At 44.0% G+C, this 576,716-nt stretch overlaps 2 protein-coding genes, 1 long non-coding RNA gene and 1 other non-coding gene across 50 annotated transcripts; 1 reads left to right on the forward strand and 3 right to left on the reverse strand.

Moving 5' to 3' along the window:
• The first annotated feature begins 22,141 nt into the window (after positions 1-22,141).
• Positions 22,142-413,194, forward strand: LOC142929607 (uncharacterized). 44 transcript variants are annotated; one of them, XR_012945767.1, is made up of 18 exons: positions 22,142-22,465; positions 34,169-34,279; positions 36,658-36,707; positions 37,789-37,848; positions 38,806-38,940; positions 51,804-51,923; positions 88,449-88,580; positions 145,773-145,924; positions 146,467-146,598; positions 187,203-187,299; positions 206,733-206,880; positions 226,480-226,565; positions 260,669-260,801; positions 264,349-264,466; positions 267,367-267,482; positions 281,418-281,684; positions 283,771-332,929; positions 386,241-413,194. XR_012945767.1 is itself a non-coding variant. In XM_076071191.1 (5 exons), the coding sequence occupies exons 1-5, from the start codon at positions 263,633-263,635 to the stop codon at positions 408,128-408,130; spliced, it is 423 nt and encodes a 140-aa protein (XP_075927306.1). In that variant the 5' UTR covers positions 260,828-263,632; the 3' UTR covers positions 408,131-413,194. The 44 variants fall into 44 exon arrangements, 1 of the variants encoding a protein (XP_075927306.1); XR_012945764.1 differs by having other exon boundaries at positions 37,789-37,832; XR_012945770.1 differs by having other exon boundaries at positions 37,789-37,832; positions 51,808-51,923.
• LOC116948143 (uncharacterized) lies at positions 172,891-179,364 on the reverse strand. The gene is made up of 2 exons (XR_004403758.2): positions 178,637-179,364; positions 172,891-176,369 (listed from the first exon to the last, which is right to left on the reverse strand). It is a non-coding gene; the product is annotated as an uncharacterized LOC116948143 (long non-coding RNA).
• A 74,790-nt stretch (positions 413,195-487,984) lies between the features above and the next one.
• SORL1 (sortilin related receptor 1) lies at positions 487,985-571,818 on the reverse strand. Of its 4 annotated transcripts, none has more exons than XM_076071267.1 (48): positions 571,476-571,818; positions 562,642-562,758; positions 556,322-556,444; positions 555,178-555,339; positions 551,092-551,159; positions 548,497-548,677; positions 545,879-545,965; positions 545,276-545,377; positions 544,039-544,208; positions 540,092-540,287; positions 539,778-539,895; positions 539,200-539,273; positions 538,680-538,768; positions 537,745-537,923; positions 535,735-535,921; positions 534,747-534,869; positions 534,384-534,469; positions 533,395-533,567; positions 531,883-532,014; positions 530,194-530,285; positions 529,603-529,852; positions 528,283-528,421; positions 527,742-527,879; positions 526,300-526,413; positions 524,748-524,870; positions 523,254-523,382; positions 522,053-522,172; positions 521,179-521,307; positions 520,682-520,831; positions 518,745-518,882; positions 517,626-517,793; positions 516,117-516,248; positions 514,400-514,522; positions 511,843-511,960; positions 510,304-510,473; positions 508,558-508,670; positions 508,178-508,282; positions 506,259-506,322; positions 505,281-505,369; positions 504,337-504,433; positions 503,294-503,490; positions 502,176-502,295; positions 500,947-501,111; positions 498,469-498,649; positions 496,385-496,494; positions 495,928-496,129; positions 494,929-495,129; positions 487,985-490,726 (listed from the first exon to the last, which is right to left on the reverse strand). In XM_076071267.1, the coding sequence occupies exons 1-48, from the start codon at positions 571,776-571,778 to the stop codon at positions 490,659-490,661; spliced, it is 6,615 nt and encodes a 2,204-aa protein (XP_075927382.1). In that variant the 5' UTR covers positions 571,779-571,818; the 3' UTR covers positions 487,985-490,658. The 4 variants fall into 4 exon arrangements, with proteins under 4 accessions (XP_075927382.1, XP_075927381.1, XP_032820441.1 ...); XM_076071266.1 differs by having other exon boundaries at positions 516,117-516,251; XM_032964550.2 differs by lacking the exon at positions 545,879-545,965 and having other exon boundaries at positions 516,117-516,251.
• Positions 571,819-574,464: 2,646 nt separating this feature from the next.
• TRNAE-CUC (transfer RNA glutamic acid (anticodon CUC)) lies at positions 574,465-574,536 on the reverse strand. The gene has a single exon. It is a non-coding gene; the product is annotated as a tRNA-Glu (tRNA).
• Between the last annotated feature and the right edge of the window lie 2,180 nt (positions 574,537-576,716).

Here is a 576,716-nt window from a genome sequence, read left to right on the forward strand (position 1 = left end):
GGACTAGAGACAGGGCAGGGTACGGAGCTGTGGGTGGGGTTAGGGGAGGCTTGGGACAGAGAGCAAAGAGCAGGGGGACAGTGGCAGATGGAGGAGGTGGGAAGCAATGTGTTGAGTTCACAGGAATTCACCTGCTCAGTTGTGCATAAATAAAGAGCGAGTGGAATCACAATAAGAGAAAACGATTCGAGCACTTTCTGCACTCCATTTTTGTTGAATTTCCTCATCAATTTAAGGATAATGGTAGATTAATGTTAATATAAGTTAGCCATTGTCTGCTTTCATTTATTTCGTTAATTTGATAAGATTGAATTATACGCATTATTTGACTTTGGCCTTAATCTATAATTCGCGACACTTTGGTTATTATCAAAGTCTACCACTGCATAATACGTGTTTTTGTATATGATAAGTAGAGTAAATGTCTTCTGACAATGAACACAGTCCTTTGCGAGTCAATGCTACATGAGCAGAGGAACCACGTCATACTGTGATAAAAAAATAGGTGCATTCTGGTACAGAACATCACTGCAGTGAAACTCAAAGAAAACAGTAGCGTGTGGCACTGATGCTTTTTAAACGTTAAACAAATGAGCGTAACGACAGCACGCACAAACGCGATATTACAGTACACATCAATGCTCGTGAGCTATATCATAATCATATTCGTGTTGTCGTTCTTTTTTTACAGGATTATCATTGTGTGAGAGAGGTCGGCATCGGAGGGGGGTGGTGGTGGGGGGGGGGGCGGCGCACCCCCAGAGAGAGTCCGGTGCTCTACACTCCGCCGCGTGGAGAGAATGGCTCCAAAGCCGCTTGGGCGAAGGCGAGTGGGGGTTTTGCACCAGGGAGCAACCCTTCATTATTATGTGGCTTAGGTCCCTGCCGAAGCTGCCTCTCGCCACACATTTCAGTGCCTTTTTTGGACTTTTTTCCCTCCAAACACCACCCCACGCAGGCCCTCATGCTTCTGTTTGCATTTCCATATGGCATTAATTATTGTGCAGCCGAGCTGGAAATATATATTTTTTTAGCCTGGTGTTTAAGGAAATATATACACATAGGACGTGGACATAATTTTAGAAATACATCGTAAGCGCCCATACGTTTTATGACACACGTCTTTTAAGTTGATGTTCTTAAACAAAAGTCAGATTTTCATTGCATTGTTTTTGGTTATATACGTAGTTTGTTGGTTGCCACGGTGAAATAATGCATTTAAATTATTCTCCTTTTTTTCCCGGTGCACTGAAGTGTCTTTTGTTTAAGTAAATTTCCATGTGAAAACTGCCTTGATTGATTTGATACAGACAGCACTGGATGGATGGAGCTTTTAGGGGTTACAAAAGTAAACACGCAATGCTGCCCCTGTGTAATGGAAAGGATTTTAAATGACCCATTGCTTAAAAGTTTCTCTGTGAGTGATGGGGTCTTTCTCAGCCTTAAAACTGGTTTGCATATCACCTTTATATATATAAAAATATATATTTAATGGATAATAGCAAACAATGATAAATATTACTAATGACCTTTTCACTGGCAACTTTGCATAATTTCCATGAACACCCGGATGACCCTGATAGTGAATGAGTATTATTTTTGCGTGTTCTATTTTAGTAACAGTCATTCACGGTCTAATGATTGGCTGTCGAAACTTTCAGCGAGGAAATGAGTCCAGTTGGAGAAGCATCTCCTTGATGGGATATTCATCTTAGGTACCTACAATTGTTTAGATATTAAGCGTTATGTCCCATTGCATCTTGACTATTGTATGAGGACTTGTTACTTGCATATATTATTCAATATTATATGCACTTTGTAACTAGAAATCCCCTAATATTGTTTGCAGAATTTTGACACCATAAATTACGAAAGAATATATGTATTGGTCTCTCCCACAGGGGTGTTACAGTATATACCCGCCAGATCATATATACACTATGTATTATAATTTCCGCACATTATTTACAAATGAAAGGTTTATACCAAATGCATGCTTTTGGCCGCAAAATTAACGAGGTTCTGCCGGTTAAAGTCTGCGCGCAAAAGGGCATTGAGCGTGGCAGCACAAGACGACACATCCAACAGAAACGCCGAGGCGAAGTACAGTTTTCAACGAAGCCACGAGAACGGGAATAAAACTACCACTGCTACGCATGATAATGTATCCATAATTAGGAAAAAACAAAGAAATAAATGCATTCGCAACCCAGCTTATTTAAGAACTGTGCATCGCAGAAAGTTTCCCTAAGGCACGCAAGGTTACGTTGTGATTTAGTGTTAATGGGAAGGGCTTTTAAGAAGCCAAACTAAAGTAACATCCCAGAGCCGGGCCTGTATGTTTGCCGTGCCCTTAAAGAACATCGCGAACATGTGTGCTGCTCATGAGGCCTGCAGTGTGCTTGATTTGTGTTTCAACTCTCGTAAAAAATAAAAAGGACCAGCCGCTAATGCGACATGGGCCACACATTTGACGTGTGCGGAAACCGCTGACTCATGTACAAGGTTTCACATTTAAACTGAGTGTGACTTTCCAGCCAGAGTGACTTTATACAGCGTATTCTTTCCCCCATTTGTAAACAGTGCACGGTAACTAAGTCTGCGAAGGGAAAAATGCACTGCTGTGTTATAACCCTTGTCATGTGCAGTTGCATTGGATAAGTAGCATGGGGGGTTCGCATGCTCGGACGACTGATTGGTTTACAGGCAAGCCGGTTAACATCTACCGTATAAGCCTGACACACAGGCCTAGCCACAAACCGATTATTATCATAGCTAAGGGGCCCAGCCACCGTGTAAGAGTGTGCTTTGCTTAATCCCTGGTGTATAATTCAGCTGCAAAATCATAATTTATCCTCAGTCGCCAGTGCACCAAGATGAATTTGTAACCAATGCTCGGGGGTTCTTTTTGAAAATTAAACTCGCCAGAGTTGCATGTATTGTTTGTATTTGTTATTATATGTGGTGATGGCTTCAGGTGATCCCTGCAACCACTAGTCGCTACTACCTACATTCACCACACCGTTTAAACCAGAAAAAAAAGAATCCATTGTTGAATCGAATTGCAACCCTAAATCGCGATGATCCATCAAATAACCGTGAAGGTAAAGCATTTACGCCTCTAGTTTGCTCCCACTGTGGGGATGCATTTTCACTGGGAACCCGAGTTCAACTCCCACGTATGAAACGCACTCAAAAAGGGATTGGCCAAACATAATAAAGACAAATCCATTCTGAAAAAAAGGTTTTACATTGCTGTTAATGCTGCTCTCAGGTTGCATAAACTGCTTTTAGAATACCTTAACAGTGGGTATCTTCAAATTTAAAGGAATTTGCTTTTTACCAACTTAATTCTCTCTATTTTAGATTTATTTTTGAAATGTTACATCCATCTTAATGTAGTCATCTTTCACCCACCACTATTTAGAAAAAAAAACCTCTCCTGTTTGACACTCGTCTGATTAATGTCCCATATTATGTTGCTAGATACGTATAAATGGCCTCTTGTGTTGAAACAAAATTGGAACTGCTGTTAGCAGTTGAGCATTTTTTTTACTTCACGCTATATACCATTATTGTATTGTAATTACGAGGTGTTGGCATCATTTACTAATATATTAAGTTCGATATTAATTTCACAATTAGCATCAGCTGTGTTGTTACAGCCAGGGCCTATTATTGTTACAGGCGAACCCCACGTGGCGTGTCGCCTTAATGATGTGACTATGACGTAAAGGGCACATTAGGGGCCTCCATTGAGCACGGTGACAGGGGTGACTGTAGCCGAAGCATGTTAAATGCTATAATTTGACAGGCCAGATTAAATTATTTAATATCGCCAAAATAAGGGCCTTGTCAAAAGAAAATGCATGGCTTTGGAGATCAAAGGATTTATTTTTTGTAAAGCACCGTTTCACGTGACCTAACACCAAGGAATGATTATGTTGGCGGGTAATAACGTTATCTTTTTAATTATGGCTTCTCTGAGCAGCGTGTTAACCAGGTACAATAATTACCATGACTCCAAAAATCCCTCCATATGTATTTTTTTTAGTTGATAAAAGTTGTATTTATTATGCAATATGAAATAGTTTGTATTGTTCTAAAGTAGTTTAACGTTTTTATCCAACTACCTACGTAAGTATGTATGTTTAACTTTGGCACCGTATGTAGCCAACCATGCTAATCAGAGGTGCGAGCAAGCTTGATGTCTTGCCATGGCTAACATCGGTGATCTCTAAACTTGCGCCTCATCCTGTACTGCAACCTACGCTGCTGACAACTGTGTTGAACTATGGTCAAACATACCTGACATGGTGTGGGGGGGAGGCCTTCATCCAGCAGTGGATTTACAAAGGGCCTCAAATTATCATTATTATTGTGACTGGACTGTAAAGATGCACGGTAAAGGGTGCAGCCCTGAAATTGCGAGTGCGTGCCACTGCTGGTGTAAGGGCCTCTGCGGAGGGAGCTCTTGAGGGCCACTCTAAAGGTGACGTGTGGCTTCCTCCACATTGGCTAGACATCCAGGAAGAGGTGGGCGTTACCCACACTTCACCCCCACCACGTGTGACCTGCTGTTGGACTGACTGCGGTTGTATCCATTGATACTGCTGGGTGGAGCGGAGGGGTGACTGTGGAACTATTGTTTTAATTGCCGTGATGGCAGATGGAGCCGCAGGCCTCGGGAGACCACTGCTCCATGCATGGCACCATCACGCGATGCGCTTCACAGCGGTTTTCTTCATTGCAAGGCCCCGCGGGCCACTGGCAGCCCCTGGTCGCCTTCATTGCAGCCCCTGATGTGCGGCCCCCGATAATAGACAAATGGTGAAAACACACCCCATCATCATCATCATCGTGCTGCTGTCAAACCCCAATGGTTTACAATTCCCTTCGCCCTAAGATTTGTTATTGGTGAAAGTGGCCCCTCTCTGAAAATGAGTGAAGCACACTGCTTTGTGGTATGCAAAAATTGGTCGCTTGTATGAATAGTATGTGTCTGTGCTTTGCCTGTCATAAGTGGCGATCATGAGGATGTGTTTTCCATGTTTTAATCGATCCTCTTAAATATGTACATGACCTTCTCAAGTGTATTTTTATATTTTGAAGGTAAAATAGATCTCAGAATTCTCCTTGTAATAAAAGCAAATCGATATCATGCATCTTTCTCGCTCTGTGCTCGTGTTGAGTTGGTCAACATGGTCACTTGAGATGTGTGAGAGGCATGTTCCTGGGGAAAATTATTCTCAAGGTCTTGAAATCCCCCATCAGAGTAGTCATTCGGGATTGACCAGACATGCTGAGCTCAAGTTGTGTAGCTATTTTCTCCATTGTTCCATTTGTTTTGCGTAAAAAAAATGTTTAGACCCATTCCACATTTCGCAGATTCAACCGTGTGGCTCATTCAGCACATCGCACACCGATTCCGTCACTATGTACGCCAAAACTGCTAGAGTGGCCTAAAGGATCTAAAAGCCTACGTGTGGCCTAAATGCGCTGGTTGGGTTTAGGATGGGGTCAGGGCAGAGCCAATGATGGCAAAGAGTTTCCATCATCATTATCTGACATCGTCATCATCAGTGATTTTTAAGCAGTACTCAGCTTTGTTTGGTAGCGGGAATGCTGGAGTTTTGGTACTTTGGCGGAGCAGAGCAAATCTCCCGTGCACGCGGTCATGCCGCACATGTCCATGTGAGATGGGCGGAGCATGTTACCTTCTGTGGCAGAATGACGTGCAAAATTCCGTGAACATTTCCAGATTTTTTTTTTGTGGGGAAGCGGGAGTGTACTGTCGTCGTTCGCGCACTGCGTTACGAACCTGGAAAAAAACCTCTAGTTACATTTCTGCTCAGTGACGCATATTTGAGCTGGACTCGGGCCTTCCCCTAGGTCAACTTTTGTCTTAAATGAGTACCAGGTGCACAGTATGTAAACAGCAGCACTGGAGAGACAAAGGCGGTTGGGTAAAGCGTTGACCACACCTCCTTTGTGTGCCCTACATAGGTGCATACTAACAACACTTTTCCACAATGGGCATGTGTAGTATATATGTGGGAATTTTTTTTTATTTGACAGCCGAATTCTGATTGGTCGGCTCTGTCTGTCAGTGAGGCGAGTGAGGCACCTATTGAGGCCAGAAACTCCTATTGAGGCCAGCACCATCCACAAGCCAGGTGGAATGGACTCTGGAACATGTTTTAAAAGTAGGGAATGCCCATGCTGGATTTGTGGCAGGTTCGGCTCCAGCTATGGAGTGTGTGATGCTTTAGCTTATGTTACTCAACTCACAAGTTCAATCCACACATTCCAACCAGGGGTCAAGTTTATCCATTGTATTCCCTCCAGATTTCACGTAAAGCACCGGTACCACTTTATGTGAAGTTAACTATGGTTATATTTCATAAGGGAAGGTTCTGATGAGTGAGACAATGGGCTGTATATCCTCACCACTTGCTACTGGACATCTGTGAAAAAGAGCTTTAAAGCTCATTGGATTCCTCCAGTATAAATATATCCCTATTCTACGACTAAAGAAGAACGAAAGAAGTTCTAGAGCCTTATGGAGGAGACTCGGAGCAGACTGTGGTTGTCAGCTGTGCAACATGTGCAACACTGCCACGGTGGCGAGATGTTAACTACCTCGCCCTGGTATGCAGAAGGTCATAGGCTTGATCTCGAGCCTGACGACTGTACATTTGAAGTTTGCATGTCTCTCTCCCTGTGGTCGCATGGATTTTTATCTGGTTTTACGTTTTAGAGTATTTGGTTGCGTCTACATTTCCACACGACATGCCACTTCGTTGGGCTATCATTTGTGTGGCCTGATCGCTTATGAAAAAAAGAGCTCATTAGCCCAGCGGGCCTTATCTGTTAAAATAAAAAAGTATTTGTTTTAGTTTTAACATATATGGGAGTCGGGTTTCTGGCAGCAGTGTGTGCCAGGGGCGCGGTACTGGTTATGCAAGAGCCCTGGGACCTCCCAGAAGTAATTAAACAATGGCCACAAAGTGTGGCGGCATTAATGGTAGAAGCGTAGACGGCCTCTCGATCTCGACCCCTCAAATGTGGGCAGATACACATTTCTCCGAGGGCTTGGTAATGCGCGCAGCCATTTTTGCCGTGTGGCATATCTCCGCGCTTTCAAGCTCACTCTGTCCTTCGTCTCCGTGGGTTCAGTTCTTAGGGGACCCGTTCGATTAGGTGCCAAGACAAAGATCCCTCGTATAGCCTGTTTTAGACTGTTGGGGCAAGTGCTGTTAGCGATGGCCAGCGTCACACCCAGCCGCCTTTGTCTCCCTAGTGGCGAAGTTTACACACCATACCAGGTACTCATTTGAGGCTGAGTCGACCTCGGAAAGGCCCAGGACCGGTTCACATTACAGCGAGGGAAAAAAGTATTTGATCCCCTGCTGATTTTGTACGTTTGCCCACTGACAAAGAAATTATCAGTCTATAATTTTAATGGTAGGTTTATTTGAACAGTGAGAGACAGAATAACAACAACAAAAATCCAGATAAACGCATGTCAAAAGTGTTATAAATTGATTTGCATTTTAATGAGGGAAATAAGTATTTGACCCCTCTGCAAAAAATGACTTAGTACTTGGTGACAAAAGCCTTGGTGGCAATCACAGAGGTCAGACGTTTCTTGTAGTTGGCCACCAGGTTTGCACACATCTCAGGAGGGATTTTGTCCCACTCCTCTTTGCAGATCTTCTCCAAGTCATTAAGGTTTCGAGGCTGACGTTTGGCAACTCGAACCTTCAGCTCCCTCCACAGATTTTCTATGGGATTAAGATCTGGAGACTGGCTAGGCCACTCCAGGACCTTAATGTGCTTCTTCTTGAGCCAATCCTTTGTTGCCTTGGCCGTGTATTTTAGGTCTTTGTCATGCTGGAATACCCATCCACGACCCATTTTCAATGCCCTGGCTGAGGGAAGGAGGTTCTCACCCAAGATTTGACGGTACATGGCCCCGTCCATCGTCCCTTTGATGCGGTGAAGTTGTCCTGTCCCCTCAGCAGAAAAACACCCCTAAAGCATAATGTTTCCACCTCCATGTTTGATGGTGGGGATGGTGTTCTTTGGGTTATAGGCAGCATTCCTCCTCCTCCAAACACGACGAGTTGAGTTGATGCCAAAGAGATCCATTTTGGTCTCATCTGACCACAACACTTTCACCCAGTTGTCCTCTGAATCATTCAGATGTTCATTAGCAAACTTCAGACGGGCATGTATATGTGCTTTCTTGAGCAGGGGGACCTTGCGGGCGCTGCAGGATTTCAGTCCTTCACGGCGTAATGTGTTACCAATTGTTTTCTTGGTGACTATGGTCCCAGCTGCCTTGAGATCATTGACAATATCCTCCCGTGTAGTTCTGGGCTGATTCCTCACCGTTCTCATGATCATTGCAACTCCACGAGGTGAGATCTTGCATGGAGCCCCAGGCCGAGGGAGATTGACAGTTATTTTGTGTTTCTTCCATTTGCGAATAATCGCACCAACTGTTGTCACCTTCTCACCAAGCTGTTTGGCAATGGTCTTGTAGCCCATTCCAGCCTTGTGTAGGTCTACAATCTTGTCCCTGACATTCTTGGAGAGCTCTTTGGTCTTGGCCATGGTGGAGAGTTTAGAATCTGATTGATTGATTGCTTCTGTGGACAGGTGTCTTTTATACAGGTAACAAGCTGAGATTAGGAGCACCCCCTTTAAGAGTGTGCTCCTAATCTCAGCTTGTTACCTGTATAAAAGACACCTGGGAGCCAGAAATCTTTCTGATTGAGAGGGGGTCAAATACTTATTTCCCTCATTAAAATGCCAATCAATTTATAAAATTTTTGACATGCGTTTTTCTGGATTTTCTTGTTATTCTGTCTCTCACTGTTCAAATAAACCTACCATTAAAATTATCGTCTGATCATTTCTTTGTCAGTGGGCAAACGTGCAAAACCAGCAGGGGATCAAATACTTTCTTCCCTCACTGCATCGTTATTGGTGTTAGCTGTGAGTGGGAATCAAACTCAGGTCACCCAAGTTAGTAGCATAGCGTGCTAACCGCTACACCACCACCGCTCCACATCTATTAGGTGGGCACACACATGGATAAATTTGAAACGCACACATTAACGCGCACATGTGTACGTGCGCGTTTGCGTGTTTCGGATACATTGGAAGATGATTGGTGGGCTCCCTCCTTGATTGAGCGAGAGATGGCACCACGATGTTGTGACACTGTGGCAGAATTCCCCCGTGCTCTGCCGCGAACTTGGGATTGGTTTGCGTGTGTGGCCAGCACCGTGCCCGTTGCCAACACAAGGTGAAATGGCTTTCCAGTTGGCTCGTGAAAAGTAAGAAATAATTAAATTGGTATGGCGGGAAGTTTCCCCACGTCGGCTGGAAATTTCTGCCACAGCAAAATTTGCCTCATGCATAATTTGTGTCCCTGAATGAGTGAATAGTCAGCTCAATAGCAGTGTCTCATAATGGTAGAAGGCAGTATTTTTTACAGGGTCACTGCGTGCATGTTGGGTGTGATTTTTTTCTCTCACACCCAGTTTACCATCTATCACGCAATGATATCCAAGGATTAGAAATCGCATTGTATTTCTTGCGAATGTTGAGATGGCGTAACATTTATGTACATTATAAATTACAGACTTTTGTCAATATACGCTGTTTGGATTAACACCTACCCCACACCGTGTGTTGGTCATGGCAGTTGTTTGGTCATACTTCACCACGCTGGTCAGTGTGGGGAGCTCAGGACCAGGTTCAGATTGCACTCATCACTGATGTTAAGCCCTGTTGTAGAATCAAACTCAAGTTGTTGGGTTCATAGTGCAGTGCACTAGCCACTACCACCAATGCTTCACCCCTGTTTTTCAATGCTTTTCAACTAATATTGAATTCAAAGCATTAATGCATTCGCTCTGTCCGTCTGTGCCAATCCATCTCTGTAGCGGGGAGTCAGGATGTCTCTCATAAAGTTGCTGTAATGTAAAGAAGGGGTAATTATGAATTATTTTCGTATTACCCTTTAGACAAGCAGGCACACGTATCAGAAGATTGGCCAAGCCTTGGTGAAGATTAACCTTATCACTCATTTACATCTCTCCCGTGATTTTACAATGCACTGCTGCATGAAGATCAAAATTACGTCACTACCTTGCGTATGTTTCCCCGATCGGCGTTTTCCTTTTATCTCCACGTCACATCGAGCATGCTTTGCACACTTTTCAGCTCTTCCTGTTAGTTTGTTATGGACCGTGTTACAGCACGTAGTACGCGTTGATTGTGAACCGTTCTTTCAGCGCATGGTATGTTGGTTTTGATCAAGTTCTGCTTTTCAAAAGCATCCCAACCTGCTTTCATCCATTTGTAGTGAGTCCAACTGAGTCGCAGACATTCTTTAGAGGCAACACATTTATTGTAACATCAACCCGCTAACACAAAGGGGTAACTGTCTCTTCACCAGATACAGCCTAGGGTGGTGACCACCCAGCTAACTACTCCATACAGAGGAGTTACTGCTACGAAGGGTCAGACCCTCACTCGGGTCCCCGACCAGGTGTTGATGCTTTGTAGGACGTAGAGCTTCCAGCTTGTAGACGTGGAGCTTCAGCTTGTAGAATGCAGCGACCCCAGTCCCTCTCAGGGACCCGCCTTATATCCCCCCCCACGGGTCGGGGCCGCTCTGCCCTTGGCCCCGCCCGCCTTCTGGAGCCTTCTAGCTCCCCCTCGATCCCTCTCGAGAGCTCCCGCCTCTGTGTGGACACTCCGGATCACGTGTCTGCAGGGTCAACCAGAGTGCCATGGCCTGGGGCAACCCTGCCCCTTGGGCTGACGCTCTCCCGCTCCCCCTTGTGGGAGCCCGCACTGCACGCTATGCATGGTGCCCTCGCTATCGCAGCGCTCACCAAGCCCCGCTAGGGCTGGTACTACACCCGCCTACGGGGTGTACGCGATGACGGTGCATCGCACGCCGTGCTGTGCTAGAGCCGGCCTCACACAGCAACACACCCGGTGCTGTCCGCGATGTAGGGACATCGCACGCCACGGCCCTCTCAGGCCGGCACCATACAGTGACATCCCTGATGTCACTACACATTTATTAATGAATTATCATTGTCGATTCCGGTCCGCCTTCAACAATTGTTCCTGGTATACAGACACCTGTTATATTTTTTTGTTTCCCTTCAACAATGATTTTTTTGTGTTCGTGGAACTTGTCTGGGAATTTAGTTTTTTACTCATGTCTAGATTGAAAACTCATTGCTTCTCGATTGAAAACTACATTCTTTCCAACTGCTTCTAATGTTTAGTTTGTTAGCACGGTTGGCTACGTATGGTGCAAATGAAGTACAATACAGTAAAACCTTGGATTGCGAGCATAATTCGTTCCAGAAACGTGTTTGTAATCCAAAGTAATCGTATATCAAAGCACTCGTACATCAGTTGTGATCACGTGAGGCTCGGCAGACAAAGCGTATACGTACATTACTCGTATTGCAAGACCTCGCTCGTTTATCAAATTAACATTTATTTAAAAGTTTTGCTCATCTTGCAAAACACTCGCAGACCAAGTTACTCGCAGTCCAAGGTTTTACTGTATATATACGTACATGTCCAGTGTATGCAACATTATTTAAATATAAGGATGGCCTAATGCATGAATTCATTCTAAATGAATATACTTATCTTGACAAACACATGTTGGGAAGCTTTACAGAATCCATGCGTATATGTGCGATTTTTTTTCTTGTTATTTAAGGTGGTGGAATTTTTGAACATCTTTAAAGTTCACAAAAAAGAATATACCCCTAATTTTGTTAAAATGCAATGATTAATACAGATGGTTATTTTATCATTTTGAAGCAACGTAATTTTTAAACGCCGATCCATTCATTCTTGTCGGCGCTTTTTGTTTTATATATGACAAGCTAAATTAATATTGGAAGAATAGTTTTTGGCACATGTTTCTCTTGTTTTATGTTCCAGTTTTTTTATTATTAGTGATGTTCAGGTGGCAGGTGCAAAAGCAAGGTCGTTTCAAACCATGCCAAGGTCAACCGAAAGTTTTGCCAGCGAAAATGAGTGATTTCTAGACTGCCACGTCCTTTCACTGAGAGCCAAAAACAGCAGCCGTGCACAATGAGGTCACTCAGTGCATGAAACATTTCGTCCGGGAGCTTATCTTGAAATGGCAAACTTAACGCTACGGGAAATGTTTTTTTTCCCTAAAAAGCTCCAGGGTTTTCATTTTAAAGCCACCTGCTCAACTTTTTTCCAAGCTTCATTTTCAAAAGATTGTTTGCCAGGTTAATGTAATGTATTTATATTATCCCCCCCCCAAACTCCCTCTTGCTTCCAGTTCCATGGGCAACCAGATAGGCAGAAGTATCCATCGTTAATGCCACTGCATGCAGTCTCAACTCAAATCTACTCGCTCAATAATTATTGTGCTCTAAAGGGAGATTTGAAGATGTGAAATACCAGATAGTCTGCGATGATGTTTGATTCATTTGGGAACAATGTAAATTGTAACCAAAGATCATGGAGAACTAATTACTGGGCGATTTAGAGGCCACTCAACCATGACAGCAACCTGGATTGAGAAAAGTTTATTTTTTAATCCCAAAAAAAGACAAATTTATTTTAAATGCCATTGTGGCTGGCTTTTGTGGATGAGGAAAAGGCATAGGAATGAGTAGAAACCGGAATGGTTATGCAAGATTTCACACACCGAGGCCTTAGCAAAGTAATATTTAGCAGGAGACTGGAGGTTGTTTTACAATACGCAAAGACCAAACATTCACAAAAGATGGAACAGCTGCATTCAGATGTCATGAAGAAAGGAGCAACTTCAGCAGAATTTTTTTTTTATTTGCTCAAAGGAACAAAGGCAGTATTATGAATGGACTAAACATAATTCATCTGCTGTCTTCTGATGACACAGGCATTATAACAACCAATGGAAATGAAGTGCTGAAAATATTTAAGAACTAAACAAAGAGGGCTGCATAGTTGGATTCAAAATAAATCTGAGCAAAACAAATATATAATTGTAATCTACAACAATAGCTGGAGGGATAAAACTGGAGGGAGTGCAGCAGAATATGTATACCTAGGCTGGCTACCGAAGGCTGATCGGGATTAAAGTAATGAAATAAAGAGGTTTTAGAGAGCACGATGGAGTATTTTGCTAAACTGAAATCGATCATTAAAAGCAACGTACCCACATTCCTTAATGGGAAAGTTTTTAATCTCCACATGTGAACCAGAACCATGGACACGGCAAATAAAATGTGTTTTAAAAAATCTGCAGAGAAGCATGGAAGAGATCTCCATTATTGGAATTACACTCAAGGACAAAGAAAAACCAAACAGATCAGGGAACAGATAGAGACTGTAGGCATCATAGTGACTGTTGGGGAATGTCATTGGGTTTGATGGGATGAGGGGCGATGGGAGAGGCTTGTGGCAATAGCAGTCACTTTGAGAATGTGAGAGGGTGACCACCACGGAGATTGAGAGTTAAGATCGGCTTAATGGTGCTGCAGTGAGGTGGATTGTGGCACCGTGGGACAGTATGGGATGGCGGTAACGTGCTGAGGTCTTCATCCAGCAGTGGATTGACCATGGTCGATGTTGATGGCTTCACGATGTATGTACGGGGAGAGTGTGCGATGTAAATTAAAACATGCGTGAACTGCGCTCGCCATACGTGTCAAAACGTACGCCTCTGGGTTGTGATACCACATGTCAATGGCCACGTGCATGCCAATGCAGCACATGTGACGTAATGAAATACATCTTGCATCCTAAACATCTTACCAGAGCCAATGGAACTAACGATACCCAGGGCGTTCAATTTGTAAAAAAAAAAAACTCACGGCTGCATTGTTCACACTGGTAGTTCAGATAGGCCCAAAAATGGGGGTCAGTGTAATTATTTATTTCCTAAATAGACCAGACAGAAACCAAAGTGGCTAAACCATTAAGATCCACAAACAGTGTAAGTCTCCAACCTGCACAAAGCAATAAAACAGAAAGGATGGCAATTGGGTATCTTTAATCCTGTGGCTGATTTATGGGTGCCCATTAGCAGTATTCTCGCCTGACAAATGGGGCTGGTACTATGTTTGGCATGAAGTGTGACCACATCTGTCAGTGCCAGTAGTTTTTTAAGCGCTGTTTGCTGAGTTGAGCTCAACTCGCAGTTGCAGTCTCCCTCTGGTTATTTGAACGTTCAGCAAAGTGTTTAAACATGGATTTCTATCTAATATAAAATAGTCTTATTTATCAGAACTTTTATGTTAAATGATTGTTTCCCCCCCCCCCCCCCCATCATTATAAAAGCTTTACTGCTATGAAAATGTCTTTAAAGAAAGGTCAATAATATATATAGAATTGCTACAATGTTTAAAATGGCTTTAAAAATTAAATAACAAAGAACATGCCCTGCATTTTCGAATTGCTTTTGTTTCATAGTTTGATGAAGGATGTAAGTGTGCATATATTTATTTTTCATTTCAATTGCTTGGTAAATCATTGTCTTGTTTTGAAGTTGAAAACACAAATGTTTGCTTTATTAATGATGGGCAATGCAGTACAATACTAGGGAACTTTTCATATATGCGTAGCACTGCCACGCCAACTTTAAATGCAGTCAAAGAACCACGCGCCAATGATTAAACTCAAGTACATCTGTTGTGATGAAGTAACACACAATATAATTTTTGTATGTTTTTGCTTTTATAGCAAGCGCTGAAAAACGGTCAGAGCCGTCGTCAATTTAACATGCAGTCTTTCGCGACCAATATCCATAATCGAGGATTTTGGGTTACATCGCGTAGATATAAACGTGCCGTTTAACCCGCCACCACCCGATCGTGCCAATTGGTAATGTTTGCCACGTGAACAAAACATGCCACCCACAACATTTAGCGGTAGTGCAACCAGCAGCGCGTGCGTTTGTGCACGTATTCGCGAGCAATCAGGAGCCATGCCCTTGCACGTCGCATCTGCCGTGAAGTCGGAAGCAATACATTGATTTGCGCGGCTTTCACTGTTCTCGGGAATGCGCGTGTGCGATTTGAAGAAGAGGCATCTTATTGTACGCTGCTGATATATGGTTTTACTTCCATCAACAGGCACCGATCAGACGTTCATCCATTAGTCTGGCCCAGGGACTCCCCTCCCCGACCATTACCCTCGATTCTCTGGAGGATGAATTGGGGGGAGGCGGGGGGGGGGGCATTGGGGTTGGGCAGCAGGGGAGGAGTCGAGTGTGCTGGAGGAAAAGCTGAGGTTTTCGGTTTTTTTTTCCTGCTCGTCGATCGCATTAGCGGCGAGTGTGTTTTAGCGACCTGCTGCGCTTCGTTCGATCATGGGGGGGGTGGGGGGGGGCGTCCGCTTGGTCGACAATAAAGTGGGCCGTTAAGTGTTACCACCGGCCACGGCACATTCACCTTCTCCGGGGCTGACTTTGAACTCACACTTGGCAGCGTCTGGTTCACTTTGTACGTCCGTGGTCTCCGGACGTTTTTTTGATGCCTTTGCGAAGCCGTTTTTGTGTCTGGTGTAGCCACTTTGTTTACACTTTAAACGGATCTTTTAAAACCCTCCCCCTCCCGTAACCTTGAATTTATATTATTATAGTGCAGGTATTTTGTGTGTAGTCTGGCCTGGTTATTAGTCTGTAAACTTTGAGAGTTATGGACAACGGCGTTATTGAATGGACAATATCTCAATTCTGACAACACTGATTATAGATCACATTCTTGTGTTTGTCAGTGCTGTGACTAAATTAAATATAAGCTACCAGAATTTACAAATTGCAAAAGAATAGCATTACAAAAGTCTGCTCAAAAACATTTCTCAATTTGTTACCATTCAGCCAGTTTTTATTTCTCCAATTTTTCTTATTGCGTTAATGTTAGATTATTCCACCAGGGCGGGTAGATGTAAGAACGTTTATAATGCACATTTTTAAGATATGCGACTCTACAATGTGCACGATTACAATTTTCTGACGAAAAATATATATTCGCGGTAAGTGTCGAACAAAACAGGTCGTTAAATAAAATACTACTGTACTGTGAAGACAGGCCTATAGTTTTTTTTTAGTAAGACATTTTTGTTAGATACTCTAGCCTTGAAACAACAACACCTACAGCTTGACTTTGCAAATGAAGGAAGAGTTGTTAATAATGAAGATAATTCAAATTTGTCGTACGCATTCCTTCCTAGGATCCCAATACGCAATGCATGAAACGCAAGAAGCAAAAACAGAACCAGGGGCAACCAACTGAACTAAAGAGGAAGGCCACTTTACAGAGATGGGTGTTCAAAGCAGACTTAAATATATCTACTGACTCTGATTGCCTGATTTCAAGTTGCAAGGTGTTCCATAGTTTGGGTGCCACGCTGACAAAAGCCCGATCAGCGCAGCCTAGACCTGGGAGTGCTGAGCAGTCGGAGATCAGAATATCGCAAGTACCTTGATGACATATTTATACGTATTAGTTCCTGCAAGTAACGTTGAACTCGTGAGTGTCAAACTCTCTGAAACAGGATAGCCACCGAATGCTTCAAGCTCTCGCTTCACACATCTTTGCGGCATTTCGAAAGCCCCTCCACGGTTGCAGACTGTAATGCGGAACGACATTGAAAAGTCTTTTGGGAGCGAGCGGGGATGTTTATATATAAATGTCTCGATGTAAAAGTGGGCGATGATTTATCAGCCGTGGGCAACCAGACGTGTTCCAACTTTTCACGTACAACTTTAATTTTAATGGCAATAAAAAAATATATAAAAAATCCACGGATGCTGTAGACGGCTCTTTTCGATGGTGAAACTTATCATGAGACTATGCAATTGACCAACAAGAGTGGAAGTGAATACCATTTTGGTTTCTCTTGAAATTTTGGTGCAGGATGCGCCACTTTTATTGATTAAAAAGAAAAGCCAACTATCTTAACGAACCTAATCAGGCAAATCGCTTTTGCAGCCCTACCTCTTAAGTAAATTTCCAATTGATTGTTAATTATTTGTGATTGATTTACTCGATGAAACATGCCCAAAAAGCCATCCATCGGACAATCGATGCGCGTCCACGTTTTGTCATCCTGTCCCAGAGCTAAACTCGCCCAATGCTATGAGCAGCTATGTTTTTTGTCTGTAATGCATATGCAAATCATCGTCTTATAATAGTGCAACTATATACATACCTGTATTCTTGTTCAGAAAAAATTGAGACGTCAGGTTCATACTGCGTACAACCGTTTCAATACGGGCAAACATTTTTTTGTCTATTTCTTTGTGATTCTCCCTTGTGATGGGACTTTGTAGGATGAACGTTGAGATTTATAAGGGGCACGGGGTGACCAATGAGGTTGACAGGTATGTATATATACGAGAAGAATACATAAACCTTAAAATAAGCGATTGAGAGTAATTTTGAAGGTTGTAATCCTAATGTTTGTAAACTTAATTGGGGACTGGTCATTGTTATTTTGCATGCACTGTGTATACACTAGCATTCCGCAGAGTACATACGATTTCAAAATACAGTTTGAGATCTCAATGTTTGCTCTCTGTGAGCTAGCATTGATGTCGGTTTCATTAATATAAAGCAATGATTTGACCTGTTGAAAACATGGGAATGTTATAAAAACAACTTATTTCAAAAACGCCATGTTGATCGTAAGCAGTTCGAGAATGAATCTCTGAATGTTACTTAAACAGTTCTTTGAACTTTGTTACCGTATTTTGTTTGACTGGCAAACCACATCAAAATCTTGCGCAGAAACAGAGCATATTTGCTTTCATATGTCTTTTTTTTGTCTATGCATATGTTCAATGCGCTTGAGTAGACATAAATCCAAATCCCAAATAAGCTTAACAGACTAATTTATCTTGTCGAATTGATTGCGTACACACGGTCAGATGTTGGGCTGGGCTCTGGCTGTCGCAGCGGGCTGAGATTTAGCGTTTGGCCTGTCCGGGATGATTTCAATTGACAGCAGCCACTGGACAAGGAGAAGAAGACTGATGTGGCGGTGCTCACAGGCCGGTCTGCAAGTACGTGTGTCGAACTCCTTTCGCACCGTACGTAGCCAACCGTGCTAAATGGAGGTGCGGGGGGGGGGAAGTATGTATGTAGAACTTCTTTTGCACCGTATGTAGCACCGTATGTAGCCATTCTTGGAGGTGCGGGGAAAGTAATGACGTATGTACGTGTGTATGTTGACCTTTCGCGCCGTACGTAGCCAACCGTGCTCATCGGAGGTGCGCAGGGGAGGAGGAGGGGGGGGGCACAGCAAACTAAACACAACAAGCATTTCTAAAGAAATTAGTTTTCAATCTAGCTTTAAAAGTGCATAGCCTCCAGTGGCTTTCTAATATCGGAAAGAGGAGGAGGAGGGCCCGCCTCTCTGCATTGCCACTTAAATTCCTGGCGCATGTGGGGTGGGACCCGGTGGTGGGGGGGGGGGCTCTTTCGACTGGGTCACCGCGATTGCAAGCAGTCTATTGACGGGGAGGGAAGTTACTCGGCCTCAAATCAATTGGCTTTTTTTTTTAAACTCCCGATCCGAAGATGGGAAATCTATACGTCGCAGCTTTTTAGCTGTCCGAGAGGAGGCTAAAAAGGGGTATAAATGTGTCCAGGCCTCGGCGTGCACGTGCACTAAGTACTTTGTGGTGTACACGAGGTGGAGGAGGAGGTGGTGGAGGAGGTATATACCCCTGCCTTGTGCTGCTGAGCCTTTAAATTGAATGGTGTAACGCAACATCGTAACTTTAATGAAGTCCTGGCACTGGTTTATCAGCACAACGTTGTTGTTTAACGTTCATAAGACAATTCTTGGATGAAACATGATTTTGGAGAGAGAACAAAAATCTATTTTGGTTAAGGTAAAACACTTTCTCTTTCCACGTTGGAAAATAATATTTTTAAAAGTGCATTTTTAAATCACATTTTCGTAAAAACGTGGACTTTAAAATGTAACTGTAAAGTCTGAACATTAATCATGTAGAGTACTGTAGTGCTCAATATAATGTGTAAATGTGGATAAAAAATAATTTTCATAAGAACAGTTGCTGCTATATATCACCTTTTTACTGTTGTTTCGCTATACCGTGCCAAGATGTCCAATTACAAACTTTGCATATTTTTTCACAACTTGTGATCAACCAATTGTTTTGCGTTTTATGTGAACATTTTGTCTAAGCCCTTCATTGCTTATGCTACGAACTATAGAGTAACTGTGATTTAAAAAAAAACATTGCATTCAAAATATGTCCTTTAATAAGGCATTGTAAGTCCACACTGGGATAAAAAAAATAGTTTTATTGTCCATTCACAATCACCTTGGAGATTCCATAATGGGTGCCCTGCCATTAGCAAAAGAGACAACATTGTCACAGTCGCTGGACAATGCCGCCACAAAAAATCTTGCAAATGATCAGTTGAAATGTATCTCTGGAAAATTGCATCTTTGACAGAAACTTAACGCTATAGCTCATCCACTACAAACTCTACGTATAATTGCATCAAGTTTGGTTATTCAGGTTGCTATAGTTGGGCAACTGGACTCGCATAAAAACGAAAAACCCACAATATTAACCGACAGAAATAAAGTATATTTATGATTTTTTTTTAAAGTTGTGTGTGATCATTCGGACCACTACTACGACATAAAGGTTACATTTGTGCAAAAAAATAATATCCCACGGATAAAATAAGAATTTGTTTCGAATTTCGTGGTTTAAATTGTAGAGTAAAAGTTTTCAGTAACAAAAAATAATGCTTTTTTTTTCTACAACGCCTCTGGTTGAAACCCTTTTTACGCTGGAACCAACTGTCCCCTGGCTCTTTAAACGTAGCATTCACAACAAGCGGTGCACGTCGCTCACGCGGACGCGCGCACGACTACTCTGCCTGCAATGGAACGCAGCGTAAATCGCCCCGGCGTTGCTTCTCTGAGCGGCGCATTCTCGGACAGCTGCTAAAAGTCGCGTAAGGGAAAGAAAAAAAGTTCCTCCACACGATGACCACTTGTCGACACTGACCGCCGATTTCAGAAACAAAGAAAGTTACCTTATTTGAACCCCGCCGCGTTCGCCCGCGCTCGTGTGTGTGTGTGTGTATATAGAAACCACCTGCTTATAAAGAACACTTGACGAAATGGGAACTTGTCAGAGGTCTGTTACGTGCACATTGCACCGCATTTCAACAAGAAAATCACGCTCCTGCTTTTTTTTTATTTAAGCACGTTGAACGTCTCTCGCGCCGTACGTAGCCAACCGCGCTAATCGGAGGTGCGGGGGAAAGGACAACAAACTTAAACACAACAACAAGCAGTTCTAAAGAAATTAGTTTTCAATTGAGATTTAAAAGTGCATAGCTCCAGTGGCTTCCTCGTATCGGAAGGAAGAACGTTCCAGACGGCCGCGGAAGTGCATCTGAAAGCACGCGATGAGGTGACCGTCTTTGTTCGAGGGGTAGCCCACAGCCGCTGCTGCGAGGATGACCAAAGTTTGTGTGATGGTTTATGCTGCTTGACAAGCTCGACAAGGTATTGTGGTTAATTTGTCTGCGAGGAAGACGGTTTAAAGAAACAATCCTCCCACTGCAGGTTGGTTTTAACAAGCTCACAGAGGTCACAGGCCATCGTGTTAATAGTTCCCAGTACAATACATTAATCAAGTAAAATTAATGCACGTGTATGTGTTAAGCCACTGTTACCAGAGCGCTGAGCTGCAGGTTAGAAGGTCAGCTGTCTGGGCCAAGGGTCATTGCTCCCACAGTCCCAAACCCTGGGTCAAAAGGCAGCAATCCCTCCCAAGTGCTCCTTTTTCTTTCATCAAACTCACGTGACGTCGGGATTTTGTGTGCACACTACCGTTTGTTTGACCGACTTCTGTGATCAAAAAGCCCTCTTAGTATGTTTAGCCAGAAGCCGCCAGACCGTATATTGAGTCCAGATTTTTGTAGGGTGAAAAATCAAACATTATTTTACTGTGAACCCCTATAAAAGGCCCTGTGTATGGATAACACATGCTTATCAGACATTCGTGGGGGGTTTTTTGGACCTTGTATTTTTCTTCATTTACAGCTCTTTGCCAATCCACCACCGTATCAAGGACTCCCCAATGCCATGTAAGTCATGTTGGTTGTTTGACCATACTTCACCACGCTGGTCACTAAGTGTGGGTTGGTGAAGGGGGGAGCTCAGGACTGGTTCAGATATAACTCTCACGTTAGCCGTGGCCGAGAATTGAACTTAGGTTGTCAGTTTCACAGCGCATGGCACTGACCACTGCACCACCATTGCGCCACTCATATCCTTAAGTGATTTTGAATATCCATAAGCATGAAGGACATATAACGAAGCAAGGCCCGATCCACAAATACTAAGGAGATAGTTACAGTGATACACTCGCGCTGGCACTGATCTTAGCCATGGCTGGGAATTGAACTCGGATCACCAGGTACAAAGCATCGTGTGCTAACCACTGTGCCACCCATTCTCCCCAGCAAAAATTGGTGTAGATTCAACACATTCTTGCATAATTCTTGCTTGAAGGAATTCTACATTTTACAACAGAATATTCGTCCCTTGAAAGGGCCTTCTTGCATCCAGACATGTTTTTATATATCTAGAACTTTGAGATCCATTGAAAGGAGTAAAATATTACAGGAGCAACAGGGGTTAGGTATGCAATTGTACGTATTGTGTATTTTAACAAAAAACTGTCTGACTGACCTACAAAAATAAACTTGTTTCGTAGTTGAGAAAAAAAACGCAATTAGAAAAAAAAACCCCTTCAATTGTTTACCGCACAAAATGAAACCTCTGCTACCATAAGCCACAACGGGAGGACGGAAAAAAATGAGAGTGGGAGCAGATAAGTTGTGTGCCCACGGCTCCGTGTAATACTTCGAGACTTTGTTGGAGGAGGAGGAGGAGGAGTTGGTTGAGTCTGGGGGAAGGGGATGGATAGAGGAGGAGGTTGGAGGGCGGGGGGGGGGCGGATTATCCTCCACCAACCCCACTCTTTCACCCCAACCCCACTCCCCCCTGGCCATCCCCCCCCCCCCCCTGCACCCCCCCCCCCGCACCCCCCCCTTGTCATGTGCATTCCCTCTTTGGATAGAGGCAGCGATGCCTGCATACACATAACCCCCGGTAGCATTGTGCTCGCTCGCTCAGCGGAGTGGCACAGGGATCGCGTGCACGCGCAAACGGTGCGCCGGCGACAGCAAAACAAAAATGCAGGAGGCAGAGAGGGGGGGGGGGGAGGCTAGCCCCCAACGAGTGCCCCGACTCGGAAGAGTAGCGGGACCGGGCTACTGGTTGCCGCACTGCGGAGTTACACCGGGGGAGGATTGCTTGTCTCCTGAGCAAAGGAGAGACGGGGAGATTGCTCGCTCTTCCCCGAATTGCAGCGTGGGTAAGCTCCAAATGTATTTAACCGTTTGTTTGTGGGTGTGGGGGGGGGGTAAAAAAAGATATCTGTGTGTGGGAGTAACTCGATTTTGTTGCGCGCCGACTCGAGGGCTCGCTTTTGTCGCTCGCTCGCTCGCTCGTCGTCGTCGTCGTCGTCGTCCTCCTCATCGCACGATCCGTTTTCGAACATCGTTAATGTTTCTCCGTTGTGTTTTAAAGCGCGTGCGTGGGGGGGGGGCGATGCGTTTTTTAGCACGGCGATAACGGAAATCCATCGGCTTTTAAACATTTATGGGAAGTGTTTCGCGCGCTTGTGCACCCACGCACGCTCTTAGGCGGCGGGGGTTATCAAACTTGGCGGGTCTTCGTCAAGCATTTATTCGCGTTCTCTCGCGCGCAGCCTTGGCAAACGATGTGCGCCCCCCCCCCCTCTTTGCAGCGAGCAGGTTATGCATATTTTGAAGCACATCGCTTCTGCTATGTAATAAGATTGTGAATTATTCAGGCAAGTGTTCGTGAAGGTTTCATGGCAATCTGCTGCTTTTGCCAAACGGCTAATTGCCCGTCGGGGTTTATGCATCTAGAAATGGCTTTATATTGAGCAATAGAGCGATTTTATTCCAACTTCGGCTGTGCACATTAGCAGACCTCATGGGTCCCTTACTACTGCCAGAGGTTTGAGGCCTAGAAGTTGCTCAGCCTCTCACTCTCGTACAATTCTCTGAATGCGTTATTGGCTTAATGAGGCAGCTTGCCATTGATTTTTGCCAAAAGCCTCATTGTAAATTGTGGCTGTAAAGTCTGCCACCGTATAGAATAATGCAAGCTAATACTGTGTTCCATAAAAAAAACTAACTGTTTGTAATTATGTAAATGTATCTCCTCTCCACTAGATAACCAATTATTGTGCGGTAGTGCACCATAAACATCTCGTGCCGCTACAACCTGCCCTTGTAATAAATAGTACAACGTTTAAAGAGAGTTAAAAGCAAGTAATTGGGAGGTATGAACTGGCAGCTCAAGTACGCTTTTGATGTTCTTGTGAAGTGCGATTGGTTGAAGCGTTGACTTATTTTTTAATCCTCCAGCTTTTGTGTTATACGAGGTATGACGATTAAAAGAAAAACATAATCCAGGGCAAGTTAAAGTTAAGTTTATTCCCTGCTACTCCCATGTCAAATTCCAGCTGGGTTTTCCCACATTGCACACGTGGAATATTGGCCACAGCATTTATATGTACAGAGTACAAGAAAGAGAGAAAAAAATTACCAGATGTTTACACGTTTAGCATTTCGTGCGTATAGGCAATACGTTGATCTGTTAAAATGTTTTAATGCAGAGGTAATTTACGGTCGGGATGGAAGTGGTGGCCCAATCTTGCGTGGTAGTCACTGCGCTGTGAACCCAGCAAGCCGAGTTCGATTCCCAACCGTGGCTCCCCATCCGTGGCAAATGAGATCCGAACCAGTCCTGGGTGCCTCCATTGCCACCCTACACTGGCCAATGTGGTGAAATATGGTCGAACAACCCCCATGACCAACAGCATGGGAGACGTCTTCATCCAGCAGTGTTGACGAAGGGCTGCAAGTTATACTTTTCTGTAAATGTACAATCATACGTTTACATGTTTTCCACTTAATTGTGTTGCTTCAATAGCTGTTTACGTTTTTATTTCACGTTATTCTCTCTTCTTATTTATAGTCCTATCATTTTCACCAGTAGCAAGCGGAATATTTTCAAGGGCACGCTTTTGTGTTAGCAAGAGATAACGCGCGTAATTGCGGGTTGCATTTTTGCAGTGACACCGGCATGCAGTGACCTTCGTGTATAGAAAGCAGCATGAATCGCTATAAACATTCATAATCATTTACAACCCTATCCACCGCTCCATGAAGGGTTGTTTGACAAACTTTACTCCCAATGATCAGTACGGGTTTGGCGAAGGGGGCAGGCCTAGGGCTGGTTCAGATATCACTAGCACGTTAGCCGTGGCCGAGAATCCAACTTAGGTTGGTCGGGTTCGCAGCGCATGGCACTGACCACTGGCCCCACCGTGGTGGCACTCATATCCCTAAGTGATTGTGAATATCAGTAATCATGCAGGATCTGTAACGAAGCGAGGCCCGATCCACAAATACGAAGGAGATACATTTCGATTTGAAGCTTTCGTGACTGCAGGGATTCATCTTCTTGGTTTTTTCGGTAAAGTCATTCTCTTATTTTGTTATGTTTTATTTTTATTCTTCCCTTCTACGTGACTTTACCGAAAGAACCAAAGAAGACGAAGGAGATAGTTACAGCGATACACTGACGCTGCTCTCCTGACGCGGCCGCCTGGCTTGACCACCTGAATGTGAAATTGTAGTCGTTGCTCTGCATCTACCGCAGCCGTACAACAAGAAGAAGGAGGAGACGCATGAAGGAGTACAACTTCAGATGTTTTATGTGAAATCCCCACACTCTTGGGATCCGGGGAAGGTATTCGATCTGATAGGTGTAAGACTTAGTGTGCGAGGGGATCGAGTCTCCAGACTACCACACACACACACACACACCACCCCAGCCTTACTTTCTTCCAACCGTGATAGCTTTCGGAATAGAGATGTTCTTAATTGCTGCAAAGTGCAGGAATGCTTTTCTTGAGTGTGATCGGTATAGATGATCGATATCACTTAAAGACGCTTTCATTGGTTGTAAAAGTTTAAAGGTGTGTTTTGCGAGCGGCTATTCATAAACTTTCTAGCCCTTTGTTGATCACGGTACTCAATACCATAGTTTGTGTGTGAAGTATGGGGTGAGTTTCCACGTAAGTGCTATAGATTAGCAAATTTGTTTATAGTGTAAGTTCAATATTACTGATAGTTTCCCCTTTGAAATCAGCTTTACCTGAAAAGTAATGTCTCTTATTGTTTCCTATGAAAAAGAGAACGTGTATACACAACTGATATATATACAACACACCAAGGTGTACCATGCAAGATGCGTAATATCCGTTTAACACGTACACATTTTACTATTGCCTGTTAGCAGCAGTATCACAGTTGGGCAGCGAACCGAGCTGATGAACCTAGACACCTGAGTTCGATTCTCAGTGGCGAGAAATATCTGAACCGGTCCTGGCCCCCTACACTTCACCAACCTGCACCGACCAGCGTGGTGAAGTATGGTCGAGCAGCCCCCTCCCATGGCTGGGACAACCTTCATCCAGCAGTGGATTGACAAACTCGAGAAGCTATAAAGTACGGAGCATTAAATGCAGACAAAGTCCAAGGCATGCCATGAATTGTGAAGGTGTCATGTTAATAAAATCACGTTAGAGCACAACAGACTTTCTGCCATTGAGAGTGTACAAATGCTTACAGAGGATAGAGCAATCATTGCTGAGAATGTGTCTCAGCTTCCACATTGTGATACGCAATATTTATTGTGAATACATGTTAGGGTAACATTCATTCAAGGACTTTGTATACCTGTGCTGCACAAGACAACTGTACCTGCTTCATCTAGCAACCACTGCGATGTTTCCGCCTGATTAAGCGAGCAAGTAATGCTTTTATGCGGGCCATTATATAATTGGCAATTCCTCAATGTCTAGATTTTTTTTTCTACAATTTTGATTCCCCCAAAAGTCCATCGCGGACTTGTAGAGTTTCCGAGCATTGCCGATGGCTGGCGAGCGCATCAAGCCTTGCGTCAAGCGCTTCTGCAAGATGCGCCGTCTCCGTAGTAATAATAATTCCAAAGCAGTGGTTCTTAAACCTGGCGAGCACGCACTCCCTGGGGGTGCAAGATGCCCTTTCTGGGGGTGCGAGAAATGCGGCAATTTTTGAGAAGGTAAATCGTCGAAACAAAATTAAGCATGTGCACGTGAGTACGGCTACTTTGTCTCATCAAACCGATGTATTTGTTATCGTAAGTTTTTTTTTTAACGATTGAAAGCCAAAGAGGTGCAAGGCTGCAGTAAAAGGTTAAGAACCACTGCTCTAAATAGTCGACGCCAATCTTTGCATATGGTGCCCACTCATCGGCGTGACCTTAAAATATCGCAGTGGGCATGTAAGAGCATCGCAACAACTGCCCGTTTTTCGAACCGTACAACAGAAAATACGACTACAGACGGTGACTTCTTCGTAGTTGACACATTGGGCTTTTTAATTCACCTATATAATCAAAGTAACAAAAATAAGGTAACGTTACAGCAGCCCTGCCAATTCCCTCCTCGTGCCACTTGCTGGCAGAAGGGCCTTCCACTAGAGGCAGTGCTAGAGTGCCCCTCTTGGGGAGTATTTCTCCCCTCCTCTTCCACGCTGGTCAAACCTTCTCGGAAGAGATGGTAGCACCTACACTTTACGTCACCGCGTGCGACCTGCGGTGTACAAGATTCCGTCGTCGTTCACGAGGGACACGTTCCGAAGATGCTCGTGAAGAGCAATACATAAATAAGCTGTTAAATACATTAAATGTATCTCATCACTTTATGTCATCACTTTATGTCATCACTTTCTCTCTCATCTCTTTATCTCTCATCTCTTTTATCTCTCATCACTTTAGCTCATCACTTTCTCTCTCAATGCAATCGTGTATAGTTCCAGATGCGATTCGCGGAGAGCCAAAATTGCGGATGACAAGTTCGGGAATAACGAGGGAATATTGTAACTCGTTTTTACTTCTGGCAGCACAAGAGACGACGAGATTCAAGAAACTTGGAACCATCGTTTAAATTTCCACACCGGGAGATCAAAACGATAACCTCTGAACTGTAAGAACAGTTTGCTAACATCCCTTTCATCAAAGTTATCTCGATCAAAAAAATAAAATGGGAATACATTCTCAGCAATCCTTAAAATGTGAAATGCCTTTGTTTGGAAAAATTTGGGGCGAAATATTGGGGTACAAGGAATGTAAGAGTAGGATGTTGGTGGAGGGGGGAGGTGGGCTGAGGCATAATTTGCCGGTTCCAGTCCCCACTGCAGTCTTTAGTGCCCAAACTCAGTGTGCGTGATAGAGTTAATGTGGAGTCTGCTGGTATGCCGCCAATTATTCAATGAACGTTATCGGTTGCATATGGCGAGTGTGGACTCTGCAGATGCCATGTGTGGATAATTGTCTGCATGCTCCCCAACTGCCACGCTCTGGCCATGTACCTTGCTAACCGTGGGCAGAGCCTGTTTGTCGCGGTGCAACAGTAACGTCAACGGCGTTTTAATTAGTCGCGAAGCTAATTTCGAAGCGCGTGTGCTGATGCAGAAACGCTGCAACTGTGCGTGCGTGCATGAGCAAATGACCGCAAAGAAAACACATTAGTACGTCGACGAGCATGGCACGTGTGCTTGCTCCCTTCCGTGCGTGACGTTACCCTGAGTAGATTTAAAAATAAATTCATTCGAATGTGTAACGTTCCTTTTCCATACGCCGAACATACCTTGAGCGGTGCAGCGATTCACGCGCTGTAACTTTGAACCCCAGAGAGCTGAGTTTGATCTCCAGCCACGGCTAACATACATCAGTGGCGAGCGACAACAGGAACCAGACCTGCTTCTCTCCTTGTCTTTGTTGAACTTATTTCACACCGTACGTAGCCAACCGCGCTAAACGGAGGTGCGGGGGGGGGAAGGACAACAAACTAAACACAAAAAGCAGTTCTAAAGGAAGTATTTTCAATCTAGATAATTTAAAAGTGCATAGCTCAAGTGGCTTCCAAATATCGGAAGGAAGAGCGCTCCAGACGGTCGCAAGGACCTCCCCAGCAACCACCACTGAGTCGAATGTCCCTTCTGAGCATCTTAACTCTCAGGGTGTTTGGGTAGCGACTGGATCAGATGAGTTGTGTGGTTTGGCAGCACAGTTGAAGCGGATGTCATCGCGTTTTGGCCTGAAGTGATTCTTCGTCCCTCCACTATTTGGAGTTGTGATTCGATTCAAGAATAAGTTTTCTTTTTACCCAGTCCATGTTAGCGCCTCTGGCTGCTTTGCTTGGCTGCAAGGGTCACGTGACCTGCTTGTTTACAATATGCGTGAATCTACCGTTGCTGATTCTCGGCTCGCACGATTCAAACTGCACGCGTCGTCGGCTTAAGAATCTAATTTAATGGGTTCATCGATGCGTCGTTCGAGCCGTTATCGTGAGCAGGGATAGCCCCCTGGTAAGGATTGCTTACACGTGGCGGTGCAACAGTGCATCGATTATTTTTATTGATTCGTAGGTTCACGATACAAGTGTCTCACATTGTATGTGAGAGAATAGTTTCCATATATGTTGCATGCAGTGGACTTAAGAGCCGTTATTTGGGCATTGCATTTACAATGATGTTACAAAAGAAGCGATTTGTTGAGAGAATCACAGCCCTGAATCGCGATAATTTATCGAATCACAAGGATGATCCTTATTAACATCTCGTCAACGTGGGGGCACCACGGTGGTGAGATGTTAACTACTTCGCCTGGTATATAGGAGGTCGTGGGTTCGATCCTGACCCTGACACATGTATATTTGGAGTTTGCATGTTCTCCCTGTGGTCGCCTGGATTTTTCCTCCAGGTCCTCCGGTTTTTCCCCCTCCACATTTAGAAACGTGCGTTTAAGAGTCCCTCCACTATTTGCTTCACTTCAGCTGCTATAAATGTCCACACGGTAAGCCACTTTGTTGAGCTATCATTTGTGATGACCAGGTCACTTCCGGAGAAAACGAATCTCATAAAGCTCAGCGGGCCTTTCCTTGTCAAATAAAGTGTAGTTTTAGTTTAATTATATATTTTCGTGAGCTGCCCGCAATGGCGTGAAGTCGTGGCCTGTTGGGTTAACACGGCGCATTGCGCAATGGACCCTGGCCAGGGATAACGTCACAGTGGAGGGAGCGGGTCCACTCATACTTGACCAGAATGGTCAATTCTTGGGCAAACGACTGCCCCATGACTCGCATGGCATGGGGAATCCCTTATCCAGCAGTGGATTTGGCGAAGTTGCTGTAAATTATTATTTATTGCAATATGCTTCACTTCAGATGTATTTATCTTGGGTCCGGTGTGTTGGCACAATGTGCTGTATATTAATAGCAACAACAACAATAATGTTGGTAAAGAAATTCAATAGAGGGTTGAGCTATTGGGATGGTGAAAGAGCAAATTGTATGACTAAGGTTGTGTCTGTTCGATTCAATATGTACACAATACCAACACATGATTACTGTTATTCTAAGGATATTGGATATGTGCTATAGACTCAGCTCAAACCACACGTTAGGGTGACATTGCTTTGCTTTCTCAACACGAGGGTAAAATGCAGTGTTGATGGGTAAAGTTTGAGGTTCGTGTTTGCAGCAACTTGGTATGAATTATCACAAAATACGAGCGAAGAGCAAACTTCTAAAATTTCAGAAGAACACTTTACGTGCTTTGGCTGTAAGGTGTTTACACAGCATCTCATTCCTTATATTTTCAAATCTCTCTTCTATTTTTAAAGGAACAAAACCCCATCCTGTGGGAGTGATGTCATAACAAGACTGTGTAGGAAGCATCGTGAAATGAGTATAATCGATTCTGAGCATTCCAAACACGATTTGTTTCTTTTATTCCCATTCTACTAAGATGCGACTTAATTGCAACCGGGCTTCTGAGCTAGTTATTAAGGGGTCACTGATAATTATCATAATCTCCACCAGTTAACAAAAGGTACGTATTTTATTCATTCCCCCATCCCCCGTCCCAACACCCTCCCTCCCTTCTCTCGTCTCATCTCAACTGTTTGCTGCAACAACAAGAAGCCCCGTTCTAATTAAATTTCTCCCCTGTAAAATATATATATTTGATGCACTTCACTCTCTCAGCTATACTTGGGCCACTGCCTCATTACAGCCCAAAAAATGCCACCTCAGATTAAAAAAAACTTTCACAAAACTAAAAAAGCCAAACTTTGCCAGATTGTATTTTTTTCGAGTTTTGAAGGCCTTGCAAACAAAACATAATTCCCATAAATAAAGGGGCAGCCCTGCAACGTCTTGATCATAGCATTGCTGGCATAAAGGCCTCCATTAGAGGGGGCTCTGGAAAACCCCTCCAGAGGGCACTTGGCTTACTCTCCCATGCTGGCCTGTTACGTTGGAAGAGGTGGATTTACCCACACTTTACCCCACCACACGTGACTTGCCCGATCGACGAACTGGTGTGGCAATTTGTACTGCTGGGTAGGCTCATATATATAGCGTTGCCATATATACACTCTGCTTTTATATTGATCATTATCCCTTTGGTTTGCTCAGCAGCGTGTACTGTGGAAACTTGATCGTGACATTAAAATTATGATTTGGTTTTTTTGTATGGCTTGTAACATGCAGTGGTTTCCTACTGAGTAGTGAGACAACCTTTTTGTAAAATGAATCTCAGGCTGGTATGTGAACTTTCAATTCCACTTTAAGAACTTTTACAGTGTAGGCACATACTGATGGGGGCTCAATGGCTGAGCATATTTTGATTGTCATACTTTGAAGCGTGTATATCCCAAATACCCTGTAATACAGTACATCGTTATTATATTCTTGGTTCTTTCGGTAAAGTCACGTCTTGCTGTGGTTTTCACACCTGATGATGATTGCTTGTGTTGCAGTCGAAACGTCGTGAGAATTTTATTGTTTTATATTTTTATTATTTTATTGTTTCCCTTCTACGTGACTTTACCGAAAGAACCAAGAATATGAATCCCTGCAGTCACGAAAGCTTTCAATCAAACTTTTACATCGTAATTGTTTACATGCATAGCAGTCATCGCCACCAACTGGCAGACTAACGCTAACTCGCAGGCCAGTGCCAAGCCGCCGTGTGACCACACACACACGGATGGGCAAGCTGCCGTGAGGAGGTCCCCTCGGCGAACAAAAAAAAACTGCACTCTGTGAGACGCTTTGTTACGTTATGGGTGCGATATTCCGTACGTGTAAATGCAAATGTTATTAATTATATTGTTATTTTTGCTAAGTGGCTAAGATTTAAAAAACAATGTGGCACGGACAAAAAAAATTGGATGAAACATTGCAATTAAAACGCAAATATAATAATAGGACTTAGTGCTTCTTATTTAATTATGATTGAATATTTAGGCAAAAATTATACCACGCGTTTTCGTTATGCTTTTATTAACTATATTAATTCGACCTACTTAAAGCTTACGCTCACTCGGGTCTGATACGATGGAGCAGTGGCACAGTGGTTAGGACTCTGTGCTGCGGACCCGGTGACATCTAAGTTAGATTCCCAGCCACGGCTAACATCAGCGGTGAGCTATAATTTGAAGCGGGCCCTGGCTTTCCCCCTCTCATCAACCCGCACCGACCAGCATGGTCCGCAAACAACTCCCGATGATCACGGTTGGCTACGCTACCGGTGCGAAAGAAGTTCAGCATACATACATAGACTCACATGGAGACGCATAGACTCACACAAAGACACACAGACTCAGAGACACATAGTTTGTTGTTTTTCCCCCGCACCTCCGATTAGCACGTTTGGCTGCGTACAGTGCGAAAGAAGTTCAAAATACATACGTAGACTGCATGGTGCAGATCGGTCAAACGTCCCCGATGACTGACACGGCGTGTGTCGGCCTTCATCCGGTGGTGGTTTAACACATGGACATTGTTATGGTGATGATAATAATAGTTAGATTTTGTTTTGTACAGCGTCATTTATGCAAATTGCATCTTAAAAATTCTGAACGTTGCAGTCCAGATTAACATAAAAAAAAGGGACTGGAACACTGGAGATAAACCAAACGAACAAGATCAATGGAGGTTAATATAACACGACCTTGGGCAGGGAGACCAGTTAACACTGAATGCTTTTGTGACAATTATTAATAATTGTACTAAATGTGTGCGAGTTGCATTTTAACGCTGGAGCGTTTGGTGTGTGTTTAGAGGCAAGTTCAACATTGCTACCTTGGCGAGCACGCCTGTAAATCTTACCTACGGTGGTCAAAGGTCTGGTATCGTACACAGTAATGAAGAATTCCTGCCCTCTCGTAGACATTGGCCATGATACTGGGGCAACCTCTGACAAACGCAACATTGGTGTGGTTACACCGAGCCACACGGCAACGCACCATGGAGCGCCGCGGTGGCGAAGATGTTAACTACCTCGCCTGGTATGCAGGAGGTCATGGGTTCAATCCCAATACTGATGCCTGGATATTTGTAATTTCCATGCTAACGCCATGGTGGGCGCGTGGATTTTTCTCCAGGCCCTCCGGTTTTTCCCTCCACAGTTAGAAACGTGCGTTGAGTGTATTTGGCAGCTATACATTTCCACGTGATCATCTGTGGCCAAGCACACTTAATGAAAAAAAGAGCTATATCGCTCAGTGGGGCCTTACCTGGTAAAATAAATGTGAAAAATAACACTGCTCGGAGATACTCTTACCAAGGTGGCGCTTACGACGGGTGTTGGCTAGCAATGGAATTTCATGAAAAAAAAGAGGTTGGGAAAGAGGGCTTTTAGTCCCCAGTGGTCCATTGGCATTCTAAATGTAAATATGAAGATAACCATTCACTGAACTGTCATATATACACAAGCCAGTACCAGCCCATCCGGCAGATGGGTGTTTTTTTGGTCTCTCGACTCGGGTCTTTAATGAAACTACGTTGAATGAGAGATATGTGAAGCCTCATTTGGCTTTGCTCTCCCATCCTCCCAACACCTGGTTACTTTTAGCATGATCAAGTTTACCCGTGTCGTGAAAGCTACATTGCGAATGCATGGTCTGAAGCTTTCAATGGAAAGAAACATTTTTTTTTAAATAGGGATTCTGTGCATCTCTAAAACCCCCCATGAGATTTAAACGAATGAGAGTAGTCATCAGGAATGATCTGGCCACTGCTGGATTCAAGCTGTCATCATCTGTCACATTTCTGCATTATAACAATTCACCTAGCCACCTGCACACGAGCTGGTTTCATCGCTCCATCTCCTTGGTTAATGCCCTCTCAGATGTATTCCATTCTTGGCTGCCACTCTTATTACTTTTCTTGACCATCGGTCATCATCCCTTCGAGTGACATATCCTGCCCGAGCCCACTTTCTTAAGTCGTTATGATATCTCTAACTTAATCCACGTGTTCTTTTTCTTCCTTACACACTGAGAAACGAAGAGAAATAAGAGGTATGTGAGGGTTATTACAACGGTAGCAGTAAGGCATCAAGCACAATAGTAACATAAAATGAGTTTTCACTTTTTGTGGTACTAAGGAGAGACATTTTCATAGGCGCAGTCTTGTGCTCCGCACACGATAAATTCTACATAGCAGAATTCAGGGCCATCTCGAGGCCACTAACTTCATAAACTGGCCATATTCAAACATACTTTGGGCAAATCGTTTTTAAAAAAATATTTCAGTCCCTTCACAAAAAATCCAGCATACCAGAAAAATTACTGCTGTGGGTTTCATTTGAGCATTTTAAAGCACTCGGATGGGGCAGCATGATTTATGTTTGCCTAAAGGATTGCAGTTGGAGAACAACAAAACACAATGCACTCATTATGGCAGTGAAGGACGGGACTAGAGTGTGGAACTTGTACACCTCACATTGTAGAAACTCCATCTCGGCAATATCCTGTTTGGAATCCAAACCACAGTGCAATCCACTGCCATATGAAGGTTTCCCTGCACCTTGTAGACTGTGGGGGTCGTTTGTTCCAAACTTTACCATTCTCGTCAGTGCAGGTTGTTGAGGTGGTGCCCAGGACCGATTCAAATACCACTCCCTACTGGTGTCAACCTTGGACGGGAATCTCTTTCAGGTCGCTGGGTTCGTGGTGGATAGAGTGGAGAGAGGTGGGTACGCTGGTTCGTGCGCTGCGATGCGAACATGGCTGGGAATCGAACTCTAGATTCTCAGCCCACGGCTGTAGCAATTGGATGGCTACCATACGTAGCTAACCGATCAGCGCGGTTGGTAACGTACGGTGCTAAGGAAGTTCAATATACTTCTGAACACGGCTCCCCTCTGCCCCTCTTTACCAAACCGTACTGCGCAGTGTCAGGAAGGATGGTCAAGCAGTCTCCTTGACTTGCATGACATGGGGATGCCTCCATGAAAGGCATCAATTATTGAACGTGATGACATGTATATTTCCGCAGAAATACATCATGGCAGGTGCTTCGCGGCAACGTTGGTGAACATTTTCGGAACCATTTGCGTGATATTAATGTGCGCTCAGTTACAACGCAATGTAAAGCGCGGACGGGTGCATTAAATATATATATAAAAAATTGTGCACATGAAAATGATTCCATCCCACGCTTTTGCACGTGTTTGCGTTTGAGCTAATCAAAACAGAGCCGGTTGCTGTAAAGATGAGAGAGGGAGAGGGGAGGGTGGAGAGAGAAGAGAAAAAAAAAATCAAATGCAGACGGACAAGAGTGATTTTGCTCCATTGGAATGTGCCGTGAAGCGTAAAAATGTTGTCTAGCCGTAGCCACACATGCCCTGTTCCTTTTGTGTTGCACAGTAAAAGCCTTGCGCGCACACACAGAGGCCTCGTGCTGCAAAGTGCTGCGAGTTCAACCGCTGCCATGCTTCGTCTCCCCACCCACCCCCCCCAAAAACACTCGACCCCCCCCCATCCGCCACCCCCCCAAACCACACGCCCCCCCCACCCCCCCAAAACACCCGCCCCCCCCCCCCCCCCAAAGCACATGCCCCCACCCCCCCAAAACACTCGCCCCCCCCCCATCCGCCACCCCCCCAAACCACACGTCCCCCTCCCCCAAAACACACTTCCCCCCCAACCCTCGCCCAATACCCGCCCCCCCCCTCCAAAGCACATGCCCCCACCACCCCCCCAAAGCACATGCCCCCCACCCCCCCCAAAACACTCACCCCCCCACCCGCCACCCCCCCAAACCACACGCCTCCCCCAAAACACCCCCCCCCATCAGCCACCCCCCCAAAACACCCACCCCTAACTGCCACAAGTTGCACAGATATGGCCTATGAGTTTTGCACAGTCAAATAAATAATCGTCATGGCGGTACTCTGGGGTACCAAATAATACAACATGGGCGAGGCTATTAAAATATTTTATTATTGGGACACTATTTTTCCCCCAGGAGTGTTAACTTCACTCCGCTACCGGGGTACCACTCAATCCGAAATCGGTGCCACACTCCGCGATGTCGAAACGCAACGAGGACGACGATTGTGCCGAAACCCTGAACGCTCTGGGTACACACCGTGGTGGTGGTGGTGGTGCATCGTGAGTACAGCTCGTCCAGATGAGTCGATTGCAGCATCGCCGACCATCAACAGACTAAAAACAACTGCATCACGGACATCGTGCCAGAGCCGGGGTGCTATGACACCCCGGGGTACCGCCAATGAGGTTCAAATGTCCCATCATGCACGCTTTGGCCCACTGGGCGCGTTCGATATATTGTGTAAGCAGATAAGGCCCTCAAAAATCGACTCGGGTGCCATGGCAAAAGGGGGGGGGGGGGGTGTGGGGGTGCGCACGGATGAGAGGAGGGGAAAAATAAATAAAAAGGACTGCTGCGCGAGACTGAAGTAATAAAACAAACCCCAGAACAAACACCACAGGAGGCAATACTGTCGATGAGGAGGGCACAGATATGTCGACCGGATTAGACTGCAGAAACAAGCACTCCCATTGCTGCTGCCAGCGCAATAACGCAATGCTATAAGGCAATATTAGCTCAAGCATTGACACAGGCAAAGATACCCCCGTGCCCCGTATAGCCTTAACAGACTGTTGGGGCAAGTGCTGTGTACGAGTAGCACCTGTGAAGGCCGGCACAGCGCATGAGGAGGTGGGTGGCCAACACCACGCACGGACGCCTTTGTCGTCCTGAGTGGCGATGTTTACACATCGAGCCGGGTTTAGGCTGAGTCGACCTCGGGGAGGCCCAGGAGTGGTTCAGATAACAGTCACTGGTGTTGATGGCTGAGAGAGCGAAGCGTTGCACTATCGCTCCCCCCCCCACGCACAAAGACAGATCCCCCTTAAAGACTTAACAGACACACACGCACTCTGAGACAAACACAAGTACACACTTTACTGGCCCGCTTACAACGCTCCTCTTTACACGCAGCACCAAGACACGCCGTGAAATCTTCGGTTGTGAAAATGCGTTCACAAAGACAGGCTTTTTAATTCGCCTTTTGTGTTGTTTTTTTTCTCTCTTTCCTATAGCTGGGGTTACTGCTCTTAGATTTCTCGGGAGTCCATCGTTCTCCAACAAGGTGTGTGCTGGAGTTGTGTTCTCCCCCCAGCTGTAATCGGTTATCACTATGGTGATTAAACTTTGCCCCCCAGACGGGATAATTGATATGGCAGGCTCTTGAGAAGGGGCTGGGTGGCAGTACAATTTCCGTCTGTGGCCTTTCAGGTTTCAGGTTAATGGTAACTTTGAAATGTACTGTCCATTTTTGTTGTTGTTGTTCCAAAGTAAAATGCCGTTGTTATACTTGTTAGTTTAATACAGTTGCTATTTATTTAATAATTGTAAAAAGCCTTTCTAAGCGATGGTAAGGTGGTGGAAAGAGGCGAACTACTTCGATGTGTTTTTATGGTTGTACCGCCTGCCGTTTGGCACGCTGTTTGACGTTTCGCTCCACGGACTCAGCTTCGGGAAGTTTATACTGTGGCAGTATGTTAACCATTATTTGGACGTAGGAATGGTGTGATATGGTGAAGCCGAATGCAAATAAACTAGATAGTGAACACAATAGCCCGTCTGAATCACCAAGCACTTTGTGAAAACCTACCTACCCTCTATGAAGCAACAGGTCTTTTGGCTGGAAGTCGCATCTGCAAAAATCTTGTTGGTACTGAGAATAAAACCGTCTGAGAGATGATGGACATTACAGGTGAATGGGTAACAAACGGGGCAAACCGTGTGCCGATTTGGTTGTGGATCATTGGGGAGAATAGATGAAGAATGTGTATTTGGCAGAGGCGAGGCGCACATAACAATATACAACCGGGTCCGGCTTTGTGTATTAGTGGCTTGCAGTCAGAGGGCTACTCTTGTGAATTATGTCACGGGATCTTTAACATCCACTGTGAAGTCCGCTATGAAGCAGACAGGCGGGTGGCATTTTAATGGTTAAATAATAATGTTTTTAAACATTTATTTTAGTTTAGATCACGTAAAAATAAATGTATCATTAAACCCGCCACCACCCAACACAGCCGATTATTAAGGTTTTTCACGTGAACAAAACATACCAGTTAGTTACCAGTTCAGCACATCGCTGTGTTGGCGAATAAACCCACAAAATGTACAATTCAAGTGCTGGGACATTTTTTTTATGGTTACAGGGACTCCTCTACTTATGAACAAGTTGGATGCCGGAGGTCTATTCGTAAGTCAATTTGTTTGTAAGTCCAACATTACTCGTTTCGATTCCAAACACGTTGTACGGCATGCACACTAAACACGGGAAATGGCTTTTAAAGTTGCATAATCTCCTGTAGATGGTTCTTCATGTTCTGCAGATGTAGCTACCACCACCACCATCTATTGTGTGGCGGTTGAAACTTATGACTCTCGGTCCGAACAGGCAACTGGACATACTGTACAGACAGGTTTGTTCGTATCTCTGGAATATTCGTAACTCGAATGTTCGTAAGTCGAGCAGTCCCTGTGTTACACCCAGAAGTAATAGTAATCGGGGCGACCACCCGAAATCGAACCTTGAACTTCTGCAACAAGCGGTAAAAGCACGACCCAGCTAAGGCCTTGTCACTAACTCACCCGTCGTGTATACCCTCATTGATATTCCATATCGAGTGTCAATTGTTTTCCACACACGACACTGTATATGCGTGAATGTCGGTTAATGCGTTTACATTCCAAAAGCCTTTTGTCACCTCCATAAAGAATCAAATATGTGCCAAGAGCAAAGCCAGCACTTTTGTAGCTATTCATCGGGGCCCAAATTCTGATTCGGATGTAACATTTGTTCCCCGATTTATTCGTAGCTCTACTTATTAATTTCTGCAGTGATTCAACACGCGATGGCGAATTCAGCAAAAAAACTTACGTTACATTTGTTTTCACAGACGTAACATTGTACATGACATTACAAGTTGGGACAAATAAAGCATGCCTGTGTTGTGCACGACGAATTGTTCATTATCTGAGCCTACGCGCGCGCACGCACACACACACAGACAAAATCCCGCAACAACAACAAAAAAAAACGTGCGCTTTTAACTTTCAGGGAACCAACACAACTGGCCACTGACTGCAGTCATAGTCTTGTTACAGTGCTTCTTTTAATTATTCTATTTTTTTCTTCTTCTTCGTCCTCCTTTCTTCCCCCACTCGTCCAGGCCCCTGGCTTGTGTGGGCTTACAGTTACACTGAGAAGTTTCGCGGCTGGCAAATTGCCACAGCATTCCTGCCGGCGTGACCTCCACCCCCCTTCTTCTCCTCTCTACACCTCCACTCAGAGGCAGAGAATGTAGGTCAGGAGCATAGCCCCCCCCACCGTCCCGGGCGCACAGCCAATCGCAGGACAGCGGTCGTCGTCGTCTGCTGCTGACCCCCCCCCACACACACACACACAAAGAGCCGGGCACTCATCTCGCGATGATGAATAACGGGGGGGGTGGGGGGCAATGGGAAGGTGGATATGGGACAAGGTGGGTTGGGTTGATGATGGGCTGTGTGTGTGTGCCGGGGGTGGGGGGGGGAGATTTTTGTAGAGACTTTGGGGAGAGACTTATGTGGTTGTTGGGGGTTGGACGAGGGGGAGGGGGGAGGGGGAGGGAGGGGCCCCGGTTGGAAGGAAGAGAGTCTGCTGTTGAGATGGGCCTGTCCTGGGGGGGGGGGGGGCGGTGGCCACAGCATTGCGAGCCAGCTCTTAACGAGTACAAACGTTGCTGCTAACCGTATGAATACGATTGAGAGAAGCCAAAATAATAATAATAATCGTCGTCGCGGTTAAGTTACTTTTAAGCGTCAACTTGCACGGTTTACATTTTACATTTGGGGTAAAAAAAAAATATATTGTCGAGTTGAGAACATCGTTGGAACTTTACGACTGAATCGTTCAGCATATGCTTAGTTAAGGTAGGATATACCTTTTTTTGTTGTTGTAAATATACATTCTCACTTCTTTGCATGCTTCTTGGATAATATTGTTAAATATTGATTGTGTCACAGGTGGCAGATGCAGCAGCACTTGTGTTTCCAACTAATGCATACGCTCTTCTTACCATTTGCATTTAGTGTTTTTTTTAATTAAGTAAACAGTACTTTTATGATGTGTAAATTTACATGTGGGCATAAAATAACGTCCTTCACGGACGTGTTTTAGCTGCCTTTTAATTTATTGGGGGGGGGGGGGGGTTGGCCCCACAAAGTGGAAAATTCAACTGAAAAACCTAGAAGTATAATCGTAAAAAAGCGAATCAAATTCGTTCAATGTGTATTTTACATAAATATCGTGAATTTATGACTTCTAAGTGGTATTGCACCAAAAAAAAACCCTTGGCAAACATTCTTCCAATGTTAATTTAATTGTCTTGTTATTAAAGATAAGCATGGTGCAGGATTGTGGACACTTAAATGACTAGTTAAAGGAACTAAATTATTTTTAAAAAAACAGTATCCCACATGGTAATGTTTCTCTGTTGGGCTCTTAAATTTACGCTGCTGTTGCTGTGCCAGGCTGCTGATTTCTAGGAAACAGGCAATAAAATTGTGGATGTTGAAATGTGTTTTTTTAGAATACAGTCTGCAATACATAATGGACTTATTATCAGTCATATACTCGCCTGTCTTGCTAAGCCAGAAAAAATATCTACCGTTTATAAATAAGCAATGTGAGGGTTTTTTTCTCTCCAAAAGAGCCAAAATATATTTAGACATGTGATTTATAATCTAGTACATTATGTCTTCTTTAAAGCGCACTTACTGAATGTTTGACCTTAAACTTGCATGTGTAACTTTGTATATGTGCAAATCCAGCAAACTGTACTTTGCCAAATAACTAAAAATTAAAAGAAGGGAGAGTGTGAGTTAATCAATATATAAAGTTGACAAGTCCCATCAGCATACTTGGAACAAATAGCAAATCTGGATTTTTATTAAGCTTTGTGATGATGTTTTGCCAGGGCCAGGGTGGTGGCGGCTATCAATGTCTGTAAGCCAGCGCTGGAGGCAGGCAGCGAGAGGTTGCTGGATCACCGCACCAATATTGTGAAACTCTTTTCCCATGGGCACGTCGAGGAGGAGCTGTAATACCCTGGCTCGCCAGGAGGCGGTAGTAACAGCAAACATGTGGACTCCACCTGTTCGATCTGTATGGGATAGAGTGTTTCTCCCTCGCATGCGTCGGTTTTCTCCGGGTGATCCGCTTTTCTCCCACATATAAACCCTCGTTCATTGGTTAAAAACACCTTGACATATATGTGTAGGAACTGCAGAGCTTGAGCAATGTTTGTGCTGGCTCATCACGTGGCTGCTTTTCCTGCTTGCTTGATTCATTGTGCCTCTTAGTTGTTCTCTCTCTGCGAGGTTGAGCGAATACTGTGTGTTACAAGTTTAAATTATTATGCCTTTTTCAAAACTTTCCCACACTTGTATTTTTTCTTTGTATTAACCAATTAGTTGCAGTATAACGACATTGTGGTAGAGACAGTAGCACATTGTTTTATATAATGCGCAATGAACCGGGAAACCTGAGTTCAATCCCTGGCCACTGTTAACATCAGTGGCTGGGGCGCCATGGTGGTGAGATGTTAATTCTCTCGCCTAGTATGCGTGAGGTCGTGGGTTCGATCCCGACCCTGACGCCTGTGTCTTTTGAGTTTGCATGTTCTCCCCGTGGTCGCTTGGATTTTCCTCCGGGGTCCTCTGGTTTGTCCCTCCACATTTAGAATCGGCATGCGTTTAGAGTATTTGTCTGCTATACATTTCCACAGTTGAGCTGTCGTTTGTGGCTAGGTTGCTTCTGAAAAAACGCTCCGTAGTTCAGTGGGCCTTATCTGCTAAAAAAATTTTTTAAATAGTTTTAGAGTGACACCTGCAACTTTGCTATGCCGCTTCCCTTTACCAACCTATATGCAAATAATGTGGTGGGGTTTTGCCGAACAACCCCGATGAATGACACTGCGCGGGAAAGCCTCGATTTTTCACTGGATTGGCATAGAGTTGCAAATTATAAATTGGTTGTAAATGACACATTTTATATATTATTGCCATCATTAAGCCATTTGCAATGAGCTTCTGCAATATCCGTCCTAAACCGCAGCGACGCCAGTAGTTATGTTGGCAGCGTCGTATTCCCCCACCGTCGCGGTACAGTGGAGCTACTGTGGAAAAAGATGGAAGTTGGGTAATAGATCTGTCTTGGCAGTCACCGTTAACTAGAGCCGTGTGAAGTTTGGACGTTGGCTGCGGCGGCGAGGGCCTCGTGAGCAACGGCTATTGTTAAGGTGCCAAAATGCAAGACCCGCTCGCGAGTAAATGTATGGCCGAATAGCTGTTTCTTCGTACTGCCTGTGCCACGACACAGGCTTTGCTTGAGCCGTCTCCCGCCCCACACCATCGAAAAAGTTTGTAGGTCACCTCTGCCTGAAACGAGGGAAGCTGTGCCTGCGTCTCGCGCACTCGACCAAGAAGCACTTGCGAACTCTTGTCGATCAGGTGTTAGTCTTGACGTTTATCAGGAGGTATGAAGCACGTATATTTTTTATCTCGTTAATTTCTCTTCGAGTGCAGGACAATCGTGAATGCAGTCGACACTCGTGCACTCAACTAAACTATAAAACTCAACTTTTTCTTTTATTTGACCAGGTAAGGCCCACAGAGCTACGTAGCTCTTTTTCAGAAGTGACCATGCGATCGCAGATTATAGCTTAACGACGTGGGCATTTATAGTAGCCAAATACTCTAAACGCTTGTTTCTAATTGTGGAGGGAAAAACCGGAGGACCCCGGAGAAAAATCCACACGATCACGGGGAGATCATGTAAACTTCAAATATACAGGCGTCGGGGTTGGGATAGAGCCCACGGCGTCCTGTATACCTGGCGAGGTAGTTCACAACTCGCCCACCGTGTGCTTGTTTTTAAGGCTGGCGTTGATGTTGCAATCGCAGTCGGTTACAGAGCGTCGCTCACCCAGCTGGAGTGCTAGGTTGCCAGGCTTTTTTTGTATTAGTAAGTGGTAAGTTGGGGAATTTGTAGTGTAATATTTTTTGACTTATCTGAAGAATCTGAAAATTTGGCCGAAATGCACACTTTTTGGATCTGATTTTGTTGTGTTTAGGATTAATTCTAAACTGTTATGCCACTTCCATGGAGCGTCACTTCCGTGATTTTCCCGCCAAGAGTGCAGTCACGTGACAACACTTTTGCATACATTTTTAAGATGTTCTTCACTTTTTTACGTTAAAATTACTGTTTTACTGATGGAACTTCATGTAAAAAAATTCAAGTTCAGTTATGAATATGTTGAATTCCAAAAATTATTACATTTAGTGCATTAAAAGGTTTTTTACGTACTAATTTTAAATATGAAATACAATCGGAAATTTGGCTTAAATATCCCAAAAAATTTCCAATGTCTGAAAATTGTAATCTCAAACTAAGTGGGCAGTATCTCCTTCACATATCTATCTTTCCACCTTAAAAAAATAAACATTTTCTTTCAGTGACCCAGCCTAACTTGTGTACCTGTCTGACAGCACTTATTTTATGTCTGTTTTGATTACAACCAACGTTTATTTCTCATATTCAACCCTTAATACACACTCGTATGCGACAAACTATATGTAGCGCCATTTTCTATGTTTAAAAATATATAGGAGATGCATCCCATTTTCTCTTGTTTGCCGTTGGTAAACAGTGATATTTTTGCAGTAGAATATAGGAACCTCAATAAGATGGATTTATGGCAGCCTTTCATGGAGTATATGAGCTGGGCTGGATACATCTTATGAATCATATGCTAACATTTATACGAAGCACACAGGGTGCTTGACATTCACAAGTAATGCTGTGATCTGCAGATTATAAGATGCTTCGGAAAGTAAGATGCATCCCAGACTTGAGGCAGGTGACAATAAAGTTGTACTAATCTGGTGTAATACACACATGCACATCTACCAGATTATAAGGCGCACCCCGAACTGTTGCTTTAAAATACAGCGGGGGAAAGTGTCTTAAAATCCGGATAATATGGTAGTTCATGGGATAGGCACGTTCTGCCAAAAGGTACTCGACAAATCAACTACCGTATTGAAATACATTGAAAAGACTTTGTCAATATATTTTTTTTAGTTTTGTTCTGTATTGTTTAAGATTCATATTTATGTATCTCAGTGATAGGACATGTCTGTACAATGTGCCTTGAATTGCCTATTTCAGCAACCCAATATTGTTTTTAAGTTTTGGGATGGGATGCCGGTGGTGCGATTAGCTCACTGCACAATCAACCCAGTGACCTGGGGAATTCTCATTCATGGCTAACATCAGTGACAAGTGATATCCCAACAGGTACTGGGCCCCATTTTACCAACCAGTACTGACCAGCGTAGGGAATTCAGGTCAAACAGACCCCATAACTCATACCGTGTGGACAGGCCTTCATCCAGCAGTGGAGTGACAGGACTGGCAATTATATATCTACGTATTTAGCAGTATACATATATAACATCTGATATCAATGTTAAATTGCATAGCTGTATTTGTTTATCTCTAGGTGCCATTGTTATACTACACATTGGCATATTTTCTAGGTTCAGAATCATTGTACATTGTAAGCGATAAATCCTTCTTTGCGACTTTTTTTTTCAAGCAAAGTTCTGTTGATGGCCCGCATGAACACATGAATTGCTGTATTATGTATATAATTTTGAGGCATATGATAAAAAAGATATAACGTGTCCTTTGTCAGATGCGGTAGCTTCTAAGGATTATTTATATAATATAAAAGTAATAATATAATGAGCAACCATCTTTGGTTCACTTTTCCAACTTTTTTTTAGTATATTAAAGGAAAAGGGTAAAAATCCGACGCTGCACTTTTCAGAAATTTTATAAAAGCACAAAAATCCTTTTGAACCGTGAACTTGGCTGAGCTGATGGTTTCAGTCTAAATCCTTTAAGCCAGTTATCGGCAGAAGTCTTTTCCATAGAGTACACTGTGCCTTCTAAAGTGCTTTTTTGTATGGATTCTAGACCAAAAGGTCGCTTGCTGTGGTACCAAACTTGCATTTAGCTCAAAGGTTATATGCATTTTAAATAATGTTCCCAAACTTTATGATCCAGGTTTTATGTTCTCTTTGAGGAAAGTTGTTTTCCTTTTCATACCCTTGACGTAATTACGAACGACTGCATCTGTTATGCCAATCTTTACTACATCTTCAATAACGATGTAAAAATGTACGCGGGAATTGTGATTCTTTTTTTTGTTGCCTGGCCACGACGACGCTTGTCTATGGCCAGGCAAAAAAAATGTTTCACTGCGTTCGTGAAAAAGGTTAAAAAAAAACAGGAAGAGTTCCCTCATTAGACCAAGCATGATAATTTACAACCATGAACACGACCGTGTGTGTGTGTGTTGCACGCGCTGTTAATTAACAATACCCGACAAGATCGAGGGAGGGTCCGAGGGGATAGCGCCGCCGTACGTGTGCTCGCCTCGAAACAAAAAAAGCCCTTCCATTAGCATGAACTAAGACGGGTCACCGCATCGCGCGCTTTAAGATGCGCTTCTGCCGCCGTCTGGAACACTCTTCCTTCCGATATTACGAAGTCACTGGAGATGTGCAATTTAAAACCCAAGGTTTAAAACTGATTTCTTTAGAAGCGCTTCTTTGTGTTTAGTTTGTCGTCTTTACCCCGTGCCTCCCGTTAGCACGGGTCGGCTCCGTACGGTGCGAAAGAAGTTCCAACGTGTGTAGACGCGCGCACGCGCGCGTACATACACGTGCACGCTTGGCTGCAGCGGCTGCCAGGAAGGCAAATCGCCCCAACAAAAGCGGCCTTTCAAAATGGCCATGCGGCGGTCCACAGTCGCCCCTTCGGCCACCTCCTCACACGTGCTTGCGTGACCCCTGAACTCTGGCGAGGCCGCGTGGAGGGGGGAGGGAGTGGGCAAGCGCGCGTGTACACGTCGAGATGCGGCGGAGGGCTCGCGAATTGCGGACCGAGGTGGGGGGGGAAAAAAATAAATTGGCGTGGGAAAAAAAAGATGGGTTTGTAAATTTGTGGGGGACGTTCTCGCGCCTTTTCTCAATTCTGGCACGCTGGAAACGTCTTGCCGACGCGCTCCTTGCCGCGGTCTTCCAAGGTACCGAGCGTCACGTGCACGCGGTGTATTTTTAAGGGCCGATGGTTTGCTGTGCACTTTGCATGGCTGCTTCGGAAAGTTTTGACGAAGTGCGAATTGTTTGTGCTATTTTTTTTGTGGCGTGTCGCAGCATTTGTCTGCAAACCGAGGTGTGTGCATGTTTGATGGCAAATTAGAAAAGTGATACTGATATACTTCTGATAACCTCGAGTTAGCACGGTGGGCTACGTACGGCGTGAAAGAAAAGTGTCACGTTGACAAAAGACAAATAATTCACTACTTCAGCCCACCGGTGTGTTGAAGAGTTAATCCACATTTACAGTTTGGCGAATTGCCCGATGATGCTGGAAGTATTTACCAGCGAAACGTCGTACTCAAACTGTAAATGTGGATTAACTCTTCAACACACCGGTGGGCTGAAGTAGTGAATTATTTGTCTTTTGTCAACGTGACACTTTTCTTTGCTGATTGGCCGTGTCGGGTGGTGGAGGGTTACGACACATTTATAAATAAACGCGATCTAACCCAAAAACCTTTATTATGAATAATATTGGTCGCGAAAGCCTACGTGTTAAACTGGCGTGAAAGAAGTTCAACATACGTACACACCAAGTCATTACCAAGTTCAGCTTTCCAGAAGTGTGCATCCTGCTCACGTCCACCTACATTTTGACCCTGGTCCGCCTTGAATAATTGACTCCAGTTGTATCCACTATACAGCAATACACTATCACCATAAAGATAGATACTCTTTGGGTCTTTCGGTAAAGTCACGTAGATAGAAAAATAAAAAAAAATCACCACTTTTCAATCGCAACACAAGTAATCGTCGTCAAGTGAACAAATACAGCAGGCGGACTGCTCAGGCAGGAAGAAATACAGCGAGAGAGCTACTGCAGCCAAAGGTTATATAGGTTTGAGATGGGTACAACCCAAGGGTAAGTGGGCGGGGCTAGAAATGGAATTTGAATGTAAATGTAAGATCACAGAGCTAGGTATACCTCGGCCATTGTGCTGCTAGAGATTAGCATGTCAATCTGTTAATGTTACCCCACGGTTACGGTGCTGAAGAAACCATTGTATTGTAAGATGGAGTAATGTGTGCACGAATAATTAACTTAGCCACTTATGCAAGTGGTACTCGTTCATTATTTTTTTCAGCACTTTGGAGGATTGCGTTACAGAATCCTTGAGTATGCATGATTTTTCTTCCTTGTGTCAGCAACTATTAATGATGTATGACACAGTGTAAGTTTAATACATTCTTAAATACATTACATAATTATCATCATCGGCATTGGTATTACGAGCATCATCACCCATACCAAATATTGGCAAAACATTTTAAAGTTATGCGGTTGCATTGACGGTGGCTGGTGGCTGCACGACTTATATACAAGTTAATACTTTGGAACCGCGACTAGTTTTTTCACGTCATGCCCCTGGAGCTTTCATTCATGGGGTATTGCCTGAGAACAGCGTGGGCTCATAAGCTTCACGTGATGTCACTTAGCTCCCCCCCCCCTGTAACACTCATTAAGGTGGCCCGATCTGCTCATTTAACTTAACTTGTGATCGCGGGGTAACTAAAATTATCTCGGCCCCCGGGGGAAAGGATGGTACCGTCCGCAAAATAGTGCTCGAAAGCTTGGGTCGTGGTAACATTGTTGAGACATTTGAAGCTCAGATTCCTCTCGCCACAAAGTACGCTCACAACTAGGTCACACGTTCTGTCCCTTGCACGTTTCAAGGGGCGTAACCCCGAGGCGTCTCTTTACTCTGTGCCCGGCCAATTTCGCGAGGAGCTGAGCAGAAATTGTTGCAGGTTTGTGAGGCTCTTGTTTGTTATCTCATCTTACCCGTACACTCCTTACCCAGCAACTATCACCACCTCCTACAACTCGGCAGTCCAGACAGCAGTGCGTGCGCCAAGGGATCATTGGTGCTCTCTCTGCGACGACTAATGGATGCAGCATTCGAGTTACACTTTCACCTTTCTATTTAACGAGCACACGGAATGTGCAGTCGGTGAAAGAATTCTAAACTTTACTTTGAATTCCGCACGAAACGACGGGGCACCCGGGGGGGGGGGGGGGGGGGGGATGCACTCGGCCAAAGCTGAGTGACTGTCTGGGGTTTTCGTGTCACGTGGTCACAATTATGCCGCAATAATCGGCCCATCTGGCTAAGATTAACATAATGAAGGGGGCTCGTCCATGAAAGGAGACCGGATGAAGCGGCACCAGTGCGGAGGTTGGTGTGGATGAGTGTGGCCCTGTGGAGGGTGATATGCGTAGATCCAGTCACCGTTTCACCACGAGGGGCGTGTACTACCTTTGCCCCGCCCCCCCCCTTGTCTCCGTCATTAAAAGAAAGAGTGGAGAACTTGCACTACTATGAGGTACTTGATTTTTCTTCCATACGGTGACTGACAACTGAGGCGCAGGAGGTCACGGATGGAGCTGGAAGGCGGAGAGGTAGGGGGGATGTGTCGAGTGTGGGAGTAAGGAAAAGAGCATTTTCTACACGGGAAGGTTAATTTGTATTTTGGATATGACTCGTGGAAAAAGTGCAAACGTCCAACATTTATTTTCAGGATTGAGAAAGGTGAACTAGTAAACTATCAAAAAATTGTATTTGTACTGCAGTACAGCACTGAAATTAAGGTATGGGAATGACTCCTTACCATCCATGTGGAGCAGAGATGTCTGGCAGTGTGTTCACCCTCTCCATCTTTCTACAGCGCCTGTCTTCATCATCATCGTCATCATCAGCCATGTTTTACCCACTGCTGGTCGAAGGTCTCCCCATGCCACAGTCGTCCCTCGTGGTCCTCCAATGTCACGTATCTGTGTCACTCCTGCGACGTGAGCGATTCTCATAACTGCGTTTCTGCAGTGGGGGTCACCCTTTCGGGTGCGTTCTCTCCTCTGTCACCAGTCTTGTTCATTGGCCATCCTTCCTGCTAGCTATGTGTCCTGCCCCAAGGCCCACTCGCTTTCCGTAACAGTCAACACGATGCCTTGAGTTTGTGTGCGTTTTCAGAATCATGGAATTCTGTGTCTCTCGGTGTAATTCTCGGCATGCATGTTATTCGTGCTTCTATGTATATACTTTAAAATATATTTATTTGTTATCCATATTTGTCTAATCGGTATGTTATAGCAGATAATGTGAAGTTATTCAAACCATTCTTCTTGAGGTACATTGGTATTTATTTTTCACGATCACATTCTGTTTTCCAAAATCACACCAATCTGCTGTTGGTTACTTCTTTATTTCATTATGTTGATCTGCCTCGAATCATCTCTAGACATGCATAGTCTGTTGAGTTTTCCAGTTATATCCTGTGAACAATTTGTTTATTTGTTAAGCGCATTTTTACTTATTTATTTTGAACACAACTTTGGAGCCTACTTTGTTCGATTCTTGAAACCCTTCCTGCAGTGAAATTCCATTGGTTGTTATTGGGATGGCTGTTACTACGATGTATTGTACGAAATAGTGTCCATCATAATTGTACCGCTCATTTTGCAAACGGTCGTTATACCGTGATCATTGCTGTTAGTTTTTTTCCCCGTATTTTACTTGCAGGCAAATGTATTTATGAATCGACAAAGGCAGATTAATCAAAGTTGTAAATATATGGCAATTATCAGTTGAATTATTTCTTGAAAAAATATGTTGTAGAATGATCGAAGACATGGCAGTTGCACGACTTAATCTTTGGAGTTAAATCATAGCTTCTTGCACAAATAACTATATCTTTTTTATTTTACCAGGTAAGGCCCACTGAGCTACGTAGCTCTTTTTCAGAAGCGACATGGCCACAAATGATAGCTCAATGAAGTAGCTTATCATGTGGATATTTATAGCAGACAAATACTTGATGTGGAGGGAAAAACCTGAGGACCCGGAAAAAAATCCACGCGACCACAGGGAAAATATACAAACTCCAAATATGTAGGCGTCAGGGTTGTGATCGAACCCGCGGCCTCCTGTATACCGGGCGAGGTCGTTAACATCTCGCCACCGTGGTTCCCCATGGGCCTTATAAGCGTTATTAGTTGTAAATTAGCAAAGATTAAACTACGTTATGGGGCCTCCCTTGCCAGTATCAAATCTAAGAATATGTTTTCCCCTTTCTGGCAATAAAACAGTTTGTGTTAAGATGTTAAAACATCAAACAGAAACCTTTTGCAAGGAATCGTGTCTGCATTAGCCACACGTAGTACTTGTGGTGAGCATGCAAACACAAAAAACATGCTCTGGTAGTATATGCATTGCACGCCAGTGTGGACCAATCAACCTATTCTTACATTAAAATACCTGTCACGCATGCGTTAGGTGAACTACAGTTGCAGTCTAACAACCTTGAAATAGTATTTATTTGTAACAGGAAGAGGGCAAAGAACAAATGCTCTTGGTTAAATTGTGACATACAAAGTCACGGGTAACTCATGGCGTGTAAATGATATATTGTTTTTTCAAAATTGTTTTGTGGCAACCCTCGTTATAATGAGTACAATATGTCATAAAATCTGTCATATTCTTTGGGTCTTTCGGTAAAGTCTCATAGATAGGTTCAAATGAATAAAAATAAAATAAATAAATAAACTACGACCTTTCGATCACAACCCTAGCGATTTCCTCCTGATGACGTTGTGACCAAAATGTCGTAGTTTTTTGTTTATTTTATTCTTATTAATTTGCACCTATCTACTTGACTTTACCGAAAGACCCAAAGAATATGAATTCCTGCAGTCACGAAAACTTGAAGTCAATATTTACTATATGTCAGTTTAAGTTTGCTCCTTTACTTCCCTGACCCAGATTCTTGGAACATATAGATTATAATCTCAAAGTAAAAAACGTAGTGAGAGCCTGACTCTTATTCTGATTTGTATTTTGTTTCTTCTTGCACTCTTAGTGTAGCTACTAGCCTTTTGCCCGTCCAAGGACGGGTGTATTTCAGTAAATCTGAAACTTGCAAGCGAAAAGCAGACAGCGACGTGATATTCATTGCATCAATTCGTGTGAAATTTGTAAGGCCGCGGTTATAATCCTTTGTTCATCATGACGTCCTTTTTACTTCTATGTCTCAATAGCTTTATGGGGGTCGCGTGATGTGAGGGTTCTGCCTTTGTAGTGAGGGTTGTAAGTTGACGCTGAGGAGGGGGGAGGAGGCGCCCCCCCCATGTTGAGTGACGTCACCCGCTAATTAATATTATTGGAGGGGGTGTCCATTTGGGAGACTTCACCTCTTCATGATTATTAATGTGGGGGGCTCTTCGATGTGGAGTGACATCACCTGCTTATGATTATTAATGAGCAGGGGGTGCTACATGTGGAGTGACGTCACCCGCTCATTATTAATGAAGGGGGCGTCCATGTGGAGGACATCACCTGTTCATGAGTATTAATGAGGGGATGGCCGACGTGGAGTGACGTCACGCGCGGGACACACAGACATTCTTGGCTCATTATAGTAGTAAATTCCATAATTATAAATGCTGTTGATAATTTATAGAAAATATCTCTGTATAATACTCTCTATATTTGTTTTCAGCATGAGGGTTGGATAACTGAGTGCTTGGATGATAAACGACAACTTTCTCAGTTTCCACTCCAATCAAATGCCTTTTTGTAGCCTTTAAAAGTCTGGCAATCATTTATTTACTATCCATATATACCTTTTGCATAAATCTGGATCATAATGTATACAGTAAATAATTCTGCCTTGCTCACGGTGGTTGGTTGGCCACTAAATTGTCCACATACTAGCAGACCTCGCTTAGCACTCAAGAATCAGCGCTAAGAGGGGTCATTATACCATTGTGTTTATGGGGATGCGTTCCCGACAGCGCAATTTATTTCCTATAAGCAATATGAGCCTCAACGGAGTATCGGTGATAGCGCTAATAATAATACAGGCGGTAAACATTATTTCAAGAATGAAAAATAAATAAAAATTTGTCAGTATTATGTACTGTACTCAGGAGTGTATTCTGCTGTACTCCTACAAGGCAGCGGTGGGAGACGAGTTTGGAGGAGCGGCTGCTGCACTCCCAAGTCCGCGTCATTCTCAGGGAAGAGCTCCAAGGACCTCGGTGATCTTAGCGATGCCCTCCGTCAACATTTCTGTGGTGAGCTTTTGTTGTTGTTTTGTTTTGGTGGCGTCTGCGAGACTCTTATCCTTGTCTCTCCTGGCAACAACAAAAAAAAATCTGTAATTTATTTTTGTAAATGTTAATCGTGACCTCGAATCGTGATCATTAAATCGTCCTTGGGGGTGGGGGGTGGGGGGGGGTCTGGTCAGCTGAGAGCGTTCGTCGCTCTCATTGGCTGAGCGAATGACGGGGGGGGGGCGGGGTTCGCTTCCTTGGCCAGCGCTTCCTGGCACTTGGAGATTGATATTTTATTTTCAACCAAAAAAATTATAAATAAAAATTCTCCAGGATAAAGAGCGCGTTCGCGAATTCAGTGCTCTACGGGGTCACGTGAAGTGAGGTCTGCCTTGTACCTTCGTTAGGATGGTCATGAGTCCTGTAATTCTTCGACTCTGTTTTTGTCTCCTATTTCTGAATGAAACAATGATTGTTGAGGCATCATTCCACAATTGCATTCTTTCATTTCTGTTTCAACATTTAGAGTTTTATCAGTTGGCTAATTTTACTCTATGGCTGGTCCAACTTTTTTGATGCACACAGTTATTCCATATGGTCATGGAGATTTTTTTTTAATTCTGTGAAGAGAAGCTAACCTTTACAAGTATTACATCTGGTACCTTCATTTAAAAAAAAAATATTTCTTGTATGTGTTTTTTTTTTCTAACGAGCCCTGCATATAATTTTTCCACTAGTTTTAATTTTGTGTTTATTGTGTTGCAAATCTGTGTTGCTCCCTTTAAAGGCTACTACCCTTTGGGATTTAACAATCATCGACTTCCTTTTCACCGGTTTCACACTATATATACACACACACACAAGTACTACACATTTATCCAAGTAAGATAACCTTCAGAAATGCACCGTGCTTTATGGACGCTGTAAGCCGAGATGGTGTGTATCTTTCATAGAGCTCAGAAGCAACACAACACATCGCTCGGTGCTGTTTCTTTGCATTGATGCACAAGCTCTTAAAAAGTCCATGCTGGCTGTAAATGAACGCGAGGCGTACGTTACTTTGCTAAAATGTTAATGCAGGCTTTCGGAAAAGACTTCAGGGTTACAGTGGATGTGTCAAGGGGGCATTGTTTTTGGTGCCCTTAGTTGCAGTTTGGAGTTAAGTTCGTGTCTCAAATAGAAAGCTCATCTGTTTACAACTTTTGCGGTCACCTGGTCCCGTCACTTAGATTGAACTGGAACCTGCTATGTTTCTGTTGGGAGTGAAATACGATCTTTTGAGTGCTTTGAAACTCTTAGGGCTTGCCAAACATGTCTGTCGGAGATCCACAGGCCCTTCATTTAACTCCACGTTTTCAAATCGCTTAAAAGGACATGCAGAAATACACGTGTTTTATTTTATGCGAAAGACAGAATCTTCAGAAATTCAAGTTGCTCCAATTGATTTAATGAATGGGCTTCAATCAGGACTTGTGGTAAGCTCTTTTTTTTGCATGAATTAAAACGTGACTAAATAAAAATTAATTTACGCTTGAAGTTAAGTTAAACAATTAAACTGTGATCATCTTGACAAGACTGGGTATCTTTTATTCACCGCATTGGAATGTCTCAAAGTTTAACATGTGCACATATGCATACACAATACACAGATAGATCTATGTTTTTATTAATCCCACTAGGAAGTCGCCTAACAAGGAAATTAAGAGTAATTGGTATTTTAACGAAATATTAAATGAAGGTAAAAGCAGAACAATATTTGAATTACTACATTGGTTTTCATTCCTTGCCTTACATTCACAATATATACAATGTAAATGGTTTGATATAAAAATTTGAGTGGTATATTTTTTACAGTATTGTTAATTTGAATATTTCACGAAATATAACAGAACATTTTTATCAGTAAAAAAAAAGTACTCTTCTACTGCTTCGATTCCGCTTAAGTGGTGCCCTGTAACTAACCTTGGTACGATATATCTTTGCGTCATTTAGATGCCCAAAGTCACGTCGTTTTTATGTTCTCCTATTAAAGGGTCCATGAGATTGAAATGAACCGAGGTGGTGCATGTGCGCGTTTCTTCGTTGCATCTGTTGAACAGAAAGTTATTGTATTCATATTGGATGTGATAATGGAGTACAAAGTGCTTCTTGCAAGCCTTGAGTTATTTTGTGGCATCCACCCTGGCTGTTTATCCATGCTCCCCCTACAAGGTTCTTACTCAGAGCTCGTCTAACTAAGCAACACGAGTCTGTGCTCGTTTCAGCGCCATAGCGCGTGGCTTAAAAAAAGAAAATAAAAATTATTGCAAATCCAGCGTAATTTAAAACACGCATTTTGGCGTCATCTGGTCCAACACCAGTGGGGAGACTAGGCTCTAAGAAAAGCCGTCTCGGGTGTGGACCAACCAATTGCAAGGACAGTGCCAATATTATTATCAGAGTTGTCTTTTTTTGTTTGCATTTTGACTGCTTGTGTTGTGGTTGTTGCAAACATGATCCCTTGTATAAAAGGTGTCAGTTTTGGTGCCAGATAAAAGGGTAAAAACCTATTACTATTAAAACATGCCATTCACTTTTATTATTTAATGACCCATTTGTTGCGACGGGGGTGGGGTGGAGGGGGCGGTGAATGCTGCATGGGAAATGTAGTTTAAAAGACAATAAATAATGGCAGCTGTTGGTTCAGTGTGAGAGGTGAATCTGCTGTGTGGAGAGAGAGAGAGTAAATACTTGGGAACAGGCACAGTGGGGCAGCCTTGTACTGTGTAAAGCGTCCCCTCTTTATTTGTGCGGCTCATGTAGGGCGGATACAAAGACGAAGATCCCCCGTGTAGCCTGAACAAACTGTTGGGGCAAATGCTGTTAGCGAGCACCTTTCAAGGCCAGAACGGCACACGAGGGGGTGGGTGGCCAGCACCAGGCCCGGCCGTCTTTGTCTCCCCAGTGGCGATGTTTTTACGCACCCCACCAGGTACTTCATTTGAGGCTTAGTCGACCTAGCGGAGGCCCAAGACCGGTTCAGATAATCGTCACCGGTGTTGGCCGTGAGCGGGAATCGAAACTCGGGTCGCCAGGTTCGTAGCGCAGCGTAGCGCTAACCGCTTCATCACACACTCAAGCACACCAACAAGGGCCTGGTATGCAGTAGGTCGTGGGTTTGATGTTTACCCTGACGATGCCTGCTGTATATGTGGAGTTTGCGTGTCTGTCTCCCCGTGGTCATGTGGATTTTCTTTCCGGGTCCTCCGGCTTTCCCTCCACATTTATAAACGTGCGTTTAGAGTATGTGGCTGCTGTAAATTTCCACGTGATAAGCGACTTCGTTGAGCTATCGTTTGTGGCCAGGTCGCTTCTGAAGAATAGCTATAGAGCTCATTGGGCCTTACCTGGTCAAATTAAAAATAGTTTAGTTTAGTTTAACTGCTGCGTTTTATCACAATTAAAATAATAATTTTAGACCCAAGTAGTTTTAAGTGGATTGACAATTAATATTACTGTGTTCAGTTATAATGATGATAAAATAATGCAATATCTTTATCCCTCTTTATTCCTCCAACATTCGGTTAATTTATATAGCAAAGGTTAGTTGCAAATTCGATTCATCGCAATGACCGTCACATAATGTCATGTGTTTTAAGGTCTGAGTAGTGTGGATATTAATTGAGCGTTTTAACTGGCTTAATTTTCAGTCGCTGTAATTAGGGACGGGGACAGGAGACACGGGGACAGGAGACACGGGGACAGGAGACACGGGGACAGGAGACACGGGGGCAGGGTGACACGGGGACAGGGGACACAGGGACAAGAGACACGGGGACAGGAGACACGTGGACAGGATACACGGGGACAGGAGACACGGGGACAGGATACACGGTGATACAGGGACACGGGGACAGGGGGACAGGAGACACGGGGACAGGAGACACGGGGACAGGAGACACGGGGACAGGAGACACGGGGACAGGATACACGGGGACAGGATACACGGGGACAGGAGACACGGGGACAGGATACACGGTGATACAGGGACACGGGGACAGGGGGACAGGAGACACGGGGACAAGACACGGGGACAGGAGACACGGGGACAGGAGACACGGGGACAGGAGACACGGGGACAGGAGACACGGGGACAGGAGACACGGGGACAGGATACACGGGGACAGGATACACGGTGACACGGGGGCAGGGTGACACAGGGACAGGAGGACAGGAGACACGGGGACAGGGTGACACGGGGACAGGGTTACACGGGGACAGGAGACCACGGGGACAGTTACCTCCATAAACTGACAGAGAAAATCACTGAAACCCTTAATTTTATGTCGGCAAAGACATTTTAATGAATTGGTATGGTACAACTCATAAGTTATTGTTTTGGCCATATGAACTGTCAATCATTAAAACATTTCAAATGCAAAAAATGTTAATTGTATAGTTGAAGAAACCTGGCACAATCTGAAAACACACCTCACTCTGTTTGTGGCACGTGGAGTTAAAAACTTACAAATTACTGGAGCAGCAGCACAGCAGTTAGCGCATCGAGCTTTGGACTTGACAATCTGAGTTCGATTCCTGGACATGGGGAACATCAGTGGCGAGCGATATTGTAAAATAATCTGGCTGCTCCTGACCAAAGCTGTAACGAACGGTCAAACAACTCCCATGACCGACATTGCATGGGTAGAACTTTATCCGGCCGTTGATTGACAAAGGGCCATAAATTATTATTTTAGTTCCTGTACAGTTCGATGACCTACGTTCATCAAGACAATGCAGTTACTTAGCGTCTGTGTGACGAGACATTCTTAAAACATACGTTTTAGTGTATTTACATTTGTAAAAAAAAAAACTAATGCACTGGTTTTAGACTCGGTTCAGACTGCAATCTGTACTGCAATGGTTGTTGGGCCGAATATAACCACTATTACAGTGGTTTGCAAGCTGTGGTCTAAGGACTATTGGTCATGCGCAAGGCTGTGGGAAGTTTTCCGTGGGAGTGTGACTGCGGATATGATCTTTTCCCACCAAACACTGTTTTTTTTCTGCATTGTGGTCCACAAAATATATTTGAAGGCTGACACTTGGGTCAGCTGGTCCCATCAAGGTTAAGGGGAACCTCTGCTCTGTTGTTTCAAGGCGTTACATTGTGGTCGATATTATAAACTTTTTAGTAATCCATTTTATAAAGTGTTTTCTGGTAATTTTTTACTGTATTTTATATAATAATAGGGGTTTTACCATTTTTTCTGGCAACAAAACTGAAACCTTTTTTTACGAGGATTCATGTCTGCATTAACCACAATACTTGCAGTCAAAATGCAAACAAAAAAACACACTGATAATATATGCATTGTCCTTGAATCTGATTGGTCCACGCCAGAGACAGCTTTCTTTAGAGCCTCGTCTCAATTGGTGCTCGACCAGATGACGCCAAAAGGCGTACAGCTCAAAGACAACGCCACTATCAAAGTAATGAGGGCTCGGGGTAAGCCGTTGAAGGCGATGATATTCATGCGTGAAATTTGCTGCGTTATAATTTTTATATTTTAGTTGAGAAGACGCTTGTGTTGCGCCCGAAATGCCGTGATTTAATTTATTTCATTTTATACCTACGTGACTTTACCGAAAGAACCAAAAGAGTATGAGAAGAACCCTCCGCAATGTCAATTCCAAATGCAATGCTGGCCGAAAACTTGAGCAGATTTTGAGTCTTGTGTAGGCCTCTAAGCACGAGGATAGCTCTTGCAATCTTTTCCTTTTGCCTCATGCCATTTTAATGGTTATGTTCCTTGTAGGCATGTTTTGTAAACTTAAAAAAGCAGCAATTCTGATGGTGTGATGTGGAGTGTTTCAAAGGAAAAAAAGGGACAGAGAATAGAAATTATATTCGTTATTTATATTGCACGCCAAAGGTTAAGGTAAAGATGCAGGATTGCAATTACTTGCTAACGTCACTTGTTGAGGTAGTTAACATGATTCGTGAGTTTGATCCAGAACCTGACACCTGCATATTTTGAGTTTGCATGTTCTCTCTGTGATCGCGCGTGGATTTTACTGCAGGTCCTCCGGTTTTTCCCTCCGCTTTCAGAAACATGCGTTTAGAGTATTTGGTTGCCATGAATTTCCACATGATGAGCCACTTTAGAGTCGCTTTTTGTGTTTATTTTGTTGTCCTTCCCCCTCACTTCCGATTAGCACGGTTGGCTATGTACGCTGCAAAAGAAGTTCAACATACATACATGCACTTCGTTGAGCTATCATGTGTGATAACCAGGGCGCTTCTAAAAAAAGATCTATATGTCTCAGTTGGCCTTAGCTGGTAAAATTTTTTAAAATGTTTACTTTAGTGTAGCATCGTTTAGGATGAAACTCCATATATATTTTTTTAAATGGAGCACACCACGAAGTCTGGTAGCACGGACTGCACCGTCACCCAACCCCCAACCCCCACAATTCACCGCGCGAGACAGCTGCCGGCCAAGTGGCGTGTACAAGTTACACACGATGTTGTCCGACCGCGCGGGTGAATTAAAACCACACGTCGCGAAATTTGGGTCGATATAGGTTAGCCGCATATATACGCGCAATATTGCAAAAACGCAAAGCGCGTAGAGCGAGGGCAAACCTGTATCATTTCCCACACACACAAAATTGCATGGGAGTGCGAGCACGGAAGCGTTTGAATGCATTTTACAAACAGTCTATTGACTATGGCTTGCGTGATAATCATGTCACTCTGCAGAATGTATACATCACGGCGAGCGTTAGAATAGTTGTTATTTTATTTTAAAAGATACACGAGCCATGTTTTTCTCTCCACTGTGCAGCAACGGTCTGGAAAGCTTTTTCATTTTTTTTGTCTTTTTCTTATATCAGGGTCATGGCCATACGTCAGTCCATCAAACCACAAGCACCTGGGGGTTTTGGAATGTAGAGGGGGACGGGTCAAGGCCTGAAGCTTGTCTGACACTTTGCATCAGTCCAGTGCATTGGTGCAAACGATGCTGCTGCTGAGAGCTTTTCGTGCAAGTCTTAGACTGTATCAAAGATTCCAGAGGTGTAGAATCTAAACAGTCTAATGTGTCTTTGCCATCTGCCGTGACAACATCGTATAGGCGGCGTCTGTTGATTTTCTCCAATGCACGCAAACCACTCGTAATTTTTTTTTTTACATTTTGATGAGCAACACATTACAGGGGGCCCTTTTCAATTAGACCTGAGATACGTTGAGTCCTTGCTGGATAAACGGAGGTCGCATTTTAGGAAAATAGCCCTACAAGGTTACATTTGTCGGTCGTCATAGGTCACGTTTTAATACGTCGATTAAATCTAAATGGAACAGTGTCGTACATATGTTTTTGTTAAACGAACACGGGAAATTATCCGTTAATATTGGTTGTACGTCGGTTCTATTGTCACAATTTAAAAAACATAATCATAAAAATATTTACAAAGTTTTTGTTTATATAATCTCCCAAAACAATGTAATTGTCAAATTTTGATTTAAAGCTTCCGTGACTGCAGGGATGCATGTTCTTGGTTCTTTCGGTAAAGTCACGTAGAAGGGAAACAATAAACTAATACAAATATATATTTATTATCGGTAAAGTTACGTAGAAGGGAAACAAAATAATAAAAATACAAACTACTGGCTTCTGATAAAATATGACTTGTAGATGCAGTATTTGGTGGTAATGTCATCTCTGGATAAACTAATTGCAAGTATATTCACATACGTGACTGATGGTTGTAGTGAATAATGCACAGGCCTGGGTTCATTATGCATGGTCAGCAGGTTTTTATTAATGTCCGTGGGTGGATGTCTGTAAAGTTTAGCTTCTGAATCTTTGCACAATACTAGTGCTAAGATGACCTGATCATATAATAACTCAATTAGTGACATGTCCGTGGGATGTCATCCTGGGATTGCAACACGTTGGGCAACGTTAAACGTGGCAATTAAGAGTCAAAAACATACATTTGTGTAATATGGTTGTTTACTATTATTGCCGTATTCTCTGGATTATAATTCGAATGAATAAATCACGAAGATAAGAAAACAGAACTTTTTAAACAAAACTGAAAGTAGAAAAAGTATACAGTTCACAGTATTACAATAGTGATATTTCTACTACCTCATGGCAATATGTGCTTATCACATGGCTATCATACCTATTTCCCCCCCACCTCCCCCGTATTTTAAAGGAAAAGACAAGAGTTGCGTTTTTGCATCTAATAGGTGTGTGTGTGTGAGCCATATTTGTGTTACTTTGTTGACACCAGGCAAGAGAATGCAGTCACCCAGACACAGTGACCTCTATTGATATTCTTGGGTCTTTCAGTAAAGTCACGTAGATAGGTTCAAATAACATAACAAAAAATAACTGACTTTACCGAAAGACCCAATAATATGAATTCCTGCAGTCACGAAAGCTTTAAGTCAAGATTTAACCTGTATTGACTTTAAAATATAAATGCAGCAGTACACACGCATGCCAACAGAGGGCATGCAAGGTATTGTGCATTCTATCCCCCTGAGGTTGCATTGCATCATGGGAAAATTTCACAAGGGTTTTTTTTCTCCCCCCCCCCCTCCAACCCTCGAGAAATGTAATTACAAAGTTGATTTTGTTGATCAGAATAGTTTTTTGTAACTCCAGTATTTAACTAGAATTCTGTAATCGGTGTACTTTAAATCCTGTACAGTAAAAGGCAAGCCACATTGGCAAAGGTTGATCAAACAATCCCCATGGCCTGTGGAGGGGCCTGCATACAGTATTGGATTGATTAATGACTGCTAATTATTCTAGGATTATATTGCATGGATAATGTGCACTATTTATTGTGTAGCAGTTGCCACCAAAATAAATATGTACACTCCTATGAAAAGTCACACAAGTACAATGTTTCTGCATATACATGTTAAATGTGTCACCTACATTTATTATTTATATATGTATAGTCACCATGCTATTTAACTTGTCTTGTTTTTTTTCCTAGGGAGCCCTTTAATGCCCAACGTTAGATAGGTTGGGCTGATGAGAGCCTCGTACCAAGCCTTGCGTATTTTACATTCCAAATGAAAATTGCTTTGGCTGCAGAACCCTCGTTCCGTAGGTGGAGATAAATTGGCAAGCATTCCTCCCTTTTGCTGCTAATGTTTATAAGAGACTAATTTGCCAGAAGGACCAACACGAGGTTGGGAAGGAAGCCTTCATCCAGCAATCGATTTACAAACGGTTAGAGGCTGTGGATAAACCGTTTTGGGTAAAGAAAGTATCATTCAGATTGACTGCCTTTGCGTTTTTTTTTGTCATTGAATAAACCAATATGAATCGCTTGGGGTTTTTAATACACTGTAAAAACTGTGCCAAACATGCAAACTTTGCTCGAGTTGGAACAATGGGCATGTAACTCGCTGACCCCGCGCCCCGACTGGAAGTCTGTGAAAAAGAGCTTCGTAGCTCATCGGATTCCTCTAGTATTACACATATTCTGATTCTAATGAGACCAGCTCACGTGCGGTGCTACTTGAATGGTTACATCGCCAGACTGTGAGACATGGCAACGTCCTGCATCCAGCAGTAGATTGACCATGGCTGATGATGATGATACTGATTGTTGGTAAAATTCTGTAAAATATGTGAACAAAATGCAATGTTTATAAGTAGGACCTTGTCAAGTTTTGCGCATTTAACACAGCACGCAGGCATTCTTCACGGGTTTCCTGCTCTCACCAATGATGGGGAGTGCTTAATCCAGGAGTTGTATGTTGTTCACGCATTTGTGGCGCGTGGAAATTGGTGCTTATTAAACGGCGAGCACAGCAATTTCCACCAGCGGAAGATCCACAACGTGAGAATGCATCAAGCCGCAGTAGCTTGAGCCACGCCTCCCTCTCCTACCCATTGGCGACTGATTTATCGAGTGTCATGCGGAGACCAGGACCAACCCCCCCCCCTTCCCCACCTCTTCTTCCATCCGTTCAACGGATTCTCACTCGGTGACTTACCAACCTCACGCCCCCAGCTGGACAGTTGCGTGCATTTGCTCTCTCACACTTTTGAGAGCTCAGCTATGGTTGAATGCACTTCAGTACTGTACCGATGTGAAATAGGACATGCACAATGTAAATTTGGGCGGAGTGGTGGTGCAGTGGCTAGCAGGTGCACATTTGCACAACCAGCTGGATCCGTTAAATGTTCCCAAGTGATGTTTAACTTTCCTGGTGGTCGGCGTTGGCGCGCAGTTGTTTGCGGGCTGCCGCGATGAACCCGACCTACCCCGGTTCGATTCCCAGCCGCGGCTAACATCGTGGGCCCACCCTTAGCTAACCTAGCACTGACCATTGTGATAAAGTACTGTATGGTCAAAGCAGCCTGCCATGACCGACAGCCTTCGGAGGCCTTCATCAAGCAGTGTGATTGACAAAGGGCTATAAATCGTTAATTAATATAATCATAACAGTGGCTGCTACATCATGTCTTTTTTTCTCTAGAATTACCCAGTATATCGGTTGCAAAGATTGGTAACGATCCATGTTGGAATGTTTAGAGTTTCAAGAGTGCATTACCTGCATCTCGAATGCAGGCAGAATCTGTTGTTGGTCAGGATTTAAATTGTATCTTATCCAACCTATAGGGTGCTTGTTACTTCAATCCCAGTCTCCAGGTTTGATACAGACATACACGGTTAATATAAATATTCAACACATTTTTAGTACTAGCTTTACCACCCGGCTTCGCCCGAGACTTGGATTCTTGTCTTGGATTACCGTAATACACGGCCTACGCGGAGGGTGGGGGGGGGGGATGCGTGACGTCAGCAGGTACACTGCATGACGCTGCCGCTTGCGGGTGACATCACAGATGTGACGTCACCGCTCACTTGCCGTGCAAAATATATCCATTATTGCGCCTCCCCCGCCCCCCAAAATATAAAAGTATCTTTTTAGACGTTTTGCATGGTGTACAGTCTGGAAGCTACCCACATGCCATATTTCAAGTTTGTTGCATGTTGGGAAGTATGCTAAACATTTCGAACAGACACACATATTCACAAATTTCCCTTTTATAGATATAGAGTATATACGTCAGTGTTATTATGTACCTTGGAAAATGTTATCCTAATTAATTATTGGGATGCCGTGATGGCAATGAGATGTTATCTCCCTCGCCTGGTACACAGGAGTCCATGGGTTTGATCCCAGACCCTGACCATGTCTGTTGCATGCTTGCAGTCCGCGTGTTCATTCTCTCCGTGGTGGTCACGTGGATTTCCTTCTGGGCCCTCCGGTGTTTTCCCTCCACATTTTGAGACATGCGTTTAGATTGCTTGGCTGCTACCATAAAGTCACACGTGTTGATTTAAGCCACTGAATAATAACTAAGAGATCATTGGGCTTTATCTGGACAATAAGATAGGTTTTTTTTTGCTTATGAATGTTTTTCATGGAATAATGTGTATTCTCAATTTATACATCCACAAATTACTAATGATCCACAACATTAAATTAATCGGGTGCTGACCCAATCTGTAGCAATCAACACTGCCACCACACGCAGTTGCCAACCTGACTTCTTGTTGACACAGCCATTTACTATTCCCTTGTTATTCACGAACTTGGCTATACGCGAATCATATCTGGAACTCTACACGACTACATTGAGGGAGATAGTGATGATATAAAGTGATGAGATAAAGTTATGAGATAAGTGATGATGCTCATCATCATAATTCAAGGTAAGTTAATTGTGTTTTGATAATGCTTCTTTATTTAATAGCTTAGTTTTGTTCACATGAATAATATTGGTCGCGAAAGCCTACGTGTTAAACCAGCTTAGTTTTGTATTTGTTTAAAGTAATTCATTAAAAAATAAGTTTTCTTAGGCCAATACCATTATCCGCAAAATTTGCTATTCAAGAGCACCTCCGGAACGTATCCCTCACGAATAACGGAGGGAATACCGCACATGCTTAAGGCACGCGTGTGCACGCAAAACAACACAGACACCAATGCATGCGACAGATTCCTTGCACCGTGACGTATCGCGCATATGCGCTTGCACATATGCACTCATTTATCATCGACACACACAGTCCATTGTTTACTATAGCAGATGTCAGACGTTCAGATATTTTAAAATTCATGGCATGCCGTCTGGCTAGTCTAGACTGACATTGAGTCCCAAACACGTGTGCTGCAGTATAATATTTTGGAAAAGTTCTCACTTTTCCCCATGCCTTTCATGTATAGTGTATTGCATTGACCCAGAATGCAATTGGACATTTTTTTAATAAAATAATTTCTAATTGTACGTTAAATATATTCACTTTGATTACATAACAACATCATACGCAGTGCAAACAAAAACATAAATGGCAAAACATTATTTGTTTTTAATAGAGCGCCCTTATGCTGGGGCATTGAATAATTTGTTTTGTAAAGGCCACCCGCAGTGGCAGATGTCCCTATGCAGCACAAGATGACTCCAGTACCTGGCCTAAGAGTGAGCATTAGTATTTCAATAGGGGGCGATTATTACTACGTGTAATTGCAATTGAGGAGTAAATAATAATAATGATTCACAGCGCTTTGTCAATCCACTGCTGGATGAAGGTCCTCCCGATACTAAACACAGGCCCGTGCCCAGTTCAGACATCGCCACTGAGGATAAGCATGGCTGAGAATCAAATTCAGGCAGGCAAGTTCTTCGTGCTGTGTATGACCCACTGCGCCACCACTCCACCCCATGAATATCAAGAATCGTACAAAATGAAGTGGCTTGCTGTATAAAAAAAAAATGCTAAGAAAAGTTCACGTTAATTTTGAGACATTAAACGTGCGTTCAAGGAGAGGTCATGAAATGGTTAGCTTAAAACATTGGATACGTTTTGAAAAAATACAAGGGATAGTGATCATTGGCAGAGCCTGTGGCTCTTGTCAACCACTCCATGTGAGTCGTGTCCCCTGGTGATGCATATTGATTGGGACCATGAATATGAAGCTGGTACGGCAAGTCCTCGCTTAACGTGCGGTGTTCACACTATAACTCGTTTTAGCTGCAACGCTGTTCTTCCATGAGTGAACACTGTTCGCATAACTCACCCCGTGCCCCCCCCGTTGTAACGTGGAACGTGCCCCATTATAACGTGGTTTCTGAGCGGTCGATGACCAACTACTTTCTTGAGCTGCACGGCTGAGCGGTGGTGGGATTTCTGGGATGATACACGGTACGCGACGGCGTTACCCTCAACTCGGTTCTCTGTCAGCGGCATGTCGCATTGTGCGTGTACATCGTATCTTGCCAAACTTTATCGTTACGATTTTTTTCTTACGGGGAGATTGTTTTCGCTCAATGCGTTTTTCGCTTAAAGCGGAACTTTTCAGGAATGCATCTTCCGTGTTACATGAGGAATTACTGTACACCCAATGAGTAACAATAATGTTACATTCTAGGAAGAACAGTCAATGCCTTTGCATGGATTCTGTAACGTTCCAACGTACTTTTGTGCTCGGAAGTACAGTATTTAGGTAAAAAAACCATGATGAATACATGTTACCTGTTATGACTTACGAGTCAGAAAAAAATACATTTACAATGAGAATGGAAAGTGTGCAAAGACTGGAAAGTATTCAATGAAGCACGGAGAGTTTCTACTTTTGGAACTACATCGAGGGACAGAAGGAAACAACGAACGGATTACAATACACATGCAAGTTAATGACGTAATTCTCATCTTCACGCAGCAGCAACAGTGGCTATTGCAAATTGAAGGCTATAAAAGCAATGTAGAGATACCCACTTGGAAATACAGGCGAGAAACAGAAAGGGACACACGGGGTCAATGAACAAACAAATGGCAGACACTGAATTGGTCTTCATCCAGCAGTGGCTCGACCATGGCTGATGATGATGACGGGAGTAACTGTGACGTTTCCAGCTCAGACAGCGAATGCATTAATCTCGTTCAACCTCAGTTGGAGAGCATGCAAATGTCGCACTGTTCAAACGCACCACTGTCTATTTTTGTGTAAACGTGTGGCATGTAATTAAACACACGACCAATGTGTTGCGCTGGTTTAAACTGCTGAATATTATCCTATTCACATGTTGAACAGTTTTTCGTTTTCACACTACAAGGTGGTGGGGGGGGGGGGGAATTTTCTCTGGCCATGACAATGAGGAAAGGTCACACTGTACTCTATCCTGAAACATGGATTATTTTTGTTCGTGAAACTATGCTTTGGCTGATTAAAGACAGCATTGTTTCAGTACTGTGATGCGGATTTTGAATATTTTGTAATGAGAAAAACCATTACCTTGCAATGTGTCGTGAGTACGGTGGTGTGATTAGCGAGCTTATACAGGATTTGTTACGCAGAAAAAAACTATTCACATCTCTTGCGTGTACCATATCTCCGGACTATAACATTCACCGGAAAGGAAGATCCATGCCAAAACTTATGCACAATGTCAATAAAGTTTTACAAATCTGGTAAGGGGCCATCCATTTAGTACGTACGCATGGAGGGGGGATGGGAGTTAACCCAAATGCGTATGCTTGCGTATGGGGGGGTCTACTGACAATGTGCGAACGCATAGGGAACGGGGGGGGGGGGGTGAAGCCTCGATAATAATTTGTCCTACATTGGCCTTCAAATGAAGTTCGATAGTCCGGCGGTGGACTATCTGTTTGCTTAAACACGTTAATATTATTAATCCTTGATCGTTTCTGCGTGGATTAAATATCGGCCGTTCTATAGGATTCGGGGGGGGGGGAGGGGGTGCGTCAGGCTGTACGTACGCAGGTGGGGGGGGGGGTGTAAAAAGTCCGCGTGCCTACAGAAAGGGGGGGAGGGGTCACGTTTTGACAGATTTTTGCGTACGTTCTAAATGGATTGCCCCTAAAAGACAAAGATTCCCCCATATAACCTTGAACAAACTGTTTGGGCACGTGCTGTTAGCGAGCACCTATGAACGCGTATATTTACACACCGTATCAAATACAAATTAAAGGCTGAGTCGACCTAGGGGAGGGCCCAGGACCGGTTCAGATTATTGCCACTGCTGTTGGCCGTGAGCGGGAATTTAGCTTGGGTTTTCTGACTTAATAGCACAGTGTGCTTACCACTAAACGATCACTCTTCAGATCTGGTCACACACCCACAGACCTACCAGATGATTATGTGCAGTCCCAATGTTTGCTTTAAATTTTGAGAAAAAAACCCCATATCTTATAATCCGGAGAATAATACACGTGCTATACATGTCACAAATTCACCCCCAAGTGATTAAATTAATTCCCCTGATTCAGGGTCGCGATTCAAGAATTATTGTCTGTTGTACTTTTTAACGACTACTTCTAAGAGTAATACTTTCAATCTATAGAGTGTTTACATAGCCACTGAGATGCGTCCGTTTGTACTGTTTGTACTGATTCTAATGTTTGCCATGTGTTTTACGTCTCATCTGTACAGTTTTTTTGGTTCCTCTTTTACCATATTGTAAGACTCTCCAGAAAGTAAAACGCACCCTAAATTAGTGCCCGGTGTCAATAAAGTTATACAAATCCAGGCACACAAACACACATCTCCTGGATGATAAGATACAGGGGAAATTACACTATGTAATCTGGAGAATACAGTAGTCTATATGTAACGTTAGCATATATTTCTCCGTAGATTTTTTCATGAGGCATAACATTATCGATTCTTACATACACAGCTCGATGCGTGTGTCGTTAGCACGTGAAATTGTATTTAATTTGTGAATCAATGCTATGTAACGTGCCTTGTACATACTGGCTTCAAGGATATATATATACTGCATATACTGTACAACATTAACTGTTGTGTAAAGGGTTAACTGGCAGCCAGTTACCGCAAGGGCCCAAAACCACCCTCCTAAGACCAGCACAGATTGAAGTGTGGTTTGAGTGTTACGATTTTAATTAAAACTAACGATTATTTTCAGTCCTTTGTCAATCCACTGCTGTTTGAAGGCCCCCCCCCCCATCCTCCCCTCCCCCATCTCCCCCCTCATGGTGTTTGTCAAGGAGGTTTTTTTGACCATACCTTTCCATAATTTACCATGCTTTACCATGCTGATCACTGGATTGATGTGAAGCTAGGGGAGCGGGTTGTGCCCAGAACCAGGTTCAGGTTCCAGCAGCCACTGATGCTAACCATGGCTGGGAATTAAACTCGGGGGGACGGGGCGGGTTCATAGTGCAGCGCGCTAAACCACTGCACCACTGCCCTTCCCCAATATTTTAATTGCAACGCAAAGCAGTGGATTGATCTTTCAGCAAAGCTCGCTGAACACGGTGCTACATGGAGTGCCATGTCCGTACGTGTCGCGCGATTAACCGCGCTGCTCAACCATTGCTGCGTTCCGCCAAACCCGTCGCTTAACATTGCCGAGAACATTTGAATTTGTTTTAAGGAGGCGGCCTGATAATAAAACAAACAGCACTCAATAACATTTTCCAGACCTGCCTGGTGTTTACATTATTTGAGATGACCCGCCATCACCAACAACTATAACAATACATCCAGTAATAACATTTGGAGGGTATTATGGAAACAAAGAAGCTCATAGGGTGAAAGCTTTTCGGGCGACTCTCTTCAACAAAGGGGAAATGTTTTTGCAACGGGAAGAACTTTACAATTGAGTTATGAAATGGCAGCATGCGCTTTTGGTTCTCGAATTTGTATTTTTTTGTTTGTTGCCAGCTCGTCGTGCTGAAAGAAGTGCATAATACCTATTATGTAATCATTCACGTGTATTTAAGTTAAATACTCAAAGCAGCAATCCAGCGGTTACGCACCCTTTGCCCTGATACAGTACCGACGCCGTGCATCTCACTGGCTGGTAAAGTCGGATATTTGAAAGCGTTGGATATCGAATGAAAATGAGCAGTTTGCACCGCTGGACCAGTAGGTTGGCTCGACAAAAATGAAATGCCAGCTGCTTTGGCGGCTAAAAGGAAGGGGCACTTCCGCACATCAGGACGCATTCGTAGAAGTCCACTGCGCCGTATTGAGATAAGACGTCTGTACTACAGCAGTTTGTCCGTGTCGCTCAAATGAATGGGCGCAGAATATATTTTTTTATAATATACATATCTATAGCGCGAAAGTGATGACCAATCGTGCGATTCGTTCAAAACCCACCTTTGTTAACACAATATTTATATGACGTCCACTGTGTCATTCACACCGAAGACTAACGTGTTATCACCTCAGTAGTATCATCCCGGCTCCGAGTCGTACTTGACGAACTCGTTCCTCTGCGGCAACACAGAATCCAGACGCTCGCTAATATTTGTTAATCTCGTGAAAATTTCGGAGCTTCTCCCCCCATGTATGGGCAGGGCGATCAGGGTGAAGTCACTCTTCTCGGGGCAGAGTGGGCGGTCCCGCACACCCCCCAAACTTAGACTTCCTGCCCATCCTCAGTTACGTTTCTGACTTCTCGTGGGAGTCTAGGGCCCAGTTTGAGCTCCTGCGTACACATTGTATACATTTTAAAAAGTGAGTCTTTACCATCGGAGTGGTATCTTCAATCCTTCAAATCTACATTGTTGTCTTGGTGATAATAATAATTTACACTTATAAAGCACGTTTCACCCAGAGGTCGCAAGGCGCTGCACAGAGCTAAAAGCAAGCAAGTAAAATACTGACACAATTCTAAAACCTAATATAAGCACGCAGGCTCATGATTTTACCACAGATACAAATACCCCCTCCCCAACACTCCCAAAACACAACCATATTAATCAGGAGAAAAGGCCTTGAAGTAAAACAAAATGTCTTAAGGCGCGATTTAAATAAACCGAGGGACTCGGCCAGGGGCGGAGCCAGGTAGGGTGACAGGGGTGACATTCTGCGTGTAAGTGTACGACACTCGGTCTGGCGGACTCCGTGCAACTGCATTGTCAGAGTGTGTCGCCAACCGATGGCGTCTAGTTCAACAGCCTGACTCTCTCTAAATAATTCTTGAAATTAACATTTGTTGAATGTCACCCCGGGCTGAAAATCCTGGCTCCGCCCCTGGACTCGGCAGACCGAATATTTGATGGAACACGGGAAAAGGCCCGGCCACCCATCGAACGGAGGTTTTCTTTCACTTGTCTTTTCACGGCATAGCCGCGTAGTTTTCTTTTGGTGCGCGGTCAAAGAGTCTCAAGGTTTAGCGGTTGCAAGAGCTGGCGTCCCCAAAAAGTATGTCCGCTCGAACCAGGTGTTCACAGCTGTGGTTCAACCCCGCGAGCAGGAGACCGCCATGAACAAGTTGTTTTCACTGCCTTGGCGCGGCGCACGACGCAGACGATGGCACTGCGTGCAAGATCTGGCCGTCCAGCCAGCGCGAGAGGAACGCACCAAGAGGCTGCGCGTTCGGCGCGAGATCGCCTTCGGTGAAAAGCAGTAGCCACAAATATCTCGCTTTGAGATCGGGGCAGGGCCCCCCCCCCCCCCTCTCGGGCTGTTCAGCCTAACCCTGAGGGGGAGAGGGGCCCTTCATGCATATGCGGGTAAACTCAACATGCGAACAGTGGCCATGGAAAGTCCACGGTGAGCTCGTCGGCTTTACGAAGTGCATATGACGACCAAAAGTTTTGCTGGGGCTTTCGTCACGGACGCAGGGTTAGACCTGGGGTTGTGGGATGCTAAGGCTGTGGCATTGTCTGTCCTGAGTAGGCAAGGCGCATGTTTTGTGGCATTGGGTCTTTCGAGTAGCGTCAGCCAGGAAGGCCTCCTTGACGTCTCTGCCATTTGAAGGAAATCTACCTTTTGGCGGAGCCGCCAAGGAGGCGTTGGCGGAGCACGATAAAGAATTCAAAGAGAGACCGGATAGAGGTCCACGGCGTTCATTCCCTTTCGTGACCAAGGAAAGCGCCGGGTCTTGCTCCGGCGGTACATTTTACTCGTTCGAGTTTTGGCCAACAAGTGACAAGCGCTCGTCGATCACGGCGCACCGGCCGGCACGAGGCGGCCGCCGGCGTCAATCGCCCTCCGCAAAAAGTGAGCTTGCCCAAGTGGCCAGCCGTCTCCCTGCAAGGGGGATGCCAGCGGCCGCTGAGGTCACCTCAGGCGTTTCTCAGACGAGTGGTGCAGATCATCGAGGGACAGGTGGGTGCACCATACGATAAGAAGGGGATACGAGTTCAGATACCACCCCTCCCCGCAATATACCTTTGTGGAGTCCGCAATAAGGAGGCCCTCAAGACCGAAGTGGCACGGCTTTCAGAAGTAGACGGCGATAGAGGCGGTTCCGACCCCTCAGTGGGGCTGTGGGTTTTTCTCGCAATTCTTTATGGTTCCGTAGTCCTCAGGGGGCTTCTGGGCTCTAATGGACTTCCAAAAGCCTCAACAAATTCTTAAAGAACAATCGTTTCAAGATGCAGTCAACAGTATCCATCGCTCGGGCGACAGGCCGCGACGATTGGCTCGACGCGTGCCTGCGTAGACCTCAGGGATGCATGCCTGCATGTAGCAGTGCATTCCAAGGACCACAGGTTCCTCAGCTTCGCTGTACTGGGGGAACCTTCGTCAATTGAAGGCGTTGCCATTCGGCCTCGCCGCATCGCCAAGACTCATTTACCAGAAAGGGTAAAACCTATTCTTATTTTTCATACTTTGATCCGGGCAAAAAGGTCCCATGATATAGCTGTCCTCCCCGAGCTATAAGTGCTCTGTTAGGGCATTGTCTTTGTTACTGTTCGCCTTTTGGCATTCTCTGGGCTGACACTGGTGAGACAAGGCCCTATAGAAGGCTGTCACTGGTGTAGGCCAATCAGGTTCAAAGACAATGCGTATATTATCAGATCATGTTTGTTTGCATGTTTTACCACAAGTACGCGTGGTTAACGCAGACTTGATGCCTTGCAAAAGGTTTCTATTCGGTGTTTGAACAGCTTAACACTTGTTTTATTGCCAGAAAGGGTAAATACAACTCTTTTTTTTTCGTAGTCTTTTACCAAGCTGCTGGACTTTACACGGCCGCTGGAGTGCCTTCCCCGGGCCAGGGGGGGGGGGGGAAGTCTGCACTCGGTGCTGAATGAATGCACTGTGCGACCCTCCTTTCGAACCGCTCTCATTGCGCGCGTAAAATTTCCTTACCTGGAAGACGGTGCTGCTCCTGGTCGCTGCCACAACCCATGCTTAGGGTACGTGAGGTTCATGCCGTTAACGCTCGCCCACCTACGATGGTGGTGCCGAAGTGGAAGGCGGCCTTGCGGACCTCTCCGAAGATTCTTCCCAAAGTGGTGTCTCCTTTCCATACGTCGCGGGAAGATGGGTCTCCCACCGTCGTTCTGCCCACGTCCTTGTCTGTCGGCAAAGGAGGTGAGAATGCAGTTGCTACATTCTCACCCGTTGCAGTTTTAACTGAAGCTGACCCGGCCTTGGCGTGCGTCCGAACAGCTGTTCGTGTTGGTACGGCCTTCAGAAGAGGGACCAGCTGACCTCCAAGCAAAGAATAGCTGCCTGAATAAAAGAGTTGATTAAGGAGGTATACGGACCAGGGCAGTGATGAGCAGGAAACCGGCACTACATATGTGGGTTGGACAACAGGAAAATAAAAAATGGAAGGAACCGGAAAGAGAGGAAGACCTAACAGAGAATGGCTTGACAACGACACCAGATATTGCTGCCAGAAAGATGTGGCACAAGACGGAGGAAAGTGGAAACAAATGACGAAATGTGGAGTGGACACCTACGTGCTATCTGCCCATGGATTGTGATGATGATGACGACAGGCCTGTGAGGGGCAGCTGTTACCAAATGCTGTTAAGCCACGCTCGACCAGGGCTGTGGCAGCGTCCTGGGCCAGCAGGGCGAGAGTGTCTCTGGATGAGATCTGCAGAGTAGTGATGTGGCGCGCACATCGCGAGCGTTTGCGCGGAATTACCGCCTTCACTTGCGGCCATCTCGGGACGAACGTTTCGATCGGGCGGTACTGTCAGCTGCGGGTCTAGGAATGTATTTCTGGTAAGGGTGGGTGCTCTTGAACTCGCCTACCTCCAGTGTCCGACGGCTCTGGTACTGGTTCACTTAAAGAGCCAGGATGATACTACTGAGGTAGTAAACTCGGATTTGAGTCAATATTACCTTAATCCTGGTTTGATCAAGTAGTATCATCCCGACTCCCACACCCACCAACCTAACCTGCTAGTTCTACATCATGTCCTGTCGACCACTCAGTTTAACGTAGGCTTTCGCGACCAATATCCATAATACAGTTTTTTTGGGTTTGATCGCGTAAAACAGGCAAAATCCTTAGTTGGGCTTTGATAGCAGTCATTGAGCTGAGGGGGATGGGCAGGAAGTCACGTGTGGGGTTGTGCGGGGACCGCCCACTGCACCCCAAGGGGAGTGGCTTCTCCCCCTGCCCGTTACATGGAGGGGAATACCTCTGAAAGTGTTAAATATTAACTAATATTAATGCAGTTGTTTGGGTTCTGTGCTACTGCAGAACCAAGAGTTCACTCAGTACGGATTCGGAGCCGGGATGTTGTCCTTCCCCGCACCTCCCATTAGCACGGTTGGCTATGTACTGTGCGAAAGAAATTCAACATACTATCCTAGTTTTCTTCCCGATGTCTTTGTGAAACTCTACATTTTCACATCACCAACCAAGTGCTAACCACCTGTTCTGACCACTGAGTCCATCATTGTCACATGATACCGCGTTACTTTTAAACATTCCGCACAGGGTGATCATAATAGTCCTGCTCTAGTTTTTGGCATCCTATACAGTATCTTGGAAACAGATAGACGTGTGTGTGTGTGTATACAGTGAGGGAAAAAAGTATTTGATCCCCTGCTGATTTTGTACGTTTGCCCACTGACAAATAAATGATCAGTCTATAATTTTAATGGTAGGTTTATTTGAACAGTGAGAGACAGAATAACACAATCCAGAAAAACGCATGTCAAAAATGTTATAAATTGATTTGCATTTTAATGAGGGAAATAAGTATTTGACCCCTCTGGAAAGCATGACTTAGTACTTGGTGGCAAAACCCTTGTTGGCAATCACAGAGGTCAGACGTTTCTTGTAGTTGGCCACCAGGTTTGCACACATCTCAGGAGGGATTTTGTCCCACTCTTTGCAGATCTTCTCCAAGTCATTAAGGTTTCGAGGCTGACGTTTGGCAACTCGAACCTTCAGCTCCCTCCACAGATTTTCTATGGGATTAAGGTCTGGAGACTGGCTAGGCCACTCCAGGACCTTAATGTGCTTCTTCTTGAGCCACTCCTTTGTTGCCTTGGCCGTGTGTTTTGGGTCATTGTCATGCTGGAATACCCACCCACGACCCATTTCCAATACCCTGGCTGAGGGAAAGAGGTTTTCACCCAAGATTTGACGGTACATGGCCCCGTCTATCGTCCCTTTGATGCGGTGAAGTTGTCCTGTCCCCTTAGCAGAAAAACACCCCCAAAGCATAATGTTTCCACCTCCATGTTTGACGGTGGGGATGGTGTTCTTGGGGGCATAGGCAGCATTCCTCCTCCTCCAAACACGGCGAGTTGCGTTGATGCCAAAGAGCTCCATTTTGGTCTCATCTGACCACAACACTTTCACCCCGTTGTCCCCTGAATCATTCAGATGTTCATTGGCAAACTTCAGACGGGCATGTATATGTGCTTTCTTGAGCAGGGGGACCTTGCGGGCGCTGCAGGCTTTCAGTCCTTCACGGCGTAGTGTGTTACCAATTGTTTTCTTGGTGACTATGGTCCCAGCTGCCTTGAGATCATTGACAAGATCCTCCCGTGTAGTTCTGGGCTGATTCCTCACCGTTTTCATGATCATTGCAACTCCACGAGGTGAGGTCTTGCATGGAGCCCCAGGCCGAGTGAGATTGACAGTTCTTTTGTGTTTCTTCCATTTGCGAATAATCGTGCCAACTGTTGTCACCTTCTCACCAAGCTGCTTGGCAATGGTCTTGTAGCCCATTCCAGCCTTCAATATTGTCCCTGACATCCTTGAAGAGCTCTTTGGTCTTGGCCATGGTGGAGAGTTTGGAATCTGATTGTTTGATTGCTTCTGTGGACAGGTGTCTTTTATACAGGTAACAGGCTGAGATTAGGAGCACTCCCTTTAAGAGTGTGCTCGTAATCTCAGCTCGTTACCTGTATAAAAGACACCTGGGAGCCAGAAATCTTTCTGATTGAGAGGGGGTCAAATACTTATTTCCCTAATTAAAATGCATATCAATTTCTAACTTTTTTGACATGCGTTTTCCACATTTTGTTGTTATTCTGTCTCTCACTGTTCAAATAAACCTACCATTAAAATTATAGACTGATCATTTCTTCGTCAGTGAGCAAACGTACAAAATCAGCAGGGGATCAAATACTTTTTTCCCTCACTGTATGCTCTGTGGGGAGTGATAGAGCTACAAGCGCTGGGACCTGAGTTCAATTCCCACCCATAGAGAACAGTGGCGAATATCTGAACTGGTCCTGTGCCTCATCAAGGTACACTTAGTCATAAATGAGTACTTGGTGCGGTATGTAACTGTTAGCAATGGGGAGACAAAGGCGACTGGTCTTCATGTTGGTCACACCAACTCCTTCTTGCACCTTGCCGGCCTTCATACGTTGCCACTAACAGCACTTGCCTCCAAAAGCATGAATCTACTGTATGGGGGATCTCTGTCATAGGAAATGTTCAATGCAAGGAGTAGCAGATAATAGGTCCGTAGATAAGAGGTAATCTCCTGCACAGTCGTCACCTGATGAGGCATTACAAGAATGGAACACTTAAGTTTAAAGAAGCTGGTTATGTTTGTGACGTAAACACTCGTAGGCTTTCAGTGTTGCAAGACGGATGACAGAAATGTAAAGCTGGGACAATTAGTAGACTAAGTTGATTCATCATCACCAAAATGAGCCATGGTCAATCCATGGCTCGATGAAGGCTTATCCAAGTTGGCGCCATGTTCTTAATTGTCATAAAAACATAACCGTACGTTTGAAACAACTCACAAAGTACGGTAATTGTTTGTCATCATTTAACACTTGGCCTGTAGCCACTAGAGGCGCTACAATACGCCACATTTATTTTTTAAAAGATCCGTGATTCTTTTTTTAATTGTGTCAGGGTTGGGAGAAGACTCCGTTACACGCTGAGTAAATGATTGTTGCGATAACCATTATTACGATTAATTATAAACCAATACCACAAAACATCGTGGTGAATCTTTCACACACATTCCAAAAACTGGCCTTTGAAAGTTGGATGTTCCTTTGGCTTGATGTGCCCATAATAATTAGTCGAATATGCTCTTGTGGGACACTTGACACGGAATGTCAGTCAGTGTCAGGTGTGATCACCTTCAACTCCTCCTTGAGAACCCCAGACAGTCAGGGCGCCATGATGGTGTGATGTTAACTACCTCGCCTGGTATTCAGGAGGTCGTGGGTTCGATCCCGACCCTGACGCCTGTAAATTTGGAGTGTGCATGTCTCTCCCCGTGGTCATGTGGATTTTTCTTCGGGTCCTCTGGTTTTTCCCTCGACAATTAGAAATAAGCGTTTAGAGTATTTGGCTGCTATAAATTTACACGTGCTAAGCCACTTCGTTGAGCTATCATTTGTGATCGCCAGGTTGCTTCTGAAAAAGAGCCATATATAGCTCAGTGGTAAAATTAAACTATTTTAAATAGTTTTCTGATTATTTCTAATGGAGCCCACGAGGCAACTTATTGTCATGTCCATTAAAGTATTTTGACCTCTCCGTCTGAAGAGCGTTAACATGTTTTCCCGACAAACGACAACTTCCTGAACCAGTCATTACTAAACCCTCCAAGCACACGGCCTCCCTAAGTCTTTATAATTTGGGGGGAGATTTTAGCAACAAATTTCTGTAAATCGGAGTGTTAATGCCTTGAGTTGTGGATCGAACATTGCGTCCGATTTGTGAAATGCGTGCGTGTTATTTATCGTGCATTTAAAATAATTACATAAATGATCAAATGAAAATGTACGCTGCTTACCAACACAATTATCGCGCGTATGCTTGGGTGTAAGGTCAAGCACCGAGCGTGTGCGTCTGTGTGTGCATTTGCGTTGTTTCCATGGGTATGTATTCCTTAGCGTGGTCGATTCCCCACGTGGCTTAAAGGTGTGGGCAGCAGAGCCAGATATGGCGTCCCAAACTGTGCGGGAGGGGGGCTGAATTGGGTCAAGGTCAGGGGCTTTTTGGTTGGCCGCTCCAGATTATAGTCAGGGTCTCTCTCACCATCCACAAATGCTGTTTGTTAAGGAGCTGTACACGTGTTAGCTGATCGAGGAGCTGCATGGCAGCCCGCGCAGGTAGACTGCTGGGTTATGACATCACGTTTTACACAACACGAATACAGAGCGGGGGTCCCAAGTCTTACTACCAGCCAGAAGGTGGCTCAGAATAGGACAGGCGAGTTCGCCTCTGTTGGAATTCGCACATCTGAGAATGTATTTTCACAGGCGGATACCTCGCTCGAACATGCCCGCCACGTTTGAAAATGGTTTGAGCACGAATCATAATCGTTTGTCCTCCTGCCTCCTGGGCAGGTTTGAATATGGCTCTTGAGAATAAAGCCTGACCCCTCCGATGTGTCCCGGGACCTTCGCAGAGCCATGTCCATTGCCACCGTTTGATGCGGAGAGGCAAGAGGAACACCGGTGCATTTTATACCGACTCTTATGACGCACGAAATGATCATTCTTCCGTGCGAGTCACTTGTTATTATATGCATCCAAATGGACCTAAGTGGTTGTCGTCGGGAAAACAATCGCAATCTGTACTCGAGCTCTTTGATTGCGAAAGTAGTCGCCACATCTCCTCAGGGGTATGAACTTCAACGCGTACCATACCTTTGCTTTTCCTATGTGTATCGAGTTATCAAGCAACAGTAGGCCGCCTTAGTGGCCGAGCGAGTTAAAGGCTCTCGTTATCGATCGGTCTTGCAAAAAAAGATTTGTTCAATAAATGTGCACCTTCGTGGAATTTCCACTCCTATTTGCCCAGAACCGCCAGGCCACCCTGTGGGGAGTATGATATATGTTGAAAAGAATGTTGCATGCAGTGCGTTCAAGCAAATCACCCACGAGGAAGTAACCCTGAGTGTGCCCAAACTCATCAGGTCTCGGAAGGTGAGCTGGATTTCATCCCGGTTAGTACTTGGATGGGTGACCTTCAGAGCTTGCCATGTGTCACATGCTTGGGGCTACGAGGTGGCAAATAGATGGCAGTGCTGAGTGTTGCACCCTCGCGTGCGGTGTACTTTTCGAGGCGCTCCCTCCTGAAAATAATAGGCTTGAGCGAGGCTTTTCTAGTGAATGAATACGTGGATTTATTATTGACGCAGCAAGAACAAGTGGGTTTAATATTAATTGAGCCAATTTAACTTCAAGAATGAATCGTAATGCATTTTTTTAACACGTGACCACAAAAGCTATCAACTAACTTCAAAAGCTGGTAATTACATGAACAGGTTTTTTTTTATTCCCAGTTGCTTCCAGTTTAAATGATCATATTTTGACATTTACAATATTTTACTTGAATGAAACGTTTCTCGGGCTTTGTCTTGTCGGTAATATGGCCATTAGGTCAGATGAGCAAATGTTTGTGGCAGTATGCGTGGCACATTGCACAACCAGATAAATATATCTTGGCTCTGCAGCAACCAAGCAATCTTAGGCTCATTTGAATGTATTTATATATGTGTAATTAGTGTTTTATTCTGTTTATGTAGTTCTCAACATACTTAACACTTAGAACATGTTATTTAAGCAATGTTTAATTGATGAACCTGAAAGCAATGTGTACTTAATTCTTAACAGTAATTATAAAAGTGGCTTGTTGAGACCTTCATGCAGCCGTGGATCGACCATGGCTGGATGATGATGACGTAACATTTGCTTTCGTTTAATTTAAGAGTGATGCAATAACGTTGAGTTGTATTTACCTGCCGTTATAATTATTTAATTGAACGCCCGCAAGTTGAACTGGTTGGCAAGCATTAGCTTGTTAGAAAGGCATTTCACAGTAGCGCTCTGATCTGAAATACAGTGTGTATAGTGGAGAACATGACACACGGCATAATAAACATGGCATGAAACCGCAAACAAAAACCACATTCATTTAAGGTTCATGCTCAACGCCATCAATTGAAATTTATTCGAATTTGAGGATTAGTACAAACTGCTCAAAAGGTAAATGGTGTATGGCTTTCATTCAGTGTTGCGAAGTCAAGGTCAAATGGTAAACAATAACAACGTTATATTCTTAGTTCTTTCGGTAAAGTCACGTTGAAGGGAAGCAATAAAATAATAAAATATATATTTTAAAATAATAAAAAAATATTTTAAAATAATAAAATACATATTTTATTATTTTATTGTTTCCCTTCAACGTGACTTTACCGAAAGAACTAAGAATATGAATTACTGCAGTCACGAAAGCTTTAAATCAAAATAACAACGTTCAGCATTGTAGTAATACAGATTGCACTGGGTAACGGTTTTGGATATTATATCTCAGCTGTGTGAACAGTGTGAAATGCAACTTTTACATGCAGCCTTAATTTGTAAAAAATTACAATTTTCAATGCATTGTAAGGACCGCGTTTTAAGTCGGCATAAAAGAGGAAAATGCAAACAAGCAAACAAACACATATATCCACACCGATTGCTCGCTTAACCTCCTTGTGCCAGCAGAGTGAAATGTTTGTTGTAATAACTTAGCAAAACGCTAAGGCATGGAGACTTATGAAAACATACAGCGGCACGGAGAAAATTACGCCGGTTATTGGCTAAAGGAAAAGGCATGTTTCCGTTGCCAGTGCTTATTCACGGTACCCACATGCTTGAAGAATAGGGTCATTGTCCAATCCCCCAAAGCATTAGCCGAGCATTAGCTGATTTACAGTCACTCAGCGAGTCTGACAATCGAAGGGTTTAAAGTTACCTCCAGAGCTGGTCTCCTTTTCAGGGGCCTACAAAACCATTCAAAGCCCCCCCCGCCCCACCACCAAAAATACTAATGGACAAGAAGCCCTGCATATTTGTGGAATTGTACCTTAAAAAAAAACCCCCACGTCTGCTGTAATTGTACCTGTGCGGGAGGGAGGCACGGCAGCTGCTCATTAATTGCCGAAGTTTCCATAAAGTGAGCAGTTTAACACCGGGCGAAGAGACACCGTGCAGTGGCCGTGGTCAAGCCGTGAAGTGTGAAATTTTGGCCCAGAGGACCTTAGTTGTTATAGCATCGCCATGGCGATGGAACGTCGTCGCATGTGGTGCTGACTTCGTTTTAACGCCGAATACGCGCAGTTCATTCGGACACCCCCTGACTTGGGGAAAACGAGTCAACTGTTGCGTTGAGCATTACAACGCGAGCTTCATAGATCCGCAAACGAATGGGGGACAGCAACTTATAGCCTTTGTCCAAAGCGGGGTCGAGAGGGGGGCGGGGGCGACGGCACTACGTGTGATGCTGTTTCAACCGCGTGACACCGGAGCGAGCAAGCGGAGGTTTCAAGTTTCCAACGGGTGGACGCAGATCTCGGCAAGGGAGCGCCGCTTCTGAACCCCCCCCCCCCGCCCCCCCCCCCCCCGGCTTTAAAAGCGGCAAATTGATTTGGTTGCAGACGCGCGGTGCCGCGTCACGGGAGTCGAGATCACGGGGACGCATTTGGTGTTACCGCTGAGAAAAGGGTAGTTGCGTGAATTATTAATAGAGCAGGGGGAGGAGCGGGCATGATTAGTGAAAGCAGGCAACAAATAAGTTTGCACCTGTGGCAAGGACACAAAACACCCACTTTTATCGGGCGTAGCGTATCAATGCATTCATTTGTGTCGGGAGCTTAATGCACGCGGTGTGCATGAAGATTTCTTTCATTAAAACCAACTCGGGTGCTTGTAGTTGACGTTGCTCATTTTTTAATAGATTGTCCCAAAATAAAAAAAGACCCCACTGCCTATGTCACGTTTGCAGTGCAATGCAATTTGGATTTGCGTGGCGTCTAAATGGCGAGCGCATCTCGAACGGACGGCGTACAGGAACACGTGCGCGCCCCTCTTTGCATAACATTCAGATGCGCACGCGAGCGCCTACGGCGTACATTTTTTTTTGGTGCACATTATCGGCCGATTGGCCTCCCTTTTCACAGATCCTCTTACATTTTCATAGTGCGGCGCAGCAGGCGGGTTTTCATGATTCGGTTAAATTGAAATAACTTCCGATGGTCATGCGTATTATGAAGAATAAGAATAGATGTTTACCCTTTGTGGAAATCAAACAGGAGGTGTTAACATGTTCAAACACCAAATATAAAACTTTTGCAAGGAATCAAGTCTGCATTAACCACACGTGCTTGTGGTGAAAATGCTCTGATAATATATGCATTGTCTGTGAAACTGATTGGCCTACACTCTCCAATGCAACGGGACCTTCATTGAATGGTAATGCACGCACAACTACCAGGTCTTACATCTTGCAGAAACGGCCGATGGCATTATGCGTGTGCAACCATTGTATTTTCCATTTTCAGCCTTGAATTTTTCAGAGAGGGTAGTTTGCTATTGAGGGTAATAGAGGTGCGATGGGGATATTTTTTAATGCATTTTCTTTCCGAGGATTGCCGTTTAGATTCCCTTCTGATAGGGTGTTCTGGGACCATCACAAAGTGCGGTTTGGTTTAAGTTGGCACAGGTATAACCCAATTAGGCATTAAATGTCCATTCTTAATCGAGACTTGGTTATGCAATATTATCCAGTCGATCCACATTCGTGTACAAGGATTCTGATAATTGTATCATGACCACCACCCAACACTGTTTATTGGTAGGGACGTAATATTATCTACAAACTAACTCAGTCCACTCACTTGCTTAGTATGGTTGATGACTTCCTGCCCTTTTAATACATAACGGACAAACCCGCACCGGCTAAATGGAATAAGCATCTGTCGGCACTGCGATTGTTGTTTGAACTTAACCACGTGAAATGGGTTGTGAAACATCACTTTTTTTTTACATCGTGTTACAAATGTAGTTGTTCTAGATTTGAAGCTTTCGTGACTGCAAGGATTCATACTCTTTGGTTTTTTCGGTAAAGTCACGTAGGTAAAATAAATGAAAACAACTAAATTAAATCGGAGGCAACACAAGCGTCCGTCTTCAGGTGGAAACTGTCACAGCAAAATGATACAGCTGCAGCTCACTTGATACATAAATTTTGCTGTGACGGTTTCCACCTGAAGACGGAAGCTTGTGTTGCCTCCGAAACATCGTGATTTAATTTAATGTAAATTTAGATTTAGTATAAATGTAGTTGCATTTACCCACTTTTTGTGGGATTCGAGTTTTTGGGAGATATTTCATCAACGACGAGGGACTTGGCTGGGATAGGGGTGGCGGTGGTGGTGTTTTTTTTGTGTTAAAACTATAAAATCGGTTGATCCGAGTTCAATTCCGGGCCACGGATAACATCAGTGGTGAGTGACCTGTGAAGGAGTCCTGGGTAGACCGCCACCCCTTCAACAATCTGCACTGACCAGCATGGCAAAGTATGGGGAAACAACTCTGATAACTGACATGTTGTTGAAAGATCTTCTACCAGTTGATTGGCAAAAGCTAATGTCAGTAATATAACTATGCTAAAATGGCTTAAAGGCACCTTGCCTGAGCATGTGCATCGACTAACGAGGCAAAATGTTCGATGAGAAAGTTATAAATAATGGCGTTTTGTATAAATGCCTAGAGTACGGGAATTACGTTTGGTTAACCAACGCGTAAATGGCTGACTCCAAATCTTGTTTTACTGAGAGAATTTCTACACATTCACATCCCAACATTCCAGTTTTAAAACGCATACATACATATAATTAATCGTTTAGTTTCACAGCTATCGCACAGAACGACTGTATTTATTTAATGTGTCCATGCGAGATGTAATACTGCACACTTTCACTTTTGTGCTGTGTCCTTGATGAGAATGTGTGGAATTTCATGTTTAAATATTTTTTTAAAGCATTGCAGAGATTCCACATCGTTTTTGACTCGCTCAGTATCTCAAATCAGTATTTATTTTGCCAGATTGCAGGTTGCGCAATTCAAGTACATTTTAAATATGACAATTTTATATCCGCGATAATTGTGCAAAAATCAAAAGTCGAGTTATTTTGTTAAACTTTGGCCCAGGTTTAGAGTGTGTGACGAGTACCTGCACGTGTGCAAATAGTTGGGATGATATTTTGTTAAATAATGTGTACGTTAATTACACAATCCTGGATGGTGCCATCAGTTTAGGTCAAATTGGCAAATATATAGCATTAAATAAACACAAAATATTACCAACTTCTGAGAGAATTCCCATCCACACTGAAGAGGAACAGATTGTCTTTATTCACGAAAAGGGCTATTTCATAAAATGCTCATTGGTATTTTTAAAAATCAATTTCAATATTTTTTCTCGTCATGTTAACACATTAATAATATAGTTACATGTTATTATATACAGTACTGTGAAGATCTGTAACATCAATATGACATCACATTTTCAGTGCATTATGTATATACTTATTTTGCAGCATACCCTTCCGTGTTAACAAACCACAGTCTTTAAAGATATAACTGATGCCTTTTAAGTGTCCGTTATCTATTTGCATAACGGGCTTCTTTCGCACAATTGTCTTCACCATGGACTTTGGAGGGATAGACGTCATTCGATTCTTTTCCATTTTGCAACGCTCCCGAATTTCAAACCTTTAGTCACTGTATACAAGAGACATTTTAAAGTTTTTGCTTCAGGCATTTTACCAGGTGCGACTTGTCATTTGTGTAGGCCTTTCACCTCAAATGCATTCCGTCCATTTTACAGAAACCGTTTAGCACACTGCATATCATGGAAATGTCTCATTAAATTCCTGCTTTTTGCGAGAACAAACTACAAATTTCGTTTTTATACATTCTGCTTTATGGTGTGTGTATATATATAGAGTGCGTGCGTACCAGCATCGTCGCAGTGTATGTTCAAAGCGTTTCCTCTAAACAAGACAGCATTAGTAAAATTATCCGATTTCTCGTTAAATTTTCATTACATTGGATGGAAAAATCATTATTTATAATAAATCTAGAATTTGTGGGACGCGCGAGTACTTCAAAATATCCTTGCGTAAGGTTATACAGTTGGCATTTCCCTCAAATTGTTCAAACGGAATACGTTATACACTTCTAATTATGTGCGCTATAAACTTCTCATTAATTCAACATCAAGGAAATAATAATATACTATCAACTCATACCACCGTCTTAAATATGATATCACAGTCTAAATCGTAATGCGAGGTGAGGCCCTTTTAACGAGTAAAATATGTTTTTCTGTTCTACATTTCAGACGTGACAACATGTATATTAGCGATGCAGGGTGGTGACTTAGTAATAGCAATCATTTAGTAATAAGCAATAATAATGCACTCAATGTTTCCTTAATTGCTCCTTAAAACAAATTTTTGTCATTTAATGCTACGTATTGTGCTTGCATAAACAATGGGCTTTTTTATATACTGGGCATGTCTCCATTCAAGTTCGCCGCTTGTGTAAGTGTCCAGTATGAATCGCTTATGAAGCACAGCTGAGTACAACAATAAATACTATCGATGCTTTGTTTTTATTACATTTGGCAATTATATATATACGCAGATTAAAATAAACTTTTAAAAAGTAGTTCAGCAATGTTGGCGTATAACTTTTACGTACATATTTCTTTTCAAATATAGACTTTTTTTTTTAAACTTACTTTTCTGGTTTATATGCGATGTCGTATTTCCTCGAACGTACGTATTTATGATTTTGCCCTGATGTCGATATTAAACTATTGTTTTAAATATCCCACATTTCCATTCGAATACAGCTCCCGAAGTCTGCAAGTACAGTAAAACAATATTCGGCATAGCTCTGAACGATGTATTCTCCGTATTTGTTCGGCTCTTCGTTCTTTGTTTTTTCCGCGCTCGCAATTTCTGCGTTACCGTTCTTCTATCCAATTACACCAGCACCGCTAAGTCTCTTTTTCTTGTTAGCTTTTAGCTTCAGCCGTCGCACACGCCGCGGCCGTCCCTCGCTCGTGCTACCTCGTCCCGGTGTTTTCATTATCATGGGTAACAGACAGAGAGAGACAGTCAAAGGTTCTACTCAGCCGGCAGGACGGTGTGGGGCTGGGGGGGGGGCGGGAGTGGGGGGGGGGGGGTAGTGGAAGTCCCTCGGAGGGCCCCGGCAGCGTCGACGGCCGGTCCGCTTCGTCGTGCGGGACCCGGCGGGGACGCTGGCGGCTGGGGGGGGGGGGGGGGGGGGACGCCGGTGGCTCGCCGCCGCGGCGTGGCCCGGTGTGCCGGTGCTGCCTCCTCGTCGCCGCCGCCGCCGCTCCACGTCGCCTGCTCGGCCGCCCGGCACGCTCGCACGGAGGGGAGAGAGAGGCACACCACGCGCTCCCTTGCTTGCTCGCTTGCTCGCTGGAAATTCACTTCATTGTTGGGCTCGGAGAGAAGCGGGGCGCCGGACTGCGAGCACTGGAAGGGGGGGGGGGGGGCAGCTTGTGTGCTCCCTCGGCTCACTTCTTCTCCTCCTCCGCCACCACCACCACCGCCATCGCCACCGCTGTATTTTCATCGGGCCTACTGTATGCGACGACGCAAACTGTGGAAAAATCTATTTGTCAGCGAGCGGCGAAAACTTTCTTAATTCGAGGAGGTTAGCGATTTAAGGTAACGTAATTGCGGCTCTGGGGAGTGAGGTTGCCGATTTGGCTAATTAAGGAGTCATGTAATGTTGTCGCGGAAGTACAATTCTGCCTCGCAAACCTAATGATTTACAGTACGATGCATGATTTTCCTTAGCTTTTTTTTGTCGCTAATGGCGCCTACGGTTTTTTTCTTTCTTGCGCTTTGTGATTAATTTGTTGCGCGACTTTCCGCCGTGCCGGTTAATTAATCAAATAAGTGCGAGCGCTTGTGTGCATCCTCGCATACAAATGTTTGAAAAGTCGCGATCTTTAGTGACTTTGCGCGTTCAATTAGATGGCTCTCTCCGGTGGCCACTTCCAGTGCGGCCGCGGCCTCTCATGTAAATGTGCGCCTTGTCTTAATTATTAATTATACGAAGATTAATGCCACTTGGGTGATTAGACACCGCTTACATTTCTTTGAATAATAAATGAGGCCGAATTTCATTTATTTTATTTTTTTCTTTAAGGATGGCGGGCCGATACGCCTGGTGGCTTTAGCCGTTGTGTCATCGTGTTAACTTTGCACCCGTTCACGGATTGGCTACCTTGCCAGAGTGCATTACAGCCCCCTGTAACAAATGACTGGTGTGGAAGGACAGCTCTAGTCTGTGGCTGAGGTGTTTGGCAGAGCTGGTATCTTGCTCCAGTCTCGCCAAGAGGTGGAAGACCAGAAACCTGCAGCTCTGCACAACGAAAATACTTTTTTCCCCGTGTACATCCGGCGGCACGTTTTCGCGACTTTTCGACTCAACTTGGGCGATTGAGTATCGGTCCACCTTCGCTAAAAACTTAAAACACTGGAGCTATTGTAATTATTTAAAAAAAAAACAAGAAAAATAAAAAAAATCTGCATGACGCTGTACCTGCGTTCTGCATTATATAGCAAACAGTGACTAGAATATTTACGCGTTCGCTAAAACACTGAAATCGCTCCGCTTAACGCCCGCGAACAACAAAAATTTTGACGTTAAAAATGCGTTTAGCGATCCGACATGCAGATCGCACTAATTAACAGACGCCCTGATTGTCGCGTAGCTTTTTGTTCCCAGCGAAGCCCGACAAAAGGCCCCCCGCAGAAAAAAAATATACTGGGTTCCAACCTGGCTTGTCCTTTGTTTCGGACGGTGGGAAACGGACTTAACGCTGGGCAGCAAGCCAACGTCTCATCATGGGTAAGAACCGGCGCTTCTGCATGATTTAAGCTCTAGGCAAATGAGCCGCACTATGGCAACGGCGATATTAGCCACGAGTACTTTCCCCACTAACGCGAACGACCAAGTCAGCTCCGTCTGCTAGCGCGGCTCGTTACTGTGCGAATCTCATTAGCCAATGAAACATGCTTGTACTACAAAGTATGTGTCTATGCGATACTTTGGTGTCTCTCCTGCGGTCCAATCAGTGGCTGTTTTAGTAAGAGCCGTTAATTGGTGGCTTGATGGTAATGAACTTGGCCTTGGCTCAGACAGGATTAAGGGGTGGGGTGGGGAAGGGGGGGGCGGAGGGAAGGGGAGAGCGAGACAGACGTCCCTTTGTCTGTGTCTGGGAGCGCCTGCTGCTCCATTGTCTTGCCCGTCTGTACTAACAGCCAGGCAGCGGCAGTTTTATCCAATGGCATCTCAAGTCTGTAGCTAAATCAGGCGATACAATACAATGCGTTTCATTCTAACATTTTTTTTGCAGCGATAACAGTCCGTGAAGCAGCTCATTTTGTATTCAGCAACATTTGTCTTGCCTTTGTCGCGTCATTGTAAACTTTTTTGCACTTGTTTGCGGGGGGGGGGGGGGGGCCTTTTAAAAAATTAGCGACTAAAGCTGACTGCGCCGGCTTTGGTGTGTGCGCAACCGAGTCAAGCTCAAGTCCACGGACCCGTCTAATTATCTTGCACGGCGTGGCACGATGTGCAACGTCTTTTGTGTGTACGGCGGCAAAAACCCCGCAATGCGGCATTCAGCGCGGTGACAAATCCTCACCCCCCGGCACTCAGCCGCCAACCCCTAGCTCGGCGCAATGGCGCCCGCGCGTCTTTCGCCGGTCATCTTCTTCGCCCGCCGCAAACACGCGCTGGGATTTTCTGTTCATCGTTGTGCCGCTCCGCCATCGTTCATAGTCCGCCCGGCTCATTTACTTTTAATGCTCTGCTTTCCCCCCCCCCCCCCCCCCCCCCGTCTTATTCTTTTTTCGCGAGGGTAATTTCGGCCCGGGTTTGCATTTTTGAAACGTGCCAAAGCGGATGTAAAAAAATAATTTGGGGCGCAATCAGGGTTACTAATTGTGTGTCCGTTGGAAATGAATTAAAATATATCACAACGGAGCTGTGATTGCTTTGAATGGGGTTTTTTTTTAATTTCCATTTTACATTTTCAAGTGTCACCATTCTGTCAGCGATTATTCAAGATAACTGCAAATGGCATTTTACGCGCGATATAATTACAACAAACGGTCGTTACCGTATTCCAAAATTCCTCTTTGTTTTAAGCCGTTTTCAATAGGGCGGCGTGTACGAAATCTTCTTACCTCGGCATTTTTTTACGCGCTTGTTCATTAATTTATACATTTCAAAGTTGCATTGTTTCACTTGCGCGTATGCGCATAATTGTACGCAAGATTTGTGTGCGTCGTTCTTAAATTTAAATGCGTCGCCTGTGCCGGGCGAGGCCGTATGCGTCTCGCGTTGATGAAAAATATAATTGCCTTTTTTCGTAAAATTTGGATGTGCCCGATTTGAAGAAGGTATCCTTTGTTTTTGTTGTTGCCTTTCAGAGTTCGTCACCCATTGAGTTGTACGCACGGGCAAAGAAACGATATTCGTTCTTCAAAGAAGATTATGACAAGAATTCAGAAAACTCAGGGCCTGGTCCACAAACAGAGGCGTGCATACCCGAAGAATGGAAGGTATTTTATAAATACTGTGTAAATATGTATAGGATAAAGAGGCATTAAATCATGTTCCAAAAACATACATGTCCATACTATCAATTCGCCACACAAAAGTAACGTACACATTCTACATCCTTAAATTATTAGGACGAAGCTGTTTTGGTTTTAATGTTTGTTCTGTTTTAAGATTGATATAATTTTGCTTGAAGACCTCGGAGCCCTGTTACACTAGGTTCTGTATAAATATACAACAGAAGGCCTTTACCGTTACCTCAATTAATTTTACATTTGTGTTTGCGTCCTTACAATAAAATATAAATTAAATGTCACACCTCTTTAAATAACTACAAGGCGTTGGAGAGTGGTGGCCTCGTGGTTAGTGCACCGCGCTACGAACTCGGCAACCTGAGTTCAACTCGTGAATCTTCAGTGCTGGTGAGTAATATATGAACTAGTCTTTATCCCACCGTTACCAACCCACACTAAGCAACGCGGTGAGGTATGGCCACGTAACCGCTACCAACCGACAAGGCACAGAGGGGGAAGGCCTTCATCTGAGCAGTAGGTTGAGAAGCGCTATCAATTATTGCCGTGATAACCACGGTAAAGATTGTGTGGTACATTAATGACCCTGTACGGAAGCATTTAAATGTTTAATACGCCATCTTGAATTTACGTTGAAACTCCTCCACATGCAAGGGCTGGCTGTTAGACCGCTCGGATCTACAAACCGTGTGAAAGATTGAGCCCTCGCTTTCAGCAAACTGGTAACATTTTGGCGGAAGTGTGTGCTTTCCCTTGACTTTGTACAATGAACCACGAGCATGCATTATCATTAATAAAGCAATGCCATCCTCCTGTACTGATGTTTGAATGAATCTGCCTGCAGCTTCATAGCCGGGGGGGGGGGGGGGGGGTGCTATGCGATTGTAATGGTGTTTTTGTATTTGTCGCGTGCATTGTTACATTGGTTCGAGTGGAATGCTGAGAGTTTTGCAATCTCAAAGGGGGTTCGCTAACATTTCAATGTTTTTAAATTAAAATTAGTTTCCTCTACAGTTGTAAGGAGTTTTTTTTTTTTTTACAAAAGAGAACAAGACATGGCAGGGATCTGCAGGTAGAAAGTAGCACTGCTTACCATGCAGGAGGCTGTCGCGACCAATATCCATAATACGAGTTTTTTTCTTGGGTTAGATCACGTGAATATAAAAGTGTCGTTAAACCCACCACCAACACCCGACACAGACGATTAAAACGATTAAAAAAAAACGTGCCAATTTGCACACCGGTGTGTTGAAAAGTAAACCCGCAACATTCGAGTACGACGTTTCGCTGGTAATTAAAACCAGTCTCATCAGGTGAAGCCAGAGTTGTGGAGAAATCCTCCTGTTTCGCTCTTAAATTGAATTGGCATGTTTCGTTTACGTGACAAACCTTACTAATTGGCTGGCGGGTTTACGCGATGGAACCCCCGAAAAAAACTTCGGATGGATAAATCTAGCACCATCCCTTGAAGCTCTCAGACCTTGCTGAATTGCTGGGAAGGGCATAGTGAGAACTTTTATCAGCTGCAGCTTGATGAACACTACGAGGTGTTTTGTTTTTCTTCAGCCATAGCCCCTAGCACCTGACGTCCGTCCCAGTGACAGGGGGCTCCTATTGTATAGAAGCCGTGATACATCTGCAGCAGAAGTGGGCCTGTGACTATCACGTCTTGATACAAAAGCACTGAAGACTCCAACCCGGCCGTGTGTCTCCTTTGGGAGGTTGTCGTTGGTGCGCCCTCCATGCATTTCCGACGGAACGGAATCGCGGTAGGCTCATGACGTTTAGACGCGTTGCATTCGTAAAACCAGGCTCGCCTAGTTTGTGTCATTTTTGTGTGACCGCCAAACGCTTCCCCGCGACTACGGATGCACTTGCGAAAAAATGGAGTGCCCCTCCTACTGTGTGCAGCCACAACGACGGATCCTACCCAAGCGGTGCATGCATGGAACGTTTAATCTGGATGGCATCTATATGTTTCAGACGAGAGGTGTACATAATGAAAACCACTCTCAGAAACTATTAGTGAAAACTATTTATTTTACCAATTAAGGCCCCCACTTAGTAATTGTAGCTCTTTTTCAGAAGCGACCTGGCCACAAATGATAGCTCAAGGAAGTAGCTTATCTGGAAAATTTTAAATTAGCCTGATACTTTAAAACGCATGTTTCTAAATGTGGATAAAAAAACGGAGAACCCGGAGAAAAATCCACGCGACAGGCGTCAGGGTCGGGTTCGAAACAACGACCTCCTGTATACCAAGAAATGTAGTTAACATCTCGCCACCGCGGCAAATGCGTCTGGAGTTAACCAATGCGTTATGCCTCTCGGCAATGAGGATAGCAGACTTTACAAATCCTACATGCGTGGTCGCACAAAAAAATCACAGCGAGGGTCTGTTAAAGCTGTCACTTGGGGTATCATGACAGTGCAAGCTGTGTTGGTCAGGGCCTAACACAAAGGCAAGGGCCTGAAATTTATTTTACCCTAATACTGCCCTGAGAGGGGGGAGGAGGGTGGGGGTGGTGGGTGAGGGGGGGGTAAGGGGGGTGTTCATTGCTGCCTTTGACCAAAGCTGCAGTTAATTTCCTCATGGCTTTATTCACCCATTCACCAAGTTTCCTGCGAGCGATGTCACTTGACAAATTTGTTTCTCAGAGGACATGGCTGGGCATTCCGCATCAAGGTTAATCCGTCCCCAAGTTTTAGAATACCCTAATGGCTCCTGCATTCGGTGGGTATGCTCATGTCTCCGGGACTGTGATGATTGTGGTAACCGTTTGATCGTTAGTTTTTTTCACGCATCTTAGCAAACACTCACAAAAAAAACCTGCTGCCAGTAATGTTTTTCTATTTTCCACTGGCTAATTCATTTTTTTGTAAATAGTATTTTAATTGCTGGTGGGCTTTCTGTTTTTAATTCCTGCTGCGTTTTTAAAACGTTTAACCGCGATGAGTTCACGACTTTGTGCTCAGCTATGCAGCCAGTACGACAACATGTCATTTACACATTTGCAATACCCAGCACTGAGGTTCCATAATTAAGTGGCGGAAGAAAATAAATGACATAACCTGCTAGGTAACATGTGATAGGGAACAAAAAATGTATTTGTGGACATAGGCCATTTCACAAAATTGGGGTCGGATAGGGTCAGTTCATCCCCAAGTAGAATCATATGTGGGTGTGTGGACAGACTTGCTGAGAAATTAGCGTCCTTGCACGTAACCTGTGCGTAAACTTACACTACATCAGGCATGTGTTGCTTTGATCAAACGCACGTGCTGGTTTATTCCTTTTGCCTAAATTTGGATTTTTTTGTATCCTAAAAATTTCATGATTAACAAGCAAATAAAAAGCTTGATTTCAATACCGCGTCATACGTATTTTACCCTGGCAAGACTGTTGTCTAAACATGTTGAAATCTTATGTTGTACATGTTCTCAAACGAAAACCAATGCAAAACCAACACAATTGGCATTGGCTTATTTCGTCATTTTGTTCCGTTTCATTACTGTATAATGTATTTCAGTGTGTATATATAAACACACTGTATATTCAGATATATTTCCCGCAGACTTGGTGGGTGTGTGATTCAGCCAGGTTTTTCCATATGCCTCCCCGTGCCATTTCTTCAAATTCTTTTTAAACATTACCCTGAGAACACGTAAAACAATCACTGTAAAATTATTGCAGCAATACCGCAAGTGTTGAGATAGTCATTGATATCTCTATTTTTATGGTGAATGGAGCGGAGGGTTGGGCAAATTTTGCGAGTCCCTCCTCAGGCCATTTACCAGATGGTGTGGTCTTCTTACCCATATGGTGCATATGGGATCAACGGGTGAAATGTGCCCTTCGAATGTGAATTATTGTTAAATAAGGTATTCCCATTCTGCCTCAATTTCCCCTCACAATTTCACGACACCTTTGCCAAAATACTGAAAGCATTGAATGCCACAAATGGCTGAACTGGTTTGTGTTTTTAATGCATTTTTTTTTAAAATATGGCATTGGTTTATTTGGCTGCCCTGATAATTAATATTATTACTGCGGGTATAATAACCATAATGCTATGCTCGCAGTCTGCTTCGGAATCAGAATCCTTATTTATCCTGGAGGAATCCGATGAGCTATAAAGCTCTTTTTCACAGATGCCCATTAGGGGCGGGTAAGAACTTTACAAGTTCAAACAATCCAAAAACTTATAGTACAGTCAAACCTTGGATTGCGAGTAACTTGGTCTGCGAGTGTTTGGCAAGAAGAGCAAAACTTTTTAATAAATTTTTATTTGATAAACGAGCGAGGTCTTGCAATACGAGTAGTACGTATACGCTTTGTCTGCAGAGCGTCACGTGATCACAACCGATATGCGAGTGCTTGGATATACGAGTGCTTTGGATTACAAACACGTTTCCGAAACGAATTATGCTCGCAATCCAAGGTTTTACTGTAGTACAAAGCACAAGAAAAGGTAAACAAATCGCCCAAACACATACAAATACAACTAAACCATCCCCCATCTTACCAGGCAAAGCCCACTGAGGTATTAACTTATATTGCAGGAACGACCCTGGCAACAAATGATAGCTCAGCAAAGTGGCCCATCATTTGGACATTTATAGTAGCAAAATAGGCTAAATAACCACAATGCATGTTTCTAAACGTGCATGTCAAAAGATCCCCATGCGTCATTTTGCAAGGTTTGGGCCATTGTGTACTGGCGTCAGGGTTCAAAATTGAAAATGACCTCCAATCTTCCGTGCAGCTTTTTCAGTTGGGATTACATATTGGAATCATCGCTCCCTACTGGCAGATCAATTCCCGTTTGTAGGCCAAGTTCTGAGTTAATCCTGTGGCTATCGGGACAGTTATCACTGGTGGTGCCCTATCAAATGTGATGAGAGATGCGATTTAAAGTGCTCATTAATTAAGCGCCATTATTTTTCGAATTCAATACAGTCAGCTCAAATAAAATGTTATTCATGCATACGTTTATCATAATCATCATCGGTCATGTTCTATCCACTGTTGAATGAAGGCCTCCTGCACATTGCTTGATTCTTCGATGCCATCCCTCGTCGTCTTGCAATGCCATGACCCACCTCGCTCCTTGCCCATGAGCTACTCTCAGGCGTGCTCCGTCTTTTGGATGCCAGTCCTTCACCAGTCTAGGCCATTAGCCATCATCTATTCCGACAACGTGTCCTGCCCAAGTCGGTCCCGATATCTCTCAGTTGGCATTTGTTTTCCGCTCGGGTGTGTTCGTATTGCCATCGCTCAGCGTAATTTAGAGTATTTGGCGGCAACGAAAAATGTCCGCATGATATGCCGCTTCGCTGAGCTAGCATTTACAGCCAGATCGCTTCTGAAAAAAAGCTATATAGCTCAAATGCCAAGTGTTCGTACTCGAGACCAGATTCACAAAATGTTTACTTTTTTTGGGAGAATGTTCCTCTGTTTTCGGTAGGGTAGGGGAAAATCACCAGGGTGATATTGTCTTGGCTGTTTCATCAACATGCCAATCCCAGCCTCGTGGTGTTGCGTGGTCACCATTTGCACACTTGCATAGCGTATTTAAAGCACCAGGCCTCCCAAACATACATTCTTCCAGCTGGTCAAAATCCAACTAGTTTTAAATTTAAATGCAAGTTTTCTTACCCCTTCTAGAGAACATCATAAAAAAGCAACCTTACTTAATGGTCTTTTTAGTTTAACACGTAGGCTTTCGCGACCAATATCGATAATACATGTATTTTTTGGTTTAGATCTCGTAAATATATACATGTGTCGTTAAACCCGCCACCACCCGACAATTAGTAAGGTTTGTCACGCAAACAGAACATGCCAATTCGTTACTAGTACAGCACACTGGTGTGTTGGAGAGCAAAGCGACAACGTTTATAATCTGAGTACGACGTTTCGCCAGTAATTACAACTAGTTTATCAGGCGGACAGCCAGATTTGTGGAGAGATCATACCATTCTGGTACGAGCAATGTGTACTGTGTACTTTACATATGCATACTGTAGAGATGGTGACTTTGCCTATTGGAATAATTTCAAGAAAATCTTGAGCATGTTTGCAAAGTTTAATGGGGTAAATTTGAAGTAGCAGCAGGAACCTACAAAGTTACATTTAGTTGGCACTTCCATTATGTACGAAAGCCAATTGAGTTTCTACTTTAGCTACCGGGAAGCACTGAAGGAGTGAGAAGAGGTTTCCCCCTTTTTTCCCGGTAACAAAACAGGTGTTAAGATGATAAAATACCAAATTGAAACCTTTTACAAGGAATCATATGTGCATTAACCACAATACTTGTGGTCAGAATGCAAACAAAAAAACATACTCTGATAGCATATGCATTGTCTTTGAAACTGATTGGTCCACATCAGAGACAGCTTTCTTAAGAGCCTAGTCTCTATTCTCATATTTTGGCACTGCCAAAGGAGACCCCATGATGTCACTGAAGGAGTATTCGAGGTTTTAAGCTACGTTTTATACACAAAGAGTACTTGAACACCCAACGGTTATTCGCTCTGCGTTTCTTCTCATATGTTGTTAAAATGGACGGGGGAATTTAACCGAATAACCTCGTGGAATTCCACCCATCTCTAACAAAAAAACAATAAACTTCCCACATTGAAAGTCTTACAGATGGCACGAAATTAAAATCTGACAATAGATGGGTACAAATTATCTCTGTGCATGTGAAAGAGAGGAGCGTCTAGACGAGACTTTCCTTATTTTACCAGGTAAGGCCCACTGAGCTGTAAAGCTCTTTTAGAATCGACCTGGCTGCCAAAATGTGATATTTATATCAGCCAAATACTCTTAAACGCATGTTTATAAATGTGGAGGGGGAAAACCCAGAGGACTCGGAGAAAAATCCACGCGACCCATGGGGAGAGCATGCAAACTCCAAATATACAGCAGGGATCAAGATAAGGATCGAACCCACGACCACCTGTATACCTGGCGAGGTATTTAACATCTCGCCACCGTGATCTCATGAGGTAAGTGTGTTGGTTGCCAACAAATGGAACGTGCGGCTCTTCGTAGACATCAACACGAATACACGACCTTGTTTCTGAAGGGGAAACTCCTTGGGCACACATTCCAAGGGTAGGTCCCAGTCTATGCCGCTTTATTATTTGCTGGTGCGTTTTTTAAAATCCAAATTCCCAATGCATAAGGCTTTCCTAAGGTTGTCTGACATTCGGCAAATAAGAAAAGAATCCATTAATCGTGTGCCACGATGTAGTTATATATTTAAACTGATTGCCTTCCAAAGCACCAACGCAGCTTCATCCGCTCTCATTCGTACTTTTAAAACCGTTTTAAACGTTACCAGCGATGTGTATCGGTGTTTAAGTTTTGTAAAAAAAAGATGTCTGCACGAATTTCGCCCGGTGGAGTAAGCCCTCGGAACGGTTGAATAGTAGTCAATTACTTTGGCTAATCACTTAAAAGTTGTTTCTCTTAAGGGCCCTCTCCACTGCAAGGCAAGGCTAAATGTGAATAAATAACTTTGCGTAGCGTCATTAGGGGTAGCGTCATTAGGGCAAACCGAGGCTTAATTTTTTCTTTAGACTTCTCAGCGACTCCCCCCCCAACCTATGGCATGTGGTCAAAGGTTTGGTCGTTGGGATTGGGTTCGCAAAAACGTGTGGAGTTTGTGCAGCGAAAAGTTGAAATAGTTTTAAGTTGTGGGGAAGGAATTGGTGGCGGGGGGGGGGGTATTCCACTTCTTAAGAAGCGAGCTTCGCTGCAAGGATTGCACGTGGAAGGAAAAAAAAATCTGCACTCTTTGTACATTTGCCAGATGGTCTGCCTACATATTGATGCATTAACAAGCGAAAATATACATTTGCGGGTACTGGTGGAACGTACAAACATTGGCTATATACCACAGCTCCAATTTCTGAAAACAAATATACCTACGACTTGTGTTTATTTACAGGATATCTTTTTGCAGTTCATCGTGGGGCTCTATCGCTTTATCTTGCGTGAAAATACTCCGGCAAACACGCAATATTGTGGACATTGAGTCCAGTTGCATGAACTTTTAACAATTGTGAAATAATTCCGATGCGCATACTTCATCCACCAGATTCACACTTGCCAATCAGACATGGTTTTAAACCAAGGCGAGTTTTTTTAAATGTGTAAGTGATCACCAACTTCTCACCTCTGCAGTTGATGAGTTCCACTTATGTGGGAGGTCAACAGCAGTTGCCCTGTGGTTTGACTCCATCCCACAATACCAACCAAAGGAATGTGGAATTTTCACCACTGGCTTGGGCCTGTAAATGGAGATAATGACTGGCCACGCTTATTTGAGTGGGTGAAAAGTTACTCCCGTGACATTTTTATGACTAATTGGCTGTGGGGTTTTTTATGTCAAAGGGCAGCCGCAAATTACTCGTTGATAATGTATGATCTACTTTTAGAAAAAAAAAAGGTTGCCGTTTAAAATGAGGCAGTCCGCAGAGCAAGTTGACATTTTAGTTCGTGTGCACACTTGCTTTGCATATGCAGGTAACTCATTGCTTGAGAATGACATAGCCGTTTTCTCCGGGTGTCAAAGGAATACAAATCTGATCGTACACAAACACACCACCTACCACATCATAAGATGCACTCCCAACGATTTTTTTGTCTTATAATCGAGATAATCCAGAGAATATTATCTTCGTCACTCCAGCAGACACTGTTAATACACGATTCATATTTCAGCCCTCCCAATATCTTGAGAGAGAAAAAACACACAAATGCCATAATTAAAATGTATTTTTTTTGGGGATGGACCCCTTCCACCCTCATTTCTGACCCCTGGTAATAAACCTGCCAGATTTTTCTCGTGCTGCCAGTCATGGATATGCAGTGGCTTTTTTTCCAAGTCACCCAAAGACGAAAAAAACATGGTAAAAATGCAACACTCTGATATTCTCGACTTTATCGTACATCATTAATACACCAGTATAACAAGTTAATACTCCCTTTAACAATAAGATGCATCCGCGATTGTGTGGTACTACTGCTGTTATGGTAAATCCAGTTTGCAAGTGTTCAAAGAGGTGTCCGTAACACTGAGATAATTTAACACTTTTGTTTTGAAAAGAAGATATTTTTTTAGAGGTACATAATTCTCGGCTCAGCTTATATTTATTGGAACGTGTCCACAAATTTTCTCAATCTCACCGCCACCACCACGGAGATTTAATCTTTTGGTTTCCACCAAAAATAGTGTGTCTGATGAAGAGTGCGTGGCCTATTGATTAAGATGTGCACTGCATTCCGACTGAACATCGCACGTGAAAGAGTATGGAGCGGTGTGTGGGGGTCTTTAATTGCGTCGGGTTGCATGGGAGCCACACGAAGCAAATCACAAAACTCAGCTTCATTACGTTGAGACTTTAACCCCCCAGGGAATCTCGGCAGCGTTGTGCATCCCAAGACCGAATAAAGCACTTTGTGCTCGCGTGATTGTACTTGCGCTTGTACATGTGACAAGGCCAGAGCCACATTCTGGAATGCGTTTCAAGAATGAATACACCAAAATGTTTAGATTGTCGTGTAGTGGACAATGTCATTTTTTTAACTATAACCCTCCACTGCCCACAAAGGGCCGATGAAGTAAAGTTGTCACGTGGGCAAATTTTCCAAATGATTTGTTTTTTCAACAAACCGGAAATGTTAAAAAGGAAGCACGTTTTTTTATTACAAATTTGCATGTTTTGCTGGAGATTGATTACACCCATTAGCATTGGTGTTTAACTGTAGCTCAGGTGTAGCCAAGAGCTCGTTAATATTAGAATCAGATTCTTTATTTTAAAGAAGAGCCAATGAAAATAAGAAAATCAAATGAAAATACCTATTCATTAACCTGTGACTTTGTAAATCGAAAAAATTTTAACAATTAAAAAAATTGTTGTGCTACATTATCTCAGTTTGTTGGTGTTATTTTACTAGGCGGATAGAGCGTTGTTACAAGGTTGAGCAAATAAACGAATATTGTTCCACAATAAGTCAGTCTTGGCATGAACAGCAAACTTGTTGCATGCAAGTGTAGTGGCCTTATTGACATCGGAGACTGTTCATTGGCGGCAACACGTATTTATTACAGACGCTTCAATTACAGTGGCGAATCTGATACTTGAGGTAACGGCCTCTTCACCCGTACTCTATAGAGGGAACGTTCCCCGAGCTTTAGCCCACGCTAGCTCCCTGGTTCCCTCTATCCTGGTCCTCTCTCAGGAGGCTGTCTGACCTGGCCCAGCTTCGGCGCAGGTCTCAATCACCAGCCACACGAGTCCGGCCCTCAAAAGGACATCGGCCCTCGTGGCTCTGGTGTCGCACCCTGGCTTGCTTTGCCCGGCCCTCAAAAGGACAGCGGGCCAAAGGAGTTCCAGGGTCTGGCTAGTCAGTCTTCTTTCTTCACTGGCTCTTCATCTTGCTTGAGTCGAACTCCCCCTCAACTTTCCGGGTCTCACCTTTTATACTGTCCCTCTCTGAGGGGTGGGGCTGGGAGGGATCACAGCGTCCCCCACAGCCCCCCAGGGTGGTGGCCGTAGCGGACGTGTTTGTGGCCACCGCCTTACAACCGCGTGTCCCCCTCCCGTAACACCTCTACATCACCCCCCCCCCCCCCTGTACAGCCCGCAGCCGTCCCGGCTGCAACAACACGCAACAATAAAATAAAATAAAAATGCTTAACAAGAACCCGAATTTAGTGTGCCTCAATAACAAGAACAGAACAACAACAATAAATTACCCCAACCCACCTGTACAAATAGACTATGCATAATATATACAAAATATATATCCCCCCCCCCCCCGGCACTGGAGCTCGCGACGCAACACGACCGACCCGACGCGTAGTTCGTGAGGAGAAGAAGAACGCCCGGACAGTGAGCAACCATCCCACACGAAAACCGGCGTGATTTAGCACGAGTCCGACTGGCTGGCCCGTCGTACGGGGCAGGGAATGGTGGTCTGGGGGTTGAGGCAGGCAGCCCCTGAGGGCACGGTGTGGGCTGCCTGGTTCCATGTTCATTGTCCGGCTCCGGTGGCCGATGCGCTTGGTCAGCCGTCAATTCCGGTGTGCCTGGAAGTGGAACAGGCAGTGGCATGTGAGGATCAGGCGACGGTACCACATTCCCCGAGTCGACGGACACATCACATGCTCAGCCCCTAAGACATCCATGGTAGGTATGCGGTGAAATGAACAGTTTCAGTCGTGAGGGGTGAACATACCATAGCTGTTTCCCCCACTTAATCCGAACACATTGTGGTCGTGCGACCTGCACAACCTCAACCGGCCCTCGCGATGGCTTCAGTAGTTTAGGGGATATTGCCAGCAGTACCTGCGGACAGTGTAGCCAGGCTTTATCGCCAGGCTTCCACTCATGGGTGTGTGTGCGGTGTGCACGCAACCGCTCGTTCGCCACTTGGCAAGAGCTTGAATGCTGTGCCGCACCCTCCCGTGCCTCGGCCAATTTCAAAAGGTTGACTTTGACAAGATCGGCCAACTTGGATTTAGGGTGGGGCACCGAAATCCCCAACTAGGCATCCATCGGCGGATCAGCACCCCTGCCGTACATCAGGAAGAAGGGGGAATACCCAGTTGCCGCGTGGGGAGCCATCCTATAGGCGGCAAGAACACCCGGGATTTGGATGTCCCAATCCACTTAAGACTCGCACACCTGATGGCACAGCATGGACGTGAGCGTCCTGTGGAGCCGCTCCACCATCCCGTCCGTCTGCGGGTGGTACGGGGAGGTACGCACTTTCTTTGTACCCAACAGGTCGCACACCTCACGCAGTAGGGAGCTCGAGAATTTTTTTCCCTGATCGGTCAGCAGTCGTTCCGGTGCGCCTTTGTCCAGGACATAGCTCTGGACAAAGGCCTCGGCGACGGCCGCTGCCGACTGGTTAGCGAGTGGCCAGGCCATGGGCCATCGATTGAAATATTCGACGTCCACCAGCAGGTACTTATTACCCCTAGGCGTTGCCGGGAATGGCCCCAAAATGTCGAGCCCGACGAGCTCGTTGACGCGAGAGACTCGAATGGATTGTAACGGCGGACAGGCCGCTTTGGCTGGAGGTTTTCGCTGGGCGCACTGCACACATCCTTTGAGAACAATCGACACATCCTTATCCATGCCCGGCCAGAAGACGTCAAGGCGGAGCATGGCTAGGGTCTTGTGAAACCCTAAATGCAACAGCCGCTCGTGAGCGGCCAGAATGACCCTACCCCGTAAGGCGGACGGCACGACGATTCTGTAACGGAGGGCTTTTCCATCCCAATTCATAAGGAGACCCTCCCGCATTATCCAAGAATCGACCCCTCTCCGACCGTCCGTGGAGCCGCCAGCCTTACGACGTAGTGTGAGCAGGAACGCGTCCCCCATTTGGAGCCGACCCCAGTCAGCGAGGGTCAAATTAAGCAACGAATCCCCACCCGTTTGAGAGAGTGAGCTACCCAGAATCGGTGCGTCAGTGGCGACGGCCAAAACAGTGGATGGGACAACACATTTCAGTTTGCAACGTCCCGATCCAAGGAAACATGCACAATCCCCGCCGACGGGCAGTCGCGACAGGGCATCAGCATTTGTATGGCCAACACCCTTCCGGTAAGTGGTCGTGAATTGGTAGTCCTGCAGGACTTCCAACCATCGAGACAGTTGTCCCGATGGCTGGTCAACACGGAGTGCGTATTGTAATGCCGCGTGGTCAGTACGGACAGTGAATTGCCACCCGTAGAGATACGGCCGATACTGTTGGATAAAAAAACGATAGCCAATAGTTCGCGATGAGTAACGCAATATCGCTGTTCTGCCGGTGATAAAGCCCTGCTACCGTAGGCGACGACGCGCTCCACTCCTCCAACGACCTGCGAGAGCACTCCACCAATGCTGATGTTACTGGCATCCGTGTCGAGCAGAAAGGGTGCAGTGAAATCAGGGTAACACAGGGGCGGAGCACTCACGAGGGCGTCCCTGAGGGTGCGGAAGGCGGCCTCCTCCTCAGGACCCCAGCAAAATTTTACGCCCTTTGCCATCAGAGCGTGGAGGGGCTTGGCTATGGTGGCAAAGTGTACGACGAACCGCTGATAGTATGAGGCAAACCCTATGAAGTTACGGACCTCACTGACCGAAGTGGGCGTGGGCCAGGAGCTGACGCACTGAATTTTAGAGGGATCAGTGGAGATACCTCAACGACTCACTATGTGCCCCAAATACCGCACAGATTCCCGGAGGAAGTGGCACTTCTGTGGCTTAAACTTTAATTTAGCCGAAAGCATTTTCAGGAATACTGCCCGTAGACGTTTGAGGTGTTCCTCGAACGTCCGGCTGAACACAATGACATCGTCCAGGTAAATTAAACAGGTATCCCATTGGAGACCGGCCAAAACCAATTCCATTAAGCGTTGGAATGTCGCGGGAGCTGAGTGGAGTCCCATGGGCAACCGATTAAACTTGAATAGGCCCACGGGTGTTCTAAAAGCGGTCTTGGGTTTTGACTCCTCATCCAGGGGAAGTTGCCAAAATCCCGATAGCAGGTCTAACGTGGAGAAATATTGTGCCCCCGCTAAGGCGTCCAATGATTCGTCCATTCTGAGGAGTGGATATGCGTCGGCCACAGAGATCTTATTCAGGCGACGAAAATTTACGCAAAACCTCAGAGACCCATCGTGCTTTTTGACACCATGGACTGGTGGAAGGGGAAATGATGTCTGCCGACAGCATGTCATTAACAGCCGATTTGACATGCTCCTTCTCGGCGGGGCTTAGCCGGAAATGATTTTGCCGGATGGGGGCGGCGTCACCCGTGTCAATATGGTGACGTAGCAAGTCGGTGCAACCGATGTCATATTTGTGGTTGCTAAAAACGTTGGAAAATTCAAGCAACAGGGCGCGTAGTGCAGCAAGTTGCGAACCGGACAGGTCACTGGATCCAGAACAAAGTGAATCCAACCACCCCTGATCCCGGCTTAGTTCTGGATGTGGAGCGGGACCGGTATTCACATGCCCAATCACCGGCTCTCCCATTGTTGCCGACGTTGCGTGAGCGAGCACGGTCCCCTGTGGGACCACAGCCGTCCGAGAACCCGCATTTAGAACCATGACGAAGGGATCCTCGTCTGCTCGCACTATCGTCTGAGCCACCAACAACTCCAGCCCCTTCACTGCTCTGTTTGACGGAGCCAAGAGGACCCCATGCGGTGCGACCCCTATGCCGAGAGGTTTCGCCACCGCAGGGGGACCAACATTTGTGACCCAGGCGGTACGTGTACCGTCTGGGTGGCCATAGCTTGTACAGTCGCAGCGGCTGTGCGTATACCGCTGGGGGAAACCAAAAACGCAGTGCGGCGGCCCGAAGGAAGTTCAATACAGCCCTGATCAATGAGGATCTTAATCGGCATTTTAGCCAAAAAATCAGTTCCCAACAAACATGGGACTGCGAGAGAGGATGAAACCAAGACTGGCCCAGATAGTTTAATATCGCCAATACCAATTCTCACCCGGATTTGACCGATGATGCCCAAGGATCCTCCATTTGCCGCATAGCACAGAACGTCAACAGGCAGTAATGGTCGACATTGAACAGGGAGTATGTTATAGATCAGGTCGGAAATAATTGTTGCCGACGCCCGTGTCAACCAGTACCCGAACCTCGACCCCCTCAATAGAACCCGCAACCACAGACAATCTGGCCGAAGCAGCAACTACCCTATGAGCCAACTCGGACCACTGATCTGGTCCAAGCGCTCATCCAAACGCACCCCCTCACTGAACTGGCGCCCGTGGCGCGTGATGTGTCATGTGTGGCGCGGTGAGTCGTGTGTGTGGGGGGGCCGAGCATGTGTGGTGCCGCGACTCGCCGGAGATTGCTGGGATGACTTGGGAGCCTGGGCGTCGTCCGGCCGAGGTCCTGGTGCGCGCTGCCGTGGAGCCCGGCACCCCGGTGCAACATGGCCTCGGAGGCCACAGTTGTAGCAGGTGACGAGGGCTGACGATGGTCTCGGTTGCTCCAGCTCGCGCGCCGGATGCTGAGGCGGTCGCCACCCGACCTCCAATCCCCCGAACGAGTCGCAGCGACGACCTCCTCCGATGGCTGGGCGTCTTGGGGCTCGCCGCGCTCCGAGGTGGAGGCGGCGGCGATGAGAGGCCGGTTCCGCTTCAGGACCTCGTGGGCATGAATGTTTGTGGCGACTCGCAACGAGCATATATCCGCCTCATCTGCCACCAGGACGACGATGCCCAGCTTCTTGGCCAACGCTAGGAGCTTCTTCGTCACCATGGCATCGATGCCTTCGCAGTCCATCCGCGGAAATGCTGCCTTAGCGAGGGCCAGAAGAGTTGTGCGGTAGGCGAGAGGCATTTCCTTCGGGCCCTTCCGCTGGTCGTGGAAATGGTGGCGACTCACAGATGGCGGCCCGTAGACAGTGGCCATCAAATGAAGCGCTGCCTGCAGTGTAGAGCGACGCGATCTCGGAGCTGACACTCGGGTGGCCAGAGCGTCGTCCATAGTCGCCGGGAGGGCGCGCAGCGCCTCATCGTCGGACCAGCCCGACATCTCTTGGTGGGCGAGGAAGCGTCATTAGAAAGCTCCCCAGTCGCCTCCGTCAGCTGTGAACGCTGTTAAAACGGGCAGTCGCTGCTGGAACGTCTGCTCCGTCGCTTGCCGATGATGGTCTCGTACAGCACTGTTGTACAGTGCAATAGCGGCCCCCTTCGTAGGTCGCAGCGCTTCTGGCGCGGAGATTTCTGGTTGGCTAAGGCCGTGCCCATCGCTTGGGGATGACGTGGCGAGCGGTGGTTTGGTGTCGCCTCCCACGTGGTGCGCCCGGCTCCCGCCACCCCCGGAGTCCACCCCGGGAATGGCGGCAATTTCAATTTGCGGCACCGTGTTAATGGCGGGAACGGGCGTTTGGCGCCGATTCTCCCACCTCTCTCCCGCCCCCGCTCCTCCCGTTTGGGTAATTTCTTCCAGTATGGAGGCGGCGGCGAGCAGTAATTCGGCGAGGCGGGAGTGAGCATCCCGAAGCCCACCCCCCGACTGTGGCGGCGTGCCCGGCGGCTACGATGGCTGTTGAAGCGCCGGCATCGCCCCAGACTCCGTCTCCGACTCGTGCGGACCCGTCTCTGCAGGGTCGTCAACTTGGCCTGGTTCGTACGCACGAACTGTGTTCCTCGTGTCCATCTCGTGCAGGTAAAACCCACTTCTGTCGCCAGTTGTAGTGGCCTTATTGACATCGGAGACTCTTCATTGGAGGCAACACGTATTTATTACAGATGCTTCAATTACAGTGGCGAATCTGATACTTGAGGTAACGGCCTTTTCACCCGTACTCTATAGAGGGAACCGTTCCCCGAGCTTTAGCCCACGCTAGCTCCCTGGTTCCCTCTATCCTGGTCCTCTCTCAGGAGGCTGTCTGACCTGGCCCAGCTTCGGCGTAGGTCCCGATCACCAGCCACACGAGTCCGGCCCTCAGAAGGACATCGGCCCTCGTGGCTCTGGTGTCGCACCCTGGCTTGCTTTGCCCGGCCCTCAAAAGGACAGCGGGCGAAAGGAGTTCCAGGGTCTGGCTAGTCGCTCTTCTTTCTTCACTGGCTCTTCATCTTGCTTGAGTCGAACTGCCCCTCAGCTCTCCGGGTTTCACCTTTTATACTGTCCCTCACTGAGGGGTGGGGCTGGGAGGGATCACAGCGTCCCCCACAGCCCCCCAGGGTGGTGGCCGTAGCGGACGTGTTTGTGGCCACTGCCCTGCAACCGCGTGTCCCCCTCCCGCAACACCTCTACACAAGCATTCCGACACGTTTTAATACATGCCTCTTTGTGGAGCATATGAGCCCCAAAATATTTAAGGCAGTGCGCCACATTTTGCATATTTGTCTCCCCGCATACAAATGTAAAGTGTCGGCCATGCATCCCATCAGGCCTTCTGGGAGTGCATATATATTCAGCAGCATTGGTTTACTACAAGGAAACTCTGGATCGGTTTGGACATTCAGTGTCTCATCAGCAGAGTCGGGCTCACTTGCACCAGTGATGGGGCACGTTTTAATGGAAGAGTATTACATGGCACAAATGGTGAATGTTCAACCACTTTCGTTGTCCCAATATAACAAACGTTCAGACTCACGAGACAATAGCGCACCATAAAGCTCCGCACGTCATTACACGTACAATATTAGGGCAGTGTGCGATTTGATAGGATTAGAGAACGTAAGCCGGTTAAGGACATGATTCAAAGTGTTAAGAAGAGTTGGCGGGGCCTGGGCAGTACACGTCGCTGGAGGGGGGGCGATGGGTCAAGAAAAGTGACGGAGCGACAGCCACGGGATGGGAAGCGTCCGAGAGGATGTTAAATTGGAGATGGAGCGATGGAATCAGCGCTAGGCGGATCACTGCATCCCAGGGGTCGTGAGTGATGGCAACAGCTTGGGGAGACCTTCATCCAGCAGTGGATCGATCGTGGCTAGCGATGATGTATGATTGAAACAATGTTTTCCTCTCGTGATGTGTGATTATGAATGCATTTAGAAAAAAATAGGCCGAACTTTGTGATATTCAATCAAATGTAGGCTGAACGTTGTGATATTCATTGTCAAGAAATCATTCAGATTTCAGACAAAAACCTTTCAAAAATAGAACTGAAAAATGTCGAAAGTAATGATGCCTCTATTTTATTAAATATTTACAATTGCTTAGCAATTCCAAGTTGCAATCCACCTTTTATAAGTTTGAAGGCTGCAGTGAAACCCAGCATTTCATCCCGAGCGGGCCCTATCTCTTAGAATCACATCAATCATGCATTATTCTCATTAAAAACATTTCAAAGCCTGCAGCGTAATACAAGCACACACAGCATAAAGTATAAGCAATGCGGTACGTCAAGGTTTGTAATGTAACTCAGTGATTTATGCAGTATTACTGATGATTTGGTTGGAAATCGGCTTCTTTATTTCAAGAATGCCTTTCAAGTGGAATTCCTTACATCAGCCTCTGATGGTTTTGTTATCGCCCAAAGCTTATTGCTCATAGATGTATGTTTACATGCAGTAATGTGGATTAAAAATATAATAAAATAATGAACCATAAAATAACCACATTGTGGTTTCAGTGTGTATTATAACTAGTTTGGTCCTGCCCAGGGTTAATATTCAGGAATTTGATGTTCGGTTAAATATTCACACGTGATACACATCTGTAAGCAATGGACTCATTTCAATACATGTCATATGAATAGATAGCATGCGTACATTACATACAAACAATACAATACTATGGATTTATATAGCATCTAAATGTGACCGCTTGTCAAGACGCTGACCAGAAACATTGTGATTATTTATATTGACGAGGAAATCGGTCACAGGCCAAGGCGAAAAAGAGGCCTGAAGCCTGAGATTTGAACAGGGGCAGGGAATCAACAGCACAGATGGCTTGGGGAAGGCAATACCATCCAGACTGAAGGGGACGGCAGAGCAGAATGAGTGACCTGAAGTTAATAGATATCCCGATGTTATAAATTTTTATATTTCAAATTTGCTTGATTTTTCTAAATGCCAAAACTTTTGTCGGGTAGACAAAAGTCAAATGTATTGAGCACGTTAACTGGATGGGCTGCCTGAAGGTCGAAGCACCCAAAAATATACGGACACATTTCACGGGATATTTTTTTACACCAGCGTTCATTTCGTTTCGTGGAATTAGTGATGAAAATATTCGTCAACTTAGTGGGGTGTTTTTTCGTTAGTCGACGCTGACTCTGAGCAGATGATCATCTTTAAGCGTGACGACCCTAGACCAAAGTGCGGCTGACTGACGAGACGATGCTAATGAGTTAAAAACGAAGACGCAGTATTAAGAAGCAGTAGCTCACTTAGAGAGACCAAAGATGATGATTGGCTTTATATGTATGAATAGAAAAAAACATTGTCTACGTTCACTGATTGGCTGACCAAATAATATTTGAACGACTGGGAGACATTGCCTGCCCTACACACCAACATTTATTTTACAACTAGGGGCGGCCTTAATTTTTTTGATTGCATTACTCGACTGGGCTAGGAGAATGGCAACATAAAATCTGTAGTTTTCACTATAAATCCACAGGTTGTTAGCTGGACGATAAGATTATGACTAAAGTAACACATGTCGACTAAATTGCATGGTATATAATAAGGCCAATTAGCAGAGCCTCCACATGTGGACCGTAATATACAATTGCGTTTCCATGAGGCAGCCCAATCCCTGTAGCTCAGAATGACTGACAGCTCCAAATCTGACTCTGTCAGTGAGCGAACAGTCTGTAGACCCTACCATGGGGAGTGCGGTAAGAAAGAGCAAAGAGGAGGAACAGGTTTTCAGTGAGTAGGAACAGGGTACAAGTGAGAAAATGAGACTGAAACAACCACATGGCCAAATATTTTTTTAAAAAGTGCATCTTTTATTCTATTTAACACAATTTTTTTGACAGAGACAATGAGTTCATTTTTTACATTTCCAGTGGTAATCTATAAGTTGGAAACTTTTAATTGTATGAACATTCATGTTTTGACGTCCACCACAATTATCAAATATATATGTAGATATTTCTATTTGTAAAAAAACATCGCTCTTGTGTCATGTCGCAAAATATTCTCGAGAGAGAGAAATACGAACGTGAATATGAAGCGTGTTTGTTTTTTTTGGGCTCGGGTGATTCAAAAGGCCCGCTCAAAAATTGTTGAATTTCAGAAAGTGCTGCTTTGTGTAAGTGGTAGTATGAAGAACAAAGCACCGTGTTTAGCTGAAGCCAACACTATCCGCACTGTAATAGAGTAGGTGGATGCACCGTTCCCTGACCTTTTATCGCACAGTCTCTACATCATTAAATGACATATATCAGGCTCACGGCAGCCGAGGTAAAAATATCTGTTTGAAGCCAGAGCGGGCTCCGTTGGACGCTGCTGATAATGGAGCACATTTCAAAAGGCTGCCAATAACGGCGTTGTATTATTTTGAACGCTTGTCTAAAAAGGCAAAGAAAATGCTAAAATGTGATACTTATCTGCTTAAAAATAATGTGATCAAACTGGAGTTAATATAAATTCAGAGGCCATATTATCCATCGCAAATGCCCGTGTTATCTCAGATGTATGAGTGGAGCCAAATTAGCATTCATTCAAAATCCAGGCCCCTGCCTCTGGTTACAGTATGCATATTTAGATGGCAGACCATGCAGATTGTGGATGCTCGACTCGGTTTCACTTCACGCCTCATCCCTGCATCCAAAAGAAATACCCAGAATCGCTCTCCGCATCGGGATTACACATGGTTCATTTCCCTCTGGACATGAAGCATAGGGAGACGTGTTTTATGCATTTAAAATAATTAAAAGTTGCGTTTGTGTGTTGTTGTTTTTTTTTTACCAAGAATCGCGCGTCTTTTTACGAAGCAAGCGGCTAGCTATTGGATTTCTATCCGCACTGCTTTTTTTTTATATCCCCACACCCTTCCCTTGTCTCTCTCGCCCGCCTCTCTCTCTCTCTGCCCATTCCGCGTGCCTCCCACCGTCACTCAGCCTCTATTCACAGCTTGTCGCCCCCCACCCCCCCCCCCCCAACCTTTTTTCGCCACTTTTATTTCTGTTCCCCTGTTTTGTCGCTCGCGCTCCCTTTTCGGGTCGGCTTGTCCATCTCGTCTCTGATTTCCCCTCTCTTCCTCTTCCATTGCGCGTCTCTCCGCAGAGCGCGTGTGCTTCGGCCCAAACAAAAAAACACAAAAAAACCCGCTCCCCTTTTGCCGCACCCCGCATTTCTCCAGCTAGGCAGGCGGTGGCGTGATATTGCATGCTGTGCCTACAAGTGTATACAGCACAAGCACCGTTTTGTCTTGCTGCCATGGTTGTGTGCGGATGCCACGCCAACACGGCCGCCATTTGCCCCTCTTGCCTTGCTCGGAGCACGCGCCGGCCATTTTCTCGGTACCATTCAAAGTTTTGTTTCCGGCGTTTTCCGCACCGCGTTTTTTTTTGTTTCTTTGGAATAACAAAAAAAAAATTTGGGGGGGGGGGGGGCGTGAAAGCCGCAAGCGGTAAATATGCCAGGTCGTGAAAGTAATTCGGCGACCGTGGCCGTGAGCATTGAAATGAATAAAAAGTACGTTGTGCTTCTTTTCGTTTGAATAAAAAAATGGCGGTGATCCAAAATGTTATCGTTGCGAGCGTGCGCCGTTATCTTTAAACCAAAAAAGTGTGGTTGGCCTTGTGACAAATGTCGCAAACCTGTCACATTGACCACCTGTGAACATGTGGTGTTCTTCTGTACGGTTCCTTAATTCTACAAATGTAAACTTTCCACAGTAGAGACTAAAATTCGTCGAGCCTGTCGTGAGCGACTATAATTTGCAAGCCAGTCCATTAAAAGTGTAATACGTACATCCAAATAATGCTGTGCAACTTGACGCGAAGGCGATGGTAAATAAAAGCCATCTCTCTTCATTTGAAATGTCTGCTACCCAATGTATAGTTGTTTGACGTGTGACGTATTGGAAGTGTGAGGCGTGCTAAAACTGTGCAGCGAGAAGGAAGAAAAAAATCACTTGCAAAATTAACAAGAGTTGAAATATTTAAGAGCCATGAAATGCAGAATAAATAAATGCTTTAGTGTATACCATATATATTTCATAAAGCACGCAATGCACAGAGCGTGCAGCTCATATTTGTCCTTGTGCCTGGTAATGGTGTATTTATGCTTTTGCTTCTAAACATTTTGCAGTCTTCCTTCCCAGCCTCCTCTGCAATTTGCGAAATGCCGACAAGTTACCAGTCGACAGGGAGCACACGACAAGTTACCAGTCGACAGGGAGCACACGGCAGGGAGCACACGGCAGGGAGCACACGGCTGCAGAAATGTCAGCGTGGGTGCCCCCCCCAACCCCCCCCCCCAGCACAAGTGGCCGATGGCTGTCTCTTGCAGGTGGGGGCCCTGTGCCCCTGCTGGGAAAACTTGTGTCAGACCCCAGGACCACATTAATCCCCCCTCACCGCCAACCCCCACTCTCTCCTCCCAGCTGTTTCCAACACAACTCTCTGTGTCTGTGTACCCCCCCCGGGCCCCCCCCCCTAGCCCCTTGCCTGCTCCCTAACTCTTTACTCTCCCCCCCACCGCAACTCCCCCCATGGTCCAGAGCAACCCCCCCCCCCCGCACATCTCGACCTGCCCCCCTATTAACATCATGAAACATGGAAGGGGAAAAAACACAAGCTCAGTGGTAGCCCACCTCCCCTGCCCTCCCCCTCTGTGCCGCTGGGATGTTTTTATTTTATTTTTTTACAATGTTAAAAGTACATGCATGGCTTTTGCCATCACGGTAAAAATAATACAGCAGCGCGATTTGTAATGGAGTTTACGGCTCTCTTAAGTGCCACGAATGCCCCATCCGACATTAATTTGAGGCTTAATTTGAATCCTTGCATGTTAGCGGGGTATTCTCTCATTCAAGACTGGCAGAAAATTATTATTTTGGCAAGATCAATGTAAAGTAATTAAGTAATTGTGCACGTCTTACCGTACGCCAAGGTACGGTCTGAAGCATATTTCACTCATTATGCCGTGAAATAATTGGCGTGTCTAAATCATTAGCATGTGGACGTGCATTAATGGGAGGTAAATTTACTAAATTTAAATCAATGGTAACCAGGCAGGTGTTGTTTCAAACATAATTGTTGATAATTTCGAATTTGCGTCAACAATGCAGTGATGTAGATTGGCAACATTTTGCTTTTGGGGCTGCTCCGGTGCTGTTTCCGTCATCGTGCGAGTTTTTATACAAAAAATTGGCTTACTTTGCATTTAAACATTTTATAAAACTGCCATCAATGGGCTAAATTAGTGGCTAATGTGTATATTTTATATCAGAAATTTCAGTACATGTAAATACTATTAAGTACTAATAAAAAGCACTTTATAATTTATCCTGCGCAGAAAGAGTCCGTAAATATTTAATTTAATAATATTTAAACGCAAATCCTTTTACTTAATTAATTAATACCAGATCATACTCCGGCACTTTTTACACGCGTAACACTTCGTGCGCTGGCATGATTCCCAAGTTGGTAAAAGCGCCGGCGTATTACTTTCCATCGTTCAACAACAACAACAACGACAGCAGCAGCAACTCAACAGACATTGGGGCCCCACACTCCAAAACCTTGCCAATGGCAAGCGCCCTTCCCTCTTTCCCTCTGCGCTCTGCATCCTCGCACTTGCTCGTTCCCGCGTCTGCTGTTGGCGCCGGGAAACCCTGCGAGCGAGCGCTTGTGCCGGTGGGGGTGGGGTGGGGGGTGAGGGGTGTTCGTGGCAGAGTAGGCCGTTTGTCAGTACGGCAGGGTCCAGGTTTCCTTTCCACTAGGGTTTGCCTGCTGGTGCAAGCATAGACCCTAGAAATACACTAGAAGGCACTCTTAATCAACTCGCACAATAGCATTGGGCCTCGGGTTTACCAGACCCCCCGCCCCCCCCCACCAATGAAAGCCTATTGGCGAATGAGTTGTGCAGTCTAATAAGAATCGGAATAAATATTCATACTGAAGGAATCCGATGAGCTATAAAGCTCTTTTTCACGGATGTCCAGTAGGGGCGGGTCAGAACGTTACAACAACAACGCAAAAAAAACACGATAGGAGTGCACAGTATAGGAAAGGTAAACAAATAACTTTAAAAAAATATGCAAATGAAAATAAAATGTTCTCTTATTCGGTAAAGCCCACTGGGCTATTAGCTTATTTTTCAGAAGCGACCTGGTCACAAATGATAGCTCAACGAAGTGGCTTATCACGGGGAAATGTATAGCAGCCAAATACTAATAATGTAAATAGTCGACTAGCTTAAATGCCCAATGTTTGCATATCGTTGATGCTTGTACAGTAATATAACTAATGGTGTCCTTAATTAAACTATTATGTAAGCAGTATAACAACCCATTGAAAGAATAGATATGTTTTAATCGACGTGAGGTAAAATCCAAGGTGAAAATAAAGGTAACGAACACAAACGGCACGTTTGACTATTGAAAGTAAAAATTGAATGCGTTTTTTTTTAAACCTATTTGTTTAATTTTGCATGCTTGTGCTCATGTGTTGAACTGGAAAAAATTAGGAATATCGAAATACGTGTCATTTCGTTTATAATACTCGACTTAAGAAATTAATTTATGGAGCACATGAATTACATTTCGGTGATGTTAGAAAAAATATTTATTGGGATGCTGTTTTCGCGCAATGGTTGGCACAGTGGACTTGCAAGCCGGAGGGTTTAACCCCCTGGTGCAAGAGTTGAAACGATTTAGCAATTTATTAAATATTCTCTTCACCTCTGTCCACTCGACAGTAAAAAATGAGTACACCGCAGTTAATGAATAGGTCACCTGTGGTGGGATCAAGTGTGGTTAACTCTCACCCCTTCACAAATATCTGACCAGCGTGGAAGAGTAGGCCACAAAATCCTCTATAGAAGGGCCCTCTAGAACTTTCCCTAGTGAAGGGCCCTATCGCCAACAGTGGCTCCACCTTCTTTGGTTCTTTCGGTAAAGTCACGTAGAATGAGAATAAAATAATACATTGATAAAATAAAATAACACAATAATATTCTCACGACGTGGCTCCAACCGTGACCTTATTAGTTAGAGATATTCCTCTTCCTTTGACCCTTACCTTCTGGCAAATATTTTTGCGGATGAAGATAACGGTATGATACGTTCTTAATTGCCGTTAAATACTTATTGTCCATCGCAGTGCCATCACGATGTAAATGATTGTGTGAATGGTAAAATGTTCTTACTGGACCCCTCGGTAGGGCGTGTCGCAGGCCTCGAAGAACAGCCACCTCGTGTGATCGGTGAAGCCCCCCCCCCCCCCCCCCCCCGCTGTGTTGGGATGGACGTTGGTAATGGGATGCTGATGGCCAAGACCGTAAAACTTTCGCTGACCACAGGTATAATTGCACCGGTCTTGTCCAAAAGTTCTTAAAGTGTAACACTTAAGGAAATCAAAAGTGAGGTGATTAAGACAACCCTAAAACAGTGATAGCATCGCAACAAGCCATCACCCGCGCATCTCCAAGCGAATAACTAATTGATAAAAATGCAGATTATCTGGATGCTCTTTCTCACTGCGTATGTAATTGTTGTGCACGCGTACTGAACCACCAAATATCCTTAATTCACTCCCACAATGAGGAACATCTATTTGAATGAGATAGAAAACCTCGATTAGTTTCCCTCATTAAGATGTGTCTTAATGTTTAAAGCGAACACAGCGCAATTGTATTCCTGCTGCGAAGACGTGTGCACGTTTTGCACTGACTTAATCTCTGTACAATTAGAACAAAAATATATATATGTGAATGCGATTAACACTGAGATATGTTGGTGCCCGCATGGATTTGTGGCACTGCGATTAGCGCACTGTGCAACATTTGATCGCTTTGAATACAAATGAGTTTATTGCAGTTGAAAACATGTTCGATTATTGGAGAGTTTGTTACGCAATAGCTGTTAATACGTAACTTCACATTCCAATATTCCAATTTCGCAGTGCTTTCACATTCCAATTTTAGAAACTGTTCATTAGGAAAACATTTTTTTAATGTAATTCTCTTCATCATGCACCATGGTATGAAGTGCAGTCTCCAACCCCTATTATCCACTCTATCTCTGGCCGCTTTAAGTGCTTTGAAGAAGGGCCATTACCCAATACTATGTCCATTATATGCGTGTCCTGTTAAGGCCACAGCATTAATGACAGATGTGTTGGTTTTCGTCATTTGTGTTTGATGACTGACATGGCTTGAGAAGGCATGCATACAGCAGTGGATTTGACTGAGGACTGTAAAATATCACAGCGTACGTGGTCAAGCAAAAAAGCCATCCTTTTTCGGGAATGGCTTCTTACCGTCAGCATTTGTGAACGAATATTTTGAGCATGTTTTTGCATGTGAACATATTTCTCCATTTCCATTGTAAAACTCGATTGTAAAAAAAAAGTGTTTCGTTCATATTTATAATAACAATGATAAAAATGTATAATGCACATTCCATCCTGGAATCCCAATGTGCAATGCATGAAAAGCAGGAAACAAAAACAGAACCAGGGGTAACCGACCAAACTAGAGAGGGGGAAGGCCACTTTAAAGAGATGGGTGTTCAAAACAGACCTAAATATATGTAAAATTAGATAATCAAATGATGTGTCAATTGGATATGCTTCAACGATTGGCCCAAAATGTACGTAGGTACATTTCCAGTTGTTTAAATACCATTGATAAAGGTTGCTCGCTTATTTCGCACGCGTTAGATTGTTATGCAAAACACCCATGGGAATTTTGCCTGTGATTAAAGACAGTTAATCTTCCCCACAGTAACTATCATACAGTCTGAAAGTGAGAAAGTAGCTGAAGTCCATTTTTTTTTTACAAACACTAGATAATACAGCATCAGAATTGGATTATGATATTGAATTTCAGCATTGTTCAATTTAGATGTTTTAATGCATGTATGATTTTTTTTACAGCCCTTTGTCAATCCACTGTAGGAAGAAATTCCTTCCCCATGCTGTGTGGGTCTTTGTGGGGGGGGGGGTAGCTTGACCATACAGTGAGGGAAAAAAGTATTTGATCCCCTGCTGATTTTGTACCTTTGCCCACTGACAAAGAAATGATCAGTCTATAATTTTAATGGTAGGTTTATTTGAACAGTGAGAGACAGAATAACAAGAAAATCCAGAAAAACGCATGTCAAAAATGTTATAAATTGATTTGCATTTTAATGAGGGAAATAAGTATTTGACCCCCTCTCAATCAGAAGGATTTCTGGCTCCCAGGTGTCTTTTATACAGGTAACGAGCTGAGATTAGGAGCACACTCTTAAAGGGAGTGCTCCTAATCTCAGCTTGTTCCCTGTATAAAAGACACCTGTCCACAGAAGCAATCAATTAATCAGATCCCAAACTCTCCACCATGGCCAAGACCAAAGAGCTCTCCAAGGATGTCAGGGACAAGATTGTAGACCTACACAAGGCTGGAATGGGCTACAAGACCATTGTTTCCCTTCAACGTGACTTTACCGAAAGAACTAAGAATATGAATAAGGTGACAACAGTTGGTGCTATTATTCGCAAATGGAAGAAACACAAAAGAACTGTCAATCTCCCTCGGCCTGGGGCTCCATGCAAGATCTCACCTCGTGGAGTTGCAATGATCATGAGAATGGTGAGGAATCAGCCCAGAACTACACGGGAGGATCTTGTCAATGATCTCAAGGCAGCTGGGACCATAGTCACCAAGAAAACAATTGGTAACACACTACGCCGTGAAGGACTGAAATCCTGCAGCGCCCGCAAGGTCCCCTTGCTCAAGAAAGCACATATTCATGCCCGTCTGAAGTTTGCCAGTGAACATCTGAATGATTCAGAGGACAACTGGGTGAAAGTGTTGTGGTCAGATGAGACCAAAATGGAGCTCTTTGGCATCAACTCAACTCGCCGTGTTTGGAGGAGGAATGCTGCCTATGACCCCAAGAACACCATCCCCACCATCAAACATGGAGGTGGAAACATTATGCTTTGGGGGTGTTTTTCTGCTAAGGGGACAGGATAACTTCACCGCATCAAAGGGACGATGGATGGGGCCATGTACCGTCAAATCTTGAGTGAGAACCTCCTTCCCTCAGCCAGGGCATTGAAAATGGGTCGTGGATGGGTATTCCAGCATGACAATGACCCAAAACACACGGCCAAGGCAACAAAGGAGTGGCTCAAGAAGAAGCACATTAAGGTCCTGGAGTGGCCTAGCCAGTCTCCAGACCTTAATCCCATAGAAAATATGTGGAGGGAGCTGAAGGTTCGAGTTACGAAACGTCAGCCTCGAAACCTTAATGACTTGGAGAAGATCTGCAAAGAGGAGTGGGACAAAATCCCTCCTGAGATGTGTGCAAACCTGATGGCCAACTACAAGAAACGTCTGACCTCTGTGATTGCCAACAAGGGTTTTGCCACCAAGTACTAAGTCATGTTTTGCAGAGGGGTCAAATACATATTTCCCTCATTAAAATGCAAATCAATTTATAACTTTTTTGACATGCGTTTTTCTGGATTTGTTGTTATTCTCTCTCACTTCAAATAAACCTACCATTTAATTATAGACTGATCATTTCTTTGTCAGTGGGCAAACGTACAAAATCAGCAGGGGATCAAATACTTTTTTCCCTCACTGTACTTCACCACACTGATCATTGTGGTTTTGATAAAGCACTGCCAAAGGACCAGCTCAGATATCTATCTCTACTGATGTTAGCCGTGACCGGAAAATGGAATTCACGCCGCTGGGTTCAACGCACACTGCGCTGACAATCGTGCCACTGATCCTCCCAACACATGTATGAATATTCTGCATTTGACACTATTTTAGGAAAGGCAAAAACAAAGTTAAACTCATCACGTGGCCAAAACAGTCTTCTAAATCGGTGCTTATGGACGGTGCCAATTATTGGACGTGGAAGCAATTGGTGCGCTAAGCACCGTACCACCGATCCTCCAAACACACGTACGAATTATTCTGCATTTAACACGATACTGTGCAAGGAAACAGCTAAAACATCATGAAACCTGTCACGTGACCAAAACAGTCTTCTAAATCGGTGCCAGTGATTGGGACGTGCAAGCAAATTGGTGTAGTAATCACCGCTCCCTCCCTTGCTGAGTAGCTCATCCACACTGAGATTGAGGGTCAGTAAAAGCAAGGCAGAGGACTGAGTTGAAGTCGCCGCCCCCCTCCTCTCTGTGTTTGCTTTAAGCAGTTGTAAACCCATTAGGAAGCTTGTAATCCCCCACCAGTGCCTACTCCCACAAACTCAATGTGTGACAATAGGGGGGGAGGGTGGGGGAAGGATGAACCGGGTGTTGTGTCTTTATAGGGGGAGAACAATAGGAAGAGAGCAGTTAAAAAAAGGGAGACCCGGCCTTATTTGTTTCCACCGAGTGCCCCGCCGAAAAGAATTGGCAATCACAGGAGGTGGTCCTCCCTCCTCCTCGTGACAGCAACAACTTCATCGCACTATCTCATGTTTTTCTTCAAGGGGACGTTGCATCACAATGCATTCACTCGTATACAAGCGCGGGTGTTGCTGCCACGTAGTATTTATTCTGCGGCGCTTTTGCTTCCCTTATTAAGCGGGTCATTGTTCAAGGTTGTTGTTGTTGTTTTTGTTGCTGTTGTTGTACGTGTGCAAAAAAAAGGGAGTCGACCGGTTCTTTCAATGCGGCCGTTGCCTTTCAAACGTGAATGGCTGCTCACCCCGAGCTATAAGTCCTCTGTTAGCGGCATTGTCTTTGTTACTGTTCGCCTTTTGGCGTTCTATGGTCTGACACTGGTGAGACTAGGCCCTAAAAGAAAGCTGTCTCTGGTGTAGGCCAATCAGTTTCAAAGACAATGCCCATATATTAGAGCATGTTGTGTTTGCACGTTCACCACAAGTGCGTGCGGTTAATGCAGACGCGATTCCTTGCAGTATGTTTCTATTTGGTGCTTGAACATCTTTCCACTTCCTGTTTTATTGCCAGAAAAAGTAAAAAAAAAACTTTTTTTTCACGGCTGTTACATGTTGGCGCTGTCTCAACGTGCACGGTTTTACGTTAACCCACCTAACAACAACAAAAAGTTTACACGCGAAAGTTATTTTTACCACCTAATGTGCTTTTCTCTTTCAATTTCATCAAAGTCCCGTTGTATGATATTACCATTAAAATGATGCTGTAAGATAATTAATAAGCCTGCAATAAACAGGCAGACCTGATACTCCATTAAACAAAACTTCATCACCAGCCATGGTCAATCCACTGCTGGAGAATGGTCTCCCCCAAACCTCCGCTCATCTCTCACAATCCTAAAATGTAATAATCCATCTAGGCACCTGCACACGAGATGATTTCGTCACTCCATATCCTTGGTTGATGTCCTCTCCTCCCATTCCTTAGACGCCACTGTCAATATTCTTGACCATCAGATATCATCTCCTATGATGAGGTGGCCCTTCCCCAGCCCATATACTTCTATTAATAGTTTTAATGATGTCATTCATCTACAGATGTTATCTAATCCATCTGTACCTCTGTATGTCTATCAGTGTAATTCCTAGCATGCATCTTTTTATGCTTTTTCTTCGTGAATGTTTCAGTTTTTGTTCCATTTTTTTAAATTCGTAACTATGTTTCTGAACCATATCTACAGCAGGTAGTACATACACTGATTAAACGCCTCTTCCTGGAGGTACATTGGTATGTTAATTTCATCATCAAGCTCACCTTTTCAAAAGCACTCCAACTTGCTCTTATCTGCCTCTTGATTGCATCATTTTGATTCCAGTCTGCCAACAAATAGCCGTCCCCAGGTAGACTTTCAACTGCTTTTATTCCAGTTTGCATCCCTCTTGACAGATACATACATCTCTAATTGTTTATAAAGGTACTGCAGACACTGTCAAAATATATATTTACAGATTTAATCATTTATGTCGGTAGTACATAAGCGTGTCATTGCGATTACTTACTCCTCTACTGCAACATTAAATGTGGAACTTCCATCCCAACCCGCCCACGCTATCACCTCCCTGGCCTTCCGCAAGTCCAGGCCCCAGACCTTTCTCTCCTCTCCCCCTCTCCCTTGGGCCTAATTTCTCTTCACAGTTTCTATATATGCCACCTTTTCATCCATGATGCGTGCCAAGGTTTTTCGTGAGATGCAGTTGCATTTTAATTTTTAATGGGCGCCATGGTGGCAAGATGTTACCTCCCTCAGGAGGTCGGAGGTTTGACCCCGACCCTGACGCCTCTATATTTGCAGTTGGCGTGTTCTCGCCATGGTTTCGTGGATTTCTTTTCTCTGGGTCCTCCGGTTTTTCCTTCCAAATTTAGAAACGCGCATTAAGGGTATTTTGCTGCTATAAATTTCCACATGATAAACCACTTCGTTGAGCTTTTTGTGGCCAGGTCGCTTTAAAAAAAAATAAGCTAATAGCTCAGGAGGGCTTACCTGGTAAGATAAAAATAGTTTAGTTGTATTTGTTAGATTTTTTTTCAAGTTATTTACCTACCTTTCCTAAACTTAGCACTCTTGTGTCTTTGTATTGTTTGTTGTTGTAACGTTCTGACCTGCCCCGACTAGACATCTGTGAAAATGAGATTCTTAGCTTGTCGCATTCCTCCAGCACAGTATTCATAAATATTCTGACTGGACAAGCGGGGGTGGTGGTGGGGGTGGCAGCAATGGGGGTGCTGTGAAAATGAGCTTCATAGCTCATCAGATTCCTCCACTATAAGCAATTATTATGATTCTAATAGTCGCCGTTTAAATACAAAATAGCATTCGCATGAAGATTTATCTCCAGATGTTATTGTTTTGCAACAGCGGAAGTCTGAGCATCGCTGGTGGATCCAGCATGGCTGGTAATGTAATTTAATTTTGAGCTCACGTTTTGGAATTATGAACAAGTGGATTATACGAAGGAATAAGAGGCAACTACTGTGCTTGTGAGAGGTAAAGATAAGTTGAGTATTAAGCAGACTTGAGGAGAACGGGGCTGCATACGATTTGCCGCTATAAATAATTCATCATCGGTCTCTGACTTGAAGACAGCAGCATTGCTTCTGGTCTAGAGAGGTGTTGATTCATTTGCAGGGCACCAGGACAAAAGGAGATGATGCTGATTCCACAACACAAGGCAGTAAAATGCCACTAAATGAATTTGAACCCAAAGCCACCTGTTTTAGATGGTGTTCTTAGAATTCACAATTTATTTGAAGTGTTTACCGGTAGAGATGTCGCAGCGATTTTACGCCACGTGGAAATTCGATTAATTGTCGCAATATCATTTTTTTGGCATTGTTTCCGAGTGCAGCAGCCACTAGTGGTTGCAGTCGTCATGGCAACACATTGCATACGGAATTTACGAATCGTTACATATGGCATACATACGAAACATCGATTCTTACACGTGCAATTAGATGATGTGTTGCGACCTTCAGAATTGATATTAATTAAATCAATGCATCACTACACCTTTTCTTACCAGAGTACATCGCGAACATGAAATCTCACGGCATATTAGGATTTGGCTCAGATTGATCAATTAAAAAATAACATTTTCATTATATTCCATCAAAATGGCAATCATGTCTCAAAATACCACAAGTATGTTTTTATTATAAGCATTCACTTAAAGAGAACAGCGCTTAGATTACTAAGTCATCATTAAATCGAAAAAAAAATGGATTTGTACTGTTAAAAATGTGCTTATCCAAATGTGTATTTTCAGGTGAATGTTTTCACCATAATGATAGGATATTAATACGAGGAAAGCAAGGCATGAAAAAAACTGCTCGTATATTAAAATTACAAAAAGATGTTCTTTTAGTAGTGTTTTACTTAGACATAATTTGTTCAATACTATGGTTGTTGCTGTATTTGAATTGCTATTTCACAGGTATTTACTAATCAAATGCAGGTGGATTGTTGAAAAATCTCAGATTTCTTTAATAAGTTCTCTATACGTTTTTGGATAAATTCTGTCATTTGCAACCAACATGAACTGACATTTTAAAGCAAAAAGCAACAAACCTCTCAACTTAGTATATATTCAACGAACCATATTGTCACAGTTATGAATATATAATGTCTCATTCTCAAGAAAATCATATTTTCGTGACGTTTTGGAAAAGACAACTGAATCTTATTGTCCGCATCATCTGTTTCACGCATGGATACAAAGACAAAGATCCCCCGTATAGCCTTAACAGACTATTGAGGCAAGTGCTGTTGAGGAAACAGAGCCCCTATGAAGACTGGCATGGCACACGATTGGGGTGGGTGGTCAACACGACGCCCGGCCGCCTTTGTCTTTTTAGTGGCAATGTTTACCTAGGGGAGGCCCAGGACCGGTTCAGATAATTGTCACTGGTGTTGACCGTGAGCGTGAATCGAACCCGGGTCACCGGGCTCATCGCGCAGTACGCATGAATACACACACCTCCAATTAGCACGGTTGGCTATGTATGGTGTGAAAAAAGTTCAACAAACACGTTAAATAAATGCAGCATTGCATTCGCCATGTCTGTGAGCCAAACTAAGTTTCTTGCGCATGGAAAGGCAGCAGCAGCAGCACAATCTGCCAGCATCCACTAAAATGGCTATTGATGTACGTATGGAGTTAACCTTTTCTTATCCCAGCCTTTCTCTCCGCCTTGGAAGCTTTTGTCAGGAGGGACAGCCGTACGTATTCCAGAGCTCGTAATAAACGGCACCAACTTAGCAAAGAGCTCTCACGAGTACGCGCGAATGCTCGCACATCTCGTTTAGCGTTATGGGAAAGTGTAATTATTTCTCATATTGGGCGGCAAAATTAATTTGCAGCATAAGTGTGCGTTTATCACCAATTATTTCAATAAATAACATCACTGTAATTTTGATTAATACTCCTGATAATAATCTGGTGGGAAATCCTTATTCTTGTAAAACGAGGGGGTGTTGTTGCCTTGTTTGTATACGATAATCTACTCTTTGCTTGTTTTCATGTTAAACATTTCCACCCATGGTAAACACGGTGATAGAAATACATGTTCAGACCGTATATATAGAGGGTACACCATGACCTGACATAGGTAAGCACTGCTAAGGCCTCGGGCTGTTGCTGGCTTAGAATGTTTCTAGTTTATTTTGGGAGGAAGTGGTTAACTTTGTTACGTGGTGATGGTAATCGATTCCGACCCCATTCCCATCTAATAGGGTTTGGTGGGGATCTTTATTTCCTTTTGCTGTTTTTTTATAGTTTTGTTCATCCCGATATTTTTTTGGGAGGATGGAATACCGACTATGGGTATGAAATTGTAGACAATTTAGTGATTATAATATTTCTCGATTGTATTTATTGTTTATTGCTAATTTCCAAAATATAGCCACACATCCCTGATATCTAATTCACTCACGGAAGCCTTCGGTCATCATTAACGCATACTCAGTGTGTGTGTTTGCTTTGTGCCACTTGGTCTTCGTAATCATGTCACTTCGCAAAAACACCATAACAATGATGATTAGCATAAACTCATTTTTTCTCACATTGTGTTTTTGTTATTATAAATAAGAGCTGTAACAATTATAGTCTGAAGCTTTGTTTTTTTTTTACTACTTCTTCCGTGAATTGTATTGCTAAAAAGGAAAGGTACGTTGGCCAAACCTGGGAATTTTGTTTTTTTGGGTAGATCTTCAACGGGTGTCTGCATCGCACGCGTGAGCGCATAACGCTCGCCCCCCATTGCTTTGTTGAGTCGACCCCACGTGATCTGCACGAGGCATTGAGAGGAACATTAATGTCTTCATGACTAAGACGCTCGTGCCAAATTTTTAGGACACGGCAGTGGCATATCCAGGGAGTATGAAACACCGGTCGTACAGCAGGGAATACATTTATTTGGAAAGGGTTGCACTAAATCTTAAATGTGTGGTTTAACCACTCTTGAGTCAGGGGTGTGTCTTGCAGGTCACCCCAGCAAATTGTGTACACTGGGCCCAATGCATTGCTGTGCCGTATCCTCAACCGGTCTTGTTGTGAAGCAACCAATCAAAAATAATGTACCAGTAACCAAACATAGTGTGGGGCCATGTAACTGATTGGTTCTTTCCTAAAAGACAGGCAAGAGAGCAAAACAGTGCTTTGATGGATTAGAGGGTACAACACATGGCCGTGCCATGCCCTTTCGCATGGATATGATATGGATTTTTTGTTTAAATGTAACAGTTATTGTTTGGGGGGGATTTCGGATCAAATTTTAATGATAACAATACTGTGCCCTGCTGTAAGAAATATTTCACTGTATTTGTTATAAAATGATGAGTGTACTTGCTCAGGCAATCGGTACTGATTGAATCCCACGGGGCTCAACCCGAAGGATATTTAAGGCGCAGCCTCGGGGCCACAGATTTAGAGATGGGCCACGGCGATGTGCTGATGGCGTGACCTTTTTAGCGAGGAAACCTGGAGGCTTTCAGAATTCCCTTTAGTTAAGTGTGACCCAGAACCCAACTACATCAGCTTTGCTTGCTGAACTCTGTTGGAGCAACAATTTATAGAAAGGGGGACGGGGAATGATATCTTCATTATGTTTCGTATTGCTATGTTTTTCTTTGGTCATCGGAAAGAAAAGTACGCGGTTGATCGCCAACAGTAAAGTATAGATATAATCCTCAGATTTTTTTCGCATGTATTTCTCAATCAGAATAAACGGCCGAAGGCAATTAGCGTTAACGAAGCTTGTCTATCTGCAGACTGAAATATATGTGAACCAATGTGCATTGCTGTATTTACAGAGAGCTGTCTCATTGGCGTCCTCCATGGCATTTTGTTCACATCAGAACTTCTGTGCTTTTGTAAATAATTTCAATACAGCACCGATATTGAAAAATAATTGGAGTTATTTATCTTTCTAAAATAACGGTAGATTCCAAAACATGTGCACATTTTATTCCATCCTTATTCTCTGTATAGCAAAAAATATATAAGTTTTAAGTAAATGAGTGCAAACGTCGACCATGCATAGTACATTACAAATGATTTCGGGGAATGACTTCAAACTGCATTTGTTCATATGAATCAAAATGGAAGCCATAAAACACATTTAAGAATAAAACTGAAAAAAGCTTTAAAAAAATTGTCATCTTAAGAATTTCCATACACTTGCATTCTGCAAATTATTAGCGAATAGCAGGAAGGGCTGGTATTTGTGCCGTTTAATTAAAAACTGTTTAGAATTTAACCGAAAAAATATTGATTAAGATTAGAATGGGCAGATTACAAAACACAATTTTCCATTGTCTAGCGTTAACTATTTCACATTCACAGTACAAGGACGAGATAAACATTGACAAGCATGACTGCGACACATTTTAAAAGTTACACGGCCAAAGTTTGGCGATCTGGAACGTAACTTCGGCCTGGATTTTCACAAAGAACTGTTTGAGAGCACAATTCGACTAATAACCTTCAGCAACGTTATGCAGCTTCTTCCAAAATCTCTTTTTGATTAAAGTTGATAGTTTGGCACACAAACAAAATCCTGAATGCTGAAGGGTTAAAACTTGCGGCGTTTAATATGCAAGGAGCAGTGGAGTCTGTCAAACCTGATTCCTCTTGGCCGCTTGATTATCGCTCCCGAGTCTCGCTGCCTCATCAATATTTTGCAGTGCGATTGATTAGCCTTTCCTTGGCGGCGGGGGCCACTCAATGCACCCTTGGCAGAAGGTTATAATTTATTTATACAGGTATTGACCGTTCAGGCTAGGGAATGAGCTTAACTCTGGAGGGCCGGCGCTGTTAATTCCACCCGGCCTCTGCTGTTAATTTCATTTTGTCTTCGCCACCAAACCTGTCTTCTCTTCGTTACTCGCTGCGTCTGCCCCTTGGTGTTTCTGTACCTTAATGGCCAAATGACACTTCATTGTCGCTCGTCGGTAATATAGTTTGGCCTTTTGAGATTTTACATTTAGGATTTATTCTTCATCGCGCTCGCCATTTTTTTTGTTCACCCTTAGCTCTCTTGTCAGAATCTGAATATTTATACTGGAGGAATATTTATTCTGGAGGAATCCGATGAGCTATGAAGCTCTTTTTCACGATGTCCAGTTGGGACTGGTCAGAACGTTACAGCAATTTCATTTCAAATGCGATAAGCGTCCATTTTCTGATGTTTGTAATTATGTCACGGCGGTAAATGTGTGCACGCGTGAAAATGTTTGATAACCCACGCGGCTGGGATAGCCCACGTATCCCGAATTGAGCTTCGTCCCAAATGAACGAGGAGGCCTGTCAGCTCAGGCTGCTTATAAAATAATGTTGCCACTACTCATTCTGAAAAAAAGTTAAGTGATAAAAGTGACATCTGCAGTATATCAATATCAGCTGTGCTCTCAGGATGTGTTTTGTCAGGAACTTTGTAAGAGCCTGCCATGCGCCAGGACTGTTTTCAGCACCGCGAGCATGGCAGCTGTTGTCTATTCCGTGATCGTTACGAAACTGAAGTCGCACTCGGTAAACATAAGTCCAAATCCACTACAGAGCGGTGGTGCACGCTCATACTTTATGTTTGAGGCCTGCAGTACATTAACCAGATACACTTGTTGTTTTGCCTGTGTTTTGTGTATGGGTGGAGGGGGAGGGGTGGTAACGTCACTTGAATGTACCACTGATGAAACATCGCTGTGATTCATGCATTCCCAATAGCAGTGCATTTGTACAATTAGAATGCAGGGATGATTTCTGCGAGTCTGCATTCTATTTAATTACTTACTTTGGGGTGCTTTTTTAGTTCAATAAAAAATATAAGTGATATGCATTCCTATAGCAGACTTTTTTTTGCACACAAAACTAATTTGATTTATTCCCGTAGGATAGCCATTAATCCAATCTTGTGTTTACCAGATGCATGAGGCTTTAATTGATTGTGATATCTGAGATATCGGCCTGGTCTTTGGAGGGGGCGATGCAGTGGTGGTAAAAAAATAAGACATGCTCATAAATCATTATCGAATTCGAATCGACATTTCATAGCCGGTCCTCTCGACTCACCCTATACAAAAAAAGCCTTGCTGAGCTTATTAAAAACTGTGCATCCAGGCCATTGAGTTGTGCTTCAACATTTGGGTTTTCAAATTAATTCGGATGTCGTTTACAGTAGCTGCATGAGAAACACGCACACGATTTCAAGTTTGTTTTGATCTCTTTGCACGGAATTTTGCGTTGGAAATTTCGTTTCTATGCAGGACGATTTGCAGTATTTGAAAATGTCGATTGCTGAATTTTGCCGTTGAGATTTAAATATAAAATATCTTCTGACCATGATTCACAAGCAGCTTATTCAATTAAACAAGATTGACTTTGTTTGGTTTACAGTATGATCCTATTGTTAAATTGTGCTTAGATGTTGACATGCATTCAACCTAATTGTTAAAAGTGCTATCCCTGTGTCTCTGGATAATGAATTAATACGGCTCATCATAATGGGAGGTAAAGCCAAAGTGTCTGTTTATTTTAAATGTTTGACTACAGTTTAGTATAAATGCAATGACGACCATTAATATATTTGCGTCGTAATTTTAATGGCGCATTATGTAGCGCATGGTTGATTTATGCTGCTTTATTCATGTTTTATGTACTGTAAATGATAAAAGCATTAATAACAAGTTAATAATGCAGTAATAACTAGTAACCGTTGCTTTTATAATATTCTATAAACATTTCATTGGGGCCAATAAAATAAAGAGATTTCATTATTAACTGTTGCAGTGAAGTGCATTACCGTACCTAGGGCCAACCATGAAATGTTAATAAACACGAAACAGTGTGGCACATGCTCTTTGTAATGTATGCCCTCTGTGTTTAATTATTTTTAAAATTTGTGAACTTGTACACACATTCTGCAACATATTACTTTCATTTTCTTGGTTCTTTCGGTAAAGTCACGTAGAAGGGAAACAAAATATTTTAAATATAAAACAAAAAAATTCTCACGACGTTTCGACTGCAACACAAGCAATCATCATCACGTGTGGTTTTCACACCTGATGATGATTGCTTGTGTTGCAGTGGTTTTCACACCTGATGATGATTGCTTGTGTTGCAGTCGAAACGTTGTGAGAATTTTATTGTTTTATATTTTTATTATTTTATTGTTTCCCTTCTACGTGGCTTTACCGAAAGAACCAAGAATATGAATCCCTGCAGTCACGAAAGCTTTAAATCAAAATGTTACTTTCACTCATGCTTTTTTTTGGTCCAAGGGAAACAGCTTCAAAATGTTCATAAATGTCCATGTGGGATTTCTGCAGTTTGGGTGGGCCAAGGTTGACCGGTCTGCTAAGAGGATGGGAAAAAAACAAATCCAGTTGTACTTAAGTGTCTGGACTTTGACATTTACCACTTTAAAGCCACACTCGCTGTCTTGGAAAGATTTGTGTCTCTTTATCTCTACTCGGAGTTATAAAGCAACAAAGATGTGTCTGTGTGTGCGTGTCTGTGTGTGCGTGTATGTAAAAGGTTGTATAATTATTATCACCGAAATGTTTGGTTACTTTTCAGCATTGTCTTTGTTTTATTGTCGTGTCAAAAAAAGGCAATATCATTACTATAATGGAAGCCAATTAAAGCGGGAACAAAGGCAGGTAGGGGAATGCTGAGTGTTATCGACTGGCGCTGTAAGAACAATCATTACCGCATACGAGATGAATAACCAATGCAGTGTCTGATACGCTTGCTGGCCCATGTTTCCGGGCGTTATTTCTAACAGATCGCATACCAGGCTGTTTGGGAATATGTTCCGATATTATTTTGGTCAACATTATCAGCCATTAGCTCCGCTGCTGCCCTTCTTTATTGGGGGTTTTTTACTCCCCCCCCCCCCCGCCGATTATTTTTTATCAGGCACTTTGCTTTCTGGCCACTCCTCGCCTGGGGGCCTCAGGCTTTTCATTTCCTGGCCTAACCCTCAATGACCTCCTGTCTGGATCAGGACGTGACTGCCATGGCAACGGACCGTGATGCCATCTCGTGGGCCTGATATCGGTGGCAGCTTGGCGTGAGCGCGGCTACGCCCGTGGTCGGTGTTGCCACGTGGCACCAAGAGTCACGCGGCACCGTTCTCTCAGCGGCGAGGGGGATGCTGGCATCCTGCAGAATGTCTTGCCTTGAAATATCAGGAGAGAGAGCTGCGTATTAAAAATTAACAATTTATTCCCATTGAAATGATATTTGAAGATTTTTTTTTTTTATCATTGTGTAAATAGGGTTTTTTATTGTAGTTATACAGCCCGTGGATTTGTCAATTGAAAGAAAGCACGTATGAAGTTGTAAAAAAAAAGAGCATTTATTTTGTAACTAGAAATGATAAATTCCATAAATATTTGCTCTCAGATGGATATCCTGGGCCCAATTAAACTACTAAAAATCACTTATTCCCTCAACATTGACCTCAATTAGGCATTTTCAGCAGGCATGAAAGCGTTGTGTCTAACCGCTACTGCTATTCCTGAGCAAGTCTTTGAGAGATTGACATTACATTTAAGAAGCTAGTCTTAAGCAATAATTAGAGTCAAGATGCCATTGATTTGAGGTTAGCTGAGGGCAGACCACACCTGAGTGACCTCAACCTGGCATAGCAGTGCTTGTGGATAGCTTACAGGAAACGACTAAGCTAACTTTTACTGTATCAGATAACCGGGGCCGAATTCAAACTTATTTTTTTTCCTTTTGCGCATTATTTAGTTTTTATTTCAAAACACTAAGCGTTTGAGATATTCCAGGAGAAAATAAAAAAAATGGGCACATTTCAGCAGCTTATTGTTGCAAAATTTACCACCGGGGTCGCGTCTATAACGCAGCGAGGTTGCGTTGAAGATCGGTGGGGTACGAGCACAGCCCTTCTCTGCCGCCATGCATAACTCATGTACACACGTCGAGGGCACAGTGGAAATTGCACAACCGTGCCCAGCTAAAGTCACGTGTGAGGGAATTTACCCCTGGGTTAGCTTTACGGTGCGATAGGGAGAGAGTCTGGTAGACAAACATTACAGAACCGATTATCGTTTACTTTTTTCGCTGACCGAACCGGCTCTGTTAAATATTCCGAAACGAAATTTAACATTTGTTGGGGGGTGGGGGGGAGCAGCCGGTGGTGCGGCGGTTCGCATGCAGCTGCCATGAACCCCGCCACCTGAGTTTGATTCCCCACCGTGGTTCACGTCGGTGGCGGTGAGTGATATGCTGAACTGGCACCCACCTTCACTGTGACCCGCACTCACTAGCGTGGGGAAGTATGGTCAAACAACCCCCGCTTGGCTTGATGCGGTGTGACCTTCATCAAAAATAGTGGGTTGACAAACGGCTGTATTATTATTTAAAATTATATCACGTGTAATATCAAAGGTTTTATTTTTTTGTTTTGCATAATGTATATTTCGGTTGTTCAATTGATAAATATTTCAAACGAATCTGCCTACGACTTATTTATAATGTTATCATTTGTGGAAATGTAGTCAATGTTTATCTCTCGTAGTATGAAATGACCGACTGTACCTAAAGAGGCAATAATTTGACTTGGTACTTTTTAACTGCAATAATATATCATAGATACATACCCGTGCTTTTAGTAAAATATTGTTACCGTACACAATTTATGTTGAATGCGGCGTAATACTGGCCTCATGTCAGCAAGAGTATCATTTGATCATTTAAAGTACAGGGACTCCTTTACTTATGAACAAGTTAGGTTCCAGAGGTCTGTTCGTAAGTCGATTTGTTCGGAAGTCCAACTTTACTCCTTTCGATCCGAAACGTGTTGTACGGCATGTACACTAAACACGGGAGAAATGGCTTTAAAAGTTGTACAATCTCCTGTAAACGTAGATGCCACTGGTTCTTCGCGTTCTGCAGATGTAGACGCCACCACCGGCATCTATTGCACCGGCGGCTGAACTTTCGACTCTCGAGCCAAACAGGCACCTGGACATGCGGACGGGTTTGTTCGCGTCTCTGAAAGTCCGCGAGTCGAATGTTCGGAAGTAAAAAATGAAGCCGGGACAGGCGAGAGGACGAGAGTAAAATGCGTCCGCTTTGTTTACACGACTGCTCGTGAAACGGCGTGGCGTGAAGACGACAACAACAACAACAACAATGGTGGCTCGTCCCGCTCGTCCCGCTCGTCTGTTCGAAAACCCCAGGGGGATCGGGTTGGGTGTCAAACGAGGACGTCAGTCCACGGACACGTGCCCCCTCCCCCTCGCATTGTTAAGCCATTCGGTCGGTGGGTGGCGGCTCCGCGGATATTTAAACTTGGCAAGCACACAAGGGGGCATCGTTTCCTTTTTTTAGCGTGTGTGTGTGTGGTGTGTGTGTGGTGTGTGTGTAGTGTGTGTGTGTGGTGTGTGTGGTGTGCCTGTGGTGTGTGTGTGTGGTGTGTGTGGTGTGTGTGTGGTGTGTGTGTGTGTGGTGTTCCTGTGGTGTGTGTGTGTGGTGTGTGTGTGGTGTTTGTGTGGTGTGTGGTGTGTGTGTGGTGTGTGTGTGTGCTGGAACGGGAGTGTCGTGGTTATCGCGCGGCGCTACGAACCCGGTAACCCGAGTTTGATTCCCCCTCACGACCAACACTGATGACAATTATCTGAATCGGTTCTGGGCCTCCCCTAGGTCGACTCGGCCTCAATTGAGTACCTGGTGCGGTGTGTAAACATCGCCACTGGGGAGACAAAGGTAATCGGGCATGCTGCTGGCCATCCACTCCCTCGTGTGCCATGCCGGCCTCCATAGGTGCTGGCTAACAACACTTGCCCCAACAAACAGTCTGTTAAGGCTATACGGGGGATCTTTGTCTTTGTGTGCCGGAGGGTGGGCAGGGCTGGGCAAGTAGAGGTTGGGAGGTGGGAGGTGCCCCCCCCCCCCTTCCCCTAGAGTTGCTGCACCAGAAACTCTAGCCCCTGTTTTTTTTTTTTGCCCCCGGGGCTGGATTAGGGGTTATCTGGGGGCTCTAAAGGCACGGTGAGCCACTTGGGATAGGGCCGAGTGACTTGGAGAGACGTGGATTTTGGTGGTGCTGTGGGAACCTCAACTGTTCTTTCTTTTTCCTCTTCTTACAAAAAAAAGACCGCATTTTCTGGATTATATGATGCCCCACCACCCGCCCACACCCCCCCCCCCCTCAATATTTTGAAGAAAAAGTTGAAGATTGCGTCTCATAATCAGGTAGATGCGCGTGCGCGTGTGCGAGCATGCGAGCGTACACGTGAGACCACATTTGTGTCGCTTTATTGACGGCGGTCACAAGCTGGGGTGGTGCCGCGGCGTACTTTCCAGAGCATCTTGTAACCGGGAGGAGGATTACCGTATATGGCCGGAGCGTGTTATACCGTAGTCATTTTGGCAGTGAAAGTGCACGCGACATTCCGGCACTGCTGACTATTGCGTCGATGTGCACTCGTCGCAAGCGAATAAAAAAAAAATGCACCCCCATTAGCAGCGCGAAGTCACTTTGTTCGTGGTGTGGCAATGCCCCCCTTAATTTTGGAGGCAGCGCTTCTCAAGTAAACTTACCACCCCCGCCGGCCTCACCACTGCGCCCTTTACTTTCAACAACAAAAAGACCCCGTGGCTCTACGTAAACAAGTACTGTACCACTCGACCACTTGTCCACACACGAGCATGGAAAATAAACCACGTGCAGACACGCGGGGTGCAAGAAGGCACACCGGTGGTGTCGCGTGATGTGTCCACAGTGCACTGCGCTCCTAATCCCGGTGATCTTGGTTCATTTCCAGCAGTCTGAACCACAGATTAAATTCCCCATTGTGGGCCTCCCCTAGTTCAGCTCGGGCTACGACTGAGTACCCACCCTGGTGGTTTTCTTGCAGTGCTGCCAAGGGCCAAGAGGGCCTCTGGGTACCGGTGCTAAGCCCACGTTCCAATCTCGCGTGCACGGGGTAGAGAAACATGTGTTCTTGGCAGCTTTGGCCCCCGTGGCCTCTAAAGCCCCCATGCTCTTTTCACGCACGTCTTTGAACGGGTTGATGTACTCACGCGCAGGCACTAACAAAGACAAAGATCCTCCATGTAGCCTTAACAGACTGATGTGCCAAGTGCTGTTAGCGAACCGCTATGTGTCCCGACACGGCACACGAGGGAGGGGTGGTGTGGTTAGTACCACGCCTGACCCACCTTTGTCTCTCTAGTGCTGATGTTTGCACACCTCATCAGGTATGTATTTAAAGAGTTTGTTAGTCGACCTCGGGGAAGCCCAGGACCAGTTCTGATATTTCCCACTGATGTTGCGGGTGAGCGGGAATATAACTCGGTTGAACAGGTTCGTAGTGAGCTAACCACTCACTGCACCACCACACCCCACGTGTGCAGGCACGTCCACACATTCTCCCATAACATACACAACATATCTGCGCATGTACAGTACTGCATGTTCGTGGACAAAGGCTCAGGTCTACGCAAAAACATGTTTAATTGAACGAGTGCTTCCATGCATTTGCATGGATATGATTGCACATGATCATATTTTTGGATTTTCAAACAGGAATAAATCAATGCTCTCCGCTACAGTGTATCTTCTCCCATTATATTTCATGATTCAGTTTTCATTAGCAGGGCTTAATTGGCCAGTTTGTTAAGCATGCATACATTAAATAACGCAAATTGTGCATTAACTTCATGATTCAATGTTAGCCACGTATTTATAGTATTGTGTTATTATTTTTAACGGCCCAAATATTATGGTGCCCCTGCCTATCAACAAAACCAAGGCCCCCTTCCTGCACTGTGAACAGAGCAGTCCTGCTGAAATTGTACACGACCCATAACATTACTCTCACCTGCACACACTCTCTCTCCCCGAGCTGTGATAATCTTGAGTGCGCGTCTGGCCTGCAAGCAACAGTGAGAAAGTAATGGGGGGAGGAGGACACCTTCCCACCTTGCAGTAGCTGCCCCCCCCCTCCGCCCCAAAGAGGGTGTGTGTGCCACACTGTAATTGGGCCTCCCCCGATAAGCTGGAGGGGACAACCTTGTCCCCCCATACCCTGGGCCATTTGGAGAGTCCAGAGCATTGCATTAAAAAAACACAGATATGGCGGCACCTTCTCACCCCCCACCGACCTACCTGAAACGAGCGTTGAGCTTATTTTAGATTCGCTACACGGATGGTGCTGGATCCCATTGCATGTATGTATGTATGTTGAACTTCTTTCGCACCGTATGTACGTAGCCGACCGTGCTAATCGGAGGTGCGGGGGGAGAAAGGACAACAAACCAAACCAAATTGCCCGGCTATTTCACAAGTGAGATCCGTGGTTTTGGTAGAGCAGCGATGAATGGGATTGACAAATGTAAAAATGTGCGCATTTGATATGTTCATTCATCTTTGTGGGTGTCTATGTTGGCTGGGCCCTAGGTTGTATATAGTAAGAGGAGAGAAACCATTTATATATTTTTTTTGCTGATGTGCAGTGGCCTGGGGAGGTGGGGTGGGCGGGGGGTTTAGAAGGGACCGGGAACAACTTTGCCAGCATTCCTAAGTTTTGGGAGGGACAAGGGAAGTACACTTAAAGCTATCAGCAAAGTGACGGGGGCTCTAACCGTAATTCCTTTACACTGTCCCATGTTTTATGAAGTTATTGTTACCCTCGCACGCACGCACGCGGTCACGTTTGACCTGTCCGTTACGTTACGGTAGCATTATGAACGCACGCGCCTCTCTTTTATACTTCGGGGGGGGGGGAGGGGGCGTTATTTTTTTCCGTAAATCTTTCCTAAATACCCAACTTCTGTTGTCAATGCTGCTGTGCATTGTGTGTTGCTGACAGTTGTTGATGGTACATTTCAACATGTACCAGAGTCAGGCCTTTTGTAAAGGAAAGCTCGGCTCTTGACCAACCGCAAATAAGGTAAGTGCCGTTTACGTAAACGTGAAATACCGTATTTGATGTAAAGTCCTTGTCGTGCGTTCATAAAATATATTGTTAGTACTATACATATACTCTTGCTATTTTTTTTTTACAATTATACATAAGGGAAAGCTTGTATGTCTCTTACCGTTTCATTAACAGGAAATGTGAATAAAACACCGTTTTTCCGTACTTTTAAAATGGGATTACATATACGTGCTTTGCGTCATATTCTATTTCACCTCATAAAGGCGTTGAGTTATATATCCTTGCTAATTATAATGGGATTGGTAAAATGTTAAACGTACAGTAGTGCGGCTTAGGTTTCATGTAACTCCGCTTCATCCAATTGCCATGCAACAGTGCTAATGAGTACATCGCTCGGCATAAAATAGGATCCATCATGAAGCGTATGATGATCTGTTCAACAATAAAAAAAAGCCACTTGTACTCCACCAAAGAAGCCCGCTTTTATCGGAGTGCCACCATTTACATTCATCAGTGGTAGTCAACAGGCGAGATAAAATTGACGAGCAATAAGGAAAGACCCTTTCCAAAATGTAGAACGGGTGGCGAAGGCCAATTTCACTTTTCAACTGCCGCCTTTGTACGCGCGCGTGTATGCGTGTATACGCGTGCGCGTGAGCGCGTGTGTGGTCAAAAGATGTTAAAAATGGTTTAAAAAAAATAAGAGGTGCCACCTTGACATACGTCAACTTGAGCCCCATTGCAAAAGCATTGAACCCCCGCACTGCAGTGACCTCGTGACAAGCGTGGCAATTACTGTAAATTAATTGATGGTTTTCATTGTAATTCACATTAAACGTATTGTCCACGCCTCGTGTGTCGGCACATTCAAAAACCAGATAATTTTTGTTTCGCATATCAGCGGGGATGGAGTTAATCCGTGCTCTAATATATACTCTAATATATACATAGATATGCAATTATCTACCATGTAAACTGAACTATTACCGTTTTTTTTGCATTTCTTAAACATTCTCTGATCATATAACTGTTTGGCTATCATAATTAGAAAAGGTCTTGTAAAGACTTACCAATTTTTTATATGCATTACAATGCTAAATTCATATCTGGACAATTATTTGTGTGGATATATTTTGCAAGAATTGTTTTTATATGCCGTGTTGTCAGTTTTTATTTTTTTTCGAAAAGTAATCAAATGACCTCGGAAGAATCCATTTTTGTTAGAGAACGGGATTTTATTTAGTGTCTCGGCTTTTCCCTGTGGACCTGAATAAGACCACGAAGAGCATTTGTCAATGTTTTTATGTCTCCGCTTAAAATTTAATTGCAGCAGGGGTCCGCCAGTCTATTTCGATTCTGGGCCACACCGCATGTTGACGCACACACAACCCCAAAGACAAATAATCCCCCGTGACGCCTTTGACAGACTGTTGGGGCAAGTGCTCTTCGCGAGTAGCACCTGTGAAGGCCAGAACGGCACACGAGAGGGTGGGTGGCCAGCACCACACCTGCTTTTGTTTCCCCAGTGGCGATGTTTACACACCGCACCAGGTACCCATTTGAGGCTGAGTCGATCTAGGTGAGGCCCAGGACCGGTTCAGGTAATCATCACTGGTTGTTGGCCGTGAGCGCGAATCGAACTCGGGTCGCCGGGTTCATAGCGCAGCGTAGCGCTAACCGCTGCGCTAACCCTCCCCCCCGCCACACACACACACGCAAGCGTGGAGACACGCACATGCACACACACACACCCATGTGCAAATGCACCAACTTCAACCCCGCAGGCCCCCGAACCTCACCACTCAACCCCCCCCCCCATTTTTTTCTTCTGAGGCTCCTGCAGCAACTAACGCAGCGCTGGTCTGGTCTCCCAGCAGCCAATCGGATTTTGCCAGGAAATGTCAGAAGCCAAGGGTCGCGTTCCCTCAGTGAGGCTCAGCCAATCCACCTCCACGGTGGGGAATATGACAAAGGTGAAAGGTGTGAGCTCCCAACACAGCCAGTAATAACAGGGTTATTTGAAAAGCTTTGAGCCTAATGATACGTTTGAGGTTTTCTAAAGTCACTTTTTTTTCCTCGTTTTTTTTTTTTTGCGGGGGGTGGGGGCAATAATATTTTACTGTAGACGTGCGAGTCGTTTAATGGGTCACGTTCGAGAATTAGTGCTCCCTTGCCGACAGGACCTACTCACACCCTCTCGTACAGAAACGTTGTCTGACAATCAAGCCGTGTCTTGAGATGCACTGGCACAAGGGACCTCTGATTAACATGGTTGGCTGCGTATGGCGGGAAAGAAGTTCAACATACATAGAAGGCATTCATTTTTTTTCTGAAAGAGATCTCAACACTAACCTGTCGTACAAATAAACATATTTCGCTAATGTAAATATTCCACCAAAGTAACCATATTCTTGACTTTAAGCTTTCGTGACTGCAGGAATTCATATTCTTTGGGTCTTTCGGTAAAGTCACGTAGATAGGTTCAAAGAAAAAGCAATTTTTTGTTATTTTCTTTAAACCTATCTACATGACTTTACCGAAAGACCCAAAGAATATAACCATATTCTGCATGCTATCTTAATGGTTAGCTGAGAATTTAGTAAATCTCATTTTGAACATTCAGTAATGTTATATTTCGCACCTCCGATTAGCACGGTTGGCTACGTACAGTGCGAAATAAGTTTGACGTACACATTTGGTTTTGTAAGTAAATGCAAGCACTCAGGGTTTGTTAATGTTGTTACTCTCCAGATGTGCTATAGAGAAGGGTCATTGCCTCAAACGTCACCTATTATGTTTTTCAACGAAGGTTGCAGCGTTAAAGACGAATGTGTTGCGGTGTTTTTCGTTATTTGTGAACTTTGCATCATTATACGGTACAATTTAAGAGGCCTCAGACTATAACATGGATTTCAGGATAACAGATTATAAGACTCAGACTCTGTAATGTATGTTATAGACATGTAGTTTTAACCTTAGCCGAGGAGATGAATTGCAATTATCAACAGTTTTGTCTTTAATCCCAATTACATCAATTGATTTTTTTTTTCCCTCGTATAAATAGTTTCAGGTAAAATTAGCTATTTAAATGTTGATTGACCAGCAAGAGTCGTCAAAGAAACAAGCAAAACGTGTTTCCTCTTTTTATTATTTTCGTTCGTCTGTCAAAGGGTCTCAGTTGCCCTTGCGATTGACAGATCATTGTCAAATCATTGTCAAATCATTGTCAATCGCAAGGGCAACTGAGACCCTTGTAAATGCGAACGGTAAATACCGCGTCAATAAGAAAATGCATTTTAAATGCTTCATTTGTCTATTTTGAGTAGCTTAGCAGTGTCACGCCACCTTCTTGAAAAGTGCCAATAGCACTGTCAAGACATTATTCCCTGTAAAAGCATTTGCCCTAGATATATGCTTGCATTACAATGTGTCGTCGTCATCGTCCCCCCCCCCCCGCTACCCCTGTCATGTAACACACCCAGCATATTTTAGTCCACACTGCAAAGTATAAAACCTCAAAAGGCTCGCGCAGCAATGAACAGAGACGAAATCCAGGGGACAGTCATCTAGGCAAGCACTATCGATTATATTTTATTTACTCTATCGACCTGCGCGAGATAGGGGCTGGTTTCAGATGGGAATTGTGTTGGAGGGGACAATGCCGACCAAAATGTCATCGTGGGACAAAGTTTTGAGAATGGGATGCAATATAAAGATACTTTTTTTTTATTTTTACACCCAAAATCGCCGGACGGTAAAAAAAAAATGAAATAAACGCTGCGGCCCTTGGCGACATAAGCCTGTTAATGATCTTATACTTCCACGCTGCACTCCGTTAATTTACTGATTAGATGTTTGCAGTATCCAATTAAGGAAGAAGTTTGAACATAATCCAATTAACCACCTGGAAATCCATACATTGACTTTAGTAGAAAATGTACATTTCGGACAAATAAATGCTTTGTCTTCTGGTCCGCCTCAGCAGTCGCCAGCGATTTTTCACGTCACGTGCATCTCTTAGTGATTGTAGGTATTTACCACGTGTTCTAGGAACGAACGGGATTTCAATTTTGTTTTTGCAACGTGTATGTTAACATTTTTAAAATGCGCCGTCAATTTTTAGTGCCCTGTTGCTTTAGCTCCTTCGGAATGCACTCACATACGTACATGATAAGCACTGCAGAATATAAAATTGTTATACATGGCATGTGACTACCCGTGTACCTATGTGAGTGTCCACCATTAAGGCCGTTTCTCCTATTTTAAGTTGTCAAGCAGTACACATTGTATATATCCCTTATAGTTCCTGCTTCATCCACAGTGAGCTTTATCCGTTTTTACTAGCCCCTAAGAATTCTTGGAATATCTACAGCCTTCAGCCATGAAAGCCCATTATATCAACCGATGTTTTCCCTTGCACAGCGTTTCTTACATTTCCAAATGAAATGATGGGTAGTCTTTTTCGGTTACGTGCATTCTCCCGTCACAGCGCGGGGCCATAATTTACCTTGGGAGAGTGTTGTAAAGTGCACCCCATAATCTGTTTGCAGCATTTCCCCTGCATCAAGAACTGTGCCGATCCTCGGCGCCCCCTCATTGTTTATTTATAGTTGACTCCAGAATGAACCCTTTGCCTGTCACTTCTACTAAAAGTGCTCAGGCAGAATGTAGAAAAGTGTGACATTTTGCCTTCCCGGCTTGAAGTGGTTGATCATCCGAGAGGCGGTCGTTTTTTGTGGACTGTTAGGAGTGTTTTTTTCCTCTGGCAGTCAGACGTGGTGCAAAGGAGACACCTCCACCTGTCCCAACAGGTAGTTCTACACATTGTACCTATTCACCTTTTTTCTTATACACGTATATGTGTATTTATAAATATAAAGTTTTAACACGTAGGCTTTCGCGACCAATATCCATAATAGAGGGGTTTTTTTGGGTTAAATCGCGTAAATATAAATGTGTCGTTCAGCCCGCCACCACCTGACATTGTAGGTTCACTCTTCAACACACCAGTGTGCTGAACTAGTAACTAATTGGCATGTTTTGTTTACATGACAACCTCACTAATTGGTGGTGGCAGCTTTAACGACACATTTATATTTATGTGATCTAACCCAAACCACCCCCCACCCCTATTATGGATAAATATATCAACAAAAAACATTGCATCGTCTCTCAGAAGCGTACTCTTTCCAATTGAGAACATGTTACGCGCCATAGCTCATGTAATAAAAGAGGTTGGCCCTCATTATGCCATAGGTGTAAATGTCACAACACGTACGACCGACCCTTAACACCCTCGGCAACCTGAATGGGTTTTTTTTCCGCGCGACTTGTTGGGATATTTTTGTAAAGCGAAGGGGTGACGTTGCACCTCCAGTGGCTCTTATCAGAATTGTTTGCCAAATTAATTAAAGATTGGTGCGCGGGGCATGCCTTGACTTTAATTAAAGGCTGGTTGGACGAGGCCGCCGGCTAATGCACAGGAATAACTCTGTAACCCAGGAGGGATTTGCCAATACCAAGTCAACACGGTTAAGTTATAATCAACGCAGTGCATATAACCTTCAGCCAGGTTTTGTAATTCTGGCGAAATAACTTCGGTTGTAGGGTATTTCAAAACGTGTGGTTGTGACAAAAAATGCGAACCGTGTGCTGCACTACGGTGGAATTTGCAGTGACCTACTTGAACACAAACAGGCATTTGTCGAACATCCCTTTGTGTTACATATATACACGATGCAATTCGGTGCACTTTAACCAGATAAGAGCATGGCCTATATATGCTATCTCTTTTTACAAGTAGATACGTGGAAAATGTGTATTTGCTTGAGAATGTTTATTATTATTCTAATTTTCTGGAGTGTACTAGCAGGCAGGTTTTTGTTTTGTTTCCATGGCAAAAAATCAAGCAGCACTTGGCCATCGTTCGCAAATGATAACCATAATCTTTAACATAACCTCCACTGTACATTGTGGTGCCAGGGGAGTGTTGTGCAGATATTAGCAGGTAGCTGGGGCATCGAGCTACCCGACTTATTTAAACTCCTTGTGTAAAAAGTACTGAAACCTATACGTTGGTTCTGTCTTACGTGCAGTTTGACTTGTGTTAATTACACCTCGTTATTTAGACATTCGTGGAAATATAGTTTGGTGTTTTTGTATGAGTTGGCCTTTTTTGTTCCTTTTGTGAAATTGTTATGCTTCTAAACATCCGTAATACAGGTTTTTTTTGGGTTAAATCGCGTAAATATATAAATGTGTTATTAAACCCACCACCGCCCTTTACTATATATATACACGATTCACTTCTTAACGTCTCGTCTTAGTAGGTGTAAATATACTGCAGTACGAATATAATGAAATGAAATGTGTTTTTGCATTTCTCCCAAGCTGCGGATAATGGTCATGACTGATGATGGATTTCATTTTTACAAAATGTGCAAAAACTTAACAAACGTTTTGACAATCGAGAGTACATCTGCAGGCCAGTTGGATGGTGTAACACATCGTGTGTCAAAGTGAATAATATTACACGCCTAATTGGCCCCGATGAGCTATACATGCAACATCCTTCCGGTTCATTCCTCTCTCTCGAGTTCTTGTTCTTTCGCCATTTGTTTTGTCAGCATTATTGGAAGCCACGTGGGAACAATTTTAATGCAGTGACAAACAATATGGGCCACCTCTCTTGAGCAGACGCGATGCATTAGACACTGGCGTGCATGCGCGGTCCTCAGCGTCATAGAGAGATCAGGGTGCGCAGTGGAGGATGGAGAGTTTTGTTTCTTCGGAATGACGATGAGATCCTGAAGCATCGGCAACCAGTGACTGCTGCTTAAGACGAAAACAAACTCTGCCCCAGATGCATCACTGCCGGGTATTCCATCGACTATATCCAGGTTATCTAATGGCATGTTTTTTAAGTGCGTTCTGAATCAGAGTACAGTGAGGGAAAAAAGTATTTGATCCCCTGCTGATTTTGTACGTTTGTCCACTGACAGAAAAATGATCAGTCTATAATTTTAATGGTAGGTTTATTTGAACAGTGAGAGACAGAATAACAACACAAAAATCCAGAAAAACGCATGTCAAAATGTTATAAATTGATTTGCATTTTAATGAGGGAAATAAGTATTTGACCCCTCTGCAAAACATGACTTAGTACTTGGTGGCAAAACCTTTGTTGGCAATCACAGAGGTCAGACTTTTCTTGTAGTTGGCCACCAGGTTTGCACACATCTCAGGAGGGATTTTGTCCCATTCCTCTTTGCAGATCTTCCCCAAGTCATTAAGGTTTCGAGGCTGACGTTTGGCAACTCGAACCTTCAGCTCCCTCCAGATTTTCTATGGGATTAAGGTCTGGAGACTGGCTAGGCCACTCCAGGACCTTAATGTGCTTCTTCTTGAGCCACTCCTTTGTTGCCTTGGCCGTGTGTTTTGGATCATTGTCATGCTGGAATACCCATCCACGACCCATTTTCAATGCCCTGGCTGAGGGAAGGAGGTTCTTACCCAAAATTTGACGGTACATGGCCCTGTCCATCGTCCCTTTGATGCGATGAAGTTGTCCTGTCCCCTTAGCAGAAAAACACCCCCAAAGCATAATGTTTCCACCTCCATGTTTGACGGTGGGGATGGTGTTCTTGGGGTCATAGGCAGCATTCCTCCTCCTCCAAACACGGCGAGTTGAGTTGATGCCAAAGAGCTCCATTTTGGTCTCATCTGACCACAACACTTTCACCCAGTTATCCTCTGAAATATTCAGATGTTCATTGGCAAACTTCAGACGGGCATGAATATGTGCTTTCTTGAGCAGGGGGACCTTGTGGGCGCTGCAGGATTTCAGTCCTTCACGGCGTAGTGTGTTACCAATTGTTTTCTTGGTGACTATGGTCCCAGCTGCCTTTAGATCATTGACAAAATCCTCCCGTGTAGTTCTGGGCTGATTCCTCACCGTTCTCATGATCATTGCAACTCCACGAGGTGAGATCCTGCATGGAGCCCCAGGCCGAGGGAGATTGACAGTTCTTTTGTGTTTTTTCCATTTGCGAATAATCGCAGCAACTATTGTCACCTTCTCACCAAGCTGCTTGGCAATGGTCTTGTAGCCCATTCCAGCCTTGTGTAGGTCTACAATCTTGTCCCTGACATCTTTGGAGAGCTCTTTGGTATTGGCCATGGCGGAGAGTTTGGAATCTGATTGATTGATTGTTTATGTGGACAGGTGTCTTTTATACAGGTAACAGGCTGAGATTAGGAGCACTCCCTTTAAGAGTATGCTCCTAATCTCAGCTCGTTACCTGTATAAATGACACCTGGGAGCCAGAAATCTTTCTGATTGAGAGGGGGTCAAATACTTATTTCCCTCATTAAAATGCAAATCAATTTATAACATTGTTGACATGCGTTTTTCTGGATTTTCTTGTTGTTATTCTCTCACTGTTCAAATAAACCTACCATTAAAATTATAGACTGATCATTTCTTTGTCAGTGGGCAAACGTACAAAATCAGCAGGGGATCAAATGCTTTTTTCCCTCAATGTATGTATTTGTACGGGAGGAATTTTACGAGCGATAAAGCTCTTATTCACAGATGTCCAGTAGTTTCACAGATATCCAGTAGTTGGGTTGGATTGCGAACCATGCTGCTTCCTAGGTGAATGGGACATGATGGAAACTCAATTTTGGGTAAGCAGGGTTGAACCTGGTTAGTACTTGGATGCGAATTCACCTGGGAATACCAGATTTTATGTAGGTTTTAGCTGTAAGTCGACCAGATGTCAGTATAACGATACATTTGTGAATCTGTTCAGAGCCTTGAGTGTCACTCTTTTGAGGTTGTAGGTTTTTTTTTCTGGCCGCTTTGGTTTTATTCCACACAGGCCAAAGAACTCAAATAATCTGATTGAAATTATTATTGCACTGCCTAATTCAGATGGATAAATTAACCAATAACGACGAATATCTGAAACAGGAACATTTGGGTTGAGTTTGTTAATTGTTCAAGCTGAAGTAGTTTGCGATCCGATAATTTAACCAGCATTTTACATGTTGATCGATGAACGGTAGTCTTTAAGTTTAAAAACCAACACCACCAACATATTGCTTAGGTTTCATTTGAAATGCAATAGCTTACAGTGATAATATTATAACATCACAATGCATTAGCTGCTGCCGTTTGCTTTGTTTACAAATAGTGGAACTCACTTGTGTCAGTGCATATCTTTAATAGCTGGCTGTGCTGGCGCACACATGGATATCCATTGCTTTGGATGCAAGAGATGGTGGATCATGCAGAATTTCTGAACTGCAAAGTGGCCAGGCGATGGATGGTTTTACCACAAGTGTATTCTTGAATCCGTTACTCGCAGCCAATGCATGCTTTTGACGTCACCCACTCAAAGACCCACCCACTGATCCACCCACCAATCCACCCACCGATCTACCCACCCAATGATCCACCCACCCACCGATCCACCCACCCATCCACCCACATACCCACCCACCCATCCACCCACACACCAATCCACCCACACACCAATCCACCGATCCACCCACCCACCCAAGCACCCACCGATCCACCCACCCATATACCCACATACCCACCCACCGATCCACCCACCCACCGATCCACCCACCCATCTACTGATCCACCCACCGCCCCCCCCCCCACCACCAGCGTGCGCGAACAGAGCTCAATGCTGTGGGATGCGGGTGACGTCATCACGCGCATGTGCACGGTGATGACACACCACACGCATGCGCACTTGGCGACACGCCAGGAATCCTGCCAGGCATGCAGGAATCCAACAAGCAAAAACCTTTTTTCAAAATAAAGTATGATATCAGGAATGAGTTTGAAATGTAAACATTTCAGGTTCTGGTTATGAAGAGACAATTTTCAAGTCTTTTTTTTTGGATTTTCACATCTTTTTATGTCCTACGGTAATGTAAACTGTCTTTGTGTTAACAATAGTTACGTCACCTGATGCCATGAGACGCCACTTTTGGCAGGAATTAGTGACATCTTGTCCGTTTTCGGTTCAACCTGACAAACCAACAACAAGAACAACAATATTTGGATCATCTGAAATGTCATGTCTCAACTCAGTTTTCAGATTTATTTACTAATTAATCAAAAAAATCAGGAGCACATCTCAAAAATTTATATGGGTTTTCTCCAATATGCCAACTTCCTCCCACACGCTAAACACTTGGTCATGAGATGTAGTCAAACATCCTGCTGCACAATCCTCCTGATAACGAGTCTTGAGACCCACCAGGAATTTACTGGATGATCAAATTATGTTTAAAAAAATATATGTTATTATTTAATATCCTCCACTCAAAACATCTGTTTGCACGGTTCAGTTCCACTTTATTTAGTTTTTTTTATCTCGGATCCAGTGATGAGGTTTTATCAGTAAGGTGTCAGCGAAGAAATCTTTCACGCACTTACAAAAAAAAATCCATAGGTGTTTGTCAAAATAGTAGATGCGTTTGCTGTCTGTTTCCACAAACAACCATAATTCAAACCGTGTGTTAAGGCTGATGCACGGGGCTTTCGTAAGAGCAGCGTAATGTAATGGCACGCACTTTAACACTTGTGTGGTTTTTATAAGTTTTCTGTTTATATCCAGATGGAAAAAAAATTGTGCCCCCAAACTTTTGCTTCTATTAGGCGATGGCTTCGAAGGGGAGAAAATATACCACCGTCGTTTCCCCCGTCGTTCCCTAGGAGTCCTTCTTGAGGCAGAGGAAATATTGCTACAACTCATAAAATATGCGAGTAATTAGTCTGCGGATGGGAAAGTTGTAACGTTATGCTTGTATATTGTACTTCTATCGCACCGTACGTAGCCAATCCCAGCTAATAGGGTTGTCATGTTCCTAAAATTGTCATTAATCACGAGTGTTCTTTAAACATTGTGAAATAAGATGTTAGGTTTATATCGGTGTCAAACACTTGCATATTTTTGGTCATAATGTTCATGTTTTATTTTAAATACCAATTCACTATTATACCAAGCTCCTTTTTAGCTGCAGAAACTCTTTTTTTATGTTTATTGATGTTTCCTAGCATGGAATTAGAGTGTCCGCCTCTCTTATTGCAATTTTGGAAAAAAATCAATATCAGGCATTTTATATTACATGTTTTCAATAATCCTTGTTTGATTATATGTTGTGAACTTCAAAGGTAACCTTTATTTCCTCCATCCATAATGAAATGCAGCAACATTTTTGTCTAAGTAAATTACTTTAAATTAGTTTAATAGACATCGATTGGCCTCCGTTTTTTGTCTTTGGAAAAATAACTAAATTAATCGGCGCACAAATATATAAACAATACGGCGGTTTTGCGGGACTGCTTTCGTGCGTTGCATGTGTAAAGAATCCGTAATGAGTTGCACAAAGACATCAGGCTAAACATGCGTTTCTCTAAAATCCAGTCTTTAGCCCAGCAGGGGAGCTCTAATAAGGCTGCTTTGTTTTGACTGGTTGGACAATCAGCATGTGACCATTGCTTTGTCTGGGAGGCCCATTGCAAAGGTCTCTGTGGACCATAAAGTTGCCAAATATTTACCTTAATGGCCTGCCCATTTGATTTGAGCCTCCCTCCACCCCCACCTCCCCTTGTTTCTCTTTTAACAGGCCCGGTGGCGGAGGCTTTTTCCGCTGCAACCATCACCTCCACGGGAGAGCGAGGGAGAGAGAGAGAGAGAGAGGAGGGGATGTCGGTAAGGAGGATGGACAACCGCTGTCTTGAGGAAATATGCGGATCGCCATAAAAGCCAGGGGAAAATGTAAGAAGCATAGCAGCACGGCTCCCATCAGCTCCTCAGATCCTAGGCCCGCACGGCTAATTGGAGTTCGGCGGAAATTAGCCGTGTTTGTCACCGCACGTAAACTGCGGGCCACTTTTACGGAATGTAAGAAAAAAATAGAGCGCGTGAATATTGTTTTTTTTGCACGAAAATTGTTTGAGGCTCGCCAAGTATAAAATGTGAGGATTTATGACATCCATTCAAGTCTGAGCGGGCGTTATTGGGAGACACACACCAGTAGAGATTCAATTCAAATTATTTTGATGACTTTCGTTTCATTTGTTTGCCTTTTTTTGTGATACACCGGCTTCCACCTTCCCTCAAAATTGGGTTGCCTGTGATGCACGCACGCGGCGGCTGTGTAAAAAAAAAAAAGCGGGAAGAATAAAAATAAAGAAATAAAACTCTAAAAACGTAAAAATGCCCCCCACAAATGCATTCTCCACAAAACAAATCTTTTGCTCTCAGCGATACCCCCCCCCCCCCACCTTGCTCCTGATCTCCCGTGACACACGATGCAGGGCTGGGCAGGACTGGCTGCCCTCCGGCAAGCAATTATTGTCACGTCCGTATCACTCCATCTCCGCCTGACAACTGTCGCCCGGGCGTCGCCCTGGAAACCAGACGGCCACGACTGATCGATGGCGAGAGAGGTGAGGTAGCATCGCGGCCCCGCAGTGCACACAGCGCTGTCACATTTGTTCGTCTGCCGTGCCATCCACCACAGGCCCCCCCCCACCACCCCCCGGGCCCCCCCCCTCCCTCCCTGTGCCGCCCCCACATCCTCAGCCCCACCACGGAGCGCGTTATCTGCGGAGAGTGATGCCTTTGAAATGATTATATTAATGGAAGGCATTCGCTGCACATTAATTGACGATGTTTTCCTCTCTGAAAGAGAAAAATGTGCCACTTGCATTAGCAAATGTGATTTGAAAGGGACAGTTCTCCCCTAATTATCTTGTAAGTGAATGGGCTGATCACATTAATGTGGAATTTTTTTTGTTCCATAAAGTTACATACGTTGATGTAATTATTGCATTAATGCATTCATAAAACCACACACCCAACAAATCTATAGACAAACTGCCAGAATATTGCATCATCCATTCATCATTTATGTTATAATTACCGCCGGTGGCATCTTGTGTCTCTTCTGACCTTCACACGACTGATATTCCAGTGTGTGCTGAATTTTTTTCGTTTTCTTAAATCAACAGTAAGTTGAAATCACCAGGAAAGGCTTCACTCTGTGAAGGCTGTGAATGCGCAGAGTAATTAATTGTGTACGAGTGCAAACCAACGCAGCAAAGGCTGAAAACCATTCATTCCACTGTGCTGAGCCCCCAGCGTTCAAATAAGCATGAACGCACGTGCGCACAAGACACGCACGTCCGCACAGAGATGTGCATGTATGCATGCAGAGACAAAGATCCCCCATATAGTCTGAATAGACCGTGGGGGCAAGTGCTGTTAGTGAGCACCTATGAAGGCTAGCATGGCACACAAGGGGGGTGGTGACCAGCACCACGCCCGGCCGTCTTTGTCTCCCTAATGGCGATGTTTACACATCGCGCCAGGCTTCTAATTAACGACTGAGTCGACCAGTATGTGCATGCAAGAAAAACAATTATCCCCCCTAATGCCTCAATGGACTTTTGGGGCAAGTGCTGTTAGCGAGCACCTATAAAGGTCGGCACGGCACACGAGGGGGTGGGTGGCCAGCACAGCCGCCCGGCCGCGTGCATACACACGGCTCGCATACGCGCGCACAAAAGATGGTCCAGATGCTGATGGACTAAAGCCTCGTGCTGTTTGCACAAAACATGCAAACATTAGGTGCAGAGAGGGGATGCTATTTCAGGAATGCGGGCGACATTGTGAGGATGGTGGTACGATGCATCCATTTTTCTCGCTGCGATCAAAGGCAGCTGCATTGACCCGCAGGGTCAGAGCATTGGGAAATGCATTTGCAGAGCCCTTTGTAGGGCTGAGAAAAAAAGCTGCCACTACTGCCTTTCTCAAGCCCTTAGCAATATTCCGCTATATAAAATTAAAAACAGGCATTCAGCTCCGCTGGTATTAAACTGTTCCCCGTACTTAAGCAGAGTGGAGTGATATTGATTAATTACAATGAGACTGCATCATCTCGATTTATACCTGCAGCACTTACAGACCCCCTACAATGACTGCAACATGAATTTTAGATAATTGCCCTCGTGGTTAAACCGGGGGGGGGGGGGGGGGGGTAGGGGGGGGTGGGGGACTTCCTGCCGTTTTCAAAAATTCTGCGCGGCGGCTTTCAATCGGCGTTGATTTTGAGACGGTCCTCGCGCTACAGCAGCTCTAAGAGCCTATCGGTTGGATTTCATTTATTTCCCTTAATTGCACGCCTGATGATTCACCGCCGTGCGCGTGAAGGAACGGGCGACGACGCCAGCGCCCGTGCGACGTTGTCAAATCGTTGCGGCTCCCTCCGTGGACTCGCGTGACCTCGATGGCACGGACCGCGCGCAGGCCTAGGTGAGCCGCAATTAGTTTAGAGAATTCCACCAGGAGAGGGGGGTGATGCCTTCTGTATCAGGGCTGATACAAGGGGTCACGTCTTTATGGCAGATATTGCCAGTTAACCAAACAGCGCACTTTGTTTCCTAGAGCCAAGGAAGAGATTGATATATTCTGTGTTTATATATTTAAAAAATATCTTCACGTATTGCAGTGCACGTATATATTTTAAATAATGCGCATAATTTGTCAGATGGAATACATTTTTGCCAAATAATAAAAACGTCTTCTTTTGGTCTTTCGGTAAAGTCACGTAGATAGGTTGAAAGAAAATAACAAAAAACTACGACGTTTCGATCACAACACAAGCGGCCGTCATCAGGAGGAGTAAAAGATGAAAAAGTATTTTCGGTAGCGATAATAGTAATCATGGAAATAATAATGTTTATTTACCTAATATGAATACTAAATTATTTGTGATGGTTCTGGTATTATGGTACAAACGCGTAATCTACTTTAAATGTGATGATTATGTATGGTTAATAACAATAACTACATTTTACATTGTTGCAATTTTACATACTCGCTGTAAACCAAAACAGTGATAAATGACAGCATCGTTGCCCTCGTTATAATTATTAAAAGCGATTGTCAACGTTGTCATCCTAGAAGTAAGGATATCAGAAACACATTTTTCAACATTATTTGACGCGTAAAGGTTTTCCCAAGATATTTCCAGAACAGACAAAAAAATGGTCTCAATATCCACTCCTATTCCTGTTGTTTTGTTACCAAACATAAGCCCTGGCATCGCTGTAACTGCTCCTCCCGAGACTTAATCAGCCAAGGGAAATCAGTCCTAATGTATTACACCAATACTTTCTTTTCTGACTCGTAATAGAGCACGTGGTTATATTGTTTAAAAAAATCTGACAGCCATAAAAAGATGATTAGTACCTTTTTCCCCCCATTTACGTTTCTTCTGCCATTTATTCCAATCTTTTTTTTTGTAAAGACATCTTCAAAATAATACTGTGAATGGCCTTGGTGTGAGATTTGTGTCTTCTTGACTGACTCCTCTTCTGATTTGTAATTTTGAGGTAGTTAAAGTATTAATGGTAGTGTTTCTACCAAATGATTAAAATTAACTCTGGGGAAATTTTGTAATAACTTATAGATGAGTTGGGTTCAAACTATGTATGAGTTAAACAAAAGGTTGTGGACAATATGGTCACGAGACAAATTGTAATCATTTGTGGAGGGGAGACTACCAGACAACAACATAATATTAAAGCCAGGTCAGGATAAAAATCGTAAAATAAAGAGATAAGTGAGTGCAGGTCAAAAAGAGTTTGGACTTTTGGAAATTTGAATTTAATAATGAAATGCACCTTACCAATGTGTAGAACATTTTCAACCGGTGCACATTGGATTTTGTGACAAATGGCTCACAAACATGAACTCTCACAAGGGAAAATTAAAACCAAAATCTGAAAGTGCGTCAACGAATCGTCCAGAGATACATGCTGAGGGTTTACACTGAGTGACAGTGCAAGCAACGTGTGGAACAGAGCACAATACAATTAGACACATTACATTGACAGTAAAGATGAGTCGGCAAGTAGGCTTTGGCAGGACACATCGCTGCAGATGAGACTGGCCTGTGAATGGCAGCCAAAGAAGGGGAAACGTGGCAGAGAGGATGAAATCTGCTCCTGTGCAGGAGCGAGATGGATTGTTGTACGTGTGACTATTATGGTGAACTTCTGTCGCACCGTACGTAGCCAACCGTGCTTATGGGATGTGCGGTTTGCCCGTGAGAGATGGAATTGGCATCGGAAGGCCCTCATTCAGCATTTGATAGATTGGAGATGATGATGAAGACAGGCGGAATATGTTTACAAACCAAGAACACAATTATGTATTGAAAACATATTGAATCACTCATCGACTTCGTTGACATGTTGGCAAACGTCCTATTTTTTTGGGGTCTAATTTTTGGAAACAATTTGCAGCAACGGAGCACATCTCCCTGTGATGTGTTTCAGCTATTGCTTGATAAATATCTTGTGTATTATCGAAAGTACGATTTTTTTTCTCTTAAAGAATTCTAAACAATGAAAACTGACTACTCAATTATAGCTAAAACGATTGAACGTTAAACAACATTTTTTTTATGAAATGCAGTTCTCGCGTAAAATTATATGAATGCAGCCAATCGTACGCAAATTGTTGCTTCTTACCTAATGACGAGAATAAAACGAAACTTACAAAAACACTGCCATAAGTTCATCACCTGGAAATATTCGAGAGGTGGGCTATTGCATGCAATAAAAAAACATGAAGTTAACCAAATAAAAATCGGTAAAAGGAAAACATTTTTTTTTTTTTTTAATATGGGCCTCATAGTACTATGGGAGCCCTGAAACCATGCCTTGAGCTTTTTGCTTTTGTGAAAAGGAAGGGTATTTTTTTTTCTATTCGAAGAAACATTGCTCAGGCTGGCCACAGGGAGATATTGAGGAATGTTAAGAGGAAGGTTTAGGTGAAAATGTACCTCAGGCTTTTTGTTTGTATGCATGCACACACTACAAAATTTTACTATTTTTTTTTATTTTACCAGGTGAGGCCCACTGAGCTATATAGCTCTATTTCAGAAGCGACTGGGCCACAGATGATAGCTCAACAAGGTGGCTTATTTGGAAATGTATAGCAGCCAAATACTATTAAACGCATGTTTCTTAATGTGGAAGGAAACACCGGAGGACCCCGAGCAAATCCACACAACCACGGGGAGCACATGTCCAGGCGTCAGGTGTCTGAATTCAAACCCACGACCTCCTGTGTTACCAGGCGAGGTAGTTAACATCTCACCACTGTGGCACACACACATGTGCCCACTCTCCCGTTTCACCTGCAAAAGAAACGATATACCGTGTTTACGTAAAATTAAGCGGGTCGTTGTAAGTAAGATGTTTGAAATTCATGTCACCGCGATGCATTCGCCACGTCTTTCCTCTTTTGCTGATAAGTGTTTCCTAGAAAGCTATCATCTTGATGATCAGAAAGCCCATCCACAAATAAATACATCTGATACCAAATAAGCGTTGCATGTGGCGTTACGTTATTAAATGCAATCCAAAAAGCTCAATGCTTTCCGTAGTCGGGCAGGGTTGGTCTCGGATAGTTTTAAGATGCTCGACAGCACGCAAATCCCCGTCGCGATGTGCCCACCATTCCAAAGTATGATCTGCCACACCACTTGTCTCCAAACCATTTGCCGAAGAGGAGAGTAAGTGTTTACTCAGCGAGTTATTTGACGACAAACACACCGTGTCCACTGATACTACATCAGCCAACATGCTGACTGGCACGGGTGTTGCTCAACGTCAATGCGACATGGAAAAATCTTGCTGCCACATATTGATTTGTCCGTGTAAACAAATTACTTAACATATTTGAAAGTATTGTGGCCAAAGTCGTGTGACTGGTAAACTTACCAAGTCATCAGCTTATTAAAACTGCACATTGACAAATAAAGAGAATAAGGACATTCATTCAAATCAGGTATGAGTTTTAAAAATACAGCTAATTCTCACGTTGATGAATACCTACCTTTTAATGTGCTTAATGTGTCTCCAACAAGTATGTGTGCATAGTTAAGTGTTGAAAATGTTCTCCGAATGTAATGTTTACACACTGGACTGTAATAGGTTTTAGCCTGATGGGCCCCTATAATTCAAAATCTCTGCCCATCGATCCCCATTTCTCTCGAAGCCCCGCTGTGGCGGCTTAGTCGATAGGATTCATTTGGTAATGAGCGGGAGCTTAGCCAATGAAATTAACTTAAAGGTCTCGATCTCAAAGTGTGGCAAAGATATGCAATGTTGAGAGCAATGGGTTTTTTTTAGGGCATCTCAGCTTTGGCTTGACAAGACCATAAGAGATTGCCTAAGAGGGACTGCCACTTACTGCAGGTGAAGCACTTAAAGTGCCTGTCAGTGTTTTCTTGTTCACAAAGATTAGCCAAGCTGCAAGCTCTTATTTTTTTTGGCGTTTTGGCACGTCACGCTTGTATGCATGCATGCGCGTGACTAGAGGTGCCAAAGGTGTCTGGGAAATGTCCAGGGTTCGGGCGTTTGCTTTGGAACGCTTTGCTCGCTAATTTTCCCCAAGCACCCTTTTTATATGTGGAAAACGATGCATACCTCATTTCGGGTAAAGCAAATTTGGCCGTGACATTGGCACACAATGAACTGCCCTTTGAGAAAAAAAATAAGTGTCTTTAGTGATTTAAAGGCTGCAAGTTGGATGGGTTTGTTAGGCTTAAACATCCTCCACACTAAGCGTCCCAGCCATTCATTGGCTTTTGAAACCAAAGCAAAATATCTAAGACCACTGGTTTTGTTTTACCTGACAGGAATGAAAAGTACTCTGTTGTGTTTTTAAGTCTCTTTTATCTACTTATGAGACGTAGAATGTCAATTATTTTACAACTTAGAATTATGGTATGGTGCTTGAACAGTTTGGTTTGGAGCCTACAACAATATCTTAGATTTTGATTTAAAGCTTTCGTGACTGCAGGGATTCATATTCTTGGTTCTTTCGGTAAAGTCACGTGAGAATTTTATTGTTTTATATTTTTATTATTTTTTTATAATTTTATTGTTTCCCTTCTACGTGGCTTTACCGAAAGAACCAAGAATGTGATTGCTTGTGTTGCAGTCGAAACGTCGTGAGAATTTTATTGTTTTATATTTGTATTATTTTTTTATAATTTTATTGTTTCCCTTCTACGTGACTTTACCGAAAGAACCAAGAATATAATCTTAGATATTTGACTATATTCTTCTGTCCTCTTGCGCCGCGGATAAATAGAAGTCCTACATGAATGTGACCAACTCCCAAAAAGAATGACATCAGGTGAATTTTATTCTGCTTTATATTTATGTTTTTCTTAATCAAAATGACTCAATACTGTATGAACCTTGTCCTCCCTGTGTCACTGTAGTCAACTGTAGTACGTTAGTAATCTACAGATTGGAGAAGTTGCTCTACATTTCCTGTTACATTGTACTTTGCATAAAGGCAACGTTTTATGGCAGGTATGCAAAGTTAATCACCTGTGTAGTCTACACAAGCATACCAATGTGTTTGATGTCTTTACTGGATGGTTATATGAGACACATAGTCAAATACAAAGATCCCCCGTATAGCCTGTAACAGACTGTAGGGGCAAGTGCTATTAGCGAGCACCTATAAAGGCGTGGGTGACCAACACCACGCCTGGCCGCCTTTGTCTCCCTAATGGCGATGTTTACACATCGCACCAAGTACTCATTTGAGGCTAAGTCGACCTAGGGGAGGCCCAGGACCGGTCTGATAATCGAGACCACTGGTGTTGCCCGTGAGCGGGAATCGAACCCAGGTGGCCAGGTTCGTAGTGCAGCGCGCTAACCGCTACACCACCGCTCCACATGACGCAGTGCACTCACACACGTGTGCACGCACTCACCGGAATCAACAACAGACATTCACTGATGCTTTTATGTACAGTACATTTTATTCATCACTTATTAATCTGCACTGATGTTGATGAGTATTTGCTTATATCACAATCGATCTATTTGGCCACGTTTCATCATGTTTTTTTCGGAAATGACGTCATTTGTGCAAATATTATCAAGCATGTTTTTTTTTTGCATGTTCACCACAAGTACGTGTGGTCAATGCAGACTTGGTTCCTTGCAAAAGGTTTCTATCTGGTGTTTGAGTATCTTAACACAACTGTTTTATTGCCCGAAAGGGTCAAAACCTATTTTTTTTCATAAATATAGGTTCGTCGCTGATAGAAATTATAAAACGGGGCGGGTTGCACAAGGAATCGTCGCTCCCTCTGCACGATTCGCCGGTGCCAACCAATACCGTCCACGCCATTCCTACCTGTGAGCTAGCGTACAACACGGGCAGCGTTTTACGCTGCCACTTTAATTAATTGAGTAATTACGAGCGCTGTGTAGGCGAAGCGATTTGAAAAAAAAAAATTCGCTCAAACTACCGCGTTAAGAGTGCCTTGCTCCACAGTGGCATCTGCTGGCTCGATGCAGTGTGGTTGGCAAGGCGCAAGCAGCTGCCACCCCCCCCCACCCGCCACCCCATCGCTTGAGAGTGAGTGCTGCTCAAATGATTGAATTACGCCGTGAATGGCAACCTAATTGCAAATTAATTAATCACTTTGTCCTGGCTGTTTTGTTCATGATTGATTACTCTTTACATGTGTGTGTGCGTGCGCGTGCACGCGCACGCGAAGAGGTGTGTTCGTGGGCGCGCCTCGTTTGTATTTAGGAGAAGGCCCTCGCTGGATTGGATTAACTCAATTAAATCTCACGGATATGAATGCACGGCGGGGTTGTTGTGCTTCTTCAAAATGCATGTGGGCAACAGCCGCCACCCCCGTTGTACCCTGTTTGAATACTCAATTCCTGCTTCAGTGTCGTTAAACAAATTCCTTCCAAAAAAAATATCTTCACCATCAGCTCAAAATGTCATATAAATCTTCACTACAGTATGATTTAGCAGTGGCTGTGGTATAATCCAGCTTTCACGTACAGTATATCATCAGTGCGGAAAATCGAAAAATACCGAAGAGGTTGTGCCAATCAACAAGAACAAAAAATCTTTTAGATTTTTGGGAGCAAATTTTTGGAGACGAAGCCGTCACGAAGCTCCGTGCATTTTGTTCTTATTAAAAAGTGCCGAGGAGGGAAATAAAAAATGTGCATGATACAAAATTTGAGGCGCAAAAATTATGTTAAACAAATTTACGGCTTCTCTGGCGCTCTGTTGACCCTGATCATTACACGAAGTCTGATTTGTTGTTACTGTAGTGAGGGGAGCTGCCAAGAGGCCAGACAGTTAAATCTAATCCCCCTTCTCCCGTACAGACTCCATATTGGTATTAGAAAGGGTAAAACAGCCATTTGTGATGGGCCCATTTCTTTCACTCTTTGTTGTGATGTACAACGACGATGGCCTCCACATTGTGCACGAAACCCGGGGGGGCCATGTGGATTTTTGACTCGTGTTTGAATGTGTTTTGTGTGCTCGCATTTGTGAATCGGGGTTTTTCGGGGGCCGTACACGGTACATCGGTGCGTTCGCCTTGGCGTCAGAATACAAATTCGCCAAGTCGGCAAGGAGAAGCCCACTCGGACTGGGCACCAGCACGACACGATTGCGTCGATGTTCGAAAGACTCGTGTGGTTGCGTTACTGCTCATTGAACTTTTGTCTTGTGCTTAAATTCTTCGGACCAAATGTTGAGGGACTGTACTGTTGTTATTCTCTCCGCATTCGTCAGTATTCTACGGACTCTTATCAGAATGGTCGCACGTTTTTATTTAGAACTCCCAATGCGCGAGATCCATTGAGGTTATGCTGTGCAGATTTTTCAAGGCAGACTTTAGAAAATAGAATCTAAGTAGGGTTTTTTTAAAATTAAGAATGTACTTACATATTTCTGGACAATGTAAAATAGTATAACCATGCATTTTAAAATATAACAGTTGGAAATTAATTTCCCTACGCAATAAAACTCATGCAGGCCGGGGGTGGGTGGCACAGTGATGACACCCGTGCCTCACAGAAGGACTCACTGGGTTCGATTCCTGGGTCGGGCACCTTTCTGTTTGGAGTTTATATCTTCTCCCCCTTTTCTGCATGGTTTTCCTCGCAAGTTCTCTGGTTTTATTCCATAGCTTAAAAAAAACGATGTAACTGCTACCTTCCAAAACATGCCAATTTTTGGAAAAAAAATACATACACAAATTTACTCAATTGCGGTTACACATAGCCACATCGCCACCTAACTGTGAAAAATGTACAGGACCCTCCTTGAAACGACTCTTGAGACTCAAGTGTAAATAAATAGATACTAACATGAAATCGAGTTTGCTCAAAGGAACCAATTAATATTGCCAAGTCACTCGTAAGCACCATGATGGGGCTTATTAAGAGTCAAATGCCAGTGTTACTCCTGCAGGCGAGTAGGCTGGATATTAGGCTTCACAGCCCTGCTGAGAAACAAGGCCGTTTGTAACAACCAACTTACAAGCAAGCAGGGAGCTTATAGCAGTATGTGGGGAATTGATCCTGAAAACTTTGGCCTCACAGATGTAATTGAGGAGGTGGCTGTAATGGGAATAATTCCTTCTGTGCCACACCACCGTCCTAGTGGTGTGAACAAGGGGTCGCTATGTTCTGCGCTGTGAAACCGGCCACGGCTAATATCTGAACTGGTTATGGGCTAATCCCCTGCCCCCTCCATGCCCTCTAACCCTCATCAACCCTCACTGACCCTAGGGTGCATGGCGACTCTAAGGTAGAGTCGACTCAGGGGTGCATGGCGAATCGGGCCGACTGCCCCGGGCCCTGCGCTTTGGGGGGACCTCGCGCTTCGACGTCACGGTGTCAGATGTGATACTTCCGGTTTAGTTTGAAGGCGGCGGGGGGCCCAGAACAGTGGGCCCCGCACTCTCCTGTGGACGGCCCTGCCCATAGCCTTCAGCCTTCTGTAGGGTTCAATGTTAAAGGCTCCCACTGCCCTCAATGATAAAGGCTCCCACTGCCCTCAATGATAAAGGTTCCCACTGTCCTCAATGTTAAAGGCTCCCACTGTCCTCAATGATAAAGGCCACCACTGTCCTTAATGATAAAGGCTTCCATAGCCAGAGCCATCCCTAGGATACATGGTGGATCGGGGCGACCGCCCTGGGCCCCGCATTTTGGAGGGCCCCTCCGCGCTTCGACTTCCCGGTGTCAGACGTAATACTCCCGGTTTAGTTTGCAGGTGGGAGGGGGGGGGGGCACGCGGTGGGATTTGCCCCAGCTCCCTCCAACCCCCTCCCCACCCCCAATGGAAGGCCCTGCTGACCAGTGTGGTGAAGTATGAACCAAAGGAAGCATGCATGGGCAGGGCCATCATCCAGCGGTGGATTGGAAAAGGCTGTGAATTTGTATAAAAGTAGGGCATTTTTAAAGAAAAATAGCCACTGTGTCTTTTCGACCTCATTCCACACAATTGTGGCCATCCAAAGTTGTGATTTTTGCCACCACAAATGTGCTGTCAGTGGAAGGGTTAAAGTGAAACCCAAATCTGCCTTTCTCAGTGAACCATCTGTGTGTGACATAAGGGGGCAGCCTTTCAGAATAGGATGGGGTTAAGTGTGTTTTGCTACGGGCTATGATGGTGGTACGATGGCAGAGGCTTGGTTGGCTTGCCACGACCCAGCAGCTATCGAGTGTGCACTCTTGGATACGATCAGCGATCAGACGCCTGCAGATAAATGTTTTGGACAGGCAGGAGTGTGTGATTCTAAGTGCTGATAGCGCATTCTGGCAATTAATTGGCATTTCTAAACTGTTTACCAGAAAGTATGTTTTCCATAGGATGTTATTTCTGCTCCAAAATAGATTTAAATTTGTTTTAATTCATTTCTCAAACACAATCTAGGTTATTTACCTAAGCGTATGTTCGCTTAAGATTCAGAGGGTAAAGGCACAGCCGTGCAATGTCTTGATCCGGCACCTGCTATTAGCACGGTTGGCTACGTACGGTGCGAAAGAAGTTCAACATACATACATACAAGTCATGGCAGGTGGAAGGGCCTCCAGTAGAGGGAGCTCTATTAAGCCCCTCTTGAGGCTATTTTGGCCTACTCTTCCATGCTGGGTTGATAGAGGCGGGCGGAGGTGGCTTCAATAAACTTGTGACTTGGTTTCAGCTGCCGCTCCAGGGAGATTAAGTCGAAACGGACCAACGCTAGATTGCCAATCATTACACCGCAGTGGCTTTCCTTCAGTGATTTTCGATGACACTATAATAGCATTGTTAAATGATTCTTTCGGTAAAGTCACGTAGAATGAGAATAAAATAATAGAATAAAATAAGACAATAAAATTCTCACGACGTTTCGGCCACAACACAAGTAGCCTTCTTCAGGTGAAAGAACAGAACTGTTGGGACGACAGAGCCAATTGAAGCTCTTGTCGTCCTGACAGTTCTGTTCTTTCACCTGAAGAAGGCTACTTGTCTTTACCGAAAGAACCAAAGAAGATGAATCCTTGCAGTCACGAAAGCTTTAAATCGAAAAGGCTACTTGTGTTGTGGCCGAAACGTCGTGAGAATTTTATTGTCTTATTTTATTATTGTATTCTCATTCTAGGTGACTTTACCGAAAGAACCAAAGAAGATGAATCCTTGCAGTCACGAAAGCTTTAAATCGAAATATAATAGCATTGTTAAATGGTACCGGCATTGCTAAATAGAATTCCCCCTCGGCATACCTGCACGTATACGGAACGGCGCACGCATTTGACTCTTGTTGTCCGTCTTATCACTGAAATGTTTGCGTAAAAATCGGCAGCCAGTTGTTGTTGCTTGTCAATTGCCATGGTGGGGGACATCTTTTGTCTCAATTCAGCTGTGGCCCTCCATCATCGCTGCTAGTCCCGGCTTGCCGGCGCTTGCCTGTGACGTTCTCATCTCCCTCGCTTGTTTCGCAACCCCCCACCAACCTCCAACCATAGCCGCCAACGCCACGCTCATTGTCGTTTCACTTTTGTTTTATGTAGCCATTAAAACAACGCCTAATTGATGGAAGGCGGCCTCCACCTTCGGTAACTCACGGGGCGGATGACAGATTGGTCAATGCTGCTCTCTCTCCTCTCTGCCGGGCCCAGACGCATTCGATATTAATGGTCAGCAGTGACTCTCCCGTGGGCCGCTGCGTGGTCACGCCGGATGGTGGCGGTGGGGGGTGGTGGTTTAGTGGCTCTGGCGATCCCCCCCCCCCGATGCTGCCACGCAATGTCGGGCATCTTGGCACGCGGCCTTTCTGAGAATTTTCCCAGGGTGCTTGACATTTTTGGTTGTTGTTGTTGTTGTTCTTGCTGCTGCTGCTTCTGCTTAAACGATACCTCTCCAACCGTACTGAAAGGCGGAATGTCACGTCTGATTTAGGAGAATGCATAAACAGCCCATCTGCCCGGGAACCCTTCACATCTCAAGCACACCCCGCTCCCTTCTTGTCAGCAACTAAATATAGAATTTTTGTCTGGTGTTTCGTTTTTTTACGTGTGTGCTGTCGTGGCAAGTAATCTTTGCCTACAGATATTTCTTTTACATGTTCAGTTGTACGGACAGTTGGAGCAAGTGCTGTTTGGCGAGTTTCTGTTATGACCACCGTGCCACCACACCACTCGTAATTTCGTTTTCCCCCTTAAGGCACGCACCATACCCGGGTACCCATCTTAGGCTGAGTCTACCCCCGCGATACCCACCACAATAGTTTTTGCTCGGATTGTGCCGTGAGATCCGAATTGTGCGGTATTTGACATTTGCTGCCGTGTTGGCGATCCCCGTTTGGCTCTTGGTGTTATATTAATTTACTACTTGCAGTCATTTTTCAGTGATCTGCCAAACCGCTGACGAAGGAATTACATCACCGTAGTGCTTTTATGCATTCCCATTCATTGGCCCGTCCATCGGCGTGATGGGATGTTTTAACCACCGCATCTTGATCAGCTAAAGCAATGACCATGAAACTTTTAAAATCAACAAAGGCGTAGTGTGAGAAATGGATGTTATCGCGTACAGGTAATGCACTGTTTTGTGAAACAAAACAAACGCCCGAAAAAGCGTAGTGACTTTGAAATGTATTTGAAATTGCAAAGGTATGTCACCTCCAAACATATTATTGTGGGTTGCAGCGATGTCTGCATACGTTGAAAATAACCACAGTGCTTGCAGTCTCCTGACACATGCTGAATGATGATTACAAAGGAAGGATTATTGAAGAAAAACTGCATTGGAACAATGCGCATTTTCAACATCGCAGGCCTGTTGATTAATGTATATATTTTTTCTTCTCTGTTCTAAATGCGTGGCACAAACGCGCGCACAAAGTACATTTTGCGCACAACGTAGTTTTGGCGAAACTCCTCCGAAAAGTCACCGTCGCTGCAGCCTCATGAAACTGTGAAGATGTTTTTTTTTTTCTCCGCCACAATGGTGAATAAACACATTTTTATTACGTCAATTACAACACCTTGGTCTACTGGGCATTGTTTCATTCAGCACTAGTTTGTTATATGCCAGTTCACAGAGACTTGCTTGTTTCCTCAGAGTGATGTTGCGAGGGAGGGGGGCGGGGAGAAACAATTGACTGGTTAGATCGAGTCTGAAACACTTTTACAAAGTGAGGCCTAGCCCTTCAATAATTGTAACTTTTGGTTTATGAATGTAACTGGAATGCACGTTGTGGCTATGGAGAATGACCCGCTACACCGGAAACCAACAACAAATGGCGCACAACACACCACACGTTTCTTATCGCGTGGGCATTGGTGGTGGTGGCGATCGCGACGACAAAGTATCTATTGCTGCCTACTCTTTATTAAAGGTTCTCCCTTCAGTTGGCGGCCTTCCACTGCTGTTTCGGATCTTCGAAATGCGCCTGGATTAACGCACACGCGCGAAGTGGAGGGAACGATGTGTGGAGTTCTGACCCCCAAGGGTCGGGTCCCCCCATTGCCTTTGTTTGGCCTCCAGTAGTGCGAGCTTCGTGCTCACGCGTGCAGAGGTTTGTGATTGGATTTTCCCTAAATGCGGTGTGATGCTACGATGACCATTTGCCTAAAAAAAAAGGGTGAAGCACGTAAAGTAAAAAAAAAGTAAATAATGAACCTGAAACGAGATTCAGGCAGTCCAAAGAAGCTATCGTGTAAAGAGTTTGGCATGCTTACATGGCCACAAAATTCATTACACGGGGAACCAGTGATTATGGTTTTCCCATTAATTTTATTTTTGTGTTACACATCAGAAGGGAGACTCAAAAATTGTGGTTACATCAGTCAAGGTCAAAGTCGGAATTTAATCTTGGGAACGTTAAAAGGAAGCGTGGTGGTCTTGGCTCACGCAAGGCAGGGAGGGATTGGACCCTTCTCCACAAGCGAGAACCTTTCGATTTTGTTTGTGATCTCACAAACATAATCATTTATGATTAGCGTGAAACGTTACTATTAACATATATTCTAAGTTAATTACTGTCATGCAGCATACCTGTATACGATTCTGCTTTTGTGAAGCATGTGTTCGCTGATGTCCAAAGCAAATTAAACCTGAAAATTAATATCTTGGTTTACGTGATGGCACACTGTGAGGTGTTATGCCCATGTCATACAGCGCGTATGTCATTTACCAGCAGATACAACAGCATAAATATTAAATTTTGTCATCGTCAGGAATTTAACTTGTGTGAACTCATCAAGGTTAAATATTTGTGTTGGGTTTTTTTGTAACATTCACTGAAATATATTTTGTTCATTCATTAAAATCACTTTGTTATATGGGCTTGCAAGCTGAGAGCATATCGTTTGTAAAAGCCGCCAAGTGTCGCACAATATAAAATTGTCACCTCTTATGAGGAGGGCTGTGGGATCTTTAAATGCCCACAAGAAGGTGAATGGGATAGCACACTTAAAATTCCCACAAAGGACTCTACATTATCAATAATGTACCTGCAAACACATCCTCGGGGAGTGAGATTGGCACCAGAACTGCTCACATTCAGCCTCCAAGGAGAGCACATGCACAAGCCGCCTTTCAACCCCACCATCTGCAAGCTTGTCTGTCCTGAAGATGTGTTTGGGAGCGTTGAGCGACCTATCTTCGCACTCAGATCTTTGTCTTGGGATCGCCGCTCGCTCATTGCCACCGCCGCAGCGTTGCCAGAAATCTGGCTCGTGTTCTGTGCCTCAACTGAGCAAAACAAGCACGTGCACGATTTACTTCATTCAGTGTTGTGTGCGTTGATGAGAGTTCTCGCCCAACGACCACACGATCGCGAAAACGTGTTTGTGCACAATTCTACTGCGGGTGTGCAAACGCCTCGTGTGTACGGTATTCATTTTTATCAAAACATTTCATGTTTATCGCAGACGATCGTGAGAAAAATATGATTTTTTTGGGTAGGGAACGTCAGATAATAGGCCTTACATATAGATTTGAAGATGTGCAATGGAAGGTTAGTTTTATCTATAATAATTACATATCTAGGTTCACTTGAAGGTAACCCTCAGTGGTTGTGTCCTTATTTACAAGTTTACGTCTGTGACAGTGAGCTGATAATAAACACAGTACGTTGAAGATCATCAGTAAAAAAAAATGGTATCTAAACTTATTAGCGCTCAGTGTTGAAAGTATGATAAGGTTAAAGTAATGTTTTCACACATTATAATGGTGTTGTTTTATACAATACATACAATACGCTTTCAGAAAAGGGAAGTTTAAAATAATCAAGGAACAATATCTTCCCCTTTTTTAAAGACTCTTCTGGAGCTAGGAGATAAATTGTAAAGTGGCTACCCTTGTAAAGATTGCCCCGTCTGTTTGGGTTCAGCCAAATCTAAATTAACTTCACCTGACCTTGTGAATCTTAATGAAGAGCACATAGCTTAAGCATTGTATATAAGCCAGGTGCACTGATTTAATATTTGACTTATTCCCAATGGGAGAAGGATGATCTGATAAACAGTATTCCCCTTTTACAATTTAACCTCTTTAATGGCTATAATTAGCTGGGATTAAACTTGACCTTTGACCCGGAGAAAATGAGGCGTGGGTTGCCTGATCTTGCTAAATTATTGTTACTGCTTTTTCTTTTGGTTATCGAGGCAGTCCTATATTTGTCTCACACCGCGACTTTTCTATACGGTGTGCGCGTTATTGTCCAAGGATCTTGGAAAGGTTTAAGGAACACAACGTTAGACAGTTTCGATTTATTTTAATGCAACTTGTCTTAAACAAAAAACATTTCTTATTTTGCACGCGTCCAATATGCCGTCCACGAGAGGTGTAATGATGCCACACCCGTCCCCCCATTGGCGATTTTGTGCGTGGTCACGATTGAGGTGTCGCAGTTCAAGAGTCCATTCTGTTTTGTTCACATTGCGATGGATGTAGCGGCCGCTAGTGGACTGCAGGGGTCACGTGAGGCCATACCGTACAACATAAATAGAAAAAATGTGCACATGCAATTTTATGCATTCATTGCTGTGGCGATATGTTAACTACCTTGCCTGGTTTACAGGATGTCGTGGTTTCGAACCCGACCCTGATACCTGCTGTATATTTGGAGTTTGCACGTTCTCCCCGTGGTTGTGTGGATGTTTTTGTTTACTTTTTAGAATCGTTGTGGCTCGATTAGTCAAAACTTTGTTCCACCATTTACAGCATTATTGTTTCAGTTACCCAGTTACGAATATACAATGTACATTATAAAAATGTACATTTAAACTAACATGGAACAATCGTTTGTCTGGGCTTTTTTTTACATTTCCCTGCCACGTGACGGATCTTTCATTCATTAATAAATAACGGCCAGCCTGTGTTTGGACGCATCTTTGTAGGATATTCCCTCAACTACTTTTCCCCACCATGCCGCCACTTTGTTCGTGGAACATTGTTTCCACTTGTTTGGCTAACAAAACCTTAAATTACCATTTTTAAATATTAATAACCAAGTAAGAGGTTTCTGCCTATTATTCTTGAGAGAGAAAAAAAGTACCTGAGGTGAACATTACGATGTTTAATGAGTTCGCTATGTTGTGTTATAATTCGTTATTTAGTTTTACTTACATTTTCTGCAAATTGCCGCACTGTGCTTGACCTTATAATGCATAACCCCGTGACATTATTTAACAGTTTGGCCGGCCAGATATGAAAGCAGAGGATCAAACTGACCCATTGCAAGCAATCGATGGATACAATTTCTCTGGAATAATAGCTGAATTATGAATGTAATGAAGCAATTCATTCCTTACCATCTGGGCATTTTATATGAGCCACATTGTGAGGTTACCATTTTTTTGATAACTGCTCGATAACATCATCCTCTTTAAGTTGTTATAAAAAGCACCTTAGAGCAATGCCCATGGCAGCCTCTTGGCAGCTTTTATGATGGCCACCTGTCTGCAGTGGCGGTGTATTTTCAATTTTGCCGCTATTGAAACCTTTGATAACACTTGCTGTACAAGGTGACTGCTGCCCTTCCTGGTATTATGTTCTGACTGCACGCTGCCCAGTACAGAGCGGTGTGCAGTGCAGCAGAAAAGCGGCCAATTCAGGGTTCCCATTTTCCTGGGAAAATTGAAAAGAGACACTATACATATACAGCGGTATTGGGTGGGGAGAGGGAGGTGGGGTCGGTATCCAGTGTTGTAAATTGGCACATTACAGGCAGTAATTTGAAAGTGCTATTCAGTGAAATGGCAAACAATAGTGCTCCCGTGTACTCATGTCTTTTTATTTTGTGAGCTTTTTTTCCCTCTCTGGGCACTTGATTATTCAGTCCTTAAATAGCGAGCCTTGAACATGTTCTCATGCTGCTGTTAGAATCGCCAAACAAAGGTATAAGTGCCTTTTGGGTAAAAAGTGGATTTGTACTCGTGGATTTAATTGAAGTTCAAGCCACATGTACAGCCAAATCAGCCCATTGTCCATCTAGGAATCTTGAGCACGTTCTGTGATGATCGCGTGGAATGTGTTTCCATGGGTTATATTATCTTAGCATTTCTCAGCAGGAGCACAAATGTCCACACCTTTAGTGGACGGAAGCGCAGTGCTATTCTTTTTAAGACACTGACCATTCCGCGAGTGTGAAAATACGCCCCAATTTTGTTTCATATATAACGTTGTTGCTATTTTCAACGTATTCTGGCAAAAATACCCAATCACATTCTGCTGTAATGGATTGTGTAAGGCACATCGAATAGATTTCGTCCTGCCGCATGACCCGTGTTCACGTGGACATCCCGTTGTGCAAACCTCTGTGACATTTTGTGTAAAAAAGATGAACATTAAACAGAATGCTCTTGCCTGTTAAAGGCCACACACTAATTCGTGTAAAATAAAATAGCAGCTTTAAAGAGGCTTTTACATGCCCTGTGTGTCAGCTTTCAGACCCACAGAAACATGTGGTACTTATCGCATCAGCCTTCCTGTCAATACCATGCCATCAAAAGTTATTTGCAATTGCATTATTATTTTTTATTTGTCCTATTGTTACTGATTGGCAGAGGTAAAATTATTTGTTTCTCCTGATGACGATTGCTTGTGTTGCGATTGAAACATCGTGATATTTTTATTATTTTTTATTCACTTTATTTTCATTTTGACTATTTTATTATTATTTTTTCTATCTACGTGACTTTTCCAAAAGACCCACAGAATATGAATTCCTGCAGTCACGAAAGCTTTTTAAGTAAAGATTTAATTCCATGTCTTTCAAGGCCCCCTATGGTATTGTGTATTTTCTACTAAATCGGTTTGTTAATAGAACACAAATAATTGAATTTACTTCATTCGTTTTGGACTGCCACTCCAGGTCTGAGCACAATAATTTGTCGTAATTAATACTTATTCCACATGACTTCAAGTTTCCACAGCTCCCTCTGAATTGCCAGTGAGAGCCCTCTTTTCTTTAAATGTATTGGAGTGCACCCGAGATGTCATATTGAGATGTCAAAATTACACGTCGAATTTAGATGTCATCTCGAGATGTCAAATTGAGATGTGTCATTTGAGACGTGTCATATTGAGACGTGTCATATTGAGACGTGTCATATTGAGACGTATCATATAGAGATGTCAAATTGAGATGTCGAATTGAGATGTCATATTTGAGACGTGTCATATTGAGACGCGTCATATTGAGACGTGTCAATATAGAGATGTCAAATTGAGATGTCATCTTGAGATGTCAAATTGAGATGTCATGTGGAGATGTCAAATTGAGATGTCAAATTGAGATGTCATCTTGAGATATAAAATTGAGATGTCATCTTGTGATGTCAAATTGAGATGTCATGTGGAGATGTCAAATTGAGATGTCAAATTGAGATGTCATCTTGAGATATAAAATTGAGATGTCAAATTGAGATGTCATCTGGAGGTGTCAAATTGAGATGTCATCTGGAGGTGTCAAATTGAGATGTCATCTTTACAATCTCCTTCAAAACATTCCGCATGTTCTCTATAGTTATCAATGGGGAGACAGAGAAAGGTACCAACCTCGATGTTTCTGCCAAAGCTGGTAGAGCTGCAACTTAAATATATTTTTTCTAATTACAGGTTTTTGTCAATCCACTGCCAGACAATGGCCTTCCCATGTTGTGTCAGCCCATGGGAGTTGTTTGACTTTACTTCACTATTACGGGTTGGTGAAGGGGGTGGGGGGAACCCTGGACTTATTTGGTTAGCACACTGCACGAGGAACCCGGCGACCTTCGTTAGATTCCCAGCTCTGGCTACCATTTGTGACGAGTGATATGTGAACCAGTCCTGGGCAATCAACCCACATTTCGCAGCGTGTTGAAGTATAGTCCAGACCAATCCTCATTCCTGACATTAAAACAAAACTTTTTTTTCCAGGCAAGGCCCAAATGAGTGATGTAGTAATTTTTTTAGAAGCGACCTGGCCACAAATTATAGCATCAGGAGGTCTTCATCGGGTGCATAGGTGCTGAGATGTGAACTACCTCGCCTGGTATACAGGAGGTCGTGGGTTCGATCCCGACCCTAACGCCTGTATATTTGGAGTTTGCATGTTCTCCCTGTGGTCGAGTGGATTTTTCTCGTTTTTTTCCTCCACATTTCGAATCAACATGCACGTGTAGAGCATTTGGCTGCTATAAATTTCCACGCGATAATCCACTTAATTGAGCTATCATTTGTGGTAGCCAGGTCGCTTCTGAAAAAGAGCTATACAGCTCAGTGGTGTCTTGCCTGATAAAATATATATATATATTTTTTCACCCAGCGGTGGATTGAAAATTGCATGTAAATTATTATTTATACAGTAGAAACAAAAAGCTTGGCATTAATGTAATGGCTGTGGTGAGGTCGGGGCTGTCACACGACACTTGCACTAGACAGGCACTGGGTCTGCTGTGGTTTGGTCAAGATGGCCTTACGCTCATGCAACAACAAGAGGCCATTTACGTTCGTGGCGCCGGCCCTTGCTTTTGTCTGCGCAGCACGGCAACAGGTGCACTGCAGGATACGTTGCTGGTGGATTGTATGCGGTGGGGTAAAATGTGGGTACCCTCCCCACATTTCATGAACCCATATTAGCAGAATGAAGGGGTTGGTGACACTATTCATCCTTCAAAACAGCAAGGTTCCTTAGCATGCATTGACGTGTGCAAGGCAATACATCTACTGCCTGCAGGTTCCAGACTCTTTAAGTTTGGCTACTTAACATTTCTATTGCTTTTCCATGCTGCGATATTAAGTGCTTTCATAACATACAGGATGGCTATAAAACAATTCCAGTTTCGCTGAATACAAGAACCCAAGTCCGTTTGCTTCGTTGAATGGGTTTCAATCTTCTGTAATGGGGGGGGGGCGAGGGGGCTGAACCGGCTCAGATATCCCCCCCCCTTCCCCACTAATGATGTTGCTGATGATAACCATGGCCGGGAATCGAGCTCAGGTAACTTGAGTTCAGAGCGCAGTGTGACGACCGAGGTGCCTTGGCTCCGATTGGCACGGTTGGCTACGTACGGTACGGAAGAAGTTCAACGTACATATTTACCAACATTTAACTGAATCAGTGTTGTGGTACTCAAACAGGCCGTGTTATGATTGTTGTCATTGAAATTGCCAGTTCAGCGCACACAGGATGAGCCTGTGAGAAATGTAATTAACAAGCTTATAAGCCACATAGAGATTAAACAAACCGCACATTGTTTACTTAAAAAAAATTAAGCTGCTGTTCAAAATACAATTAAGTGTAATATCAGGGCCATAGAGGCTTGATGACTGCCATATCAGAGCGATGAATTATATTTAAACATACTCCTGGAGCTAAAACCTTTACTAACCTTCACTGACTATCATATTGAAGTGTGGTCCAACAAACCCCCATGACTGACACAGTTACGCCGTGGGGTGGGGGGGGTGTGCAGGGGACAGACCTTAATCCAGCATTGGTTGACAAAACACTGTAATATGTTAAATTGTTAATGAAACATTAGAGGGGAATCTGATCTGAGAATAGTGTACCACAGCGTACAAGTTCATCGCATTCAGGGGATATCAGAAAAAAATATTCTTTGTAGTCGTACGTGCATTTTAGTATCCATATACTGCAGTGAACTTAGCAGCACGGCCCTTCGTCAATGCGCTGCTTGATGAAGACATCGTCAGGGTTGTTCCTGTACGCCCACTTTGCTGGTCAGCTGTCTGGTTGTTGAAGGTGGAGAGCGTAGACATGGGAGCATCTAGATAGAGTACAACAATGGATTTTGCCGCAATTCCCTCTGCTGCTCACGATGAATCCTCACACCCTACAACACCACTTGTGGATGGTAGTTTCCCATCCGAGCACTTTCCAGGCCTAAGCCCTTGCTTAACTTCGAATATCTGACCAGATTGGCCGCATTATCAGAAATTTTACCATTGGCCAATGTGCTCTCTATATGCCTCGTTGTGCATGTATATACATATGTATCGGCCACCATACTGATACAGGTTGTACTCTAGTCAGATTTGTTTAGAAGTTCTACAATTATGTTTGAATGCGACTGCAGAATAAGCACGTCGAAGGTGAGACCAGTGTTACCATATCTAATTTTTTGTTTACATTTGTGAGTATTGACAACCGTTTGGATTTCTCGCGAAGAAATTATTTCCTTTCACCCCCCTTTTATGAATTCGTACGTACGCACACCGCAAACACGCTTGCTCTCGGAAAAGTGGAAAATTGCGAGATAAGCGATTTAATGGCACACAATGAAATTCCGTGGCTGCTCTCTGTCCTTTACTTTTCAATTGCTCACGAGGGCTTTTTGACAGTGCTCCTATTAATAATCACGAACAATTGAATGATATTTAAACATACTCTTGGCGCATTTCATCCAAGGATCCCAACGTGCCGTATTTACCTTCCTCAATTTTGCACTTGCTATTATTATTTTTCGTCATTCGTGTTTTTTTTTGTTTGCTACGTCATCTATCAGCGGAGAAAGTCATGTGTCCGGCATGGAGGCGCGGGGCTTTTTGCGTAGCCACACCTGGCAGATTTCTAGAGAGCCCCTCAGCACAGTCCCTCGTCCCCCCCCCCCTCCTTCCTTAGCACCCCCCCCCCCTTTCTCATGCTAATCCAGAGGTCAGGAGGGGAGAGGGTTCCCACGTAAACTTGAATGTCCGCCTTGAAAAGCCCTCCCATTGTCCGGCTTGCCCGGGGTGAGAGGGTGGGAGAGAGGTGTTGGGGTAGGGGGGTGGGCAGGCGGCATGGAGGGGGTGGGTGGTACGACCCGTGGCTGAAGTTAGAGACCCCCACTCACCCCCATCCCACCTCGGTTGGGCGTGGCGAGTTATAAAAGCTGCCAGGCCCCGCTGCGTGTGGTGCGCTGGGAGGACGACCGCGCCTCCCGCGTGTGTTATAAGTCACCCGGCTGTCCCATATGCCGCGGTGGGGATGAAGTAGATGGGGCACAGCTGATTGGCCGTTGCAACGGTGGTTGGCTGCCCATATGCTTTGGATGCATTTGTTCGTGGGGGGGGGGGGGGTTTCTTTATTCTTTTGTTAACGCGAAGCTGCTAATTCGAATTTGCGGTCCGCGTGTCTTTTTCTTTTTGGACTCTTTGTATTGTTTGTTCGCCCGGTCGTATAATTGTATTTCGCACTTGATGATCATGAGATGTACACCGTTGATAGTGGCATATAGTACGAGTGATTGAATGTGTGCGAGTTTGTGCGGTGTAGCGGGGAAGGGTGGCGCAGGGGTGAGCGTGCTACTCTACGAACCCAGCGACCCAAGTTCGCTTCCCGCTCACGACCAAGACCAGTGACGATTATCTGAACCGGTCCTGCACTTCCCCTAGGTTGACTCGGCCTCAAATGAGTACCTGGTACGGTGTGTAAACATTGCTACTGGGGAGACAAAGGTGGTCTAGCGTGGTGCTGGGTACCCATCCCCTCGTGTACTGTACCGGCCTTTGTAGGTGCTCGCTAACAGCATTTTCCCCAATAGTCTGTTAAGGCCATAGGGGTGATATTTGTCTTTGTATACAGTGTATGTTTAAGTAATTGGCTTTTTCATCGGTTAATACTGCTGAACAATACACTGTGATGTTAATGCACTCATCCTCATCCTGACAGGCACTCCCGTATGCCCCGTGTATTTTTTTTGTCCGCATTGGTTAAATTTGTCAAAAAATATAAATCTCTAATGCACAAATGGCCGTTGATGAAAATGCCATCACGACGCGCCGTTATATATTTATTTATTCCTACAAGATGCGGGGGCCAATGGCATTACAATTCAGGGAGGTCATAAAACAAAGTTGGGAGTGCCTTTTTCAGAGTGTATGTGCGCGTGTGTGTGTGCGTGCAATGGCCTCGCTTTTTTTTAGTTGCCTCGACTCCGATCCCAATCCTCAAAAAAAAAAAACGCGGCGTCTTATTTGCATGGCTTTCTTATACTTCCATTACCGAGACAGGCGAGTTAAAAAAAAAGACACGAGCCGCTGATTGCTTTGTGGCTGTGGGCCTGAAGGCTATCTGCTGCATAATAAAACAGTAAATTCAAGGTGAGGAGCAAAAGCGGTAGGGGTGTGGAGATGGATGTGATCTCGTGCGATATTGACCGTGCTGCGCACGCTGTTTTGGTTGCCCGTGTAATTGGATCTGAGCGCGAGCTGTCTTGATGTTTATGCACAAAATTGTGTGCGTGATATTACAACAAAAAAATTGCGATAAATAACGAATATCATTGTATCACGTGGCACGCTTTTGGTCAGGTCATTTAAAATAAAATGCACTTCTGTTTTTGTAATGCACATTTTTGCTTTCAAACCACAATTTATAATTTTAAAAAAACGTCCATTTTCAGTTTAAAACCTTTTCGGGCGGAATAAATTGTAACAGTTAAGTAAACGAAGCAATATAGTTTATTAATATTTGTTTTCACAAAAGGAGCGCATTAATCAAAATATTGTGAGGCAAAATGCTGCATGTACGTGCCTCATGTATTAAGACCTGGAATTGTACATTGAATCAAAGTGCTTTTAAAAGGGCTAGAGTAAACGTGCCAGTCTGTATTATCACAGCTGCGCTTAGTTTTTCCTAAAACCCATGCTACAGTGCCACTGAAGCCACCGCATTCAAAATCTCGCCTCTTCCAGACGTTATTGACTTTATTTTTGTTCTCCCCGCCGACTCCACCCCCCCCCCCCCCCCCCCATTTTCCTGTCGCTCGCTTAGCGCTGCCTGGTCACGTTCAGGGTCAGGGAATTAATACGCGCAGAAATGCAAAGCTTTTCTTATTACTGAGCATCGATCGCACTGCAGTGTCATTCATTGAGGATGGAGGCGTGATGGATGGATGAGCGAAGAACGACCCGCGCTTTCCCGCTCGCCACGCGATAGCGCGATCGATCGCAAATGCTCCGGCGACGCGCCGTGAATAATGTATTGCCAAGCGGCTGCCAAAACGTTCGATAGCCACTGTCGATTGCTGTCTTGCCCCCCCCCCACTCACCCGCCTGCCCACCAACCCCCAACGAAGCCAGCTCCTAGCGCTACCCTGTTCGACAACCAGGGTTGCTTTCGGTGGGGGGGGGGGGGGGCGGGTTTCCCTCTCGTTCGGATGCCACCCGCTCAAACTTGTCGATAACGGAGAGCGACGCTTACTTGCAGTACCTCAGTGAACCCACACAGCGATGAGCAATGTCTCGTGCTCTCAGGGCCATGGAGTGGAATTATGTTGCCGCTGCGATTTGATGAGGCAAGGTGTTGTTGGCATGGTTTATTTGGATAGTAAAACCGATTTTTTTTGGTGGTTGATAGTGTTTTTTTGGTTCTGCATCACTCTCCTTACTACCGTGGTTTACCGAATTAGTTGTACTCATTATAGTGTGTCTCTTTGTAAGTTTCCTTGATTGAATTGTAGTTATGGTGGCCAACTTGCGTTGGTTTCGTGTGAATACCTATTGAAAGAATTGCAATTATACGTATGTAAAACACACGGAAAAATCATGATAGTTATTGTTGAATTTGTAAGGCGCATTTCATAATCAGAATATTTATACTGGAGGAATCCGATGAGCTGTGAAGCTCTTTTTTTTAACAGATGTCCAGTAAATTTCGATTTAAATTTCGATGTAAAGCTTTCGTGACTGCAAGGATTCATCTTCTTTGGTTCTTGATTCTACGTGACTTTACCGAAAGAACCAAAGAAGATGTCCAGTAGTTAACAGATGTCCAATAGATCCCAATGTGCCATATATAGAAAGCAGGAAAGACAACAGAACCAGGGTAAAAGGCTCGAACTATTGGGCGACAGTTCAGTTCAAAAAGGTGAGTTTTCAAAGAGCAATTTAAATCAGAATCAGAGAGGGTTTTATTCACCATGAAAGTTCGCACAGACAAGGAATTTACTTTGGATGGAAGGTGCATACATTCAACATATCGGAATCTTAAATAAGAGTGGTATACAAGTCTAACTATACTAAAGGTACAAAGTCTAACTAACACTAATGGGCTAAAGTATGTAAAATTTTGAAGAAATATTGAATATAAAGTAGCTATAAGATACAATCTAAAAATAAAAATAATACAAATAGGGTAACATAGTGTAAATATGGCAAGGTGTCATTTTGTAGATAAAATGTTAAAGTCAGAGTAAGCCCTTGGCCTTGTTGAAGAGGCCAGCAGCGGATGGGAAGAAACTGTTTTTGTGGCGTGAGGTTTTGGTCCTGATGGACCGCAGCCTTCTGCCGGAGGGGAGTAGCTGGAACAGAGAGTGTCCAGGATGGGAGGAGTTACTCCAATTTTCTGATTTTACCAAAGGCGAAGTGTTCCGCGCTCTGTGAGCTACGCTGGCAAAAGGCCAATCACCCCAAGAACAGAGCCTCGACCTCGGAAGTCCTTAGAAGAAGGCGATCTGAGGATCTCGGGGACCTCGTTGGAGAGTTAACACGGACTCAGTTTAACACGTTGGCTTTTGCGACTAATGTTTATATTTACACAAACAGACCTCCATTATGGAAGACGACATGGAGTCAGTTCCTGCAGATATTGTGGAAGCAACCCCATTTAGAGCCTTGTAGGTCAGCAGCAGGATCTTAGGGTTGGCTTCCACACATTTTTCTTGTTTAAAGTATAAACGTGGTTTATTTTTTAAGTATAATCAAATTCGATGCATGATCTGCGCATTTATTTGCTTGGGAATTGTCATTTGTGAACCTCATTGGGATGTTATGGTATTATGCATCTTTTGCAAGATGTTAATATTGATAAGAATCACTCTCTTATATAAGCAACAGAAGAGTGAAGCGTGAGGTATTCATGGTTTAATGATTACAGTTGGGATTTATTTTACATTAATGTCTGGCCTTCGTGTTTAATGTTAACACATCTTCTCAATACAAGCAGTGTGGCTCCCTCTACCCAGCCTGAATGAGGCAGGCGCTGCACACCGAGGAATATTACAATTGTTTGAATTTTACTTGATTTTTATTTCTTTATTTGTGGTGGTGCTTGGAGACACTATATTACGGAAGGGTGTGTGTGTGCATCGCTTACATCGTTACGGAAACTCAGTGCTGCCACCCTCGTATATACTGTAGATTGATGTGCCCGATATTTCTCTGTCTGGATGTATATACGTATTAGTATCCAGTGATGGTACTGTATTCCTCCATGTCCCTGTGTGTGTGTGTGGAACATTCCTATGAATGAATACATTGTTTGTCATTTTAACCAAATATATTATTCGTTCCTGTTACAACTTATTTTAAGGCGTTTTATTTGCTCGAAAATGTTCAATATGCACCAAATATATATTCTGACTGTTGTCATTGAGTAAGACAGGATATCACTATGAATGTTAATCCCTGTACATATTTACAATACCATAGTAGTAGCTGTTAAAATATACAACTGAATTGTAACCATATAAGAAGTTTCAACGAATATCTGGAGGGGTTTTACATGAATGTATTAATAATGACGTTATAAAACGAACTATTTTTAAGTGAAAACAAATATTTCCAACGAAAGGTAATTGAGGTAACATGTAGATTTTGTACAGATATTCAATACCGTTAAAACTGTACGTTGCTTAAAGAGTGATGTATTGAAATAAAAATAGATACGGTGATCCAATTTGCTTTGTTCAATAAAGCCATGTATTCAAATGAAGCCTGTTAGTCATATTATGATCACTACTAATATCAGCGGTTATGTTGTTCTTTCACCACTCCACATATGCATTCATATTAAATTGTAAAAACAAACATGCAACGGTTAATTGATTAACAGAACATATTCATGATTTGAATTTAAAACATCACCATTAATAGTTACAACAGATTTTTTTATAAAATCGACCATTTAATAATTCAATGAGAATCTAAACGTACTTTGTTTACACGCTGATATTAACAGTGAGTTGTATCGTAAATTACAGCCAGAAAAGCAAGTACAGGGGTTAAAATGTAAAGCAAAACATTTCAACACGATCCTAATTAGCTGCGTAAACACAACAGAAGTGATATTAATTTTAAAAGTCGCCCTGTGAAACAAAGCCAATCGGAATGCGTAGACGACGTTGGTACGGTCCTTCCATCGCCTCCACCCGTCCAAGTAGTCTGGTCTTCGCGACAGACGAAGCTTCAGCTCCGAGCTAGGGACCTGGGGCAGGCACGCAGGGGATCTTGCAGCACCCCCTTAAGCCACCGTCCCTTTCTCCACGTGCCGCGCGGTGAACTTAGCCCAAAAGGAGCAGACAGCAGACCGATCGAAAATTGGACGGCACGCCGGGCAATCGGCCAAACCCGACCGTCCAGCCAGAGCAGACAGGCCAGGTAGGCGCGCAAGCAAGCGGGCAGGCAGGTGACTTTGCTCATCTGCCAAGGCTGCCAGTCACCTGGCCGGCCAGCCCAAAGGGCAGCCAGCGAAGCGGGGCGGGCAGGGCGGGCAGGCAGCGCCACTGCCTCGCAACCTCACGCGGCAAGAAATGCACTGCGTAAGGCAAACGACACAGCCAAGATCTCGCCCATCCGCCCCACCCTCCCTAGCCTCAGCATTCTCCTCCACCACTCTTAATACTCTGATGGTTCACACCGAACCGAATGACAGGAGGCTGTAGGCTGACTTTAGCACTTTCCAGTGTTTACACGGACGGATGCCACGGTAAATGTGGTCATCCATCTGCTTATGCACATTTTCAAACGAAAGGCTATATTTAATGCGGTCGTTATTGCGTTAACTCAAAGGTTGACAATTTTTTACACTCGTAAAATTACACGATCAAAATTCTACGGTAGTATTTAAGGATATACATGAAGTAAAGCGTGCGTTTTATTTAAATATTTAAAATGCAAAAATTACCTGCACCGTTACTCGAAGTCTCGAAGCCCTTTTTGCGATTATTTTTTTTTTGTCAACGAAATGCCTTTTCAACAACTTGATGAAATCACTCCTCTAAAAACAGCTTACGCGAACCGTCAATTCGTTGTCACGTCATCCCAAATGTCGCACGTGTATTAAAACCTCGTAACTATTTCGATGCGGCCGTTTCTTCGGCGTAGACCCGTTGTCGTTCTCAAGCGACGCTTCGGCGCGTTGATTTCGGCAACCCCCCCCCGCGTCGGCGCAAAGGGGGTGGGCGGGCGAGCCCGCTCTCGGTCGCTTCGGACTTTTGAGCCGCACGCGTGAGTCGGTCCGCAGGAGCCGGAGCAAGTTAACGCAGGCGAAGGGTTGGCGCGCACTGTACGGCAGCGAGCCAAGGACCGGGCTGAATGGCCGATCGTGCGGCCGCCACCGCCGCCGCGTCCCGTCCCGCATGCGTGGCTGGAACGTGACCCGACATGTTTATTATCTGAGCCGATCCCGACCAACAAGCCCCCACCCCCAAAACAACGCCCTCTATCTAACTCACACCCCCCCCCCCACTACCCCTTCCGCCCCCCCCCCCCCGCGACCGCCAACCATGCACAACCTGCGCCCACACGAGCCTACCCTTCTTCCGCCTCCCACCTCACTGGCCTGCCATCCCCCCCCCCCGGCCCCCCTCCCCTCTCTCCCGCACACCCCCATACTCCACCTTCTGTCCCCCCAGTCACTCTAAACTGCTGTTTGCAAAAGCTTACAGGTCCAGGGATGCTGGAAAGTCATAGCAGAGTTTCCGAGGGAGGTGGGGGAGACAGTGGGAGCACGAGGCCCATTGCGCCTGTCCACCACCACTTAGGCGCGGCGTAGGTGTGGCGTGCGTGAGTGTACGGCTTGGTGAAGCTTGCTGTAGAGCACTCGTGTGTATGTGTAGTGCAGGTGTTCTGCATTTGCCGGGCCGGGCAGTTTAGCGCAAGCGGCGCCCGGTAAGTTGCTTTTCTTCGCGAATTCGGCCCCTCCGAATGTTTTTTCCGGGGGGGCGCGCGCGTCCGGTTTACCCGTCTGCGGAGCAGCTGTCGCGAATCGGGCGAAGTTTTATTTATAAGGAAAAGAAGGTGAGAGCATTTCACATTTGGCGCCCCCAGTTCTCATCCTCCCCATCCCATTCACGCCTTCTCCGCGCGCGCGCGCCCATTGCACGCCAGCCGGGCCGCTCTGGCCTCTGAATGGAGTGTCTGCAGCTTAGTCCCCGTTTTCAGTGAAAGCCTGTCACAAGCAGGGTCAATGCCATGGCTACGCTTTTGTTCCGCGTGTCACTCACGGCTTTCGCTCACCACGCAACCACTTAAATCGAGCCTGGGAAAATACTTAGCTTTCCATGCAGAGCGGCGATAAATAGCATGATAATGCATTCCGCCATGTACAAAAGAGGAGCGCTGCATCTATTTCGCTCGTAGTTTGGTTTCCCATCTTCGTAAAGTGGCGTAAAAAAGATCGCATCGGAGCGTAATGTGATTATGTTGTTTTAAGTATTTTTTTTTTGTCGCACGCCGAAGTTTTTTCGCACGAACATTTAGCGGGTTCGGAAGTTGCTCGCGTTTAAAACTTCCGACGGAAACTTTGAAAGTTACCGTTTCCTTTTCGCAAGTTTCGGGAAAGTTGTTCGTATTTATACGCGCGCGCTAATCGTGGGCTTCTGCGCAAGGATGAGGATTGAAAGATAATCCGACAGCTGGGAAAATTTGCAGTAACAACTGAAACGATGCGTGAATGGATTAAATTTCTCCATTAGCTTTACGCGGTCCTTTTGGTTTGCTGTAACGGCATACGGCGTAATTTGGATGCATGTTGGTCGCCCGCTTTTTTAAAACGGTTACAGAAATATTAGCGAACGCTCTGCGACGGAGGGCGCTTTGTGTTTTTTCGCGCGTTTCGCCAACCACAGGAACGAACGTACACGATCGCCGAATGGCGAGCCTGCGATATTGTACGAATAGACAATGGTTTGGCGTAACTTACCTCCCCCCCCCCCCTTCGCAGTTGGAGTTAGCGAAAGGGGTAAAAAAAATTCCATTGTATATATTGTAAGCGGGCTTCATGATAACGTACGGCGGATTTCGATGCGGTCGCCAACGAAATCGCGAGCGCATCCGGGGGAAAAATATAAACCCGCAAATGGCCCGCATTGTTCGATCGCCCGCCGCCTGTTGTTTTTTGCCGCATACAGTCGCCAAATATTTTGCGCAAACTTTCCGCCGGACAGGAGTCTTTTCTGGCGGTACCGTAAAATTGCCCAAAAGCTTCGTAATTCGTATAACTTTATCGGGCGCAAGCACGTCACGCGACGCAGCGTCGCGTGCGCTCGTTTAGTCGGACATTTTGCGTTACGGTTCACATGTAAACAATTGCATCGTTTTATGAAATGACTGAGCGCGATGAATCTTGCACATTTTATTATAAACCATGCGATATTTGCTTGTCGCACCGTGTGGAAGACGATACGCATACCACGGGGGGGTGTGCGGGCTGTAGAAGCCTATATGGACACCATGTAGGCACACGAGATGTTTGACGTATTAATCTTATTTTATGACACGCGTTGGCTAAATGAGCGAATCGGTGCATTTTCCACAAGAGTCTCGAGGTATTTTGCACGTAGAATTCCAGTTTAATTTGAAAATCATATCAAATACAAAAAGACAGCTTGCTTGGCGTGCGTGCGTCCTTACCGTTGCAGTACAATAGCACTGGTGAAAAATTGCGAGGCCTCGTTGTCTTGAAAGGCATTTCTACGCGCTTCCGTTCTTGAATACAAATATGGAAAACAGTGCGGCAGAGGATACAGATGCTTGCTAAGCCATCTTCTTCCTCCTCATTCGAAAAAGGGCCGCTGAGTGTTCGATATTAGTCCGATCGATGAATGAATGGAACAAAAGCCAACGCGAACGAGACGGCCGCCTCTTGTTTTTTAGCCCCCCCCGCCATGCAGCGAGGAGGTATGACGTGTGCTTTCCCACCAGTCGCAGCATTTGTTATGAGTTTGAGGGGGTGCAGGAGGGAAGCGAAGAAGGGGGCGGCAGTTGGGTGATCACTGAAGCTTAAGTTCCTCCTGCTGCTTAACTAATGCTGGGAAAGTTCGCCGACTGAATGGGGCGGACGCAACCGAATTAGCCAGGAGAGCAGATTTAATTGAAATTCATCTCCACGGAAGACAAGTTCACTCACAAAAGAAAGGGGAGCCGAGGGCTTTTTGGAGCGAGACAGACGCTCTGTGTGGGGGCAAGCTGCCTCTGCAGCCCTCCCTGTGCGTCCCCTGCCCCACCCCTCCTGCTGGGCCTGCAACCAGACTAGCTGCGGGGCGCTGGGACACGGGACAGGGCAGGGGCCAAAGGTGGGAAAGGGGAGGGCAGCCGACCAGAGTGAGAAGAAAGGCCTGGCCTGTTTGTCTGCCTGTCTGTTGCCATGGCCACCCGGGCCGGGATTACAGACCTTGCCCTCGGCCCACTGTCTGCTCTCCACCAAGGTCCGCCCTCTCCCAAGGCCTTCACAAGCCATCCCTGTGAAAGGCTGCATTGTCCATTGGTAGGGCTGCATGTGCGCGATTCGCATGCTTGTGTGCATGTGCCTTGAGCAGAGCAAAAGTCTTCCTCTCTCTCTTTTTTTTTTCTTTTCTGGCCAAAGCATCTGTGGGCTTTTAATTTTACGTACGCGTGCGCGGCGTGAACGTGCGGAATTGTTGAGTGTGCGCCCGCGTGCGTGCATGCGCGCCCCATGTTTACGCGACGCTTTTGTGTTTCTGCTGTTCGTAGCCTTGCTCGGCCGTGTGTTGCCCACATCGCTGCCGGAGCAGAGGGCGAGGGAGCGGGTTAAAAGTGCCATTTCGGGCCTAACTCGGATGGATGGGTTTAGCGGCGTCCGCGCCCCTATGGGAAGCGGACGTCTTGGAAATTTCAGGAGCGCGTACGCGTGTCCCAACCTTAACAAATGTTTTAAAACCATTCACAGATCTTGATTCAGAGAGAGAATAACCAAACAAATGTTGGCCAAAAGCAATCATGGGGTCAGTTGCTTCATCCAGCGATGAGCTACAGTGAGCGTTGTAATGGAACCGTTTTATTATCTTGTTTAGACTTTAGAAACATAGGAGTTGATAGTTAATGGACTAAAATTTGAACAATAATATTGTGGTATTGTAATATATATTTTTATTAAAATAAGTAACTCAGATTTGGATGCAAATTTGTGTGATGTTCAAATATGTGATTCAATATAATATGTAATATACTTAATATGCCTTATAATACCACATTCAAAGATATTGTTATACAAAAGTGTGTTTGTGTAATAGACACGTTACCCAGTTGACTGAAACTGGTTCCACAGCTGAAATGTTCCTTCTTTTTTTGTGTAAGAAAATATTGAACGAAAAACATTGACCACTTTTAAATGCTCTCCACGATGTATTTTGCCAAATTAACTTAGAAAAACCATAGATGTGTAATTGCCTAATTTGAAATTCGATGCATGGAGATAGCCATGTCTTGGTTAGGTCACGGTGATGACGTTAACAGAACTAGATTTCAGATCATCTGAAGTGGACTGATTGCATGGGCCCTTTTGAAATGAAGTAGCTACCCCACGGCATTTTGTATACAATAAAACCTTGGATTGCGAGCATAATTCGTTCCGGAAACGTGTTTGTAATCCAAAGCGCTCGTATATCAAAGCACTCGTATATCAGTTGTGATCACGTGACGCTCGGCAGACAAAGCGTCTATACGTACACTACTCGTATTGCAAGACCTCGCTCGTTTATCAAATTAATATTTATTTAATATTTTTGCTCGTCTTGCAAAACACTCGCAGACCAAGTTACTCGCAATCCAAGGTTTTACTGTGCTACGTAAACTTTCCAGCAAGGAAGACGGACAGACTTACAATGTAACATTTGAAGGTCAGACTTTGAATGATGGAAAGATAGGGGGCAGCAAAAACTATACTTTTGGTGACTCGAGAGTGGTATGGAAATGCAGAGAGTCCGTGTGTGAATCGGAGTCTAATCAGAGTGACAAGTGACCGAACGCGGTAAACTTAAGGTACTTTATCCAGTGGCGGGAGGGATTATCGCTGTGTCTATGTAATAATGTGTGTAGGAGAGGCGGAAGGGAGCGACGCTCACAACAACGGGCAGAGTGGCAAGGTGGCTAAAGCACAGCGAGTTGGCATGGTGTGGTTTAGCGCAGGTGGCGCATCTGATAGTATACTTGAGTGAGTTAACCATAAAAACCTAAGCGTATCCCCCTGACCTTTTGCCTATGAGCCTTTTGCCACTTCAGGTAGCCTCAACATACACCTAGCCGGGCACAAGGATTATGGTGATACAACCACAGCTTAGTGGCAGAATTAAATTGTTCGTGTTGTATCCATTGTTATTGTTATAGCGTAACATGTTGTTGCATTTGAGTAATATATTGCCTATCATTGCCAGGTGTTAAGTAGTCTTATTTTTAAAAATCACTTTCTCTCCATGAGACATCAAAGAATAAGTGTGGCTCTATTTTCCAAACAACCTTAAGGCACCTTAACTTTGTTTAATCCATGGTGGATATGCTTACTTGTACTTCAGAAAATGGTCCTGGCTTAAAACATGAAGACACTCTCTGAAAATGTGCACGAACAAGCAAGTGTAGTTGTTGAATTGACTCATAAATACATTCCCCAAAGCTCTCTTAGTCAATTTTTTTTTTATCAACTTTTGAACACAATTATCTGATACACCTTGGGTTGGACAATATATTTTTAAAGGGCCCATTGTATATGATCCATACGTTTCATATTTTGGGGCCCATCGATTGTACTTTTGGGGTTTTTTAGGTATCGTTCTTATGTGACCCTCTAAAGTCACTCATTCGTTATGTGGTTCAGTATTTTGGTGCCAGTTTTCGTTTTCATATATATGTGTGACGTTTCTTCAAGCTGCGACTTAAAAAGTTCAATACCATCGAGGAAATTGGCAAAATTTTGGGCACTGTAGTTTCAATGTTATTATAATCGGATGTGCTATTATAGCCCCGTGGTAATTTCCTCCACATCCAATGGGAAAGTAAGACTAAACTGTACTTCTGTACATGTGGCCACTGAAATATTTACAAGGCCTCAATACTCTAAATATTTTGGAATTCGATGCAAAATAAACATTGCATACACAAAGCACATAGACGAGTTATTCTGAAGGGAACGAGCATGAATAATTGAACGTGATTGAAATTGGGCACTGCTGGAGTGTATCTAATAGTAACATAACGGGAAAGGTCATTACTATATTTTATATATATATTATTTTTCATATAAAGTAAGTTAAATTTTGATTTAAAGCTTTCGTGACTGCAGGGATTCATATTCTTGGTTCTTTCGGTAAAGTCACGTAGAAGGGAAACAATAAAATAATAAAAATAATTTAAAAAATAATTTTAAAAAACGCCGTGAGAATTTTATTGTTTTATATTTTTATTATTTTATTGTTTCGCTTCTACGTGACTTTACCGAAAGAACCAAGAATATAAAGTAAGTTTCCATATTTTGTGTGTATACAAGTATGTGTTTTATATAGATTGACTGTCCCCACCATCAGAATGAGGAATTTCCATTATTTCACGATTGAAAGTTAAGTTCTTCAGTGGGCAGTTTAAAGAAGCAGTCTGTATATATTCTAGGCCCTCTGTGTGTGGCTACCCTGAACGTAATGTATATTTCACTCAAATACAAATCACATTCTTATTTATTTTTAAATATAATTAACTAGAGTAATATTAATTTAAGAATACATCAAATGCTTATTTGTAAAAAAAATATATTTGTCAGAAGTCCATAATCCACTTGATATCTATTGATTAATTGGTGACTCAGAAACATCCAATTAACTTGTTTATTGTGTGAATTAGTCAAATAAAGTGTCTTGAGCACCCCTGTTGTATCCAGGATTGCTCTAAGGCGCACTTCATGTCACCGTCCCAGATCTCCAGAATTCATGACAGTAGTTAATGTAGGGTCTCAGGGAGGGCATGTACTTGTTCGATTTGAGTTTGGCACCTCCAGATACATTTCTTTTCAGCAGTTTCTTACATGGCATACACTTTATACCCACGGGTTTATTGAGCATCACACGGTGTGTCATTTTGCAACAAAAAAAACCATTTAGTCATTAACGGTTGCTTAAAAAAAATGTTCTGTATGCTCATGATTATAAAAACGACTCCCCCCCCCCCCCTTCCTATTAGCACGGTTGGCTATGTACGGTGCGAATTTAAACATGCATACGTACACCTATGTATATATATACCGTGTACGCCGTGTGTGTATGCGTATTCCTGGCCACGTACATTGGTCCAAATTAGTCTTAAAACTTAACTTGCATCTCCCGTAGGTTTTCTCAGAGCCTTAAATGAGCACCTGCTGTGAAGCAACAGCATTGGCACGGGTGAGGGGGGATACAGAAGGAGTTAGTTGAGCGTACTAATGCCCACACCATCAGCTTGTGTGCCATATTGGCCCTGCTTAATATGTGCTCGGGCACAACTTCAAAAGTCGAAATTACTCGAGCAAGGGTTCTGTGTGTGTGCGTTTTTATTGTTTGTGCTTAGATTTATTCATCTATTGCTTAAGATGAAAAGCTATGGCTGCACCTATGTAGCCATGTATTTAGCCCATGTTTACCAAATAATATGCATTACTTGTTCCCTGATTTTATGAAGCCAATCTGGTTCGATGCCAATCCTAGCTGAGCTTTTTTTTTTATTTGTTACAAGAATTGTAACCTCTCCCAGAGAGAATTCATGTATTTTACGGCTATAAATAATGCAATAACTTCAAAAAGTTAACACCAAATTGCTAAATGACACTTTGAAAGTTGCATTATTGCAGATTTTTTTTTCCCATAGGCTACAATAAACAAACACTGTCCTCTAACTTGCAAGATGGCAAGAGCCTGTATTCCTTCGTGATGCTGTGTAACACAAAAAATATGGCCCACTTATATATTGTAGCAGTTGTCAAGTCTTGAGCTCAGAATGTTTCCCAGCTCCCTTTGCAGTGTCACGCTTTCTCAGCGCAAGCAATTGCTGTCTGCCTGCCCCTGATTGGAGGTAGCAAGTGGGGGGTGTGGGAAGGGAGGGACTATCAGCACAGGTAAAGAGTCACCATCGTACGACAGGGTACATTTTGAGCCCCTTCTTAGCTTTCCCCATTTACTTTAAACACGCACTTTGTAACTTACTTTCGGCGTGCTGTTTGGGTTTCTTGAAAGCGTGACCTCGCCTTTCAGTAGTGGAGCGAGGTGCGGGGGGGGGGGGGCGGCGCGTGGCAGGGGGGGGCACCAGGGGGGGATTTCACAACGCGGAGAGCATTCGCAAGGCGGCACCACTGCCCAGAGCTCCGTCAGCGTTTTGTAGCCCCAAACGCAACCGGCCCATGTCGTGTGGTGACGGGCCAACTTAAAACCGGGGTGGGGGGCGCCTTCAAGGAAAGAAGGAAAGGGGGCAAGAGTGAATTAAGGGGAGTCGGCTCCCCTAGCTCCCCCCCCCCAAACCTCCCCTCCAACCCCCATGTGCCATAGCTGGGCCTGTCAAAGGTTGTAACGTACGTGGCGAGTCTGCCTTATCTATTACCCAAGAGGGGCCAAATAATGACAGTTATTCATATATTTTGCATTGGTCGGAAAGCCTGCAATTTCGCTGTGATAAAATTATAATGAAAAAAAGACATTCATGATTCAAAAGGTGCAGCGGTGTTCTAAAGCGTTCATGCACTATACATAGGCCCGTGGATCACCATGAGAATGGGAAACACTTACAAAATAGCGCTCGCCTGTGTATGTAATAGAACTGAACGTGTGTAATTAAAGCGGAGAAATACATTTTTATGCCAATTTAGTAAAGGTCAGATTTGTAATGATATGGAAAGATGTAGATTACAGGTCTTGAGTAATGATATATTACAAGTATTTTCACAAGTATTAGTAATTACACGATGATATCTTTGGTTTATGTACCATATTTACTCAATGCATATATTCATAATATGCATATCAATTGACTTAAGCTGATGTATACATTTGACAGGCTCTGCACTTGGCAAAACAAGTGGGTTTAAAATGTCATTGCCTTGTCTAATTTGGCATAAGTGTTTATTTTACTTAAGATATTGCAATTTTCTTTGGCCTTAAAATTGGTCAGAAATATTTAAAGAATAGTGGAATGTATATGAGTGAGTAGATTGCAGTGAAGAGCCCCATGAGAAGTGAAATTGCCGTGGTGTTAAGTGAGTGGGTAGAGGTACATAGCTTCCCTTTTCAAGATTAATAATTATTTGAGGCCATGTAGGTCAGAAGATGAAGTCTCCACCCTCCACCCCCCCCCAATATTTGTGTGTTTAGCTTTCAGTTTGGTGACTGCCTCGGTTATTGAGGGTTTCCCAGTTAAGTCGCGCTGTATTGCACGCATTTGAATTCCGTACGAATAAAATGCATGCGAGTGTGTACTTGATACGTGTACTTATGATAATGTTTCCGTGGACAAAGATGTTTATGAATACACTTGATGCTTCTAATTATTTCACCTTGAACGAACGAATTTGATTCTCTGGAGTTAAAATAATAAAATTAGTGTGAAAATGGCAATTAAACCCTTGTTTTCATGTTATAATCAGCTTTGGTCACCCTTTCCGAGATGTGACATATCAGCTTTGTACGGCATTGTCTCTCATTGTCTCACCCTTGCTCCTTGGCCTTTGGCACCCGTGAGCCACGATGCATTCTTTACCCAGCATGCCATGCACTGTAATGCTGTTGTGTCAGAAGCGCTGCAATATTCCTTATGATTCAACACAATTGGGTCCTCTCGATGTATACAACACACAACAACAAAAAACCACTGCAGTTTTTGCAACGCCATAAAATCTTAATTTAATTTTTTTGCAGAGAATATGTAAACTCTTAAGGAGCTCATGTTTGTGCCCCTATCATTTTACTCTTGCTAAGGTCATTATTTTGCAAAGGTCTGCCCCCATCTAATGTAACGGTCACATTTTGCAATACGTAACAATTTGTTAAAGAATGATTCCGTTTGTTTTGACAAAACCAGACTATTAATTGCACTCGGTGTAGATAAACATGTTTTGTATATAAAATTAAATCTGCAAGTGAAAATACTCATCTTAAGAAATTCACAATGTTACATCATCTTCCTAATATTTGTTGGGCTGATATTTGTTGAAAATACGTATTAAGTATTTGTTTTCTCTAAACGCATAAGTCATGATTGTGACAGCCTAGTAAATTACTCAAGGTCAAATTTAATAAATGTTTGCATAACTTGTGGTGTGAGTACAGTGTAAAATGGCTATGGTAAATACAGTACTTATCGTTTCATTGAGTGATAGCATACACTACATATTGCTTCAGTAAATAAAACTGAAACCACATTTTTAAAAAATATATTTAGTATCGTAGGTATGACATTTTTTTGGTAATATCAAAACACGAAAAAATATACTTTTTTGTAGATGTATAAATAATAATATTACCAACAACTCCCCCCTCCAATTGTTTCTCAACACATTCCCCCCTCTCTGCTAACACCTTTATTCAATATTAAAGGTAACTGTTCAAAACATGTGTTGGGCACATCAGGTGTGATTTGGGTGCCTCTGATTGGAATGAGAGACTTTTGGCTCCACTCCAGACAGCTCCTCATCCCATGATTGCAGTCACCGAATCGATGCCTATTTCCCCTGAACAATGACCAAACAAATATATTGTAAATTGATTGCGTGGTGCTCACTAGAAAATTGCTTTTACAAAAATCATTAAAGCCCGTGACATTGATAGCAACGGGAAAACTGCGGGCACTGTAAATTGTTTGCTTGCTTCTGAGCAGGCTTTGACACAAAATGTAAATCACTTTCTAAAGGGCCCTTTTAGCCAGTGGGGAAAAAAAAATGTGAAAAAGGGTGAAAGTCTTATTGAGAAGGTGGCTGTCATATATTTTATATTCTTAACTTAGCATTTCCCAGGATGACGGTGCTAATGATGTGCACACTTACAGCTGAGAAATGTTAACTTAAGCGCATTCGCGATTAGCTTTTTGTGTTTGAAGAAATTATGTTTTGCTTTTGTTGCTTAGTTTTATTTTTTGGCTTCGTCTCTGGGTTTTCATCCGGACAGATACCTGAGCGTGTGTTTCACACTGTAAGCTGTCATGGGTATCACTGACATGCAATTTTGATGTTGTTTATCCTCAGATCTCATAGGAGCCAGTTTGGGGAGTGGTGGAAAGACCTTGACTGAGTAGCGCATCAAGAATTCTTGGGAGAAACATTCATCCAAAATTATTACTGGGTAAGTGATACGAAATAAGTGCCACTTGAAAAAAATATCCCACTTTTATGAGCTCATTCATTGCTTTTTTGGAAGTATATTTTTTATTGCTGTTGCAGAATTTCCCATGTTTTTTTTTGTATTTCACATTTTTATGATGTGATATGGAGAGTTATTTTCGTGAAGATGAGTAGCCTGGTTACTATTTGCTAAAGTTACGTGAAATGTTTCCATCACTTTTATATTTAAACATCAATGATATTATTTCTGAGCATTGTATCCAATACATACACATGGGATTCAATTATACAGGTACAACTGCCAACACACACAATGATTACATGCGCCCCATTGTGATTTATAAAGTGGACAAAACTTCAGTATGCACTGCTAAACCCACAGGCTGCCATTTATCTTTAAGTTGATATAATTGAGTGTTGTTCGATGCGGCGCTGTGTACGAGCACACAAAACTGCCGTGGCACGATCATAGTCCAGTTGCAAGCTCCAGCCACGTTTTTCTTTTAATCCCCTTCTCGCTCTTCTCTCTGTCCGAAAAACAAGAGGCAGCCAAGTCAGTTTTTTTCAGAGGTGAAAGACAACGTGTAAAATGCAGCTAGACCGTCGGAACAGACTGTTGTAGAGTCACGTTGTGTGAGACGCTGGAGCAGCCAGTCGTCAAGGGCGGCAGGATTAGGCGGCGTTCCTGGAATCATTGTACGTTGCCGATGCAAATTGATCAAAACCCGAAGCAAACACGTTCCCCGTGATGCTGCGTTAGCAGTGTTGCAAAAGCACGAATAACAAAAATGCCACACATTCATCAATAACGCTGCACTAAAAGGAAAAAAAAAGATAGATATATTTAGGCAACGTTTATGGTAATGGCCCTTCTCTCTGCTACGAAGAAGGATCATATATATACGTACTTTTTAGGGCAGTGTTATTGATAGATGTGTTGAGTTCTGTTAAAAAATAAACAGTGATAATTTCACGCAGAGTTTTGGATCGTATGCAACGCAGCAGGATAGGTTTCTTTGAAAGGTCTTCTCATCTGGGCTTTATGCAGCTATCATGGGGATATTGGATGAAAGGGCAGTCTAAATCACCTCAGCAGAAGCTGTGCAGTCTTAATCATCCGTGAGACAGCCGTCCATGAACTGTGTAACCAATGATACTGTGGCACACTGGCCTTGGTTTACCATACAAGCCAATGCTGATTGGTGATTTGAATAATGTACTCCCAGAGTATAGGGCTTATCTATTAAGTTAGAGGTTTTTTTGCAGAGCATAGGTCCGCTAATGAGAATATCTCACCCGACCGGTGTTTTGTTTACCTGTCAGATGCACTTACATCGGAGTTGTTTCAACCAACATGGCAATCGTTTTAATCACACGTAATTATTTTCTAACCCGTCCTCCTAATGTTGCAGTTAATTGAAAGGTTACATGGGACTTCCCTAAGCATCAGCTGAAGAGGAGGCCTCATTTTGTTGATCGTTAAACAGGGGAGGGAAAGCGATGGAGGTAGCCCTCCCCGACTTGGAGGGTTGTGTTTAATTCCCCTTGACGTTGAGGTGTCTTTTGGTGGTCATATTCAAGAGAGCAATTTTTTTGCCTTTTTTTCTTTACAATTTCCATATGAGGAGAATGTCCAGGCCGATAGCCTGCCTGTGTAAATCTACATTCGCGATATATATTTTGTATCTATTTCACAAGCATTTTTTGTTATTTTCTTCCATACAAAATTGTCACGCGGATATTTGCTTCTGCTGATGAGCCTTTACTTGTCGTGCTTAAAGTACATTTTCGGTCAGGGCGTTTACATTATGGTAGACTTTGTTTGTTCCGCAGTGGTGCATGCCATTGTGTTAAATTGCTGTTGAGATATATGTGACTAGAGAATGGTATCTTCAAAGGGCCTTCCTTATACCTTGCGAGCACCAACCAAGAGATGCCGTGTTCCTGCTTGGACATATTTATAGTTACTTGTTTACCTTTTAAACTAAACTAAACTTTTTACTTTACCAGGTAAAGCCCACTGTGCTATTTAGCTCTTTTTCGGACGCAACCTGGCCACAAATGGAAGCTCAACGAAGTGGCTTATCATGTCTAAATTATATAGCAGCCAAATACTCTAAACGCACGTTGATTCTAAATGTGGAGGGAAAAACCGGAGGACCCGGAGAAAAATTCACGCGGCCACGGGGAGAACACGCAAACTCCACGTATACAGGTGTCAGGGTTGGGATCGAACCCACGACCTCCTGCCTATCCGGCGAGGAAGTTAACATCTCGCCACCGTGGTGCTCGTGAATAATGTTTGTATTTGTTGTTGTGACTTGCTCACCCGCCCGTACGGGTCAAAAAGAGCTTCATCGCTCATCGGATTCCTCTAGGATAAATACATAGTCTGATTCTGACATTAGGAGTTTTTTTGTTGCCAATCTCAGGTGATATGTTAAACGAAATTGGAGGTGTCAAAAGAGTTATTTTTTATTTTTTGTTCTAAACTATTAATGTTGTCCACGACTTGGGGTACATAGCAGAAGGTGTGGAGATTTAATTTAAGCAGATTTTTAAAGGTGGATATCGTTTCGAATTAATCTCAGTTACTAGATCTGTACAACAACAAAAACACTCTTGTCTATAATTGCTCTCATTCTTAATGTCAATAATATGCTGCCCTTCAATCCACTGCTAGATGAAAGCTTCCCGACAGCTTGTCAGTCATGGGGATTGTTTGACCGCATTGGTCAGTGCAGGTTGGTGAAGGTGAGCGCCCATGAGCGTTTCAGATACCATTCGCCACTAATGTTAGCCTTGGCTCCGAATAACTCACCTTGCCAAGGTCATAGGTTAGCTTGCTTACCACTGCACCATCTCTTCACACCATCGGAAATTTATAAATGAGTTGTACATACTTTACATGAATATTTATAGCACAGCTTATAATTAATTATGGCCAAATTTTAATTATCGTTTCAAATCATGTCATATAGCACGTTAAGAATCCCTTTTAGAATATATTGCTCTGAAATAAAATGCTTGTATAGATGGCAAACATGCAGATAACACTTGCATTTGTGTTGCTTTCTACGGCTAGAAAATACAAATCTCAACACCAGCTTAAGATGAATATTGTACTGCATGGTGTGTGTGGGGGGGGGGAATTGACAAACCAAAAAAATATATACTCAAAATGTCATCCAAGAAATGTTCATACAATTATTCCACATCCGTGTTTTCTGCTTTGCGGTTAGCATCTGAACAGCTTAGGTCTGACTTGCTGCGCTGGCTTTCATGTGTTAAAATTCAAGCATTCAAGCAACACAAAGGCAGCTTATTAAGCCACAACGGTGACTCAGGGCTGAACTCCAACTGATATGAATTGTTGTTTGTAGCCATGGCAATACGGCGATCGCATTATCACGAGTCGCACACTGCCTGCTCACATGTATGTATATTGCAGCGGAGACTAAATGTTAAGCGACAAAATATATGATACATCCATCAGTAAACTAACAAAATATGAAAGGTGAAAATCAAAGCTTTGATCAAAAGTCATGAATTTAATTTAACGTGAAATAAATAAAAATAATAACGCTTAATTTTCGTTTTATTGCAAATTATGGCTTAAAACGTGCAATGCATAGTAGACATTAACCTTGGACTTGATTCCTAATTGACACTAAACCAGTCCTACCACCGTGTGGGGTTTGCATGGTTCAAAAGAGTCCTCCTTTTCTAATGATCAACAAGGTTCTGCACAGCAGGGAGGCTCACGCAGTGCACACACACGCACACACACGCACACACACGCGCACACACACACGCGCGCACACACGCACGCACACACACACGCACACACACGCACGCACACACACACACACGCGCATACACACGCACACACACGCGCACACACACACACACGCACACACGCGCACACGCGCACACACACGCGCACACACACACGCGCATACACACGCGCACTCGCCACCCGACTCGCTACCATTCCCAGCCACCCTTCCTCCAAATCACAGCCCACACAAAACACTCCCAGCGTTCTCCCAATAGCCAAAACACCCCCCCCCACCACCTCCCTTCTCCGGCCCCTCCCTCCATACCCCGCTCCCCCCCCCCCTTATCCCCCGACCAGCCCTAGCTAGCCCCACTCTCCTCATTCACACCTGCCTGCCTTGGTAATGATGGTGGATCTGTAGATGGAGCAAGTGGTAGCCCGAGAGGGAGGTTGGGTGGTGGCGGTGGGTGCTCCGGAGTAGGGGAGGGCAGGCGTTGGTGATTGACGTGAAGGGCTCCTCCAGGATACCGTGAGCTCCCAACGCCCGCGCGGCATCCCGCACCTGTGGACACAGCGGAAGCTTTCACTGCGTTAATTGCAGCCCGAGCTTCTTCCTTCCAAAGCCCGTTTATCTCAGTCACCTGCTCTGCCATGTGCACGCACTATTCTATTATATCTGGAAGCAAATCATTATTATCATCATTATTTTCTCGGGTTGGACCGCTGCTCTTCAACTGACGGTCATTCAGCCAGATAGCGAAGCACGTTCTTACAAAAGTTTTAGTGTCGGGGGGGAAAAAGCAAGCAAAGAAATACATTTCGTAATTAAATTTGGCACGAGATACTAATGTGACCGTGTTATATTGTGTAGCTGTAGCATGATAGGGGACTGCTTCGTATATTTATTTTGTGGCCCCAACAGACCGTTACCTCCCCTTCTTCCGTGGACTGTAGCCAAAAATAAAAAAGCGTGTGTTGCAAAGGCCGTATTACTCCACACAAAGTTTGTGAGTTCTAATTACATTTTACGATTGGCAAAAGCGAAAGGTCCTGGTCTTGAAACCTCACAATTATTTACGGCAAGTTCCAGGGCTTTGGCCTACACGACTTTTTTTTTTTAAACCTGCTGGCTTGAAGTAATGAGAGAGGGCTTTTTTTACCAGACCAAACAGAGCGCCTTTCAGATGGGATCATTTGTATTGAACTGGTCGCCGGTGATGTAAGCGCCGATTACTCAAGACATACTGGAGAAGGTTGTTATGACTAATTGCCAGCTGAGGTCAAACAGTGGACAGCTGCAGGAGGACACAATCTGCTAACAACACGGAGGGGGAGAAAAACACGGAGCTGTTCTGGCTCTTAGAATAGGACCAAAAGAGGTCAGTACAGACATCTGTCTGTTGAGTCACTTGACGGCCCAAGGAGACTTTAACCCCGTTCAATAGCAACACATGGCAGTAATTTGAGCGAAGAATTTTTTAGTTTTCACGTTACAATAACATACTTTTTACAAGTGAAGGTATGTGTGCGAGTGAGCTGGGGTGGGGGGATTTGACTTTTGAATCGACTACAGTGCCCATTTTTTTTGTTCAGAAATTCAGCCATGCAATATATTTACAGTTGTCGAAAATTAAAGCATTGGCAATTAACCAGGAGCAGCCATTAATTAAATGCGTCAAGCCAATTACAAAAACAGAATTGGGATTATTTACAGTTGTCAATGCTTCTTTTCAACGTTTAATATTGTGCCATGCCAGGACAAGTGCAATGGATTTCATTCATTACACGTGTGTGCACCTACACGTATGCAACACAATTCTATATATATTTTAAAAAATGTTATACAATTTGAACCCATTAAAAATATTATATGTCCAGTGCAGCTGCTACCAATTTCAAAGTTTGCTGATTTATGACAAAAAAATTCCACTTCCCTGTCTCATTGCCACGGACGTCATTGTGCCGGGGAACACTGAAATTGTGCGTTGTCCTTCAGAGGTGGTTTTCTGTATCCTGACTCGTGGGTCCAAAAGGTCTGATGACACGACTGCATTTGCAAGAGCGGACACCATCGTATCCTACCGCCATGGCCATATGTATCTGGAAATTTACCTACACCCACTAAAATTACCCAGTCGTGAAATCATATGGCCTCCTTGTAAATCTCCTCTGCAGAGTTCATCGGTGGGTACCCTCTATTACAAAAAATGCAAGCAATTGTTACCAGATAACTCTGCAGCTATTGCGCGCACTGCTGGTCAAAATTAAGTAATGGTTTGTTAACATCAGCTCCAGGGTTAATAACGTTTATTTAATAGTTTTTACGTTACGTGACGCGTAACCAATGTAACCAAATGTTGTTTTGGCCACCACGTGCACTCATTATGAAAAATAAGAAAGAGGTTTTACCCTTTCTGACAATAAAACAGGTGTTAAGCTGTTCAAACACAAAATAGATACATTTTGTAAGGAATCAAGGCTGTATTAACCACACATACTTGTGGCAAACAAATATGCTCTGATAATACATTGAGGGAAAAAAGTATTTGATCCCCTGCTGATTTTGTACGTTTGCCCACTGACAAAGAAATGATCAGTCTATAATTTTAATGGTAGGTTTATTTGAATAGTGAGAGACAGAATAACAACAACAAAAATCCAGAAAAACGCATGTCAAAATTGTTATGAATTGATTTGCAGTTTAATGAGGGAAATAAGTATTTGAACCCTCTGCAAAACATGACTTAGTACTTGGTGGCAAAACCCGTGTTGGCAATCAAAGAGGTCAGACGTTTCTTGTAGTTGGCCACCAGGTTTGCACACATCTCAGGAGGGATTTTGTCCCACTCCTCTTTGCAGATCTTCTCCAAGTCATTAAGGTTTCGAGGCTGACGTTTGGCAACTCGAACCTTCAGCTCCCTCCACAGATTTTCTATGGGATTAAGGTCTGGAGACTAGCTAGGCCACTCCAGGATGGACCTTAATGTGCTTCTTCTTGAGCCACTCCTTTGTTGCATTGGTCGTGTGTTTTGGGTCATTGTCATGCTGGAATACCCATCCACGACCCATTTTCAATTCCCAGTGTGAGGGAAGGAGGTTCTCACCCAAGATTTGACGGTTCATGGCCCCGTCCATCGTCCCTTTGATGCGGTGAAGTTGTCCTGTCCGCTTAGCAGAAAAACACCCCCAAAGCATGTTTCCACCTCCATGTTTGACAGTGAGGATGGTGTTCTTGGGGTCATAGGCAGCATTCCTCCTCCTCCAAACACGGCGAGTTGAGTTGATGCCAAAGAGCTCCATTTTGGTCTCATCTGACCACAACACTTTCACCCAGTTGTCCTCTGAATCAGATGTTCATTGGCAAACTTCAGACGGGCATGTGTATGTGCTTTCTTGAGCAGGGGGACCTTGCGGGCGCTGCAAGATTTCAGTCCTTCACGGCGTAGTGTGTTACCAATTGTTTTCTTGGTGACTATGGTCCCAGCTGCCTTGAGATCATTGCCAAGATCCTCCCGTGTAGTTCTGGGCTGATTCCTCATTGTTCTCATGATCATTGCAACTCCACGAGGTGAGATCTCGCATGGAGCCCCAGGCCGAGGGAGATTGACAGTTCTTTTGTGTTTCTTCCATTTGCGAATAATCGCACCAACTGTTGTCACCTTCTCCCCAAGCTGCTTGGCAATGGTCTTGTAGCCCATTCCAGCTTTGTGTAGGTCTACAATCTTGTCCCTGACATCCTTGGAGAGCTCTTTGGTCTTGGCCATGGTGGAGAGTTTGGAATCTGATTGATTGATTGCTTCTATGGACAGGTGTCTTTTATACAGGTAACAAGCTGAGATTAGGAGCACTCCCTTTAAGAGTGTGCTCCTAATCTCAGCTCGTTACCTGTATAAAAGACACCTGGGAGCCAGAAATCTTTCTGATTGAGAGGGGGTCAAATACTTATTTCCCTCATTAAAATGCAAATCAATTTATAACATTTTTGACATGCGTTTTTCTGGATTTTTTTGTTATTCTGTCTCTCACTGTTCAAATAAACCTACCATTAACATTATAGACTGATCATTTTCTTTTGTCAGTGGACAAACGTACAAAATCATCAGGGGATCAAATACTTTTTTCTCTCACTGTATATGCATCGTCTTTGAAACTGATTGTCCTTGTACTGTTCGCCTTTTGGGGTTCTCTGGTCAGGCACTGGTGAGACCTGGTCATAAAGAAGGCTGTCTCCTGTAGGCCAATCCGTTTGAAAGACAATGCATATATTATATTTTTGGTTCTTTCTGTAAAGTCACGTAGAAGGTAAACAATGAAACCGGATTCCCACCACCATCCATCCCAGAAGAATTCCCGCATCAAGACTCTGCACCATAGAGCCCAATGCATATCTGACCAGGAACACATAGCCAGTGAACTCAAGCACTTACACCAATTAAGGCTAATGGTTACTCCGACTACACAATCCGCAAAGCTATCACTCCAACCATGAAGAAGGACCCTCTTGAGGAGCCATTCAAAACCATCACTTTACCCTACATTGCGGGGATCACAAAAAAGATCTCCAAAATCTTGAATAAACACAAGATTCAGGTCCGATTCAACACATTACATAAAATCCGTGATCTGGTTCCGTCTGTAAAAGATGTGATTCTGTCTACAAACTAAGTTGCCTCTGTGGTAGCAAAAAAAAAAACGCCACTTTTTTCAAAATTTCTTGCTGTGGTTTTCACACCTGATGATGATTGCTTGTGTTGCAGTTGAAACGTCGTGAGAATTTTATTGTTTTATATTTTTATTACTTTATTGTTTCCCTTCTACGTGGTGACTTTACCGAAAGAACCAAGAATATGAATCCCTGCAGTCACGGAAGCTTTAAATAAAAATGTAATGCATATATTATCAGACCATGTTTTCTTCCATGTTTACCACAAGAATGTATGGTTAATGCAGCCTTGATTCCTTGCAAAAAGGTATCTAATTGGTGTTTGAACATCTTAACAGCTGTTTTATATCCAGAAAAGGTAAAATTCTATTCTTATTTTCCATACTTTGAAACTGGCTTAAAGGTCCCATAGATAACGTATACTCGGGTTTGCTCAAATGTCCGGCGGTCTGCGTGCGCAGTTGTCAGCGTGAGTATTCTGATGTTGGGACTGTAATGCATTATGTATGCGTACTTAAAGCCGGCGTGTGGCAAATTGAATAGTTACGCGTCATTTCAGAACATGGGATTAAATGGGACACGCTGCTGTGTGTAGTAGGCCTTGTATATTCCGCGTATTGTTTGTCCCCCGTGTACAATTTTTTTCGTGACACACCCAATTGCGAAAAATAAAAAAAACCCCACGCATGCAGGAAACATCTGGCTGGGAGGGGGCGGGGGAAACTGACTTAAGACCATGAAAATCGTGTGCTTTTATAGATTAATCCAAACCACATATTCTCTCACTGGCATATGTCATGTGATACGTTGGCTTTTCATCAAGTTTACAATTTATTAACATGTTTAGATATTTTTAAAATTATGTGACTTTGACATTCAAAGATGGTTAACAGTTGTAATGATAGACAAACTCCCCCCCCCCACACACACCCACCACGCATTACCAGAACTGCCATATAAATCATTTTTTTTAAGTTTCATCAAACATTGTTGAAGTAAATGCAAGGTATTTGTTGTGTAATTTAGACGTAGACCACACAGCTACTGCTCTGCATCGCCGTGTTAAAACGTCATCACACATTAGCTCTTTGGTTTTCACGTGGCATGTGTAGAAAACCGATGGAGCATCTCTCTTGGTGTTACTGTCGCTTCATAATTTTAATAATACATTTTGAGATGTATTATTTACACAACGTGCGTAATTATTAGAATCCGAATATTTACACTGGAGGAATCCGATGAGCTATAAGGCTCTTTTGCTTAGATGCCCAGGAATTATCTGCTGGATGAAGGCCTCTCCGCACCAAATGAATGGATGAAGGCCTCCCCACAATGTATGACCGTGGGTTGCTTGACCATACTTCACCATGCTGGTCATTGCGGTTAGTTAAGGATGGGGGGATGGGGGGGTCCAAGGTCCGGTTTCAGATGTCACTCGTCACTTTTGTTAGCCTTGGTGAGGAATCAAACTCGGGTGCCCAGGCACATAATGCAGTCTGCTAAACACTGCATCCACTGCTCCATAAAAAGAATATGGCTATTCAATCAAACCCTGCAGTCATGAGTGCTATTATTATGTTTGGTAAATTGTTTACGCTTGCTTAATTACCCTAGGCTCTTTCCGAAACGGATTCATGTACACTCATTATACAGCTATATATCACTTTTAAATGTCTTGTAAGATTTTGTAATGCCACCTGATTAATCGCAAAAAAGTACAAATATGCGTCTACGCGTTTTTGTTGGCGTGCTCGTATATTATCGTGCTTGGACAGCGAGACACTTTATATGTTTTGGTAACTTTGTTACTCTTTTTGGAACGCTTTGACAAAGCACAGCTGTGAGGTTGTTGAACAAAAAAATAGATTCCACTGGGACAACAACAACAACAGCAACAAAAAACCACCCTTACACGTTCCAGCAATGTAACTCGAAAGCCTCATTAAAGCATGTTGTATAATAATCTGTCGCATAAACCAACCTTTACCTCTACCACTAGAAAATCACCGACCTTAGAGGATGCTTAAAATGTCATCGGTTATTCTAAACAATTATGTTACGTTTCCATAAAATGAAATGTGTAATTTTGGTTTGTCACAATATGTGCCTGCTTTGTGGGAGGAGCGGTCGCGTAGTCGTTAGCATACTGAACCTGGCAAATATTAATTCGATTCAACAACCACGGCTAATCATGAGTGACGTCTGAGATGGTCCTTGGCCCTCCACCTTCAACCTGCATCAACCGGCGTGGTGAAATATGGTCAATCAATGCCCATGATCCACATAGCATCGGAAGCTTTCATCCAGCAGTGGATTGACAAATGGCTGTATATTAGGATACATATTTAAAATGTACATGTACGCTGCACCAAACAGTTAGAATGGAGTGTCCTTTCTCATCGTGTGATCGCTGTGGTGGATGAGGACCACAAGAGGTATTTAAGTCGAAGGTTTGCTGTACAGATTTCACATATTGCTGGCACTGCTTTTGTGAGCAATGCCAGTAATATGTGAAATCTTCTGGCTTACCAATAGACTACAATAGCACATGTGTTATTTGATGCCTTTTTGCAAACAATTCTGGTACCGTTTGACCTACGTGCTAGCAACTCGATAAAACAGCAGATATATAGAACAATTTTAATTTGATGTATTCTCTTGAAGTCAGCAACAGCAAACACTCGGCACCATTAGTGTAATATTGCATTAAAGTGCACGACCTTAAAGTTCACCGCCACGTGTGTATGTTTCTACATTGAACTTCTTTTGCACCGTACGTAGCCCAACCGTGCTAATTGGAGGTGGGAGGGGGTGGGAGGGACAAACAAACTGATGATTTGACCATGACACCAGGTTACAGTGGCCAACACGGTTGGCGAAGCTGGGGTTGTTACTTGTCGGGGGCCCTCAAATCGCCATGAGCTTGCACTTTACAAAGCTGGAGACGGCATGGTTGTACAGCTTGTATTTGAATTGTACGCACGTGAACAACTCGGTTTTGTCAATCCAACCTTGGATGAGGGCTTCTTCCCCCCCACCACACCTTTGGACGCGCCGTGTGGGATATTTGACATACATCACCGCGCCGGTCAGTCAGTGCGGATTTGTTGTCAGGATTAAGGGGAGTGCACTGCCACACTGCCCTCTGCTGCCCACAGTGCCTATTACACCTGCCTTTTGCGCATGGTGATCACCCATCCAAGCGCTAACCAGGCACAAAACCCTGCTGAGCTTCCCCAGGTCTGACGAGATCGGCACTTTCTGGGCGACTTGGTAAGATCCCTAAGGCGGTTTAGGGCGCCGCGGTGGTGAGATGTTAACTGCCTTGCTTGGTATACAGGCAGTCCTGGGTTAATTCCCCACCCTGACGCCTGTATATTTTAAGTTCCCCTGTCTCTCCGCATAGTCGTGTGGATTTTTCTGTGAAATCCTCAGGTTTTCCCGTCCACATTTAGAAACATGTGTTTAGGGTATTTGGCTCCTTTAAATTTCCACATAAGCCAGTTTCTTGAACTCATGATTTGTGGCCATGCCGCTTATAAAAATGCACTATATAGCTTAGTGGGCCTTATCTGGTAGAATAATTGTTTAGTTTCATAAAAATTGTAAAAAAAAAACGTTTTTAATTTTAGCTGCGATTAATTTGTCTGCTACCGATTGCCAGTCGAGGTACTTTCCTTCAGATTGGCCACTTGTACAAAATGTCTAGTTCCTTTCATTTAGAAGTAAAGGCCATGAGAGAAAAAATGACCTTGCACACATGCCAATCAATGATGACGCTCTGGTTATGATTAATCTAATACCCATTGCAGCCAATAGAGGGTGCCCATAGTCTGTGTGTGCATGTGTATACGTGTGTGCGCGCGCGTGTGTGTGTGTGGTTACATGGCGAGCAGTAGCATCGTGGTTTTCACACTGTGCTTCGAACGTCGTCAACCTGAGTTCGAGTCCCGACCATGCATAACATCAACGGCAATTAATATCTAAGCCAGTCCTGGTCCTTTGCGAGGTCAACTCAGCTTTGATTTAGTCCCTAGTGTGGTGTGTAAATGCCGGTATTGGTGAGACAAAAGTGGCCCGGTTTGTGATCATCGCACCACCCCGTCGTTCGCTGTTCTGGCATAGGTGCTCGCTAACTGAACTTCCCCAAAAACGTCTGTGTAGGCTTCATTGGGGTGGGCGGTCATTTGTCTTTGTCGGGATGTGTGGTCCAGTGTCGGGCAATGCACATATGTGGCATATGGTTATCTGAACCTGGCATTGGTCTTGCATAAGTTGGTTGACACAGCCTTCTATAATTATCTGGTGCAGTGTGGTCTACATCAGCACTGGAGAGAGAGCAGCAGCAAGTCTGGCATGTAGTTACTGGCCACACTCATCCTTGTGTGCTCTATTAGCCATCATAACTCGAAGCATTATGTCCAAGCCAAATGGCACATTTTGCTACGCTTCCGAGCAAGCGCCTGTGTTCAGCTCTTAAGTTAACTAAAATTAATTAATGTAAAAAAATGTAGCTGTTCAACTATAGTAGTATGTATATATAAAACAATAATATATTTTATATATATTTTATTATTTTATTGTTTCCCTTCAACGTGACTTTACCGAAAGAGCTAAGAATATGAATTACTGCAGTCACGAAAGCTTTATATCAAAATATAGTAGTATGGGTTATTTATTGTTTAATTAACTTTTTAACGGTAAGTGTACATAAGTTTTGTTAAAACAATAAAGATAATTTCTACTTTAGTTCCATGAATAGGATTCGTCAAACTAAAGATAAGTCTGGAGAAGCAAGTGAAAGAGCAAGCACGTCCAAAGAATGACCCCAAAGCGAGGGCCTCTGCGAGATGTTAACTACCTCGCCTGATGTCCAGGAGGTCGTGGGTTCAATCCCGACCCTGGCGCCTACTGTATATTTGGAGTATGCACATTCTCCCCGTAGTTGCGTGGGTTTTGCGGTTTTTCCCCTCCACGTTTAGAATCAACGTGTGTTTCGAGAGTATTTGGCTGATAGACATTTCCACGTGATTAGCTCACTTCGTTCAGCTATTCTTTGTGGCGAAGTCACTTCTTGAAAAAGAGTTATATGTAGTTCAGTGAGCACTTACCTGGAAAAAAAATGTTTTAAATAGTAACAAAAAAAGAGTTAAAGCTTTGTCTGTTCACCAAGGGAGGATAATCTGGAGCACGCACAGAGACTCAGCAGTTTTTGGTAAGCTCCGTTACACTTGCATCGTCATTCTTTTAGCGGTTACTGCTTTCAAAACCGCCTAGTTTAGGGCTGGTTGTGTTCGTAATAGTACTTCATTATTTAAAGCAAATATCCACGGTTTTATTTTAACCTATTGTTGTTATCGATATGATTACAACTGTATTATTTTCACCTTCCGTTAATTATTTTTTTATTGATTCCCCACACCCCCACCCCCCCGAAGACAGACATTGTTTATTCAGTTTTAGGTTCCCATCATCTGACATTTAAATAAAAGATGCCACCGATTGATTCCATAGATTACAAGTGTTTCCGATACGTATACATCCCGTGAAACGGCCGCCGCCCTATCCTCTGCGCGAATTTCCACCGACCCCGCTTAGCAAGGATTAGTTGAGAAGAACTCTCGACCCCCCCACCCCCCTACCAAGTCACTTTTGCCACTGATCCAACCCCGCCCTCATTCACTCAACTCCCTTCCACTTCGCCAGCCTACCCCACTCCCCTTGCCATATACCAGCAGGAGGCTATCGATGAAGCTAAGCAAAGCATCCTGTTCATTCGTGCTGCCCCGTGTTTGTTTTTGCACAGCGGGAGATGGGGTGTTTACCTACACGGGTTGGAGGGGGAAGGAGGAGTGAAGAGTAATTCACTCCACATCTAATTGAATGGGAGGGGACAGTTTCATTAGCACAAGAAAAGGCAGATTACAAGCATTGTTTAACGCCCTTTCTTTGACGCGTGTGTCGCGTTTCTAAAGTCTGACCAGGGGTGTCAATTGGAGCACTTTCACAGTAGATAAAACGCTCGTTCTCTTTACGGTTGTGGAGAGAGAGGGAGGGGGTGGGGAGACCCTTATGTCCCAAACTCATTACATTGTAACTAAATTAGTGAGAATGCTACGATGAAAAATGAGATAATAAAATTCGTTGGATTTCTCAGAAGAATAAAAAAATCATTCTGCTTCTACGTTTCTTTTTTTTTTGCCTGACATTTCCCTAAGGGAATGATTCCTTCCAAGAAAATGTGAAATTAAACTAAAAATTCACTTTGTGCATTCCTTCTAGCAGGCTGTGATACGCCTAACTGTAATCCAATGATAATAATGTTATAAATATTGAAATGAATAGGTACACTTATAAATATAAGACAAAGGGGACATAATCTGAGACAGGTTACTTTATTTCTTTAAATTTGAAATAAGTTTAAATTTTATCCACGAGGCAGTCTGCCGCCTCAGCAGTTTACATTTCATGAGAGAAACACAGGCTCATCGGAAAAATCAGGCTGTGAAGTATTTTATTTTACGACTAACACGGGAAAAAAAATAACTAATGATAAAGTTGAGCTTCGAACAGCCATGTACAATTTTACTGTAAAAGATTCCGTTTCAAAATATCTGTTAAACCGGTTTATAAATCGTCCTCCAATTTTTTGCTTTTTAGCATAGAAGGAAGTCTATTTTGTCCTGTGGGAAAATTGCTTTAATAAGCAGGTGGTTAACTCAGCCATGAATGGTCTGTTCTTCTCAAGAGGCGAGGGATCTTTAACGTGTCTTAAGTGGGGGAAGATGGGGGTTCAATGAGCGGTGCAATTTGTGGCGATTTGCCTGCCGCATTATAATGGCAAAATTGGATTAGGTTTCAAATCAAAGCTTCAACCGTGGCAGGTTAAAAAAAGTGAGTTCACAAAGTTTGTATGCAATACTCTAGCCATTAAATATAGTGCGCAGCTTTCACATTTGTGAACAGGTTCACCCAATATACAAAACCGCTTCATTGCCATAGCGGCGATGACAAATATGTATGTCCCTTTTCCACGAAAACAGCATCTATTCTGATGTTCCCTCTTCAGGAAACAAGTAACGTCTCTGTGTGCCTCGCTTACTGTATACGGAATGTGAGTTAAAGGTTAAGGGTCACGTTATTCCCACACACACACAGATGCCATCTTCTGTCATTGCCCTGTTGCAAAAAAAAAACCTCAGTTGCTGGAATAATTTCCACATTCAGCTGTGGAAACATTACACCATCACCACCTCCTTCAAAACAGTCATATCCGGCATATGGAACTGTAAACGTGACACCGGGACATTTAAAATCCAAAAATCTATGAGTGTTACACATCTATTATGCAGTGGCAATGATACCGATTCAGGACAAGTGTAAACGCGGCACGAGCTTGAAGGAGTAATTGGAGATGGTCTACTTTCGATCACTGCACTGCCCGTGTACTTCAGTTTGTTAAAAAATGATGACATCGGCATAATCTTTTATCCCCATTAGCCACAGAGCGTAACTGTCTCGCCGTGTGTGCGTGTGTGCGTGCGCGCGTGTGTGTGTGTGTGCGTGCGTGCATGTGTGTGTGTGTGCGCGTGTGTGTGCGCGTGTGTGTGTGTGCGTGCGTGCATGTGTGTGTGTGTGTGCGCGTGTGTGTGTGTGTGCGTGTCTGCGCGTGTGTGTGTGTGCGTGCGTGCATGTGTGTGTGTGCGCGTGTGTGTGTGCGTGTGTGCACGTGTGTGCGTGTGTGTGCGTGCGTGTGTGCGCGTGCGTGTGTGTGTGCGCGCGTGTGTGTGTGCGCGTGTGTGTGTGCGTGTGTATGTGCGCGTGCGTGTGTGTGTGTGCGTGTGTATGTGCGCATGTGTGCGTATGTGTGTGTGTGCGTGCGCCGAGGCACGGTGTCCGTAGCGCTTTGTGTGCTTTGTGTTTCATGCCGTCACGTGATATTTTAAAAAGAAAGAAAATGCACATTTTTTTTAGGAATGTATTGTTATTCTGGAACAATTTCAATAACCTGAAAGTATTCCTGCAAAATGTAATGTTGGACCACGCTTTAGCTTGCAACGGTAATTTTTAATACTCGAGTGGTGTGCAGCTTACCGCACATGACGGTTGCATCTTGCACAAATGGACTGCGATGAAATGCGTGCAAAACACGTTTGCTATTTACATTCATAAAATTAGGTCATAATTGACGCATTAGGACTGTAACTAGGCAACAGTGATGGTCCCTCTCAGCAGCAGCCTACCACACGGCATCCCAGTCATCAGCATCAAATACATATTCCCATTAGTTGTGACTAATTCCCATTTATATAATAATTGGTAAGTAACAAAAAAATTGGCAACGTTTGAGACCTCATCCTACGTTTTAGTATTGGGTTTGTTGCAATGTTCATACCCGCCCCTACCTTGACATCTGTTTTTTTTTTTAAAGAGCTTCATAGCTCATCGGATTCCTCCAGTCATAAATAAATATTCTGATTCTTAAGTTTCCCTTGCGCCGGTCAAATTCACCCCCATCAAGGCCGCGGTACAGTGCTGCAAGTCTGCCCTCGGGTGCAGGGTCAGCGACGGTGGGGAGGACGGGAAAAAAAGGTTGATGATTGATGGTCGAATATTTTGCGGCGTGGAAGAGCTCTCCGGCTCGTGTACCGTATCCCCCCCCCGCCGCCGCCGCCACCACCCCTCGCCACTGGTGTGTGCCCCCCTTTTGCTCTGAGCTCCCCTCTGGAGAACTCATTCCGGGCTACGGCGCAGGGCGAGCACGTGCAAAGTGTTAAGTGAGACTCCGTCCCGGCAGAGGTGGGACCTGTGTGAATTACAGCGTGGTAGTGGTGGTGGTGGGGGAGTTAGAGGGGGTGGGGGGGGAATTTGTTTATCTTCCACAACTCCGTTTTTCTCACCAAATGCGTAGGAAACACTTGTAGGTGTAAAAGTGTGAAAGGACCGTGCCTGATCAATACGCTGCCTGCCCTTTGAGCCTGTGGATGTTGTGGCTGAGCAGTTGCGCGACGTGTACATTGTTCACGTGTTATAGGTGTCAGCGCGTGTGACTGTCTGCAATGCTTCATTGGCTGATTTGATTATTATTTGCTCGTCAGACTTCGGCGTAGATGTGCCACGTGTTGGTTTTGTGTTATGAAGGAAATTTTCAAAATAAGTACCTTGCATGTGTATATGTTTCCGTGAAATTTCCAAAAAGTAGGAATTTCATACTTAGGTCCGATAATATTTAGGCCATCGGTAAATGTTCAGAAATAACAGAGGTACTTTACTGACATTTAAAGCACTTACTTTAAAACGTTCTGGCGAACAGTATCACAAAGCGACGTTCTGGTAAATACAGGGCAGGGTTTAAAAAAAAAACTAAAGCAAACATGGCTTTGGAACATGAGGTCACTGCAGCCACAATGTAGTAAGATTGTACTTTTTTTTCTCAAGTGCTATGGATTTCACCCAAATACACCACCAAGTCTACATTTTGGAAGATAAATTCGTAAGCGGTGTTTCCTTCCTTTTTGTGTGTAGGGTTGGAATTTTTTTTGGTTTGGAATTATTCCAGTATGCGCAGTTAAACCCGTCAAGTAACAACACGGACAAATAACTGTGCAAAGCTAATGGTGAAGCTCTTTTCGCGTCCATTCGTACCATGAACACACCTGCAGACAGCGCGGGGGGGTGGAGGGAGGTCGAGGTCTTCATCCAGCAGTGGATTTACAAAGGTGCGAAGATTATTGAATGATGTTTATAGCCACAGTACAAAGGGTCGTGATCGTGACTCAGACGATTTGATGATCCAAGTGGTTCCAGTATGCTTTGATCATAATTGTGAGGCATATTCCAATGGGTTGGATTTATATGTGGTGTGTGGCAATCGTGGGGTGGGGTGGGGGATTAAACAGATTATTATTTTTTTTCAACCAAGGTTGTAAGATTTTTTTTTACATTGTCTCTTTCCGAGAACCCTCGAGCATGTAAATGTGTTTCAGAAAAGATTTCAGAAGCTCAAAACATCGTGAAAATTTCAACTGCTTTTGAGGCCTAGTTCATGTTCACGAACAATGGGCACCGTGAACTTGAGTTTTGGCACTGCTGTTTGAATCCACGTCCAGTATTAAAACAGCCCAGAGTTTATTTTTTTTGCTACTACACAGAATGTTGACACTGTAACCTTTCACCACTAAGCATTTTTTTTGTCCATGCCTGCATTAATATTTTAAAGGAAAGCATATGGACGCAGACCGAGACGGCCCGTTGTTGTGTCGTGATATATCAGAAAGATAGGCAGCGACAAGTCCATTAATTATTCCTTTTATTGCGCTCTAAATATTCAAAACAATTGGAAACGGAGAAAGAAACCAAACAACCCACCTCCTCCCCCCCCATAACATTAAATGTACATTGTTACTAAAGTGTCCCGGACGAGGGAGACACAACACGAGTAGGAGTGAAAGTTTAGGTTTTCACTGCGTGGCCCCGGCTGTGAAATACAGTAACTCTCCCCCCTCCCTTGAGCGACCCCTTTTCCAAGTTGACATGGGGGGGGGGGGGGGGGTGTGCGGAGTGGGGGGCGGTTGTCGGTGGGACGGGAAGAGGAGGAGGGCTGTTAGAGTTCGGGTGAAGGCGGGGGGGGGGGAACATTGTTGGCTGGTGGGGTTGGTGAATGAGTAAAGGGGGAGTGTGGGAGGTACACGGGTGGGGTGAGAGAATGGGGATTTTAATACACTTTGAAACGGGACAGCGGCCACACCTACCTGCTAAGAGAGGTGGGGTGGGGAGGGTAAAAGACTACTTGTGGTGGGGTTTTTTTATCATCATCATCACCATTGAACTACAGAGCCATATTGTTCTGCTTGCAACTGTACGCAGGGGTACAGTGCGCTGGCTATGGATAGACGCCGACCCGAGGGGTCTGCATGCCGTGCGTGCGAGTGAGTGAGTGAGCGAGCGAGCGAGCGTTTTTTGCGCGCTATGTTTTTTTTTGTTTGGCCAGAACTTCCAAAGGAAGCCAAGCCCCAAAACTCGCGAGGAGGCCCCTCGCTCAGGGTTCAACCGGGACTCGGCAACGCCAAGGTGCTTTGGCCACGCCGCACCAGCAGCAGCAGCAGCAGCAATCAACGGCAGCAGATGGCACACGCCAGGTAAAAACAAAAAGAACACTTTTTAGCTACACCGCGTTTGGAACGCGTCACACAGGTCCGAGAGACGGCGTGCCCACCTGAGTTTAAATCGATCCTGCCACGTGCAGGACTCCTGTGTGCGTTGATGTATGCAATGCATTGTAATGCTTTTAGCGGCTATTATGTTGGCAACATAGGAGCGGGTTTTGTTTGCCTTTAGTTGCTGATTGATTTGTCGGGTTTTTTTTCTCTAAAAAATTTAGACGTGGATTTCTTTAATTCAATCTCAATAATTTTTTTTATTTGTCGGCGTTAAACAATTTTGGCACCTGTCAGTCTTTTCGTATCACATTAATGCACAGGGACTCCTCTACTTACGAACATTCGACTTGCAAACTTTCAGAGATATACGAACAAACCTGTCCGTATGTCCAGTTGCCTGTTCAGACCGAGAGCCATAAGTTCAACCGCCGCGTAATAGATGGCGGCGGTGGCATCTACATTTACAGAACATGAGGAACCAGTGGCGACTACATCTGCAGGAGATTATACAACTTTTAAAACCATTCCCCGTGTTCAGTGTCACATGCCGTACAACGTGTTTGGAATGGACAGGAGTAAAGTTGGTCTTGCGATCAAATCGACTTACAAACAGACCTCTGGAACCTAACTCGTTCGTATATAGAGGAGTCCCTGTACTGTAGTGTAGTAGTATATAATGTATGTAGTAGTATGTCGTGTAGTGTAGTAGTGTATAATGTAGTATAGTTGTGTATAATGTATAGTAGTAGTGTACATACCGTACATTGTGTTTGGAATCGACAGGAGTAAAGTTGTACTTACGAACACTTCGACTTACAAACAGACCTCTGAGACCTAACTCGTTCACAAGTATAGAAGTCTCTGTACAGTATATGTAAAATATAAGTACCGTCCATAATAGAAGTTTTCGGGTTAGATCGCGTAAATATAAATGTGTTGTTAAACCCGCCACACCCGACACAGTCATTTAGTAAGATTTGTCACGTAAACAGAACGTGCCAATTCATCATTAGTACAGCACACCGGTGTGTTGGAGAGCAAATCCACAACATTTACAATCTGAGTACCGTGTTTCTCTGCCCTTATATTTCCACTGAAATTCCTCGGGCTCTTTTTGTTGGTGTAATTCTTCTCCCACGTTTGCTCTCCTTTCCCTGATTCAACCCTGTCGCATTCCAGTCTTAAAACCAGAGAAGTTAAATAATCACTGCGCTGTTTTGCTTATTATATTTCATAGCCTGGGGGTGGGGGGCCGTCACCTTACGGCTGGCGTGTGTTTACACAGAGAAGTTATACTTACAGTTGTCGAATTTAGATAAGACTCGAATGAACTAGGGGGGAAAATACGCTGGGGAAAAAAAAAGCATTCGCACCTTCAGGTTTTAAGTGCAAAATCAACTTGAATTACGAAGTACATGTTTTAATGAGATACATTGTTTTTCAAACAGGGCACCATTTATGACAGGCAAGGGCACCCATTTTGCTTTAAACAATGTGGTCAGGCTGAATCTGTAATGAGGCCCTTGGACATGAACCAGGCATTGATCCTGCAGTGACCTTTTCCTCTTGGGGGTTTCTTTGCAGAATGTATAATGGATTTTTGGCATCTACATCCAAAGAAGCGAGAGAAAAAAGTAAAATGTTTTGGCCATTAAAAATATATATTTTCAGAGGTCCCCCTGTGTACCTGATAATGCAGTAAAGTGTTTAGTTTGATTACATCGCATGTCTTCCGTTCTTTTTGTGTTTGTTGGGACTGCACATTTGTATTCACAAGCAATGTTCCCAAACACCGGGAAGAACCCACATTAAATTCTTTACCTTCATTGGCTTGACCTTAACTCTGCAGCCTGGCTTCTGTCGCCAGTTTGGGGTTGTTTATTTTATTTACTTTTATTTGCTGTCAGGCTCGCTCTGATGTTGCGGACAGTTTTTGGTCGAGGGTGTGCCAGCCCGGCGTGCGGTGGGGATGTGAACGGGAAGAAAAAGGTGGGCTGTAGAGACAGAATTTGGGGAGCTCAACTGGCAGACTCCAGGCGAATTCCTGAAGGCTAAATTTAATTGCGTCTTGATCGCCCGTGCACTCGGCAACGTTGGCAGGCTCACGTGCCCGCCCGTCTGTCTGACACACCGGTCCAGCATCATTGATAACGTGGTTAAAGGGATGTTATCGCAGGGGATCTTAACTCCGAATGAAACATTGCGAAACTCATTATTTGAACCTTGTTTAAATTTCACTCGAGGACATGCATATTTGCGTGTGTGCATTTCCTCTATGGGTATATATCCTTTTTCTGGTGCTTGAGTAATCATATAGAGTAGGAACATTTAGAAAGTAATAAGAGAATATCATAATTTTTTTGGGTCTTCCTTGAGAATATAAACGCCTCATATATGCGTTTTTGCTGGGCATGATTTTATATACTGTATACTATATGGGAATGAATGAACCGTCAATCAGATTCGCACTTTTGACGAAAGAGTTGAAAAATATCACCCCTAAAAATTTGCCCTGCAGTTGGAAATGGAAATATCAACATGCTTTCTAAAAAAAAATCACCAGACAAAAAACTTGTGCTACAGTGTGATTTGGTCCCAATGTGCTGAACGCTTTGTGTCCATGAGCACTGGGAACTGGGCTCCCATGACCCAGCAGCAACAGCCCAGTTCTTATCCAGAAGCAGTACCAGTGTGTCCAGACCTGGGTGCCCCATGCTCTGTGCTCCTCTCTATAAGCCACCTTCCTGATACTTTGGGGCAGGAAGGCAGATTTTTAGGCATTTTTATAGGCGTTTATTTGGTTAGGCCATGTTACATGGTCAGATGTTAACTGCCTTGCCTGATATACTGCAGTTCGTGGGTTCAATCCAAACCCTTGACGCCTGCTGTATATTTGGAGTTGGCATGTTCTCCCTGTGGTCATGTGGATTTTTCTTCCGTTCCTCCAGTTTTTCCGTCCACATTTAGAATCAACATGCGATAGCCAGGTCACTTCTGATAAAATAGCTAAATAGCTCAGTGGGCCTTACCGGGTTAAAATTAGAAAAAAAGTTTTAGATTATGTATTTTTAACAAAGACATGGCTGGGAATTTGACGAAGTGTTGTGACATCACAGCCAAGCGTGTCTTACTTCCACGTTGACCTTGTGACGTTACCCACTGGTGCCCACCGTACAAGTTGCTTGGGTCAAGTGGTGACCTCGGGGGTCCAGAGGTCAGCCAGGTTGAGCTCATGCGCAAATATAGATTCCTGGGGACTAGATCGGGTAGGAGAATTGAGTTCCCGCAGGTTGCGGAAATGGACCATAAGATAATTTAACATCGTCGATGTGTGTTTAATTTTCACCTGTTCCTATTGGTGCTCATATCTTAAATTTGAGCATTATAATAACATGTCCACTGCATTTTTGTTGCAACTTTCAAACACAGCCACTTAAACCAACTACGTGAATTAATTAATTGCTGCCGCAGTGGCGAAAGCCTACGCATTAAGCAGTGGTCCCTGCACTGTGCAATGAACCCAGGGTTCCATTCCTGGCCAAGGCTAACATCAGTGGCAATAAAATATCTGAACCAATCCTGATCTTTCCCCTCACCGACGTGCTCTGGCCAAGTTTGGTGAAGCATTGTCAAACGACCACACCACCGGCACAGCATGCAAATGCCTTTACGGAGCAGCATATTAGTCAAAGGGACGGAAAAGTGTTCTTTTTTTAATTTAAGGTTAATTAATGACAAATTTTCGAGTTCTGCAGACTGATGCATCAGAATGCCATGCTGCTTCATCCCCAGTGACTTGGAATGAGCAAGATAAAACTGGCGCACGATCAAACGATAACTCACATTATTATTTAACTCTGAATATAACGAAGGCTCATGAGTGGCATTTTACTATTTCAGAAACAATGGGAGTTTGCGGTGTTTAATTGGACAGTATGTGATTCATGGGAAAGTACCAAAGGAATCTAAAACAGCATTTACGTAAAAATGTATTTAGATCGCTAACTTTTAATGTCCACGCTGGCATCACAAACTCTCTTGTCGTGCCCAGAATATTTAGCAACGAATAAGAGTTAATGACAAGTGAAAAACAAATGTATGCACTCATTATTTAACTAATTTATGCATGTGCTAATTAATTCATTAATACCACGCGTTAATTATTCATGAATTTATCAGGCAGCTTCTTCATTTTACTTTTTTTTCACGCGAGCTCAGACGTATAAATTGCTGTCCTTAGCCAGTCTCATTTTAACTGCTGACACATTCTCCTTCGGATAATTAAGACATGGGGCTGCCCTTCCTCGGAATCTTATTTTACAGCCAGGCAGTAACTTTATACAAAATACATATGAATCGTGTTAAAGAGGAGATCTTTTTTTGCCTAATTTCATTTTCCGGATTATAAGATATTCCAGAAAGTAAGACTCACCTGAAACTTGTCAGTAGAGTTATACAAAACTGTTCACAGACACATGCACCTAACAGATTATAAGATGCACCCCCAACTTTTGCTTTAAAATATTGGAGAGAAAAGTGTATCTTATTACCCGGATGAACGCAGTGTATTTACTGCAAGATATAAGAACTGTATGCCGTTTTACATGCGAAGTTAGTTCTTAAACGTCGTTAATATGAGCTACATAGCCGAGCTGTCCCCCTTCAGACATATGCTCCAAGGACGTCACAATTTAATAAAGGCTGTTGGTATAACTGGGGTTGTAAGTTCGAAGTTAGTACAGTGATCACTTAGTTGGCATTGGGGCATCACACACGATCAGCTGCAATGGCTGAGTTTTATTTTGTTCTCTGCAGACATATGCTTCAGATATCTCCATATTTAAATGTGCACACATGTGCGGGTGCGTGGGGGGGGATAACAGCAATGTTAAAACAAGCCGTAAGGAAATGTTTCGGGACCTTGTCTTTTAACTCTTCTTACTTCTTCACTGCTAACTTGCGATGATGGAAAAAGCCCGTCGGTAAACAGGATGTATGGTCTTAGCTAAAGGTTGCTATCCCCCCCCCCCTCTACCACGTCGTGAAAGATTATGTTAAGGAATGGAGCCAACGAGTTTCCAAAAAAAAAATGATCTCTGATTTTGCCACGAGACAGTGCTGCCAGATGACTGCAGCTCTGTCAACGTTGCAGTGAGATTGCTGGGTTGGAGCGAACCGGGGCAGAAGAAGCCTCTGTGTTTGCATCAAAGAAGGATGCTCTCGGGGTTTGCTCGGCAGTCGAGCTCGTGGAGCAAATGGGACATTGTCCAACTTTAACGACATGCACAATGTTGAATTGCATGGCAGTGGGTTTTGACATTGAGACGTTGTATTTACACGGTACAATGTACATTTTAAGTGTAATATTCATTATTGGCTGGAAATTATAAACAGGGCGGTTTTGTGTCTGACACTTGAAAGTAAATGTAAGGTGAGCAAACTTGTACATGTTTTTTTCAAAACCTGTATGAATCCCCTTGTGCATATGTATACACACAGATGTACAAAATTATACCCAATGCAAAATAATATATTTACTGTGGTAGTTTATAAGTGAATGCCGAACTTGTCTCGTTCGTGGACATGTAGGGGCTTGAGTTAGAACATGTTTAAACGTTACTGAATTTACCACAAAATTCCCTGTCAGAAGTGCCTTACACACAGTTGTCCATCAAATGAAGAGACTATGTATCCTGCATTTGGGGGTTTGAACAGTGCTTAGCTCACCGTGCCACGAACCTCGTTACTTGAATTAAATTGCCGGCCGCGGCTACTGTCAATGTGCAATTGATATCCGAACCAGTGGAGTACAAGGGGGGACCTCCCATTTACAAACCCTCACCAGAACGGTGAAGTATGGTTAAACACCCCCCCCCACTACCCCCCACCGCCTTACAGCATCGGGATACCCTCATCCAACAGCGGATTGACACATGCCTTTGAATGTTTAAGAGGACGTCTGTTCGTGTGAAACAATACACAAACAAACCGTGAATGTTTATAATGGTAAATTACTTCTAATAATTGTTGTGGCAAAGAGAGGTGTGTTTGGCAATCTCATCTGACCTTGTCTACAAACTTATTATTTTCTTTCCCCATCAGCTTTGAAGTGACATTTGGGAGACCCCCTCCCCCGTGCCTGGCAGAGTGGTTAACTGTTTAGCACCACAGGTAGGCGTTTTAATGTAACATTAAAGTAGATCGAGTAGGAGCAGTGGCACAGTATTTGGCCTGCCGCCCAGTGATTCTGGCAACCTGAGGTGGATTGGCGCCACGGTGGCTAAGAGATGTTAACTAACTCACCTGGTATACAGGAGGTCATGGGTTCAATCCCGACCCTGACGCCTGCTGTATATTTAGAGTTTCCGTGTTTCATGGTCGCGTGGAGTTTTGTCTGGGTCCTCCGGTTTTTCCCTCCAAATTTCAAATAAAAATGCGTTCAGAGTATTTGGGCTGCTATATATTGCCACATGATAAGCCCAACTTGGTTGCGCTATCATTCGTGGCCAAGTCGCTTCTAAAAAGAAAAAGCTATGTAGCTCAGTGGGCCTTACGTGGTAAAATAAATAAAAGCTTTTTTTTTAGATTCCCAGCTATGGCTTTACATTAGTGGCTTGTAATGTCCGAACTGGTTCGACCCTCCACCCCACGACCCTGAAACGTTACCAACCCACAGTGGTCAGCGTGGTTGAAGTACGTGCACTGTATGGTCAAACAAACCACGTGACCAAAACACCGTGGAAGAATATATAATACCAAAAACAAGCACGCAAACATTAACTCACCATTAAGGTTAGGAGGACCTGCAATTTTATCCACATTTATTTTTATATTCTTTCTTAAGCGCAAGCGCGGTAACTGCTTGGCAATTATGTCTTGTAATTATCGTAAGAAGTAAATGCTGCAATGTTGGTCTTGCGTTGGAAGTTCTGTACGTGCAAAACTTGGGCCTCTTAAACATGCTGTGTTTGATGTAACATCCACGAAAGTGTCTCCTTCAAAAGTTACTTTCACAAAATGCGCCTTATTAAGCTGTCAAGTGGATGCTTACATGTTGCAAAATAACCGTGAATACGACCAACTAGTTTACGAGAAAAACACGAGACGCCAATTTCACGATCCGTTTTTGACGGCAGCCAAACATCCCACATGAATCCACATACAGTATGTATTGAGTGTAACCTGACTATATATATTTTTTTCAATTAACACCAGTTAAATGCGTGCTTTTACTGTACAGGGGACCACATATTACCAGACCTGCCTCAAAATCGTATCTCACTGTCCCGATCGCTTTTTGGGTTAATGTTCAATAGGGGAACGAATGCTGCCAATGAGCAACGTGCAGAGTAAATTATCGGCACTCGATACGCAAATATCGAGTGCTGGGGGGAGTGTTGAATGGCTCCTGTGCGGCAACATTCTCACCACCGAGTTCCTTCGCGCAAAATCGTCCCACACTCGCCCCGACCTTGCTGTCCTACGCGAGCCCTCAGCCAGGAGATATTTTTCTCACGCCGCCCGTCATTTGTCGCGCCTCTCATCGTTGTCACGCGCACTGCGCCGCTTGCACGTTGGACTTCTTTCGCGCCGCGCGTCGCCAACCGTGCACGTCACTCTGGAGGCTGCAAATGTAGCTGCCAAAAATGTAGTTTTATAAACACTGTTGCGAAGGGAAGAAAAAAAAAGGGGGGGGGGGGGTGGTGGTGGTGGTGGTCCAGAACTATCGTGCGTTCGTCTGTTGCAGCATAGCAAGATATCACGAGCTCATTTGGTGGGGTGCTTTGCATGAGCTGCCAGCAATGAAATTTGAGTGACGCGTATTTCCTGTGACGTGCTCTTGGTGGCCGTAGACCTGTCATATCTGCGGGTGGGTGGGGGGGGGGGCAAGTCCAGCTATGTAGCAATCACGTAATTTATTCTGGGGGAAAAAAATAAGGAATTATTTTCTTTTTCCCACATTAAGTGCCCTTACTATAATGCTGTGCCGTATCCGTGAATATATGTTGTGACATAATTATGTATTGGAGCCAGCTGAATACTTTTGTGTTTCGTTTCGCCTTCCGTTTTTCACCAATTAGTTCAGAATGCAAAGCTCAGTGTAGCAAACTGTGTCAACATAATAGATGAATGGAGTACACCAATACATCATCTTATCTTCATGCCTGCTCCGTGATTAAAGGGAACAAAATTAGATGGTTTGGTTTTTTTCCCCCATTGGTAAGGCATATTTATATAGCCCTTAATAACCACATGGGAAAAATCCGTGTAGGTGTTAGCATTAATATGTCAAATTGAATAATGACCAGAATATTTTTTTAGAAAAAAATAAAATTTTCTTTTTTTAAATCAAGAGCCAAAACTGCTTGAAGCACTGCAACACGTGTACGTATGAATTGGAACCCTTGAATAATACTGCACGTGCAAGAAAACATACAGTATTACAATCCTATGTAATGAATAGTTGACTTTACTTAGATTGTAGTGATTTTCCGAGCACATTTTGCAAAGGCTCTATCAAAGCAATCCTAAACTAGTTTAAATATGAACATACATTTAATAATGTTGCAACCACAAAGAGAAAATGTACGTGTGTATCTACGTTGACCTTTCACACATCACCCACCATGATAATCGGAGGTGCACACAACACTCAAAACATCTTTCATTCTTGTCGTCAAAATTAGAACATTTGATATGTATGTTGAACTTCTTTCGCATGGTACATGGCCAACCGTGGTCTGAAGATGTTTTGTCCAGAAAGATATTGCATTGGGATGTTTAGCCAGTTGCATTAAGTAATGTTTGGCATATGCGAGAAACTGTCTCCGTCGCTATGATCATAATCAAACAGCCATGATCTACCCATTCCTGGATGAAGGCCTTTGCTGCACCGTCGCTATTTTTCATGGTCTCCAAATACCACAATCTGTCTCGCTCATGCACATGAGCTGATGCAATCACTCCGTCTCCACCACGGTGGTCATACTCCTTGGATGCGTTCCCCCAACATTTCCTGCCACTCTATCATCCTTTCCACTGATGTGTCCTGCCGAGGCTCACACTTATGTTCCCTATGAATCAACGTTGTGTCTCTTAATTGTTTGCATTTTGATCTCGGTTCCATATGTTCACCTTTCTTGTCTCTCGGTGTAATTCCCAGCATTTATCTCCGTGTGCTTTGTGGTACACTTCACGGGTTGTGTTTCATGAGTCCATGATTTCAATCCATGCCATGACGGGTAATATGCACGGATTGAAAACGTTTCTCTTTGGGTACAGTAGTACTATATGTTTTCATCATCAAATTTTATTTTACCAAAGCATTTCAAACTGTTCTTGCTCCCCTCTTTATTTCGTCATTTTTTATCCTGGAATGCCTTCAATAATTTCCTGAGGTACGTGTAAATGACTGTTGTGCAGTTGCTTGCCTTCAACAGTTATTGCCTTATGGTTCAACAAAATGTGACTTTTATTCTGCTGATTTATCTTTAGCCCCACTTGGCAGCCTGCTTTGCTCAGTTTTTCACTCATTGCCTGTCGTTAATTTCCATTGGTTGTTAGACTGACATTGTTTTGAGTCAACCTAAAATGTCTCATCTCTTTATCACTTTTATTTACGCTCATCTCCCCCCCCCCCATATAATTTACAGAGAATAACTTTAAAAAAATATCTGCCAATTGCCATAGTAGGAGTGTTATTTCCTTGCCTGACTCGTCCGTCAATGTGTAATGCTTTTTCCTTATGCAAATCTCATTTAATTGTTACATATTTATAAAGGATTGTGACAATTCTATATTTTTCGTTTAAAATATCTTGTTTTGTGGGAGCTTAGACAACGGCATCAGTTTGCACCGCAAATATGCCCGACTGTGAGGGCGGGCACAAGCCGGCGTGAGTAGGTTAAACGTTGAGTTTTATAAGGGCACCACGGGGTGACCAGCCCCTCCCCACCCAGCCCCACCCCTCCCACTCCCCACCCAGCTCCACCCTCCCCACCCAGCCCCTCCCCACCCTCCCCATCCTCCCCTCCCCACCCTCCCCTCCCCACACTCCCCTCCCCACACTCCCCTCTCCACCCAGCCCCACCCCTCCCATTTTGGATGCACGACGGACGGACACAATAATCCCCTGTGGGCTGGTGTAACCAGAGGTTCCTACCAGTAATAATTGCCGTTCCCTCGGCTACAAAGGGGACACAACGGTATTTTGTAATCGCTTCATTGGGGTTGGTTGACTATACTTCACCGTGATGGGGTAATGAAGAGAGACTGCATTTTGTCTTGCTTGTGGATGCCCTGTCAATTAGAGATACCATACTCGGGTTCCAAAGGCTCTTTCCAGCCTCTTTGCCACCGTGAAATAAAACTGGAAAACCCAGAGGAAACCCGTACACAGGAGGGCATAACACCCAAAGCTCTGCAAGGATTTATTTAATAATCCATTGCTGTGCTGCCATCTCTTGGCCAGCTTTAACACGTAGTCTTTCGCGACCAATATTATCCATAAGAGGTTTTTTTTTGGGGTTAGATCATGTAAATATAAATGTGTCGTTAAACCCGCCACCACCCGACACAGCCAATTTGTGTCGGTGGTGGCGGGTTTATTTATGCGATCTAACCCAACAAACCCCTCTTATGGATCTCTTGCCCAACTCGCAGCTTCGCAGGCCAAGTTGACACTAGATTTAAAGCTTTCGTGACTACGAGGATCCAGACTGTCTGGAGGACAGCGCTGTCCTCCAGACAGTCTCGTCCCTTCACCTGATGAAGGCCGCTTGTGTTGTGGCCGAAACGTCGTGATTTTTGTTATTTTATTTTTTTACCTACGTGACTTTACCCAATAGAACCAAAGAGTAAGTTGACACTACTTGGCATTCTAAGTAAGTCTTATCGGGCAACTACTCACCAGGCTATCCATCTGCTTAGCTTATGAGACCTGACGAGATTGCGTGTGCATTCACGGTGATATGGTTGTAGGCAATTTAAAGCCCCCTGTGTTGTTAATCACACGGAATTATTTATTTTTCAGGATCATTCAGTATTAATTTTTAATGGGGGTTTTCTCCAATTTTATTGAGGGGTAATAGCTATATTTGTCTAAATTGATAAATAATTGTTTTTAATTGAAGTTATAATAATATGTAACATTTGTTAACGACTTACAAACTATGAAAATTATACTCGCAACATTTTGTATAACAGTTTTATTTACATATATGTGTACCCAAATACATGTTCTGTTTTTTTGGTAACAGGTGGAATGTGTAGCATTGATTTAAGAACATTTTACAAATGATAGTACCTGTGCCATTCATAGCTATGAAACCTAGAAAATAAATAACCCAAAATGTAAAAAAATATGTTTTTTCTTTTTAATGAGCTTAAGAGACGTAACACATTTATAATTTAATTCGGATTTGTCGATTTAATCAGCAAATTGCAGGAAACTGCACAGGGGTTTAGAATTATGTTTTGACGGCATAGTCTGATCTCTGTTCGGGAAAAAAATGCTCATTAAAAGCTTCTTGTAAGGTTAATGTCTATTTAACCGGGTACAGCTTGACTGGCATGGAATGTTTAAGTCTGACCACATTTCAGGGGCACTTTCAAACATGAACTGCACTCGCTTCCTTTTACGGGGGGGGGGGGGGGTGCTAGAGGGTGGGGGGAGTGGTTTGTTCGTGGCAAATAAAAAAAATGGCAGTCATTTTGATTTGGATTCTTACCTGTTTGTTTGAGGTACAGTTAGAGGGAAGGGTGGCGGGTCTAGTTCTGAGGGAGCTTTATTGATTCACGGTGGATGTAATTTGACATCTGTTAGCGTTTAGTCGTGCCGGGAGCAGGGAAGGGTGCTTGGAGAGCCTATTAGAGCCGGAATGGAGGGGCCTCCTTAGCAGTGGCCATTTATCAGCCTGTCATGAGTGATGGATGGCACAGGCTGGGAGGGGAAGCTTTGACTCTTATCTCTCTCTTTCCTGCGTCTCCTGATCTCTCTCGATTCCTCATGCTATCGCTTACCTTTTGTCTTGCTCTCATTCTCTCTCTCTCCTTCTATATTTATTGTGACCCTTTATATTCTGTCGCCTTTTTTGCGTATGCCTCCTTTCACGCGTACGCGGCGCAGTCCCTGCAGTGTCCCTCGCCGTTGTCTCTTTCTGTTGGGAATGCAGTCGTAATTATCGCTTGTTATTTCTTGGCTTGTCTTCGTCCTCGTTGATTTCGAAAGTTGCTTTGCTCGGTTCTTCTTCTGCTGCGAAGGGGCACATGGTGCGCATCTCTTGTCACAAAACATTATCCCAGGCACCTCGTTGTGAGTCGTCAAGTGCTTGTCTTTTCTTCCGTGAGCTAGAATTTGGAAGCCACGAATGAATTTTAATGCGATCATATTTTGCTTGTTTAATGTCGGCATCGGTAATAGCAGCATACAATAGATCATCGATTATCCGGCAGCCTCGGGCGGGTGGTCGTGCCGGATTTTCATAAACGCCGGATAATTACAAAATCGTAATTTAAAATAGCTTATTTTTGCACGTTCTTGTATGACATGTTTTTTAGGTGTTATCTATATTTTTTAGTCTTTTAAAATGTGTTTACGATGTGAAATAGGCATAAATAAATATCCTACTTTAAAAAGTGACTTATTTACTGTACCGTACTCAGCACTCCAATCTCGAAGACTCTGCATGGAGTGATATATGTACGTGCATTATTTTCCTTAAGCTGTATGTAGTGTATAATGTAATGTATATCATATTTGACACTAATTTTAACGACGAAGAATTGCAACAAATTAAACATTGCTTTGGCCCATTTATCAAAGTCGCTTGTGCATGAACTGGTTGGGACATTTTGTCGAAACTCCTATTACTGTACGACTATATTTGACCGTGCAACGAGGACTAAATCATGGGAATATATTTGCGAGAGGAGGGATGTTGGTCTACTGGTTAGCATGGCTAACATCGCTGACGAGATATATCCCAACGCGTTCTCCCCCACCACCTCAACCCCCCTTAACCGGCTTATAATGAGCATTTTGGTAAATTATCGACAATGAATGGCCAACATGGCCCAGAGAGACCTCCATCCAACAGTGGATTGACCAGAGGCTCTACATTTTGCACAATATAACTGTTGATTGGAATTAAAGATTGCCGAAACATTTGTGGTTTCCTCGCGGGGGATAACGTTACGTATCCATATCCATCTGGGAATAGTAATGCACATTAAAGGGGACGTGTCGCAACATTATTTTCCTTTTCGTCTTGAGTTATTTCATGTTTGTACAGTGAACCGTAACAACAATTGACCGGCCCATTAATTTCGACGTTATTATGCATTTTTATATATTTATACGGTGTATAGAGCAGGAAATGTCAATGACATCTTTACAGAGAGTCTTAGTGTTTACAAACTAAGCATATTAATTTCTCACTCACCAGCGGTAAATCGCCTCTTGTCACTCTTCTATCGTTACTACTTCCATGGTTAATTAGTGAACATCACTGAATGAGTGAACTTCACTAATTTTTGCACCTTAGCACAGTTGGCTGCGGGTACGGTGCGAGAGACGTTCTGCATACATACGTTTCTCAAAGTGAATTCATTTTAGGCAATGGCTTTACATGATTTCTAGAGTCATGGTTATTTCCTCCACACTTGTTGAAGACTCGGTCGATTACCAGACTGGCTGTATTGTCTCGTCCATGCTGTGTTCATATTGGACCTTTTTGCCAGTATCAAAATGATGAAAAAAAATTCTGTATTAGCCTTTTGCCCATCCAAGGACGGGTGTATTGCAGTAAATCTGAAACTTGCAAGCGGAAAGCAGACCGCAACGTGATATATTTATTGCATCAATTCGTGTGCAATTTGTAAGGCTGCGGTGACACAGACCTATTTCACTTAAAGGTTATAATCCCTTGTTCATCACGACGTCCTTTTTACTTCGATGTCTCAACAGCGTCACAGAGATCACGTGACGTGAGGGTTCTGCCTTTGTAGTGAGGGTTGTAAGTTGACGCTGAGGAGGGGGGAGGAGGCGCCTCGCCCCCCCCCCATGTGGAGTGACGTCAGCCGCTAATTATTATTAATGGGGGAGTGTGTCCATTTGTAAGACGTCATCTCTTCATGATTATTAATGAGGGGGGCTGTTCGATTTGGTGTGACGTCCACCTGCTCATGATTGTTAATGAGGGAGGGGGGTGCTACATGTGGCGTGCCGTCACCCGCTCATAATTATTAATGAGGGGGGGTAGCCATTTGGAAGACGTCACCTCTTCATGATTATTAATGAGGGGGCCTGTTCGATGTGGAGTGACGTCACCTGTTCATGATTATTAATTAGGGGGGCTGGCCGATGTGGAGTGACGGTACGCGTGGGACACACAGACATTCTTGGCTCATTATAGTAGTAAATCTGTTTGGTGTTTGAACATCTTAACACCTGTTTTATTTTTTGATTTAAAGCTTTTGTGACTGCCGGGATTCATATTCTTGGTTCTTTCGGTAAAGTTACGTAGAAGGGAAACAATAAAATAATAATATATATAAAACAATAAAATTCTCACGACGTTTCGACTGCAACACAAGCAGTCATCATCAGGTGTGAAAACCAACGGCAAGAACATTTGAAAGAAGTGGCGGTTTGTATTTATTTATTTTTAAAGCACCAATTGGGTCGAGGCTCAAAAGAAAACCGTCCCTTGGTGTGGACCAATCAGTTTCAAGGACAATGCATATATTATCATAGTATGTTTTTGGTTTGCATTTTGACTGCAGGTATTGTGGTTAATGCAGACATGAATCCTTGTAAAAAAAGGTTTCAGTTTTGTTGCCAGAAAAAAGGGGAAAAACCCTATTATTTAATGCATATTATCAGTGTGTTTTTTGTTTGCATTCTGACCACAAGCATTGTGGTTAATACAGACATGATTCCTTGTAAAAAGGTTTCAGTTTGGTGTTTTAACATCTTAACACAGCTGTTTTGTTGCCAGAAAAAAGGGGAAAAACCTGAGGGGACACAGATTGATAAACACAAGATTCAGGTCCGATTCAACACATTACATAAAATCCGTGATCTGGTTCCGTCTGTAAAAGATGTGATTCTGTCTACAAACTAAGTTGCCTCTGTGGTAGTAAAAAAAACGCCACTTTTTTCAAAATTTCTTGCTGTGCTTTTCACACCTGATGATGATTGCTTGTGTTGCAGTCGAAACGTCGTAATAATTTTATTGTTTTATATTTTTATTATTTTATTGTTTCCCTTCTACATGGTGACTTTACCTGTTTTATTGCCAAAGCCTGTTCTTATGTTTTCATCATTTTAATACTGGAAAAAGGTCCCATAGATATGACTGCTCAACCTGAGCTATTGATACTTTTATGCTTGCACTCCCTTTGTACTGTTCGCCTTTGGGCATTCTCTGATCTAACTGGTGAAACTAGGCCATAAAGAATGCTGTCTCTGGTGTAGGCCAATCAGTGTCAAAGACAATGCATATATTATCAGAGCATGTTTGTTTCCATATTTTGCCACAAGTATGTGTGGTTAATGCAGATTCGATGCCTTGCAACAAGTATCTATTTGATGTTTTACCATCTTAACACCTCAGCGAATGTGATTATAGTGAGATTAATTTCTATTGATCCTTTCGTCGCAGCAAAATATATATGTTTAAATGTTGTTCTTGATAGCTACTCGTCCTGTAAGAGATATAAAGCTGAAAGCATATTTGGAATTATGTTAAACTGCAATGAAAAAGAGTGTGAGTGTGTGTGCGCATGCCGTATTGTAGCAGTTGGCGCCTCTGTGCTATGAACCGAGCAACCCGAATTCGATTCCCGCTCATGGCTAACACCAGTGACGATTAATTGAATCGGTCCTGGGCCTCCCTAGGTTGATTCAACCTTAAATGAGTACCGGGTGCGATACGTAAACTTCGCCACCGTGGAGACAAAGGCGGCCGGGTGTGGCGCTGTGACCACCCACCCCCTCGTGTGCCGTGCCGACCTTCATAGAGGTGCTCGCTAACAGCACTTTCCCCAACAGTCTGTTGAGGCTATACGGGGGATCTTTGTTTTGTGTGCCTGTACGTGTCGTTCAGCACACTGAAAAAGGTTGCCCCAATATCAGGCCATTCCAGGGCATTTTGTAACTCTAAACATTGTTCACATTCCAGAAAATCTACTTCCAACTTGTCACCCCTCCCTCCTCAACGGGGGCCGTTCGCTTTTAGCGATGTGTTTTCACGAGTGTGTGGGAGCCAAGGAAAATGGAGACAAACTATTTTTAATCGTCATATCTTTGCAGCTCGAGATAATTGAGCATGCGTATGAATAGAGTATTGATGGGATTTTTTGTGTGCAGCCCTGTGTATGCTGGTATCACAGCCCAAATCCCAGATTTAACTAGGAGATGTAATAAACTAATTGGGATACGTGAAACATCGTTGCCGCTTTTATAAGGCCAACTTGGGGTTAAATATATATGTTTAAAGCACGTACACCAAGCTCTTAAGGCTAATGGTTACTCCGACTATACAATCCGCAAAGCTATCACTCAAACCATGAAGAAGGACCCTTTTGAGGAGCCTTTCAAAACCATCACTATACCCTACATTGCGGGGATCACAAAAAAGATCTCCAAAATCTTGAATAAACACAAGATCCAGGTCCGTTTCAACACATTACATAAAATCCGTGATCTGGGTCCGTCTGTAAAAGATGTGATTCCGGACATACAGTACCCTGGTGTCTACAAACTAAGTTGCCTCTGTGGTAGTAGTTACATTGGAGAAACCAAACGCCATGTCTCGGACCGCATTCGTGAACACAAAGCAGACCTTAAACACGGTAGGACCAACACCTCGGCCGTGGCAGATCATTGTTATAATTCAGTAGGCTCACATGACATTGACTTTTCCAAGACAGAGGTTCTTTGTAAGCCATCTGGCTACCATGAGAGATTCGTTCATGAGGCTATCCACATACAAGCACAGAGACAATTTCAACCGAGAAGATGGATTCTGGCTTAGCAATCATTGGGAAGATTTGATAAACCATTTCAGGTCTTAATTGATTGTTCACGCTTACGGTGGCTTTCAGACAGCATGCATTAATTTTTCGTCTCCCCCCTCTTTTCAGAACATAGATGGACTAGTCCTTCTAAATAAACTGCTAAATCGCTGCGCGTGGCGCTGACGTTTTATAAATAAATAAATACTCCGTTTAAAAATAAAATAATTGATGCAAACCGACACACCTGATGACGACCGTTTGTGTTATGGTCGAAACGTCGTGAGAATTTTTATTGTTTTATATATATTTTATTATTTTATTGTTTCCCTTCAACGTGACTTTACCGAAAGTGCTAAGAATATTAATTACTGCAGTCACGAAAGCTTTAAATCAAAAGTTAAATATGTCATTAAATACTCGTAATTCTAACAAAAGATATGCGACTAAATAAACATTCAAACTTCACTTTGCTAAAAACAGGTGATGAATCTTAAGTTTTTTCTATCTGTCTGATCCACTTTGTACACTCCAAAAAATGTGTATTCATAATGACAATTATTGGTCAATTATAATAATAATAGCAATGATGGCTCCCATATACTCAGTCACTTACATATTACCCATATTAGCCTTAACTAATTAATACCAGCATTTCACATTGGTGACAAATCAGCATCATCCCTGCAGATAACATAAAATACTAATGACGTTTTTAAAATATAACATAAAATTGTCGAATAACTTTAATAAATATCAGTTTTGAAGACAGCTGTGTGCGGTACACGTATTAATCACACTAATCAGCCTATTCCTACTCGTCCTTTATAAAGGTTGATCTTAGGTCACCATTTAAGTTCATTATTACACTTCCCTTACCTCCTAGATGTATAAGTTGTCTGAAATCAGCTAATCCGATGTATTGGCTTGTCCTATCATTCATTGGAAATAAACAATTACCCTCCACATTAAAGGGTTACCCGCATTGTTGCAAGCACATTGCAAGGACGAACGCAGCAGATAGGGAAGGACCTGAATTTAGTAGGAGTAATAATAACAACAATACGAATACAATGGCTATGTGGATGGCTGAGGCAGAGCGAGGAAGGAATCTGCCTTTGGCTGTGTGGAGGCGACAGGAGGTCAGCAGAGAGGGCCACCTCGTTGGGTTGGCGGGGGGGGGGGGCGGTTGGGGGGGGGGGGGCGAGTGGGGTGGTTAGCATTTCCGCCTGAAACACCGGAGCCACTTTCAGAAAAGTGGCTGAACTTTTGTCCTTGTCAAGTGCGAGAGCGCTAATTAATGCTCGTCGGCACAAATGGATGACGGCTCCCTTCACGGCAACACCGAGGGCCTTAAATAAAATAAAATCCGCTGCTGGGTGAAAGGATTGCTCGGTGTGGCTGTTTGCCTTTCATTCTCGTTTTTGTTGCATATGTACGGGTCTCCGAATGTGGGTGCGTTGCATGTTATCTACTCTGCCAGAGTAGACAAATTTTGAATATTATGATGAATGCCATTGTCACACAGCTGCTCACTTTGGGTTTTATTTTTCTGCGTGATGTAAACATTTAATTGTCCTCTACAGGCAAGTAGCCCCCCTTCTGCCTTTACAGATTCATAGCATGGACTCCCGTTACATTAATTAGATTGGGCGGTTGGGGAGGGTAGGCGTGGTGAGGGGAGGTGCAGGGGTCCTCACAGCTAGGGGTCTGGGGACCCCTTAGGGGGCCACAGCAACCATCTGGGGGGTACACAAATGATCAAGGGCTGCATATGGATTAGTTATCGGGAGCTGAGAACCGGCATGGAGTTTGTATTAGAGGATTTGTGTTGCCAATGGCATTGGGGCGCCGTGGTGGCGAGATGTTAACTCTCAGGGGGTCGTGGGTTCGATCCCGACCCTGAGGCCTGTATATTTGGGGTTTGCGTGTGTCTCTGCCCGTGGTCGCATGGATTTTTCTCCGGGTCCTCCAGTTTTTCCCTCCACAATTATAAACGTGCGTTTAGTGTACAATATTTGGCTGCTCTAAATTTTCTACGTGATAAGCCATTTAGTTCGGATATCCATTTATGGCCAGGTCACTTCTGAAAAGGAGCTATATAGCTCAGTGAGCCTTACCTGGTAAAAATAAAATAGTTTAGTTTTGTAGTGGTCAATATTTTAACACTTCCATATTGACAACCATGCACCAATGCATCAGTGGCAAAACTGAGTACCCATTATATTTTATGCCATGAGTTTGTGGTCCCTTATGCTTACAGTAAAAGATACGTTGTTAAAAAATGGTTCACATTTCAGCCGAATAAAAATGTTTATAGAAATTTGAATCTAGAAATGAAAATCGGATTTTGTTTCAAGAGGCTACAACTGTTTTAAAGTTGAAACATTTTTGAAAATGTGTGTGGGGGGGGGGGGTGGAACAAATATTTAAAATTATTGAGCAAATACTCCCCAACTCCAACCACAGCAGGTATGATTCTTTAACGTAAGAAATAAGAAAACAAATACCGAAAATCTCTCACCGTACACGTATAGCAAAGTATTTGTGCTTTTACAGAGTGGGCTGTTGTGGTGGACTGGGCGGGTTCTCGCAAGTGAAGGTCCTCTGTTGAATCGACGGATATCAGCGCTGGCATGACGTGGGTACGTTCTACCTCCTTTACGCGTTCACTCTAACCAGACAACGGTTTTAATAGTCTCGAGTAGACTTTACAAATCACAAATTTACTAAAAAAATTAAGAAAAAAACGTTCCCAAAAACCGTTCCACTGTATCGTGTAATTATTTTAAGGGGTTAAAATGTACAGGGTGTGTTGTAATTTTCGTAAAGCGCTCATTCCGTGCAGTTCTCTAATAAGGGATATCACCAGATTAATGGGGGTGACTGTAAAAATAAGTAATTGGGCAATTGACGCTTATAGAACTGTATTGATTAATGTGTGTGCATGATTTATTAGAGTGGCGTTTCGTGCGCAAAACTTTATTTTGAGCAATTTAACCGTCAAATATATAATCAACATTTCATCACACAGAGATAATTAGGCCAAACCTTTTGCATTTTTTAATTGTTAAATTATGAGTTCTGCTATTGATTTATATAAAGGATGCTATTTTTAAAAAGGCATTTTGCCTCTAATCGAGACCTCTTTAAACTTTAAACAATGATTGATTTGATCGATGTTGAATATTTGTAAAGGGCAAGTCATAACAGCTACAGTCGGTAAATAGTTTACCCAGCGCTTATGGCTAAAGCAGAGCAGTGCGGTTAGGTTTGAGATGCATCATTAAGCTTGTGTTTTTCCAACACAATTAACTGGGTGGCTGAATATGCTACACAAGATTACAAGCTTGTGCGAGTATTTTCAAACCATTAATATTGTTAAAAGGGGCCGGTGTTTGTTTGTAAAGTTATGGTGATGCATTGCCGGCAGAAATTGCACCCAGAGGATGATATCAAACCGTGGGGTCCAACGCCAACACTTTCCTGACAGAATTCCTCCTCCTCGTGGGTTCATTAAATTTTCATGCAACTTTCTTATGTATGTAAATAAAAAATAACAGTGACAGTCACAACGAAGGAACGCGCTTGCTTTGTGCAGTGTGTTTTGAAATGTGGCTTATTTAGAATCTTACATTTTTTTTTGCTATTTTATTTTGAGAGGATTTTGCTTTCATTTTAACAAACCCCCGCTTTAATTTTGCTTTCTAGAGACAATTTAGAGGTGACACATTTTTAGACAAGTTTCATTTTATTCCAGTTGACATTTGGTTGGATATTAGTCTGCAAAATCGAAACGTGCATTTCGTATAGTATTTAACCATCACTTGTAAAATCACTAAAATAATATGATAGTGATAGGCCAACAATATGACGTAGTTAACAGTTTATCTTAATACTATGCTGTATAATTGTATTAGAATACGGATGGCAGTAATGTGCATTGCTCCCACACCTGTGCTCCCCGCCTTCACTAACCGGCGTTAACCGGCGTGGTGAAGTATGGTCGCATAAATGCCACGGTCCTCACGCCACAGAGAGACCCTCATCTTGCATTGGATTGACAAAAGGGATGTACGTATATTTTTAGGATATTTGAGCTACAAACCTAACTTATATATTTGTTGTGCTGCCGTGGTGATTCCTGCACTGGTAGTAGTAGTGGTAACAGCGGTTGATTCGTGTTGTAATCGCTCCTGAGGCTACTTGCTCATCACAGCAGTTTGACCACGTGTTGCTTTGGTTTATGTTTTGTTGTGGATCCAGCGGTGGATCTTCGTATATTTAAATAATTAATTAGCTGCTGCTCATTCAATCATATGCTAATCACGATCAAGGCGCAGGGGGCTTGGAAGGGTGCTTCGTGTCGAGTAACATCACAGAAGCGGCTGAAATGCTCTCAGTGATCCGTTCAGTAAAAAAACGTGCGCTTTCAGCCATGTGCTGCGAGAGCTTGACTCGTTCAGGAGTGTTTGGGTTTTTTTTTTTTTAAACGTCCCGGCGTGAGTTAGAATCGAGCGTCTCTCAGCCAGGCGTCAAGTCCACCTTGCCCTCGCCGTTTACTCGTCTGAGCGTTAAAAAATTGGAAGTGTGCATCCTAATTGGTTGGCGAAACATTTTTGGAGGTGTTGGAGACTGACTTTGTTCGTAAGCCATGGGGCTAAGATTGTAAGCACAACGTGCAGCCAAACAAATGAAAAAACAAATACTTTGTGCGGAACACAAACCGTGTTAAGGGTGCCATGCTGTTTCATACATTTACTGCGAATCAAATCAATCACGCAATTTATGTTATTTAAAACCAGGCGATAACCAGCTGAGAAACAGGAGTAAACCCTGCTGGTGTGCAGTAATTGGGAGGCCACTCATCTGCATCAATACATCCTTGTAAACATCTTATTTGCATAGATCAACTGTTTTCAAATGTTCCACATCGGTAATAACCCCCCCTCCATTCCTTTTTTTCTCTCCCAATTATCTTCTTGGGCTCCTACTTCATTTCCCACTCTGTCTTCCTCGCTCCCCTTTCCCTTCAGCGTTCGTCTAATGTGAAGGTTATGCCTGCTTCTCCGCGCATAGCTTCTCAATTAAGCTCTCTGGAAAGACAAAAAAGAAATGTTCGCAACCTCCGTGTCCTCTCGTGACTCGCCGTAACATCAGGTCCTGCACCCTCCCAGGGGCGGGGGGGGGGGGGGCATGTCCCCCTCCGTTTGCAACCGCGGGTCTGGAAGGACACCCCATTAGTGCATGAGCACCGACCACAGATGCAAGGCCGCACATGCATTTCTAGTTTAAAAATATTTATATTTTACGATGTATAAGGCCCACTGAGCTATTAGCTGCTTTTTCAGAAGTGACCTGGCCACAAATGACAACTCAACGAAGTTGCTTATCGTGTGGAAATTTATAGCGTCCAATATACTCTAAACGCACGTTTCTTAATGTGAAGGGGAAAAACGGAGGACCTGGAGAAAAATCCACGCGACCACTGGAAGAACGTGCAAACTCCAAATATACAGGTGTCAGGGTCAGGATTAAACCCATGACCTCCTGCATACCAGGCGAGGTAGTCAACATTTCACCACTTGTGAACATTCTTTTTAAAGAGTTTAGCAAAACATGGACATTCTATAAATATATATCTTGATGTTTGTGTGCAGTACAGAGAAACAAGGCTGTCCGTGTTCAGGCTGGAAGCCCGTCTTTAATAAACAAAAAAAGTGACGTTTGACAGTTAAATATAATGGGTCTACTACATAATTTTAATAAGTAGCAAATAATAGTAATTTTGTAATAAATTTAAGGGCTTTTGTTGATACTTATTGTTCTCATATTTTAGTAATCCTAATTTTTTTAGTCCGAGAGATGGTAATGATGGATGACAGTGGCCTGATTTTTATTGTGTATGTTGTCACGGGAGGCCTTTTTTATACAATTTGCAGCCACTGGCATACTTTGATAATGCCCAACAGTGTTGCTGCCGAGTTGGGAGGTGAGGTTCTCATATGGGCTGATCTTCTGCATGCTTGCCTATGAAATATTAACACGTGCGATGACACGGACTCATAAATAGCTGAGCAGGATTGCGGTGCGCTTGGGGTGAGACCGATCGACTGTGCAAGTCATTAGAGCGGATGAGAGGTACGTTACAGGAGTTGAAAAGGAGTTGTGAGGTTTTTTTTTGTCTTTTTGAGGGTGGCTGAAGGGATTTAAAGGTCCCGAGACTGACAGACATGATAAATAGGAAAAAAGAAAAACAGCGAGCGTACAGACGTAAAGGGGAATGGGTTTTGACCATTTCTAACTTTGCACAAGGTAATGCTGTTTGAGCACGGATATGTTGGACCACGATTTTTTTTTTTTTGCTGAACCGGAATTTCGAACCTGCGACACACCGTCGCTCAGCATTCAGTGCCCATTCGTACAACGTGCAGTAAACCTCATTGACCGTGGTGCTTGGGACTGCGCGGAAGAGACGGTTCGTTTGTGGCATCGGCTCGTATGAATACTTGTGTTCCTAGCAGCATCATTTACAAGCATTTGTCGATCCGCTGCCTGATGAAGGCCTCCCCCACACCATGGCCGGTTGTTGACGTTGGTTGACCATACTTCAGCACAGCGGTCGGTGTGGGTTGGTGAAGGGCAAGGTATACAGGACCAGTTGAGATGTCACAAGCCACTGGTGCCAGCCGTGGCTGGGATTTGAACTCGGGTTGCCAGGTTTAGAGTACCGTACCCTATAACCAACTGTGCCACCACTGAACCTAGGCTACGAATATATACTTGCCTAAAAAAACATAAATAATGTAGCACACTATAAACTGCTTTAATTATTGTCATAATAGTAATGCTAATGGAACAAATATAACATATGTGGATATGTCAATTATTGTTTTTTACTTTAATAAAAAAAACCACAATTAGCCAATCACAACATAGATTAATAACATATTTAATAAATAAAAAAGCATTGCATTTACTGATTTATATTCTTGAAAGTTTCCTCAGGTGTTAATGAAGTTAATATGCATGCCTTATTAAATCATTACACTTGAAACAATGTATATTCACAGAGCGTGTGGCCATTGTAAAACACACACATTGTGATTATCTTCATACCATTGTATAAATTGGCTCGATATGCCACTAAAATGTACACATGAAAATTAAGTTACATTTGTATCACTCCACAGACTAAATGTACGGATGTCTCATATGAAAAAATATACTTTTTTATATTTTATAAACGTCGCAAGTGATATGTTCCTATAATAATCTTATAGGCATTCGACATTTCAGTAGAAAATGGGCATGGTCAGGACAGAATAAAAAAATAGACAACAATCAATATATATTAAAAAAACAATTTGTAGCAAAAAGAAGAATGATTTATTTGGAGCTAAAGTAATGAAATCACAGCACAAGTAATAACAGGCATAAGCTGTGCTAGACTACAGTGTCTCTGGCCAGATGGCTCCAAATTGGAGGTGTGAGTTCAACTTCTAGTAGGGGATCTGACGCAGCTCATCATCCATCCAGGGTCGACAAATTCATTACCACTTTTGTTTGTAAGTCGTATGGAGATTATTACTCTCCCCCCCCCCCATCACAGGAATGAGGAATTTCCACCACTGTGGTTCGGGAGACATAAAGAGGTGATGAGCAGGAAATCACTTGTATTAATCCCTCCTGTTCTATTATCATGAAAACTACGCTGTAAAGCGCACTTGGTAAAGGCGCTTTATAAATCTTGATGAGATAAGACAGACATTTTTGAAGTGCTTTAAGATTTTTAAGGGGACTTAAGTGTCCCAAAGATTCATTTTTGTTTCTTCCCATTTTGTTATTGATTTAATGGGGTTTTTTTCGATTGCGCAATTAGCGTTTTGTGATACTCGGTGGGAAAAAAATGCCATCTTAAAATCCACAGCTAGCATTGCGTTACCCCATATCGGAGACCAGATCCAGATTGTGACATCACGAAATGAATTCTGAAGTCACTACTAAACGCAATCCTCTGGTATTCACATTAGAGACACATCTGTTGAATGTTTTAAGTCCCAGGGATGGAGTTTAGCCACATCAAGTGAAAACCCACATTTATTTAACATGATGGGATATGTTGTGCAGTCATTGGTAACTAGGATGAGATAATTTGATGCAGTTGATCTTGTTTTGATTTCTATACATTTTATTGATTTTTACTTTTGTCATTTCGGTGGGCCAGGCCACGCTTACGAATGGTCTTTTTGAGTTCTCACCCTGGTTAAACAACATACTCTTACGCTGGAACAAACTTCCCCTACATGTCAAACAATCGGCCTCACTTAAGTGACCTCGTTTACCCCAATTCCCCCTCCATTCACCATCATTGATACCGTCCCTCTTCCCAACCTCCCTACCCATTCATCACACTTACTCAACATTAACCACTCTCTGTCACTTACAACATCGTTTATTTTACGCATTACCATCATATTCATCACGCACTGCCATCCTTCTCGCCAACTCATCTCATCACACCGTTTTACTCTCCAATTGATAATTCTCTGTTCAGCGCCTTAGTTAAGGTGTTATATGTAGATTAAAGTAAGATTTTAAACTTAAACTGTGAACTCGCTACACTTGAGAATCCTATTTAATCACAGGTGGCTGAAACCTGGAGTGACACTCAGGATCTCAGCAGTGCCAGGTCAGTGTCGCTGAACTCTTCAGTCCACCGACCAACCCATAGATTCACAATTAACAAACTGTAAGTAAATGCAATGTATCTTAAACTAAACTAAAAACAAAAACTTTTTATTTTACCAGGTAAGGCCCACTGAGCTATATGGCTCTTTTTCAGAAGCGACCTAGCCACAAATGACAGCTGAACGAAGTAGCTTATCACGTGGATATGTATAGCAGCCAAATTACTCTTAAACGCGTGACGTTGATTCTAAATGTGGAGGGGAAAACCAGAGGACCCGGAGAAAAATCCACTCGACCACGTGGAGAACATGCAAACTCCAAATACACAGCAGGCGTCAGAAACCCACGACCTCATGTATACCAGGCGAAGTAGTTAACATCTCACCACCGTGGTGCCCCATTACTGTGGTTGCCACTTGTCCTGGTTTTTCTAGGACGTTGATGTGGCTGTCGTGGGATGTCTAGAAGTTTTCCCGGGACATTAACAGTCCGACTTTACCGTCGGTTGCTAAATAATACTCCGCTCGGGAAAATGCATTTAGTTGTACTTCTCTCATCTTCTGTTATTGTGAGATATTCCTCTTCCATTGATATGTTCCATTGTGTTGTACCTCAGAGGCAGCAACTATATATCCCATTTATAAATACTACTTCGGTACTGTGCAAGCCTTTACCAGCTTGGCACAGAAACCTCAAAGTCTCATATGGAACCTACATAAAGCATAAATGAATAACTTTACAAATGTTTTTTTTTTTAAACCATAAGCATGGGCATAAACGGTTGATCCATGCCAGGGCTTGTAAAGGCACTTAAATGGAACAAGCCGCTCCGTCTTCGTAGGTAGGAATTACCTCTGAATTCAGGCCAGATATATATACATTTTTTCTCATTGGCGCATGCCTGGGCGTGTACTGCATGTCTTCAGGTGTTCTGCTGGCTGCTCCACTGTTTGGTTAGCAACCAACCCTGGCCTTCTTAATACGTACTTATAATAAAATGTGTTTACATTTGATATGGGAGCTTCTGGGGTGCTAAAGGGGAACCAATGTAATTCTTAATTCAATTTAATGCAACTCGGTTGACCACCTTGGCACGCACTTACAAACATGTCATTTATTGTTATTCTCATCATCATTGTCATCAGCCATGATCTATCCACCGTTGGATGAAGGCCTCGCCAAACCACCAGGCATCCCCCACGGTCTCGCGATGCCAAGATCCGTCAGTGTGCCGCTCACACGAGTGGATTCCATCTCTCCGTCTCCCGCTGTGGCTGCCCTCTTGGACGCGTTGCCCTCCTTTTTCGGTTGCCACCCCTTCGTTGAATCTTTGACCACCGGCCATTGTCGCTTCCAGCGACGTATAACCACCTCGCACAGACTCATGGTTTCTTCACAAATGTTATACGTCTTTAGTTTCCAGACAGCCTCTTGATTTTTGTCTCCTTGCCCGCATTTTTTTTACCTTAAGTTTCTCCCTTAAATTGGTCCATTCATTCACGAAGGGACTTGCCATCTAATCTGCGTTTTTCACCGAAGCTGAACTGAGGGAAATTAAAAGGCTGTTTGTTGAAAGCAATTAATTTTTTGATAGGGCAGAGGATGAACAGCCACTGTCGCATCATTATCATGATAAAGTAGACCTTTTGTTTGCAGCCGAACTCTGTCCTTTAGGTGCGAGTGATAGGTCTCTACATTGTGATGATATTTCTCCCCCCTTCCTCACCCTTCCATTTGGTGAATTGTCACAATTGAGGGTCGCAATTCTTACGCAAGATTGGGTTGTGTATTTTTACACCGAATGTGACTGTAGCACATTCTGTGGCTGCAGTGACCTCATTACGGTATGGACAACATTATATTAGGCTGTTTAAAACAACGCTTATTAGTGTATAGTCTGGAGGCTGGGGGGGGCGGCCCAACTGTGGTTTCAACTACGAGCCCAAAATCCCTTGGGCCACGCCAAGTGAAACTGCCAGCAGTGCTTCGCTGATACGCAGGTATTAGGTTGGTAGCGATTCACCGCCTTGCAATTCTGTGAATCTTTTTTTGCAATTCAAGGGTCACTATTCAAGATTCAAATGGTTTTTTTTTTTTGCCTAATGCAACGGGCCTCCGGTGGCTGGGCGGGTCGCGTAGAGCGCATTGGGAAAAAAAATAACGCGAGTCGAAAAATATCCACTCTCTTGCACACGCGCGGGATCCGATGGATGCGTGCATTGTAAGTTTAGGAACGGCTGAATTGGCGCATCGTTAAACCCCTACCGGGAATGGTATAGTCTTCCCGTCAAACACAAGAATGGAGTGGGCCAATGTTGTACCGTTGGTATGTGTACTGGTAACACCCTTGCTTTTGGGAATGAGATCTTTAAATCCCTAAGCCAGCCCGAATATGATACCCCACTGGGTGTATGGTATCAATATCTGCTCTGGCCTCTTGTGGGAGGCATTAGCCTCAACTGTATATGCCTTCTGCTCAAATAGAGCGGTTCTGCCTTTTCACAACGCATTTATTTGACAAGAGAATGCCTTTGCCGTGCCTGGTGTCATGGCCGAATTTCCCTAGCTTTAAAATTCCCACCCCCCACCCCACCGCTCATGTGAAGTTAACCACTAGAGGGCATGGCGAGGTGTAGTTTGGAAGATAAGTAAAATTATTTCTATAGTTTTAATCGTCTTCTTCTTTCGTATGGCATGGGGTGGCGGGGGGGGGTGCACACAAAGCAACAGTTTGTATTGATGATGTCATAACTGGATGTTAAGGTCCTTCAACTAATCCAAGGCTGCAGTAGACGCTGCAATGATTGTAGGGACACCGCCAGGGTGTGTTGCGCGTGGATGATGGCGCAAATCGTCGGCGATGCGTTTGACGGTTTGGGGCTTTACCACACAGTCGCAGGTTGGCGATTCCTTGATTTTTCCATTCATGGAACAACGCGCACGGTGCCGCACGTCCGCCAGTACTACGTCCGAGCGCGGTTTAGTGAGGTCCACAGCCGTCGTGAGAAGAGAGAGAATCTGCCGGCACTTCCATGGTCGTCGGGTCCTCAATGATGTTTTTGTTTGCCACGTTCGTAGGTTTAATTATATACGGATACAATCCATAGCAATTAGTGCGATGTTGTGGCGGCACAGGATGTGTGAGAATTCACGGTGTCCCGTGACCAATGAAGATGGTTCCTGTTCGAAAGCTATAATTAGATTAACGATCTCACATTCAAGGAATGTATTCTATGAGCTTCCTTTTGGGAAATAAAGATTATTGTCTTTCTGAAGGTATAATCAGTTTTTCATTACTGTGGACACTAAGGTCTTTAGCATATATATTCCAAAAAATTGCATTGTTTTTGCACCTTATTGCATATGGAGAGCTGTTATTATTTAAATATGAATACAACTAGAAACTAATCCAATCATGGAGTAATATCTTGCAAATCTTGATGAAATAGACGTGATCACGTGACACTCAGCATGTGCATGTGTATCCATTTACAGTGTGAATATTTGCACATATTAAACGTGGTATGATTCACATGTCCTCAGTTTTTGGAACCAGTCCGACCGTACGTACACTTAGGAGCAATGCGATAGAGCCAAGATTCCTCTCATGCCCATACAATGAGTAATTCATCCATTTACATTAAGTTCAACAAAAACGTTGAACTATATATACACATACACACAGTATAAAACATGTACAGACTCGCGTACTGGACCCACGATAGTGGAATTATGTTCAATTCCAAGTAAAAGTGACTGGAAACGTGTACATGTTCATTCAGTCAACATTGTTTATGTGCCACTCTGCCCAGTGAACCAGTTCACACTGGCAGGTCAGTAGATGATTCCTGTGTGGTAAGGTCAATTGTGGGAAATCCCCCTCTTGTTCATCGTCGTTTGTCCCAGTTTGAACAAATAACGTGGCTCAAGAGAGGGAATGTCCAGTCATGTACTGTGGCCTGCATAGGTTGGACAAGGCCAACCTTTAATCGTGTAATCAAAGACAAAGATCCCCCATATAGAATTTAACAGACTTTTGGGGCAGGTGCTGTTAGGGGGTGGCTAGCTAGCACCACGCCCAACCATTTTTGTCTCCCGAGTGGCAATGTTTACACACCCGACCAGGTACTTATTTGAGGCTGAGTCCACCTAGGGGAGCCCCAGGACCATATTCAGATAATCGTTACTGGTATTGGCCGTGAGCAGGAATGTAATCCAGGTCGCCGGGGTTGGTCGAGCAGCGTGCTAACCGCTACACTGCCTGCCTCTTCCCATGTCCACTTATATACATTGGCCTCTATCAAAAGGGGGGCAGCTGTGTCCCAGTGGTGAGTGCACTGTACTATAACTCGCTCATCTGAGTTTGATTCATGACCATGGCTAACAGCAACAGTGGTTTGTGATGTCTAAACCGATCCTGGATACACCGTTCTACAACCCCGACACCACCAGGCATGGTGAAGTATGGTCAGACAACCCTCGTCACCGCCTTGAAGTGATCACATTTACATGCTGTATAAATCCACGTTGTTATTGTGTGTCCTGGGGAGGTCTTCATCCAGCAGTGGCAAAATGTTATGATAATGATGATTGTATTAATTTGAGAAGATCTCCATGGTCGTTATATTCGGGGGATGTTCAACGTTAATCATCATCGCTATTTAACTGGATACTGAGGCTGAAACAACAACAAAAAACGACTTTCCAACTTTTCATCCATAGGTGTTTCTCCCAGCAGCACGGGTTACCCTTTCCTGTACCGATGAAGTGCATGCACGTCATCGGTTTTTCTTTCTGGTACGTCATACTGAGGCTCCCACAACACCATGCGGGATGGGCGTGTGGCATAGTTTGGCGCCAGCTATTGTAGATTAGTGCGGTCGTGTCACTCCAGTTCTCTGCAGTGAGCACAATGTCTTCAAAAACAATTACATTAACCCTAACTGCTTGCCCGCGTTCCAAGATTCAGGGGTGAACGTAACACCCACCCTGCAACTTGCAGGCGTCTCGGAGCAGGAAAGGGTTAATATGCCTTTAAATCAGATGAGTGCCCTCTGCTGGACTGACTACATTTTCTTTCACTACGACCATGCTTCACCGTTGCCTTTCTCAGTTCCACTGCAGCCGAGCACAATTGTAATCGAGTGCAAGTCTCTTTTGTGATTTAATGGGATTCTTACATTGAGAGCATTCGGCTTGACTTATAAAATGAAGGGGACCATTTTGAAAATTGGAGAACAGCGTTGTGGCGTGTGTGGTCACTATGCTCACCTTGCGGCATGGCCTAAGGAGGCACTGGTTGAATACATAGACAGGGAGTGATAGAACACGCACACACACACAGACATGTACATAGACAGGGAGTGATAGAACACACACACACAGACATGTACATAGACAGGGAGTGATATAACACACACACACAGACATGTACATAGACAGGAAGTGATAGAACACGCACACACACAGACATGTACATAGACAGGGAGTGATAGAACACGCACACACACAGACATGTACATAGACAGGGAGTTATAGAACACACACAGACATGTACATAGACAGGGAGTTATAGAACACACACAGACATGTGCGTAGGCAGGGAGCGTTAAAGCACACAGACAACGAAGCACCACATCAGCATTTTGAAACGTCGCACATGGCCCATGATAAACCGCAGCCTTCACTCGGCTGCCTCAATTTTCACAACACCCACTTTAATATTGAGTCTTGGTTTAATTTCACAATTTTTTTTTATCCCATTTCAAAAAAAAGTTTTAACGATAATATTTGAGCACTCATTATTTTACCCGCCTTACTTTGCCACTCATCCAAGTTACCGTGATAAGGGCAATACTGTGGAAATGAGCACGGCTTAACTTTTACTCCGACCAGCCGCTTAAGACGATAATTCTTAAACCGTAACGTTTTCGTGTTAGAGTAAGCTGCAATTTTGCCTGTGGAAACGGCTCGCGTTGTCGTCACTTTAACGACAGATTGCACGATTTCTCATCCGTGAGCGTAACGTGATGAGTTAGTTACCATATAAAATTATTTGCGTAAGAAAAGAAAACCCCTTGAAGTTGGTGCGCAGTGTCCCACCCCACCCTCCCTCCCTCCCTCGTGGGCACTTTCTCTGCAGAAGAAGGGAATTTCCTGCAAGGTATTCACAGGTTCCTCAATTGCTATGATTCAGCACTCTGCACCATTAATGCGGTGTAACCTCTGCCCACTGAGGGCCTTGTTATCTTGCATTTATGAAGATTTAATTATCACTTTTGGGATTATACCTTAGCCCACCGTTAAAGCAACTTTGTTGTGCCTAATACATTACGTTTGTGGCAATGGGCTGGCATTTACATTGAGGTTACTTTAAGGGTTATTGACTGAATAGATTATATACATATATTTTAAGGCAACATACTCAAGTACATATTGATTATGCTTTGTTCCTTTACCGAAGTGAGGTTTTCAGAAAAAAATGGATCTTGTTAAACCCAGCTGTTTGGAGAGGGCATGTATATTGATTTTATTGTTACTCAACTCATTATTGATGTTACTTTATATAAAATATATCACTGTTTGCATCTGTATTTTAAATGCAAAATAAGAATGAAGGCAATTTTACGAACTATGAATATTATTTCTCCTTTGCTTTTTTTAGCCTTAAAACTCCCGTTTGAGATACTGGCTTTTGACACAAGACGACCTGTGTGTTCAGCATGATTGCCCCCACTTCCGCCGATGGTTGTTACGTCCACCATAGGTGGGATGCATTTTTTTATGATCGTGTTATAATCAATCGGTCGCGCGATGCACATGGACTGTAGCTTGCGCGAGTCGGCAACAGCGGAGGTGGTTCATGTCTGGCAGAGGTGGCCGTAATGTCTTGCGGTAATTCCACTTTCATATTTCACCACTCCTTCACTATTAAGAAACCATCAGGCACGCATTGCTGAGAGCTGCAAAAACAATTAAGGGAGGGAGAAGAATGAAAACTCTTAAGCTCAAAAAATTGTATGTGTAGGATAACAAGAAATCGGGTAAGATGAGACGCGTACTCCTGTGTTATGGTCTGGTTAATATGACATAGTTTTTTGACGGGCATAATTATAGGGTTTTTAGCAGCCCTCTGTGCTACGAATGGCATTGGGCCAAAAGCGTATACGTTCGCTAATAAGACCTCCTCAAACCATTAATAACTGGCAGCAAAAAAACTAACTTTTTTATTTAATGATTTGCTCGGTAATTTTACACTTACATTTTGTTAAACATAAGAGGCATATAAACCTTGCAGCAATTGACATTGATTGCTCGGGCGTGTTAGTATAGGTTCGGCCGTCGGGCATACTCAGGTGAATGTTCACCTGTTGGTAAGTTTAAATTCTGCACACGTAACTTTCACTGTGTCAGTCTGGTTGCATGGGACTCATAGCAAAGCCGAGCGATGGTGGCTATGCACACCTGTAATCCAGCACTGTTGGATGGAGGCAGCTCGGGTTGGTGGATCGCACAAAGCGAAACTCTTTTTCCCGTGGGTGTCAAGTAAGTGCCATAACCCTGCCTCGCCAGGAGACGGCAGTAGAGCAACAAACGTGGACCCCCACCTGTTCGCTCTGTGCGGGATAGAGTGTTTCCCCCTCACACGTGTGGGTCCTCTCCGGGTGCTCCAGTTTCCTCTCGCATGTAAACGGTCATTAATTAGCCGATACATCTTAATATATAGAGGACCACAGTGCTTGGGCAATTTTGACACTTGCTCACCGCTTGGTCGTCTTCCTGCTTGTCTCGTTGCTCACACCCCTCTGTCTCTTTGAGAGTGAGCGAACACCGTTACAAGTTAACCATTATAATTTGTACGCGAAGGCTTGGGTGTTTGTGTGAATACTCAGCGTATCATTGTAGTCACGCATTTGTAATATTGAGAAATATGCACCAAAAATGCACTCGTCCAGGAAACTTGTAAACCCCATAGCTCATATTTCACATGCTTGGGATATATCCAGCTTTCTGCTGTGACACACAAAAAATTCCAGATTTTGTAAGCATCTTTAAATTCCTGTGGTAGCATTTATTTGACAGTCGAAATAACAGTGTTTCTTTGTCAAATGATTTTTGTACAACAATTTAAATTTTCACTGTATTTTTGACATATGTTGGGAGATATTTTTACCTCACCTACTTGAATACTGCACCATACTCTACGGTGTGTGATACTGTAAATTAATATTCTGTACTTTAGTTAGTGTGTGGCGTAGTGGTACACACACTGCACTATGAACCCAGATGCCCGAATTACTTTACCAGCCCTTGCCCCCCCCCCCCCCATTCACCCACCCGCGCTGAGCGGCGTGGTGCAGTCTGATCACATGACCCCTATTACCGACACAGAGTTGGGAGGCCTTCACCCCAGCATTGGATTGACAAAGCGGATTTTTTTTTCTAAATAATAATTATTCTGTCAAGTTTCTTACATGGGACTCATAGTTACTGGGCATGGCAAGTTACATTTCTATGTCTTTCATATAGAGTTAGACTAGTGAGGCAATAGCTGTTGGCAAGCGCCCACTGGCACACGATGGCGACATGTTAACTACCTCGCCTGGTATACAGGAGGTGGTGGGTTCAATCCCGACCCTGACAATGCCAGCTGTATATGCGGAGTTTGAATGCCCCTCTCCCCATGGTCGTGTGGATTTTTCTCCCGGCCCTCTGGCTTTTCCCTCCACATTTAGAAACATTCCGTTTCAGAGTATTTGGCTGCTATACATTTCCACGTGATAGCCATTTCATTAAGCTATCATTTGTGATGGCCAGGTCGCTTCTTAAAAAGAGCTTCGTAGTTCAGTGGACCTTACGTGTAGTTTAGTTTTTGCATGAGTTAAGCTTTTTTTGTGATGCAGTTAAGTTACATATGTCAAGTGGCACCTTACAGGTGGTATGGCCAGCACCAAACCAGACTTTAGTCTCCGAATTGCTAATGTTAATACTGTACAGGGTGGTTCAGATGTCTTGTGACTCCCAATTCATTGACCCTTAAAAAAAAATTCCCTTTGCATATTCGTTTGTGTTTTAAATAAACCTTTAAAACATGTATTAAGTTTTAGAGAATTAAATGGGGGGCGGAGGTCATAAGACATCTGAACCACCCTGTACACCACACTTCAGTGGGTTGTCCCATAACCCGTGTTTTTATAACGCAAATTGGATATAACGTGATGAATGTATAAGGGAACACTTTTTTGTTATACGTCGCGCGAGTAGGAATAAGCAGTCGTACGGCTGCTTTGACGTAGCGTCACACAAGGCGGGATGCTGCTGGATGCTCCTAGATGCTACCCACGCACCTCTCTTTTGTTCAGCCTGCGAATGCATCTCACTATGATAGTGCAATTTTTCCACAGTGCGGTGTTCTTCAGGAACGCAATCACCGCGTTACAGAAGAACAGAATATTTTTTTTTATTGCTAGAGGAATCCGATGAGCTATAAAGCTCTTTTTTACGGATGTCCAGTAGGGGCAGATCAGAGCGTTCCAAAAACAAACAATACAAAATACGATAGGAGTGCATATATTGTATACATAAGCTTGTCCCTATACACACACACACTGTATTAAACAGTTAAATAAATCATTGTGCCTTCAGAAACTATACATTGGAAAGAAAAATAAAAAAATGTGAGAGTCAGCAGAGTTGAGCCTGTTTGTTGGTATTAGCCAACAAAGGCCTTTCAGTCAAAGCATTCCCTGCATCAGAATTTGTTTCAAACTTTCACGTTTGCCTTGATACGCACGTGAAATAAAACCCATAGAAGCTACAGAATGTGCACAGTTAATAATGTAATGAATGCATAAATCATTTTAATCCCAGCTGTAATTGTGAACATTGCATACCAACGAAAAGAAATCAGTGCAGATGAATGTGAGTCACCGAGAGAGCCTTAAGTGTTTCCTTACAAAAATAGCAGCTGTTTAAAAAAAGGATCGGAATATAAATCCAAATAACCGTTAATACGGACATTCCTTAACATTATAAACGGTTTACAACTCAGGTTTACTTTTTTTATATATGCGTATATATTACTACTTGCCCTTCCAGAATTGTTTAGTTACCAAATTGAAGCGAGTGAATTATAATCGGGTGCGTTATGGGGTTGCCTGCCGCTTGACGTGTCTGAGGCTGTTTGCTCAGTGGAGGCAGGCAGGCAGGCTGGTGGCTGGCTGGCTGGTGGCTGGGTCACGCTGAGCGTGTGCCGTCATGCCCCGGTGCGGCTGGGTGGAGCCGACTGGGATGCGGCGGCGTGGTGGGGTGGGGGGAGGCGTTGGGAGGACGGGACAGTGATGGAGGAATTGCTGGGCGTAGACAGCGCACAAGTCTGGTCAGCACATGCTGGGCATTCCTGCGGAATTGGGCAGAGGAGAGAGTGCTGGGGGAAATGTGGCTGCCCTCGACGTCGTCATCGTCGTCCGCTCCTTGGGCCCTCCCTGGCCCTGCATGTCCCACCGCGGCGGAGATGATGATTAGCCACCCCCGGCGTTCGATTTCGAGACGAGCGGCGATTTTTATTGCACCCTTCAACTCTCTCCCGTGCACCCTCCGGCGAATCTAGCTCTCGCCCTCTGGCAGCAGTTCGGGCTGTCGGGAGAAATGCTTTCGACAAGATTCCATTGCGCGCAAACTTGGAGTTATTGGCTTAATGGTGCCCAGGATTGTTTGAGCGAGTACGAACGGTTCCCAGTGCTCATCACACTTGTACGGGAGTTGTTCCACGGGACCAGTCAAGGTGTGCTTTGTCTCCGAGTCCAAATACATTAACATCTCATTTCAAATTACATTTCATCTGCAATCTCCTCTTTCACCTGCCGTGTGTGCCGCGGCTACCCTGTTGTGTGTGCTCATTCATTTGTGTTTTTTTTATGAATGAAAAGAGTCCATAATGTTTCGTTTATTGAGCCGCTACAACAATGATCTCCAAAAAAAGTACTTTTGAATTCCCTCTCGCCCTTCCACCCTTCATCAACCCCTTCCTCCTCTTACCCCCCCTCCCCTTATGTCCAGGCCTACAATTAAAAATAAGATCTTTGCAGGACAACGCCTATTATGCTTTGCAATGCCAAACCACATTTATAATAACATGCGGAGTACTGTCCTGGTCAACCGCACACACAAAAGCCACCGGGAGGGAAAGGGGCCACGTGGCTGTGCCATCCGTTTACGGACAGTATGACTAACAGTCATGAGACTCCCCTTCACAATGTGACTCGGTTTTTTTATTTTCGTAATATGCATATTCTTTGTACAATTTGACCTAATTTATGGCAGATAATTAGTTGAATTTTAACCATACACACAAAAACCTGCGTAGAGGAACTACGTGCACGACTGGCAGCCGCAAATATAAAGTAATGTGCTTTATTGCACTTGATTTTAAATGTTACAAAGCATTGAAAAACTCCGGTCAACTGAAAACGTGGTTACAGTCACGTATTCCTCCTCTTTATAATAAGTCTACACAACGTATTAAATAATAACTTTCATGTGTTTCATCTCGGATTCTAAATTCTACAGTCCCTCAAGTTAGAAATCTGTTATGCAAGGATTGTGGAAATAATCTTTATCAACACTCTTTTTTTCCGTGACAAAAAAATTAAGTCTGCAATAACTTCTACGTTATGATACGAACAAAACATCTACATTAGCGACCTGCACAAATGTGCTTGATCTGACACATTACACCGCTGCATTTTTATAATTTTGCTTTTGTCCATTTCTGCAACGGGTATAGGTACACCATGAGAACGATTGTTGACCAAAATGGATTGACGTGGAAGGGTTAGAATATGTTTTAATGTGGCATGACTTATTTGAGTGGTGGTTGGCTTAAATTAATTATTTGTGGAGAGAACGACGCAGGCAATGTCATATCCCCACCTAGCGGCCATCCTGCCACACAGGCTCACCCCACACAATAAGACAAAGATCCCCCGTGTAGCCTTAACAGACTGTTGGGGCAAGTGCTGTTAGTGAGCACCTATGAAGGTTGGAACGGGATGCGATGGTGTGGGTGGCCAGCACCACGCCCGGCCGCCTTTGTCTCCCTAGTGGTGAAGTTTACACACCGTACTAGGTACTCATTTGAGGCTAAGTCGACATAGGGGAGGCCCAGGACCAGTGTAGATACTCGTGACTGGTGTTGGCCATGAGCGGGAATCGAACCCAGGTCACCGGGTTTGTAGCGCAGCGCACTAACCGCTACACTACCGCTCCCTACCCCACACAAACAAACTCTCAAACATTACATTTGCACACTGTACTGTGCCGTGGTTTGGCTGTGGAATCCTATAAGAGGTTTGTGCGACCACACACAGATTGTGTCTCTGTGTCTAGCGGTATTATAGCGGTTAGCGCGCTGCCCTATGAACCTGGCGACCGAGTTCGATTCCCGCTCACCGCCAATACCAGTGATGATTATATAAACCGATTCTGGGCCTCCCCTAGGTCGACTCAGCCTCAAATGAGTACCTGGTGTGCAAACATCGCCACTGGGGAGGCAGAAAGCCGGGCGTGGCGTTGGCCACCCACCCTCTCGTGTGCCGTGCCGGCCTTCATAGGTTCTCGCTAATAGCACTTGCCCAAACAGTCTGTGCAGGCTATATGGGGGATCTTTGTTTTTTTTTGCGTGCGGGTTTCCAATGTAAGAACAACAAAGATGACACCCGCAAAAAAAATATCGTGATAAAAGTAAAACCTATCCTGCTTGCACGTGGGGTAATAATTTGTGGGTCAGTTTTATACATTGATGCCGGTGTCTCATTTTAATGTGAAATACGTGAGCTGCTGTTTGGAGGGAAATTACATAATGCATGATGCTACGTCAAAAAAAATGTGCTCGTTAAATTTGAATGTTTGCAGCAACATAGTTCTGGATGAGCCATGATTGTAAAATCCAAACATACACCCACGTGGATTACGTTTGCTAATATTATTAAATCTGTTTTACTGTATCATCAAAACCCCATATACAAATGTCTTTTTTAAAAAATAACACTTATTTTTTTATCATAGTTTGACCAGAACCAGAGGGTGGAAAGGGTTATGCATTCACTAGTGCTCTGCACTGTGATCCTGGCGAACCTGAGTTGGATTATCAGTCACGTTTAACATCAGTGGCGTGCGATATTTGAACCAATCGCTGGGCATCCCCCGCACCTCCAACACCATGACCACCGTGATGGAAGTATGATCAAATGTGCATAGGGTAGCCTTCATCCAGCAGTAGATTGACAAAAGGTTTGAAAGATATATTTAATTCGATGTAGCAAATACCACAGGAAGCATATCTTTTGACTTAAAACTTTCGTGACTGCAGGGGATATAAAATTTTATAAATATAATAAAATATCTATTTTTTAAATTATAATTTCTTTTATTTTCTATCTCCGTGACTTTACCGAAAGAACCATGGAATAGGAAGCATATCGTCCGCGTAAGCCAGCGGTGGTCCACTTTGTGTTAGGTGACACCCTCAGAATATGTTCACTCGCACTGGTTGGATGCACCGCGCGTTCCGATTCCGTGCACGCTTTCCTGGGCTCGATATAGATTGTGATGAACTTTCCAGGGAACATTTTTACATTGCACGGTTGACATTGCTGCCATCACAGCTGTTTTCCATTTGGTTATCCCGTAAGAAAAAAAATAGGATGATGAAAATCTTTTATATATTTTAATAAATGAACCGAAGCAATTTTGTCAGCAACTTTGTCTCTTCAGTCAAGCTTTACGCCACGTGTACCTTGTTTAAATAAAAATGGCAGGCCGTTTCAAAATGATGTGTTATACTTTCACTTGTTTCTAATAACGTAAAGTGATTATACACAATGTCCCCTGACAAATATAGCAGACCGCTCGCATCATTTGTGCTAACCGTCACCACATTGCCTCTAAAGCTTGGCTTTGACGTCTCACCACATTCGCACACGAGGCCTCGCAGCAGAGCAATGGCCGAGGGTCAGTGTGGAAACGTGAACCGTCATCGCATTGTGATGGAACTTTCTTTTCCTAGTTGTGAATTTACGGGGATTGTGGGGGGGGGGGGGGCGCCTCCCCTACCTGGAGTAGGGTGGGTGCCTCCTATCTGGAGTAGGGGCACAACTTGACAGACCGACCAGATGACGCCAAGTGGCATTTTCAAGAGCGGACGTGTGGGCGTGGGGAGGAAAGTGGCGTTCGGTGGCTGGCGGTGGGAGTCGGGGGGTGACAGAGAACGATGACACTGAGACAGGAAGTCCTCCGTCGTCGTTGTCGCGAGCCTTCACGCGACTGCCGCAGCATAAGCCACGGGGGCAGATGCCTCCAGTGGTAAATCCTTCACCCTTCCATTGAGTCGGCGGCCCCGTGTGCAAACAGACCACACGCTGTCATGTCCGTTTTAAAGGACTGCTAGGGTAATAAAACTCAACCTTCACGCACGATGGCGTGGGCATTGTCAAGCCGGAGAGGGTCGGCGTAAGCGATCTTTTGTTCGCAGCGCTCACCAGATGCCCTCGCGGATCCTTGCCGTGCCCATTATTTGTAAAGGCTGGCAGTTACCGGATGGATATTGCTGCCATTACTCGTGGTGCCACTCTTTGTCCAGATTCTCTTATTACCAAACATTTTTACCAATGACCCTGAGAGCCTGCATCATGCACATCCGTCAGGAAAAGGAAAGTTTGGCACTCTAGATAGCTGGCCATTGTAAAATTAAATGTTTGTATTAATTCTTTGCTTGGTTCATTTCACATTAGGCTCAGTGCCCCTGTACTCGGTTAGGCAGCCTGGATTGATGAATTGACGGGCACATGGAAACTGCTTGATTATAATTATGCATAACTATTTACATTCCACAAGCATGCAGTATGGATAATTACTGAAACCAAACTACAAAAAATAAATAATTTTTTGTTTTAATCGGAACGCTTCAGTTTTAAATATGTTTAGTATGGTTCATTGTGTGGCTTTTCTGGGCCATGTTGAGCATCTCTTTTCTCCAGATTTTGCCGCACACTACCGCGGGCCTCTTCAGGAATTGAATTCCTGATGGAGTTGAACTTTTGAAGCCCCAGTAGGGCGTGGTAAAAAACCTTGAGAGATTTGACATTCAGCATTCAGCCCAACCCGGCCACACACGGGTAACCGGCGGCTGCGAAGATGTTCGCGTTGAATATATCATGGTACCTAACAATCAACGACTGTAACGTATAAGAACCCACATACGACTATACTATGAAAATCAACACTCGGCATTAAGAGTGGCTATTTGCTACTTGAGTTCACCGTACCTATCGGCCTATTGTCCTATTGCGTGACCCCTTCTCATCAAGGTTTATTTTCACCAGAACCCTGAAATAAAACGTGTTAGTTCAAATCCTTTATATGGCCAGGTGAGAACACATTGGGGTCAAACATCGTAGAAAAATGCCAAGAAAGATGCACGAGATATGTAAAGATGGTGATGGTTTGTACCTTGAGTTTGAGAAGGAAACATGGGTTCTTGGGTCTGCCCGTTTGACATTGCATGTGTTGCTTGTTAAATGCCATAGCGATGAATAATAATGAAACAGCACTGGGTTCCAACAAAACTTGTTTCCCCCCCCCCCTGGGAGGCTGATTGACTCCTAATTCAGCCACTCTGGGAAGCTTTTATGGAACCAGCAATTGGACTTAACGGTTTTTCAGTGAGCCTTTGGCATCTGTCACTTGCAGCTCCAAAAACCCAAGGCGGAATAAATCTACCAAATCAAGAGTCGTGGAGGTGGCCAGGTGACTCAGAGGGCTGAGCCTGCACAGATGAGACCCTGGGCGAATCCAGGCAGCTGCCCGTGATTACAATGGGTTCTCAAGTCTAGTAAGTTGACAGTCTGAGCTCAGTCATTAATAACTACATAATATATCCTCATAGGAATTTGGTCTTTACTTTATTGGGATAAATTCCAACTTCTTAGAATTAAATGTATTTCGGTTTGATTGTTACGCAATGAGCATCGGTGGCAGGGTAGATGGAAGAGTGCTGCCCCCTACTTCATGGAGCAGAGGTTACTGGAAGGAATCACGGTAGTAGTTATGTGATATCCACGTCCATGGGTAAATTCTTTAGCATGAAGGGTTTCCATGCTCTGCAAGAGATTCGAATGAATGATTCAACTCGAGACATGACACTAATACTACAATCAGAGTAAAATTATCAAAAGAGACAAAACAACCACTGTTGAAGACTTGAGCTGTTGTCCGAGTGAAGTCCTCATGACTTAATTGCAGGTCAGGAGTGAGATGATGCTTTGATCTGTATGGATTCTTAAGCTTTATGAAAAACATGCATCCATCCTGTGTACTAGAATGAATATATTTGCGATTTGTATATTATGTTGTGTGCAATGGGTTGACGTCACACCCTGCAGCCACGAAATGTTAAACAATAGTTTGAGAGTCTTAACGATGGCCAGGTGGTTCAGAGGTCAGAGCGTAGTAGAGCTGGCATTGCTGAGATCCAGGCAGTTGCCCACAATTAAATCCTGATTCTCAAGTGCAGTGAATTCATGGTCTCAACCCAGTCAATAATGACTGCACGTAAATATATTGCACAACATTTGGCTTAATTCCACTTCCGAGAATTAAAGATGTCGGATTTTCTGTCATGAGACGGGCATTGTTTCTGGAGCAGGGCGAGTGGGAAAGTGCTACCTCCTGGTAAGTATATGGATAAGAAGTCACTTAAAAGATATTTCAGAAGCAGTTTTTTTTTAATGTCTCCTTTCACCGAATGTTCTCTTCTGTGGGGCGATGCAGTACTCTGCGAGCATTCCGAATTGATTTTTCGTATCTAGACATGATGCCGAGAGCACAATTGTAATCATATTGGGGAAAAGACAAAAATATTTTGGGGAAAAATAAGAACCTCTGGACTGGAACTACAATCCTGAATTGTGACACTTCCTATAATTAGGGTGTGATTCGTTCTACCGTGAAAAACAATGCATTATTCTGAGTACTAACGTGGTTGTAATCATGATGGTCAGCTTTACAGATCTGGGGTCAGTTGCGTAAATAACTTCAGTAATGTCCCATAGTTTGCCATATTAATCAGTGTGACTGAAGGAGGCATTTCTGTTTAGGAATGTTATGCAACTGGGCCACAGGCCCCTCCCAAAACGCTCTCATGAGACATTAATTGTTGAATTATTTGGACTTGTTTGACAGTCAAATGCCATTTTAAGACCTCTTTTCCGAGTGTATTCATTTATTTGTTTGTTTTGAAGTGCACAAGCCCTCGGCTACAATGCGTTGATGTGGTTTCTGGGGAAAGGGACAGAAAAACTGCAGGGGGGGGGGGGGCTTGGGGGGAGGGCACTTTGAGCACTCAACCATGTTTAGGTGGGGCCTTGGTTTATTTTATGTTAATGTAGATGGTATAGACACTTGCCAGACACTTTTGAACCCCCACGGCCCCCTCTAAACCCTCCAATATTTGCTTTCTTCACACTCATGAAATTTGCAATAATTATGACAACCCGTAAGCAGTTTCAATACATTGCATTACACATTACCGGCAGCACGAGTCAAGGTGCTGATAGCTGCTGCGTGTTTTCCCAACGCATTGATCGGCTTCAAACGTATGTCTCTGTATGTTCAACTGAAAAGAAATCTTTGATTTGGAAGTTAGACTTTTTATTAATTTCCGTGTCTTTTTTGTTAATCAAGTAAAAAAATGACGTTTCTACATTTCACGCACCATTCGAGTTGAATGGCGAAATGGATGCTTTTACTGCCTTCCGGGGATATTGCCCCAAACATTGTGGAGACTCATGGAAGCAATTTACAGCGATTTATATTTGTTAAAATCGTATAGCATGTTTTCTTTAACCGGGGCATGCCATCGTGGAAACGAAATAGCTGCGTGGTATTCTAAATATTTCCACAGCCTGCTACAAATCAGCCTTTAACTCTCCCCATATAATTCATGGTTTTAATGCCGATCTCTTATATTTTTTCAGTATTGTCGTAACCAGAAAATAATATTAGAAATATACATGACTCTCTCACGTATTAATCTCGCTGCCAAAAAAGCACTTCCCTAAACGGTTCCTTAATTTTAGCGATTAAAAAAAATGCCCTTTCTGTTTTTTCTTATAGTGGTAAATGCCCGTTGTATATGTGACACTGGCTTCCTCGTGAATATTTTACCAAACCCATGTAGGCGAGTGATTCTGCAATGTGAGAAAGGTTTTAAATTATGTACAACGTAATTGTGTTGTAGTTTAGGTATAATGGTTGGAAACATATAAGCCTTGTTTAGCCTTGTTAATTAAGTTATCTATCTGTGTCCTGAAAGGACTGTGAGTAAAAGTAATATTTGTGGTATACTCACCAGATGCACGATTCTCAATCAAAGGGACCTGTAAAATGTACACTTTAAATTGTAACGTGAGGACACACATCATGGGACCTCCTTTGCCAGTACCAAAATATGATGATAGGTTTTTCCCCTTTTTTTTCTGGCAACAAAACAGGTGTTACGATTTTAAAACACCAAACTGAAACCTTTTTACAAGGAATCAATATCTGCATTAAACCACAATGCTTGTGATCAGAATGCAAACAAAAAAACATACTCTGATAATATATGCATTGTCTTTGAAACTGATTAGTCCACACCAGAGACAGTTTTCTTTTGAGCCTCGCCTTTCGGCGTCCTCTGGTCGAACACCGTTTGAGATGAGGCTCAAAAGAAAGCTGTCTCTGATGTGGACCAATCAGTTTCAAGGATAATGCATATATTTTTCATCATTAGACCTCCTTTGCCAGTACCAACATGTAATAATAGGGTTTTTCCCCTTTTTTCTGGCAACAAAACTGAAACCTTTTTTACAAGGATTCATGATTGCATTAACCACAATACCTGCAGTCAAATTGCAAACAAAAACATACAAAATTTTGATTTAAAGCTTTCGTGACTACAGTGATTCATATTCTTGGTTCTTTCGGTAAAGTCACATTGAAGGGAAACAATAAAATAATAAAATATATATATAAAACAATAAAATTCTCACGACGTTTCGACTGCAACACAAGCAGTCATCATCAGGTGTGAAAACCAACGGCAAGAACATTTGAAAGAAGTGGCGGTTTGTATTTATTTATTTTTAAAGTGCCAATTGGGTCGAGGCTCAAAAGAAAGCCGTCCCTTGGTGTGGACCAATCAGTTTCAAGAACAATGCATATATTATCATAGTATGTTTTTGGTTTGCATTTTGACTGCAGGTATTGTGGTTAATGCAGACATGAATCCTTGTAAAAAAAGGTTTCAGTTTTGTTGCCAGAAAAAAGGGGAAAAACCCTATTATTTAATGCATATTATCAGTGTGTTTTTTGTTTGCATTCTGACCACAAGCATTGTGGTTAATACAGACATGATTCCTTGTAAAAAGGTTTCAGTTTGGTGTTTTAACATCTTAACACAGCTGTTTTGTTGCCAGAAAAAAGGGGAAAAACCTGAGGGGACACAGATTGATACAATGAAAATACTGTAATACGGTAGGATATTGGATACATGCTGGACATTTCAAATGTCCTTCCTAATGAGTTAGTATATCCTGCAAGTACAGCTTATCTGGATAAATAATACTCGTAACCACTGACAAAACACATGTTTATAGATCGGGCGTGCACATAGATTAAAGGTTTGCGGATGGTATAGAATGTTAAAAACTTCATGTGTTTTTTTTCATATGATACATTATGTATATTTTACAACTCAGAATTTTTAAAATGCCCCAACAGCACCGTCATGCCTGGCTTTTGAACTATTTTTCAATAATTAAAAACAAGAATGTGCATTGCAAGGCACTGCTGTGGGTTGCTATTAAAAACAACCAATGGACTAAAAGCACTGTAACGGTTTTCAAACAATGTTTTTTTTAATATTTCTCATTGTTACTCACCACCTGCCCTTAAATATCCTGTTCACACACACACATCAATTCCTGGCACCCCCTCATAGTTTTCCCTACATCCCTGCCCCTGTCATAAATAATACCGGAAAGAGTTTGGTGTTGGCAAAAAAAAGCACATTGCAAATGATTTTCATACCAGTTAATCAACTTCATATTATTGACATAAAACAACGTAATAACTTCAGCTACAAGGGGAGCGCTCTTGGCTGTACTCCATTGGACGTAAATGCATCTCACCTGGCGCAAAGCTAAAGCACAGTGATGATGTAACACATTTCATCTTTTACCTTTAAATACAACGTCCATGGGTATCAGCGGTATTGCGTCCGTTCATCCCCTTGAAACAAACTCCCCCCCCCCCCCATCTCCTGTTCCTTACCGAAGCACAGGATTCGAACGCGTAATGCTCCCAACCCACAAGAGGTGGAGTTTGCATGTTCATGAGAGAGAGCAAAATTCTCCAGGACTATAGCTGTTGCCTGATGAAGTTGGTTGCTGTTATGACTGGGGGAAACGTCGTACTCGAATTATACATTTTGTGAGTTTACTATCCAACACACCGGTGTGCTTTGCTTTTAACGAATTGGCATGTTTTGTTTACGTGACAAACCTGACTAATTGTCGGGTGGTGGCGGGTTTAACGACACATATTTATGCGCTCTAACCCAAAAACCTCTCTTATGAGCAAAATCTTGTTTCACACCTGTCCAGATGTTGACTTCTCTGTCGTTAGGTATTGTTCTTCTCTGGGTCTGTATTCGTCTTCTTTTCTCCACTGAATTAATTGTCTGTGTTTACTGCTTTCCAAATATGATCACTCAAAAGTCTTCTCTACTCTTGCCATTCCATTTTTGTGCGTGGAAACACGCTCAGGCGCTAAATGTCATTGTCCAGGTCGGCTAGCCACGAAAGGGCTTCAGGAGAGCTTTTGTGTAGCTTTGCTGTTCCTCCTCTTCCGTTGAAGGAGCGCAGACTACAGTGGTGTTTACTGTACGGTCCATAATCTTACTACTGCCATTTGAGCTCGTGTACCAGCAACATCCTGGTGCTGAGATTATTAACTTTTTGGTAACTGCAATGTCATCCATAAGGGTTCATAGTGGCAACAAAAGTCACGCGACTATTTAACTATTTTTATTTTACCAGGTAAGGCACCACCGAGCTATATAGCTCTTTTCCAGAAGCGACCTGGCTACCACAAATGATAGCTCAACGAAGTGGCTTATCACATGGATATGTATCGCAGCCAAATACTCTAACACGGAGACAAACCCACACGACCACGGGGAGAGAGAACACGCAAACTCCAATTATACAGCAGGCGTCAGCGTCGGGACCGAACCCATGACCTCGTGCATACCGGGCGAGGCAGTTAACATCTCACCACCACGACACCTCAGGACCACATTCCTGAGTGACAATTATTACGTTTTTGGATAATTACCCGATGTACGACAAACGAAGCTGGCCTTGAAGTCTAATTGTTCTCGCGATTAGAACAAGCCTAGAACAATTAGTTAGCTGTGGCACACACATACTAGACTATCAGATCAACCCAGTGCTCTAAGCTCTCTTCCAGACAACTCGTCCAACTCCATACACATCTTGCAGCAATTGGCGCAGACTCTATTGAATTTCTCTATGCTCCATACTCACTGTGAAGCATCCCCTATACCGTAAGACAAACAAGTTATAAGTTGGTATTTAAGAGTGCTCAGTGAGGTGATATCTGTGACTGTCATCCTTGCCTCCCGTTACACGCAACCTGTTTTCCAATGAGTGATGTATCAATATTTTTGCCTCGGCTGTTACTGATATTATTCTAGTGGGCATGTCAACCTTTAACCCAATTTTCAACACGTTTTGGGGAAAGTTAACTCTCTGCCGTGGTTTAATCTGAACTGTCGAGCGGCAGCCTCTTCTAAACTCAACGGAGAACGTGTAAGCGATGGTGTCACTGTCAGTCTCTTTCATATCTTTACGTCATACGAAGTTAAAAGTAACAAATGCAAATGTGTCATCAAAAGCATGAAATACTTGACTTTGTGAATGGCAAATATACGGAACTGGTATCATATCCAGTTTGCTGTCATCTATGCTCGTCAGTTGCCAAAGCTATTGCAAACAATTTCCGTAAAACTGATTTTCTATTTGGCTAATTTTTCATCAAATTCTACTCCTGATAGCAAAAAAAAACAAATGAAGTGCCACGTTCCTACTTAATGGTCGGATAAAACAACTAAGATCCGCACCGTGCATGCTGTGACATGAGGCGCTGATCCAGACTCAATAGCTCTCACTCAGCAGTGTGTTCCTGAGACGACACCTGGCATCGTGCGGCTTAACGTATGTGTGCACCGGAACTTGCACCGGTTCTTTGTCAGCCCTTGAAGATCTCACGAAGTACCCACAATGCACCACTCAACACGAAGTGCCCACACTGCACCAGGCAACACGAAGTACCCACGCTGCACCACGCAGCACGAAGTACCCACGCTGCACCACGCAGCACGAAGTACCCACACTGCACCACACAACAGGAAGTACCCACACTGCATGACGCAACACGAAGTACCCACACTGCACCACGCAACACGAAGTACCCACACTGCACCACACAACAGGAAGTACCCCACACTGCATCACGCAACACGAAGTACCCACACTGCACCACACAACACGAAGTACCCACACTGCACCACGCAACATGAACTACCCACACTGCACCACACAACACGAAGTACCCACACTGCACCACGCAACATGAACTACCCACACTGCACCACACAACACGAAGTACCCACACTGCACCACACAACACGAAGTACCCACACTGCACCACGCAACACGAAGTACCCACACTGCACCACACAACAGGAAGTACCCACACTGCATCACGCAACACTAAGTACCCACACTGCACCACGCAACACGAAGTACCCACACTGCACCACACAACAGGAAGTACCCACACTGCATCACGCAACACGAAGTACCCACACTGCACCACGCAACACGAAGTACCCACACTGCACCACACAACAGGAAGTACCCACACTGCATCACGCAACACGAAGTACCCACACTGCACCACGCAACACGAAGTACCCACACTGCACCACACAACACGAAGTACCCAAACTGCACCACACAACACGAAGTACCCACACTGCAACATGAACTACCCACACTGCACCACGCAACATGAACTACCCACACTACACTACACCACACAACACGAAGCACCCACACTGCACCACGCAACAGGAACTACCCACACTACACCACACAACACGAAGTACCCACACTGCACCACACAACTTGGAACTGATCTCGCCAGTCCCGTAACAATGGTGGTGGTTCATCTTGTACGAATTTACAGTCATTAACGTCGCAGTCGAGAATGTACGGAACAAAATATATAAACGGACAATATGCCTACTTCCCATATTTGTCTCGTCACATAAAAAATAAGTACAGTTTGACACATCCCATCAGCAACATGATCTGGCAGTGAATGTATCCAGCGGCATTGGTTCAACACTCACAGACTGGACTGGTTTTGACATTTAGTGTCTCGTCAGCAGTCAGGCTTGTTGAGAACAATCCTGGTCGTATCTTTTATCAACAGCAATGTTCCTGATTATATTATTACATATAGTTTCATGTTGAACTAGGACCCATGTCTGAGAGAAGAGGGGTCCATTCCTATGAACATCTTGACATTTCCAAAGCATTTGATTACATCAAACATCATGCACTACTTGAAAATTTGCAGTCCATCATTTGCAGTCCACTCTAATCTGCATGCTTGGTTTTCTAGCCTTTTGACCGATGGATATGTTATATGCAGGAAGGTAACCAATCTTGAAATCTTCACCGTTAATTCTGGTGTTCCACAGGGCTGTGCTTTGTCTCTCAAACAGAATTTCTTATTATTTATGACTTATTATCAACCACGCAATATGATCCACTCCTTTGTAGATGACAATACACTTCATGCTTCATACTCTACGTGCAGATAATTCACTGTCAATCAGCACTGATTGAAAACAATTCATGTTTGAGGGTGACAAAAAACTGGCCACATTCAACAAACAAAAAACCCATTCAATGATAATATAATACAATACGCGGTTTGTCCCATCATATCAGACAATTTTATTCTTCACCGTAATGACATTTAATCTGTTTGGCACATTAATCTCATTGGATCTGTCATAGAATGGTTGTACTGTATTACTAATCTGGCTAAACGGGCATCAAACAAACCTGGATTTATTTTCTGTGCAAAAAGCCCTCTTTAACTCTGAACAATTGTTACTTCGCCAATGTAGCTAAAGTTGGAATACTGTTGTCATATTTGGGGTATAGTACCCAGTTCCTCCTGCACAGTGCATAATATAATTCAACTTGTGGCAACCGGATGGATTGATGATCCAGCACTCACTAGTTCATTCCAGTCACTCATCACCAGCGGCCAGTCGCCTTCTTGTCACTCTGCTATCACTGCTACAATGGTTATTGTTCCAGTAAATATCCACTTATTGATTCCTCCGCCATGTTAGGATGCGGACCACCAGACCTAACTGTTTGATTTCGTCTACACTGCACTCAATCACCACACTGCAGGTCAAAACACTCCTCGCTCTGCTTCTTTTCACGCACTTCTCCTTCGTCTCTTCATGTTCTTACAACCCCTGCTAAATTCTAAAACCCCGTTAACTCTTATTTACTATTTGGTAAAGTCACGTAGAAGGGAAACAATAAAATAATAAAAATATAAAACAATACAATTCTCACGACGTTTCGACTGCAACACAAGCAATCGTCATCAGGTGTGAAAACCACAGCAAGAACATTTGAAAAAGGTGGCGGTTTCTTAACGTTAGCACCACGGAGAGCGATTTGACAGTTTGTTCAGATGGACGAGTCCATCTATGTTCGGAAAAGAGGAGGGGGGAGACGAAAAATAATGGATGCGGTCTGAAAGCCACCTTAAGCGTGATCAATCAGTTAAGACCCGAAATTGTTTATCGAATCCTTCCAATGATTGCTAAGCCAGAATCCATCTTCTCGGTTGAAATTGTCTCTGTGTTTGTATATGTGGATAGCCTCATGAACGAATCTCTCATGGTAGCCAGATGGCTTGCAAAGAACTTCTGTCTTCGAGAAGTCAATGTCATGTGAGCCTACTGAATTATAACAGTGATCTGCCACGGCCGAGGTGTTGGTCCTACCGTGTTTCAGGTCTGCTTTGTGTTCACGAATGCGGTCCGAGACATGTCGTTTGGTTTCTCCAATGTAACTACTACCACAGAGGCAACTTAGTTTGTAGACGACAGTGTACTGTATGTCCGGAATCACATCTTTTACAGACGGAACCAGATCACGGATTCCATTCCAAGTGAAGTATGTATTGGTTAAGCAGTGTCTCACCAGGGGGGTACCTCAGTGTTTAGTCCTTGATGATCTTTCTACAAACAAACTGAGGGCACCCCAATGGGCTCCCCCCTATCTCCGGTTGTAGCCAACATTTCCATGGATAAATTTGAGACTGACGCCATCCAGACTGCCACTCTGTGCCCAACCTTATGGAAGAGGTACGTGGATGACACTTTTATCATCTGGCCACATGGCCGGCCTGCTCTAGACCAATTCTTCGACCACATCAATTCCATACACCCAGCCATCATATTTACCATGGAAGTCGAAAAAGATGGCAAGCTACCTTTTTTGGATGTCCTAATAAAAAAGAGACCTGATGGTTCAATGAGCCACTCTGTCTACAGGAAAGATACCCATACGGATGCTTACCTGAAACCGGATTCCCACCACCATCCATCCCAGAAGAATTCCCTCATCAAGACTCTGCACCATAGAGCCCAATGCATATCCGACCAGGAACACATAGCCAGTGAACTCAAGCACATACACCAAGCTCTTAAGGCTAATGGTTATTCCGACTACACAATCCGTAAGCTATCACTCCAACCATGAAGAAGGACCCTCTTGAGCCTTTCAAAACCATCACTTTACCCTACATTGCAGGGATCACAAAAAAGATCTCCAAAATCTTGAATAAACACAAGATCCAGGTCCGATTCAACACATTTCATAAAATCCGTGATCTGGTTCCATCTGTAAAAGATGTGATTCCAGACATACAGTACCCTGGCGTCTACAAACTAAGTTGCCTCTTTGGTAGTAGTTACATTGGAGAAACCAAACGACATGTCTCGGAGCGCATTCGTGAACACAAAGCAGACCTGAAACACCTCGGCCGTGGCAGATCACTGTTATAATTTAGTAGGCTCACATGACATTGACTTCTCCAAGACAGAGGTTCTTTGCAAGCCATCTGGCTACCATGAGAGATTCGTTCATGAGGCTATCCACATATACAAACACAGAGACAATTTCAACCGAAGAAGATGGATTCTGGCTTAGTAATCATTGGAAGGATTTGATCAACCATTTCGGGTCTTAATTGATTGATCACGCTTAAGGTGGCTTTCAGACCGCATCCATTATTTTTCGTCTCCCCCCTCCTCTTTTCCGAACATAGATGGACTCAATGCGTGATGTTGATTCTAAATGTGGAGGGAAAAGCCAGAGGACCCGGAGAAAAAAAAATCCACACGACTACGGGGAGGGAGAGAGACACGCAAACTCCAAATATACAGCATGGGTCAAGGTCGGGATCGAACTCAGGATCTCCTGCATACCAGGCGAGGTAGTTAACATCTTGCCACTGCGGCTGCCCATTATTATGCCTCTCAAAACTGCAGTTTCTTGCTGACTGCTTAGAAATGTATGCCATTGGACCTGGGCTCAGCAACCATAATTTAATAAAGGTACCTACAGTCTATTATTTTAACTCAGTTTCAATGCTTACTTGAGTGCTATAACTATGGATTAAAAACCTAGAATTTAGTTGAAATGAGTTTAACAAGAATTTGTATCCTTTTTACCTGGCTGTGGTTTATTTACGTGTATTTGCTTTATCAGTCGTTGAAAAAAAAAATGATGCCCTTTTCGTGAATTCATCAAAAATATCCTTTTAAATGGGAATAATAGTTGCAAGTGCAAATTGTAAAATGTTTATTTTTATTTTCAGCAGGTAAAATTGCAAGTGCTGAATTTAAAAGTTTCTGGCTGTTTAGATACATAGCGTCTTTGCTATTTCAGTACAGTGTTTGCAATATGTGGAAAAAAATTGCAGACCTGAGGGCTTTTTCAACTGCCCAATGACAGATATTTTGAGTATCTTTATATAAAAAGCAATGTTTTAATAAACAGTGGTTATAATGACTCGAGTAGTGAAGGCGTGTGTTTCAAAGCAACTTTAGGCCTCTCTACACTTTTCATTTTGTTTCATTCCATTTGAGTGTCAAAACAAAACATGTGCAACTTGATTTGTGCATGTGTGTGCCAATATTCAGTGCTTTTGGCTCTTTGCACATGAGCCCGGGCCAGGAGAAATCTGCAGAAGCTCCCAACTTCTTTTGACAGTGCATGGGTCATTTTAGTTTTACAATTGGTCGTTGCATTCATATTTTCTAGATTGTACATTTGATTTGATTGAAATACTCTCATGAGGTGGACTGTCCCTTGATGCAAAAAAAAAGTCGAATCATCTGAACAATCAAATATATGCCTCACACAAAGATTGATTGACCATAGCAGAGGGCCTTGGCATCATGGGCTGGTAGAATACATGTGTACGCTTGTTGATGCATAGGGCACGTTGGTATATAATGTCCACCTATATGTTGCCATCCACCTCAGCAATCTCTGCTCTCTCCCAAGATGTCCCTGCACCAAAATGCTCACGGGAATGATTTCCATTTTGTTCCATTTTTTTTCTGTCCTCCATTTTCGCTGCGCTGTCTCTTTGTCGTGGTGGTACAGTCCAAAGTGTGTGCGTCTAAAGACAAAGATCCTCCCGTATAGCCTGAACAGACTGTTGGGGCAAGTGCTGTTAGTGAGCACCTATGAAGGCCGGCACGGCACACGAGGGACTGGGTGACCAACACCACGCCCGACCGCCTTTGTCTCCCCAGTTGGCGATGTTTTTACACACCGGAGCAGGTACTCATTCGAGGCTGAGTCGACCTAGGGGATGCCCAGGACCGGTTCAGATAATCGCCACTGGTGTTTGCGGCCGTGAGCGGGAATCAAACTCGAGGCCTTCAGGTTCGTAGCGCAGCGCGCTCACCGCCACACCACCGCTCCCCCACGTACACCCTGGCAGGACGGCAGGGCGTGCTGTTGGCAGGCGAGTGGGCAGCAGCAGCGGTAACGTTGCCGAAGAGTGAATCACAGTGCGTTGCCGCTTTGTCGGCACATTTCTCAACAGACTCGGGCACTCGCTGATTCCACTGCACGTCAGTGTCGAATTTTTTGCACTGCTAATGAATCAAAGAACCGTTCTTTGAGGATTAATCATAAATGTGGCGGGGGTGTATTTACCGTGGAATACTTTATTAAAATTTAAGTTGGTTTAACGTAGGCTTTCGCGACCAATATCCAAAAAAATATCTTATGGAAAATGAATGTTATTAACTCATGTTTATAGAGATGTACAGTGTGGTTTGATGTTATGTATCCTTCGTTATTTGTATTGAATACTTGTTATTGCATTCTGGAAGTTATTCTTGGATTATTCCAGAATCTCGTGGATATGAACCTTTCACCGAATTATAATTTTTTTTATGTTTGTCTAATTAAAACATGGGGACTTTTACCGAAAACAAATATAATTATGATATCGAGCTAGGCTGTTGAAAACAATCACAGCAGTGCAAAGGCATGTCTTTGCATGTAACAGTACAACATGATGGTAATTAACAATTAAGGCATTCAAAAATAATTGCAACCAAGCCTCCTTTTGCTAGTTAACCACAGTTTTCACAGGCCACTGATGAATTATAATTTTGAAGAAAAATAACACAGTTCCCAAAATTTGTAAAAAAAACTATTAAATATTAAAAGCAGTGACAAACAATTAATTGGTGCATGACCGCTGCCTGACATTAATGATTTACAAAAAATGATTTCCATGGCAACGCTTCGTTGCTCCAGGTATCGAAGCGACTGCATAGGAATGGGAGATGCATCATGGGAAATGTTTGCTGCAGCAGGGTGAGACTTGGCGCATTGCCACAGTCAATTTCATCATTTTGTGCATAAAGCGCAAAAAAAATGGCTGCCTGCCAAACTCGGGGTGACCAGGCAATGGGGAGGCTTTCAGCTCCACCATAAGGAGAAGGGCGAGAGAGAGAGATGGAGCTATTTTTATTGCTCAGATTTCATTAAAAAACCTCAATAATCCTGCCAGCTATTAAGTCAGTAGCACCTTCACAGAGTGGACTTTCCCAGAATAGTTATGTGGAGGGTTACGTAAAACAAAATGGGGGCGGAGAGAAGCGTGTAATGTAAATGCACTACCTGATGCATTTCTATTTTTTTTGTTTATCTTCAACAAGATCTTAAAACATTCACCTTTTTCACATGTGTCTCTTGTGAAATAACATTTGAATAATTGGTGCGTTTTTTGTGTTCGTGGTGAAAAGGATTTTTTTTGTTCACAACGAAATTAATAAACATTTAGTTTTTAGTTTTTAAATGTTTCGTGGCAGCTGCTTTGCATCTCATATTTTGCCTCTGGCCCACGTTGGCCAACACACCATGACTGAACACACACAGACATGCACGCATATGTCCCCCGTATACAAAAAAAAGGAACACACAATTTTGCATGACCAAATAAAATAGAATCAAATTTCCAACAGTTGTCAGCAGCAGCAGCCTTCTAGGATGGGTTATGTTACTTTCCCATGCATGGCACTCGTAGTCTGATTGAGAATTTATTATATATTTATTTTAATGCATCAGCGCCCGTGCAACTTACTGCTCCTTTAAAATGTCACAGCCACATTGCCAAGTCACCTGACCTGTCTCCCCCCCGCCCATTTGCCATTCCCAGACAGCCAGTAGGATCTCGCTATCTCCAGTTGTTGGGGTAGTTTCGCTGCTTGGCCTATCTGGCACGCAGGACGCAGTGTTCTGGCTCTGTTCGTCCGACGAGCTTCCAACAGATCAGCCCCAATGCTTATTTGTGCTGCTTTGTCGCCGTGTTGGGGCCTTGGCGGCCCTCCAAGAAGGCTGCCCCCCTCTCACGCCCGATAAATCTTTTCATAAACAAAAAGCGTTATTTACAGCCCGAAAACGCATTTGGGTACGTTTTCCCTTTTTGGACACTCGTCGCTCTCTGCGTTAAAGCATTTTTACGCGCTGCAGTTTTCGAACAGAATTCTGATTCCCTGTTAATTTTATTTTTCGTGGTAGGGGAGGGCGGTGGGGAGTAAAAATGTTAAAAGGAAAAATGACGACGTGTGTTTGGGAAGTGTTGCGAAATGAAATCACGGGCAATAATTTAAAGAATGTTTTCCGTTTGTCGTGAAACCATCCTCATTTTGTCTTGCATCTTTCAAATAGGCATGCATTGGTTTTGGCATTTTGCCACATGCACCGTATTTACATTTAATATCCCTGAGCAGTGCCATCGCCCGTTGAAACATAATGCTTGGGTATATTTTAGCGAACACACGAGCCGTATTGGCTTGGCATTTCAACTGTAACTTATACATTTCTGCCAAGGCAGGCGAGGCAAGCATTATTTTATTTATTTAGTTACTTGGGGTTGTTTTATTTATTAATTTTACAACGCTTACCACCATTGGTTGCTTTTGCCGCTCAAATGTCTCGACGCGTGGGATTGGTAGAAAGAATCCGCAGTGCTTCGTGATCGGAATGTGTGTTTGCAAGTAAGGGCCCAGAGCCAAGAATGGCAGCTTGGGTCCGGAGCCCAGTTAGGTCTACCAGGGGTGTCCAATAAATATGCCTGATTTTTTTTATTTTTTTTAATTCATTGAGATTTTTACAGGAAACCGTAAAGCCCCTGTGCAAGCATGCGGCGAAGTGAAATCTTTAGGGGGAAAAAATAGATAGCTTAACAGTTCGCGATGTTAAAACGAGTACGTTTATTTACACGGACGCTGCGATTTTCAGTACGAAAAGTCTCAGCATGCGCAGTACTATTTTCTTTTCGCTCTGGCGTGCTCACTTTTGCGTTTGCTCACCCCCCTCTGCAGTCGGCATCGCTGTTGCCAACACGGGCGGCCCGCCATTGTTGCTCAGCGAAGGCAGAGCACTGGGCCAGATTTTTTTTTTTTTTACATGGGTCTTGGACGAGAACGCTGGTTAGAAAAGGGTGGCAGACTTCCCAGATTTTAATAGTTGGCTTTTTCGAAATAAAAAAAAATCTCCCTGGGAATAGGCAGCGCAGGCCGAAGCACGTCGAAAACTTCGGGCGCTAAGACCCGCACTCCGCCATCAGGCGCCACGTTCATATTGCCGCCAACGGAGGATCGCGGGCTCTCGTTTTTCTGTCGAAGCGAACTCGAAAACCCGCCGATAAATTTTCAGCGCTTTCTATTTAACGTTTCGCCGTATTCCGTTGCGCACGGCTTTTTAAATCGTGGACGATTTTTACTTCCCTTTTTTTTTATTTTTCTTCGTTACCGCCTCGCGGGCCCCGTTTGTGATGCGGCCGACGAATTTAGCGCACAAATTGAGTATCGTACTTTTGAAATGTACCTTGGCAGCGCTTGATTTTGTACCCGGTGGCGTTATTCCTTGAGTATTGCTCTTGACCGATACGTTGTGGTTTTTCTCGCAGGTCTGGTGGTCTGTGCGAGGTATTGGTGGACACCGAGCGACTCGGCGCTCCAGCTGCCGGTCACTGGCATCTTCGCCGCGCAAAGATCGGGATCGGAGGCAGTGTTTGTCAGATTTTGGTGGGTATTCAAGATTCGATCTCGGAGTAAATCTCTACCCGTCTCACATACGTTTGTGGAGAAAATAGTTTGTTCTTTTAAAATAACACGAGTGGGGACAAAATCGCGTGATTATATATTTTTTACGCGATTTTCGCTCGTTTGTAAGGCGTAACAAAATGGTGGCTTCGTTTTTTCCCTCCGCTTTACGTTTGTCAGACTTTCGATGCGATCAAGGAACCTTACACCTTCCTCGGAGAAATGTATTATCTATTCCGTGAAATTTAACGTAGGGCGTTTTAAAAACTCAATTGAAACTTTTGAACCCAGCGCAACTGTAACTCCGTTTTAGCGGAATCGTTGCATCGTCGCATTTCGTGAGGTCCAATTTTCATTCATGATTCTCAAAATCGGCTAACGCGTAGTGGAGGGACTTTGAAAATGAAACAATTCGTTCAATGTTTTTTAGGCCTGGGTTTGTTAAATGGTTAACTTTTGGTCTGACCTATTTTGTTTTATTTCTTTATTTTCGATCATGGAACTTGTCCCAAAATGTAGCGGAGACTTGGCGGTGCTTGGTACTCGAGCATTCTGCCTCGCGGCTTGTGTTCGCTGGCATGCACTCTATGCACACATCCGCGCTACGCTCTTCTGGCAGCGAGCAGACGGGCAATGCGACCCCACCAAGCTTTACAAAAAGAGCCTAAAAAAATCAAGCCCAGATTGGTCGTCCTGATATCCCATAGGATGGAAAATGATGTTCTAACGTGCCAAAAATATATAAGTGCGTGAGTTTGTTTTAATTGTGTCCTGTTACATATTCTTGAGTTGTATACGTGGAATTATTGTCACATGCATCGATCGTAACTTTATATTGCACTTTGTGGAGAAATTCGATTTTGCAGTTTAGAGCTTTGTTAAAATATTTCAAATGGGTGTCTTTAAAAGCAGTGGTTAGATGGCGTTTTTCTAATGGGACTTTACTCACACGTTTTACTTGTAGTTCCAGTTATCAAAACCGATTTTCGGATATTAACCATATATATAGTTCTGAACTGTTGGGAACCCAACAAACAAACCCATAACGATGTTTGCTGTGTCGCCAAGGTGGCCTCCTTTAATCAGGGACAGTCGAAAGTCCTTTGGTAGTTGTCCCCCTGGCCTGCTGCCCACAAGCGACAACATTCTACTTCAAAAGAACTTGGAGGTTATTTCCATTCCTATTGTACATTTGAGGCTTGAAATGCACAGATTTAAATAAACAAATGTTTTTAATCCAGTTAGTTCTTCATATCATTTGCCTTGTATAGATTCCAGTTTTTTGCTTTTCCATTGCACTTATGTCGAGCGTGATGTATAAAAAATAAAATTCCATCTGAACTAGGCCGAAACAGATAGTTCCGTAGGAAGCGTTGCAAAGCAGTCACGTTTTTTTTCATTCGGATTTCGCATTGTCCGATTTATGCAATTGATATAAAACAATGCACCATTGTAAAACATATAATTAATTGGCAATCGTTTGCCAAAACTGGAACCGTCGCAAAGTCTAACACGATGTAACCTTAGTCAGGACATATCTAAACAAGGCCGCAGATATTTACCAGATTGTATTTTTGCAAGCGTTTAAAAACGCTTTCCACTTTATTTGCTTATCTGTTTACAGAAGTTCGAGTTTTGAAGTATTTTCTGTGTGTACACGTCCCGTCTCTCAACGTATGCCGCCGTGTAGCAACTCGTCCTGGCGCCGCGTAATTATCAAGCAGCTCGGATAAAAACGCACAAGCGCTTTCGATTTAAAACGCGTGAACCAAGCAACGCGCCACAATCTTTTTGCGGATAAAAGTTCGAATGAAACGCCCAAATGGTGAGGCCAACTTGTGCTTTTTAAAAAAGGTGGACTCTGCGGCGCCAGCGAACGGGGGCGCAGTAAAGCAGGTCTTCGCCGCCAAGAGTCATTTCAGCTGGACACTTTATCTCGCTCCGACGACGCGGACGTTAAAAGAAGGGCCCCTTTCGGAGGGCAAAGCAAGCGGTGCGGTTCGGCTTGCGAGAACAACCCCACGGGTTTTTATTTTTTGGAGTCCGCCGTAAAACGGCGAATAAAAGTGTTTTCTATTCAAAATACAAAAACTTGGCCTCGATCGCATGGCAACAAGCAGGGTTTTCAGGCCAATTGCCAAAAGGTCCCTGCTGTGGAATCTGTTGAAGCTCGCTCAACTGTGGATGTGTTTATATATTTATTTATTGCTTTAATTTCCCCCTCATTAAATAGCTCTCGCCCCTACGAGTCCGCAGCTTTTTGCAGCTGCTGTAGACAAATTGGCGCGCTTAATAGATTGGGGTGTAAGACTTAATGTAACAAAAAAATTATTTTTTTTTAAATCTATCGGGTGCGCAATGCCTCGTGTGCAACCTTTTTAGCTTTTGCGTGATGTTTGCAGATAGCCACGGTGGCGGCGGCGTTTGCAACGGCTTTGAAATCTTCATAAATCCACAAAGAGATGGAAGACTATTTTTACAACAATTCATTGAATGTGGCTTTAAATAGCCCACTGTATGTTGAAACCATTGGGGAAATGGTGTATATTAGAGACTGTGTGTATATACGCAACGTTGCTTGTATGCTTTAGACAGAGCACCTGCGTAGAGTATAAATGCAAAGTGGATAATTTTGCAGCAAGGTACTTGCAGTTGTTTGCAACAGCAACAAAAATCTCAATGATTAAATCAGCATTTGCACACGACTCTTAATAACGATGCAAAAAAAAAAATCTATGAATTATTGACGGGAGATTGATGAACGAAAGTAAAAAAACGACGAGCGATTAAATTGTTGAATTTGCACGCACGAAAAAAATGAATTTGCAGACGGCGCACACAATGGTGCCGCTTCACTGGCGCTCGCGTGTTGTCTGCTACAGACGTGGCCAGGAGCATTGCCCGGGCTGAGAGGAGACGAGAGAGGCCCGTTCCTACACATGCGAGCGCAGACGTAATAAACGGGACGACCCAAGCCTCTGCCGCAATGCGGAAAATGGTAAGGGGTGGGGGGTGCTGGCTTGGAGGGATGACGGGTAGCTTGTGAGCGCGTGCGTACGCTCTCGCACGTCTGTCCGTGCGCTCGAGTCCGCGCGTGTGTCTCGTGCGGAGGTAGGGGGAGATGGCTGGTGGGGAGGGTGGTTGAAGGAGCGTCGTTGTTGGGCGTGGGGGGGGTGGTGGCTCTGCGTGGGCGGACGTGGTGGGCTCGTGGTAGGCAGCAGCGGTAGCGGCAATCATGGCAGAAGGTGGGGAGGAGTTAGGGCACAAAGGCATGCGAAGGTGGGCAGCTCCCCACCGCAAGGTATGCTGGGATAGGTGATGCGCGATTCGTCCGTAGTTTTCTGGCTGGCCTCGGCCAAATGGAGTTGAAACTGAAATTTCGAGAAAAATGGGTGCCGGCCAGGCTTGGTTGCACACGGGGGATTTGGTTCATACTGAATCGATCACAGACGGTCCCTTGGATGGACTTGATGATGTGTGCTACGAATTGAGTCCTCTGCCTGCCAGCAGAATGCCAGTAACGTTCTTGACGAAACAAAAATAAATTTAGGTTTCGTGCGATTGTCAAAAAAAATTAGCGGCGTGACGCATCCAGGATGAACACTCGTGTCAAAAGTTAACACACATTTAGCAGTGGAAATAATATATGTTAAATATTTGTAGATTGGTTGTTAAAATATTCACCATTGCAGCTGAACGTTTGAAACGGTGTCTGCATGTGTAATCAGCGCGTGCGTATGTTTTATTTTTTTTAATACATATTTATGTTTGTTACGACTGGGTTACAGTGTTAGAGAACATCACAAATAGACGATCTGTTCTGTTCTTTCTACATCCCCTTGTAGTCCATCGACCAAACCAATTTGGCTCACAAGCATGCGAGCACCCTCATATTTTGTTACGTTCCCCTACGTGTGCCGACGCTATGTGTGTCTCATCACTCTGTTGAGGGCAGCGGTTGTTTCAATCAGGTGATCGTTACCTGTGCCCCGGGCTCACATTTTTACTCTCCGAGCCAGTGTGCCATTTGTAGGCGCGAGTGTGACACCAAACATCGGTGCTTGTCGCCACGCGTAGAAGTTCTCGGCGACAGTGAGACGGGGCGCGCGGGACGGTAGTTGTCGCACAGACGGGCGCGCGGCGGGGCTGGATTCCGCCGGTCGCCACAAACCCGTAGATCCGAACTTGTGGTGGGAGTTTTGCACAAGCTCGTGTCTACGGGTCTGTGTCGGCAGGGCACGCACACGCAGCCACTCGCCAGCGCGACGGCCTAAAAGACAAAGACGACGATTCCGCCATTCACCGTCCGTGACATGTTGGGGGGGCAAGTGATTTTAGCAAGCACCTGTTATGCACTCTGCAACCATGCACACACGTACACACACACACAGACAAATCCTTGTATGGCAATTAACAGACTATTTGGGTATGTGCTGTTAGCAAGCACCTATTAAGGCCGGCACCGGTGTATAAGGGGGTGACGTGATCAGCACGATACTCAGCCACCTTGGTCTCCCCGGTGCCTACAACATGTTCTGATATCATGTGTTCCTGATATTATTAGCCATGGCAGGATCTCAAACTCAATTTGCCGGCTTCATTATGCAGTGCGCTAACGGCTGTGCCAATGCTCCCCAAAGACAAATATACCCCATATAGCCTTATCAGACTTTTGGGGCAAGTGCTATTTGTGAGCACCTATGAAGGCCGGCATGGTACACGAGGGCGTGGGTTGCCAGCACCACGCCCGGCTGCCTTTGTCTACACAGTGGCGATGTTTACACACCGCACCAGGTACTCATTTGAGGCTGAGTCTTCTTAGGGGAGGCCCACAACTGATTGAGATAATCGTCACTGCTGTTGGTGGCCCATGGTGGGAATCGAACTCGGGTCGCCGGGTTCGTAGCGCAGCATGCTAACCACTGTGCCAGTGCTCTACACACACACACGTTTACAACATTTCGTACCTTAGACAAATACACTCTTATGGTGGAGAAGTCAGGTTGTCTGCCGTAAGTGAACGTAACCTATGCTATGTGGTATTTTGAAAAAGTTGCCAAAAAAAAGTCAAATCATTTTTACACTTTGTCCATGCTGTATTTAAATTTCAAACTATATATTTGTTTTATCACATCTTGCAGCTCAACGTGCATCGGTTGCATATTGCTCGACATGCTGACTAAGCTTAACATTTATTGATGTTTTTTTGTTACTGTGGTTTTTTCTTTATGTTGCATGCTCGGATGAAATACTTTAGACTTAGATAAACTGGGCAACGTTAGTGCTCACCGTTTCCCGGTTAGCTTCGTCGCATGAAAATGTCGTTCGCGGCGTTTGTTCATACATGTACGTTATCTGGGGAGCGGTAGCACAGCGGTTAGTGCACTGCGCTATGACCCTGGCGACCCGAGTTCGATTCCCGCTCATGACCAACACCAGTGATGATTACTGAACCAATCCTGGGCCTCCCGTAGTTCGACTCAGGCTAAAATAAGTACCCGTGGAGATGTGTAATAATCACCACGAAGAAGACAAAGGCGAGCAGATTTGGTGTTGGTCACACGCCCCCATCGTGTGCTGTGCCGTCCTTCATAGGTGCTTGCGAATAGCACTTGCCCCAAAAGTCTATTGAAGGCTATATGGGGGGGGAGGAATCTTTGCCTTTATTATCTGACATCTTTTGATGCATCACACGAAGAAGATTTGCTTCTGAAATCATATTGTCTTGTACAATGAAAAGTATATATTTTTTTAAAACAAGGAGGCCCATTGTGAACTTAGGAAATTTTTATACAACTGTTTATATGCTTTGATTTATACTTCTCGTCACACAATTCAAATTAATCACTTGATTAAGGTATACGTGCATTTATTTGTGTTATTATTTATATTGAGATGCTCGCAAAATGAATGTTAGCAATTAGAGAACTTGTGGCATGCCACACTGGTTTTCATTGGTTAAATTTCAAGCGGGTGGTAGTGTTCCTGCCAAATAGAGGAGGAGGGTAAGCGTTGGTGCAACGTATTACGGTACGTGCAACATTCCACTTGGTTATTGGAAATCGCCCACCCTAAGGACGTAATTGGGTGCAGCTGCAATGGAAAAATTTGTCTGCGAGCAAAATCCCGTTGATTTCATATCTTTTATTTTCACTTGTGCTGTAACATGAGCCCTTGGAAGAGAACTCCCTATTTTTTTGGCATGATATTAAGAACCAAGAAGACAGAAAAAAGAGGCAGGATGAAGGTGGCCTTTGTATCGAAAAAAAAGTAAATATCACCCACGGTGAGAAGCATTTAAGCTACAATTTGCAGTATTAAACATATATGCTGCCTAACAGTATCACCATTTCGTTCAGCGCCCAGGTTTCCGTGTTATTTCAGGACCTATTCGATGCTTGGGTGCCGTCTAGTGAATGCGGCCATCGCAAGATGCGATTGCTTTTTTTTGGAGGGGGGGGGGGTTTTCAGCGTAAATATTGCGTCTCGGAAGTGGTGGCGTGCCTTAAAATTTGAAAAAAATACTAAAATGTAGGCAGCCGTTCGGCGATACATCGCCGTTCCAATTAATATTGTACAACACTCGCGAGCGGGTCTTTATCGGCAGAGAGTTAATAATGCAGCGCGCTACATGGCTCGCAAGCTTTTGTTGTGTAACCAGTATGTGCGGCGGCCCCTTTTTGTCCCAGGCAACACCGTGCATGCGGAAGCAAATAACGAAACTAACCTTTTTATTCGCGATATGTTATTTACCCGTGTTTTAACGCAGTCTGTCAAATATCATGCAGCTTTGCAGCAAAAGAATTAGCACTAAATGGGGGAGTTAGCTTTCTCGTCTGGAAAGGAAAAAACTAAATAAATTGCGTACCCTATCAATCGTATTCGAAGGAAAAAACACAATCGTGTTATATAAGAGAGTGATATTTAAAAAGTGGCTATCAGATTTTTATTGAAATGTTCTGGTTATCATTATCTTCTTGTAAATAATTGTAATGACCTATTTTAATTAATTTGGCGAAAGGCTAATATAAAACCCCTTACCGCTTCAAGTGTTAAACCGTTAATACACTTTCAGAATTAATACATTTTGAAGTAAAATGCACGTTAATGAACATTTGACGTTTTCATAAAAACATACTACCTTTCTTTCCCCCCAGTAAAAGAAGCTACAAAGTAAAACAAAATGTTTGGACCATAGGTTCATCAGGCATGGTGTTTTTTTTGCGGGTGATGTCACAGGTTTACTGTGGTTATGATACGAGCCCGAGCAAATAAATCGTTTAGCAGACCAGCACTAACCTCTCCAGAACCTCTAGAACAGGCAAAACTTACAATGTTCCTCTGCTAAAGATGTAAAGCTTTCGCGCGACCGAAGAGGTTTTGTTTTGGCTTCATTCTATAACCTTTACAAATCTTGCATCTGCTCAAAATCCCTTTCTTTGATTCTTGGGGATAGGCGGGAGGGTGAAAGAAATTAAACTTTTCAAAATTATAGGCCTGTTTTATTTTTTATTCGAGTTCTGTGTATTGAAAAACCTTTTTGAACCACCTGTTTTATATTTCCACTCTTGTCAAGCTACAGCACAATAGCTTTTTTTCTGTTACATTTAAATTATATGCAGTTTGTTTCAAGGCGGCTTTCATTTTTTCGAATATCAACTGAAAATGTGTCCAAGAGGTCTAATCCCGTATCTGAAAACTATAAATCTTTCCATGGATATAGTCTGGATAGTAAGCCAACACTCCATCATGGGAGTTGCCTCTTATTTTTTTGTCCACGCAGATATTTCTTGGAGGTCAGGAACTAGCTGCTTATCACTGCACAATTTTGGACAGCTTGTCTGCATAATCCAAACACTTGCATTATGGTATGTTATCTGTTAGAACATGAATTTAACAACTTCGCAGCAGAGTTGTCCTGCCGAGTAGACTATTGGTTTTCCGTATCTTCCAGCTGCACATAATCACTCAGCGTTGATGGGCATGTTTCTGAAATAGCAATAGGCAGACAGACTTTATATTATGTAAGCCCCGCTGAGCTAACTATCTCTGGACGACCATAGCCCAGCAGTGGCAGCAGTTGCTCAGATTGTTGTCCGGTTATACGCATTTAGAGGTTATACAATTACAGTTTATTTAACAAAATGAACTTGCTTTATTGATACCTAAAATAAAAGCCAGTCAGACATTTCAAGCGATCATTACATACCATGGCCATCGATGCCAACAAATATGAATGGCAATTAATGAAAATAAAGGAAACAAATTAGGAAAACACAAATAAATGTGGTTTAATTCAAGACATGTAGCACTAGAACATTTTCTACGTAGAGTTATACAAATTATTTTTTGTGTGCTGGTTCGTATTTTCATCAGTGTCGTGTAAAAGCGTATCTATTAGCTTTGAGTAAAACGGCCAGAGGGGAGACTCGTTTTATTTATTTTTTATTTTACCAGGTGTAAGGCCCACTGAACTACATGGCACTTTTTCAGAAGCGTCTTGCCTACACACGACAGCTCGACGAAGTGGCTTATCGTGTGGAAATGTCAGCCAACATACTCTAAGACGCACGTTTCTAAATGTGGAGAGAAAAACCAGAGGGCCCAGAAAAACATCCGCATGAATACGGGGTGAACATGCAAACACGAAATATACAGCAGGTGTCAGGGTCGGGATCAAACCCACGAAATCCTGTATACCAGGCGAGGTAGTTAACATCTCGCCACCGTGCTGTCCCCCCCGGCCCACCCCACCCCCAGAGGTCACATTGTGACTGTGCGCGTGGTCACTCCACACGCTGCTACTACAGTTGCCCCCCCCCCCCCCCCCTGCTTATCGCTGCGTAAAGGTGTCACACTGACCACTTAATCCCATGGCTGTCTAGATTACACAGCTCTACCTCACTGCTTTTTGCTGAAATGACAACACACCTTAGAGATTTGAAAGAGAGTGCAACAAGGGACTTATTTATTTTAATATATATCAAATCTACCAGACCAGAAATTGCAGAGTTTATCACTTGTTAACGGTCTTTATGAATTAAATTGTTACGCTGTGTTATTCCACGATGGTGGAAGTTACATAACAAACCGGCTGACCATTTTTTCAGTGCAGTTGGTCTGTGGGACGGTGTCCATTTACCGAGAAACGTTATAGGTTGTGGCAAACCGGGCATGGATTTTAGTTTTCCCAGAGATTCACATTTTAATGTGGTGACACATTTGTGAACTGGGCAGTTACTTTGCGCCAAACTTCTCAAAGTTAAGTATGCAATTAACAGCACAATAAAATGTCTTGATGCAACCGCATCGCTTTCACAATTTTAATAGCATGTACCCACATATAAACAAAAAATTATATAGTTGTAAAAAATAAGTTAAAGTGGTTTTCCCCACTCAAATTATTATCACGAGTCGGCTCTTCGTGCCCACTTCGGAGCCCCTGGGCCAGTGGTGGAATTTCCACATTTCCGATTGTGGGAGCCAGTTATTCCAGAGGAGAACCACTGTTGACTTTCCACGTAATTGTACTTGATCAACCCCCTGTCAAGGAATTCAAACACTTAACTTTTTGATTACCAGCCCGCACGCTATACAGCTGCACTACCCAACCAGCTAAGACTGTTGTAATCAGATAGATGACTTTAAAATGTCCACGGATACATATTTCTTTCTGCCATGGGGCATCACCATTGCACCACTTTTTCCAGCTATCTTTGCTTTTAAAACGACTCTACGTAGCCACACTGTTAGCATTTATCGCAGCATTTTGCTCCTGTTAGCGGGCGACCGCAGAATAAAAAATGAATCGCGACGGCACTTAAATGGAGACTCGGCTTATTTGTCTTAGCGATCACCAAGCTGATGTTCGTGCGTAACGCTGCCTGGATATAAAATATTTTGGGACGCCAAACTTGCGGCACGCCAGAGGCTGTCCCGTTAAGTCGGCGACTGGTTTGCGTGACTGCATCGTGTCACGTTTCCCAAAGGGTCACGGTCGGCTAGCGAAGAAGGCCTCGGGTGTAATTCAGCATCGGTTTCAGAGTCCCAGGATGCAAGGTGGACACTTGGCCCTCGCTGGCAGAAGCCTTCGATTGAACGCCTTCCTCGGGGGTTGTTTTCGTCCACCGTTATGCCGCTCCGGTCAAATTGAGACGCCAGTCGACAACATCAGCACAGCCTGTACGTGTCCCGCGCGGAAACTCGGTTAGGTGCTTGCTCGTTCCCATATCTCTTGTCACCTGATTGAATTATGACTGCATCACTGTCTACGCGGTGGGGGGAGAGGGGAGAGGGCGGGGGGGGAGCCTCTGATTATCAGACGCAACATGTGTGTTCGCCGTCTCATTTTAGAAGGTTTGGCTGGAGAGGGCGGTGGTGGGGGGGTTATCTCCGCTATCTTCTTGTCCAGGCCGTCGGTGATTCATAATGCTCATGGGGCTCACATCGTGGTTCCCCTTAAACATTTAATGCTGATTATGGAACCGCGGACAAGTATTAACTGCGTATATTTGCCATACGATGGGTGCCTACAGCCTTCATGGGAGAGGCTGTTGTATACAGGGTGGTCCCACAAGTCTTGTGACCCCCCCCCACTATATAACTCACAAAAATGTTTTTTTTTTAAGTGAGGTTTATTTAAAACAGAAATTATCATGCAAAGGAACAAAAACGTTTAGGGTCAATTCATTGGGGGGGGGGTGGGGGTGGGGGGGTGGTCACAAGACATCTGGACCACCGTTTACATTAAAGGGGATTTGTTTTGAGCCATGAAAATTGTCTTATTTAATATGCATGATGTATGCACCTTCGTACATGGCTGTGTATATATGTGTGTGCACGGTATTTAAAATTACATGTATATTAGGCAGCACTCGAATATACCTCACCGAATGGGTTTTAAATAATCCAAATGTCATGGCGGGCTCAATGCAGTCACTTAGGGGGCTTGCGTTGCTTGCGGTTTGCGTGATTTTATTTGTGATCAGCTACCCCTTTGTCGTTGCAATCCAAACGGTTAAGTGTGAGATACGCTACGAAGTGCATTAGCGTTTAAATCATGGCTGTACAAACAGCGTGGCACAACGGGAGGAAAAAAAAAAACCTGCGTGTAGAACTGGATTTTGTTATTTTGTTTTGCTCAACAGCAATAATGCAGGGAAGTGAAAAGCTAACAAAAAAAAATTCACACCGGATGGCCTGTCATGAGAACTTGGATACTGAGTGCAGGGTGGTCCAGATGTCTTGTGACCCGCCGCCCCCCCCCCCCCCCCCCCCCATTTAACTCTCTAAACGTAATATTTAAAAAGTAAGGTTAATGTAAAACAGAAATTTACATGCAAAGTGGAAAAACATGTTTGGCATCAATTTATTTGGGGGGGCGGTCACAAGACATCTGGACCACCCTGTATAACACAACCCTTGTTTTTTCCTCCACGTAAATTGGATTGCTACCCATTACGAAAATGCCGGCAGCAACTGTGTTCTGCTCCAGCATTGTGTGCGTGACGAGTCCTTCAATCGTAGCGGCTCTCTCTCTCTCACTCACTTTGATGGAGATTGTTAAAGAGTCGCAAATTTACCAGCCCCCCTCTCCACACATCGGGGTCTACACTTGAGCCTCCGCGCGTCTTCGGGGTGAGGTAGTAGGTTGTATAGTTTAGCATTACACCTACGGAGATAACTGTACAACCTTCTAGCTTTCCCCGCGGGCGCGCAACGCAGCCACCGCCGACGACGACGAGAGACGCCTGCCATCGGGGGGGGGGGGGGGGTGGTGGTGGGGGGCAGCCGTTGTTGTTGTTCCACCGCACGCCCGTCTTGATACACGCCATACCGTGGGATGGATGGAAGAATGGGTGGGAAGTATACCAAGTGTGTGGTCTATTCCACCCTTCGCGCGCAATATCACCGTGTTTTCCAGACAGCTCATTTTGGGCGTGGGTCTTTTGTGCTCAAATGAATTATCGGCGGTTTGTCCAGTGACTTGTGCTCATAAGAAAAAAACACGGACCGCGCCTGACCTCGTGTGAACTGTGAAATTTGGTTAGCCTCAAGAGAATGGGTGGATCGGACCAGAGGTCCTGCAATGCATCAAGTGGTTATTGAGGTTTGATGGTTTTGTAACACCGGAGTGGATTGTGCACATGTGCACAGTCATATATTGCATATATTGTTCCAAGTAAAAAATGTATCTTGTGTGGTTGTACTCAGTTTGTATGCTGCGTTGCAAAATAACAGTTTTATAGCCGTTTGTCAAAGCACTGCTAAATGAAGGGCCTCCGCATCGTTTTTTGGGGCGCGGGGATTACTTTACCATATTTGGCCACGGCAATATCGGTGCGGGCTGGTGAAGGGGACTGAAGCAAGACCGGTTCCGGATGTCAGTCGCCGCCGGTGTTAGCCGTGGCCGGTGCACGAAAGCCGGTTCATCGTGGCCACAGTGCGGCGGTGTGCGAGACATTGCGCCACGGGCCCCACTTTCCGATGCATTACGTTATTATTGACACATTTGCCGCGGATTCCATTTAAATTTGCCAGGGTGGGGGTTTTTGTCTTTTTTTTAAGTCGCCGTTCCGCTAATCGCACCTCTCGTTGCTTAAAGGGAAAAAAACGCCACAATGATGAACGCAGCACAACATATTGCTAGTTTTCATTTCCACGCCCCTGCCGTCATATCATAAATGTTGATTCGGACGGTGGAAGTTTATTGGTGCTCGCCGTCTCTCTCTTTCTGTGTCTAGTCAAGTCAAATTGCCGCAGATAGCATTTGGAGATTGGGGAGATTTGTTGGTGGACCGGAGTGGCCGGGGCACAGCGCTGGGGCGGATGGGGAGATTATGAGAAACGATGATAAGATGGAGCAGTGTTTGTTGAGGCAATGGGGGGCGGTTGGGGGGGGGGTGCCGGTGGTGGGGAGGGGGGCACGTCGGAACAGAGGGCATACGGCGGCTCAGCAGTCTCTAGGAGGGGCAGCAGATAGAATGTAACGGCGGCTCGCATTGGCACAGCAGCGAGTGGGGGCCGTTTGGTGGGTGGGTGGGAGGGTGGGGGGGGCGACGGGCTACGGGCTGGATCTCTGCAACGGGGAAGGAGGGTGGCGTGGGGGGCGTGTTGCACTTGGGGGTGCAGTTGAGCAGGAGTTGCCCATGTGACTTTGCAGCAGCTCGAGCATTGGTTGACATACAGCAGGCCATCGGATTCCGCCCGCTTGGTCGGCACGGCTATTCACGCAGGTTTGGCTGGCCCAGTTCTGCACGACTGTCTGGCCAAATCATCGCGGCGTTGTTAGTTTAGGTAATGCGAATCATCCTACTATGCATGCACGTTGCACGTCCTTAAGACAATGGTTAAAAATATGCTCTTTTTTCCCCCCGCTCTTTAAAATCAATGATATTGTTTCTGTGCAGCATTCATTTCGCAACTGCATATTTGTTTTAACAGTGGCAAAGTATTGCTTGCATACAGTACCATGAGAAAAAGGATTGTCGTTTTGATGTTGGCCGAGGGTAAACTCCAGATGGAAAGTACATTAAGTACGTTGTATATTTAAAGTGTTCGCTGCAGTGTTGGATAATGAGTGAGTGGGGGGAATAGAGAGATATATAACTATTTTTTACTCTTTGGCTGATGGGGTCTCACCATGCTCACCCATTGATGTGTTAAAGATCAGAGCAGCGCAGTGTGAACTGATCCAGAGAGCCATGATGGGCAAAACATCAAATGCCCGCACTGCGCTCCGCTGAAAGCGGCTTCGGTGGAGTTTGCCGGTGCCAACGACAACGGGTCCTGCTCACAATCAGGGAAGCATTTTAATCAACACACGCAAACAAACGAATAAGCAAACGCTTCACGATTAATTGAAATGTTCAAACAAATTACGCAATGTTTCACAGGTTTGAAGATCGGCATGCAAAGAATACAATTTTTATTTTTACGAGAACACAATGGTTAATGTACATGGAAGTCAATGACAGTGCATGCTGGATTTACTTATACACTATTTCAGGAAAATGTAACACAGTATATTTAGATGTAACCAAACTCATTTATTTTGTACATTCGCAAATGAGTATTATGAATTCATGCTCGGATATATAGTGAACATGACAATTGCCGGAGCTATCAATGCAACTGAATAGTTAACAACACTGATGGCCCTCAATAACATGAGAGACCATCCGATATCTTTATTAAAATTCAAAACAACCATTTGCAGGTGTCGTAAATAATTGAATACTACGCCCTGATTAATTGCCCCGCACACACCTTTTTACTTCAATTATTCAACAGTTTATTTTATTTTACGGACTCCTGTTCCTTGTTTGTGCATGGAGCACGGCGAGCTTACCTGTGCAGTAATCGGAAGCCTTCCCGTGCAGTATCCAAAATCAATCTGAAATCGTTCCCATCACCGATCGATAACCCGTATCTTTTATTACTTTACGCAAAAGGGCAAAAAAATCAATACCTGCGATCGGAGGGTGAACTTGCATCGGTAGCACGGGGGGGGTGAGTGGTTGGAGGGGGGGGCAGGGTGGACGTGGGTGTCGAGTGGTGGATGTTTTCTGTCGGTGGGTGATTGGAAATTAAATACGGCTGAGTATGTCGAGCATAACGCATAACTGGACAGGTTTGTGCATAAAAACCAAAAATATTGCTAAATAAGATGGTATCGCACGCAGGCTCTGGTCGGGCTTTATAGCTTTCCACCGCACGGGTGGTGGCGGTAAAATGGCGTTGCTGTGCGGCATTTAGTCGTTTGGCTGCAGCAGTGATCGCTTCAAAATGGATGCTGGCGCATTGATCTCTCTGTTGCTCTTGGACGGGAACTGGAATTTTTTTTAGCTCGCTCTCTCCCTCTCCGTCTCTTGATCTTGCCCTCGTTCTGGGACGAGGGCCCGACGTTCCCTTCGCCTTGCGAGCGCGGCAAGCCCCATCCCGATAGGGTCAAGAGTTCAATTACGAAGTGGACAGCGTTAATGCGAGCAAGGTACCCCCAATAAATAATCTGTCCATGAAGACGGGTCTACCTTCGGGTACCCTCTTTAATAATTCAGCATTGTCATTTTGAATTCTGAATCTGTGAGAAAATGGTGTGCGACTTAAAACATGTAATCGGTTGTTGGCTGGTTAAAATTAATAACCTATCTTAAAAATTTAAACAACAAAATTCAGTTTCATGAAATTCTAGTCTGTACGATTACCACTTGAGCCGCTTAATTAGACCGCCGGTGATGTTTTTATTTCTAATGTCATAGATAGCGTTTAAAGAAGAAAGGAAAACGGTGATGGTTAAGTAAAATTATTTATCTTCTTGGTTCTTTCGGTAAAGTCACATAGAATGAGAAAACAATAAAACTAAATAAGACAATAAAATTCTCACGACGTTTCGGCCACAACACAAGTAGCCTTCTTCAGGTGAAGGAACAGAACTGTCGGGACGACAGTGCTTTACCGAAAGAACCAAGAAGATGAATCCTTGCAGTCACGAAAGCTTTAAATCGAAATAAAATTATTTAGTTGTATTTTTTCTCAATTAATGTTTAAATATAAATTATTTTAATGTATTTTATTTAGCCAATGGTACTCACGGTGCAAAACTTGATATCGCGAAAGCTTTCCACCAATGCGGTATGCGAAACGGTTAATTCGCTTCTTTTGCGCACAAAAAGCCTATCGTTAATATTCCGTCGCTGTCGATGGTAATAGTACAGGTCGATCAATCGATTTGCGGACTGGCGTGACAAGAGGCGCTATTTGCTATGCGGTGGTCACCGCTGCCCACTGGGTCCTCCGGGATTTTGTCTAATTTTGTGTCGCTGACCCCTTCCCGATCCACTGCGGAATGTGCAGCTTCTGACTTCGATCGGAAATGGTTGCGGGTCGCGCTGGACGTGACCTCGTGAAATCGCGAAATGCTAAAATGTTAACTTTTTTACAATTAATTGTTACGGCCACCAAAATACAAATTGCTTCAGTCGATCCGAAAACAGCAACTGTGCTGCTTTGTCCGCCGATGTGGAATTTCACCGAAATAGGAAAGACCTTTTTTTTCCATCATATTCCATGAATGCGTCAAAATGGAGAGTTGAGTTTTACGGGGGGCGGGGGGGAGGCAATAGACGGGGAGTGGGGAGTGGGGGCTCGGGAGGAGAGGGGGCAAGACAGAAAAAGGGTTGGGTGCTCGGGATGTTATAATATTTTGGCCGAGGAAGCTGGGGCAAGCCACCGCCCGTTTAAAGTAATGGCACAGTGTGTCGCGCCGCTGATGATGTCACAAGCGGCTGGAGAATCGTGGGTAGAGAACAGAGGGTGGGCGACCAACAAGAGGACGGGGGGGGGTAGAGAAGAGGGGGGGAGTGAGAGAGGCGGGCAGCAGCATGCAAGGAGACGACGAGCGGGAGGCAAACTCGGAGCAGAAGCAAGCCGATATCGACCAGACAAAGCGTTTTTTCGTAACAGTGGCAGGGACTCTGTTTTTTCGCTTTTGCGAATTATATATATTTTTTAAAGCCATATTACGTGAAGATTTTTTTTTTTTACAAATTCGTAATGTCCAAAAATTACATATTTTAAGAAATGGCAGGGGGGAGGGAAAAAGAAGACTAAATTTTTGTAAACCTTTGTAAATTAAAGTGTTACTTGACAAGCATTTTTTTTTTACATTGGCAAAGTGGAATTTAAAAAAAAGAAGCCGCAACACTAGGAGAAAAGCGAAGTACAACATTTTTGCGTTCAGCGTTAGTCTGCATGTTACCGGGGTGAAGTGTTACTGGGTTGACTGTCACAGTATTGCTCGATACCTGTGCGCATTTTGGGCTGTTGCTGGGATGCTCGACCAGCGATCATTTAATACGTGACCTCTTCACGATCGACTTTAACCTCCCCATCGCTCCCTTCCCGATTTCTTTTTATTTGGTCTTATCAACAGACGGAGAGAGCGAGCGAGCGTGCGTGCGTGCGTGCGCGCGCGAGAGAAAGAGAGGGGAGTGCAGGAGAGAGAAAGCCGGGTGCTGGAACAGGACAAACTGAGCAAGCGAGCGAACGTGAGCGCAAGCGAACGATCATGCAGCAGTGCCAGTCAGAAGGTGCGACAGGATTGGCGGATAAAAATAGCGCAGTGTTGCTGACCGGTCTGTGGCCAAAGTCAGTGGCCGTTTAACGCGCACGGTGCGCGTTACCTGCCCGACTTTGACCGGTAAGGAGGGGCTTTACTTATCTCATTTCCATAATTCCTTCCACTGCTCGCCCGTTGTTACATCACTTACATATTTCAGTGTGCTTCTGTCAAATGCTTTGCGCCGAGTGTCTTTATCGGTGCCAGCTTCCCCTTCGCACACATTTTGACTTTGTGATGCGCGTGTTAATTTGTTTGTCCCCCCCCGCTCCCCCCCCCCCGACATATAGTGGTTTTCCTGAGTGAGGCCGTATGCCTGGGACGATTTTCGTTTGTGACACTTTGCTTTACTCTCTCTCTCTCTCTTTGCTTGAGAGGGTTCGAAAATTATGCGTACACTATTTCACCCAAAAAGTAAATTTTAAGGACACCTGTTCGTTCAGTTTTTGTACAAGTATTGGATTTAGGTATAGTATGCGCAGATGGATTTCCGACGTATAGATATTGCGTACAAATTCAGATGAAAGCTGCGTAGTTTAAACTCTTGGGAAACTTGGCTATGAGCGTAGAAAATGTGTAATAATGAGGAGACGAGCGGCAACAAAAAATTTTTTGGCAATGTCTTTGTGTTTACTCCGCTTGAACTTTTACATAACGTCGAAAAGAGCTGGGGGGGGGGGGTTTGTTGAAACGGCGAACATTTTTTTAAATTCAAAATCAGACTGCACATCGTTCCGTTCACTGTACGAAGGTTTTTTGACGGAGTTGCAATAACAACAAAATTCGCCTGTACGTTGTCTAAAACTGAAAGGTGTTACAAAGTTATTTGTTTCTATCTTAGGTCAAAATATTTTGGATTGTAGAACAAGTGCTTTTTGTTTTTAACCCTGCAAAATTCTTAGAATTCATCTGCCCCCCCCCCCCCCATCTGTCAACTTCTTTGCGACATTCTTGGCAGGATATGAGTGCGAACGCATTTTTTCAGAGCGACCAAAGTAATTTCTCTTGGATCTTTGCCGACAATTTCCAGCTCTAACCGAGGCACAGAAAACCCCATTGAGCGTCAAACCCATGAGTGCGGCTAGATAATATCCCAGCGTAAAAATCTTTATTATTGGACATTTTCTGCAGGCGAAGCCATTCCTGGGTTTTCGTGATGGTTTCAGCATGAGTTTGCCATGATAATAATGAGCTTGGTGTTAGAGAATGTTCGGTGCAACACGACGGCTATATACATTGGTGTGGACGCGCGCCGTACTTTTAACGCTTTATTTCGGCACGAGACAACATTTTTACGTCCGCGTTCGCTCCATATCCTTCTCGCTGAAAGAATGATTTGATTTGGATGCAAACCGATGGCGAGTCAACAGATATTCTCCCCTCGCACTTTTAACCGTCACAATCGTAACTGTTCTTAAAAAAGTAAAAGAATGTGTTTTTTATCGGGCACGGAAATAAATATATTAAAGACCGTAATTTAAAAGGTGCGCACACGCGCGCGCAGGCACGGCCATTCCGTGAAACAACGCATGCGCCGGAAGGCGGCAGGCAGCGGCGGTGGCGGCACGTGGCGCGCTCTCCCCGCTGCAGCCCCCCCATCGCATTGTGCACTGCGAGGCCGCTTGCAGCAGCGGCCGAGCCCGCGTGTGCATCGACGCTATCAATTGACTTGGACGGAGCGCGAGCCGCCGGCAACAGCGGTAGCCTTGAAAATCTCTCCCTCGCTCGCTCGCTCGCTCCCTCGCTCGCTCCCTCTCCCTCGCTCTCTCTCTCGTGCGCTCTCTCTCGCTCTCTCTCCCCTTCCTCAAACCCTCCCTTTGCTTCCCCTGATTCCTGCTTCCCCCCCCCCCGCCCGCCCGCCCTCTGTGTTACCGTGGCGTCCCTGCATCTTCTGACATGCTTCCCCGTCTTCCTCCTCATCTTCCTTCTCGTCGTCCTGCGATCCCTTGATGTTGAATAAATAAATTAACGTCGGCCTGCTCGTGATGCTGCGAAAACACCGGGGTTGCTCTCCCGTGCAGGCTAGCGAGCCCAAGGCACGGGCAACGGCAAGTTTTATTTTATTATTTTTAACATCGACGATTTTATTAAACTACAATACCATTCGCGCTTATTTTCGTATTCTTTATATCTTTTTATATTTCTTTCTCTACCCCCCCCCCCCCAGAGGCCAGAGGAAGCTGTGCGAGCGGCGTGGTTTAAAAAACGGCGATCTCGAATCTTAAGACGAAACTCGGCGGACGAGAAGGTGGTTGGGTGGGTGGGGGGGGGCGCAAGGTGTGGGGACTTTGGGAGTTAAGGGGAGGTCGGTAGGTGGCTGGCGGCAGGGTGGAGGGGGTGGCGGGCGGTGGCGGGGGGGGTCTGTGGAAACCCAATGTTGAAGGGAGACTTCGTGCCACCGCCGTACTGCAGCTACCGAACGTCGGTGCCTCCAGTGTGGAAGGCGACGGAGTGAGGCCGGTAAGCCTTTGCACCGTTTTCTTTTTTCCCCTCTTCACCTGCGCTTCATCACCCACTCGCGCTGACCATGTGCACGTCTATTACGTGAAATTTATGAATTTAAAATCACATTTCCTTGGCTGAGGTTGCGCGCAGAGAGTGCCCGTTGCAAATATCGAGGGTTGGAATTCTCTTTTTAGTCGATGTGTTTTTTGTCGCGGTATATATCATTACGATCGTCCGTTGGCTCTTTTTTTTAACATGTTCTGGAGATTTGGAAAATTCAGATTGTGTCTAGCCAAAATAAATATTGCAGCTTTTTTCAAAGCGGTCTACGTGAAACAAAATAACGACGGGTTCTTGTGCCGTCCCCGGTTCCCGAGACTGCCTTCCCGATGAAACGTTTTAAAACGATGCCGAAACTTACACACTGCGCCACACTGGCAGAATTGGTGCTCGAAGACCAAAGTCTGCGCTGCCTACCACAGACCTCCCTGCACTCGGCTCTGCTTCCACGAATCTAGCACATACATACCTATTCCTTTTTGCAGTCATCGCAGAAAATTCTCGCTTTAAGAGGCAGCGGCGTTTGTCTGCAGCTAGTTTATGGCAAGGCCTTGGGGGTGGGGGGGTGGCGGAGATGATGCATCATGCATATTTGAATATTTCACACGAGTGGGCTTTTAGGGAAAAGTTATCATCTAGCAACCTTTGGTATGCAATTAGCCGTGGTTATTTTTTCCCCCAGCTGACTGTTCTATATTGGAGCTGGCTGTTCATTTTGGCTTCTTGTTCCGAAAAGGAATGAGTAACACATTGAGGTTTGTTGTTACAATACGCCGCATTCAATGGTAGAGATTTCATCCGTGGATGTCCTATTTTTTTTTTGGGGGGGGGGGGTGGAGAGGAAGTAAATTCGAAGGAAATATCGAAATCGCTTGCGCAGCTTCAGATTTTCCAAGTTGTAAATAGCGTTCACTAATTTCAAAATCGAGCGGCCTCTTCGCGGGAACCTTAACGAGGTTCCCCGTGCAATCGTGCACCGAGGTTTTTTGAATGCGATGCAAATAATTACCTTGCCAGTGGGCCTCTTCTTGTACTCAACCCAGTTGCGGATTGCTCAGCAACTTGCAATGTTACATAACTGGGACAATGTAAATAAGCGAGCGGGCAACAAATAAATAATCAAATACTTTCCATCCATTGCACGCACGCATGCATGTATATATAGTGTGAGTGTACCTGATGCGTCAATTATAAGTTTTTATTTCAAATAAATGTTTGGCCAATTATTACTATGTATTTTAAACTGTCGAATGTTTTGCGTACATATGGTCGGGTAGTTTTAGGATGATTTTCCTCTTTATATATATTTATTTGGCTGAGACTGATGTAGACGGCCTCCATTTTCACCAATAACCAGTAGACGGGCTTTTAATCATTCACAATACTGTTTTGTAATGATTGGTCCATTTTATGAAATTATTTTATTGATTGCAATGCTGGTTGTGATTCCAAAATTGTGGTGACCTTATCCCGGACATAATTTGAAGCAGTGATGGCTCCTTGGCCTAGAAACCTGAAATGGCTTTTAAATAAATATTCCGTACTCTTGCTTTGAAGACGTTATTCAGTGAACAGCACACTGCGTATCCATCTGAAATATAACAAAAATATTCCATTTAAATGCAACATGCGATTGAAGAAAATGTGGGTGGATAAATCGTAAAATGTGCATAAATATAATGTCATTCACCTAAATCTGTGATTTTTTTTCCAAAAAAATTGTCAGTTTTTTATTTACAAAATTACTTGTAAACACACACATCGACACACCTGTTGATTTACAGATATTATCAGCAGGTGATGCCATTTATCTAAATACGACATTGTAAAAATAAGGATAAAATATAAATCCACAGTTATATCTTAAAATAAGCAATTATTAAGGCAAATTTCATCAAAACGGCAGTCGTTCATAGGTTACTGTGCCAGGCGTAAAAAAAATATGTACGTGCGATAAAATGTCTTTGATGTATGATTAATATGGCACAAAAGTGTACCTGGTTCGTATCACAGCCATTTAATCCTAACAGGCTACAAGTGTTACAAGTGGATAAATATCCTGGCTGATGACATGAACGACAGCGATTATGACATTGACGACGATACATAATGATTTTGTGCTTTTTTGTACCAAGCAAAATTGCACCAAAGTCGGGTGTTTTTTTTTAAAGATTGTTTTTATTGCACTTCACTGTGTGTAGCCTTGCTGGTACATAAGTGTTTCTTACGTAACACCGCATGTCCGTGTATTATACCACTCTCTCATTCTCACGTGTGTTTTTCCCTCGCGCGGTTCCAAGTAAAATATTGGGGGGGGGGTTTATAAAACAAATTGGCATTTGTACTTTGCTTAACATTCAAAATCGAATTCCGTATATGTTTGAGATATTTATCATTATTATTTTAAATAGGTCAAAATGGATGGTTATATAACGACTGCCCTCCGAATGCTTTTCAAGTGATGTTATCGTTTGAAACTGGGAATCCTTTTCTACGGAAAATATCACGTCCGTTTGGAAACTAAACTTAACTTTACCAATTCTTGCTATGTTACTGGTATTGCGTCTGTCTTTAAAGTATATATGTATATACCACAGCGATTGAAGGTCGGTAAGTCATTCATTTAAAATATACGTATTCATACAGGAAAGCCACACTGATTCGTATGATTCTTCCAGGCACATTGGGTTTTATTTTTACGATGTTTTCGGCCAACTATTGAGTGTTTTATACACGCGGGAGGAAACCGGAGCACCCGGAGAAAAAAACCCACGCACGCTAAGGGGGCAACACCCCAAATCCCCGTACGGATGGAAACAGATGGCGATTAGTCCAATTGCTCCACTGCCTTCTCCTGGCGAGCCAGGGTTATGGCACCTCAACGCCCACACAGGAAGGGAGTGTCCACAGCATTAGTGCGATCCACCAATCCTCGCTGCCTCGACAGCGCTGGGTCACAGGCATGCGCCAGCACCGGCCCGGCTAAAGTGGAGAGGTTGCACATTTCAAGCGATGCTTGCGTTGGTTCGCATTATACGCGTAAACTAGAGGGTTGCTTTGTTTTTGTTTCACTGCAGAGACTCGTAATCCGATTGCACCGCATTATTTTTCCTGCAAGTGTTCTTCAAATTAAGTGTAACATTTATCGTGTGACCTTTATTCCTACCTCGTTCATGAAAAAAAAAAAACGTTTAGTCCCCTCCTTGTCCTTCTCTAATCATTGACCGACGGATTGAATGAGACAATTCTGCGCGCAAAATTTTTAAATGTGTTAATGACGCGAGAAAGCAGTCTAAAATAAACTGGTGCTGTTTGCAAATGCGTGCAAGGGGGGGAATAATAATTAAATAACTTTCATTTAAAGGGAAAACCAAAGCTGGCTTTGCCTCACATTTTCCAATGTCGGCTTTAACAAAACCACACCCGTCCGCATTTGTAATTGAACGTGACATTTTCCACATTGACAGCAGTGATCACATTTTTGGAACTAATATGATTTTAGGAGTACGTGTTTGATGAAAAATAAGAATAGGTTTTACCCTTTCTGGCAATAAAACAGGTGTTAGCATGTTGAAATAGATACCTTTTTGCAAGGCATCAAGTCTGCATTAACCACACATACTTGTGGCAAAACATGCAAAAAAACATCCTCTGAAAGGGTAAAACCTATTCTTTAATTTACGTAATTTTGGATGCTGGCAAAAAGGTCCCATACTTACATGTTTATACGTAATCAAAGCCATTGAGAAAAACGGAACAACCACACTGAGGTTACATTAAGGAAGTACCACATTACATATTGAAAGGGGAGTCTGGCAAGGTGATGCACTTTTTCCAAAGTTATTCGATGTGGCATTTGGGGATATTTTCGTAAAATTGGACGAGAGAAGACATTAACCGTCCTCAGATTTTTGCGCAGTCATAGTCGTGATAGCGTTCAATGAGATTAAAATACGGGAAATGTTAGAAGGGGCAAATGTGCCTCAATAAATGGAAATTTTTAATCAAAGCGTACAACCCCAGCAGTGACGTGTGGATGAGAAACATGGATGTGAACAAAGAAAATGGAACAAAAACTGAAACGTGCATCATTGAAATCACGTTGAGAGACAGACAGGAAGACAGATCAGAGATCTGAAGCACGTTCAAGACAAAATTCAAACTGTGGGGCTTGGGAAAGATGCGTCGCTAGAGGGGACGATGACCCACGGTCAACAATAGTGAAGGAGTGGCAGCCAAGGGGATGGACCGCATCCGAGAGGAAATACATCAAGGAGATGGAGCAACGAAATCGGCTCGTGTGTGCGGATTCACCGAGCAATGTTACATCGGGGGATCATGAATGTTAGCAACAGGTTGGGGAGGCCTTCATCCAGCAGTGGGATGATCGTGGCTTATGATAATGATGATGATGGTGAAGAAGACGTTTTCGATACAACTGCTTTTTAAAAATAGATGTTATTTCCTTTAATTGGATGGGCTTGGTTGACCTTAATAGCAATAGATTTCAATCGAGAACTGGATTTCTTGGCTGTCCGAATACATTTTTGAACAGGGTAGGGAATGGTTTGCCACTCTTTATTCCCCAAAACAAATTCTACTCTTTTATAGCTGCAGGGATGGATGGCTAACAAAATTAATAATGAATATAAGCACGCCAAAGCTATATTTCATTTAAAGAAGTCTGTGATTTTTGTATGTTTTTTTGTAGTTGCTAAAACTAATGCAATAGTTGGCGCACATTTCTGGTGGTATCCTGACATGCAACGAAAGGCCTAAATATGGGCAACATATCAACTCTTGTCTAAAACGCAGTCGATCTAGGGACAAGCTCCAAGTGTCTTTTTTTAAAAGCCTCTCGTTATCAGCACATTTTTTTTTTAAATCATCTTTTTTTAAACGTGGGACGAGTGTAGGTCCTCAGAAATAATTAGCTTGGTTAACATTTATCATGGCATGTACATATATATCACATGTTAGTGTTTCTGCATTGGTTCTGGCACTGCGTAAAATACCGGTGATGTCCCATTGGCAACATTTATCTGAATCCGGCGTGGGCCGCCCTCTTGGTCAACCTTTAAATGAATGTCCGGTGTGATGCATCAGCATCTGTGCTGGAGAGCCAACGTCAAACAGGCTGTACATCACCCCCGCTCATAGGCCTTTGCCATTCTTAACACGTGACGCACAAACATCAGGCGTGGGAAATGGTGGTGCGGTGCTTCATACACTCTGGCTTGCTGGTTCTACTGCGGACTGAGAAAACCAGAATTCAGCTTCTGCCCACGTCCATAACGTCGGTGAGCGAGCGGTGTCTGAACCGGTCCCCGGCCCATGCCCTTCGCCAAACCCACAATGGTCCAGTGGGGTGAAGTGTTGTCCAAACACACACCCCCCCTTTGTCGAAATGGCAGAGTGTATTGACAAACGGCTCTAAATAAAAACTCCTTTATATTTTACTAAGCGCAGCACTTGGCGGAGCAGTCATTAAAGCTAAATGGGTGGGTCATCATTGTTATCTGTGTGTGCAGTCCGCGTGTGAGTTATGCGCTTAACGTTATGCAAATGTAGGAAAGTTACGTAATAGTACCTTTAGAGTGGCAAGAGTGAAAATGAACAATGGCTAGTCCGAGCTGGGTGGAGGGGCTTGCAGTGTGCTCACTGTGGAGACATTTGCCCTCCACAATATGTGCCATCAGCTCTTAATGCTGCAGGTGTGTAGCAGCGGCAGTAGCCCATGTCACCCACCACCTGTTCACGTTTTATCTAAACGCTGAAAAAATTGCGTAAGCGACCCTTTGCGAAAGACCACGTTTCATTACCGCTCTGCCCAACTCTTAGGAAAATATCTGTGCCCTGCTGCCACAAGTGCTCGCTTTGTGTGCCAGCCTTGCAGCCTGGAGGGTGGGGGGGAAGTGGTGTGGGGGGCAGTGGTGGGGAGGGGGGCAGTTGGTTTTCGGCCGCACTCAGCACTGGCAGACAGTCACGTCTGGCCGTCTGGTGGGCACCGGGATTTTCTAGAAATTTCCACTGCCCCGGCTGGCGTATCCATTCGTCGCCGCAGCACTGCCGCTTTTGCAAAAGAAGGAGCATCCTTCCACTGGGGTAAATAATCTCCGATAAAATTATCCTTTCACTGCCCGTTTTATTTTCGCAAAATTTTATTAATTTACATTCGTCATTTTCATATTTCCATAGCGTCCCTTTAAAATATATCATTTCTATAATGCTGTGCATCTTCCCTATGAAAGAAAATGTAAAACAAGTCAAGACTAAGAACAAAAGAAATAGATGCTCAATAATGTTAATTTACCCAAAACAATAATTCATACGTTCGGTCTTCAAAAATATATATACAGATTTGCTATGATGTCGAATTATGTAATAGTTTCCTGCTATGCCTGCGATGCTCTCCAAAAATAAATGCAATTATATTTGTTGTATATGACATTTAACGATAAGAGCCTTCGGATAGATTGGGTGGGACACGGAACACAGATTTGGGGTTGCTGAATTGGTGAGCCTGCTCCCATTATCTATGATCTTAAACTTGTGCTCCACAGACCATCAATTGTTCGACTAAAAGCCCTAATGGGCTCTCAATCAACTACCGTTATGAGATTACCAAGTCATGCACAGGGTACAGGATAATAATCTTCAATTCAGAATGTTTTGGTAATATTTTATTTGGGATTATCCTCTGGAGAAAAAAATGGTTCACTCCTCCCAAAAGGTCTTTTACATCCTTCCACTCCGCATTAAACACATTTTTGGGGATGGTGCTGGGTTGGCACAAATAACAAAATCCCACCACATTCGTCAATATCACTGTGGCCTTAAAAGGAACAAAATTATATCGTGGGTGACATTTCAGGCAATGGGCCCTGCTTCATAGCACATTGCTTCCACATTAGGTTTGCATTGTAGTCGCCATGGCTTTGAATATTTTACATTCTTGCTTGTGATGCCAAGCATATGTGTGTGTGTGTGTGCGCTCATAATACCCTGTCTTGTGTTTTAAAGCGTATTGAGAATAATCTTTGTGTGCCAAGTCTCTGGACCAAGACGTTGATTAAACGCCGATGTGAAATATCCTACGTTCGTTCAGAATCCAAGCCACAGGTAAAAATCAAGAAAGAAGGTGGATATCTAGATGTGTTTTTTTTGTCTCGTGTGAAAGTTATGTAACCTCCAGATCAGGCGTGAGTAGATTACCTAAGTCTTCAAAGAAAATTGCTGTCGCTCATTAGTATTGTTATTACTCCTTAGACAGTTTCATAGCCCTTCATCAGATTTCTGGTGTAATTGATGGCTGCTCTTAACGATCCATTTTGAAGTCTCATCGGCAGATAAAGTGTTCGGTTTCATATGCGTTGAGATGAAGCCCCAAATATGTACAATGTACATGAAGACCAAGTTGGCCGTTGAATAACAAATATTGAACGACTTGCCAAGGTGGCAATGGTGGTATACGAGCGGTCTTTAAAGAGCTAAATTGTGTGCGTGATGCCCGTGATGTGCGGAAATAAGCTAAATATTTTTTGTAACATGTTAAAATTGGGCAGACCCAATGAAAAGTATTCATACAGGTACCTTTGTTGTTCATGACCTTTATTTGGACTCTGTGAACGTATTGGCACCGCCTAATCTCCCCCTGTTTTATCACAGTACACCTGATTTGAAAATGGTGTCGAGAAATAAATTACAAATCTGTCTGCGTTACTACGGCTCTTCAACAAAATGCCGGGCACGTTTCAGATCCTGGAAGTAATTCATATTATTTCATTTATTCCCTTTAATATCTCTCTCTTAATGCTGATACCGTTTTCTGTCCATTAAAGGGGCCTGGTTCCTCATTGATTGATGTGGTTTATGCAGGGCTTACACGGAGAATGCGAAATACGTCCCAGCGAAGGCGCACGGTGGGTCGGGTGGCACATGGCACGGAGCAGTGCCTTTTTATGCCACCTCAGCCTTCCTTTCCTCCTCCCTTCCTTGGTGGTGGACCCCCTCGGGGGTGACCGGCTGTGACACGGCCATCATCACCGGTGCCTTCCCCTCTCAGCTCGGCGGGACTTTTCGTCAAATATCCCGGTACCGAACGCAAAGGACACACGAGACGTGGAGTGCGAACCCAGCGTCGACGACGCAGGCACGGAGCGATCGAGCCTTTTGCGCGATCCCTGAGACCCTAACTTGTGAGTTGGTTGCCCTGTCACTGGTTAGGCTCTTGGGAACCGTGCAGAATGGCAAATCTGAGATCGAAGGAGGAAACGCCGTCTTCGCCTTAGCTGTCCATCGTGAGCCGTGGTGCGAATGTTCTTGAAGCAGCGTGCGGGTTGACGTACGGGCAGAGCATCGGCACTTTATTCTGCCTTGTTGCGTTTTGTTGATAAAAGCCTAGAGATGTATTACAAAACACTGTGCAGGGCCTTGTAACAAAAAGGAATTTCCTTACGCGTGTGACCGTAAAAAGTAACAAAAAACAAAATGAATTGTAAACTCGGATACTCCAATGCTCTTAAGTGTCTTATTACATCTAAATTTCCTTCGGCTTCAATGTAGTTGAATTACGAGCGATAGATTTTGGGGGGCGGTGTCTGTACATGCATGGGGGGGGGGATGCTGCTGTCTTTCGGCACGGGAAGCAGCAGCGGTCAACGCCGAGACTTAGCATGGAACTGCGGGAACAAAGGGGTGGTCTCCATTGAAGCCGGTTGGTAGCATGTCAGGCAACCTCGCCCCTTTCAAAGGAAACACGAGTTAAAAGAGGGTAACCTGTTTGAACGTACGTTAATGCGTGCGTTTTTTTTATTTAGAGGCTTAAAAGGCGTGAACCCTTTATTATATTTGGGATGGAAAATATAGCGAGAACGCGACGGCGTTTTGTCTATTAATGCGTTGACGTTTCGCTCGAAAACGATGTGACGAATGTATTTCCGTGAGAGGAGGCTGCCGAGTTGGAAGCGCGCGGTTTGCCTGCCTGTTACATTTCGAACGCGCCGCACCAGCAGGTGCACAGACCGGCGGTTTCCATTCGGATCTTTTATTTTCTCAGCGATTTAATTTGTTGGGTTGGAAATCGCCGTCTCCCAGCCAAGGGATGGGGGGGGGGGGGCATAAAACTGAATGTTTCCAATATAACGAGCTGCGTGGAAACTAAAACTCGAGGCACGAGAGGTCCTCGCGTGACCACTAACATTTTACGAAGTCCGCCAATGCCTTGCGTAAATATACATGTAAATTCAAATACGTTTAAAGAGAACATTTTTGGACAGGTTTTAATATTCAGTTAACAGTGCGCAGTTTTATCAGTTGGTTACTGTTTATGGCGTTAAACTGAAAACGCGTATTTTCGACAACAGTTTGGTTTTCTCTTTTGAGTTCTACGGTCTTTTTTTTTTGTTATGACGGTGATGTGGGTTATTCAAGGAACGCCAAACAGCCACTTATAACCCCCGGGCGCTGGACGCAGGGATTCTGAATCCGCCGGCATAAAGCGATCGTCCAGTTACACGACGTTTCCAATCGCGATTTGCAGATCCAGATTAAATGTCCGATGCTCCGCCGTTGTGCCCACGTCTGTCGCGCGCGCGTGTCTTTTGCAGTTTATCGCAAAATGTGTCTGTAGTGATCAGTCGCTGGCCTGGGAATTCGGTACAGTCGGGCGGCTTGTCAACTATTGACTGATGCATGGTCACTCAAGAATATGAGCTCCGATGATCGAGAACGCACAAGGACGTGCGTGTTTCACCCTCCGATGATCAACAGAGTTAACAAAAAAAACAAGCCTTTTATACATTTCTTTTAGCACTGGTTGTTGTTGTGGTTTCAGTTCGTTGTCCTTCTCCTGCACCTCCGATTAGCACGGTTGGCTACGTACGGTGCAAAATAAGTTCAATATTTGTGCAAGTATTTTTGTTACGAAAAGAAAAGCCAAATTATTTTATAAAATAAAAGCCAAAAACATGTTTTCCACGCGGATAAATTATAACGTAAAGTAACCCCCTTGAGGAAAGCTTATCAGCTCGGGCTTCGAGTCTTTTCTGTTTTGAGAAAGTTGTTTTACCATTTTAATAGACCAAAAATCTAACTCCCAAGTCAAGGTTTATTGATGCAGAGAGTACAAGTAAACATGTAAAAAAAACTCTGGATATACCAACAAAGAAATAATGCAGCATCCTATATATGATCTACACATGTATAAACAAACGTTTTTTTTTTACATTCATTTCATTCCTAATATAACATTTTACGATGTTTAAATTGTGTTAGTTGCCCTGCTGTCACCTGTATTATATATTGCGTGTGTGTTTGAATGTACCGGTTGGATCCGAACTTTCCTTGGCAATATTAATTCTTCCACAATTGGACACTTTGCAAACTTGTGACCATTTAACTTTGCAAGTAGAAAATGAAGCATGGCATTGTTGATTTGAAACAGCAACGCTTTAAGACAAATATGAAATTCAGAAAATGGCTGTAGTATTGGCATGCATTCTTGCATTGTGTCCTGGGAAAGCTAAATGGCTGTAGCATATATATACACCTTTGGAAGGTACTGATCTTTTTCAATAGGAATATTCGTTTTTAAATGCCAATAGGTTATTGGGCTCAGGGGTTAATAAGAAGGGTTATTGTAACGGGTATTATTTAATAATCTTCATTTTTTTAAATGCCGTGCTGCAGATAATCTTTTGAACGTGTGTGTTTTAAAATGTGGCAAGTATAATTTTTGCTCTAAGCTTGCCTAGCTTTCCCTGCTGCCATTCCCTGTATAGTTATACTCGTAGACAACAGAATCTGGATGTATTGTGGGTAAATTATTTCAACTTGGTTTTTTTCCCCTAGGGGTTTTTCTTGCAATTGGAGCACACATTACATACGATGTCAGGCACATACATCAACCGTTTTTGCTTCTGCGGTAGTTGCGGTAAGTGACACTGTAGAGCAGGATGAGTTTAAAGGAAAGTAACGTGTTCATTTGTTTCCGCGCTGACAATACTTCGTACAAAGTGCTTTGATCGTCGTTTACAATACTGAAACGTTTAAAAAAAAGTGCAATTGTTTGCGGTTGCACGTTTAATTTTTGTGCACGAAAATTATTCCTGAAATGTTTTCGCAACGTTAAACAATATGCCATATGTTCAAGTTGTGAATTTATTTAAGGCACGTTGTGACTTTGTGTTACATAACTACCCTACGTGGATTAAAATATTTAGCAAAGGCTGAAATGCCTTCATTTGCTATGACTGGTCATGTGGAAAGTATCATATTCGGACATAATTTCCAATGAACGTCATCTTTAAACACCACTCGCCTCTCATCTCTCCAGCATGTCTCTCCCTTGGAGACCAAGTTTGTGAGCAATTTAATAAGGTCAGTCCCATTGAGAGCATTATCCGTATCATTTTTGTTAAAACCGTACAATGTGCACACAACTACATTATTTAAACCAAGTACTTGTTTATTTTTAAGCAACGAAAAAAAACCTCTTCCCTTTTAGAGGATGTTAACATTTATCAGTTTCATTCTGTCGTCTTGTTCAAGACCACACAACGGGTTTGGCGAACTTGCGTTGGCCATTGGTGCAGGTGGAGTGGCCAGATTAGCCTGCCCCCCCCCCCCCCCATGGTCAAAGCAAACCCCCTACCCCCCATTGAATTCCCATGAGGGCATTATTTTGGAAAGATGACTACTCATTATGTGACAATTAAAATAGACCATCAATGGGTTCAAGATGCTGTGAGCAGTGTAAGTAGGGCACGCGGTTTTTTAGGCCGGCCCAAATTCCCCACCTACTTGTCTGCTCTGCACCCCTTTCAAACAGCACTTGAGCAGTGACTCATTATAAGCTCTCTCTATTGTATTTCAAATGAGCAAATTAGGCAAATTATGCATTTTCTTTACGTGCCTCAATTACGTCATTGCAAAGACTGCGGCACAAGCCATTGTTAGGGTGGAGATCTTTGCCGACGGGGTGTTTTTGTGTGTGTGCGCACGCGCGTCTTAAAGCAAATATTGCAACACACACGGCCACGTGCGTTTGTGTGAATCAGAGGCTTGTGAAGGACACTACGGAGCAGTTAGAGGCAGTTACCCTCCAGCAACAATGGAGGACAGAGGAGCGATGCTCACAACTACGAGCAGAGTGCCAGGTGGCTAAAGCACAGTAAGTTGACACAGTAGGGGGGCATAGGTTGTGCATCGGCTAGTCATCTCAATCAGGCAACCCATGGCACCTCGGTCTGTCCCGTGAATTCCTGCCAATGGGCGTTCAACACTTCACGTGGCCTTAACGTCCACATAGCCTGGCACAAGCGCCGTGGTGACGTTACCAACACTTAGTGGAGAATGGTGGTTGTTGTTGTGAATCAATGCTTTACGAGAGGTTTCTGGAAACCGAAATGGGGCGCACTTCAATCTGGGTTGGGAACAAACTGCAGAGAAGCCATTAACCCCTTCTGGTGCTTTTCTCCACAACAGTGGGGGGGGGGGGAGGGGTTGCTTGTAGCATTTGCCACTGGTACATCATCATCACCATCACGATCCAAGGGCAAATAGCCCCCGTAGGTCACTGCACATTTCGTAATTTCTTTCCACTTTCCTCTATCTTGTAGTGCCAATATGCTCAAGTCGTGGGCCACATCTGTCTGGCACCGATCGTCGTCAAGCCCATCCTCGGTGAGGTCTTTAATCTCTTTCCGGTTCTTCCCATTTTTCCGGACAACATACTGTTAATTCTCATGTTGATGTCCATCCTACATATGTGTGCAAATAGTACCAGTTTAATTCTCATTACTGCCTGCATCATCAGGTCTTCTTGTATTTAAAACCTTTTTTCTTCTACGCTGGTCACTCTTTGGGTCCAGCTTCGATGTAGTATCCTTCTCTAGCAATACATTTCGAGTGCCAATATCTCACCTGCCACTGGTAAAACAGTGGAAACATTAGTGTAAGTAATGAGCAGCACTGTACAATATCTTCAATGTAAAAAACGTACATCTTCGGCATATTTTGCCCGTTATTAATGGATGTTCATTTTAATCCACCTAAATATCGCAAGATGTGCCGTTTGTTTCCCGTCACATGCCCAGTCCTCTTCCAAGTTTAACAAATGTAGCGATTATATATCAATGTATCTGTATAAGTACAATGCCAAACTTACTTTTGGTAGTTCGACCCAGGGAGACCCCCCACCCCGCCTCTGTAGCAACGCAGGGATGTGTGCTGCTTGTAGCGAATGTGTACATGTAACATCACATTTACAGTTTGATGGATGACTTACGACGTGTTTCCAATACGCCTCTGTCTTGGCCCGTGTGTCAAAGAGGACAGACAAATAATGTATCCCAAGTGTATAATCCATATTATTGGTTGCTTTATTGGTTTGGATTATATATGTATAGTTTTGCATTGTTTCCCATGGTTCTTAATGCACCGTTGGTGATCTGGATTTTTTAAATGTTCTTGCAAAAGAAAATCCTGTGGGAGTTTCCACATGTTTCAACGGAATCTTGCAGATATCTTCAAACTTAAAATTCATATTATACTTTCTTGTGTATCATTTTCTATTCGAATGCTCATTGTGGAAAGTCTGCTAATGCCATATTATTTTCAGGTAAGATGTATTTAAAGGGTCACGTGTCTACTTTGAAAGGGTAATGCAGCTGGGGCTGTTCTTTTTAAGACAATTTCTGTGTAACTGGAGATGGCTGTAATAGTGTTTAGATTGATCTTGAATTTGGCCGAGGATTTATTTCCTCTGCACTGGTAAAAGAAAACCTATGAACTAATAATTTACAAATATTGGATATACCAGTGGTTCTCAATTGTAGCCTTGTATCAAAATTAACAGACCCGTAATGGCATGATCACCATTAAGAGCAATGATTGAAAAGCCTTGCATTTGGCATGCATTTGTTACTTCCTGTTTGGTAAATGTATGCAGTCTGAATCCTGGAAACATGGAATGTGCGGTTAGACCCAATAGCAGTGATGTCATAGTCTAGCAGTGATGTCGTAGCCTAGCAGTGATGTCATATTCTAGCAGTGATCTCATAGTCTAGCAGTGATGTCATAGTCTAGCAGTGATGTCATAGTCTAGCAGTGATGTCATAGTCTAGCAGTGCTGTCGTAGTCTAGCAGTGATGTCATAGTCTAGCAGTGATGTCATAGTCTAGCAGTGCTGTCAGAGTCTAGCACTAGATGTCATAGTCTAGCAGTGCTGTCAAAGTCTAGCAGTGATGTCATAGTCGAGCAGTGCTGTCATAGTCTAGCAGTGATGTCATAGTCTAGCAGTGCTGTCATAGTCTAGCAGTGATGTCATAGTCTAGCAGTGCTGTCATAGTCTAGCAGTGATGTCATAGTCTAGCAGTGATGTCGTAGTCTAGCAGTGCTGTCGTAGTCTAGCAGTGATGTCATACTCTTTGGTTCTATTCGGTAAAGTCACGTAGGTAAAAAATAAAACAAAAATCACGACGTTTCGGCCACAACATAAGCGGCCTTCATCAGGTGAAGGGACCAGGCTGTCTCGAGGACAGCGCTGGAGTGAAACACAGCCACGCTCAGACCGCGACCTTTAAGCTGTGTGCGAGGAAACAAGGTGCCTTGTTAAAGGAATTAGCATAAAAATTAGCATTTGATTGGCCGACTTAGCATGATGAACGGTGTAAAGGTGGTGTACATGCGGGTGAACATGCCGGTTGGCGCGGGGGGGAGGGGGAGTTTACCTATTGACGGTGTGAAAAGGGAATTTTTAAGAGCTGCGAAAGTTTGGGGTACCACTACTTGAAAAATATACTGTACCATTGAAAATTAGTTTAATGTTTGGTTCGATTTAGAACATCTTTCCAATGGTTGCTTAATTTGAAACCATCTTCTCGGTTGAAATTGTGTCTTTGTTTGTAGATCTGAATTGCCTCGTGAACAAATATCTGATAAAAACCCGTGGGTTTGCAAAGAACCTTGGTATCGGAGAAAATTATATCGTGATCACCCACAGCGTTGTAACAGTGATCAGCTACGGCAGAATAATTCGTTCTGTCGTTTTTCAAATCTGATTTGTGCTCGCGAATTCGGTCAGAGACATGTCGCTTTGTCTCCCTGATATAGCAATCACCGCAGGTACAACTCAATTTGTAAACCCCGGGGTACTGTAAGTCAGGAATGACATCCTTCACGGATGGGATCAGATCACAAATTTGTGTACTGTATTGAACCGGACCCGGATCTTGTGTTTGTTTAGAATTTTGGAAATCTTTTTAGTAACGCCGGCTATATATGGTAGTGTGATGGTTTTGACCGGAGTATCAAGTAGTTGTTTCTGTATGGAGGGAGAAACAGCTTGGCGGATGGTACGGTCAGAGTATCCATTCCTTTTGAGGGCCAGGTGTACATGTTTTAATTCACTGGTCAGGTGGTGTTGGTCCGAAATGCAATGAGCCCTATGGTATACAGTTTTGATGAGAGAATTCTTTTGGGCTGGGTGGTGGTGGGAATCAGGTTTCAAGTAGGAATCTGTGTGGGTGGGTTTCCTGTAGACAGAATGCCCCAATGAGCCATCAGGTCTCCTCTCAAACAGAACATCCAAGAATGATAGTTTGCCATCTTTCTCCACTTCCATGGTGAATTTGATGGCGGGATGTCTGGAATTGATGTGGTGTAGGAAAAGGTTCAGAGCTGGGAGGCCATGTGGCCAAATGACGAAAGTGTCATCCACATATCTCTTCCACAGGGAAGGTCTGAGGGTGGAAGTCTGGATGGCGTCTGATTCAAATTTCTCCATGAAAATATTGGCTATCTCTGGTGACAAGGGGGATCCCATGGGGGTACCCTCATTTTGTTTGTAGAAGGAGCCATTCCAAGTAAAGTAGGTATTGTTGAGGCAGTGCCTAACCAGTGCAGGTGTATCAGGGTCTAGTCCATGTTGGACCAAATTTTCAATTATTTCAATGGTATCAGGTACTGGGACCTTGGTGAACAAAGAGACCACATCGAAGCTGACAAGGATATCGTCAGGGGACAGTACAACGTCTTTGACCATAGAGACCAATTGGGCTGAGTTAAGTACTGCTGAGGCGGTCTTGCCAGTGAAAGGCAGCAAGGTATCTGACAGAAAACGGGCTAGTCTATAGGTAGGGGAGTTGATCGTGGATACGATGGGTCGTAGTGGGGTGCCTTCTTTACGAATCTTGGGAAGACCATAGGGGGTCTTGCAGCAGAAGGTTTTAGGGAGGGACGTTTAGTTGGGTCGATTAGGGAGGTCGAACTTGTGATGATCTTGTTGGTTTTTATCGCTAGGCTATTGGTAGGGTCATTTTAAATTTTTGAGTAACTTCCATCGTTGAGCAGATTCTGTATTTTGTTGTTGTATGAATCTTTATCCATAATTACAGTAGCGTTGCCTTTATCGGCTGAGAGGATGACTATATCACTTCTGTTTTTTAAATTCGCGAGTTCAGAGCGTTCATTTTTGCTGATGTTACTAATAGGTTTCTTAGCATTCTTAAAAATAGTGGCTATTTCAGCTCTCGCAACGTCTGCTTGGATGTGTCCTACGCCATTGAGGGCTACATCGACCTGAGAGATGATATCCTGTGGTATGTGTTTTGGGGTGACAGCAAAATTCAGTCCCCTAGCCAGTACTGTTTTCAGATTATCCGAAATCGGGGTGCTACTCTGATTAATTACGATTTTGTTGACCTCTAGTTTTGTTATACGTGGAACTGGGTTCTTCTTTGATAGGTGGTTGAATTTAGAAATCAGGTTAGCTTTACATTTGACTGACAGTGAATCAGCAGAAGAAGCAGTCGTGTTCTCTACGTGATTCCAATCAGAAGGTGACATTTTTTGTGTTAACATTAAATGAGCTTGTAGGAGAGTCCTGTCTAAAGTATCGAGTTCAAATCGGAGTAGCCTTATCCTCTCTGAGATTAAAGGTAGGCTGGCCTTAAACAGAATCTGTTTAGAATTCGGAGAAGGTACAGCAGCAGAAGTGAGTGTGAAAGCGATGGGTATTACCTTGTGATCGCAGCATCTTTTGAGGAAGGTCAGCGTCTCGATGAGCTGTGACTTCTTGTCCCGTTGTCTGTTAAAAGCTCTAACAGATAGGTGAAAGCCCTCCTCGTAGAATTTATCAATTCTAGATTTAAAGCTTTCGTGACTGCAAGGATCCATACTCTTTGGTTCTATTCGGTAAAGTCACGTAGATAAAAAATAAAACAACAAAAATCACGACGTTTCGGCCACAACACAAGCGGCCTTCATCAGGTGAAGGGACCAGGCTGTCTCGAGGACAGCGCTGGAGTGAAACACAGCCACGCTCAGACCACGACCTTTAAGCTGTGTGCGAGCAAACAAGGTGCCTTGACAAAGGAATTAGCATAAAAATTAGCATTTGATTGGCCGACTTAGCATGATGAACGGTGTAGAGGTGGTGTACATGCGGGTGAACATGCCGGTTGGCGTGGGGGGGAGGGGGAGTTTACCTATTGATGGTGTGAAAAGGGAATTTTTAAGAGCTGCGAAAGTTTGGGGTACCACTACTTGAAAAATATACTGTACCATTGAAAATTTTTTAATGTTTGGTTCGATTTAGAACATCTTTCCAATGGTTGCTTAATTTGAAACCATCTTCTCGGTTGAAATTGTGTCTGTGTTTGTAGATCTGAATTGTTTCGTGAACAAATCTCTGATAAAAACCCGTGGGTTTGCAAAGAAACTTGGTATCGGAGAAAATTATATCTTGATCACCCACAGCGTTGTAACAGTGATCAGCTACGACAGAAGAATTCGTTCTGCCGTGTTTCAAATCTGATTTGTACTCGCGAATTCGGTCAGAGACATGTCGCTTTGTCTCCCCGATATAGCAATCACCGCAGGTACAACTCAATTTGTAAACCCCGGGGTACTGTAAGTCAGGAATGACACGGATGGGATCAGATCACGAATTTTGCGTACTGTATTGAACCGGACCCGGATCTTGTGTTTGTTTAGAATTTTGGAAATCTTTTTAGTAACGCCTGCTATATATGGTACAAATCAGATTTGAAACATGGCAGAACGAATTCTTCTGCCGTAGCTGATCACTGTTACAACGCTGTGGATGATCACGATATAATTTTCTCCGATACCAAGGTTCTTTGCAAACCCACGGGTTTTTATCAGAGATTTGTTCACGAGGCAATTCAGATCTACAAACACAGACACAATTTCAACCGAGAAGATGGTTTCAAATTAAGCAACCATTGGAAGGATGTTCTAAATCGAACCAAACATTAAACTAATTTTCAATGTTTCGATTTAAAGCTTTCGTGACTGCAATGATTCATCTTCTTTGGTTCTTTCGGTAAAGTCACGTAGAATGAGAATAAAATAATAAATTGATCAAATAAAATAACACAATAATATTCTCACGACGTTTCGGCCACAACACAAGCGGCCTTCATCAGGTGAAGGGACGAGACTGTCTGGTAGGACAGCGCTGGAGTGAAAGAGCCACGTTCAGATCACGGCCTTTAAGCTGTGTGAGAGGAACAAAGCGCCTTGACAAAGGAATTAGCATATCATTTAGCATTGAAATGGCTGAATGATTAGCTTGTGACTGGTCACAGAAATAGCTATGTTAAAAGTTAAAGCATACACATCCGCAGAGGCACCCCTTGATAAAGGAATTAGCATAGAATTTAGCATTGAAATAGCTAAGTTAAAGCATACATATCCGCAGAGGCACCCCTTGACAATGGAATTAGCATAGAATTTAGCATTGAAATAGCTGAGTGATTAGCTTGTAACTGCTCACAGAAATAGCTACGTTAAAGTCAGAGCATACACATTCACCGAGGCACTTAGTACAAATCAAACAGGAGAATTTAGCATTGAAATAACTAGGCGAATTTAGCATTGAAATAACTGAGTGATTAGCTAGTGACTGGTCACAGAAATGACTATGTTGAAGTCAAGGCCTACACATCTGAGCTATTCACAGTACTATATAGTGAACCAATAAAAAAAACTAAAATATAAATTACCTTAATGTTATCAATAAACTCTATATTCTCCAATCAGCTAAGCTACCAACAATAAGTCGTTATATATCACAATGCTATATGGCGAAAAAATGGGTGGATTCTTACCCTCAACTTTAGCACCACGGATAGCTACGGGCCCCGTTCAGACAGACGAGTTCGTCCATGGTCGGAACAGAGGAGGGGGAGAGAGACAGCTGCGAGGCGCTATTATACTCCATGTTGTAAAACCATGCCATTAACCGTGGTGTGAGAGGTATTAAGAGTCAATGCTGGCGAAGGAGCTGCGGTCTGAAGGTCATCGTAAAAATACAATTAATTTAGAACAGAAATGATTTAAAACTTCTTTCCAGTGGTTACTAAGCCAGAATCCATCTTCTCGGTTGAAATTGTCTCTGTGCTTGTATATGTGAATGGCCTCATGAACGGATCTCTCATGGTAGCCGGTTGGTTTGCAAAGAACCTCCGTCTTGGAGAAGTCAATGTCATGTGAGCCCACTGAATTATAACAGTGATCTGCCACGGCAGAGGAGTTCGTCCTACCGTGTTTCAAGTCTGCTTTATGTTCGCGGATGCGGTCCGACATATGTCTTTTGGTTTCTCCAATGTAGCTACTACCACAGAGGCACTTTAGTTTGTAAACGCCCGGGTACCGTATGTCTGGAACAGCATCTTTTACAGATGGAACTAAATCACGGATTTTATGTACTGTGTTGAATCGGACCTGGATCTTTTGTTTATTCAGGATTTTGGAGATCTTGTGATTTTACCGAAAGAACCAAAGAAGATAATCATGATATTCTATTGTGTTATTTTATTTTATCAATTGATTTTTTTATTCTCGTTCTACGTGACTTTACCGAAAGAACCAAAGAAGATGAATCCTTGCAGTCACGAAAGCTTTAAAGTGATGTCATAGTCTAGCAGTGCTGTCATAGTCTAGCAGTGATGTCAGAGTCTAGCAGTCCTGTCGTATTCTAGCAGTGATGTCATAGTCTAGCAGTGATGTCATATTCTAGCAGTCCTTTCGTATTCTAGCAGTGCTGTCATATTCTAGCATTGATGTCATAGTCTAGCAGTGATGTCGTAGTCTAGCAGTGATGTCGTAGTCTAGCAGTTATGTCATAGTCTAGCAGTGATGTCATAGTCTAGAAGTGATGTCATAGTCTAGCAGTGCTGTCATAGTCTAGCAGTGCTGTCATAGTCTAGCAGCGCTGTCATTGTTTAGCAGTGATGTCATAGTCTAGCAGTGATGTCGTAAGTCTCGCAGTGCTGTCATAGTCTAGCAGTGATGTCATAGTCTAGCAGTGCTGTCGTATTCTAGCAATGCTGTCATAGTCTAGCAGTGATGTCATCGTCTAGCAGTGATGTCGTAGTCTAGCAGTGATGTCATAGTCTAGCAGTGATGTCATAGTCTAGGAGTGATGTCATAGTCTAGCAGTGATGTCATAGTCTAGTCGTGATGTCATAGTCTAGCAGCGCTGTCATAGTCTAGCAGCGCTGTCATAGTCTAGCAATGATGTCATAGTCTAGCAGCGATGTCGTAAGTCTCGCAGTGCTGTCATAGTCTAGCACTGATTTCATAGTCTAGCAGTGATGTCATAGTCTTGCAGTGCTGTCATAGTCTAGCAGCGCTGTCGTAGTCTAGCTTTGATGTCGTATTGTAGCAGTGATGTCGTAGTCTAGCAGTGATGTCGTAGCAGTGATGTCGTAGTCTAGCAGTGATGTTGTAGTCTAGCTGTGATGTCGTAGTCTAGCAGTGATGTCGTAGTCTAACAGCGCTGTCATAGTCTAGCAGCGGTGTAATAGTCTAGCAGTGATGTCATAGTCTAGCAGTGATGTCGTAAGTCTCGCAGTGATGTCATAGTCTAGCAGTGATGTCATTGTCTAGCAGTGCTGTCATAGTCTCGCAGTGATGTCATAGTCTATCAGTGATGTCGTAGTCTAGCAGTGATGTCATATTCTAGCAGTGCTGTCATAGTCTAGCAGTGATGTCATAGTCTAGCAGTGATGTCGTAGTCTTGCAGTGATGTCGTACTCTAGAAGTGCTGTCATAGTCTAGCAGTGATGTCGTAGTCTAGCAGTGATGTCGTAGTCTAGCAGCGATGTTGTAGACTAGCAGCGCTGTCATAGTTTTGCAGTGATGTCATAGTCTAGCAGTGATGTCATAGTCTAGCAGTGATGTCATAGTCTAGGAGTGCTGTCATAGTCTAGCCGTAATGTCGTAGTCTAGCAGTGATGTCATAGTCTAGCAGCGATGTCGTAGTCTAGCAGTGATGTCATAGTCTACAGCGCTGTCATAGTCTAGCAGTGATGTCATAGTCTAGCAGTGATGTCATAGTCTAGCAGTGATGTTGTAGTCTAGCAGCGCTGTCATAGTCTAGCAGCGCTGTCATAGTCTAGCAGTGATTTCATAGCCTAGCCGTGATGTCGTAAGTCTCGCAGTGCTGTCATAGTCTAGCACTGATTTCATAGTCTAGCAATGATGTCATAGTCTAGCAGTGCTGTCATAGTCTAGCAGCGCTGTCGTAGTCTAGCGGTGATGTCGTATTGTAGCAGTGATGTCATAGTCTAGCAGTGATGTCGTAGTCTAGCAGTGATGTCATATTATAGCAGTGCTGTCATAGTCTAGCAGTGATGTCATAGTCTAGCAGTGATGTCGTAGTCTTACAGTCATGCCGTACTCTAGCAGTGCTGTCATAGTCTAGCAGTGATGTCGTAGTCTAGCAGTGATGTCGTAGTCTAGCAGCGATGTTGTAGACTAGCAGCGCTGTCATAGTTTTGCAGTGATGTCATAGTCTAGCAGTGATGTCATAGTCTAGCAGTGATGTCATAGTCTAGCAGTGATGTCATAGTCTAGCAGTGATGTCGTATTCTAGCAGTGCTGTCGTATTCTAGCAATGCTGTCATAGTCTAGCAGTGATGTCGTCGTCTAGCAGTGATGTCGTAGTCTAGCAGTTATGTCATAGTCTAGCAGTGATGTCATAGTCTAGGAGTGATGTCATAGTCTAGCAGTGCTGTCATAGTCTAGCCGTGATGTCATAGTCTAGCAGTGATGTCATAGTCTAGCAGTGATGTTATAGTCTAGCAGCGCTGTCATAGTCTAGCAGCGCTGTCATAGTCTAGCAATGATGTCATAGTCTAGCAGTGATGTCGTAAGTCTCGCAGTGCTGTCATAGTCTAGCACTGATTTCATAGTCTAGCAGTGATGTCATAGTCTTGCAGTGCTGTCATAGTCTAGCAGCGCTGTCGTAGTCTAGCTTTGATGTCGTATTGTAGCAGTGATGTCGTAGTCTAGCAGTGATGTTGTAGTCTAGCTGTGATGTCGTAGTCTAGCAGTGATGTCGTAGTCTAACAGCGCTGTCATAGTCTACCAGCGCTGTAATAGTCTAGCAGTGATGTCATAGTCTAGCAGTGATGTCGTAAGTCTCGCAGTGATGTCATAGTCTAGCAGTGATATCATTGTCTAGCAGTGCTGTCATAGTCTCGCAGTGATGTCATAGTCTAGCAGTGATGTCATAGTCTAGCAGTGCTGTCATAGTCTAGAAATGATGTCATAGTCTAGCAGTGATGTTGTAGTTAGCAGCGCTGTCATAGTCTAGCAGTGCTGTCATAGTCCAGCAGCGCTGTCATAGTCTAGCAGTGATGTCATAGTCTAGCAGTGATGTCGTAAGTCTCGCAGTGATGTCATAGTCTAGCAGTGCTGTCATAGTCCAGCAGCGCTGTCATAGTCTCGCAGTGATGTCATAGTCTAGCAGTGATGTCGTAAGTCTCGCAGTGCTGTCATAGTCTAGCAGCGCTGTCGTAGTCTACCAGTGATGTCATAGTCTAGCAGTGATGTCGTAGTCTAGCAGTGATGTCGTAGTCTAGCAGTGATGTCATAGTCTACCAGTGATGTCATAGTCTAGCAGTCCTGTCGTATTCTAGCAGTGCTGTCATAGTCTAGCAGTGATGTCATAGTCTAGCAGTGATGTCGTAGTCTAGCAATGATGTCGTAGTCTAGCAGTTATGTCATAGTCTAGCAGTGATGTCATAGTCTAGGAGTGATGGCATAGTCTAGCAGTGCTGTCATAGTCTAGCCGTGATGTCATAGTCTAGGAGTGATGTTGTAGTCTAGCAGCGCTGTCATAGTCTAGCAGCGCTGTCATAGTCTAGCAGTCATGTCTTAAGTCTCACAGTGCTGTCATAGTCTAGCAGTGATGTCATAGTCTAGCACTGATGTCATAGTCTAGCAGTTTTGTCGTATTCTAGCAGTGATGTCATAGTCTAGCAGTGATGTCATAGTCTAGCAGTGCTGTCATAGTCTAGCAGTGCTGTCATAGTCTAGCAGTAATGTCATAGCCTAGCAGTGATGTCGTAGTCTAGCAGTGATGTCGTAGTCTAGCAGTGATGTCGTAATCTAGCAGTGGTGTCGTAGTCTAGCTGTGATGTCATAGTCTAGCAGTGATGTCGTCGTCTGGCAGTGATGTCATAGTCTAGAAGTGACGTCGTAGTCTCGCAGTGATGTCGTAGTCTAGCAGCGCTGTCATAGTCTAGCAGTGATGTCATAGTCTAGCAGTCCTGTCGTATTCTAGCACTGATGTCATAGGTTAGCAGTGATGTCATAGTCTAGCAGTCCTTTCGTATTCTAGCAGTACTGTCATATTCTAGCAGTGATGTCGTAGTCTCGCAGTGATGTCGTAGTCTAGCAGTTATGTCATAGTCTAGCATTGATGTCATAGTTAAGGAGTGATGTCATAGTCTAGCAGTGCTGTCATAGTCTAGCAGCGCTGTCATAGTCTAGCAGCGCTAGCATAGTCTAGCAGTGATGTCATAGTCTAGCAGTGATGTCGTATGTCTCGCAGTGCTGTCATAGTCTAGCAGTCATGTCATAGTCTAGCAGTGCTGTCGTATTCTAGCAGTACTGTCATAGTCTAGCAGTGATGTAGTCGTCTAGCAGTGATGTCATAGTCTAGGAGTGATGTCATAGTCTAGCAGTGCTGTCATAGTCTAGCCGTGATGTCATAGTCTAGCAGTGATGTCATAGTCTAGCAGTGATGTTGTAGTCTAGCAGCGCTGTCATAGTCTAGCAGTGCTGTCAAAGTCTAGCAGTGATGTCGTAAGTCTTGCAGTGCTGTCATAGTCTAGCAGTGATGTCATAGTCTAGCAGTGCTGTCGTATTTGTAGCAGTACTGTCATAGTCTAGCAGTGATGTAGTCGTCTAGCAGTGATGTCGTAGTCTAGCAGTTATGTCATAGTCTTGCAGTGCTGTCATAGTCTAGCAGCGCTGTCGTAGTCTAGCGGTGATGTATTGTCGCAGTGATGTCGTAGTCTAGCAGTGATGTCGTAGTCTAGCAGTGCTTTCGTATTCTAGCAGTGATGTCGTAGCAGTGATGTCGTAGACTAGCAGTGATGTTGTAGTCTAGCTGTGATGTCGTAGTCTAGCAGTGATGTCGTAGTCTAACAGCGCTGTCATAGTCTAGCAGCGCTGTAATAGTCTAGCAGTGATGTCATAGTCTAGCAGTGATGTCATAAGTCTCGCAGTGATGTCATAGTCTAGCAGTTATATCATTGTCTAGCAGTGCTGTCATAGTCTCGCAGTGATGTCATAGTCTAGCAGTGATGTCATAGTGTAGCTGTGCTGTCATAGTCTAGAAATGATGTCATAGTCTAGCAGTGATGTTGTAGTTAGCAGCGCTGTCATAGTCTAGCAGCGCTGTCATAGTCTAGCAGCGCTGTCATAGTCTAGCAGTGATGTCATAGTCTAGCAGTGATGTCGTAAGTCTCGCAGTGATGTCATAGTCTAGCAGTGATGTCATTGTCTAGCAGTGCTGTCATAGTCTCGCAGTGATGTCATAGTCTAGCAGTGATGTCGTAAGTCTCGCAGTGCTGTCATAGTCTAGCACTGATGTCATAGTCTAGCAGTGATGTCATAGACTAGCAGTGCTGTCATAGTCTAGCAGCGCTGTCGTAGTCTACCAGTGATGTCGTAGTCTAGCAGTGATGTCATAGTCTAGCAGTGATGTCGTAGTCTAGCAGTCCTGTCGTATTCTAGCAGTGCTGTCATAGTCTAGCAGTGATGTCATAGTCTAGCAGTGATGTCGTAGTCTAGCAATGATGTCGTAGTCTAGCAGTTATGTCATAGTCTAGCAGTGATGTCATAGTCTAGGAGTGATGTCATAGTCTAGCAGTGCTGTCATAGTCTAGCCGTGATGTCATAGTCTAGCAGTGATGTTGTAGTCTAGCAGCGCTGTCATAGTCTAGCAGCGCTGTCATAGTCTAGCAGTCATGTCTTAAGTCTCACAGTGCTGTCATAGTCTAGCAGTGATGTTGTAGTTAGCAGCGCTGTCATAGTCTAGCAGTGCTGTCATAGTCCAGCAGCGCTGTCATAGTCTAGCAGTGATGTCATAGTCTAGCAGTGATGTCGTAAGTCTCGCAGTGATGTCATAGTCAAGCAGTGCTGTCATAGTCCAGCAGCGCTGTCATAGTCTCGCAGTGATGTCATAGTCTAGCAGTGATGTCGTAAGTCTCGCAGTGCTGTCATAGTCTAGCAGCGCTGTCGTAGTCTACCAGTGATGTCATAGTCTAGCAGTGATGTCGTAGTCTAGCAGTGATGTCGTAGTCTAGCAGTGATGTCATAGTCTACCAGTGATGTCATAGTCTAGCAGTCCTGTCGTATTCTAGCAGTGCTGTCATAGTCTAGCAGTGATGTCATAGTCTAGCAGTGATGTCGTAGTCTAGCAATGATGTCGTAGTCTAGCAGTTATGTCATAGTCTAGCAGTGATGTCATAGTCTAGGAGTGATGGCATAGTCTAGCAGTGCTGTCATAGTCTAGCCGTGATGTCATAGTCTAGCAGTGATGTTGTAGTCTAGCAGCGCTGTCATAGTCTAGCAGCGCTGTCATAGTCTAGCAGTCATGTCTTAAGTCTCACAGTGCTGTCATAGTCTAGCAGTGATGTCATCGTCTAGCACTGATGTCATAGTCTAGCAGTTTTGTCGTATTCTAGCAGTGATGTCATAGTCTAGCAGTGATGTCATAGTCTAGCAGTGCTGTCATAGTCTAGCAGTGCTGTCATAGTCTAGCAGTAATGTCATAGCCTAGCAGTGATGTCGTAGTCTAGCAGTGATGTCGTAGTCTAGCAGTGATGTCGTAATCTAGCAGTGGTGTCGTAGTCTAGCTGTGATGTCATAGTCTAGCAGTGATGTCGTCGTCTGGCAGTGATGTCATAGTCTAGAAGTGACGTTGTAGTCTGGCAGTGATGTCGTAGTCTAGCAGCGCTGTCATAGTCTAGCAGTGATGTCATAGTCTAGCAGTCCTTTCGTATTCTAGCAGTACTGTCATATTCTAGCAGTGATGTCGTAGTCTCGCAGTGATGTCGTAGTCTAGCAGTTATGTCATAGTCTAGCATTGATGTCATAGTTAAGGAGTGATGTCATAGTCTAGCAGTGCTGTCATAGTCTAGCAGCGCTGTCATAGTCTAGCAGCGCTAGCATAGTCTAGCAGTGATGTCATAGTCTAGCAGTGATGTCGTATGTCTCGCAGTGCTGTCATAGTCTAGCAGTCATGTCATAGTCTAGCAGTGCTGTCGTATTCTAGCAGTACTGTCATAGTCTAGCAGTGATGTAGTCGTCTAGCAGTGATGTCATAGTCTAGGATTGATGTCATAGTCTAGCAGTGCTGTCATAGTCTAGCCGTGATGTCATAGTCTAGCAGTGATGTCATAGTCTAGCAGTGATGTTGTAGTCTAGCAGCGCTGTCATAGTCTAGCAGCGCTGTCAAAGTCTAGCAATGATGTCGTAAGTCTTGCAGTGCTGTCATAGTCTAGCAGTGATGTCATAGTCTAGCAGTGCTGTCGTATTTGTAGCAGTACTGTCATAGTCTAGCAGTGATGTAGTCGTCTAGCAGTGATGTCGTAGTCTAGCAGTTATGTCATAGTCTTGCAGTGCTGTCATAGTCTAGCAGCGCTGTCGTAGTCTAGCGGTGATGTCGTATTGTCGCAGTGATGTCGTAGTCTAGCAGTGATGTCGTAGTCTAGCAGTGCTTTCGTATTCTAGCAGTGATGTCGTAGCAGTGATGTCGTAGACTAGCAGTGATGTTGTAGTCTAGCTGTGATGTCGTAGTCTAGCAGTGATGCCGTAGTCTAACAGCGCTGTCATAGTCTAGCAGCGCTGTAATAGTCTAGCAGTGATGTCATAGTCTAGCAGTGATGTCATAAGTCTCGCAGTGATGTCATAGTCTAGCAGTGATATCATTGTCTCGCAGTGCTGTCATAGTCTCGCAGTGATGTCATAGTCTAGCAGTGATGTCATAGTCTAGAAATGATGTCATAGTCTAGCAGTGATGTTGTAGTTAGCAGCGCTGTCATAGTCTAGCAGCGCTGTCATAGTCTAGCAGCGCTGTCATAGTCTAGCAGTGATGTCATAGTCTAGCAGTGATGTCGTAAGTCTCGCAGTGATGTCATAGTCTAGCAGTGATGTCATTGTCTAGCAGTGCTGTCATAGTCTCGCAGTGATGTCATAGTCTAGCAGTGATGTCGTAAGTCTCGCAGTGCTGTCATAGTCTAGCACTGATGTCATAGTCTAGCAGTGATGTCATAGACTAGCAGTGCTGTCATAGTCTAGCAGCGCTGTCGTAGTCTACCAGTGATGTCGTATTCTAGCAGTGATGTCATAGTCTAGCAGTGATGTCGTAGTCTAGCAGTGATGTCGTAGCAGTGATGTCGTAGTCTAGCAGTGATGTCATAGTCTACCAGTGATGTCATTCTAGCAGTCCTGTCGTATTCTAGCAGTGCTGTCATAGTCTAGCAGTGATGTCATAGTCTAGCAGTGATGTCGTAGTCTAGCAATGATGTCGTAGTCTAGCAGTTATGTCATAGTCTAGCAGTGATGTCATAGTCTAGGAGTGATGTCATAGTCTAGCAGTGCTGTCATAGTCTAGCCGTGATGTCATAGTCTAGCAGTGATGTTGTAGTCTAGCAGCGCTGTCATAGTCTAGCAGCGCTGTCATAGTCTAGCAGTCATGTCTTAAGTCTCACAGTGCTGTCATAGTCTAGCAGTGATGTCATAGTCTAGCACTGATGTCATAGTCTAGCAGTTTTGTCGTATTCTAGCAGTGATGTCATAGTCTAGCAGTGATGTCATAGTCTAGCAGTGCTTTCATAGTCTAGCAGTGCTGTCATAGTCTAGAAGTAATGTCATAGCCTAGCAGTGATGTCGTAGTCTAGCAGTGATGTCGTAGTCTAGCAGTGATGTCATAATCTAGCAGTGGTGTCATAGTCTAGCTGTGATGTCATAGTCTAGCAGTGATGTCGTCGTCTGGCAGTGATGTCATAGTCTAGAAGTGACGTCGTAGTCTGGCAGTGATGTCGTAGTCTAGCAGCGCTGTCATAGTCTAGCAGTGATGTCATAGTCTAGCAGTCCTGTCGTATTCTAGCACTGATGTCATAGGTTAGCAGTGATGTCATAGTCTAGCAGTCCTTTCGTATTCTAGCAGTACTTCATATTCTAGCAGTGATGTCGTAGTCTAGCAGTTATGTCATAGTCTAGCATTGATGTCATAGTTAAGGAGTGATGTCATAGTCTAGCAGTGCTGTCATAGTCTAGAGGGCTGTCATAGTCTAGCAGCGCTAGCATAGTCTAACAGTGATGTCATAGTCTAGCACTGATGTCGTAAGTCTCGCAGTGCTGTCATAGTCTAGCAGTGATGTCATAGTCTAGCAGTGCTGTCGTATTCTAGCAGTACTGTCATAGTCTAGCAGTGATGTAGTCGTCTAGCAGTGATGTCATATTCTAGGAGTGATGTCATAGTCTAGCAGTGCTGTCATAGTCTATCAGTGATGTTGTAGTCTAGCAGCGCTGTCATAGTCTAGCAGCGCTGTCAAAGTCTAGCAGTGATGTAAGTCTTGCAGTGCTGTCATAGTCTAGCAGTCCTGTCATAGTCTAGCAGTGCTGTCGTATTCTAGCAGTACTGTCATAGTCTAGCAGTGATGTAGTCGTCTAGCAGTGATGTCATAGTCTAGGATTGATGTCATAGTCTAGCAGTGCTGTCATAGTCTAGCCGTGATGTCATAGTCTAGCAGTGATGTCATAGTCTAGCAGTGATGTTGTAGTCTAGCAGCGCTGTCATAGTCTAGCAGCGCTGTCAAAGTCTAGCAATGATGTCGTAAGTCTTGCAGTGCTGTCATAGTCTAGCCGTGATGTCATAGTCTAGCAGTGATGTTGTATTCTAGCAGCGCTGTCATAGTCTAGCAGCGCTGTCATAGTCTAGCAGTCATGTCTTAAGTCTCACAGTGCTGTCATAGTCTAGCAGTGATGTCATAGTCTAGCACTGATGTCATAGTCTAGCCGTGATGTCATAGTCTAGCAGTGATGTTGTAGTCTAGCAGCGCTGTCATAGTCTAGCAGCGCTGTCATAGTCTAGCAGTCATGTCTTAAGTCTCACAGTGCTGTCATAGTCTAGCAGTGATGTCATAGTCTAGCACTGATGTCATAGTCTAGCAGTTTTGTCGTATTCTAGCAGTGATGTCATAGTCTAGCAGTGATGTCATAGTCTAGCAGTGCTTTCATAGTCTAGCAGTGCTGTCATAGTCTAGAAGTAATGTCATAGCCTAGCAGTGATGTCGTAGTCTAGCAGTGATGTCGTAGTCTAGCAGTGATGTCATAATCTAGCAGTGGTGTCATAGTCTAGCTGTGATGTCATAGTCTAGCAGTGATGTCGTCGTCTGGCAGTGATGTCATAGTCTAGAAGTGACGTCGTAGTCTGGCAGTGATGTCGTAGTCTAGCAGCGCTGTCATAGTCTAGCAGTGATGTCATAGTCTAGCAGTCCTGTCGTATTCTAGCACTGATGTCATAGGTTAGCAGTGATGTCATAGTCTAGCAGTCCTTTCGTATTCTAGCAGTACTTCATATTCTAGCAGTGATGTCGTAGTCTCGCAGTGATGTCGTAGTCTAGCAGTTATGTCATAGTCTAGCATTGATGTCATAGTTAAGGAGTGATGTCATAGTCTAGCAGTGCTGTCATAGTCTAGAGGGCTGTCATAGTCTAGCAGCGCTAGCATAGTCTAGCAGTGATGTCATAGTCTAGCACTGATGTCGTAAGTCTCGCAGTGCTGTCATAGTCTAGCAGTGATGTCATAGTCTAGCAGTGCTGTCGTATTCTAGCAGTACTGTCATAGTCTAGCAGTGATGTAGTCGTCTAGCAGTGATGTCATATTCTAGGAGTGATGTCATAGTCTAGCAGTGCTGTCATAGTCTATCAGTGATGTTGTAGTCTAGCAGCGCTGTCATAGTCTAGCAGCGCTGTCAAAGTCTAGCAGTGATGTAAGTCTTGCAGTGCTGTCATAGTCTAGCAGTCCTGTCATAGTCTAGCAGTGCTGTCGTATTCTAGCAGTACTGTCATAGTCTAGCAGTGATGTAGTCGTCTAGCAGTGATGTCATAGTCTAGGATTGATGTCATAGTCTAGCAGTGCTGTCATAGTCTAGCCGTGATGTCATAGTCTAGCAGTGATGTCATAGTCTAGCAGTGATGTTGTAGTCTAGCAGCGCTGTCATAGTCTAGCAGCGCTGTCAAATTCTAGCAGTGATGTCGTAAGTCTTGCAGTGCTGTCGTAGTCTAGCAGTTATGTCATAGTCTAGCATTGATGTCATAGTTAAGGAGTGATGTCATAGTCTAGCAGTGCTGTCATAGTCTAGAGGGCTGTCATAGTCTAGCAGCGCTAGCATAGTCTAGCAGTGATGTCATAGTCTAGCACTGATGTCGTAAGTCTCGCAGTGCTGTCATAGTCTAGCAGTAATGTCATAGTCTAGCAGTGCTGTCGTATTCTAGCAGTACTGTCATAGTCTAGCAGTGATGTAGTCGTCTAGCAGTGATGTCATATTCTATGAGTGATGTCATAGTCTAGCAGTGCTGTCATAGTCTATCAGTGATGTTGTAGTCTAGCAGCGCTGTCATAGTCTAGCAGCGCTGTCAAAGTCTAGCAGTGATGTAAGTCTTGCAGTGCTGTCATAGTCTAGCAGTCCTGTCATAGTCTAGCAGTGCTGTCGTATTCTAGCAGTACTGTCATAGTCTAGCAGTGATGTAGTCGTCTAGCAGTGATGTCATAGTCTAGGATTGATGTCATAGTCTAGCAGTGCTGTCATAGTCTAGCCGTGATGTCATAGTCTAGCAGTGATGTCATAGTCTAGCAGTGATGTTGTAGTCTAGCAGCGCTGTCATAGTCTAGCAGCGCTGTCAAAGTCTAGCAATGATGTCGTAAGTCTTGCAGTGCTGTCATAGTCTAGCAGTGATGTCATAGTCTAGCAGTGCTGTCGTATTTGTAGCAGTACTGTCATAGTCTAGCAGTGATGTAGTCGTCTAGCAGTGATGTCGTAGTCTAGCAGTTATGTCATAGTCTTGCAGTGCTGTCATAGTCTAGCAGCGCTGTCGTAGTCTAGCGGTGATGTCGTATTGTCGCAGTGATGTCGTAGTCTAGCGGTGATGTCGTAGTCTAGCAGTGCTTTCGTATTCTAGCAGTGATGTCGTAGCAGTGATGTCGTAGACTAGCAGTGATGTTGTAGTCTAGCTGTGATGTCGTAGTCTAGCACTGATGTCATAGTCTAGCAGTTTTGTCGTATTCTAGCAGTGATGTCATAGTCTAGCAGTGATGTCATAGTCTAGCAGTGCTGTCATAGTCTAGCAGTGCTGTCATAGTCTAGCAGTAATGTCATAGCCTAGCAGTGATGTCGTAGTCTAGCAGTGATGTCGTAGTCTAGCAGTGATGTCGTAATCTAGCAGTGGTGTCGTAGTCTAGCTGTGATGTCATAGTCTAGCAGTGATGTCGTCGTCTGGCAGTGATGTCATAGTCTAGAAGTGACGTTGTAGTCTGGCAGTGATGTCGTAGTCTAGCAGCGCTGTCATAGTCTAGCAGTGATGTCATAGTCTAGCAGTCCTTTCGTATTCTAGCAGTACTGTCATATTCTAGCAGTGATGTCGTAGTCTCGCAGTGATGTCGTAGTCTAGCAGTTATGTCATAGTCTAGCATTGATGTCATAGTTAAGGAGTGATGTCATAGTCTAGCAGTGCTGTCATAGTCTAGCAGCGCTGTCATAGTCTAGCAGCGCTAGCATAGTCTAGCAGTGATGTCATAGTCTAGCAGTGATGTCGTATGTCTCGCAGTGCTGTCATAGTCTAGCAGTCATGTCATAGTCTAGCAGTGCTGTCGTATTCTAGCAGTACTGTCATAGTCTAGCAGTGATGTAGTCGTCTAGCAGTGATGTCATAGTCTAGGATTGATGTCATAGTCTAGCAGTGCTGTCATAGTCTAGCCGTGATGTCATAGTCTAGCAGTGATGTCATAGTCTAGCAGTGATGTTGTAGTCTAGCAGCGCTGTCATAGTCTAGCAGCGCTGTCAAAGTCTAGCAATGATGTCGTAAGTCTTGCAGTGCTGTCATAGTCTAGCAGTGATGTCATAGTCTAGCAGTGCTGTCGTATTTGTAGCAGTACTGTCATAGTCTAGCAGTGATGTAGTCGTCTAGCAGTGATGTCGTAGTCTAGCAGTTATGTCATAGTCTTGCAGTGCTGTCATAGTCTAGCAGCGCTGTCGTAGTCTAGCGGTGATGTCGTATTGTCGCAGTGATGTCGTAGTCTAGCAGTGATGTCGTAGTCTAGCAGTGCTTTCGTATTCTAGCAGTGATGTCGTAGCAGTGATGTCGTAGACTAGCAGTGATGTTGTAGTCTAGCTGTGATGTCGTAGTCTAGCAGTGATGCCGTAGTCTAACAGCGCTGTCATAGTCTAGCAGCGCTGTAATAGTCTAGCAGTGATGTCATAGTCTAGCAGTGATGTCATAAGTCTCGCAGTGATGTCATAGTCTAGCAGTGATATCATTGTCTCGCAGTGCTGTCATAGTCTCGCAGTGATGTCATAGTCTAGCAGTGATGTCATAGTCTAGCAGTGCTGTCATAGTCTAGAAATGATGTCATAGTCTAGCAGTGATGTTGTAGTTAGCAGCGCTGTCATAGTCTAGCAGCGCTGTCATAGTCTAGCAGCGCTGTCATAGTCTAGCAGTGATGTCATAGTCTAGCAGTGATGTCGTAAGTCTCGCAGTGATGTCATAGTCTAGCAGTGATGTCATTGTCTAGCAGTGCTGTCATAGTCTCGCAGTGATGTCATAGTCTAGCAGTGATGTCGTAAGTCTCGCAGTGCTGTCATAGTCTAGCACTGATGTCATAGTCTAGCAGTGATGTCATAGACTAGCAGTGCTGTCATAGTCTAGCAGCGCTGTCGTAGTCTACCAGTGATGTCGTATTCTAGCAGTGATGTCATAGTCTAGCAGTGATGTCGTAGTCTAGCAGTGATGTCGTAGCAGTGATGTCGTAGTCTAGCAGTGATGTCATAGTCTACCAGTGATGTCATTCTAGCAGTCCTGTCGTATTCTAGCAGTGCTGTCATAGTCTAGCAGTGATGTCATAGTCTAGCAGTGATGTCGTAGTCTAGCAATGATGTCGTAGTCTAGCAGTTATGTCATAGTCTAGCAGTGATGTCATAGTCTAGGAGTGATGTCATAGTCTAGCAGTGCTGTCATAGTCTAGCCGTGATGTCATAGTCTAGCAGTGATGTTGTAGTCTAGCAGCGCTGTCATAGTCTAGCAGCGCTGTCATAGTCTAGCAGTCATGTCTTAAGTCTCACAGTGCTGTCATAGTCTAGCAGTGATGTCATAGTCTAGCACTGATGTCATAGTCTAGCAGTTTTGTCGTATTCTAGCAGTGATGTCATAGTCTAGCAGTGATGTCATAGTCTAGCAGTGCTTTCATAGTCTAGCAGTGCTGTCATAGTCTAGAAGTAATGTCATAGCCTAGCAGTGATGTCGTAGTCTAGCAGTGATGTCGTAGTCTAGCAGTGATGTCATAATCTAGCAGTGGTGTCATAGTCTAGCTGTGATGTCATAGTCTAGCAGTGATGTCGTCGTCTGGCAGTGATGTCATAGTCTAGAAGTGACGTCGTAGTCTGGCAGTGATGTCGTAGTCTAGCAGCGCTGTCATAGTCTAGCAGTGATGTCATAGTCTAGCAGTCCTGTCGTATTCTAGCACTGATGTCATAGGTTAGCAGTGATGTCATAGTCTAGCAGTCCTTTCGTATTCTAGCAGTACTTCATATTCTAGCAGTGATGTCGTAGTCTAGCAGTTATGTCATAGTCTAGCATTGATGTCATAGTTAAGGAGTGATGTCATAGTCTAGCAGTGCTGTCATAGTCTAGAGGGCTGTCATAGTCTAGCAGCGCTAGCATAGTCTAACAGTGATGTCATAGTCTAGCACTGATGTCGTAAGTCTCGCAGTGCTGTCATAGTCTAGCAGTGATGTCATAGTCTAGCAGTGCTGTCGTATTCTAGCAGTACTGTCATAGTCTAGCAGTGATGTAGTCGTCTAGCAGTGATGTCATATTCTAGGAGTGATGTCATAGTCTAGCAGTGCTGTCATAGTCTATCAGTGATGTTGTAGTCTAGCAGCGCTGTCATAGTCTAGCAGCGCTGTCAAAGTCTAGCAGTGATGTAAGTCTTGCAGTGCTGTCATAGTCTAGCAGTCCTGTCATAGTCTAGCAGTGCTGTCGTATTCTAGCAGTACTGTCATAGTCTAGCAGTGATGTAGTCGTCTAGCAGTGATGTCATAGTCTAGGATTGATGTCATAGTCTAGCAGTGCTGTCATAGTCTAGCCGTGATGTCATAGTCTAGCAGTGATGTCATAGTCTAGCAGTGATGTTGTAGTCTAGCAGCGCTGTCATAGTCTAGCAGCGCTGTCAAAGTCTAGCAATGATGTCGTAAGTCTTGCAGTGCTGTCATAGTCTAGCCGTGATGTCATAGTCTAGCAGTGATGTTGTATTCTAGCAGCGCTGTCATAGTCTAGCAGCGCTGTCATAGTCTAGCAGTCATGTCTTAAGTCTCACAGTGCTGTCATAGTCTAGCAGTGATGTCATAGTCTAGCACTGATGTCATAGTCTAGCCGTGATGTCATAGTCTAGCAGTGATGTTGTAGTCTAGCAGCGCTGTCATAGTCTAGCAGCGCTGTCATAGTCTAGCAGTCATGTCTTAAGTCTCACAGTGCTGTCATAGTCTAGCAGTGATGTCATAGTCTAGCACTGATGTCATAGTCTAGCAGTTTTGTCGTATTCTAGCAGTGATGTCATAGTCTAGCAGTGATGTCATAGTCTAGCAGTGCTTTCATAGTCTAGCAGTGCTGTCATAGTCTAGAAGTAATGTCATAGCCTAGCAGTGATGTCGTAGTCTAGCAGTGATGTCGTAGTCTAGCAGTGATGTCATAATCTAGCAGTGGTGTCATAGTCTAGCTGTGATGTCATAGTCTAGCAGTGATGTCGTCGTCTGGCAGTGATGTCATAGTCTAGAAGTGACGTCGTAGTCTGGCAGTGATGTCGTAGTCTAGCAGCGCTGTCATAGTCTAGCAGTGATGTCATAGTCTAGCAGTCCTGTCGTATTCTAGCACTGATGTCATAGGTTAGCAGTGATGTCATAGTCTAGCAGTCCTTTCGTATTCTAGCAGTACTTCATATTCTAGCAGTGATGTCGTAGTCTCGCAGTGATGTCGTAGTCTAGCAGTTATGTCATAGTCTAGCATTGATGTCATAGTTAAGGAGTGATGTCATAGTCTAGCAGTGCTGTCATAGTCTAGAGGGCTGTCATAGTCTAGCAGCGCTAGCATAGTCTAGCAGTGATGTCATAGTCTAGCACTGATGTCGTAAGTCTCGCAGTGCTGTCATAGTCTAGCAGTGATGTCATAGTCTAGCAGTGCTGTCGTATTCTAGCAGTACTGTCATAGTCTAGCAGTGATGTAGTCGTCTAGCAGTGATGTCATATTCTAGGAGTGATGTCATAGTCTAGCAGTGCTGTCATAGTCTATCAGTGATGTTGTAGTCTAGCAGCGCTGTCATAGTCTAGCAGCGCTGTCAAAGTCTAGCAGTGATGTAAGTCTTGCAGTGCTGTCATAGTCTAGCAGTCCTGTCATAGTCTAGCAGTGCTGTCGTATTCTAGCAGTACTGTCATAGTCTAGCAGTGATGTAGTCGTCTAGCAGTGATGTCATAGTCTAGGATTGATGTCATAGTCTAGCAGTGCTGTCATAGTCTAGCCGTGATGTCATAGTCTAGCAGTGATGTCATAGTCTAGCAGTGATGTTGTAGTCTAGCAGCGCTGTCATAGTCTAGCAGCGCTGTCAAATTCTAGCAGTGATGTCGTAAGTCTTGCAGTGCTGTCGTAGTCTAGCAGTTATGTCATAGTCTAGCATTGATGTCATAGTTAAGGAGTGATGTCATAGTCTAGCAGTGCTGTCATAGTCTAGAGGGCTGTCATAGTCTAGCAGCGCTAGCATAGTCTAGCAGTGATGTCATAGTCTAGCACTGATGTCGTAAGTCTCGCAGTGCTGTCATAGTCTAGCAGTAATGTCATAGTCTAGCAGTGCTGTCGTATTCTAGCAGTACTGTCATAGTCTAGCAGTGATGTAGTCGTCTAGCAGTGATGTCATATTCTAGGAGTGATGTCATAGTCTAGCAGTGCTGTCATAGTCTATCAGTGATGTTGTAGTCTAGCAGCGCTGTCATAGTCTAGCAGCGCTGTCAAAGTCTAGCAGTGATGTAAGTCTTGCAGTGCTGTCATAGTCTAGCAGTCCTGTCATAGTCTAGCAGTGCTGTCGTATTCTAGCAGTACTGTCATAGTCTAGCAGTGATGTAGTCGTCTAGCAGTGATGTCATAGTCTAGGATTGATGTCATAGTCTAGCAGTGCTGTCATAGTCTAGCCGTGATGTCATAGTCTAGCAGTGATGTCATAGTCTAGCAGTGATGTTGTAGTCTAGCAGCGCTGTCATAGTCTAGCAGCGCTGTCAAAGTCTAGCAATGATGTCGTAAGTCTTGCAGTGCTGTCATAGTCTAGCAGTGATGTCATAGTCTAGCAGTGCTGTCGTATTTGTAGCAGTACTGTCATAGTCTAGCAGTGATGTAGTCGTCTAGCAGTGATGTCGTAGTCTAGCAGTTATGTCATAGTCTTGCAGTGCTGTCATAGTCTAGCAGCGCTGTCGTAGTCTAGCGGTGATGTCGTATTGTCGCAGTGATGTCGTAGTCTAGCGGTGATGTCGTAGTCTAGCAGTGCTTTCGTATTCTAGCAGTGATGTCGTAGCAGTGATGTCGTAGACTAGCAGTGATGTTGTAGTCTAGCTGTGATGTCGTAGTCTAGCAGTGATGTCGTAGTCTAACAGCGCTGTCATAGTCTAGCAGCGCTGTAATAGTCTAGCAGTGATGTCATAGTCTAGCAGTGATGTCATAAGTCTCGCAGTGATGTCATAGTCTAGCAGTGATATCATTGTCTAGCAGTGCTGTCATAGTCTCGCAGTGATGTCATAGTCTAGCAGTGATGTCATAGTCTAGCAGTGCTGTCATAGTCTAGAAATGATGTCATAGTCTAGCAGTGATGTTGTAGTTAGCAGCGCTGTCATAGTCTAGCAGCGCTGTCATAGTCTAGCAGCGCTGTCATAGTCTAGCAGTGATGTCATAGTCTAGCAGTGATGTCGTAAGTCTCGCAGTGATGTCATAGTCTAGCAGTGATGTCATTGTCTAGCAGTGCTGTCATAGTCTCGCAGTGATGTCATAGTCTAGCAGTGATGTCGTAAGTCTCGCAGTGCTGTCATAGTCTAGCACTGATGTCATAGTCTAGCAGTGATGTCATAGACTAGCAGTGCTGTCATAGTCTAGCAGCGCTGTCGTAGTCTACCAGTGATGTCGTATTCTAGCAGTGATGTCATAGTCTAGCAGTGATGTCGTAGTCTAGCAGTGATGTCGTAGCAGTGATGTCGTAGTCTAGCAGTGATGTCATAGTCTACCAGTGATGTCATTCTAGCAGTCCTGTCGTATTCTAGCAGTGCTGTCATAGTCTAGCAGTGATGTCATAGTCTAGCAGTGATGTCGTAGTCTAGCAATGATGTCGTAGTCTAGCAGTTATGTCATAGTCTAGCAGTGATGTCATAGTCTAGGAGTGATGTCATAGTCTAGCAGTGCTGTCATAGTCTAGCCGTGATGTCATAGTCTAGCAGTGATGTTGTAGTCTAGCAGCGCTGTCATAGTCTAGCAGCGCTGTCATAGTCTAGCAGTCATGTCTTAAGTCTCACAGTGCTGTCATAGTCTAGCAGTGATGTCATAGTCTAGCACTGATGTCATAGTCTAGCAGTTTTGTCGTATTCTAGCAGTGATGTCATAGTCTAGCAGTGATGTCATAGTCTAGCAGTGCTTTCATAGTCTAGCAGTGCTGTCATAGTCTAGAAGTAATGTCATAGCCTAGCAGTGATGTCGTAGTCTAGCAGTGATGTCGTAGTCTAGCAGTGATGTCATAATCTAGCAGTGGTGTCATAGTCTAGCTGTGATGTCATAGTCTAGCAGTGATGTCGTCGTCTGGCAGTGATGTCATAGTCTAGAAGTGACGTCGTAGTCTGGCAGTGATGTCGTAGTCTAGCAGCGCTGTCATAGTCTAGCAGTGATGTCATAGTCTAGCAGTCCTGTCGTATTCTAGCACTGATGTCATAGGTTAGCAGTGATGTCATAGTCTAGCAGTCCTTTCGTATTCTAGCAGTACTGTCATATTCTAGCAGTGATGTCGTAGTCTCGCAGTGATGTCGTAGTCTAGCAGTTATGTCATAGTCTAGCATTGATGTCATAGTTAAGGAGTGATGTCATAGTCTAGCAGTGCTGTCATAGTCTAGAGGGCTGTCATAGTCTAGCAGCGCTAGCATAGTCTAGCAGTGATGTCATAGTCTAGCACTGATGTCGTAAGTCTCGCAGTGCTGTCATAGTCTAGCAGTGATGTCATAGTCTAGCAGTGCTGTCGTATTCTAGCAGTACTGTCATAGTCTAGCAGTGATGTAGTCGTCTAGCAGTGATGTCATAGTCTAGGAGTGATGTCATAGTCTAGCAGTGCTGTCATAGTCTATCAGTGATGTTGTAGTCTAGCAGCGCTGTCATAGTCTAGCAGCGCTGTCAAAGTCTAGCAGTGATGTAAGTCTTGCAGTGCTGTCATAGTCTAGCAGTGATGTCATAGTCTAGCAGTGCTGTCGTATTTGTAGCAGTACTGTCATAGTCTAGCAGTGATGTAGTCGTCTAGCAGTGATGTCGTAGTCTAGCAGTTATGTCATAGTCTTGCAGTGCTGTCATAGTCTAGCAGCGCTGTCGTAGTCTAGCGGTGATGTCGTATTCTAGCAGTGATGTCGTAGTCTAGCAGTGATGTCGTAAGTCTCGCAGTGATGTCATAGTCAAGCAGTGCTGTCATAGTCCAGCAGCGCTGTCATAGTCTCGCAGTGATGTCATAGTCTAGCAGTGATGTCGTAAGTCTCGCAGTGCTGTCATAGTCTAGCAGCGCTGTCGTAGTCTACCAGTGATGTCATAGTCTAGCAGTGATGTCGTAGTCTAGCAGTGATGTCGTAGTCTAGCAGTGATGTCATAGTCTACCAGTGATGTCATAGTCTAGCAGTCCTGTCGTATTCTAGCAGTGCTGTCATAGTCTAGCAGTGATGTCATAGTCTAGCAGTGATGTCGTAGTCTAGCAATGATGTCGTAGTCTAGCAGTTATGTCATAGTCTAGCAGTGATGTCATAGTCTAGGAGTGATGGCATAGTCTAGCAGTGCTGTCATAGTCTAGCCGTGATGTCATAGTCTAGCAGTGATGTTGTAGTCTAGCAGCGCTGTCATAGTCTAGCAGCGCTGTCATAGTCTGGCAGTCATGTCTTAAGTCTCACAGTGCTGTCATAGTCTAGCAGTGATGTCATCGTCTAGCACTGATGTCATAGTCTAGCAGTTTTGTCGTATTCTAGCAGTGATGTCATAGTCTAGCAGTGATGTCATAGTCTAGCAGTGCTGTCATAGTCTAGCAGTGCTGTCATAGTCTAGCAGTAATGTCATAGCCTAGCAGTGATGTCGTAGTCTAGCAGTGATGTCGTAGTCTAGCAGTGATGTCGTAATCTAGCAGTGGTGTCGTAGTCTAGCTGTGATGTCATAGTCTAGCAGTGATGTCGTCGTCTGGCAGTGATGTCATAGTCTAGAAGTGACGTCGTAGTCTGGCAGTGATGTCGTAGTCTAGCAGCGCTGTCATAGTCTAGCAGTGATGTCATAGTCTAGCAGTCCTTTCGTATTCTAGCAGTACTGTCATATTCTAGCAGTGATGTCGTAGTCTCGCAGTGATGTCGTAGTCTAGGAGTTATGTCATAGTCTAGCATTGATGTCATAGTTAAGGAGTGATGTCATAGTCTAGCAGTGCTGTCATAGTCTAGCAGCGCTGTCATAGTCTAGCAGCGCTAGCATAGTCTAGCAGTGATGTCATAGTCTAGCAGTGATGTCGTATGTCTCGCAGTGCTGTCATAGTCTAGCAGTCATGTCATAGTCTAGCAGTGCTGTCGTATTCTAGCAGTACTGTCATAGTCTAGCAGTGATGTAGTCGTCTAGCAGTGATGTCATAGTCTAGGATTGATGTCATAGTCTAGCAGTGCTGTCATAGTCTAGCCGTGATGTCATAGTCTAGCAGTGATGTCATAGTCTAGCAGTGATGTTGTAGTCTAGCAGCGCTGTCATAGTCTAGCAGCGCTGTCAAAGTCTAGCAATGATGTCGTAAGTCTTGCAGTGCTGTCATAGTCTAGCAGTGATGTCATAGTCTAGCAGTGCTGTCGTATTTGTAGCAGTACTGTCATAGTCTAGCAGTGATGTAGTCGTCTAGCAGTGATGTCGTAGTCTAGCAGTTATGTCATAGTCTTGCAGTGCTGTCATAGTCTAGCAGCGCTGTCGTAGTCTAGCGGTGATGTCGTATTGTCGCAGTGATGTCGTAGTCTAGCGGTGATGTCGTAGTCTAGCAGTGCTTTCGTATTCTAGCAGTGATGTCGTAGCAGTGATGTCGTAGACTAGCAGTGATGTTGTAGTCTAGCTGTGATGTCGTAGTCTAGCAGTGATGTCGTAGTCTAACAGCGCTGTCATAGTCTAGCAGCGCTGTAATAGTCTAGCAGTGATGTCATAGTCTAGCAGTGATGTCATAAGTCTCGCAGTGATGTCATAGTCTAGCAGTGATATCATTGTCTAGCAGTGCTGTCATAGTCTCGCAGTGATGTCATAGTCTAGCAGTGATGTCATAGTCTAGCAGTGCTGTCATAGTCTAGAAATGATGTCATAGTCTAGCAGTGATGTTGTAGTTAGCAGCGCTGTCATAGTCTAGCAGCGCTGTCATAGTCTAGCAGCGCTGTCATAGTCTAGCAGTGATGTCATAGTCTAGCAGTGATGTCGTAAGTCTCGCAGTGATGTCATAGTCTAGCAGTGATGTCATTGTCTAGCAGTGCTGTCATAGTCTCGCAGTGATGTCATAGTCTAGCAGTGATGTCGTAAGTCTCGCAGTGCTGTCATAGTCTAGCACTGATGTCATAGTCTAGCAGTGATGTCATAGACTAGCAGTGCTGTCATAGTCTAGCAGCGCTGTCGTAGTCTACCAGTGATGTCGTATTCTAGCAGTGATGTCATAGTCTAGCAGTGATGTCGTAGTCTAGCAGTGATGTCGTAGCAGTGATGTCGTAGTCTAGCAGTGATGTCATAGTCTACCAGTGATGTCATTCTAGCAGTCCTGTCGTATTCTAGCAGTGCTGTCATAGTCTAGCAGTGATGTCATAGTCTAGCAGTGATGTCGTAGTCTAGCAATGATGTCGTAGTCTAGCAGTTATGTCATAGTCTAGCAGTGATGTCATAGTCTAGGAGTGATGTCATAGTCTAGCAGTGCTGTCATAGTCTAGCCGTGATGTCATAGTCTAGCAGTGATGTTGTAGTCTAGCAGCGCTGTCATAGTCTAGCAGCGCTGTCATAGTCTAGCAGTCATGTCTTAAGTCTCACAGTGCTGTCATAGTCTAGCAGTGATGTCATAGTCTAGCACTGATGTCATAGTCTAGCAGTTTTGTCGTATTCTAGCAGTGATGTCATAGTCTAGCAGTGATGTCATAGTCTAGCAGTGCTTTCATAGTCTAGCAGTGCTGTCATAGTCTAGAAGTAATGTCATAGCCTAGCAGTGATGTCGTAGTCTAGCAGTGATGTCGTAGTCTAGCAGTGATGTCATAATCTAGCAGTGGTGTCATAGTCTAGCTGTGATGTCATAGTCTAGCAGTGATGTCGTCGTCTGGCAGTGATGTCATAATCTAGAAGTGACGTCGTAGTCTGGCAGTGATGTCGTAGTCTAGCAGCGCTGTCATAGTCTAGCAGTGATGTCATAGTCTAGCAGTCCTGTCGTATTCTAGCACTGATGTCATAGGTTAGCAGTGATGTCATAGTCTAGCAGTCCTTTCGTATTCTAGCAGTACTGTCATATTCTAGCAGTGATGTCGTAGTCTCGCAGTGATGTCGTAGTCTAGCAGTTATGTCATAGTCTAGCATTGATGTCATAGTTAAGGAGTGATGTCATAGTCTAGCAGTGCTGTCATAGTCTAGAGGGCTGTCATAGTCTAGCAGCGCTAGCATAGTTTAGCAGTGATGTCATAGTCTAGCACTGATGTCGTAAGTCTCGCAGTGCTGTCATAGTCTAGCAGTGATGTCATAGTCTAGCAGTGCTGTCGTATTCTAGCAGTACTGTCATAGTCTAGCAGTGATGTAGTCGTCTAGCAGTGATGTCATAGTCTAGGAGTGATGTCATAGTCTAGCAGTGCTGTCATAGTCTATCAGTGATGTTGTAGTCTAGCAGCGCTGTCATAGTCTAGCAGCGCTGTCAAAGTCTAGCAGTGATGTAAGTCTTGCAGTGCTGTCATAGTCTAGCAGTCATGTCATAGTCTAGCAGTGGTGTCGTATTCTAGCAGTACTGTCATAGTCTAGCAGTGATGTAGTCGTCTAGCAGTGATGTCATAGTCTAGGATTGATGTCATAGTCTAGCAGTGCTGTCATAGTCTAGCCGTGATGTCATAGTCTAGCAGTGATGTCATAGTCTAGCAGTGATGTTGTAGTCTAGCAGCGCTGTCATAGTCTAGCAGCGCTGTCAAAGTCTAGCAATGATGTCGTAAGTCTTGCAGTGCTGTCATAGTCTAGCAGTGATGTCATAGTCTAGCAGTGCTGTCGTATTTGTAGCAGTACTGTCATAGTCTAGCAGTGATGTAGTCGTCTAGCAGTGATGTCGTAGTCTAGCAGTGATGTCGTAGTCTAGCAGTGCTTTCGTATTCTAGCAGTGATGTCGTAGCAGTGATGTCGTAGACTAGCAGTGATGTTGTAGTCTAGCTGTGATGTCGTAGTCTAGCAGTGATGTCGTAGTCTAACAGCGCTGTCATAGTCTAGCAGCGCTGTAATAGTCTAGCAGTGATGTCATACTCTAGCAGTGATGTCATAAGTCTCACAGTGATGTCATAGTCTCGCAGTGATATCATTGTCTAGCAGTGCTGTCATAGTCTCGCAGTGATGTCATAGTCTAGCAGTGATGTCATAGTCTAGCAGTGCTGTCATAGTCTAGAAATGATGTCATAGTCTAGCAGTGATGTTGTAGTTATCAGCGCTGTCATAGTCTAGCAGCGCTGTCATAGTCTAGCAGCGCTGTCATAGTCTAGCAGTGATGTCATAGTCTAGCAGTGATGTCGTAAGTCTCGCAGTGATGTCATAGTCTAGCAGTGATGTCATTGTCTAGCAGTGCTGTCATAGTCTCGCACTGATGTCATAGTCTAGCAGTGATGTCGTAAGTCTCGCAGTGCTGTCATAGTCTAGCACTGATGTCATAGTCTAGCAGTGATGTCATAGACTAGCAGTGCTGTCATAGTCTAGCAGCGCTGTCGTAGTCTACCAGTGATGTCGTATTCTAGCAGTGATGTCATAGTCTAGCAGTGATGTCGTAGTCTAGCAGTGATGTCGTAGCAGTGATGTCGTAGTCTAGCAGTGATGTCATAGTCTACCAGTGATGTCATTCTAGCAGTCCTGTCGTATTCTAGCAGTGCTGTCATAGTCTAGCAGTGATGTCATAGTCTAGCAGTGATGTCATAGTCTAGCAGTGATGTCGTAGTCTAGCAATGATGTCGTAGTCTAGCAGTTATGTCATAGTCTAGCAGTGATGTCATAGTCTAGGAGTGATGTCATAGTCTAGCAGTGCTGTCATAGTCTAGCCGTGATGTCATAGTCTAGCAGTGATGTTGTAGTCTAGCAGCGCTGTCATAGTCTAGCAGCGCTGTCATAGTCTAGCAGTCATGTCTTAAGTCTCACAGTGCTGTCATAGTCTAGCAGTGATGTCATAGTCTAGCACTGATGTCATAGTCTAGCAGTTTTGTCGTATTCTAGCAGTGATGTCATAGTCTAGCAGTGATGTCATAGTCTAGCAGTGCTTTCATAGTCTAGCAGTGCTGTCATAGTCTAGAAGTAATGTCATAGCCTAGCAGTGATGTCGTAGTCTAGCAGTGATGTCGTAGTCTAGCAGTGATGTCATAATCTAGCAGTGGTGTCATAGTCTAGCTGTGATGTCATAGTCTAGCAGTGATGTCGTCGTCTGGCAGTGATGTCATAGTCTAGAAGTGACGTCGTAGTCTGGCAGTGATGTCGTAGTCTAGCAGCGCTGTCATAGTCTAGCAGTGATGTCATAGTCTAGCAGTCCTGTCGTATTCTAGCACTGATGTCATAGGTTAGCAGTGATGTCATAGTCTAGCAGTCCTTTCGTATTCTAGCAGTACTGTCATATTCTAGCAGTGATGTCGTAGTCTCGCAGTGATGTCGTAGTCTAGCAGTTATGTCATAGTCTAGCATTGATGTCATAGTTAAGGAGTGATGTCATAGTCTAGCAGTGCTGTCATAGTCTAGAGGGCTGTCATAGTCTAGCAGCGCTAGCATAGTCTAGCAGTGATGTCATAGTCTAGCAGTGATGTCATAGTCTAGCAGTGCTGTCATAGTCTAGAAATGATGTCATAGTCTAGCAGTGATGTTGTAGTTAGCAGCGCTGTCATAGTCTAGCAGCGCTGTCATAGTCTAGCAGCGCTGTCATAGTCTAGCAGTGATGTCATAGTCTAGCAGTGATGTCGTAAGTCTCGCAGTGATGTCATAGTCTAGCAGTGATGTCATTGTCTAGCAGTGCTGTCATAGTCTCGCAGTGATGTCATAGTCTAGCAGTGATGTCGTAAGTCTCGCAGTGCTGTCATAGTCTAGCACTGATGTCATAGTCTAGCAGTGATGTCATAGACTAGCAGTGCTGTCATAGTCTAGCAGCGCTGTCGTAGTCTACCAGTGATGTCGTATTCTAGCAGTGATGTCATAGTCTAGCAGTGATGTCGTAGTCTAGCAGTGATGTCGTAGCAGTGATGTCGTAGTCTAGCAGTGATCTCATAGTCTACCAGTGATGTAATTCTAGCAGTCCTGTCGTATTCTAGCAGTGCTGTCATAGTCTAGCAGTGATGTCATAGTCTAGCAGTGATGTCGTAGTCTAGCAATGATGTCGTAGTCTATCAGTTATGTCATAGTCTAGCAGTGATGTCATAGTCTAGGAGTGATGTCATAGTCTAGCAGTGCTGTCATAGTCTAGCCGTGATGTCATAGTCTAGCAGTGATGTTGTAGTCTAGCAGCGCTGTCATAGTCTAGCAGCGCTGTCATAGTCTAGCAGTCATGTCTTAAGTCTCACAGTGCTGTCATAGTCTAGCAGTGATGTCATAGTCTAGCACTGATGTCATAGTCTAGCAGTTTTGTCGTATTCTAGCAGTGATGTCATAGTCTAGCAGTGATGTCGTAGTCTAGCAGTGATGTCGTAGTCTAGCAGTGATGTCATAATCTAGCAGTGGTGTCATAGTCTAGCTGTGATGTCATAGTCTAGCAGTGATGTCGTCGTCTGGCAGTGATGTCATAGTCTAGAAGTGACGTCGTAGTCTGGCAGTGATGTCGTAGTCTAGCAGCGCTGTCATAGTCTAGCAGTGATGTCATAGTCTAGCAGTCCTGTCGTATTCTAGCACTGATGTCATAGGTTAGCAGTGATGTCATAGTCTAGCAGTCCTTTCGTATTCTAGCAGTACTGTCATATTCTAGCAGTGATGTCGTAGTCTCGCAGTGATGTCGTAGTCTAGCAGTTATGTCATAGTCTTGCATTGATGTCATAGTTAAGGAGTGATGTCATAGTCTAGCAGTGCTGTCATAGTCTAGAGGGCTGTCATAGTCTAGCAGCGCTAGCATAGTCTAGCAGTGATGTCATAGTCTAGCACTGATGTCGTAAGTCTCGCAGTGCTGTCATAGTCTAGCAGTGATGTCATAGTCTAGCAGTGCTGTCGTATTCTAGCAGTACTGTCATAGTCTAGCAGTGATGTAGTCGTCTAGCAGTGATGTCATAGTCTAGGAGTGATGTCATAGTCTAGCAGTGCTGTCATAGTCTATCAGTGATGTAGTAGTCTAGCAGCGCTGTCATAGTCTAGCAGCGCTGTCAAAGTCTAGCAGTGATGTCGTAAGTCTTGCAGTGCTGTCATAGTCTAGCAGTGATGTCATAGTCTAGCAGTGCTGTCGTATTTGTAGCAGTACTGTCATAGTCTAGCAGTGATGTAGTCGTCTAGCAGTGATGTCGTAGTCTAGCAGTTATGTCATAGTCTTGCAGTGCTGTCATAGTCTAGCAGCGCTGTCGTAGTCTAGCGGTGATGTCGTATTCTAGCAGTGATGTCGTAGTCTAGCAGTGATGTCGTAGTCTAGCAGTGCTGTCGTATTCTAGCATTGATGTCATAGTTAAGGAGTGATGTCATAGTCTAGCAGTGCTGTCATAGTCTAGCAGTGCTGTCATAGTCTAGCCGTGATGTCATAGTCTAGCAGTGATGTTGTAGTCTAGCAGCGCTGTCATAGTCTAGCAGCGCTGTCATAGTCTAGCAGTCATGTCTTAAGTCTCACAGTGCTGTCATAGTCTAGCAGTGATGTTGTAGTTAGCAGCGCTGTCATAGTCTAGCAGTGCTGTCATAGTCCAGCAGCGCTGTCATAGTCTAGCAGTGATGTCATAGTCTAGCAGTGATGTCGTAAGTCTCGCAGTGATGTCATAGTCAAGCAGTGCTGTCATAGTCCAGCAGCGCTGTCATAGTCTCGCAGTGATGTCATAGTCTAGCAGTGATGTCGTAAGTCTCGCAGTGCTGTCATAGTCTAGCAGCGCTGTCGTAGTCTACCAGTGATGTCATAGTCTAGCAGTGATGTCGTAGTCTAGCAGTGATGTCGTAGTCTAGCAGTGATGTCATAGTCTACCAGTGATGTCATAGTCTAGCAGTCCTGTCGTATTCTAGCAGTGCTGTCATAGTCTAGCAGTGATGTCATAGTGTAGCAGTGATGTCGTAGTCTAGAAATGATGTCGTAGTCTAGCAGTTATGTCATAGTCTAGCAGTGATGTCATAGTCTAGGAGTGATGGCATAGTCTAGCAGTGCTGTCATAGTCTAGCTGTGATGTCATAGTCTAGCAGTGATGTTGTAGTCTAGCAGCGCTGTCATAGTCTAGCAGCGCTGTCATAGTCTAGCAGTCATGTCTTAAGTCTCACAGTGCTGTCATAGTCTAGCAGTGATGTCATCGTCTAGCACTGATGTCATAGTCTAGCAGTTTTGTCGTATTCTAGCAGTGATGTCATAGTCTAGCAGTGATGTCATAGTCTAGCAGTGCTGTCATAGTCTAGCAGTGCTGTCATAGTCTAGCAGTAATGTCATAGCCTAGCAGTGATGTCGTAGTCTAGCAGTGATGTCGTAGTCTAGCAGTGATGTCGTAATCTAGCAGTGGTGTCGTAGTCTAGCTGTGATGTCATAGTCTAGCAGTGATGTCGTCGTCTGGCAGTGATGTCATAGTCTAGAAGTGACGTCGTAGTCTGGCAGTGATGTCGTAGTCTAGCAGCGCTGTCATAGTCTAGCAGTGATGTCATAGTCTAGCAGTCCTGTCGTATTCTAGCACTGATGTCATAGGTTAGCAGTGATGTCATAGTCTAGCAGTCCTTTCGTATTCTAGCAGTACTGTCATATTCTAGCAGTGATGTCGTAGTCTCGCAGTGATGTCGTAGTCTAGCAGTTATGTCATAGTCTAGCATTGATGTCATAGTTAAGGAGTGATGTCATAGTCTAGCAGTGCTGTCATAGTCTAGCAGCGCTGTCATAGTCTAGCAGCGCTAGCATAGTCTAGCAGTGATGTCATAGTCTAGCAGTGATGTCGTATGTCTCGCAGTGCTGTCATAGTCTAGCAGTCATGTCATAGTCTAGCAGTGCTGTCGTATTCTAGCAGTACTGTCATAGTCTAGCAGTGATGTAGTCGTCTAGCAGTGATGTCATAGTCTAGGATTGATGTCATAGTCTAGCAGTGCTGTCATAGTCTAGCCGTGATGTCATAGTCTAGCAGTGATGTCATAGTCTAGCAGTGATGTTGTAGTCTAGCAGCGCTGTCATAGTCTAGCAGCGCTGTCAAAGTCTAGCAATGATGTCGTAAGTCTTGCAGTGCTGTCATAGTCTAGCAGTGATGTCATAGTCTAGCAGTGCTGTCGTATTTGTAGCAGTACTGTCATAGTCTAGCAGTGATGTAGTCGTCTAGCAGTGATGTCGTAGTCTAGCAGTTATGTCATAGTCTTGCAGTGCTGTCATAGTCTAGCAGCGCTGTCGTAGTCTAGCGGTGATGTCGTATTGTCGCAGTGATGTCGTAGTCTAGCAGTGATGTCGTAGTCTAGCAGTGCTTTCGTATTCTAGCAGTGATGTCGTAGCAGTGATGTCGTAGACTAGCAGTGATGTTGTAGTCTAGCTGTGATGTCGTAGTCTAGCAGTGATGTCGTAGTCTAACAGCGCTGTCATAGTCTATCAGCGCTGTAATAGTCTAGCAGTGATGTCATAGTCTAGCAGTGATGTCATAAGTCTCGCAGTGATGTCATAGTCTAGCAGTGATATCATTGTCTAGCAGTGCTGTCATAGTCTCGCAGTGATGTCATAGTCTAGCAGTGATGTCATAGTCTAGCAGTGCTGTCATAGTCTAGAAATGATGTCATAGTCTAGCAGTGATGTTGTAGTTAGCAGCGCTGTCATAGTCTAGCAGCGCTGTCATAGTCTAGCAGCGCTGTCATAGTCTAGCAGTGATGTCATAGTCTAGCAGTGATGTCGTAAGTCTCGCAGTGATGTCATAGTCTAGCAGTGATGTCATTGTCTAGCAGTGCTGTCATAGTCTCGCAGTGATGTCATAGTCTAGCAGTGATGTCGTAAGTCTCGCAGTGCTGTCATAGTCTAGCACTGATGTCATAGTCTAGCAGTGATGTCATAGACTAGCAGTGCTGTCATAGTCTAGCAGCGCTGTCGTAGTCTACCAGTGATGTCGTATTCTAGCAGTGATGTCATAGTCTAGCAGTGATGTCGTAGTCTAGCAGTGATGTCGTAGCAGTGATGTCGTAGTCTAGCAGTGATGTCATAGTCTACCAGTGATGTCATTCTAGCAGTCCTGTCGTATTCTAGCAGTGCTGTCATAGTCTAGCAGTGATGTCATAGTCTAGCAGTGATGTCGTAGTCTAGCAATGATGTCGTAGTCTAGCAGTTATGTCATAGTCTAGCAGTGATGTCATAGTCTAGGAGTGATGTCATAGTCTAGCAGTGCTGTCATAGTCTAGCCGTGATGTCATAGTCTAGCAGTGATGTTGTAGTCTAGCAGCGCTGTCATAGTCTAGCAGCGCTGTCATAGTCTAGCAGTCATGTCTTAAGTCTCACAGTGCTGTCATAGTCTAGCAGTGATGTCATAGTCTAGCACTGATGTCATAGTCTAGCAGTTTTGTCGTATTCTAGCAGTGATGTCATAGTCTAGCAGTGATGTCATAGTCTAGCAGTGCTGTCATAGTCTAGCAGTGCTGTCATAGTCTAGAAGTAATGTCATAGCCTAGCAGTGATGTCGTAGTCTAGCAGTGATGTCGTAGTCTAGCAGTGATGTCATAATCTAGCAGTGGTGTCATAGTCTAGCTGTGATGTCATAGTCTAGCAGTGATGTCGTCGTCTGGCAGTGATGTCATAGTCTAGAAGTGACGTCGTAGTCTGGCAGTGATGTCGTAGTCTAGCAGCGCTGTCATAGTCTAGCAGTGATGTCATAGTCTAGCAGTCCTGTCGTATTCTAGCACTGATGTCATAGGTTAGCAGTGATGTCATAGTCTAGCAGTCCTTTCATATTCTAGCAGTACTGTTATATTCTAGCAGTGATGTCGTAGTCTCGCAGTGATGTCGTAGTCTAGCAGTTATGTCATAGTCTAGCATTGATGTCATAGTTAAGGAGTGATGTCATAGTCTAGCAGTGCTGTCATAGTCTAGAGGGCTGTCATAGTCTAGCAGCGCTAGCATAGTCTAGCAGTGATGTCATAGTCTAGCACTGATGTCGTAAGTCTCGCAGTGCTGTCATAGTCTAGCAGTGATGTCATAGTCTAGCAGTGCTGTCGTATTCTAGCAGTACTGTCATAGTCTAGCAGTGATGTAGTCGTCTAGCAGTGATGTCATAGTCTAGCAGTGATGTAGTCGTCTAGCAGTGATGTCATAGTCTAGGAGTGATGTCATAGTCTAGCAGTGCTGTCATAGTCTATCAGTGATGTTGTAGTCTAGCAGCGCTGTCATAGTCTAGCAGCGCTGTCAAAGTCTAGCAGTGATGTCGTAAGTCTTGCAGTGCTGTCATAGTCTAGCAGTGATGTCATAGTCTAGCAGTGCTGTCGTATTTGTAGCAGTACTGTCATAGTCTAGCAGTGATGTAGTCGTCTAGCAGTGATGTCGTAGTCTAGCAGTTATGTCATAGTCTTGCAGTGCTGTCATAGTCTAGCAGCGCTGTCGTAGTCTAGCGGTGATGTCGTATTCTAGCAGTGATGTCGTAGTCTAGCAGTGATGTCGTAGTCTAGCAGTGCTGTCGTATTCTAGCATTGATGTCATAGTTAAGGAGTGATGTCATAGTCTAGCAGTGCTGTCATAGTCTAGAGGGCTGTCATAGTCTTGATGTCATAGTCTAGCACTGATGTCGTAAGTCTCGCAGTGCTGTCATAGTCTAGCAGTGATGTCATAGTCTAGCAGTGCTGTCGTATTCTAGCAGTACTGTCATAGTCTAGCAGTGATGTAGTCGTCTAGCAGTGATGTCATAGTCTAGGAGTGATGTCATAGTCTAGCAGTGCTGTCATAGTCTATCAGTGATGTTGTAGTCTAGCAGCGCTGTCATAGTCTAGCAGCGCTGTCAAAGTCTAGCAGTGATGTCGTAAGTCTTGCAGTGCTGTCATAGTCTAGCAGTGATGTCATAGTCTAGCAGTGCTGTCGTATTTGTAGCAGTACTGTCATAGTCTAGCAGTGATGTAGTCGTCTAGCAGTGATGTCGTAGTCTAGCAGTTATGTCATAGTCTTGCAGTGCTGTCATAGTCTAGCAGCGCTGTCGTAGTCTAGCGGTGATGTCGTGTTCTAGCAGTGATGTCGTAGTCTAGCAGTGATGTCGTAGTCTAGCAGTGATGTTGTAGTCTAGCTGTGATGTCGTAGTCTAGCAGTGATGTCGTAGTCTAACAGCGCTGTCATATTCTAGCAGCGCTGTCATAGTCTAGCAGTCATGTCATAGTCTAGCAGTGATGTCGTAAGTCTCGCAGTGATGTCATAGTCTAGCAGTGATGTCATTGTCTAGCAGTCCGGTCATAGTCTCGCAGTGATGTCATAGTCTAGCAGTGATGTCGTAGTCTAGCAGTGATGTCATATTCTAGCAGTGCTGTCATAGTCTAGCAGTGATGTCATAGTCTAGCAGTGATGTCGTAGTCTAGCAGTGATGTCGTCGTCTAGCAGTGCTGTCATAGTCGAGCAGTGATGTCGTAGTCTAGCAGTGATATCGTTGTCTAGCCGCGATGTTGTAGTCTAGCAGCGCTGGCATAGTCTTGCAGTGATGTCATAGTCTAGCAGTGATGTCATAGTATAGCAGTGATGTCATAGTCTAGGAGTGCTGTCATAGTCTAGCCGTAATGTCGTAGTCTAGCAGTGATGTCATAGTCTAGCAGCGATGTCGTAGTCTAGCAGTGATGTCATAGTCTAGCAGCGTTGTCATAGTCTAGCAGTAATGTCATAGTCTTGCAGTGATGTCATAGTCTAGCAGTGATGTCGTATTCTATCAGTGTTGTCTTAGTCCAGCAGTTATGTCATAGTCTAGCAGTGATGTCATAGTCTAGGAGTACTGTCATAGTCTAGCAGTGATGTCATAGTCTAGCAGTGATGTCATAGTCTAGGAGTGCTGTCATAGTCTAGCCATAATGTCGTAGTCTGGCAGTGATGTCATAGTCTAGCAGCGATGTCGTAGTCTAGCAGTGATGTCATAGTCTAGCAGCGCTGTCATAGTCTAGCAGTGATGTCATAGTCTAGCAGTGATGTCATAGTCTAGCATTGATGTCATAGTCTAGCAGTGATGTCGTATTCTAGCAGTGATGTCATAGTCTAGCAGTGATGTCATAGTCTAGCAGTGATGTCATAGTCTAGGAGTGCTGTCATAGTCTAGCCGTAATGTCGTAGTCTAGCAGTGATGTCATAGTCTAGCAGCGATGTCGTAGTCTAGCAGTGATGTCATAGTCTAGGAGTGATGTCATAGTCTAGCAGTGCTGTCATAGTCTAGCCGTGATGTCATAGTCTAGCAGTGATGTCATAGTCTAGCAGTGTTGTTGTAGTCTAGCAGCTCTGTCATAGTCTAGCAGTGATGTCGTAGTCTAGCAGTGATGTAGTAGCCTAGCTGTGATGTCGTAGTCTAGCAGTGATGTCGTAGTCTAACAGCGCTGTCCTAGTCTAGCAGCGCTGTAATAGTCTAGCAGTGATGTCGTAGTCTAGCAGTGATGTCATAGTATAGCAGTGATGTCATAGTCTAGGAGTGCTGTCATAGTCTAGCCGTAATGTTGTAGTCTAGCAGTGATGTCATAGTCTAGCAGCGAAGTCGTAGTCTAGCAGTGATGTCATAGTCTAGCAGCGCTGTCATAGTTTAGCAGTGATGTCATAGTCTAGCAGTGATGTCATAGTCTAGCAGTGATGTCATAGTCTAGCAGTGATGTCGTATTCTAGCAGTGATGTCGTAGTCTAGCAGTTATGTCATAGTCTAGTAGTGATGTCATAGTCTAGGAGTGCTGTCATAGACTAGCAGTGATGTCATAGTCTAGCAGTGATGTCGTATTCTAGCAGTGATGTCGTAGTCTAGCAGTTATGTCATAGTCTAGTAGTGATGTCATAGTCTAGGAGTGCTGTCATAGACTAGCAGTGATGTCATAGTCTAGCAGTGATGTCATAGTCTAGGAGTGCTGTCATAGTCTAGCCGTAATGTCGTAGTCTGGTAGTGATGTCATAGTCTAGCAGTGATGTCATAGTCTAGCAGTGATGTCATAGTCTAGCAGTGATGTCATAGTCTAGCAGTGATGTCGTATTCTAGCAGTGCTGTCATATTCTAGCAGTGATGTTGTAGTCTAGCAGTGATGTCGTAGTCTAGCAGTTATGTCATAGTCTAGCAGTGATGTCATAGTTAAGGAGTGATGTCATAGCCTAGCAGTGCTGTCATAGTCTAGCAGCGCTGTCATAGTCTAGCAGCGCTAGCATATTCTAGCAGTGATGTCATAGTCTAGCAGTGATGTCGTAAGTCTCGCAGTGCTGTCATAGTCTAGCAGTGATGTCATAGTCTAGCAGTGCTGTCGTATTCTAGCAGTACTGTCATAGTCTAGCAATGATGTAGTCGTCTAGCAGTGATGTCGTAGTCTAGCAGTTATGTCATAGTCCAGCAGTGATGTCATAGTCTAGGAGTGATGTCATAGTCTAGCAGTGCTGTCATAGTCTAGCCGTGATGTCATAGTCTAGCAGTGATGTCATAGTCTAGCAGTGATGTTGTAGTCTAGCAGCGCTGTCATAGTCTAGCAGTGCTGTCATAGTCTAGCAGTGATGTCATAGTCTAGCAGTGCTGTCATAGTCTAGCAGCGCTGTCGTAGTCTAGCAGTGATGTCGTAGTCTAGCAGTGATGTTGTAGTCTAGCAGTGATGTCATAGTCTAGCAGTGATGTAGCAGTGATGTCGTAGTCTAGTAGTAATGTCGTCTAGCAGTCCTGTCGTATTCTAGCACTGATGTCATAGTTTAGCAGTGATGTCATAGTCTAGCAGTCCTTTCGTATTCTACCATCGCTGTCATAGTCTAGCAGTGATGTCATAGTCTAGGAGTGCTGTCATAGTCTAGCCGTAATGTCGTAGTCTAGCAGTGATGTCATAGTCTAGCAGTGATGTCATAGTCTAGCAGTGATGTCATAGTCTAGGAGTGCTGTCATAGTCTAGCCGTAATGTCGTAGTCTAGCAGTGATGTCATAGTCTAGCAGCGATGTCGTAGTCTAGCAGTGATGTCATAGTCTAGCAGCGCTGTCATAGTCTAGCAGTGATGTCATAGTCTAGCAGTGATGTCATAGTCTAGCAGTGCTGTCGTATTCTAGCAGTACTGTCATAGTCTAGCAGTGATGTAATCGTCTAGCAGTGATGTCGTAGTCTAGCAGTTATGTCATAGTCTAGCAGTGATGTCATAGTCTAGCAGTGATGTCGTATTCTAGCAGTGCTGTCATATTCTAGCAGTGATGTCGTAGTCTAGCAGTGATGTCGTAGTCTAGCAGTTATGTCATAGTCTAGCAGTGATGTCATAGTTACGGAGTGATGTCATAGTCTAGCAGTGCTGTCATAGTCTAGCAGCGCTGTCATAGTCTAGCAGCGCTAGCATATTCTAGCAGTGATGTCATAGTCTAGCAGTGATGTCGTAAGTCTCACAGTGCTGTCATAGTCTAGCAGTGATGTCATAGTCTAGCAGTGCTGTCGTATTCTAGCAGTACTGTCATAGTCTAGCAGTGATGTAATCGTCTAGCAGTGATGTCGTAGTCTAGCAGTTATGTCATAGTCTAGCAGTGATGTCATAGTCTAGGAGTGATGTCATAGTCTAGCAGTGCTGTCATAGTCTAGCCGTGATGTCATAGTCTAGCAGTGATGTCATAGTCTAGCAGTGATGTTGTAGTCTCGCAGCTCTCTGTCATAGTCTAGCAGAGATGTCGTAGTCTAGCAGTGATGTAGTAGTCTAGCTGTGATGTCGTAGTCTAGCAGTGATGTCGTAGTCTAACAGCGCTGTCCTAGTCTAGCAGCGCTGTAATAGTCTAGCAGTGATGTCGTAGTCTAGCAGTGATGTCATAGTATAGCAGTGATGTCATAGTCTAGGAGTGCTGTCATAGTCTAGCCGTAATGTCGTAGTCTAGCAGTGATGTCATAGTCTAGCAGCGAAGTCGTAGTCTAGCAGTGATGTCATAGTCTAGCAGCGCTGTCATAGTTTAGCAGTGATGTCATAGTCTAGCAGTGATGTCATAGTCTAGCAGTGATGTCGTATTCTAGCAGTGATGTCGTAGTCTAGCAGATATGTCATAGTCTAGTAGTGATGTCATAGTCTAGGAGTGCTGTCATAGACTAGCAGTGATGTCATAGTCTAGCAGTGATGTCATAGTCTAGGAGTGCTGTCATAGTCTAGCCGTAATGTCGTAGTCTGGTAGTGATGTCATAGTCTAGCAGCGATGTCATAGTCTAGCAGTGATGTCATAGTCTAGCAGCGCTGTCATAGTCTAGCAGTGATGTCATAGTCTAGCAGTGATGTCATAGTCTAGCAGTGATGTCATAGTCTAGCAGTGATGTCGTATTCTAGCAGTGATGTCATAGTCTAACAGTGATGTCATAGTCTAGCAGTGATGTCATAGTCTAGGAATGCTGTCATAGTCTAGCCGTAATGTCGTAGTCTAGCAGTAATGTCATAGTCTAGCAGCGATGTCGTAGTCTAGCAGTGATGTCATAGTCTAGCAGCGCTGTCATAGTCTAGCAGTGATGTCATAGTCTAGCAGTGATGTCATAGTCTAGCAGTGATGTCGTATTCTAGCACTGATATCATAGTCTAGCAGTGATGTCATAGTCTAGCAGTGAGGTCATAGTCTAGGAGTGCTGTCATAGTCTAGCCGTAATGTCGTAGTCTAGCAGTGATGTCATAGTCTAGCAGCGATGTCGTAGTCTAGCAGTGATGTCATAGTCTAGCAGTGATGTCATAGTCTAGCAGTGATGTCATAGTCTAGCGCTGATGTCGTATTCTAGCAGTGCTGTCATAGTCTAGCAGCGCTGTCATAGTCTAGCAGTGATGTCATAGTCTAGCAGTGATGTCATAGTCTAGCAGTGATGTCATAGTCTAGCGCTGATGTCGTATTCTAGCAGTGCTGTCATATTCTAGCAGTGATGTCGTAGTCTAGCAGTGATTTCGTAGTCTAGCAGTTATGTCATAGTCTAGCAGTGATGTCATAGTTAAGGAGTGATGTCATAGTCTAGCAGTGCTGTCATAGTCTAGCGGCGCTGTCATAGTCTAGCAGCGCTAGCATATTCTAGCAGTGATGTCATAGTCTAGCAGTGATGTCGTAAGTCTCACAGTGCTGTCATAGTCTAGCAGTGATGTCATAGTCTAGCAGTGCTGTCGTATTCTAGCAGTACTGTCATAGTCTAGCAGTGATGTAGTCGTCTAGCAGTGATGTCGTAGTCTAGCAGTTATATCATAGTCTAGCAGTGATGTCATAGTCAAGGAGTGATGTCATAGTCTAGCAGTGCTGTCATAGTCTAGCCGTGATGTCATAGTCTAGCAGTGATGTCATAGTCTAGCAGTGATGTTGTAGTCTAGCAGCGCTGTCATAGTCTAGCAGTGCTGTCATAGTCTAGCAGTGATGTCATAGTCTAGCAGTGCTGTCATAGTCTAGCAGCGCTGTCGTAGTCTACCAGTGATGTCGTATTCTAGCAGTGATGTCATAGTCTAGCAGTGATATCGTAGTCTAGCAGTGATGTCGTAGCAGTGATGTCGTAGTCTAGCAGTGATGTCGTAGTCTAGCAGTGATGTTATAGTCTAGCAGTGATGTCATAGTCTAGCAGTGATGTCGTAGCAGTGATGTCGTAGTCTAGTAGTAATGTCGTCTAGCAGTCCTGTCGTATTCTAGCACTGATGTCATAGTTTAGCAGTGATGTCATAGTCTAGCAGTCCTTTCGTATTCTAGCAGCGCTGTCATAGTCTAGCAGTGATGTCATAGTCTAGCAGTGATGTCATAGTCTAGCAGTGATGTCATAGTCTAGCAGTGATGTCGTATTCTAGCAGTGCTGTCATGTTCTAGCAGTGATGTCGTAGTCTAGCAATGATGTCGTAGTCTAGCAGTTATGTCATAGTCTAGCAGTTATGTCATAGTTAAGGAGTGATGTCATAGTCTAGCAGTGCTGTCATAGTCTAGCAGTGCTGTCATAGTCTAGCAGCGCTGTCATAGTCTAGCAGTGATGTCATAGTCTAGCAGTGATGTCATAGTCTAGCAGTGATGTCGTATTCTAGCAGTGCTGTCATATTCTAGCAGTGATGTCGTAGTCTAGCAGTGATGTCGTAGTCTAGCAGTAATGTCATAGTCCAGCAGTGATGTCATAGTTAAGGAGTGATGTCCTAGTCTAGCAGTGCTATCATAGTCTAGCAGCGCTGTCATAGTCTAGCAGCGCTAGCATATTCTAGCAGTGATGTCATAGTCTAGCAGTGATGTCGTAAGTCTCACAGTGCTGTCATAGTCTAGCAGTGCTGTCGTATTCTAGCAGTACTCTCATAGTCTAGCAGTGATGTAGTCGTCTAGCAGTGATGTCATAGTCTAGCAGTGATGTCATAGTCTAGGAGTGATGTCATAGTCTAGCAGTGCTGTCATAGTCTAGCCGTGATGTCATAGTCTAGCAGTGATGTCATAGTCTAGCAGTGATGTTGTAGTCTAGCAGCTCTGTCATAGTCTAGCAGTGATGTCGTAGTCTAGCAGTGATGTAGTAGTCTAGCTGTGATGTCGTAGTCTAGCAGTGATGTCGTAGTCTAACAGCGCTGTCCTAGTCTAGCAGCGCTGTAATAGTCTAGCAGTGATGTCGTAGTCTAGCAGTGATGTCATAGTATAGCAGTGATGTCATAGTCTAGGAGTGCTGTCATAGTCTAGCCGTAATGTCGTAGTCTAGCAGCGCTGTCATAGTCTAGCAGCGCTGTCATAGTCTAGCAGTGATGTCATAGTCTAGCAGTGATGTAAGTCTCGCAGTGATGTCATAGTCTAGCAGTGATGTCATTGTCTAGCAGTGCTGTCATAGTCTCGCAGTGATGTCATAGTCTAGCAGTGATGTCATAGTCTAGCAGTGCTGTCGGATTCTAGCAGTGATGTCATAGTCTAGCAGTGATGTCATAGTCTAGCAGTGCTGTCGTATTCTAGCAGTGCTGTCATAGTCTAGCAGTGATGTCGTATTCTAGCAGGGATGTCGTAGTCTAGCAGTTATGTCATAGTCTAGTAGTGATGTCATAGTCTAGGAGTGCTGTCATAGACTAGCAGTGATGTCATAGTCTAGCAGTGATGTCATAGTCTAGGAGTGCTGTCATAGTCTAGCCGTAATGTCGTAGTCTGGTAGTGATGTCATAGTCTAGCAGCGATGTCATAGTCTAGCAGTGATGTCATAGTCTAGCAGCGCTGTCATAGTCTAGCAGTGATGTCATAGTCTAGCAGTGATGTCATAGTCTAGCAGTGATGTCATAGTCTAGCAGTGATGTCGTATTCTAGCAGTGATGTCATAGTCTAGCAGTGATGTCATAGTCTAGCAGTGATGTCATAGTCTAGGAATGCTGTCATAGTCTAGCCGTAATGTCGTAGTCTAGCAGTAATGTCATAGTCTAGCAGCGATGTCGTAGTCTAGCAGTGATGTCATAGTCTAGCAGCGCTGTCATAGTCTAGCAGTGATGTCATAGTCTAGCAGTGATGTCATAGTCTAGCAGTGATGTCGTATTCTAGCAGTGATATCATAGTCTAGCAGTGATGTCATAGTCTAGCAGTGATGTCATAGTCTAGGAGTGCTGTCATAGTCTAGCCTTAATGTCGTAGTCTAGCAGTGATGTCATAGTCTAGCAGCGATGTCGTAGTCTAGCAGTGATGTCATAGTCTAGCAGCGCTGTCATAGTCTAGCAGTGATGTCATAGTCTAGCAGTGATGTCATAGTCTAGCAGTGATGTCATAGTCTAGCGGTGATGTCGTATTCTAGCAGTGCTGTCATATTCTAGCAGTGATGTCGTAGTCTAGCAGTGATGTCGTAGTCTAACAGTTATGTCATAGTCTAGCAGTGATGTCATAGTTAAGGAGTGATGTCATAGTCTAGCAGTGCTATCATAGTCTAGCAGCGCTGTCATAGTCTAGCAGCGCTAGCATATTCTAGCAGTGATGTCATAGTCTAGCAGTGATGTCGTAAGTCTCACAGTGCTGTCATAGTCTAGCAGTGATGTCATAGTCTAGCAGTGCTGTCGTATTCTAGCAGTACTCTCATAGTCTAGCAGTGATGTAGTCGTCTAGCAGTGATGTCGTAGTCTAGCAGTGATGTCGTAGTCTAGCAGTTATGTCATAGTCTAGCAGTTATGTCATAGTTAAGGAGTGATGTCATAGTCTAGCAGTGCTGTCATAGTCTAGCAGTGATGTCATAGTCTAGCAGCGCTGTCATAGTCTAGCAGTGATGTCATAGTCTAGCAGTGATGTCATAGTCTAGCAGTGATGTCGTATTCTAGCAGTGCTGTCATATTCTAGCAGTGATGTCGTAGTCTAGCAGTGATGTCGTAGTCTAGCAGTTATGTCATAGTCCAGCAGTGATGTCATAGTTAAGGAGTGATGTCATAGTCTAGCAGTGCTATCATAGTCTAGCAGCGCTGTCATAGTCTAGCAGCGCTAGCATATTCTAGCAGTGATGTCATAGTCTAGCAGTGATGTCGTAAGTCTCACAGTGCTGTCATAGTCTAGCAGTGATGTCATAGTCTAGCAGTGCTGTCGTATTCTAGCAGTACTCTCATAGTCTAGCAGTGATGTAGTCGTCTAGCAGTGATGTCATAGTCTAGCAGTGATGTCATAGTCTAGGAGTGATGTCATAGTCTAGCAGTGCTGTCATAGTCTAGCCGTGATGTCATAGTCTAGCAGTGATGTCATAGTCTAGCAGTGATGTTGTAGTCTAGCAGCTCTGTCATAGTCTAGCAGTGATGTCGTAGTCTAGCAGTGATGTAGTAGTCTAGCTGTGATGTCGTAGTCTAGCAGTGATGTCGTAGTCTAACAGCGCTGTCCTAGTCTAGCAGCGCTGTAATAGTCTAGCAGTGATGTCGTAGTCTAGCAGTGATGTCATAGTATAGCAGTGATGTCATAGTCTAGGAGTGCTGTCATAGTCTAGCCGTAATGTCGTAGTCTAGCAGTGATGTCATAGTCTAGCAGCGAAGTCGTAGTCTAGCAGTGATGTCATAGTCTAGCAGCGCTGTCATAGTTTTGCAGTGATGTCATAGTCTAGCAGTGATGTCATAGTCTTGCAGTGATGTCATAGTCTAGCAGTGATGTCGTATTCTAGCAGTGATGTCGTAGTCTAGCAGTTATGTCATAGTCTAGTAGTGATGTCATAGTCTAGGAGTGCTGTCATAGACTAGCAGTGATGTCATAGTCTAGCAGTGATGTCATAGTCTAGGAGTGCTGTCATAGTCTAGCCGTAATGTCGTAGTCTGATAGTGATGTCATAGTCTAGCAGCGATGTCATAGTCTAGCAGTGATGTCATAGTCTAGCAGCGCTTTCATAGTCTAGCAGTGATGTCATAGTCTAGCAGTGATGTCATAGTCTAGCAGTGATGTCATAGTCTAGCAGTGATGTCGTATTCTAGCAGTGATGTCATAGTCTAGCAGTGATGTCATAGTCAAGCAGTGATGTCATAGTCTAGGAATGCTGTCATAGTCTAGCCCTAATGTCGTAGTCTAGCAGTAATGTCATAGTCTAGCAGCGATGTCGTAGTCTAGCAGTGATGTCATAGTCTAGCAGCGCTGTCATAGTCTAGCAGTGATGTCATAGTCTAGCAGTGATGTCATAGTCTTGCAGTGATGTCGTATTCTAGCAGTGATATCATAGTCTAGCAGTGATGTCATAGTCTAGCAGTGATGTCATAGTCTAGGAGTGCTGTCATAGTCTAGCCGTAATGTCGTAGTCTAGCAGTGATGTCATAGTCTAGCAGCGATGTCGTAGTCTTGCAGTGATGTCATAGTCTAGCAGCGCTGTCATAGTCTAGCAGTGATGTCATAGTCTAGCAGTGATGTCATAGTCTAGCAGTGATGTCATAGTCTAGCGGTGATGTCGTATTCTAGCAGAGCTGTCATATTCTAGCAGTGATGTCGTAGTCTAGCAGTGATGTCGTAGTCTAACAGTTATGTCATAGTCTAGCAGTGATGTCATAGTTAAGGAGTGATGTCATAGTCTAGCAGTGCAATCATAGTCTAGCAGCGCTGTCATAGTCTAGCAGCGCTAGCATATTCTAGCAGTGATGTCATAGTCTAGCAGTGATGTTGTAAGTCTCACAGTGCTGTCATAGTCTAGCAGTCATGTCATAGTCTAGCAGTGCTGTCGTATTCTAGCAGTACTCTCATAGTCTAGCAGTGATGTAGTCGTCTAGCAGTGATGTCATAGTCTAGCAGTGATGTCATAGTCTAGGAGTGATGTCATAGTCTAGCAGTGCTGTCATAGTCTAGCCGTGATGTCATAGTCTAGCAGTGATGTCATAGTCTAGCAGTGATGTTGTAGTCTAGCAGCTCTGTCATAGTCTAGCAGTGATGTCGTAGTCTAGCAGTGATGTAGTAGTCTAGCTGTGATGTCGTAGTCTAGCAGTGATGTCGTAGTCTAACAGCGCTGTCCTAGTCTAGCAGCGCTGTAATAGTCTAGCAGTGATGTCGTAGTCTAGCAGTGATGTCATAGTATAGCAGTGATGTCATAGTCTAGGAGTGCTGTCATAGTCTAGCCGTAATGTCGTAGTCTAGCAGTGATGTCATAGTCTAGCAGCGAAGTCGTAGTCTAGCAGTGATGTCATAGTCTAGCAGCGCTGTCATAGTTTTGCAGTGATGTCATAGTCTAGCAGTGATGTCATAGTCTAGCAGTGATGTCATAGTCTAGCAGTGATGTCGTATTCTAGCAGTGATGTCGTAGTCTAGCAGTTACGTCATAGTCTAGTAGTGATGTCATAGTCTAGGAGTGCTGTCATAGACTAGCAGTGATGTCATAGTCTAGCAGTGATGTCATAGTCTAGGAGTGCTGTCATAGTCTAGCCGTAATGTCGTAGTCTGGTAGTGATGTCATAGTCTAGCAGCGATGTCATAGTCTAGCAGTGATGTCATAGTCTAGCAGCGCTGTCATAGTCTAGCAGTGATGTCATAGTCTAGCAGTGATTTCATAGTCTAGCAGTGATGTCGTATTCTAGCAGTGATGTCATAGTCTAGCAGTGATGTCATAGTCTAGCAGTGATGTCATAGTCTAGGAATGCTGTCATAGTCTAGCCGTAATGTCGTAGTCTAGCAGTAATGTCATAGTCTAGCAGCGATGTCGTAGTCTAGCAGTGATGTCATAGTCTAGCAGCGCTGTCATAGTCTAGCAGTGATGTCGTATTCTAGCAGTGATATCATAGTCTAGCAGTGATGTCATAGTCTAGCAGTGATGTCATAGTCTAGGAGTGCTGTCATAGTCTAGCCGTAATGTCGTAGTCTAGCAGTGATGTCATAGTCTAGCAGCAATGTCGTAGTCTAGCAGTGATGTCATAGTCTAGCAGCGCTGTCATAGTCTAGCAGGATGTCATAGTCTAGCAGTGATGTCATAGTCTAGCAGTGATGTCATAGTCTAGCGGTGATGTCGTATTCTAGCAGTGCTGTCATATTCTAGCAGTGATGTCGTAGTCTAGCAGTGATGTCGTAGTCTAACAGTTATGTCATAGTCTAGCAGTGATGTCATAGTTAAGGAGAGATGTCATAGTCTAGCAGTGCTGTCATAGTCTAGCAGCGCTGTCATAGTCTAGCAGCGCTAGCATATTCTAGCAGTGATGTCATAGTCTAGCAGTGATGTCGTAAGTCTCACAGTGCTGTCATAGTCTAGCAGTGATGTCATAGTCTAGCAGTGCTGTCGTATTCTAGCAGTACTGTCATAGTCTAGCAGTGATGTAGTCGTCTAGCAGTGATGTCGTAGTCTAGCAGTTATGTCATAGTCTAGCAGTGATGTCATAGTCTAGGAGTGATGTCATAGTCTAGCAGTGCTGTCATAGTCTAGCCGTGATGTCATAGTCTAGCAGTGATGGCATAGTCTAGCAGTGATGTTGTAGTCTAGCAGCGCTGTCATAGTCTAGCAGTGCTGTCATAGTCTAGCAGTGATGTCATAGTCTAGCAGTGCTGTCATAGTCTAGCAGCGCTGTCGTAGTCTACCAGTGATGTCGTATTCTAGCAGTGATGTCATAGTCTAGCAGTGATATCGTAGTCTACCAGTGATGTCGTAGCAGTGATGTCATAGTCTAGCAGTGATGTCATAGTCTAGCAGTGATGTTATAGTCTAGCAGTGATGTCATAGTCTAGCAGTGATGTCGTAGCAGTGATGTCGTAGTCTAGTAGTAATGTCGTCTAGCAGTCCTGTCGTATTCTAGCACTGATGTCATAGTTTAGCAGTGATGTCATAGTCTAGCAGTCCTTTCGTATTCTAGCAGCGCTGTCATAGTCTAGCAGTGATGTCATAGTCTAGCAGTGATGTCATAGTCTAGCAGTGATGTCATAGTCTAGCAGTGATGTCGTATTCTAGCAGTGCTGTCATATTCTAGCAGGATGTCGTAGTCTAGCAGTGATGTCGTAGTCTAGCAGTTATGTCATAGTCTAGCAGTTATGTCATAGTTAAGGAGTGATGTCATAGTCTAGCAGTGCTGTCATAGTCTAGCAGTGATGTCATAGTCTAGCAGCGCTGTCATAATCTAGCAGTGATGTCATAGTCTAGCAGTGATGTCATAGTCTAGCAGTGATGTCATAGTCTAGCAGTGATGTCGTATTCTAGCAGTGCTGTCATATTCTAGCAGCGATGTCGTAGTCTAGCAGTGATGTCGTAGTCTAGCAGTTATGTCATAGTCTAGCAGTGATGTCATAGTTAAGGAGTGATGTCATAGTCTAGCAGTGCTGTCATAGTCTAGCAGCGCTGTCATAGTCTAGCAGCTCTAGCATATTCTAGCAGTGATGTCATAGTCTAGCAGTGATGTCGTAAGTCTCACAGTGCTGTCATAGTCTAGCAGTGATGTCATAGTCTAGCAGTGCTGTCGTATTCTAGCAGTACTGTCATAGTCTAGCAGTAATGTAGTCGTCTAGCAGTGATGTCGTAGTCTAGCAGTTATGTCATAGTCTAGCAGTGATGTCATAGTCTAGGAGTGATGTCATAGTCTAGCAGTGCTGTCATAGTCTAGCCGTGATGTCATAGTCTAGCAGTGATGTCATAGTCTAGCAGTGATGTTGTAGTCTAGCAGCGCTGTCATAGTCTAGCAGTGCTGTCATAGTCTAGCAGTGATGTCATAGTCTAGCAGTGCTGTCATAGTCTAGCAGCGCTGTCGTAGTCTACCAGTGATGTCGTATTCTAGCAGTGATGTCATAGTCTAGCAGTGATATCGTAGTCTAGCAGTGATGTCGTAGCAGTGATGTCGTAGTCTATCAGTGATGTCGTAGTCTAGCAGTGATGTTATAGTCTAGCAGTGATGTCATAGTCTAGCAGTGATGTCGTAGCAGTGATGTTGTAGTCTAGTAGTAATGTCGTCTAGCAGTCCTGTCGTATTCTAGCACTGATGTCATAGTTTAGCAGTGATGTCATAGTCTAGCAGTCCTTTCGTATTCTAGCAGCGCTGTCATAGTCTAGCAGTGATGTCATAGTCTAGCAGTGATGTCATAGTCTAGCAGTGATGTCATAGTCTAGCAGTGATGTCGTATTCTAGCAGTGCTGTCATATTCTAGCAGTGATGTCGTAGTCTAGCAGTGATGTCGTAGTCTAGCAGTTATGTCATAGTCTAGCCGTTATGTCATAGTTAAGGAGTGATGTCATAGTTTAGCAGTGCTGTCATAGTCTAGCAGCGCTGTCATAGTCTAGCAGCGCTAGCATATTCTAGCAGTGATGTCATAGTCTAGCAGTGATGTCGTAAGTTTTGCAGTGCTGTCATAGTCTAGCAGTGATGTCATAGTCTAGCAGTGCTGTCGTATTCTAGCAGTACTGTCATAGTCTAGCAGTGATGTAGTCGTCTAGCAGTGTTGTCGTAGTCTAGCAGTTATGTCATAGTCTAGCAGTGATGTCATAGTCTAGAAGTGATGTCATAGTCTAGCAGTGCTGTCATAGTCTAGCCGTGATGTCATAGTCTAGCAGTGATGTCATAGTCTAGCAGTGATGTTTTAGTCTAGCAGCGCTGTCATAGTCTAGCAGTGATGTCGTAGTCTAGCAGTGATGTTGTAGTCTAGCTGTGATGTCGTAGTCTAGCAGTGATGTCGTAGTCTAACAGGGCTGTCATAGTCTAGCAGTGCTGTCATAGTTTAGCAGCGCTGTCGTAGTCTACCAGTGATGTCGTATTCTAGCAGTGATGTCATAGTCTAGCAGTGATATCGTAGTCTAGCAGTGATGTCGTAGCAGTGATGTCGTAGTCTAGCAGTGATGTCGTAGTCTAGCAGTGATGTTATAGTCTAGCAGTGATGTCATAGTCTAGCAGTGATGTCGTAGCAGTGATGTCGTAGTCTAGTAGTAATGTCGTCTAGCAGTCCTGTCGTATTCTAGCACTGATGTCATAGTTTAGCAGTGATGTCATAGTCTAGCAGTCCTTTCGTATTCTAGCAGCGCTGTCATAGTCTAGCAGTGATGTCATAGTCTAGCAGTGATGTCATAGTCTAGCAGTGATGTCATAGTCTAGCAGTGATGTCGTATTCTAGCAGTGCTATCATATTCTAGCAGGATGTCGTAGTCTAGCAGTGATGTCGTAGTCTAGCAGTTATGTCATAGTCTAGCAGTTATGTCATAGTTAAGGAGTGATGTCATAGTCTAGCAGTGCTGTCATAGTCTAGCAGTGATGTCATAGTCTAGCAGCGCTGTCATAATCTAGCAGTGATGTCATAGTCTAGCAGTGATGTCATAGTCTAGCAGTGATGTCATAGTCTAGCAGTGATGTCGTATTCTAGCAGTGCTGTCATATTCTAGCAGCGATGTCGTAGTCTAGCAGTGATGTCGTAGTCTAGCAGTTATGTTATAGTCTAGCAGTGATGTCATAGTTAAGGAGTGATGTCATAGTCTAGCAGTGCTGTCATAGTCTAGCAGCGCTGTCATAGTCTAGCAGCTCTAGCATATTCTAGCAGTGATGTCATAGTCTAGCAGTGATGTCGTAAGTCTCACAGTGCTGTCATAGTCTAGCAGTGATGTCATAGTCTAGCAGTGCTGTCGTATTCTAGCAGTACTGTCATAGTCTAGCAGTAATGTAGTCGTCTAGCAGTGATGTCGTAGTCTAGCAGTTATGTCATAGTCTAGCAGTGATGTCATAGTCTAGGAGTGATGTCATAGTCTAGCAGTGCTGTCATAGTCTAGCCGTGATGTCATAGTCTAGCAGTGATGGCATAGTCTAGCAGTGATGTTGTAGTCTAGCAGCGCTGTCATAGTCTAGCAGTGCTGTCATAGTCTAGCAGTGATGTCATAGTCTAGCAGTGCTGTCATAGTCTAGCAGCGCTGTCGTAGTCTACCAGTGATGTCGTATTCTAGCAGTGATGTCATAGTCTAGCAGTGATATCGTAGTCTAGCAGTGATGTCGTAGCAGTGATGTCGTAGTCTATCAGTGATGTCGTAGTCTAGCAGTGATGTTATAGTCTAGCAGTGATGTCATAATCTAGCAGTGATGTCGTAGCAGTGATGTCGTAGTCTAGTAGTAATGTCGTCTAGCAGTCCTGTCGTATTCTAGCACTGATGTCATAGTTTAGCAGTGATGTCATAGTCTAGCAGTCCTTTCGTATTCTAGCAGCGCTGTCATAGTCTAGCAGTGCTGTCATAGTCTAGCAGTGATGTCATAGTCTAGCAGTGCTGTCATAGTCTAGCAGCGCTGTCGTAGTCTACCAGTGATGTCGTATTCTAGCAGTGATGTCATAGTCTAGCAGTGATATCGTAGTCTAGCAGTGATGTCGTAGCAGTGATGTCGTAGTCTATCAGTGATGTCGTAGTCTAGCAGTGATGTTATAGTCTAGCAGTGATGTCATAATCTAGCAGTGATGTCGTAGCAGTGATGTCGTAGTCTAGTAGTAATGTCGTCTAGCAGTCCTGTCGTATTCTAGCACTGATGTCATAGTTTAGCAGTGATGTCATAGTCTAGCAGTCCTTTCGTATTCTAGCAGCGCTGTCATAGTCTAGCAGTGATGTCATAGTCTAGCAGTGATGTCATAGTCTAGCAGTGATGTCATAGTCTAGCAGTTATGTCATAGTTAAGGAGTGATGTCATAGTCTAGCAGTGCTGTCATAGTCTAGCAGCGCTGTCATAGTCTAGCAGCGCTAGCATATTCTAGCAGTGATGTCATAGTCTAGCAGTGATGTCGTAAGTCTCGCAGTGCTGTCATAGTCTAGCAGTGATGTCATAGTCTAGCAGTGCTGTCGTATTCTAGCAGTACTGTCATAGTCTAGCAGTGATGTAGTCGTCTAGCAGTGTTGTCGTAGTCTAGCAGTTATGTCATAGTCTAGCAGTGATGTCATAGTCTAGGAGTGATGTCATAGTCTAGCAGTGCTGTCATAGTCTAGCCGTGATGTCATAGTCTAGCAGTGATGTCATAGTCTAGCAGTGATGTTGTAGTCTAGCAGCGCTGTCATAGTCTAGCATTGATGTCGTAGTCTAGCAGTGATGTTGTAGTCTAGCTGTGATGTCGTAGTCTAGCAGTGATGTTGTAGTCTAGCAGCGCTGTCATAGTCTAGCAGTGATGTCGTAGTCTAGCAGTGATGTTGTAGTCTAGCTGTGATGTCGTAGTCTAGCAGTGATGTCGTAGTCTAACAGGGCTGTCATAGTCTAGCAGCGCTGTAATAGTCTAGCAGTGATGTCGTAGTCTATCAGTGATGTCATAGTATAGCAGTGATGTCGTAGTCTAGCAGTGATGTCATAGTCTAGCAGCGCTGTCATAGTTTAGCAGTGATGTCATAGTCTAGCAGTGATGTCATAGTCTAGCAGTGATGTCATAGTCTAGCAGTGATGTCGCATTCTAGCAGTGATGTCGTAGTCTAGCAGTTATGTCATAGTCTAGCAGTGATGACATAGTCTAGGAGTGCTGTCATAGTCTAGCAGTGATGTCATAGTCTAGCAGTGATGTCAGAGTCTAGGAGTGCTGTCATAGTCTAGCCATAATGTCGTAGTCTGGCAGTGATGTCATAGTCTAGCAGCGATGTCATAGTCTAGCAGTGATGTCATAGTCTAGCAGCGCTGTCATAGTCTAGCAGTGATGTCATAGTCTCGCAGTGATGTCATAGTCTAGCAGTGATGTCATAGTCTAGCAGTGATGTCGTATTCTAGCAGTGATGTCATAGTCTAGCAGTGATGTCATAGTCTAGCATTGATGTCATAGTCTAGGAGTGCTGTCATAGTCTAGCCATAATGTCGTAGTCTAGCAGTGATGTCATAGTCTTGCAGCGATGTCGTAGTCTAGCAGTGATGTCATAGTCTAGCAGCGCTGTCATAATCTAGCAGTGATGTCATAGTCTAGCAGTGATGTCATAATCTAGCAGTGATGTCATAGTCTAGCAGTGATGTCGTATTCTAGCAGTGCTGTCATATTCTAGCAGTGATGTCGTAGTCTAGCAGTGATGTCGTAGTCTAGCAGTTATGTCATAGTCTAGCAGTGATGTCATAGTTACGGAGTGATGTCATAGTTTAGCAGTGCTGTCATAGTCTAGCAGCGCTGTCATAGTCTAGCAGCGCTAGCATATTCTAGCAGTGATGTCATAGTCTAGTAGTGATGTCGTAAGTCTCGCAGTGATGTCATAGTCTAGCAGTGATGTCGTAAGTCCCGCAGTGCTGTCGTATTCTAGCAGTACTGTCATAGTCTAGCAGTGATGTAGTGGTCTAGCAGTGATGTCGTAGTCTAGCAGTTATGTCATAGTCTAGCAGTGATGTCGTAGCAGTGATGTCGTAGTCTAGCAGTGATGTTGTAGTCTAGCTGTGATGTCGTAGTCTAGCAGTGATGTTGTAGTCTAGCTGTGATGTCGTAGTCTAGCAGTGATGTCATAGTCTAACAGCGCTGTCATAGTCTAGCAGCACTGTAATAGTCTAGCAGTGATGTCATAGTCTAGCAGTGATGTTGTAAGTCTCGCAGTGATGTCATAGTCTAGCAGTGATGTCATTGTCTAGCAGTCCTGTCATAGTCTCGCAGTGATGTCATAGTCTAGCAGTGATGTCGTAGTCTAGCAGTGATGTCATATTCTAGCAGTGCTGTCATAGTCTAGCAGTGATGTCATAGTCTAGCTGTGATGTCATAGTCTAGCAGTGATGCCGTATTCTAGCAGTGATGTCGTAGTCTAGCAGTTATGTCATAGTCTAGCAGTGATGTCATAGTCTAGGAGTGCTGTCATAGTCTAGCAGTGATGTCATAGTCTAGCAGTGATGTCATAGTCTAGGAGTGCTGTCATAGTCTAGCCATAATGTCGTAGTCTGGCAGTGATGTCATAGTCTAGCAGCGATGTCATAGTCTAGCAGTGATGTCATAGTCTAGCAGCGCTGTCATAGTCTAGCAGTGATGTCATAGTCTAGCAGTGATGTCATAGTCTAGCAGTGATGTCGTATTCTAGCAGTGATGTCATAGTCTAGCAGTGATGTCATAGTCTAGCAGTGATGTCATAGTCTAGGAGTGCTGTCATAGTCTAGCCGTAATGTCGTAGTCTAGCAGTGATGTCATAGTCTAGCAGCGATGTCGTAGTCTAGCAGTGATGTCATAGTCTAGCAGCGCTGTCATAGTCTAGCAGTGATGTCATAGTCTGGCAGTGATGTCATAGTCTAGCAGTGATGTCATAGTCTAGCAGTGATGTCGTATTCTAGCAGTGCTGTCATATTCTAGCATTGATGTCGTAGTCTAGCAGTGATGTCGTAGTCTAGCAGTTATGTCATAGTCTAGCAGTGATGTCATAGTTAAGGAGTGATGTCATAGTCTAGCAGTGCTGTCATAGTCTAGCAGCGCTGTCATAGTCTAGGAGCGCTAGCATATTCTAGCAGTGATGTCATAGTCTAGCAGTGATGTCGTAAGTCTCGCAGTGCTGTCATTGTCTAGCAGTGATGTCATAGTCTAGCAGTGCTGTCGTATTCTAGCAGTACTGTCATAGTCTAGCAGTGATGTAGTCGTCTAGCAGTGATGTCGTAGTCTAGCAGTTATGTCATAGTCTAGCAGTGATGTCATAGTCTAGGAGTGATGTCATAGTCTAGCAGTGCTGTCATAGTCTAGCCGTGATGTCATAGTCTAGCAGTGATGTCATAGTCTAGCAGTGATGTTGTAGTCTAGCAGCGCTGTCATAGTCTATTAGTGCTGTCATAGTCTAGCAATGATGTCATAGTCTAGCAGTGATGTTGTAGTCTAGCAGCGCTGTCATAGTCTAGCAGCGCTGTCATAGTCTAGCAGCGCTGTCATAGTCTAGCAGTGATGTCATAGTCTAGCAGTGATGTCGTAAGTCTCGCAGTGATGTCATAGTCTAGCAGTGATGACATTGTCTAGCAGTGCTGTCATAGTCTCGCAGTGATGTCATAGTATAGCAGTGATGTCGTAAGTCTCGCAGTGCTGTCATAGTCTAGCACTGATGTCATAGTCTAGCAGTGATGTCATAGTCTAGCAGTGCTGTCATAGTCTAGCAGCGCTGTCATAGTCTACCAGTGATGTCGTATTCTAGCAGTGATATCATAGTCTAGCAGTGATATCGTAGTCTAGCAGTGATGTCGTAGCAGTGATGTCGTAGTCTAGCAGTGATGTCGTAGTCTAGCAGTGATGTTATAGTCTAGCAGTGATGTCATAGTCTAGCAGTGATGTCATAGCAGTGATGTCGTAGTCTAGTAGTAATGTCGTCTAGCAGTGATGTCGTAGTCTAGCAGCGCTTTCATAGTCTAGCAGTGATGTCGTAAGTCTCGCAGTGATGTCATAGTCTAGCAGTGATGTCATTGTCTAGCAGTGCTGTCATAATCTCGCAGTGATGTCATAGTCTAGCAGTGATGTCATAGTCTAGCAGTCCTGTCGTATACTAGCAGTGATGTCATAGTCTACCAGTGATGTCATAGTCTAGCAGTCCTGTCATATTCTAGCAGTGCTGTCATAGTCTAGCAGTGATGTCATAGTCTGCAGTGATGTCGTAGTCTAGCAATGATGTCGTAGTCTAGCAGTTATGTCATAGTCTAGCAGTGATGTCATAGTCTAGGAGTGATGTCATAGTCTAGCAGTGCAGTCATAGTCTAGTCGTGATGTCATAGTATAGCAGTGATGATGTAGTCTAGCAGCGCTGTCATAGTCTAGCAGCGCTGTCATAGTCTAGCAGTCATGTCTTAAGTCTCGCAGTGCTGTCATAGTCTAGCAGTGATGTCATAGTCTACCACTGATGTCATAGTCTAGCAGTTTTGTCGTATTCTAGCAGTGATGTCATAGTCTAGCAGTGATGTCATAGTCTAGCAGTGCTGTCATAGTCTAGCAGTGCTGTCATAGTCTAGCAGTAATGTCATAGCCTAGCAGTGATGTCGTAGTCTAGCAGTGATGTCGTAGTCTAGCAGTGATGTCGTAATCTAGCAGTGGTGTCGTAGTCTAGCTGTGATGTCATAGTCTAGCAGTGATGTCGTCGTCTGGCAGTTATGTCATAGTCTAGAAGTGACGTCGTAGTCTGGCAGTGGTGTCGTAGTCTAGCAGCGCTGTCATAGTCTAGCAGTGATGTTGTATTCTAGCACTGATGTCATAGTTTAGCAGTGATGTCATAGTCTAGCAGTCCTTTCGTATTCTAGCAGTGCTGTCATATTCTAGCAGTGATGTCGTAGTCTAGCAGTGATGTCGTAGTCTCGCAGTTATGTCATAGTCTAGCATTGATGCCATAGTTAAGGAGTGATGTCATAGTCTAGCAGTGCTGTCATAGTCTAGCAGCACTGTCATAGTCTAGCAGCACTAGCATAGTCTAGCAGTGATGTCATAGTCTAGCAGTGATGTCGTAAGTCTCGCAGTGCTGTCATAGTCTCGCAGTGATGTCATAGTCTAGCAGTGCTGTCGTATTCTAGCAGTACTGTCATAGTCTAGCAGTGATGTAGTCGTCTAGCAGTGATGTCGTAGTCTAGCAGTTATGTCATAGTCTAGCAGTGATGTCATAGTCTAGGAGTGATGTCATAGTCTAGCAGTGCTGTCATAGTCTAGCCGTGATGTCATAGTCTAGCAGTGATGTCATAGTCTAGCAGTGATGTTGTAGTCTAGCAGCGCTGTCATAGTCTAGCAGCGCTGTAATAGTCTAGCAGTGATGTCATAGTCTAGCAGTGATGTCGTAAGTCTCGCAGTGCTGTCATAGTCTAGCACTGATTTCATAGTCTAGCAGTGATGTCATAGTCTAGCAGTGCTGTCATAGTCTAGCAGCGATGTCATAGTCTAGCGGTGATGTCGTATTGTAGCTGTGATGTCGTAGTCTAGCAGTGATGTCGTAGTCTAGCAGTAATGTCGTATTATAGCAGTGATGTCGTAGCAGTGATGTCGTAGTCTAGCAGTGATGTCGTAGTCTAGCTGTGATGTCATAGTCTAGCAGCGCTGTCGTAGTCTACCAGTGATGTCGTATTCTAGCAGTGATATCATAGTCTAGCAGTGATATCGTAGTCTAGCAGTGATGTCGTAGCAGTGATGTCGTAGTCTAGCAGTGATGTCGTAGTCTAGCAGTGATGTTATAGTCTAGCAGTGATGTCATAGTCTAGCAGTGATGTCATAGTCTACCACTGATGTCATAGTCTAGCAGTTTTGTCGTATTCTAGCAGTGATGTCATAGTCTAGCAGTGATGTCATAGTCTAGCAGTGCTGTCATAGTCTATCAGTGCTGTCATAGTCTAGCAGTAATGTCATAGCCTAGCAGTGATGTCGTAGTCTAGCAGTGATGTCGTAGTCTAGCAGTGATGTCGTAATCTAGCAGTGGTGTCGTAGTCTAGCTGTGATGTCATAGTCTAGCAGTGATGTCGTCGTCTGGCAGTTATGTCATAGTCTAGAAGTGACGTCGTAGTCTGGCAGTGGTGTCGTAGTCTAGCAGCGCTGTCATAGTCTAGCAGTGATGTTGTATTCTAGCACTGATGTCATAGTTTAGCAGTGATGTCATAGTCTAGCAGTCCTTTCGTATTCTAGCAGTGCTGTCATATTCTAGCAGTGATGTCGTAGTCTAGCAGTGATGTCGTAGTCTCGCAGTTATGTCATAGTCTAGCATTGATGCCATAGTTAAGGAGTGATGTCATAGTCTAGCAGTGCTGTCATAGTCTAGCAGCACTGTCATAGTCTAGCAGCACTAGCATAGTCTAGCAGTGATGTCATAGTCTAGCAGTGATGTCGTAAGTCTCGCAGTGCTGTCATAGTCTCGCAGTGATGTCATAGTCTAGCAGTGCTGTCGTATTCTAGCAGTACTGTCATAGTCTAGCAGTGATGTAGTCGTCTAGCAGTGATGTCGTAGTCTAGCAGTTATGTCATAGTCTAGCAGTGATGTCATAGTCTAGGAGTGATGTCATAGTCTAGCAGTGCTGTCATAGTCTAGCCGTGATGTCATAGTCTAGCAGTGATGTCATAGTCTAGCAGTGATGTTGTAGTCTAGCAGCGCTGTCATAGTCTAGCAGCGCTGTAATAGTCTAGCAGTGATGTCATAGTCTAGCAGTGATGTCGTAAGTCTCGCAGTGCTGTCATAGTCTAGCACTGATTTCATAGTCTAGCAGTGATGTCATAGTCTAGCAGTGCTGTCATAGTCTAGCAGCGATGTCATAGTCTAGCGGTGATGTCGTATTGTAGCTGTGATGTCGTAGTCTAGCAGTGATGTCGTAGTCTAGCAGTGATGTCGTATTATAGCAGTGATGTCGTAGCAGTGATGTCGTAGTCTAGCAGTGATGTCGTAGTCTAGCTGTGATGTCATAGTCTAGCAGCGCTGTCGTAGTCTACCAGTGATGTCGTATTCTAGCAGTGATATCATAGTCTAGCAGTGATATCGTAGTCTAGCAGTGATGTCGTAGCAGTGATGTCGTAGTCTAGCAGTGATGTCGTAGTCTAGCAGTGATGTTATAGTCTAGCAGTGATGTCATAGTCTAGCAGTGATGTCGTAGCAGTGATGTCGTAGTCTAGTAGTAATGTCGTCTAGCAGTGATGTCGTAGTCTAGCAGCGCTTTCATAGTCTAGCAGTGATGTCGTAAGTCTCGCAGTGATGTCATAGTCTAGCAGTGATGTCATTGTCTAGCAGTGCTGTCATAATCTCGCAGTGATGTCATAGTCTAGCAGTGATGTCATAGTCTAGCAGTCCTGTCGTATTCTAGCAGTGATGTCATAGTCTACCAGTGATGTCATAGTCTAGCAGTCCTGTCGTATTCTAGCAGTGCTGTCATAGTCTAGCAGTGATGTCATAGTCTGCAGTGATGTCGTAGTCTAGCAATGATGTCGTAGTCTAGCAGTTATGTCATAGTCTAGCAGTGATGTCATAGTCTAGGAGTGATGTCATAGTCTAGCAGTGCAGTCATAGTCTAGTCGTGATGTCATAGTCTAGCAGTGATGATGTAGTCTAGCAGCGCTGTCATAGTCTAGCAGCGCTGTCATAGTCTAGCAGTCATGTCTTAAGTCTCGCAGTGCTGTCATATTCTAGCAGTGATGTCATAGTCTACCACTGATGTCATAGTCTAGCAGTTTTGTCGTATTCTAGCAGTGATGTCATAGTCTAGCAGTGATGTCATAATCTAGCAGTGCTGTCATAGTCTAGCAGTGCTGTCATAGTCTAGCAGTAATGTCATAGCCTAGCAGTGATGTCGTAGTCTAGCAGTGATGTCGTAGTCTAGCAGTGATGTCGTAATCTAGCAGTGGTGTCGTAGTCTAGCTGTGATGTCATAGTCTAGCAGTGATGTCGTCGTCTGGCAGTGATGTCATAGTGTAGAAGTGACGTCATAGTCTGGCAGTGGTGTCGTAGTCTAGCAGCGCTGTCATAGTCTAGCAGTGATGTCATAGTCTAGCAGTCCTGTCGTATTCTAGCACTGATGTCATAGTTTAGCAGTGATGTCATAGTCTAGCAGTCCTTTCGTATTCTAGCAGTGCTGTCATATTCTAGCAGTGATGTCGTAGTCTAGCAGTGATGTCGTAGTCTAGCAGTTATGTCATAGTCTAGCATTGATGCCATAGTTAAGGAGTGATGTCATAGTCTAGCAGTGCTGTCATAGTCTAGCAGCACTGTCATAGTCTAGCAGCACTAGCATAGCATAGCAGTGATGTCATAGTCTAGGAGTGATGTCATAGTCTAGCAGTGCTGTCATAGTCTAGCCGTGATGTCATAGTCTAGCAGTGATGTCATAGTCTAGCAGTGATGTTGTAGTCTAGCAGCGCTGTCATAGTCTAGCAGCGCTGTCATAGTCTAGCAGTGATGTCATAGTCTAGCAGTGATGTCGTAAGTCTCGCAGTGCTGTCATAGTCTAGCACTGATTTCATAGTCTAGCAGTGATGTCATAGTCTAGCAGTGCTGTCATAGTCTAGCAGCGATGTCATAGTCTAGCGGTGATGTCGTATTGTAGCAGTGATGTTGTAGTCTAGCAGTGATGTTGTAGTCTAGCAGTGATGTCGTATTATAGCAGTGATGTCGTAGCTGTGATGTCGTAGTCTAACAGCGCTGTCATAGTCTAGTAGTGCTGTAATAGTCTAGCAGTGATGTCATAGTCTAGCAGTGATGTCGTAAGTCTCGCAGTGATCTCATAGTCTAGCAGTGATGTCATTGTCTAGCAGTCCTGTCATAGTCTCGCAGTGATGTCATAGTCTAGCAGTGATGTCGTAGTCTAGCAGTGATGTCATATTCTAGCAGTGCTGTGATAGTCTAGCAGTGATGTCATAGTCTAGCAGTGATGTCGTAGTCTAGCAGTGATGTCGTCGTCTAGCAGTGCTGTCATAGTCTAGCAGTGATGTCGTAGTCTAGCAGTGATGTCGTAGTCTAGCTGTGATGTCATAGTCTAGCAGCGCTGTCGTAGTCTACCAGTGATGTCGTATTCTAGCAGTGATATCATAGTCTAGCAGTGATATCGTAGTCTAGCAGTGATGTCGTAGCAGTGATGTCGTAGTCTAGCAGTGATGTCGTAGTCTAGCAGTGATGTTATAGTCTAGCAGTGATGTCATAGTCTAGCAGTGATGTCGTAGCAGTGATGTCGTAGTCTAGTAGTAATGTCGTCTAGCAGTGATGTCGTAGTCTAGCAGCGCTTTCATAGTCTAGCCGTGATGTCGTAAGTCTCGCAGTGATGTCATAGTCTAGCAGTGATGTCATTGTCTAGCAGTGCTGTCATAATCTCGCAGTGATGTCATAGTCTAGCAGTGATGTCATAGTCTAGCAGTCCTGTCGTATTCTAGCAGTGATGTCATAGTCTACCAGTGATGTCATAGTCTAGCAGTCCTGTCGTATTCTAGCAGTGCTGTCATAGTCTAGCAGTGATGTCATAGTCTGCAGTGATGTCGTAGTCTAGCAATGATGTCGTAGTCTAGCAGTTATGTCATAGTCTAGCAGTGCAGTCATAGTCTAGTCGTGATGTCATAGTCTAGCAGTGATGATGTAGTCTAGCAGCGCTGTCATAGTCTAGCAGCGCTGTCATAGTCTAGCAGTCATGTCTTAAGTCTCGCAGTGCTGTCATAGTCTAGCAGTGATGTCATAGTCTACCACTGATGTCATAGTCTAGCAGTTTTGTCGTATTCTAGCAGTGATGTCATAATCTAGCAGTGATGTCATAGTCTAGCAGTGCTGTCATAGTCTAGCAGTGCTGTCATAGTCTAGCAGTAATGTCATAGCCTAGCAGTGATGTCGTAGTCTAGCAGTGATGTCGTAGTCTAGCAGTGATATCGTAATCTAGCAGTGGTGTCGTAGTCTAGCTGTGATGTCATAGTCTAGCAGTGATGTCGTCGTCTGGCAGTGTTGTCATAGTCTAGAAGTGACGTCGTAGTCTGGCAGTGGTGTCGTAGTCTAGCAGCGCTGTCATAGTCTAGCAGTGATGTCATAGTCTAGCAGTCCTGTCGTATTCTAGCACTGATGTCATAGTTTAGCAGTGATGTCATAGTCTAGCAGTCCTTTCGTATTCTAGCAGTGCTGTCATATTCTAGCAGTGATGTCGTAGTCTAGCAGTGATGTCGTAGTCTAGCAGTTATGTCATAGTCTAGCATTGATGCCATAGTTAAGGAGTGATGTCATAGTCTAGCAGTGCTGTCATAGTCTAGCAGCACTGTCATAGTCTAGCAGCACTAGCATAGTCTAGCAGTGATGTCATAGTCTAGCAGTGATGTCGTAAGTCTCGCAGTGCTGTCATAGTCTCGCAGTGATGTCATAGTCTAGCAGTGCTGTCGTATTCTAGCAGTACTGTCATAGTCTAGCAGTGATGTAGTCGTCTAGCAGTGATGTCATAGTCTAGCAGTTATGTCATAGTCTAGCAGTGATGTCATAGTCTAGGAGTGATGTCATAGTCTAGCAGTGCTGTCATAGTCTAGCCGTGATGTCATAGTCTAGCAGTGATGTCATAGTCTAGCAGTGATGTTGTAGTCTAGCAGCGCTGTCATAGTCTAGCAGCGCTGTCATAGTCTAGCAGTGATGTCATAGTCTAGCAGTGATGTCGTAAGTCTCGCAGTGCTGTCATAGTCTAGCACTGATTTCATAGTCTAGCAGTGATGTCATAGTCTAGCAGTGCTGTCATAGTCTAGCAGCGATGTCATAGTCTAGCGGTGATGTCGTATTGTAGCAGTGATGTCGTAGTCTTGCAGTGATGTCGTAGTCTAGCAGTGATGTCGTATTATAGCAGTGATGTCGTAGCAGTGATGTCGTAGTCTAGCAGTGATGTAGTCTAGCTGTGATGTCGTAGTCTAACAGCGCTGTCATAGTCTAGCAGTGCTGTAATAGTCTAGCAGTGATGTCATAGTCTAGCAGTGATGTCGTAAGTCTCGCAGTGATCTCGTAGTCTAGCAGTGATGTCATTGTCTAGCAGTCCTGTCATAGTCTCGCAGTGATGTCATAGTCTAGCAGTGATGTCGTAGTCTAGCAGTGATGTCATATTCTAGGAGTGCTGTCATAGTCTAGCAGTGATGTCATAGTCTAGCAGTGATGTCGTAGTCTAGCAGTGATGTCGTCGTCTAGCAGTGCTGTCATAGTCTAGCAGTGATGTCGTAGTCTAGCAGTGATGTCGTAGTCTAGCAGCGATGTTGTAGTCTAGCAGCGCTGGCATAGTCTTGCAGTGATGTCATAGTCTAGCAGTGATATCATAGTATAGCAGTGATGTCATTGTCTAGGAGTGCTGTCATAGTCTAGCCGTAATGTCGTAGTCTCGCAGTGATATCATTGTCTCGCAGCGATGTCGTAGTCTAGCAGTGATGTCATAGTCTAGCAGCGCTGTCATAGTCTAGCAGTGATGTCATAGTCTAGCAGTGATGTCATAGTCTAGCAGTGATGTCGTATTCTAGCAGTAATGTCGTAGTCTAGCAGTTATGTCATAGTCTAGCAGTGATGTCATAGTCTAGGAGTGCTGTCATAGTCTAGCAGTGATGTCATAGTCTAGCAGTGATGTCATAGTCTAGGAGTGCTGTCATAGTCTAGCCGTAATGTCGTAGTCTAGCAGTGATGTCATAGTCTAGCAGCGATGTCGTAGTCTAGCAGTGATGTCATAGGCTAGCAGCGCTGTCATAGTCTAGCAGTGATGTCATAGTCTAGCAGTGATGTTATAGTCTAGCAGTGATGTCATAGTCTAGCAGTGATGTCGTATTCAAGCAGTGATGTCATAGTCTAGCAGTGATGTCATAGTCTAGCAGTGATGTCATAGTCTAGGAGTGCTGTCATAGTCTAGCCGTAATGTCGTAGTCTAGCAGTGATGTCATAGTCTAGCAGCGATGTCGTAGTCTAGCAGTGATGTCATAGTCTAGCAGCGCTGTCATAGTCTAGCAGTGATGTCATAGTCTAGCAGTGATGTCATAGTCTAGCAGTGATGTCATAGTCTAGCAGTGATGTCGTATTCTAGCAGTGCTGTCATATTCTAGCTGATATCGTAGTCTAGCAGTGATGTCGTAGTCTAGCAGTTATGTCATAGTCTAGCAGTGATGTCATAGTTAAGGAGTGATGTCATAGTCTAGCAGTGCTGTCATAGTCTAGCAGCGCTGTCATAGTCTAGCAGCGCTAGCATATTCTAGGAGTGATGTGATAGTCTAGCAGTAATGTCGTAAGTCTCGCAGTGCTGTCATAGTCTAGCAGTGATGTCATAGTCTAGCAGTGCTGTCGTATTCTAGAAGTACTGTCATAGTCTAGCAGTGATGTAGTCGTCTAGCAGTGATGTCGTAGTCTAGCAGTTATGTCATAGTCTAGCAGTGATGTCATAGTCTAGGAGTGATGTCATAGTCTAGCAGTGCTGTCATAGTCTAGCCGTGATGTCGTAGTCTAGCAGTTATGTCATAGTCTAGCAGTGATGTCATAGTCTAGGAGTGATGTCATAGTCTAGCAGTGCTGTCATAGTCTAGCCGTGATGTCATAGTCTAGCAGTGATGTCATAGTCTAGCAGTGATGTAGTCTAGCAGCGCTGTCATAGTCTAGCAGCGCTGACATAGTCTAGCAGTAATGTCATAGTCTAGCAGTGATGTCGTAAGTCTCGCAGTGCTGTCATAGTCTAGCACTGATTTCATAGTCTAGCAGTGATGTCATAGTCTAGGAGTGCTGTCATAGTCTAGCAGCGATGTCATAGTCTAGCGGTGATGTCGTATTGTAGCAGTGATGTCGTAGTCTAGCAGTGATGTCGTAGTCTAGCAGTGATGTCGTATTCTAGCAGTGATGTCGTAGCAGTGATGTCGTAGTCTAGCAGTGATGTTGTAGTCTAGCTGTGATGTCGTAGTCTAGCAGTGATGTCGTAGTCTAACAGCGCTGTCATAGTCTAGCAGCGCTGTAATAGTCTATCAGTGATGTCATAGTCTAGCAGTGATGTCGTAAGTCTCGCAGTGATGTCATAGTCTAGCAGTGATGTCATTGTCTAGCAGTCCTGTCATAGTCTCGCAGTGATGTCTTGGTATAGCAGTGATGTCGTAGTCTAGCAGTAATGTCATATTCTAGCAGTGCTGTCATAGTCTAGCAGTGATGTCATAGTCTAGCAGTGATGTCGTAGTCTAGCAGTGATGTCGTAGTCTAGCAGCGATGTTGTAGTCTAGCAGCGCTGGCATAGTCTTGCAGTGATGTCATAGTCTAGCAGTGATGTCATAGTCTAGCAGTGATGTCATAGTCTAGGAGTGCTGTCATAGTCTAGCCGTAATGTCGTAGTCTAGCAGTGATGTCATAGTCTAGCAGCGATGTCGTCGTCTAGCAGTGATGTCATAGTCTACCAGCGCTGTCATAGTCTAGCAGTGATGTCATAGTCTAGCAGTGATGTCATAGTCTAGCATTGATGTCATAGTCTAGCAGTGATGTCGTATTCTAGCAGTGATGTCGTAGTCTAGCAGTTATGTCATAGTCTAGCAGTTATGTCATAGTCTAGCAGTGATGTCATAGTCTAGGAGTGATGTCATAGTCTAGCAGTGCTGTCATAGTCTAGCCGTGATGTCATAGTCTAGCAGTGATGTCATAGTCTAGCAGTGATGTTGTAGTCTAGCAGCGCTGTCATAGTCTAGCAGCGCTGTCATAGTCTAGCAGTGATGTCGTAAGTCTCGCAGTGCTGTCATATTCTAGCAGTGATGTCATAGTCTAGCAGTTTTGTCGTATTCTGGCAGTGCTGTCATAGTCTAGCAGTAATGTCATAGTCTAGCAGTGATGTCGTAGTCTAGCAGTGATGTCGTAGTCTAGCAGTGATGTCGTGATCTAGCAGTGTTGTCGTAGTCTAGCTGTGATGTCATAGTCTAGCAGTGATGTCGTCGTCTGGCAGTGATGTCATAGTCTAGCAGTCCTTTCGTATTCTAGCATTGCTGTCATATTCTAGCAGTGATGTCGTTGTCTAGCAGTGATGTCGTAGTCTAGCAGTTATGTCATAGTCTAGCAGTGATGTCATAGTTAAGGAGCGATGTCATAGTCTAGCAGTGCTGTCATAGTCTAGCAGCGCTGTCATAGTCTAGCAGCGCTAGCATAGTCTAGCAGTGATGTCATAGTCTAGCAGTGATGTCGTAAGTCTAGCAGTGATGTCATAGTCTAGGAGTGATGTCATAGTCTAGCAGTGCTGTCATAGTCTAGCCGTGATGTCATAGTCTAGCAGTGATGTCATAGTCTAGCAGTGATGTTGTAGTCTAGCAGCGCTGTCATAGTCTAGCAGCGCTGTCATAGTCTAGCAGTGATGTCATAGTCTAGCAGTGATGTCGTAAGTCTCGCAGTGCTGTCATAGTCTAGCACTGATTTCATAGTCTAGCAGTGATGTCATAGTCTAGCAGTGCTGTCATAGTCTAGCAGCGATGTCATAGTCTAGCGGTGATGTAGTATTGTAGCAGTGATGTCGTAGTCTAGCAGTGATGTCGTAGTCTAGCAGTGATGTCGTAGTCTAGCAGTGATTTCGTATTCTAGCAGTGATGTCATAGCAGTGATATCGTAGTCTAGCAGTGATTTTGTAGTCTAGCTGTGATGTCGTAGTCTAGCAGTGATGTCGTAGTCTAACAGCGCTGTCATAGTCTAGCAGCGCTGTAATAGTCTAGCAGTGATGTCATAGTCTAGCAGTGATGTCGTAAGTCTCGCAGTGATGTCATAGTCTAGCAGTGATGTCATTGTCTAGCAGTCCTGTCATAGTCTCGCAGTGATGTCATAGTCTAGCAGTGATGTCGTAGTCTAGCAGTGATGTCATTTTCTAGCAGTGCTGTCATAGTCTTGCAGTGATGTCATAGTCTAGCAGTGATGTCATAGTCTAGCAGTGAAGTCATAGTCTAGGAGTGCTGTCATAGTCTAGCCGTAATGTCGTAGTCTAGCAGTGATGTCATAGTCTAGCAGCGATGTCGTAGTCTAGCAGTGATGTCATAGTCTAGCAGCGCTGTCATAGTCTAGCAGTGATGTCATAGTCTAGCAGTGATGTCATAGTCTAGCAGTGATGTCGTAGTCTAGCAGTGATGTCGTCGTCTAGCAGTGCTGTCATAGTCTAGCAGTGATGTCGTAGTCTAGCAGTGATGTCGTAGTCTAGCAGCGATGTTGTAGTCTAGCAGCGCTGGCATAGTCTTGCAGTGATGTCATAGTCTAGCAGTGATATCATAGAATAGCAGTGATGTCATAGTCTAGGAGTGCTGTCATAGTCTAGCCGTAATGTCGTAGTCTCGCAGTGATGTCATTGTCTCGCAGCGATGTCGTAGTCTAGCAGTGATGTCATAGTCTAGCAGCGCTGTCATAGTCTAGCAGTGATGTCATAGTCTAGCAGTGATGTCATAGTCTAGCAGTGATGTCATAGTCTAGCAGTGATGTCGTATTCTAGCAGTAATGTCGTAGTCTAGCAGTTATGTCATAGTCTAGCAGTGATGTCATAGTCTAGGAGTGCTGTCATAGTCTAGCAGTGATGTCATAGTCTAGCAGTGATGTCATAGTCTAGGAGTGCTGTCATAGTCTAGCCGTAATGTCGTAGTCTAGCAGTGATGTCATAGTCTAGCAGCGATGTCGTAGTCTAGCAGTGATGTCATAGTCTAGCAGCGCTGTCATAGTCTAGCAGTGATGTCATAGTCTAGCAGTGATTTCATAGTCTAGCAGTGATGTCATAGTCTAGCAGTGATGTCGTATTCTAGCAGTGATGTCATAGTCTAGCAGTGATGTCATAGTCTAGCAGTGATGTCATAGTCTAGGAGTGCTGTCATAGTCTAGCCGTAATGTCGTAGTCTAGCAGTGATGTCATAGTCTAGCAGCGATGTCGTAGTCTAGCAGTGATATCATAGTCTAGCAGTGATGTCATAGTCTAGCAGTGATGTCATAGTCTAGCAGTGATGTCATAGTCTAGCAGTGATGTCGTATTCTAGCAGTGCTGTCATATTCTAGCAGTGATATCGTAGTCTAGCAGTGATGTCGTAGTCTAGCAGTGATGTCTTAGTCTAGCAGTGATGTCATAGTTAAGGAGTGATGTCATAGTCTAGCAGTGCTGTCATAGTCTAGCAGCGCTGTCATAGTCTAGCAGCGCTAGCATATTCTAGGAGTGATGTCATAGTCTAGCAGTAATGTCGTAAGTCTCGCAGTGCTGTCATAGTCTAGCAGTGATGTCATAGTCTAGCAGTGCTGTCGTATTCTAGAAGTACTGTCATAGTCTAGCAGTGATGTAGTCGTCTAGCAGTGATGTCGTAGTCTAGCAGTTATGTCATAGTCTAGCAGTGATGTCATAGTCTAGCAGTGCTGTCATAGTCTAGCCGTGATGTCATAGTCTAGCAGTGATGTCATAGTCTAGCAGTGATGTAGTCTAGCAGCGCTGTCATAGTCTAGCAGCGCTGACATAGTCTAGCAGTGATGTCGTAAGTCTCGCAGTGCTGTCATAGTCTAGCAGTGATGTCATAGTCTAGCACTGATGTCATAGTCTAGCAGTTTTGTCGTATTATAGCAGTGATGTCATAGTCTAGCAGTGATGTCATAGTCTAGCAGTGCTGTCATATTCTAGCAGTGCTGTCAAAGTCTAGCAGTAATGCCATAGTCTAGCAGTGATGTCGTAGTCTAGCAGTGATGTCGTAGTCTAGCAGTGATGTCGTATTCTAGCAGTGGTGTCATAGTCTAGCTGTGATGTCATAGTCTAGCAGTCCTGTCGTATTCTAGCACTGATGTCATAGTCTAGCAGTGATGTCATAGTCTAGCAGTCCTTTCGTATTCTAGCAGTGCTGTCATATTCTAGCAGTGATGTCGTAGTCTAGCAGTGATGTCGTAGTCTAGCAGTTATGTCATAGTCTAGCAGTGATGTCATAGTTTAGGAGTGATGTCATAGTCTAGCAGTGCTGTCATAGTCTTGCAGCGCTGTCATAGTCTAGCAGCGCTGTCATAGTCTAGCAGTGATGTCATAGTCTAGCAGTGCTGTCGTATTCTAGCAGTACTGTCATAGTCTATCAGTGATGTAGTCGTCTTGCAGTGATGTCGTAGTCTAGCAGTTATGTCATAGTCTAGCCGTGATGTCATAGTCTAGGAGTGATGTCATAGTCTAGCAGTGCTGTCATAGTCTAGCCGTGATGTCATAGTCTAGCAGTGATGTCATAGTCTAGCAGTGATGTTGTAGTCTAGTAGCGCTGTCATAGTCTAGCAGCGCTGTCATAGTCTAGCAGTGATGTCATAGTCTAGCAGTGATGTCATAGTCTAGCAGTGATGTCGTAAGTCTCGCAGTGCTGTCATAGTCTAGCACTGATTTCATAGTCTAGCAGTGATGTCATAGTCTAGCAGTGCTGTCATAGTCTAGCAGCGATGTCATAGTCTAGCGGTGATGTCGTATTGTCGCAGTGATGTCGTAGTCTAGCAGTGATGTCGTAGTCTAGCAGTGATGTCGTATTCTAGCAGTGATGTCGTAGCAGTGATGTCGTAGTCTAGCAGTGATGTTGTAGTCTAGCTGTGATGTCGTAGTCTAGCAGTGATGTCATAGTCTAGCAGCGCTGTCATAGTCTAGCAGTGATGTCATAGTCTAGCAGTGATGTCATAGTCTAGCAGTCCTGTCGTATTCTAGCAGTGCTGTCATATTATAGCAGTGATGTCATAGTCTAGCGGTGATGTCGTATTCTAGCAGTGATGTCGTAGTCTAGCAGTTATGTCATAGTCTAGCAGTGATGTCATAGTCTGGGAGTGATGTCATAGTCTAGTAGTGCTGTCATAGTCTAGCCGTGATGTCATAGTCTAGCAGTGATGTCATAGTCTAGCAGTGATGTTGTAGTCTAGCAGCGCTGTCATAGTCTAGCAGCGCTGTCATAGTCTAGCAGTGATGTCGTAAGTCTCGCAGTGCTGTCATAGTCTAGCAGTGATGTCATAGTCTAGCACTGATGTCATAGTCTAGCAGTTTTGTCGTATTCTAGCAGTGATGTCATAGTCTAGCAGTGATGTCATAGTCTAGCAGTGCTGTCATAGTCTAGCAGTGCTGTCATAGTCTAGCAGTAATGGCATAGTCTAGCAGTGATGTCGTCGTCTAGCAGTGATGTCGTAGTCTAGCAGTGATGTCGTAATCTAGCAGTGGTGTCGTAGTCTAGCTGTGATGTCATAGTCTAGCAGTGATGTCGTCGTCTGGCAGTGATGTCATAGTCTAGAAGTGACGTCGTAGTCTGCAGTGATGTCGTAGTCTAGCAGCGATGTTGTAGTCTAGCAGCGATGTCGTAGTCTAGCAGTGCTGTCATAGTCTAGCAGTCATGTCATAGTCTAGCAGTCCTGTCGTATTCTAGCACTGATGTCATAGTCTAGCAGTGATGTCATAGTCTAGCAGTCCTTTCGTATTCTAGCAGTGCTGTCATATTCTAGCAGTGATGTCGTAGTCTAGCAGTGATGTCGTAGTCTAGCAGTTATGTCATAGTCTAGCAGTGATGTCATAGTCTAGCAGCGCTGTCATAGTCTAGCAGCGCTGTCATAGTCTAGCAGCGCTGTCATAGTCTAGCAGTGATGTCATAGTCTAGCAGTGATGTCGTAAATCTCGCAGTGCTGTCATAGTCTAGCAGTGATGTCATAGTCTAGCAGTGCTGTCGTATTCTAGCAGTACTGTCATAGTCTAGCAGTGATGTAGTCGTCTAGCAGTGATGTCGTAGTCTAGCAGTTATGTCATAGTCTTGCAGTGATGTCATAGTCTAGGAGTGATGTCATAGTCTAGCAGTGATGTTGTAGTCTAGCAGCGCTGTCATAGTCTAGCAGTGATGTCATAGTCTAGCAGTGATGTCGTAAGTCTCGCAGTGCTATCATAGTCTAGCACTGATTTCTTAGTCTAGCAGTGATGGCATAGTCTAGCAGTGCTGTCATAGTCTAGCAGCGATGCCATAGTCTAGCGGTGATGTCGTATTGTAGCTGTGATGTCGTAGTCTAGCAGTGATGTCGTATTCTAGCAGTGATGTCGTAGCAGTGATGTCGTAGCAGTGATGTTGTAGTCTAGCAGTGATGTCGTAGTCTAGCAGTGATGTTGTAGTCTTGCAGTGATGTCCTAGTCTAGCAGTTATGTCATAGTGTAGCAGTGATGTCATAGTTTTGGAGTGATGTCATAGTCTAGCAGTGCTGTCATAGTCTAGCAGTGATGTCATAGTCTAGCAGTAATGTCATATTCTAGCAGTGCTGTCATAGTCTAGCAGTGATGTCATAGTCTAGCAGTGATGTCGTAGTCTTGCAGTGAAGTCATAGTCTAGCAGTTATGTCATAGTCTAGCAGTGATGTCATAGTTTAGGAGTGATGTCATAGTCTAGCAGTGCTGTCATAGTCTAGCAGCACTGTCATAGTCTAGCAGCGCTGTCATAGTCTAGCAGTGATGTCATAGTCTAGCAGTGCTGTCGTATTCTAGCAGTGATGTCGTAGCAGTGATGTCGTAGTCTAGCAGTGATGTCATAGTCTAGCAGCGCTGTCATAGTCTAGCAGTGATGTCATAGTCTAGCAGTGATGTCATAGTCTAGCAGTCCTGTCGTATTCTAGCAGCGCTGTCATAGTCTAGCAGTGATGTCATAGTCTAGCAGTGATGTCGTAAATCTCGCAGTGCTGTCATAGTCTAGCAGTGATGTCATAGTCTAGCAGTGCTGTCGTATTCTAGCAGTACTGTCATAGTCTAGCAGTGATGTAGTCGTCTAGCAGTGATGTCGTAGTCTAGCAGTTATGTCATAGTCTTGCAATGATGTCATAGTCTAGGAGTGATGTCATAGTCTAGCAGTGATGTTGTAGTCTAGCAGCGCTGTCATAGTCTAGCAGTGATGTCATAGTCTAGCAGTGATGTCGTAAGTCTCGCAGTGCTGTCATAGTCTAGCACTGATTTCATAGTCTAGCAGTGATGGCATAGTCTAGCAGTGCTGTCATAGTCTAGCAGCGATGTCATAGTCTAGCGGTGATGTCGTATTGTAGCAGTGATGTCGTAGTCTAGCAGTGATGTCGTATTCTAGCAGTGATGTCGTAGCAGTGATGTCGTAGCAGTGATGTTGTAGTCTAGCAGTGATGTCGTAGTCTAGCAGTGATGTCGTAGTCTTGCAGTGATGTCCTAGTCTAGCAGTTATGTCATAGTGTAGCAGTGATGTCATAGTTTTGGAGTGATGTCATAGTCTAGCAGTGCTGTCATAGTCTAGCAGTGATGTCGTAGTCTAGCAGTAATGTCATATTCTAGCAGTGCTGTCATAGTCTAGCAGTGATGTCATAGTCTAGCAGTGATGTCGTAGTCTTGCAGTGAAGTCATAGTCTAGCAGTTATGTCATAGTCTAGCAGTGATGTCATAGTTTAGGAGTGATGTCATAGTCTAGCAGTGCTGTCATAGTCTAGCAGCACTGTCATAGTCTAGCAGCGCTGTCATAGTCTAGCAGTGATGTCATAGTCTAGCAGTGCTGTCGTATTCTAGCAGTGATGTCGTAGCAGTGATGTCGTAGTCTAGCAGTGATGTCATAGTCTAGCAGCGCTGTCATAGTCTAGCAGTGATGTCATAGTCTAGCAGTGATGTCATAGTCTAGCAGTCCTGTCGTATTCTAGCAGTGCTGTCATATTATAGCAGTGATGTCATAGTCTAGCGGTGATGTCGTATTCTAGCAGTGATGTCGTAGTCTAGCAGTTATGTCATAGTCTAGCAGTGATGTCATAGTCTGGGAGTGATGTCATAGTCTAGTAGTGCTGTCATAGTCTAGCCGTGATGTCATAGTCTAGCAGTGATGTCATAGTCTAGCAGTGATGTTGTAGTCTAGCAGCGCTGTCATAGTCTAGCAGCGCTGTCATAGTCTAGCAGTGATGTCGTAAGTCTCGCAGTGCTGTCATAGTCTAGCAGTGATGTCATAGTCTAACACTGATGTCATAGTCTAGCAGTTTTGTCGTATTCTAGCAGTGATGTCATAGTCTAGCAGTGATGTCATAGTCTAGCAGTGCTGTCATAGTCTAGCAGTGCTGTCATAGTCTAGCAGTAATGGCATAGTCTAGCAGTGATGTCGTCGTCTAGCAGTGATGTCGTAGTCTAGCAGTGATGTCGTAATCTAGCAGTGGTGTCGTAGTCTAGCTGTGATGTCATAGTCTAGCAGTGATGTCGTCGTCTGGCAGTGATGTCATAGTCTAGAAGTGACGTCGTAGTCTGCAGTGATGTCGTAGTCTAGCAGCGATGTTGTAGTCTAGCAGCGATGTCGTAGTCTAGCAGTGCTGTCATAGTCTAGCAGTCATGTCATAGTCTAGCAGTCCTGTCGTATTCTAGCACTGATGTCATAGTCTAGCAGTGATGTCATAGTCTAGCAGTCCTTTCGTATTCTAGCAGTGCTGTCATATTCTAGCAGTGATGTCGTAGTCTAGCAGTGATGTCGTAGTCTAGCAGTTATGTCATAGTCTAGCAGTGATGTCATAGTCTAGCAGCGCTGTCATAGTCTAGCAGCGCTGTCATAGTCTAGCAGCGCTGTCATAGTCTAGCAGTGATGTCATAGTCTAGCAGTGATGTCGTAAATCTCGCATTGCTGTCATAGTCTAGCAGTGATGTCATAGTCTAGCAGTGCTGTCGTATTCTAGCAGTACTGTCATAGTCTAGCAGTGATGTAGTCGTCTAGCAGTGATTTCGTAGTCTAGCAGTTATGTCATAGTCTTGCAGTGATGTCATAGTCTAGGAGTGATGTCATAGTCTAGCAGTGATGTTGTAGTCTAGCAGCGCTGTCATAGTCTAGCAGTGATGTCATAGTCTAGCAGTGATGTCGTAAGTCTCGCAGTGCTGTCATAGTCTAGCACTGATTTCATAGTCTAGCAGTGATGGCATAGTCTAGCAGTGCTGTCATAGTCTAGCAGCGATGTCATAGTCTAGCGGTGATGTCGTATTGTAGCAGTGATGTCGTAGTCTAGCAGTGATGTCGTATTCTAGCAGTGATGTCGTAGCAGTGATGTCGTAGCAGTGATGTTGTAGTCTAGCAGTGATGTCGTAGTCTAGCAGTGATGTCGTAGTCTTGCAGTGATGTCGTAGTCTAGCAGTTATGTCATAGTGTAGCAGTGATGTCATAGTTTTGGAGTGATCTCATAGTCTAGCAGTGCTGTCATAGTCTAGCAGTGATGTCGTAGTCTAGCAGTAATGTCATATTCTAGCAGTGCTGTCATAGTCTAGCAGTGATGTCATAGTCTAGCAGTGATGTCGTAGTCTTGCAGTGAAGTCGTAGTCTAGCAGTTATGTCATAGTCTAGCAGTGATGTCATAGTTTAGGAGTGATGTCATAGTCTAGCAGTGCTGTCATAGTCTAGCAGCGCTGTCATAGTCTAGCAGCGCTGTCATAGTCTAGCAGTGATGTCATAGTCTAGCAGTGCTGTCGTATTCTAGCAGTACTGTCATAGTCTATCAGTGATGTAGTCGTCTAGCAGTGATGTCGTAGTCTAGCAGTTATGTCATAGTCTAGCAGTGATGTCATAGTCTAGGAGTGATGTCATAGTCTAGCAGTGCTGTCATAGTCTAGCCGTGATGTCATAGTCTAGCAGTGATGTCATAGTCTAGCAGTGATGTTGTAGTCTAGCAGCGCTGTCATAGTCTAGCAGCACTGTCATAGTCTAGCAGTGATGTCATAGTCTAGCAGTGATGTCGTAAGTCTCGCAGTGCTGTCATAGTCTAGCACTGATTTCATAGTCTAGCAGTGATGTCATAGTCTAGCAGTGCTGTCATAGTCTAGCAGCGATGTCATAGTCTAGCGGTGATGTCGTATTGTCGCAGCGATGTTGTAGTCTAGCAGTGATGTCGTAGTCTAGCAGTGATGTCGTATTCTAGCAGTGATGTCGTAGCAGTGATGTCGTAGTCTAGCAGTGATGTTGTAGTCTAGCTGTGATGTCGTAGTCTAGCAGTGATGTCGTAGTCTAACAGCGCTGTCATAGTCTAGCAGCGCTGTAATAGTCTAGCAGTGATGTCATAGTCTAGCAGCGCTGTCATAGTCTAGCAGTGATTTCATAGTCTAGCAGTGATGTCATAGTCTAGCAGTCCTGTCGTATTCTAGCAGTGCTGTCATATTCTAGCAGTGATGTCATAGTCTAGCGGTGATGTCGTATTCTAGCAGTGATGTCGTAGTCTAGCAGTTATGGCATAGTCTAGCAGTGATGTCATAGTCTAGCAGTGATGTTGTAGTCTAGCAGCGCTGTCATAGTCTAGCAGCGCTGTCATAGTCTAGCAGTGATATCGTAAGCCTCGCAGTGCTGTCATAGTCTAGCAGTGATGTCATAGTCTAGCACTGATGTCATAGTCTAGCAGTTTTGTCGTATTCTAGCAGTGATGTCATAGTCTAGCAGTGATGTCATAGTCTAGCAGTGCTGTCATAGTCTAGCAGTGCTGTCATAGTCTAGCAGTGATGTCATAGTCTAGCAGTGCTGTCGTATTCTAGCAGTACTGTCATAGTCTAGCAGTGATGTAGTCGTCTAGCAGTGATGTCGTAGTCTAGCAGTTATGTCATAGTCTTGCAGTGATGTCATAGTCTAGGAGTGATGTCATAGTCTAGCAGTGATGTTGTAGTCTAGCAGCGCTGTCATAGTCTAGCAGTGATGTCATAGTCTAGCAGTGATGTCGTAAGTCTCGCAGTGCTGTCATAGTCTAGCACTGATTTCATAGTCTAGCAGTGATGGCATAGTCTAGCAGTGCTGTCATAGTCTAGCAGCGATGTCATAGTCTAGCGGTGATGTCGTATTGTAGCAGTGATGTCGTAGTCTAGCAGTGATGTCGTATTCTAGCAGTGATGTCGTAGCAGTGATGTCGTAGCAGTGATGTTGTAGTCTAGCAGTGATGTCGTAGTCTAGCAGTGATGTCGTAGTCTTGCAGTGATGTCGTAGTCTAGCAGTTATGTCATAGTGTAGCAGTGATGTCATAGTTTTGGAGTGATGTCATAGTCTAGCAGTGCTGTCATAGTCTAGCAGTGATGTCGTAGTCTAGCAGTAATGTCATATTCTAGCAGTGCTGTCATAGTCTAGCAGTGATGTCATAGTCTAGCAGTGATGTCGTAGTCTTGCAGTGAAGTCGTAGTCTAGCAGTTATGTCATAGTCTAGCAGTGATGTCATAGTTTAGGAGTGATGTCATAGTCTAGCAGTGCTGTCATAGTCTAGCAGCGCTGTCATAGTCTAGCAGCGCTGTCATAGTCTAGCAGTGATGTCATAGTCTAGCAGTGCTGTCGTATTCTAGCAGTACTGTCATAGTCTATCAGTGATGTAGTCGTCTAGCAGTGATGTCGTAGTCTAGCAGTTATGTCATAGTCTAGCAGTGATGTCATAGTCTAGGAGTGATGTCATAGTCTAGCAGTGCTGTCATAGTCTAGCCGTGATGTCATAGTCTAGCAGTGATGTCATAGTCTAGCAGCGATGTCATAGTCTAGCGGTGATGTCGTATTGTAGCAGTGATGTCGTAGTCTAGCAGTGATGTCGTAGCAGTGATGTCGTAGCAGTGATGTTGTAGTCTAGCAGTGATGTCGTAGTCTAGCAGTGATGTCGTAGTCTTGCAGTGATGTCGTAGTCTAGCAGTTATGTCATAGTGTAGCAGTGATGTCATAGTTTTGGAGTGATCTCATAGTCTAGCAGTGCTGTCATAGTCTAGCAGTGATGTCGTAGTCTAGCAGTAATGTCATATTCTAGCAGTGCTGTCATAGTCTAGCAGTGATGTCATAGTCTAGCAGTGATGTCGTAGTCTTGCAGTGAAGTCGTAGTCTAGCAGTTATGTCATAGTCTAGCAGTGATGTCATAGTTTAGGAGTGATGTCATAGTCTAGCAGTGCTGTCATAGTCTAGCAGCGCTGTCATAGTCTAGCAGCGCTGTCATAGTCTAGCAGTGATGTCATAGTCTAGCAGTGCTGTCGTATTCTAGCAGTACTGTCATAGTCTATCAGTGATGTAGTCGTCTAGCAGTGATGTCGTAGTCTAGCAGTTATGTCATAGTCTAGCAGTGATGTCATAGTCTAGGAGTGATGTCATAGTCTAGCAGTGCTGTCATAGTCTAGCCGTGATGTCATAGTCTAGCAGTGATGTCATAGTCTAGCAGTGATGTTGTAGTCTAGCAGCGCTGTCATAGTCTAGCAGCACTGTCATAGTCTAGCAGTGATGTCATAGTCTAGCAGTGATGTCGTAAGTCTCGCAGTGCTGTCATAGTCTAGCACTGATTTCATAGTCTAGCAGTGATGTCATAGTCTAGCAGTGCTGTCATAGTCTAGCAGCGATGTCATAGTCTAGCGGTGATGTCGTATTGTCGCAGCGATGTTGTAGTCTAGCAGTGATGTCGTAGTCTAGCAGTGATGTCGTATTCTAGCAGTGATGTCGTAGCAGTGATGTCGTAGTCTAGCAGTGATGTTGTAGTCTAGCTGTGATGTCGTAGTCTAGCAGTGATGTCGTAGTCTAACAGCGCTGTCATAGTCTAGCAGCGCTGTAATAGTCTAGCAGTGATGTCATAGTCTAGCAGCGCTGTCATAGTCTAGCAGTGATTTCATAGTCTAGCAGTGATGTCATAGTCTAGCAGTCCTGTCGTATTCTAGCAGTGCTGTCATATTCTAGCAGTGATGTCATAGTCTAGCGGTGATGTCGTATTCTAGCAGTGATGTCGTAGTCTAGCAGTTATGGCATAGTCTAGCAGTGATGTCATAGTCTAGCAGTGATGTTGTAGTCTAGCAGCGCTGTCATAGTCTAGCAGCGCTGTCATAGTCTAGCAGTGATATCGTAAGCCTCGCAGTGCTGTCATAGTCTAGCAGTGATGTCATAGTCTAGCACTGATGTCATAGTCTAGCAGTTTTGTCGTATTCTAGCAGTGATGTCATAGTCTAGCAGTGATGTCATAGTCTAGCAGTGCTGTCATAGTCTAGCAGTGCTGTCATAGTCTAGCAGTGATGTCATAGTCTAGCAGTGCTGTCGTATTCTAGCAGTACTGTCATAGTCTAGCAGTGATGTAGTCGTCTAGCAGTGATGTCGTAGTCTAGCAGTTATGTCATAGTCTTGCAGTGATGTCATAGTCTAGGAGTGATGTCATAGTCTAGCAGTGATGTTGTAGTCTAGCAGCGCTGTCATAGTCTAGCAGTGATGTCATAGTCTAGCAGTGATGTCGTAAGTCTCGCAGTGCTGTCATAGTCTAGCACTGATTTCATAGTCTAGCAGTGATGGCATAGTCTAGCAGTGCTGTCATAGTCTAGCAGCGATGTCATAGTCTAGCGGTGATGTCGTATTGTAGCAGTGATGTCGTAGTCTAGCAGTGATGTCGTATTCTAGCAGTGATGTCGTAGCAGTGATGTCGTAGCAGTGATGTTGTAGTCTAGCAGTGATGTCGTAGTCTAGCAGTGATGTCGTAGTCTTGCAGTGATGTCGTAGTCTAGCAGTTATGTCATAGTGTAGCAGTGATGTCATAGTTTTGGAGTGATGTCATAGTCTAGCAGTGCTGTCATAGTCTAGCAGTGATGTCGTAGTCTAGCAGTAATGTCATATTCTAGCAGTGCTGTCATAGTCTAGCAGTGATGTCATAGTCTAGCAGTGATGTCGTAGTCTTGCAGTGAAGTCGTAGTCTAGCAGTTATGTCATAGTCTAGCAGTGATGTCATAGTTTAGGAGTGATGTCATAGTCTAGCAGTGCTGTCATAGTCTAGCAGCGCTGTCATAGTCTAGCAGCGCTGTCATAGTCTAGCAGTGATGTCATAGTCTAGCAGTGCTGTCGTATTCTAGCAGTACTGTCATAGTCTATCAGTGATGTAGTCGTCTAGCAGTGATGTCGTAGTCTAGCAGTTATGTCATAGTCTAGCAGTGATGTCATAGTCTAGGAGTGATGTCATAGTCTAGCAGTGCTGTCATAGTCTAGCCGTGATGTCATAGTCTAGCAGTGATGTCATAGTCTAGCAGTGATGTTGTAGTCTAGCAGCGCTGTCATAGTCTAGCAGCACTGTCATAGTCTAGCAGTGATGTCATAGTCTAGCAGTGATGTCGTAAGTCTCGCAGTGCTGTCATAGTCTAGCACTGATTTCATAGTCTAGCAGTGATGTCATAGTCTAGCAGTGCTGTCATAGTCTAGCAGCGATGTCATAGTCTAGCGGTGATGTCGTATTGTCGCAGCGATGTCGTAGTCTAGCAGTGATGTCGTAGTCTAGCAGTGATGTCGTATTCTAGCAGTGATGTCGTAGCAGTGATGTCGTAGTCTAGCAGTGATGTTGTAGTCTAGCTGTGATGTCGTAGTCTAGCAGTGATGTCGTAGTCTAACAGCGCTGTCATAGTCTAGCAGCGCTGTAATAGTCTAGCAGTGATGTCATAGTCTAGCAGCGCTGTCATAGTCTAGCAGTGATTTCATAGTCTAGCAGTGATGTCATAGTCTAGCAGTCCTGTCGTATTCTAGCAGTGCTGTCTTATTCTAGCAGTGATGTCATAGTCTAGCGGTGATGTCGTATTCTAGCAGTGATGTCGTAGTCTAGCAGTTATGGCATAGTCTAGCAGTGATGTCATAGTCTAGCAGTGATGTTGTAGTCTAGCAGCGCTGTCATAGTCTAGCAGCGCTGTCATAGTCTAGCAGTGATATCGTAAGCCTCGCAGTGCTGTCATAGTCTAGCAGTGATGTCATAGTCTAGCACTGATGTCATAGTCTAGCAGTTTTGTCGTATTCTAGCAGTGATGTCATAGTCTAGCAGTGATGTCATAGTCTAGCAGTGCTGTCATAGTCTAGCAGTGCTGTCATAGTCTAGCAGTGATGTTGTAGTCTAGCAGCGCTGTCATAGTCTAGCAGCGCTGTCATAGTCTAGCAGTGATGTCGTAAGTCTCGCAGTGCTGTCATAGTCTAGCAGTGATGTCATAGTCTAGCACTGATGTCATAGTCTAGCAGTTTTGTCGTATTCTAGCAGTTATGTCATAGTCTAGCAGTGATGTCGTAGTCTAGCAGTGATGTCGTAGTCTAGCAGTGATGTCGTAATCTAGCAGTGGTGTCGTAGTCTAGCTGTGATGTCATAGTCTAGCAGTGATGTCGTCGTCTGGCAGTGATGTCATAGTCTAGAAGTAACGTCGTAGTCTGGCAGTGATGTCGTAGTCTAGCAGCGATGTTGTAGTCTAGCAGCGATGTCGTAGTCTAGCAGTGCTGTCATAGTCTAGCAGTGATGTCATAGTCTAGCAGTTCTGTCGTATTCTAGCACTGATGTCATAGTCTAGCAGTGATGTCGTAGTCTAGCAGTGATGTCGTAGTCTAGCAGTTATGTCATAGTCTAGCAGTGATGTCATAGTTTAGGAGTGATGTCATAGTCTAGCAGTGCTGTCATAGTCTAGCAGCGCTGTCATAGTCTAGCAGTGCTGTCATAGTCTAGCAGTGATGTCATAGTCTCGCAGTGATGTCGTAAGTCTCGCAGTGCTGTCATAGTCTAGCAGTGATGTCATAGTCTAGCAGTGCTGTCATAGTCTAGCACTGATTTCATAGTCTAGCAGTGATGTCATAGTCTAGCGGTGATGTCGTATTCTAGCAGTGATGTCGTAGTCTAGCAGTTATGGCATAGTCTAGCAGTGATGTCATAGTCTAGCAGTGATGTTGTAGTCTAGCAGCGCTGTCATAGTCTAGCAGCGCTGTCATAGTCTAGCAGTGATATCGTAAGCCTCGCAGTGCTGTCATAGTCTAGCAGTGATGTCATAGTCTAGCACTGATGTCATAGTCTAGCAGTTTTGTCGTATTCTAGCAGTGATGTCATAGTCTAGCAGTGATGTCATAGTCTAGCAGTGCTGTCATAGTCTAGCAGTGCTGTCCATAGTCTAGCAATGATGTTGTAGTCTAGCAGCGCTGTCATAGTCTAGCAGCGCTGTCATAGTCTAGCAGTGATGTCGTAAGTCTCGCAGTGCTGTCATAGTCTAGCAGTGATGTCATAGTCTAGCACTGATGTCATAGTCTAGCAGTTTTGTCGTATTCTAGCAGTTATGTCATAGTCTAGCAGTGATGTCGTAGTCTAGCAGTGATGTCGTAGTCTAGCAGTGATGTCGTAATCTAGCAGTGGTGTCGTAGTCTAGCTGTGATGTCATAGTCTAGCAGTGATGTCGTCGTCTGGCAGTGATGTCATAGTCTAGAAGTAACGTCGTAGTCTGGCAGTGATGTCGTAGTCTAGCAGCGATGTTGTAGTCTAGCAGCGATGTCGTAGTCTAGCAGTGCTGTCATAGTCTAGCAGTGATGTCATAGTCTAGCAGTCCTGTCGTATTCTAGCACTAATGTCATAGTCTAGCAGTGATGTCGTAGTCTAGCAGTGATGTCGTAGTCTAGCAGTTATGTCATAGTCTAGCAGTGATGTCATAGTTTAGGAGTGATGTCATAGTCTAGCAGTGCTGTCATAGTCTAGCAGCGCTGTCATAGTCTAGCAGTGCTGTCATAGTCTAGCAGTGATGTCATAGTCTCGCAGTGATGTCGTAAGTCTCGCAGTGCTGTCATAGTCTAGCAGTGATGTCATAGTCTAGCAGTGCTGTCGTATTCTAGCAGTGCTGTCATAGTCTAGCAGTGATGTAGTCGTCTAGCAGTGATGTCGTAGTCTAGCAGTTATGTCATAGTCTTGCAGTGATGTCATAGTCTAGGAGTGATGTCATAGTCTAGCAGTGATGTTGTAGTCTAGCAGCGCTGTCATAGTCTAGCAGCGCTGTCATAGTCTACCAGTGATGTCATAGTCTAGCAGTGATGTCGTAAGTCTCGCAGTGCTGTCATAGTCTAGCACTGGTTTCATAGTCTAGCAGTGATGGCATAGTCTAGCAGTGCTGTCATAGTCTAGCAGCGATGTCATAGTCTAGCGTTGATGTCGTATTGTAGCAGTGATGTCGTAGTCTAGCAGTGATGTCGTATTCTAGCAGTGATGTCGTAGCAGTGATGTCGTAGCAGTCATGTTGTAGTCTAGCAGTGATGTCGTAGTCTAGCAGTGATGTCGTAGTCTAGCAGTGATGTCGTAGTCTTGCAGTGATGTCGTAGTCTAGCAGTTATGTCATAGTCTAGCAGTGATGTCATAGTTTTGGAGTGATGTCATAGTCTAGCAGTGCAGTCATAGTCTAGCAGTGATGTCGTAGTCTAGCAGTAATGTCATATTCTAGCAGTGCTGTCATAGTCTAGCAGTGATGTCATAGTCTAGCAGTGATGTCGTAGTCTTGCAGTGAAGTCGTAGTCTAGCAGTTATGTCATAGTCTAGCAGTGATGTCATAGTTTAGGAGTGATGTCATAGTCTAGCAGTGCTGTCATAGTCTAGCAGCGCTGTCATAGTCTAGCAGTGCTGTCATAGTCTAGCAGTGATGTCATAGTCTAGCAGTGCTGTCGTATTCTAGCAGTACTGTCATAGTCTATCAGTGATGTAGTCGTCTAGCAGTGATGTCGTAGTCTAGCAGTTATGTCATAGTCTAGCAGTGATGTCATAGTCTAGGAGTGATGTCATAGTCTAGCAGTGCTGTCATAGTCTAGCCGTGATGTCATAGTCTAGCAGTGATGTCATAGTCTAGCAGTGATGTTGTAGTCTAGCAGCGCTGTCATAGTCTAGCAGCGCTGTCATAGTCTAGCAGTGATGTCATAGTCTAGCAGTGATGTCGTAAGTCTCGCAGTGCTGTCATAGTCTAGCACTGATTTCATAGTCTAGCAGTGATGTCATAGTCTAGCAGTGCTGTCATAGGCTAGCAGCGATGTCATAGTCTAGCGGTGATGTCGTATTGTCGCAGCGATGTCGTAGTCTTGCAGTGATGTCGTAGTCTAACAGTGATGTCGTATTCTAGCAGTGATGTCGTAGCAGTGATGTCGTAGTCTAGCAGTGATGTTGTAGTCTAGCTGTGATGTCGTAGTCTAGCAGTGATGTTGTAGTCTAACAGCGCTGTCATAGTCTAGCAGCGCTGTAATAGTCTAGCAGTGATGTCATAGTCTAGCAGCGCTGTCATAGTCTAGCAGTGATTTCATAGTCTATCAGTGATGTCATAGTATAGCAGTGCTGTCATATTCTAGCAGTGATGTCATAGTCTAGCGGTGATGTCGTATTCTAGCAGTGATGTCGTAGTCTAGCAGTTATGGCATAGTCTAGCAGTGATGTCATAGTCTAGCAGTGATGTTGTAGTCTAGCAGCGCTGTCATAGTCTAGCAGCGCTGTCATAGTCTAGCAGTGATATCGTAAGCCTCGCAGTGCTGTCATAGTCTAGCAGTGATGTCATAGTCTAGCACTGATGTCATAGTCTAGCAGTTTTGTCGTATTCTAGCAGTGATGTCATAGTCTAGCAGTGATGTCATAGTCTAGCAGTGCTGTCATAGTCTACCAGTGCTGTCATAGTCTAGCAGTGATGTTGTAGTCTAGCAGCGCTGTCATAGTCTAGCAGCGCTGTCATAGTCTAGCAGTGATGTCGTAAGTCTCGCAGTGCTGTCATAGTCTAGCAGTGATGTCATAGTCTAGCACTGATGTCATAGTCTAGCAGTTTTGTCGTATTCTAGCAGTTATGTCATAGTCTAGCAGTGATGTCGTAGTCTAGCAGTGATGTCGTAGTCTAGCAGTGATGTCGTAATCTAGCAGTGGTGTCGTAGTCTAGCTGTGATGTCATAGTCTAGCAGTGATGTCGTCGTCTGGCAGTGATGTCATAGTCTAGATGTAACGTCGTAGTCTGGCAGTGATGTCGTAGTCTAGCAGCGATGTTGTAGTCTAGCAGCGATGTCGTAGTCTAGCAGTGCTGTCATAGTCTAGCAGTGATGTCATAGTCTAGCAGTCCTGTCGTATTCTAGCACTGATGTCATAGTCTAGCAGTGATGTCGTAGTCTTGCAGTGAAGTCGTAGTCTAGCAGTTATGTCATAGTCTAGCAGTGATGTCATAGTTTAGGAGTGATGTCATAGTCTAGCAGTGCTGTCATAGTCTAGCAGCGCTGTCATAGTCTAGCAGTGCTGTCATAGTCTAGCAGTGATGTCATAGTCTAGCAGTGCTGTCGTATTCTAGCAGTACTGTCATAGTCTATCAGTGATGTAGTCGTCTAGCAGTGATGTCGTAGTCTAGCAGTTATGTCATAGTCTAGCAGTGATGTCATAGTCTAGGAGTGATGTCATAGTCTAGCAGTGCTGTCATAGTCTAGCCGTGATGTCATAGTCTAGCAGTGATGTCATAGTCTAGCAGTGATGTTGTAGTCTAGCAGCGCTGTCATAGTCTAGCAGCGCTGTCATAGTCTAGCAGTGATGTCATAGTCTAGCAGTGATGTCGTAAGTCTCGCAGTGCTGTCATAGTCTAGCACTGATTTCATAGTCTAGCAGTGATGTCATAGTCTAGCAGTGCTGTCATAGTCTAGCAGCGATGTCATAGTCTAGCGGTGATGTCGTATTGTCGCAGCGATGTCGTAGTCTTGCAGTGATGTCGTAGTCTAACAGTGATGTCGTATTCTAGCAGTGATGTCGTAGCAGTGATGTCGTAGTCTAGCAGTGATGTTGTAGTCTAGCTGTGATGTCGTAGTCTAGCAGTGATGTTGTAGTCTAACAGCGCTGTCATAGTCTAGCAGCGCTGTAATAGTCTAGCAGTGATGTCATAGTCTAGCAGCGCTGTCATAGTCTAGCAGTGATTTCATAGTCTATCAGTGATGTCATAGTATAGCAGTGCTGTCATATTCTAGCAGTGATGTCATAGTCTAGCGGTGATGTCGTATTCTAGCAGTGATGTCATAGTCTAGCAGTTATGGCATAGTCTAGCAGTGATGTCATAGTCTAGCAGTGATGTTGTAGTCTAGCAGCGCTGTCATAGTAGTGCAGCGCTGTCATAGTCTAGCAGTGATATCGTAAGCCTCGCAGTGCTGTCATAGTCTAGCAGTGATGTCATAGTCTAGCACTGATGTCATAGTCTAGCAGTTTTGTCGTATTCTAGCAGTGATGTCATAGTCTAGCAGTGATGTCATAGTCTAGCAGTGCTGTCATAGTCTACCAGTGCTGTCATAGTCTAGCAGTGATGTTGTAGTCTAGCAGCGCTGTCATAGTCTAGCAGCGCTGTCATAGTCTAGCAGTGATGTCGTAAGTCTCGCAGTGCTGTCATAGTCTAGCAGTGATGTCATAGTCTAGCACTGATGTCATAGTCTAGCAGTTTTGTCGTATTCTAGCAGTTATGTCATAGTCTAGCAGTGATGTCGTAGTCTAGCAGTGATGTCGTAGTCTAGCAGTGATGTCGTAATCTAGCAGTGGTGTCGTAGTCTAGCTGTGATGTCATAGTCTAGCAGTGATGTCGTCGTCTGGCAGTGATGTCATAGTCTAGATGTAACGTCGTAGTCTGGCAGTGATGTCGTAGTCTAGCAGCGATGTTGTAGTCTAGCAGCGATGTCGTAGTCTAGCAGTGCTGTCATAGTCTAGCAGTGATGTCATAGTCTAGCAGTCCTGTCGTATTCTAGCACTGATGTCATAGTCTAGCAGTGATGTCGTAGTCTTGCAGTGAAGTCGTAGTCTAGCAGTTATGTCATAGTCTAGCAGTGATGTCATAGTTTAGGAGTGATGTCATAGTCTAGCAGTGCTGTCATAGTCTAGCAGCGCTGTCATAGTCTAGCAGTGCTGTCATAGTCTAGCAGTGATGTCATAGTCTAGCAGTGCTGTCGTATTCTAGCAGTACTGTCATAGTCTATCAGTGATGTAGTCGTCTAGCAGTGATGTCGTAGTCTAGCAGTTATGTCATAGTCTAGCAGTGATGTCATAGTCTAGCACTGATGTCATAGTCTAGCAGTTTTGTCGTATTCTAGCAGTGATGTCATAGTCTAGCAGTGATGTCATAGTCTAGCAGTGCTGTCATAGTCTACCAGTGCTGTCATAGTCTAGCAGTGATGTTGTAGTCTAGCAGCGCTGTCATAGTCTAGCAGCGCTGTCATAGTCTAGCAGTGATGTCGTAAGTCTCGCAGTGCTGTCATAGTCTAGCAGTGATGTCATAGTCTAGCACTGATGTCATAGTCTAGCAGTTTTGTCGTATTCTAGCAGTTATGTCATAGTCTAGCAGTGATGTCGTAGTCTAGCAGTGATGTCGTAGTCTAGCAGTGATGTCGTAATCTAGCAGTGGTGTCGTAGTCTAGCTGTGATGTCATAGTCTAGCAGTGATGTCGTCGTCTGGCAGTGATGTCATAGTCTAGATGTAACGTCGTAGTCTGGCAGTGATGTCGTAGTCTAGCAGCGATGTTGTAGTCTAGCAGCGATGTCGTAGTCTAGCAGTGCTGTCATAGTCTAGCAGTGATGTCATAGTCTAGCAGTCCTGTCGTATTCTAGCACTGATGTCATAGTCTAGCAGTGATGTCGTAGTCTAGCAGTGATGTCGTAGTCTAGCAGTTATGTCATAGTCTAGCAGTGATGTCATAGTTTAGGAGTGATGTCATAGTCTAGCAGTGCTGTCATAGTCTTGCAGCGCTGTCATAGTCTAGCAGCGCTGTCATAGTCTAGCAGTGATGTCATAGTCTAGCAGTGATGTCGTAAGTCTCGCAGTGCTGTCATAGTCTAGCAGTGATGTCATAGTCTAGCAGTGCTGTCGTATTCTAGCAGTACTGTCATAGTCTAGCAGTGATGTAGTCGTCTAGCAGTGATGTCGTAGTCTAGCAGTTATGTCATAGTCTTGCAGTGATGTCATAGTCTAGGAGTGATGTCATAGTCTAGCAGTGATGTTGTAGTCTAGCAGCGCTGTCATAGTCTAGCAGCGCTGTCATAGTCTAGCAGTGATGTCATAGTCTAGCAGTGATGTCGTAAGTCTCGCAGTGCTGTCATAGTCTAGCACTGATTTCATAGTCTAGCAGTGATGGCATAGTCTAGCAGTGCTGTCATAGTCTAGCAGCGATGTCATAGTCTAGCGGTGATGTCGTATTGTAGCAGTGATGTCGTAGTCTAGCAGTGATGTCGTATTCTAGCAGTGATGTCATAGCAGTGATGTCGTAGTCTAGTAGTGATGTTGTAGTCTAGCTGTGATGTCGTAGTCTAGCAGTGATGTCGTAGTCTAACAGCGCTGTCATAGTCTAGCAGTGATGTCGTAGTCTAGCAGTGATGTCATATTTTAGCAGTGATGTCATTGTCTAGCAGTCCTGTCATAGTCTCGCAGTGATGTCATAGTCTAGCAGTGATGTCGTAGTCTAGCAGTGATGTCATATTCTAGCAGTGCTGTCATAGTCTAGCAGTGATGTCATAGTCTAGCAGTGATGTCGTAGTCTTGCAGTGATGTCGTAGTCTAGCAGCGCTGTCATAGTCTAGCAGTGATGTCGTTAGTCTCGCAGTGCTGTCATAGTCTAGCAGTGATGTCATAGTCTAGCACTGATGTCATAGTCTAGCAGTTTTGTCGTATTCTAGCAGTTATGTCATAGTCTAGCAGTGATGTCGTAGTCTAGCAGTGATGTCGTAGTCTAGCAGTGATGTCGTAATCTAGCAGTGGTGTCGTAGTCTAGCTGTGATGTCATAGTCTAGCAGTGATGTCGTCGTCTGGCAGTGATGTCATAGTCTAGATGTAACGTCGTAGTCTGGCAGTGATGTCATAGTCTAGCAGCGATGTTGTAGTCTAGCAGCGATGTCGTAGTCTAGCAGTGCTGTCATAGTCTAGCAGTGATGTCATAGTCTAGCAGTCCTGTCGTATTCTAGCACTGATGTCATAGTCTAGCAGTGATGTCGTAGTCTAGCAGTGATGTCGTAGTCTAGCAGTTATGTCATAGTCTAGCAGTGATGTCATAGTTTAGGAGTGATGTCATAGTCTAGCAGTGCTGTCATAGTCTTGCAGCGCTGTCATAGTCTAGCAGCGCTGTCATAGTCTAGCAGTGATGTCATAGTCTAGCAGTGATGTCGTAAGTCTCGCAGTACTGTCATAGTCTAGCAGTGATGTCATAGTCTAGCAGTGCTGTCGTATTCTAGCAGTACTGTCATAGTCTAGCAGTGATGTAGTCGTCTAGCAGTGATGTCGTAGTCTAGCAGTTATGTCATAGTCTTGCAGTGATGTCATAGTCTAGGAGTGATGTCATAGTCTAGCAGTGATGTTGTAGTCTAGCAGCGCTGTCATAGTCTAGCAGCGCTGTCATAGTCTAGCAGTGATGTCATAGTCTAGCAGTGATGTCGTAAGTCTCGCAGTGCTGTCATAGTCTAGCACTGATTTCATAGTCTAGCAGTGATGGCATAGTCTAGCAGTGCTGTCATAGTCTAGCAGCGATGTCATAGTCTAGCGGTGATGTCGTATTGTAGCAGTGATGTCGTAGTCTAGCAATAATGTCGTAGTCTAGCAGTGATGTCGTATTCTAGCAGTGATGTCATAGCAGTGATGTCGTAGTCTAGTAGTGATGTTGTAGTCTAGCTGTGATGTCGTAGTCTAGCAGTGATGTCGTAGTCTAACAGCGCTGTCATAGTCTAGCAGTGATGTCGTAGTCTAGCAGTGATGTCATATTTTAGCAGTGATGCCATTGTCTAGCAGTCCTGTCATAGTCTCGCAGTGATGTCATAGTCTAGCAGTGATGTCGTAGTCTAGCAGTGATGTCATATTCTAGCAGTGCTGTCATAGTCTAGCAGTGATGTCATAGTCTAGCAGTGATGTCGTAGTCTTGCAGTGATGTCGTAGTCTAGCAGTGCTGTCATAGTCTAGCAGTGATGTCGTAGTCTAGCAGTGATGTCGTAGTCTAGCAGCGCTGTTGTAGTCTAGCAGCGCTGTCATAGTCTAGCAGCGCTGTCATAGTCTAGCAGTGATGTCATAGTCTAGCAGTGATGTAAGTCTCGCAGTGCTGTCATAGTCTAGCACTGATTTCATAGTCTAGCAGTGATGTCATAGTCTAGCAGTGCTGTCATAGTCTAGCAGCGCTGTCGTAGTCTAGCGGTGATCTCATATTGTAGCAGTGATGTCGTAGTCTAGCAGTGATGTCGTAGTCTAGCAGTGATGTCGTATTCTAGCAGTGATGTCGTAGCAGTGATGTCGTAGTCTAGCAGTGATGTTGTAGTCTAGCTGTGATGTCGTCGTCTAGCAGTGATGTCGTAGTCTAACAGCACTGTGACAGCCTAGCAGCGCTGTAATAGTCTAGCAGTGATGTCATAGTCTACCAGTGATGTCATTGTCTAGCAGTGCTATCATAGTCTCGCAGTGATGTCATAGTCTAGCAGTGATGTCGTCGTGTAGCAGTGATGTCATAGTCTAGCAGTGCTGTCGTATTCTAGCAGTGCTGTCATAGTCTAGCAGTGATGTCATAGTCTAGCAGTGATGTCGTAGTCTAGCAGTGATGTCGTAGTCTAGCAGTTATGTCATAGTCTAGCAGTGATGTCATAGTCTAGGAGTGATGTCATAGTCTAGCAGTGCTGTCATAGTCTAGCCGTGATGTCATAGTCTAGCAGTGATGTCATAGTCTAGCAGTGATGTTGTAGTCTAGCAGTGCTGTCATAGTCTAGCAGCTCTGTCATAGTCTAGCAGTGATGTAATAGTCTAGCAGTGATGTCGTAAGTGTCGCAGTGCTGTCATAGTCTAGCACTGATGTCATAGTCTAGCAGTGATGTCATAGTCTAGCAGTGCTGTCATAGTCTAGCAGCGCTGTCGTAGTCTAGCAGTGATGTCGTATTCTGGCAGTGATGTCGTAGTCTAGCAGTGATGTCCTAGTCTAGCAGTGATGTCGTAGCAGTGATGTCGTAGTCTAGCAGTGATTTCGTAGTCTCGCAGTGATGTCGTCGTCTAGCAGCGCTGTCATAGTCTAGCATCGCTGTCATAGTCTAGCAGTGATGTCATAGTCTAGCAGTGATGTAAGTCTCGCAGTGATGTCATAGACTAGCAGTGATGTCATTGTCTAGCAGTGCTGTCATAGTCTCGCAGTGATGTCATAGTCTAGCAGTGATGTCATAGTCTAGCAGTGCTGTCGGATTCTAGCAGTGATGTCATAGTCTAGCAGTGATGTCATAGTCTAGCAGTGCTGTCGTATTCTAGCCGTGCTGTAATAGTCTAGCAGTGATGTCATAGTCTACCAGTGATGTCATTGTCTAGCAGTGCTATCATAGTCTCGCAGTGATGTCATAGTCTAGCAGTGATGTCGTCGTGTAGCAGTGATGTCATAGTCTAGCAGTGCTGTCGTATTCTAGCAGTGCTGTCATAGTCTAGCAGTGATGTCATAGTCTAGCAGTGATGTCGTAGTCTAGCAGTGATGTCGTAGTCTAGCAGTTATGTCATAGTCTAGCAGTGATGTCATAGTCTAGGAGTGATGTCATAGTCTAGCAGTGCTGTCATAGTCTAGCCGTGATGTCATAGTCTAGCAGTGATGTCATAGTCTAGCAGTGATGTTGTAGTCTAGCAGTGCTGTCATAGTCTAGCAGCTCTGTCATAGTCTAGCAGTGATGTCATAGTCTAGCAGTGATGTCGTAAGTGTCGCAGTGCTGTCATAGTCTAGCACTGATGTAATAGTCTAGCAGTGATGTCATAGTCTAGCAGTGCTGTCATAGTCTAGCAGCGCTGTCGTAGTCTAGCAGTGATGTCGTATTCTGGCAGTGATGTCGTAGTCTAGCAGTGATGTCCTAGTCTAGCAGTGATGTCGTAGCAGTGATGTCGTAGTCTAGCAGTGATTTCGTAGTCTCGCAGTGATGTCCTCGTCTAGCAGCGCTGTCATAGTCTAGCATCGCTGTCATAGTCTAGCAGTGATGTCATAGTCTAGCAGTGATGTAAGTCTCGCAGTGATGTCATAGACTAGCAGTGATGTCATATTCTAGCAGTGCTGTCATAGTCTAGCAGTGATGTCATAGTCTAGCAGTGATGTCGTAGTCTTGCAGTGATGTCGTAGTCTAGCAGCGCTGTCATAGTCTAGCAGTGATGTCGTTAGTCTCGCAGTGCTGTCATAGTCTAGCAGTGATGTCATAGTCTAGCACTGATGTCATAGTCTAGCAGTTTTGTCGTATTCTAGCAGTTATGTCATAGTCTAGCAGTGATGTCGTAGTCTAGCAGTGATGTCGTAGTCTAGCAGTGATGTCGTAATCTAGCAGTGGTGTCGTAGTCTAGCTGTGATGTCATAGTCTAGCAGTGATGTCGTCGTCTGGCAGTGATGTCATAGTCTAGATGTAACGTCGTAGTCTGGCAGTGATGTCATAGTCTAGCAGCGATGTTGTAGTCTAGCAGCGATGTCGTAGTCTAGCAGTGCTGTCATAGTCTAGCAGTGATGTCATAGTCTAGCAGTCCTGTCGTATTCTAGCACTGATGTCATAGTCTAGCAGTGATGTCGTAGTCTAGCAGTGATGTCGTAGTCTAGCAGTTATGTCATAGTCTAGCAGTGATGTCATAGTTTAGGAGTGATGTCATAGTCTAGCAGTGCTGTCATAGTCTTGCAGCGCTGTCATAGTCTAGCAGCGCTGTCATAGTCTAGCAGTGATGTCATAGTCTAGCAGTGATGTCGTAAGTCTCGCAGTACTGTCATAGTCTAGCAGTGATGTCATAGTCTAGCAGTGCTGTCGTATTCTAGCAGTACTGTCATAGTCTAGCAGTGATGTAGTCGTCTAGCAGTGATGTCGTAGTCTAGCAGTTATGTCATAGTCTTGCAGTGATGTCATAGTCTAGGAGTGATGTCATAGTCTAGCAGTGATGTTGTAGTCTAGCAGCGCTGTCATAGTCTAGCAGCGCTGTCATAGTCTAGCAGTGATGTCATAGTCTAGCAGTGATGTCGTAAGTCTCGCAGTGCTGTCATAGTCTAGCACTGATTTCATAGTCTAGCAGTGATGGCATAGTCTAGCAGTGCTGTCATAGTCTAGCAGCGATGTCATAGTCTAGCGGTGATGTCGTATTGTAGCAGTGATGTCGTAGTCTAGCAATGATGTCGTAGTCTAGCAGTGATGTCGTATTCTAGCAGTGATGTCATAGCAGTGATGTCGTAGTCTAGTAGTGATGTTGTAGTCTAGCTGTGATGTCGTAGTCTAGCAGTGATGTCGTAGTCTAACAGCGCTGTCATAGTCTAGCAGTGATGTCGTAGTCTAGCAGTGATGTCATATTTTAGCAGTGATGTCATTGTCTAGCAGTCCTGTCATAGTCTCGCAGTGATGTCATAGTCTAGCAGTGATGTCGTAGTCTAGCAGTGATGTCATATTCTAGCAGTGCTGTCATAGTCTAGCAGTGATGTCATAGTCTAGCAGTGATGTCGTAGTCTTGCAGTGATGTCGTAGTCTAGCAGTGCTGTCATAGTCTAGCAGTGATGTCGTAGTCTAGCAGTGATGTCGTAGTCTAGCAGCGCTGTTGTAGGCTAGCAGCGCTGTCATAGTCTAGCAGCGCTGTCATAGTCTAGCAGTGATGTCATAGTCTAGCAGTGATGTAAGTCTCGCAGTGCTGTCATAGTCTAGCACTGATTTCATAGTCTAGCAGTGATGTCATAGTCTAGCAGTGCTGTCATAGTCTAGCAGCGCTGTCGTAGTCTAGCGGTGATCTCATATTGTAGCAGTGATGTCGTAGTCTAGCAGTGATGTCGTAGTCTAGCAGTGATGTCGTATTCTAGCAGTGATGTCGTAGCAGTGATGTCGTAGTCTAGCAGTGATGTTGTAGTCTAGCTGTGATGTCGTAGTCTAGCAGTGATGTCGTAGTCTAACAGCACTGTGACAGCCTAGCAGCGCTGTAATAGTCTAGCAGTGATGTCATAGTCTACCAGTGATGTCATTGTCTAGCAGTGCTATCATAGTCTCGCAGTGATGTCATAGTCTAGCAGTGATGTCGTCGTGTAGCAGTGATGTCATAGTCTAGCAGTGCTGTCGTATTCTAGCAGTGCTGTCATAGTCTAGCAGTGATGTCATAGTCTAGCAGTGATGTCGTAGTCTAGCAGTGATGTCGTAGTCTAGCAGTTATGTCATAGTCTAGCAGTGATGTCATAGTCTAGGAGTGATGTCATAGTCTAGCAGTGCTGTCATAGTCTAGCCGTGATGTCATAGTCTAGCAGTGATGTCATAGTCTAGCAGTGATGTTGTAGTCTAGCAGTGCTGTCATAGTCTAGCAGCTCTGTCATAGTCTAGCAGTGATGTCATAGTCTAGCAGTGATGTCGTAAGTGTCGCAGTGCTGTCATAGTCTAGCACTGATGTCATAGTCTAGCAGTGATGTCATAGTCTAGCAGTGCTGTCATAGTCTAGCAGCGCTGTCGTAGTCTAGCAGTGATGTCGTATTCTGGCAGTGATGTCGTAGTCTAGCAGTGATGTCCTAGTCTAGCAGTGATGTCGTAGCAGTGATGTCGTAGTCTAGCAGTGATTTCGTAGTCTCGCAGTGATGTCGTCGTCTAGCAGCGCTGTCATAGTCTAGCATCGCTGTCATAGTCTAGCAGTGATGTCATAGTCTAGCAGTGATGTAAGTCTCGCAGTGATGTCATAGACTAGCAGTGATGTCATTGTCTAGCAGTGCTGTCATAGTCTCGCAGTGATGTCATAGTCTAGCAGTGATGTCATAGTCTAGCAGTGCTGTCGGATTCTAGCAGTGATGTCATAGTCTAGCAGTGATGTCATAGTCTAGCAGTGCTGTCGTATTCTAGCCGTGCTGTAATAGTCTAGCAGTGATGTCATAGTCTACCAGTGATGTCATTGTCTAGCAGTGCTATCATAGTCTCGCAGTGATGTCATAGTCTAGCAGTGATGTCGTCGTGTAGCAGTGATGTCATAGTCTAGCAGTGCTGTCGTATTCTAGCAGTGCTGTCATAGTCTAGCAGTGATGTCATAGTCTAGCAGTGATGTCGTAGTCTAGCAGTGATGTCGTAGTCTAGCAGTTATGTCATAGTCTAGCAGTGATGTCATAGTCTAGGAGTGATGTCATAGTCTAGCAGTGCTGTCATAGTCTAGCCGTGATGTCATAGTCTAGCAGTGATGTCATAGTCTAGCAGTGATGTTGTAGTCTAGCAGTGCTGTCATAGTCTAGCAGCTCTGTCATAGTCTAGCAGTGATGTCATAGTCTAGCAGTGATGTCGTAAGTGTCGCAGTGCTGTCATAGTCTAGCACTGATGTAATAGTCTAGCAGTGATGTCATAGTCTAGCAGTGCTGTCATAGTCTAGCAGCGCTGTCGTAGTCTAGCAGTGATGTCGTATTCTGGCAGTGATGTCGTAGTCTAGCAGTGATGTCCTAGTCTAGCAGTGATGTCGTAGCAGTGATGTCGTAGTCTAGCAGTGATTTCGTAGTCTCGCAGTGATGTCGTCGTCTAGCAGCGCTGTCATAGTCTAGCATCGCTGTCATAGTCTAGCAGTGATGTCATAGTCTAGCAGTGATGTAAGTCTCGCAGTGATGTCATAGACTAGCAGTGATGTCATTGTCTAGCAGTGCTGTCATAGTCTCGCAGTGATGTCATAGTCTAGCAGTGATGTCATAGTCTAGCAGTGCTGTCGGATTCTAGCAGTGATGTCATAGTCTAGCAGTGATGTCATAGTCTAGCAGTGCTGTCGTATTCTAGCCGTGCTGTCATAGTCTAACAGTGATGTCATAGTCTAGTAGTGATGGCATAGTCTAGCAGTGCTGTCATAGTCTAGCAGTGATGTCATAGTCTAGCAGTGATGTCGTAAGTGTCGCAGTGCTGTCATAGTCTAGCACTGATGTCATAGTCTAGCAGTGATGTCATAGTCTAGCAGTGCTGCCATAGTCTAGTAACGCTGTCGTAGTCTAGCAGTGATGTCGTATTCTAGCAGTGATGTCGTAGTCTAGCAGTGATGTCGTAGTCTAGCAGTGATGTCGTAGCAGTGATGTCGTAGTCTAGCATTGATTTCGTAGGCTAGCAGTGATGTCGTAGTCTAGCAGTCCTGTCGTATTCTAGCAGTGCTGTCATATTCTAGCAGTGATGTCATAGTCTAGCAGTGATGTCATAGTCTAGCAGTGATGTTGTAGTCTAGCAGCGCTGTCATAGTCTAGCAGCGCTGTCATAGTCTAGCAGTGATATCGTAAGCCTCGCAGTGCTGTCATAGTCTAGCAGTGATATCGTAAGCCTCGCAGTGCTGTCATAGTCTAGCAGTGATGTCATAGTCTAGCACTGATGTCATAGTCTAGCAGTTTTGTCGTATTCTAGCAGTGATGTCATAGTCTAGCAGTGCTGTCATAGTCTAGCAGTGATGTTGTAGTCTAGCAGCGCTGTCATAGTCTAGCAGCGCTGTCATAGTCTAGCAGTGATGTCGTAAGTCTCGCAGTGCTGTCATAGTCTAGCAGTGATGTCATAGTCTAGCACTGATGTCATAGTCTAGCAGTTTTGTCGTATTCTAGCAGTTATGTCATAGTCTAGCAGTGATGTCGTAGTCTAGCAGTGATGTCGTAGTCTAGCAGTGATGTCGTAATCTAGCAGTGGTGTCGTAGTCTAGCTGTGATGTCATAGTCTAGCAGTGATGTCGTCGTCTGGCAGTGATGTCATAGTCTAGAAGTAACGTCGTAGTCTGGCAGTGATGTCGTAGTCTAGCAGCGATGTTGTAGTCTAGCAGCGATGTCGTAGTCTAGCAGTGCTGTCATAGTCTAGCAGTGATGTCATAGTCTAGCAGTCCTGTCGTATTCTAGCACTGATGTCATAGTCTAGCAGTGATGTCGTAGTCTAGCAGTGATGTCGTAGTCTAGCAGTTATATCATAGTCTAGCAGTGATGTCATAGTTTAGGAGTGATGTCATAGTCTAGCAGTGCTGTCATAGTCTAGCAGCGCTGTCATAGTCTAGCAGCGCTGTCATAGTCTAGCAGTGATGTCATAGTCTAGCAGTGATGTCGTAAGTCTCGCAGTGCTGTCATAGTCTAGCAGTAATGTCATAGTCTAGCAGTGCTGTCGTATTCTAGCAGTACTGTCATAGTCTAGCAGTGATGTAGTCGTCTAGCAGTGATGTCGTAGTCTAGCAGTTATGTCATAGTCTTGCAGTGATGTCATAGTCTAGGAGTGATGTCATAGTCTAGCAGTGATGTTGTAGTCTAGCAGCGCTGTCATAGTCTAGCAGCGCTGTCATAGTCTAGCAGTGATGTCATAGTCTAGCAGTGATGTCGTAAGTCTCGCAGTGCTGTCATAGTCTAGCACTGATTTCATAGTCTAGCAGTGATGGCATAGTCTAGCAGTGCTGTCATAGTCTAGCAGCGATGTCATAGTCTAGCGGTGATGTCGTATTGTAGCAGTGATGTCGTAGTCTAGCAGTGATGTCGTAGTCTAGCAGTGATGTCGTATTCTAGCAGTGATGTCATAGCAGTGATGTCGTAGTCTAGTAGTGATGTTGTAGTCTAGCTGTGATGTCGTAGTCTAGCAGTGATGTCGTAGTCTAACAGCGCTGTCATAGTCTAGCAGTGATGTCGTAGTCTAGCAGTGATGTCATATTTTAGCAGTGATGTCATTGTCTAGCAGTCCTGTCATAGTCTCGCAGTGATGTCATAGTCTAGCAGTGATGTCGTAGTCTAGCAGTGATGTCATATTCTAGCAGTGCTGTCATAGTCTAGCAGTGATGTCATAGTCTAGCAGTGATGTCATAGTCTTGCAGTGATGTCGTAGTCTAGCAGTGATGTCGTAGTCTAGCAGTGATGTCGTAGTCTAGCAGCGCTGTTGTAGTCTAGCAGCGCTGTCATAGTCTAGCAGCGCTGTCATAGTCTAGCAGTGATGTCATAGTCTAGCAGTGATGTAAGTCTCGCAGTGCTGTCATAGTCTAGCACTGATTTCATAGTCTAGCAGTGATGTCATAGTCTAGCAGTGCTATCATAGTCTAGCAGCGCTGTCGTAGTCTAGCGGTGATCTCATATTGTAGCAGTGATGTCGTAGTCTAGCAGTGATGTCGTAGTCTAGCAGTGATGTCGTATTCTAGCAGTGATGTTGTAGCAGTGATGTTGTAGTCTAGCAGTGATGTTGTAGTCTAGCTGTGATGTCGTAGTCTAGCAGTGATGTCGTAGTCTAACAGCGCTGTCACAGCCTAGCAGCACTGTCATAGTCTAGCAGTGATGTCATAGTCTACCAGTGATGTCATTGTCTAGCAGTGCTATCATAGTCTCGCAGTGATGTCATAGTCTAGCAGTGATGTCGTCGTGTAGCAGTGATGTCATAGTCTAGCAGTGCTGTCGTATTCTAGCAGTGCTGTCATAGTCTAGCAGTGATGTCATAGTCTAGCAGTGATGTCGTAGTCTAGCAGTGATGTCGTAGTCTAGCAGTTATGTCATAGTCTAGCAGTGATGTCATAGTCTAGGAGTGATGTCATAGTCTAGCAGTGCTGTCATAGTCTAGCCGTGATGTCATAGTCTAGCAGTGATGTCATAGTCTAGCAGTGATGTTGTAGTCTAGCAGTGCTGTCATAGTCTAGCAGCTCTGTCATAGTCTAGCAGTGATGTCATAGTCTAGCAGTGATGTCGTAAGTGTCGCAGTGCTGTCATAGTCTAGCACTGATGTCATAGTCTAGCAGTGATGTCATAGTCTAGCAGTGCTGTCATAGTCTAGCAGCGCTGTCGTAGTCTAGCAGTGATGTCGTAGTCTCGCAGTGATGTCGTCGTCTAGCAGCGCTGTCATAGTCTAGCATCGCTGTCATAGTCTAGCAGTGATGTCATAGTCTAGCAGTGATGTAAGTCTCGCAGTGATGTCATAGACTAGCAGTGATGTCATTGTCTAGCAGTGCTGTCATAGTCTCGCAGTGATGTCATAGTCTAGCAGTGATGTCATAGTCTTGCAGTGCTGTCAGATTCTAGCAGAGATGTCATAGTCTAGCAGTGATGTCATAGTCTAGCAGTGCTGTCGTATTCTAGCAGTGCTGTCATAGTCTAGCAGTGATGTCATAGTCTAGCAGTGATGTCGTAGTCTAGCAGTGATGTCGTAGTCTAGCAGTTATGTCATAGTCTAACAGTGATGTCATAGTCTAGTAGTGATGGCATAGTCTAGCAGTGCTGTAATAGTCTAGCAGTGATGTCATAGTCTAGCAGTGATGTCGTAAGTGTCGCAGTGCTGTCATAGTCTAGCACTGATGTCATAGTCTAGTAGTGATGGCATAGTCTAGCAGTGCTGCCATAGTCTAGCAACGCTGTCGTAGTCTAGCAGTGATGTCGTATTCTAGCAGTGATGTCGTAGTCTAGCAGTGATGTCGTAGTCTAGCAGTGATGTCGTAGCAGTGATGTCGTAGTCTAGCATTGATTTCGTAGGCTAGCAGTGATGTCGTAGCCTACCAGTGATGTTGTAATCTAGCAGTGATGTCATAGTCTAGCAATAATGTCATAGTCTACCAGTGATGTCGTAAGTCTCGCAGTGCTGTCATAGTCTAGCAGTGATGTCATAGTCTAGCAGTGCTGTCGTATTCTAGCAATGCTGTCATAGTCTAGCAGTGATGTCGTCGTGTAGCAGTGATGTCATAGTCTAGCAGTTATGTCATAGTCTAGCAGTGATGTCATAGTCTAGGAGTGATGTCATAGTCTAGCAGTGCTGTCATAGTCTAGCCGTGATGTCATAGTCTAGCAGTGATGTCATAGTCTAGCAGTGATGTTGTAGTCTAGCAGCGCTGTCATAGTCTAGCAGCGCTGTCATAGTCTAGCAGTGATGTCATAGTCTAGCAGTGATGTAAGTCTCGCAGTGCTGTCATAGTCTAGCACTGATTTCATAGTCTAGCAGTGTTGTCATAGTCTAGCAGTGCTGTCATAGTCTAGCAGCGCTGTCGTAGTCTAGCGGTGATCTCGTATTGTAGCAGTGATGTCGTAGTCTAGCAGTGATGTCGTAGTCTAGCAGTGATGTCGTATTCTAGCAGTGATGTCGTAGCAGTGATGTCGTAGTCTAGCAGTGATGTTGTGGTCTAGCTGTGATGTCGTAGTCTAGCAGTGATGTCGTAGTCTAACAGCGCTGTCACAGTCTAGCAGCGCTGTAATAGTCTAGCAGTGATGTCATAGTCTACCAGTGATGTCATTGTCTAGCAGTGCTATCATAGTCTCGCAGTGATGTCATAGTCTAGCAGTGATGTCGTAGTCTAGCAGTGAGGTCATAGTCTAGCAGTGCTGTCGTATTCTAGCAATGCTGTCATAGTCTAGCAGTGATGTCGTCGTGTAGCAGTGATGTCATAGTCTAGCAGTTATGTCATAGTCTAGCAGTGATGTCATAGTCTTGCAGTGATGTCATAGTCTAGGAGTGATGTCATAGTCTAGCAGTGATGTCATAGTCTAGGAGTGCTGTCATAGTCTAGCCGTAATGTCATAGTCTAGCAGTGATGTCATAGTCTAGCAGTGATGTCATCGTCTAGCAGCGCTGTCATAGTCTAGCAGCGCTGTCATAGTCTAGCAGTGATGTCATAGTCTAACAGTGATGTAAGTCTCGCAGTGATGTCATAGTCTAGCAGTGATGTCATTGTCTAGCAGTGCTGTCATAGTCTCGCAGTGATGTCATAGTCTAGCAGTGATGTCATAGTCTAGCAGTGCTGTCGGATTCTAGCAGTGATGTCATAGTCTAGCAGTGATGTCATAGTCTAGCAGTGCTGTCGTATTCTAACAGTGCTGTCATAGTCTAGCAGTGATGTCATAGTCTAGCAGTGATGTCGTAGTCTAGCAGTGATGTCGTAGTCTAGCAGTTATGTCATAGTCTAGCAGTGATGTCATAGTCTAGGAGTGATGTCGTAAGTCTCCCAGTGCTGTCATAGTCTAGCACTGATGTCATAGTCTAGCAGTGATGTCATAGTCTAGCAGTGCTGTCATAGTCTAGCAGCGCTGTCGTAGTCTAGCAGTGATGTCGTATTCTAGCAGTGATGTCGTAGCCTAACAGTGATGTCGTAGTCTAGCAGTGATGTCGTAGCAGTGATGTCGTAGTCTAACAGTGATTTCGTAGTCTAGCAGTCATGTCGTAGCCTACCAGTGATGTTGTAGTCTAGCAGTTATGTCATAGTCTAGAAATAATGTCATAGTCTAGCAGTGCTGTCGTAGTCTAGCAGCGCTGTCATAGTCTAGCAGTGATGTCGTAAGTTTCGCAGTGATGTCATTGTCTAGCAGTGATGTCATTGACTAGCAGTTCTGTCATAGTCTAGCAGTGATGTCATAGTCTAGCAGTGATGTCATAGTTTAGCAGTCCTTTCGTATTCTAGCAGTGCTGTCATAGTCTAGCAGTGATGTCGTAGTCTAGCAGTGATGTCGTAGTCTACCAGTTATGTCATAGTCTAGCAGTGATGTCATAGTCTAGGAGTGATGTCATAGTCTAGCAGTGCTGTCATAGTCTAGCAGTGATGTCATAGTCTAGCAGTGCTGTCATAGTCTAGCAGTGATGTCGTCGTGTAGCAGTGATGTCATAGTCTAGCAGTTATGTCATAGTCTAGCAGTGATGTCATAGTCTAGGAGTGATGTCATAGTCTAGCAGTGCTGTCATAGTCTAGCCGTGATGTCATAGTCTAGCAGTCATGTCATAGTCTAGCAGTGATGTTGTAGTCTAGCAGCGCTGTCATAGTCTAGCAGCGCTGTCATAGTCTAGCAGTGATGTCATAGTCTAGCAGTGATGTAAGTCTCGCAGTGCTGTCATAGTCTAGCACTGATTTCATAGTCTAGCAGTGATGTCATAGTCTAGCAGTGCTGTCATAGTCTAGCAGCGCTGTCGTAGTCCAGCAGTGATCTCGTATTGTAGCAGTGATGTCGTAGTCTAGCAGTGATGTCGTAGTCTAGCAGTGATGTCGTATTCTAGCAGTGATGTCGTAGCAGTGATGTCGTAGTCTAGCAGTGATGTTGTGGTCTAGCTGTGATGTCATAGTCTAGCAGTGATGTCGTAGTCTAACAGCGCTGTCACAGTCTAGCAGCGCTGTAATAGTCTAGCAGTGATGTCATAGTCTACCAGTGATGTCATTGTCTAGCAGTGCTATCATAGTCTCGCAGTGATGTCATAGTCTAGCAGTGATGTCGTAGTCTAGCAGTGAGGTCATAGTCTAGCAGTGCTGTCGTATTCTAGCAATGCTGTCATAGTCTAGCAGTGATGTCGTCGTGTAGCAGTGATGTCATAGTCTAGCAGTTATGTCATAGTCTAGCAGTGATGTCATAGTCTTGCAGTGATGTCATAGTCTAGGAGTGATGTCATAGTCTAGCAGTGATGTCATAGTCTAGGAGTGCTGTCATAGTCTAGCCGTAATGTCATAGTCTAGCAGTGATGTCATAGTCTAGCAGCGATGTCGTAGTCTAGCAGTGATGTCACAGTCTAGCAGCGCTGTCATAGTCTAGCAGTGATGTCATAGTCTAGCAGTGAAGTCGTAGTCTAGCAGTGATGTCATCGTCTAGCAGCGCTGTCATAGTCTAGCAGCGCTGTCATAGTCTAGCAGTGATGTCATAGTCTAGCAGTGATGTAAGTCTCGCAGTGATGTCATAGTCTAGCAGTGATGTCATTGTCTAGCAGTGCTGTCATAGTCTCGCAGTGATGTCATAGTCTAGCAGTGATGTCATAGTCTAGCAGTGCTGTCGGATTCTAGCAGTGATGTCATAGTCTAGCAGTGATGTCATAGTCTAGCAGTGCTGTCGTATTCTAGCAGTGCTGTCATAGTCTAGCAGTGATGTCATAGTCTAGCAGTGATGTCGTAGTCTAGCAGTGATGTCGTAGTCTAGCAGTTATGTCATAGTCTAGCAGTGATGTCATAGTCTAGGAGTGATGTCGTAAGTCTCCCAGTGCTGTCATAGTCTAGCACTGATGTCATAGTCTAGCAGTGATGTCATAGTCTAGCAGTGCTGTCATAGTCTAGCAGCGCTGTCGTAGTCTAGCAGTGATGTCGTATTCTAGCAGTGATGTCGTAGCCTAACAGTGATGTCGTAGTCTAGCAGTGATGTCATAGTCTAGCAGCGATGTTGTAGTCTAGCAGCGCTGTCATAGTCTAGCAGTGATGTCATAGTGTAGCAGTGATGTCGTAGTCTAGCAGTGCTGTCATATTCTAGCAGTGATGTCGTAGTCTAGCAGTGATGTCGTCGTCTAGCAGCGCTGTCATAGTCTAGCAGCGCTGTCATAGTCTAGCAGTGATGTCATAGTCTAGCAGTGATGTAAGTCTCGCAGTGATGTCATAGTCTAGCAGTGATGTCATTGTCTAGCAGTGCTGTCATAGTCTCGCAGTGATGTCATAGTCTAGCAGTGATGTCATAGTCTAGCAGTGATGTCGTAGTCTAGCAGTAATGTTGTCGTCTAGCAGCGCTGTCATAGTCTAGCAGCGCTGTCATAGTCTAGAAGTGATGTCATAGTCTAGCAGTGATGTAAGTCTCGCAGTGATGTCATAGTCTAGCAGTGATGTCATTGTCTAGCAGTGCTGTCATAGTCTCGCAATGATGTCATAGTCTAGCAGTGATGTCATAGTCGAGCAGTGTTGTCGGATTCTAGCAGTGATGTCATAGTCTAGCAGTGATGTCATAGTGTAGCAGTGCTGTCCTATTCTAGCAGTGCTGTCATAGTCTAGCAGTGATGTCATAGTCTAGCAGTGATGTAGTAGTCTAGCAGTGATGTCGTAGTCATGCAGTTATGTCATAGTCTAGCAGTGATGTCATAGTCTAGGAATGATGTCACAGTCTAGCAGTGCTGTCATAGTCTAGCCGTGATGTCATAGTCTAGCAGTGATTTCATAGTCTAGCAGTGATGTTGTAGTCTAGCAGCGCTGTCATAGTCTAGCAGCGCTGTCATAGACTAGCAGTGATGTCCTAGCCTACCAGTGATGTTGTAGTCTAGCAGTGTTGTCATAGTCTAGCAATAATGTCATAGTCTAGCAGTGCTGTCGTAGTCTAGCAGTGCTGTCATAGTCTAGCAGTGATGTCATAGTCTAGCAGTGATGTCATAGTCTAGGAGTGATGTCGTAAGTCTCGCAGTGCTGTCATAGTCTAGCACTGATTTCATAGTCTAGCAGTGATGTCATAGTCTAGCAGTGCTGTCATAGTCTAGCAGCGCTGTCGTAGTCTAGCGGTGATCTCGTATTGTAGCAGTGATGTCGTAGTCTAGCAGTGATGTCGTAGTCTAGCAGTGATGTCGTATTCTAGCAGTGATGTCGTAGCAGTGATGTCGTAGTCTAGCAGTGATGTTGTGGTCTAGCTGTGATGTCGTAGTCTAGCAGTGATGTCGTAGTCTAACAGCGCTGTCACAGTCTAGCAGCGCTGTAATAGTCTAGCAGTGATGTCATAGTCTACCAGTGATGTCATTGTCTAGCAGTGCTATCATAGTCTCGCAGTGATGTCATAGTCTAGCAGTGATGTCGTAGTCTAGCAGTGAGGTCATAGTCTAGCAGTGCTGTCGCATTCTAGCAATGCTGTCATAGTCTAGCAGTGATGTCGTCGTGTAGCAGTGATGTCATAGTCTAGCAGTTATGTCATAGTCTAGCAGTGATGTCATAGTCTTGCAGTGATGTCATAGTCTAGGAGTGATGTCATAGTCTAGCAGTGATGTCATAGTCTAGGAGTGCTGTCATAGTCTAGCCGTAATGTCATAGTCTAGCAGTGATGTCATAGTCTAGCAGTGATGTCGTAGTCTAGCAGTGATGTCATCGTCTAGCAGCGCTGTCATAGTCTAGCAGCGCTGTCATAGTCTAGCAGTGATGTCATAGTCTAGCAGTGATGTAAGTCTCGCAGTGATGTCATAGTCTAGCAGTGATGTCATTGTCTAGCAGTGCTGTCATGGTCTCGCAGTGATGTCATAGTCTAGCAGTGATGTCATAGTCTAGCAGTGCTGTCGGATTCTAGCAGTGATGTCATAGTCTAGCAGTGATGTCATAGTCTAGCAGTGCTGTCGTATTCTAGCAGTGCTGTCATAGTCTAGCAGTGATGTCATAGTCTAGCAGTGATGTCGTAGTCTAGCAGTTATGTCATAGTCTAGCAGTGATGTCATAGTCTAGGAGTGATGTCGTAAGTCTCCGAGTGCTGTCATAGTCTAGCACTGATGTCATAGTCTAGCAGTGATGTCATAGTCTAGCAGTGCTGTCATAGTCTAGCAGCGCTGTCGTAGTCTAGCAGTGATGTCGTATTCTAGCAGTGATGTCGTAGCCTAACAGTGATGTCGTAGTCTAGCAGTGATGTCGTAGTCTAGCAGTGATGTCGTATTCTAGCAGTGATGTCGTAGCAGTGATGTCGTAGTCTAGCAGTGATGTTGTGGTCTAGCTGTGATGTCGTAGTCTAACAGTGATGTCGTAGTCTAACAGCGCTGTCACAGTCTAGCAGCGCTGTAATAGTCTAGCAGTGATGTCATAGTCTACCAGTGATGTCATTGTCTAGCAGTGCTATCATAGTCTCGCAGTGATGTCATAGTCTAGCAGTGATGTCGTAGTCTAGCAGTGAGATCATAGTCTAGCAGTGCTGTCGTATTCTAGCAATGCTGTCATAGTCTAGCAGTGATGTCGTCGTGTAGCAGTGATGTCATAGTCTAGCAGTTATGTCATAGTCTAGCAGTGATGTCATAGTCTTGCAGTGATGTCATAGTCTAGGAGTGATGTCATAGTCTAGCAGTGATGTCATAGTCTAGGAGTGCTGTCATAGTCTAACCGTAATGTCATAGTCTAGCAGTGATGTCATAGTCTAGCAGTGATGTCATCGTCTAGCAGCGCTGTCATAGTCTAGCAGCGCTGTCATATTCTAGCAGTGATGTCATAGTCTAGCAGTGATGTAAGTCTCGCAGTGATGTCATAGTCTAGCAGTGATGTCATTGTCTAGCAGTGCTGTCATAGTCTCGCAGTGATGTCATAGTCTAGCAGTGATGTCATAGTCTAGCAGTGCTGTCGGATTCTAGCAGTGATGTCATAGTCTAGCAGTGATGTCATAGTCTAGCAGTGCTGTCGTATTCTAGCAGTGCTGTCATAGTCTAGCAGTGATGTCATAGTCTAGCAGTGATGTCGTAGTCTAGCAGTGATGTCGTAGTCTAGCAGTTATGTCATAGTCTAGCAGTGATGTCATAGTCTAGGAGTGATGTCGTAAGTCTCCCAGTGCTGTCATAGTCTAGCACTGATGTCATAGTCTAGCAGTGATGTCATAGTCTAGCAGTGCTGTCATAGTCTAGCAGCGCTGTCGTAGTCTAGCAGTGATGTCGTATTCTAGCAGTGATGTCGTAGCCTAACAGTGATGTTGTAGTCTAGCAGCGCTGTCATAGTCTAGCAGTGATGTCATAGTGTAGCAGTGATGTCGTAGTCTAGCAGTGCTGTCATATTCTAGCAGTGATGTCGTAGTCTAGCAGTTATGTCGTCGTCTAGCAGCGCTGTCATAGTCTAGCAGCGCTGTCATAGTCTAGCAGTGATGTCATAGTCTAGCAGTGATGTAAGTCTCGCAGTGATGTCATAGTCTAGCAGTGATGTCATTGTCTAGCAGTGCTGTCATAGTCTCGCAGTGATGTCATAGTCTAGCAGTGATGTCATAGTGTAGCAGTGATGTCGTAGTCTAGCAGTAATGTCGTCGTCTAGCAGCGCTGTCATAGTCTAGCAGCGCTGTCATAGTCTAGCAGTGATGTCATAGTCTAGCAGTGATGTAAGTCTCGCAGTGATGTCATAGTCTAGCAGTGATGTCATTGTCTAGCAGTGCTGTCATAGTCTCGCAGTGATGTCATAGTCTAGCAGTGATGTCATAGTCTAGCAGTGTTGTCGGATTCTAGCAGTGATGTCATAGTCTAGCAGTGATGTCATAGTCTAGCAGTGCTGTCCTATTCTAGCAGTGCTGTCATAGTCTAGCAGTGATGTCATAGTCTAGCAGTGATGTAGTAGTCTAGCAGTGATGTCGTAGTCATGCAGTTATGTCATAGTCTAGCAGTGATGTCATAGTCTAGGAATGATGTCACAGTCTAGCAGTGCTGTCATAGTCTAGCCGTGATGTCATAGTCTAGCAGTGATTTCATAGTCTAGCAGTGATGTTGTAGTCTAGCAGCGCTGTCATAGTCTAGCAGCGCTGTCATAGACTAGCAGTGATGTCGTAGCCTACCAGTGATGTTGTAGTCTAGCAGTGATGTCATAGTCTAGCAATAATGTCATAGTCTAGCAGTGCTGTCGTAGTCTAGCAGTGCTGTCATAGTCTAGCAGTGATGTCATAGTCTAGCAGTGATGTCGTAGTCTAGCAGTGATGTCGTAGTCTAGCATTGATGTCGTAGTCTAGCAGTGATGTCGTAGTCTAGCAGTGATGTCGTAGTCTAGCAGTAATGTCGTAGTCTAGCAGTGCTGTCATAGTCTAGCAGTGATGTCGTAGTCTAGCAGTGATGTCGTAGTCTAGCAGTGATGTCATAGTCTAGCAGCGATGTTATAGTCTAGCAGCGCTGTCACAGTCTTGCAGTGATGTCATATTCTAGCAGTGATGTCATAGTCTAGCAGTGATGTCATAGTCTAGGAGTGCTGTCATAGTCTAGCCGTAATGTCATAGTCTAGCAGAGATGTCATAGTCTAGCAGCGATGTCGTAGTCTAGCAGTGCTGTCATAGTCTAGCAGCGCTGTCGTAGTCTAGCAGTGCTGTCATAGTCTAGCAGTGATGTCATAGTGTAGCAGTGATGTCGTAGTCTAGCAGTGCTGTCATATTCTGGCAGTGATGTCGTAGTCTAGCAGTGATGTCGTCGTCTAGCAGCGCTGTCATAGTCTAGCAGCGCTGTCATAGTCTTGCAGTGATGTCATAGTCTAGCAGTGATGTAAGTCTCGCAGTGATGTCATAGGCTAGCAGTGATGTCATTGTCTAGCAGTGCTGTCATAGTCTCGCAGTGATGTCATAGTCTAGCAGTGATGTCATAGTCTAGCAGTGATGTCGTAGTCTAGCAGTGATGTCGTCTAGCAACGCTGTCATAGTCTAGCAGCGCTGTCATAGTCTAGCAGAGATGTCATAGTCTAGCAGCGATGTTGTAGTCTAGCAGCGATGTCGTAGCCTAGCAGCGCTGTCGTAGTCTAGCAGTCATGTCATAGTCTAGCAGTGATGTCATGTTCTAGCACTGATGTCATAGTCTAGCAGTGATGTCATAGTCTAGCAGTGCTGTCGTATTCTAGCACTGCTGTCGTAGTCTAGGATAGGAGTTGTTAGTAAGGACTTGTCCCTTGCTTTTTATTCGACGCGTGTGCGGCGATGGCACAGCCATCGATCGAGGGTCGAATTTGAACCGCGTTGTGTGATCGGCACCGCGCTCGCTGAAGGTGTTTGCCTTCAGGGAAGTCGTGTACTCTATAGGCAACTGCGCACAATTCTGTGAGTCACTTATAACTGCTTTGCCGTTACTTATTGCCAATTATGGACTCGACTATTGTCCTATCATCTCATAGAGTCCCTGGCACGTAATAATATGCTACACAGTGGCAGTGGGGTTTGCATTATGTCGATTTATTATTAATAAACCCCAATGATCCGATCTAAATTAGGGATTTCGATCGGATTATTGGGCGGGCACGTGGCACCCCCCCCCCCCCTCCCACTGGCTCCGCCAGTGCCTTTTCCGATGACGCACCTGTACGTCATCGGAAAGGGTTAAATGCGCCTCATTGGGTCCAGAAGCTGAACATCACGTTGATGTTGGCAACATTTGACTCACGACGATCAGGGACTTCCATGCACTCATTTTGCTTCCAGGGAACCAAAATTGCTACAATTTCCTGCGAACGCAGTCCAGCTTTTGCACATTTATCAAAGCTGGTTTAATGCCCACGCCATTATACAACCTATGTGTGGATATAGATGATTTATCAACAATTCTGGGTGGTCATGAGCGATATTGCCCGAGGACCTGCGTTTGAGAACCACTAATCTATAGCACTTTCCCAGGCAGTAATGGATTTAGGTGAACTAGGTTGGCTTTCAATCACTCCTTTTTGGATCCGGCTTAGGGCCTGGTTATCGACCGTGACTGGTCAACGTTCGACCCCCTATGGCGTGGTTCTAGAGGCCGTTTTCACACCAGCCACACTGACTGTAGCAAGCCGATGACCGGCAAATTTCCTTTAAGTTGATTTTGCAGACATCGAGTAGCGTAAGTCGTGAGTGCGTGTTCGTTTGTTCTAGCTGTGATACGGGGTCCGACTGCCAATGGTTATGGCTTAGAGGCAAAAAATCCTTTACCTCACATTCTTTATTCTCTGGAAACACGTACAGATCAAAGTTGCTGAATTCGTTTTTTTCTTCCAAATACCAGTCCTTGCAACCCACCACTTATATTATTATAAATGTTCTCCATTCAAATACAGATGAGAGCATTAGGTACTGCTCGCCCTCACTGATTTGTAAACATGCACAACCTCCGATTAGCACGATTGAATACGTACTGTGCTAAAGAGGTTCAACATACGTACATGCACACACATTGCAGAAGGTGCTGCTTGATATCGAATGAATCGGCAATGAAGTGAAATTGCAGCGGCTTCATCGGAGCATTTGACCACCAAACAGCAACGTTTGGATGTTAAACATAGTCAGGGTACCTCATCGTCATGACAAATGCCTCACCATTTCAGTTAACGTCCCACCTACGTTAGTTACTTTTAGACTGGCAGTTGTAAGCAGAAGATTGTTCCCATCTGAACCGTTGTCCACCTCCCACGGGATCTTTAGAATTTGCGAAAAGTGACAGAATGCTCTTGAGGGCCAAGTGACCATCTTAAGGTATCGAACCAACAATTTTGATATCCTATGACTAAGCCCTTGGGTAATCATCCGAGGTTATACAAAGTAGACCTCATACGCAGCAAACGTGAAAGTCTTAGACCAATCCCCCAACAGTGGCACAAAACGTGGCCTAAATTGGTATTTACACTTCACTCGGTTTTAGCTATGTTCTGAGGGTATAAAGACAGAAAAAAAAACGACATCCCCGAACACAGTTGAAACACACAATCTTCCGCACAGTTGGCGATCGCGTGCCAGGGGTGACGAAGATAAGCCTATTGAATGGAGGCCCGGGCGAAGCCCAGCGGTATCTGATGCTGGAGTTGTTCCCTGCCGAGCCAGTGCGCCTCTGAAGTCGGCCCGGCTGTTTCCGGTGATGGAAGGGGCCTCGCTCTCTAACGGATGTCAGGAGCACAATTGGAGGGGAGAGAGGGGGGGATTGCGGAATAACAAAATATAAAAAAGCTCCGTACAGTTCACGCATGCCCTGTTCAGGGGGGGCAAACTCTCACGCGGGCCCACAAACTGTTCCTGTGCCGGTGCTTTCGTGAAAACCTCTTAACCACTTGTAGTTGTTTTTTTTAATTCTTTTATTTTTTTTACAGGTTCACCGAAGATATATGTTTTGGTTCAAAAGAGTGCATCAGATGCATTGCTGCAGACGGAGCATGGTCAGTGTTATGCGTTGCGGCCTAAATCATTCTCGGTTCAGTTCTAGCTTTCTGAGGTGAGAACCACCTTTCACCACGTTAATTTGACCGCTCCAGAATGCACCCAATCTCATCAAGATCTTGGAAGCTTGGCAGTCTTGAAACCTGGTCAGCGGGTTGGATGGGTGATCAACATGCACGCACAGGTTGTCATGGGCAGCTGTGGGATACACGACGCAGGGGGCGTGCAGCCACATCCACTATTGTACTGTTCTCTCTGTACTCCCACAGCCATTAACTCTCACTGAGCAGCGTAGTGAAATTGGGTCAAATAAACCCAACTGACCAGCAAGGCGTGGTAGCAGTGGAATGACAAAAAGGCTGTACGTGTACACGTGGTGAGGTTAACTCAGACTGAGAAGAATAATCAGAGGACGGGTCCATTAGACATGTTTGTCCTTAATGGAATAGAGGTACGTGGTAGGGTAGGGCAGGAATGGCTGTCGACCCCCACGTGTGTCCTTGTCAGTGCAAGGACCACCAACTCTGCCAACATTAAAAAATAAAGATTAAATACTGGGGGCTCTAAACATGTTATTCAGTGCTAAACGCTTTGCCATTTCAATGGCAAGAATGCTTGTAAGATTGCGAGCCATTAAACGTGACTCACTGACTTTCCACGTGTTGAAATAAAGCAAGCAGAATAATAATACATCGTAAAAAATGTAGAGAGAGAAATTACTGAAAACGCTTCCAATGTCTGCACATCATGCAAATATATAACAGGATTTAAAAAAACGTTTAGTTTTTTCTTAATCACAATGTGTATTTCATAAGATGTTGATCAATACTTTTAAACATTGCTATTCAGCATCATACTCCAGTGTTATCCACGGCTGCAGCACTAAAATATATTCATAAAAGCATGTTAACGCCTTTAATATACGGCAGCCTAAGTTGGGGAAAAGCCTCTATTCACTTAATTGTATTTAAAATGTGCTCGAGACTTTGAGGTGATTTCAGGCATCAAATATACAAATAAGTTGGCACTTAAAAGCATGGTTTTGAATGTGCCACAACATATAACAAAGTTAATTTTGTGCATGAAAGAAATAAGCTTGAGAGATTTATATTTTGGTGTTTATGTAGATCATCAAATCATCACTTATTCGACAAAGTGTGTTTTTAGAATTGTGAACCTGTCTTTTTTAACTTGTTTTGGAGAAAACAATTGTGGTTTTGAACTAATTGGTATTTTCTTTGGTTCTTTCGGTAAAGTCACGTAGAATGAGAATAAAATAATAAATTGATAAAATAAAATAGCACAATAATATTCTCACGACGTTTCGGCCACAACACAAGCGGCCTTCATCAGGTGAAGGGACGAGACTGTCTGGTAGGACAGCGCTGGAGTGAAACGTCGTGAGAATATTATTGTGTTATTTTATTTGATCAATTTATTATTTTATTCTCATTCTACGTGACTTTACCGAAAGAACCAAAGAAGATGAATCATTGCAGTCACGAAAGCTTTAAATCGAAATTTAATTGGTATTTGATTGCGCTATCGCGGATTGGTTTATGGGATGGAGCAGTTTTAACCACGGAACACAACTTTCGGATTGGCAGTAGGGTTAATAAGAACGAAAAATACATTCCGTGCCGAGTTTTAAGTTTGCGCACGTAAAGGCACATTCCCTCTCATTTGTGAGAAATTCCATGCGTGCGTTGACGAAGCACTAACTTGCATTTGCGAATCTTTAAAACTGCTACGGTTAAAAAATATATATACAACTCGTCTTCAATGCGCGGGGCGATTTTGAACGATTGTACTTTGTTTCGCATCCGTGAAATGTTGTGCAACGCGATATTTGCGCTTGCGTTGCGTGTTTGTGTCCAAACGCAACGGAACCTCCGTCTTGTTTTGTGCGCCGTGGGTACGGATCTACGTTAATGATTTTTTTTTCCCTACAGGATATCTAGGGTTACTCTGCCGCTTTTTTGCAAGGCAAACTATAAACCACTTTTATTTTACCAGGTAAGGCCCCACTGAGCTATGTAGCTCCTTTTCAGAACCGACCTGGCTATCACAAATGATAGCTCAACGAAGTGGCTCATTATGTGGACATTTACATCAGACAAATTACTCTAAACGCCTGTTTCTAAATGTGGACGGGAAAGCCCAGAGGACTCGGAGAAAAATCCACGCGACCACGAGGCAGAACATGCAAACTCCAAATATATACAGGCGTTAGGGTCGGGATCGAACCCACGACCTCCTGTATACCAGGCGAAGAAGTTTATTTCTTGCCACCGCTGCCTGCCTTCAACTCTTCATAAACACGCACACACTCTTACAACCAACTCCGTGACATTGCCCTAAATTCATGAGCGGCAGCAGCCACGGTCAATGCACTGGTGGATGGAAGCCTGCCCCAAGCTGTTGCCACTTCTCATGGTCGGGCAATGTAGCGATCCATCTCGCTCTTGTAAATGGGGCTGATTTCATCGCTGCATCTCTGCGATAGACGTTCTTTCAGACATTGTCCCTCCTTTGGCTCCCACTCCAATGTTAGTCGTCATTACAGTCATCTCCTCTAGGACGCCACACTTGAAAAAAGCAAATTCAGCAACATTGGCACAATTCAATTATATACAAAGTAGGTTATATATATTTTGTTACTAATAGGCATTAAATAACGTGCCACCAGTCCACGGACGGTCAACTAATTTACGCAACATTTTCCACGTGCAACTTAAGCAATGCAAGTACTCTGTGTGGCAATTATTTATTAGAGTGTTGTGGCTGGCTTGCAGTTGACATGCTGACATGAGCCAGCGTCGGGCGAGTTAATGGTGAAACGTTGGGCAAGTGCGTTCACCAAAAAAATAATTTGGCTCGTCGGCATGCGGTCGGTGCTGGCCCAGGTATCGCAGCTGACTTCACCATAACAGATGTCAATTGAGAGCCCTTACCAGATGTCGTTATGGTGCAAGTGCAGGAGGTAATGCACTCCCTTTAATTAATAATCAACCCCATTGCTTTATACGCCCGTCTCGGCGAAGCTTGAAAACATGCCCCCGGTAAATGTAGCCTCGGCATCTGTGGTGCCCGTGGAATCGGTAATAGCTGGGAGAAATAAGAAGAAGAAAAGGCAACTTAGCCAATGCACCTGTACATCATCCGTATGACATCACCTCAATCTTTTAGTTGGCGGAGTCGAATTAACGACGTCCATTTCACCTACATGACGGCATTGCGGTTCAGATGACATGTTACACACATTTAATAGGTGGGGCAGCAGGGACGCTACCGTCTCCCACCGAGAACAGCACGAACTGTCTCTCTCTCCCCAAGCCCTCTCGTTGCGAGCAGACCCCCCCCCCCCCCAACAGCGTGCGTCTCCAGAACACGTTGCCATACACGCAGGAAGGGAATACTGCAGTTGCCGAGAGGGACATGCTTATGCAGTTGGCAATTCATGATGAAACGTGCGCACACACTTATTAAAGCAGGGTCGGATCCTGGATAGTGTTCATATGATGATGTTATTATACTTGGTTACCCAGAAAAGTCTCACTGAATCTCCATGACCTTTTTCAGGAGGGCCCTGCCAAGTGCTTTGCAGTCGGGGAGTGTGGGGGGGGACAATCATTGCTCTGTAAATATTCCAGTAGAGCAGTGGTTCTTAACCTTTACTTCAGCCTTGCACCCTTTTAAATACATGGTGTTTGATCAAACAAAGTAGTTGTCATTTTTTATTTAAAGCTTTCGTGAATGCAGGGATTCATATTCTTGGTTCTTTCGGTAGTCACGTAGAAGGGAAACAATAAAATAATAAAAATATAAAACAATATTGTTTGAAATTAATAAAAATATAAAACAATATTGTTTAATATTGTTTAATATTTTTATTTTTTTTATTGTTTCCCTTCTACGTGACTTTACCGAAAGAACCAAGAATATAAAAGGAGTTGTACTCACGTGCCCGTGCTTAATTTGTATTTTCGATTATTTACCTTCTAAAAAAAAATCTGGCCATGTCTCGCACCCGCAGAAAAGGCATCTTGCATCCCCAGGGGATGCGTGCACCCCAGGTTAAGAAGAACCACTGCAATCGAGTAATGTGGGTCATTTTTTTAAATCTCCAAACGCCGCAAAGTACTGGTGTGCGAACCACAATTGCACAAGACGGGCGTAGTAGGCCGCCGAGAGCTTTACGGTGTCGACGGGAAGGCAGTTCAGCCCAAATCCATGATTGTTACAGGAATTAAGCTCCCAGCATTTACGGCTCCTGCCTTCGCTAATCCACACTGACCGCCGTGGTCATCGTATGGCCCACGAACAGCCAGGATGTGGAGAGACGACGGTCGTGTCTTTGTACTGTTTGTTGTTGTAACGTTCTTACCCACCCCTACTGGACATCTGTGAAAAATAGCTTTATGGCTCATCGAATTCCTCCAGTATAAATACACATTCTGATGAGGCCCTCATCCAGCAGTGTATTCATGAACGGCTTGTACATCAGCACGTAGAGATATGGTTTACAAAGCAACTACGACGACCTGTGCATGGACGTATTCGGTATAAGTGCAGGGTAAAATATGATGTAAATATCACCATTTAAACTATGTTTAATATCATCTTAGATTTAAAGCTTTCGTGACTCTTTGGTTCTATTCGGTAAAGTCACGTAAGTAAAAAATAAAACAACAAAAAATTACACAACAAAAAATCACGACGTTTCGGCCACAACGCTTGTGTTGTGGCCGAAACGTCGTGATTTTTGTTGTTTTATTTTTTGTTTTATTTTTTACCTACGTGACTTTATCGAATAGAACCAAAGAGTAATATCATCTTTTGCATTTGTAGATACGATTCTTTACGTTGTGTATGAATCTGAATTTTCTGTACGAATTGATGTAAAGAAACATGTATTGATAGTTATGTAATGCTGATATGCTTTTAGTGAGGAGGCCTGGACTGCTGCTGTGTATGTGTACAATATATTGTTTGGTCTCGAGTTCAATCATAAATTACGAAGCCTTTATGTGAATTAAATATCTTTCACCTCAGAATGTATTGATTGGTTTATAATTGGTTATTTAAAAAATAAACTGCACTTACTGTCTTTTGTCTGTCTTGGGAATGTAGTTTTCATCAAACACCTATTTTAGTACTGTTTTAAAAAAAATACACGGCATCATTTCCTTCAGTAAATGGACCATCTATGCCTTAATTCTTTTAGCAAACGTGTTGAGTTTCATTGTTTTGCTACCGTTAGCAAATCCACAGATGGTTTCTTTACGTGTTTAACCTTATTCCAGTTTTCAGAAAATATCTTCAGTTGCTGTGCATATTCTAGATTTGAAGTTTTCGTGACTGCACGTAGGTGAAAAAAATATATTTTAAAAAAATATTTGTATTTTATTATTTTCTTTCTGTAAAGTCACGTAGGGGAAAAATAATAAAATAAAAATATTTTTTTCTTTTTCGTAAATAATAAAATATAAAGTATATATTTTTTAATTATTTTTTCACCTACGTGACTTTACCGAAAGAACCAAAGAATATGCCGTGCATATGCTTTGAGCCAATCTCCTTGACTAACTTCCCTTACAATTTTTTGCTCCCCCCCCCCCCTCCACACATTCTGAACAAACCAGTTCGTTATTTGAAATTGGTTTTAACCATTCCAAAAACGTTGTATGTAAAGTTATTTGCTTCGGGAGTTGTAGGTTGTGTGTCGTATATGGTGGCGTGGCGTGGCATGTCTGCTGCTGCCACCATTGTGAAATGTTGCACGCACACCAAGCCCACGCATCGGGTGTGGAGAAACGTGGGGAGTGGTGGCGTAGCGGTTAGCGCGCTGCGCTACGAACCCCCGGCCACCCGAGTTCGATCCCCGCACACGGTCCTGGGCCTCCCCTAGGTCGACTCAACCTTAAATGAGTACCTGATGCGGTGTGTAAGACATCGCCACTAGGAGACAAAGGTGGCCGGGCGTGGTGCTGGCCATACACCCCCTCGTGTTCTGTGCCTCCCTTCACAGGTGCTCGCTAATGGCACTTGCCCCAACAGGCTATACAGGGTATCTTTGTGTGTGCACGCACATGGGGGAGGTGGGGGGGGGGTGTGGAAGAAACGTCACAACGTCGTCACAAAAACGTCATAAAAACGTCACAGTCGTCATTAAAACGTCACAAAGTCGTCACAAAAAACGTCACAAGTCACAAAAATGTCACAAAGTCGTCGCAAAAACGTCACAAAGTCGTCATAAAGTCGTCAAAAAACCGTCACAATCCTGACAGCCTCACCCTGGCGGGGAGAGATGCATGGCTGCGGCCCGGGTGCCTCCCCAACACTTGACGCCAGTGACGGAACTGGCGCTATTCTTATCGCATCTCAACGGGATTTATATATTGCGCTTTAAATCAAGGCGCTTTACAAATAATTAACAACGGTACAGAGTGTGAATGGAATTGATGCAAGCAATGAGCAAATCTGTGATGTGTGAATTCTATGAAAATGTAATGATGATGAAAGGAATGAATGGGGTTAATGGGTAATAATATGAGAATATGAAGAGGGAACAGGGACGGTGATGATTATGAGGGGGAGATTAAGGGGGGTCTTGGGGTAAGCTAGGGAGCAATTAGTGAGTTTTGAGTGAGGAGCTGAAACTAGTGACCGCTTAATGTTCAGGGAGAAGTTTGTTTCGGTGAAAGGGAGCGAGAAGAGAGAGGAAGAGCGAAAGCGTGGATTGATCACAAGGAGGAGGGACGAGAGAGAGACAGTGAAGAATGATAACGTAGAGGGCGAGAAGGCACAGAGAAAGATACAAGAGTGGCAATATATGGTGGGATAAAAAAAGGGATTGGTAGACCAGGGTGAGGAATTTCAACAGGCAATGCACATTGGGGGAGGTGGGGGGGAGGGGCACGGTTTGGCTACGTACGGTGCGAAAGAAGTTCAACATACGTGATCAGACATTCCCGTCTCGCCACGCCACTCTTGGGGTCGTGGTCACTGCGAGGACCCGGTGTGATGCATGAACGTCGCCGCTACTAGGGAGGCAAAGGAGGCCAGGCGTGGTGCTGGCCACCCACCCCGCGAGGAGTGTGCCGGCCTTCAAAGGTTCTCAAAAGTCTGTTAAGGCTATAACGGGGGTCTTTGTCTTCGTGTGCGCGCGTGTGTAATGGCGGGGGGGGGGGGGTCGGCAGTGCAACGATTGGCGCGCTGTGCCACCAACCTGGCGATCAAAGTTCAATTCCCGCTCGCGACGACGATCTGAATGGGACCTTGCAGCTTTGGGGTTTGGTGCAAAGTGGTTGTGTGGCCACGGTTCATGAACTCCGAATTCCACCTTCCCCAGGCCGCCGCTAAGCCGAGGGGAAACGGGCCGCAATTCCCGCCTGCCTTGACCCAGTGGGATCGGCGCCGTGCGTGCGGCATTAGTGGTGAAGGTGGCCGACGGTGGTGGTGGTGGTGTCATGGAGGAGTGACTCGAAATTTAACCGACTCGAAGGAACGATGGACGGATTTTTTTCCGCCGGCACTGGGCAAGCTCCAGTTCAGCAGCGCCACTTGCGTCTCTGGCAGAGACTGCAATAAGAACCATCTTGTGATGTCTTTGTGTGGCAGCTATCCATGTATTTAATTTTCACGTGAGAAATATTCAACCTGGAACCTCCTTTGAGATAGAACGTCTTGGCTTGAAAAGATGTTGCCCACAGCGTCGTTTGGAACGTACGTAGCAAACACGAAACAGTGCATGATGTAGGTTTTGTTGGGTTATATCGCGTAAATATAACCAAAAAAACGACAGGGTGCTTAAAAAGTTTTAGTTATTGCCAAATTTTGTTTATAAATCGACAAATCTTTAGGCTTCTCTGAACATCTCCCGCAAAATATGTTACCCATGCCCCTAGCTGCACTATACGTATACCACTGGTCTCACTTAAAAGCTACATCAAATTAAGTCGTTTCACTTTACATGTTCATCAGAATCATTGGAAAGGGTTTTATTCGCAATGAAAGTTCGCAGAGACAAGGAATTTACTTTGGCAGTAAGGTGCATACATGCAAAATAGAGGAATCTTAAATCTTAAATAAGTGGTATACAAGTCTAGCTATACTAAAGGTACAAAGTCTAACTAACACTAATGGGCTAAAGTATGTAAAATTTTGAAGACAAGACAATCAGGGCGCACCGACTGGCTGAGGCTACCATCATCGGCGCCATCTCACCAGCACGGGTGTGCTGAACAGCAGGACTCTCTCACCAGTACTGTTGTGATGAACAGCAGGCCCCTCTCACCAGCACAAGTGTGTTGAACAGCAGGCCTCTTTCACCAGCACGGGTGTGCTGAACAGCAGACCCATCTCACCAGCACGGGTGTGCTGAACAGCAGGCCTCTCTCACCAGCACAGTTGATCAAGCAAAACAAGACAAACCCGGACAAAACAGGGCGCACCAACCGGCCGAGGCTGCCATGTTTTTTTTTTATATGAAAAAATTATGGCCCAGAGTTGTCTAGCCTAATTCACGTTCCAGATTTCTCTTCGTCGAGATGCATTGCTGCGTCTGGCCAATTCTTTTTTTTGTTCACCAGAAAAAACAAAGATCCGAGAAATCACTGATTTGTGGCTTTGTTGGGGTCTTTACAAAATACAGGGTGCTTTAAATTTTAGTTAAACATTTATACGGGACTATCGTTTTGAATGGAAAAAGAACGGATAATACACTGTAACGTGATAACAAATGTATGCTAATAGCTTCAAAAAGTCTAAGAGTCTCCCATTTGTTTCGCCATCGTTGTCAACACGTGGCCTGGAATCTTCTCCAGGTGATCTCCAGAGCCCCGAGGCAGCAGCACATTTCTCGTGGCGTTGTTGCAAATTTTCGGGAGTGTTAACATTTTTTTGAAGCACCCTGTATTGTGGATGCTATTGTTTGCGAACGCCTACATGTTCAACTGACAAAAACAGTGCATTCATTTATTCATCCACACGCACTTACGAATGTATCTATTTAATTAATTAAGTAATTCACTTGGGGAAAAAAATCCCTTGATGGGATGGAACATCGCATGGGTTCCATGGTGTCGATCGAAACTTAGGAAATAACTAATTAATTCAGTCAGCAATGCGTGGCATTGAGGCATTCCTGCATTTATCCATTCATAAATCAGTTCATTCATTCTCACCTTAATGCATTTATTCATTCATGCATGCGACAATTCATGCATTGGTTCTTGTGCTGCCTGTGCAATGCGTGCAAGCCTGCTTGGCACGGAGCTATATGCCGGCCACGGGGAATGTGACTGCGATATGCAAATTGTATGCACGTATGCTGCACGACACCAACATTGAACAACAACAATCTGAAAAGTGCACAAAGCATGGAGAAATGCATGCTTGGAAGTACTGTACAAGAGTGGTCCAGATGACGTGTGACCGCCCATTTAATTAACGTAAAACGTAATATAGTTTGTAAGTGAAGTTTATTTAAAACAAATGAATATGCGAAGGGTAAAAAAAAATCGAGGTCAATTAATTGGGGGGTCACAGGAGGTAATCTGGACCGCCCTATATATTGAAAAGCAGAAAGAAGAACACGTGGAATAGACACGTGGAAGTTTAAACCCAACTATAATGACTGTTCAAATCAGTAGCGGGCTCGAGCAGGACAAGCCGCTATAGAAGGGATGGTGGCCCAGTGGTCGAGACTCGTGACGGACTGTCAGCCAAGGGAGGGAACGCACAATCACAGAATGCATCCTCCGTCTAGATGGAGCGATGCAATCGGAGCGCGCGTAGGTGCTCTGGGTGGAGATGTCACGTTGCAAGAGCAGGAGAAAGGACTTGTTTTGGTGGAGAGGCCCTCATCCAGAAGATGATTGATCCTGCCTGATGGTGGTGATGATGATGATGATGAATAACACTCGCTTTCGAGGCGAATAACGAGGTGATGATGTGATGCAATTACATCATCATATGGGACGCAATTGCCATGGGATGGAAAACAACTTTTAAGCATTTAACGTTGGAGTTGTTTTATCGCCAAGTTCTGGGCAACCATTTGATAAAAGCTTGGTAGATTTATTGTTTTTCTCCTGGGGTATAAGTCCCAGACTGTAACGCAATTATCACCTAAAATTTGATTTGTTGCATAATGCGTATAAGTTATAGTGACTCCCCCGCTGCAGACAGAGATACGAGACAGAGCATACTCCGCTGAAGATTTCAGCCGTACTGCAGTTGGAAACGATTATAAACCACCAAACAAGACCCAAAACACAGAATACGGGGACTCCTCTACTGACGAACGAGTTCAGTTCCAGAGATCTGTTCGTGAGTCGAATGCTTTTAAGGAGAGGAGTCCCTCTACAGAGACAGCAGCAGCAACAGTCGCTGCATCGCCGCGCTTTCAGATGCGCATCTGCGGCCGTCTGGAACGCTCTTCCTTCCGATATTAGGAAGCCACTAGAACTATGCACTTTTAAATCATTTAGATTGACAAACTAATTTATTTTCTTAGTTTGTGTTTTAGTTTGTTGGCCTTCCCCCGCACCTCCGGTTAGCACGGTTGGCTGCGTACGGTGTGAAAGAAGTTCAACACACATACAGTAGCATATGCATGCTGTACATACAAAGAGGCAGCGACATTGGTGGATGACATAACGTGCTTTTAACTCTGCATTTTACACAATAGTAAAAACCCGGATAGCCGGACCATACCAGTGGTGGTGGGGGGTGGACATAGCAGAGAGAGAGAGGGGAAGGGTGGATGGGAGATGTTGGATTGATGCTGGAACCCACCTAAGTACTGCGCAGTACACCGTGAGTATGTTGTGGGCTGCACACACACCGATGTATAGTTATAATAAACTTACCGCATATAAATACAAACAAATAAACGAGTTGTCTTTTAGCAGGTAAGGCCCATTGAGCTATATGTAGCTCTTTTTCAGAAGCGACCTGGCTATCACAAATGATAGCTCAACAAAGCGGCGTATCACGTGGAGATGTATAGCAGCCGAATAGTCTAAACGCGTAATGTTGATTCTAAATGTGGATGGGAAAACCCGGAGGACCCGGAGAAAAATCCATACGCTCACGGGGAGAGAGACACGCAAACTCCAAATATACAGGCGTCAGGGTCGAGATCGAACCCAGGATCTCTTGCATACCCGGCGAGGTAGTTAACATCTCGCCTTTGTGGCGAGATGTTATTCTGTTTAGGGCAGATTTTGTTAGCGAGCACCTATTTAGGCCGGAACAGCATCCGTGTTATTATCTTCATAATCAGCAGCAGTATCAACATCATCATAATCATCAGCAGCAGTATCATCATAATCAGCAGTATTCTCATCATAATCATCAGCAGTATCATCATCATAATCAGCAGCAGTAACAGTGGGCTGGGCCTCACCTTGGGAACTTGCAATTTCCACCACTGACTCAGGACCACCCATGAAGATGGATGATATTGCTTATTTGTTTAATGTTGCGATTTATATTCTGCGTCGTTCGTGAAAATTGCATCTCACAATCGCTGAGCAACGACAAGACGAAGCTGGAAGGCAGCCAGGCGGTGAACTGGCACCAACAGTTGCCCAAGCTCTGGAGTCCTCTATATATCAAGATGTTAACAGCGAATTAATTAGTGTTAATACACGAACCAGGGGGTTGGCATTGGCAACCAGGGGTTGGTTGGTTCCCAGTGCCTGTGGATCTGTGTGTTTGCGTGAACCTCGAGTCTCTGGTCGGGTGTGTGAACATCACCGCTGGGGAGACAGAGGCGGCCGGGCGTGGTGCTGGCCACCCACCCCCTCGTGTACCGTGGAGGCCTTCATAGGCGGCACTACTGCGACTCGCGAGCCGCACTTGCCCCACTATCCTATTAAGGCTATACGGGGGAGGGGATCTTAGTCTTGTTGTTAGCCTACGGAGCGTGATTGATCAGCTCCAGCAGTGTGTGTGGGGCGGGCCTGATGATGTTATTCAGCTGCTGCTGACGCTGCACATAAGCTACGACTGGCTTACCCTGGTGGGTTCTTCCCTCCACGCTCACACAAATTCGGACAAAACTTCCCTCTCTGATTTCATCATAGAGGGGTTTTTTTTTTGGGGGGGGGGGGGGCTGTTAGATCGCGTAAGTATAAATCTGTCGTTAGACCCGCCACCACCCCGACACAGCCAGTAAAGAGGTTTGTCGCGTCAACAAAACGTGCCAATTAGTTACTACTCTAGCCTACCGGTGTCTTGGAGAGTAAATCCACGACATTTACAATTTGAGTGCTCTCTGATTTCTCGGCGGCAGTAAATAATAATAATCTGTACTTTATAAAGCGCCTTTCGTATTGAAGTATCTCAAAGCGCTGTATGTTAAAAAATTAAACGACACTTCAAAATAAAGGTTTATTCATTTTTAATTTTGGGCTAGATCTCGTAAATATAAATGTGTGTCGTTAAACCCGTCAACCACCCGACACAGCCAATTAGTAAGGTTTGTCACGTAAACAAAACGTGCCAATTCGTTACTACTTTAGCACACCGGTGTGCTGGAGAGTAACCCCACAACACTTACAATTCGAGTCCGACGTTTCGCTGGTGATTACAACCAGCTTCATCGGGCGATTAGCCAAACTTGGTGGCGGGTTTAACGACACATTTATAAACTAGATTCGTAGCTTTCGTGACTGCAGGAATTAGCTACCATAATGCCTCTACTTGATTACTGTGATATCGTTTATAAATCAGCACCCAGTACTGTTCTGAAGAAGCTTGACTCAATATATCATTCGGACTTAAGATTTGCATTGAACTGCCCATGTAGGACTCACCACTGCGATCTCTACATTGGGTCAAACTTAACAAATCTTAATGATCGACGTCTTATGCATCAGATATTGTTTATTTACGATGTACTTACAAAAAAATCCGCAGATTACCTCATGGATCTCCTTATTGTTTCGGAAAACGAATATGAGCTGAGATCTTCGCTCATTTACCAGCTTCTCATTCCTAAATGCCGTACAAATACTGGAGAAAGGGCTTTTGCTATAGATGCCCCCAGGGTCTGGAATGCTATCGCAAATAAACTCCAGCTTGGATCGTTACCAACAAGACGATCACTCAAAAATGCTCTAGAGGAGTCGTACAACCCTAGCTGCCACTGCTATCCTGTTGCCTGAAATTAAAAATATAGCTATAGATTACCGACGTATGAACTTATTATGCATGTTGATTATAGTGTGCTGCTACTGCTCTTGTTAATCCGGCTGTTATGGATTGACTTATGCAGCTAGCGAAGGACGCTAGGTTTAGTGATGTGTGTTGTGTGTGTCGCTATTGTAAACTTGTAATCACATTTGTTGGGAGAACTGTTACGTTGTTTACATAGCATTGTTTTAGTAAGTTTTAGAGGGGCTTGGTTTGGCCCGATTTTTTTGATTAAGTATAGATTTATACTTTAAATTTCGATCTGTATTGTATTATGATTGTTATTGGGATCAAACATCGAAATGGAATTTTTTGCACTTTTTGTACGCAGCATGGACGGGTTGTGCTTTTTCTGTACGATTTTATTGTTTACGTATGTGATGTTTAGATTTGTGTACAATGGATTTTAGGTGTATCTTGTAATTTTATTGTTTGCTGCGGTTGAACCCAAATCAAGAGCCGAATGGCTCACAGGGTAAATCCTAATAAATGAAAAAACTGATACTGAAACTCTTTGGATATTTCGGTAAAGTCGCGTGACTTTACCGAAAGAACCAAAGAGTGATACATTTATACTTACGTAATATAACCCAAATTTTTAAAAAAAACTTTATTATGGATAATATCGGTCGCGAAAGCTTACATGTTAAAACTACACTCACGGGTATAGATAACATCTAAGCGGCATAGAAAGCTGATAATAACAATATCAATAACTAAATAATATCCACCATCGAGCAGCCTGTCACATGCAAGTGGCCCACGTCACTAGCCCCAGTGGGTTCCTATGCACTGTATGTCCAACTTCTTTCACACTCTACGTAGCCAACCTCCCTCATCGTAAGTGCGGGGGAAGGGTTATAGTTAAATTTTTGTGTATGTTGTACTTCTTTCGCACCGTACGTAGCCAACCGCGCTATACCTGGCCGCTAATGAAGGCCTCCTATACACGCTTTGGGTTTTTTTTTTAATCGTTGGCGATTCAAAAAAATAACGAAAATATAACATGGGTTAGTTATACATTGTCATACTTTACATATGGCATTGTGTAGCGCTTACTGTTGAACATCATTCATGAACAACAGCATACAATCTAAATTGCCAAATCGTTTTTCGCTAAGGTAGAGTGTTCTCTGCCCTTATTATTAGTAGTAGTATTATTTAAAATCAATCATTCGGTGGGTATTTGCATGGAATCGTTCTTCACTGCATTTGTATGTTTCCCGAGGCACCTTGGATACCCTTGCAAACGAAATATTCCATCCCAAAGGATTATCCAGGAAGTAAAAAAAACCGTAATACATAAATAACATTGACTTTTCAGCATTAAATTTCATAACTTTTTAAACGTTGCCCTTTGCTGGAAGCCAACCCCTCAAGCAGCCAATTAATTCACTGCTGACCCAACCTCGTCAATGCACCTCCGATTAGCACGGTTGGCTACGTACGATGCGAACGAAGTTCAACAATCCACGTATGCATACAATGCGTGCATTTATGTTGAAACACACCTGATCTTGGCGCAGGTATAAATTATGTTTGTAACCGTTCGCTTCGCCGGTAATGGGTGACTAATGTTACCTCTTCATTAGTTTCCGCCTATCATCTGGTGTCCTGAATGTGCACGGCACACAGCGGATCTCATATTCTGATTTGAAAAGCTTTTTTTTAACGCCGTGGTGATTCGCAATGCTTTCCTCGACGTTATTTGTACGACGCGTGTATGGTTGAACTTCTTTCGCACCGTACGTAGCCAACCGTGTTATTCGCATGTGCGGGGAGAAGGACAACTAGACGTTAACTAACCAAAATCATGATAATTGTTTTTTTACCTTTTTATCTGGCAACAAAACTGACACATTTTTTTTTACAAGGAGTCATGTTTGCATTGACCACAAAAAAGGTGTCAGTTTTGTTGCCAGATAAAAGGGTAAAAAATCAATTATCATATTTTGCTACTGGCAAAGGAGGTTCCAATGGTGTAAATGCTTACCCCGAGCTCTCATACTCTGATGGTGCATTGTCTTTGAGTTGTGCGCCTTTTGGCGTCATCTGGTCAAACACCATATGAGACTAGGCTCGAAGGAAAGCTGTCTCGGGTGTGGACCAATCAATTTCAAGGACAGTGCCACATACATCATCAGAGTTATGTTTTTTGTTTGCATTCCAACCGCAGGTATTGTGGTCAATGCAAACATGGCTCCTTGTAAAAAAGGTGTCAGTTTTGTTGCCGGATAAAAGGGTAAAAAAAAACAATTATAATAATTTGCTACTGGCAAAGGAGGCTCCAATGGTAACGAAAATCAGTTCTAAACAAATTAGCGTTTCAATGTAGACGATGATTTGCAAGTGCGTAACTCCCAGTGGGCTTCCCGATAGCGGAAAAGGAAGAAGCGTTCCAGACGGCCGCAGAAGCAGCGCGTCAGCAGCCAACGCTGCGAGGATGACCACCCGAGTTCGTGCTATGGTTCGTGCTCCTTGACGAGACCGGCGAGGGTACTGTGGGTTCATTTGTGGCGAGGGCTTTGTGTGTGTGACCTTATTATAATTGTACTCGTTCGGCAAACCGAAAGCCAATGCGGCTCTGCGGAATCTTAATTGGAGGGGGCCTTGCTCCCCCCCCCCCCCACTCTCTCTCTCTCGTGTTATAACGCAAAGGGGGGCGGCGGCGGGGGGGAGGGGGCGAATAATCATCGCGTTATTTTTGTTTCTCCAATTCAAAGCACGGTTTACGGGAAATGATATCGCGACAACCGGCAACAGCAGGGTGCGGTGATCGCGCCTGTCCAAGAGAGACGTGGCGGGGGGGGGACTGTAACACGCGATGGCCTTGACTACACCTTGTGGGTCATGGGGGGGGGAGTGGGAGTTACTTCACCATACTTCACCTCGGCGGTCAGAGCTACTAGTAGCTACTACATATGTACTACATATCTAGGAGCTACGGGCCCCGCACTTTCGAGGGCCCAGCGCTAAAATGCTTTCAAGCTATCAATTCCGGTTCAGTGATTCTGCACTTGCTCTATTACTATAGTACTATACCGCCTTCAACTTGTACGGACGACTGGTTGTTTGAGGTTAACGATTTATCGTATTATCTGGCTGTATAGCAAATGAAAAAAATACAATTACTACACTATGCAAGTTAAAAATTTGTGTTTGAATATTTATATTTTTTAATTTAGGGCTCCTTTATAACACATGCTACAGGCCCCCCGCACTAGCTAAATCTGTTACTCCTCGGCACAGTCTCGCATTGCCAGTGCCGCTGTAAACGATTGTACGCTCTCACTCGCAGAACGCGAGATTAGGGATCACAAATGGGCCGCAAAAACTCCGTGGACGATATCGAACGTGAATGTAACAAACATACTCTTTGGTTATAAATGCAACAACTCTCAGTTGTGGTTCACCGAACATAACCTTTCTCGGAGCTATCGATAATGCGTTACAGGATATATCTGTGTGTAAAAAAACACATCGCGTGGTAACGAAATCAGTTTCGGAAAACATGCTGTACCACACATGTTCCGGATTACAGCATGATATGCAATTTTCTAAACGTACTATAAAGCAAACGTTTGTGGGGGTGGGGTGCGCCTTATAATCCAGTACCTGCGCGTGCGTGTGCGCGTGATCAGATTCTTATTTCGTGTGAAAGTATAACTTAATCTGACACCGGCGCAACGGAGTGCCTGCCTGGGTGCGTCTTACTCCGGAGCGTCTTATAATCGGGAGCTTGCGGTCAAATGCATCGTTGGTGCCAAGCAAGAATGCTGCCACCTATTGGGATAATTCTTTAGGCTCGGCCTCGCCGACAACAGATACCCGCGTGTGCAACACAGTGGGGTCAAAGATCTGGAAAAATCGCAGGCATCGTCGAGGTCACCGTACAGTCTCAGCGCAACACGTTGTGTGTGTTTGTGTGTGTGTCCACTCTGCTCACTTGTAGCCGTTGTCTGTCGCAAGCCCCGGCGGGTCACTGTTGGTTCAGCGGCGTCTCACGTTGAAGTAAACAACAGTAAACGCTGCTCGACAGCACTGGGCTCTGAGATACCATTTGTGTGTTTGTTTGTTAATGGGTTCTTCTAATTTAACGGTGGCTGGGTAGCTCAACCGTTAGTGCGCTTAATGCTGCTGCTGCTATTCCCGTTAACTCGCAGACCAACGCTGTCACCATCATGAGTCAGTGGTCTAGCCACTGTTGGACGAAGGCCTCCCCATAATATCTGCAGGGTTATTCGTAAAGAGAGACTTCTGCTGTCAACGCGGACCTTATTGGAACCTCGTCGCGTCAATGTTAACGGGTTGCATGCATCCTCACGTTTAACTTTAGATGGTACGCATAAATTATAATGCAGCGCAGTACTTTATTTGGCCGTGCGCGCACGTGCAGAGATCCTCGTCAATGCACTGCTGGAAGATGACCTTGCCGCACAAGGTCATCTTCCACCACGTAAGTCAGCACGGGTTCGCACGGTTGGCTAAGTAAAAGTAGTTGGACGCGAAAGTGGTTCGACATAAAGACGTAACATGGCATGCACGTGGATTTTACAGCACAGGCATCTGACTCCTTACAGCCTATATTACAACCCCTGCTGCTGTACATGCCATAAAATCACGATCCAGGCACAAATCCTGCTCATCTTCCAAGATCTGACGAGATCTGGGGTGTGCGCCGGGTGATTTGGTCAAAGGCTAATTTAGCCGCAGTGTAGTGAAAACGAAAAAAAATACTCTTAGGTTGTTCAGGAAAGGCTAAGTAAATCTTAAGACTTGTGTTTTTACTTTTTTGCAAAGGCCGTTCTTGCACTGGGATGTTGGCCCAGTTCCATACGTGAGTGTTTGGAATGTTGGATAACTATGGTTACCTAGGTACTTTAAGTGAAAAGGGGGGCTCATTCAACCTTAAGGGGCTCTCTCGTATGACGAGAAGGACTTTGAATGTGAATTGAACGACAGCCTTGGCTTGCTTGCTTGCTTGCTACCGTTCTTTCCCTCATAATGATCCGCACTGTGGGAGGAAGGACGACATTTACCGGAATTGTGCGGGGGTGAGGAGGGGGGAAATTTCCAAATTAGCGTTTTTTTAACATTTGGCACTTTGTGAAGTAATCAGATTGTGTTCGAACACCCCAAGGTGGCAATGAAACAGCAGGGACAACGCTCATAGGCAAACACAACTCGTTCTGTGTGTTCGTCTTACAATCACTGGGCAAGCACAGTAATTTAGTATTACGTTTAAATATAGCGCAAATTGATTGCTGAAAGGTCAATGTTATTTACGTGTTGCGTAATCATCTTGGTCCAATTTCGTTGAGAGGAAAAAAAAGAGCCGCTACACTATGTTAAGGAGAAATGTCACGTGGGCAATTGTGGTGTAAAAAAAAACGTATATAAGTATGTTATTCGCATACAATGAACTTGTATAATATATTGTATGTGTGTGCTTCCACGACCAATGTTTATTTTGTCTTGGACCATAGTGTAGATATAATGTAAAATGTTACAACTGTAGCCCTCCACCACCCGACAGAGGCAATCAAATGAGGTTGTCACGTGGGCAAATGTCAGTTGATTTGGTTTTTCAATTAAAAATGTAACATTAAACCTACACGCGGTGATCTCAGACAAAATAAACTAATTATGAGTGGTTATACAGGGTGGCCCAAAAGTCAGGACACATCGGGGTATTTTATTTATTTGAACAAATCACATCGGGCTATTGCATTTATCTTAACAGACATTCAAACTGACCCTTGTTAAAATGAACGCATGCACGAATTCTTGTTTCAATTGTATTTAGCACTTAAAAATTATTACAGCTGTATTTTATTTTAACATTCGTCAAATGTGTTTTGTTGTCTCAATCCATTCCGAGTTCTTGGTTGCATTTTGTAAACGACGGATTAGAGGTGACCCCCTGCAGGAAGGAGACAAATAAATATGAATAATGATAACAGTTCAAGAATAAACAATAAAAAACATACTCTTTGGTTCTTTCGGTAAAGTCACGTAGGTATAAAATAAAATAAAAAATAAAATGTATTTTATTTTATACCTACGGTAAAGTCACGTAGGTATAAAATAAAATAAAATGTATTTTAAAATAAAATGTATTTTATACCTACGTAAAATCAAATACAATTTATTTTATTCCTACGTGACTTTACCGAAAGAACAAAAGAGTATGGATCCCTGCAGTCACTAAAACTTCAAATCTAAATCAAAAACATGTTTTCATGCCAGTGTTAAAACAAACGAAATAACCCGAATGTGTCCCGTCTTTTGGCCATCCCGTATAACTGATTATGTTTTATTTTGTAAACCGCGGGGAAAATAACATTCCGTTGTGGTTTTCAATCTCTGACAACATTGGGACATTATTATTATTTTGAAAGTGTCACAGGCCACTGAAGTGCTCGAGTAAGAACCGTACCAACGGGCACGGCCTTCTGCCTAGCAAAGAGTGAGGGGGAGGTAGTGTGGGCGTGCGGGGGGTGGGGGGGGTATCGTGGCCTGTGATGTTGAGCCAGACAAGATTTGATTTCAGTGGCTGATATCCCCCCCCCACCCGGCATCCAGGCGCATGAGAAACGCACACGAGGTCTGTGGCCCAATCCGAGATGGCCGCGCTCGCTGACAGTGCGAAACTACCACAGTCCCGTTGTTGTCAAATAAGCATGAGTGGCAAAGGCAGACATCCTTGGACGCGGTGGAATTGTTCAATAAAGCGTTGGCGATTTCCTGTGGGTTTTTTTTGCGTGTGTGTGTGTGCGTTTAAACCCGGCTGTGGGGTTTTTTGTTGTTGTAAACGGCCACGTGTTAAACGAGCACCTGAAGTGTGAGGTTTGTTAAAGGAGCTTTGCTTAGCCGCTGGTACGAGTGAGCGGAATTCCTTAATGGATTGTAAGTGCTTCCGCATATATATTTTTTTACAGGATTGGTAACGGGATAGTACATTGCTTGGCAAGCACAAGTTTACATTTCTAGTAAAGCTGTGTACATGCAACGCTCGGTTTCAAATTACAGAGCGCCTTCAAAGAGCACGGTTAAGAGTGCGTCGTCGGCGTCCAGCACTAGTCCAGCAATTATGTGGAATCGGAGACAGCGGTCAAAGAATTGAGCAAAACAAAAGGCCTTTTTGTTGTTGATATTTTATCGACATTTTGTTAATTTATTTACGTTTCTTTCGTGTGAAATGTATTCATACAAAACAAAAAATCATATTCCTACATCTTATTTTTTTCTAAATGCACATGGCCATCGGTTGAACCTTTTAAGAATATATATTTGTAATACGCGACAACATTCTGACGGTAAATGTAATTCTCGGTCACACGACGAACGCTTTATTTACACGGCACGTTGTGTGCTACAGAAATAACGGGTCAAACCTTTTTTTTGTTAAGCAGATTTTCCCCTGGGTAAAATAACAATAACCATCACTCGGGAGCTGTGTGTTTAAAATGACAAGGGCATTGCACAGCTATGAGGCATAATTACGAACACATCCGACCATGCTTGTTCCTACAACGGATTAAATGTCATTTGCTTCTGTCGCTATTTAGATTTCTTTTTTTTAATAATTGTTTGCAACCATTACAATTTTAATATACGGCATCTGCATGCTATCGCCAGGCCTGAGCTAACGACGTTATTAGCATCTCATTGTTGCATGCATCGCATTGTTCCATGCACTTATCATTTATAATAATCCACTGCACCTGAATTCCTGATTTTTTTTCTGGGTTTTATTCGCAAGCCCCTTGTCACACAAATTACAGCAAATTTATTTCACTGTAAAGAGGAAATATCAGTTCCAAAGGCAATGCATACATTAGTATCAAACTATTTGTTTGCATGTTTTAACCGCAAGCGTGTGTGGCAAATGCAGACTAGATGTCTTGTAATAATTGGTGTCTATTTTGAACATCTTAACACCTGTATTATTGCCAGAGAGGATAAATAAAGCTTTTTGTGAGTGTGTTTTTTTATCATCTCCATACTTCCACATAGAAGAAGACCTGATGATGCAGACAGTGATGAGCAGGAAACTTGGCACTAGTTGGACACATATGTAGGATGTACAACAACAGAAAAATGTTAAACTATGTGAGTCAGAATTTTTTTTTAATGAACTGGAAAGAGAGGAAGACCTAGTAGAGAATGGTTTGACGACGACGTATGAGATTGGTGACGGAAATATGTGGCCAGGACTTGAGCATATTTGCACAGAACAGAGGAGGAAAGTGGAAACAAATTACGAAATGTGCAGTGGGCACCCATGGGGCTATCTGCCACAATGATGGTTATGATTGGGAAAAGGGGCCCCGGAGATAGGCATTATTTTCTTTAACAAATACTGACGAAACAATGAAGACCAGTCAAGTCTGTGCAAGCGTCGTGCTCCGAGAGCAGTGCTTCCTCACCTGGGGTGCAGACACCCGCTGGGGGTACGGATGCCCTTTCTGGGGGCGCGCGACATGGCCAGATTTTTTTCTGGAAGGTATATAATCGAAACACAAATTTAAGCGCGGGCACGCAAGTACAACTTACTATGTTTCACCAAGCCCTATGTGTTTATTAACATTATACGTGTGTAGTGTAATAGCGCCGGCTGGTGGACAGCAGCGGCAACTGTGGTGGACAGAGAGCACACACGCCGGTGAGGGCACGGTGTGCTGGCAGAGCGGAGGAACTAGGGCAAGGGTTATGGAGGACCCCATCTGGAAGCCCCTGGAACCTGCTAGTGGGTTCGAGAAGGGAGGCGCGGTCAGGGCAGAGCCAGGGCCGCGCAGGGAGCATAAAAGGAGTCGAGAGCGGGGGGCTCGAGGCTGCCGGTTCTGGGAGTGGACTCGTCTCGTCGTCGCTGTCATCCCGTCGCTGTAGCCGCTAAATGTCTCCGCTAGATATTGCGCTACGAAGGATAGGAGTTGGCTATCTCAGTCAGCGCCGTCAGTGTTAGACGGCCAGTGTTGTGTACAGGCAAGGCAGGGCTACTGTGGAGAGTGTGCGGACGAGACCGTGAAAGTTGTTGATAAAGAAAGTGCCTCCTAGAAACTCTGTCTCTGAATCGTTGACACTACACATGGTTTAGCGATTGAAACGCAAAGGGGTGCAAGGCTGCAGTAAAGGTTAAGAGCCACTGCCCAAGAGGGGTCCACGGGACGGTAAATGGGCCTAGCCAGGTGGGCTTACTGGGGGCGAAGGGGGGGGGGGTCAATAATAGGGAGGGAAGAGCCCAAGAGCCCTTTGAGAAGAATTATTCTCGATAACAGTGAATCTGGGGCAATCCCGTAGCGTGACCTTGTTTAATGGTGGTGGTGGGGACAAAGACAAAGATCCCCCGTATAGCCAAAACAGACTGTTGGGGCAAGTGCTGCTAGCGAGCAGCGCCTATGAAGGCCGGCACTGTGGCACATGAGGGGGTGGGTGGCCAACACCACGCCCGGCCGCCTTTGTCTCCCCAGTGGCAATGTTTTTACACAGCACTAGGTACTCAATTGAGGCTGAGTCATCACTGGTTTTGGTCGGGAGCGGGAATCGAACTCACGTCTCCAGGTTCGTAGCGCAGCGCGCTAACCGCTACACCACTGCTACCCACGGTGGTGTGGACATACAGCGACGACAACGGCAACAACTCATATGGAGAGCGGGGCCCGACACGTTCAAAGTTGAAACAAACTTTGAAACAACGGAATAGGGAAGGATACAATCTGCTTTCGTCCGTCCGGTTTTCTGCTCTGGTCCCTCTCAGCAGGAGAGGCTTGCGGGGAAGAAAAAAAAACATCGCGCTTAAGATGAAGAAGAAAGACCCCACCACTGGTGTTAATAATCGTACCAACTTTGTTTTTAATTGACTAAGAATTTAGAAGGTGGGAGGGGGGGTAAGTCCATAGCAGGGGGGATGGCTTCAGCTTACCCTCCCCCCGCATCCCCGACGCTATGGGGCTGATTTGGTGGGGCAGTCGGGCTGAAATATGCTGATGTATTTTTGCAAATGGGGTACAAAGGGAGCGAGCGGTTATATCAGTGCTCACTTAAAATCAAAGCTTTTTCCTGCTCTGGATGACATAAAATTGGCTTTTCTCTCTATCTCTCTCATAAATAGTTTTGACGTGGAATACAGCTGTAGCTTGCGAGCAGCTTAATGTAAACCCCTGGAGTAGAAGAAGCAGGCAGCAGCATTCAGCCAATGGCTGCAAGTGCTGCTCACGCACTGTTTACCCCGACAGGGAATTTGCCGTTGTGACAAGATTGGTGATTGTAAAAAAAAAATGCAACAAAAAATGCTCTCGCAATAGGTCATTAATATATTTCATGGGCGCCGCGGTGGCTAGGAGATGTTAACTACCTCGCCGGGTATACAGGAGGTCGTGGGTTCGATCACGATCCCGACCCTGACGCCTGTATATCTGGAGTTTGCGTGTTCTCCCCGTGGTGGCGTGGATTGTTCGCCGGGTCCTCCGGTTTTTCCCCTCCACATTTAGAATCAACGTGCACGAGATATGCCACTTCATTGAGCTATCATTTGTGCTACCTCGGTCGCTTCTGCAATATAATTGTGTAGCTCAGTAAGACCTTACATGGTAAAAATAAAAGAAAAAGTTTTAGTTCAGTCTAACATAAACCCCTGCAAAATTTTATATTATATTAAAATAGTACAATCCATGCATAGTTGCAGTAATCATATAGTTAATGAGCTATTAGATCGCAACATTTAGTTTTTAATCGACCAATCTTGAGGTTTCTTTGAGCATCTCCCTCAAAATATGTTGACCATGCCCCTAGTTGCACTACACGTATATATACCACTGGTCTCGCTTAAAAGCTTCATCAAATTAAGTCGTTTCACATTTACATGTTAGAGAACTACTGAATGTGTTTTTTACATATGAAAAAAAAATTACGGCCCAGAGTTATCTGGTCGAATTCACGTTCTAGATTTCTCTTGGTAGAGATGCCTTGCTCTGTCTGGCCAATGTTTTTTTTTGCTCACCAGAACAAACAACAATCCGAGACATCACTGATTCGTGGCTTTGTTGAGGTCCTTACAAAATACAGGGTCTTTAAAAAAAATGTTAACACTTATACACTGTAACATGATAACAAATGTATGTTAATAGCTTCAAAAAGTCAAAGAGTCTCCCACTTAAATTTTGTTCGCCATCGTTGTCAACGCGTGCCCGGTGGTCTCCAGAACCCAGAGGCACATTTCTCGTGTTATTGTTGCAAATTCTTAGAAGTGTTCACATATCTTTTGAAGCACCCTGTATACACATTAAGTGGTTTTAAATTAAATGTATATTCAACAGTGTAGGCCTTCTAATACGAGCACGGCAGATTCCATGTTTAGAGATGAATTCTTTGAGTGTAATAACGTGAGCAAAGTCATCGTTGACCCAACGACAGCCCGTTGTCAATCTATGGCTGGATGAAGGCTTCCCACACCGGGCCAGTTATGGGGATTGTTTGGTGAGTGGGGGGGGGTGAGGAATACTCATCGTTGATATTAGCAGTGGTTGGTAATTTAACTCTGGTCGCTAGGTTCATAGCGCAGTAATCCAAGCAATTTTTTTTTTATATATGCACGTGATTGTGTTCTTAGAAGAAAAGATTTTACCCTTTCCGGCAATAAAACAGGTGTTAAGCTTTCGTAACTGCAGGAATTTATATTCTTTGGGTCTTTCGGTAAAACTACGTAGATAGAACAAATAATAAAAATAATAACAATTCACCTGATGACGATTGCTTGTGTTGCGATCGAAACGTCGTGATATTGTTATTGTTTTTATTATTTGTTCTATCTACGTGGCTTTACCGAAAGACCCAAATAATATATATAGGTGTTAAGATGTTAAAACACCAAACATAAATCTTTTGCAAAGAATCGTGTCTGAATTAACCGCATATACTTGTGGCGAACATGCAAACAAAAAACATGCTCTGGTAGTACAGTATATGCAAGTTGTTGTGGTTAATGCAGACATTATTCCTTGCAAAAGGTTTATGTTTGGTATTTTAACATCTTAATACCTGAATATGTAAAACCTATTCTTATATTTTGACACTGGCAAGGGAGGTCCCATGATGATTATCGTCTTGGACATTACACTATTATTATTTCCCAATTACGTTACAATTAGTGAGTCCACTGCATTTGATTTGCCAAAACTGTAACGCAGCTCCAATCTAATTCTACAAATTGTGCAGGTTTGGGTTATAGATTGGAATGTGCTTTATCATCATCATCACCACCATCATAAAATGAACCCAGTTGTAGTGGGAGCAGCCTAGCTCCGATTTTGAGAGGTGGTCTTAGGGGTTTATTAATTAAGATCGTAGCAGTGCACTCTGTAAGACTCAAAACTGGGCTTATTCTGCCACAGTGACATGTAGTCTGATTTGTGACTCTAGGGGAAAGCCGTGTACAGTAAGCCAGTGCCGGGTACATACTTGGCGATTGGATTAGATTCAGATCTAATGGCTGATGGGTCAAACCAACGGGACTCCTAAAACACAACAAAAAAATCTGCAAGAACACTAAATAACCCACACAACGCACATTGTGCGCAGGGCATTTAATCTGCATAAGCAGTTGCACTGGAAAATAAATTAACACCTCCTGTATGTGCACTTGTTTAATTTGAACAAAACACGCAAAAAAAAGACGTCGTTGCATTTCGCGGTGGAAGAACAAAAGAAGAGATGTAATTTAAATCGCAATGGTTTCTCTTTTTTTGTCAAATAAAAATTATTCTCTGGCTCGGGTTAATTTTCCCATCTGCTGTCGCCGCCGATGAGATGGGGGAGGCAGCGCCGCAGAAATGGAGCTGTCAGCTCAGCTGGGAGACGGAGGGCCCAGCACAGGCAACCAATTACATTCCCCTTCCACCTCCAATCCTGCAGCGAGCCGGGAGGGGCCCACACAGCCCAGCCAGCCAGCCCCCCCCCCGCCTCCTCCTAGCCACCACCACCGCCAGCCCTTGCAGAACGGGGATGAGTGTTTTACAGTCCCGCCGCTCGCCTCCTTATCGTAATGAATCTGTCGGGACGCGACGGAGGTGGCTAGACACAGCGGACGTGCCTGGCCTACAAACACCACGGTGCCCGCTCCAGACTCGTTGGCTCCGGCGTGCGCACCGTTGGAAATGAGAGATGCGCGCTAAAGAGGCGAGATGCTGGGGCACCCCACCACCCACCCACCCAACCAGCAACCACCGCCACCACCAACACCACCGTCAACCACGACCACTAGCGCCAGTGGTGGCTCGTGCCCAAAACCCGGCAGCACCTTTCGTCTGGGGAAGAGAAATGCGCGTGGAAGACAGAAGGTCACATTGTGTGATTTAGAGGAAGTAGAAGCCGCCTCTTTGGTGGTGTCTTTTTGCGTGCGCCCGGGCGTGCGTGGAGCGATTTAGTTGCCGGTTGTTGTTGCTACGTTCAATTAAAAGCACAACTCGCACTCCTGCAGACGGGTAACGTAATACGTCCCAAGGGTCGTGAAACATTTGAGTTTTTTTACCGTCGGCGAAGGAGAATGCATGGAGGGACAAACAATAATGTCGGATTCTGTTCGTGCTGTGTCTATGCCATCGTCATCTTGTGCCACAATACTGACCGCCCATCACTTCACTAAAATACAGTGTTTTGAAGATACAGTATACATGATTACGTTTGACCTGAAGTCAGTCATGTAACGATGACGTTCTATTGCCAATAACGCCGAGACATAAGAGCGAACCCATTCTTCAAATGAAACAAGTAGACGAAATTACTTAAATGATGATTGCTTGACGTCTTTACCGAACAATTATACAGTCGTGCCTTAACCATGGCCAGGTAAACACACACCCCGTGTGTATCGATTAATTTGCTATGAAGAAGGCTCATTGCCCGAAACATTGCTTGTTATACATTGTTTCATTTTAAGCCCACAGTGATATTGACGGATGTATATGTTTTTATTCAGGCATTTCCTGGTACAGCATACAATTCCTTTGGTTCTAACAGCTGTTATCAAAAATATCTCGAAATGATTAATCACTTTTCAATTAATGTTATTGCCTTCATATTTTACAATCCCGTTTTTTAAAAAAGCATTTACACATGTCGCTGTGAACAACTTCAAACAAAAGTGCGTCTCCTTGCCTGACACCCCTTGTGATTGGTATTTTGTCACTTTGCCCACGCAGTTTTAGTATACCGCCATAGGTGTTCCATTTTTTCCCAAAATGTGTTTTTGTTACCATTTACAAAAAATACATTCAGCCTTAGGGGTTTCGCTTTGCGACTGCTTTTGTATGTACTGCATTAATTTCCAGCGAGTCGTGTGTTTGGCCATCATCTCCAAGCTCTTGTACTTAAAACATTCTGGCCATATGACACGCGTGTATAAACTTCACGAAGGATCAATTGACCCACAATGTGTCCGGTCTCATCCGATCTCAAAACAAAAACTCAAGCAAGCGTGAGCCTGGTTAGTGCTTGAATTGGAGAATTCCAAGGGCTGCCAGGTTTTTTTTAGGCCAGGAGATGGCAATGTAATGAATGGCTCTTGAATCTATCTGTGTGGAGCTTTAAGGGCCACACCTTTGTACGTGCTGGTTATCTCCGTGTACAGGCCAAACACCCATTAATGGAATTAGCCAAACATGCCAACGCAGGAGTCTCATGGAAAATTAGTCTTGTGAATCATTGAGAGCCTTTCCTGGGTAAATAAGAAGAACATCGTTGTTACTATCATTATTGTTGGTATTATTATTATCATATGCAGTGCAAGTACATTAGGAAGCCACTAGAGCTAAGTACTTTTATATCTATATTGAAAACGAATTTCTTTCGAACTGCTTTTTTGTGTTTAGTTGTCCTTACCCCACATCTCCGATTAGCACTACTGGCTACGTACGGTGCGAAAGAAGTTCAACATACACACATACAAGTACATAACAGAAGGGGTTAATAATTTGTGTTGCAGGATTACATTCACTTGTGATCAATTATTATTCCATTTCCCTTCAGCCAATGCCGGAATTAAAAGCAATCTGAGTGGCGAAACTGCAGCGCTGCATAGATTTTCAAAATCTATGCGAGCGTGGCGACCACGGATGGGTCACGAGTCTGGAAATGAGGAAAGGAGATGTCCTCGCATTCTCACTTGCGATGCAGCGTTGGGATCAACCAGAGACTGGGTTGTTTCAGCCGAGCGTCCCCCCCCCCATCCCCATCCCCTCAGTCGAAAAGAGCAAACGATGTATGCACTGTATGTTGAACTTTCTTTCGCGCCGTACGTCGCCAAGCGTGCTACTCGGAGGTGCGCACGCACGAAAAAAAAATCAGAGGTCCTGAAACGTGAAACGGTCCAAGCTTCAAACGAGCAGGCGCATGCGTATGGCATCCCTCCCCGTGCCCGCGTGTACACGAGGCATCGAGTGCACGGCACCTCTGCATTGAGACCGAGTGTGTTTAGACGAGGCGTAGAGTCTCGATGGAGGAGAGTGCGTGTCGATACGGGGGGGGGGGGGGGGGTGTCAACTAATTTGCTCGCTCCAGAACTTGCTTGCGTCGCTGCTGATTCAGACAGGAGGGTACTGGCAAGGGGTTTTGAGAAAGGGACGTTAAAATCTGTGGCAGGGATGGCACTTAGGGTGGAAAAAAAGCCTCTGGTAGGAAGGTGCGAAATATCATAACAGTCTATTTAATTTTCTAAATATTTTAGCCACCCTGCTGCATATACAGTGCGCGCGTGCTTGGATATGTGGGGAGCGGTAGTGCAGAGGTCAGCACGCTGCGCTCCGAACCCGGCGACCCGAGTTCGATTGCCGCTCACGGCGAACACCGGTGACGATTATCCGAACCGGTCCTGGGCATCCTGTAGGTCGACTGAGCCTCAAATGAGTACCTGGTGCGGGTGTGTAAAACATCGCCACTGGGGTAACAAAGGTGATATGGCGTGGTGCTGGTCACCCACCTTCTCGCGTGTAGTGCAGAAGGCCTTCACAGGTGCTACTGGTTAGCAGCACTGGCCCCAAACAGTCAGTTTTGGCTATAGGGAGGATCTTTGTGCTTGTGTATCTGAAGGACACTTCGGTGGAATTAAAGAAATAGATGATTTGGCCACATGGCTTGGCTGTTCTGCACCCATATAAGAAGACGTCTGGAGGACGGTTGAATGCCTTATTTGTTGATCGGCATTCTCATTATACAAGAAAAAAAACCCCCGTACGAAGCTGGCAATAAAATATGTGGGTTTAACTGCAGATATTGTTTGTCAATTGACGAAGACCCAAAGAAGTCTGACGAGACGAGTGCTGTTTAACAAGTGCCTATTTAAGGCTTGCGAGTAAATTTGTTGGCCACCTTTGCAGTGCTGTACAAAAAAAGACGTGAAAATATCTAAACGAAGAAAGATATCTTCTTTTCTAGATTTGAAGCTTTCGTGACTGCAAGGATCCATACTCTTTGGTTCTATTCGGTAAAGTCACGTAGGTAAAAATAAAATAACAAAAAAACAAAAAATCACGACGTTTCGGCCACAACACAAGTGGCCTTCATCAGGTGAAGGGACTGGACTATCCAGAGGACGCGACCTGGGCTTGCTGTCTTCACTCCAATGCCGTCCTCTGGACAGTCCAGTCCCTTCACCTGATGAAGGCCACTTGTGTTGTGGCCGAAACATCGTGATTTATTGTTTTTTTGTTATTTTATTTTTACCTACGTGGCTTTACAGAAAAGATATCTTCACAGCACCAAAAGATGGGGATAACTACACATGCATACAAACATGCATGCATTGTGTTGAATGGTGTATGATTGTTGTGCAATTGATAGAGGCCAGGACTTCCAATGTCCCCCTGGGAAGACTTTCAGGTTTCTCAGGAGGGCAGCAGTAGTAGCTGTCTAAAAAAAAACGACGACTTCCCCGAAAAAACTACGACAGGTGGCAACCCCAACACGAGAAGGTGGCAACCCTAAACGGACAATTATTTTAGGCTGAGTTGACGTAGAAGAGGGTCTGTGCTGTGTTCAGAATCCTTGTTTTAGCGCTCTGGTAATGTGCGTGGAAGCGCTCTGTGATGATCGTGGTACGCACAGCTTCGACTGGAATGTTTGGTGGGACTGTACACGGGAATACTGGCTTGGGTAGAGACACAATTACTCTTGGCAGGGCATTCATCGGAAGGAAACGTGCCATTGTGACCCAGTCTGCGCTGCGCCGCGATGGGAAACTACCTTCATGAAGACTTTAACCCGGTATTTATCGTATTCCGCCTTTAACTATAAAGGCAATGCCATCGTTTCCCGACGGCGAAATAAAGAAAAAATACGGTTTATTTTTTTACTCGCTTGAGCATGAGTGAAACCTATTTGATGCAGCACAATGACTTTAGCAACAACTAAAACAAGTGTGGGGTTTTTCTCCCCCCCCCCCCCTTCTTCTCTTCTTCCAACAACTGCAATTTCCAAATGGATTTCTTTTCAGTTCGTCTTTCAGTCAAGCTGCGTTTTGGCAGAAGGGGCCACGCATTTTCACTGAATGCGAAACTTTTAAAGCGGGGGGAGGGGGGGGGGATGCAGTCGCCCTCTCCTCGCGTCCTGACAAGGGATAATAACCACGCAAGTCCCCGCGGTTTCTTTAACTTGCCGCGTCAGCGTTCGTTTAACCGTACAAAGTAAAAATTGCAATTCTCTTGTCGGAATATGAACAACGGTGACACGTGCGCGTGCACGTGGACGCCCTCGACGGGGCCTTTGTTGAAAGGCAGGTCGGGGCCTACGCGAAATTGATCACGCCTCATTAAAAAAAAAATATATAAATAGGGGTGACCTCACTTTTGCTTTAAAAAAAAATATTTTAAGTTCGGATGACGGTAAAGTTTCAACAACCGGGGTGTGAGTACTCAGCGGCCGCCCTTATGTCCGCGTGACGCGAGATTGTTGTTTGATGCGGCGAAAAGTCATTCTGGTGACAAGGCAGAGCTCGTGATACTAAGATCGCGGCAGACTGACGGGCATTAACGATGGCATTGGATGCAAGCATTCAAATCTGGCGGTCGCCTGATGAAGCTAGTTGTAATTACTGGCGAAACGTCGTACGACAGATTGTAAATGTTGTGGCTTTGCTCTCCAACACACAACGGTGTTGCTGTACTAGTGACGAATTGGCCACGTTCTGTTTACGTGACAAACCTCACTAATTGGCTGCGTCGGGTGGTGACGGGTTTAACAACACATTTATATATTTACGCGATTTAACCCCCCTAAAAAACATGTATTATTATGGATTCAATGTTTATATTTAAAGTCCAAATAAACTATACACTTGGTATTTTACCAGGTAAGGCACACTGAGCTATGTATATACTGTAGCTCTTTTTCAGAAGCAACCCGGCCGTCGCAAATGATAGCTCAACGAAGTGGCTTATCACCACGTGGACATTTATAGCAGGAGCCACATACGCTTAAACGCGTGACGTTGACTCTAAATGTGGACGGAAAAACCGGAGGACCCGGAGAGAAAAAAATACAACTCCACGTACACAGGCGTCGGGATCGGGATCGAACCCACGATCGCCTGTATACCAGACGAGGCAAATAGCATCTGGCCACCGAGGCGCCCCATTGCATTGCCCTGGACACCACAGAGCTATAGAAACTGTGAATAAGCCGTGTAGGCGTAATACCATCTTGTGACTATAGCCCTCCAGCACCCGACAGAGCCAATCAACTCAAGTTGTCACGTGGTCGATTTGCAAATCGATGTTTTATTTTATCAGTAAAACCAGAAATGTTGAAGAGCAAAAGCAGCGGTTTTTGACGATTGTAATGCAGGACTACACGTGCGCATATGTTACGTGCCGACTTAAAAGTGTCCCTTTTAGTAGAACACAAATACATCGGGAAACGTGTGCATCAGTATCAGATCGTGTTATCTTCACTATCAGGGTTCGGTTACAAAATAATTGAACAAATGGCCGTGTCGCGCATCGGGTACTAGAGAGTATTCGCTGATACTTGAGTCGACAGCGAAGCGACACCTACACAGTAATTTAAAACAGCACATCTGATGGCAAGTGTGTATTTTTTTTACTGATTATATAATTACATATACCGTTGTCATATTTTTTTCACGTTAAACAGTTGTTAGGTTTTGTCCATGTCGGGCGGTTTAAAACGAGACAAATTTGGTCAGATCATATACTTGGCTTAACCCAAAAATCGATCGTAAATAATATATTGTATTGTTTGGGGGAAAAATCACTTCAGTTATGTTATACAGAATTACCTGTCGTAGGTAAAATGCATACAGGTGGATCATTAGAACAATCGAAATGGTAGGAGGTTGGTGACCATCCTTATCATCCTTATCTCATCAAAGTGTGTATCCACACTTACAGTGTTATAAATACAACAGCCGCCATTCGCCCACTAAGTGGCGATGACGTCACCACGGTGCCTGTGCCAGGCTAGGTGCACTCCGGGCCCACGTGAAGTGTCGAAGGCTCGCTGCTGGCAGGAGGTCAAGGGACAGACCCAGGTGGTGCACCAGTTGTTCACCCCGCTGTGCCGACCTGCTGTATTTTAGCCCCCCGGCGCTCCGTTCGTTGTTGTGAGCGTCACTCCTCTGCCTCCACGCGCATGCACACGCAATTCTAACGTGGCAAGCGCATCTCATATTTGCACGTGGTTTTGATAACGCAAGTTTTAAAATGCCAAAGCACCATCAACATTCCTTGCGCAGATCTTTAACGACGAAATGACCACGCCGAGGATGTGCCCAGAGTTGCCCGGTGTTGTTTAAACGCTGCGGCGATGCGCCCAGCACAGTCAAACTTGTTCAACACATTTTCTCCAGGGATCTGGAGTGGGAGCTGTGGGTCTGTGCGCGTGGGCCCGCGCCTGGGTCCGCGTATCCGTGCGCGTGTCCGTGCGCGTGTATTCCGTGCGTCTGTTACGGGTGTGAGCGCGTGTCCGTCGGTGTGTGCCGTTTGTGCCGTGTGGAAGGAGGAGGCGTAGATTTATGCAGCGGCCAAAATCAATGGATAATACACCGGCTGATGCGTCCGTGCCCTTGGGGAGTGTTGGCTGGCAAATTTGCTGAGCAGAGCAGCGAATTAAATTTTATTTCCCCTCTTTCGTTCTCTGCTTCGGGGCCCACTCTTCTCGTTCTCGCTTTTTCCCGCCACCGTCTCGTTTGCCGTGGCCATCACTCAAACGCAATCTCTTGGTGCCTTCACCCCCACGCCACGCCAGCCCCAGCCCATGCACGGTCTCTCCGCCAACGCATAAATTGCGTTCTCTACTTTTTTTCGCGGGCGCCTCCATCATTCCCTCGCCTCCTCGTCCACCATTCCGGCACCCCACCGCCCCCCCCCCGCCCCCGACTGCGACAGACTCTGAACGTGCATCTGATTGCAAAAAAAAAAAACCTCACAGGCAGAAATGGTCAATTATGTGACATTTTTGCTAAACGTGAAGAAGATTTGCTGGGGGCTTCTTCTTGTTTTTTTTGCCCGATGCCGACCAAGTCAATGCGTGTTCCGGCGCTCGTTTGCCACGAATTCCTAGCAATTTGGCCAGGCCTAAACTACGCAAGTGAACGCTACGTCACGTTTATTGCTGTCCTTTCTCTCACTGTTTGCTTTTGTTGGTTAGTAATAAAAATGTAAAAAAAAGTTGTTTGAATGGATTTCTTTTTCTCGTTTTGCCCAAATTTATAACGTCTGAACTTCAAAAAAAAAACCTCCAATTTTTCCTACTTTATGGCCATTTCCTCCCACCGTCGGTTGCCAGGACCGCTTGCTTCTCACTCGGCGTGACAAACACCACATTGCAAATGACCATTTTCAATCAGATTTTATGGAACTCTGACATCTCTCTTTGCCAGCGGAAAGATTCACCGTTTTGTGTTTTTTTTTTCTTTCGGGGGCTGTGCCCACAGGCACACAAGAGGCCCGTCGCTTTGTTAGAATGTAACACAGCCACAATTAACAGTGTGGGCCAGCCAACACTTGGGATATTTTTTCCCCTCTCCGAAAGCTGCTAATTGGTTTCAATGATGTATGCATCTTAAGAGCATGCATAACCACTCTGACAGGTAATGAAGACCCAGAAAACTTTTCCATTAAATCATTTTTTTACATTAAAGTCTATAAAATGCCTTCACATGTCTTTAACCTTTATCAATACCAGAAAATACTTTTTTTATACATAATGTTCGTCATTTCTTTATGGTCGTAATTCTCGATAATAAATAAAATTCTAAATTGCCCCTCGTTAGCGAAATCATGCTCTTGGTGTCTTAACACTGTTTTGGTCTATGCCACTGTGGGAGCGGTAGTGTAGTGGTTAGCGCGCTGTGCTACGAACCTGGCGACCCGGGTGACGATTATCTGAACCGGTCCTGGGCCTCCCTTAGGTTTACTCAGCCTCAAATGAGTACCTGGTGCAGTGTGTAAACATCGCAACTGGGGAGACAAAGGCGGTCGGGCGTGGTGCTGGCCACCCACCCCCTCGTGTGCCGTTTCGTAGGTACTCGCTAACAGCACTTGCCCCAACAGTCTGTTAAGGCTACACGGGGGGATCTTTGTCTTGTCTTGCAGTGACCCGAGCACAGAACATAGTAACCACAGTTAGCAGCACGGTTAGCTGTGTGAAATAAGTTAATCATCCATACATATCCACGTGTTCGTGTGTGTGGTAGTTCATTGTCCTTCCCCCGCACCTCTGATTAGCACGGTTGGCTACGTACGGTGCGAATGAAGTTCAACATGCATATTGTACATATGGTCCACGACCGAAACGTTTGTTCACTTCCGCTAATTGTCCATAGACGGTGCCCAATCAAGTAGGGTACCGTCTATGAAAACATTACTCCACCTAATGTCTCCGAGTCTGTCGTCAGAAAGACAATACCTTGATTGTTCGAGCGAGATACATCAGACGGTAAGCATTGCTCTTTATATTCCTGGAGCATCTGTCGTCTGTAGCTGACACGACAATGGGACATGCAGCCTTGGAGCCAGGAGGCTTGGGATCTTACAAATTCCGGCTTTGAATGCATTTCATTTTTTTTTCTTTCAAAGATCTTAAATCATTTCAAAGAGAGTGGGGGGGGGGGGGGGTTTGGAAGATTTTTTTTTAACAAAAAAAATAGGGGAAAGGCAAATAAATTACTGTTCATAATCAAAACACCTCGGTGTAGCTTCGCGCTGGTAGAAGGTCTGGTGTGAGTCGTAGGGCTGTCATCTTGTTCGGTGTATGTGGAACGTGTGTGTGTGTGAGACTAGTGTGTGTGTCTAACTCGTGTGTGTGTAACTAGAATGTGTGTGTTACTAGTGTGTCTGTAACTAGAATGTGTGTGTATGTAACTAGTGTCTGTGTAGCTAGTGTGCGTGTGTAACTAGTGTGTGTGTGTAACTCGTGTGTGTGTGTAACTAGTGTGTGTATAACTCGTGTGTGTGTGTAACTCGTGTGTGTGTAACTAGTGTGTGTGTAACTAGTGTGTATGTGTAACTAGTGTGTGTGTGTGTGTAACTTGTGTGTGTGTGTGTGTATAACTAGTGTATGTGTGTGTGAGACTTGTGTGTGTGTGTGTAACTCGTGTGTGTGTGTAACTAGAATGTGTGTGTAACTAGTGTGTGTGTAACTAGAATGTGTGTGTATGTAACTAGTATCTGTGTAACTAGTGTGCGTGTGTAACTAGTGTGTGTAACTTGTGTGTGTGTAACTAGCGTGTGTGTGTTTAACTATTGTGTGTGTGAGACTAGTGTGTGTGTTAGACTAGTGTGTGTGTGTAACCAGTGTGTGCGTGTAACTAGTGTGTGTGTGTAACTCGTGTGTGATGCGGTAGTGTAGGCGGTTATCGCGCTGTACTACGAACCCGGCGAACCGAGTTTGGTTCCCGTTCACGGTCAACACCAGCGACGATTGTCGTCCTGAGCCTCACTTAGGTCGACTCAGCCTCAAATGATTACCTGGTGCGGTGTGTAAACATCGCCACCAGGGAGACAAAGGTGGCCGGGCGTGGTGTTGGCCACCCACCCTCTCGTGCGCCGTGCCGGGCTTCGTAGGTGCTACTCGCTAACAGCACTTGCCCCAACAGTCTGTTAAGGCTACACGGGGGGATCTTTGTCTAGTCTTGCAGTGACCCGAGCGCAGAACATAGTAACCACAGTTAGCAGCACGGTTAGCTGTGTGAAATAAGTTCATCATCCATACATATCCACGTGTTCGTGTGTGTGTTAGTTCATTGTCCTTCCCCCGCACCTCTGATTAGCACGGTTGGCTACGTACTCGCTAACAGCACTTGCCCCAACAGTCTGTTCAGGTTATACGGGGGGAATCTTTGTCTTGGATGTGGACTAAATACACACGTGCACTGATCAAGATATTGATGCGCTATGTTATGTTAAAGCTCTCCGTGAGCTGACGCTTTCGACAGGGAATGCTATTTACCGGCCGCACTGTCATAACGCCCCTTGATACCTCGATGTCGGCGACCGAACACATTTGTACCGCGGGACTTATCGGAGCCCAAGTTTTTGGCGACCCGATAAAAAAAATAATTAGAAAGCCAGGGACGCGAAGGAGTTAAACCTCGACTCTGGTTGCTGGCCGAAAGTCACCGGGGCCTCTCAAAAGGCACAAGAAGAAGCCCTCATTTTCAGCACTCACATTGAGGCCCTTTGAACGCCCGCAAATAGCGGTGAAACAGAAGATCTTCATCCAGAACGAGCCGATCCACCACCCCCCCCACCACCACCCCACAATCTTCCACCGGCTCCTTTTTCCTCCCCCCGCGGGAAACAAAGGCGGTGACTGTAACATGTCTGGCGGGATTGGCTGCGCGGGTAAAAAAAAAGAAAGCATCGCCTTGCACGATGGCTCAACGCGATATCACCTTTGCCAGAATCTTTCGGTCTGAGCCGCATGAAAGGAAGCGTCTGTTTTTACAGCACGGCGTGATGGGTGGGTTGCCAGAGGGCGCCGCATGAGTGTGCATCGGCGGGGCCGTGAGAGGAGAAGTGGACCGGCGGGTAGTGCGGTTGGTTCTAAACCAGCAGGCCGCCCTGGTTAATACCGCGGTGTGCGTTCATAATTTGCGTAGCCACGGCACCGTCCGCTTCACGGAGTTGGATGTGTGAAAGATCCCGGGATGCCGATCGCGCGAAAGGGGAAGCGAGGCCACGGTGTGCACCGAGCCTGTGTCCGCATTTGCTCAAATCTGAGAAACGTTTTTCCTGCAAAATCACTCGATCTGGGATGAGGCACAGCAGCATCGCTCCCCGACTCTGAGCTACTGCAGACGGTGCCTGTGAAACGTAGATGACGTCGTATTAACTCGCCACGATACGAATGGCGCGAATAGCAAATGTATACAATTATCAGTATCATCATAATATCCAAAAGCCTTATTGGTATTATTATTATTATTTTAATGTTGGGATGACATTTATTATTTGGCAATTACCAGCTGGCTGTAAATTGTTAAAATATACAAAGCACATATTGTTTCTGTTTATATGTCATAACAATGATTTGTTTGAGTTATTTATGCTGTTTGTGTTGAGCCCCTTGAGTTGCAATAATTTCAGCGGTCTTCCAAAAACTCACAATCTGAGAGGCTAAAGAACTGCCAAAATAAGTGACCCAAAGATGACTTTCCCTAACACCTCGACAACACCACAATTAACAAGAGCAAGAGCATCTAACTTGCATTTGTAGTAACGTTATGAACTTCTCATGATGGTGGAGATCAGTTATATTTACTGTCACAATATATTACCATTGACATGTTATACTGTCGAATGAGCTGTACCGGAGTACTGTAAAAAATAAAACTCAGACGTAATTAAACCTTTAAGAAGGATGCGTATTGATATTTGTTTTGTGTTAATCCGCACAAGGCAGAATATCGCGTGCCCCTCCAATAGAAAAAAACACGAACGCATTAAAATAGCGCAATTGTCAAGAAAAAAATCCACGACGCTAATAACGTTCCGCATTGGCGACTGAAGCGTAAATTATAGGGCCGCATTAACTTTCAACCGTCGTGTCGTTATCCGCATTCTCACGTCGTGCGTACGTTCAAGCCAAACGTAAGGACGCGCGTTTGGCTGATGTCGCGTTTATTGAATGTGGTTGGGGGGGGGTGTTGGTGTTCGAGAATCGACGAATAAATACAACTTCAACGACAATAACAACAACAAAACGTGAGAAAAAAAAAACCTCGCGCTCGGGTTGGAGGGGGGGGCTTCAGATTCACGAGGATTAGTCGACACTCCGCCTGCCAGGCCGCATTAATATCCGTCTAGACGATTGTGAGGCCCCCCGGCCTACGTTCCATGTTCTGCCTCTCTCTCTCTCGCTTCTCTCTCTCTCTCTCGCGTGCGCGCGAGGTCTCAGCGTGTGCCGTAATTTCGCGTTTCCGCGTTCTGCATTAAGGCGGACACACCAAACTGTGCTCCATTCATTAAAAAGAGATTTTGGCTGCGCGCGCACGCACGGGGAGCCGACTGAGCTGCATGAATAGGCAGCGGTAATGAGAAAATTCCGTCTAAATCTGATGCGCCCATAATGGCTTGCATTGCAGAAACATAATCACGGCCCGCATTCTTGAATATCAGCCAAATATATATGGTGTTCGATTTTTTTTCGTCTTCTTCTCCTTTTGTACGTGTTATGTTTGGTTGTATCGGTTTCGACATCTTAAAACGAAAATTGACATAAACTGACCGTGTAAGTAGGGGTAATGTAAACAAGTCAACGCATTTTGATAGCATGTTCACAGTGTGGATTACGAGCCACAAGGGACAAGTGAAGACATGGACATTGTAAATAAAAGACTTGACATTGACAAACAATTAGGCCCTTGCAAGAGTAAAAATGTAGGGGTTTTTTTAAAAATAAAATTTCAGTTTTTAGAGTTTTCTTGTTTCCGCAGGCGGGAAGCCAGCATCAATGAACAAATGCAAATGTCTATAACGGCAAGCCATTATGCTGCCGATGCGTCGTGTGTGTGTGAATACAGACGCGGTAAATGGAGCAAAACAACAGACGAAAAAATTGACGCACCCATTTTCGTTCTACAACTCTTCATCAATCCACTGCTGGATGAAGGGGGGGGGGGGCTTTTCCCTCGCCGTGCCATTCACCGTTCCACGTATCGGCGATTTTTGTTTTTACGCGCGCGAGTGATCTTTTTTTCCGCAGCCGCTTTAGTAAACTCGAGCGGTCAAAAGTCATCTTGCAAGAGGCGTACGCGCGTTGGGGGGGGGGTAAGAAATCTCGTGCCGAATTCTCGACGGGCAGCCTCAAAAACCCCGGAAATCCGCACTGGGAGCTCGCCACTGATGTTAGCCGTGGCCAGGACTATCCAACTCAGGCCACCGATTCGGAGCGCAGTTCTATTGACCACCGGGCCATCGCAAACCCTCGCACCCAAACTGCAGCGGCGTGTGGATATCCCATGTGCGGTACAGGTGTCTCCCTCGCTCTGTGGTAGTAGTAGTAGTTGATGCGTTACAAAAAAAATGGGGAGCGCGCAAAGTGAAACGGCACCAGACAGCTGCCCGCCGAGTTGCACATACAGTGAAAGACAAAGATCCCCTGTATAGCCTTTAGAGGCTGTTGTGGCAAGTGCTGTTAGTGAGCACCTATGAAGGCCGGCGCAGCACGCAACAGGGTGGGTGGGCAACACGACGCCCGGCCGCCTTTGTCTCCCCAGTGGTAATGTTACAACACCACACCAGGCTGAGTCACCCTAGGGGAGGCCCATGCCCGCTTCAGATAATCGTCGCGGATGTTGGCCGTGAGCGGGAATCGAACTTGGGTCGCCGAGTTCGGAGTACAGCGCTCTAACCGCTACGCTACCGCTCTCCGATACACACACAATGTCCCACTTTCCAACCGCATAGCTGCATATTACTGAATTTAAACCGCATATAGCAATTTTTTGGGTAGAAATAGGTTGGCCGCATATACGCTAAATCGCACAAACCGAAGCCACATAAAGCCTGTCTTCAGAAATGCGGGAAGCCTGTCTTCATAAATGTGTACGTTCGAAACATTTTATAAATGTATAGCTTTCATCAAATCTGCCTCCTCAAATAGAATACGTTGCCACGAGTCAAAGTCAGTGGGGAGGGGGGCGGGGGGAAACAGGCAACCGGTGAATAAATAGATGTTTTGAAATAAAAATAAACTGCGGCTATGAAAAAAATGTATTGCTTAAAATTGCAAGAATATTTAAATAAACTTTTCAGCAAAAAAAATATAACATTTCAACAATCCTGACTGCGCAAGTGCCGGCGGAAATAAAACTTAATCACGCGTGCAAAAGATCAGCGCACGGGTGGCTTAAATTGACGGCAGCGTTTAGTAACATTTATACAGGGGCCTCGAGTCAACATTGCTCTACCGCATCGCCCCAGAGATGGCATTCCGAATGTTTTCTTCGTTGTTGTTGTTGTTACAGAGACAGATGTCTGTGGCCGCTTTTTGGGGCTTTTCTCGAGTCTCTGGGGAATAGTGGTGCACTAATAGTTTTACTCACATGCAAATGAAATGGCCTTTCAAGGGTGGTGGAGGCGGGAGTGAAGCAATTAAAAAAAAAACGTTAAACAACTGTTTCCTGCGTTGCTGTAAATAACCAAACAATCATTTGCAAGTGGCTTTTATAACAAATCACACGATCGCCTCTCTCGCACTCAACGACCGTCATCACGCAAATAAAGCCACGCAAGGCGCAGCGCACGTAATCATTACCGGCACGTGATGATTATGCATCACGCGGGGGTTTTCTGTGTCGAACTCGGACCCCATATCTTAAAGAGAGGACCCCCTTGCCTATGACAGCTGCCAGTTCACCAGCAAAGCCCTACACTGTTGTCGAAGTCGACCAGGAGTGTTTGCTTGTATGGATCCAATGTTGCTCAGATTATGCAGTCCCCAGAAGGGCCTTGTGGTTGACTAGAAGCAGTTACAAAAAATCCAGCACTGGCAGATATGCGAATGAGTAAAATCGTATTCGTATCTTACTGCTTTTACACGTGAGCCACAACACACACACACCACGTGACAGTTAAAGAGACAAGGGGAGCACCGTTCTTCAATGCAGTGCTTGGGCAATTTGAACAATCGAGAGTGAAACGTAAAAAAAAAATCACCGCATGCAAACGGCCCCACTTGTTGTGATGGGGGCGGCGGCAATGGCATTGGCGTGGGGTGGGGTGCGTGAGTGCGGCGCGTGTCCGTCACACGGACTGGCCTGGTGACCCAGGCACAAATTAGACACGTGGCTGTCACGCGCGTGTGAGCAAAACGGAATCTCGCACCCACCACCACCAACCACCACCACCAGCACACCCACCACCACCACTCCACCACCACTCCACCAGCAAAGCAGCAGCAGGACTCGCGGCTGATTAGGCGGCGACGTGAAATATTGCACGCCGTTTCCACGCCATTAATTCCGGCGACAGCAGAGAGAGAGAGAGGGAGAGAAGCGGGACATGACCGCGAAGGAAGAAGACCTTCTCTCCTCTCTCTCGGGGATGGAACGCGTCTTCACCTCAGTTCTCCACCTTCTTACTGACTCCCCCCCCCCTCCCCCCATAATTCTGTCACGTCTATGAGAATTCCTGTACACGGTGAAATAAATGAAGGCCCCGCCAACCCTACCCGGGCCCGGATTTACACTAAGACAAAGATCCCACCCCGCCTGCCCCCGTGTAGCCTGAACAGACTGTTGGGGCAAGTGCTGTCAGCGAGTACCTATGAAGGCCGGCACTGTGGCACACGAGGGGGTAGGTGGCCAGCACCACGCCCGGCCGCTTTTGTCTCCCCGGTGGCGATGTTAACACACCGCACCAGGTACTAATTTGAGGCTGAGTCGACCTAGGGATGGAGGCGCAGGACCGGTTCAAATAATTGTCACCGGTGTTGGCCGTGAGCGGGAATCGAACTCGGGTCGCCGGGTTCACAGCGCAGCGTAGCGCTAACCGCTACACCACCGCTCCCCACAGACACACGCGCGCGCGCACATATATGCGTATAAATTTGAATATGTACATAGCTGCATATAGAAATCTCTATATACTGTATTGTACCCACAGATGCTTATAATGTTATTAATTACTGTGTGATTTATTGGCTCTTTTACAACCTCCCTCTAGGATTTTGAAAAGACGATAACAATATGGATACGCGGTATAGTGTGGCAGTGTGGTCGCGTCTCAAGACGCTGTGTGGAAACGATGGGGATACTTGTTTCGTAGATAATCTGGCCAGTCATGGGCAGAGAAAGAACATTTACGTTGCGAGCATGGACTTTTGAACGTGAGTATGTTGACATTAATTCGCACCGTACATAGCCAACCGCGGGGTAAGGAAAAACAAACTAAACACACAAAAAACACTTCTTAAGAAATGAGTGCGTCCATCTAATTTATTTAGAAGTGCGTAGCTCCCTTCGGGTTCCTAATGTCGGAAGGAAGAGCGTTCCAGACGACCGCAGACGCGCAGCTGAAAGCGCCGCGCGATGATGCGGTGACCAGCGCCTTTGTTTCGATGGCCCAAGCAGCCAAACGGAGTTCGCGTGATGATGGTTGATGCTCTTTGTCGGGATCGGCAAGGTTTTGTGTGGTTCATTTGTGGTAAACACTTTGCGTGTAACGAGTGCGACTTTTGAACAAGCAAGGAGTCGGCAGCACGAATGGCTGGGGCAGGGAGGGAGTTCCAAACCTATGGGGGCAGAATGATCAAAGATGCGCCTGGAGGTAAGATGACACTACTACTATTATACTAGTTATTTAATTTATTTTCTTTCTACGTGACTTTACCGAAAGAACCAAAGAGTTATTACACTTCTATTTTTATTTTACCATCTAAGACCCACTGAACTATAAAGCTCGTTTTCAGAAGCGACCTGGCCCACCACAACTCATAACTCGACGAAAGTGGCTTATCATCACGTGAACATATATAGCAGCCAAATCCTCAAAACGCGTGACGTTGATTCCAAATGTGGAGGGACAAACTGGAGGACACGGAGAAAAAATCCACGCCGCCACAGGGAAGCGAGACACCGCAAACTCCAAATGTACAGCAGGCGTCAGGCTTGGGATCGAACCAACGCCCTCCTGTATACCAGGCGAGGTAGTTAACATCTCACCATCGTGGCTGCCTTACACGGACTGGAGTAGAGAGAGAGATATGCAACGACTCTACTCTGATAGCATGTCACGGTTGCTTCGATAGACATTTTAACACGTAGGCTTTCGCGACCAATATTATTCATAATAAAGGTTTTTGGGTTAGATAGCGTTATTTATAAATGTGTCGTAACCCTCCACCACCCGACACGGCCAATCAGCAAAACAAGTGTCACGTTGACAAAAGACAAATAGTTCACTACTTTAAACCACCGGTGTGTTGAAGAGTGAATCCACAACATTCACAGTTTGAGTACGCGATCTAACCCAAAAACCTTTATTATGAATTCGATAGACATCTCTGAATACTGGGCATCTGTTCAAAAAAGAGCTTCATAGCTCATTGGATTCCTCCGGGGTAAATAAAGCTTCCGATTCTCCTGTGATGGGGTCCAGGGACTGCTGGGATGGGAAGAGGTGAAAATGACCCGAGGCGGGGGGAGAGGCTGCGACAATCGCATATCATCATTAGGGTTCGCAATGATGCCACATCCGCAGGAACGAATTATGTCACTAACATTTGCAAGTTGAAGTCCATTGCTAGATGAGAGCCTGCACCTCACCACGCTGGTTGAAGGCGGGGGCAGAGAGGCGGAAGCGTAGAAGTACGGTACAACAATTGATGCGATCGCACTGCCCTCTACCGTCCACGGCGAAGCCTTGCGGCCCCGTGAGTAGCTGTTTGTGCTCGGTGCTCATTTATACGAGCGCCGGACAGGGGCCGTCCATAAATGACGTCACGCACCTAGGGGGGGTGGGGGGGTCAGACATTTGTGACGATGTGTGACGAGGGGGGGGGGGTTGAGAAATGTGACGTCACATGAAAATGCGCAACTTTAAATAAATATAGACAACACGTTCTGCTTAATTAAATAGACTTTTTAATACATGTTTTCTCCTACAACATCAGAGTGCAGCGCCACATTAAATACGCACCACAATGACAACATTCTTAGCTCTTTCGGTAAAGTCACGTTGAAGGGAAACAATAAAATAATAAAATATATATAACAATTACATTTGTATTATTATTTTATTGTTTTTCTTCAACGTGACTTTACCGAAAGAGCTAAGAATATGAATTACTGCAGTCACGAAAGCTTTAAATCAAAATTTTCAATGACAATAGTTTAAAGCGATTTGAAGCATGTTTTATATTTTTGGGGGGGGGGGGTTTGTGACGTCATATTTGAGGGGGGGGGGTCTGACTTTTTGTAACGCCGTGTGACGAGGGGGGGGAGTGTCAAAAATCGTCCAAAATCGCGTGACGTCATTTATGGACGGCCCCACAGCTTCAAACACAGCTTCGTTCTCAAGTTGTCTGACGAGATCGGATGATTTAGCCATAGGCCAGGTCGCTTCTGAAAACTAAGTTAATACCTCAGTGGGCTGTGCTTGGTAGGAACGGGATTGGTTTAGTTTGTATTCGTACGTTTCTGCGCCATTGGTTCACTTCTAGATTTAAAGCTTTGGTTCACCTTCATTGTACTTTGCACTCCTATCGTGTTGTTGTTGTGCTGTTTGTTGTTGTAACTTTCTGACCCGCCCCCCGTATTGGACATCTTTTTTTAAAAGAGCTTCATAGCTCATCGGATTTCTCCAGGATAAATACATGTCATGTTTTTGTTATCTACCGTGGGACTTCATAGCGTGAAGAAGCGTCAGGGCCTTGGACAGGGTCTCAGGTAAGGGCCCGTGCAGCGAGGAGGAAAGTACTTTATGAGTTGAGTGGCAGGGCGAGGTAGTTAACATTTCGCCACGGTGGCGAGATGTTAACTACCTCGCCTGGTATACAGGAGGTCGTGGGTTTAATCCCGACCCTGACGCCTGTATATTAGGAGTTTGCATGTCTCTCTCCTTGTGGTCGCGTGGATTTTTTTTATTCTCCGGGTCCTCCGGTTTTTCCTTCCACATTTAGAAACGTGCGTTTAGAGTATTTGGCCGCTATACATGTCCACATGATAAGCCACTTTGTTGAGCTGTCATTTGTGGCCCGGTCACTTTGTGAAAAGAGGCTATACAGCTCAGTGGGACTTACCTGGTAAAATAAAAAATATATATATAGTTTAGTAATTTAGTTTAGAGAAGGTATGGCAGTTGTGTGGGAGGATGAGGGAGGTATGGAGAAGAGAGTTTGTGGGGGAGAGATTGTGGGGAGTGTGGGGTAGGGAGGGTGCGAGTGGAAGGGTACGGTGTTTGAAAGGCTGCGATAGCGGAGAGAGAACGTGACAGTGTTCCTGCTGGGGGGTTGAAGGGAAGGATAGCACATGGGAACTGTCAGGGAATTTGCCAGCGTGTGCATAAGTGTGCGCATTCCTCGTGTGTGGTGTGTGTATATAATATCTGCGTGCATATTTATGCACGAAAATATTTGAAAAGGAATTAATATGAAGAAACGTGCACGGTTTGGATTGAAAGTTTAGGGAGTGCCAGTAAAGGCTGTTATTATTCTGTCCAGTGTTTTCACACAGAACATAAAGCAAGTCTGGTTCTGTGATAACTTACTAGTTCACGAGCGATCTCAGCTTTACATGTCTCGGGAAGTAGAGAGGGGGAGAGAGAATAAGGTAAACTGCACCATTTGTGCCCTTCATGGTCAAGACAGGTTTGCGTAAATCGTCACACTCCAGAGTGCTTTGTATCACGTTAAGTTAGTCTTTAAAACATTTTTTAAAAAGTTTTTACTTTGTACGTTCGTAACGAATGCGCGATTAACAAACGCATTCCTCGCCATATCTTTGGCACAATGCTCTTTCAGAATAAAAAAAACATTTAAGCTAATGTCGAATGTTGAAAGGAAATGTCTCCGCAACTCTGTCATGTTTTTCCTTTCGCATTGAAATTGGCAAAAACCGTGCCAAGTATCTTGATCCCTCGCCTCGCACTCAAATGTCCCAGGGCAACTTTTCCACGGTGCTGAGCCGTGCGGTGCACAGCATTTGGATAGAGGAATGTGTTCACCTTGATGCCTTTCCGCCGCGCAACTTTTCTCAACGGAGAAGACAACTCAACAATGACCGAGCCGACGGGAGCGTCCTGCGGACCTGCAATCCGACACCGCGGAGCGTGGGAGGCTTTGTTATCCTTTTACGCCGCAGCGAAACGAGACACTTTGTTGGAAAAATATTTTGAGAAGAAACCGCAATATTTTGCCCGCCGCCGAAAAAAATTGCTTGCACGTGCGCCTCCTTTGCCCCGAGTTGCTCGTGCCAAGCAGTTGCATGGCGCTCGCAGCTAAATTGGGGAGCGCGCAGAACGATCCGCACGAAGGTTGCGGAGACCCCCTGCCCTGCTTTTATTGGACGGAGGCCGATGTTCTGCTGACTCTGTTTAGAATTTCTAAAGACCAGAATAGATGTATCTGAGCTCCCATTTCAGTGAATTCTATAAGCGGGGGGGGGGGAGGGGGAGGTGAGGGGTAACGGTGAACCCGTGCCAGGGCCCTATTGGCTGCATAAAGATACGACGGGTCTCTGTTGGGAGTTTTTCAGTCAAGAAATGTTTTTTTATTTAAGAAGTAGTATGCTTTGGCGACCAGTATTATCCATAGTAAAGGGTTTTTTTTTTATTACGGAAATTGCTTCACTGCCGAATGGATGCGGTTAGGTCGTGATTAACAAGTGCTTCATCCATACGAAAAGTTTATTTTAGGTTAGATCGCGTCAAATATACATGTGTCGTTTACCCACCACCACCCGACACAGCCAATTAGTCAGGTGTGTCACATTTAGTGACTACTTCAGCACACCGGTGTGCTGGAGAGTAAATCCACAACATTTACAATTCGAGTACGACGTTTCGCTGGTGATTACAACCAGCTTCGTCAGGCGATTTGCCAGAATTCTGAAGAAGTCTTCCCTGTTTCGATCTTAAAATGTATCTTCTCAGGAGGGCGGTTGATGAATTTATCATGTTGTGCATCTATTTAATTGACGTACTAGAAAAACCTGAACAAAACTTGACGGATTGAGTGTGTCCCTCCCCGACCCGCAAGACTCCATTTGTCTTCAACGTTACCCAGACGTTTCCTTTCACGACATTTTTCCAAACGCTCTAGTTACATTTTGTTTTAAAGTCTTTATGCCTGACTGAAATCTTCATGAGATTATCACGGTGACACATTTAGCACGGTCGGCTAAGTACAGTGCGAAAGAAATTCAACATACGTAGCTCATGTTTTTTTCTTTCCCAGGTCAAAGGTCATACAACTTTATCAGTGCCATAGGTGCTGCCCCGGTTGCTTCTACTCAGAATGACCCCCCACTCAACTTTACAACACGAAATCTACTCGAGAAATTGGTCTCACCGATGCACGCACGGACTAACGAACTTTCTTATAAGACAAAGAGACCCTTTGAGAGAGAGATAGAGAGAGTCCCCTTTTGTACCTGTAGGATCAACGTGCATCCCTGCCACATGTTAACTTCATTTAAACAAATTAATGAGCTCCTTAAAAGAGAGCAGCAGAACATCGCGAGAATCTCTGCCAGTCACAATCCCAGCACGTGTCAATGGTGGCCGAAACCCACGTACGAGTGAATTCATTCCATTTGAGTCCGACTCGGTCACATCAATGATGACGACGTGTGGGCACAGGCCCTCACGCAGTCAGCATCGGCGCTTAAATCATCGTCTGCGCGCGACTCCTCTGACTGACGACACTCAAGCCGGGCGGTTGGTGGTGGTTCGCACGTGGCCTGTGATCCAACACTTGTGGAGGCAGCGAGGGGTTGGTGGGTCGCCGCGTCGACGTCGCGTCAACCCCCCCCCCCCCCCCCTTGCCGTGGGCGTCGGTCAAGGTCACCATAGACCTGGCGCGGCGGGAGAATGGCGGGACAGCACAACTGCGGACTCCACTTATACGGGATAGAGCGTTTCCCCTTCGCTCGCGTGGGTTGTCCTCCTCCGGCAGCTCCGGTTTCCTCCCGCATGGAAGCGCTCATTAATTGGCCGATACCACCTTAATACACAGACGACGGCAGAGCTTGGGCTATTGTTGGCGCCGGCTCCTCACTGCCTAGCTGCTGCTGCTGCCTTCGCCGCTCGCCGGTGATTCCTGCTCCTGGCGCCTCGAAGTCGTCTCTCCTCTCTCTCTCTTACGAGAGCGAGCGGATACAGGGTCTGGTCAAAACAGCCCCCCTGCTTTCCACAGGGCTTCATAAATAAACAAGTAACGGACGTACTGGCGGTACACCGGTGAGAGGTATTTAAAAAAAGCAAATGTTTTTGTGCAATATTTGATTATTTTACCATAATTCGCAAAAGACCCCGGTCAGAAAAGTTTGTGGGGTCCGCCGAAATCAGTTCTCGCTACGTCGGATCAGTCGGGAGACGATCGTCAGTGCACAGTTTTTATTTCAGACTCGTTCTGCTGCACCAGGTGCGTTATGCTGCACCAAGAGCGTTATGCTGCACCAGGTGCGTTATGCTGCACCAGGTGCGTTATGCTGCACCAGGTGCGTTATGCTGCACCAGGTGCGTTCTGCTGCACCGGTGCGCCGCCAGTACGTCGATTTGCACTGCAAGCTGCCGAGACACCCACCTGTAACCCCACCTGTAACCCCACCTGTAACCCACCTGTAACCCCACCTGTAACCCACCTGTAACCCCACCTATAACCCACCTGTAACCCACCTTGAACCCCACCTGTAACCCCACCTATAACCCCACCTGTAACCCCACTTATAACCCCACCTGTATCCCACCTGTAACCCCACCTGTAACCCACCTGTAACCCCACCTGTAACCCCACCTGTAACCCCACCTGTAACCCCACCTGTAACTCACCTGTAACCCCACCTGTAACCCCACCTGTAACCCCACCTGTATCCCACCTGTAACCCCACTTATAACCCCACCTGTAACCCCACCTGTAACCCCACCTATAACCCCACCTATAACCCCACCTGTAACCCCACCTGTAACCCCACCTGTAACCCACCTGTAACCCCACCTGTAACCCACCTGTAACCCCACCTGTAACCCCACCTGTAACCCCACCTGTAACCCCACCTGTAACCCCACCTATAAACCCACCTATAACCCGACCTGTAACCCCACCTGTAACCCCACCTGTAACCCACCTGTAACCCCACCTGTAACCCCACTTATAACCCCACCTGTAACCCCACCTGTAACCCCACCTGTAACCCCACCTGTAACCCACCTGTAACACACCTGTAACCCACCTGTAACCCACCTGTAACCCACGTGCATCGCGTGGCGGGATGTGATTGGGTTGGCATGAAGTCCAAATCTCCCCGTATAAATAATAAGAGCCCGCTCATTCCCTTCTCAAAGTCGCAAAAGGCGACATTGTCGTTTTGTCCGCCGACGTGAAAGGGAGACAAGGGGAGGGGATAAAAACAACCCTGCACAGATTGCTCCGCTGTATTGGGGACCGTCCATAAATGACGTCACGCACCTGGGGGGGGGGGGGGGGGTCAGACATTTGTGACGATGTGTGACGAGGGGGGGGGGGGTTTGAGAAATGTGACGTCACATCAAAATGCGCAACTTTCAATAAATATAGACAACACGTTCTGCTTAATTAAATAGTCTCCTACAACATCAGAATGCAGCGCCACATTAAATACGCACTACAATGCCAATAGTTTGAAGCGATTTGAAGCATGTTTTATTTTTTTATGGGGGGGAGGGGGGCAGAGCTTTGTGACGTCATATTTGAGGGGGGGGTCTGACTTTTTGTGACGCCGTGTGACGAGGGGGGGGGGGGGTCAAAAATCGTCCAAAATCGCGTGACGTCATTTATGGACGACCCTTTGGCGGGGCTCCGCAGCTCCCACTCGACGATGAGCAACGCGAAATGCCAGCGACTTGCGGGCGTGCGCCGAAAGCTTTTGGCGAGCCCGCAAAAATTGGTGAAGTGCAAAAATGTCAGTCGCTTGAAAGGAAGAGGCCGCAAGGGAAAGTTTTATCCGCTACCAGCTGCTATGGTGCACTGGCGTGTGCGCCTGTGTGTGTGTGTGTACACATATATATGCATGTGCACCTAGCCTGGCACGAGCACGCGTGGTGACGTCACCGCCACTTGGTGAATGTGTCCATGGGTATCTGTGTCTGCGTGCGTGTGTGTGTGGGGAGCGGTGGTGTAGCGGTTAGCGCGCTGCGCTATGAACCCGGCGAACCGAGTTTGATTCCCGCTCACGGCCAACACCGGTGGCGATTATCTGAACCGGTCATGGGCCACCCCTAGGCCGACTCAGCCTGGTGCGGTGTGTAAACATCGCCACTGTGGAGACAAAGGCGGCCGGGCGTGATGTTGGCCACCCACCCCCTCGTGTGCCGTGCCGCCCTTCATAGGTGCTACTCGCTAACAGCACTTGCCCCAACAGTCTGTTGAGGCTATACGGGGAATCTTTGTCTTTGTGTGTGGGGAGCGGTAGTGCGGTGGTTAGCGCGTTGCGCTACGAAACCCAGCGACCCGAGTTCGATTCCTTAGGTCGACGCAGCCTCAAATGAGTACGTGGTGTGGTGCGAAAATCGCTACTGGGGAGACAAAGGCGGCCGGGCGTGGTGCTGGCCACCCACCCCTCGTGTGCCGTGCCACCCTTCATAGGTGCTACTCGCTAACAGCACTTGCCCCAACAGTCTGCGGGAGATCTTATCTTCGTCTTTGGGGAGCGGTGGCTGAGTGCTTCGTGCTATACACTCTGAACCCAGTCACCCGAGTTCGAGTCCCAGCCAAGAGCTGTGACGAGTGATGGTGTGGTGTGTGAAACGTCAGAACCGCGATAGACAAAGGCGGCTGGGCATTGTTGCTATAGCCACACCGCTCTCCCTCGTGTGCCATTCATGTCTTCATACAGTAGGTGATTGTCCCAACAGACCATGAGGGATCTTTGTAATGTTTTATTAATGTATGAGTGAGGGGGGGGCAGGGGGGGTCATGGTGGCACAATGGTTAACACATCGACCTACAGTCCTGGATTTCAATTCCCAAACCACCCACTTCTTTGTTGTGTTTACTAACGACATTTGTCCCAGCAGACCGTACATGGGCTGTTTGTCTTTTGTTATTACTCTAAACTATTTGTTTTTGTGCCAGGTAAGGCCCCCCCCCCCAGCTATATAGCTCTATTTCAGAAGCGACCTGGCCACAAATGATAGCTCAACGAAGTGGCTTATCATCACCTGGAAGTGTATAGCAGCCAATTACTCTAAACGCGTGATGCTGATTCTAAATGTGGAGGGAAAATCCGGAGGTCCCGGGAGAAAAATCCAGGCGACCACGGAGAGAAGATGTACACTTCAAATATGCAGGTGTCAGGAATGGGATCAAACCCACGACCTCCTGTATACCAGGTGAGGTAATTAACATCTCTCCACCACGGGCAAACGTTTGTTTACCCAGGAAAGCCTCGCTGAGTCCCATGACTGAATTTTTCAGGAGGGTCCTGCCAAGCGTGAATATTCCAATTGAGTCATTTATGGGGTAATCATTTTCATATTCGGCAAATTTTGACCAGCACACTATGGACTACTCTTGCGACTTACGTCACGGGATTTTTAATGTCCACCGTGAAGCAGTCGGTTTGTATATATATTATGGTTAATACACCTGCAGTAATAACCGGGGCCGCCGATGAATCTGAACCGTGAACCTTTGTTAATAAGCTGTCGTAAGGGCTTCCGCGAGACCAGGGGTTGGCAACCAAAATAACAAGAAGAGCCGCTTTTTGTTGTTATTGTTGTTGCGAATTCGGTATAAAAAAAAGAATAACAACCCCGCAACATTTCAAGAGTCGCAAAGAGCCACCGCCCGCGGCTCCGGAACCGCAAGTTTGCCGACTCCCTGCGCTAGGCCATGTCACCATCGTTGCATGTACATTCAGCTATACTTGTAAATCGCCAAACACTTATATTTGTGTATACACGCTTGTACACAAATAGAAGTGTGTGTGCGTGCGTGCGTGAAAATTGATGCCGCTGTGTTGATCTGCCACAATCCCCTAGGTCAAACAACTGCAAAGCAACAGCAGAAGATGATTGATGCGAAGCTATATGTTGTGCATATACATTTGTACAGTGTAGAGCAAGGGAGAAATCTGAGGTTTGTGTTTTGAGCCGTATTTATATCAGCTAATATTATAAAATAGTTGTATAATAAGAGCTGTATAAATAAGTTGGATTTCCTACGTGAATGCTATTTAAATTAAATTGTAATATTCTCTACTTGAACAATTAAGAGCCGTCAATATGCCTCTCCCACTTTTTATTTTTTTTCACCATCACATATTGAGTGACAATCTGAACGGGTCTCGGTGACACCGATCACCAGACCCACACTGCCATGCAGCGTGGTGAAGCATGGTCGAACTACTCCCGCCGTGACTCAAAGGGAAAGTGGGGGGGGGGGGGGGAGACTTTCATCCAGCAGCAGATTGATAAAGTGCCGTACATTTTATTTTCTATACAAATATATTAAAGTATAATACGTGTATAAAAATGAAACAGGAGGATTTCTCCACAATTTTGTCTGTCGCCTGATGAGGCTGGTTGTATTTAGCGCCGAAACGTGACAGTACTGGAATTGTAAATGTTGCAGTGGTCTTCTTTGGTTCTTTCGGTAAAGTCACGTAGAATGAGAATAAAATAATTAATTGATAAAATAAAATAACACAATAAAATTCTCACGACGTTTCGGCCACAACACGAAACGTCGCGAGAATTTTATTGCGTTATTTTATTTTATCAATTTATTATTTTATTCTCATTCTACGTGACTTTACCGAAAGAACCAAAGAAGATGAATCCGTTGCCGTCACGAAAGCTTTAAATCGAAATGTTGTAGTGGGTTTACTCTCCAACACTACCGGTGTGCTGAACCAATCAATATTTGGCATGTTTTGTTTACGTGACGAACCTTACGAATTGGCTGTGTCGGGCGGTGGTGGCGGGTTTAACGACACATTTATATTGACGCGATCTAACCCATAATAAACTTGTATTATGGATGAAGCACTTGCTCATCACGGCCTAATCGCAGTTGAAACATTTCTATGTTTTGTGTGTGTGGTGGGGGGGGGGGGGTGCATCGGAGAGTGCATGAACACGCGTGAACACCCAAGTGCAACAAGGCCACTCCCTCTGCGGTGTCACAGACACAAGAGCCCAAGCCATCGCGATGCGTGGCCAGGCGAACAAAACCTTCAACCCGCCTTGGAACTGCTTTTTGGTGTTCCTTTTGGTGTCCTTGCCCGCGCACCTCCGATTCGCGCCGTTGGCTACGCACGGTGCGAGAGAAGTTCGACGCGCCCTCTACACACAAGGGGGCCCGAATGGGGCGAGGCAGTGAAGCAGTACGTACTGTGTTGCACCGAAAACAAAAGAAACAAAATGTATTCCCCGCTGCCAAAAATCAGCTTAATGTCAAGCAGAATTCGACACGGATTAAAAAAAAAATTATTTCGAAAACAATAGTAAAACATTTTTTGGAGAGAATTCTTTATCGCTATTCTTACCAAAGGTTCATTCGGGTTGTACAGTGTTTTTGGAAGTTTTGTTGCAACAAATGCACATTGTGAAGTTGAAACCAGCACACTCTAAACCTGACGGGAAGAGCTGTGGTTAAGCGCGCCGCACAATGAACCGGGCCCACCTGAGTTTGATTCCCGGCCCGGGTTAATGTCTGATTCAGTTGCTTGTCATTGCCCCTTCACCCACTCACACTGACCAGCACGGTGAAATATGGTCAAACGACGAACCCCCATGACCGACAGCCCAATGCCAGCAGCCTTCATCCAGCAGTGGAGTGATAAAAAGGCTGAACACTGTTTTAACGCACTGTATTTTAATGACAATATCAAATAAGTCAATTGTACGATTTTAATTCAGCTTTTTTCTGCCAGCACATTTCCGAATATAATTTTCACGAAACAAGTTCAACCATCAATTAACTAAAGTGTAACTATCGTTATCACGATTACAACAGCGGTGAAGCAGTGAATACAAACGCGTGAATCAAGGATAATGCTGCCTGATGTTCTCATTAAGTGAGGCGCGCTTATTGTTTTGCTACAATGAGCAGACATTTGCAACACGATTCTGCAACACGATTTTTCGTATTGCATACGTTCGAGTCCCAATAATTATATATGCCAACACTCAAACAGTTTAACACGTAGGCTTTCGCGACCAATATAATCCAAAATAGAGGTTTTTGGGTTAGATCGCGTAAATATATGAATGTGTCGTTAAAACCCACCACCACCCGACACAGCCAACTGGTAAGGGTTGTCACGTAAACAGAACGTGGCCAATTCGTTACTAGTACAGCACACCGGTGTGTTGGAGAGCCAAGCCACAACATTTACAATCTGAGTACGACGTTTCGCCAGTAATTACAACGACCTTCATCTAGCTTCATCATTGTAAATGTTGTGGCTTGGCTCTCCAACACACCGGTGTGCTGTACTAGTGACGAATTGGCACGTTCTGTTTACGTGACAACCCTTACTAGTTGGCTGTGTCGGGTGGTGGCGGGTTTTAACGACACATTTATATATTTACGCGATTTAACCCAAAAAACCTCTATTATGAACACTCAAGCAGCCTGTGCGTGTGGTACAATGTACCCAGGGGCACGCACATGCATTGAGAATGGTAAAGGCTTTGAACGCGGTGGTGTAAGATTCCGTCAGAGCACATGCACACACAAACGCGCACACTTGTTTTGTTGTTGCAATGTATTTGAGAAATTTTACCGTGGAAAATTACTAAATTATGTCAACCGTTGTTGGTTTATTTATGGATTTTTTCTTTGCCCTCTTCACGTCAACACGAATCATGATTTACATTTACGTTCGTAACCGAAAATTGCCAAAATAATTAAACGAACAGTATCGATGTTAAATATTTGATGCAAAAAATAGTTAAACTCAACATCGTTAAAGAAAATATTGTTTATTATATATGCGTAAAATAAAAAGTTCAACCACAATACAAAAATTCCACAGGCAATACAAATAGGGATGAAATTGCAGATCTGCACAACGTAACGGTCTGTAAGTTTTATTGTTCACTTCAGAACTATTTTGCATTAAATTGGACCACACAATTGCCTGCAAAAGCAACGCTCATTCACCTTGCCCGAGCAAAAAAGAATATCTCGGCGTGATCGTGGATTAAATTTCACTTACATTTTAGTTGAGTGTCAGTTCTCACAATGACTTACAGGAGCCCACGGAGGATTACATGATTGCCACAGTCTAATTTCAATCATTTAAAGACAGCATCAGGCTCGAGGAAACACCGCAAACCAGCAGGATTACTCACCGACACGAGTAAATGCTTCATTGCGTCAAAGTGTTCGACTCTAAAGCAAGTTTAGCTTCTACGGGATGTTAACTACTTCGCCTGGTATACAGGAGTCCGTGTGTTCGATCCAGACCCTGAGGCCTGAATATTTGGAGTTCACATGTCTCGTCGAGCTCGTGTGGATTTTTCTCCGGATCCTCCTGGTTTTCCCTCCACATATATGATCAACATGCTTTTAGAGTATCTGGCTGCTATATATTTCCACGTGATAAGCCACTTCGATGAGTTATAATTTGTGTCCAGGTTGCTTTTGAAAAAAAAAGCTACATAGCTCAGTGGGCCTCACCTGGTAAAATAAGAAATAGGGTTTTGTTCAAATTTTTGTTTGTATTTGACAGTGCAGAAAAAATTGCATTTTTTTTTGGATGGCTTTGTTATTAAGTCATATTCCACTACTTAGTGTGTTTATAACCACAGAAAAGCAATGCCTGTGCCCAGATGTCGTTACCAGACATTCTCGATCTGAAGCTGAACGGTGCAATTTTCTTCCAGCAGTGTAAGATAATATTTTGTTTAGTTTGATTCCTTGTTAGCGACGTCGTTCGTGCAAGCTGCACTTCGCACTCGCTCCGCACGAATCAGCCGAAGCTGGGATGCAAGGCAGGCGTATATAAGCCAGCACCGACAATTGCCGAATCTCTGCAGTCAGGTTGTATTTCAGCGAAACCACTTGGCCCACCGTTGCTCCGTTTAACAGAGAAAACAGTGGATAAAGAGTTCCACGTGGCCCTTCAACTTGTAACTTTGGGTCTCCACCCTCGAGGAATCTGCTGTTGTTGCTGTTACACGTGCAACAAGGACTCTCATTCGTATGATGGGGGGGGGGGGGGGTCACGTGGTCATCATATACAACACGACGGCTGCATTCGAAAGGAATGCATTTGTTTGTGCGAATTACAACGTAAACCAGACATATGGATTAATCTGTCTTTATGAAGGTAAAACTGCAAAAATCGCCTATTTGTATGCATGTTGAACTTATTCCGCACTCGTACGTGGCCAACCGTACCAGTTGGTTATGTTGTCTTTTCCGCAACGTAATTCTCTAAAACGCATGGGGGCTGTGTTTTTAATTCGTGGGTTGAGCACGCACTCCTTTTTTTTTCTCTTACCTACATACCCTGCGAGAAACTGTGGGCCCACACAGCATTAGACAGTACACAGGCATCTATTTAAGCACGCCTTTGCCAACGCGATGCTGGGTGACGGCCTTCCCCGTTCGGTGTAGAACGTTGGGTTGCTTGTTTTGACCCGCACCTACCCGTGGCTGGTCAAGTGCGGTTTGGTGAAGTCAGACCGAGGACCAATTCAGATATCCAGGAATGGTTCAGATACGTTCACCGTCAGCCGTGGCTTGGAATCCGAACACAGGTTGTGAGGTTCGCGGTTCACTGCGCGCTCATGATCTTGTTCAGTGGCTCAAGCAACGCGCGACCGCGTGCGAACACTCAGAAGCAACGGAGTCGCGATTGCCACGACATGTTTGCGCAACATCGGGGGAAGAATGCAAACAAAAAGCGACGCGTAGGGAAATGACACTCGTGAACTTCGCCTCGTTTAAGCTGCTACCGGACGTAACGTGCAGAAGCAAAATTTAAAAAAAAAAACGAAATCCGCTCGTCGTCCCAAGACTTAGTGGTAGCACTTCTTTCTGGCAAAAAGGTGCAACACAACAGAGCGGAGTGTTGTTGTTTGTTGTTGTTTGTTGTTTTTAGTTGTTGTTGCATTTGTTGCAACGGTTAAATTGCTGTGCTGGCTGCCGACGAACCGACGCGTCGATGTGATGATGAAGCCCATGCGACTCATCATCATCATCGTGCGCAGTGATGGACTGCATTCTTGTCCATTGAGTCCAGCCTCGATCACATCGGCATTCGTCGGAAAAGGTGGTTCAGTCTTGTCTTGGGGGGGGGTGCTTAATTGATGACTAACAGTCGGTGCTCGTTTTTTTCGGCACGCACTGCAGTCAAGGTGATAGAATTTAAGGTCGTGCAAAGGGCAATGGCCCCCATCCCTGCCCAGTTGGACTGTTGCGTAAGCAGCAAGCAAAGCGATGTGGGTAATGCTTTGAGGTTGACAGATTTGTGTCGATTTGTAGTGGAGCAGTGTCAGGAGGAGTTTTATTGTGCTTGCATTTTCTGTACTGTATGGTAGCGTAACATTAGGTTTGTCTGCCTCGAAAAATTGGGTTAATGGCATCATTTTACTTGTTTTAATGTGCCGAAGAATTGTTAAAATAATGATGTGGCTGTGAAATTAAATAGTTCAGTGAATGTTTTCAATAAAATAAAAATATGCAACATCCTATATTAATGTACAGTATGCTTTGTGATGATTGATGGTGATTAAAACCGGGACTGTTTACAGACGCCGAACAGCCATCAAGTTGGTGTCTGAGCGGTTGAGAAAAAAAAACTAACCCGTTAGCTTTTTAAAAATATTTTCTTTGTCAATAAAAATATACAAAATGAGCTTTGCATTCGAGAACGCGCCTGATGCAGGCATCTGATGAGCGAACCAAGTCACACACTCATCAATTACCGGGACATCTGTGAAAATAATTATTCACGACTCATCGGATTCCTCCTACAGTCTTAAAAAAAAAACCTTCTGATAAAGATTCCGAATTAATTAACCCTCCTGCGTGGGCAGAGGTGGTCCGGTTACCATCCGATCTATAACACCTAAGGACACCGTAGATTCGGTCTTTCGAAACGTGCTCAGTCACGAGTGTACGCGAATGCTGTTGACGCAAATGTTGCTCACTGTTATTCGAGTCAAAAGTAGAGGGCCTCATTAGATTGCCGATTGTTGAGCCAATGGGTGACTTTAGTTATATAATAGTTTACTTTATGGATATAACATTTTTTTATGGTGAAAACATTTCAATTGCATTGCAATAAGTGCTGCCGATGTTCACTTTAAGTTGTGTTCAGAAGGAAGACATTTCTTTACACGTGGTGATTTTGCTCCAGCCGCTAAAATTGGCAAAAAAATCTCTCAATTTCGCGCTTTAAAATTCAAACCCCCCAAAAATCGTTAATTCCCCCCCCCCAAAGCTTTTTGAAATGTACCGTTTCACCACTTATCAATCGCCAGCTATCAATTAACATGGAGTACATTATATTCACGTAAACGATCTTTCAGACACACAAAGGTCCCCCCGCTCCGTACAGTCTTCGCAGACTGGTGGGGAAAAAGTTATCTGCGTGAGCACCAATGAAGGCCGGAACTGCAGTCGAGGTGGGCGGACGACCATCAAACCGAGCCGGGCCACCTTTGCCTCTCCACTGGCGATGTTCACGTATCGCACACGCGTACTCGTTTGAGGCTGAGTCAACCTAGGTGAGACCCCAGGACCCGGTTCAGATCATCGTCACCGGTGTTGGTGTATGTGAGCGGGAATTGAACTCGGGTCTCTGCCGGGTTCGTAGTGCTCAGCGTGCGAACCACCACTACACTACCGATCGACCACCGCAAACAAACCGCGCAACATTGATACGTCGAGCGCTGTCACTCTAAATCACCCCCCAAATAACAACCGGTAAAGCGCATTTCTTTAAAATAAGTTCCCATCCCCGGCAGCTTGATATTTGTATCATGCGCGCATTTTGTCGCACGGGGAATGCATTCATTGAAGACCCCTTTATATTCGTCGCTGACAATATTTCCCCCATATTCTTGGTTCTTTCGGTGAAGTCACGTAGAAAATTTGAATTTTCTTGCTGTGGTTTTCACACCTGATGATGATTGCTTGTGTTGCAGTCGCAACGTCGTGAGAATTTTATTGTTTTATATTTTTATTATTTTATTGTTTCCCTTCTACGTGACTTTACCGAAATAACCAAGAATGTGAATCCCTGCAGTCACGAAAACTTTAAATCAAAATATTTCCCCCCTCAAATTACTATTGCACGACCGATGATACGCGTACGCCTCCAACACCATGATCAGCATTTCGAGGATATGGGGAGCAGGTGGAGGAGGAGGGAGCGGTTGGGGTAATCTCAGGCTACTCGACAATCCACCGACTTTTATTGTTATTATCGCTATCATCGTCGTCGTCGTTATTGTGGTGATTATTCATGAATATATGTCCGGGCAAGGCAGGGCAGGTAGGGAGGGTGGGAGGAAGGGAGCGGAGGGAGGGAAGGAAGGAGGGAAGGGAGGGAGGGGATGGAGGGAGAAGGGTGGGGGGGAGATACACCACAAGCAGCGGGCCCCACAACTGAAAAAAATTTGCCCACTGGCGGTGTGTGCCATTAATCACACTGAGACGGCGCAGACAGCTTATTTAGTGCATGCGCCCCGGCACCGCGAGCCTGGAGGGGGGAGGAGGAGGGGGGGCATCAGCAAGACCCCCCCCCCCAGCCCCGCTGCCGCCACCACCAAGCCCCCGGGCTCTCCTTCTCTAAGGTGGCTGCAGCAACCAAGACAGCCTCTTGGCCTGTTCAATTCTCGGTGTATTCTGGCAACAACGAAAAAAAAACCTACTACAGTCAAAATAATTATTATTCAATAGCCTTAAAAAATGTTTGCACTGCGAAAACTATATATTTGTTTTATTTTACCCAGGTAAGGCCCCGACTAAGCTATACATTTATTTATTTTCAGAAGCGACCTGGCTTTCACAAATGATAGCTCAACGAAGTGACTTGTCATCACGTGTAAATTTCTAGCGACCAAATAATCTAAACGCGTGATGTTGATTCTAAATGTGGAGGGAACAACTGAAGGAGACCGGAAAAAAATCCACGCGACCACGGGAAGAGAGACACCGCAAACTACAAATATACAGCAGCAGGCGTCAGGGTCGGGATCGGGATCGGGATCGAACCCACGACCTCCTGCATACCAGGCGAGGTAGTTGACATCTCGCTACCGTGGCAGCCCAAAGGCTCCACCAATCGACCCGCAGCAGTACCCACAACTGAATTCGCTTACTCTTTGGTTCTTTCGGTTAAGTCACGAAAGCTTCAAATCAATATTGAATTCGCTTGCAAAACACAAGAAGCTGCTCAAGCTAATTGCGGTAAGCGAATATAAAACCGTGAAATTGGGGGGGTTGGGAGTGGAATCTCCATGCATCACGCATGTTCTCAATCCCGGTGTTTGTTTTACGTGAAGCCTCATCTTAAACATTTTTTTTTGGTTGGAGAAGATTACAATAATTAAAAGCGCTCTCCGCAAAAAAAACACGTGGCCAAACAAAACGCGTGCACAGAAGATGCTCGCTCGCACAAGAAGGAAGGGAGGGGGGCAAACAGAATGGCAATGGGCGGTGGCTCTTTGCAGCACAACAAGCCACATTTCACATACACACACACCGGTAATGGATATTTCCATTTTACCTCCTTGCTTCCCCAGGCCAGGCCTCACAGAGCCTAATGTGCAAGATGCACGCAGGCTTGATAGATGTACTTGCTCGCAAGGTGTTGTTGTTGTTGTTTGTGTATGCATATTTTCTAGCGCGAGATGCAAAACACCGGCATACCAATGAGGCCCAAAATACGTGCAAGCGGCCTCGCGTGTTTCACGGCTCTGAGATACTCCCACATTCACACGAAGGGCATTTTGAAAGACTGCATAAATGCATAAACCTGGTTTGTCTTTAAGTGTTTACCAAACAAATGTGCGAGGTCCGACGCTCGCTTTTTTTTCAATATAATTGTGTTTCCTGTTTGTGGATTGAGGTGTAAAAACAATATAAGAAATGGCGTTGCTCTGGCAGGTTACAGCAGTGAACTAAATTGGCGGGGTTTCAATGATTCATATATGCAGGAGACACGCGTTCTGTATTTTCGCTTCAAATGCTCACCAAAAAAAAATGCGACAACAAACGTTGTCACCTGCTTTTTGTTTTATAACAGACTTATTATAGAGTATAGCGATAATGACCAACACGTAGGCTTTCGCGACAGAAACAGGAGGAGGATTTCTCCACAATTCTGGTTGTCGCCTGATGATTCTAGCTGTGATTACCAGCGAAACGTCGTACGCGAATTGTAAACGTTGTGGGTTTTACTCTCCAACACATCGATGTGCTGAACTAGTATCCAACTGGCACGTTTTGTTTACGTGACAAACCTTACTGACTGGCTGTGGGGGTTTTAACGACACATGTATATTTACGCGATCTAACCCAAAAACATATATTATGGGAGCTATAATGATGTACGTGTGGGGTTGCGAAAGTAACGACTACTTTTTTTTAATCTAAAGTCTCCTTAATAGTACTTATACAAAGTACGGGTACATTTTATGAACAACGGACGGTCTGATGATATCAGAACAATCAGTATGGCTTGGCACCGTCGTTATGAACAAACACAGTGTGCGTGTAATAAAACACGATACGTCAGGCAGTGCCCGATTCCAGCTCTGAAGAAGGGCTACTGCCAGAAACGTCGACCTTACCCATCCAATTTTGCAGAAAATAAGATGCTCCGGAAAGTGATAAACACACACAAAAGTTTGTTTTCATGTATGTATATTAAACTTATTTCGCACGGTCCGCAGTCAATCATGCTAACCGGAGGGGGTGGGAAAGACATTTTGTTTAATAATCAGGAGCATACAGAACACACATTTTGTTTAAAGCGACCATTAATAACTAATATGTTTTTTTTGTATTTAAAGCTTTCGTGACTGCAGGGATCCATATTCTTGGTTCTTTCGGTAAAGTCACGTAGAAGTGAAACAATAAAATGTTTCCCTTCTACGTGACGTTACCGAAAGAACCAAGAATATAATAGGTTGTTGTTTTTCTTAAGCGGCATATTTTTCAGCGAGAAAGCAAGCGTTGGTTAACCCTATGGTGGTGGTGGTGGGAGTCGTGCTCCTTGCTGCGAATTCCATCGGGGTTTGCCGGTCCCAGTGTATTGGAAGTTGAGGCTGATAACGAGGAGGAAGAGGAGGTTGGTGGGGAGGGAGGCGCGCGTGGCTCTGCGCGCTGTTGCTGCTGCTCTCTCTCTGTCTGTCCCTGCGCCCTGAGCTCGCACGTGAGCGCGAGACCGCTCCCGCTGCTTGCAGCAGCAGCACGTGTCGCCAAACCTGGCGGGGGTGTGCGCAGCACGTGGTGTGTGCCTGTGTCTGTGTGTGTGTGTGCCTGTGTTCTGTGTGTGTGCCTGTGTGTACTCTCGTCTGTGCGGAGCGGTATTGTAGCGGTAAGCGCGCCGTCCTACGAACCCGGTGACCCGAGTGCGATTCCCGCTCACGACCACCAACAGGTGACGATTATCTCAACCGGTCCTGGGCCTCCCCTAGGTCGACTCAGCCTCAAATTAGTATCTTGTGCGGTGTGTAAAACGTCGCCAATAGGGAAACAAAGGCGGTCGGGCGTGGTGCTGGCTACCCATGCCCTCGTGTGCCGTTCCGGCTTTCATCATAGGTATTCACTAACAGCACTTGCCCCAACAGTCTGTTAAGGCTATACGGGGGAAGTGGAGGGGACATTTGTCTTTGTACTCCCATCTCACCGGGCTCACACATTGCCCCTGCCGACACCATGGCAACACAGAGATCATCAATTTGTGCTTGTAAGTTTTTCAAAAAGATTATATTCAAGCCAATATAATTCCAGATTTCTAACAGCTTCTTGTTCGCTCAGATGACGTAAGTAAAAAATGCGTGTTGAAAACCCTCCTCCACCCGACACGGCCAATTAATGGAATTGTCACGTGAACAAACGTGGCGATGTATTGCCGCTTCAGCGCCAGCGGTGTTGGAGAGCGATCCGCACACATTTCACGGTTGGGTCCCACTTTTAGCTGTCGGTCACAGCCGGCACGTTGTGTCAGGTGGAGCACGGTTTACGAGACACCTTTTGACCCGACGATTTATTTTGAATCATAATATTGGTCTGGAAAAAGCTGCGTGTTAAATCAAATAAATTTTAAATTGTATATTTTTTTCTGTTGAATAACACCACCACCAAGCTTTGACGTTTCTTCCTTTTGACTTGGTTGACATGATACGTATTGTAAGTTTTGTATTCAGAGTCAAGAAGTCCGATGTTACATCAGGAGGCTCGACGCCCAGCTCCCTTGCACTGTTCAAATCGACAGCAATTTATATTCGGTGTCGCGGTTACTTGATGATGCCCAAATGGAGAATTTAAAGCTCTCCGGTTTGTGACTGTGTTCGAACAGACCGTGGAACAAATAACGACTCAGTGCCAGGTTCACAATTACGACGGATGCATCATCACAGCGATGCACCACTCTGCAACTCCTGACGAAGTGGTCTGGCTCAAGCACCTCACTGTAAAACTATCGCTGTTGCTCTCCATAAAGAAGAAGAAGAAGAAAAATAACTTAATTTGAGTCAGAGCTGTTCGGAACTGAGCTCCGGAAAACATTTCTCAGGGGGATCGGGGGGCCGATGGAAAATATTTCCGTGGTGTAGCCAATAGTGCGCCGATGCACGCGAGGGAAGGCGACCGTTTACTGCGAAACACAACTTTTGAATTTGACCGATGGGAAAAGACGATGCGGTGATTTGAGTGCAGAAATGCTGCCACAGGATTTACTCACTTCCTCCTTTCAAGACGACCGCTGTGCATATTCCGTGCCTTGGGATTTTGTCCGTGTAATAGGCGCAAATAAAAACAAATATGATCGATGACGGTGATGGTGATGGTGTTGGTTGCATTGATGAATTTTGGCATGTGAACGTGCAATTTGCTTACGTTGCAAATTCCAGTGCGTTTTGAAGAGTCAAACTACGAGGTGCTTTGAATGATACTAAATCACGTGCTCTACGTTTCGAACAGGGTGACACGGTTCGCTTAAATTGGGAGAAAAAAACCAACACGGTTACTTAAAAGCCATGGCGTGACCTAACAAGGAAGCGTAACCTTTAAATTACTATATATTTTATTATTTTTATTGCACAGGACAAATGAAGACCACCATTATGTGGCTTCGTCATTAATAATTAAATATTAAGATAAAACATGGACCAAAATCAAATGTGCCCAATCTTATCAGACCTCGGAAACAGAGCAAGCGTTAGGCTGGTTAATCCATTGGATTGGGGAGACTGCCTAGAAATGCCAGCTTCGACTGCAAAGTGGACGAGAGGCAGGAGTACTACCCTGGAATCTTACATCCATCCGTGTGGGGTTTTGAATGGGGGGGGGGCAGCCCCCCATGTTATCCATCGGGTTTTTTCCAGGTAATTATTATTTCCAAAAATTCCCAAATTTCTTTTAAATGACCAGACAATCCCAATGCAGGACCCTCGCTAATTGAAGGGCATTAGCACTCTTATTATTATGATCTCAAAATATATTTCAAGGATGTTTATCACAGATATGCACATATTTGTTACCAACAACGGATTATAATGGTAAATCATTGATATTCGTTTTATGGGAACAGCAGCAAATGCAATCGGTTTTTGTACCGGAGATGAAATTTGCACAATATGCTCAACCCAAACATTGAGCTATGCAACGTTCTGATTGGTCACGAAATACAGTATAAATATATTGTGTACCACACGTTCAGACGATGGGTTTATAAAGGCCATTCCATTTAGGCCGTCTTCCAGTCATTTCATTACGCTAGGGTTCACAGCTTCACGGGGCCATATCCATTACTTATCTGACGCCTCGTGGTTACGCGTGGATATTTTGGCATCTGTAAGATCAGCCCGTGCGCCAAATAATGGGAAACTTTCAACGCAACTATTTCACAATGCCATGTAAGCATTGCCATTGGCCATTTTTTTTGCAGCTGGAAGATTTTGCGATAAAAGATGCATTCCAAAGATAACGCGACATCCAACAAATAAAACGTGTCTCGCGGTCTGTTACGGCGTGGTGTACCTGATCCACTACAGGCGTGATCAGTGTCTTAATACCGGCTACCCATCATTCATTTTGGCTTTCATTAAAACCGTGCGAGAGACAGATTTGATGGCGTTCACGAGGCACCCCCCCCCCCCCCCCCGTGCACAAGGAAAGACATTTACATTGGCCGGACCCGAGCACAAACCGCTAAATCGCGTCGCCTATTCACGTCCAACCACCCGAACCATCATCGCAAAATACCATGAAAATTATTATTTACTGGTTACGCAAGCCATGTGTGGCGTCGTCTCCGTTGATTAACGGCGTGCAGCGAAACCAACAACAACAACAGCAACAACAACAAAACATCGCCTCGTTCGTTCTCGACGCGTTACGGCGATTTTGTTTGTAAAAAAAAAAAATTGTTCGCGAGAAAAGAGCGGGGACCAAAAAAGAAAGACAAGAAAAGGAAGGGGAGGATAATGAAATGTAAAAAAGAAAAATAACAAACAAAAACCCCCCTCCAATTCTGTTAACTACCCCGCAGCCTCACCGCCAGACTGCAGACAGCGGAGGCTGGCACATGCCTCACTTGCACCACGGTCGCTAGGCAACCGCCTCCCCCCGGAACCCCGTTGCCTGGCAACCGAGCACCCGGCTCATCAGTCAGCGTCTGTGTCCGAGCCGGCGCGCCAGACTTAACTCTTGAGCCACGTGCGTTCAACGTTGGCCGGGCGATCTTGAACTTGCCGTTTGATTTCGATTTAAAGCTTTCGTGACTGCAGGGATTCATATTCTTGGTTCTTTCGGTAAAGTCACGTAGAAGGGAAACAATAAAATAATAATAAAACATTTTTTTAAAAAAAATCTTTTTTATTATTTTAAAAAGATTTTTAAAAAAAAAAAAAGATTTTTAAAAAAAATCTTTTTTATTATTGTATTGTTTCCCTTCTACGTGGTGACTTTACCGAAAGAACCAAGAAATACTATTTGCCTTTTGTTGTTGTTTGTTTTGTTGTGTTGCTTTTGTTTTTGCTTTCCTTTCATCGCGGGGAATTTCGAGACGCTCGTTTCGGCTTCTTTTGTAACCGTCGACGGAAGGCCGCAGGTGAAAGTTTGGAGAGTGGGATTTTCGAGACTTTCGTTATAAGAGTTAATGCAAAACGTGGCTGCAGCGAGCGTGAAGATAATGCCACGTAGACTAATTGTGTGGAATCTTCCAAACAACAACAAAAATTCCCCTCGTGACAAAAGGAAAATAAAAAAATCTTACGTTGGATTAGTGAAAAATACAGTTTAAAAATATGTATTATTGCTCTTTTTTTTGCACAAACATTCACGGAAAGCGCATTTTGTTCAATGTTATTTTGCGCCCCAAATAAATCCAATGCGGATTCGGGCTCACGGATAATAATATTGCGAATTATGAAAAGTGAACACTTTTCTCCCTCGCACATTTTTCAATGTCGAAGGAATGTTGGTCATGAACAAAAAATATTGTCGCAAATAAAATAAATACTTTGATACTAAACAGGACCGCGCTCGAGAGAGCACATTTTTTTCTCTCTCTCCCAGAGCTTCGTGTTTCAGAAAGATCGCACAACAACAAAAATGTCTCAGCTCCGAACCAAAATTAGCGAGGAAAGCGGCGTGGCGTAGCGAGAGCCCTTTGCCCATTCTCGAAAAAAAAATAAACTACATCTGGAATGCTTTAAAACGCCTTTTGTGACATTAAACTTGGTTTTCATTAGATGTAAAAAAAAAACACTCTTTAATATAATATTTTACATTTAAAAAAAAATATGTACGGTTTATTTTTCGTCTTCCACTCCTTCTCCGTCCCCCCCACGTGCATCACGATGGTGCCCTGCACTGACACGAGACAAAGAATCCACTCGGAAATCTCACAGGGAAGTGCAACCTGTTTATCACAATTTACAGGATGGCTCCAAACAGTCCTGCACGTTGAATCCTTTGACCTTTGTGTTTTTTTTACCGCAGTACCAGGTCGCGTTTTTCTACCCGCTCCGTTATGAGACCGGTGTTTGTCGCTTGAATCCAACCATTATTATTATTATTAAGTCTTATTTGTGGAATTGTCGCCATATTAAGTGCGACACATTAGGTGATGCTTTGTTTTTTTACGTAGCAATTTGGGATTGGCCTGATATCATCAACTCACTATGCTTGGGAAACCTCCGAATTCTTTACAAGTTGACCAAACCCAGATTCGAACTTAGGATCTCTAAGCAGTGCCAGTTCTCCACTCTGACCTTTTAAACTCTGAGCCACGCGGTCAACCTCCAATAAACGTAAAATTTTGTCATCGTGAATGTGCATTTTCAGTTGTTGTTTTTTTCTACACTTCACGTCAGTAGCTTCGAAACTGTCTGAAATTTAAATGTGAGTAGAGGCGAGATAGAGGGGGAGAGAAAGAAAATTATCAGCTGAATGTTACACGAGTATTGCACAATTTTCTTCCCAGCGAGAGATGGCTGCTCAAGCCCATTCCTTCCACTACCTTGACCCCAAGAAGCTCAGCGTGCGGCACGACCTATGGATAGGAAAAGGTTACGTGAGCTTGGGTTTTAAAGGAAATAATGACTTCCAGGAATTTTGTATGAACATTGGCATCACCCCCAGCTTGGGGACACAATACCGCTGGCATCAAAAGTCCACGTGTGAACACCTTCCATTGTCACCGATTTCAATAACCGACACTTACAATTGCGGAGCACCTGCAACCTGTATTTTTCTCGCAAACACCTGAAGCAAATATATTCTCCCCACCTTTTTTAAATATCACGTTTATCAGTGGGGAATACCACGTGCAACTGTTGCATCAGTAGATGCTGGCTCTTGATATTCGAAATATATAACGAATCAGGCGAAATGGGACCCATTCATATGACATATCCATCAAAGTGTGGAGGTTTCTTTGTTTAGCAAATTTAAAATGTAGGTCAACAGTGCATATAACATCATAGTTTATATATATAAAACAAAACCTTTGAATTCTAAAATATGCGTTATAGTTCATCTATTAAATTATATGCATTTCTATAGCAGAGCTGAGTCACACCATTTATAGATGTAGGTAGATTGCATAATATTTGAGTTTAATAACACATTCTTGTGATGTTTTGGCAGTCAGTGCTGAGTTTAATTTAAAACTCTGAACCTTTTAATCGCTGTATCGTGAGTCATGTACCGCTGCTTGATATTAATTAATGGAATAATTTTCATTGCATAAGTCTGCTGTGTATACACATTTATATCATACCCGTTATGCATACAAATGTACAGTTAATATTGTAAATCAGCCATTTCATAACTTGTCACGTATTTTTTAGGTAATTTGGCTATAACTTTTTTTTCGACTGGTGAGAAAAATGTTCCCCGCATAAACATACAACCACAAACACACACGCGCGCACCACTTAAAGCCTTCAGTCATATCCTGGGCACTTCGCCCATTATCCACCCCAATCAGGGCCCCCAAACAGTTACAATTATTCCATCAAGGTTTTTAGCGAATCACTTAGTGCTTTTAAATTTAACAGGCCCCTAATGACTGCAAACACCCTGTACATTCCCTGACTGAAGGTATTTTAATCACCGATTTTTTTTTTTAAACCAAATTTGGAAATTAAACACAACACAGCTTTTGCCTTTTTTGGGGGTGGGGGTGTGCAGAGGTGAGCCAGGCTGGGGGTTGGGGTGGCCGAGGTGGGTGGGATGGAGTGAGGGTCGACTCCGTGAGTTTCTGGGGAGGGGGGGGGAGGAGTGGGTGGGTGGGGGGTGCGGAAAAGGCCGAGAGAATCTCGGGGTCTACATTGGAGGGAAACAAGTCACTTCCTGCCAAAAAAAGTGGTAAAGAATAAGGCCTTTGTTCAGTGCAAGTTGCAGGTGTGCAGGTCATCAGAGTTTCGCACGGAATGAACACAACAATATATGCATTGCTAATTGCGTGCGTGCTGAAGCCTCCACTTAAGTTCTTGGTGGGGGGGGGGAGTCCACCGTGCGCCTCATTGCTTCGCAGTGGGGTGTCCGGAAAACATTTAAAGGGAGCCAAAGAGGTACGATGCATTGGGGGGGGGGGAAATGTAGCGGTCGACGTGGTACCGTTAGAAACGGCAGCAATAAAGATCCCAGGAGAAGTGTCAAATTTAATTCGTGAATCCACAAAAAATATTTGAGATTAATTGAAGCGAAGCGCCGTCGAGTTTACACATCGAGACGTGCGAATGCAAAGCCGCGGACGGACGAAATTCAGCCCAGGCTTGGTGGGAGCTCTTCATGGGCGTGCTGTTGCTGCTGCTGTTGCTGCAGCTTCCCCCCGTTTCCACACAGGGCGTCTCGCCGACAGTGATCCACCGCTGAGTGATTTGAGTCCCGTGGCCTTGTCATCTTAGGGCGCCCCGGTGGAGCGATGTTAACTACCTCGCCTGGTGTACAGGAGGACGTCGTGGGTTCGACCCCGACCCTGATGCATGTATATTTCGAGTTTGCATGTTCTCCCCTTGGTCGCGTGAAATTTTTCTCTGGGACCTCCAGTTTTTCACTCCACATTTAGAATCAACGTCACGCGTTTAGAGAATATTTAGCCTCTGCTATACATTTCCATGCGAAAAGCCATCTCGTTGAACTATCATTTGTGGTGGCCAGGTCACTTCTGTAAAAGAGCCATATAACTCGGTGGGTCTGGTAGGATTAAAAATAATAATAGTAGTAGTAGTATCTGAGGGCTTTCCCGTGGAGGCCTCGCCCATTTGTCAAACTCACAATGCACGTGTACCACGGTTGGCTACGTACGGTGCGAAAGAAGTTCAACATACATCGACTAATAACACTCCTTTGTGGAGTTCTACAAAGATAATTAATTGACTGCGAGTGCATGAATGATCATTTTATTTCACCGAATACACAGACGCTGACATTCATCACCAGCTGTAGGTCCAGACTCAACAGCTTGAAATCCTGCCTTTAACTTCCTTCGACTTCACAACCTTTAAGAATGTCTGAAAGATTGCTGCCATAATAGCTTAGCATTTGAAACGTAAACCGCAGAAGATGATATTTTAAACACTGACAGTGGACAGGGGAAAAAAAAATAACTAGATGCGACACAAGGAAAAGAGTCATTTGTTATACGTTGAACAACGGGAATATTTAAACTATAATATCTGAACTGTAAGAAGAAATTAACCATGGGTGGAGATTGGGGAGGAGCACACGTGGGGTGTGGGGGCAATGCCCCATCAAAATTGGGCACCTTTATGAATTTGAATTTATTTCCACTCGTTTACAATTAAGATGAAAATAAGTGTATTAATTATATGCATCCGCGATTCATAATGTGAGGGAGGAAGCCAACCGCCCCCCCCCCCCCCCCCCACATATAGAAGTAAAACTTCCTCCTATGAAATGAACCAAACGAACAAAATTGTTTCTCCGGTAAGATTGTGCGGCCAGTGATAATGGCGTGACCGAGAATGCGCGTAAATCTGCTAACGGTGAACCCAACGATGGGTTTCTCACGTCGCTTCAAAGAGCTCTCGCCACCAGTCTGGAGGCATTACAGTGCGCACTGTAAAGCTCTTGTAAAGATGCCAAAAGGGAATGGAAGCCAGAGAGGAAAAAAAAGTCTATAATCCAACAACAGCCGCAGCTGAACGACCCCCATACCACCGGCTCGTGGGTGGAGGGAAGATGATCATCTTCGCGAAGCGCAAACATTGTGGCGTCGTGCTTGAATCGTCTGGGTTCCACCCGCAGTGGATGAACAACCCCAGGCAACGTGGAACGTCTGGCATAACGTTGGCCCCGACGTTGCACGTTCACAGGGAATTGCGCTCACATTGTGCACGGTTTTTCATCGGGTAAAGCGACGAACTACCAGGATTATAAGTTGAACGATTAAATCGCCGCGCGTGCAATGACGCATCACGCAATCGATTGACGTTTGAAAATAAACGACGAGTCGATTTTCCAAAATGTAACGTTTTCACCGTGTGTCAGAAAAAACAATACTGTAATTGTTTCTTTGCACTGTCGACAAAGAAACAACTGCAACCGATACGTGTGTGCACTTTCGCGTGTCTGGCTCGTGAAGACAGGCGCGTGGGTGGCCGTCCCAATTTTATGATAATCGAAAAATAAGATCCCAAGCAATACGCTCGCATTATTTGAACACGCTTTTGTTCTGTAGTGCTAAAATGGATCTGTGCGCGGTGTATCAATAGCTCTCAATGCAAGCAGACGGAAAGCCTGCGGGCACCGCGTGATGAAATAGCAAATGGTATTTACATGAACACCATTTGGCCAATCATACGTTTTGTGGCATTAACCCCATTTGAAAGGGGGTAAAGTAAACAGGGCTAATGCGAATGGCAATCTGCATTTATAGTTTTAGCCAAAAATGGTAATAAAAAAAACTAAAATGACTCGTGCCTGCAACCTATTAAAGGCGACTTACCATCTGTGATCTTCCAACCGCACCGACTGATACAAACATAGATATACAATTATTCCACTAAACAGTTGAGTCAACGCAAGTCGTCCCATCATGGTGGCTTTCTTGGCTTGTTATCATCATCAAAGATAGAGACGAATAGACCGTTTGAGGTTGCCAGCAGTGGAATTGAGGCAGCACACGGAAAGGTTGGAGGCCCGTCGACCGAAACGTTTTGTGTTTGCATGAATCACACCGTAGCGGGAGGTCTTTAACAGCAAGCAGAAAAGACCAATCTACCCATCGAGTCTATTCCTGCGTGAACTTAATTAAACCCTCTTCATCATTCACTGTTTCCCTCCAGACGTAAATGTACCCTTTTTCTCCACTTCATATATCCCAGATCCTCAACCAAAAAAGCACGTTTACGATGAAGCAACTGCTTTTTACATCATTTAATGGGGGGGGGGGTTTGCCTCCGCAGCACTTTCTGGGAGGACAATCCATGACTTGAGTACGCTATATTTTCTCCTAAACTCTTGGCCGGCGCATATTCAAACTCTCAGAGGTATTACCGCGACCTGTAGCGCGGTGCCAACTTATTGCCAGGCTGTTTGTCCATGCATCTAATATGTATCTGATGAACCACGTGCATTTCTAGAAGGAACAACACACCAAAGAGCTGTACGATGCGCTCCCCATTCCCCTAACGCGAGTTTTTTTAATTTATTTTGTAAGTGGGGGAAAATGTTTTACTCGGCGATCACTGCCTCACTGCCATCTGCGAGTCACGAAGAAACGGGTGACGAGTGGATAACTGAGAAAAGTAGCATTACGCTCAGGTGTGAGGCTCACAGACAGCTGGAAGGCACGACTCTCATAATGCCTTGCTTGCACGTCGTGTGACAATCACATTGCATGTACAAAATATAAATAGCAAAATACAGTAGATAAGCAGACAACATTGTCTGCTTCAAGCAAGCCCTGCTGCTAATGAGGCACGTATGTCAAAACCGGTACACAGTTTGCTTGAACTGAATCAATGCTGTTGAAATGATGCACTCTCAGAAGTGCTATTGGGGCTGATGGCCTCTGCAAAAAAAAAACTTTTTAAAAATAAAAAATTTCACTTGGAGAGACAGATGTATTAAGGAGACACAGTCGTGCATTGCTTATCGGTAATGGATGGAGCAATGCTCTCAGCCAGAAAGTGCATGTTTGGCTAAGGCGAACAGAGTGGAGATTTCTTGCCCATTCATCAACCATCCATTGTGGCGAACAGGTCGTCAGGTTAGTGAGCCGGTTCTGTAAGATCCTGCCAAAGTTATTGTTCCATATGTATTGTAAACATGTATCTCCCCTAAGTTCTATGAACACACGCATTGCTTTTTATCTGGCGTAGTGGCAGCACATCTAGCCATTGCTCGGGAAATTTGGGTTGGATTCCCATTTAAAGGATGTAATTCACTTACCGATACAGCTTTTTATATATAGTGAGCATCTAAAGCTTCTAAATACTTAGCGTAGTAGCAATCACTTAAATATTGAACGTTATCGTTTACCTGCTGCAATGAACTGCAGAGCTATTATTTTCTATTGATATATTTTACACTATACAAAATTAGATTTGTCATGAAATACATTTCCTGCAATGCACTCTCGCCAGCCCCTTGATGTGCCCTTCCGACTCTCAAATCTCAACGTTTTCATTGCCCCGTTGTGTTTTAATATATTCCAATTCAATTCCACATCACACACAACGCAACGCGTGAGTTGTGTGTGCTGTAAAACTGGCCCAATGAGAACATTTCTCCTTACCTACTCCCTTTCTGCTTTGATCATCATCATCATCAACCATTGTATATCCACTGCGAGATGAAGCCAATCCCAAATACTCACCATAGACTGTTTGGGCAAGTGCCGTGAGCAAGCGCCTATGAAGTTCACGGCACACGAGGGGATACCACATTACCAGCACCATGCCGCGGCCGCCTTTGCCACCCGAGTGGCGATGTTCCCACAATGCACCAGGTACTGGTTTGAGGCCGAGTCGACCTAGGCGAGGCCCAGCACCGCGCAGCGCGCTAACCACTGCGCCACCACTCCCCAATACACGTAGCACTTGCGGATGAGCTGATGTCTTCGTTGCTTCAGATCCGAGGTGGACGTCCTCTCGTGGCGCGTTCCGTCCTTTGGCTGCCACTCCGTTGTTTGTCTCCACCGTCGGCCAACATCCCGTCCAGCGACCTCCACCATGGTCCTGTCCAGCGACCTCCACCATCGTCCTGTCCAGCGACCTCCACCATGGTCTTGTCCAGCGACCTCCACCATGGTCCTGTCTAGCGACCTCCACCATGGTCCTGTCCAGCGACCTCCACCATCGTCCTGTCCAGCGACCTCCACCATGGTCCTGTCCAGCGACCTCCACCATCGTGCTGTCCAGCGACCTCCACCATGGTCCTGTCCAGCGACCTCCACCACGGTCCTGTCCAGCGACCTCCACCATGGTCCTGTCCAGCGACCTCCACCATGGTCCTGTCCAGCGACCTCCACCATGGTCCTGTCCAGCGACCTCCACCATGGTCCTGTCCAGCGACCTCCACCATGGTCCTGTCCAGCGACCTCCACCATGGTCCTGTCCAGCGACCTCCACCATGGTCCTGTCCAGCGACCTCCACCATGGTCCTGTCCAGCGACCTCCACCATGGTCCTGTCCAGCGACCTCCACCATGGTCCTGTCCAGCGACCTCCACCATGGTCCTGTCCAGCGACCTCCACCATGGTCCTGTCCAGCGACCTCCACCATGGTCCTGTCCAGCGACCTCCCTGTGCTTCCGTTTCACACTTGTCCGGTTGAGTTCCTATTCTTGGTTGTTTCGGTAAAGTCACGTAGAAGGGAAACAATAAAATAATAAAAATATAAAAAAGACAGAGGTTCTTTGCAAGCCATCTGGCTACCATGAGAGATTCGTTGATGAGGCGATCCACATAAACAAACACAGAGACAATTTCAACCGAGAAGATGGATTCTGGCTTAGCAATCATTGGAAGGATTTGATAAACCATTTCGGGTCTTAATTGATTGTTCACGCTTACGGTGGCTTTCAGACCGCATCCATTATTTTCGTCTCCCCCCTCCTCTTTTCCGAACATAGATGGACTCGTCCATCTGAACAACTGTCAAATCGCTGTCCGTGGTGCTAATGTTAAAAAAACCGCCACTTTTTTCAAATTTTCTTGCTGTGGTTTTCACACCTGATGATGATTACTTGTGTTGCAGTCGAAACGTCGTGAGAATTTTATTGTTTAATATTTTTATTATTTTATTGTTTCCCTTCTACGTGCCTTTACCGAAACAACCAAAAATATGAATCCCTGCAGTCACGAAAGCTTTAAATCAAAAGGTTGAGTTCCATTTTATTTTTCAATGCCCACGTTTCCGATCCACGTTGCAGCAAGTAATGTACAGGTTAAAACCTCTCTTATTTTCGCATATTGCTTTTCATTAAGTTCAGTTTTCCATAAGCACTCCAACTTATTTTAATCCTTATTTTCAGTTTTCACTGAACATTTTCGATTGGTTGCGTGGCAATCATAATGATATTTGCTTTTTAATAAATCCATGAATATGTATACAGCATTATTATACTGATTATGCGTACTGGATTGCATTTTTATTGTTGAGGCGTTGTTATCTGTATGTTATTTGACGTGAAATAATGATGTCAGTTTTTATTATTATTAAACTTTCTTTGGTGGATTGTGATCACTGGACTGAAAGAGTGAAGGCTTGGAGGAGGCTTAACCAAGCAGTGGATTGATCATGACTGCTGCTGCTGATGACAATACATTTTATTTACTTATTTCGTATATTGCTTTATTTCCCACGTATCCATTTTAAAACAGAAGACATTTGGTCTCATAGTGTTCTCATACGATTTAAATAAAGCATGCAATTGTACATTTATATTTGATTGCCTTACTTAGATTTCAATCAAATTTGGTGTTGACAATTTGAGAAATGCGTTTAATGAACTCATTATGAACATGGCATTTGAAAAAAGATAAGCGGTAGACCCACTCTATTAACAATCTACGCATTTACATTTTTGCAGTCCAACGCATTCATATATTACATATTCCTACCCTACTGGAATACATCTAAGATATCAATCTAGGGAGGGGGGGGGGATACATTTCAAAATATCTACTTTGGGAACCTTTGCTCACAGAGTTATATATTTTTTAACAAGCCTAAATGGAACGCACGTTTGCTGTAGGCCATTTCTATCAACCGCAAGATGTAAAATCGGTGCGACAAGTTGTAACGGTTTACACACATATCGGTGCGCTTGTATTATTTTATTTAAACCTTGTCGGCAACGTGAAGCAAAGATGCAATCGCAGCAAATAACATGGGGCCACTGTGGGTGGTGGGGGAGCGAGTTGTGTGGGGAAGGATCGCGTAACAGACAAGCCGAGGAGAAGAACAAAAGGGGGAATGAATAGCACGTCGCACGATAGATTCACGCAATTCCTCTTGGTAGCAAAGCAAAAGCCTCCCGACTGCAACGCCTTGCAGCGTTGGGCGCGGCGTGCGGAGTCAGACGGCCCCCTGCTGGTAAGGCCGCCACCAGAGTGGACATTCGGCGTTGTGGCATTTACGTTGCACGCACGTTGAACTTTTTTCGCACCGTACGTAAGCCAACCGCGCTAATCGGAGGTCAGTTTAACAATGTGGATTCACTCTTCAACACACCGGTGGGCTAAAGTAGTGAATTATTTGTCTTTTGTCAACGTGACACTTTTTTTTGCTGATTGGCCGTGTCGGGTGGTGGAGGGTTACGACACATTTATAAATAAACGCGATCTAACCCAAAAACCGTTATTATGACTAATCGGAGGTGTTGGGCAAGGGCAGCAACAATAGATACAGAAAGCAGTTCTAAAGAAGTGAGTTTGTCAACCGAGATGATTTAAAAGTGCACAGCCACAGCGGCCATGCAGTGACCGTCAACCTGCCAGAAACCAGGGTTCGTATCCGGTTTGTATGCACGAACGCACGTGGAACTTCTTTTGCACCGTACGTAGCCAACCGTGGTTATCGGAGGTGCGGGGGAAGGACAACAATCTGAAAGCAAAAAAGCACTTCTAAACGCATTAGTTTTCAGTCTAGATTTAAAAAGTGCATACAATCTAGATAAAACGTGCAATCCCTCTGGTGTCATCCTGTTACTTCATTGCTGTGCTTCTTCACTCGCCACTTAGCTCACCTTTAGAAGTCCCTCCCATCGCCAATTTCCCCCAAGTTCATATAACCTTGCTCAATTCCACAAAACGTACAAACACAAAACCAGAGCATGGCGATATGAACTGACTTAAAAAAAAAACCCCGCTTAATATTATTTTGCCATACTGTTCGGGTTTCTTTCGGTAAAGTCTACCCACGTGACTTTACCGAAAGAACCAAAGTGTATAGATTCCTGCAGTCACGAAAGCTTCATATCATTCTTTTGCCAATCAATTTGTTCCAGTGCTCTTCCGCATTACTTAAACCACGTGGAATTATATATTTGTGTTACCTTAATGTAAATGTGGAAGAATTATATTCTATATATTATTATTTATATCAACCATTACTATTTTGACAGGTTAAAGCCCACTGAGCTTATTAGCTCTTGTTCAGAGGTGACCTGGCCACAGATGATGGGTAGCTCATCATCGGCATCATCGTCGTCATCATCATCGTCTTCACGCATGGGAATTTATAGCAGCAGCCACGGCAGAGGTATTGGTCTTACCGTGATCATTGTTTTTACGCTGTGGGCTCACATGAAATAGTTTTTTTCCAAGACGAAGGTACTATGTAAACCCACTGGCAATCATCAAAGATGTGTCCATGAAGCCATCCAGATATATAAACACAGACACAACTTTAACCGAGATGGGTACAAATTGAGCAATCATTGGAAGGACGTTATTAACTAGGTAAAGTCTTAACCTGCTGTGATGTTTCCATCCTTCCTGCCAATGTTAGCTGACTCTCTGAGTTGCATTACTAGGTTGGATGTCTTTGTATTGACAGGCTGGATGTCCTACTCGATATTCCACCGAAGCATCATTGACATGCTCATCTCTCAATGCAATAGCCACAGCCTCAGGGAGACCATCTCTCGCCCCACCCTCTTACCCTGAGGCTGCACCCATCTCAGGCCTTGTTTCAGTCGCTTTCTCTCTCTCACCTGAAGATGATTGCCTGTGTTGCGATCGAAACGTCGTGATCTATTATTTCTCTATCGACGTGACTTTACCGAAAGACCCAAAGAAAATGAATTCCTGCAGTCACGAAAGCTTTAAATCAAGATTTAGTTCTTGTATGGCCAATCACCTTTCACAAACCGGTTACCGTGGGCTATGTGGGGCTACGTGTTGGGCAGTGTCTATGTTGAACTTCATTCGCATCGTACGTAGCCAACCGTGCTCATCGGGAGGTACGGGGGGGGGACAACTAAACGAAACACAAAGGAATGTAAATGGGCTTACCCGCAGTTCGTCACGTGTGGTGGGGTAAAGCGTGGGTACTCTCACATCTCCCAAGACGTCTGGTCCTTGTTTAAGAGTAGGCCATCATACACTCGACAGAGCGGGGCTCTGCAGAGCTGCCTCTAGTGGAGGCGCTTCTGCCGGCAGTGGTGCCAGAAATTGCGTGGCGAGCAGCTTCATCTTTTTCGAAAAGAAAACCTCGGTACAATGTATCAACACGCGCGGCAGTGGGTCCGACCATCCCACCTGTGCTGCATTGCACTTTTACGGCACAGCAAACCCTGCGGTCATCGGTAGCTGGCTCTGCCTTGCCCAGCCAACAAGGCTTTCCATATAGAGGGTGCACTTAGAAAAATCCCTGCTCTCCCACTACAAATGCCTCCAATTAAGGCTGTTTGGATGGGAAGATAACCACTCAACTATTAGCGGTGGCGAGATGTTCATTATTTTGCCTGGTGTACAGAACAGGGTTCAATTCCGCCCCTAACGTGGTCGCGTGGATTTTGCTCCGGGTCCTCTGGTTTTGCCGTCCACATTTACAATGTGCGTTTAAAGTATTTGGTTGCTGATATAAAGTTCCACATAAGCCACTTCGTTGAGACATCTTACGTGGCCAGGGCGCTTCTGAAAAAAACAAAGCTCAGTGGGCCTGACCTGGTCAAATAAAATTTAGCGAGATAAATGTTTTCGTGACTGCAAGGATCCATACTCTGTTTTTTTCGGTAAAGTCACGTAGGTAAAAAATAAAATAAATTAAAATGAAAACAAATAAATTAAATCACGACGTTTCGGAAGCAGCCGTCATCAGGTGGACTGCTCCAGTAATTACTGAATTACTGACGGTTGCTTGTGTTGCTTTAGAAACGTCGTGATTTAATTTGTTTTCATTTTTATTTATTTTTTACCGACGTGACTTTACCGAAAAAAACAAAGAGTATAAATGGGCTCTCCTTTTCAACACATGTACGTACATAGACAGCTTGCAGAGTATTGGTATAAAAGTATTTGCGTACTGGTTAAAACTGTTTAATGGAATCCAACATCAATGCACTTGCATAAACACGTTTAATGCATTTTTTCCATATATAGATTTTTAAGTGTGTAATCTTCCGTAAAATACAATTCGATTTACAAATATTTACCGTGTCAGTAGAAAGTGAAATTGTCATTCGTGAAGGAATGCAGTTAAGCAATGCGATGCACTCATCACAGGGACGGGTGGATAACCAAATTTGCCACTCTTATTAAATCGTGATGTGGAACAGGTTTTGGCCAATTACATTGGTCAGATTTACACATCCAATAATCAGTAGAAACATTCAAAATGAAGCCACAAGGAAATGTTTTGCTTTTGTTTATTGAGAGAATACAGAATATTTAAAAACATACAGTATTGCAAAACAAAGCTCACATTTTATGCTCAATTAAGCAAAGTAACAGTGCAAGAATTACCCAACAGAACCACCCTTCGTGTGTATGTTAACTTTTGATTACCTCCAAATAAGTCAAGGCTCCTGCAAGCAAGCTTGACATTTAAATCAGGATCAAATGATATGCAAGATTCATGAAGACACAAAAAATTCGATACAATAAAACAAAACTTTATTATACGCACATGGAGGAAGGAGATTTAAGATATTTAAAACAATTATACGGAACCTGACGTGGAAGGTTGCTTGTCAGTGTTGATGTCAGTAAAAAAAAGGCATCATTATGGAGCCAAACGGTGGACATTAGATTTCTTTGTATGTCACTAAAACTCCATAGATATGTAAAACAATAAGGAATAATCTGAAAAAAAAACCCTTGAAGTGGAATTTGTGCTTAATATACATATTAAAATGCCACATTAAAAACATCTTGAAAATAAAGTCAAATAAAACCTTAGACCCAACCAACTCAAGCCAAAATTAACCTACTCTCAAAATTGTCCAGCACTGTCCCTATATTCACATTTTGTATTTCGGAATTAAACATCAACTACTGCTTAGTTTGTCATAAGCACGCACATCAAAGCACATTTTAATTCATTAAAGGTGTGAATGTGTTTCAACATTTGCGTATTTTCTGTTATCACTGCAGAAGCGCAAATGTTCTAAAATATTTGTAGATTTATGTTAGCTTCATTGCCAGTTGCCAGAATGGGAAAATACATTGTTTAAACCAAGAAACATTAACCCTTAAAGTTAATTCTTCAAATGGCAAGCAAATAACCGAAGTGTGCTCACTATTTACATGCAAATCCTACCATGCAATCACGACACAAATAATAAAGCCGCCAACGTTCAACTCACTTAAATCGGCTCAAAAAAATTGGCTTACCTTTATCATCAATGTTTTCTCTATCAATTCACAATGCTGCGCTGCTAGATTAAACCCCGTATTTGTTTTCTGGTAGTAAAATAGTATATGATGAAAAACATTTACCTGGACCATACTTCATAGAATGTGTGGTCTCGTGTTAAACTTATAAGATGGAAACTTTAAAATGTACCAGACATGAACCATCGATGTACGAATGCTTCTAATGTATGTTGACATATCTAACATTCCTTTCAAAATTGGAATATTACAAAAATATACGTCGCATACGCCCCGTTAAATCAAGAGCCAAAAGAAAAGACGGCCTCTTATCAAGTCATGGGCTTTGAAATTGGTCACTAAAAACTCGTTGGTTATGCAATTCTCAACAAAAACGTAACTTTTAGGGAAGAACGCAGCTTTAATGGCACAAACCACTTCAGGCAAAGTGCACAATTTTGGCGGTGGACATTTCCAGCAACTCAAAATATTTGATTACCTTTTTGTTAAAACTATATTGCTACTGCAATTCCATGGTTTTCTGAGGATTTATTAATGAATTACCACCTGTGTAATACATTTTGTCCAGCCAATTGATGGAATTATAGATAATGCATATAATAAAACTGAACTAAATTCCATTTTACAGGAAATCTCTTCCTTTGGCAAACTTTTGATTTACCGAATAAAATAAAAATCCAGTACAATGTCGCATATCCCACCATTACATATTTTCCCTCTCACCACAATGAACCGCCCACATGACGTGTAATATTTCTGCATATGGTGTAACTGTCATGTTCTATATTTGGTTATATAGCCGACGTTTTTCACTTATAAATATGCGACATTGTACCTCTGTTACGATCAGCTTCCGCTCGCTGACATTTAATCACATGAACAGAAATCCTCCCGTCACAACACCAAAACTGCATTCCACTCCAGTAATTTTGTTTTGTACCAAGTAAAACAGACCTTCAAAACAAAACGTAAGATTATGGGTATACTATGCTCGACAACCAGATGAATGCATGTGGTTTACAACATTCCTGAGAATGAAATTATACAAATATCAAACCTAAAAGTGGACTGCCATATAGCCACACATTTTAATAGGTACCATAAAAGCAAATTGCTTATAACATTAGATCCAACTATTTTTTTTATCGCCATTTAATATATTTTGTGAACAATCTGGCCAAATTCTCATAACAAATAATTGAACCCCACCCCTTAACCGAAGCAAAGCATGGACCCTTAAACGTATTATCACATATTCAACACAGGGTCACTTAACAGTGTTTGCGCAACATTTGAGAAGTACAGAGGGGAGTGCTCGTCTTTAAAAGTGTAAACAGCGGAGCATATCGCACAATGCTTTCACCCAGCAAAGAAAGCACTTCTGTGAGTAGCGGCTGATGCATCAGGTACCTGCACCTTGTCACGAGGCATTGCAGAAAAAAATATAACAGGGTGTCGTAAAGATGAAGTACCAACGAGTCCCAGAAATAAAGCTGCTAAAAAAACACAAGAGGCTTGCCAAACTTTGGGGGAAAGAGGAAGAAAAAATCAACTGCAAGTAACTTAAAATTCACTTTTGACCAGCAATATGTTACAATGTGAGAAAAAGTGCAATTTTTGGCATGTTTAATTTTTGACGCCTTTTCAAAAATAAATCTTCCCACAACTAAACGGGCAACCACAGCATGACGCCTCAAGCAATTACAAGCGGTTCATCGTCCGAGAAGCCCTGAATCATCGGCACATCTTCATCTTCATCCCCTGAAACAAAGAAAATGTTTGGTTATATTTCAGAATAATCTTTATGATATTTTACTTTTGCTGTACTGTTTGTTGGCAATTCCTCCATGATTATCTGTAACCCAAGTCCCTTCTTGAAAGAGACTTTTAGCCCAAACGTTTTTTATCCAGTTCACCAATAAAGTTAACAACGATGACATATTCTTGGTTCTTTCGGTAAAGTCACGTAGAAGGGAAACATAGATGGCCTGGTCCATCTGAACAAACTGTCAAATCTCTCTCCGTGGTGCTAACGTTAAAAATAACCGCCACTTTTTCAAATTTTCTTGTTGTGGTTTTCACACCTGATGATGATTGCTTGTGTTGCAGTCGAAACGTCGTGAGAATTTTGTTTTATATTTTTATTATTTTATTGTTTCCCTTCTACGTGACTTTACCGAAAGAACCAAGAATAGATGACATTTCAACGTGGAAAACAATACTCACTTGGATCACACATACACCTCTAGCAGCAGAGGTATGGGTACACGATTGAAACATTGTAAACTTAACAGCCACCTAACAACCAATAACGCTTGATTGAGCCTGTGCATAATAATGCGTATATTATAGGCAACACATTTGCACATATAAAATTCACCCATGTACAGTACTGCATCGTACAGAGATAGATTTCAAGTCAAAAAATAGAACTGGGAAAAATGTAGGTCACTGAGGACTTATATAAGCCGACTCATTAATGAAGGTGATAGTGGGGGTCACAGAACCATATCCAGCCAAAATGTTTGCCAAGTGCTGGTGTTGACACTGCACTAGAGGTACTCAATTTAATAGAAGTTGAAACGAAGGCAGGTTCCAGGCTGGTCTCGCATACCAATGGTCACTTAATGTATGTGGCTTGATATTAGATAACAGGATGCAAATATCGTAGTAGCAATGGACTATACAGTGAGGGAAAAAATTATTTGATCCCCTGCTGATTTTGTACATTTGCCCACTGACAAAGAAATGATCAGTCTATAATTTTAATGGTAGGTTTATTTGAACAGTGAGAGACAGAATAACAGCAAAAAAATCCAGAAAAACGCATGTCAAAAATGTTATAAATTGATTTGCATTTTAATGAGGGAAATAAGTATTTGACCCCCTCTCAATCAGAAAGATTTCTGGCTCCCAGGTGTCTTTTATACAGGTAACGAGCTGAGATTAGGAGCACACTCTTAAAGGGAGTGCTCCTAATCTCAGCTTGTTACCTGTATAAAAGACACCTGTCCACAGAAGCAATCAATCAAGATTCCAAACTCTCCACCATGGCCAAGACGAAAGAGCTCTCCAAGGATGTCAGGGACAAGATTGTAGACCTACACAAGGCTGGAATGGGCTACAAGACCATTGCCAAGCAGCTTGGTGAGAAGGTGACAACAGTTGGTGCGATTATTCGCAAATGGAAGAAACACAAAAGAACTGTCAATCTCCCTCGGCCTGGGGCCCCATGCAAGATCTCACCTCGTGGAGTTGCAATGATCATGAGAACGGTGAGGAATCAGCCCAGAACTACACGGGAGGATATTGGCAATGATCAAGGCAGCTGGGACCATAGTCACCAAGAAAACAATTGGTAACACACTACACCATGAAGGACTAAAATCCTGCAGCGCCCGCAAGGTCCCCCTGCTCAAGAAAGCACATATACATGCCCGTCTAAAGTTTGCCAATGAACATCTGAATGATTCAGAGGACAACTGGGTGAAAGTGTTGTGGTCAGATGAGACCAGAATGGAGCTCTTTGGCATCAACTCAACTCACCGTGTTTGGAGGAGGAGGAATGCTGACTATGACCCCAAGAACACCATCCCCACCGTCAAACATGGAGGTGTAAACATTATGCTTTGGGGGTGTTTTTCTGCTAAGGGGACAGGACAACTTCACCGCATCAAAGGGACGATGGACGGGGCCATGTACCATCAAATCTTAGGTGAGAACTTCCTTCCCTCAGCCAGGGCATTGAAAATGGGTCGTGGATGGGTATTCCAGCATGACAATGACCCAAAACACACGAATAAGGCAACAAAGGAGTGGCTCAAGAAGAAGCACATTAAGGTCCTGGAGTGGCCTAGCCAGTCTCCAGACCTTAATCCCATAGAACATCTGTGGAGGGAGCTGAAGGTTCGAGTTGCCAAACGTCAGCCTTGAAACCTTAATGACTTGGAGAAGATCTGCAAAGAGGAGTGCGACAAAATCCCTCCTGAGATGTGTGCAAACCTGGTGGCCAACTACAAGAAACGTCTGACCTCTGTGATTGCCTACAAGGGTTTTGCCATCAAGTACTAAGTCATGTTTTGCAGAGGGGTCAAATACTTATTTCCCTCATTAAAATGCAAATCAATTTATAACATTTTCGACATGCGTTTTTCTGGATTTTTTTGTTGTTATTCTGTCTCTCACTGTTTAAATAAACCTACCATTAAATTAAAGACTGATCATTTCTTTGTCAGTGGGCAAACGTACAAAATCAGCAGAGGATCAAATACTTTTTTCCCTCACTGTACATATACTATCAATGCACCGCATGGCTGAATGTATGCATGTATGCGTACGTATATGTGCTTAAATGATACAATTGATATCTATATAAATAAGCAAAGTGCACATGAACAAACAAACTTTATAGCGACGAGTTTCAGTAAAAAGAAATAACATTTCTCTCCTCAGTGGAATTAATCTTCCGATGCCAACTTCAAAAGATTTTGTACTGAAGTAAAAGCTGTTTGGAGTCCGTGTCAGGTGCCTGCATCGATTCCATCAATCAAAGCCAGCCACCCTGCCTGAAGGACCCTTCCCCCTGCAATCCGTACCATCAACTCCCTGCCCCTGTTGAAATCCAAGCTCAAGACCTTCGTTTGTACTTCAGCCGATAAACGACTGCTTCTACAAAACAAATATATGCACTGTTTCTGTACAAGATTATAGTGAGAACTTGTTTAGCATGACGCTGTAGCGTGTTAATTGACTAACTACTTCAACTTTGTCGAAGCGTGTGTTATCAGCCACATCTAGGTGGTACTAAGGGCCGCCACTTTGTGCCATGCACGAGCATTCCCGCGATGGTCTCCAACGAGATTCAGCAGTGAACGGGACCCACCCTGCAACTTGCAGCCGTCTCGGAACGGGAAAGGGCTAACGTTGTCCTCTACCCCCAACCTCCCTAGAACTCGGGGGCCACCGGCCAGCCGTTTGGCAAAGCAGAGGCACCTACACGGGGGTTGGAGCATCAGCATTTCCTTTCTTTGGAGAACCCTGCAGAACCGGGTTCACCATCTCTTTCTTAGGAGGCAATGACTCGAACCTTACAAGGGTATCGACGAGTGCACAGCAGGATTACTAACCGTACAAAAAACTATTTATCTTTTTTACTTGACCAGGTAAGGCCCACTGAGCTATAACGCTCTTTTTCAGAAGCGACCTGGCCACAGATGATAGATAGGTCAACAACGTGGCTGATCATGTGGACATGTACAGCAGCCAAATACTCTAAACGCGTGTCGAGTCTAAACGTGGAGGGAAAACCCGGAAGGACCCGGAGAAAAATCCACGCGACCACAGGGAGAACATACAAACTCCAAATATACGTCAGGCCTCCTGTATACCTGGTGAGGTAGTTAAGTGCTTTCCCGCGGTGGAAAGATGTTGTTTACCCAGGAAAACCTCACTGAGTCCCATTATTGTATTTTTCAGTCGGGTCCTTGCAAGCATGAATATTCCAATCGTCATTTATGGAATAATTATTTTCAAATTTAGCAAATTTGGACCATGACACAAGCACACAATGGACTACTGTTGTGACTTAGATCACGGGATCCTTAATGTCCATTGTTAAGCAGTCGGCTCGTGTGTATATATATAGTTTTTTTATGGTTAATACACCTGGATTAATAACCAGGGTGGTTGATGGATTCCAACCGTAAACCTATCAACCTGTCGAGAGGGCTTCGGCTATAGGCCAAGGGTTGGCGACCAAACTCCAAACATAAAGACGTCAGGGTCAGGATCGAAGCTACCATCTCCTGCACACCAGGCGAGGCAGATAACATCTCGTCACCACCACAACGCGTAAACCCGATTGGGGGGGGGGGCGGTGGGGTTTGAAGCAGGCGCCGGGCACGACGAAGAGAAAAATAACCACGGCAGCCCGCCGCTGCGGGGCTACACCACTACTCACTTACCGAGGTCATCGCCCATGGAAAAGGTGGCCGAGCCCTGGCGGGAGTTGTAGTGGCTGTTGGCGAATGCGGTGAAGCTGTTCTGCAGACGGCGGTGCCGCACGACAAAGTAGGCCATGACGCCACCCATGAGGAGCAGCACGAAAAACACCACGGGCACCACCACGGTGGCCATGTCTCTTGGCTTGGAAAAGAAAGACTCCGCTAAACAACAAGATGGGAGGGGTGGGGTGGGATTCATTGAAGGGGCGACGGTAAAGCCGGGTCTATCATGCGCAGCCGATGTTTGCAACTCATGCCGAACTAGTGACGACTTGCAGGTGAGTAGCCACACAAGTATAGCAAGGGGATTCCATCCACGAACATGTCAGCCGTAGCATAAATAAGTAGGAAAATTATCTTTTTATAGTACGCATTTTTTTTTTATCAATCCAACTACATTTCCAAAACCGTAATTTTTTTTTATTTCAGAAATTACGACCTACTTAAGTTTTCTACAAAAAGATGCAAAAATGTTCAGCGGAACTCCACAAGCAAAACATAGGCAAAAATATTATGAATATTCTGCTTTGCCAAACGAGTGATGGCAACTGCAAAAGCCTTCATCGTGTAACTATCAAATACGATTTAACGAGCTTTTAAAATAGGAAATGTGTCGCTAATATAAATGAGGCAACGTACGGCACTGTTACATGGCATTGTGACGCACAAATACACCGCCAACGTAAACCAAACCGGTTAAGAAAATCAGGGGGCTAGAAAAATGGGGGAACGGACTCGCTGCCCCACTCAAGTTGTTCACTCTTAAAACGGCAACAATTTCACAATGTCAGTGAAGCGCAGGGGACGTCGACGGTCGCGTACGTTACGTCGAACTTCTTTCGCACCGCGCGTGGCCCCGGACGCGCTAATCGGAGGCGCGACGACACAGAGCGAGAGGCGCGGCGGACGTTGCTTCCTGGACGAGGGCAAGAGCCCCGGTAAGCGGCGGGACCAACGCACCTGATTCGAGCATATCGTATCTGGCGACGGCGGCGCGGCCGCACAGTTTCTTTCCCTCGCCCTCAGGGCCGCACGCCGCCTGCACCGTGAACGTGTAGTTGTGGCCCGGAAGCAGGTCCCTGACATAGTAGTGCGTCTCGTTCGTGTTGCCCAGTCGCTTGGGTGCCGTGCCGCCGTCCACGAACATGTAGACGTCGTAGCCCTGTCGGGGAGCGGGGCCGGTGCCGGGCGGTGAGCAACGGAGAATTTGGGAGTAGGCACTTCAAGAATAATTATCGTCGAAAATTCGCAAGCGATTTTTGAAAAAGACTAATCACTGTTGCGAGTCTGCGTGCGATATATCCCAACAGCTCGTAGTGTGCTTCGTATAAATAACTTTAAATCGAAATAGGAAACGTTTTTGGGAAACGTTCGTAAAGAAAAAGTGTGGCTCGGATCGTTTATTTTTTGTTCTTACCCGGTTCCTGACGAAATTTCTGTCTTGCATTGACACGTCTGCCCAAATCAAAAGCACGGTGCGGTCGTCCACGGGGATCACCTTGACGGTCTGCGGGGGAAGGATGTCCTCTGCAAAAAGGGGAGAGGGGGGGGGTCAGGAAAACACACAAAAGGCCGTTCTAATTGTGCACCGATGACGGGTTAGATTTCATCCACCCCCCCCCCGCCCTTGTCATGCATGACAAGATAAGAATAAGAGCGTAGCATCTCAGGACAGCGTGTCATTACTTGAACAATTGGGAATGATATCAACATAATTAGAGGGTGCAGTCAACCTCACAATGGTCCGATAAAGTTAAATCTGTGGTAAAAAAAAAATCTCCGCTCTTGCGGTCTGGTCTTAAAGGCAGATATCGTCTGCTGTAAAATCAAAGCACCTATTGAAAAGATCAAAGTAAAAACATATCCGGAATGGATACCTTATAAGAAGATGCACAGATTTTAGTGCACGTGCTCCAGTGACTATGCATGTCTATAACACAGTACTCCCGGGGGGGTGGGGAGCGAGGGTTGTTGGATCGCACAAATTCATTAAACTCCCTCTACCTACCCATGGGCGTACGTGTTAAACTTATTTTGCACCGTACGTAGCCAATAGTGCTAAACGGACGTCGCCATCTCCCCGTTCACCAGGGTATGGCAGAACAGCAAGTGGATTAATTTCGATCTGTTTCTATCCAGACAGGGATTGAGTATCCCCCCCCCCCACCACGTAGCATCCGTGGGTTTTCTCCGTGTACTGCTGGAACCCCTCACGTTTAAAACGATACAGTGGGAGAGCCTCATAAAGAATCTTAAAAAGGTGTGGGGGAGTCAACAATTAAAGTGTTAAAGTCAACGGTGTCCTGACAGCATCTTTGGAATTTCTCTTTCCCATACCTAAAAAGAAATGTCCATAAGAGTGCTCAAACACAACAGAGGATGAAACGCCTGAGTGCACACAGCATGACAACCCCGCAGAGATGCAAACTCTGCCACGCTGAATACACATGTTTGGACTGATTATTAAAGCTCTCCAAACACAGCAGAACTTAAACTGCTAGAGTGATGGAAGGCTTGCCGGGATTCCTGAGGACGAAAGAAAAATGTTCTCTCTCCACTCTTAGCACTGTTGCCACGTTACAAAGACCAAAGAACGTTTTACACAGAGGTGCACTTAAGTGGTAAACCCAATAGTGGGAAATGTTGTGATAGTGGTTAATAGAGAGAAAAAAATATATGGCTCAAAACACCCACTGATATTACGACTAATGTCGAAAGATATTTCACATTCATAATTGAGTTGTAAGTTACAAATAAATGAGTCTGAAACAGAGGATGGCAATTAGATTGTTATGGTTTGGAGTTGCAATTGGATTTAAGAATCAGGTCTCTTTTGTCTGGATATTTCCATTTCGTTTGGATTATTTAACATTTTGTTTCTGTGCTGCACACTTTTGTCAGCTTCGTTTGTTAAAATGCATCGATTCCAAGAGCATATGCATAAATTATAAACCACCGTTTTACGTACATTTTTTTTTACACTCACAATTTGATACACTGGGTGAACAGAGGGCATGTGGGGGATTTAACAAACTTGCCAATGGCTCGAACTGGCGACCACAAGTACGGTGGTGTTATCCATGACAACACTGTAGCATCCATTATCCACTGCTGGATGAAAAACGAAACAATTAAAATTTTACCAGGTGAGGCTGACTGAGCGCTTTGCTTCTTTTTCAGAAATGACCTAGCCAAAAATGACAGCCCAACTTAGTGGCTTACGTGGAAATTTATAGCATCCAAATACGTCATGTTTATTCTAAATGCGGAGGAAAAACCCGGAGGAGCCTGAGAAAAATCCACACGACCACGGGGGGAGAGACACGCAAACTCCAAATATACAGGCGTCAGCGCCAGGATCAAAACAACAACCTCCTGTATACCGGGCGAGGCAGTTAACATTTCGCCACTGCGGCGCACAAAAACTTAACGCGCAGAAGGTGGCTTTAGGCCACAGAAACACGGGAAAGAAAAGGCACGCTCGGGAGGGGAAGCCATTACCTGTGGTGAAGGTGATGGTCGGCGTTTCGGCGACAGTGTCCAATATTCTCACGACCGCGGTGTACACCGTGCTCGGTGTCAACGGCTTCACGACAAACTCCACCGTGTTGTTTGCGGTCGAGACACGTATATGTTTCTGATCGAGCAGTGACAACTTGTTCGTCACGATTACCGTGTAGTTCTGGAACAGACGGCGGTCAGGTGGGGGGCATTAGGCTCGGCATAAATATCGGCTCGGTTTTGATGAAGTGCGAAGCCATGTTAGGAATTTTACGGCACCTTTGACAGGCACTGCAAAATCCGACCATGTTTGTCCATTGCTCGCTGAGCATGCATTGGCTTTCGATTGCCAAACAAATAGATTAAAAGGTTGCACTCATTACTAACAAAGTGCTTGCTGAAAATGAACCACAAAACCTCTCATCTCGTCGAGGAAAAAAACCCGCATTCAAACTCCGGTCATTCTAATAGGGGCTTTTGTGGCTAACCATCGAACAAAGACGATCACTACATCGCCATCTGGAATGGTCTTCCTTCCAATATTAGGAAGTCACCGGAGCTATACACTTTTAAATCTACATTGAAAACTAATTTCTTCAGAAGTGCTTTTTGTGTTTAGTTTGTTGTCCTTCCCCCGCACGTTCAATTAGCACGGTTGGCTACGTGTGGTCGGAAAGAAGTTCAATGTGCACACATGGTAATGTGGGGGGGACAAGATAAACAAAATCGCTTTGGACCAGAAATGTTAAATCAAGAGGCAATGGCATCACATCTAGTGGCTGCAGAAGTGCTGTGAACCCACGAAGATTAATTATAATATAGAGCCCTTTGACAATGCACTGCTGGATGAGGGTCTCCCCCCACACCACGTTGGTTCATGGAGGTTGATAAAAAAAATCAGGTAGGAAAAGATGTGGGAGACCAGTCCAAACAGTACCTACAGTGGGTTTTGTTAGACTGCTCTCTGCTGCCCACCATGCAACTACGCAGGCTGTAACGCCTGCCATGCATGGCTGTTGTCCATCCACGCACTACCCAGGCTCAAAGATACTTAACTTCCAAGGTCTGAGGTGATAAGGCACATTCTGGGGTTATTTGGATAAAAAAATACCAAGTGGTGAAAAATAGTTCAGAAACAAAAGAACACCTATCAGCAAAACTAATCTGAACACATCCTCGTCAATTGTAATCGATTAATGTATTTGCATCATTCATACAATATATAAGCATATATTTGCTGGAGGGGGGGGGGGGGGGAGAAATTTTACTTATTGTGGTAATGACTGGAAAAAAAGCCATATTATAAGCAAAATCAAGGGTCAGAAGACCATGAGAATATCTACCCAACTTTTCAAACATTAAATGGTCATTTTCATCAATGAACAATTACAATTTCCATTCTCATGAGCTGTTTTGCACTGCGATAGCCAACGGGGAATTGGAAACACATCACTGGAAGTAGAAAGAAAAAACTTAAACAAACTAGAATGACTTCTGTGTGTCAGCTCTACCACTGGAGTAAAGCGCCAAGACAAACAACTTATGCGATTTAAATGCTGGTATTCACGAAGACACTGCCAGGACAGTCGCTGGCCTTTTGGTTATTTTCTTTTGACATTCCACAGGGAAGCTTTGAAGAGTCTTAACATAAACCTACAACACAACTGCCTTAATTGTCATCAGCTGCAAGGATTGTAGTTGTATAACACTGGTTTTCAAGGTGACACCAATGTCCCAAAGGCACTATGACCTAGCTAATAACACAAAGCAGCAGCAAGCACAAAATGGCATCAAATTAAATGATATACCGTGCCAAGCAAATTGCTAGAATTACTAGAATAATTCCCCTATTAATACGAGGGTTAATGTCATTCATAATTGCCATCGCATAACAATTGCACGAGACTTCTCTTTAGTCTTACGACTTCCAACGCTCGCAAAAGCTTCACGAAGAAAAAAAGTACAAGAACCACTCTCGTTGTGTCAAGCGTGCAACAATTGATAAACGTGCACAGGACCTCCGATTAGCACGGTTGGCTACGTACAGTGCGAAAGAAGTTCAACGTACATTACATAAAGGACACATTCTCACATGGTTCCTTACCCCAGCTTCCACAAACTATATTGCGATTGCAAAAATGACGACCAAAGCTAAACAAAAAACGACTTTACCAGGTAAGGCCCAGTGAAATATAATGCTCTTTTTCAGTAGTGACCTGACCACACATTATAGCTCAACGTAGTGGCTTATAATGTGGAAATTTATAGCAGCCAAATACTCTAAATGCATGTTTATGAATGTGAAGGTAAAAATCGGAGGACCCGGAGAAAAATCCATGTGACTAGGGTAGAAAGACGTCAGGGTCAGGATTGAAGCCACGACCTCCTGCATACGAGGAGAGGGCATTAGGGTCTCGCTACGGCGGGACCCCAATTACAGACAAAACCATGAAACAGCATGTGTGAGGGTAAACTCACAATGTTTCCGTCGGGGATATCGTAGGGAGGCTGCCACTTGAGCGTGACCTCGGTTTCCCCGACACTTGCGACGTGCAGCTCACGGGGAGGCATTTTGTTGTCTATGATCCCGCGAGCATGCATGTAGTTTGACGGAGGACCCAAGTATGGTTTAACCACACGTACCTGCGGGGTTCAAAGTTGAGAGGTCAGACAAATACCCGCTCAGTGCAACAGGCATCCCAGCACTATCGGAAAGGGTGGATGTGCAATGCGCAGAATGTATTGTGTATGAATATTAAACTGAGGAGCGGTCGTGCGACAGTAAGCGTGCTGTGCTATGAACCCAGCGACCCGATTCTGATTCCTGCTCACAGCTAACACCGGTGACGATTTTCGAAATTGGTCCTGGGCCTCCCCTAAGGTTGACTCAGCCTCAAATGAGTACCTGGTGCGGTGTGTAAACATCGCCACTTAGGGAGGCAAAGGCGGCCGGGGGTGGGGTCCTGGCCACCCACCCCCTTGTGTGCCGTGCCGGCCTTCATAAGCGCTCGCTAACAGCACTTGCCCCAAGTCTGTTAAGACTATGTGGAGGATCTTTGTATTTGTATGTTGAACTTAATAATAAAGGTGTTTGGGTATGTTGAACTTCTTTTGCACCGTACGTAACCAACTGTGGCAATCAGAGGTGCGGGGGAAGACAACAAACTAAACACAACAAGCAAAAAAAAAAGTCTCGTTGATACGGCGTTGGCAATGGTGCACAAGCACAAATTACTAAAACTACTAGCACTGGTAAATAACACCGCCCTAAGAAAACCAAAAGTTATACTTCACATTTCAGGCAATGGACCTTCATCTGTGCTGTAGAGCCTGGAATGTCCACTATTATATACAATGTCCTTTTTGGGGCAGTGTTCTTGGCGAATGCGTTGAGCATAGTTGCCAAGCTGGAGTATTGCAAGCTGAACTGTCAGATGATTACGACATCACACTGCCATGGTGTATTTAAACTGTACCCTTATCACAGTGGTGTGTCACAGCCAGGATTAGGAACATGCAGTGGTGAATTATTTACACTGCTGGAGCCTTAGAGCTATTTAGTTGATGGAAGTCTTATTACTAAGATACGTACTTTCATGTGAAAATTAAGTCAAATTATATATTTCAGACTAAAAGTGCAAAATGTCTGAAAAAGTTAGCAGTTTTAAAATGAAGTCCGTAACAAACTGTAGTTCTAACCATCTTACCATGATGATGTAGTCATCGTCTGTGATGATGGGAATGACAATGCTGAAGTCTGTTGTCGTGTTACGGATTCCGTTCTGATGCAGGTTGTACAAACTGACGCCATAGTAAAGCCCATACGTCTAGAGAAGAGTGACACAAAAACATTCGCAATGTTAGGAAGCGTGGATGTGTCATCAACTTCCAGTGACTACTCAAAACAGTCCACACCGATATTACACTCGGTCCTAATAACTGGAGTATCAAAACAAAGGTCTGCTTGATACCTTGTAATCTTATCATAACCGACACAAGAAAAGACTGATCTATTCAGCGCTGTTTATATACACTATGTTACTAATATCCAGTGAAGAAAATCTATTGATTTGCACATATCACGATATATTACAACTAAGACTTGAATCATTATTAACATTAGCCACATTCATTCAATTAGCAGAGGACTAAACCAAACAAGCAAATATATGTACCAGCGCCCAAACGAGCACAGTAAGAGAAGGAACATTTTAACAGCAACATTTTCCGGTTTCTTTTTAATAGCTTGAGTCACTTACCGTTTACTATAACGGGATAGTTTATGTTTATTTAAGACTACTGGTCATGCATACAGTGGTTAATACATGACTTTTATTTCACTAGTCGGTACCAGCCGAGGTGGCATCACGTGAGTGGTACAAATTTCGTTATGGTGGCCAACAACAGTGAGTTCCGCGATACGGTTTGAATGAGTGTGCTATGAAATAATTTACTCTCATTAGCCATGTAAAAACACGAGTGCTACTCAAGTTTTGCCGCCTTAAATGGTACCAATTTGTGCTCTGACCAATGGACTAATTCGCCGAGCAAGTGCCGGTTTTGTCACCACAGATGCTTGTGCAAGTGCATGGCTAGATACACTTCAAGGTCAAGTGAAGTGTCGAGGGCTAGCTGGAACAAGGTCACGGGACAGATGCAGGTTTTTTATGCATTGACCGAGCTGGACGATGCACCACCTGTGCTCCCCCACTGTGCCAACGTGCCGTGTTGATATCGGCACTCACACATACACACTTCACACCTCCGATGAGCACGGTTGGCTACGTAAGGTGCAAAAGAAGTTCACACATATACACACACTTACCACCCCTTTGGGCATACTACTACTCCATATGCAAGAGAGGTGGGTGAAGTTGAGCGCTGTCGGCTGGTTCAAGGCGATCTCGGCTGGAAGCTGGCCCTCCGTCGTGACGCTGAGGAAGCCGCTGAGTGGGCTCGGCGTCTGGTCCACGAATCCCTGCACCACGACCACATGCTCCAGGCCCGGTGCCAAGCCCTCCACTGCACACCGACCGGGCAACACACCATGACGTGCACATCCCATCTTCACGTGCACCTCTATTTTGCGTATAAGTCGTGATCATCAGCACTGATATTCATCCAATTCTGGATGAATAACAGTTGGTGTGTATTAATGACGTGCAATGGTTTTTCGGGTTTAACCACGCGTTGTCCAGCATGATTTTCCATGTTTTTCTCCAACCGAGAATTTTTTTTAGAAATTATTTAAGCTCCTAACACACGGACCATCGTAGAGCTATACATCACACATGCAACATCCTATGCAGTGGCTTAATGATGAGCGCACTAACGCGATGAACCTGGCGACGTGAGCTTGATTCCCGGCCACAGGCAACAGCAGTGGCGAGGGACATCTAAACTCCTGGGTCCATTCCCTTCACCTACTGCACTGACTAGTGTGGTCGAGTATGGTCAAACAACCCTCATCCAGCAGAGGCCTGACAAAAGGCTGTGTATAATTGATCCGTATTAGCAAGTACTAATAAGCTATGTAAATAACTACATTTTAAGTTATATTAGGCATATACATGCACGTGTATATATTAGGTCTCATTGTGTAGCATCGTTGCATATATTGACCGTCCAACTATTCTAGAAATAAAATCAATGTTGTCGTTTGATAAACAGTGAAATAAAAAATACTGTGAAAGTGTAAAAGATAAGCACGTGATCAACGTTCTTATTTACTGAAAACAGTATTTGTTGTCCTTCCCCACACCGCCAATTAGCACGGTTGGCTACATAGTGCGAAATAGGTTAAACATACGTACATACAAGTAAAAAAAACATGAGAAAATCAGCTCTGTGACTGTGCAGCTGACAAACCAGAGACTGAGTTCTCGTCTGGAGCCACAGATATCTTGCGCAACTCTTCAGGAATGTCCTTGTAGTTCCAAGTGACTGTCACCACATAGCGTGCATCCTAGGAGAAGCCAAAACATCATATCAATAAATTAACTGTATTTCCAGTTGAGGGCAAATATATATATACATACGAGTATATATTGTAAAAAAATGGGGAGGGAAACATGCCACACAAACTTTGAAATGCTGACAACCGTCGACCCAATTTTACAACGCGATTCAAAATACAAATCGCATCTAAATGTGACCACATCTAACTAGACGCTAGACAGAAATGGGAGGAATAGTTTTCTTTTTGCAGTGATAGTCATCATGGGAGTAAGGGGAAAAAGGCATTAGAGCCTTAGACTTGAACAGGGGGCAGAGAGTCAACGACATGAGTGTTTGTGGGAAGGGAATGCCAGATATTACAGGGGCAGCAGAGTTGAATGAGTGAGCCCCCCCCACAACCTACTGAGTAAAGGTTGAATGGGGCACTTGAGACAGAAAATCTTGGTTGCTGGAGCAGAGAATGAATGGGAGTATGGAGAATCTTTAAGAAGTGTTTACGGCTGGCATTTTAAAAATATTTTAAAAAATGCCACCGCTGCGATATGATGTCCAAAGCAATTCAAGTAACTACGCCCCCAACGGAAGCTCCCTTTATTGTTCATCTAGTGTTGTACCTTCAATCTATATACAAAATCAATGTTGATTTGCACATATGATTGCTTTCCTGCCACAAATCCAATGCTAAGGGAGGTGTCTAGCAGTAATTAAAATTATGGATAAAAACAGCAAAAGCGATTATTTAAAGCAACAAAAACTCTTTCAAATCCTTTAATAACCACACTGGGTCCCCAGTGATTTGTTGTGGCTTGATGAGCACCGACTGCCTCAAGTCTGAGAGTGTCCAACAGTCATACCTGTCCAACCTTGATCTTATCCCAGGAGAGACGGAAGCTCTTGTCAGTCACTTCGGATGCTCTTAGATTGGTCGGAGGGCCAATGGCCACTGCAATACAAAAGTTACAAGCAATGTCAAAAAATGTACGGAGTTCAAAACCACATTTACGCACAAGGCTCAAATACTATTGACTTCATGGATTAAAATGTAACAATCTGGAATGGCGATATGACAACCACAAAGAATGGCAATCATTAAGTTGCAATGCAAAATAAATTATGTAATACAAGTCACGTAAGTCCATGCTGTGGCAAGCAAAGGGCAGTGAAGCAAAATCCATCGCTGTAGAATGTACTCTATGATCCCATGTCTATGCAGCCCGCCTTTATAAGCCCACAATGACCAGCATGGTGAAGTATAATTAAATAACCCCCACGACCCATATAGCAATGGGAGGTCCTCATCCAGCGGTGTAATAGCAAAAAGGGCTGTACATGTTCTATACAAGCCATAAGACTTAAAATTACCATTTACTTTGTCATTGATAACACCCTGCTATATATGGCACACCTTCACAGGTGGGTTTTGCTTATGACCTTAAATTCAGAAAAGGTCACGAACATTCCCACCACATGTAAAGTTGCAGCGCAGGAGGCCCTCGACCAATTGCTTGCTGATCTCGTCAAGGAGCATAAACCACCATCACGTGAACTCCGGTTCATCCTCGCAGCAGCGGCTTTTGGGTGGCCGTCGAACAAAGACAGTGACTGTTTCGCGCGCTTTCAGATGCGCTTCTGCGGCCGGCTGGAACACTCTTACTTCCGATATTAGGAAGCCACTAGAGCTATGCACTTTTAAATCTAGATTGGAATCTAATTGCATTGGAACTGCTTTTTGTATTTAGAGAGTTGGCCTTCCCCCGCACCTCCGATGCGCAAAGTTGGCTACGTACAGTGTGAAAGAAGTTCAACATACATACATACTACCAAAGGCTCACCTTCACTGCTGATAGATGTCCAGTTGGTCCAGTTGCCTTGGCCGAAGGAGGTGGCAGCGGCAACCTGTGGAGCCAAAACCACGAGCACCAGCAATTAGAAACCATTCAGAGTACAACTAAGTGATTGTGATGTCATTTATGTATTTCCATATTAACGTGAATTTTCAGTCAACATAGTATTAATCTTCGTTGGTTCTTTCGGGAAAGTCACGTAGAATGAGAATAAAATAATAAATTGATTAAATAAAATAACACAAGAACCAAAGAAGATGAATCCTTGCAGTCATGAAAGCTTTAAATCGATACATAGTATTAATATTGTCGCCTGATCAACGTTTAATTGTTTGTATAGATAATAAAAGGCAAAGTAGTTTCCAGCTCAAAACAGGCGTGGTCCAGCGTTCATCTCATACGTGCTGCTCATTTGCCTTCGAGAAAAACGACAAAGATGCATACGATCTTGCAAGGGAAGCAAGCCCGAGACTGGTTTGTACTTGGATGGGGGACCCACCTAGACTTGCCAAGACTTAAAAACATGGGGACATCAGTGCTGAGTAGCCACCACGACATAAGAGTGGGTGATTTCAGGATTCTTGGGATTTCTTCCATACGCTAAATACTTATTCATGGTTTTCACCAAACACTCCAATGCAGCGACTTCCCTTGCAAAAGAGTCGTGAGATACAATGAGGCTTCAGCCAATGTAGGAAATGTAACATTCTCATGGCAAAAGTGAGTTTATCCAGGGCAAATGCTATAACTAAGCATTGATGATTAAATGAACCCCGGAAGGTCAAGGGCTGAATCAACACCCCACCAAGGTCTGAGCGAGCAACTCTCATATAACCACACCATAGCCATAGCCACGTATACAAACAATTAATCATTGGTGCCTCTGTGGAACGATCAACATTGGTGTGAAGACATCCTGGAGTATGGTTTGCTGGATTGTTTTGATGTGTGGTACAATAAAGACTTGAAACCATAACAAATAATGAACGAAAGTTGTAGCCCAAATGTAAGCGAAAAGTTAACGAAAATATAACACTGCTGCTACCTCTACAGAGGCGAGGTTTCCTTGCTCGTGCGAAACGTTGGGATTGTCGTCTGTGATCTTGATTGAATGGATTAATTACGATGTTGTGATAACTTTGTGTTGTTGTTGAGTGTGCGCCTTTCGTTTTGGTGCCATTTCATTATTTGCTTTTTCATTTTATTTCCTGGGAAGGTTTAAATTTGCTTGGTAGTTGCTACATATAGGATTTGTCCCTTTATATATAAGATTAACGTTAAGCATTGTGGGATGCAATTAGCACGTGGGATGCAATTAGCACAAATGATGCTATATAAAATTAAATAACAGTAGATCACCGATTATCCAGCGGCTTTGTAGGGGATGGCACGCGCTAGATGTTCAAAAACGCCGGATAACCACATCATAATTTAAAATAGCTAATTTTTGCACATTCTTTAATGACTATGTTTTTAGCTGTTGTTATACGTTTTTTTCCATGTTTAAATTGGATTTACGACATGAAATTGGCATAAACATACAAAAAAAATATCCTACTTGATAAAGTTAGTGTATTTACTGGACCACCGTACTTACCACTCCAAGCAATCTTGAACACTCTGCATCATGGGGTGATGTATATACTGCAGTATTTTCATTGTTTAAATTGTACACAGTGTATAATGTACTGTATATAATATTTAACACTGAAATCAAGTATGGCTACTTTTTTTTGTCACGCACATGGTGCCGATAGCTGGACTGGTTGAGGCCTTTGGAGTGGTTTTGCCGGTTTCATCAGATCGGTCTGGGACCGCCTGATAATGTTAGAAACCGGATAATCGATGATCAACTGTATTATCATTCATAACGTGCTGCACGTTGCTTGCTGTTTTTTTTTACTTACCCGAACACGATAGGTGGTGTCGAGCTGGACAAACGAGATATTGTAAAGTGGCCGCTGTGACAAATCCTCTTTGCTTGATCCGAGTAAAGATGTCCGATATTGAACCTGTCCAACATATACACTCACGTTTAGCAAAAACTTGCACTGAGAAAGGTGTAAAATTAACCAGAAGATGTAAATTTTCTCCCCCCCCCCACCCCCCCCCGATTCTGAACTAAATTTAAACAAGTGTTTTCTTGTAATTTTAAATTAAGTAGTTACTTTCTCAATAAAACACACAATAAACATTATTGTTCATGATGCCACCGAGTTGAAGTCATGTGTGGGCATGCCGATTGTCACAACACATGTACGTGTCGTAAACAGAGAAAACTTCTCACCACATAATTCCTAATGAGACCGTTCGGAGAGTCAGGTTCCTGCCAAACGCACTCGATGTGAACATTCCCATCCATCACGAGGCTCAGGTTGAGGTGTCTTGGTGCACTTGGAACTACAGATAAACAGGTGGAACTCATTAGGCTATTACAAGTCACAAGGGTTATCACAAGCAAATATTTTAGCAAATGAGAAGCAGATCAGAAAGACACTTGGCCAATCACTGATTAAAATAGTCTATGCCACATACAAGTTAAGATATAGGCAATACCTTCGTAAATTACATTCATTGCGAGAGGTGTAAAGATTAAACCCCATGATGACTCGATGAATACTTGCATAATCTTAACAATCGATTTTAATTAATACGTCGTGACCATCAGGTTTTAATGGAATGCATGGTTGTTATTAGTTGTTAGCTTGTACTTGTACCGACTTTTAGCTGCCCTTCCATCAGAAAGGTTTCACAACATGCAGCGAATATACATAAAATCAAGTTGTGTTATACGTGCCATATAAGAGACCTACACCATGAGTGGGCTTGGGCAGGACACATCACGAGAAGGGGTAGTGGGGGTGTAGTTGAGACTTTTTATGACAGGATGGCAGATAAGGGAGTGAGAACACGCCCAAGAGTATGTCCATCACAGAGATGAAAGTGATGAAATCAGCGAGATGGAATGTTACATTGCAGAACGTGAAGAACGGCGACAGATTGGAGAGGCCTATCCGGAAGTAGATAAACCATGATTGATGATTATGAATGGACATAAAAGACTGAAACTAAAACTATTTTAACTTGGTTTAACACGTAGCCTTTCGCGACAAATATTATTAATAATAAAGGTTTTTGGGTTAGAGCGCGTTATTTATAAATGTGTGGCAACCCTCTACCACCCAACACGTCCAATCAGTAAAAAGTGTTACGTTGACAAAAGACAAATTACATCATTAGACCTCCCTTGCCAGTAGGGTTTATAATAGGGTTTTTCCCCTTTTTTCTGGCAACAAAACTGAAACCTTTTTACAAGGATTCATGTCTGCATTAACCACAATACCTGCAGTCAATATGCAAACAAAAAACATACTATGATAATATATGCATTGTCCTTGAAACTGATTGGTCCACACCAAGGGACGGCTTTCTTTTGAGCCTCGACCAGATGGTCGAGCACCAATTGGGTCGAGGCTCAAAAGAAAGCCGCCCGATGATGCTGGATGTAATTACCAGCGAAACGTCATACTCAAAAATTGTAAATGTTGTGTATTCACTTTGACACGTTTTTTTACCGATTGGCCATGTCGGGTGGTGGAGGGTTGCGACACATTTATAAATAACGCGATCTAACCCAAAAACCTTTATTATGACTATTTTAACTTGATCAGGTAAGGCCCACTGACCTATAAAGCTCTTATTCAGAAGCGACCTGGCGATCACAAATGATAGCTCAACAAAGTGACTTATCATGTGAAAATATAGAGCACCCAAATACTCTTTACGCATGTTTCTAAACGTGGAGGGAAAAACCGGAGGACATGAAGAAAAAATCCAAGCAACTACGGGGGGAACATGCAAACTCCAAATATACAGGTGTCAGGGTCGGGATCGAACCCGCGATCTCCTCTATACCAGGCGAGGAAGTTAACATCTTGCCACCGAGGCACCCAAACAAACTACAGTGACAAACCACACATTAAAGGCAATCCCAATGGTAAACACGTAGCCAGGTAGGGGGGCGCAGACTCACGTCCTTCCGGGGTGCGGAAAGTCAAGGAGTGGTTGCTCCTGATCTCACGCGATGCCAAAACCACGTTGACGGTCAGCCGGTATTCCGTGTCGGGCTGGAGCGTCCGCGAGGTCCAGTTGGTGAAATGGCTGCTCAGGCTGATATTGTCCATTTTGAGTTTGGCCACGTCACTGGAAGAAATACGCATGCAAAACAAGACATTTGGAAGAAAGATGTGAGTGACACACCACAGCTCAAGGCGTTGATATCACCAAGCCTCAACAACGTCTCTTAGGTTGAAAACTCATTGCTTTAGAACTGTTTTTATGGTTTAACAAACATTACTCTCTGCAAGAAATCTACAGCTGCCATACAGCAGAGTAAAAAAAAAAATCTAAATTACTGGACGACACACTGTCATTTCAATTTACGAGAAAATAAAATGACCTGTAATTTTCTGGGGTTCAAATACCATGCATCACTATTTCTGAGAAACGGTTGACAACACTATGGTACGAAGCACTGTTAATAGTTACATCACTAGCGAATTTTTTAATATAACAGCATGTCTGGGGTGCACATTTCTGAATACATCCATGAGCAAAAGCATTAACTGGGAATGTAAGGCTTTACAATTAGTAATTGTAATGATTTTTCACGATTTTAGTTCACAATTCAATTCAAGAATCTGTTCATTTTGTATCGTTTTTGCGGATTGGTATTGTTTCCTCTAATACTTTAACTATGATATTAGAATTTTATTTGTATATAATGGATATAAATAATAAGTAGTCACTTATTTTGTGCACAATTCATTGTGTATCATGGGTGCAAGAATGTTTGAATCAACTAATGCATAGTGACATGCATCGTATCACAATGTTAAACTGCCAGTTAATATAATGCATCAGTTTGCCTGATGAAAGGATGACACTGGGTTAAAAAAAAAAAACCTTTACATGAATAGTCTTTATAACAATTATATCTTTTGTGCAATTTTTTCCCTCAATTCAATCCTGATTATACTATCGGCGTCATGTCAAAAAATGAAATGTCCTCTCAGATTTCTCACAGCACAGTACAAACTTCACATTAGAAAACAGCAGACATACCTCTGAGATAATTTCAAGTAACCCCTATTCCAGCACTTTTCCCACTTGCTTGCTCCTCTGCCACCAAGAGCATAGTTCATCACATGATAGTCAAATCGACACTTTTACTTCTCAGCGCTATAATATTATGGGTTTTTTTTTTGGGAGTCATTGGTGACCGGGTTGAGACCATCGCTTTGCGACTCTTGAGAACCCAATATAATCACAGGTGGCTTGCCTGGATTCGAACCCAAGATTTTAACGGTGCCAGCTCAGCAATTTGGCCTTTTCAGACAGCGTGCCACCTCCTTAGAATTAGTGTAACCGATGCCAACCTTTGCCAACGGTGTGAGAGGACAAAGCATTTACTTTTGAGGTCTCACTTGGTTCATGAATTAGCAATGCCATGGACATGAATAGTAATGTGCAGGGTGGGAGGGGTGGGGGGAGGGCAAAGTGTTTCACTAACCTGAAGTGAAGCATGTAGGAAAACTCCCTCAGTGGTTTGGGATTGGGTTCATCCCACTGCACGGTCGTGTCACCGTGGGCCATAAACTGCCGCAGATTCTGCACATGATAGGTGTCCTCTGTGCATTGGAGAGTAACGAAACGCAGAGTAAAATCACCCTCGCATAAAGTGCAAACTAGTCGCCCAGCTGTGTTGGGCTTAACACAACATGATTAACAAATCAGAAATGCAGGTAGGTGATGATTATACGTATATACATTGCTGGAGTCCAGTGGCTGGCTACGCATAATACCTACTGGACATCTGTGAAAAAGAGCTTCAAAGCTCATCAGATTCCTCCAGTATAAATAAATATTCCGATTCGGATTCTGACCTATTCCACGGGATTTTTTTTTGCCCGCTGACTTGTACTGCTTCATATGACGAGCGGGAAAGAGCATGTTATGCAACCTGGCTACAGAAATAGCTTAAATAAATTGTGCTTTGCCAAGCAGGTCATTTTTATATTCTTTGGTTTTTTCGGTAAAGACACGTAGGTATAAAATAAAATAAATTAAATCAGGACGTTTCGGGCGCAACACAAGTGCCCGTCATCAAGTGGAACAGATGTGTGGAAACCCTCCCCGTAGATGCGGTTCAATCTGGATTTGAAGTTTTCGTGACTGCAGGGATCCATACTCTTTGGTTCTTTTTTTTCTACCTACGCGACTTTATTTTCTACCTACGCAATAGGTAGAAAATAAAGTCACGTGGGTAGAAAATAAAGTCACGTGGGTAGAAAATAAAGTCACGTGGGTAGAAAATAAAGTCACGTGGGTAGAAAATAAAGTCACGTGGGTAGAAAATAAAGTCACGTAGGTAGAAAATAAAGTCACGTGGGTAGAAAATAAAGTCACGTGGGTAGAAAATAAAGTCACGTGGGTAGAAAATAAAGTCACGTGGGTAGAAAATAAAGTCACGTGGGTAGAAAATAAAGTCACGTGGGTAGAAAATAAAGTCACGTGGGTAGAAAATAAAGTCACGTAGGTAGAAAATAAAGTCACGTGGGTAGAAAATAAAGTCACGTGGGTAGAAAATAAAGTCGCGTAGGTAGAAAATAAAGTCGCGTGGGTAGAAAATAAAGTCACGTGGGTAGAAAATAAAGTCACGTGGGTAGAAAATAAAGTCACGTGGGTAGAAAATAAAGTCACGTGGGTAGAAAATAAAGTCACGTAGGTAGAAAATAAAGTCGCGTGGGTAGAAAATAAAGTCACATGGGTAGAAAATAAAGTCACGTGGGTAGAAAATAAAGTCACGTGGGTAGAAAATAAAGTCACGTGGGTAGAAAATAAAGTCACATGGGTAGAAAATAAAGTCACGTGGGTAGAAAATAAAGTCACGTGGGTAGAAAATAAAGTCACGTGGGTAGAAAATAAAGTCACGTGGGTAGAAAATAAAGTCACGTAGGTAGAAAATAAAGTCACGTGGGTAGAAAATAAAGTCACGTGGGTAGAAAATAAAGTCACGTGGGTAGAAAATAAAGTCACGTGGGTAGAAAATAAAGTCACGTGGGTAGAAAATAAAGTCACATGGGTAGAAAATAAAGTCACATAGCTGGAAAATAAAGTCACGTGGGTAGAAAATAAAGTCACGTGGGTAGAAAATAAAGTCGCGTGGGTAGAAAATAAAGTCACGAAGGTAGAAAAACAAAGAACCAAAGAGTATGGATCCCTGCAGTCACGAAAACTTCAAATCTAGATGAGATCATTTTTTCTCGAAGGGATTGCAGCTCGTGGTCGAAACTAATGATGAAGTGGCAGTCGAAAAGAAAGGAATTTGCCTGCAGGTACATCCACTGTGGATGTAAAGAAAAGCAACTCATGTGCAGGTATTAGATGGACTGTTGCATCGTAGGACCACGAGAGATGACAACATCTTGAGAGAGGATATCATCCAGCAGTCGACTGATCATGGCTGTTGACGACGATGATCATGGAGATAGAAGAGCATTAACTGATGGGGTAAAATGAGTTATAATATTGCTCAAAATGAAAAAGGCAGGGTTCGCTTTAATTTCACAAAAACAATTTCAGGATGGATATTTAATTCCATCAACAGAGCAGGTTTTATATTAAGTACACAATGGCTTATTTAAACCGGACCAGAAAATGCACAACTTAATCACGTCCTCGTTCAGTTTAATATAAATTATTCTCAAGCACCAGACAGTGGCCACCCTCGACTGAACACTTTAGCAAATTACCCTGCGTCGAGACTTTTAATATATCAAACTTTTATTTGAGACATGAGGGCACGACATTGGCCACTGATCAAAACCTCTTTGTTGTCCTTGAAGGAAAATGCTTTCCAGGAAAGGCGATGAATTGACAAGAGCCATCAAGGTAAACTCAACGACATGATGCTCCCCACGGCCTTTACAGTACGCACACACAAACACGATTTAATTCCAATAGCGTTAACCAGTGACGTGTCACAAACACCCTTCTGTAACCGGCTCTCGCCTTTGCCCAGACGAGAGGCGTGCGTAAGCATGCAGTGCGCACGAGGATTCACTCACGCGGGCAGTTCGTCTCATCACTTCGGTCCTGGCAGTCGTGGTAGCCGTCACAGAGCATGAAATGCTCGAGGCACCCACTGCCATCCACGCATGCAAACTGGTTCTCCCCGCACACGCCCGGCACTGTGGGATATAAAGCCCGGCACCAAGCGTGAACGCACGCCAACACACGTGCTCCCGCTAGCTAGTGGAACAAAAATTACAATTAATGTCCAATACCGCGGTCTTTTAGGAGCATTTGTCACCCATCAAGAAAGGTGGACAAAATCAATTCGATCCAAATCAGTCCCGACTGGTTAGGATACTATGTCCAAATATAAGGCCATTTGGAGATAACGATGCTTGCTTACATGAAATGTGTGTTCATTACCTACTATAATCACCCAGAAATGTCTGACCTTAATGCTCGTGACGTCACTCGACATCGACCAGCCCCCCTCATTAATATTTATGAGCAGGTGACGTCCTCCAAATGGACACCCCCCCCCATTCATAATAATTAGCGGCTGACGTCACTCCACATGGGGGCCGAGGCGCCTTCCCCCCCCCCGCCTCCTTGGCATCAACTTACAACCCTCACTACAAAGGCAGAACCCTGACGTGACGCGATCTCCATAACGCTGCTGAGACATCAAAGTAAAAAGGACGTCATGATGAACAAGGGATTATAACCTTACAAAATGCACACGCAATAATGCAATGGATATCACGTCGCGGTCTGCTTTTCACTTGCAAGTTTCAGATTTACTGCAATACACCCGTCCTTGGACGGGCAAAAGGCTGGTCATAGAATTGCCCTCTTTGTGCCTGCCTCCCCCATTTAACAGAAGCACTCACATGGAAACAGTTGCAAGTCTCATTGCAGTGCATGACTCAGTGCGATTCCATTAAGAATAGTCAAGACAAAGATCCCCCGTATAGCCTTAACAAACTGTTGAGGCAAGTGCTGTTAGTGAGCACCTATGAAGGCCGACACGGCACATGAAGGGGGTGGGTGACCAGCAGCATGCCCGTTCGCCTAAAAATACACTGCCGTACGTTGTGATTGGATTTATGGTTTATAGGCCTCAACTGCTTTAGCTTCATAAATATGGTAAAGTGCAATGCCATGCACTGTAAAATAACAGAACATGTACAACTATTGTCAGGTTAAACTTTGTGGAGATTAAATAGGCAAGTAATGATGCATTGAGAGGAAAATCAACGTGTGATTATTATACATATCTTACAAACCATGCATATAAAAGTTAGTATTCTGCGAATTATAAACAAATCATATGCTGCTACAATTAGTCTAAAAGTGACAACTGTGCCAACCATACAAAAAACGAGGGAAAACAAACAAAACCTGAAAAATTGTGTATATATTAAAAAAATAATTTTCTTGAATAACACAGTTGCGAGCCTGAATCATGAATCGTGACAATTCATTGAATCACGGGGGTGGGTGGGGATAATCACTGCATGCCTAATATTAACACTGCAAAAGAACACGCTTCTCTCCATGTGACTCTCTGAATAGATCAGCTGAGCAATCCATTTTCAATTTTCAAATAGCTACGAGATGAGCGGAGTGTTCTGGTTCTGGCTAAAACATTAGCGAGCGGTGGAAAATCATGCGGAAATTCTGCCCCACCTTAATTTCAAGCAAGGCCCCCCTGCACTCAATACTGGGCAGTTCCCACCCACGTATAACTCCATGAACATAGAAACTTACAGCAGCCAAGTTCATCGGAGCCATCCACGCAGTCCTTACGGCCGTCACAGCGTGCGCTTGCTGGAACACACGTCTTGTCCTTCAGGCACTGGAACTGGGTGAAGCTACATGGAGATGGTCGTCCAGTGATAACTGCTGGCACAAAAAAAAGCAATGTTTAAGGTTGCATGGAAGCACAATGCCATGCTATAGAAATTATTCCTACATTTGGTCTAGAATTGTCAATTATCAAATGTTCGTTAAATGTTGTGCACCTAATAAGTATTGTTATAAACCAAGCCGCCTTTCCTAAAGAGGCAATGAATCATGTGTCTCTCATGGATTTATTCAATCCGAAAAGTAAATAAAGGATAACAACTGACTATTCATAGAGATTCAAACATGCTTCGATGGGAGATGCTTTGCAGCAAACCTGAAGCAGGTTTTTTTATATATATGTGTACAGTATTCTACAAACCAGGTTGCTTGAACACTTCAGTGCAATAAAGTTGTCCGAACAATATATGTATATTACTGTGACATTGTGGGGAGCGGTGGTATAGTGGTTTGTGCATTGCGCAATGAACCCAGTGACCCGAATGTGAATCCCAGCCACAGCTAATATCTGTGGTGAGTGGTATCTGAAAGCGGTCCTGTGCGCCACCTACTTCACCAACCCGAACTGGCTAAGCATCACGAGGTATGGCCAAACAACCCTAATGATTGACTGGGTGTCGAGGTGCTTTCAACCAGCAGTAGATTTACACAAAGGGTCGTACATTATTACGAATATTATGTATGATTTAAAATTAAAGAGGGCTCTTTAAGTCTTAAGATGAGGCTGCACAAATTGCAAAAAAATCTGTTTTCTTTTGCCATCTCTGGGTGGTGAGTGGAACGTTAAACTTTATATATGCATGTATGTTGCATTTCTTCCGCACTGTACCTAACCAACAATGATAACTGAAAGCGTGGGGGGAAGGACAACAAACTAAACACAAACACCTTGTTCATCTTTCATAGAGAACACTGACAAAATATGAAAACGCGGGGCCCATGGCAGGGCAAGAGTGGCAGGCGTCTGGGAATCCATGGCCAGTGGACAATTAAAACGTTACCATGAAAAACACGAATATATTAAATTGCCATTTAAGCTTCTGAGCATATTGGCACACGCCAAGCCACGGCCCTTGACCCCCCCACCCCCACCCAGTTGCCAGAACATGTTCCCTGGACAGAAGCTCACTTCTTCATTCTGCTGTCCGGATATGGAACTGCCTCCCTGAACACACTGTCAGCGAGATCACTGTTTCTGGTCTTCAGGCTTTCAAATGCCGAGAGCACATGGATATCTCCTAACTTCACCACACACCTTGTAGGACTAAGTCTTTGAGCTGCAGTGAACCAATGTGTATGCCAATTAGATGTACTAATGTCTGATATGGCTGTTGTTCACAATTGCAGGCAATAATAAATAAATAAAACAAAGAACGCCAAATGGAAGGTTGTCCGGCGAGCGTTACACGTTACCATGCTGGGTGGGACAGCCGTACTCGTCGGAGCCGTCCGCACAATCGGGCGAGCCGTCGCACACAAAGTGGTCAAAGATGCACGTTCCATCGCCACACCGGAACTGATGGGCTGGGCAGCCGGACGGCTGTGAGGAGGTCGTCGCATTCCCCCTACTTGCCTGCCAATCTGGCCGAGGTAAAGAGAACGGAACGGCATGAACACGGTGTCGGATTTAGGCCGGGCATAACGACCGAGGCATTTCAGGCCTGCTCCTCTTGAGCCAGACTTAGACAGTGGTGCTCTAAGCTCATGCCTGCGTGGGTTCGTGAGAAAAACTGTGCCAATTACTACATATGTCACCAGGCATGATGGGAATGGAGGGGGAAATATGTCGGTGTTGGGTAAATATGAATGCTCTACAAAGGTCTGAAATGTAATTTCTAATATGACCTCTGATAACTGTTACAATCTATTCAGACAACTAATATTGTAGGTACTGGCATTTATTCTCATTGTCAATGCCAAATTTCTGCCACACCCTGGTTAGGTATTTAGAATTTATTTCGCACTGGACATGCGAATCGGAGGTGCGGGGGAAGGACAAGAAACGAAACGTAAAGGTTAGACACTCCAGCAAAAAAATCGACACACGCAAAAAAATCGGTAAAGTTGCACAAAACAAGCCCAAGGATACAAATGGCATGAAGTAATTCAAGTTAGAAAGGGGTACACGGGTATAGCTTAAGAGAATGCAAAGGTGTGCCTAGATTAAGCACAATGGCAGCAAATGTGCTGCTTGCTTCACCTATCATGACAGTGCAGCAAACCACTTCAGGGCTGGGCATCTCTACTTCGTAAATTACTCCGTTTTAATTACACATTGCAATCATTGCCCCCGACTGACAGGCCAATGCCTGCGCGACCTTGTGCCCACATGGACAGCTGCGACTCGAGGTGCCATTTCCAATATTTGAGTGAGAGGAGATGCAATGCAAAGCGCTCCAAGAAGCCCCAGCGTACCAGGGACACGTATATCAAAAATAAATCAGGATCATTGTTTTTATTATAATTTTCATATTTTGTACCACCTATTCTTGGGACATGTTGGTGCGATGCAAGCTCAAAATAACAATTTACTGGGGCAGGTGTCCTCATCCGACCAGTCCCCGCAGTCGTTGTCATTGTCGCACTTCCACCAGACGGGGACGCAGCGGTGGTTCCTGCACTGGAACTGGAAGAGCGGGAGACACCGCGGCGCCACCGTCGGTCCGGAACCTAGTGTGTCGTCACAAACGAAACAACACACTCACTCACTCAAAAGCTTGCAATGGCAACAGTCGCAGCAACAAGTGAATCGATTGGCCGTGACCCGGGTCACCACTGTGACCCGGGGGTGCCAAAACCTCCATAACTCCGAAACCAGAAGGTCTATGAAGACGGGAGATGTCACTGAGCCCGATACGCACGCCAAATATGGAAATAAAAAACACACGCAAAACACCCATAAAAAATGGGGGCTGCTGGGGATTTGTGCGTGGCAACGGCTGTTTTTTGCTTGTTTTGAAAGTACATCGAGATGCTGGTCTGGTCATTCCCCAGCACGTTCTGCTTCTTACGGGGGCGGCCACCCCCTTGTCTTTGGGAGCGAGACCACTTGGAGGGAATGGCGCATCAGGCGCTCTCTTGGTACGGCCGGCGGTCATGGTCGTGCTGGCGGGATCGACATCGTCATCATCGCTCCCAGCGTCTCCCTCCGGCAGGACAGGGTAGTACCAGCGATGCTCCCAGAAAAAAACCTTAAACTATGCCCGGCCCACCAATATTTTGCGGTGACCCGGGCTACCACAAATCGATTCAAATATATGAACTCTCCAACAAATTATACAGGATGTTTGTATGCATGTTGAACTTCTTTCGGACCGCACGTAACCAGCCGTGCGAATCAGAGGTGCGAAAGATTGAGAGTTGACCATTTTTTAATGCAAAGCTGCAACATTTTTGTTGTCAAATTAATGTTTTAATTAACGGCTGAACTTTCTTCGAGAATCGTTTTGCAATAACGTGGTTTACGTGAGGAAATGGAGGTGAGCGATAAAGCAGCTACAGCCAACATTAGTGGCGGTCAACATCTGAACTAGTCCTGAGCCCTTCCCTTCTCCAATTAGCACCAACCAACCTGGTGAAGTTTGGTCAATCAACCCTCATCATTGAGTGAAGGAAGGCCTTCAGTTCACAGTATATTGGAAATAAACTTAATTTTAGAATTCATTTATGGACTTATAAAGGTTGTTATATGTAAAATGATTTACATTGTGCACTGGCTGTGACGTGAGGCTACATCCGGAGAAGCGTGTCGTGCAACACACACTGTTGGCGAAGGCAAGGCTGAAAACACTTCAACTCGCCTTCTCTAGTTAAAGTTTGCAACCGCAAGATGGAGTGTCGCGCTACAAGGCGGTGGGGGTAGGAGGGGCGGGGAGAGGGATGGTATAGGTGAAAGGTAGTTTAAGCCATGCACTTGCTTTCGTAAGAGTACTAACCCTTTCCCAATCAAATGACGTAAGTGTAAGTCGTACATTTTTCTTCCGATTTTGTTACGATGATGTATGTGCATGTCATCGGAACTAAAATTAAATCACTTTTTTACGGAACAGATGCTCCCAAAAGGCCATGCGGGAGGACGTGTGGAATGGTTTGGCGCCACCTAGAGTGCAATCGTTGTCGCTACAGTTCTCTGCAGTGAGTACAATGTCTTTCATAACCAGGGGCGGAGCCAGGATTTCAGGCCGGGGTGACATTCAACAAATTTAAATTTCAAGAATGATTAGAGAGTCAGGCTGTTGAACTAGACGCCATCGGTTGGCGACACACTCTGACAATGCAGTTGCACGGAGACCGCCAGACCGAGTGTCGTACACTTATACGCAGAATGTCACCCCTGTCACCCTCCCTGGCTCCGCGCCCCTGTTCATAACAACGGCGCTATGCCTCCCTAAATAAAATAAACGCTGAACCGCTTGCGCGTGTTCCGAGATTCAGCGGTACGACATTTGGCCATCGCATATCGTTCTCACCTCTGCAGTTGGCCTCATCGGAGTAGTCTCCGCAGTCGTCCACACCGTCGCACTTCCAATGCAGGCTGATACACACCCCGCTGCGGCACTGGAACTCTGAGGAGGTGCAGTTGAGGTGGCCCGGCGTTGGCTGCGGGGGTACCAAGCCGCCTGAACAGAAAAATGAAAAGACGTCACCCTCCACCCACATTTGAGAACCTTTTGAGCCAGCTTAAAAGTCAACGCGCACGTCACCAGCAGGAAAAATGACTAATTAGACGTACGTAAAAACGGTATAATCAGCTAAAATAAAACTATTAGCAGAGGGAGCATCACTCAAGTTCTATCAACAGTTGCCAATTTAAAAAAATGCAAGCATTGGTTTTTAAGTCATTAACTACCTGATGTGGGACTGTACATTTTTGTTTTACTTCAATCGGGTTTCATGCAACAGAATCGAGTTTAGTGTATTATTGCTTCAATCACTGCATTTACTCTGCAACACGGGACCGACCAACCTGAATCGGTGCAGTTGACTTCATCCGACCCGTCGCTGCAGTCCCTCTCGCCATCGCACTGCCACGACCCCAAGATGCAGCGGCCAGATGCAACGCACTTGAAATCGTAAGGCGGGCACTGTCTATCCCCTGTGCCCAGGATGCCACGTAAAAAAACACAAAACCACATTCACAACCAACACTACTTAACCTCAGGCACTTTGTGGTCAGAGCAATTTCATTGAAAGTAAAGTCTGGCCCACCATTTTGTAAACTCAGAGCAGATGTATTAATGGATTCTAGTGAAAGTGACTTTTCAGCCCATGCAATTAGAGCAACCAATTCCCCAGAGTACTATTAATTATAGTCTGGCATAAAGTCGACTCAGACGGCTAGGACATGTCCTAAGAATAGAGAAAAACCACATTGAAGATGTATGCATGCTGTTGTAACTTGCCGACCCCACCCATACTGGACATCTGTGAAAAAGTGCTTTATCGCGCATCGGATTCCTCCTGCAGTCTAAATAAAGATTAAGATTCTGATGGATGTTAAACTTATTTTGCACTGTACGTAGTCAACTGTGCAAACAGGAGGCACGGGGAAAGATCTGTGATGGACGTGCAAATATCAGGGCGCAGACAGAGACAGGCCTAATTAAAAGAGGTGGTCTAAAGTGATTAATTAGGATACGAGGACTTGTGGAGTGGACGTGGAGATCGCCCCGGATAGGATTAATTGGAGAAAAAGGACTAGGAAGGCAGACCTCCACAAAAGTGGGGAAATTTCCAAAAAGAACATTGTCTCAGCTTGCCAATATATGGTTAGAGCCGAGAGGACACATTCACACTTGGTTGGTGCAGCATAGAGCACCACATGGCGGGAGGTCTGGTACCGCATTGCTGCTGTTCATCGGCTCCGTCGAGACAATCCTTGTCTCCGTCGCACAGCCAACGGCGGGGGATGCACGGACCGCTTGGACACTGGAATCCGTCCGCAGAGCACGAGATGTTGCCTTGAGCACGGGGACACGTTTTCGACACAAATTTCGACGCAAATTTCAGGTGGAAAAACAAAGCTCGGACGAAGCGTGTGCGCGCTTCTCTAATCGGTCACTTACGCAAGCGGACTAGGTGGAGAAGAGCGCGATGCCACACGAGCACAGAAAACACCTTCGTCCATGAAAAGATTGAGTCACGATAACGTGATAAAAACATCGTCCTGTAACTCCATCAAGTGAAAGCCCGTATGCACGGCTTCTTATTCACGACTTTTTTTAAATGTACGTTTACAGCCCTTTGTCAATCCATTGATGGAGGAGGGCCTCCCTGGCGCCATGAAGGTGATTTTGACCATACAACACAGCCTATAGCATCCATGATAAAGGTTTTTTGGGTTCGATCACGCAAATATAAATGTGCCGTTACCCGCCGCCACCCGACACAGCCAACTAGTAAGATTCGTCATGTAAAAAAATACATGCCAAATAGTTACTAGTTCAGCACACCAGTGTATTGGAGAGTAAACCCATAACATTTACGATCCGAATGGAATGTTTCGCTGGTGATTACAACCAGCTTCATCAGGCAATTTGGCATAATTAGAGTAACTTGCCATGCATGGTGGTCCCACATGTAAACACAATCCAGGCTAAAACCCAATATGCTTCCCAGATCTGATATGAACAAAGGTCAAATAAAGCCACACGACCCCACTGAATGTAGGCGAGACCCTGAGTTGACAAAAGGGCTGAACAAGTCCAAATACGTGCAAATTGTATTGCATCGTCCACATCCTATTTTTTTTTACTTACCAACTCAGGTCCACTAAGCTATATAGCTCTTTTTCAGAAGCCATCTGGCCACAAATGATCACTAATGTGTAAATTAATTGCAGCCAAATACTCTAAAACTAATTAATGTTGATTCTAAATGTGGAGGGAAAAACCAGAGGACCTGGAGAAAAATCTACACGACCACAGGGAGAACATGCAAACTCCAAATATACAGGTGTCTGGATTTTGATAGAAATCACGACCTCCTGTATACCGGGCGAGGCAGTTAACATCTCTTAGCCACCGCGGCCGCACTCCATACCCTGGCTGCTGCTACAGTTGACTTCGTCCGACCAGTCGTGACAGTCGTTGTCTCCGTCACATCGCCAAGCACTTCGGACGCAGCGCCCGTTGCTGCAGGAGAACTCTGTGGCCTGGCACTTCTGGTGAGCTGTGTGGAAACGATGAAACGACACTGAAGAATGCTACAATCCCACCATGTCCGTGACTTAAATCAAGTGAAAGCCCAGACAAGACCGTTCTTCTCTTTTACGAGGAAGATCTAGGTAAGGGATTAGTTCATTTTAAAGCTTGACGTTGCTGTTGCTGTCAGCTTGAAACTTCACATTGCTGAGCAAAGGTGACCCCCCTTCCACCCCTTCCCCCACCATTGTAATTGTATTACATTTCCTTCTTTCCCCAGTAGTATGCATGTTGAACTTCTTTCGCACTGTACACAGCCAAACATGCTAATCGGAGGTGTGGGGGAGGGTCAATAAACTCAAAATAAAAAGCAGTTTTAAAGGAATTAGATTTGCATCTAGATTTAAAAGTGCATAGCTCCAGTGGCTTCGAAATAAAATTGTTGCTCGTTTCCAGTAGTGGCCTACGGACTATGATGGTCTGTGACCATCGCTCTGATCGTCATCCCTTTCGCAATCTTCCGCTGCTCATTTTACCTCTCTTGATATCCATGCTGTAGCCAATTCTGTCTATAGCTCATACTCAATGTACGGTCGGTGTTTTTCTTATTTCAATTGAAGGCAATGGGCACCGGCACACAATGCCCAAATCTAATGAATGACCTTAAAATATATTTACTTTCTTAATTAAAGCAGACAATATGTTGACAATTCCCTGCATAAATTACATGACACGAGCTCAGGGTAGCAGATGTGGTGACCTCTTAAGTACTCCAAGCAATGGGAAAAAAAAACCCCACTTTTGTTAAGTACATAAATAATAATTTATCTGTATACAAGACGCATTCATCACTATGGTTTGGATACAGAACACCTTCCATCTCCCAATAACATGTGAAAAAACAGAAAGGATGAGCTATTGTCATTACTTGAAATTAGTTGGTAAAGGCAGATGTGACACATTCCCCCCCACCTCTTTCTTCTAATTGCTCATTCTATGTTTGTTGTTTGTGAAAATGATAGGTGTTGATGACTGCAATCTGTAATAAATATAAAAAATATGGACAGATACTGAACTTTAATTTAAAACCACTGACAGCGACTACTCAACACAACAAAATATATGAACGAGTAATGAAATTTTACTCAAAATTCCACACTGTAAATAAACTCTGGAAAAGATACACCGAGTACAGTTTAATTAAGTGCAAGCGAAGTACAGTGTTCTTTTTTAATATCAGAAGGGCTTGAGTTATTGAAAGAGCAGGAAGCCATTGGTAGGCAGAGGCAGTTGCTGTGGACGGACACAAGAACATCTGCCGGTGCGAAACGCAACCGCGGAAGCCGCCACAGAAACCTCCGTCGAGGCGCGAGCGTGTGGGCACGTCACTTACGGCAGTCAGCTGGCTCGTCGCTGTTATCCCCACAGTCGTCCTCCTGATCGCACTTGTAGGACATTGGGATGCAACGGCCCGAGTTTTGACAGCGAAATTGATTTGTGCCGCACGTTCCGAGTGCTGGAAAAAACACAACAATTGGGCGCCCCCACGAGAGGCTTCGGTGAACACGACCATTGTGCATTTAGGTTACAGACGCTACCTTTACACACGCCAGCAGCATTTAGCTGCAGGCAGAGCGCCGAGAGGGAAACCTTTTCACAACACGAGCAACTTCACTATGCTCAGTGCTCTGCAGGAGCCATTTTAAACATTCAGTGGGAAGGCAAAATATTTTCCACACATGCTTTCCCACACGGTTTAATTTCATCGCCCGACGACGCTCCTGCTGGGACAGTCTTCGAAGAGTGGCAGTCCAAGCGTAAGCCAATAAAGTGCGCTTTGCCGAAAGCTCATAAGTTCACCTACAGTGCCACAAGTCCCTGGGCTGTTTGCTCACAGCGATTACAAATCAACCGCAAGTCTTCAAAGTAAGTATTTGGCATATCAAGAAAGTTAATTGCACAAAATCACAATGTTCAACATCATTTAACTAATTCAATATTATGGAAATGATGACTGGCAGAGTTTCTGAATATGTTAAGTCCCCACTTAACGTGTATTCACACAACATGTTTTCGCGATAATGTGTTTTTTCCATGAGGGAACACTTTCCGCACATCGCAGAATGTGCCCCGTTATAACGTTAAACGTGTCCCGTTATAACGTGAAACAGTGTCCCGTTATAACGCGATTTCTGAGCAATCGACGACAAACTACTTTCTTGAGCTGCGTGGCTGAGCGGTGATCGGAATTCTGGGCACACGCACGGAATGATCCGATAGAAGACGGCGTTTTCCCTCATCTCAGTTCTTCGTCCCACCATCTCAGTGTGTACGTACATCGTATCTTGCAATCCCCATCTTTTACATTATTTCTTATGGGGAATCGTTTTCACTGAACGCGTTTTTCGGCACTTTTCAGCAACGCATCTACTGCGTTAAACAAGAAATCACTGTAAGGTATGTGTTATGTGCAAATGAAAGCATGTATGTTGAACTTGTTTGGCGCCGTATGTAGCCAACCGTGCTAATCGGTGACATTGCACCATAGCATAGTAACACCAAGCAACTCTTGAAAAACACGAGGCAACTTATAATAGATGTGAAACTTTAATTGTGCTTACGACTATCTTTATGAAGTGGTATTTTCAACAGCCCACAGGAAAGGTTGCATTATCTTAACTTTTGAAAAAATGGCGGTTACAGATTTTTTACAAATGTGATTGGAAAGTTAATTCTGAACACCAAATGTGCTCTGCAGAAAAGCCATTTTTCTTTTAAAAAAAGACCCCACACAATCCTCTTTCAAAGAATAAGAAAAAAGGGCACATATTGAGAAAAAACTAAGAATGTAATTTGACTTAAAAGGATCACCCGCTTGGAGCTAGTTTTTTTTTTTACAGAAGCACAGCAGCTTTCACAACATTCGCTTGAAAAAAAGTACTTACGGCAGTCTGCTTCGTCGCTGAAGTCTCCACAGTCATTGTCGTGATCACATTTCCACAGGATGTTTATGCAGCGGCCGTTGGCACATTTAAACTGGCTTTCGGCACAAACCAGCTCTGGGGGGTGAAAAAACAAACATGTTTTCATGCGGCTCAAAAATACTGTAACACTGTTCCAACATTTCTATTGTTTTTGTCTATCAGCAGTTAAAACGCAAACGCAGCTCTTCGGTATATAACCGCCAGGTATTGTGTAAAAAATATATATAGACCAAATGGTCATGCCTTTTAAGTATTATACAACACTCTCTCATGATTGAAATGTGAATCGCGGCGTTGTGAAGAGCCTCACGTCAAGTGAATTACTTTCTGATATTCCAGTAACATGCAGCCAAAATCAAACCACAGAAAATCCTATCCTTCAGGGATGGACTCTACTATCAATTCTCAACATTTTTATACAAAGAATAGGGAGTTAGGAGAGGAATAGCAGAGCTGTGCTGATCATACTGTGCTCTGAAGCACGGTGACCTGAATTTGATTTTCCAAGTCGTCCGGTTTTTCCCTCCACATTTAGAAACATGCGCTTAGCGTATTTGGCTGCTGTACATTTCCACATGATGAGCCACTTTGTTAAGCTTTCATTTGTGGCCAGGTCTCGTCTGAAAGAGCCATACAGCTCAGTGGGCCTTACCTGGTAAAATATACGTAATTAATAGTTTTTATAGTCCCAGCCACAGCGAACGTCACTGACGGGTGGGTCTTTCCCTTTACCAAGCTGGACTGGCTGGCATAGTGAAGTATGGTCACACAATACAGATGACCAACATTACATGGGAAGGTCTTTATCCAGCAATGGATTGACAAATTACTGTATATCATTAAATTTAATCAATAGGATTCGCATGCAAGTAGTCACAAATGTATTGAGTTATCTGCGTTTATCCATGTATAACTTATGAAAAACACAAATTCAGCGGATAATACAAACAATAGGATCCACTCTATACTTTTTGGGTCTTTCGGTAAAGTCACGTAGATAGAAAAATAATAAAAATCTAAACACAGCTGTATTTTTTCACCTGAAGAGGCTTGCTTGTGTTGCGATCGAAACGTCGTGATGTATTATTATTTTATATCTACGTGACTTTACCAAAAGACCCAAAGAGTATGAATTCCTACAGTCACGAAAGCTTTAAGTCAAGAGGTTCCACTCTATCGTGCCCACCACATTACCAGTTAAGGTTCCCTTACTATGTTGAGTGAATGCCACAAATGAGCATTTTATGCCTGCAAAGTTGTTTAAAAAATACTCAATACTGTAACAACCTAATCACCTATTACAAAATTTTTACGTAATATATCGTACATTTCTTCAACTGATTTTTTTTACTTTGACCGGGTATGACAGAGTTGCATGATATATTATGCTGTGGCAAGATTACCCCTGGAGTTACAAATAAAATCTCCAGAAGACTGCTGAACGGAGGACATTCCGTCGGGACATTGGCAGGTCCGGCCATTTGGTTTGGGCAGGCAGAGGTGACTGCAGCCACCATTCTTGTCCGAACAAGAAGTCGTCACTGCATGAATACAACCGCAAACACACACATACATAAATAAAACATTCACACCACTGTTTAATTCTAATTACATAAGCAAATGATAAAGTCTCTTTTCATTTACCTGTTCCCACACTTAAAAAATATATAAACGTATTTGTTACACATCCCATCAGCCACATGGCTTATTCGGAGTGCATAATTTTACTAGGATCGATTTAAATAACAAGGGAACCTCTGAAATGGTTTTCACAAAGTGTCTCATCAGTAGAGTCAGCAGGCTTGGTTGAACTAATACTATATGATAGCCAAAGACCCTCTCTCTATCACAAGAAATTTGGTGCCATTAACAATTAATTTCACGTTAAAAAAAAAACCTTGCTGCTACTTTTGCATGAAATGTTATGTGCCGTTCGGTACGCACTGTTCTGTTTGCCACTGTAGAAAATCTTCATGTCCATTATTCCGGGGGCACGGTTGACAAGGGTCTGTACACCCGACCCATCGTACTTGTTAGCTCGCATGATTCCCATGCGAGACCAATCGTCCCAGTACACGTCGCTCTGTTAAAACACCACCCACCAACGGGTCACATTACTCGCGATGAACAAGCAAGGCCGTTCCTCGTTGCCATTTACTCCGTGATTATAAAACAAGCACCGAAGTGCGCTTTTAATTTCTGAACGTGCATGATTGTTTAAGAAGTTATAGAATGCATGGAGCTACCACCAACACAAGACAAATTACCTACGACTGCGACCCTCAAAAGGAATGGCGCCACCCCCCGTGGTGCCCGCCCCCTCCCGTGATCCGTGGATCAAACAAATCACGAGACACCGGTGTATGGCAGCCACGGCCAGTTTATACGAATGCTGTCGCAAGAGATCACACGTTTGGCGCAACGGTTCTTCGCTGACTATGTGTGATGAATGAATGAATAAGAGCAAGCCAGACACCAATATATTAGAACACGGTGCATCCCAAGCAAAGCATGAAGCGGTGATATATGTGGCTGACAATGCATTACATCCAACGGACAAACATCTGATTGTGAAGAGTGCATGACGGTGAACACCATTATTTTCGTTATACCGAAAACATATTGTCCAATGCCCACTCATAAAAGAGACAAGGCTCAATGTTGCGTGGTATTTGAATGCAGTTAAACATCTCACTTTCTAATATACCTCACTGCCAACAACTTTGCAACTTACGTTTGTTTTGTCAGGGATTACGGGAATTTTTATTTCGTGAAATGTGAGAAAACTAACAAGAAGCAACTAGTTTAATAATTTGCCTAACTTTGCTACCTTTAAACAAGCCTTGTTAAGAAGGCTGAGTTAACGCAGTACTTTATAATTGTATTTAGCAAACACCACATGCCTTTGGTTAAGCAAAACAACTTCACACCACAACACTGGAGCTTCTTAGGGTTCCGGGGTCTGTGACGTGACGTGTGTTTATAGTTTGGGCCTAGTTTCGACATAAATTAAGCCTTTCTGATCAATAAGACCATATTATCACGAATGCATTACATTATGATTGCATGTATATTATGCATACATCAAAAGCTCGCACTACTGTTTTGGAAATTTAACTCGTAAAAAAATATTTTACTTCTTATAAATTGATTCGGCGCATCCGCCCCTCCAACAAACTTAACAAACTCCCAGTTAGACAACAAGCATGTCTTGCTCGACAGCAGAGCCACCTGGTCGGCTACAGGACACAGGCCCCTCCGTACCTTGTATACAGCGATGGCGTAGGGGTGCGGCAGGTTGCTGTTGATCAGAACGACGCGATTGGACCCGTCGAGGGAGGCACGCTCGATGCGGTCGTAGAAAGCATCTGTCCAGTAGATGGTCTCTCCGTCGATGGCTATTCCATTGGGCCAGCGCACATTGCTATTTACGATCTTGTTGCTGTGCTGGCCGTCCATGTCACTGGAGCCAATGCCTGCGTTCACCTCCCCCCAGTCTGTCCAGAACATGATCCTGGGAATAAAAGCAACCCAACAATGCAAGTAAGAGAAACGGCCGAAATATTTCTCGATCCTGAAAACTGGGGGTCATTATATATATTTTTATGGATATTAAAACAATAACCCGATTCAACAGGACTACCAAAAGAACCGGGTATTAATGCAGTCTCCTCCTCATCCCACTAGGGCTACTTCTGTTTTGTAAGTTCACGCTGACTGTTAAAAAAATTAAGGTACAAAAAATTAGTTTGGCTCAAACAGGGTAATGTGTTAATCATAATAAGGTAATACTATTATTAGTGACACTAATTTAAATATAATTCACATGACAAAAACTACAATGAAGTTGCTGACCCTTTGTTGGGCACCAGAACGAGGCCACGGGGTTTTTCCAGCACAGTGGAGTTGAGGATCACCTTCCTGTAGGTCCCATCCAGCCTGCTGACCTGCAAACACAAACTATTGCTCAATCCTCAAAAGACGACACATACAGCGACCTCGAACGTAAAAATATTAAATTGCATATCATATAAACGATGCTATTTCACTTATCAGTCTGATGCTTAAAAATATGACACTTTAGGAAGTAACGGGAGTTAGAGTTGTGGTGCCTTCAGCAACACCAAGGGCTCGCCTTGGGTGTGAAAAAACTTGAAGGTGAAAGCAGAAAGATACATTCCTCTGCTTTAATGTCTAACGTGGGTTACAATGCGGAAAGCATTTTATTGGTTACAGAGACCCCTTGTGATCATACAAAATGTATGCCACACACACTCTGGTACATAACATTCAGCTACAAAGGTTAAGCAATCACTCATTCCATGCAAGCCGTGAAGAATTACCCAACACCAATTTCACATGAAACGTTCGCGTATGATAAGTCCCCAAGATCAATCAAACGCAATGAGCCCTTGTCAGATTTCGCAAGCCACGCAGCGTTGATAACCTCCAATTGTACCTGCATGGGTGACCACCATGCATTACAGGTGTTATAGGATACAGTGTAGACTGCGGGGCCGCATGGCGGACAGTGGAGGACAGCGCAGCAAAATATATGTACTGGACTGCTATGCTCCCAAATCTATGCTCCATACCAGAATCCACACTGACCAGAATAATAAAGTATATCAAATAATGCCCATAACCCACACTGTGATGGGGAGGCCCTTTATCCAGCAGTGGATGCGGATTGATGAAGGGATGTCCGCTCAACCATAGAACTTTCATTAAATTCATTAACAACATATTCCATCAAGTGAGTTTAAGTGACACTTCGCCACCCAATAGTGATGCTATTCTCTATAATTCATTAGCAAAAGATGTGTATATGTTGCCGATACACGAATACGGTCACTCAGGAAAAAAATTATACATCAGTGGCACGTAATGTTACTTCTGACAGTCAAAGCGTTGGTGGTTCAGTCGAAATCACTCTTGATTTCTCACTTGCAATGTACTTCCTACACTTCACCTATCTGTGCTTTTCACTTTAAATTATTAACATGAACGTTGATGGAAAACCCTTGCATTGGTGAGATTCAACAATTTGACTGCTTCAATCGAGAAAATATACAGATCTATCTATGCCACCATTAACGACCATCATTAGCTCCATTATCGCAAATGACCGGTTCAAAAGTAAAGCCCGAAAAGCACCTCAATGAATAACCCAACCAATCATAGATATTCCTTGTAATTTATATGAACACATGAACCCCCACCCCACCAACTCTGTCTGGCCTTAGCACCTGATTGGCTCACAAGTGACGACATCGCATTTATCCCTCTATTTAAGACCGAAACATGATTTTTCCACAATTCTGGCTGTCGCCTGATGAGGCTTGCTATAATTACCGGCGAAACGTCCTACTTGAATTGTAAATGTTGTGGGTTTACTCTCCAACCCACCGGTGGGCTCAACTTGGAACTAATTGACATGTGTTTGTTCACGTGACAAACCTTACTAAATGGCTGTTGGGTGGTGGCGGGTTTAACTACATCTATATCTACGCAATCTAACCCAAAAAAACCTCGATTATGCACCTCAATATGCCTGGCTTCCGCATCCACCCAGTAGAGGAGATTGCTGTTGGGGTCAACCACAACCCCCTCCACATTCTTGAGGCCCTCCTTCAACAGTTGCTGCTGTCCCAGAGTACCATTGAGGCAGAGGCGCTGTTGGAGAAAAGAGAGTAGGAAACTCAACGTTACGTTTCACTCTGTCCACGATTCACCACACGATATCCACCTTGTCTAAGCGTTGTGCAAGTGCTTGTGCTTTTTGAAAAAAGAATTGCCAAATTAGAAAAAAGAAAACACATTTTCTCAATCTTGATTTGAAGCTTTCTTGACTGCAGGAATCCATACTCCCTGGTTCTTTTGGTAAAGTCACGTAGGTATAAAATAAAATTAAAATAAATCACGACGTTTCGATTGCAACACAAGCATGATGATGATTGCTGTTGGGTGGTGGCAGGTTTAACTATTGAGAAAATGTGTACTCTGGTTCTTTCGGTAAAGTCACGTAGGTATAAAATAAAATTAAAATAAATCACGACGTTTCGATTGCAACACAAGCATGATGATGATTGCTCACAAGTGACGACATCGCAAGCATGATGATGATTGCTTGTGTTGCAATCGAAACGTCGTGATTTATTTTATACCTACGTGACTTTACCTAAAGAACCAGAGAGTACACATTTTCTCAATTGAACACGTTTGTTTACAGGATTAGAATTAAATGTTTAAGATGATTTTCTTTAACCAGGTGAGAACTCAAAGAGACCACAATAGCCTCATTTACGAGTGACTTAAAGCAAAACAAATATAGTACAGAAGTTAAGCAAAAATAATACAGAACAATAATAACTATCAATAAGTTGAAAATGTTGCGCAAACTTAAATCAACGTGAAACAATAAATTGCTTGGGCAGATTATATGAGAGACATTAAACAGACACACGGTTGGTACGGTGTTTGTGTGTAAACACACAATATCACGAGCATAACAATTACGTGAATTGTACATTAATGAATATCACACACATGATTCAATAACTGAATGCACTCATAAATGCTCATTACAAGAGTCATTGTAGATGATGCAGTTTTCTTGAACAAAAAAAATAAACTTTCAGATAGACAAAAAAAAGCCAACACCAGTCCAAAAGGATACTTCAAATTGAAAAAAACCCCGTTCATTAGCATGTATTATATCATACTTTCCAACATGTTTGCTCTCACAAATGATTAATTAGAGATATCGGTAGCTCCTGCCAGGAGCGCAAGGAAGCAGTGCGTGCGTAGGCCGCAATGAGCCAAAGGGGCTCTGATCGCCAACCCTTTGACCCACAAGGCCGGAATTCAAAAGGGAGAGTCCCCTAATTACACCCACTTTACACTACGAGTCTCGCTCATAGAGGATCATCTTCAAGAGAGTTATGCCGCCCTTTATCTGTTCGGACAAATGGACAGAGCTGATGCATAATAAACGTGCTCCACTTTAGTTACAAAGCTTTAAAAATGTAGTTTGTGAGATTTGCTCAAGATCACCTGTATGGTGTCGAAGGCAATGTCAGCCCAGTAGAGGCAGTTGCGAAGGTAATCAAAGTCAAGTGCCACTGCACTGTGCAGCCCGGTGAGTGGCAAGGTCTCGTCCAGCCCAGTCGCAAGGTCGTACCGGTGAATGCTCGTGCGCCGAGCGTACAGGACAAACTCGCGCTCCTCTAGAGCAATAAAACAAGGGTAAGGTACCGTTATTTCACTTGCGTGGAGCAACAGGTGGGCTCAGCAGAGGGCAGTGAAAAAAACGTATTAGTGCATTATAATATGTATGTTGAACTTCATTCGCACAGTATGTTTGCCAAGTGTGCTAATCAGAGGTACTATGCTCCCCACCTTCACTGACTAGCCTTGTTGAAGTATGGTAAAATAAAACCCCTCGACCTGCAAGGCAAAGGGCCGCCCTAACTCCTCATATAGTCTCCTCATCCAGCAGTGGATGACAAGGCTGTATGTGTCCCACTACTCAGGAATAGAAAAATAAGGTTATACCCACATTTGCAAAGTGCTTTTGATCGTTAACGTTTTACTTTCACAATACTGAATGCACACGTGTTGTGCTACAAGGCTCTCAATATGGGTTATCCTCACAATATTTACAGGAACGGATCCATTTTTATACTCCAATGAGGTCCCCGAGATCTTCGGATCGTCTTCTTCTAAGGACTTCGAGGCCAAGGCTCATTTCCTGGGGTGATCAGGCTTTTTCTACTGTGCAGCTCCCAGATTATAGAAAGCCTGGCCTTTGGCAACAAGACAATAAAGAGCTGTTCGAGCATTTTCAGTCTGTCCTGAAAACTCACCTCTTTAAATTGGCCTTTTGACCCCCCAGTTCTGGCCATTTATCATGGTTCTGTTTATTTCCTGCTTTCCATACATGGGCGCATTGGCGATCTACGGGTGAAATGTGCCTTACAAATGTAAATTATTATTATTATTACAGAAATATACGACACGGCGAAATGTGAAGAATTTCCCACCCATGACTGGGCAGGGAACAATATTTCCATCAAGCACTCCCTCCATGTCTCCTCCGCTGCACGTGTCTCCAGACACCTTACGGTATCTGAACAAACAAACGCACGCACAGGGAAAAAACACATTTCTTTATAAGCATTTTTGTTTGTTTTTCAAGAGCCAAGGGATACGACAGGATGAGAAAAAACACATTTTCATATTGAGGCGGCATTATAATAAAGTCCTTTGTTTTATTATGAATAGGTTGAACATTTTATATGTCGGCATCATTTAAGTATGGCATTATGCTGGCTAACAAACAAATTATAGTATTGACTGTAGTTTGAAATGAGAAGATTGTGTGTTGTGTGTCAATACACTCTCACCCCTTGGTTTGCCTGTACATGGTACCCGCAGGGCAGTTGACAGGTGGCGCATACGGATCTCCATCAAAGTCTGTGTCTTGAACACACTGCTCATTTTCTAGCGTCAGCTTGAAGCCCGTGTCACTACAAACGAATCACATGCCACCATGCCTCGGTGAGTTGTTTTAGTTTGCTGTCCTTCCCCCGCACCTCCAATTAGAACGGTTGGCTTCATACGGTGATGAAATAAGTTCAATATAAATACATACAATAACTTGCACTATTTTATTTAGCAATGAATAGTTGTATAGTTGACAGTAACAGTGACATTCTAAGTCAATGATTTAACATTCTATATTGTTATCTAGGGATTTACAATTCTTGAAAAGTCACGCACCAATTACTCAATTGCGATCACATGCACGGCAATAATTTCCCACTACGATGGACACATGGCAGGACCTTTATGATAAAGTCGAAATACTCTGAGATTTTCCTGGGTAAACAAGGGGAATAATAAATACTAGTAATGATAGCTTTATTGGGGCCAGGTATTTGTTATAACATGTAAATTGAGACGGAAGGTAAGTAACCAATGCATTGCCTCTTTGTGATGTAATGCATTATAATATTTCTAAGATTATAACTCATGATAAATCCCTTAATCCACAAACACCTCAGTGAGTCTCAACACTCTTTATCAGAAAGGTTCTGTTCTCGGATATTTTGCCAATTCCATTCATGAGCATTTGGTATGTAGGAGGAAATTGGAGTATGCTGTGAAATATCACATATACAGAAGAAAACACTCAAAGCTCTACCGCAATATTAAAGAATTCAGCTGCAGTGCTGCCATCTCTTGGCCAAATTCGCAGCCTAATAGATTTTGGACGTTCACAAATCTGCACTGTCCATCAAAGTTCGGAATTCCAGGCATACAACACAACTGCGTTAAATAAAAAAAAATGCACGTTTTTATTTTAACAAGCGCCGACCGCACTTCACGTACCACTCAAAGTCTTCACGTGTGCAGGAGCAGTTGGAGGACATGATGGGTCGATCAAAGTCTTCCCCATTGAAGCAAAGCGCGTGGGCGGTACGCCGTTTGTACACGGTCTTACGACCCAGCAGACACTCATTTCCCAGCTCGTCTGCCGGCGACCAAAGCTTGTAGTCCTCGTCCAAGCAGGCAGAACCTAACAATGCACATTTGAATGTATTTAGCGGTTACACCGGTGATGCGCGATATCAAAATAAAGCACGATTTCACGCAATAATTATTTACTTTCCCCCGATTCGCAACCCCCCCCCGGCCCAAAAAATCCTGCGGGGGAGTGCGCCAAAATCAGTTCTTGGGATGTCGAAGCGGTCGGAAGACGAATGTTAGGAGGCGGCTGAACATCATGCTTCACTGTCTGTTGTCGTATAGCAGCACCCAGCCTGATGACACAATTGGCTGCTCTGTGTTCCAAAAGCAAATTTGACTCCACGGTTCCTCAATTCAACAGAACCCAAATCGACGGTCAATATTGACCTTTTTTTAGCAAGTCTTAGTTGTCTGAATAAACCTTTGAATCGCAACAAAATTCTTGTGCAACAGGGTTAATTAAAGACAGATGTGGAAAAAAAATGTTGATTTCAAGACTGTTTTATGAGGACCGGTGTGTTATGCTGCACCAGTGTACCGCAAATACGTCAATTTGTACTGATATGTTGCATTTGTCATCACCAGCAAGGGATATTGTGAGACACCAAAACACAGCAGACGATAATATCATGGCTACATTTTAATTCCCAATCTCTATTCTAGACATGTATGTAAATAATAAGTTGACTAGCATAGGACCAGGTGACATTGTAACACACGAGAGCCAGACCAAGGTACTTTTACGATTGTAAGGGTTTCGCATCGAAGAAGGAGGCTCACAGAATGAGACTAAGGCATCTTTAGTGTTCTTCGGGTTCACTGTCAATGCACGAGGCTCAGGAGTGTTGCAAGTGGTAATACTGCTGGGAACCGTCCAGCATTTTCAAATGGGTGTGCTTTGTCAAAGTACAAGTTGTACCATGCCTTTTAGACGCCAACATTTTAAACCTCAATTTTTCATTTATTATTTTAATCCTTAAATAACTACAGGAATTCCAATGTTCTACTGCTAAATTAACAGACTCCTAAAGCACCTCTACTTACAATTTGCTGAAGAAAATAACCAATGTTTCCACTTTAAAATGGATTACTGGTGAATGTCTTGAGCCAAATTCTAGTAATTTTTCAGAGATAATTGTAGGATACAAAAATAGCAATGTAAACAATAGCATTGCCTGTGCTGAATAGTACAGGATAGTGCTTAAAATAGGACTGTAATGGCTGAAATTAGAGTTACACCATTTGCAATAATTAAAAGACAATTTCAAGGAATGCACCAGCTGTTTACACATATGAAGTAAGTTGAAAGGTTTCCTGAAAGAGCCAAAATGAGTCACACAAAGCTACTATTAGGTGGACTAAAGCCTCCTCCCCACCCCCATTGGATGTCCGAATCCATTAAGTGCAATTACTATGAAGAAAATCTATTGCTGTTGTATGGAGTTTGCATGTTCTCCCCATGGTCACGTTTCTCCGGATCTTCGGGTTTTTCCCTCCATGTTTATAAACATGCATTGAGATTATTTAGATTATTTTGCTGCTATTAATTTCCACACGATAAGACACTTTGTTGAGCTATCATTTGTGGCCAGGTTGATTCTGAAAAATAAGTTAATACCTCAGTAAGCTTTGCCCATGGTAGGATGGGGATGGTTTAGTTTTATTCGTATGTTTTTGGGCGATTAGTTTACCTTTCTTGTACTTTGCACTCGTATTGTGTTTTTGTATTTGTTGTTGTAACGTTCTTAACCGCCCCTACTGGACATCTGTGAGAGCTTCATAGCTCATCGGATTCGTCCAGAATAAATATTCCGCATTTGATGTACGTTTAACTTCTTTCGCACCGTCGGTATCCACCCGTGCGCTACTTACCAAGCACATATGTCATGTTGATTTGCAGGATGAGCCAACTGTGCGCTGCCGGAGCTTTGGAGCCAAAGATGGTGAAGACAGCACTTTTCTCGCCTGGCTCGGTCATTAGACCGTACACCGTTATGTTTTCCGTAGAGAACTGGAAGTCTCGCCACGTTTGCCCCTCGTCGGTGCTGAACCTAGGTGGGTGGCACGAGCAGCAAGAGGGCGGGGAAAACACACACAAACGTCAGAAGCTGGTGCCAAGTAAAAGGATTTGAGTCGATAGCGCGTGGGATGTTACCACCAGTGGAGCCTGTGGCATTAGGGCAAAATGCTAATGGAAATATGCAACACATTTATGAATGTATCGCGGCATCACAACCCAAAGGTATATTTCTATTTATTTATTTCGTTAAGTAAAGCCTCATCTCGCATCAAGTCTTTTTTTCAGGAGGAAAATTAAATGTTTTTTTTTTACGAGTGGGAAAAAAACTTGTATTGTACGGGGGAAACCCCATTCATACGAAAGGTTAACACACTCGGGTATGTGCACATACACACACGGTTTCAAAACCCCACTTCTGCACCGGCTTCTCATGGCCACCCTGCAGCGAGGGTAGGGTTTTGGGAGTTTCACTCATCTGTGTGATGCACCAGGCCCATGGGTCAGCAACCTGCGGCTAAGGAGCTGCTTCGTGACATTATTTATTGAAGACCACTGTCTCTGCATTCACCACAGGGCATTGCGGCTCTTGAAATAGTGAGGTTGTTATTTTGGTTGCCGACCCCAGCACATGCTCTTGCCTATAAAGGAGCTGGTCAGCATTGGCCACCACACCCGGCTGAAAGACATTCTACTGAAAAGCTCTGTGCTGACCTATTTAACTCTACCAATGGGTTTGTTTGCTATACTCATCCATTTCGTAACTTTTACTGGACATGGTGACACTTACTTGAGCATGCCTGTAAGTCCCTCTTGAGAGACGGCAACAAGAATTCCGCCATGATCACCCCACGCGAAGTAGTGAGGTCCCACCAAAGTCTGCACAACAAGTCGGACAATGATTTAAGAAATGCCACAGTGACCATCTGGAACAGAACGTGGAATGTTACTGTGAGCAAATGCATTTGTGTAGAACTTCTTTTGCACCGTACGTAGCCAACCGTGCGAATCGGAGGTGCGTGGGAAGGACAACAAACTGGACACAAAAAAAGTAAAAAATTTGTTTTTAATCTAGATTTAAAAGTGCATCGCTCCAGTGGATTCCTAATATCGAAAGAACATTCCAGGCGGCCACAGAAGCGCATTTCAGAGCACCCGATGCAGCGAGCGTATTTGTTCGATGGTTCGCCAAAAGCTGAAATGTGAAAATTATGTTGAGATTATTAGTATAGCTCTTTTTTACTGCATGACACTTATATTATATTGATTGTAGGTTTGTTGATAAGGATCATTCCAAGCGATGTACTCACCTCCCTCCAGTGGGCACCTGCAGTGCTGGAGATGTACACATTGGGCTTATGAGCCAGATTTTTTCCAACAGAGCCTACCACATAAATACACACAAATATCAATGCCAAGCAGGGTACATATAAAATAAAACAGCATCACTTAAAATTGTACTCTTAAAATGTTACGTTGCATTGTTTGATTTAATCACTTAAATGTCATTTGTATTTTTATAAATCTTTAAATGATAGATGGCAGCAGCTACAAATCTCTTCATGTCAAACAGGTAGGTGGCACAGGTTAAAATGTTACGTTGCATTGTTTGATTTAATCACTTAAATGTCATTTGTATTATTATAAATCTTTAAATGATAGATGGCAGCAGCTACAAATCTCTTCATGTCAAACAGGTAGGTGGCACAGGAGATTAAGACACTTGAGCATTTGTATGGCTATTATTGCTGCAAAACAAAAACAAGTTGTGACTTGGGCTACAATCACTCAAATTTAGATCAACACAGCATCTCAAAAAATATTCGTCCCGAATACAGATAAGATAATAGGTGAAGGGTGCCATGGCACAATCTGAATGTAACCCCACCTGATGCCATTATCAGGCCAGGAGCAGAGATCTTGGACATGACAGGAAGCAATCGGTCACGGAAGTTGAGCAGCTGACTGTATTTTTGTGTCACGTGCAGAGAACAGTTGTCCTTAAGCTGCAGACGTGCAACAAATGTGAGCGCAAGTGCACGTTAGAAGCCCAACGCGACAAGAAACCACAAACATCAAAACCACAGCACTAACACATAATAAAAAAAACCATGACCGCAAAAATGTTAAGAGTTCAAATAAGGGCATTTTCATATTTGCGGCTCTAGGAACTCCCACCCCTGCCTATCAGAGCGTTCGAACCTGACAGTTGACAGGCCGGCCCCAGCTGTCGGTGTCGGGCGGCAGCAGTGGTTGCCACTCGCCGCCCTTGTCGAAGGTGATGAAGGAGCGCATGTTCTCCTCACTGAAGTGCTCGCCCGACACCTGCGTGGCAATGTAGATGCCGCGCAGGCCCTCCACGCGGTGGATGTCTGCAAACGGCTCTTGAGCAAAGTACCTGCAAGCGACACCCACGCAATGCGATAAGCTAAAACTAAACTATTTTTTATTTTACCAGATAAGGCCCACCGAGCCATATATAGCTATTTTTTAGAAGCGACTTGGCCATAAATGATCGCCCAATGAAGTGGCTTACCATGTGGAAATGTATACGAGCCAAATACTCTAATTGAATGTGGATTGTATATGTGGAGAGGAAAAAACGGAGGGGCCCGGAGAAAAATCCACGTCACCACGAACATCAGGATCGGGCCTGAAAACCACGACCTCCTGTATAACAGGCAAGGTAGTCAACATCTCGCCACCATGGCGCCCCATTACACCGGGCGGCAGGGTGATTGCCGCTTGCTGCAGAGGTTCGTGGTTCGAGTCCAGCGGCCGCCATAGTTCATGCTGGAGGTGCATTAACAAAAAATATACGCCGGCCGTATGCATCGCAGGAGACATTAAAAGATTCCGTAACTCTATTCGAAACAGAAGGCAACACAAGCGTTCGTCATCATATGTTGGTGTAAATATACAAATTTGCCATGAATGTTTAACCACTATAAAATTATTTAATTTTGTAACAACGTTACCCCCCTGCTGAGACTATGCTCATTTGTGAAGCATGGCAACATAATCATAAACTTGCGTTATAAGAATGGCACAAATACCAAATGCTATCACTTATATTTATTATTAGCAGTGAAAGTCTGGTATAGTTGAACAGGCTGTGTTATAATACTATAAATCTGTGGCCTTCTACCTTGCCCTCAATTTGTATCTTGCTTATATGACAGATTTGTGTAAATAAATTCGACCTTATTATATCCCAACTGATACCTCTCACCATTCAAGGATTTTTTTTATATGTTTAAACCAATTACAATTGATTATCGATATTATCCGGCTTCCAACATTATCCAGCAGTCCCGGGCTGATCCGGCAAAACCACTCCAAAGGCTGTAACCAGTCCTGCAATCATCAAACATGTTGTTGAAACAAGAGTGAAGTGCGTATATCACCCCATGTCGTCTTTGAGATTGGAGTGGTAAGTAGTCACTTTTGACAGTAGGATATATTTATTTTTGTCTATTTGTATATTAACTCGTGCCAATTTCATATGTAAACACATTTAAAACACAAAAAACATATATACAACACCTAAAACGTTATGTTATACAAGAATGTAAATAAATAAGCTATCTGGCACCCCCTTCCCCCTCCTGAAGTCGCCATGATGATCTACTATGCTGTAATATTTTGTATCCTCTTTTGTAACCAAGGTCTCCCTTGAAAAAGACTTGTCCTCTTAATGGACTCTCATCGGGTTATAAAGAGACTTTATTTAACTTAATTTCAGTTTTTTTTACAGCTTAAAAAAAAAGCCAAGGACTTTAAAAAATTATCAGTGACGACTGAACTCAATTCCGAGTTGGAATCAAATTTCATGGGAGTGCAAATACAAGGCAAAATTATAATTAACTTACTTTCAACAGATGCCACATCTGAGCTCAGTGACGCAAAAACTATTCTTAACAAATAAACGAAGCACTGAGAAATGTCACACCAATCACTCGTGCTTGTGAATGAGCCATGATTTATCAGTCCATTCCCCAGGAACCAATATTACAATTAATAAGCATCAAACCATGTTGTGAAATTCAACAGCACGTAGACATAATCTTTTTTTAATCTTAGCAATGTCCCGTACACAAACATGCGCGTGATGTTCCTTCACCAAGAAGCAAAGTACGTGGGTTTTCATGCAAAATACATCTGGCTTAAACTATAAAACAGAATTAGCTGTGAAAAATTACTCGTTGAATTGTACGAGGAAATGGATGGATACTGAATGTTTAATTTGTTACAATGCGTGAATGAGTATATTTCTTCGTACGTTATAGTAATAGGTTTTCCCCTTTTAACTGGCACAAAAACTGACACCTTTATTCAAGGCATCATGTTTGCAATATCCACAACACAGGCAGTCAAAATGCAAACAAAAGAGACAACTCTGATAATAATATGCACTGTCCTTGAATTTGATTGGTCCACACCCGAGACAGCTTGTCTTAGAGCCTAGTCTCCACTGGTGTTGGACCAGATGACGCCAGATGAGTAAACCGACGCCTTTTGGCGTCTTCTGGTCCAACACCAGTGGAGACTAGGCTCTAAGAAAAGCCGTCTCGGGTGTGGACCAATCAAATTCAAGGACAGTGCATATTATTATCAGAGTTGTCTTTTTTGTTTGCATTTTGACTGCTTGTGTTGTGGTTATTGCAAACATAATGCCTTGAATAAAGGTGTCAGTTTTTGTGCCAGTTAAAAGGGTAAAACCTATAACTATATCTTGTTACTGGCAAAGGAGGTCTCATAATGTAAATTCTTCGTACATTGTTTGTTGTGTTTATCGAGGTGTGGGCATTTGGTTCACAAATTAAAGCACTTTACATGACACGAGAAGCATGGTAAAATAACATTAGCGGGGGAAATTACATGGAAATATAGGTACCATCTTTCTCCACTTCTTATTGATAAATGCATAGCTCAATCAATGCTTAATTTTTATGATGGCACTAAACTGCTCATTTTTCGATTTAAAGCTTTCGTGACCGCAAGGATTCATCTTCTTTGGTTCTTTCGGTAAAGTCACGTAGAAAGAGAATAAAATAATAAAATAAGACAATAAAATTCTCACGACGTTTCGGCCACAACACAAGTAGCCTTCTTCAGGTGAAAGAAGAGAACTGTCGGGACGACAATGCTTCAATGAGCACTGCTAAGATTCGTAGCATCTTTTAAGCTCGGTGAGAGGCGTGAAGAGCCTTGACAAAGGAGTTTACATATCAAAGCAGGAGAATTTAGCATTGAAATAGCTGAGGGATTAGCTTGTGACAAAAAGAGCTGCGTTAAAGTCAAAGTTTACATATCAACAGAGGCATTTAGTATATGGACGCTGAAGGCCTCCAACTACCCAACTATCATACAGTAAACCTATGTGAAAAAACTAAGTCTATATTACATCAATATAATAAATGTACTTAATATATTCTTCAATAAGCTGAGCTATTAACCACAAAGCAACTGGGTATACACTACACTATATAATGAATACCATATAGTAAACCAATAAAAAACTAAAATATAAGCTACCTCAATGTTATCAATAAACTGTATATACTCTCCAATCAGCTGAGCCACCAACAATAAGTCGTTATATATCACAATGCCATATGGCGAAAAATGGCGGTTTTTCTTCCCCTCAATGCCAGCACCACGGACAGCGACGTTCAGACGGACGAGTCAATCCATGCTCGGAATGGAGGAGGGGGGAGAGAGAAACGGCCACAATGCGCTGTTATACTCCATGTTATAAACCATACCATTAACCGTGGTGTGAGAGGTATTAAGAGGCAATGCCACCGAAAGAGCTGCGGTCTGACGGTCACCGTAAAATACATGAGAGATTCGTTCATGAGGCCATCCACATATACAAGCACAGAGACAATTTCAACCGAGAAGATGGATTCTGGCTTAGTAACCATTGGAAAGATGTTTTAAACCATTTCGGTTCTCAAAGACAGGGATCCCCTGTATAACCTTAACAGATGTTTTGGGGCAAGTGCTGTTTGCGAGCACCTATGAATGGCGGGCAAGGCACACCGCGAGAGAGCCACTACACGCTGCAGTCATGCGAGCAGCCAGAGCAGCCAGAGCAGCCAGAGCAGCCAGAGCAGCCAGAGCAGCCGCGTTCCCCTTCTCACCTCACGAGCGTGTCTGCGCCGGGCCCCTTCGGACTGAAGTAGAGGACTCTCTCGAGGCTGAGGGAGAACTTGAGGCCCTCGCGCTCGGAGATGTAGAGGTTCGTGAGGCCACCCTCGTGGTTGACGCACACGAACACCTGGTCCTCGGAGGCGTCCGCAATGTAATACTCCTGCCAGGGGACGCGTGGCCAAATGAGCATCGGGGCAGGACAACAAAAATAGACCGTGGATTAACCGCTGGGCAAAGGCGTTTGTTTTGAGTGAAAAATAAATGGGAATATTAATAAAAAATTACGTTTTGTGCTCCCAGCTACTTTTTGTCATGGTTAATGAGCAAAATGTAGGTGAATATTTTAACTGGAATTCGAATCTATTGCGAATAAAAAAATTAAGGTTGTCTTATAATTTAAGAACACACCATTGTAATGGATACAATTACTGTGCTTGTGGATTTACAGCATACCGAAGAGATGAAGGTGTATACTGGCTATTGAAAGTTATAAAATGCTTTTTCCCTCCTGCACTGACCAGCATGAGGAAGTATGTTCATATAATTCCCATGATCGTTTTGTGTAAAGGCTCTCATCCAGCAGTGGGTGCATGCATATAATGCTGAACAGTTGGAGTGAAACAAATCATTTTAAACACACACTTAGAATGTTTATTTTAAGAATGAATGTAAGAGACAGACACGTCATTATTTTACAATGGTGCAAGAGGTCATTTGTTAACATTTGCATGAGCGGAAAGGTACCAGATGGTTGACCTTTTAAAATACCATTAATAATCGTTAACCACTACATTTACAGCAAAGCACTATTGCCATGACAGTCACATTCTTCTGGAGCCCAGCGAACCCTTTAGTACATAAATTACCTTGTGGGCCATGCACCGCAAATGCAAGAACACCATATTCATGTCCCACACTTAAGTGCACATTTGAAAAATGAGGCCGCTCTATAGCCATATCACAGTACTGTCATGCACATGCGATTCTCTCTATTAATTTTTTGCTGCTGCGAACCATATATATTTACAATGAATACATACTTCACCTCCTTAGTGCACTCACGAAAGTCAGGAGATGCCAAGAGACAATAAGGATTTTTGTTTGTAAAAAATGTTTTGCCGGGTATTAGGTACATTTTATTTAGTTGTAAAATATTAAAACAAATGACCCCCCCCCCCACCACCCTCCTTTGGTGACGGGGTCTCAGCACCGCCGTGTCCAACTCACCACAATTGGGTGTTTGGTTCGGAATTGAGAGGAGCGCAATGGCTTGCGATTGTGGGAGACCCAGAGTTGAACAGAGCGTGGGTATTTGGATCCCACCAGGTGCTGTTGGATACACAGTCAAAGGCCAGAACAGGAGAAAAAAAAACCCCACACCGAAGTGTCAATCGCCAGAACCAGAAAGGTGCACCGAGAGATTCGAGAGAAGGTTGTGGCCGTAACCCGACATGCACCGCAGCTCAAGTTTGTAAAAAATAAAAAAAACAAGAGCGTGAACACTGGTCTATAGCACCATTTGTGTTTAATAGCTTACGTGCTGTGGTGAATGTCGGTTTTTTTTGTAGGTCAGTGCACATCAGATGCCAATTCGTAAATGGTCCAATAAAAAAAAGCGTACAAGGCTTTGCGGCCAATTGACAATGTGTCGGATATTCCCACGAGGGAAGTACAAATTAGGGCCAATTGGTAATATTTGTTACAATAAGTTATTACTTTTAAAGTTGCAAGGATATGTTCAGACCTACTAGACTGGCCAAAGTAGGAAGGGGAGATAGAGTATGATAATATTTTCCTTCGACCACGATGCCTAAGACCCAAGAGCGCTACCTTGTTCTTCCAGTTGTGGTTGAAGATGGCCTGTTCAAACGGTCGTCTTACGTACGACACCATCAGCACAACAGAGCTGTTATGTTGCTGCAAAGTAGGCAGTTAAGGAAAATTTACACACACATGTCCCATTAATACTTTGATTACATACCAGTAATACCATACTCTACTTACATTGGAATTTTAACCCGTCACTAGATTTTAAAATATCAATATGCGACAGAAGTTCAACATCCATACATGCATACATGCTGATTATTTGGAATATCATCTACAATTGTGTCACATGTGCACCAGCAGATATGCCAAAGGCTGTGTTTTGAGCTGAGGAAATTTGTATGGAATGTAAGATGAAACCGAGCTGTGTGGGAGCATAACGTCTCCAAATTACTTTAAATAAGAACAGAGACAAGCTTCGTTGGCAAAATCAGCACTCGTGTGTTGCGGGCTTAAGCCACTCAATGATATTGGTCCAAAATATGTTTGCCATATATAGTTTATTTCTAAAAGTTTCAAATTTTAGAGAAAAAAATATATAAGTAAATCCCTTTCAATATATTTATGTTCACTACACAGTGCAAGCTGAATTGTGCTATGATTAAACTAACAATGAAAGCATAGTTTTTACTTTATCTATAAAAAGCTGTACGAGTACGATTGTACACATTTATGCGAAACTGGTCCTGCCACTCTCCCTCCCTCTTTACTCAGCCACAGTGGTGAAGTATGGCGAAACAACCCCTGTGACCAAGAAGACAGCAAGGTGAGGCCTTCATCAAGCAGTGGCTTTACAAAGGCCTGTGAATCTTTAAAATAAGCCTTTTGATATCAAAGTGTTGAGGATAAATACAAATCGAAGAAAAAACAACAACTTTATGCCAAACCAACTTGAAATGGAATACTGCAAGGACTATCAAATCCAAATTAAGCGGACACAATGCCAGGAATTGTCAAAACTAAAACATGCGAGAGGGCGTGTGCTATCGAGTGCAGTCGTGTGGCTGCAGTTCTCCGCAGTGAGTAACGATGTCTTTAAAAACAACGGCGCTATGCCTCTCGAAATAAAATTCACACTGAACCACATGAAAGGCTACTTACTGTAAGTAGGCTATCCTGTTTGAGTGCATTACACTCTGGGGGCAGCCAGGCCCACAAGATGGCAGTACAACAGAAGCAGAGGTGCGCGCTGACCACACAGGGCTGGTCATGACGCAGTTACTTACCAATGTGAATTGAAAACAACTACTGTACAAATGACCTGTGTTCCACGCTCATTGCTTTAACGCAACAAGGTATAAACAGTCAGAGTTAACGGCAACATTTATAGCGTGATGCCTTTGGTGTTTGGTTCACATGATAGAATTGTGTTCATACAAAATACATCAATTGTTGTGCGATGTCCTGATTAAATGTTGGCACGTGAGATTCATCTATCTTCTTATAAACAGTGCTACACAATACTGTAATACTTCGGGCAAAAAAGGTTAAGACATTTTGTTAATGAGTGTCAGCTAACTTAAATCTAAAAGTTAGCTATGAACACAAATGTATCTTTAACATTAGGACTACAGGAGTATTAATTACAACTTATAAGTGCACTAACAAAGGTTACGGAATTGCCAATCACACCACTTCCTCAAATATATATCACTGCCCAATAAACACCATAAAATCCTCGTTGTTACTGTGTTACCACAGACTAGTGGTCAAACAGGTTTCTCATTTTAGTTTATATTTTTTAGTTAGCTTTTGGAGTGATGTGAGGTTCTCAAAACGTATATAAACTATAAAACTACACTATTTTTATTTTAGCAGAGCTATATAGCTCTTTTTCAGAAGCGACCTGGCCACAAATGATAGCTCAACGAAATGGCTTATCATGTTATAATTTATAGCAGCCAAACACTCTAAATGCATGTTGATTCTAAATGTGGAGGGGAAAAACCGGAGGACCTGGAGGAAAATCCAAGTGACCACGGGGAGAACACACGCAAAATCCACATATACAGACATCAGGGTCGGAATTTAACCCATGGCCTCCTGTATACCAGGTGAGGCAGTTAACATCTCCTAGCCACCGTGGCATTGGGGCAAACAGCAGGATAATGTCCTATTGCTTCAATGGTAAAACAAAGTTAGTGGGGCTCTCTGGACCATGAAAACACACTTAAACAGTATTGTACATCCACATCTGTGGTGACCTAGGTTTGTAAACCATTTCCTGGTGACCGCAAATGTATGTTCACTGTATCACCCACGCTTCAGAAGCACAACACAGCCGTAGAGACCGGGCAAATGTCAATGTCACCTTCAAGTTTACAGTTGTATCCTGTTGACATGTTCTGGTTTAACTTTTAAAAATCCAAGGCACTTCCCTCCAAATGAGAAACAATGATGTACACTCAAATATTCTAAGTACAGGAAGCGTTTCTGTTTAAATTAAATAACTTTGAAAACTACGTAAAATGGATTATACAAATCATCATGAAGTTAAGGTGCCATTTTTTCCACGTCAACCAAAGCAGTTTTGGCTTCAGGACAAACAATTAAATCATGAAATGCTTGCACTGGCCATAGGTGTAAGCGAGCCAGCGCGAGGTACGGGGGGGTGCACGAACCACAGTCTTCGTAGCGAACATGTAGCTGTCCCGGAGCTGGAAGTCATCGACCCCCTGCAGAAGAACGTGCTGCTTGGTGGCATCCTGGAAGAAGTCATCGCTGCGGAGGATGGTCGAGGTATTTGTTGGCTCCAGACGCTCCACGTACACAACATTCTCCTCGTCGTAAGGCTCTATGCCCCTGCGTGAACGTGGCACAACACACGCTGGTCTTTATACGTTTATCCATTTCACCAATGTATGTACGGGGAGTCCTCTACTTATGAACGAGTTTGGTTAAGGAGCCTATGTGCAATATCACATAGGCTCCTTTCAAATCTAGGCCACTGAGAAGCACCTTGCAGTTCTGACAATACACCAACAATAGCCATGGAATAGATGGAGCTAATTTATTCCTGTTGGCGGCTAGGCTATCCTTGTGCACAGCTGCAACGATGTGGTTGAAATATTCAGTCTTAGTTCGTGAATGACACACATCCTTGCAGATTATTTCTGCCAGATTACAGGATATCTAAAGGGCAAAGACTGTTGTCAAAAGTGCATGCTATAAATTAATGCAGGATAACATACTGGCGGGAAGAGAAGGAAGTCTACAGCAAAGGAACACTGCTTCCGTGTTAAGGCTGAGATTAAGGTTGTGTCCCCCAGCTATCATTCATGCAACAGGCAAAGTTATGCATGTTTACAAAAGCGTAGATTAATTTAAAACCACAAATATGCGTTAGTGGCGAGTACGCAGGCATAGGTTAAAAACGCAAGATGTCATGAATAGATCGGATTTTAAGTCAGACATCTTAAGTGTCTTTACTAAAAAATATCTATGCAAAACATGACAAGAATGTGAAAAATGAAAAAAACACGTAAAAAATATATTTTTTACTGCACAGACAGGTAAAGCATGTTTAAAAACAAGAATAGTGCTGACAAAGCCAGAATGTCAGAATTTAAGTCTCTCTTTTACGCTTGCACATAAAACAAATACCGTACTTCCAAATCAAGTCAAGTACTGTTCCCATAAATAATGAAAAAAGGCTATATTCTGGGAAATAGCACTCCCCCAACGTTTTGAATGTTCACATTACATCACGCAGCGCGAGTGCAGCCGATTGGGAAGTGCAATAGCACCGCTGCACACGAGAACAGGCTTAACTTGGGGCATGCGCTGTAACACTAATGGGATATGACAGCTGCAGGCTGGTGGTCTATGCTGAGAAGCCAACCACACACCCGGGCACCGTTCCAGACACGGCCAGATGGATTGCAGTTGCACCTATCCCCAACACGACGCGCACCACCCTCTCAAAGCTTCTGCCTCTACGCCAGCCCAGACAAGACAAACAGCCGAGGGAGCACAGAGCTCCGAGTATTGGATCCCACTTAATGTCACGCTCTGTGCGAGCTAAACAGCACACGCATCAGCACAGGTGGGTTCAACGCAAAGTTGACGAGTCAAGCTGTTAATTTATATGCAGGCTCTAGCACAGCGTATAGCAATAACACGTGGTCTTCGTATAGAAAATAAATAGCACGAGTCTTTTAATGTGTAAGTTATTGTTATATTTAGTTTTTTTATAGAAAACATTCCAGAAAAATTCAGAGATATAAAATAAAAAACTATACCATATATATGTTTAAGTCAGTGTGCAGTAACTGCTGTGTGACATGATTCAAGAAACAGTAGCTAGAAATATAGAATAAAAACAAAGAGAAACACGTGGCTTATAGAACATGTGAGGGTTAATGATAGTTAAAAAAAAAATTATTCAGAAAAGTGGACTTGAAGATGTCGCGAGATGGGATGATGGCTGATATCAAGTATAATAACCGGGTAGCAGCGAAAGAATGACAAGAGAATATCCATGTAGGAGAGAGAATCATGAAATCAATTGGTGTGCTCGTTTTAAGTGCATTATATGTAATTGGTTAGTCAGGTGGAGGGAGAGCTTGGGGAGGCCTTCATCCAGCAGTAAATAGACCATGGCCAAAGATAATATCATTTGCCTTTTGTATATGTTGTATGTATGTAGAACTTCTTTCGCATTGTACGTAGCCAACCGTGCTAATCGGAGATGCAGGGAAGGACAACAAACTCAACAAAAAAGCAGTTCTAAACAAAAGAGTTTTCAACCTAAACAATATGACTAAGGCACACTATACACTGCATATTTAAACCAATGCATATGCAATGTCATTTTTGTTTTACCAATTAAAATGGATTAAGACCCATATTTCTCAACGATGCCATTTATAGCATACATCACAGTTTAACAGCAGATTATAGTAGTTTACAGAGGAGAGGTAGGGCAGTGCACGCTTAGGCTGGTTACCCGAGTTCAATACCCGGCTACGGATAACATCAGTGGCGAGCGATGTCTTAACTGGTCACACGAACCCCGTTCACCAACCCCGCAATGGACCAGCGTGGTCAAGTGAGGTCAAACTAACATTTAATGGATTATGCTATTCCATAACCTTAAAGCAAACAAAAATGACCAGACGTGATATAAATCAGTCGTGGATGATCTTGACATTTTATCAGAAAAATAATACGTGCGTGATTTGTCACGTAAGGTTAAAACAAGTTCAATTGCTTACCAGTAGTAGGACTTTACTTTTTCATGAATTAGTGTCCAACTCTCACCAAAATTGTCTGACTTCCAAAGCTGAAAGAGGGGAGAGGAGAAAAAAACATTTTTGAAAATTAAAAAAAAACTTATGCAAGAAAAATACAGTAAAACCTCGTTATTTCGGTATTTTATCATCGCAATTGGGGATAATTCGGCACGTGTGCGCTTTCGGCACATCCAGTATATTAGTAATTCGCCATGAGCCGAATTTCCGTAATGAATGATCCAATTTCGGCATACACGAAGCGACGCCGCGTGCCCCACGACCAAAACAATGACTCAGTCTAGTGGCGGGGCATGCGTGGCGAGCATTAGTGCAGACCTGTTGCTTTGGACTTTACCTTGTTTATGCACTCTGCAAGTCCAGTAAGTGCATACTGAGTGCATTAAGCCCCCCTCCACAACCTCTGTAACCTACCACATGGAACCTATGCCATCCTCCTTCTTTGCCTGCAGTGCCGGTTACTGATGGTGTTACTTTTTTTGGGAAATAATTTTTGGAAAACAAATTTGGATTTTTTTTTATTGAAGTAGGAGGCACTGGTGAGTACCAATGTGCATAATTCGGAACATTGGATAATTCGGCAAGGCCGGAGCCCCATGTGTCAAATTAACAAGGGTTTAGGGGCCGCCCATAAATGAGGTCACGCACCTAGGGGGGAAAGGGGTAAGACATTTGTGGCGATGTGTGAGGGGGGGGGGGTTAGAGAAATGTGAGGTCACATCAAAATGCGCAACTTTAAATATAGACACATTCTCCTTAATTAAATCGACTTTTTAATAAATGTTTTCTCCTACAACATCAGAGGGCAGGGCCACATTAATTACGCACTACAATGACAATACTCTTTGGTTCTATTCGGTAAAGTCACGTAGATAAAATAAAATAATTAAATCACGACGTTTCGGAGGCAACACAAGCTTCCGTCTTCAGGTGGAATAGTCACAGCAGAAGTTCTGTGTTGAGTACTCAACACAGACGATCTGCTGTGTGTTGCCTCCGAAACGTCGTGATTTAATTATTTTCTTTTATTTTGTTTTATTTTATCTACGTGACTTTACCGAATAGAACCAAAGAGTATGAATCCTTGCAATCACGAAAGCTTCAAATCTACAATGACAATAGTTTAAAGCGAATTGAAGCATGTTTTATTTTCAAAATGGAAATATGGTTTGGGGGGGGGGGGCAGAGCTTTGTGACGTCATATTTGAGGAGGGGTCTGACTTTTTGTGACGCCGTGTGATGAGGGGGGGGGGGGATCAAAAATCGTCCAAAACAGCGTGACGTCATTTATGGACGGCCACTTAATGTAAATCGAGTTAATAAAAAAAATGGGTACCGTCTCCTCTGTGACAATAAAAACTACTTTTTTTCCAACTTACAGCACACACCACTGGTAAAAGGCTTTGACAAACATGAGGATAAACAGGTCAGGGGAGCCTGTGTTTACATAGGTCTTGAATACCAATCTCGTGGGGTAATGCCGTAAAAGCACCATTACCACCTGCCTTACAATCGAACAGGTGTCACAAACTGGTTTACTTTGCATTACAGGCATTAGAGATACCATCTCTTAGCCAGCAGCAGAAACCTACTACCAGTATAAAGTGGTAATGGCGCTTATTGTGAGGTCATGGAGGGTTATGAGTAATACTCCAAAAAAGAAACTCACAAGTTTTAACAAAGCAAATCATGAGGTGAATGTTCTTCCTTTGTATATCACGTTTATTTATACTTGTTTTTTATATGTGTAATAGGTAAGTGTGTCTAGCACTCCACATGACTGTATAATAATATAAATCAGCTTACAAGCCTATGCCTGATTAAATAAACCTTGCTGGAAATATTGGTATCAGACGGCTCAACACTGGTGGACCAAAATGGTATTATATTTTAGTGGAGACAATATCAAGTTGTCCATCCACTTTAGTCAGGCGATTAAATGTTATACACAATTCAACATTTCCAGAGTATAACATTTACAACTCAAGTATTGTACCTTCTCCAATGAACCATTGGAATAACCAACTCGACAAACTTAAAATAACCATGGTACTTTGCAAGCCTACCGGCTATCAACAGATTTGTTCATGAAGCAATCCATATATACGGTCAGACACAATTACAACCGAGAGGATGGTTATAAACTCGGCAGTCATTGGAAAGATGTCATCAACCACTTTGGGTCATGACTTGATTTGGGTTTTCTTGTCAACCTCCACCGTCAGCAGTGTGGGTGTGTGGAGCGAGGTGCAATGATTGCCTGGCGGCCCTTTGATTGGTGGAGACCCATTGCCGGTTTAGTTGTTTTCTCCCACATTAACATAAGCTGCCCCGCCCATGCTGCTGACACACTTGGGCAGCATTAACATAAGCTGCCCCGCCCATGCTGCTGACACACTTGGGCTACATTAATATAAGCTGCCCCACCCATGGTGACATACTTGGACATTAACATAAGCTCCCCCGCCCATGCTGCTGACATACTTGGGCTACATTAACATAAGCTGCCCCGCCCATGCTGCTGACACACTTGGGTACATTAACATAAGCTGCCCCGCCCATGCTGCTGACACACTTGGGCACATTAACATAAGCTGCCCCACCCATGCTGCTGACACACTTGGGCTACGCCCATCTCCAAACCTTTAAAAACAGTTTGCCTTTAGAGGCGAACCCCCTTTTCCTGATGATGACCGCTTGTGTTGGGATCGAAACATCGTGTTTTTTCAATTTTCTTTATTTTTATTCACTTTAGTTTTTTATTTTAATTTTTCTATCTACGTGATTTGACCGAAAGAAACAAAGAATATTCAAATAAACTAGATTCGAAGCTTTCGTGACTGCAGGAATTACTCTTTGGTTCTTTCGGTAAAGTCACAGAAATAAATTAAATAGAATACGACGCCTCTCTCTAAAATTTAGCAATCTTTCGAAGAACGTAATCAACCAGGTGGGGTGTTGACTCTTGTGATGGCCGACTCTGTGTTGTATTGCATTATATTTCCAAGTTCACTACGTTTGTTTTCTCATTCATTTGTACCTGATGATGGTTGCTTGTGTTGCATATGAAACGTCGTATTCTATTATTATTTTATTCCTTTCTACGTGACTTTACCGAAAGAACCAAAGAGTAATTCCTGCAGTCACGAAAGCTTCAGATTTAGTTTGAACCACCTCTATGAGGAGGGTTTGCCGTGGATGTTTGTTTCAAACTTAACTTCTAATCTAGAAATCTTTGGAAGAACGTAATCAACCAGGCTATGCGTTAACCGACTCTGTGTTGCACTGCATTACATTTCCTAATTTTACTAAATTTGCTTTCTACCGTGCTTGTTTATAAGTCCATTCTCTCCTCCGGCTGCTATGGGCAGGAATTCCACACAACGCTCCATGCTGGTTTGTTTAGAAGTCCAGTGTCCAGCTCGTCCATCCCCTATGGGCAGGAATTCCACACAACTCCCCCTCTGCCCCCCCCCCCTCTCTCTATTTAAGGCCTTGACACAGAGACGTTGTCTTTCTGTGTGCCTAATTGTGTCTCTCTCTGTTTGTCTCTGTGTGAGTCTCTCTCTGCTTGTGTGTCTGTCTGTGCGTCTCCGTGTTTATGTTTTGTCTCTCTCAAATTTAGCTATCTTTGGAAGAACGTAATCAACCAGGTGGGGTGTTGATTCTAGTGTTGGCCAACTCTGTGTTATATTGCATTATATTTCCAAGTTTACTATGTTTGTTTTCTCACTCATTTGTACCTGATGATGGTTACTTGTGTTACAATTGAAACGTCGTATTCTATTATTGTTTAATTTATTTCTACGTGACTTTACCGAAAGAACCAAAAAGTAATGTTAAAATAACCAACAACATAACTTGCAAAGGTGAACTTAAACACAAACTTGTTTTCAAATGTTACTCAGTTGTACAATGTTTTTTTGTCCTGCCATGAAGCACTCAGGTTTAGTGCAAAACTAATTGAAGAAACTGATGGCGACGCTATGTAAAGCTATGTAAAGTAGGGCAACGCATGAACAAATGCAACACGAAAGCGCACATACAAACCTGTTTGTTAGCGTGAGAGGAGTCATATCCTAGGACCAGGTTTGGGTTCTTGTTATGTAGCAGCAGATCAGTTGGACGGAACGGGCAGGAGAAGTTTTTGACCGTCTGCCCAAAGTCGTTTGTAATCCACAGGTAGCTGTGCAAGGTGTCTGTGAATATGTACTGCACAGGAAAGTAAGTGGCCTTGAGTAGAATACAAGGTATTAGGCGAAGTGCACACCATACATTTTCCAAATGAGGCTAAACATTTTTTATGCAATTCAGTATAATGGGGAAGGGAACACAGTTAATGGGCTTTGTGGCTGTCAATGGCTGCTGGCAAACAAAACATTCACTGTAAATATAACAAGCAAATGTTTACACGTAGAATTAATTCATTTCTGTGGACATAACCTCACTTGGGTTTAAAAAAACTTAACCCCAAAATAGTTTTGTGGAAGTAGCTCATTTCCTGGCCATTTTAGACTCCTAGCCCCCCTATTTTTCACAGATGACATTTATTCTAAAAAAGCCCTAATATGCATTACACAAAAGTATTGTTTAATGAGGAATATCTCAATACTCGCACAGGTACTCTGCAAAATTTTAAATGCCAATAGAGATATACAATACTTTGCCAATCCACTGCTGGATGATGCCCTCCCCACACTATGGGGGGTTATATGACCATATTTCACCAAGCTGGTCAGTGTGCGTTAAAGGTCATGGAGAGAACTCAGGACTGGTTTTCAGCTATCCCTTGCCATTGATGTTATCTGTTGCCGGGAAGCAAACTAGGATCTTCGAGTTCAGAGCACAGTGTGCTAATAATTGCACCACTGTTCCCCCTGGTTAAATTTACTAATAACACGTACAGAAAAAACAACCCCTAAAGATTTCCCACTCAAGCGGCGAAACTTCAAAACGATGTTTAAACGAGTCAAGCTCTCAAAATAATAATGTCCCAACTAATGAAGAGCATCGTGGTTTGACGATCGCTTGGCTTGATGTGTGGCTTCTGCAGGCCATGAAGGCACCGCAATTGCTGAAAGAGCATGAAACGTCACATTTGCTTACTGACAATGAGCGTCATGAACGGCGGGATGAAACCGAGGTAACAAAACTGTAACTGAGCAAAACAGGTGTACAAAGAGTGGACACTCACCCTCCGGTTGTCAACAGGGCTGTGGTAGAACTGCGCAATGACGGTCTCGCTGCCGTTCGGTAAGCGACTGAAGTTGGTCTGGATATTTTTGTACGAATGGCCATAGTCATAAGACACGTAAACCTAGAATGAAAAGCACATCACACGGGAGTCATAAAAACTGTTTTATAAAGGCGTGTATTCAACAGTGTTAAACATTTTAAACATTCAAAACACTGTAATGCTGAATTTAAATAATTTTAGTTTACTGTATTCTGAAACACTTTTTTTTCAACTGTTAAATATTTACACGAAGAGATAGCTGGTATTTTAAGGTCATGAACACTGCAATTCTCCCTGTAACCGTCAAACAAAACATGGCCTTGTCCAAGGTACACATCCCCATGATGCATTGCATAATTGTATGAAAATTCATAGCTGTCGCACAGCTATAGTTTTAATAAGTTAATATTTTACATACAGTACTGTATATTGAAATGCATGAGGGTTCCTCAAATATAAATTACATTATATAATTTGTACCAAAGTCGTTAATCTGCATGTATCTTTGTCCCGATAATTGTTCCTAGACATCCACACTATTTTCAACGAACGTGGTGTCATTGCAAATCTTGTGATACGTAGTTGAAGCAAATGAGGTGAAAATTGAGGGTCAGCCGAGTTGATGAATGACGAGTAGTACAGGTGAGTGGTGACTACATGACGAGGGGTAAGTGGGTGTCATGTGTCGCGTCCGTCCATAGAATGCGGTGCCCAGTAGCTTGTGCACAATGATTCAGGTTTATATGAAATAGAATAAGGTTGGGATCCATTTTTTTTTATCTCGCTGGCAAAACTATCCGATGCCCTTATTTACAGTTAATGTTCAGGTGCTGGGCGTATTGTTGCATCATTGGGAAGGCCTTTATCCAGCAGTGGATTGTCTGTGGCTGCTGATGTTGTTTCATTTTTGACACAAACTATAATGCTGCAGGGTGATGAAATTGCATACAAAATCTCACAGATCCACCACATACTGAGCAGTGGGTTAAGCGTGGCAAAAAATAATAACTATTCTTTGGGTCTTTCGGGTAACGTCACGTAAATAGGTTCATCCTGATGACGACCGCATGTGTTGTGATCAAAACGTCGTAGTTTTTTGTCATTTTCTTTGAATCCATCTACGTGAATTCACCGAAAGACCCAAAGAATATGAATTCCTGCAGTCACGAAAGCTTTAAGTCAAGAATAATAACTAATTTAAAAAATGTCAAGTCAAGCTGTGACCAACAACAAAAAATGCAGAGAAAGAAAGAAACGAACATCTAATAATGCATCAATGAATGATATAGGTGATGGTAAAAACACGAATAAGCAAAGTGGGAGATGAACCAGAATGGGTGTGATGATTTGCCCAGGCGGTCCAATAAATGGTTGTGATTCTGGGTCGCGATTCTACTCAATAATAGAGTTACTTTTACAAAAAAAATGTAGCAGCCTCTATTAAATGGAGGGCTCATGTGACCCTTAGTCAAAATTAAATCGATGAATCAATGCATGGTTACACACATAGAAACAAGCCCATTGCACCATTTCTATATGAAAAGTAATAAACAATAAACATTTAAATGGTTAAGTAGGCCGACATGAAGATTGGCAAATTAAGTCTTGCAACACCATCCATAGATGTTTCATTCAAAAAAGCTGCATGCCACCAATATAACATAATGATATTGCCGTCAGCTGTGTGAAACGCTCTAATATTTGTACATTTTCCCATCGTAGTGCTACTCATGTCCCACATTGCTAGTGCACTGCACTTGAAATGTATCAGCACATCGCAAAAAGGAACAGCATGCGACTTCAAACCATCACATAGTAAAATTGTGATTAATGGGTAGAACAGGGATGTGGATGAAAAAAACTGTTCTCGCAGCTAATAGGAGTCGAGGGTAACGCAACTGCAGATAGGTACAGTTCTTCCACATACATACATAGGCAATCATGAGCCATACTTTTCAGCCAATACATATATACGCCTGATGAAGACCGCTTGTGTTGCGATCGAAACGTCGTGGTTTTTTGCTTTTAATTTTAATTTTTTTAATTTCTATCTACGTGACTTTACCGAAACAACCAAGAATATGGATACATATATGCTTAATGAGAATGTATAAACATGATCGATTGCAATGTATAATGTTTTTGGCTACATGCAATACATGTGACTAAATTTACAATGATATGAAGGCTATCATTGGAGGAAACAGGTACATTTGTTTTAATACCAGCAATGAGTTTAATTAAGTAGTATCATGCTTATCAGCTATACAAAAAATATTATCTGCAACGGTCTCAACATAGAGCAGAAATCCAATAACCTGCAGGGATATTCTGCAATATGGCAGACAGAGGAGGTTAGACTAACAATCCGTGATCAAATTTACACCGTCGTGGTGTCTCAAGGATAATGGGGGGAGGAATAAACCGAACAAATTCATTCATCCGCGAAAAACTTGCCGATTACAGTGAAAGAGCGGTACGTGACGAACGGCCAAATTGATCCAGGAAACATTTGCAAACCATAGGGTTACGCAAAATGCCATATCACAATAATTTACTATATTTTTACAAGGAAAACAACACTAAGTCGCAGGACCCATTTTCAGGAAGGTCCTGCTATGGGTTGTTTTTTTATATTTTAAGAAATGTGTTCAGCCAATTAATGAGTTGCTAAATCAGCGGGAGGAAAACGGAGGACCCGGAGAAATACCACACAGACGAGGGGGCAACACTATATCCCCATTCACATGGAAACAGATGACAAGTCAACTTGCTGTACTTCCTTCTCCTGGCAAAAGCAGCGTATCACACCTCCAAGCCCACGGAAAGAAAGTTTCACAACATTTGTGTGATCCACCAACCCTCTCCTCCACAGTGCTGGATTGTTTTTTAATGTTTAATGTATATGCACGCAAATTATCCCTGCAAAAACCTACCAGAAATTTAATTTCATATCACCTAAGATTACTATAAACCTGAAAAGGCCATAATAATATGCATACATGTTTTCCTAAATCATAACAGTACCTAGGGATTGAACCACAAAAAAAATTATATGCCGAGCTGAGCTCTTAAAATAATATAGAGACTACTGTCTCAACATCACGCAAAGGGTTAACAGTTACTTATGAATAATTAGGTATCAAAATTATTATAAATGATAATGCTAATTATAATAACTCGCACTGCTAATTATTTGACACTCATGCTGTGTTGGAAATGAACCACATTAATTATTTTTAAAAGCCAAATAAATCTCTCAGGGGCGGCAACCTTTAAAACAATGTAGCCTCTTATTCTTATGACTAATCAAAAATAAACACATAGCAGCACTTCCCAAAATAGAATGACAAGCTTAATTGAAGGAAAATGTTATGCAAATGTGCCAAGTTCAAAAGCAAAGCCCGTGTTAGTAAAATAAAATTATTTCTAACACGAACAAGTGTTAGACAAGATGCATATAAATGCTTCAGAGGATTTGGACGTTTTTTCCCACAATATACTCCTAAACCCAAGGCCTGAACAACGCACTTGACAGCAGTACAAGGACAAGGCAAATAAAGCTGCATGGAGCTCATGTTTGTGCACCCATTAACACTCGCCAGGCAGACAAACCTTCACTATTGGGCCAGTCTGCTTCTCAACACCCACAATCTATTTGCAGGTCCCATAGCTTGTCCCTGTGCAAGCTCATTCATCACGTGGTGGCGGAAGATCTTACGCTTGGCTGCAGTGCGTAGAGCATTAAGCATCAATTTGACCGCGTGCTTCAGTACTCGTGCGAAGTCATATTCCAATAGAGAATTTCGTAGGTTCCACAAACAAATTTAGCTTCTCTCCGTATTCTGTTTGTGAGTGTAAAGAATACTGCGCACAGTAAAGTGAGAGAGCCACTCCATCACTGCCAATTTCAGGATGTTGCACAGGTCTTCAAATTTATCATCAATATATACGTAATATTGACTGGAATGTGATGCACATTCGCAGGACATAATAAATGCATTACAACTGCTTGAACACGACCTTGGACAAGGCCCACATATTGCTAATTAAAGATCATTTATTATATGCACCATAACATATGAATGTATAATTAAATACAGTACACAGCGTCCTTTGAAATGGTTCAAAAGTTCTCAGGTCATTCCATTCTAATCATGAACAGTGCCCCTGATTGGCCATTTGCGGCCTCCATGATACATAAGAGATTTGGCAATTTATAAAGTGTCAATCTTCTATGTACGTCTGAACCAAAGTAATTTAGAATTTATTTAAAAAGCCCCCAAATCGATTTACTGAGTATGCTTCATCGCCAAAGTCTCATTACACTATATACTGCACAAATGCGTTCAATGCCAGAAAAAATTCTTCGGAGACCTTGCTGATTGTGTGAATATTTATTTTACCATAACACAGAATGGCTTACTCTTCTGAACTGTGCTTTGGGTCTGCAAAATGAGATTGCATTGCCAATATCATGAGAAAGCAGCAGCCTTAATAAAAAACTTTTTTAAGACCTGTGCAAATTTGAGTCCCAAAAATAATTTCTCACTCTAGGACTGAAATCCAACAGAAGTGTAGATGCATGTTACTTTGACAAATTAAGTGTATGATTACACTGCATGGTTAATATCATATTTAGAGCATAGTACTTTTCAAGTTAAATGGTTAAAAGATGCCCAAGGCCAAATGTATATAGCTTACAAAACAATGGATATGTGGTTGCCTTTGTGGCAAGAAGCTAATTTGGCCAAGAGAATGACCAGCCACATGGAAAATGCTTTGCAAAGATAGCTTTGCCTTTTTTCACTCCTCAATTGTGTAAACAGCTGCGAACAGTGGCATGATGCCAATATTGACAGCTATTACTTTTGATAACACACCATCTCCATCACAATTACTACACAAATAATAAAAATAAACCTTAATATGCCATTGCATTAGGCCGTGCTCAGGAGCCACTAACATACAATCTGCTAAATTTTGATTTAAAGCTTCCGTGACTGCAGGGATTCATATTTGTAATATATGTGCATTCACGGTACCTTTTACCGAGTCAAAAATCAATGCTTGCTGCAGAATATTTAAATTTTAAAAAAAGGTCGTGGTCTCTCAAAACTGTAAACAGGTTGGTGCAACATGGGTTGCAAAAGAGTTAAGAGCCCACACTCCCACATCCTGAGCTTATCTTCCATCAGTCACCACCACATTTTATAGCCAATGCAGTTTATTGGTGAATAAAAAAAAAGACTACAGTTATCATTCCATAAAATTTGAATAGTCAATATTGTTTTTAACTTGGTGAGCAAATATAGATCATTTTGTCACGCTAATTTTATTTAAATTATTGGACCACACAGATAACGCATGCAAAGCCACTTGTATATTTACATATTTTCAAACAAACAAAAATCTGTATTTGGACAGATTTCACATCTCTGGACATGCCACGACTTCTAGATGCAATGCTTATATTTGGTCAATAAGCAGACCTTGCGGAAAAATTAATTAATCGGCGTATTGGTACAGGTAGAGTACTGCAATAGTCAAAGGAAGTGAGATTTTTGCCACTCTCTCATAAGAGCCAGATTAGAAATAGCAGCACCATGGCCCTGTACTGAAAATATTTACAAAAAATGTCAAAGAAGAATGACGTTTTGAAGTGAATTCAACAAACAACACCACGCAAAACTAGTTGCAGCAGCACATCCACAGAAATCATATGCAGAACTATCTGAAATGTATGAAGGAAAAAACGGATAAATCAACTAAAAATAACAAGAGTTAACTGGGATATTCATACCTCAGAAGTAAAAATTGGGTACATTTTTGGAAGGGAGCCACAGTCACCAGAATTTCAAGTGGGTACAATAAATTAACCCTTTCTTGTTCTGAGACGTCTGCAAGTTGCAGGATGGCTTCCGTTCACCGCTGAATCTCAGAACGCACAAGCGGTTCAGCGTTTATTTTTTATTTAGAGGCATCCCACCATTTGTGTTTAAAGACATCGTACTCACTGCCGAGAACCGTAGCGCTCGCAACCGCACTCTACGATAGCTGGTGCCAAACTTCACCATACGCCTTTCCCGCATGGCCTTGTGGGAGCCTTGGTCCCAATAAAGTTATTTTTTTTCTGATGACGTACAGGTACATCAGGTACATCATCGGAACAGAAAAAGGTTGAGCACAGGACGTGCATTTGAATAATGCATGCGTGCTGGGACGTGCCAATGACGTGGAAACAAAACTGTCAAAGAAGAGATGCACAGTGACCTTACCGCACTGGAGGGTTCCTTCTGCACTAGGGGGCTGTCTCTTGCCAGGGCCACTATGACGTTGCTCTTCTCTCCAGCCCAGTGGACCACCATCTGGTTGTGGTTGTCATTAAGTGGTGCCTAAACACAGACACATTCATAAGCAACAACAAAAAACGAAAGCAAATGTGTAAATATTCAACTGTAAACTTCACCCGTGTCTACTCCCCCCCCCCAAACAAATGAATTGCCATGTTTCTGGGTCACAACGTAATACTTTAGGGGTCACGACTTACCACGATTTTATGCAAGAAAAACAGGTCTTTTTTGTCAAATATTTAACGTGTTGCATCTCATTTGTATTGTTCCTCCTTATCGCTGTTTGATTTGCAGTTTTTTTTTTTCCCAATCTATTAGCCTAAATGGAACAGGCGCATATCATTTGCAAATAAACTTGATAAATTATGAATAATCTATTCTATCATGCATGTAATGCGAATAAGCATCGCTCCTACATGTTGAGTATAATGTAGTCATGTACTGAATGCGCATATAAAACCAGTAGTGATTTTAACCAAAACCAGCTTATTACAAATCGAGTTGCGCCATTATTAGATTCCTGAAACATTTCGCAATCTTTGGTGGAATAGGGAGAGAAATACAAACTAAAATGACAAGACCACTTCCTTGTAAAAATTAAACCATAATGTAGAATGTGTTTTAAAACAGGGGGGGGGGGGGGTTTGCTGCTTTAAACAAAAGGGAATGTTATGACGTTCGTAAAACAAAGCAGGAATATTACATTTCCAATACATTTATTTGAAATAAGATTCTTAACGTTAAACCACCAAAAACAATGAGTCAGGGACCGAGTCAGGGACAACGTGATATCGGTGCACAGTGTTGTGTAATAACCTCTGCCTTGTTTGGGGCTTTCCAGCCTAGCAATATCAAGCAACGCATGGCTGCTGTAAAATTCTAAAAAAACGAACAAGATACCCAGACACAGCTATTATCAAGTTTCACGCAAACGACTGTTTTACATATTCTACCGATAAACTAAATCACAGACGCTAAGGCTTGAGTCTTGTACTGCGCTTGTATGGGTGACGGATAATGCATAAAACATGGGGTTGTGAGCAGCGATACAGTAGTGCAGCAAAGCCCATTGTTGTATTGTACTATTCCTCCACGCCTGTGCTACCCGACATTCACCAACCTGGTCAAAAAAACTCTTACAACCTGCATGGTGTAGGAAGACCCTAATCGAGTAGTGGATGGAAAACAGACCTCTTATTTTCAAGATATGTTTTCTGAGTTTGTGATGAGACAAGAGCAGCACACATATGGGCAAGTGTTATTTGGGTTCATGCTTTAAATAATGAATTGTAATAAAAGGATGGTGCCCGGATAGAGTGGTTGGTGATGTTTGAAGTACAGTATTACGAAATCTTAACAATGAAGGTCAAAGCATCAACGTGTTTTCAAAACAATGTGTCACATATTTAGCATTCATGTAGATGTGTTCAAAGCACAAACAGTAAAGGTCTAAACAGTAACTCCATAAACAATAAACTATCCAGGGTGGTCATTTCAGGTTTTGTTTTAAATAAAAGTCTACAGTAAAGTGCATTATGGGACCTCCTTTGCCAGTACCATAACACTGATAATAAATGCAGAGTATGTTTTTTGTTTGCATTCTGACCACAAGTATTGTGGTTAATGCAGACATGATTCCTTGTAAAAGGTTTCAGTTTGGTGTTTTAACATCTTAACAGCTTTTTTGTTGCCAGAAAACAGGGGAAAACCTATTCTCACAGTAAAGTGACTAGTTAAATGGCTTAAAAAATAACAAGTTACTGTGAAAACATTTACCTAATGCATTCAAATAACAAAAACCTATACAATTTTCACATTACATAACACGTGGAGTCTTAAAAAGGCATGTTAAAAACACAAGGCTCATTGGCAATCCCAATGGATAATAAATGCAACAAAAAACCCCATCTCTTTTCTTACACTAGCACATGTTTTCCCCAAATGTGGTTAAGTTATGAGTCACAAAAACGCGTTCACCGATATTGAAGTCTCAGTGCAATGCGGTCTTCGAATCACGACAGATAAGGGCCGATAAGATTTCCTTCCATTAGGATTTGTATTTTTAAAACGTCCAGTTTATAAATCTCAATGGTTGGGGATCAAATTTGAGAAAATTATATTTAAGTGTAATGCTGAAACTGGTGAGAGGATAAATTATAATTTATATACTGCACTGCACGGTAATACGATTTACTGCAGCAGATTAAACAATGAATGCACTTACTGTACCTCGCATACGTTGTTTCAAATATTTCAAGTTAGCAAGCGAATTACTTTAACTTTATCATAAAAAAATGTATGCAGTATTGTCCGTCATCGTGAAACTTAAAATATAAATAGTGAAGGCCACATGATTTTATTTGAATTCTAAAGTGACTCCAATGTACACATTAATCACTCATGAAATTGCATCATCCATTATCGTGTGAGGGACGTGATACAAGCTTTCAAAGTATATACAGACAGCTGCAATAGATAAACTCAAATGTAATTGGAGGCAAAGATTAGAAGCCGGAATTGCAATGGGAAGCCACTGATGAAACACGTTTTAAGTTGATTGCAATGCTTCAGCAATCTCCAGGAAACGCTGACAATTGATGCTCTGAATTTACAAATTATGGTCGGTCGTTCGTTCCGTTTCTCAGTCCGCTTGTCCTGGTGAGGGTCGCGGCAGCAGCAGCGTTGAAAAGGGCAGGTCCAGACAAATTATGCCCGCTAGCAATTTTCATCTATGTAAATGTGTCTTTTTTGTTACTGTTCAAGCAAATACTATTGCAGAAAAAAACACTCGGGAAATGTTAGTGAACGTTATTTTCCACCACTTTGTTAACAAACTACTGTGCGTGTGTAAGTGGACTGTATGACACGTTTTACTGCGTACATTTGTTAAACCTGCCTGACAGAATAAATGATGAGTATAACTCATGAGGCATCAACATGGTGATGACACAAAGAAAAACTAAATGCATTATGGTGACGTGGTTTATTCCAATCCTGGCTACAAAGTAACAAGTTATAAAATGCTGGGCAGTATTATAATAGTTAATCTCTGTAAGGAGAGCATAAAGAGAAGCATTGCTCCATTCACACGAGTTACAGAAAATGTACCTCCCCTCAACAAGACACAAAATCAAAATAGGACAGACCTCCGGGGAGCATGTTTGTTGCTCGCGAAAGGGCACAGCAAATTACCACGGCAATAAGGATGCGTCACAAACTGAACATGAAATTACAGGTCTAGTCGACAGGTTTAACGACGCGAATATCAGACAGATTGACAGAAACGCACCATTGTTACTGTTTTATGTGTATACTAAATGTATATGCACATGTACAGCCCTTTTGTCAATCCACTGCTGAATGAGGGACTCCCCATGCCATGGGAGTTATTTGACCATACTCCACTCTGGCCAATGAGGGTTGGTGAAGGTTGGCACCATAGATGTGGGAGCATAGAAAGTACAGTACCATGGATTTGGCTTCACTGTCCTCTGCAGCAAAATCTCATTTCTGAGTAATACTGTAAAACTGCATTTTATTTTATGCCCAGCACACAATGTACACAGGTCAACCGTGAACAATGGTCGGTGGCAGTGATGTCACCACACCACGATCAACGGTTCCTGTGGGATTCTGAAGTACTGCAAAGCTTAAATTTCGATTTAAAGCTTTCGTGACTGCAAGGATGCATCTTCTTTGGAGGACAGCGCTGTCCTCCAGACAGTCTCGTCCCTTCACCTGATGAAGGCCGCTTGTGTTGTGGCCGAAACGTCGTGAGAATATTATTGTGTTATTTTATTTTATCAATTTATTATTTTATTCTCATTCTACGTGACTTTACCGAAAGAACCAAAGAAGATACTGCAAAGCTGATACTCAACGCTCATTAGTCCCTCATTGTATTCCACGACCTGGCTTCAGGTCTTCCTCTTGGTCACCTACCCGTGATGGCTGCTACTTCACTACAACTGTCTATAGCTGGTACTCCTGCCTGGACACGTTCACCACCCACTCAAATATCTCATTCCTCACTCACCGTAAAACACTTTCTTGCCTCACTCTATTTTCAACTTCCAAGTTATTTGCACTATCCGACGAGAAAAGTCCTAAAATCATCTGCACACACCTATATTATACAGCCAAGCGCATGTTTATTTTAGGTTTTTTTGTTAAAGTTCAATCCCCTAAACCAGCGTTCTTCATTGCAAGGCCCGGGGGCCACTGGCGGTCCCTGGTGGCCTTTAGTGCGACCCCTGACAATACACAAATGGTGACAACACCCATTTGCAGGCGGTGAGGCGGCCCTCACACCGATGTCGTCTTATCGGCGAAAGTGCCCCCCTTCCCCTCTGAAAAGTAGTGGAGAACAGTGCTTTAAACCATCTTCTATAGAGCTGTCACAGCACTGCTGAGGAACGGCCTACTCACACCTTGTGGGTCATGGCGGTTATTTGACCATACTTCACCTTGCTTGTCAGGGCAAGTTGGTGAACATAGGGAGCACAGATGTGGACTTTGGATTTTGCTGCAGTGCCCATTCAAGTAATATCCAAGCTCAATGCTGCTTAGATTCCGAAACCTAGGATAACCGACTGTATTCTGGGTGATTTGGTCATAAGCAGAGGTCTATACTGTACAGCTTATCCAAAATATGCACATTTAAAATATTTACAAAAATAATCAAAAGCACAAGTGTCAAAACATGAGTCATTTGTGCTGATTCTTTAAAAAAAGACAATCATCAATACAGCTTAGTCAAATATCACTTTAAACATACAATACAAAGACCACCCATATAGTCTGAACAGATTGTTGGGGCAAGTGCTGTTCGCAAGCACCTATGAAGGCCGGCACACGAGGGGGTGGGTGGCCAACACCATGCCCGACCGCCGTTGTCTCCCCTGTGTTGATGTTTACACACCAAACCAGGTATTTATTTGAGGCTGAGTCGACCTCGGGGAGGCCCATGACCGGTTCAGATAATCGTCACTGGTGTTGTTCGTGAGCGGAAACCCAACTGGCCGGGTTCGGTGTGCAGCACGCTTACCGCTAGCACAGTATAGACAAACATATACAGGAGTAAGTCGAAACAGAGGGTCAGTATTCATGTGTATATAAACATACCGTAGTTGTAGAACAATATATAAAAATTATATACAGTTTAACTTAACTCTAAATGCAATACTTACAGACGACCATAACCCATTCATGTACATTCTAATGTTCTATAAGGGCTTATAAATGCTGAAATTTGGCACATTGTTGAACACATGGACGTTATTAGACATGTTCCAAAAGTGTAGGCATTTCAATTTGAACCCACAAAAATTATGCTTCTTGAGGTTTACTGATAATACCTACTTATACGGCAAAGCCACCCTAAGTTCAAAATGCTTTAAGTTTAATGCTAAACACTTAAAATATACAATCCCCATCAGCAACCAACCAAGTCATTTACATACCATGGAGTGTAAAATGTCAATCGCCAGTGGGGTAGTAAAGCCAATATTAAATATGCAATACAGCCTATGGTGGCTTGTACAGTGTACAATCACAATGGTCATCATTAACTGACCTTCCTGCAGCAAGTGGTGAAAATGTAGTGTTACTATGACAGTGACCTGACTTGACCTGACTGTCCTTAATACATATAACAACCACGATTAATTTAAATGCAATCCACCGGTTTACTTCACTGCACCAAATGGTTCGGGGCCTAATCAAACAGTGCCAAAAAATCCGGCCCACATTGTGTTGGTTATAATGATCAGCTGACACAGGCGGAGAACTGCACTCACGTCCGAATGACTCACGTCTTAAAGGGGCACAAACTTATAATAACTAGAATCTCTGCTGCTCCACTTGTTCCACATAACGCTCTAGAGTATCTTACATAAATAATGTTCACGGACAAATCACCCGGAATGCACCCAATTTTGTCTCATCTCGGAAGCTAAGCAGGTATGAGTCTAAATATTGCATTGATGGGTTGACAACCATGCATAATACAGGTGTTTTTATATATATAGGCTCCTGCGGTCTCACGATGTGTATAACGGTGCAGGTGCTGTACTTGCATTGCCAATAGGGCTTAACGATTAATCGATTTCAAATGGAAATCGCAATTTGAAACAATGAGATTAGCAAATAGCAAAGCCTGCGATTTTTTGCGATTTGAAAAGTACTATTACTTAATTGGAATTGTTTTATTTATTTATTATAATAACTTTCTTTATTTAACTTAATTGTTATGTTTGATTGTTCTATTTCAATTAAAATGTTTAATAAATACATGTTGGAAGCAATTCATATCTTTCAAGTTATCACCCTTGCATTAGAATATATAGAGCAGTTAATATTTTGATGGTATCATGTGGTAATGCTCCATCACGTTTTAAATCTATTACACCGTGAATATTGAACTGAAGCTTGACTTTAAAAAATGGAATCGCAAATCAAATCGCAATATCTGTCAGAAAAATCACAATTAGATATATTTCCCCAAATCGTTCAGCCCTAGTTGCCAACCTGCGTTCCTCAACCCGCACTAAGCAGCATGGTTGAGTATGTTTACATAATCTCCAGGAGGACGTCCTATTTAATTGGAGGGCCCTTGTCCAGTCATCGGCACAGGTATTCGACCATAGCAGCATGGGTGCAGTATAATCTGCCGCAGCGATGAGTATGCCCATTTTCAGTTTTCATTTATTTGGAATAACCCTGTGAGCCATTCGGCTCTTGATTCGGGTGCAACCGCAACAAACAATACAATTACAAGATATATTTAAAATTTACTGTACGCTAATTGAGACATTCCCTACAAAAACAATAAAATCTTCCAGAAAAAGCCCCATTTGTGTGTTTTTTTTTAACAATCACCGCTCGACTTCCCAAAGTGATGGATTCTCGTCAGGTCGCGCTTATTTTTTGACGGACTCCAGATGCGTGGCGGATTGTTCGTCTGGTAGGAATTGAAACTCATTCCACTTAATACAAAAACACCCCAGTGAATGGGCCCCTCACGGCTCAATAACATGTCTAACTACTCTTGAGGGGCAGCCAATAAATGTGTGCCTATTGGTCAGTCAGTCTTGGTCCTATCTATTGGGCAGCACAGTTTGTTTAAATAAGACACCTTGATTGGGGTTTTTCATAAGACTGCAATTGCAAGCACATGGACAACCCCAAAGGAGGCAACCGATACAGACAGACAGAACAAACGAGATAGCGCACACACACACACTACGGATGGCACCAACCCCACAAATCGTGCATGATGAGGCGGTAGAAACGAGACTGAAGATAATGAGGCGAGAGAGACTGTACACGAGACAAACAGGTCGTATTAACGAGATGGACGGTACAGATAACACAACATACAGCAGGTGAGACGAACCACACGTGAGACGCAAACACATACATTTCCTCCTCGGCAGTCCGCCTGCTGTATTGTTTCACCTTAAGACGATGGGCTTGTGTTGCTATCGAAACGTCGTGATTTATTCGTTGTTTTTTTAAAATATATATCTACGTGACTTTACCAAAAAGAACCAAACAGTATCAATTACTGGCTCAAATCTTGATCCAGAATCGTTATAAATTAATCGAATTACGCGGGAATGTGAATTACTCCACGTCCACACAAGCAAATTAGTGAATTATAGGATTACAGCTCCTACTAGAGTACTCAAGGAGTTAAATGTGAACAATTGCCGACCTACTAAAATACAGTACTCATACAAGGTGATTGTGCATAATTTTATTCGTAATTTTGGACCTACCACAGCATACACAAGGTGAATATAAATATTTGTAACATTAAATAACCACCATCGTCGTCGTCAATTTAATACAACTACTATGATACACTGACCACACACACAAGGATAATGTAAATTATAGGTCTTACCAAGTTGAATACTCGCATGAGGTAGTAAGTGAAAATCATTTGTCATGCTGCACCTTACTATAGTACAGAACACAATTTATATACGTAAAAAAATGTATACTTGGTACGGATCAATACTCCACACAAGTTAAATTAAAAACCGTACAGGTTTTACCGACGAGAGAACACTACTCACACTTGGAGGTCAATGAAAATAATTTAAATGTAACCGTAATACACATTGTATACTGTGATTAAGGATCGATGTTACATGCAAATAACGCGCTGGGCGAGTGGTGCGCAGTGCCAGACAAGCGTAATGCGAGGTGTGGTGTACTACTGTATAATATACTGTAGAGGCAAATGTAATGTTGAGTGGTAGTATACGCAAATCACTACATCTGTGTACCTACTTCAGTACACCACTCACACGAGGTGGCGAAAGTGTTAATAATTACACGTCTCTAGAATAACACCATTCGCCAGTACCCCCACTCAAAACGAGGCGATGTGAAACCAAATGATTGTAACACACACGCCAAGTGAACTACACACACCACGATTCTCAAAAAGCTGCAGGAGGAAGATGAGGAGGCGGTGGTGGTGGCGACTACGATGATGATGATGATGATGGCAAAAACCCCAAAACAACCGCACAAAACACAAATTATTTGGGTCTTTCGGTAAAGTCAAGTAGATAGGTTCTTTGACTTTACCGAAAGACCCCCTTCAAAAATATGAATTCCTGCATTCACGAAAGCTTTAAATCAAGATCAAACAACACAAGTCATGCTCGGTTGACCCCACATCGCACACACACAAACACACGAACGGGGTTTGTTGCGTAGCAACAACTACGTCTCTCACGTACCGTCACCACGGAGGGCTTGAGCTCCCTGCGGTGTCGGGAGCGAGGCTGCGGACCAGACCGGGAGCCCGACCCGGACCCCTGCGGCTGCTCCTCCTGCAGCTCGCCGGGCTGCCCCGGGGTGCGCGACACCACCAAGAAGCCGCGGTCCTGGGGATCCGCGGCGAAGTGCGCGGCTCCGTGGAGGGTATCGGTTCTAAAGTGGCTCCGCCGAGCTTCGACGGCGACGAAGAATAAGAATAAAAGGAGCGAGAACGTGCGGGGAAGAAGGCGCGGAGTGCGGAAGCCGCGCACCTGCGCCGCCATCTTCAGCCGAGTTGCGCCGTTGATGAGTGCGGTGAGGAGGAGGGGGGGGTGAGGTGGTGGAGCGAGCCACGCCCTCGGTTTGTATTTCATAGAGCGCTTCGGGCGGGCTCAGCACCACGTGACGCGCCGCCCCCACGCAGATTGCGCCGCGTGCTTGTCCGTTGTACGGAATGTGACGGGCAAGTCGTGCCCGGAGTTGCAAGGCTGGACGCGAAAGCCGGGACGGAGTATTGGCGTTGTAGCCGCGGCGGGCCGGATTTTTGTGTTACGTTGCGGAACTGGACTCGCTGGACCAGAGAAGGCTCTGGTTAAACAACAACAACGACAAAAAAAACTTGCGCGGAAGCAACACGTGAAATAATCCGGGCGTGACGCAAAACCCGGACTAGATTTCACGATTTCGTTGTCCCTCAATTGCATTGAATTACGGAATGGATTAAAAAAATGATCATAACATACGGAGAGAGGGAAAAAAACGCGGATTAGCGTGGAGAACTGCACAACGCATAGCAAAAAAACACGACGGAGCAGCATCCACGGAATTGAACGCTGCACAGCGGACGTTTCAACCGGGGAGACGGAGCGATGCAATCAGCGAGCACGTTTTAGGAGATGCGATGCGGATTGTCGCATCGCGGGTGTCGTGAGATCGTGGCGGTGGTTGTTGGTGTTGGCATGGGGAAGCCGTCGTTATCCAGCAGTGGACCGACCATGGCTGATGACGACGACGACGACATGGATGTGTTTTACCATAAAGACGTACGGACACCTCAATTTGGGGATTACCTGTAGACTGACAATAACAACTACTGCTATTTTAGCGCACGCAAACGACAGGAGGTACAAGGACAATGCACAATGTGCATGCGTAATGAACGTCGATTACCATATGAGTAACCTAACCGGGTAATGATTACCCATTGCAATGTATATGCATTGATTATTCTCCCCCCCCCCCGCCACCCTTCGCACGTGAAGGGCTCACAATGCCATCACAACCACCTCTTTATTTAAGGAACTAAACAGGAGGAGGATTTCTCCACAAATGTGGCTGTACGCCTGATGGTGCTGGTTGTAATTACTGGCGAAACGTCGTACTCGGATTGTAAATGTTGTGGCCTTGCTCTCCAACACACCGGTGGTGCTGAACTAGTAACGAATTGGCCACGTTCTGTTTACGTGACAAACCTCACTCATTGGTTGTGTCGGGTGGTGGCGGGTTTAACGACACATTTAGATATTCTTGGTTCTTTTGGTAAAGTCACGTAGAAGGGAAGCAATAAAATAATAAATTATAAAACAATTATTGTTAAAAAATATATAAAACAATTATATTATTAAAAATATATAAAACAATTATTATTAAAAATATATAAAACAATTATTGTTTTATATATTTTTATTTTATTGTTTCCCTTCTACGTGGTGACTTTACCGAAAGAACCAATAATATGAATCCCTGCGGTCACGAAAGCTTTAAATCGGAAGTTGTTGCATAACGTGCAGTGCTACTGTGGGACATGTTTACACCATATGACCACGTAGATTCAAGTGTAATAAACACGATTCTTTTGTATTTATTTGTATGTATTTATTTATGTCGGAGCACAGCTTTGCGACGTGCGCTATTTTGTTTTTATTTTTTTAAACAGATATTCGGCTATTGTATGACCGAATGGGCGATGGCCCTCGTTTTGTTGTGCAATACTGTGTTCAATTTAGTTTCCTGTACGGTCCTCGTTGTCTGCTGCAATAATAATGATCCCATGTATAATAATAAGTATTCCATGTATAATAATAATGATTCTATGTATAACAATAATGATTCCATATATAATAATGATTAATGTATAATAATTATTCTATGTATAACAATAATAATTATTCCATGTATAATAATTATTCCATGAATAATAATGATTCCATGTATAATAATCATGATTCCATGTATAATAATAATGACTCCATGTATAATAATGATTCCAGGTATAATAATAATGAATCCATGTATAATAATAATTATTCCATGTATAATAATCATGATTCCATGTATAATAATAATTATTCCATGTATAATAATTATTCCATGTATAATAATAATGATTTCATGGATAATAATGAATCCATGTATTTAGCGGATTTTTATCAAGGATCTCAAAGCGCTGTACAAGGACACAGCAGCAGCAGACACTCAGCATATTTTTACAATTATAAATACATTGAAAATAAAATTACTAAAATAACTAACATTTTTTTATATTTAGTTGATGCGCTCATAGCGCACCACGTGCGTGGTGGCCCAAGCGGACTCATCCGTGTAACAAACAAAGCAGGCTCGGTCTGGTCTCGAGAATGATTTAATATAATACGTGAACTTAATTCGCATTTCCAATACTCCACGTACTGGTTCACGCATTGAATTGATTGTCCAATCCAATTTAGCAGATTATCGCCGCCTGCTGTTCATCTCCTGTAAACCAGAAGCGTTTACCGCCCATTTAAACATTAACAAACAAACCGCCCCACAGACTGACCGTTTAAAGTGGCATTTTCCATCCCACGCTTAACACAATAGAATTTGTAAAAAAAATCGAGTACAGTATACGACCGCGGTTTTATACATACACGGTAGAACGTAACAAGTATGTTCGACAAATTAATAATGGGAGAAGAAAAAAAATAGACGTTCCCTGACCGGGAATCGAACCCGGGCCGCGGCGGTGAGAGCGCCGAATCCTAACCACTAGACCACCAGGGAAGCTGACGACTGTCGCCTTCCAGCAGCCTTGTAACCTCTGCCCAGGGTTGTGACAATCATTTTTATTATCATAAAACAATAGGTAAATAGGGGGCCGTCCATAAATGACGTCACACACCTAGGGGGGGGAGGTCAGACATTTATGACGATGGGGGGGGGGTTGAGAAATGTGACGTCACATCAAAATGCGCAACTTTTAATAAATATAGACAACACGTTCTACTTAATTAAATATACTTTTTAATAAAATTTTCTCCTACAACAGTGCAGCGGCACATTCAATACGCACTACAATGACAATAGTTTTAAAGCGATTTGAAGCATGTTTTATTATTTTTTGGGGGGGGAGGGAGGCAGAGCTTTGTGACGTCATATTTGAGGGGGGGTCAAAAATCGTCCAAAATCGCGTGACGTCATTTATGGGCGGCCCCTTAGGCGTTACCTTTTTCTGGCAATAAATGATCTGTTCGGACAGCACCACATCAGCAAACTTTCGCAAGGAATCACGTTTGCATTAACCACACGTGTACATTCTGCGGTGAACGTGCAAAACCACAAAACGTGCTCTCGTAATAATATTTAGCCAATGTCTTTGAAACCGATTGGGCTGAAGCAGAGCCAGCCGTCTTTATTCCTTGCCAAGAGGTTTCCATTTGGTGTTTTAACATCTTAGAACCTGTTTCATTGCCAGAGAGGGTTATTAAAATCTGTTCTTATGTATTAGTGTTACTACTACACGCTTTTTATCCACTCTGTTGTTGTATCCTCAAATCTTGTAACTCAATTTTAACCCACCTTCCCAATGTGGTATCGACTGCACACTTGGTATACTTATGGCATAATTATGACAATACTATATTCGATAATTAAATAAAAAATATATATTTTTAAACATTGTTTTATATGTTATGTTTCGGCTTGGGTCTAATTGTCCAGGCTCAACTCACGTTGGCTGTAAATCACCACGGGTCCCTTAAGTTGTGGCAAGCTTCGGGGCCACTCCCTGGAGTCGTGGAGTTCTTCCATTACACATTTCATTAAAGCGTGTTTAAAAAAAAAAGTTTTCTTTATATTACTTATTTTAAATGTATTTACCAAGGAAAGCCGCGCTTGAGTCTTAGGACAATTTTACAGGAGGGGCCTGCCACGTTGCGTTTTTATAATTGTTATTTAGAATTATGTTGCTGCTATAACATTTGCACACGATAAGCCACTTTGTTGAGCCACGTCGCTTCTGAAAAAGAAGCTAACTGCTCAAGTGGGCTTTACCTGCTAAGAGAAACGTAGTTTAGTTGTATTTATTTTTTAAAGCGATTTGTTTTCCTTTACTATACTTAGCACCCCCCATCGTGTTTTTGTTATTGTTGTTGTGACATTCTGACCCACCTCGATTAGAAATCTGTGAAAAAGAGTTCTGTAGCTCATCGGATTCCTCCACTATAAATACATCTTGCTGTGGTTTTCCCACCTGATGATGATTGCTTGTGTTGCAATCGAAACGTCGTGATTTATTGTATTTCTAATTACGTGACTTTACCGAAAGAACAAAAGAGTATTAAAATACGTTTCAACCCAACTAATGATGAGCTAAATTTTGATGTAAAGCTTTCATGACTGCAGGGATTCATATTCTTGGTTCTGTCGGTAAAGTCACGTAGAAGGGAAACAATACAATAAAAATATAAAAAAACATTAAAATTCTCACGACGTTTCGACTGCAACACAAGCAATCATCATCATCAGGTGTGAAAACCACAACAAGAAAATTTGAAAAAAAATATTGTTGTGGTTTTCACACCTGATGATGATTGCTTGTGTTGCAGTCGAAACGTCGTGATAATTTTATTGTGTTTTTTATATTTTTATTATTTTATTGTTTCCCTTCTACGTGGCTTTACCGAAAGAACCAAGAACATAATGATGAGCTGTGTTTATTTTACAAGTGGGAAGAAACGCGAATACCGGGAGAAAATCCCTCGCATTACGCGAGGGAGCACCACTCTATCACCAGGGGGAGACACTGTTCGTACCGTACAAGCCAATTGAGCTTATGCACTTGTATATTTAGTCTAAAGACTCATTTCTTTATAACGTATTTTTTGTTGTTGTGTTTAGTTTGTCAAACTCCCCCCCCCCCCCACATACCTCAGATGACAAGTTCAACATACATACATACACAT

The sequence above is a fragment of the Petromyzon marinus genome, chromosome 32, assembly GCF_048934315.1.
Source record: "Petromyzon marinus isolate PM22_M1 ecotype Great Lakes invasive population chromosome 32, UKy_Petmar_22M1.pri1.0, whole genome shotgun sequence".
NCBI lineage: Eukaryota > Metazoa > Chordata > Hyperoartia > Petromyzontiformes > Petromyzontidae > Petromyzon > Petromyzon marinus.

Excerpts from the sequence above, each read along its gene's own strand:
- LOC142929607 (XM_076071191.1), top strand. Across the intron at positions 267,483-296,728 it reads CTGCCGCAATGCGGAAAATG|TGCCAATATGCTCAAGTCGT; the intron begins GTAAGGGGTGGG and ends TCTATCTTGTAG. Across the intron at positions 296,793-408,017 it reads CGTCGTCAAGCCCATCCTCG|GTTCACCGAAGATATATGTT; the intron begins GTGAGGTCTTTA and ends TTTTTTTTACAG.
- SORL1 (XM_076071266.1), bottom strand. The coding sequence starts at position 571,778 with ATGGCGGCGCAGGTGCGCGGCTTCCGCACTCCGCGCCTTCTTCCCCGC. Across the intron at positions 506,323-508,177 it reads ACACCACCTATCGTGTTCGG|GTTGCCGCTGCCACCTCCTT; the intron begins GTAAGTAAAAAA and ends TTGGCTCCACAG. Across the intron at positions 505,370-506,258 it reads GACATCTATCAGCAGTGAAG|TGGCCATTGGCCCTCCGACC; the intron begins GTGAGCCTTTGG and ends TTTGTATTGCAG.